The 576,716-nt window shown below is 29.1% G+C and overlaps 8 protein-coding genes and 1 long non-coding RNA gene across 17 annotated transcripts; 5 read left to right on the forward strand and 4 right to left on the reverse strand.

Annotated features, from left to right (window-relative positions):
- The first annotated feature begins 6,439 nt into the window (after window positions 1-6,439).
- On the forward strand, window positions 6,440-59,679 carry LOC136984566 (protein draper-like). Of its 5 annotated transcripts, none has more exons than XM_067281632.1 (26): window positions 6,440-6,544; window positions 16,345-16,526; window positions 36,601-36,701; window positions 36,776-36,871; window positions 36,950-37,050; window positions 37,119-37,211; window positions 37,283-37,384; window positions 45,418-45,562; window positions 45,626-45,746; window positions 47,751-47,936; window positions 48,008-48,098; window positions 48,191-48,260; window positions 48,784-48,966; window positions 49,053-49,165; window positions 49,238-49,401; window positions 49,714-49,822; window positions 49,909-50,055; window positions 50,457-50,591; window positions 50,664-50,792; window positions 50,881-51,009; window positions 54,052-54,180; window positions 55,458-55,629; window positions 55,709-55,734; window positions 55,807-55,962; window positions 58,739-58,843; window positions 58,922-59,679. In XM_067281632.1, the coding sequence occupies exons 2-26, from the start codon at window positions 16,524-16,526 to the stop codon at window positions 58,954-58,956; spliced, it is 2,841 nt and encodes a 946-aa protein (XP_067137733.1). In that variant the 5' UTR covers window positions 6,440-6,544; window positions 16,345-16,523; the 3' UTR covers window positions 58,957-59,679. The 5 variants fall into 5 exon arrangements, with proteins under 5 accessions (XP_067137733.1, XP_067137739.1, XP_067137716.1 ...); XM_067281638.1 differs by having other exon boundaries at window positions 6,474-6,555; XM_067281615.1 differs by having other exon boundaries at window positions 6,528-6,618; window positions 16,352-16,526.
- LOC136984596 (uncharacterized) lies at window positions 44,220-45,032 on the forward strand. Its single transcript, XM_067281656.1, has one exon. The coding sequence runs from the start codon at window positions 44,220-44,222 to the stop codon at window positions 45,030-45,032; it is 813 nt and encodes a 270-aa protein (XP_067137757.1).
- Window positions 59,680-64,036: 4,357 nt separating the features above from the next.
- On the reverse strand, window positions 64,037-70,737 carry LOC136984612 (uncharacterized). The gene is made up of 6 exons (XM_067281678.1): window positions 70,358-70,737; window positions 67,607-68,294; window positions 66,155-66,312; window positions 66,012-66,080; window positions 64,236-64,319; window positions 64,037-64,165 (listed from the first exon to the last, which is right to left on the reverse strand). The coding sequence occupies exons 1-6, from the start codon at window positions 70,664-70,666 to the stop codon at window positions 64,109-64,111; spliced, it is 1,365 nt and encodes a 454-aa protein (XP_067137779.1). The 5' UTR covers window positions 70,667-70,737; the 3' UTR covers window positions 64,037-64,108.
- A 5,140-nt stretch (window positions 70,738-75,877) lies between these two features.
- Window positions 75,878-80,352, forward strand: MED24 (mediator complex subunit 24). Its single transcript, XM_067281666.1, has 2 exons — window positions 75,878-79,192; window positions 79,233-80,352. The coding sequence occupies exon 1, from the start codon at window positions 76,082-76,084 to the stop codon at window positions 79,151-79,153; it is 3,072 nt and encodes a 1,023-aa protein (XP_067137767.1). The 5' UTR covers window positions 75,878-76,081; the 3' UTR covers window positions 79,154-79,192; window positions 79,233-80,352.
- Window positions 80,353-82,647: 2,295 nt separating this feature from the next.
- On the reverse strand, window positions 82,648-102,641 carry LOC136984622 (MATH and LRR domain-containing protein PFE0570w-like). The gene is made up of 8 exons (XM_067281689.1): window positions 102,235-102,641; window positions 92,795-92,828; window positions 90,672-90,763; window positions 85,885-86,016; window positions 85,512-85,628; window positions 85,361-85,442; window positions 85,090-85,294; window positions 82,648-85,022 (listed from the first exon to the last, which is right to left on the reverse strand). Exons 1-8 carry the CDS (start codon window positions 102,402-102,404, stop codon window positions 82,768-82,770), a joined length of 3,087 nt encoding a protein of 1,028 aa, XP_067137790.1. The 5' UTR covers window positions 102,405-102,641; the 3' UTR covers window positions 82,648-82,767.
- Window positions 102,642-107,758: 5,117 nt separating this feature from the next.
- On the reverse strand, window positions 107,759-108,110 carry LOC136983826 (uncharacterized). Its single transcript, XR_010882102.1, has 2 exons — window positions 108,035-108,110; window positions 107,759-107,914 (listed from the first exon to the last, which is right to left on the reverse strand). It is a non-coding gene; the product is annotated as an uncharacterized lncRNA (long non-coding RNA).
- A 12,218-nt stretch (window positions 108,111-120,328) lies between these two features.
- On the forward strand, window positions 120,329-133,082 carry LOC136984744 (testis-expressed protein 9). 3 transcript variants are annotated; one of them, XM_067281852.1, is made up of 11 exons: window positions 120,329-120,561; window positions 125,164-125,268; window positions 125,467-125,530; window positions 125,610-125,674; window positions 125,865-125,913; window positions 125,990-126,206; window positions 126,808-126,890; window positions 126,961-127,134; window positions 127,191-127,343; window positions 127,435-127,569; window positions 132,520-133,082. In XM_067281852.1, exons 2-11 carry the CDS (start codon window positions 125,168-125,170, stop codon window positions 132,592-132,594), a joined length of 1,116 nt encoding a protein of 371 aa, XP_067137953.1. In that variant the 5' UTR covers window positions 120,329-120,561; window positions 125,164-125,167; the 3' UTR covers window positions 132,595-133,082. The 3 variants fall into 3 exon arrangements, with proteins under 3 accessions (XP_067137953.1, XP_067137962.1, XP_067137970.1); XM_067281861.1 differs by having other exon boundaries at window positions 120,330-120,561; window positions 125,467-125,521; window positions 132,520-133,081; XM_067281869.1 differs by having other exon boundaries at window positions 120,335-120,561; window positions 127,209-127,343; window positions 132,520-133,079.
- Window positions 133,083-133,112: 30 nt separating this feature from the next.
- On the reverse strand, window positions 133,113-141,885 carry mldr (mitochondrial ribonuclease P catalytic subunit). 2 transcript variants are annotated; one of them, XM_067281800.1, is made up of 6 exons: window positions 140,758-141,885; window positions 139,272-139,316; window positions 137,531-137,783; window positions 133,699-133,838; window positions 133,432-133,630; window positions 133,113-133,260 (listed from the first exon to the last, which is right to left on the reverse strand). In XM_067281800.1, exons 1-6 carry the CDS (start codon window positions 141,747-141,749, stop codon window positions 133,129-133,131), a joined length of 1,761 nt encoding a protein of 586 aa, XP_067137901.1. In that variant the 5' UTR covers window positions 141,750-141,885; the 3' UTR covers window positions 133,113-133,128. The 2 variants fall into 2 exon arrangements, with proteins under 2 accessions (XP_067137901.1, XP_067137909.1); XM_067281808.1 differs by lacking the exon at window positions 133,113-133,260 and having other exon boundaries at window positions 133,568-133,623.
- An 11,219-nt stretch (window positions 141,886-153,104) lies between these two features.
- LOC136984630 (lachesin-like) lies at window positions 153,105-387,998 on the forward strand. 2 transcript variants are annotated; one of them, XM_067281702.1, is made up of 10 exons: window positions 153,105-153,324; window positions 318,757-318,872; window positions 338,442-338,649; window positions 359,240-359,395; window positions 360,913-361,041; window positions 377,496-377,783; window positions 378,886-378,948; window positions 379,078-379,152; window positions 379,686-379,778; window positions 386,914-387,998. In XM_067281702.1, exons 1-10 carry the CDS (start codon window positions 153,231-153,233, stop codon window positions 387,036-387,038), a joined length of 1,347 nt encoding a protein of 448 aa, XP_067137803.1. In that variant the 5' UTR covers window positions 153,105-153,230; the 3' UTR covers window positions 387,039-387,998. The 2 variants fall into 2 exon arrangements, with proteins under 2 accessions (XP_067137803.1, XP_067137808.1); XM_067281707.1 differs by lacking the exon at window positions 379,686-379,778.
- The last annotated feature ends 188,718 nt before the right edge of the window (window positions 387,999-576,716 follow it).

A 576,716-nucleotide genomic window follows, 5' to 3' on the forward strand; every position in this document is an offset into this window, starting at 1 on the left:
GGCAAATTTGAATTAGGGGGTCCCATGTACAGTACAGTGTTGCCTTCAAACATTTTTCTTCGGGGGAGCTTTTTGAAATATTTTCTTATAAAAGATTGAGACCCCCTGTTGCTGGGGAACCCGGGAAGTTGCCCTTATTGCCCATGCGCCACTAGCCCTGGCTACTGCCCACGTGTAAAAAAGTTAACAGTATGTGTACCTGATGAAAGCATTACGTATGGGCACTGCTGACCTAATCTATGGGTTACATATTGCTAGGAGGCTTACGAGTTAGCCACATCATAGGGGTTAACCAAATGTTTTTTACAGTTCTATACCCGATCTTTACGTCACCCGAGTAGAAATTTATAACATGGCACGTGATAGAGCTGGTTGCAATTTAGTTTCGTCTGTTTCCCTGGAAAATTAGTTCGGCTGTTGATGAAATTCGTCAACTGAGGTCTTAAATTAAACCTCACGGCCTCTAGATGTGTAGAAAAGTATTAAAATTAGAATATATTTTAACTTGATGGAATTATTAAGGATTTAAGCGCGTAGTACTAGTCACGTCACCAGTACTACTCTCAAGTGGTGTATTGTTTGAATACGATAATTTTGTATTCTAAATTCGATCAACGCACTCTAAAATACTTAAAAATTAAGGCATTGTGGCCATTATATTCCCTTAAAATTTATTGTTAACACTATTATCTAGCTAGTGTTATCTGGATACTAATTTTGCCCTGAATACTCTTGAAACAGAATCAGGGCACTTCACACGGGAGGAAGAAATGTATAACAATACACGAGACACAAAAAGTCGAAAAGATGAAGGGAAGAGAGGACAGAAGAACGGCTTTACTCTTCGGTTGTCATGGTGATTCTACTTATCAATTGACAGTAGCGCTATTATTTATCCAAGTGGCGCTTTCTGCAAACAGTTGACAGACAGAGTAAAGTATCTACTACATCTTGAATATTTGCTGAATATAAACATCTTGCGTCTTTCTATTTACAGATATTTCGCGGAAAGAAGGTGTACGTGTATCTTCTATTACAATATTTTATTATTGTAGTAGCATGTAGAGTGCTATTTTAGTAATAAACAGTATTTACTTAAGTACAAGCTGCAGTTTTATGTACAGCGCTTGTGGTTAGCTAGAATAAATTATACTTAAAATATATATAATATAATCTTGAAAACTTAATTGTTCATTAATTATATTTTAATTCGTAGTTTTCATTTAAATCCATTTAATTTTCTAAAAATAACATTTTTTAATAGATTTATCTTGGATTTTTCACTTCAAATTTCAAGGGGAAGGAGTGGGGTTGATCGGATTTCGTGGTAACTTATATTTTCCGAGGGTCCTAGAGAGTATGGAAACTTTGGGCCTGATCGGTCAAAGGGTTATGCAGTTAATGGGAGATAAAACAGGAACAATGGAGGGTTTAGCAGTTAAGATAAATCAAGAGGAGCAGTGGGGTGACTAGGTTTTATGGTATTCTATATTTTCTGAAGATCCTAGAGAGTAACTAAGAAAAATTTGGTCCACATCAATCAAAGAGTTTAGAAGTTAGTAGGGGGATGGAGATTGGAGGATTGGAATCTCCGATGATCCTGGAGAGTAACTACATCTTGATGCAGATCGGCCAAAGGGTTTAGAAGTTGTGTAGAGAACAGACATCCATATATTCTAATCTATATACGCAGATGTTCGAGACTTATGAAGAAGATTTATTTTGAAGATCCTGTAGATAAATATGAATTTATTCAGATATTTTAAGTTAATTACGTGAGAATTTAATAAAATAAACTACAAAAACGTTTACTGCAAAAGAAACAGAATGATGATTTGTTCCAAATAGCACAAAAGAATTTAAAATTTACAAAAGAACATTCATACAACGACACCACACCATGAATGAAATCTTAACTTAAGAAAAAAAAATGCAGTTTAAATATTCTTACACATTTTATTTATTTATTTATTTTCTTCGAAATTTAATATCGTACTTCACGAGCGAGAAAAGTACAGTACAATATTGCAATTTCAGTCATCCATAAATCAAAATGGCGACCTACACTCCTACTGCAACTGACAGCAGCAACATGGTTGATGGTTATCGATATACTGACATATGATGCTATAGCCCTATTTTAAATTTCTGTGATTTTATATATATATATATATATATTATAAAACACTAGAAAGCTGGTAACTAGACAAGTTACATCTATCATAATAAAAAAAAAACTAAAAAAAAAATACAATTTATACACCTACTGGCAGCTTTATGAACGTATTAAACTGGATATGAAATACTTTAAATTGTAAAAGGTATAGAAATATATAAATAAAACTAAACCTGTCCAAAATGGAACCTGCCTAAACTTACTTTCAGTGAAACAGGTCTTACTGTATATAAACCATATACAGTAAGACCTGTATCCGTTTTGAACAGGTTTTTTTTGTTGTTGTTGTTGTTTTAGAATGCAGAAAATCGCCGAGTTCCTAAGAATCTTTCCGGTTTAGGCAGGTTCCATTTTATACAGGTCTTACTGTATATGGTTTATATAAGAAATTCTTATATATTTTGCTTGTTATTATAGTAAAATTGATAAATTTCTTCGACTTCCTCCCCCGCTTCCTGTCATGGAAGCCAAGTAATTTCAATATAAAAAAATTACTTCCGTTACTAGGTACTATGTAATTAGATTCAAAAATTGAACTTAATATTGTAATTTAATGATATTTAAATTAATATTTTTCTAAGAATGCAATTTAATAGTTAATGTTAATTAATGTAATATTTTTAACGGATTCTAAATGTATTAAGGAAGACTTCAGGAATTAAATTTATTTTATTTTGCTATTTTAAATAAATATTTGCATTTTTTAAATAAATAGAAATATTTATTTCGTATCTTGAACTATTGTGCAAAGTATCAAATGATTCTGTAGAATTTTTGCATTATCAAAACTGGAATTGTTATATCTTTTGTAAATGTTAACTTTGCACATTTTTTCCGTTTTTTTTTTTTTTATTTATATTTAAATTTTAAATAAAATGTAATATTTAATTTTGTGAATTTATATGCAAATTTTAAATGATTTAATCATTATTTAGAGAGTAATTTACTTGTAATTGTCCAGCATGCTCTATAATATCATTATGTATTTTTTCTTTAGCATTATTTGTTTTCCTTCAACACTATTACTCCTCTTCCTTCAGCATTATTAGTCCTCCTCCTTCAACACTATTACTCCTCTTCCTTCAGCATTATTAGTCCTCCTCCTTCAGCATTATTACTCCTCTTCCTTCAGCATTATTAGTCCTCCTCCTTCAGCATTATTACTCCTCTTCCTTCAGCATTATTAGTCCTCCTCCTTCAGCATTATTACTCCTCTTCCTTCAGCATTATTAGTCCTCCTCCTTCAACACTATTACTCCTCTTCCTTCAGCATTATTAGTCCTCCTCCTTCAACACTATTACTCCTCTTCCTTCAGCATTATTAGTCCTCCTCCTTCAACACTATTACTCCTCTTCCTTCAGCATTATTAGTCCTCCTCCTTCAGCATTATTACTCCTCTTCCTTCAGCATTATTAGTCCTCCTCCTTCAGCATTATTACTCCTCTTCCTTCAGCATTATTAGTCCTCCTCCTTCAACACTATTACTCCTCTTCCTTCAGCATTATTAGTCCTCCTCCTTCAACACTATTACTCCTCTTCCTTCAGCATTATTAGTCCTCCTCCTTCAACACTATTACTCCTCTTCCTTCAGCATTATTAGTCCTCCTCCTTCAGCACTATTACTCCTCTTCCTTCAGCATTATTAGTCCTCCTCCTTCAGCATTATTACTCCTCTTCCTTCAGCATTATTAGTCCTCCTCCTTCAACACTATTACTCCTCTTCCTTCAGCATTATTAGTCCTCCTCCTTCAGCATTATTACTCCTCTTCCTTCAGCATTATTAGTCCTCCTCCTTCAGCATTATTACTCCTCTTCCTTCAGCATTATTAGTCCTCCTCCTTCAGCATTATTACTCCTCTTCCTTCAGCATTATTAGTCCTCCTCCTTCAACACTATTACTCCTCTTCCTTCAGCATTATTAGTCCTCCTCCTTCAGCATTATTACTCCTCTTCCTTCAGCATTACTAGACCCTCCTTCAGCACCATTAGTACTGTACTTGCAAGTTTGTATGCTTCCATTATAACAACCCTCACAAGCAAAATAATAGAAATAAAATTATTATTAATTAATACTTTTTCTTAACAGAAAATTTCCAAACTGCTCTCTCTAACTAAAACAATTATTTAAGACCCTTTTCATTATTATTGGCCTATGTGACTTAGTGATAATTAAACAATTCACTGTCATATTATCTAGCTGACAATTAATGTACCTTGTGGTTATAATAACTAATAATATTGCACCTCAATTGTTATAGCATGTAATAATAATAATGTGCTTTAATTAATATAAAATGTAATAGATATATATGCTATTTACTACCACATCTAATTAGCCTGCAGGGTGCTTCTGTGATATTTAACGTGCAAAAATAAAATGTGGTGTGGTCTAATTGTTAAAGCAGTAACACAATTGCTAAATATCACAAATTAATGTGACTTCGTGTTATAAAATGTGAATTAATTACTAAAATAAGAAAAAGTGGTGCAATTGGCTTCAAGTAATGTGCTGATGTATCAACATATAATGTTTAATTATTATAAATTATTATTGTTGCACTTTGTTATTCAGATACACACACTTATAAGCTTATTTAATGTGTTATTTGAATTATAAATTGTAAATGCTAATAACGAGTAAAGTTTCATGAAGTCCCTCGAGATGTGACACGTGACTCCCTCTATCTCCCCACCCCGTTGACCTTTAACCACCAAACTTTGACATCATCAATGCGCCTGATACACCAACCTCCATGCAAAGTTTTAGAAAATTTCGACAAAAGGCACCTGAGTTATTAGACTTCAAAGTGGGTGAGAACAATCGTGCACTCCTCATACACACACTTAACATCCATGCATACAGAGAAAAAAACCCCAAATTTTCATACATTTCTAGACGTTTGAATATCCTCTGAGTCCAAAAATATAAAAAATCTTCAGGGGTCATTTTTTGACCATTTTAAGCATCTTGTTTCACTTAATCTATAGTATAATACGTGGGTAAACTCGATACAAACTCAGGGAAACGATACGTACAGTACATCTGTTATTTACCTGTTTTCATGTCTTCTAGATAGTAGGCTAGCTTTAATCTCAAAGGTTAGCAAGGCTTTGAGGCTAACTGAATACTTAATTTTAGTATAAAGGTTCATTATTAAAGTAAAACTAGAGTGGAATATCAATTTTATTTAAGAATCCAGGCAAGGCAACACTTAAGGTGATCTACAAGAAGAAAGGGGGGAGGGGTCTTTTCATGGGAAAGTAGAGTAATAGGGCCCTATTTAGGTGTCAGACAGCCGAAAAACTCCACGCGGACAGCCTGGTGAGGCGCGAACCCACGACCAACTATCAGTGTTGGGTTTGTATCCATATAGTGGGCAAGCTCGAGATTTTAGGGTAGGAGAAAACACTTAGTTTCAGGATAATGCTAAATTATTTAAAGTGGACTAATATCACTTTAGGTGAACGTTGAAGGAAGTAAAATCCCCGAATGGACATGTCTTAAATAATTCATTTTTAATGGATTTGAAAGCACTTCAGCAATGCAAACCGGATTTCTTCTTTTTAAAATTCAGACGTCCCCCTTTTGCTGAAGGAAGAAGAATGGAAAAAAATAAAATAAAATAAAATAATAAATAAATAAATAACATAAAAAAAAATCCCATTGAAAAATCATAAAAGAAAAGACAATTTTGATGGATTGTCCATGGTTACATTTATCAGAAATTATGTATAAAATGCTCCCCCCTCATTTCTTCTTTTTTCCTTGCTAATTGTCAAGAAGTGTTAAGAATGAAGTTTTTGTTTGCAATTTTTCCCTATTTTTTCCCTCCTACCCCCTTCTTTTCTATATTAAATGGTGAATCTTTTCTGTCGTGCAAGAACAGATGCCGTTGACAGGATTATTGGAAGTAAGATTTTCAGTTTGCTGATCCGTAAGCAAACCAAAAATCGTAACGACGTAACAATATTATCCAATGATGGCTTTCCGTGTCATTATCTGCAGGACTACCGGGGTGAGTGATGGATGAGCTTAATGGAGCTTGAAGAGTCACGTGACGCGGGGAGGGGGCAAGTTGGAAAATCCTCAAAAAAAATACAAACAACGCGAGAGAGCGAGTAAGGATAGCACGAGATCAGTAAGTAAGTACTAAACAACGCCAGAGAGTGAGTGAGGGGAACACGAGACGCGTACCAAACCACGCGCGCTACAACAGTTAAAAAAAAAAAAAAAAAAACACTATCCTCGTGACGTAACGCATTTATTATTTGCGGCAACACGAATAGTTTACTTATCGGATGTGGTATTTGGCGTAACATCCTGTCGTGCGTTGATTTACGAAGTGGACGGTTACACCGCTGCCAAGGTTAGTAAAAGGTAAGCTTTGCACCCGCTGTGACGTGTACAGGTAGTGTTAAACGTTTCTTAAACGGTAAGAGGGTATAGTTTATTTTTAATTGATTAATTATTAACCGCTTAACGACACTTATCCTATTGTTTTCGTGCTTTAATTACGCTTAAATTTAACAATAAGAACGATTCTCGCTGGGGTCGGGTTGTAATATCGAACTATGCCCTGTACGGCTCGCTTCTTAAGGTGTTTTCTTATAAATACACGTACTGTACATACACACAGACTAACGACTCGTTCGAACGTTAACTTCCAGACTCGACGTGCTTCTTTAGATATTCACGAGAGTTTTTAGGATAAAATGATAATTATTCGCTCCTAAACTAACTTGCTCGTTAATAATCATTAATTTTAAACGTAATCAAGAAAGTAGTAATGGACAATTAAGCGATTGTGATTATCCCTATCGAAGATTTATGAAATAATCGAATTGTACATTTTATTTTTGCAATTTACTGTCGAGGCTGGCCCAAAAGTTACTTAACTGCGTTATATATATATATATACACATATACACTGCGTCAACATATAGTCTATATATGTGTGTGTATATATATATATTCTTTTGTGTTTAGGACCCAGTTTAGATTAACAATTTTGGACCACCCCGTACTTAATGGAAGAATTTTCACGTGAGTTTTCTAAATTTAATGTTTAACGTAAATCAATAGTATAAAATAGAACTTTATCGACGCGAAGAATTTAAGTAAAATACGGCTCTCTTGCCTCCCTCTTCACCCCTTTTTTTGCATAGATTTCCCTCATCCTGTCTGACTACAACTGCAGTATTTATACCTGTGAGAGCTGTCTCGAAAGAACAGTTACTCTCTACATATAAATATATATATATATATTTCCTAGAACTGTTTTGTTTAAATCACTTCCCCCCTTTTTTTATCAGCAAGAAACAGGAGTTAGAAGTAGCTGCAATTTTTAGGGATCATTCGAAGTCATTTGGGATTTCTACACGATTCTTTCGGATAGTAAAACATTTAAAGGATTTATACCCTCGCTCAGTAACACCCTTTCAAAACTTCTTCAATTGAGATAAAGGGATCAATTCACTTTGCAAATATCCAAAATGATATTTCCTACCCTCCATTCGAAGATTTATGAGCATCTCCACCCTCTTCCATGCATCATTCGGTTCATTTTGTGTGTAGAAAACACATCGGATCGTGTTTTAGCGGCTTCGTAATTAAATACTAAACGTATACGTGACCTCGTTATAACTCTATAAACAGTTTTGCGCTGCTTGATATCCTATATAAAAGCTGCAGAAGCTGAGGACTCTTGAGCAATATCGGTTGTTGCTAATGTAAATAGGGCACGCTCCTGGACCTGCTAAGTAAGGACACACACACACACACGCAGGTCGTATTGAGTAATTTAATGCGTGTCTTTTAAAGAGAGGGGGTAGAAGTTGTTGCTCTTGAGGTATGAAACTGTTGCAGCCCCCCTCTAGAGGGTAGAGATTGAATTTCCATAATTCTATATCCACCATCATGATGTGTAAGACCATTACTTTGATGTATGAAAGATCTTATTTCCTTTCCACTGTATCATAAAAGGATTTTTTTTCTGTGCGTTGTATAATGTGTACAGAAGGCTACTCGTACAGTTATTTAATACACAAAATCGTCTTCCTTTATTTAATGATATTTTAGTAGTTTCATGCTTGGAAGATGCTTGAAAGCCATTTTTTATAAGCATATAGGAGAAAAAAATTCGACTTGTTTGCTGTAAAATTGTGTAATATTCGTGCGCCTCTATCTAATTTGCATATTATATCAGTCCATCAATATTGTACAATCTTCAAATATCGAAAGTTTTGTCAGTTTTTTTTAAAAAAAGTTTAAAAATTGCCTATAGCAACAGACGTTTCTATAGAGTTTTGGAATTTGTTTACCGGTACTTATATTCCTGTTCTTATAGTACATAAAAACGGTGTGTTTATTTACAATTATGTGAGATTTTGTTGAAGGTTTACCCCTTTATAACATTAGTTTATGTTCAAGTTAACCCCCTGTATAACATTAATTTATTGTTTTGTTGAGTTTATTTTGCAGGATTTATCCCCTTTGTGTCGAGCTTTTGTTCGGTTTTACGCCTTTATAACACTAGTTTATAGTTATATTGAAGTTGTGTTGTAGGTTTACCCTCTGTGTGTCGAGGTTATGTTCAGGTTTACCCCTATATAACGTTGGGTTATTATTCTATTGAAGTTATATTGCAGATTTTACCCCTTAAGATTTTATTCTGTAATATTCGTAGAAAAATTGTAAACAACTGTACGGTACCTTACGATTGCAATCAACCTTTTACCTCGTTATACCGAATGGTGAAGCGATAAGGTTTTGATTTTTTTTTGCATGACTTCACCCATAACTTCCGCATGTTTATATAATTATCCGACAGTTCATTCTAAAATCTTCGTCTTGTATTTACGTCTAGCATTCAGGAAGACAAATCTAAATTTAGTACTCTTCCAGGGAATTAAAAATAGTCATTTCGCATCATTTACTTGTACACTTTACGTGTACTTATTTGCATTATTTTGTATTTAAATTGTTAGAAAAAACAGAAAATTTAAATATACACATTCACTAATATTTAGGGGAATTTAGCGACGACAAAGGTACCGAAATACAAAAGATTTAGCGCAATTTCGTTCGATTTGTGTCGAATTTTGGACGCATTATTAAAGACAGGGCCATAAATTGGAGATTATTGTATTTAGGGGAACAGTTAACGTAGGTTTACTTGAAAACATTTAAGTAGGTTAAATACTTTACGAAATAAATAATAAAATTAGTCTCGACTCTGCGACACGTCATTGAGTATTTTTAAAGCGTGCGAAGGACTTCTAAAGGATTTTCTTTTATTAATAACTGCTTAATATTTATCAACAATAAACAATATAAACTATAATAAAGTAGATTTAAAATTAAATAATAATAATTCATGTCCTTAAAAAACAGGAAGTTATAAAACATTCACAAGGCAGGAAGTACAATTCTTGGAATTACTTTTACTTTTAAAAAATTCCCGAATTTTAAAAAGTAAAAGTACTTTCTATGCTTGAACACGACTGGTGACATTTTCGAATATTTATTTTATACGCTGAGTCAAGTTAATAGCCTGTTGCTGCAGCAGAATTCCCATAAAAGGCCCCCAAAACTTGCTTCAGAAAGTTGGAAGATCATAAAATAAAGTAGAAATATTTAATTTTAATACCTAAAAACACTACACCAAGGGGGATAAACAGTAATTTAGTGTATCAGTGCGTATTTTTAGCACGTGAACTCTTCTAGTGTCTTTTTCTTTTTTTTTACTGCGGTGTGTGTTATTGACGTGTTACTAAGAAACACAACTGCGCGCGTGCTTTCTAGTGTTATAAACTATACAATTGCATGATTTTAAGTGTTAATGAGTCGGCGAGATGACTTTTCGGTACCCTGACGGATACCTGCATTGTTTATCAGACCATGACTCGTTGAAAGGTGGTTTGAACCAGTTTTTGATGGTAGAAGGGAACGTAGAAACGAATAAAAAAAACACGCATTGTGCTCGATTTTGTATGGAAATTGCGTAAAATACTATTTGCATCTGTTCTGTTTGTGTTCTGTTTGTGCAGCTGTTCATACAAAATAGGATTTTGTAATAGCTTTGTTTAGAAATTAGTGTTTTCCTTTGTTAATTATATATATATATCGTGCTATTCGGATAGAGGGATATGTATTATTTTTCGGGGAGTTTATACACTAATACTTATTAATCTGATAAAGGTGAGTGTAAATTTAAGTTATTCTGTTAATTAATACTTATGGGGAATTTCAGGTCTTCTTCTACGACGCGTCTCATAACTTTTCTGCATTTCTTTCTGTCCAGGAGCCCACCAGTGGTCAACTAAATGCCACTAAACGTTGGTCGTGGGTTCGCACCTCACCAGCTGGCTCGCTACTTGGAGTTTTCCGGTTTTATTCACGTGCCAATCACCTAAGTATGGGCTGTTTTCTCACAGAAAGTCCGCCTAGGAGCTTATTTACGCGGTTAACTAACTTTTGGACAATCCTACTGAATTTCTTTTTTTTTTAATAGTTTCGGTGTGTTTACAGTTTCGTCTTTCGAAATATTTGGTGACGTAAACACGCGAATTCCATGAAGTTAATTTGTTGATAATTCTTATAATAATTTTAAACAAATATTGATAAATTAATGTCGATTTCACATGCGGACATTTTAGATTTCGCACGCGGATGTGCAGTACGTAAATATAAATACCAGGATGAGTTGTATTCATCATATAATGCTCTATAACATGAGTCCCAGATTATATTTCCAGTTACAATATCCGGAAATTTTCATACTGTATGGTAAAAATTGGAATGCTGTATATTTTATACAGTCATTTCCCCTCGTGTACGAGTAGTTAAACGTTTACATAGAAGTATTTTCTGTATCTACCGCACGAATTAAAATTCTGAATATTTATACACTTATTCACAAAAATGGGATAGACTTTATAGAAAAGGGATTGATTTAGGATTGAATAAGACAGCGCAACACGTGCTTTTTCGTGTGCCTTATTCATTCAGGCACGTGGAAAGACATCCCTTCTGGCAGATCGCCATATAGGGATGTGCCTTATATAAGAAATTGGCCCTATACAGGTGTTATACACGTGAAGAAACCCGAAAAACTCCACGTGCATAACCCGCGAGGTGAGAACCCCCGATCAGCTATCAAAGTTCAGTGGTTTTAGATAGAATTATTCAACTAAAGTTATGTTTAAACATGGAATAAAACATTTTAACATACTTTAATGAAAAAACTTAAAGGGAAATATTTAATTTAAGGGATTTTTGAGGGTAATTTAAATATTTAAACACTACGGCCGGTTGGTAAGGGAGGTTTGGTGTCATCCCCTCGCTCTGAGGAGGTGCTCACCAGTGGCCGAGTGGATAGAACCACAACGCTGGAAGTTTGGTCGTGGGTTCGCACTTGGCCAACATGCCGGAGCGTAAAGTTTTACGGGTTTTCTTCACGTTTTCCAAAAAACTTCGATAGATTGCCCGTGTGTTGCGTTGCTGTATACGAGTAAAACCAAACAAACCGTAGTGAGGGATCCGGGATCGAATCCAAGCAGAAGAAAAAATTCTAAAAATTTTCCTGGTCGGTCTGTCTCGTATAGGTCAGCTTCCGTCTCTCACTACCCGGCCACCTCTTTTGCGGGCCTGACCGAATCCACGGTGGGTATAGAAGAAAAAGGGCCTCTTATGCCCAAAAGGAGGTTACCCAGAAATGAAACGCGTTATCAATTATCGCCTATTTGGGCAAACAGTATCTAAGCCAGGGAGGGGATGTAGGTTTTGCACGTTCTAATTCGGGCCTCCTAATGTCGATTGAAAATTTGGAAGGGTTTACACTTGTACTTTAATAATTAAATGGAATTTATGCACTCGAAACCCCTTACTTCGCGTATTTTTATACAAAATAATTGAAGCGTGAAGTGACAGAAATTGATATATATGGTTTCAAAGTACAGTTAATTTCCTTTTAAATCGCAATGAATAATAATTTATAAATGTTAAAAGTTTTAATTGTAAATAGAATACAATTACACGAGTAATAAATTTAATTCTACAAGTCGTTGTGGTGACTTGATTTCACCCCTAGCTTAGGGCCTCGCGTTACGACCGTACAATTAGAGCCTTACTTCTTTTAAATACCGTATACTACTGTTTACTGGAAGTGGTGGGGCCTCTTATGTGTTTAAGTTTAGTGCCACATTATAAATTTGTCCCTGTATAAAGTTTCAAGCAACTTGTATCCATCTGTCGGGCCCATAGGGTATGGATTCCAGCAATTATTATATGGTAAAGGATAATTTATTATTCAGTTTACAATTCGTACAGTCGTGTACAATTCCAGCATCTCGGGTCTTGCAGGATTTCACGAATGTAGGATTTACTGTCTTGCAAAAATCGTATAATTTCAAATTGAAACGCACAAAGTTACAACTGATTTTTGAGCCACCATTATAGTAACATTTTAAATTTTATTAATTCTGCTCCTTTTTAATTAAAAGAAAAAGGATTAATTATTAAGCAAAACATCGAAGTAAATTAATCAAGAGTTCCTCCACAGCTTCAAATTTCTGTTACAGAAATTTTAACCATTTCAATTGAAATTGTCTGTATTTAAAAAAAATAAAAAAGAACAGAAGTTTCCTTACAACTTAATCGAAATAAACACGGGTTATAAACGGCAATATTAATTTATTTTCCATGGTTTAATAAATAACTTATGGTATCAAGCGGTTTAACAGTGATTAATAATGCCCATGCGAAGTGTTGCCATCTTTAATGACTCGGAACGGCATCTTCGCTAAGCAGACTTTACAAGTAATCAAAAATTTGTAGCCGTTTATTTATATACGAGATGCAACCGGAGAGAACCGGAAGGGGGGAAAAAAACAATAGAGAGCCATTAACAATGGAGAATTGCAAGAGTCACTCGCCAATTATAATGAATAAAGAAAAGAGAAGAGAAACTAATTTAAAATGAGAATTTCTTTTGAAATTCTGATTACTTCTAGAAGCAACTAAAGAAAGTGTATTGTGTGTGCGTGTGTCTGTGCGTGTGCGGTACTCGATGCTGCAATAGGTATCAAGGGACGTGAAATAGATTCTGTTTCATCAAGTGCCATTCGGGAAGTCGAAAATGGAAAGCAATACATAAAATAGTCGATTCTACTTTCAGATATTTTCCCTTTTAGAGAAATTTTTGATCCACTAAACGTATTTTAAACGTTTTTAATGGTCAATAAAGGAACATAGGACATCGATAAGTATTCGGTTTTCATATTCCAATAGGCTCTTGTAGAATACGACGAATGGACTATTACAGTAACAAAAATACAATTTTCTTTAATGCAATTCTTTAGTTTTATTTTATTTTTTATTTTATTGGATAGTTTTTTTTATTATTATTTTATCAAACTAATATAACACGAGGAATTTTATTGAAGATTTTACAAGAAGCCGAAGACTTTCTGTATTAATTTCTTCTATATAAAATTCTTATTAAATGCTTTTTAATTTACGATTTAAGTTTAATCTAGCACAAGCTAAACTATAAATCGTTTGTATGGTTGTCTGCCCGTACGAAATTAAAAAAAAAAAAAAAATTGTCGTAAAGTTCGATTAAGAGAAACGGGACAGTCGAAAGCTTTTATATGGGGTAGAACGGGCCCTTTCCGCACCTTACTGTGTCCCTTTTGCCATGATTTTGAACAGATAAAATCGATAGAATTCTGCTTTAATAGTTTTACGTATTTAATGTTATATTTACTAACAGAAATAAATTTTATAGGGGCAGAAACTCTGAGAGTTCTGCCCCTATAAAATTTCCAGTTCTCCCACTCTCGACGGGCCTGAAGAGAAGTGGAATTTTAAAAATTACTTTAAAATTAAATGTTAAAGTTTAAGCTTTGCGTAAATGACAATTATACACCAAATAGAGTGATTTTATTAGTATTTTTATGGACTTTTTTAATAGTATGTATACACATACCGAGAGAGGGGGGCTTCAAAAATGCTATTGGAACTTTCTGCAGAATATTCTATGCTATTTACCATGTTGCAAAGTAAAATTTAAGCACTAACGTGGAGGTGCCTAATCTCGAGTTGCGAGTATCAACACCAATGTGTTGGGAATGTCACATGTCACGAACTCGTTCAGTGAATGGTCTCAGTGAACGAGTTAGTACCACGTGATATCCTCGATACGTTCACGTAACTGGAGACTAGGCACCCGAATTTCATTTCAAAGCCATTGTTATCAGTTTGGATCTTTTGGATCCTTCTCTGGAACCACGTCAGACATTTGTATTAAATAAATCAGGAGAAAAAAAATCGACACCAGATTTATCTTAAGCTTAAATACATTTTTCAAGCCAATAATGAATGCAGAAATCTTTAGAGGTGTAGAAAGGAAACAATGTGCCTTACTAAATTCTTTATTATCTGTGTTACCCGGTTTTATTCCGGAGAAACCTCCAGGAAGTGGGTGCAGGTGGGCCTTGCTCGCCCCCTAAATCCACCCCTGTACGTACCAACTACTATAAAATTTACTTCTTGCAGTGGAAAAAATTTCCATGGTTTTTTAAGCATAAGTTTAATAACTTTAATGCTAAAGACGTCATCTTGGCAGGATAGCATTATGATTTTTTTTTTAAATATTTTTTCTTTTGACATTTCAAAAAGTCGAATTTTATCACATTAAACAGCTTTACTTTCAACTTCCTTCATGTTAATGAGCTGAACATTAAATATAATTAATTAGTCAATTATTAACTTGACTTACTCATTTTACTTCCTCCCTTATCAATGTTCTAAGAAAAATCTTTCGTTTAAAAATAAAAGGAAATTATGACTAAATTAATTTCTTTTTTTTTCCTTATTCTTTATTTCGTTTTCATATTCCTCCCCTTCCATTTTCGGGCAAGAATTTTCAACAGAAAAAATTCTCTCTTTTTATGGTATTTTATCAGAAGTATTCTTGTATTTCATTTGCTGTTATCTCCATTAATTGTTGCAAAAGAAATATGATAATCTCTTACGTAATTCATTAACTTTTGCTACTGTCTTGAAATGAATAACTCGTAATTTATGTCTTAAGACACCAATTACTTGTGCTAATGTCATCTATTACGAATTTCCTTGTGCTAAAATGTGTTAGTGTGCGATAAGTTCTTAACTTATCAAAAGGACAGTACTTAGAGCAATAATGAAATATTGCTTTGGTAGCATCAACGCTTTTATTGGCACATTTTGGCTTCCTCAGCGCTTTACTAGCATTTTTTCGGCAGTATCAATATTGTGCAGGTAATAATTTATAGATTATTAACTAATATAGCTATAGCAAAGAATAGTTAGAGCAGTGTTACAGTAATATTACGTTACCAAACACTGCAGTAATTTAAAAAGTGTTAACTGAAATTTCTTATGATCATTTTTGAAGATTTCTGTAAAATATCCCATCTGCAGCACTTTATGCAAATCGTTACATTGTTATACGCCATTTAATGACGAATTGCAAGTAAACAGTAGATTGTGCAAATCGTTTAACATTCACAAATTGACGAGAAAATTATTTAATATATGGACCCCATCGAATATTAATAATTTTTGAAAATATTTCACAATTTTTGAGCAGGAATGATCACTTCGGGTTAATCAATTTTGCAAAACGTATGTAAGTCTGACTCTGAAAATCTAGAGATTTGCAAATTTAAATTGCTTCAAACAAATTATGCAAACATTATTTTTACACTGTAAAACTTAATTAAGCATTTTATTTTATGTTTACAAGTTACTTACCGTGTTATACAAATTACTATTGTGTAACGTGTTGTGAATGAGACTTTTATACTTCTACACGTTTTAAGCGTCATAAGTATTTTTGCAGGGGATAATTATGATGTCATTTTAACTAATTACAAAATAGCATCTAAAACAGAAATATTAGTGACAATTTTAATCAAATTTATTGTTATTTTTGCATTATTCCCAAATGTCAAACCGCAGCTTTGCCGTTACGTTTTAACTTTAATGTATTGATATGTGTAAATGTTTTATAAAATACAGTTTTTTTTATTATAAAATACATGCTAAATTCTTCTCGTAAAACATTTAAGAATGATTTACAGTGTTTAAAATTTAATTATAATTAAAATTTTTGTGTGGCAGGATGAAGATACTGATGCACTGATACTATCTATTGACAATTGAGAAAAGGGAGCAAAGTGCTAATTTTACGTATGCTTCCAGCCAATTTCCAGCATAAAATTTTATATCTGGGAATTTTCGTAATTAAGAAAAGATAATAAACATCCTTTGAAGTTATATATTGATTAATTGCTGTCATAATGGTAAGTCTTATCTCTTTACTTATCATTTTGTATTTTCTAATTGCGACCGAATAATTAATTTCCGACTCTTACGTAAATTAATTAATTTATTGATGTTTATTATGAGGTTAGATAATAAATTTTCGAATATGTTTTATTTATAAGCGTTATTTTTCCTGTTGATTTTAATAAATTACACCTTCCTCCTATTCGTTTAAATATTGGAAACGTTGAGGACATACGCCATTTTTCCTTCTATTAGGCCTATACTTTTCTCAATTTTCAGGAAAGAATCATTTCTGGATGATTTTTCATCTTAAAACATGCTTAAAGTGATTCTAATAACTTAAAATTAATTAATTCGTGTTCAGTGTAACGTGTAAATGTCTTAAGAAATTTTTAAAATTATTTCTTAAGCGATGGAACACGGACGGCCGGATGGCCGAGCGGTAAAGGTGGCAGCCTACCGCTCTGGGGGACCCGGGATCGAATTCGAATGGGTCGAATAATCCCCAGGAATTTTTCGGGGGGTGGTCCGTTCGGATATGTCGGGCCCCGTCCCTCACCACCCGGTCGCCCATTGTGGGCCTGGCCGAACCCATAATGGGCCTACTAAAAAAGGCCCTCTTAGTGCCCACAGGGCGGAAAGAGTTAAAAAAAAAAAAGCGATGGAACACGTTGAAGTCTATTTGAAATTCGTGTCTAAAGCATTACAGGTGTTTACTTTTTGTAGATTAAATGATAGTTATAGGCATAACTTGGCCCACCAGTGGCCGATTGGATAGAACCACTGAACATTTGTAGTTGGTCTTGGGTTTGCTCCTCGCCAACGGGCTGGCCAAGTGGAGTTTACCGGATTTTCTTCACGTTTGTAACACCTATATAGGGCCAACTTTTCATTAAAAATTCTCCATGGAGGCATTCTCCTTGGCATTATTCCATCAATCCAATCCTTGATGCAGTACACTGAGCCCACTATACTTAAGATCCTAGATCTTATACAATATCGTGTATCGTGGCGATACGGGCTTCACATTATATAAAAGGGGTGTCGTAAATCCACGTTTACTTACAAAATTTGTGACATAAACATTATTGCAATTATACGGGGGTTAACATCAGCGTGTTGTCTGCTGCTGATGTCCTCCGTAAAAGGGTCAACCAGCGTAAAAATAGGATGGAAAACGATGATGATCCGTACTTACTATGATAAATTAGTGAGACTGGACTGACTTCGTGCCCAAATCCACTTACTGCAATGCAATAAATTTAGTACTTGCCTGTACTCATGAAATGTAGAGAATGACGTACAGAAGCTATTGTAGGCTGTTTATATACATAAGTATTATTATGTATTTACAAAATCTCCTCTTACTACTGGAGTTTCCAGTTTTGTAATCATTATGAGCAACCAAATGGTCTTAAGTTAATGAGAACTTATGAAGAAAGTTTAACGGAAAATTTAGAATAATTCAAAATATTAAAAAAAAAACAGTTTATTGCATCCGCTATATGCAATTCTGGAGATAAATCATTAGCATAGCAGGAAGTTATTGGAAACATTATTCAGATGAAGAATTTTTCCTCTAGTTGGTACACTCATTACACGTATAATTCATGAAAATTCGTGATATTTGACTTTGAAACCTAAAATATATTATAGACATTAAATTTGTATGGCTTAAATATCACAAATTTAAGATTTCGTTAGTGTAAATTCTTCTAGAAAATGATGATAATTAGTCTTTCATTTTTGTTAAATAAATACTTGTATCAAAGTCGGAAATTTCGGTTATGAAATCCTTCTTATGAAAATTAATATATATATATATATATATTATATATTTCCCGTATGGGCCAGAAATGCTGATTTGGACCCGTCTGTCACGTATTCAGTTTTCACTACTATAGGCCCAACAGTTGTCGAATGGATAAAACCACTATACGCTGGGTTGGCGTCTGACTAACGTACTGAGCGCATGGATTTTTTCGGGTTATAGGAGCCAATTTCCTACAGAGAAGGTCTTCACAAATTGCCTAGAGTTACGTTGCCTCCTGTCCACCAGTAACCGAATGAATAATACCCATTGAACACTGCCAGTTAGTGGTGGATTCCCCTGGACAGAAAGCCTACACGTCCACTTTGCAGTAACCAGATAAACCAAACCTATCAATTCAGCCCATTGCTAGGACTGTTATAAAGACCCATTAAAGTTATATGGGCTCTCTAAGCAAACCGCTTTTCTTGGTGCCTACCAGATGAGAAGAGTTCGAAAATTGTTCTGTTTATTATTAAAATTTTACTCAAGTTTGCCTCTAAGCTGATTAACTTAATGTATTGTTTTGGTGTACGCAAATAAATAACGACGATCTTTTTATTATTTAGAAATTTCCATGTGAATAAAATATAGAAAATATAAAATTAAATATTGGAAAAAATTATGCCCTTGGGGGTAGAATCTTTTATTCCCTGCGAAATAATTTATTGTGTTTTGCAGGCCTACTTATTTTTATTATTTATTTATTGATTTGTCTTTATTAAACAAGAAAATACCAGGAAAATAGTAAAAGTATACAATTTATAAAGTAATGACTAAAATTTTTCCTTAAATGCATTTAACGTCGAGTTTTACCTGTTTCTTTTTTTTTTTTTTTTTTTTTAACTCTTTCCGCCCTGTGGGCACTAAGAGGGCCTCTTTTAGTAGGCCCATTATGGGTTCGGCCAGGCCCACAATGGGGCGACCGGGTGGTGAGGGACGGGGCCCGACATATCCGAACGGACCACCCCCCGAAAAATTCCTGGGGATTATTCGACCCGTTCGGATTCGATCCCGGGTCCCCCAGAGCGGTAGGCTGCCACCTTTACCGCTCGGCCATCCGGCCGTCGTTTTACCTGTTTCCACACACGTTGACTCTAAGTAAAGGTATATTGTTGACTCATCGACCGAACATGCATACTTCAATATAAAATCAAACTGGTTTTTGCTGTCTTGTGTTTAAAATAATCCCCTAAAAATATGAGATAATCGACCTAAAATTAATTCAAAATTCAAAGGTTAAAGGGACGAATGTAATTTCGTTGTATTTAAATCTTTATCCGTGCCATAAATTACTTACTGTATACACTTTACTGTCAGGAGGGAAAATTTCTGATTGAGTTTTAAATTTTAATATTAGAATATCCAAATATGGCTGAAGTTATATTTTAAAAAATCCAGTGACGAGTTGCGTAACTTTCCCGGCGAAACATTTAAAATTGCGTGTGGCGCCATCTGTTACGAGATTTTATTTAAAAACTTATATTATAAATTATTATAAAATGATAAAAAGCTTAATTTAAGGGTATATATGAGGTTTATAAAAACAAATTGTAAATTCTAATAAGGAGTAAAATCTTCAGTAAGTTCGACCCACTCGAGATACGACACGTGACCTCCTTTAGCTTCCCACCCCCTCGATCTTTAACCACCAAAATTTAACAGCATTATTCCCTTTAATACACAAACCTCCTTGCAAAATTTCAGGTATTTTCGGTAAAGGGCACAGGAGTTATGCTTCAAAGTGGGTGAACAAAATCCTGCCCCCCATACAATACAACACACAAGGGACACAATGACCTATTGAAGGATCGTTTTTTTGACCGATCGCAATACTTTTCCCCTGTTATACATAATAAAATTCCAGTTATGAAACCGTCCATTAATTACGTGTACAGTTTTTGAGTCATTTTTGACCCCTTTTGTACTTTTGGATAAATCTCCTCCCCTTTAATTACGTGTACAGCAAGTCACCGACCCCTTTCACATTGAAGAAAGGATTAAAAAGGTCTAAAAATATTCTTAAAATTCTACTTACTAGTCACGTGAAGGCATATAAAAACACATTCGTATGCCAATAAAACAGTTACATAACTAAAAACTCGACTTCCACTCCCTTAAACTGTACACGTAATTAATGGACGGCCCTGAATCTGAAAAAATCTAGTTAAGTATAAGTACAATGATTACACGAAAGGCCTCATTAATCAAATTTTAAGCCTGAATGATCAGCAATTAAGCATTATGCTCTATTAGGTCCTATTATTTGGTAGTAACGCTGACTCTTTACTACGAAAACCAGTAATGGTGTGTCATTGCCCGAAAACTTTTGCTCCTAAATTTGAAAATAAGGTATTTTTCTATAATACCTTACTGTGCTTGATGATGCAAGGCCGGATTTCTAAATGGGCATAGTAGGCCCGGGTCTAGAGCGGCATATTCATATAAAATTTTTAAATAAAAGTCCAAGTTAGTGTCAGAAGCATTTACATTTAGTCTATATCAGAAAATGTGGCATTCTAGAAATTTATAGCCTGCGTCTACAGCGGAAAAAGGATGAAACCAGTATACAGTGGTTTCATCCACTGGATCCACCTGTGTCCGAATGGTTAAAAGACACCTGAGGCTGTAAAGATATCAACTACAGCTGTGGTAGATCTGGGTTCGAGTTTGAGTCCCTACAGCAGTAGAATTAAAGAAATTTTTTCATTTTCACCCACGCCTACTGCTCGGAAATTTTCACGAGTGATTTGACTCGGATACAACGGACTAAATCCTTCATCATCCGAGGTCGCCATTTTGAGTATAGCCGAGCTTATAAGGGGCATGCAAATTTATGCCCATAACGGAAAGAGTATGGAAGAAACAGCAAAAATTAAGTCAAGATTATCAATTTAATACAAAATATGCACCACCCATCGTGGCCCACCAGAGGCCGAGTGGAGAAAACTACGAACATTGTTTAGGTCGTGGGTTTACGCGTGGTTTTCCGGATTTTTCTCACTGTCTAACACCTAAATAGGGGCCAGTTTTCCACAGGAAGTTCCCAGAAAGACACTCCACTTGACAGATCGCCAGTGTGTTGAGTCGCCTTATCCATTAATCCAATGCGATATACCCATTCCCAAATTTTAAATTTTCTAAGGTTTTTGAGGTATTTAAATATGTTTACTTATTTCTTTCCGCTCTACTGAATTATATATAATCTGTTTGCGTGAAAAGAATAATCGCATTCTCTCCGGATGAATGAAATCTCATGACACACATCTAAAGCTTTACAAATCTGCAGTCTCCCGTTTGAAATAATCTGCATGAAACGTCCTTCATTTATGGATGAATTACTGCATAACAATTAAAAATTTCCGCATGTTTAATGTAATTTATAGCTCAGATTTTCTGTAATTTAATTTCGGAACGTTTATTAAACCATTTTTCTTAATATTTTTAAATGAGAAGCGATGACCTTTGAGCATAATTCCTTTGCAGCTATGGAGGACACCTCAATAACTGTAAAAGCAGTAGCACGACGCTCTGGAGGATTCGGGTTCGAGTCCGAGTAGAAACTTCAGAAATTTTCGCGTTTTAATTGAAATATATAGCAGTTTTTAGGTTTTTAGCGAGGGTAATAGAAGCAATTACATTTTGATAACACCTTGAACTTGTGAGGACACGTAGGTGGTAAGCAGCCAAGTAAGAATGTCAATGACGTACTTCGTTTCGTGTAAAACTGACTGCCATTGACTTGTTTGCTTAGCTAGTTTCCACCTACACTCGCCCTCGGATATAATAGAAGTTAGTTTTAAACATGAGCTACTTTGGATTTTGCCAAAAAAATTCTGTTTTTAGGGGCCTCAGGCATGAATAAATGTATATTTGGAAATCCAGTGCTAGCTAGGATTCTAGTACTTGTACAGTACAATTGTCAAATATCGCGTTAATACAAGCTTTACATTATATATAAACTTACAACAAAAGGGCCTAGCAAATCCGCGATTGTCTAGGGCCTCATACTATCTAAAATCACTACCGAATAAATTAGCCCCTTTATTTTCATTGTAATTTTCCACACAATTAAAGTATAATTGAGGCTATTTCTCTTATTTTAGTCTATTTAAACGTCCTTTTTATAAAGTTTGTAAAAAAAAAATATTAATTATTAACGGGATAAAATTGAATTTTTATAAATTAATTTAACGCTTTACATATAAAACAATTTATTAATTTAATACATTTTAAAAATATTTGATTATTTAAGTGTGATTTGATGGCAATTACCATTGTTTTTGTTGTTATAACGTTCAATCGATTTGCTGTTTTGAATCAAACATGGCGATGATGTCGATTACATTGAGCCTTGGAGCGCATCGAAGATAATTTTTAATCTATTTTAATTAATTTTCCTTATTAATTAATGTTTTTGAGGGCCGACTGCTGTTAATTACTTATTAAAGTTATACAGCATACCAACAGATGCTGCGACACGTGGTTAGAAATTGACATGTTAAGGAAAGCGCGCGCACTTTGGCGGGCTGAGTGGATGGAGGAAAAGATCCTCATGCATTAAAAGTAATGGACGTGCGCACTCTGGGTGGCATGTGAGGAAATTCCTCAAATGAGGCAACGTTTTCCGCCCATCTCCAACTGTCGAGGTCACTAACCTAGAGGTTGCCCTGGCATTTTGTGCCCATTTCTTTTATCATGGCAGACACTACATTAATTTCTCTACTGCAAAACTACGAAGAGTTATATAAATTTATAGCATCCACAGTATAGTAATCAACGGAGACGTCATAATATCTGGGAGGAAATAGGTACTATTGTGTAACAATCAGGTAGGTGTGCCTTAATTTTTAAACACTTTGAATTGAAGTAAATAAAGAATACACAGTTTATAAAATAATAGTGCAGTTAGTTATATGTAAACTGCAAAACTGCCTGGAATTTAAGTGAATCTCCTGACTCAAACTGTTTCAAGTTGGCATTGTACTGAACAGCAAATTGAAGTAAGTTTTGAATCCATCTCTAACTTTTATAGCATCCGACTGGCTTGTCTTAAATTTGGCAAGCCATTCACGTCAGAAAGCAAACACGTAAATCACTCTCTGTCCTCAGAATGCGAGTTTAGAACCACTACACTGATGCTTTGACAATGCTACAAGAACTTCAGAATTTGTGCAGAGACAATCTGAAAACAATTCAAAGCACGTATTGAGAATGATAATGAACAAGTTGAGACTATGAAATTGTCGTCATGTCATGATTTTGCAGCAGAATGAATAATATCAAAAACTTGTTCATGTAATGCCTGAAGTATATGCCCATCTCTATTCTTCCCTGTCTCTATATAATGTTAGTGTATTTCTGTTCGATTTTCATTAAGAACAAGCATCTAACGTAAGTGTTTAAAATACTTTAGAGATAATGTTCATTTTAAACAGTTTCAAAAGCTGTTGATGTAAACAATCTACTTGCAGTATCCTAAGTTCAAGAAAAATCATTATCAAATTTTATATAAAAAATTCACTTTGCGTTTTACATTTATATAAATTAAAATTTAAAAAATATACTTTGTAATATTCAACCATTGATTAAATATTCATCAATATAGTATAGACAATAATATTAATATAGTGCAAAGAACTGTAACAAGTCAGTATGCAAAGCATTAGGAAAGGATGTTTAAGGATAACTCGATGTTATTATTTAAAAATTCAAATTATAATTACCCAAAGCCTTCAAATTCTACTCTATTTCCTGCTATATAAATAACTATTTCCTGAGAATGTTTCATATTTGCACAATATACAGGAAATTAGTTAATAGACATTGCAATAATAATTTAAAATTTCAAATATCCTGTAGCTTTTAACATTGATAACAGATTTTACAAAGACTTATTTACTTTCTAGTTTTCATCATTCCTTTCTTATAGTTTATATTTCTGACATTCTATCCAAATTTTTATTTTATACACATAATGCTCCAACAGATTTGTAAAGTGCAACAGGCACTTTACGACAGAAAAACATTGAAAAACTAATTTTTTGTCTTCAGATTGGCAGCGACAATCATTATAAAAAAATTCACAAAATTGCATTTGAGGTCAGCTGAGCTTCAATGAAAGATAAGCATACACTTGAGACGGAATTTGATGCGTGTACTTGGTTGAATTTCGGTGGCGGATCAAGCACAATGCCAAGCAAAAGAGTGAGTGAAAGTATTCAGACAAGGCTTCTTTCAATATGAGTAACAGTGACAAAGAATTAGAGATCGTGAGCTGTCATTATTATAAGAGGATGAAAGGAAACAGAGGAAGTGAAGAGTGTGAATACACAATACTCACAAGACTCTCCTGTATTGAATTTCGGTCATTGTTTTCTCATTTGCTGAGAGATGCAAAATTTTTCTAACATTTCCAGATGACACATGAACAATTTACATCTCTGTTTAATGTATTGAAGGCTGACTTATTCAAGAAAAATACAAAATTGAGATCAGCAGCAGAGACTGGCAGTTTGACTAAAATACATAACTTTAAAAATCTATTTATTAATATTTCAAATTAAAGTTTACATCCATAAATACTCAAAGGTAATTAAATCATGCGAAGGAAATTCTTCAGATGTAATTGGCATGTCAATATAATTTTTTGACATAACTGCCATGGAATTGATTTACGATGTAACAGTGAATCCTCTCCTTGTCTTTGTTAATCTACAGCAGCGTTTCTCAAAGTGGGCAATAACGCCCCCTTGTGGGTACTGGAGGCTTTCAGGGGGGGCAGTAGAAGGCTCAAAGGAAATTAGGGGGCATTAAGGAAATCTAGAGGGGTGATGGTAGACAAATTCTATCTATAAAAATCTGACTATAATATATATAAAATGCTGACAATCTATATATTTTTTAAATTTTTATTGAAGATCACAGCCTGAATATTTCTAACACGTTGACTTATATTATAGCATGAATGAACTTATTATAGTAACATTATTGCATAAATATGCTAAAAATGAAAGTTCAAGAATGGCTACCAAGAATTTTGGCTGCAGAAGCAAATCTCTCAACTGTACCCTGAGTTATGGTCAGTTGTTCAACGATTTCTGATAGCATTCCCATCGTCGTATTTGTGTGAACGTAGATTTAGTGCTGTAGCAACGTTGCTAACTAAAAACAGAAATCGGCTGCAAGTTACTGAACGCGATGACTTACAGCTGATTTTAAGTGAATTCGACCCTGATATTAACAAACTGGTCGAAATACATCAGATTCATCCTTCACATTAGATAAGTTTTAAATTCAAAGCCTTCTTTTAATGTTAATAAAAATACTTCTAAATATGATTAAGTATGAGTTTTATTTCCTCTCATTGAAACATTCTTTGATCTCAGAAATAGGATATAGATCACACCCTATCTATCCTATCCATATAATAATGCATGTTTGAACATTATATTTGCAACTGTTTTTAAGATACGCAACAGATGGTAATGTAAAAAGGCAAGTTAAAAAATATGGGGGCGCTAGGAATTTTTTTAATCTCAAAGTGGGCGGTGGTCGAAATAAGTTTGAGAACCAGTGATCTACAGTATGTATTGAGGAGTGGGACCAAATGTTTTGGAAGCAATCCATATTTCCACCTCATTTACTATTTGAAATGCTTTTGCTTTTATTGCCACTTGGTCCTGTGTTGGGAAACTGCACACAGTTTGGGCCATTTCAAAAAAAAAGTTAGTAAGAGGATTGTGACTGAATAGTTGATTCACTTTCTGCTTTTTTTTTTCAAATAGGCTCTTAGAATTGACATCTTGCTGGCATTGTCTTCTATTGCTGTAGCTTTTCTATTGAGCTGTCAACTTGTTTGGAGTTGCTTTGGGATGTATGGAGTTGAGCAGCAGGATTCGGATAGTTCAGAAACATCAATGGGATAGGGTACATCACCTGTGCAATTTTTTTTAAATTCCAGGTCGTCTGTTTGGGAATTAGGTGGTTGAGAAATATTCAGATGATGTGGTTTCTCAACATTCATATAAGGAGTGAGAAAAGACAATTCCTTTTAGTACTTTATTGGTTTTGTATTACTTGCACTTTAAATTGCACAGAACCAAAAGCAGTCATAGCCCTGCAATAGTTGTCACTTTTAACGATATCAGCAAACTGCTCTTATAAAAAAAAGATAAGCAATGCCATTTCATGCAACATTCTTGGAATGTATACATTATACTTTATTGAAGTTTCATATTCCTGAATTTTTTGATATAATCATATATTACATGTGTTAAATTTTGTGGGGAAATATTTCATCTTTATATATGCCAGAGCCAATTAAAGCTATGAGGATCAACTTAAAACAGATAATGAGATTTTCCAAATGTAGTTTGTAATACTGAAGGCAACAATGTCTTGATTGTAGCACCTGCAAATGATTGATTCCAGCTATTTTGTTATAAGAAAACTTAGCATAGTGTTACGTGCAGTAATGGATCATAGCAATAGACATTGGTGTGTTGGAAAAATTCAGGTGAAATTTTTGAAAATAATGTTAATTTAGGCAAGAGGGAAGAAAACTATAAGTGTTCTACCATCTGTCATGTGTCAATGTTGGAGACAAAGGCTTTTCACGTGTATTTGACAAGACCCCAGAAAGCAGGCTTGAGACAATGGAGAGAAGAAAGTATTTAATTATAGGCCAAGCCAGGCAAATAATGTTTCAGAAAATGCTTTTGGAATTCTTTTATGCAAATTTTGAATCTTTGAACTCAGATTAGCATTATCCTCCAAATATATATATATATATATTTTTTCTCAAAGTTAGTCTTCTAAACAGTTTTCTAAAGACTGATGTTTGTCGTCAGACCACAGGTGTTACGTAAACTTGCCTGGAGGGGGTCCTGAAAATTGCAAATTATTCTAATGTTCTACAACAACATATTACTTTAACCATTTTATTCAATACTAGAAAGTTTATTGCTTTATTGTTTTGTGAGAATAGTAAACATGGAATTGCTCATTGATGCTAAGGCCCTGTATAGTAAAAAGTATACAAATGGTGTTCTATGGTCTGAGAAAGATTTTGAACCACTGCATTAGTGTAACATTAAACTTTTTATTGACAATTTTTGATTATTATTTACTGTTTAACAAGTTCTCATTTAACATTCTCTCTCTCTCTCTCTGCTTGTTTACAACATCTCTATGAATATAAAATTAAAGACATTATTTTGCTATTAATTTATATAAGCATTTCAATTGAAATGTATTTCTGAATAGGAATATACAATTATCCATGTATTTATCTATGTTAATTTTCTTTTGTCTATATATAGGTAATGTCAAAAGTTTAGCAGAATAATTAATTGTTGCATTCTTCAATATTTTATTTGTATTTATTTTATATTATTGGGACTTTTAAAAAGTTTTCCAAAGCTTATTGACAGATATGACAAATATCAGTTTGTAGAAACCAATATTGGTCAAATCTGTCAGCTAGCCCAAAAATTAACTCTGGACCTATATTTTTCTGTACTTTTACACTTTGGGAAATTTCTTAAAGCATTAAATGGTAAAAATTTAGCATTATATTTTAGATTTTTAAAATAAAGTGTATACACTCTTTCAAAGAGAAGTATTTTAACAGTTTTTATAAGGTAATTTGTGTGTATATAATGTACTTTATAAAGTTTATTTTTTTTGATTTATAATGGTAATAGATTTAATCAAATGACATACACTATTAATATATTTTTTGATTTGTTGAGGAGTAACAGCAAATTCAGAAATAAACAAAGAATGAGTCAATTTTTACAATTTAGATCTGTAACCAGGGCTGGAGAAGCTGATGCTATATCCCTGAGGCCCAAGCTGGAATTTTAATTATGAAGGTTAAAAAATAAACTTAGGTAATTTCATGCACATAAAGAGAGAGAAACAGAAATGTGATAAACCAAGGGCATCACATCAAAATGTATAGAGGATTCACAAGGTCTTATCCCTAAGATCCATGATTATGTTCAACCAGTAGCATAACTAGATCGAACATAAAGGAGATTCTCAAGTTAAAATGTAATATAAATCGCTACGAATTTTAATACTTTCATATTCAATTATTATAAATATATAAACTATTAACTTGGTAGTTAATACCACTGTTAAAAAATGCTAGAAATAGGAAAAATAATTTATTAACTTTTTCATTATGAAGGGAGTCTGGTCTGGGTTTCTCCTTTTGTACTTTCTCCGGTGCTCTCTGTAGTTTTGACTGACTACTTTCCTAGATTTTCCAACATAAAAATAAAATTCAAAGATATAAGTGTAAATCTTTTAAATTATTGGGTGTACTATAGATTACTCCCTATGGAATTTCAGAACTTTGATTATATATTGAAACTCAGGGGACCGAGACGAGTTCAACGGTACCCTATTTTTGACCGGAGACGAAAAATAAAAAAGTTATCATACTTTTTCACTTACCATACTTTTTTAATGCACTCATGAAGACGGCACCATAGTTGCTAGTACTGCCATCTTGCGGTAAAGTCTGCAAACCATGACGTCGGACTACGGTCATCTCCCGGAGGGTTAAACACGCGATACGAGAGCGGAGAGAGCGACGCGACTTCCGATCATCGCGCGATCGCCATTTCGGTTATGGCAGCGAACATGGCGGCCCGACTGACCTCTCGTATGGGTGCCACCACACGCCGCCATGTGCTAACTAGTGATCGATTCATGGTAGTTCTTGAACGAAGTAAAAAAAGGGGGAAACATCTACTAAAGGCAATTTTAACGGCAAGCGACGGGACTCTCCGATCGCGATAGTGAGGCCGACTTAGCGGAGAGCGACGCGACTCCCTATCATCGCGCGATCGCCGAAAAAAGTATGATAACTTTTTTAGTTTTCGTCTCCGGTCCAAAAAGTAGGGTATCGTTGAACTCGTCTCGGTCCCGAGTTCAAATATATAATCAAAGTCCTGAAATTCCATAGGAGTAAGTAATCTATAGTACACCAAAATTATTTACTTCTGGATTTTCAAAAATAGAAGTTAGGTTAATATAGTTGTTGCTTATTTCTGGATTTAGATTTATGTATATTTGGAGTTCAGGTTTAGTTTCAATGTAATCTGAACTTTCAGAACTATCTTAAAATACTCAAATGATTTACGGTAGAACCCCGATTATCCAAGCTAATAAGGTCTGTCGCTACCCTTGGATAAATGAAAGCTTGGATAAAACAGATGGTCGCAGCCATTTTGACTTAAAAGGATACCACAGTGCGCTTCCTTTTGTGTGTCATTGTGATATTCAAGATGAAGACTTATAAGTTTTATTAAAGATATAGCAACACACTGACAATAGCCAGATAGAAAGTGTGCAGTTGAGACTAGGTGAGTGGCTCGGGTCCAGATTCTAACAGTCACCAGCTCTTCAATCTCTTGTGCAGTACAGTTGAGGTTCAAAGTACTATGCATTTATGTGCTTGGTACATTTACACAAAAGTTTTACGAATCATAGAAACTGTAGTATATTACACTTACCCTTTTTCTTGGATAAACTGGGACCTTAGTTACACTCAGAACTCAAATAATCAGGTTTTGCCATACTTTTTATTTATATTTTACAAATATTTATTATTTAAAAAAATGTTGTCTATTATTTAGTAAAGGAAAAAAATGAAATTTTGATGTTTGATGTTGAATATTTATAATTGAGGAACTTGACTTGAATTTTTAGCAGTATTTTAAAAACGGTTTCCAACAAAATAAATAGGTGGTTCGTATTGACGGGGATGACGTATTTGTAAATTTTTAAAAAAATATTTTCTTATAAAGTGAAAAAGTGCGAATGTATGATATTTTTCACTAGTACATACTGCACATTTTACAATTTTTCATTTTCAGTATGGTGCTGTCAAGCTTTTAAAAATTGTTTCAAGTCTGTTCTGACACAAGATGATAAATTTAAACCATGAGCACATCAAATTTACATTTGAAATATTTTCAAAAAATATAAAATATTATTTTTCAATTCAAAAAAACTTTTTTCATTCTAAAAATTTGTCTTAAAAACATTTTTTTTCCCCTATAATTGATTAATAAAAAAATTAGAGATTGATTATGAATAGAAAATATTTAATGTATACATATATATCAATAACAACTCGTAACCCAATTTAATTAATTAATGCCAAACGATTGGCTGAATTATATACTCTTATCACTAAAATATGTCATATAAAGCCTTAATAACTTGTTTTATGCAATTACAGTGGATATAAATTGTATAATTGCAATTAAAATAATCATGAAGATGAGTATGTGGAATATCCCACATGCTGCATACAAGCAAAGCATATACAATATACTTATTTAAAATTACTTCTATAAAGTTTAATCAAAAGTAGTTGGAAGTTTTTAAATTTAACTAAACTTTAAAAGTACTTTTGTCTGTTTATAAATTGTCTATGATTTATATTAAATAACTTTTGTAATGTTTGTCGTGGGTTTTGCTTGGAACGTGACAGCAATGGCTGATTAATGAAGGATAAAGTCCGACTTAGTCAAATCACCCATGAAAACATTTCAAGCCTGATACATATTCAGGTTCCCCAGAGTGGAAGACTGATGCCTTTGCTACCTTCATCCATCTGGCCATCTTAAATAAACCATACTAGAATGCATTAATAAAATAATACTTTTATTAAATAAGTCTTGAAAATTCTGTAATCTGATGTCTACAAGTGTATAGGAACTCTATTGGTAATTCAATGATTCAAAATGTAGAATTACCATAGTTGTCGAATTATTGATAGTTCCTATACACCTGAAGATACAGGATTATTTAACAACTCTCCAACTTCATCTGCTGTTAAAGGCAGGGCTATGGTGTATGTACATAAATGCTTTGACTCTGATTACAACTCCTCAGTTTATGTCCCTTTTCAACTCCAACTCCTTTATTTATATTTCAATATATAGGATATAAATAATAAATATACTAATTATATACTTTTTGTATTGATTCAATACATTCAACATGTAAGGCATTTCATCCCGTTAATGTGAATCATCAAACTACGTTTCGAAACCATAACCTGTTAAAGTTTGAAGTTGGTGTGTTTTTACTGACTGACTCCAACTCCACAGCTTTGGCTTCTGTTAGATTAATAGTTCTCAAAGGAATCTTCTACAGATTCCTTTGAGAACTATTTTTAAGGTATTTTTGGAGTGTTTTACTATAGAAGTAAAACACTCCAAAAATACCTTAAAAATTGCATTAATCACTTGAATTTCTAATGTTTTCGGCCATATTTAACCGAACTTCTTCAGGATAAACTTACGAAACTTATGGTCGCATATTGTAAGCAGTTAGTTAAATATGGCCAAAAACATTAGAAATTCAAGTGATTAATGCAATTTTTAAGGTATTTTTGGAGCGTTTTAGTATTAAGCATTCCAATTCTCAGTAGTTGAATCTTCTATAGTTTAATAAATAATCAACTCTAATTTAAAATTCATAATTAATTTCTTATTATTAATCTAACAATTAGCTTAAATTTGCTTCCTACTGTTGATTTTTTTTTCCACAAAATTGTATGAAATTTTTTAAAATTTAAGAATTATTAATGAAAAGGTAAGAGATGACGAGAAGAATGACAATTATAGTGCACAAGTTTTTGTACAATCTTGAATTTACATGACAGATTCAATATAATTTTCTTAAATAAAACACTTGTATGCGAGGAAATTATTACATTTTCTTTAAGGAAATTATTTCTGAATGTTAACAGATTTGATTATATCCTTTTTTCTTTAATAATAATAATAATATATGATAGAAATCACAAATTATAAATTTACATGTTTGCTAATTTTAAACATAATTATATTTCAGTCGCAAAAGCTGAGAATGAAATTTTATATTTTAATCAATGAATAAATCAAGAAGATAATTTCATTTTCTCCAATTGTTAAGAGAGATTTGATGACAATGTGTGAGTCTCCAAGGCAATAAACTGTCATTTTAAATAACAGCTGTAATTACTGCACTTGTTATGATTTACATTTCATACTTTTCTTTCCATTCATAATTTAGTCATGTGTAATTTAATGTATTTGTCTTTACATTTCTTAAGAACGGTTTGTTTAAATTTATTTATAAGCAATGTTTTCTGTCCAGTTTTACGATCAGATGCAAAAAGTTTGTGTATAATAATTTAAAAATTAGTACAGTATTAATTTTAGATAAATTGAGTATTTTAATGCTGTAGATTGATTTTAAATGTGAATTTTTTATGTACAAAGAATAAAACAAGAAATTAATAATGATATTACACCTGCTTCCAATAGACTCTTTACATTTGTAATTGAGTAAGATATGCTGTTTATTCTGATTAAACTTCATGCAAACGACTTTTATTAATTTCTTATTATAAGAAATTAATAATACATTATAAGAAATTAATAAACATTTAAAAGAAACTTTGCAGCTATTATAGCTGCAAGTTTCTTTTAAATGTTTATCATTTATATATATATATTTTTTCTTAAGTTTGGTTAAATTTCTATATCCTGGTCCAGTGCCAGATTTACCTTTCCCAAGCAACTTAAACTTTTCGGGGCCCCTTGCAACTAAAATAAAAAACAATAAAGTAAACAACCTGACAAGGTCCCTCTCCGAGCCAAGCCCCGAGCAGCTGCTTGTTTTTGCTTCCTGGTAAATCCACTGCTGTGCTGGTCTCTTTTAAAAATAATTTAAACACAACTGACGAATAATACAGTAAACACTTTTTGTTACTGTATTAAGAATTTTAATAGTAAATTCATCAGGAGCCTATTTTTATTGGTGTAATTCTTATTAAACCAGTCTTTTTTCCAAACAATTTTTGACTGTAAAGTTCATCATTAGAGATACAAACACAATTATACACAGTTCTTTATTGGTCTGAAAACATTTGAGAAAGTGAGGTATATTGATAGTTACTTCAGTAAAATAGGTTTCTTATGAATTTCTAAGAACTCGGACTATTTTCTTGATACTGTTAATTGTAAATTTAAAGCTACAGTAGTTTGATTATAGAAAAAATCTATGATGTAGCTAGAAAGATTTGCTAACATTAAACTTTTCTGCTGGTTTTAAAGATTTTTGTCTTTTTATTGTGCACCTGTGTCCAAAACTTAAGTATGGACGACATTTGTACAAGAATAGAGAGAACCGACCAATACGTTGCAAAACTTCGTGAAGACAAATTGTTGGAATTGAAATTACTCCTTCAAAAACAACAAAGTGTATTCACTAAATCTGTTGAAAACAATACAGCTGTTGTAAAAGTTAGTTATATATTATCACATTCAATCGCAAGCAGATCGAAACCATTTACCGAAGGGGAATTTATTAGTGAATGCTTAATTAAAGCGGCGAAAGTATTATGTCCAGCATAAAAAAAAAAATTTAAAAAGTAAGTTTAAGTCTAAATACTGTAGCTAGCAGAGTTGATGAAATAGCTGATAATTTGAGAAATCAGCGTAATTCAACAATATCAACATTTCAAGCCTACTCTATTGCAATTGATGAAAGTACAGATATTCGAAGTATTGCTCAGCTGGCTGTTTTTATTTGTGGATGCGATGTTAATTTAAAAATAAGTGAAGAACTTTTGGAAATCATTCCTATGCATAATACAACCACTGGAGCTGATATTTTTGATGCACTTATGGAAGTTTTGAAGAAGTATAAGTTACCATTGGAAAATTTGGTTTGTCTCGCAACTGATGGTGCACCTACCACGACCGGTATTACTAAAGGAGTTGTTGCAAGATTAAAAGAAACATGCAAACAGCGTGGTAATAATAATTTTGAACATTTTCATTGTATTATTCACCAGCAAGTACTGTGCTCCAAAGTTTTAAATATTGGACATGTTTTAAAAATAGTCATCAAAATTGTAAATTATATTCGAGCACGTGGACTTAATAATCGTCAATTTGCTTCATTTCTGGAAGATATTGAATGTGAATACCAATCTACCATATTATTCGGAAGTTTGTTGGCTTTCGAGTCATAAAGTGCTAAAACGATTCTTCACATTGCTGGAGGAAATCATAATTTTCTTGGAAACAAAAAATTACGAATGCGCTGAATTAAAAGATGGACAGTGGATAAAGGACCTGGCTTTCTCAGTTGATATTACGAGTCATCTTAATCAACTTAACTTTAAGCTTCGAGGCAAAAATTATGTTGTTACAACGCTATTTGATAATATTAACGCTTTCAAACAAAAATTATCACTTTGGCTAAAACAAATAGAAAAAGAAAACTTGTCTCACTTTGAAAGCTGTCAATATCTATTGCTTAAATCACCTAAATTAAAATTTACAGAATATGCTCACCAAATTAAATTGTTAGAAACTGAATTCGATCAAAGATTTTCTGATTTTAAAAGCTGTGAATTACAATTTTGTTTTTTTACTTTGTCTCTATCTATCAATATTGAAACTGATGAAAACTTACAAATGGAATTAATTCAAATCCAATGTGATAATTTGCTGAAGCAAAAATATATGGATGTTGGAATTCCAGATTTTTATACATATTTATCTGTAGATCGGTTTCCTAAAATGTTATTGTTTGTTACCCATACACTGGCTATGTTCGGAAGCACTTATTTATACTAGCAACTATTTTCTTTAATGAAAAATAACAAAAATTCAGAAAGGTCGAGGTTAACCGATCAACATTTATCATCAATTTTAAAAATTGCATCGGCTGAATATATTCAACCAAATTTTGATGACTCGCTTTGTGAAAAACGTTGTCAAATATCTTCTAAAAAGTAATATTAAACTGTGATTTTGTTTATTTCTTATTATAACTTTTATTTTTGTTTTTTATAAAAAATATAAAATATTTTATAGTTTAAGTTTAAAAAATAATATGAAATATAAAATGTCTATGTATGTATAATATACAATACATTGAGTCTAATAAATACATAATATAATCATTCTAAAAACCGTATTTTATTAATTTTTTGAACATTGAAAACATGCGGTCCCCGACTTATACAAAATGTGGCCCGCAATATCATATGAGTTTGACATGCCTGATCTAGAATGACTACAAACTGCCACTTGTTTACTGAACTGTACTTTTCATACAGTTTTCGGTAGTTGGTCTTTCGTTCTTGGATGTGATGAGACAGCAGCTTGTGAACTCGACCTTTATGGCATTTTTCCAGTTTCAAATTCTTGTGAATGATGGCATGAACTGTGGACTGGGCTATTCCAACACTCTGGGCAATACTTTGTTGAGTTTTTGGATTTGAACCACTAATTAGTCGTCGCACTTTTGCTATCACCTTCAGTGTGCAGCTTGGGCCATTCCTTTTTCTGGGCCAAATTGAAACACTTGACGATGGTCTTGGCTCTTGTGAATCATTTCTTTTGAGAACTGACTGTATCCCATATCGTGAAACGTTAAAACCATGTTTAATAATTTGAGTTTGCAAATATTTTGCTTCGGAAAGAATAGTTACATAACCTGCTCAAAAGTATGAAATTTTATGTGGCATATTTGCGATAGATAAACCTTACTTATCAAAAGTAAAATTCAGAATATACAGCAGCACGTGGGCCAGTTTCTTATATTCTACTTCCTACAACTGGAACTATGGGTAATATACAAATCGGCATTATGGTACACGATCAACCTTCTGTACATACATCTTTGCTAATGTTTTTGCTATTCAAAAAATCTAACAATTTACCTGATGAAGATCATTAAATATGACCGAAAACGTTAGTTTAATGAACATTTTTGCTACCGTACAAGGTTGTATGTATAAAGCCGCACCAACTGTCATATAATATCGAGTATATTCTTGCGATAATAATTTGAATTACTGATTATCACTGGAATATAGCCCATATTATACGGCAGTTGGTGTGGCTTTATAGTAATGAATCGGGTTTTGGAAGATGTTTATAAAGGTTGTATGTAGTTGATTGAGTATACAGAATACTTAATTATCATAAAATAAAATTTTTGTATCAAATTTTAACTCTTATACTGATCAAGTGCAGAACTCCAATATCCTCTGAGCTTTGATAAGCTTAGAGCACATGAATTAGCAGACATTGCTAGATTACTAACTGTTGTATTATTGTGACTAACAATTGTTTATATTTAAAACCATTTAATAAAACAATAAATATATGAGAAGTTCTAATTACAATAATATTTTTTAGACATTTTTACATCTGATACTAAAACATTTTCATTTGTAGATAAATGCAGTGATATCTGTGATATTTTTGCTGTCATTAGTAACAGTTAATGCCTTGACATCTCTTCCTGATGGGCCAAATGTGTGTAAGAAAGAAGAAAGGTATTTTATTTAATTACTTAATATGAAATACAGATTGTGCGTGTTTAAACATTTAGTGTTTTTGCACTATTTAGTTACGTCGTAACGAAGAGGGTTGCATATAGAAGACCTTACCAAGTGAGAACGTTTACGTGGTGTTTTAATATACCACCAAGATGTTCTAAATATAAGTATGCTTGTTTGAAGAATGTAATTTTAGAAAGAGTAAGTTAATATAGACTTTTTATTTTATTATAATCTCATTTCAGAATACAATATAGTGTTGCTTACAAAACAGAAGCCGAAGTTAAGAAGAGAATCGTTAACGAATGCTGTTCTGGCTACACGCAGGCTGAAACCAAATGCATTCGTAAGTGTTTTGTACATGTTAAAAATATTATTTTGATATCAAAATTTAATTTATATGACTATTTATAGCTATATGCAATCAGCCGTGTTTACACGGGTTGTGTGTGGCACCTAATAAATGTGAATGTAAAGAAGGATGGAGAGGAAGTTCGTGTGATTCTTGTAAGTTGTATAATCAAGTATCATAAAGCAGTTTTATTAATTTCTTTGATGTTCACTGTTGAATATTTCAGCTTGTGAATCTGGAAAATGGGGATTAAATTGTAATGCAGATTGCATATGTCAGAATAGTGGGGTGTGTGATCCTGTAACTGGTAACTGTACATGTTCAAGAGGTAAGTTTTGTATCATTTTTCTTATTTTTGAATTTACTATCAGTTGTAATAAGTTGATTTTCATACATTTACAACATATTGCACTTATAAAATTCTATCAAATTAATTGTTTTGTATTTATATGAGAGCAAACATTTTATTAATATGAATTTTATTGAGAAAAAGCTGAAATTTAATGTTCTAACTCATAATAATAATAATAAAATAAAATGTGAAAAGAAGTTAGGCTGTTTAAAAAATGTTATTAACACTCAAACTTCAAACACAAATCTACTTTGTTAGAATCAAAGAAGAAATAAACATTAGTTTCATTGTACTTTTTAACTTTTTCCATTCTATGGACACTAGGAAAGCCTTTTTAGCAAGCCCATTATGGTTCATCTGGGCCCACAATAGAGTGACTGGGTGGTTAGCGATAGGGCCCAACATCCCCAAAAAATTGCTGCGGTTTCAACCCATTCAGATTTGATTGCGGGTCTCCAGAACTGCAGGCTGCAAGATTTTAGGGCACCAGCCCACTCTAAAATTTCCCCACTCACCCACTTGCTCACCCTGAAATAATTCAATGATATAAGTCTATATTGACCATTATTGGATAGTTTCTGTAGATATGAATTATGCATTCTCACTAAATTCTTCTTCTTATATACCTACTTAAAAATCAATTGCTAAACTTTAAAAATTAGTTTGCCTGATGATAAAATATGCAGATAACATCCACCCTACTAGAACAATACTCCACCCCACCCATTATCAAATGTCTTTAGAATATGACTTTATGTAGAGGAAAGAGTAGTTACATTAGATTAACTATTGTAATATTTAAATCAAACACTGAGAAGTTTTATTTTCTATTATAGAAACTAATCTCTTTCCTCTACATAAAGTCATATTCTAAAGACATTTGATAATTAAACACTGTATGTAGTTATCATTTGCCATTCTTTGTCAGTTAATTTTCTTGTCACGCACATTAAATTTGATTATTTGTCATTAACTTGTTCAGTTTATTTTCATGTTTTTGTATTTAATTATATATTTACCCTTTTTTTTTGCTGATGCCTGGTGCTATTAAATGTAATAGGCTGTTGTACCAAAAAGCAACTGAAAGAACTGTACTGTAAGGTGGACATCTTGTTGGAAAGTGCTCTATACTCTAATTTTGTTTATTTAGACTTTGTTAAAGCATATTTTAATTCTTTAAAGTATTAGTAGATCGTTCCTAATACAATAGCTAACTTGCTCATCCAGTTTTAAATATTATATCTCGTATATAAACATGTAATAATTCCCATAACAGATTACTCTTAGGATCATTCAAAATTGTTCCCTACAAAATGTAAACAAACTATTTTTAGAAGGTGCTTTCAATGTATTGCCCAAGTTATCTAAACATTAATATTACTGAGTTTTATTAAATGAAATAATAATCTAAACACACAAGCAGTTTGAGATTATTCAGTAAATATGGCAAGTCCTCACGTAACACTGTCAATAGGTTCTTAGAAACTGCACCATTAATTGAAATGACATGTAACAAAACCAGTTTTATCATAGGCTTAATGATATAAACAAGATATAATTCAGTTAATATTATTCTACAGTGTGTCTGGAAAGTTACTGCTCAGTTAGAAATTTGTAATGACATTAAAGTTATGGGTTTCAAGTGAAATACCATACGTATAAGTTTTATGTCTCACATTTCCACTTTGCGATAAATGACATTACTGATGACTCGCAAATATTCTGGTTTTTGTACAGAGTTCTTTGCTGATTGCATAATCCCCCATGGAATTTGGCCTCCTAGATCTCTGGATTTCACTTCCTCAGATTTTGGGGGCCTCTGGGGAACATTTCTGGCATCTGCTCTAGGAGAAACAACAATGTCGTATGTTAATAAAACTTTACTTAAACCTCTTCCATTGCACAGTAGCTTCGACACCCTGTAATGACATTCTGTTTGCAACCTCCAGCATTTATTCTCCATTTTATAAAATCAGTTTACTGTTTATAAAGAAACTTCAACAATAATTGTAAATGATTACAAATGTACGGTACGCGTACCTTTCCTCAACAACATAATGGAAAATGACGTAAAGTGAGAACTGGTACGTTGCCAGTTATAGAAAGAAACCTTGCGTTCCAAATACTCAATTAATTGAATATTATAAAATACATATCACATCAACTCTACCTGCTTAATTTAAAAGTTGTTGTTAAATTTGAAATTGTCAGTGTATGATATTTAATGAGGTGAGAACTAATGAGATTATATACTTGATTAACAGTATAAAAAATAAATTGCCAACTGATGATTCTCTAGGGACTTCATTAAGTAAGCACAAAAGAAAATTTACAAAAGAAATGGCTTTGTAATGCAATTTGTTTTCCAAGCAAAAAAAAATTAACATTGTTTGACTAATTAGACTTCTGGTCGTTAGTTTCTTTGACTAATAATGTCAGCGATAATAGATTTAAAGGACGATATTTGTACAGGTGGAACTATTAAATTGCCGGTAGGCAATGTTTTATAGTAATTGGGAATGAGTTTTTGTGTCGATAATAGGTTTTCATGGGGGCGGAACTTAATTGGATTTAGATATTAAATGAAAAAAATGTATAGACTATGTTAAACTTTAAAAAAGTAAACTTCAAATATAGATAATGATATTTCTATTAATGCAGATTGTTGTGAATAGGATTAAATTTATTTTGAAAGCATTTTAAGTATATTAATTTTATTTATTATGATATGAATGATTTAAAAAATCATAAATTTTTCTTTATAAATCCTTTGATTTTATCATGAATAAATTAGTAAGGAACAAAAGGTTTCTAGGATCCCTGGATAAGCTGAGATCCTTTTCTCACCACCTGATCACTCCATTGTAGGTCTGTCTGAACACATAATGGGCTTGCTAAAAAGACCCTATTAGTCCCCATAGCGTAGAAAGAATTTAAAAATATAAATAAATATGTTAATAGAAACACATTAAGATAAGATAAAACGCTAAGAATAGAAAGTTCAAATGGAATATCATTATCATCATGGTGACAGTATACAGTACATGGTGTGTTGGTTAGTAAAGCAGCTTTAATACAGCTGGATAAGTAAGCCAATGACAGCCTATTTCATTTGAAAGGAACTCTATATCATTGGCTCATTTATCCAGCTGTATTAAAGCTACTTTACTGGCTAACACACCAAACTTTCTATTCTTAGTGTTGTATCTTATCTTAAAATGGCCCTTTGTTCAAAACTGTTAGTTATTCAGACATTAAAGCATATTTTGAATTTCATTAGTATATACGAAGCTCACACTTGTAACCTTTCTTGTTTTATTTAACAATACCTTGTGATTATATTTGAAGATGGGCCACTTACTCAAAAGCACTTGTATGTAATTTTGTTAGTAACACTCACACCATTAAAGAATGGAAGGTTCTATGCTTGACTCTCGCATCTTGCAGATCTTTATACAATCACAAATAGCATAAATTACATATTTTTTTACAAGGATAAATATATAAGATTATTTTTGTATAGAATCTTTTAGATTTATTATTATATTTTTGAAATAATAGAAGGAAGTCTTATAAAATGCAGCAGTGTTTCAATATTGATAAGATGCTTTGCTTCTAATTATATTCAATGTATATAAATATTCAATATCAAACTTACTGCACTTTAAAGTCAAATATTTATTGCCCAATTATCTGCCTGATTGGTGTTGGTAATTGCAATTTTAAAGCACTTTCAGGTTTCTGTAATAAATGACAGTTGAATGACTGTAAAGAATGGGTCATTCAACTGTTTATGCTCAACATTTACAAGACAGTCAAAAAATATACACTTGTCTTAACACAGTCTTTAACCATACTGTAAACTTCTTTCTATGTAACTCTGAATTAAAACTATATAAACACTAATACAGGGGTGTTTGTGCTCCGGGGAAACCCCGGAATTCCGGGGATTTTGAACTTCGATACCCGGAAATTCCGGGGATCGTCGTTCAAAAGGAAGTAGGAATAATAATGAATTATTTATTTTGATCTGGGTAATTTTGTTTGCTTTGAAAGCAGAAAACGCAAGGTCAGTGTGTGTGGTGAAAACTTTTCCTTTCTTTCTCCAAAGGCAGTGATAATGCGTGAAAAGGGGGAAAAAACTTCTTTTTTGTTCTTTCCTTATTGCGAGTTAAGCCGGATGCACACATGCGGCGCGGCAAGGAAAAGCGGCAGAATGACGTCACTTTTTCTCGCCGCGGAGGTCTATTTCGTGCCGCTTTTCTCATGCCGCGAAAGTTGGTCGAATTTTATCTTTCGCGGCGGCCGCCGTCAAGACGCGTTTCTATCAACCAATAACATTTCGTCTGGCAGTCACGTGAGAAAATACTATCACGTGGTGTTTTAATGGCGGAAAGTTCGACGCGGTTAACCGAGATAACTAACATCAGAATAAAGAGGAAAGAATAATAAATTTAACACAAATTCTACACAGATACAGTAATCATATATTATTTAATTCAAAGAACAAAACAACCGAATCTTACTCGAAATAGTATTCTTTATCGAGAGATCTTAATCGAAGAATAAGCCTATTTTGTACATCAGTTCTTTATCGATCCAACAAAATATCTCGGCAAGATTCTTGCCAATACGATATCTCTAATCCAAAATATTCATTCGAATCTTCGACGAAATCTTCTAGCTAAATAAAACAAACGGTACAAAACAAAATTTGTAAACACGTGGATAGCGGAGTGTCGATATCGTTCGCCATCTTGAATACTGAATGCATGCGCCGAAATGTAAACGGATTGCCGCTTGTGTGGTCGTGCATTCTCCTTTATGACTCATTCCCCCGGTTCTCGGACATTCTCTTCTGGATTCTTTTCGGCAAGTAGGCGCGGCAGAAAAAAAAGGGAGAGACTTCGTTCGACCAGATGTGCGATCACGTGACTCTGGGTTCAAAGGTCTTATCTCTCCTGGCGTGGCGCCAATAAGTAGAGAAGGGGGATTTTTCGCCGTATTAGCTATTTGTCATTGATCGCTTCGCAACTTTTTTTTCTCCGCTGTGTAAAATTTTCGTTTCATTTATTGATGCACGTGTAAATTTTTCGTTTCGTTTATTGAAATATTTTTTTATTTATGTACGCAAGAGAATTTCACTATGAAATTTCTCGATATAAATAGTGATATTATACAATTAGAAGAAGGTGTCCGGAATGCATTTAGGTGGAATTGGATTGAACGGAGAGATGGTAATGGGGATACCATCGGCACATGGTGCAAGAAAATAAATGTTGCTGGACAAGCATATTGTGTTTTTTGTAACTCACTGCTGAAGTATGGTGGGGAAGGATTCAAGGCTTTCACAAATCATTCTAAAACTGTGACGCACATAAAATATTCAAAGTGCATTAGACATTCAATGACTTTAAGTAATTATGCTAATTCAAAAAATACTGATGACTTACTGGAGACTGATGCTCGGCCATTGGATATAGTGACAAGAAAAGCACGCCAAGAGGTATTAATAACTTCGTTTATCGCCGAGAATTCTCTTTCTTTCAATGTAGCTCCCAATTTAATTGAACTCTGCAAACAGTTGAGCCGCGATCAGACGGCACTAAACTCGTTGGAAATGTCCAGGACTACTGCATGTTATAAGATGAAATATGGGCTCGCAAAAACTATTAAGGAAAATATCATTAAAAGTTTAAAGGAGACTCCATTTTCTCTAAATTTGGATGAAAGTACTTAGCAATGCTCAAGAAAGTATACTGGCAATATTGGTGCAGTTTTATGACAACAATCAAAATGAAGTTGTAGTTCATCATTTTGCATCTCTAAAGATGGAATCTTGCAATTCAGAAGCTGTTTTTAAAGCAGTTGTTAATACTATTGAAGATAATAATATTCCATGGGCAAACTTAATTAGTGTATTAATGGACTCATGTAACACCATGCGTGGAAAAAAAAGGGTGTTGAAACCAGACTACGATCAAACAAAGCACCCCACTTATTAGATATTGATGGTGACACATGTCACACAGCTAATAACTGTGCAAAAAAATTTGCTTCATGTTTTGATAGACACTTAGAAGATTTGTTTGATGACATCTATTTTGATATGAAAAGCTGCAGTAAAAGAGAAAATTTTTTCAAAATCTGTGAATCCCTTGCCATTAAAAAACTTAAGCCCTTGAAGAGACCAGACCATAGGTGGGTGTACATTTTATGTGTTTTAGAAAGAATCAAAGATCTGTGGGATGCTCTTATTGCATTTTATTTTCACTACTTGGATAAAACTGATAAAGGGGATTATTTTTCTTATGTTGAAACTGTATACAATAAAAGAAATATTTCTGCAGCTCAGAAAAAAATTGTTGAAGGGGTGTATTCTTGCTTGCATTCCCAACAACTCACAAAGGATGCTTTAGCTCGGAAAAAAAGAATACTAAATGGGTTATTTGTTATGCAAAACAAAACTTTATTGCATATGGCATTATATTCAGCAGTATTACCAGAGTTCAACACATATATTAAATTATTTGAAACAAAAAAACCAATGCTTCATTTAATACATTCCAGTATTTATAAATTGATGGCAAAATTTTTCTCTTTTTTTATGAAGCCAGAAAATATAGAGTGCACATCTTATAATGATTTATTAAAGGTTGATGTCACAAATCCAGAATTCCATCTACCTAGCAAAGTAATATTTACTGGTGCAGAAGCTTCCACTCTCCTGAAGAAATTATCAAAAAATCATCCAATAGCAAAAGAATTCCAAATTTCTCTGATGAAAGCTTATACTAATACAGCACAGCATATGAAACAGAAATTACCCCTTAAAAATTCATATCTAATTAGTTTTACAGCATTAGATCCAGAGCTAAGAGGTAAAACCAGTACAATATTAGCTTTTGAAAAATTATCATCTTTTATGTCCCATATTTTTAGTGATAATGAAAAGTCAAAAGTAGAAGCTGAAATAAGGTTATACCAGAGTGATATTGATATCACCAAAGAAATGCTCTACACATCTGATGAAAGTGGAAATCAAGTCAAGTGTACAATTGATAAATATTGGTCTAAAGTTTTTAATTTAAAAGATGATTTCACAAATGATTATAAGTATCCTACATTGGCTAAATTGGTCAAAGCCTGCCTTAGCTGCTTCCATGGCCCATTAGTGGAAAGTGCATTCAACTTAATGGATACACTTGTCACTGACTATAGAACCTCTCTTAAGATTGATTCCCTAGATGCAGTGCAGACTATTAAATATGATTTAATGGCTTCTAAAGAAACCTCATGTGAAAAATATGGCTCAAAAAATCCAATGACTGATCCAATTCACAAAGATCTCTTACTGAATATGAACAGAAGTTGGAAAACATATCAAGAGGACTTAAAAACATGTATTTCAGATGAGTCACCTATAAAAGTCTCTGAAAAACCTTCTACATTAGCAGAAAAGCAAACTGCTTCTACCTCTGCATGTGCAGTTCTCGAGGAAATTTCTTCAACTGTAAATGAGGAAAATAAAAGTCAACCTTCCTGCAATTATGAAGTTCACCACAAAAGAAAGACAAGCCCACAAACATCAGAAAATAAAAAAAAAGCAGCAGAAATTAGATAATTTTTTTTAAAGAATTAATTCAGGTAATTTAAAATATTTACATAAAATGTAGTAGTTTATGTTTGAAAATTTATGGTTATTAATTTTGCAAAAAAAGTAATTCATTGAACTTTTATAATTAGGTCATTCAATACTTCATAATTGTAATTTTTCATTTCTCCCCCCCTTCTCGAAACTCCAAAATGTCGGTAGTAAGTCCGTAAAAGTTTCAGGGGATTTTTTGGGGTCCCACAAACACCCCTGCTAATAAAACAGTAAATAAAAACACCAATAAAAACAATAAAAATTTTTAAAATGTTGATTCTAAATCTGTTTCCATTTCACAGAAAGAAAAACATATTTTAATTAAAATAATAGTAATAAATGTTAACCTTTTGCTCCAAAGGATGGGCAGGCTCTGATTGCAGTAAACCATGCAATGTAGGATTTTATGGATATTTTTGCGAGGAAGTATGCAGATGTGAAAACAATGCAATTTGTCATCACGTTTCGGGTGCTTGTAATTGCACGGCAGGTTATCAAGGACCTTTGTAAGTATTTTTTAAGTATTTTATATTATAAAAGTAAATTTATTATAACTGTTGTTTAAACAGATGCAGTGAGAAATGTCCCGAAGGATTGCATGGTTATAATTGCAGCAAAGAATGCCAGTGTCAAAATAATGGAACGTGCGATCATGTGACTGGATTATGTACGTGTCAACCAGGATATACGGTAAATGATTATTTTTTAAAGTATTATTATAAAATCCAATTAGTTTTTGTTAGAATACAATTGTGTTTATATTTAAACATTTCATTAGCCTTTTTAACTGTTTTTGAATAATCAAATAGTTCTAATGCCAGTGCTGTAGATTAATGTAGATCAGTTATGCCCAAACTATGTCCCTGAGCCAAATCTGGCCCAACATATTTGACACATCCATTATACATAAGTAACTGGATGAAATATTTTGCATATTCTAGTTATACTGAAAGTCATTTATAAGTGGTGTTTTTGTGTTAATTCATTTGTTTTTGTAAGTTTAATATTGATACTTTTGAAGACAACTTTTTAACTATTTATGTAATAATATAAATTCTATTAATGTTTAATTGCTTTAACACATTACTACTGTTTTGGCCCTGTCAGATTTCTACCCGAACTGTCGTGGATTTGGTTAGACTTGCAATGGTTAAACTTGAAATCGTGTACCGTATTTTACGGACTATAAGACTCGCCTGAATTTTGGAGGCAATTTTTCGAAGAAAAAAGTGCGTCTTATAGTCGTAAAATACGGTAAATGTCTCAAGCTGGAGTGCAGATTCCTCTCATTTCTTCCATAATGACAAGCTGGTTTCTTTAATAAAGAATTGACAGCTAAATGAAGCAGTAGAGTTTCCTTAGTAACAAACAACTTCATCTTAATTGCCAAAATTGGCTATCATTTGACTAAAGAAGTCCTCTGAATATTAATGGTGCTCTAAAGATGAGATAAAAATGTCTCAAAAAACATTTAAGAATAAATTGCCAGCCCTTAAAACTTTGGCTTTCGTTCGAGAAAAAATTCATTATTTATATACAACTCGATTAATTAGTTGTATTAAAGCCCAATTAATAATTTAATGTAATGAATAGATTCGAAGCAACTTGGCTATAGGTAGCATAATTGGCAGTGCATCTGCACAGTAAGGGGGAGTTGGGGATTCAAGTCCCACTTCGGATCAATCCTTCTGATCCAGAATATCATAACTTTAAAATTTATCATTAGATGATAGCCTAACTATAGCCAAATTGCTTTATATCTAATCATTAAATTAGCCTTATTATAGCCCGATATAAAACAAGAATATAATATAAATAAACCAACATCTACAAACCCGACTTACTTACGTTGTGGTGAGCATGCGGATGAACAATACAATACAAGGTTGTACATAATAAAATATTTTATTAACTGTTTGTGCGGTTCTATATACATTAGATTCTTTAGGATCCCAAATATGCAACTCCAACATATATAAGATTGCTGTGATAGATCTTTGTATGAACAAAGGAGGGTTACATGTTTTCGCAACAATGGTTCTTTCCTTTTTGAGATATTTTCCTGAAATATTATAACTAACTTAAGCTATCTTAAACTAACTTATATTCTAAAGGAGAAATAGAGAAGGAAAGGATGAGATGAGTGGTAAGAATAATAATAAAAAAAGTGCTGGTGGGGTACCCGGGTTTTTCTTTTGTTTGGTCTTCACTCTTCTCAAAATGAGGACTTGGTGAAAAGTGAATTTGGTGCATCTTTTTCAGTATCTCAGATCTGATGATTCCTAAGTATTCACCAAACTTTCGATTTTAGTGTCTGTCTATTTCTGCCGTTTCCCTGCAGATGACTTAAGATCTCCTGTACGTCTCACTCAGCGACGATGACCTGGACCTTTTTCTTTTTCCGTCTGCTTCTTCTGAATGCTAGCTCAAGAATGGTTATCTCTCTCACCGACTCGCCTCAGGGTTTTTACACACTATTGTTTTTCGGTGTAGTTCTCCAAAAATGTGTTCCCACCAGCAGGAAGGAAAGACCATTAGAAAGTTCGAGAAAAAGATATAGAACAAGACTAAGGAAACTTAATATTAGGCTTAACACTAAAGACACACATACAAAATTATGACGTATCGCCACAACATAATAAGCGAACAACTACTGGATTATATCATTTTATACTTTCATTTTTTAATGTGCAGGGAACTGTTTGTGCTGATGTTTGTCCTAAAGGATTTTATGGAGAAAGCTGCAGTCAAAAATGTGATTGTTATAACAATGCCAATTGTCATTCGGTGACAGGAGAGTGTATTTGTCCTGCAGGATTTTTTGGCGAAAAGTGTGAATACAGGTGTCCGACAGGAACGTGGGGATTTAATTGTTCAGAAGTAACACTTTTAATCATTAGATCTAAAATAAGTCTATAAATGTTTTTCATTATTTAAAATATTAATTTTAGGTGTGCTTGTGTGAAAATGGTCTGTGTCAAGAAGACAATGGAGATTGTTTGTGTTTCTCGGGATTTGTCGGTACTTTCTGCGAACAGAGAGGTATATTTTATGTAAATGATTAGGAGAACAAAGAAATTTCGACTAGTACTTAGTGTATATCAAATCACCAACGTGTTTGTCTTTTAATTTAGCTTGTTCCGAAAATAATTATGGTGATTATTGCAATAAGACATGTCAGTGTGTTCCACAGAATTCGCTCAGGTGAGAACTTTTTCAACTAACAGAAAGCCACTTTATTAAAGCTGTAATTGAATCTAACCTAATAAAAACTATTTCATAATGTTGAGAAATGTTTTTGAGTGTGCTTTGATTCATTCTCAATCAGGAATTGAATTTTCAGTCTATATTTACGCTAATTTTTAATCACTCAAATTACAGGATTTGGTCAGAGAGATGATTATTTGGTCATCTTGTGCTATGATTAATGATAAAAAATTAAGTTTTAAATTTAAATAATTTAGAAAATTCTGGATAACAATCAGCCTGGAGTAGGGTTAAAACAGGCAATACAATTGACATAACTTATTGTAAAATTAAAAATAATTACAATAAAATAGCATTTTTATGACTTGTTGAACCAAATGTTAATGTCAGTGCTTGGTTTAGTAACACTAACACATTACCTTACATATCATGACGTGTTGTAATGTTGGTTTCAATTTATTTGTTATACAAATTTATTTATTAATTATATTTAATTGACTAGTCTGACATTGTTTTTCAGCTGTCATCCTTATAGTGGAGAGTGTAAGTGTAAACCCGGATGGACAGGAGACTTTTGTGAAGATGCTTGTCCTGCTCCAACTTACGGAAGCGAATGTTCAGAAACTTGCAATTGTCAGAACGGTGCTCTCTGTAATCACGTAACTGGAGAATGTTATTGTTCGCCTGGTTACACTGGGAAAAAGTAGATACAGATTGTTATGAAGTTAAAAGTATATAAAAACTTGCTTTTAAATATTCTAAAAAAATGAATTTTATAATGTATTTTAGCTGTTCCGAGTTATGCCCCGAAGGAACTTACGGTAGCTATTGCGAAAACACCTGCTTATGTGAAAACAGCTACAACTGTTCGCGTACCACTGGCTATTGCTTCTGCAAGCCAGGTAATGAGTACATATTTCGGAAACAGTTATAAGAAACATACATTTTTATGTACTATTATGTATTTTATAAAGGTTGGAATGGTACAAGATGTAATATGCCTTGCTCTGAAGGAAACTATGGTCAGAACTGTAATGAAAAATGCAAATGCCAGAATGGTGCCATTTGTGAACATGTCCACGGAAAATGTGTGTGTTCACCTGGTTATATTGGTGATTTTTGTGAAGAGAAATGCCAGGTATGAGTTTACTCTTTACAAATTAAGTGTTTCTTGTATGTAATTTGTAAATATGATCTTTGATTTTATTGTCCGAAATATAATTGATTTTGGGAGTTCTGGCTCAATGGTAACTTGCACTCGAGGCAAAACCAATTTTGTCTGCTCTTGCTTCCAGAATGGTTGGCGATAGCAAGCATTTCTATTACTGGGACACTTGTATAAAACTGTTTATAAATAATTTAAAGTAATTTCAGAATAAAACTTATAAATGTACTTCAATCTGTCAGTACCAAGAAATAATTTTACTTCATTTTTTAATTATGTTGATAGCCAGGACATTATGGCATTAATTGCACTCAAAGATGTGAATGCGATTTTCTCAAGAGTTCGGGTTGCAATCACATTAATGGAAAATGCCATTGTTTATCTGGATGGAAAGGTAAATTTTATATTTTGCAAAATAGCTTTTTTTTAAAAAAAATAAATATAAGTAAATAAATTACAAACATTTTTTTATTATTAAAGGTGTTGATTGTGAAAGCAAATGTGAACCCGGGACCTGGGGACCTTACTGCGAAAGAATTTGCAACTGTAAAAATAATGGTTCGTGTTCACCATCTACTGGAATATGTCACTGTCCTGCTGGATGGAGTGGAAAGGATTGTAGTGAAAGTAAGATTTTGAATATAGTTAACATATTAAAACACATTCTTGTTTTATTATTTTTTTTAATATAAATTATAGGATATTGTTAGTAATAAAGAACATTGTAAACTGAAATTGCAGAATGGCATTTTATCAAAAGCATAGTATAAACAATGAACTTAAATTTAATAATTACAAATAAATTTAGGATATTCTGGAAGAAAAGAATAGTCCAGTGTGGGACTTGAACCTGATCTATCAGGAGATGGTGGCTTAACTATCTCTAGCCAAATTACTTTGCTTTGGATCACTAATTAGCCCGATTAAAAAATTGTCAGAACACAAAACAATACTGCAAAATTGATTGTTGATTTTTAGAACATTTGCCAGATTTTTTAATTAAAGTTTAATTTTATTAAAACTTCTAGAATGTCGAGATGGTTATTATGGCATAAACTGTTCCGTAAGATGCCCACAATATCCTAATGGCAACGGAAGTTGCGATCCAGTTACTGGAGCATTATTCTGTCTCCCTGGCTATGTTGGTTGGAATTGTAATGAAAGTAAGTGATACTTTGATATTTTTACATAACTATTACTGACATTTGAGGATTAATTTAAATCCTTTATCATAGGATGTCCAAATGACAAATGGGGACAAGATTGTTTGAATGAGTGTAATTGTAAAAATTCGGCAGAATGCGATCACGTAACTGGTTCTTGCACGTGTCAGCCTGGGTGGATTTACGACGACTGCTCAGTTCGTAAGTATAAATTGCTAGATAAGACACTGATTTGTTGGAAAACACACCAGATAATTTTTGATAGATTTAATATTTTGCGTTTTTGCAGCATGTCCAAATGGAACCTACGGTTTACAATGTCAATACAGGTGCTCCTGTAACAATAATGGATCTTGTCGACATTTTGACGGAATGTGTCATTGTTCTCCTGGCTGGATGGGTGCAAAATGCGAAGAAGGTAATTAAAATGGTCTATACAGCCACCAAGCCATACGGCAGTTATAAAATATCAATATGTTATAGAATTAACATTCTGATTCTAATTATTTTACTAATTGGGGAAAGAGGGATTTGAGTGCTATCAAAAATTAGAGTTAGCAATGATGACCTATTCTCTACTATTACAGGTGCTCTACTTACAAATGTTCAACCTATGAACTTTCGAACTAACAATCAATTTGACCATTTGTCTAAAATTTAAATTTTATGCAGATTCTGAAGTTTTCCTGCTGGTCGTGGGATTGTGTTGAAGTTGGTCTTTAGCCAGTAACAAATAAATCCACATTATTTATTTATTATTTCTATTGTGTATTATTGTATTTCATTTTTATGTGAAATCTGACGTTCCATTACCGCTCACGAAGTGGCATTGAAGTTGGTAACTTTGCAAACAATAGCAAAAAGCACCATTACTCCAATTTTTTAAACTTATTATTACATATACTGCATTTTTGAAGCATAAATTTAGCAGTGGAGATGGTTTTATAATGCCTAGTTTAGTTTCCACAGTAATAGAACCACACTTCTTGCATGTAAATGCATGAGTTGTAAAAACCTGCTATTAAGCAGTAGTGAGGGAGTAAATGAGCATAATGTATTCTATGAAGTACATTGAAGGATTGAACACTAACAATACGTGGTTATTCTGTAAACAAATGTACTTTCTAGTTTATATTCCAGAGGTTTTGTCATAAGTGGAGGGTTCACCTGTATATCCTTAAACAAAGTGATTGGTAAGCCTTCTCTGAACACAACAGTTCTCGTCATATCACTGAAGTTAAGTGATGAGGAACATAGACAGCATTCCATTCAGAGAAGACATGATTGTTATGTGCTATTGTCAAAATCTCCAGAACTTAGTGGCTCTGGCCATTCCACATTAAGATTAAAAGAAGGGGTTGCCGACAGGGAGGACATCTGATTTAGTTGTGTTTCATGAACAGGAAAAAGCAGACTATGGAAACTGGGGCTAATAATGTTGGAGGAAAAGATGTGTCAAGATTTACTCCAGTTCTGATCATAATTGGTACAAATGGACTAACGATGATCAGAATTTATTGAAATTTAGATCCATGACAGGAAACGTGTTTTAAACGCCTCTTTCACACAGATTTGTTGTGTTTTTTCCAAGTTACCTGAGAATTTCAGAATAAAGTTAAAATAGTTAAAGCAATTAATAAATTTTTGCAAAATTTGAAATGATTGTTATATTACATTTTACTATCACTTAATAAAGCTTGATTAAGTCAAGATGCAAACAGCTATGAGTGCTCAAAATGGATTAAGAAGAGGAAAATTTCAAGTGCAACTGTAAAATTGATTGTTCTCGTGTGTAGAAAATTCATTACTAGTTATTCCATTGAAAATTCTCTCTTGCTACACATCTACGAACTTATTTAAATGTGCCGAGGGAAGTTTAAATTCATTTGATAAATATAATAAACTTCCCAAAGCCTGACACCTTGATACTCAACCGAATGATCACTGTAATTAAACAGGCTATAAATTTGCTATTAATAATGATTATGTATTAAGAAATCTGGTATTAGAAGTAGATGTTAGGTACCATCTGTTATCTAAATTAATAATTATAATTCTGAAATACTCAGCTAACAGATGGTGCCTAATGTCTATCTCTAATACCAAATTTCTTATTAGCAAATTTATAGCCTGATTAATTATTGCAATAGTTTGGTTCATTTGATAAATCAGATATTATTGTGATTATAAAAATAACATCATTACAAAAGAACTTTGAATTATTTTATTTTTGATGTATGATTTTGATCCATTATGATAGCATCACCACTATAAAAAAAGATATTAAATCCATAAAAGAATCCAATTGGATTGTATGTATCTAACTTGAACCTCTTGCCGATATGCAATCTTTGACTTGCCATCTGCGCAATTTAGTATAATGATCTTAATTAATACTTTGATTAAAAATGATGAATAATTTTATATGCTAGCATTTTACGAGGGATGGTCAAAAAGTAAGGTTACAAAGCCTGCAGTGAAAAGTGTACTGTACATTTTATTTCATACAACCAATACAGCCAACTGATAGTACATATGTTAAGTTATTTTTCGACATAGTCTCCATTTCGGTTTAGGCACTTGTCACTTCATGTGATGAGTTTGAAAATTCCCTCCTGGTAAAGATCCTGTCCTTGCATGTTCAGCCAAGTTGTCACGAAGTGTTTCACTTCTTCGTCTGAAGCAAATCGTCATCCTGCTAGGTTCTCCTTCAAGAGAAGAAACAGGTGAAAGTCGCTTGGAGCAAGGTCCGGCCTGTTGACTTTCCCCCATGCACTTCTCGTTGTGTTGGTTGGACAGATTTTGTAGAACCCATCGGGCACAAACTTTCCGGTACTGCAGAATATCGTGAACAATATGATGAATGCTTTCGAAGAACATTCCCAATTCTACCATCATATGCCGTAATGTTATCCTCCTGTTATCCTGAATTAGCTTCTCCACACGAGCTGTGTTGACATCTGTTGATGCCTTGCTGGGTCGGCCACTGCGATCCTCGTCGGTGACGTTTTCTGTACTGGCCGCAAACTTCTGACACCATTCTGCAACATTCTGACAAGACATTACAGTCTCTCTGTAAACCTCTACCAGCTGCCAGTGAATTTCAGCAGCGGTTACATGTTTTGCCCACAGAAATTGAATAACCGAGTGGATTTCTTTGAGATCAGTTTTCCAGACGAGTCACCATTTGTGTTTACCTACAACTAGCGCTGTAGGTGCTGGGTGGCTGAAACTCTGCACAGTTGCCAACTGCATGTATTGGAATTACCGCACACTTCTCATTTCTCTATAACAAACGAAACTCCAGGAATATCAGCCTTGTAACCTTAGTTTTTAATCAACCCTCGTATTAATATTAATTGAATATTGAAAGCATGTAATTCTTAGCTAATCATTCCATCCTACTAATATTCAAATTACTTATTTTTATTTTAATTAAAATAATGGATAAATTTTTCAGTATGTCCATATGGTTTCTATGGTGTAAATTGCATTAATCAATGTGATTGTGGTAATGGAAGCTTTGTTTGCAATCCTGTTGTGGGTTGTATCTGCAGAAGAGGCTACTCAGGAGAAAACTGTGATATTGGTAAGATATATTTTAATACATTTAGTATAATTTTTAATATATTTCTATTATGGGTATGCACACTTAACAACAGGAATCTGTTATGAGAAATATGTTAATTGATTAGCATAGTAGTAAACTAGTAATGTGATCCTCCTGTTATCCTGAATCAGCTCCTCCACACGAGCTGTGTTGACATCTGTTAATGCCTTGCTGGGTCGGCCACTGTGATCCTCGTCGGTTTATAAGGTTTATCTAAGATAGTAGGATGCTGTAGGTTTGTTTGTGTATTAATGTGTTGCATGTTGTTACAGCAGCTATAAATTTGGCTTCATTGTAATCTTATGATACTGCTGTCATTAAGTTGTTACTAAAATTTAAGCTCATAAACAAGAAACAAAATTGAAAAATATGACTATACAAACTAAGTTTTAGTCTTTCTGTCTATTTCAAAATTGAAAAATTTGAGGCCCAGGATTATTTTGACTTATGTACAAGAAACAAAATGTTTATTCCCACAGGTTTCATGACTTATTGAACACTTTGCATTTACTGTACTACACCTTCTGCTTCAATGATACTAAGAGGGCCTGTTTCTGTGCTTTTTATAGATTTGGCCAGGCTCAAGTGATGGAGCCTAATATATTTGGGATTAACTTCACACAAATAACTCTTGAGATCTCTGATCTGACTCAAATCTGGGTTGCTCAGAGTGGCAGACAAATGCCTTTACTACCTTGGCCATCCTGCCAATCACAAATTTGATCCAAAGGTAGATAATCTTATATTAATAGGAACACCAGATTTATTCTAATATTTAAAAATTCTCCCAATTATTTTGTTGAGACAAGCAAGTTGCTGTGAGGATAATGCCTCATTTGCTCACAACTACATCTGCCAGGGGCAAATGGATCATTTTCCCTCACTGGATCAGTCCTTCTGAGGGTGAGTGGGTTTGGAAGATTCTATCCTCTTCCTCACTCAGGAAGAGGATAGAATCTTCGTACAGCAAATCTTAGTACAGCAAATTACCTGATACGAGCTTGATTAGCCTGATTTAAGCAATAATTATGATAGTGTGGGAGTACATCCCTTTACCTCCGTGGAAAAGTTGCAGCTGGCACCCATTGGAAATCACATTAATAATAAACATTAAATAAAAAATTTTTGCCACTCCAATTTGCACTTACTTTATAAGTATATAATGATACAGAATATTCTTAGTTTTTAATAAAAACTAAAGAAATTCTTAAATTTCCTTTTATATTTAATTAATTTCATCCGAAACTTTTTTACAGCTGAAACTTATTCAGAAACGCAAGCCGTGATACAGACTCATACTTCAAATACAAACATTGGATTTATTATTGGAATTTGCATCACTGTTCTGTTATTAATTATCATAATTGTTATAGTTCTGTACTATAAAAGAAAAGTCAGGAAATTGAAAAAAGATCTGTCGTATGCGGCGTAAGTTTCAAAATTTCAATATAAAACAAACTTAACACTTTGATACTTGAGATTGTAACAAGAAATTTTTTATTTTCAGTTATAGCGTCGAGCCTCCAATAGATAGTAAGTATTTAAAATTAGAGAGTTAGCAAGTTGTAGTTATTAAACTAATTAAAATTGATTATTCATTAATAGACAATAGCCACTTTGACAATCCTTTGTATGGAAATCAAGAATATATTGTGCCAAATAACATTGTCGAAACGGGGGAGAATAAAACTGCCGAAAAGAAGACGAACAACATTGAGAAAGCAAAATGTTACGAGGAAGAGCGGCGTGAATCAACTACAAGTATGTATCTTTTTAGACTTTAATTTGTCAAAACTACAGTTTATTTCCTAAATTTTATTATGGATTTTAACTTATTTAAGTGTGTATCAATAAGTTATAATATGAAAACATGGAGCAGATAAGACAAATGTTTTAACTACAGGCAAATATCCAATGTTTGATGCCTTGATTCTTTGATCTACCATTGTGATAGATTGAATATGTATGCAGGATTTCAGGTCTGCTAAGATACCTAAGAAGAGTAGGCCTTGTCTTCTGTAACAACATAGACGTTTATTAGATATACTAAATGAACTACACTCCCCTGTGAAAAATACGACGAAAGTGAAAATCAAACAAATTATAAACTACTGCAACAATTTATCTCAAAATATTACAGTAACATAGAATAGAACTCTACATTCAAAACCTTATTTTTGAACATATATAATAGGCATAAAGAGACATTAAAAAAAATTAACAAAATGACAGGCCATGTTTGTCAATAAAGAATAAGACTATTTAAAGAATAAGATCTTACACTAATGCAGACTGTATAACAATGATTACTGCTTTCCTACCTTGATCGTCTAATAGTGAATCTTTGTTGACTGAGAAATATTGTATTGATCAAATCTAAATGTCACACAAACCTTGGAAAATTTTATATATAAATTATGCAGAGAACCTCTGAGGAACAGGAATATTTATAATCCAAACGTATCAAATATGTTCCAAATGCTAATTTCAGATATATTAAAGTGATCCATGAATTATATCAAATTATTAACTCTTTACACTATGGACACTAAGAAGGCCTTTGAGCCCATTTCTCATTGAAAACAGGAAAAAATGTATCCAAGACAAAAAAAATTCCTGATGTTGCTTGCCCAGATTAGGGTGTCAGTCTACCATTCTGGTGGACCCAGGACCTAACTGTCTTGACCATTCGGCTAGTTTGAAATTTTAGCTAAACGACAACCAACCTGATACGTTAGGATTTCCAAATAATCTACTTGGTCTTATCAAGCTAAATTATGGCTGCTTTATTTCCAATCATTAAAACTAATTTGGCTTAGAGGTAGGCAGTTAAGTCGTCATCTTTTAAAAGTTACTAAATTTAATATTCTGGAAGTAAGATGTGGGTTAGTCCTGCTCAGAGCCAAACTCCTGCTTGCCACACAGTTGCATTGCCAGTTATACTACCTAGACCTCCATCTTATCTTTGCTTCCAGAGCTACTAATTAATTTCTTTTTTCAAATGACTAACTATTATGGTTATATCTAAATTAAATACACTTAATTGTAGAACTATTTTAAATTTGTCAGTTTTTATTATAATATAAATGTATAAAATTTTTATGTACAGTACACTAGTTTTAAAAGCATTAAAGAATACTCAGCAGTGATTATGGTCTCAACACCAGCATGTAATTAAAAACATACCTAAAAGACTGCTTTAATATCTCAAAACATGTAATGAAAGCTCTAAGATATCCTGTTTTAAGAAGCTAGCTGGATTAAATAGGTTTATAAATGTAAATTCTGGGTGAAGTTAAAATCTTCAGATTTTGAAAAGAAAACTTTTAAGTTCTCAGTTTGCATAATCAAAACAAAAAGTAACAGTTAAAAAATTTCAAAAACATGTTTAAGTAGGTTAAAAACTACACCATAATAACTTATAAGTTGTTATAACAAATTTTGTTTAGTTATAACAAAAGTCACACAATGTTTTAATAATGTGTGTTGAGACTTTCAAAGCAGCAGTTGTTAAATCTTAATGAATTAATGTTGTTTTTTCTTTTCGTATTTTTAATATAGTGCTCAAATATTGTTTTAAATTTTAGAAAGTCAAATATTCTTTACTACAAATGAGACAATATTTTAATAGGTTTTTCCCACCACCGAGGCTTTATTAATCATAATGCTAGATCAAGGAATGAGAGGTTGTGGCAGAGGTTTTCATCCCAAAAGCGTGTATGTCGGATGTTCGGCACCGTCTTCCTGTAAGCCTAGAAAGCTTGACAATGGCATTTGGAATGTCAGTGGAATAATGCTCGACGTTCCAAATGCCATTGTCGAACTTCAGTGCCGTTTATCACGAAAACGGCACTGAAGTTTGCCTCAACAGATCGAATATGTATACTGTTGCAATATAGAAGCATGGAACAGATGTAACTTGATGACCATATGCCCGAGGCATTGGACTACTGCTCTAGAGACCAGCTACCGGGATTTTTTGGTGTCTGATCCAGCCCCGCGATGGAAACAATGGATATAGAAGTAAACTCTTTAGTGTCCACAGGACAGAAAAACTTGTTTCCTCTTTTTTATTTTGAATGTAATTTTCCTTATCCTTTTTTTGCCATTCCTAAATATTAATCTATATATTTAATTGAATCAATAAATATTATTTGATTCATTCTTGGCAATCCTGCTTCAATCATTGAAGCAGGATGGCCAAGAAAATAGTGGCATTAGCATTAGCATGTCTCTCTGGGGAACCAGGTTGGCTGAAAAATTTTCAAGTGTGAGCCAGAAGCAAAAGTGAGGAAGCCCTTTTGTGTGGGGTTAAAGTTGGTAGAAATGACAGACAAACTATAGAAGAGTTGTTTATAGATTTAAGACATTTCATCTTCTTCACACTACCATTTATTGTTATCAAGTTTCTAATGCAGATCTAAAACTGGGAGTGTAGAGTTGATACACAAAACAGACTATTTTAAGTTGATCTAGATACATCGGGCAACCAATTAAAACACAATTTCATAATACTAGTATATTTTTTTTCGTTTAGGTGAGAAAAATATACACATATTGCCATATAATTTAAATCTATATCAAAACATAGACGATCACCACACGTATCAGAATTTGTCTGAAAGGATTGATGAAAATACAGGTTGGTCCACTTTTTAATTTTAAAATGCTTTTGAGTATAAAAATGACTTAATCAAATTACTTAATTTTAAACAATAAGGAAGAAGGATTGAAGGTGTAGATTCCACTTGCTAATGAAGAAACTCGTTTCTCCTGAAGAATTTTTCTAGTGCTGAGTTGTAGGATTCTTTTTTGTATTAGATAGGTCAACAATTCCGTTATTATCTAATTTATCTACAAAACTTGAAGAAAAGTGACTTGTTAAAATAATAATAATAATTCAATCAAAACAAATTCATAATACAAGACCAATTACAGTAATTTGGAATTAGTTTTTTGTAAAAAGCTAAACCCTTAACCTTCACTTAACTGTGTTTAATAGTAGTTATGCCACTGCTTTGTCTCAAACCTTTACAAAGATTTTATGATGGGCCTAAAGTACTTGAGAAACATTTGAACATTTGTAGTGGAAGCTACAAATGTTCAAATGTTTCTTATGACAGGGCAGCAGCACTGTTTAATGCCACGAGCCAGTAAAGAGTAAGCAATTGCTTGGTATATTTTAAAAGTACATCATACGATTGCATTATGCATACTGCATTTTTTAAGACTGCGTCCACTGTCACGTTATCGACGCCTCTTACCGTCGATCCGGAATTAACACCAGTTTAATCGGTGTTGATGTTACTTTTTTACAATGATAAATTAGAATTTATTATTGCTCAAAAGCAAAGATCTTGTAATTTATGGTTACAGCATTGGGGTCAAGATGTAAAATATTATAATTCAGTTACATTTTTTGTACTAGTCATTGAATTTCTTTATTGAAGAAAAATAAAAACATGGATATTCTTCTTATATCAACTTGAGTGTTTCTTTACTATTTATTAACTAGGAGACTCAGCATAGAGTATCTCGATAGCAAATTAGTGTTACATGTAGTTTAAAAAAAGCTCAGAGCGCCATTTCCGAAAAAACATACGTCAGACATTAAATGACCTGTTTGCAAATGTCACACATCAGTACAATTACAATGTTTTCCATATTAATTTTATTGGGATGTATTTGTTTAATGAAAATGGCACCTGGTGGGGGTTGTGTTGATATGTGTGAAGTAATTCTCACCTTCCATAGGGAGAGCAAATCTATCCGATAAGTAAATGATACTGTTTTTACTTAAGAAGCTGAGGATTTGCCAATTTTTAATTCTTTTGCAATTTCTTTTAACTATTGTGACATGTTTACTTAGACAAGGCAAAAGCACAAATAAAAAAACCAACTGGTTGTTTTTATTGATGAGGCAAAGTTTAGAGTTTTCTTTGGTGGCAATACAAAAATTCATCAGAAAACAAAAGAGAAGCATTTCATTGTGACTGTCTACAGCACACTAAAATTCCAGCAAGCATTATGGTGTAGGATTGCATGTCAGCTCAAAGTGTGAGAAATTTGCATTTCATTAAGGGATCAGTATATGCAGCAAAATATCAACAGATCCTCAAGGAAAACCTGCTACCATCATTAGGAAAATTACAATATCATGCACATATTATCCAGAAGGATGGTTGAATGCGCCTTACTGCCAAAACCACCAAGGCTTGTCTGGCCTGGCCCAATTAACACGTTAAAATGGTCATCAAGCAGTCATGATCTTTCTCCTATTGAAAATGTGGTAGAATTAAAAAAGTATTGAAAAAAATGTCCTCAAGAAAGTGTGGATGGTTTAAAGCAAAGCAAAACTAATTTGGAATAAAAATCACTCCAAATGATTGCCAGACTCTTGTTAATACAATGAATGATCATACAGGTTGTTATACAAACCAAAGGTGAAATAACTAAATATTAAAGTAACAAGCTGACCAAGGTTTTTTGTTGGGATTTTATTTATTTTATGTTTACTAACATAAGAACATGATGTTTGAATTTATTTTTAAATCATTTTGAATCTTTGTGTATTCAGCAACTGAGCAAGATCCTTAAATCAATCAAAAACAGTTTTCATACATTAAAATACTGTGTTTGAGTTTCAAAATCACACAACACATCATCTTCAATTACTCCATGTCTATCATCAAAGATCCAATGGGGCAGTTTCGTGCCAACTCTGCAAACCTCCATGTTTGACTCCCTCCAATTTTGTTCAAACTCGTACAGTATGATATTTTGCTGATCTTAGTTCAAGCTATTAAATAATATTTTTCTGCGATTCTCAGCCCTCAGAAAAGTGTGGAGTGATTTCCAAATCGTGTCTATGTTGCACAGATGATCAAATTTGTCCTATTGTGCGTTTTCAAATTTGGTGAAGGAAAAGTTATGCTAGGGTAACAGCTACATTTACAGCAAAAAGTTGTCTTCAATCATGTACAACTGGCATGTTACTTTAACAACCTACAACTTCTAAAGCCTATCCTGCATTGGTTTACCTGTTAATTATTCACATAACAGGTGAAACCAACATTGAATAGGTAGGCTTTAGAAATATATCACAACAGGTAAATCAAATTCATATCACTCACATAAGGTAAGAATGCTTGTTTTCTTCATTTGAGATGTGCTTAAGTAAACCTGTCAAGGCTGGCTTGTACTGTTTTTGAAGGGCAAATCTCATTATTTTTAGGGACCATTAGAAAGAGTGTATTTTCTTCTGTAAGAAGTTTCCAATCTTTGTCTCAGCCTCCCAAATGGAAGAATGATGACTTCAAGAAGTATTTACTGTGCTTGCTTTACTTCTGTTTGTTTTTTTGGTTTTCTATTTGTGCTATATAAGAATCAGCCTCTTTAGACATTTTACGTTTGTAGTGTATTTTTTGTTTCTAGGGTTTAATAATGGGGAAAAGGCCATGCACAATTTAAATTGGAAATAAGTCAGAAATTAAGTTAACATGCTATCAGCACATTACTCAGTTAAGGGTAAATTTAAGTTTGTTATGAAATGCTCAAATGAAGAACAGAGTTTGAAAAACTACATCTGAATACCTACTTATTAAAGATAAGATCACAAGTTGCCGAGGAGAACCCCTTCGAATAAGGTTGTAAATTTGCCAAATTAGTGTCGTCATTGCCCCTAATGACGACACTAATTTGGCAAATTTACAACCTTATTCGATACATTGGGGCACTTGGGACACGTGCCCCTTTTCATCTGTGTTGTTCTTTACCTAATCCAAAAGGGGGCCCCAAATTCCATTATCAACAAACACTAGAAAATTTGTGAAAATTCTAATTTGGCTGTGAAAGCAAGGAAAGTTCCTTGTTTTCAAGGCCAAGTTAGCCCTGGTTGCAACCAGTGCCACCTTGTAGGAATGCTGATCCTACTTTACACAAAAAGCTTAAACTGTGATTCAATGTGTGATGCCCTTTTTTTATTGCTTGTGCTCTTTTGTATAGTCCTCAGGCACCTCTGGCTACCATGGATCAGTGCAAGGAATACCTTAGTGAACAAACATTATAAATCAGTACTATGATGCTAATGATTTCCTATACCAAATGTTGCAGTTTTGAAGTGATCTTTTTTTTCCCTTAGGAGGCCAGGACAAAGATTGGAAACAATTCTGATAGAGGAAAAGATGCTCTTTGGATTCTTTTTTGGAACCATAACAAACCATTTGGAAATATTTTCTCTTCAAAATTGGTATAAATTAGCCCAGGAAACATGTTTACTTAAGCATATCTCTGCAAATCAGAAAGATCAAGCCTTCTTACTTTAGCTATTAATTATTCATGTGGTAATAAACTAATACAAGAGAGGTACGTTTGTCATCCTATTGTGCATCACTAAAGCAAAGTTGATCATTTGTGTGTCACACATGGAGAAGCGTGGAGGTTGCTTCACTCTTCTCCACAGCTTGGAAATCACAGAACGTTCATATTTAAAATGAAGCATATCTTAGTTCAAGGCTCTAATCTATCTTACTGTGGAGTTTTAACGAAATTGGAGGGGTCAACCGTGGAAGTTTCGTAGCTGGCATGGGATGTGATCCCCAGTACAGTACATTATTACAGACTATAGTGTATGAATAACACTATAAAATGACATCATGGTGTGACTAGGGATTGCAATATCGGTTATTACACCAGTTTTCAGCTCAAATTCCCAAAATTGAAATATTGGTGGTGCTATACTGATACAGGTATACCTCGCCTTACGTCGGTAATTGGTTCCAGGAGAGGCGTCGTAAGTCGAATTTACTTGTCACTAGGCTAAACCACAAATTACCATTCCCAGTTCTGTATTTTATTTATAAATGCATTTTTAATAAAATAGATTTTTATTAACCATAGATTAAGCTTACAGACAAATAAATTTTAGTTTTTAATATAGTGCAGAAGAAAATAATTAAATTTACGAATACATACGTACAGTACATACCGGACTCTTTATTTGTGAATGTGGTTTATCTAAAACATTATAAAATGATTTTTTAAGGTTAAACAACAAATATAGTTATTAAAATTATTTTGCGATAATACAAAATAAACTAATTTATGTTAAATTTACCAGTATCGAGTGATAAGACGACAACACAAACACAGATGTTTTCATGTTTTGTTCTGTAGGATTTATGATGATTGTATTAACATTTACTGTAAATGTACAGTACATATTTTAATATGATTTTATGTGCTTTTAACGCTTTTCTAGTGATATTACGACTTCAATATTTGTGGCGGACGGATGTAAAATCGAATAAAATGACTTAAGTATATGAAAAAATAAAAATCAAGATTTTTGACAAACGACGTATAATCGAGGTATACCTGTACTGGTCTTTCGGTATATATCCAGCAACGAGTTGTTTAACTTTCCAGGTAACATAAGGTGGCGCCATCTGTTACGATGATAGTTATTTTAAAAACTTTTTATATTACAAAATAGCAAAAATCTTAATTTTGAGGGTAGGGGTGGGTTTTATAGAACATTGTAAATGCTAATAACGATTTTACTGGTTTACAAAATGTAATAACCTTCAGAACCTTCTACTAAATTATTAAATTTGGCAAGATGCGGCGCCTAATGTCTGCCTCTAGTGACAAATTACTAATATTAATTAAATGCTAATATAGCCCAACATATAAAGCCCAACGATTGCAGCATTTAGTTCTTGTGTTTTACAGCTATTAAAAACAGCTGCGTGTATGCTATTCCAATATAGAATGCATCTCGGTTAACTGGCGTTTGGAGCGGCCCGAAACTAGTTTTAACACGAAATTAAAAGTATTTTGTGTTAAAAAATTTTATTTTTCACATTTGTTCTTTATTACACAACTTCATCTTCCTTTGTCTCCCAAATTAATGCTGGGACAGTTTCCATATCAAAACTCCGTAAGCCAAACAAGCGGCCGCCATCTGTGAGTTTATTTTTTAATTGTTAAAATCATTTTTAAATCTTAAAACATAAGGAGAAAAAAACCATTACCTTTAGAGCAAACCCGCGCGTTATAAGAAAAAACGAAGAAGCGCTAATTCCACAGGAAGGCAGCGACTGGATCAATGTTAAAAGCTGAAAAATATAGAAAAAGGACCCTATTATATTAAGTATCACATAATTAAAATAGCAACTGTTTAAGGGAGCCAGCCAATGGCATAATCCGTTTCGCACGAAACACTTCGCCATTGGTTTGCTTGCCTGTTTCGTACGAAACGGATCATGTCCATTGGTTGACTTACTTGTGCTATTGATTGTACAACATTAAATATAAACAGCGGCCGTTTTTAGAGGCGTTTTTTCCCCGAAAGCTTATGCTTCCCTTTAATCAAAAATGTATACGTGTATGCCCCGCTGCCCCTCTGAAAATCAAACACCATAGATAAATTATCTGTGTAAAGGGGCATCTGGTATGGTCACATTCGGGCAAATTCTCACGCTACGTTTACTATAAATAATAAAAATGATCAGTTCAAAATAAAATATTTAAATTTTTCTTCCGAGTATACGTTAACAGATCAAAAGAATAATTATTTTCTAAATTCAAAAATGGCCGCCAAAGTCGAATCGCTGGATAACTAGATTAAAAATGGCTACCTACATCTTATAAACCGAAACTTCTCATGAATTTTTAATTAATACTCTACTTTTTTATACACAAATCATGTTCTTCCTTCTGAAAATTTCATTAAAAAAGAAATACACTGTGCCATTTTTTTAATGTATTACACGACCGCCATTTTGTTCTGCATTTTATAACATTAATTCCCACCACGAAATAAAAAGAGAGAATTATTGAATATTTAATAAGCCTCAATCTTTATCGGAAGATGGAAATTAATTTTCTTGTCACATTCACGTGTGCTACGTCACGAAACACGTCTTTAATGAATTTTGATACTTGTGTACTGTATTTATAACCCCGCCATTGTAACACAATGCTCTATATTTACGTATTCTATTAGGAATTACATACATAGCCTGTAAACACTGTATAAAATTGATTTTCCCCCTCTTATAATGTACAATTATAACGTTGTAGTACGTTATATAAAGGTTATAATAAAACATTGCAATGTTGTATAAAGGTTATTGTATTGATAACAACAACCACATACGGTGAAACCTGCTAATGTACCAGCTCACTTTATACAGTGAAACCTGCGCAAGGTGTGGCAAAATCCGTGTGTTATGTCTATGTCAATTAAGGTATTTAAGCAAAGGATAATTATTAAATAACGTAGGAAACTAGGGAAAAATACGATAGCGTGACAAATCGCCATTCATCAATACCAACGTGACAAAGGGTAAATGTAAATTTACGGCATCTTGGGAAAAACAAATGGATTAAGCAACCAAAACAGTGGATCACACGACAAATATTTTGCTATAGAACACGGTAATTAATGATATATTGTTGCAGCAACGTCAATAAAGAACACCCTCCGCAGAAGGACACAACGACCGTAAAATATGCAAATTATAGGCCCGTACGTGACTTTTTAAGTACGATATTAACATAATTAAAACTGGAAATTCTGTATTATATATATATATATATATATGTTTCAATTTTCCTGAAATTATTAATTATACACATAAACCTGGTTTTTATCTTTAGGGTATGAATTGCAATTCGCGTGCCTTACTACTCCGCCTGTTTAGAATATTTTTGAGATTTAGATCGCCCTCGCCCATTGTACGAACGATCTGATTTTTTAAAAAGGGGCAGAAAACACCGTTTGACATAGATTTAAGTGTATTTACCTTTAATTTTTCGGTGTTGAGTAACGATTTAGAAGAATATTCCTCCATAGTCGGTAGCAGGCTCTGGATCTGAAATGATCAAGTTAAGTGTTAACGAATGCATTGTTTGGTTTCCGAAAATTCTAAGAAAATCGGCTACACACCTTCTCCTGTAGGGATACACACATCCCTACTGTCAAACATAAGCGCAGTATTAGCATAATGTGCCTTGCGAAGTATCGACTGCACTTCGCATCCATACCTTCCACGGAACAATCCATCAATTCCAAAAATGTGCCGAAGACGACCTGGCAGAAGTCCCCTGTAAAAAAAAAGAGGGAAGGAAATACATACTATGACGTCAAAATTTCATCATTTACGTTTATTTTAATCACCCGGTTGTCAAGTCATAAGTTACACGCAAGAACGAGGTTTGCGTGTAACCCGTATTACTTTCAATGCGGGTTGATAATACAGATTTATAGCGAAGGATTCAAATGAGACGAAGTTAAAAAGTGAAAATAAAAATAGATCTTTTATGCGGGTTTATCTGCATTTTAGACACGTCTGTGCCATACTCTAAACGGGATCATCCTTAAGTGACGTGGTACCCTTGCTGCAGGACACAGGATTTCTGCCCGAGAGACAGCAAAACACGATTTAGATAAAGTAAATCATGTACTCTACCACTGAATTGGTGGCACGAGGCAGGGGTTTTCGACCTGGGTGCCACTAAAATACAGCGCTTTAACACTCGCGTGTATTACAAAAACTACAAAAAAATCTGCATTGATGAAGTAGGAGTGCCGCGAGAAAAAGAATTAAATCGAGTCGGGGGTGCCACTATTAGAAAATGGTCGAAGAACACTAGCATAAGGCAATACAACACGTGGGTGATCTGCCAGGAGGGAGGTGCCACCCAGGACGACTTTCTACAGAAAAAAACTGGTCCCTATTTAGGTGTTAGAAATGTGAAGGAAATCCTGAAAACTCCTTGTTGGTGGGGCGCGATCCGAGCGGTACCACTCGGCCATTCTGGATTTATGCTCTTTAAACAAGCTTGTTTGTTTACGTTACCTTCCTCTGTTTTTCGTGACGGCGAAGTGAATAATAAAAACACCTTTTTAAAAAAGTGAAATCTTCGTACAGAGATGGTACATCGACTTGAATACGGCTCAAGATTTTTACGCCATGGATCCTTTTTTTGCATTCTGGTGAAGAATCTGATGGATCCCTTCTTACAATAATGTTTTTAATATATAAAACCTTCCGAACTGATAAAAAACGAATTTCTGTTAAGGTAAAACCTGTCTAAAACGAACTCTGCAAAACGAAGAATAAATCCAGGAACGAAACCTGTCTAACGCGAAAAATAACCTGATTAGAACGGAATTTTTCACGTGAAATCTTGCTTTTTAAACGCCCCGAAAACAGGTTGACCTATATTTAATAAAAACGAAAATAAAATGGTAGTAAATCATGATGAAACTAGTCCACTATGGTAAGTGGATCCAGCGTAATTCGTACACCAGAACCATCGATTTTTTAATTAGGGCATTAACAATAAACAATAGTAAAATGGCCTTTAATCACGTAAGGCACGCAAGGTCACTCACCCGCTATAGTGGTGAAGATAATACTGGAAAAGCAGTCGTCAAGTAGTCTCATCAAGTATCTCAACTTGTAATGTACTTCGCTCACTTTGTCCGTGTTAAGAATGTTCTGAGCCGACAGCTCGGCTCTGTCGTTAAAGTTCTGTATGAAGGCCATAAGGGGTATGGCACAACCCACGAATAACGCGTGGGGCAGAACGTTATATAGAAGTGAAAGGCAACTAACTATGGTGGATAGGAATGTCTTCCACGTTACAGACGAACCTGTCTTAGAGATGTAATGAGCGACACTAACGAGGGGCGAGGTATATTGTTTGTCCTCCATTTCGGACCATATATTTTGTACGATGACACACAAAACTGTAACACAGGACATGATGGATAATAGCATGCACCACTTCTTGCTCGTTTTGTATATGTGGTCCGCCCGGGGATGCAAGTTGTCCAGTTCGACCGTCCGTCCGTAAGAGGTGCGGAAGTTTGTGCTCTGCTGATTGGCGAAAGCGATGACGGTGGCCGTCAGTTCCGCCTTGCTCAGGTTCTCGTTCCGCTGGCTGATCGAGTAGGCGTCCAAGCTCTTCAGGTAGGTTTTCAACCTGTTTCCGATGAACAGGCAATGCACGGACAGAAAGGACGCTTGCCATAGTAGTATGATGTCGAATACGGTGAAGTTGTAGTCGGCTGGATTACTCTGCAAAAATTTCGTTCATTTTAATAAAGGAAATTAATTAAGTCGAACCTGTTAACAACGGATACCGACCGTCGTTTGGAGGTTATTTTTATATGCATTTAAAGGAAAAAAGTCCGTGAAAATGTAGCAGCCATTTATAGGTGGCCGTTGTTAACAGGTTTGACTGTAATTTAAAGTTTTTCAATTGTTATAACGCGTATAAAGTGCCCGACTATAGAAATACGGCCGCCATTTACGGATGGCCGTTGTTGAGAGGCTCGACCGTACTTTATACAAAGGTTATTTCTAACTTTTCCAATAATTATATGGCAATTTGGTGGGCCTTTTGTTAGGCCTCTCCCTGCACCCGAAAGGCCTTACTTTTTAAACGGTATTTTGAGAAGATTTTATGGTAAAATCTGTATTATTTAATTTATGACTTTCGATCGAACGGTGAAGCTTTAATTATCCGGTTATTTTTGCGACGAAAACACAGGAAATGACAGAAGAGAATTCGATTTATCAGCCGCGTTAACGGAAACTAATGGCGACATCTGTTCTCCATTGATATATTTATCTTACATGCGGAATACATCAATAACTTTGGCGTTAGAAGAAGAATCAAGCGATATTTTGCATGCAGAAAAAAGTGAAAGACCCTTGGTCTTTACGTGTAGGTCGATGCCCTTTTCGTTATTTCCTCGAAGTTTTCTTTTATGTATGCACGATTTTCTTCGATTATCCGGTTACTTTTACTTCATCCCTCCCTCAACTTGCTACGATCCAAATTCACTTCCGTGTAAATTCCTTAAATTCACCGACTGATGGATGCTTCTAGTAATTTTTCTACAACTATGGACTACGCGAAGGTCTTCTTTAGTCGATTTCTATAAAGAACAGACAGCTTGATTTTCCTGTGTTTCCAAGAACTGTACAATTGTTATACAGAAGAGGAGTGGAATAAAACTTACATTCTTCTCTGTAGTTTAATCTCTATTATTAAAAATTGCCTTTTATGTAGGCCAGCGTTTCCAAGGGTAATTATTATAAAGGATAATGTAGTAATAAAAGCAACCTCTAACAAAGCCCGTTACACGCGTGAATTCTTCCAAGAAATATCATTTTTAGGAATTACACTCGCCGGTGTTTCCTTCTAAATTACATACACACAGAGAAACTTTACGGCTATTTTATAGGAGTGTATTGATCAACTGTACCAGATATTAATACACTAAAACCTCTCAACAACGGACACCCGAAAGTGAAAGCAAAAATACGGCCGTTGTTAGGAGGTTACTCCGTTTGCAGAACGTTCCTGGGTAAAAAAGAATGGTCGCTGTTTATCGGTGTCCGTTATTGAGAGGTTGGCGGTTCGATTTTATAAGTAAAATTTAATTAAAAATCGAGTCTTGTGTTCATTACAATTAACAGGTTTAGGTAGAATTTCTTCCTTTAAAGAGAAATTTTTCAAGTTACGCTTCTAGGAAAGTAACAATATTTTAGGTTTTTTTCCTTCATTTTCGAGAAATGGTTACGTGAAAATATTCTAAGTTGCATAATGAATGGCACAATAAAGCTTACGTAACAGTAAAATGCCTGGAGTTTATACACTTTCCTGTTGTTTACGTGTGATCATTTCGTGTTACGTCACACTTGGTGGCACAACTCGTTCATAGAAGCCCTGTTACGTTACGATAAGGTAGAGTAACTTGATAAATATCTCCTAAGAATACATACTGTTACACTACTCTCTTCTATTGAACTTATATTTCGCGTAACTTCCCTTACAGTTACCGAATAGACTCGGTTACGCTAAGCGTATCTATCAATGTTAGACGTGACGATACAACACACCTAACCTTAGCGTAACATTTGTTTTAAACGGAAATATCTAACACTAGATTAATACAGCCATCAACACTAGTTTCACGTGTTTACTTTTCAGCGTAACATGAGACCTGGGCATTTTTCGAATTTCGAATTACCCGTTTACAGCGTCCAAACGTCACCGGAAACGCACGAAATTTTCGGAACCCGCTTACGACGTATTTTAACCGAGATTTACTGGAAAAGATCGCACTTACCTTACCCAGCACTAGAAAAAACAGGCCCGAAATGGCAAACGTCAAACACAGGCCGCAGGTGAAAAGGGAGTAAACGAAAAGTAAAAGGTGGTAGATGCGATGACACCTGACATCCCTCCCGTCTTCCACTTCACGCTCCGTTCTTTCCACTTCATTTAAACACGAAGGAAACAACCCGAAAGTCCTGACAACCGTGACGACGGAGGAAACAATTTCGGTGGCCCTCACCTTCCTTCGGTACAAAACTGGGCTGTTTTTCTCCACCCCCGATTCTACGTTGACCGAGGGGACGTTGGCCACACGAAACATCTTCCGATAAAAGGAGGATGCGAGGGCATATTTCACCTTTTTTGTTATCTGAGTGCGGGTTTCCCCTCGTGCACAGAGCTTACACAGCACCTGGAAAACACCAGCTCGATTTCGCGATAATGCCCTGGTCACATGACAGGTTGTGTAACTCCCTCTATAGGCATAATAATTTAGTGTCTTTGCTCGCTGGTTTCCTCCCTCCGTTCGCTACCAACGACACTGGATATGCGGGGGGTTAGCACATCTTTCATTATTTTTATTGTTTGTATTGTTCTGTCGCCATTAGAGATGTAGATAACACGTGGATAATAAATTACACTCCGGTTACGTAGCGTCGGTCACGTAAATCCCGGCAGAAAATATTTTATCAATCGCAATTGGCCCTGAGAAATGTATAGGGAGGGCCAAGTGTGTGAAGTTCGGCTCTAAAAACGCGCAGAACACACACGAATACACCCAAAAGACAGAAAATAGAGGGCGATTTAATCTGTTTTCAGGCCCCCCCGAGCAATTTCTTTACACGCGTTATCTAGAACAATAATATGAGGAATGAACAGTGAGACGAGGGCCTGAACTGCTTAAACCAGAGCCGAATTTGCAGGTAAGCTAAACAAGCTGCAGCTTAGGGCCTCGCGTTGAGTCTATAGCTTCGGGCCTTTTCACACGTATCATCAATTGGTGGAGGGGGACGGCCCGTTACGTGTCATAGATTACGGCCAGAACAGATACATAAACAGAAAGCACGCATGAAAGCGGGAAAGTAACACGCGTTATCCTGTGGACAAAAAAGGGGGCAATTGCCTAGGGCCTCTACTGACAAAAGGCCCCAACTCAATCCTTTATAGGAAAACATTCCCCTCGAGAAAATTTCAGAACACGAACACAGACAATTAAATATAAACGCGTGCCATTCTTTAGCCATTTTTTATACGCTCTTCGTAACCACGTTACGAAAAATCAGTTACGCAAGCCGATTTCTGGGTTATTTTTAGCGCAACGTTTCCACATTTATGGAGGAGGGAAAATAGCGATAAAAGGCTTACTCTGTTATTATTAAAAGTAGAAAACGAGAAGAAAATGTGCAATCGATTGTTTCCATATGGCACATTTCCCTTCGGGTAACAGTTACTTTCTTTTTATTATTCTACTTCCTTGAATTGATATATATATATATATATATATAAACCATATAAAATAATATAAATGAGTTATAGTATTTCCCCACTGAATTATGTATAATAATATATTATAAAAGATTACAAAATTCTTTCGTGGTAACAACTCGAACTAACAATTAAACTGGTGACTTGCATTGTTTGCACTGTATAGGGCCATCTGCCGAGGGGGCCTCCCTGGACCCTATTTAGGCGATAGACACCTGGGAAGGCTCCATGCCTGCAGTTCGTGGGTCAGATACGAACCCACGACCCAGTGTAACCTTCGATTCGTAACAGTTACGCAGCAATTTATTGTGGATTTTTCTATTATTCAACGCAGAAAAGTACGTGCGCGCATGCACGAGCGGGCCCTCGACGGGGAGCTGGGAGATTTTTCTCGGGGGTTTCCGGAAAAAGCTTAGGGGCCCGTAGTGTTTCCTAAATTATTGTTATTTAAGACTTTTTTAAAATTGAATTACTAATTACATATTTCGTTTGTTCAAGAAAGTAAAAGGACCCATCTACTTTTGGGCCCGTTTCAAATAAAACGGGCTATGCCATTGGTCAAATAAAGCGATATCTGCTAAAAGTAAATTGAATGGTAATTGATTGACTTTTAACCAGGGCTGTGGAGTCGGTAGATTTTTGCACGACTCCGACCAAGGCGGACTTGTTAACAAAGTAGGCCCGAAAATTCTGACGTCATCACGTGACCTCAGAATATTAGCATCAATAAATATAGTTCTAATAAAGATAGAACGTAGAAACTTTTTTATTCCAAAGCGAAAATATGCTTCTAAGTAATGAGTCAATACGATAATTTTTACTTTTCTGTTGTTATATATAACAGAGGAAAAGTGTAGCGATAGTTCAAAAAAATGATCCCACCCCAAATTTTTGCATTTTTGGACTCGGGGCACCTCGAAATGTCGAGATTTGCAAAAGATTCTGTTTTTTTTTCCCTCTGTATGTACGAATGTTAGACCGTATGGGAGGCACGATTTTGAATCGGAGTCGGATGGTTTAACGCGGGAGTTATTAAGCTTGAAAATGGTTGAACTAAATCGGTTGGTAGACATTCTGACATCCGTGCGTACAGAAAAAAACCCCGAATGCTTTTGCACTTCTCTACGTTTCGAGGCTTCCCGAGTCCAAAAGCGTAAAAATCTGAGAAAATCATTTTTTGACTGATCGTCATTCTTTTCCTTTGTTATAGGCCTTACTGTATAACAGCCGGGAAAGTAATAATGACGACGATTCTGATTATTTTTTTAAAAAATACAAAATAAAACGATTTTAAAAAATTAATTAAACATTAAAATTTGACACATCTACTGAATATAACGAAGATTAAGATATTTGGATTATAGCCGATTTTACCCGTTTTCACTGGGTGCAAGAATTAGGTCCTCTCTCTTCCGAGACTAATTAGAGAATTTTTTGATGGGTATAAAAGTATGTTCACAAGAACGCAAAATACCGCATCTAAAATAGCACGATAGAAACGGAGTTCTTCGGGGTAATCCTTAACCCTCTCCCTCTTCCCCCCGCGAGAGGAATTTCGAAAAATTCTTTCTTAGTGTACATTCTTATGATGTATCCTAACTGTGTACCAAATTTCAACTCTTAACCGTTTGAACTCTGAACTTATCATTATTATTATTATTATTAACCCATCTCGATTATATTATAAGATTGTGAATGCTAATAACTAGTAAAATATTCATTAAGTCCGACCACACTGGAGATATGACACATGACCCCTTCTATGTCTCTACCCTGTCGACCTTTAATAAAGAACCAAACTTTAATAGCATTAATTAGCCCTTTATACACGCGCTACTGTGCCAAATTTTGTTTCTTAAACTTTACTCATTCTGAGATATTGTTTAATAGTTTAGAGCAGAACAAAGAAATTAAACAAATTAAACGCCAAGATACGCGCGTGGACGCGCGAAGTTTTTCCTTTATTTGACATTTTTTGGGTTCCAAACGTATAGATTTGCATAAAGCTCAGAGGTTAAATGTGGCACGATTTAAATACTTTTTCGTTTTTTATATACATAACAAGTTCGGAAAGTAAAAAGGAGTCGGAGTCGGGAGGATTTTTGACGACTCCGACTCCGGCTAAAATACCAAAACTCCACGACTCCGACCCCACAGCCCTGCTTTTAACTCTTGATCCACGATTGTGAATACGGCCGTAAGAGGGCCTTTTTAATCATATCCTTCACCCCCCCACAATGAAGACGAGTGGACGGCGAGGAAGGGGCCCTATTTTATACATTAGAAAAAGTTGTAAGGGAATTATCAAAGACAGAAATTTATTTTATTCGACGGTCTGTCCCGGATATGTTGGGTACGGTGGGACCCTCCTTCACAATCAAGTCACGGGTTCATGCCTCACCGGGTTTTCTTCACTTGTTTAACACCTACTTTCCCGACGGCCGGATGGCCGAGCGGTAAAGGTGGCAGCCTACCGCTCTGGGGGACCCGGGATCGAATCCGAACGGGTCGAATAATCCCCAGGAATTTTTCGGGGGGTGGTCCGTTCGGATATGTCGGGCCCCGTCCCTCACCACCCGGTCGCCCCATTGTGGGCCTGGCCGAACCCATAATGGGCCTACTAAAAGAGGCCCTCTTAGTGCCCACAGGGCGGAAAGAGTTAAAAAAAAAACACCTACTTTCCCACAGAAAAGCCTTATCCCACCCATCCAATCCAATCCAATCCAATCGAGGGCCTGGCCGAACACACAATGGGCTTGCTGAAAAGGTCGTCTTAGTGCCCACTGGGCGGAAAAAAACCCGGGAGAAAGCGAGAAAAACCATTTAGTCTCACGAACATCGTGGAAAGAAGCCAGTTTGTGGGTGATGGTAGCATAGTCGGGGGAGGCATTATGATAACAGAACCGAACTTCAGGCTTTTGCAAGAAGTGAGGTCCCATCTCTTAAGATTAGTGGTTTAATGAAGAACAAAAATAGTAATGAGCAGTGGATGAAGTCCTATAAAAACATGGACGGGTATGGCTTGGTTTTATTCGTATATGGCAACGCGACATTTGGGAGATCTGTCAGGGGGAAATGCCTCTGGAGGAATTCCTATGGAAAACTGGCCCCTATTTAGGTGTTACTAACGCGAATAAAACCGAGAAAACTTTACGTGACAGCCCGTTGAAGAGGCCAATTATCAGTATTCGGTGGGTTTTATCCAATCAAGACCACTGGTGATCTGGACGGGTATTGCACAAGATAACGGAATAAGACAATATCGAATACTTAGGAGAATTCTTGTTTTTGATTCTAAAACAACAACATTAAAATGGTAAAATTGCACTGTCGGGACCTTAACAGAGCTGCAGACTATATCAATAGAAGCATAGTCAAAGAAACCATACCTCTACATGCCACCCTTCGCGAGATACTTGCTTGTAAATACGGAATCTCAACGACGAGAATTCCGGTCGCCATCTTGCTTGCGGACGTCGTGTTTGCATATGGACCTGCCTATAACAAAGAATACATGCATGACTTGTCCAAGGTTCTAGGGCCTTGTGACTTGTCTACAGCTCAGTTTAAGGTCCCTTCCATCTGCAATTGCATCATGGAAATAGCCCCACGTATCGTGTCGCGCGTCGCGTACCAATCGTTAGCGTCCATCGCGTCAGAGACGAAACAGCATGCAATCCACAAATACAAAATTAACATTTAAAAATTAACCATAAAGATTTTGCTGAAATATTACCAGTATGACTCCTCCACTTCGGATTTTTCTCTCTCAAAATATAACTTCAATGCGTGTATATTTCACAAAAGTTTGAATAAATCATCATTCTCTTCTAATGGAAAGACTAATTTGCATAACATCGCGCGATATTAAAAAATTATTACCGCTTGTTTTCTCAAGTCGTAGTTTCGTAAGCGACGCGACGCGACGGACGATGGCGATTGAATGCGCGTCACGCGGAACCATTATCTAAGTAATTGCTTTAATTTATAATTTTAATTAATAATAAAAATTTTTAAATCAGTAGTTAAGCATTCTTCCGGATTAACGTCGATTAGAGTAATAAGTTGACAACGGTGTATGCATTCCGCCAGATTAGCGTCGATTAGAGTGATGAGTTGGCAACATTAGTGTCGAAGCGCCGTTTTGTAAATAAGTCATGTTGATTGTCAGGAGGGTACGACTGGACCCATAAAGTAATTTTGATAAGTTCTTGAAGATTCTTTTTACGTATTAAAGTTGTATAAATCGAATATGGATACTAGTAAGACCAGCAGTATCAAGTTGTTACTATTAGAAGCGTGGAAGGAAAGATGGAGCGATGTCCAATGGGGGATCCACATTAAGAGGGTCCTTCCTCGAGGTGTAAGCGGAGATGTATACGATTTGGCAGATTGTATATTGCAACAGGCCTTAGTTGGATCCGGACCCAACCATTTGTTCCTCTCCTACCTAACGCACTGCTTGAGTTCGCATATCGTGTCCTATGGCGCGGTGCTGCTGAGCATCAGTCGCTGTCAGAGTTTCTACAAACCGTACTGCATCCTCAGCATGTTGGACCTGCTGAAGAACATCCAGCCAAGAGTTAGTTGCAGAGGAAACGACGAAGAATGCATCACGCTGTGCAAGGCCATGGTGAGCATCTCTCACTGGCTCTACTCATGCCTCCACCATTCCTTGGCCAAGCTGGCAGAATTGAAACAGAGCCCCGAACATGTCTCCATCATGGAGAAGTCCTGCGACGCCCTCAAGTACGTCTGCAACTCGACCTTCATGAAGGCTCTGCTCTACGTCGGTAAATTTGAGGATCAGGGAATGTACAATCAGTTGTTGTACAAGCACCAGGAGCTGGAGAGTAAGATCGGCCAGATACAGAATTTTGTAATCTCGAAGGAGGTGCTCGAGACCGGTTTGGGATTGATAAAGGCCGTGGATAATTTGCCCTGCATCGCCAGCCAGAATATGTACAGCAGCTTGCCTAAAAAGCAGTTGTTGTTGTGTAGTCTGAATGCCATGATCGCCATTGATGCTATATTGAATCCGGCCAGCGACATACAATCGTGCGTCGATCAGTTACTGCTCTTGCAGACGCTCCAAAATCTGACGCTACCGGAACTGTATTGCAGAATCATTCAAGCCTGTTTTATGGGTCTGGTGGATGCAGCCGGTAGTTCAGAAGATTTGAAGTGGGCGGCATTTACTTTTCTTAAAGTTCCGCACTTAATTTTACAAATTCATAACACCCAATGGGGACAAAACCCTCAGCCGAGTAATAAAGGAAGCGTGGAGTTAGAACAGGGTATCGAAAAACTATTGTATTTTACTCCTCTTTTAGATCTTACGGATACTAAGAGTAATTGTGATTGTTTACAATACCTACTTACCGAATTGTGTAAAGTGAAACTCATCACGCCACCACAGGTAGATAAAATATTATTGCACAGGCAGAGCGAATCGCAGAGACAGAATTTGCCTCGTTCCGAACAGCAAACTACTCAGGCGGGAGCAAATTTGATCCTTCGTGCGGAACCGACAGTGATCAGCATCCTGAAATCTCTGGATTCCGATTACTCTAAAATTCAGGAAGCTCTGTTAGGAGTGTTATGCCACATGGTACCCGGTAAGAACTTCGAACTGATCTTATCCGCGGCAGCCGCGACGGGTAAATTGCACGATTTTGCTACAAAACTCATTAAATTTAATGAATATAATAAGCATAGTAGAGAAGAAAATGCCAAAGCTTCTCAGACACGGGCTCTCTTATTCGATATTACCTTTCTCATGTTGAGTCATATCGTTCAGCATTATGGAAGTGAAATTGTAACAATGAGTGTCGAGACGAAGGATTCATTTTTTGCCATGTGGATCTCGGAATGTTGGGTAGAAGGGGGGAAGTATAAATGTCCGGACATGATGCTTTCGAAGTGTGATCCGATTAAAGTGGACAACTTATTATCTCAGTTTACCAATCCGGATGCCGATTTCAAAACGAATCTGGTGAAATGGCACGAAGTTTGCATCAATGCTCCGATGGCAATTAAAGAAATCTTAATTGCTTGGGAGTATGGAGCTCTTTCGACCGATAATGTTAAAATGATTCTGGACAACGTTAAAAGCCGAATGTGCTGCCTTCCAGTTTGTATCTCTACCTGGCTTTGCAATTATATCAACGTTCTGCATCACGAAGAAAGACTTAAACCGATGAATATGCTCCAACAGTTCATGACGCCACTATCGGTCGATTCCGGTGCAACAGCCGAAGGTATAACTGGAACTGGAAGCACATCGAGTGGAAGACAAACGCCACAGCAAACAAGTCAAGACCAGAGTAATATTTTTTACAAAGAGCGTTCCACTTTAATGGCTGGCATGATAAAGAAAATGATGTACGATTTGCATCCTCCCACTCAGACGAAAGCAAAGGGAATGCCCGTCATTCCTCATGGTTTAACAAGCCGAACACCAATGTGGGATATCGTGGATGGTATTTTCTGGACTGCACACAGTCACGGATGGTTGGATTTAAAAGCCATACACAATCTGGACACTTTATTGTGTGTGGGAGGAGGACAGTGGTTCTGCGATACTTTAGTCAGATTTGCACTCAGATTCGAACATCTAGACGATTTGCACAGAGCAATCGATTTGGTTTTTGGTTTATTTCATCTCGATATCGAGGAATGCGCACTGGCTTTATTAGTACATGTTTTGCCATCGTATCTACACAACGAAGTGCGCCAGGAGATGTTGGCAGAACCGCGAGGCTCTGCACTTGCACGTTTAGTAGTCATGACAACTTATGCAGCATTGCAAGTAAGACAGAGTTTGACGTACGCCAATAGAAAATACATTAGAAAACACAGCTATAGAGATATGGAAATAGAAGAAATTGAAATAGATCGTGGAAGGCCGAGCAAGATGCGCAGACTCGTGAACGACACAGAATTGTTAGAGGATACTCCTTACGGTTTACAATCCAGCAGCGAAGATCATCTTCGAAATGTAATTTCCGATCCCATTAAGAAAGCAATCGCTGACATAATGAGAATGTTAATGATGATAGCGGCAGATTCCACCATCAGTCAGAAATCGGTCTTCCCTCTTGTATTTTTAGAACAAGTAATTCTCTGTGCTAAAGACCAAGCTTACATCATATTACAGTTCATGCCACTTAGTCTAGTGCCACAACTGATCAAAACGTCTCCGGAACGACTCTCTCATGAGCTAGTCCTCGCAGTTAGTAGTATGCTGACACCCAGATCTCGGAAAATAGTCGCACGCACACTCTGTCAATTGGATGTTATGCAGCAGAGAGAGACTTCTTGAATTACGTTTGCAACATAATACATACAGACTTTTTTAATACTTATTGATCAATTCAAGTTATACATCAAGAATTGTCAACATACATGCAATACATTAAATGTCTACAGCATATAATAAAATTATAATATTGTGTGATGTCAAGTATAAAATCACATTATCCAGGATTAATATACTTTGTGATGCAGTGTTTTAACAGTAAATTTGCATACACCATATGTGAAATGAGTCTCAAAGCCCAGAGATTTGTCATTAATAGATCTACATGTTTAGTATTATGTCAGTTGCTTCTCATATCCTCTTGGAGGTGCACATTTGCATTCATGACCATCAGAAAATGTGGCACAATTGCATGATTTTGACTCTGATTGCCATTGGTACATCTCTTAAAGGAAACTCTAGAGGAAGAAACCACAGACTGAAGTCAGGCTGTAGAGTGGCTACGTTTTGTCACCGTGACGGCAGTTTGCAGACATTGCAGCCAGTTTTTGTCATCACGCTTAGGGAAGTCTTCACGAGCATGGGCACCCCTGCTTTCCTCGCGATTAGCTGCACATTCCATAGTAATAACCGCTTGTGGAATCATGTTGGCAAGCTCTGTCAATCTGTGCAATTTTTCTCTAGGAATTGCTTTAAGAGAAGAGCTCCCAAACAGAGGTGAGATATCAAATCATGAAGTTGAGCCATACATCTTTTGAGTGGTTGCCAATGCAACTGTGCACCTACAAGAGGCTGTGAAAATGGACGAAATCATATTGAACACACAACTCCATTAATGACAAATCTCTGTTTTTGTTACTCATTCCACACACAGTTAATACCCAATGCTGTCAATAAAAAACAAACGGTATAAAGTATTTGTGTACCCTTTTGGTACCTTAGTGAATAGGGACTTTTTTCACTTACATTATGAGGCTAACCGGATGATGAGGGAATTTGCAGACGACGTTTTTCTTCAGGGTTGCCGTTAAGAGATGTATCAAATGGAGATCAGAGAAAAGGAATTTCTGAAGATTATGATTTAAAAAATTTTTGTTTGGCTTTTCATGTATCAATCATTATAGCCACTGCTTGTGTGTTCATTCTATTAAGTACTATGCTCCGAATCCAAGTAATTTGTTACTGCTTTCTCAGCAACCTTGCAATTGATGTTTATTTGCATGTTAAATATTGATGTATTAAAACTTATTTCAGAAATTACACCATCTGCATTTGCCAATATTCATCAAAAGCAGCATGCGGTCGTATGGATTTTCATTAAATTCGCATACAGTATGCCTTAAGTTAATCTTGTGATTGTTTGCATGTAAATCATTTTAGTATGTGTGTATATACATGCAAGATATAATCGATTCAATTGGCGTTCTGCATCAATTCAAGTAATTCAAGTACAAACTTGAAAAGAAAGGGTTTGGCAATTAACAAACAAACATCTTTATTATATTAATATAGACATATACATTTATCTGCATTGCAGAAATATACTCAGTCCGACACAGCAGACAAAACTTGGCAATAATCATTCATTTGAAACGTAACTGATGTACAGTATTTCAAATAATAGAGATCTTAAAATCGATAACGTTATCACATATTTTGTAATTTAAAACATAAAAATATATATATTATATTATATTTTACCTCATCTAATTAAAATATTTAAAAACGTTGGCTCGGACTGCATCAGATGCCTCGCTCAAAATGGGAAGAAGGAACGACTGTCACTCGAATAGAAATTAAATATCCTGTTCTATGCAATCTGCAATACTGGATAGCTACAGTCAGTTGTGAGTGTTAAACTAGTAAAAAGAGTCGAGTTTGATTTGCTTGACGTCAAACTAAATCGTCGTGTATTGACAAATATAAAAATATATTCTGCTAGCTTCAAACGTATAACACTGACACTACAATCTAATATATGAAATCACTAATCATCTAATTCTTGTTTGTATAGAAGCAATAATTTTGGCATCACATTACAACCCAGACAACGTTCCTATTCCTTTACAGCATTCAATCTGTGGAAAATGGTGTGTTTTTAATGTTATTTTTTGTTAATTTTTCCATGAATTAATTACTCAAGTATGTAAAGATTCACATGTTAAAACTTTCAGAAGGTAATAAGTATCTCGCAAACTTCAATTTATCCCATTACAGATAAAAAGTGAACCAAAAATCTATGGAAAAATCAATCCAAATGAATCCCGTGATGACAAACCATCAATACAGTACATAGGTCTGAAAACCTGAACTAAACCAGTGCTTTTCAATTGCCAGTCAATGGTTTGACACCAGTCCTTGGAGTTTTTTTAATGTACTGCAAAAAATTTTAGTAGAAAGTGTTTTTTTATCAAATTTAAAAATTTTATCACATTTTTCTTGCTCGATTAGCTCATTACGCTTTTACTTATTAAATATGCCAATTTATTTACGTGATGCGATTTTGTGTCGTGTGACCTTTGCCATCAGTTGGCAGCGAGCTTGTTAATTAGTTTTATTTATAAAAAATGAAAAAATTTTTTTACCAATACCTGGTAAAATATTTTGAAAATCCATCAGTCTACGATACATTTTGAGTCAAGAACCATTGTTCTAACGCATTTCAATTTGCCCTGTAAAATAATAATAACAATATAATCAAGATTTTGATTCAAAACTTAGTCTACAATTACAAAGACTAATTATTTTAGGATATTAGAAAAAAAATGTGACATAACATTCATATTCTTTAAAAGAAAAAGGATTATTTTTTAACATATTGGATGATTTCTCCATTGCCAAGTAGAAGTTTTCTGTTGTTTCAACAATAAAAAATTATTCCAAAGATAAATATCGAAGCTTGCAATGTAGAAAATGGCTAAATATATCACTTTTAACAAAAATATACATTATGTATTCATGTTTTACATTTACATAATTTTCCTTTAAAAATTCTATATACAACATGACATTTACTTTTTAAACTCCAGTTTGCAAACGATACTTTGATTTTTAATATAAAACATTTGCACATTTTTGTATTGTTTGATAGAATTTCGTCGTCGTCTCCTGTCTTAATGTATTGTAATTATTAGATAACGGCGTCACTTGAAATGCTTTATTTTTGAAGTATTCGAGCAATAGTCGTTCCTGTATTCTCCTGATTGCACAGATATGATTGTGCTTTTTAAAATATAGGATACAAGCAAAATAACAAATATAAGAAATAATATCATGTATATATATTTATATATATATGTATGTACGTATTTATATATTTATATATTTTAACTATGTTGGTACATGTAAAGATAAAAAGTGAAAATTTAATTTTCAGTTAAAATTTCATATTTAAAATATGCAATTATTTGGACCCTGTATTTTTGATAAAATGAAAAAAAAAAAATAGTCATTTGCTATTATACAAACAGTGAAAAGTTAATTCTGATGCATGCATGACAATTTTCACACAGACAAGATTATTATGTATTTGATGCAATTATGGCACACCAGTGGCATCCACTTTAAAGCTCAAATTGAGTTTTATAATTTGGAATATTGAGTAATTTAACAGCAAGATTATTTCTCTACTTATACGTACAGTTAACTATTATCTTTCTTCAGATAGTCGACAGATGTCAAGCAAATTTTGAGAATTCGTCACACTCTTTAAGATCGTCCAGCGTGGTCTGTAGATCGTCCAGCGGCTGTTCTAACAGTTCGGTCATCGAGGTATGACACACCTCGTCAGAAGAATTCCAACCTCCCATCAAAACTTCGGACATATTTTGCTGCGTACTTTGAGATAACAGTTTGCTTGGTTCCATCTGAGACATGTCGGACTCGTATTGGTAAGGTTGAGAGACCGGAAAATGAAATATTTGGTTTACAACAGGCGTGGTCGGGTATGACTTTGATATTACTGGAGAATTGATGGGAGAACTCTGATCTATCAACATCTGTAGCATTTTGTGAGGCGGAACGGATTGGCATCGATTTTCACTCAAACCAGATTGTCTGATAGGATGAAAATACTGCATATTTTGAGAAAAATCATCTGTTAATTCAGTTTTGAATGTTTGACTGGAAGCCATTAATGAAGAATTTTGATTCATGTTAGCTTCCATACTTTCTGCATTATTTAACTGACAGATTATGTTGGGATTTCCTGTATTCAATTCTTGAGAAACTGATTCTGTAAAAGATTCAGGTATTTTGTTTTGCATTTCTTGAACGCAAATTAAATTTGGGGGCAAATCAAGGGTATGAACTGGAGAAAATGAAGAATGAACTCTACTGGTTCGATTTCCCAAAGCTGGATCACTACCGAAATTGTACATCTCGAGTGATTTATCGTGTTTGGAATACGTTGGGCCAGAAAAGTGCCTAGATCTCGATCCAAATGGATAACTGTTATAGTTTCTGACTTGACCTAGATTGTGACTAGAGTGGTGCCTTAATCTGCTCACGGATGTTGATGCTTGTTGTGGAAATAAAAAAGGTGATTTGGGAGAGCTGTAGTTTTCATGACTATCATTTAAAATAGGAATCAGTGTTTCCTGGTTATTTGACATAACAGATTTAAAATTTTCACAAGGCATTTGCAACTGATTTGACACATTGAAATTATGCTTCCTATCATCTTGTTTAATGGATACTGGCATTAAATTAAAAGATTTCTGAGGAGACATAGTGTTGCTTATCTGATTAATATTAGATATATTGTTTTCTGGAATAAGTAATTTTGTAAGAGTAGAATTATTACTTGACAATGACAAAACTGAATCAGGCTGAATCTTGTCATTATTTAATTCTTGAATGTATTCAGACTGCTTAAGTGATCTGTTATATGTTTCAGCTAAGAGGGATAATTTAGTAGAATGAAAATTATCTTTTTTCCATTGATCACCTGTATTAGGGAGAGGAAATTTGTTCAATTCTGGTTTATTTAGTTGAAAATCCTGTACATTTTTTTGATTTTCCTGTTCTGGTATCAATCCTGGAGCCTTATTCCCTTCCAATTTCGACTGGTTAACTGGAATGGTAAAATCTTTCTCAAGAAGCATTCGTAACTGAGAAGAATCAATAATCTTTTTTTCATTTGCTGAATTTGTGGAATGCTGAAGATTTAGACTTTCTGACTCAATATAAGTATCTAAAGAATTAATTTTGCTTGATGAGGATTCAGCTTCAGCTGTTGATATTTGAGAAATGTTGTTAGGACTTTTTGAATCACAAGCCGACGAGATAGCAATAGAGTTAAAATTGGAAGCAAATTCATTCATTCGAGGTCTTTTTGTATTTAATTCCATAGAGAGATCATGTTTAAAATATTCTTTTTTATGGATTGATAAACTTTCATTACCTAGGTTATCACACTGATTAAAAAGATTATAAATTGCACTTTCATAATCTAATTTTTTAAATTCTACAGACTTACTTCTTTGATATTTTTGGATACATTTTTCTTTAGAAATATTGTAATTATTATTTATATTTTCATTTTTAACATCATCATTAGTTGATATAGAAAAATGAGATGCATTTGACCCATTAAGATTATTAGAAAGTTGTTTAGTAACAGTAAGCAAAGCTTGGGAAGTTACTGGCATAACAGATGATGATTGAGAATTATTTACAGGTTCAATGGGTGTAATATTTTGAGTATCTGTAGACATTATCTTTTGTGTGTTCAATACATTCAGTTCCTGAACATTTGTTAGCTGTGTATTTGAACAGATTCCATTTTCTGTCATTCCCATTTTAAGACAAGTGTCATGAATGCATTGCAATTTATTTTTCCTTTTTTGCCCCTTATTACATTCCTGAATCTTCTTTTGACATTGAAGAGGATTTTGTTTTCTTTTTTTATTAAAAGTATTTGATGCACTACCTGCAAATGTAACCATATTAAATTCTTGTACATCTGAAATTTTTAAAAATAAATATTGAATATTTACCTGTATCTCTGTTTTTAGTGGAAGGCACAGATAGCAGTGAAAGTGCTGTAACTGAAGGCTTACCAATGTAAAAGTTTTCAACTAAGTGTTTTGCCAGTTCCTTTATCGAAGAAAACTTTTTTGAAAGTAATTTTTCCGCCCATTCAAATATTATGTGACAAGCTGCTTCATTGACTTCATTTGATTCTGTTTTATTAGAATTATCCTATAAAATAACAAATGAATAAAAATATTGTAATCAATTACTACTATAATTAAAAACAAAACACACATATAAATCTTCCCCAATATTAAAATCCTGTAAAGATGGTGGTTTAATGTTAACTTTCTTTTTGAGTCCACTATAACAATATCTAGAACGAAAAAACCAGTTTATTCTTTAATAAAATCTGTTCAAAGTATACAAGATTCTGATTACTAGCCTGGAATTTCCTCGGGTTCCAAGTCTTCTCGGTTTGACAGATGGGAAGACATGTTTCATCACCTTCCCGAAATCGGCCGCACACAGAGGATCTAGCTTATTTGCTTCAAAATAGTTTCTGCATTGAAGAAAGTCAACAATTAACACTTAACATTATTGTAATTATTGCCCAAATTTAGCAAGTAATGCATGGAGATGCAGTGGTTCTGGAATTTGATTTCTCTTGCTTCCATTTTAAGACATCTCATTATCGTACAAATTTGAAAGTTTGAAATTTGCCACTGCATATTTCATATTAACACTAGAGTGCAAATTTCGAAGATAAATAAATGAATGCATGGTTATTTTTTTTCCTATGGTAAGAAGATTTTTACCTATATTCTTCATATACTTCATGTTTTGGAAGTGAAATATCAGGATCTTCTTCCAGATGACTCTGAATCCATGTGTAAGTTTGTGCAACTTCTATGTCTCCTTTCTTACCCAGAGGATTACTCAAGTATCTTCTGAAATTATGATTAAGACAAATGAAATTAATAAATAATCACAACCATTGTTTAATATCAGTAATTAGTCAATATGCTAATTACTGATAATAATAATATTATTATTATTTGAATTAATAAGATGTCATTCATATATTCAAGGAAAATAACTTTAAAGATTTTAGAGTAAAACATTATAAAGAAATATTTTCATAATGTATCCAAAATATTCTAAGTTCAAGTATGGCAGGTAATAATTCTATTTTATATACAGAGTCTTCCAAAAAAGAATGTTACCATTTTAAATTACTGTAAACATGTTAATTATTACTTGAGAAGTGTGCATTGTGTGCCAATTGATAGTGTAACTGTTCTAGTTTCATCTACTATCTGCATTCAAACATCCTTTTGTATACTGCTTCTAGGAAGGACCATACACAGAAATGTCGAGTCCACAACAGAGAAGGTGTTTTGTCTTCTGCAGTTTGCAAACTTGGAATCAGCCATCAAAGTGCAACAAGAATGTTTATCTTACATGATGAATCACTTTGAAACTGTTTGTGAATCATGTTTGCATGTTGCACAATGATTACTGAATCCAACTTTGTGAACTGTGCAACACAAAATGGCACTCTGTTGCAGTCACCATTTTTGTTTATGGTGCTTCCTAGAGGCAGCAGACAAAAAAATGTAAAACTCATACTTCTCAGGTAATAATTATTGTAATTCCTACCAGTTTAAATTACTATATTCTTTTTGGAAGACACTGTATAAGAAACAATCTGGCAAATATTCTCATTATTGTAAATGAAAATCATGGTATGATATACACAGTTGGTGTAATGAAAAAAATTTTTTGCAAGTAAGGTATTACAGTAAATGACTATTATAATATTCTGATAAGTTTTCAGTAATGATGCAATGAATATTTGGTTACTATTCGGTATTTGGCCTATTTTTCGCTATTAGGCCGAATACCAAATATTTAATCACTATTCAGCCGAATACCAAATACCTAAAAACAGGAGTAAGAAATAACAAAAACACAGTAAATTAATCATTTTGGTATTTAGATTTAATGTTATCGGGTTAGTGTTGTTTGTTTATATTTATTTATAGCTTATAACCTGCACAAAATAAAAAACAAAATAATATTAGTCACATGTATTCACAATTTATAATTACAAAGATCAGCACATGCACGTACACACCTATTCGTTCAAGAATCGTCGCACCTCTGAGGGTCTGACCCTCCCTATCCTTCTTTTTAAGCGCTCTTCTTTGCTCTTCCCTTTCTCTTTCCTCTATTGTTCTAGTTCACATATGTCTATGCATACATCATAATGTGCATGCATGATACTTTCGATTCGTCACTTTTCCGTCGTAGATTTCCCATTTTACAATTATGTGACCCATAACCTGGTGATAACGGAGAAAAGAGACAGATAGGACGTCGGTATAAGTCACAGTTATGATTTCACAGATTTGAGACAGTTTGATAGCCTGAACGGCCCCAGGCTTTCGCCTGTGCATGCTAAGTGACTTTCATTACAAGCATTTAGCTTTCTGAAGTCTATGAGAACAATCATTTGGCATTGACGGCCACGAATTTCATGCCAATAAGCTGCTTGTTCGATTATGTTATCAACTCAATTTCATATTTATTTTCACATTTCCTCTTCGCAAGTCCTTCTCTGTTCTTTTTCCGTTATTTACACGTGTAGGTCATTTCATTGTTATCCACATTTGATATCATTATTTATCACATACTGCCATGACACTCTTGTCTGTCCGCTACAACTGTCAAGAATTAATGCAATTGGCGAAGCGTAGTGACAGCGGGCCAATAGAGAGCAGGGTCCTTGCCATAATGCAGTTTGCGCGCCAATTTTCGTACGTGCATTACTCAAGCCGAATAGTTTGGGTGAATATTCAGCTATTTGGCCATTCGGCCACACTCCTGGCCAAATATTCGGTATTTGGCCTCAGGCTGAATATACTATTCGTTGCAACACTAGTTTTCAGTCCTTGGCATTTGACATACAACTAGAAATCATAAAAAATCTGTACTGAATCTGTAAACAAGAGAGACGGTAAACAAAACAGTCTCACTTGTTTACAGATAAGATTTCTGCAGTTAGAATCCTGATTTTATTTGATTGTTGAATTCAATAAACATGTTGTCCAATCTCTATCTGATATTTATTGGTTTTCATGAGTTGAATATCATATTTATCATGTGCCTACATCTGTGTAATATAAAAACTATGATATAATTTTCTTTCACTGACCATTCCATTTTTCTCTATATTTAGCAGAAAAACCCAAACATACAACATGTCATAGAAGACCCACCCAGAATTAACATACAAGCAACTGAAATTTATGATGTGGGTTATAACAATAAGTAAAGTATTTACCTCTTAAGCAAATTCTAATTATTTCATTTTAAAATTTAAATATTAGAAATAAAGCATGTTTAGTAACATAGTATTAGTAGAAATGTTTAGAATTAATTTTCCAAACATAATTACGAAAACAAATTTTTGGTTACATTTGTCTTGTTTCCATGTTTTTAATATTTTCTTTTAACTTCCAACTCAGGAACTAAAATGTTGTCTTACAGAGCAATTCTTTATTGAAAATAATTTAATTCAATTTATAAGTTTCACAAAAGAAATTACAATATAAAGGCACTTTTTCCACAATATTTATTTCAGATAGAATGCCCCTCATCAGTTGCTAAAAAATACACAATTTGAGACTGTCTTGAAGCAAGTCACAAGATTATGTATTTTGTAGCAACTGATGAGAGATATTCTGTATCTGAGACTTAACATTATGGTAGTGTTATCAAAACTGTGTCTGAGACTTATCATCACTAAATATTGTACAGGCTACAAGCATTATAATGTTACATTATACATATCACATCACCTTTTTACCTACAACAAATTGTTCTATCCTTTTATACTAAACATGGTGTTTCTATTTTCTGTTTTGGATATAAAACAACTTTTGTTAAATTTCCTACAATAGTTACCTTTTTCATATCTTAAAACTTTTACATTACTTTCTTGTATTTTATGATCATTATTTTACGATTATCATAAAAAGATACATAAAAAGGTAGCCTGATATGTATAATGTAACATTGCTTGTACAATACTGAATACTCTTAGATGTTTGTGATGAGACAGAAATGTGCTAGCAGGAAAGGCATCTTAAGTAGAATTTTTTTAAAAAAATTCTGCCAAAATGTATAAAAAGTATACTGAAATACTCATTGAACTCTTCAGATCAAGCCATAAAAGATAAATGATTTCTACATATCAAAAAAAAAAAAAATTTTTGATGACAGTTTGGGTGTGTTGGCAATTTTTTCTATTTAATGAATTTCTATCCATTTTATATTTTATGTAATTTTTAATTTTATAAATTTTAGATATATTCTTTTTAAAGTTCTCATAGATTCATTCAACAATTCTGGTCTACATACAACCAGTATGTAAATTTCTAATTTTGCCAAAAACAATCCACAATAAGGATATATAATCAGCTAAAGTATATTTTTGGTTTTAACTTGGATTTTTGCAAAATTTCAAAGTGTAATTTTATCACGTATTTTATAGGTATTAAATGAACAAGTAAATGATCAGACACATTCCATCCAAAATTAATATTGTGAAAAAAATTCCTTATGCAGCCAAACCTCAGGTTTTAAACTTAAGTTGTTCCTAAAAGTTGTTTGAAAACCAATTTATTCTCAAACTGAAACAAATTTTCCCATAAGAAACAATATAAAAAGAATTAATCTGTTCCTGACCCCCAAAACAAAGCTTTTTGTTTTTACCTTTTTAGCAGCATTTTATGCATAAAAATGCCTATGAATGCAATATAATATTATCTATATCCATTTTATATATATATTAAAAGAAAATATTCCATCACTGCCAACCGACTGAAATCATCACTTTACAAAAGAGTGCTATTGTGACCAGAGGGTCGGCACCTCTTTAGTGCCTCATCAGGATTGACATAGAAGCTGAGACAGTGTGTTGATTCAGTATTTGAACGTAGATCACGTGAGTGGCCTCGTCCGTGGACGATCGGACTCAGGATGGAGACTGTGTGTTAGCAAGCAGGAAGTGACACATGCAGAGACTAGGTTAACGAAACAACCGTTTATTTGTAAAGGAAAGAAAATACATTGAATACAATTTATCGATAGTGAGTATAATAAATTGAGCAAAAATAGGTCTAGATAGGCCTAATTTTGAAGTATATGAAGTTGATTTTCTGTGTCTCTAACCTGTGGCTGGCTCTTGCTTGTTCAGCAATCGTGCTATTGTATGGCAACCAGGGTCAAATATGGTGTTCAAAATGTTGTTCGTAAACTGAACTGTTCGAAACCCAAGGTTTGACTGTATAATAACATATTTTGTAAAACTTATGGACTGAATTAAATTATTTTCAATAAGGAATTGCTCTGTAAGACCCTTCTTACTTCCCAAGTTTGAATTTAAAAGAAAAATTTTGATTACAGTTATAGAAATTTCTAAACAATGATAGAAAAATGTTATATTCTTCTTTTAACTATTGTTAAGTTTAAATAGATTTAATTCTGGATATAGATTTCTAATAATACATAAGAAATGTTTTCAAAATATGCTTACTGTCTTGTTACGTCAATATTTGGAGTTGATCCTGTAGGAAGCTGTACATATAAAAACAATTTTTCAAGATCAGAAAGCTGCCCAACTTCATCCTGTAAAAATTTGAATATTACTACAAAATATGGATTTTATAAGTAAACCTGCTAACTTTCAAATTTACAGCATTAAGAATTACAATATTCAATACTTACATTTTTGTAATATTAAAATAAAATTTTAAAAATAATATCTATAGTATTAATTGTATCTATTTCAAGAGATTTGTATTAAAAAAAAAAAAACAATTATAAGTTTTATCAAAACCTGCTTTAATCCAATAACAACTGATTTTTAAAAGAATAACAAATTAAAAGTTATAATTAATGAAAGTCAGTGTTCTTAATGTTGAAGTTGAATCAACAAATCAAGAAACTGATGTCTTTTTATTTTAAATCAAACTAAATTTTGATTCCTGGAAATTTCTGGAGTATATTTCGTGCTCTAAAAATTTGTCAACTGAAAAAGTAATAAGTGGAAGAAAAATATAATTTTTATCATTTGAAAAAAATCTTAAAATATAGTATCTAAAATGAAAGTTTTATTTTTTAAATAGCAGATAAATTTCATTAAGACTAGATAGAATTTTTAATAATGCTAATTGAAATAAATTAAATTTCATAACCAGTTTCTTTTATGCTTCTTTAGAGAATTTCAAAAAAATATTAACATATATTTGGGCATAAAAGAGAATTCAAAACAATTTCCTTTCTAATTTTGTAATTAATATTTATGTTAAATTCTTTTGACAGAACTTTAATTTCTCTTACAGATGCATAATACTAGTAAACAATAAGCATAATCTCTAATTTTTCATTCTTATATTTTTATACTAAACATAATTTTTTTAATTTTTATAAATCATCTTTTGTTTTATGACTTCTGTAAACTTCTAAAACTGGAACTGCCACACATTAACAAGAAAGACGTTAAACATCCTTCCAGCAAGATAATGTTTTAATCCAAACAAGAATGGTGAACATTTTTGGCCTCTTTCCAAGGGTTAGAAATGTTATCTTGCTGGAAGAGTATTTAAGGTTTTTCTTGTTAATAAATTTCAAATGTTCATGAAGAAATTGGTACTATTCAAAAAATAATGGTTTAAATTATATTGTTATTTATTCTCATATGTTTGTTTGTATAATATAATGTTTTAATCTTCTAATCAAAGCATATTCCTAATCGTTAATAAAGAATTTTATCTCAATATAGCAAATTTTTAAATTAGCGTTTCTGCAAGACAAATGTAATTGTAATGTATTTTAAAGAATCACTTGCATTTGTGTGTACTGTACCATATACTTAAATAGTTCTAAAAATTCCATTTGTGACTTATAGTCATTTTGTTTTATGTAAGAGGGGTGTATGTATGTTTTGATTATGGAGCTTGTTGTATATATTATTAATGTTTACTTGTAATTATTATACTACACTATAAAAAACTACTGTATTTTATAGTAAGATGTAACGTTTATCTAGAAAAAGGCTGGGAGGAAGGGAGAATTGCATCTTATATGTGAAGTTGTGATCTCCCATAGGCTAATTAATTTCCCAAACAGTCTTCATTAGGCTACAGTAACATGAACATAGCCCAACTCTTGAATAAAATTATTATTTAACAAAAATGTCATTGTTTAATTAAGCATACTATTACTATTATTTGCCATAGCTAAGCAGCATTTTCATGCATTCATGTAAAATATTTTAATGGTAAATTTTCACTGTCAATGACTTATTTATCAGGAAAAAAAAAAAAAAAAAAAATGAGAGTTTAAAAGAAAAGTGTGCATTTTAATTTTACTTTTTTTAACCAGGATACAGTAAAAAACATTTAGGAGTAAGTGCCAAAGATACAAGGTAGCTTAAATTAAGCACACTACTTTTTCCTATATATTCTATGCTGGAATGGAAGTGAATCTCAAGATATCTGCTGTAAAATACTTACTAAAAAACTATAAAATTATATTTTTTTAAATGGTTTGTTTTTGATAAAAACAGATAAAAGTTAAAATAAATATGTGCTAGAATTTTTTTTAGATTAAATCAATCTTCACAACAACATAAAATCTTAAATATAAAATACTTACAAGCAAATTTAAAATTTTCTTTTTTGATTCGTTACTGTAAAATAAAAATAAAATATTTTATTGATCATATCTTGATTTGATTTATATTTATTCAAATAATTTTTACAATAAAATCAAATAATAAAAATTACAAGTCAATTTTAATCTTTAAGTTAATGCTAAAAACAGATTTACAATTACGCAGATATCATATGGCTTTAAACAAAGCAAACAAATTCATTTCATTCCAAGAATTGAAAAAATTTATACCTGAGACTCGCAAGTTAGTAGCTTAATTTATCTTCCTTACGAATGATTGAAGAATTAAATGCATACAATAGACTGCATTTATTCTCCACTGAACAAAGCCAAATAATTTTATTGTATTGGTTAGACTAAGGTCATTAGAATAAATCAATTTTAACCTTCAGAGAGCGAAATAATAATTATGTATGTTACCAAGTCAAATTTTAGGAAATTTACAGGAAATTACCATAAATATTGTCAAACATTTATATATTTTAGTGAATGATTATTTAATAAAGTATTTTTTTTTTTAAATCGCAGCTTCAACTATTTACTACTAGTAAATTATTTACAGTTAATCTTCCTAGCAATGTTTATATATAAAGTATAGGATATTAAGTCTAAACATTACAAGTAATCTAATCTACACAAAATTATTTAGCGAGTGATAAGATTTCAAGTGCACCATTTTATTATCATCGTCTATTCCCACATAATTTTAGATCCTCCCCTTAAAAATTAATTTTAAGAAAGCTATCACCCCAAAAATTTATCTGTATAAGTTTTGTAAACCAGCTACAAAAAAAAAAAAAAACCACATCCTCAGATGATGATAATTTAAGACAAGGAAGTGAGAGGATAAATTATACATACAAACACTGTTGCTTCATCATTAGTAATGTAATAAATAATAAAAATGGTAGAACCCTTATTTTATTTTAAAACTGAATAAGTTCTTAGTTCTTTAAATATTTAAACCAAAATATGCGATCGTTACATAAAAAGTAGACGACCGAAAATATTTATCTTGGAATATTTTTATCTTGCACTAAATTGAAGATAAGTCCTTTTCGTGTATATAAACTTTTTCGTATTTTTACAGATTAATATTTTCGATAAAATTGTTTTTGTTTGTTTGTTTATGAGATAAAAAAAAAACTGCTACATGACTGTTTATATATCGACTAAGATGCTTATGGCTGTAAGTGCAGTTTTAATTTGAGAATGTATAAGCATGTCGAATGTGATAATGAACTAGATTATATATTTACTGCATTAGGATAAACATTCATACATACAAATAAAGTAATTTAATTATTTAATATATTTGTAGTTTAGAATTTTTGAATGTTACTCATCTGTTTCTAAAATTAATAGACCATTTTTAACCATAGACCATAGACCAAAATTAATTTACTTTAATTAATTAAAGTAAATTTGTAAATATTTATATTATAAAATAAAATTTTAAAATACCTTTTTTTGAATCTAGTTTTTATTTAGAGAAGTCAATCAAGAAAGAATTTTGACTGTTCTTTGTTTGCTCGGAATCATTGGAACTGCTCTATTCAATCTGTTATATACTTTCAGTACTAATGAAATCTCGAAATGCACTAAAAATTATTTGTTTGGGTTTTGATATAAATTCATACTAGATAAATGCTTCAAGAAGGTTAATTGCAATTAATTTAACAAACTTTAAAAAGTCTCAAATGCATAATCTGGTATTTATTAATTATAAAATTGTGTTAATTATATTGTAAATTCTTCAAAAAATCAAAAAGGACATGATTCCTTTCAAGATTTAAATAAAACATTTCTTTACATTCAATTTTTGATAGGGTATATCATTTAGTAGAAGTTTGTTAATCTGGCTACTAGTGCTGAATTATTGAAAATGCCACATTATCAAATATTTTTGTTTAGTTTCATGTAATCCAAACAACATTGCATACATTGCTATATACTTTGCACCAGCACATATTGTGGTATACTTCCAATTTGTTACATACACTTTAATCAATCTGACAATAATATAGCATACAGCTTTACCAAGTTCAGATTGATTTAAAAATGAGCAAAAGTGTTAATGAATATATTATTATCTGGGACTTTTAGCAACTAATTCACAGCTGCCAAGTAAAGTAAACACACTCCCAGGAACCTTAAAACACAGCAAACATTTACTAGAATGTTGGCATTCCATTGTATATTCTACTTGAGGAAGATCGTTAAAAACATTATAGTTATTAAAATTTTTGCTGTTTTAAGACTGTTTGAGCATGTTTGGCCTTTAGCATTTGGTGTGCTAAAAGTCCCAGGCCCAGCATGTTCCCAACATGAATATGTTGAGTGTTATGTAATATAAACTCGTTCAGCAAATAATCTCACCAAATACATATTTACACCTGAACATATTTTGTATTGCTATGCATATAACATGAGGTTAAGCACTTAGAAGAAAGAGGAAAAAATATATGTGGCTGTTAAATAGGAAAGTAACTTTAATTCAAATTCATTATCATTTTATAGATAATAATAAACTGTAGATTAATTAAAGCAAACTATAATCAATTCCTTAATAAACCTAAATTTCAACAGTTAACTCTTATAAAACTTGTCATATAAATTTTCTAACAATATATTAACCAAAACAAATTCCATAAAATAACTTCTACTAACAAGTAAATTACTCTGATATCATTTATTTGCCTCATAATGTATGTGAATTATAATAAGACATTATTAATGACAGCTTGTTTATGACCTAACAGTAATATAATAATCTCTTCCAGCTGCTCTAGGAAATTATTAATATATATTTTTAAGTTTAAAACTGGCTAAATATATATAAAAATTAATTTAACAAATAATTTCACTTATTAAAAAAGTTCCTTTAATTATTGCTGAAGAAGTGATCAATATTCAATTGTTTCTTGTCTCTTCCCATTATAAAGATTTTAACAAAAAAAAGTTGGCAATGTTGTTGCTGGACTTTCCTGCATTTTTTATTTGTTTTTATCTCTAATACTCATTTTTAAATAAATTATTATAAGAAAAAAATTGTTCTAGAATTAAATAATGCAATGATAACAATAACAAGTATTCAGAACACTGTAGCTTATCTGCAGAGATTATAATTAGTGCAGTGCTAATGATTCTAAATAAATCAATACATTTTAGAAAAAAAAAATCAAGAAAGGCTTGAATCACTTAGGTGTAAACTGCTTAAAAATTGGAAAAAATTGCTGATTTAAAAACTTATGTTTGGCAGCCATTACAGATTTTTTTACATAGTCTAAGGTTGAAAAATGCTAAAGTAAACTATGATCTGCTGGACTTATTTATAGGAATACATTACATCTAACATCTAATCAATAATTAGGTACAAAGCAATTTAGCTGGAGGTAGGCAGTTAAGCTTCCACCTCTATCCGCTAAATAATCCACCAGATCGTTCATTCGGTAATACAAGAGTACTGAGTTGTATATGTTGTTATATGTACATCCTGTGCTGAAGTAAACTATTTACAATTACAATTACTGTAGCCAAATTGCTAACAACTTTTTACTGAGTGTGACTATTTGGTCCCTAAAACAATCCCCTATTTATCAATTACATGCAAGACCATCTTGATAAGATTTATTATGATTACTTTCTTTAATGAGATATCAATAATAAAATGACAACTAATTTTAATTCAGTTTTTAATAATTAGATAATTTTATCAAATAACTAAGTAAACTTGAGTATTATTACATTAAAATTAATTAATTTATTGAATATTTATTTGTTCCATTTTACCAGTACTTCCTATTTACTTAAAGATAAAGTTGAATGAGCCACTGTAGTTAACCCTCACAAGTTTTTTTCCTAATGATTATACCAATGGAGTCATCTTTTTCAGTTTCGAGTTTCTGTTGATAAGTATAGCATTTAGATTTGTAACATGATTCAGTTTTACTGGAATTTAAGGTACATTCAGCTTGGGTGCATGAAATGCACTTGTAAGGCTCCAGACTAGGTCCAAATCCCTCACCTAAATTTGATTAAACAGTTATAAAATATTGTCAGTTAAAGTTTACATTTTGACAAGAACTGAAATAAACAATGTAAGATCAATCTCTGGTTGGGATTAGAATGTGGTGTAGGGAATTCGATCCCAGCCCTTATTTCTAATCATGGGATTTCGGGATTATATTTAGTCAATCCCAGGATCCCAGAATTATTTCAGTGTTGAGGGTTAATAAAAATAAAAAATAAGAAAATCTTACAGAAATCAGCTCTTTAATCAACAAATCAAAATTTAGACAAAAGTCAATGTATTTTACGGTATTCACCTAGCTAATCTAATCACTCTAACTAATCAGACTTAGAGTCAGACTAACCAGACTTAAAATCACTTAGTCTTCATGTTAAAGTTATTCTTTTTCAAGCAACTTTAAACTTACATAAATTGAAAAAACCTTTATGCAAACTATGAAAATTCACAAAAATCTCTCTTAACATAGACTAAATAGACGACTTTTGTGTACCACCTAGTAAGTAGGTAGTAAAGTTTCTTAGCAAAAAGTATTTCAAAATAATATTAATCAGTCACATTTTTCTTAAATATAAAGAAAACTAATCTAATAGGAATATTCTAATTTGAATTGTGAAAATATGATCTGAGAAATAACAACACATCCAGTGTCTCATCACCAAGTCTGCTTCTCAACTTGTTACACATATATGCTGCAACAACCAGAGGCTGGTGGGAGCACTCACTTAAGGGTGATGATATTCCTCCATTGAATGACTTATTAGAATTTTTGAAGGGTCATGTTAGAACTCTACAGCAAACCAAAAGTGCTTTCGACTGCGCCAGAAAATCGATTGGCACCCGCGAAAATTCAAAAATACAAAAATGAAGTAGGCCTATATTACCAGGTAACCCAGTGAGAACTGCATGCCTATCATTTTAGTTCAAAATACAAGAAGTTTTATATTAACAGAATTGCTTGCCTATCATTTTAAGAGCACTGGCACTGAATGTTTTGTTTCATGCAGTCTATTTTGCAACTTTTTTAAAATGATGTCAATCCCAAAAATCTCGAGATCAGGAAAACTTAATCCTGAAAATTTCGGGACTAAAAAGTGGTCGGGATCCTGGGATCAAAACCTCTAATGTGGTGTCATATTAAACATTGGCAATTGACCTCTCCTGTGGTCTGATTGGTCTCAATTTTCACTTGAAAACAGGTAGAGACCAATCAGAAAGTGTGGATGTGGGACTGAGACTAATTGGAATGAGTGATCGAGGGACTGGATGGATAAAAAAGCAGTGTCCTAAGAACAGAAGGTTCTTTTTCACAAAAAGATCTGTTCTTTCATGAGGATCTGTTATTCTTTTTCACAAAAGATCCAATCCCTCCATGAACATCCATAGCTGTTTAAAAGAAGTCTGGATTTTTTATGAAGATCTATCACTACGGTTCCTAGTTCTTTGTTTTCCTATCTGAAAGTCTTGTATACTTGTATAGGCCAAGTATAGTTGATCATTATGTTGTTTACCACACAAACTTTGCATACTTCCTAATCTGACAAGTCAGAAAGTAGCTGCTGTACCTCCCCGCTATTTGTCACCAACACTTTGGTTCAAAGAAACGATCAACCAACTATTCAGATCAGTCATTGAGAAGTGCTCTTTGACAGGAGTGCTCAGCAATTGAAGTGTGGCAGAAAACTCCAACTGGACATCCCCTCAGTTCAACTGAAAAGGAAGTTTGAGCCTTCTAGAAATTGGAACTATTCTAGTAACTTTGTTTTCTAGGACTTAATGTGTCAACTGGAATTTATATCAAGTTTCCATTTGTCAAAGTGTTATCATCATAAGTTATGTAAGCATTTCCTTTTACTTCAATAAATGGCTTTCTTTGGAAACAAAGTCCTTATCTTGGCACCTTCTCTATTTACATACAACATTTCATCTCACTCTCACCATCCTGAATAACAGATCTCTTTCTCTATGAATGTCAACTGCAAACCCATGGAAGATATTGGGGCCATGAACCATTTCATGGCAGTCCTCACACTAATGCACATTGTTCGTGCACTTCCTGTTCGTCATCACCAGTGAATGTTGGGCACCACTGTTTATCATTGATAGTGCAAGCATTTTTGTTCCATTCATTAATACATGAAACGACTACTCCTGTAGAGTACAAACTGTGTGTCAAGATGGATTCCTCCCTAGAAAAGTGTCAATGGAAATTAGGAACAATGTACGTCAATTCCACGACTGAAAAATGTTTAAAAGATAAATAATTTTAATATTTGTTGAATCTTTTACAATCTTATTTTGAAATTTTGAAAACTTCTCAAACATTGTATTACAGTAGAGAGTCGTTAATCCGAATCAATTGGGGACTGGGGTTGTTCGGATTAGTGATTTGTTCCGATTACCGATTATGTACGAAAAAATATATTAACCTGTCCGATGTTCAAATTTTTCTTCATTGCGTGTCGCTTTGTGTTGAATTTTCGTCAATTTTAAGCCTAACGAAAATTTTTATAATAATAATCGAGGCTATTGTATCGTTAAAAATTATTTCTTTATTTTGTACAAACAAAATAAATATATTGAAGAATATAAAAACATGAAAATTATACTTTAGAAGTAAATCTAGTATCAAAAACGTTCAATTCAGCACGACACAGTCCGACTGAAAATTATTCGGATAACCGGCGATTCAGATTACCGGGGTTTGGATTAACGACTCTCTACTGTGTATGCATCACATTCTGCCATCTTGCTTGGAATAACTCTTGCTTGGCATGCAATGCATTCAGTGCATTAACTTATAGTGTATGGTGACATCATGCAAGAACATATCTATGATGTCTTATCAATACAATAGTGCAAGCAAACAAAACTAAACAGGAAACAATAGAGAACAAAATATTTGCAAATTTAAAACAGTCCATTTTTCTAATTACTGTTCAAGAGGTTAAAAATATGGAGCATACAAGCAAGCCAAACTATATATAAATAAAAAATTGACTAGAGAACACATTCATTCAAAAGAATTGAACATGCTATTTAAATTAAGAAAGTTTGTTAACAAGTAAAATTCTTCTTAACAATAATTCAAATAAATCATCATTCGGATATCTTTATGTTCTGTTTATGATTGTATCTTGGCTTTGTTAATTGACATAAAAAGATAAAACAAAGAATGCAAAATTTTCAAGGATGTTTTTCACAAAATCAACATTTTCATATTAAAATTTATTAAAGTGATTCTGCCTTCTCTAATATCAAAGATTTAATACATTCATTGCTTAATAACTTTTGCTTTAATACTATATAATCAATTTTTGTGAGCAATACTTAAACATTATAATCTTTATTTGTTGCCAAATGCAAATCAGTAGATTGGTACATATTTTCTGTGTAAATAACAACATATTAATTAAATATTAATATGATCAACTGTCATAAGTTATCAGGGAGGTATTAGAGTACAATCACTGATAAACTTGCACAGGATGCCATAAGTTCCAGTCTTTGTAAATAAGTATTATTATTATTATTATTATTATGAGAAAAAATATGTCCAGAAATACATACATTGTGAATTATATCATGTGATGATATGAACTAACAATTGCTCCAATTTTTAATGTCTTTGATATTTAAAGTATAGTCTTCAGTGTAATTAGGCAATCTTGAATAGTTTCTTTGCTTTTTTTAGTTTGTAGTTTTATTTTGACTGTGCTGAATAAACAAACAAATTAACACACAGACAGATAGACAAAGACAAACTTTTTATAGATATCACAGCACACACAGAAAGGAAAACTCAGATCCTAACTTATCAATTTTAAAAGTTAGTCAATTGCAAATATCTTGTTTATAAACATTATATAGTTATGTACAAGCTAGATATAAATCCAAATGGTCCTGCTCTCCCAAAGTGGGCCAACAGGGTAATTTGATTGACCCCAGACACAGAAGAACTTTCAAATAATCTATGTAAAAAAAAAATGAAAATAATATAAATTAAAGTTTTTTCTAAAATAATGGTGAAAAATCAATTATTATTATTATTTCTTTACTGCATTTTATAGGTTAAGGCAGGACATTGGATAGCTTGGTACATAGCCTGGGATAGAGCAGGTCCCTTTTGTCTATTTTTTTAACATATGAAATATGTAAAGAATGTTTATTAATAAATGGCAATCTTAAAGATTTTAACTTTCGCTAGCAAAAATAACATTAATTTATAGGGCAGGAATGAACTACTACCGGCCCTACATTTTCTCTGGGCCCAAGGAAAACTTCCCAGCTTCCCACTCAACAGCCCGGTCATTAGAAGATAAATGGTTTATTACAAATACGGTCCAAACGAGGCAGTTGGATAAGACATAAACTCTAAACAAGGGATTTGCCACCCCTAGAGTTATAAACCCCCCGTACGAGCAAAAAAAGTCAGTGGAACTGTATCCATACACATGACCTTTCACAAGATATTTGCCTCCAAAGTCGGTTTTTACCATTACCAGTATTACCGCCTATTCTCCACACTCTGCACACAGTTGTGTGCTTTGGTGCTTGCCGTCACTTGTGGACTTGATGCCATATAGTTTTGGGAGCATGGAGAGAGCCCAACACCCCAAAACTATATAACATCGAGTATTCCAAGAACAGTTAAGTGGGCCATCCAAAGCCGAGGGAGCAACGCAACTCCCGATCATGCACCACTCGGAAGTGGGCCGATTTCGGAGCCACGTCTCTCCACGGGTTGCACATAGAGGTATGGTTTAATTTTTCCGCTCCCACGGATGCGATATATGGCTCCAATAAGGTCTGTTTCAGGGGCATAATAGTACCCTCGTCGGAGCCATAAACCGCACCCACAAGAGTCTATGGGGGGTCTAAACTTTGGGAATCGGTTAATGTTACCTTAGGTGCCAAGATGGCGGCTCGTCTGATTCCAGCAAAGAAACAGTGGGATGCACGTTCCATGCTCTAACCTATTCTAATAATTTGGTTGCTAATAATTATGGTAATTTATTAGAATAGGTTAGGTTAGGTTAGGTTAGAACGTGCATCCCACTGTTTCCTTGCTGGAATCAGAGACGAGCCGCCATCTTGGCACCTAGAATAATATTAACCGGGGAATGCAAACCCCCTTTCAGAACTGTAATTTTACAGCTTCATGCTTAGCCTAGTCCCACGTCATCTCTCTCAGGCTATGAAAATGTCTTTCTTTTATGAATCTAAAATGTAATATGCATATAAATAATTAAAAACCTTACCACATATTGTGTATTTTCTTAATTTCAAGTCAATTTCTTAATATAAAAGTGACAATCGCACAACCAACGGTCGACATCTCATTGCAGATCATTAAGCCTAACTCCCATAGAAAAACAATTAGCAAACTCACCTGATGCTTTGATCCAGACGATTCCTAATCCTTTCGCTTTTGACGGAAGATATTTCGTTATTTGGCACAAAATTCCCTTGGTAATTATTCAAATCGTTTCGGCGGTCTTTAATAAACTTTTCGGCGTTTTCCTTTTTAATCGCATTGCTATTTTTGGTGTGGAAGTTCATTCTGAAGAACGAAACGTCTTCGCACTCAAGTCACCATTTCGGCAACCATCAGCTGTTTATGAAAACAAGATGGCAATTTTTGCACTTTACCGGGCTATTTCAGTAAATTAATAACGGAAATTGCCAGAGAATAAATAATAATATGTTCGATTGTCGCGTAAATTGCGCCGAATTAATTGAAATTGAAAAGTAACGTTTGATTATCGTTAACGATCGTCTGGCATTTATTTTAATTAGGTATGTTGACGTCATAAAAAATATCCAGTGACGCAATCGAGTGTCATAATAGACATCGGAATATATATATTTTTTTAAGTTTAAAATTTTTTTTAATTAGTAATTATATTTATGTACGATTGGTTAATAAATAATTAGAATTAATTGATTATCGAACTGAATAATTGTCCAAATTCTATCCTGCAAACACCAAAGCCGAGCGGTCAAGGTGCTCCGAGAGACTCGGGTTCGAATCCGAACGAGTCGATAGATCCCCCGGTATTTTTCGAAGGGGGGTGGTTGTCCGGATATGTCAGGCCCCGTTCTTCACCACCAGGCCGAACCCATAATGGGCTTGCTAGAAAAAATGCCTTCTTAGTGCCCATAAAGCGGAAAGAGTTAATTAATTTGCTTGCTTCAGTATGAAATTGCAGAATATTTTCTATTTCAGGTTTACCAGTTAGAAAGGTTTTGAAGTAAACAGCTGTCCCTACATTAACCTCTTGGCCATTCAGCCATCTTGAAGGGAGGAACTGAATTGTTCTGAATATTCTTGAACGGTGTACTGAGTCGGAAACTGAGTTAGCAATGTGTGTAAAAATGGCGGATGACATAATTATCACAGTTTTATAATTGTTATAATATATATATTTAGTGCAGCCATTTTGAAAATCACACAACGCGACAAAAAGCAATGACGTCAGTAATAGAAGTTACTAACTTCTATTCTTTAGATGGCACTCAAACAGATCTGAGCCGTGTTCAGTATCGCAGAATTTTTGAAAAGTCTTGTTTTGTCTGTGCTAACTTGAAGTTAGCACAGGCAAAATCTCAACTCACATGATTTGAATGACCTTTTCTTACGAATTTCTCCGAAGTTGTTTGCACTTATTATTTTCATTAGTGATCGAAAATTTGGCCAAATAGATATGCTCTCAATGTTGCTCTCCATCATGTGACGTAACTCAGACACTTGAAACATGACTGAGAAAACATCACAGTCAGATTTGTTTTCTAATGTGTTCGGTTGACGTCAAGGAGGCCATGATTTCTCATATCTGGCTTTACAAACACGTTTCAGTCAAACAAGCTTAGGTTTCTGACTTTTCAAATGAGCCCAATAATATGTTTTTCTAAACACAAGGTCATCAGACGGAGGGCTGAAGGTTTTTCCTTTGGCCAGAAGGAAACTTCGGAGCCCGTACTGATTTCCACCCTTATAAATTAATGTTACTTTTACTAACTAAAAATAAAAGCTCTGAGACTGTTTTAATTAATAAAGAAACATTCCACGTATTTCATTTGTTTCTGAAACAAAAGGAGAAAAGGGATCCACTCTACCTTTGGGCATCATACAAGCTCTGAAAGCTGCTACCTGAAGTGCCACAAGGCCATCAGTGGCCGAGTGGATAAAACCATCCAACACCGGTATTTGGTCGTGGATTTGTGCCTCGCTAACGGATTGGCTACGTAGAGTTTTTCAAAATTTCTTCGCGTTAGTAACACATAAATAGGCCCTAATTTCCCATAAAAGGGGTCATTTGGCGTATACAAATAAACGAAACTAAAACCAAACCTAAAGTTCCATAATAGTGAGTAATCTATCTTGTTATCCAATGTTAGGAGGGCCAAAGCGTCAATTGCTGCTCTCACGAACCCGAATTTGAGTCCGGGTTAACACCTTTTCATCGGACAAACCTGTCCTGAATCTGGCCAGTCTATCATGCCCACGTCAGAGTATGTATTCATATAAAATAATTTAAATAAAGAAAACAATCGCACACATAAATAGAAATTTCGCACTTTAATCGCACTTTAATAGAAATTCCACACGAGTTACGGTTTTATTGTTTCCGGATTTATAGAATGTGTCTCTTTTTTCATCAAATAAAGCTGAATAATCATTGAAAATTTATGTACTTCCGAATAAATAAAAGAATCTCACGTTATCGACTATCACACAAAAACTAATCACGCAATCCGTCGACTGTGTTTATTTGTTTAGTTAAGTTATGGCACACGCGACACGTGGGCGATCTGCCTAGGGGATGCCTTCCGAAAAGTATTTTTAAGGGTAACTGACTCCTATTTAGACGTTACAGACGTGTAGAAAACCCAGAAAACTGCACGTGGCCAGCCCGTCCGAGCGAGGCACGAACCCACGACCGAATTCCCAGTGTTCAGGGAACGGAACCGCTGGGCCCCCTTGACTGCAAATCAGTCTCTAAAATTTTGGATAATAGTGTTCATTTATTTATGTCGTTTGCTAATAGTTATATAATTTAATTAATGGATTTGAATCTGAGAAAAATTTGGTTATTATTTACGTGTTGGCCGAATGGGCGAGTGGTTAAATTTGCTGCTTACTATTTTGGAGTACCGGGGGCCGAAAAGCCACAGGAAATTTTCGGGGTGTGGTTCGTTCGAATATGTCGGGCCTGTTTCTGATTACCCGGCCCTTCTATTGTAGGCCTGGCCGAATTCATAATGGTTTGATTTATTTGGTTACGGTAACGCGATACGTGGGCTATCTGCCGAAAAAGGATCCTTCCGGGGAGGACTTTCTAACAGATACTGGTTCCTCTTTGGATATTAGTTTTGGTTATCACAGCATGTTTTTTCAGGAAACTTGACTTGGGCTTTTTCTTTCATTTTTTAATAAATACCAACTCCAATAAGATATAGCTTTATAAGAATAAAATACAAAGAAAAAAGGGCAAGAAGCTATAATAATAAAAATAATAAGCATTAATTAATTTAATATATTTATAAAAAGTCTATTTATCGAAGAAATGTAAAGATCATACATGCCGTAGTATTTGGAAACACGCGCATTCGAACTAGTGGCGTAGCGTAGTGGGGGCGGCACTTTTAGGGGGCGGCATTTTTTCACAATAAATAATAATAATATCTTGTAAAAATTTGAACCATTTCATTTCATATTTTTGTCGCACCTACGATTCGGACCGATTGAAACGAGCACGGAATTTTTCATTACTTATTCTTTGACGAAACTGGGGAATCCCCTTTCTTTAAATGAATCTATCATAATGACATCTTGCTCATTGTAGCGACTGACAACACCGTCTGTACTGACTTGTAGGGATTCCCCGTATTTTATTTAAGGGGGGACGAAATTTTCCTCCGCCCCGGGCGGCTGACACCCACGCTACGTCACTGATTCGAACACAAATTTTCGCTCACCAGTGGCTAAGTGGATTAAATCACTGAACAGTAGTAGTTGGTCGTGGGTTGGCGCCTGGACAACGGGCCGGCCATGTGGAATTTTCCGAATTTTCTTCACGTTTGTAACACCTAAGTAAGGGCTAGTTTTCCCTTAAGGCCTTCGCAAACTGGTCAAAGCAAATTTGTTCGATCATCGCCCGCTTGATGGTCATCGATTGCTCGTCATTGACTCAACGTCACTTTATGTCATATTTTATCTCGTTCTCCTTTGATGAAAGTATATTCATACCCTTCGTTGGAAAGTAGACGGTCCATTCGATGCCTCTCAAATCCAAGAAGTTTCGAGAGGCAACCGACAACGCTCGTGCGCATTTTTTTACTATATACTCTTTTCGCCCTGTGGCCATTAGGAGAGCGTTTTTTCAGCAATCTCATTATGGGTTCGGCCAAGCCCACAATGGAGCGGCCGGGTGGTGAGGGACGGAGTCCGACATATCCAGACGGACCAGAACTACGTCACGAGTAATATCACAAGCGGCATATTTTCCCGATTGGCGAAGAAAAACAGTCACGTGACCATAAAAATTGCCTCTGACGTCATTGCCATGTGTGTGGCGGCCTTTAGAAAGTCCTCCCGCTAGGCATCCCTCTGGGCAGATCGCCCACGTGTCGCGTTGTTGTATAGTGTATACAAATAAACCGAATCAATCGAACACAAATTTAAAAGACATTTTAGAGAATGACAAAATTTCTACAAACAACAGATTTTTTTCATGCTTCATTTATAGTTTATTGGAACAATTTCAATTTTTTTTTCATTAATTACATTTTTAAATGGTGTATCACGAATAATTCATTGCAATTTTGAAAATATCGAAGAATTTCTACTTTATTTTTTACCAGCAGATTCTGAAGCACCAGTTGCTCCAGATTTTGCCATGGTCTTGCCAACGCCGATGCCAGCAGTTGACATTCCTTTGCTTGCTCCAAGTACAGCTTCAGCAGCGCCGTGGCCTGCTTGCTGTGCAGCATCGGCTCCTCCTGCGCCAGCCTCGATTCCTTCTCCCACATTGGCATGGGCAACTGCAAAGAGAAGAAACAGGAAAACTACGATTTTCATCATTTTCTTCGATTGCTTCTTCGGCGAATTATGCTCTGCTTAACTTAGTTGCAGCTTTTATATACGATTTCCCCAGACGCTTCCACCAATAAGCTTCGAGCGATGTTCCTTCCGCATGTTTACCAATGTTCAGAGTTTGGAGATCACGCGATTTCCTTATTTGTTCAGCTTCTACGCAGCTGTTTACTTTTATCCTGATCTAACAGTTAATTTTCCGTGTAAACTGCCGCATTCGACAAAATAATAAAACTTACAGAAACTTGTGTCCTAAATACAGCTTGATTATAAAAAAATAGCCCACCGGTGGCCGAGTGGATAAGACGACGGGCTGACCTCGTAAAAGTCTCGTTGGGAAGGATCCTCCTTCCGCATATCATCCACGTGTCGCATTGTCATAATTAATAGTGTTCTCAATGTCAGATGTGGTAGTTGTATATACGTAATGTGAATGAATGTCTCTTTAATCCGAATAGGCCCGAAATGCATTTGTAATTTCCAATAAAGGAGTACCTAACCTGATAGCTGTGAGGAAGTCTATCGGATTTATTTATTCGGATTAAAGAGACATTCATTCACATAATTAATAGTATCGAGATTCGCGCTCGTGTTCAGTTTTATTAGTATTAAGTAGGTATAGGTCTTCATACTAACAGCCACTTGGCAGTAATTTTTACACTTAGCTAAGTAAAATGCAAATTTATTTACTTATTTTACCATTACTGTTCACCACCTTAACATTTATCCACTTGGCCACTGATAGTTTCCGACGATTAGTTGGAGTTAAGATAATACACGCAAAAGTGTAGCCTCAAAATGCATATTTGCTACAAAATAACACATAAAACAATATATTTATTCATTTTTTACACAAATATTACATCGACCCATAAGTGTTATTTATTAATAAGTTTGTGCTACAACTTTTCGTTTTAGGTGTATTTTGTAATTCAAGAAGGCCGGAAAAAGCGGAATCGAACGCACGTATGATCTGTAATTAAAATAAAAATATTAAAAATAAATTTTTTAGGAATTATTTACAGTTTTTAACTGATTTCTTTCAATTATAAACAATAAATTTTATTGTAATTATAACGTGAAAAAAACTGACCCTGATGATAAAATGCTTCTTAATATAAAACAATCCACCAACAGATAAACCTATGGGATATCTGCCAAATCTCTTCATGAAATTTAGTATCTGATTTAAAAATCATTAATTGTTAATTAAACATGTTAAAATTAATTTAATTCAATAGAAGGGAGGGTGCTTCTAACAAGTGGCAAAAAGTTCAGTAATCTGCTTTCTGTCTTCGTAGGGTGTAAAATAACTAGGCGTTAGAAATCGCTATAATTTTTGTAATAATAAATCAGTCGTTATAAAATTTATGTGTGTATGTACAATGATAAATGAATTATATAATTTCTGCATCTGTATGGGCAGTGAGAGAGGGTGGCTTCATGTGCAGTGGAAAAAATGATGGGCGACCACTTGTCGGTTCAAGAGCGAGCGCATATTGCTGCACACTATGGAGTGGAGAAATCAGTGGTTGCTGTGTAGAGATGATGGCGTACGGTAAATGGTCGTTATGTCACAAACCGTCCGGAAGCAACCAAGAATTGTCTTTCGAAGCTAAAATGATCATAGGCTGTGGACGCGCAGACAAGTGACTGTCAATCCACATCACGACATAAGAAAAACGTGTCGTTGGTAAACGGCGCTCGTACCTACATTAAATTTTTAGATATACATCCGTATTTCCATTTAATAAGGTATATATTAAATAAATTTCATTAGCTTTGCTTCATAATTATAAAAATTACAGTGATTTTTCTATGCCTAGTTACTTTCCGCCCATCCTTCTAGAAGCACCCAATATTACCTTCAATTTCTCTTGCAATGTGCCATCGACTGAAGCCAATATGTTTACTTGTACAAAATTTCCATAAAGCTGTAACATACCAAAATTTTATTATGTAAGATGCAAATAATAAAAGATATTGCATGACATTTTACCTTTGCAATCAAACGGGAAGAGGCGTATGCTGAAGAAATGACAAGTAAAAAGTAAAATATACACGTTATCAACATAAAAATCTTCCATGACATATCTGAAAATAAGATTACGTATACAAAGAAAGAAATTATGTATATAACAAAAGCATAAAACAGAGGTAAGGAAATTTCTGCAACATGATTTATGTGCGAAAAACAGTCTAAGATTTCAGTATGTTTAGGTATTACATTTTCAAGTAGCATGTGTATGTTTCTAAAATGATTGGTAATATCACTAACAATTTCACATAAGCAATTTAATCTTGTATAAAGTATTATTCCAAGATAAATTACTTGAATTGCCATGATGAATATTATTACAAATGATAGAATTACTTTCCAGCTCAAGAAAACGGTGCAGAATGATGCTTCAATGTTGGATCCATTGATATTCAGAACAGGAAAAAGAAATATTTCAGCAAATAGATTGGTAATGCAAACACTAACAATAAATATCAAGCAAAGTATTATAGAAACTGTTTCAGATTTTTGCATGAAATCTATTTCCTGAATGTAATCACTGCTTTTCTTATAAGAGAAATCAATTTTTTTCCTTTTGAAGATGCTGAACTGAGTAGCAATGTGTGTATAAAATAACATAAACACATATCTAAGATGGGTCAATTCGTTTCCAAACAGAAGCATCCAATCCTTGCAAATTACATCTACTTCTAGGGCATCCAGCGTGGATCTTACAACAGCAAACCACCAAAATATTTCCATAAAATCTAGGTAAATCTTATAGAATTTTGGTAAGATTTGTCCAAATCTTCCTCCTTGTATTGAATTTCTTCTACAGTTGCAATCAGAGATAATATTAAATCCAAAAATTTTGCAAGCTTGTAGATACGGAGAGAGTAGGCATGCAGGGCATCCATTGTATATATAAATATCCATCTTTATTATAGAATTATTCTTGTAACATATATTTTAAACTACAATAGACCCGTATAAGATTCATTAAATTATCAGTCAGAGGCTTCAGACTGCTTCAAAGGAAGGTATCAGCTCCTAAAATACAAAAGATGCTGCAAGTGTGCAATGAAGATCAGAATAAAGAAGGTTGTTCGTCTAATTTCCTGTTACATAAGGCCATTAAAGGAATACCAATTAATATTGTATATTGTAAACAATAAATTCCTGTTACATAAGGCGCATTAAAGGAATAGCAATTAATATTGTATATTGTAAACAATAAATGAAGGTAAATGGAAATTTTTAGAATTTTTTTGAAAATAATAGTGAAGAAATTTCTTATTAAGTAGTTAAATTATTCATTAACTTAATGGTTGAGTACACAATGCAAACTTTACGAAACAAGGCGATTTATGTGTCATATTGTATCATTAAATTACATTTATTGCTCTAATATGGCATTTAAATGTCATACAATATAATTATATATTTCTATTAGATATATTTTATAATTTAAGTTATTAAATGTATAAGGTGGCGTAAAAGTCAGTTAATCATTGTAAAGATTGTTCGTGTTAATACACAAATTCAACTTACGATTCGTATCTATAAAGTGTTACCTGAAATACACAAAGTAAAACATGGTTACATGATTTTTGGGCTACCCTGTATTTAGAATTAAAGGTTATTAAACTCACGACAGGAAGGCCGAAACGGTTAAGGCATCGGCCTACATTTGTGAGGAATCCAAGATCGAATTCCGTCAGGCATCAGAATTTTTCATACGCAGTGGTCCCGATATATCAGACCCCGTTTCTCATCATCCAGTCATCCCCATTGTGGGTCTGTCCAAACCTATGATGAATATAGAAAAAGACATCTCCCTCTTCGGCAGATCGCCCACGTGTCGCGTTGCCGCATACAAACAAAAACAATTCTTCATTAATTTAATACTTCAACATGCACATTTAAGGTATATCAGTAATATTTTCTAGAAATTGGCTTGGTTTGATGGGGTCTGGAGACGCGACACACGTGCTATCTGCCAAAGAGGGGTACCACCCGGGAGGACTGTCTAAGCGAAATTTTTAACGTTACATACATACGTACCGTACATTAAAAACATCGGCTGTACACAAAGTGTTTAGCCGGCGGAAAAGAGTTACCCTCTTTTCCGCCGGCTAAACACTTTGTGTACAGGAAAGGGGGAAGGAGGGAGAAGAGATAGACAGTAGAGAAAGGTAGGATCCCTCTGAACGGCATACATATGTCTACTGTACCCTCTACGTTTGTTGTTGGCATGCAGTTTTTAGGCTGCAAGGCCGTAGTCCCCCCGACTCCCCCGAAAGTGTAGCGAGTGTAGCGAACACCAATAATTGAGTGCCGCCACGAATTGTTTTATTTTATTACATATGTATGACTTTTATATATGTACTAGCAGGTAGGTCTAGCAGGTAGCAAAAGTAACGATTGCGAAGATTAAGATTATTACGTTATAGTCACAAAATAAAAAGAGTAATTTCATCAACGAACTAAGTATTTCTAAAGAAAGGTCGAATTTGAAAATCGAATGTTCTAATATCGTTCGATTTTCATGACGTGTTCTGATTATATCGTTCGATTTTCATCGAATGTTCTAATGAAGAAAAGTCGAGAAAAACCGAACTAATCTGTTTAAATTTGAAAATCGAATGTGTTCTAACATATTACTCTTTTTCTTTTTTCTTTTTTTTCCAGAGCCCGTAAATCTTGCACGTCGCTTTCTCTTGTTCTCCATTGTTACTTGACACTTCCATTGTTACTTAACACTTCCATTGTTGATGGAAGTGTTAAGCCTTAATCCTGTCCCTCTCCCCCGTGGGAAGGTATTTCGAAAAAATCCCTTCTTAGTGTGCATTCTCGTGACGTACCCTAACTGTGTACCAAATTTCAACTTTCAACCCCTAACCGTTTGGGCTCTGCGCTGATTATTATTATTATTATTATTATTAACTCGTCTCAATTGTTATTATCAACACGATTATTATTATTATCAACTCGATTACATACAGTATATAGATAATTAGAAAACCCATAGCTTACCTCTGATACATTTAAATAGCCATAGAAATTTAATCCAGATAAACACAAACTATTTTTTAAATAATTTATTAACTTTAACATAAAGTGTGCTATACAATTTTATTTGATTCAGTATAGTGAGAAATAGTAGTTGGGATCAGTGCCATCTTTAGGGGAGGGCCTACGGGGCCCGGGCCCAGGGCCCCGAGGTCGTAGGGGCCCCTGAATCCGAAAGTAATAAAGTTACAAAGAAAACAAATAGGTTACTTGAAATGAAGAAACCATTAATAATACGATTGAAATTACTCCTTCAACACGTAGTGTACTTTACACTACGTGTTGAGTACAGGGTGAAAAATCTCACTGGCTAAAAAAAAAGAAAAAAAAGGTCAACAGATTTTCTGGGATATGTTAAAAGGGTCATGTGTTAAAAGGGTAGCACGATATCCGTAACCGGTCTAGCCCGTGCTAGCTACACCAGCGACCACTAGGGGTGCGTTTACTTCTGAGTTAGCAGTGCTAATTCTGAACACCGGAAATGACGTCATTAGCACGTGTATTCCTAGTCGTCAGTTTAATAACCTTTAATTCTAACTAGCACGTGTATTCGTGTTTGCTTGTCCAGTTCGAAATACAGTTCGCGAACGCTAATAGGAAATATGGCGGTTTCCTGCAAATAATATTGTCAAAGCTGCTATTTTAAATGTTGCGTTACAGATAGAACTACTTGATTCCGAATCAGACGAGGATGATCTTATTGTGGATATAATAGTAGAAAAAATGAAAGAAGAAAAAAGAAAAATAAAGTCAAATAAAAAAGATAGAAACTTTTATTGAAGAGACTGTACCTTTTTATAATCCAACAGATTTTAAACAGCACCTTAGACTTACAAGAGAATCTTTTGAAAGTCTCCTTTAAAAAATAAACCCAATTTTAGACACGGAAAAATTACTTCCTCTGGAAGACGACCTGTCTCTCCTCAAAAGCAGCTTTTTATACTGCCTATAGGCATTGGCAAATCAAGAGTCATTCAGGTTTGTTTATACGAAGCAATATATGAAATTATATGCAGTATATAAGAGAATAGCAAATTACACATATATATAATACATATTTAATGCAATTATTTTACCCAGTGAGTGGATGTGACGTTGCTCTTTTATGGTGTAACTAAACAGAGTTTAAAATCAATAAATAATTGATATTAAATACAAAACATTTTTTATTTCTTTCTTTTCTCTAAGGGTATTGGTGATCGTTTTAATATGTCTAGACAGACTGCGTGGAATATTTTAAATAAGGTTGTTAATTCTCTTAGTGTTAAATGAAAATGAAAAAAATAATCTCTTGGCCATCACAGAGCAGGATGATGTAAGAATAATGGAATTTTTATACCCAATCTGGTTTTCCTGAAATTAGAGGCTCTATTGATGAAATGTATATGGCTGTTAAGACATCAACTGAAGAAGCAGCAGCTTACTTCAGTAGAAATAAGTATTACTCTGTCATCGTATAAGTTTAGTTTGTAACGAGAAAATGGTATTCAAATGATGCAATTTCTTGAGAAGTCATTTCCCATATGTAAGGAAAATTCATTCGAGTATACGAACTTATGTAGTTTTGGATTATTATTAATGCTGTTCATTTCTTTGCGATTTATTTAATGCTCTGAATATTGCATTTCTGAAGATTCCAAACGCGTATAACGTGAACTTCACTTTTAATCATAAACAACGAGTCGAACTGAATTTTTTTCACATCTGTTTATGATAAAAGCTATTGAACCTTACAATAAAAAAAAGATCATTGTAAACATTTTATACAACAAATAATTGAAATTTACCAATAAAAATACTTTCTGCCGTTTATTTTTCCAAAAAGAATTCCATTTTCATTACTTTGTACAGAAAGTAATTTTTTCATGGGAGCAGCCATGTTGAATTATCGCAAAGCTCGACGACGAACTAGCTAGCACTCCGAGCTTACCAATTTCGCTAAACATGACGTCACATAGTTCTAAAGTAAACGCCAATGAGCGTGGCGCTCGGACGAAAGTATACAGGCTGAGCGTGCTGACAGTGAAATTAGCTCAGAAGTAAACGCATCCTTTGTCTGTAATCTAGTATTAATTCTGTTTCTTCATGGGGGGCCCCAACATTCTTTTGGCCCAGGGCCCCTTACGTTCTAAAGACGGCACTGGTTGGGATGAAATAGTTTTGTATTTTGGACATGAGAAATTACAATTCTTATGACATTCACATTGACTCTACATATTTTGGTAATTTATATAATATTCCGCACTATCGAAAGTAGAATATTAATGAAGATTTATTGATGGCCTACTACACTTGTCCTTTGTTTATTTAGATTTAAAACATCACTAACATGTCTTTCTTTTAGACTTCATGTCATCACTAACCACTATTACTGCCAATATCTAATAGTACCGTCTGAACTCTTTCCATCCAACATTTATCTATTTTATTTGTCAACCTCTAACTCATCATCCTCTAATTACCTCTAAGTTATTATGTGCCTGTAAATATGCTGAATGTATTGTCTAAATAGTGGAATTTCCTTTTTTTCTTCTAACAAACTATAGTTGAAATCCAAGAACTAAATCTACTGACTTTTAATCTCCCCTCTTTAACCTGTTCCTAACTTTTTTGGCTCAACTTTAATATCTTTCTATCTCATTAAAAAACACAATATAAATTGTGAATAACATATAGCTCCTTTCTCACTGCAAACTACAATAATTCACCTAATAATAAATAAATAAAAAAAACGGATATGGCTTAACCTTGATAAACTCCAAAGCTACCCTAAATCCTAAATCTCTCTTTTTGTAACACTTTAAATCTATCCTGTCTTAACACATGGTTTAACCCTTTCTGTACATTTCCATAATTTAATGTACATAATTCCCACAGACCGCTTTTCTTCCTGATTCAAAGAGTTCTCGGGAATCCCAAACCAATCCCATATTAATAATGTATATACAGGCTTAACTAAAAATTTTTTGACTACATTTTCTTACCCTTAACGAAAACTCCCCAAAATATTTAAAACTGAACACAAATTGTAAGCAAAAAACAAACATTCTAATCAATTTAAAGTCTAAAATCGTGAAAGTGACAGTTAATAAAAATATAAATATTGACATTTACGAATAAATAATGTTCAAAACCGAATTAAAATAGTATTTATAAGCAGTCCTTTAAAAAAGACAAAAGCAATGTCTGAATTAAAAACGAGAAAATTTCATATTAAAAGAATTTCGAATGTACACAGCTGACTCTCCCTATGCTCCAGCCAAACTTGCGCCACGAAGCGATTGCAGCGCTCGAAATTGCAGAAATATTTATTACGCCAGTATCGTAGTGTTAGAAGAGCTATTGGTAGCGCAAGGACCGGTATATCTATCGACTCTGACTTAAGTGGTCGACTGGCTTTTTTATCCCAGTTATTTAATGTTCCATCAACATAACTAACAGATTGCCGGATTACAAAACAATCTATCCAAACTATGACCGAAAAGTTATACATACTAATATAAAAACAATTAATTTTTAAATTGTTTTAAAATATTCTATTAATTACCGCTTGAATAAATAAAATGTGAATTTCTATTAATTATAAACTCATTTACCTCAAAACGATGAATGAATATCAGTGCAAATCATCATTCTTCTTTCTGTGATGATGATGTCGCTTCTGAAACGCTACTCATTCCCAGAAAATATACAATTTTCGAATCCATAATTGTTCACAAAACTTCTCGTGAGAACTCGTACTTTTACTGTATTTAGGCCTAATAATTATTATTTCGAACAATGAAAAAACGTGCTTGTTACGTAGCATAATGACAATGATTATGCTAATAACAAAAACAAGTTTAATATTCTTTTTGTCTATCTTTGTTTAAATTAATACGAATTTTGAAAAGTGGGAAAAACCGTGTATTTGGGTATGAAATGGCCCGAGAGTGTGCAAGATTTTTCTGGCAACTGATTTTCTAGGATAGGATAGAGTATTGTACTACTTTTCAAGTTACATTTAAAGTTTCTCGACGTATCTACCGATAAAATGTCAGAAACGTGTCTATCAATGCAAAATATAAACCCTAAATCTACTAGAAGTAATGAACTAATTCGAGCATCGTTCACCAAATTAGTTCATCTATTTAAATGCTGCATCTTATGCCGAACGTACTCGACGTAAACAGTTTAAAAGATTTTGTGTACGTCACAGAAAATGTTGATTGATCTATTCACTATAGCTGTTTTTAATTGAAAATTCTTTCTGGCGTATTATTAATGATAGAATGGACAGTATCCTACCGGTAGGATAAATCATCCGCCCGTTAAGATGATTTTAATCCTTTATTGTACAGTAAATAAGAATACCAGCTGGATGAACTATATCTCATCTTGCAGTACAAGCTTCCAAGCAACAGAGAAATACACAACAATAGTTCATTCACTCTTTTACACTGGGACCATTCGTTATACTGCTATTCAGATAGGAGCAAAATACAGTCCGCCATGTTGACTAAAGAAGACTAGAGGGTTTTCTTATACGTTTTCAAGGGGATGCCAACATGTTTTTATATATTTGTCGGAACGTAGTGACGACTAATACTTGACTTCGTGCATTCCTTGTCAACAAAATAACTCTGGAATGAGTTGTCCGATCTTGATGAAATTTTCTTGGACGACTCACCATCACTCAAGGACGAACTGATTAAAATTTCAACTCTCAAAAATGATCCATACTGAAGAAAAACCCCTATCTCCAGTTCTCCAAAACGGATCATTTTTGAAAGTTGAAATTTTAATCAGTTCGTCCTTGAGTGATGGTGAGTCGTCGTAGAAAATTTCATCAAGATCGAACAACTCATTCTAGAGTTATAATGTTGATAAGGAATGCATGAAGTCAAGTGTTAGTCGCTTCCTGCACGCACGTGTAGAAGCGTCATCTAGTGGTCGGAAAATATGACAAGCATTAAAACAGTAATTTTGAAAGGTAAATGTTATCGCTAACTAGATACACAACAGATATTATTCTATAAAGATTCTTTATAAGTTAAAAAAAGTTTTCTTTTTTTAACTTATTATTCTATAACATGGAGTAGCAGTGATCAATATTGATGGCTTTACGATCCATTCTCTCCTTCGTCTTTCTATCGTTATTATGAAATTTCGATCTCTAAATGAAGAAGCTGCACAGAAATTCCAGATTGAGATGAAGTCGCTCAAATTCATCATCATCATGAAATGTCAATGATTGGTGCAAGAATGCTTTACATGGTCGAGAGAAGATTGAGGGAGATAAACCCAGAGGAAGATGAGCCGTTTGGTGGATTCTTTATCTGTTTGGTGATTTTCGTCAGCTTTCTCCTGTTAAAGATACTCCTCTCTACTCGAGTGATTTTACAATGTAATGTCCCAACAAGGTAGGGACCCTGTTGGGACATTACATTACATTTGATTCTTTTGAGAAGTTCATTGAACTTAGTAATTCTCATAGACAAAACAGCATAGATAGTTTTTTCACAGATGTCTTACAACATCTAGCTTCGGGTGATTTCTCTGATACAGATCTGAAGTCTCTGACGACAAGAAATCGAGCCTATTTATCCAGAGATTAACTCGATCAGTTTCAAATGGCAGTAGAGCTATATCCAACAAACGAGCAAGTTAAACAAAGCAACGAAGACTACTTGAATTCGACTGGATGCCATCTTGCTTATATAGCATCTGAAAACACTCCAGATATTGCCCCGCCTTCGTCCAAAGATGACTCAGCTCTTGGTCTCTCCAAGTATTTGTATCTCTCCGTTAATGCCAGAATCATGCTGAGAGTCAACTTATGGGTGCAAGGAGGTCTCGTCAATGGTTCACTAGGAACTATACGCTACATTATATATGCTCTTAATGCTCGCCCTCCAGCTCTTCCTCTGTTTATTTTAGTGGAATTCGATAGCTATCGGAGACCTTTCATCTATGGTAATCTGTTTCCAATAATCCCCATAATACGCACTTCGAACGATAGCAGTATATTGCGATCTCGTAGACAGTTTCCCCTTACCTTAGCATACTCGATGACTATAGATAAATCACAGGGATTAACTCTTCCAAAAATCAAAGACACAGCTATCGGTCTTACCTATGTTACATTGAATTGAGTGAAAAAATAACTGACTCAGTATTTTTAAAGAGTTACAGATTGACTCGTAGCGATCTTTATTGTAAGTCCAAGACCCGTAGTGATAAACAGAATTTCGTGAAACGTTGACAGAGCAATTAATTAATGGCTTATTCCGACCTTATATCTGTACCTTTAAATGATCCAATAGAAATCAAATATATTGTTGAGAACGAATGATTCTTTTCTTTTTCCCTCATAATCTAGAAAATAAAGGTGCGAGCAGCTTCGTTCCGACTACACGCTGATGCAGGGTTACTTAACTAGTTATAATAAGCCAAGATTTATACTTTTTCAATAGTGATCTTGTCTCATCGTCTCTCTCCGTCCTCATCCTACAAGCTTACAAAATATTGGTACACTGCTGGTAGGATCATCCTACTCGCTGAGCTATCCATTCTATCATTAACGTCATTAATTTTTAAAACGTCAGTTTTGCAAGTTTTAATTGGTTAAAATTGTTAATAAATAAATAATTTTCTGATGCCAAAAAATTTTTTTATACTACAGTGGAACCTCGGTATACGTCTGCTTTAGAATACGTCCAATTCGGAATACGTCCTGTTTGGACAAAACAAATTTTGCTCGGTATACGACTTAATTCAATTATACGCGCCATCTATGAACAATTAGCACTATCGGTGTGCTAGACCAGACTAGACGTTCGCGGTCCCACGGTTTATAACTTTGTTAAATTTTTTCTGATTTTAATTTGTAAGTAAAATTTTATTATTTTTATTAATCCTGAATTGAAAAAAGGCAAATGAAAGGCAACAGAAAACTAAAAAAGTGACTAGAATCACAATGGAACTGAAAAAGAGATTGTTCAGAAATATGAAGGTGGCATGGTTATTTGAGATTTAACTGTTGCATACCGTATTCCGAGAACAACGATATCGACAATCGTGAAAAATAAAGACATTCTTAAATCTGCTAACGTTGCGAAAGGGGTTAAATCAATTTCTAAACAGATTATTAGTATTAAAGAGAGTTTGATTTGATTTGATTTTGATTTTGATTTAATGATTTAAATAATATAACACAATATACTGTAATAACTTTAAAAATCTATAATAAAATTTATTTTTTTATTAATGTGCTCAGTGTTTAAATTATTTTATAACCTCATTAATATATCATATCAAGAGGGGGTTTTTTTACGTGAGAACGGATTAATCATTTTTACATTACTTCTTATGGGAAAGGTTGGTTTGGTATACATCCTATTCGGTATAAGTCCAAACATCAGGAACGGATTAAGGTCGTATACCGAGGTTCCACTGTACTTGTTCGTTGATTTAAGTAGTGTAACTGGCACTCCTACTTACACTACAAGTGTAAGTAGGAGTGCCAGTTACACTATATTATAGCTCGTTTCTAGTAACGAGCTAGAATATACTACATAGAGTGGTTGTGGCCATGGTTACAGAGCTCTTGGTGGCAACGACAGGTACTATCGAGTTAGAATATTACAGCTCGTTGCCTTTACAAAACACAAATGCCACGCTCCCTTGACTAAAAAGAAAATGGCGGCCCTGTATTCAATTTTCCTCGAACATGGCGTCGCTTCAGCCACTCTATGTAGTATATTCTAGCTTGTTGGTTACTAGTTATCAGCAATGCCACTGTACTAACAAGTAAGACAAACAACTAATGACGCTTAAAAATAATTTCTTATTATATAAAAGCAGTTTATTCCGTTATTAATCCACAACTACATTACTTGCACAAGAAGAAAAGACCGGTTATTTTAATTTTAATAAATGATTCATTAATAAATAAAATTAATGAATAATTTTTTACACTTTGTTTTAATTATTAGACTAGTTCAATAACACTATCTGTGAGTGTGTAGGATAATCGTGAGGGGTTCGGAACGAATTAAAATACCGTATTTATTGCAATAAACAGGTCTGATGTCCTGTAACTTTTTCTTTTAGCTTGCAGCTTCGCTGTTATTTCATTTATTCGGAAAAAAAATTCTATTCTATTTTAATACACATTAATTCTAGTAATAATTATGTAAAATAATTTAATTAATAAACATATTATTTCCAATTTACAAAGTTCTAAACTGGCAATATTAACATAATCACGATTGTGGTAGACGACAAACAAAATTACGTCATCTGTTTGAATTTTTAAAATAAATTAAGTTCGTTGAACTTGTTTTATTATTTAATTCCTTTCTCCTCTAATTATTTATATTTAAAAATAATTAACTTTAAAACGATTTTAAGAAATGTAAACACGAAGAGAGCATGCGTGTAATTGATCGATTTTATCCATTTTAAATGTCTCGTGTGACGTAGTGTATTAGAACAGTTTTGACCTCGTTTTTTTTCGAATATAGAAAAATATAAAAGAATTCCTACCTTATTCTGCCTTTAAAAGTGTAAGTTTTCTAGAGAAGTTAATTCATTTTTCTTTTTTCCATAAGTAAATTTCTTGTCTTTGTAATTGATCAAATATGTAGGAGTTACTTTTAGTTACTTCACGTATACGTGTATATATACATCATTTACCTAAAAGTAACTTCTACTCAGCTAAGTGTACATTACCACTATTACATTATATATATATGTGATTTATACTTGATATATACAATAGTTTTTGTACAATTATTTATTGTGACATTGTCCTGGCTGCAATTTGAAAAAATTGTAGACAAATTCCCACCGTCATCCGGCTGTCTGTGTGTCTGACCTATCTTAATCTCAAGAATGGAGTTAGATAGATGAAAGTCGAGACCAGATATAGAGAGCTTAGGGGCAGGAGGCCTAGATTAACTATATACGAACTGCAGTTTTAGGACAGAAGTCACATTATTCTGATTCAAAAATTTTCTCCCGAATGAAGTTAGATACATGACCGGCATGACTTCAGTGTCAACAGGAAAAGTGTGAAGTACAGGGGCAAGACACTACTAAATGTAAGTGCAATGTGACAAAAAACTGCAGCCTGGTATTGTGACGATGTCAGAATAAATACTTGCTCTGAATTTAAGTAGTGTCTTGCCCCTGTACATCATACTTTCCTGGTTAACAATAGAGTCACGCCAGTCATCTGACTCAGTTCTGATGAAATCTTTCAAATTGAAAACAGGCAATTAATCAAGGCCTCCTGCCCTTAAGCTGTCCATATCTGTCTCGACCTTCATCCGTCTGACTCCATTCTCAAAATTAAGGAAGAATTTATAGGCCTTTGAAAATTGCAGCCCAATAATATACAAGTGTACATCATGTATCCATAATGGCCAAACTGGCTCGTCGGCCACATGTGGCTCTTCTAGATCCGTATTGTGGCTCACATACATGTGCGTAATTTTTTTTTTTATAAACTTTGTATATACTACTTACTCAAGCGTAATATTTTTGTAAGTTTTCTGACCATTAAATAGTGTAATACACACGGGGATTCAGGGGGAATTTGGATGTCGGTGTTTCAGGCCTCAGACTGATATCCTGCGCTCAGAGGGGCCCCACATTTTCAAATTTCTAAGAAAATTTGATATAGAATTGATATGGGAAATATTTTAATTAAATTTATATTGATTCTTTGTCCTTTTATCATTTCTGGTACCAGATACTGGCAATGATAAAAGGCATCAGCAAATACTGGTCTCCGCATCGCTGGTATTGCAAATATTTTGGGGTCCCACTAATAACTTTTTCTGAGGGCCTGCAGGGATTGTAAGTGTAATTTGCAGATTAATCTTAAAAGGTAACCGAAAGCTTAGGGTACATTCATAGAATGAAAGGGTCAAATAAATGATTGTTTACGTAGTCAGTCAGTCATAAGTACCAGTAAAGTAACAGTGATATTTATTATAGAACAGTGATAAGTATATTTTAACTATATATGATATAAATTGATGATGTGGCTCTCCAATAGCCATTCCAACAGAGAATTAGTCCTCGTGTATTTCAGATAGGCAGCGTGTGGCTTCTATTGTGACAAGGTTTGTCCACTCCTGTTATATACAGTATGTATGTAAATGCATATACGGTGTTGAGAAGGTATTCTGAGGATTTTCCCTGGACCCAAAAATAACTTAGGGTCTGTAGCAGTTTCTACCCCTGTAAATTAATGTTATTTTTACTAACAAAAAAGATAAAATAAAACCGTTAAGGCTGCTTTTTATTATTAAAGGAACATTCTACCCATGAAAGCTGTATAATAATTACAAATAATGTGTTCATATTTGCTATTTCTTGTATTTTGATATTTTCTAATAATAAAATATTCTAATGTGAAATAATGTAAATTTATGCAGATTCTGAAAAGCTAGCGAATAGAAAAAAAAGGGCATCACCGAAATTTGAAATATTACAGGCAGCAGAGTCACCCCAAAATTTACTCGCAGTCCACAGGTGGACCACATTTGCTATCTTGCCCCTGCCTGATCTATGTAGATGAAACTGGATTTAATTTGAATACATAACAAAGATGTTGAAGGTCAGAAAAAGGAAACAAAAGTGCACAAGAATCATATTGGCAGCAATGTCTTATTGTTACAATTACTGCCACAATATCAAATATGACAGGATGTTTGTTACAAAATATATGCAGATAGAATGACAATAGAAATTGTTTAGGATATCCTTGTCAGCCTTTCAGCAATTGTCAGTTAAGCATTTTTAACTTTATACAATGCCCAGCCACACATTAACGTTAATGATCTTCACCCAATCACAATATCATATTCCTTCCTCATACTCCTTTCCTTGATCCTGTCTAAAATGCTTTTACAGCCCTTAAACCTTTCATAAAGTGTCAGTTGTCCAAATTGTTGGAGACTGTTGTTGTTAATGATTTTGAATCATTGTTGCAATATTAATGTGTTTCATTCTGATAGCAAAATCACTAGATTTGAGATCTACACACATCTTTGCATGTTTTTCAAATCTATATTATAAAATTTGACTGCTTTAGTCTACAACTTAATAATAATCAGTTAATGATAGTGAATTTTGCAAACATATTATGAGTTTGCCAGTCTCACAATAAGGCTGCTCGGATGGTGAAATATGAGACTCGACATATCTTGGTCATACCATCCCCGAAAATTTCTCAGGTTCCAATTGAACTTGTGTCAATGGGAGTGTTGCCTGGTAAAGTGACTTTAATACAATTGGATAAGATAACAGACTTAAGTCTATCTCAAATGAAACAGGATAAGTCACTATCCACCTGTATTAAAGTCACTTTACCAGGCAATTCACTTAATACTTCCAGAGCTGCAGACATATTGATATATTGCCTTGGCTATCATTAATGACAGCAAGTTTAAACACTTTAAATTTAAAATAACTTTTATACTTTGCAATTTGAATTCAATAATTTTAAAGATCAAAATAATGTTTGATTCATTACATACATCAATAAGCTTAAATATGGAACTGTGTATTCCTATAGGGATGACTATTTTATGATGTACAGTACTACAAGTTTATTGCATTACATTGCGTACGATTTACTTGAGTATTAAGACGTCGATGATATTTTAAACTCATAATTGATAATACAAAATGTAAGTTAATTCATAAATAATTCAGACTGATTCATATCTACTCTTTCACTGTGTGAAATAATCTCTTATATACATGTAAATTTACTTTAGTTGAAACCTTTCTACCTAGTATGAGTAAAGTACTGTATTTGAGAATATGGAACAGACCCATTTTAAACAGTTTTCTGTGTGGTTTTTCATTTATGAACTGTTTTTGTGGAACCAATTACTCACAAATGGAGGGACTACTATATATTTTAACATCATGTATCGATGGTACATAAAGATATCACTGTTTTTAGTTTATTAATAGTAACATAACATTTACATTTTCATTGACTATCATTATCTATTAAGAGAGTTTATAGTGTCTTTTCTCATTTAATTCCTCTCCTGCTAAACCTCTGGTTAGAGAGCATTATCATAATCATTATTCTGCAAACACCCAAATAATTACCCGTCAGAAGAGATTTTTATAATTGAAACTAGAAGTTTTCAAAATTTTCTAAATAACTTGATATGGTATGACATACATTTGTGTAGGTATATGTATACTGTATATATTTTAAGTTAAACTCAGATATTTTAATAATGTGACTCACAGACAATATTTTGTATCATTAATAACAAAGTATCGCCAGTAAATTATAAAACTTGTATTATTTTGAAATTTTCAGCTCATACGTTTAGTTTATTAAAGAGCTAATTGGTTTACTCTGGTTAATTTGATTTATTTTAGTCTGCATCAATCATATTCGGGTCATAAGCTAGCAGTTTTAAAATCAATATCGCCCGGTTTTTTGTTTCCGTCAAATAAAAATCTATATCCTAAATTCCCGAAATGCCATGTTCAAATTTACTCGGCAACAGATGTTATAATTATAAGTCCCGCGGCAAAATTTGATCCGGAAAATGGAAACTTCTATTCCCAGATGCAATTAAATAAATGGGCGCGTCATCGATCGGCTCGATTTAGAAATTTAATTAAAAGTTGGTAAAATTCGCGCTTTTAATATAAATATAATAGAGTTTTTATTAATAATTTTATTGTTAAATTAGATCACTTTTTTCTATGGGAAGATTTTTATCAGTAATTGAATTAACATATCTAAAATAGCAGCTGTTCCTGTAACTCTTGGAAATAGAAAAAAAAAGAAATAAAATAAAAGATTTTTCACTTCCTGCTAATAAAACTGTTTTCTGTGTGATAATATTGATCAGTTTTGTTCCGTGACTACTCGCTATGATTCATGCAGGGCATAATTTATTAAGAAATGAAACGGTTCAGTTACATTTGGGTGTAACTTGATTTTCCGATAAAGGTTTCTTTCGATAATAACATGCTTTATCCGGAAAACACCTGCCACACTACTAGAAAACTTCATATCGCGCTTCTATTTTAAATCACGTATCAATAGATGATTGTACAATGTAATGATGTATGTTGTGCAATTGTTAAGAATTTAACAAAATACTCATCGTTAGACAAATGAACGCGGCTAAAGGAAAGAGTAAACGAGGAAGACGGCCAACGGAACGAGAGAGCTCGGATACGAATAAAGAAGTGGCAGAGAAAGAGGAAGAAAACAGGCAAGATGCTCAAAATTGCACTCCTCACTTTATCACTTAATTTGAAACTGCACAGAATATAATTATGCTTTTAGAGTAGCTAAGTTCATTTTGGGTTTATTACATCATTATAAATACTATGTTTTCAATTAGTTTGCACCATTTGAATAGTTAACTACCTACACACCTATTCTAATTTAGTTATTTTGTCAGAAACAGTGAAGACCAAGATGGCAAAGCTTCGTCATTGGCTGAAGATGAGGAACAAGCTTTGGTATGGACTGTACGATTAACATCATTATCTTAATTTATTGAGTATTAATGTAGCCATTATATATATATGCATATGCTCTTTTTACTAGCAACAGTACGATAACGAAGCAGCAGAAAATCATCAAAAAAAGCTTAATGGCGGAAAGAAGTGGAGGTATTATTTTTCTATTAAAATGATTAATTCTTGTGTTTATTGCTACATACGAATATAAGCTTTTGTATAATTATTATGCCTTTGTGTCCTTTCTATCTTAATTTAAAATTTCGTATACTAGTACTTTTTATATATTAACAGGACTTATTATACTGGAAATTTTAAATTAAAATAAGCTTTTGTAATTTAGCCCTCCAAGATATAACCAAAATATACTGGAATACGTTAAAGATAGAAAGGTAAAATCGTCAATAAACTTTGTTTTTAAACTGAGCAGAAAATAATTAAATTAATTAATTTATTTTTTATCGGTAGCCAAATGCTGTTTCGATTAGACCGTCCAGACGATTTGTCGGAAGATCAAACGTCTTAAATCGTATAAGAATGTCTCAGGATCAGAAAAGGGATTGGCCATCTGGAAACAGGCCAAATTCACTATCACCTATATTAGGTCTGAAAGAACTTGACTCGTCATTAAGAGACTTGCTTCCGGAAGAAAGTTTCCTTACAGAAGGTGATTTAATCAACTCAGGTACGTGACATCCTAGCTATTTTTATTGCTATTGGGGATTCGATTTCTGAAAGTATGTCTCAACATTGCTGCATAATGAATTATTGGATCTAAAAATTGGTTTTGAGACAAATTTTGTATATGGGGTCTTTAAATTACTGTAATTGTGTTAATTATTATTTGAGAAAAAAATACCACGTACACCAATCATTAGAGTAACCATCCGGGTTTCATCTGTATTCAAACATTTCGTTGACTACTACCTCCAGGAAATGCAGTAAATGAAAATAGCAACTAGAGAAGGAGTTTTGTGTTCGGCAGTTTGCAAAGTCAGAATTGTTCGTCATCATGCAAAACGAGTAATTAGCAGGAGTCGTAGAATTGTGGCCTGCTACGGGAGGAGTGACGACAGACATAATGCAGCGAGTGTAGAAAAAATGGAGAGTATCAGTTGGATGTGTACCATTTAATGTGAGTTGCACACATTCTTGGACAGTTTTCCAATGTTTTAATGTACAATACAATGTTCTCATAATAATTAACATAATTACAGTAATTTAAATTGGTAGCATTATCTTTGGAAGTTCCTGCATTGTATACCTGCTTTTTCCCATCCATTTAGATGTTGCAGCAAGAATTCTTAAGGCCAAAGTGAATGTTTTGCAAGAAGAATTACATCAGCTTATTCAAGAAAGTGTTGAGAAAGTAAGAAAAATTATATATATATTAAATGTAAATGAGTGTAAGTTTTAAATATTATTTTGATTTAATTTAGGATGAAAGAATAAAGCAATTAGAAGAAATACTAAAAGAAGTAGAACAAGAGAGAGCAAGATTACAAAAGGATTTCAGCATTAAACAAATGCAGGCTGACAAATATCAACACCTAGCCGACGATGCTAGGAATAAGCTTGATGATTTGGAAGCAGAAAATATTTCCTTGCGAAAGGTATGAAAGAACAAGTTTGTATTTAAAGAAAATTAATTAACATGAGAAAATGTCAGTTAATTTATTTTTTCAAGGAAGTTGAAATTCTCAGACACGGTCAGAAACAGGCGGTAGCCATTAAAGGTACCACAGAGTCACGACTTCATCGCACACTAGAAGAGATGGACAGATTAAGAACAGAATTGAAGCAAGCAAGACAAGAATATAAAGTAATTTAATACTCAGAATTTAAATTATTTTCAACATAATTAAATATTACATTTCTCTAAATTTGATAATTTATTTGGCATAATTTTTTAGAGCCACTCAGATTTAGAGAAAAAGAAAATCGAAGAAGTAATGGCCGAAAATAGGCAAATGGAAAAACAAAAGAGCGAGCTTTTGAATGCATTCAAGAAACAGATGAAATTAATAGATGTTTTGAAAAAACAGAAGGTACTATTTAAAATTTAATCGATTTTTCTTAATCCATAAGCAAATATATGTTTGAAAAATCTCAAGCTGGTAGTAAATATGCACAGTACAATAGTACAAGATGTTCCACTTAAAATCAGTCCCATTCACCAGTTGAGGAAAATATTGTGATCTACATTATGGAAAAAAATATGGGACAAAATAAAATTAGTCAAAGAAACTCTTTGAAAACTAAGCTTTATTCACAAGACATTACAGAAAGACGCATAACCAATGTTTCATCATTTAAGGAGGTCTGATTTGTGCAAGATATTTGTTGCCAGCCCAGATTATTATTTGTTTGTTAATGACTAATGCTTAAATCCTTAGCAATACAGTGCATTCTGTTGCATACATTTAAATATATTTGGAATCTCAACACAACAGATGAGAGTAACATATGCAATAGCAAACAATGATCAATATTCCTATGTTTTATGAACAACTGTATCATTTAATAATTCAAAGAGATATAAAATAAGTTCTCTTATTTCATGATTTGTAAACCAAAAAAACTTTTTGGTGCAATATTCTATGCTGAATTTCAATTGTCTAGAATTGCAGTGACTAAATTAACAATGGAAGCACTTGTAATATAATTTGAATAAATTACAAATGCTTGTATTGTGAATACAAAAAAAAAGTGAATTGTATGATATAAACACTTCCTAAATCAAACAACAACAAAAATTAAAGATGAATATTTAAATATTCATGTATACTCGTGCAAGTGAATTAAATGAATACATCGGGAACTGTAAAGTGGTTTCTGAATACAAAATTTTCAAAGCAATGTTTTTGTCGTTCACTTTTATATAGGAGTTCCGCAATTATTTAATTATAAAAAGTAATAACGTAAATGAGATCTGTTATTGTGGAATACGTAAAGGCGTTTTAATGTATTCTATGTATAGAAAACAATGACACATATATATAAAGTTAGTACAATACAATATTACTTTATCAGTTTTTCTTGTATTTGGTATTTTTTAAGATAATTATATAGAATTAACTTAATTTAGAAATAATTTTGTTTGTCTGTTATAAAACAAAGAAGAGATGATACTGTGGTTTAAAGGAGTTGCATGTGCATTTCAAGTATTTGTCATCACCTCTATATACTTTTTGTGTATTTCATTGCTTTTTTCTTGATGTTCATTCCTTTATTTGTATTGTTTATATTACTGTATAACTTTTGTGCCGTAATTTTGCCATCAATAGAATGGAGTGTGACTCAGAACAATGCTTGAGTACTGCTTTGGTGGTGTGCTGATGTCACAACGTCTACACCTATCTTACTCTGAGATCCCACTGAAGTCTCCTTTATTTTTCACTTTTCCTCTTTTACTTCTTCATTTTCTCTCCACTTCCAATTCTGGTTCTCCCTCTTAGGTATAACAGTCATTGTGGCTTTTCCCTCTTTTGTGGAGTTAAAAACAAGGATTTTCAATACAATTTATGGTATATTTCTTATTTAATCAGCTACATCTTATTACTGTTTTCAGTATTAGTAAAATAAATAACTATTTTTTGGTCTGTAATTTTCAAATTGCAGACCTATAGATTTGTGCTGTTGTCTGCCATCCATCCTTTCTTAATCTCGAGAACATAGATAGATGAGAATTGAGATTAGATATGGAAACTTAAGGGCTGCAAACCTGATTAACTGTATACAAAGTTCCGATTGGGAGTCATGTGATTTTAATTCAAAAATTGCTCGAGAATGGAGTTAAATACATGAAAATTGAGACTAGAAATGGAAAGCTTAGGGGCCAGAGGCTATGAATACACATACTAACTTATGATCTGGTCTGGAAGTCACAGGATTTTTAAAATGAAAATATAAGTAATTTGTGTAAGGTAGTTTTTACCTTAGAGACAAGACAACTCTATGAACTAAATAGTTATTTGTAAAGCTGTACATTATTTTTGTAATTCTACATGTCCTATCTTCAAACATGATCAATATGATTTTGAGTGTGCAGTGCAAGTTTCTGTACAAGACTTTGGTTCACATCTTTAGACAGCACTTTATGCAATTGATTAGTTGATCCATTTTGTTTTTACTTTCCACACTCTTGTAGATGGCTGTCTTGACAATTGCCCAAAATCCTCAATTTGCCTAATTTCTGGCATGTCTTGCAGGGTTGTCCTCCTTGACAGAGGTGATGTTTTTTTGTCGTAGGTAGTCCAGTATGGTTTTAGTGTAACGAGAACTTGCTTGATCTGGACAGAAGACATACTGCTTGAGAATAGTTCTTTCAAATGTATGGAATTGGGTGACATCATAAACATTCATTTAAATATTGCCGGACATTGATAACAAAGCTTGATTTTCTGATTAGCATTTGACTCAATCCTTTCGATGCCATTGCCAAAATTTTGCCCTCAAATTTCTTTTTCTTGGAAAAACTTTATATCTGCAAGTGTAGAGGCGATATTACTGGCATAAAATCTACATTACCATTGATCTTCAAGTGTGAGAAGGTGAAGTAAGATTTTTCATCCGAAATGAGGAACTTTTCAGAGGATTTTGACAATAGCCTTATGTACTTTCTTTGTCAGTGATCACTGCATGTCTGTTCTGTCCAGAATTACTCACTACTTTTGATATTTAGTATTCTTTTTCATTTTTAAAGCCTCATGGAGTTAACTAAGTGAAATTTTCGGTTTCAAGGCTACAGATTGAAAGCGAACCTTAAGACTTGTTCAAAGATTCTCTTCAATCTTTCGAATTTGGCTTTTGTTAGAATTTTCACTTTTCTACAAGACCCCTTTCTTCTCTATGGTGATAATCCACTCAAAATGGAGAATGCACTATATAGTCCATTTGAAAATGGTTCATAGTAAACTTTTTCTCTGTACAATAGGAATATTTTGTAGGAATATTTTCCTACAAAATTATACAGAATTATAAGTTCTGCCAAGTTTTAAACTAATTAGATTTTGTTTCCAAGTTCTTTATTATCGAATCATTATCACAGATATTGATTTTACCAAAGTTTAATGCAACTATTATTATTATTATGTGTAAGATGTCCAGAAAGTCGAGTCATTAAGACTCGGAGTGAATTACTATTATCTATCAAGATATTGATACTGATGTGCTCTATTGAATACAAAGAAACATGGTACTTTGCCTGTAAAGATATTTGATTGCCAAACATAAATGCATTGAACATAATGCTTGGAAGTAAGTTTCTTCTGCAACTCTAGACTTTTCGGATACCTTTGTATATATATGTGGGCTATCGTGACACATTATTAAAACATATTTTTTGTTACAGAAGCTATATAGTTATCAAGTGAAAGCATAATTATTGAGATTTTAACAGTATCTTTCAAACTTTCAATATCTAAACCCACACTAGTGAACATGGTAATCAAATTCATGACATGCTTCCTGTAATGTATGTTTTATCAATTGGGTGATAGGTTGATGTGATATAACTTTGTAACTCTTAGAAAAATCAATAAACAGAAGGCACAAACCTCATAGAAAAACAAATCTAAAAGGTGCAAAATCAGATAATCTTGGTGGCTAAAATCTTGGGTAAGTTTAGGATTTTAATATCCAAAATCTAACAAATTTTATAGCAGAACACATTTTTGTTTTGATTTGACTTATAAAATTATATTTAAAATGCTGTAAACTAAGACTGATGAATATTTTCCTACAAAATTATACAGAATTATGAGTTCTGCCAAGTTTTAAACTAATTAGATTTTGTTTACAAGTTCTTTATTATCGAATCATTATCACAGATATTGATTTTATCGAAGTTTAATCTTTCCATATGTGAAAAAAATTGATTATCCATTACTTATTAATGCACAGAATGCACCAATAATCCCAAATAGATACAAACTGATTTAATGTTAGTGTATTCATCTGTAAAAAATTGATGGAACCAGATTAGAGTGGACCCTTTTTGCTTTTTTTTTTTTTGAACAAATGAAATACATAAAAGATTTTTCTTTTAATAAAGAAACATTAGGAACCATTACAGCCCTTAGTTTTCTCTGTGCCTGGGAAAAATTTCCCAGCTCCCCTTTCAGTGGTCCTGGATGGAACAATTATTGTAGTAGATTGAAATGGCTTTATGCATTTAATTCATTTTCCAAAATAAAGATTGTCCCATAAGTCTGTGAAAATTCATATTTCATTAACTATGTCATGTACAGTAGTGTAAAATATGTTAATAAGGAATAAAAAGTTGTCGTTCCTCTTTTTGTCTGTGGAAATTAGTTACAGCGGTTACTGCCAGGGTGTGATTTTTCTCAAAATGGTGCTGACACAGGAGGAGAAAGCATTCAGTGTCATTGAATTTGCCAAAAGTTTTGTCTGTAGTCGCTGTACGGTAGTGCTTTCAAGCTCATTTTACCACACCTGAACAGGTGTACAAGAGTGTTACATGCACCCACAGCAATTCCAGCTGTGGGTGCATGTAACTAAGCTCTTGCAGCTGAACTAGATGAGAATATCTAGAACTTGGAATTCCTAAATTGATTGATTGGTGCATTCTATGCTAAAAATTGAAGATTAAGTTGACACTTTCTCTCATTATGAGAAAAATCTGCATCCTTGTGGTAACTGCTGCAACTAATTGCCACATTCATTCATTTCTCAGCATTGGACATGATAGTTTATGAATTACCTAAATGTTGTAGACATTGGATGCCTGCATATCAAGAAAAATAATATGAAAAAACATCTGATATGCCCCAAACAAAGAGCTCTTACCTTCATATTTAATTTCAGAGCATATCTTTTACTACTGTCAAAAATAGTTTTTAATTTTACCTGAAATACTAAATGAAAAGTAGTCTTTTAATTAATGATTTTAACAGTGATTTTAGTCTAAAATTTGGCTTTTATATATTTTATATTGGATCACAGTATAAATAATTTAAACATTTATTGTTTTTCAGATGCACCTGGAAGCGTCGAAAGCACTGAACTTCACCGAGGAAGAATTTATGCGTGCTCTTGACTGGGGCAGTTAGAAACCTAACCGGGTTCTGTTTGACAATTTCTACATTTAAAATACTTGTCTTCGTAACTTACAAAGCTTCTCTTTCAAAGTCAAGTTGTAATTTGAGTACTGCTGCAGACATTACTCAGTACTTAAATTATAACTTTAAATCGACCTTCAGCAATACTTTTATAGTGAAGTGAAGTAACAATCTGCACCATTTTTATGCTTTTATGGGACCATTACATGACTGATTTAAGCCGTACGACATCTTCAACTATTCCATATCGATTTTAAATTATTCTTAGTTTAGTTAATAACATATTAAGTTAATATATTATTATTGTATGTTTTTACAAATTTTCTATCTTACAGTTTTTGTAAGTTATGCATTTATTTTCAAGTACAAAAAACAATTATATTGTATATATCTGTTATATTTATTCCTTCTATATACAAAATACTGTATGTTTTTGGAGCAATAAATAATAATTTATAATTACCGTTAAATTAATTCGAGCCTTGTCAATGGTTAAATGAAAACAAAGATTCTGTAATTATTATTTCACTTTATTTTCGTAAGACATAGCCAATGTTCACATATGTCGTAAGGACCTTGTACATCATTATTATCATAAGGTATGTGCCACGAATCTGCCATGCTTCCCTGTGCAGTAATACTATGATGAAGTGGTTCCTATCAAAACATTTTTGTCTCTGATTTAGTATTGTTAATAATAATAATATGAGGAAATGTAACAGAACTTGTGAGGAGTCTGCAACACTGCAAGCTACTGGTATAACAATTCAGAGTGGCCAAACTTGTCGCAAGTTCTGCTTTTGTTTGTATGCCCGATATAATAATTACCTGATATTTAACTGTTCCGGTTTCTTTGCACACGCGATCTAGAAACACTTGATGAGTACTCCTCCAGTGTTCAAAGTACATGGCTAGAGTTGGATCTTGAAGAGAGAATTTGTGATTCCTCAAAAGATCCTTCGTCATTACCAAAGTTTTTGGTCCGCTGTACACTGCCGCATAAATCATGAATGGATCATCCTGCGATCTGAACAGTAATCATTCAATTGAATGACAAAAATCATATTTGATGCAAGTTTAAAAAGTATTTCTTACATGTTATCTGTGTAGAATACATGGGCCATTTGTTGAATGGAATCCATATACTTCTTGGGCCAATTTTTCATGTGTCTCCTTCCCAAAATTAGAATTTTCATGTTTTTATCTTTTGCAAAATGTTTTACAACATAATACAACTATAAAGAAAAAGATAAATTTGTAAAGGTATGATTATGTAATTACTTAATAAGTTAATGATCAAACATCAATACAGACTGTGAGAAGCACACGTTAGTGATGTAAATATATAAAGTGTCTAAAAAGTTACTGTGCAGTGAAAAATTTGTAACGACTTTAATGTTATATGCACAACATTGCATATGAGACCCTTAAGTAGTATGTCCTACATTTCTGATTTGCAATAGACAGCATTACCACTCACTCACAGATGTTCCAGTTTTTGGACTACAGACTTTGAAAGATTTTTTTGCCAATCCCATAATTCGCCTGCTAAGTTTTTGGACCTCATGCCCTAGATTTTGGGGCCTCTGGAGGACATTTCCGGCATTTGCTATAGGAGGAACTGCAATATTGTACATAAAACTTTAAGTAAACCCTTTCCACTACACAGTAAATTTCTGAACACCCTGTATTACTGTTCTAAAACTGTTGTACAGTACACAGAAATTTTTCTTGAGTGAAATATACAATAGAGGACCCCTCATTCTGGATGAGCAAGTGGAATGTGTACATATGCCAAACAATTCATTACTTACTCACCATTAAAAGTAACCTTAAGCTGGAAAAATTGCATCGCATTGGGTCTAAACCCTCAAATCAGTTCAAGAATATTGTTACAGATGTAATTTATGTCTACAAATCTAAATGAATGAAATCATTGAATATTATCTGAAAGAAAATTTGACTTTCTTGTCTGGCCACTACGAAGGCATTTTAATTCATATTCATCGTGGATATGACCAAACTGGCAACAAAATTGGCTGGGTGGGAGAGAGAGGATCACTACAGATTGCCCAGGAAAATTCCCAGATTCAAATCCAGGCCAAATAATAAAATCCAAAATGCAAATGTTTTGAAAAATAAAACCCTGGGTTTGAAAAACATAAGAAAAATTAAAATTTGTACAAAGAATGAAGGAAAAAGGAACAGTACATTTTACGAATCTCAGCCAGGTTGACGTAATGCACGGTAGTAAAGACGAATCTACTTTTGCAAACGAAAGGTATAGAGTTACAGGTTGAAAGAATTCATCTACCATGTAACATCACATGATTTATTATTTTTTGCTAAACTATTCTTGGTAATTGTTGCATTCTATTATAACTTTTTTGGAATATTTCATATTGAAAATGTACAAAGTATTTATCAAAGTGAAATGATGTCATAACCACAAAAAACACACACATTGAAGTAAATTTACTAAATCCTGAGCTTTGAAGAAATGTTCTGCATTCAAAGATTGAATATGTCTATTTTTTCAAGCATATCCAAAGGGTTTTCCACTATTCTCCTAAAAGAATGATGCATAAAATTAGGAAATTAACCACAACAATCCTCAATTTGATCTTTTAACACAGCTCAAACTAATTAAATTAACAAGAAATCAAGAAATGAAATAATTCATACTCATTTACATGGTGCGTCCTTACGATGATCATAAATTCAGTCAAAGAAATTCTCTTTAACCTACATTCGTGCTCTGAATCTGTTACAATGAAGAAACCATTATGATCGATTTGTTAATGAGATTCATTAATATGAATAAGGATATAAACGTTGTTTTCTCATAATTGAACTAGATACGAACTTAATAAATGAACAAAGGTGTTTGAATAACAATGGAGTATAATTTGTATTGATTCTATAAACTTTTATAAACATTTTCTGACTTAAAAACATGTAAAATGATTAACTAGATTTAAATAAAAGGAAATGTATAAAACTATACTTTTCTTCTACTGTATATGCTAACACACCTCGTACTGCATCAAATTAAAATGTTCACTTAAACATTCGAGTGTTTCCCAATGTGATTCATGTAGGTTCACAGGAATTACATGGAAGATTCAAAGAGATTGAAGCTTCCGGGAATCCAAGTTGAATCGGAGCTCACGAAGTTTGGAAATGGTCCTACAGAAACAATATAATAAGAATTGAGTTAAGTTTATCAAAGTTGGAAAATAGCAATGGTGTAGTGCCATTGAAGATCTGGAAGATATATTGTCAGTTTGAAAATATCGTAGTGTGCACCGATTATTGACTCTTACTCATATTACCTGTCTATAATCCACGAGACTTATAAATGGGGAATTCCCCATTCTGTATTTCTTGCTCCTCTGTATTTTCACCCTCATACAAAATGACACTACACTGCTGCAGAATAGTCACAACATCCCAAGATCATTCCTACATCAACATTAAATGATATGCAGAAATCCTCTCACTTTCAAACTTCATCCCTGATCATTTGAAAATAGTGCTTTTTGAATAAGGAGGATCAGAAACATGCTTCTATTTTATCGCTTTATAAAGAACATGCTTGATTTTATAGTTAAACTGCTATTTCTGGATCCAAAAATAAGTCCTGTCATCTCATCTAGGGAGATTTGTCAAAGTCCTGCATTAACCCCAGGGATGAATCTGTTAAGAAAGGAAATTTGATGTGTGGAAACATTGCATTCAATATGTTATAAAGGTATAAACCCTAATTTCATAATGCTTTTGTGGAAAACCAGTGCATAATCCTGAACACATCATCCCTTCTATTATGCCTATCATTTAGTAATAGTCAAGTCTGTGCATGACCAACACTTCCAAAAGAGTAAAAAAATAATATACTGCATGTTCCAGTACACCAATGTAGACAGTTATGAAGGCTAGCCAACTTTGCAATGTGTGATGTCATACTCCCCTTAAACTCGAAACGGAGGTGTTGTTGAAAACACTGCCCTGCAGTCACAACTGATGCAGCAATATGGTTGTATCTGGTGACAACAATAAAGATATCTTGCATTATCAAACTACTTTATTCCATTTATATTGATTTTATAACTAAAACGACTGAAAATAAGATGATTATTATTTTGTAATTGATGTGCCACGGTTTTGCCAACTTTAAACTGAGAATGTCTCGATACATGCATCATCCACAGATGTCACCAACGGACCTACATGCCATCGGTGACACATTGCTAAAATTAGTGCCACTGTTTGCTATCAGTCTTGTCAACAGAGCCAAAAAGAATAAGATTGTTGCTAACATCACTGAAACATTAGTGCACTGGAACACGCAGATAGCAATAGAGTAAATGATTGAAGACAGTCTCCATCAGTAAGTTACACTTGCTGAGAACGAACTCACCTAAAAGTTAAGAAGAATTTGATTACGTATAAAACCAAACCCAAAGAATCCAGCTATTAATATATTATTTGATTATCATCAAGCTACAATACAGCTAATCAGTTATTAAGATACTAAATAATTTAGACTAGAGGTAGGCAGTTAAGTCACCATCTCATGTTAAATTTAATTAAGAATATTGTTAAGAATAGTAACAAGAGATTTCATATGTGCAACCTTATGGTATATAGAATCCATAGATGTGTAGATATGGTCACTTTTTAAGTTAATCATTTGTATAAACTCAGAAATTCGTCACAAATCTTCCTTAGATATACCAATTATGATTCAAATTTCTGACATTTTATTTTATAATTATTATGTTAATATTGCCTGCATAGCTATATGTAATTCATCTCTTAATTACATTACTAAATTAGACACACACTTGTTGCATACCTAAATATGAACGGTTCTTTTATATATTGGAGTACATAATATAGAAATTTAAAGTTTATTCTTGCTTACCTGCAGAGCTCGATCACTAACACTTTTCTTGAATTGATTAAGAGACACATTGAGACCATCTATGACAAGATTGTATGGTGATGTCCGTTTCACAAAATTCAGAAATCTGTTCAGCTCGTCTGGCGTAGTTTTCAAATAAACATCCGTATCCTTCATCAATCTAGATAAAACTGCATCTTTCAGCATGTTAAACTGATCGGTAGTGACATCAATACAAGATAGTTGATGATTACAATTTGGACATATACCCTGCCTGTTTTAATAATAAAGAAAATTTATTTTAAATTCTGAACAATATATTATACAGGATGAGTTGAGGAGATGGGAAATAAGTTTGGAAATGTTCATACATTTCCAAACTTATTTCCCTCTCCTCAACTCATCCTGTATAAAGCTTTTCCTTACAATGACCCATACTATAATCTCCAAAGTTTTCCTCTCGACTCACCTTATATAAAGATAAAACGATATTAAACTAATGCAATATACAAAAACCTTTAATAAATGTAATGAACTTTAAAGTTCATAATGATGAGGATTGGAGAAAGCCTAGACAGATGCTGTACACATGTTTATATCATAAATTTGTTGCAATGGGTCTTATGACCTATCATAAGAATTTGTGGCAAGTGTTGGCTTGTTATTCTAAAGAAGCTTGGTTCGAATCTTGGTTGGAACCTTAGAAATTAGCCTCAAATAAAATGTTGAACCTCAGTGCATTTTAGATTAGTTCCTGGTGTGAAAAAGGACAAGTGAAGATGCCATTTGTGTTCTTAATCATTTCACAGCCCTCTTAACAATTAGTTAATCCAAGAACAGTATATTTAGAAGCAGTTGAAACAATTTAAAACCACTATTATTTAATACCAATACCAAATAACAGTTGAAACTAGTATTTAATTAAAGTAAATAAACATGTAAAACACACTACTAAAAGCAATTTACCAATGAAACACATTTTCAACTGTTTTTCTACCCTAAAATCTAGTTTTCACTCCTACAGATATGCAAGATGCATATTGTTAACATATAATAAACCATAGCCCAATTTTTAATAGCCAAACATATCTAAAAGCCAGAATTAATCATAAAGGTAGCCTTTAAATCAAATTATGTAATTTAATTAATTAATAATTAGCTTAATTCCAGCTGACGATAACCATGCTTTTGAACAAGGTTGGCGGATTGTTAACTTAAGCATGTTAAAGCTATACTGTAGGAAAAAAAAAAAAATGTATGAAACCAAACAACCACCTTAATTATTCGAGCTACATCATGCTATAATTAATAATGAAAAATTAAGTAATTTAGTATGAGAGAGAGATGTTAGGTGCCACCTTTTATCAAAAATAATAATTATAATAATTTAGAACAGTCTGGAACGGGAGTTGAACCTTCAACCTCCATTTACCATGCAGTGCATGGCCCAGTTGTGCCACCTGGACCTCCGAGCGACTCTTTGCTTCCAGAAGCATTTAAACCTTTGATATAACCATCCACGGTTACCTACAGTTCTGACTGGGAACAACTTCTAAATCCATGGTCTATGCACTCCTGCATTATGGCTCATATTAATATGTTGGGCTTTGGGTTGTTTATATATAAAAAATGTATGCTTGATACTCTATTGTATTTAAAACACCAAGCAACATACAAAACACTATTCATTATGAATATCTTAAAAATTTAAATTCTTCAGTAATTAATGTGTTAGTAAATTAAAAAATCAAATAAAATTTACCTATTTATATTCACTAATTTACTTGTCCATTTTTCATTCTTTAAGCTAGAAAAATAAAGAAAAAATTTAAAAGAAACTAATATTTTACTTATACTTTACATTTTCAATGTCACCGATGCACAAAATTAAAGGATAATATGCAAAACTACATATAATTCACATTATGAGTAGGCTAATGCAACAAGATTTGTTATATAGATTTGTTGTTAGATGATTCAATCAAATGTGGGAGGAATGTCAGCACTGTTATGAAATTTAAAGTCCATTTTGTAGAAACAGAAGATGGCAATATTTGCACTTTTTGATGCAGCAGTACATGAAAGCTTAATATGGTGTACAATCACCTCTGACAGTCTACAGCTCTCAATGATTTCTCACGCTGTTGACAAGAATATTAACAAAGTCCTGAAGTAATAAAGCCCACTCCTTTACGAGTGATGTCGGACCTCCTGGAGGATTCTGAGAGGTGGTTGTAGTGTCACAATGCATCCCCTCAATAGATCCCACATGTAGTACTTGATGGGGTTGAAGAAATTATCCAAGAGGATGTCTGCCAATTGGTCTAATGAGGTTGGGTATTGTTGTGCATAAAAAATGAAATTGGGGCCAATTACTCTCCTGGAAAGTCTAACATAATGACCCAGGATTTCAACTTTATCTTGGATTAGTTACCATGTCATCCCATAAGATGTGCAGATTTGTCATGTTCCATGCCTGAACAAGAATACCACCATCGCCAAAGCCATCTTTCCCTAATGTCCCTGCATCTCTCCAAATGACAACATATCAGATTGAGTACTGTATTCAAATTGAATCAAGAAAAAAACATTTGCCCACTGGTTAGAACTCTGAAGGTGATGTTTACAGCTCCATGTTATCCAAAAGCTTCTGGTAAAGGGAATGAAAGGGATACAAATCACTTCCTTCTCAAATAAAGATCCATCTCATGAAGTCTTCTGTACATATGTGAAGATATTCTTGTCCTTGTAATTGCTGTCAGCTCGAGTGATTTGTCATCTCCCTGTATCATCTTGCTTTTAGACATAACAGAGGATGATCTCCTCCTAGTCAATGACAAACATCTTAGCTGTCTCCAGAGTCTCAAGAGGACATTTACAACTCTGGACACTTGTGTGACACTGGCCAGCTTCTATCCTACCAATAGCTCTTCACTTTTGAAAATCATCTACACAATGTCTTTGCTTTGTAATGTGTGGATTTCATCTGTCCCTAAACTGAACTTAGGGTTGCATCGTCACCACTTATGGCTGGTATTGTGACTTTTTAACCCATTAGCAATTTGCGCTTTTTAGGTCATGACATGCATTTGCAGGTGTACTTTTATCTTCTGTATTGCTAAGTTTTCATGTACACAAAAGCACAAAAGTTGCTCACGTTTCCATGCTTACAACATGAATTTTGTATCCTTTTGAAGATTATCCTTTAATTTTGAGCACTAACATAAGTCATTTATGAATATATATACCTTTTGAAACATTCTGCAAGTTTATCAACACAATTTACTGGAAGTAGGGCTTCGCTAGATGTTAAGTAAGATAGTAACTGTTCAATTAATCGGCGTAACTCACTTGGATTATTTAATGCAGCTTCTAACCACCTTACATATACATTTTCAGTCAATTTTCCTCTTAAACTAAAAATTTGCTGCACAAGTTCTAAAGCAATATCAGTTCTATTATGTTTAAATGCGGCACTAGAAACTGCACAATAATTCTCACATTCTGAAAAGACCGATTCATTTTTATTTATTATATCATACGCAATCATCCAATGACTAGTTACAGATAACGCTTGCACAATATTATGCCTCGTAATCGAATCCAATACTTTAATTTTGCTTACAATATCTTTATAGACACTCAGAATCGTCTCCTCTCCGCATACTTGGACATTAAAACTACACAAATATAGATAAGCAGATAACGTTGCCACGTTAGGTTCCTTTTTCTTCTCTCGAAGATATTCTAAAAATGATTTGGCTAATGTGTAATTCTTCTTCAGTGAAATGCCATTCATCATCTTACCACTGAAATTAACTTCATTACACCTTCTATAATGCAGTAACTTCTGTTTTAAAGTATCCCATTCACTAACTGTCAAATTTTCTTCATTAAATAGCAAATCTAGAAACGATGTGGCATCCAATCTCTCTCCATTGATAAATTTATTATTCTCTAATATATTTAACACTTTATTTGATGAATTATGCAAATAATTCAGCTCCGTACACATGTTTCTTAGTGCATATCCACAGTTAACCTTCAATAGTTTGGGTTTATGTACAACCAGAGCTATGCATGATTGATTTTTCTGTGTTTCTATACATTTATGTCTAAATAAAGCAGGCGTATGTAGCATTTTAGCATAAAATAAGCCTTGAGTTGACATAATTCTTTGCAGAGAGGAATGAAAGGATGCATTTTTCAATAAAAATGGAACAACCATTTGCCTAACCATAATGAAAATGATAATGTAAATTATTAGATGGGAATTATAATCCTAAACTACAATTTAATACATTAATAGCCTCTAATTTAATGATAACTACCAGAATTTTGATGAAACCATGTGTATTCTTATATATTCACCAGCATCCATGTGACTCTGAGTGTCACGTGACAAACTTTATTATCAAATATTTAATAAATATTATTACATATAATTTAACTATTTTGATTACAATAATTAATATGTTAACGAATTGATATTAATTGCAATTATTTTCTATATATCCTAGTTTTTATTAAGAAAACACATTGACGCTATTATCGCCATATGTCAACCAGAGCTAGAAGTCAACTATATATTTTTATATTTTTAATATAATCCCATCTATAAAAACGGAAAAATATTTTTTTATTTTCTAATTTTTAACGAGGGTAATTAGTAACTTTAAATTTTATCTTTTAATTTGGTTATAATTTTTTAAATTTTACAATATTAAAATAAAAATTCGAAACCGCAAAAAATTTGTAGAACAAATTAATTAAATATTAATCACAAAATTTCGTTTAAAACAGAAATTAAATTTTAACTTAAAATGACCGTAATATTTTAATTTTCAAAAATTAAATACAATTAAAATCGTTAAACATATTAACTACCAGATGGCGTAATATTATCTTAACTTTAAAAAGAATAATAATAATAACAACAACAACAACAACAACTCTCCCGTGGTCACCACCTGGTCGTGGTGGGAGAGCCCAGTAATTTTACTGATCCATAGGGCAATGCAGGCTGGAGCACAAGCTCCTGGTAGGGACACCCATGCCAGTAAGGTCTATGAGGAGAAATGAAACTAAGAGTGACCACACCCACATTCTGTGGAGATATTTATTATGGTAATAACCAGATCAAAATGTGATACTGGCTCGGACGTCGCCCGGGTTAACAAGGTCCGCGTTCGTGGGTTAGGCAGAGGCTCACGTTCGAAAAATAGGCCACAGTCTCCCTTGGTTACCGGTGGCGAAAGCAGCACCGGCCCAAGCATGGCTACTGCAATGCCCTCAACAGATATGAGGAACCAACCCAGCCTTGGTGTTTCTGTGGCAATGCATCCACAGACCACAAAGGCTGGTAAACCACACCAACGGATGAAATGGACAGTAGAAATGAACGAGTTTATCGTCCGTACTTACTATACCATCACAAAACTCGAAACAAACATGACAGCATACAGACAACAACTACACCATAGATTCACACAACAGTATCCTCATCTCACTGTGGCCGAACAAAGGGTTGGTGATAAAAAAAAAAAAAAATCAAAAAAGAACAATTATACACAACAACCTTATTCCACAAACAACACTTGAACTTATCAAACAACAGGTTGCTGATCAAATACATCAACAGACAGAAAAATTTAACATTATTAATGAAGATCACGTAACTTGTCAGAATAATCCAGCAACAAGTATTGATATTTGCACACATACAACAACTACCACTAATGATACTGAAGACACTTTCTCATTCACCACTGATAACATAGACATGGATTTAGTTAATACGCTCTCACTTATATTTCAGGAAACACTCATTAAATATACAGGCACAAATCCCACACAAAGACCACGAATACCAAAACTCAACACGTCAGAGGTAGTAGAAAACACACTAAATTATGTAAACACTCACTTACTACCACACTACATTCATTCAATTTCTACACTCTCAGACATTCATACACTAGTTTATGCTGGGGCAGTCACAATAGTAACACACCATGATCTGAAAATACAATCGCAGAAAGACACACACAAAACACAATTCTATCACAAACTTGCCTGGCAGAGAAGAATAGATACACAAATAAATGACATTAGACAGCAATTAGGCAGGCTGACACAATACACTAAAAAGAACATAACACCCAAATTAAAGAAACAACTCAAAAACATTTTCAAAAAGATCAAAACACACAAAACACGAACATCACAACACACACATTACAGAATACATCGATACACTAAAACAAAAACTCGCAGCCAAAGCACGTAGACTTAAACGATACAAAACATGTTCACTACGAAAACAACAAAATAAATTATTTACAAGCAATAAAAAACTCTTTTACAGACAAATTAATAACAAAGCAAACACTGATACACAGCACAGTGTCACACCAACAGAAGAAGAACTCACAACATATTGGTCTTCTCTTTGGTCCAGTGCTGTCACGCACAATGCTGATGCAGGCTGGATCGAGGAGGAAAACAGAAACTTGCACAACATACCAACTATGCCCTGTGCTGAAATAAACATACATGATTTCCAATACACTGTTAACAGAACACACAACTGGAAGACACCTGGTGTAGACAACATTCACAATTTCTGGTACAAAAAGTTTACATCACTGCACCAGCAACTAGCTAAACACCTAACACACATCATCATCAATTCACAAGTCATGCCAAATTTTCTTACTCAGGGCATCACCTACATGAAACCTAAAAACAACAATACCACAGACCCCACAGGATACAGACCAATTACATGTCTTCCAACACTCTACAAAGTATTGACATCCTGTATCACAAACAAAATATACAAACATGTTGAAGAACACGACATTCTTACGGAACAACAAAAAGTTTGCCATAGAAACCACAGGGGATGCAAAGAACAGTTACTCATAGATTCAGTCATTCTACGGCAAGCACACAAACAACACAGAAACATACACATGGCATATATAGACTACAGAAAAGCATTCGACAGTGTTCCACACAGTTGGCTGCTACATATTCGCACATGTACAAAATACATCCATCACTCGTTGCATTCTTCCAAAACACTATGCAGCACTGGAGAACAACACTACATCTCAGGGTTCATAACACTTCCATACAAACAAACCAAATCTTTATTAGGCGAGGAATTTTTCAAGGAGATTCCTTGAGTCCTTGTTTAGCCCTGAACCCTTTATCCAATATGTTAAACAACGCACAATATGGCTACAATATCAGGCATGAAAAAACAACACACTATACACTGTCACATCTCATGTACATGGATGACATAAAACTTTATGCATCCACACAAAAACAACTTTATCAACTCCTACAAATCACACATTCATACACCAAGGACATACAAATGGAATTTGGACTAGATAAATTCAAAACATTTCACATAGAAAAAGGAATCCTGAAGAAAGATTTTGCACTTGGAAATGGAGACATTATTGAATCCATGGAAGAGGGCGAGTTCTACAAGTATTTAGGATTCCAACAGGCCAAACTAACAGAACATGCACAGATAAAGCAAAGATTAATTAAAGAATACCAAAGTAAGTTAAATGCTATTCTCAGAACACAGTTAAATGCAAAACACACAGTTAAAGCAATAAAGACATATGTCATCCCAGTACTCACATATTCTTTTGGAGTTATACATTGGACTCACACAGATCTCGAGCAACTCCAAAGGAAAACAAGAACAACACTTACTAAGCATAAACATCATCCTAAATTCGCCATAGAAAGTCTAACCCTTCCACGTAAAGATGGCGGACGTGGCCTGATTGACATAGGTAACCTTCATTACAAACAAATACAGTCACTGCGAGAGTTTTTCTACAAAAAAACAAGACACATCACAATTACATAAAGCAGTAACTCTAGCAGACTCAAATAACACACCATTAAACTTACACTCACATCATATGGACACAACACAACATATAAAAAGCATAGACACCATTAAGCAATTGTGAACTCGAAAGGCACTCCATGGCAGGCATCCTTATGATCTGGTGCAGGGTTATTTGTTGACAAAACTGCATCAAACAGCTGGTTAGCTCGGGGATGCCTCTTTGGGGAGACGGAAGGATTCATGATCGCCATACAGAATCAAGTCATAAATACTAAAAACTACAGAAAACACATACTCAAAGATGCAACACTCACAAATGACACATGCAGAAAATGTCACATCATGCCAGAAACTATACAACACATCACCTCTGGTTGCAAGCTCTTGGCACAGACAGATTATCTACACAGACATAATCAAGTAGCAAATATAATACACCAAGAGCTTACAAAGAAACACAAATTAGTAGACATCCACGAACCATACTACAAATACATTCCACAGACAGTATTGGAAAACAACACGCACAAAATGTACTACGACAGAGCCATAATCATAGATTAACAATTTACCACAACAGAGCAGACATCACACTCATTGACAAATATAATAAAATCACATACATTATAGACATATCCATTCCAAACACTCACAATATACAAAACGTATGCACTGAAAAAATTAGCAAGTACACAGAACTCGCCCAGGAAATAAGGCATCTGTGGAGTGGGGTGCTTATTGTACCTGTTGTTCTCTCCTCTACAGGTGTCATACCACACACACTACCACACTACACAAAAGCCTGGGCACATTACAATTGAATAGAAACACATACATCACACTACAGAAGGCCACTATATTGAATACATGTCATATTGTGAGAAAATTCCTGAATACAGACACACACACTGATACACTTCTTTAATTTCTGTTTTAGTTACTATGCCTTGACTTTGGTCCGGCATAGTACACAGCCATCGGTGTTAACCGAGTATATCTCACTTAACCACCATAATAATAATAATATTATTATTATATATATATATATATTAAATTGGTATATATCAGATAATTAAAATTAATTTAGATTATTTTTTTATTTAAATAATTCTAAATTAAATTTAGATCAATTTATACGTTAAAAAAGTAAAGAAGGTTCGGGTTCGAATCCCGACTTTGAATTGTTAGTTTAAATTTTCTGTATTTGAAGACTGTTAAATTTAATTTTTAAAAATTGCTTTATATTATTTAAAAAACGAATTTTAAAATTTATTTTTGAAGTATAAACATTTGTTAAACGTTTTAACTACAATTTCCGACACTACATGGCGAGCGGCCGGATGGCCGAGCGGTCAAGGTGGCAGCCCTTTGCTCTGGGGGACCCGGGATCGAATCCGAATGGGTCGAAAAATCCCCAGGAATTTTTCGGGGGGGTGGTCCGTTCGGATATGTCGGTCCCCGTCCCTCACTACCCGGTCGCCCCATTGTGGGCCTGGCCGAACCCATAATGGGCCTACTATAAGAGGCCCTCTTAGTGCCCACAGGGCGGAAAGAGTTAAAAAAAGACACTACATGGCTTATAAAGCCTCTTTTGTCTTCTCATTTTTAAATGGCGGTTTCCACTCATTTCATTTTTTATAAGCACCTCTAGTGGAAAAAATCATAACTAAAACAAGCACAAAATGTCTACCTTCAAAAATAATCTCGTGTCATTTTGAATATTTCTGTCAAACCCGCGTATGCTTAGAGATTTTCTTCATCTTTCCCTTTAAGTTTTTTCCTCTATCAGTCTCTTACGAAGCAAATTAATGGCCTCATTCCGTAAACAGCTCCGCCTACTGGCAAAAGCCGTAAAGTGTACATAAAACGTTTGTACTGTACTTCAAAAAATCCTGTGTGAACCGCATGTGTCTAGGCTCAAAATTTAGTGAGTTTGTTCCTGACTTTTGGACTGTTCTGTACTTAATTAATTTAATTAAAAAATGTTTATCGTTAAATTGAAGGCTGACATTTTTCTTTATCTATCTAGATCAGAGGTTCTCAAACTTTTCCGATTCGCCGCCCCCTGACCCATCAGTGACACCAACTTTTGCCTTTGGTCACCGTTCAGTACCCTGCCTCCAATGCCCCCTAGATTTACTCACTGCCCACAAGGGGGCAATATCGCCCACTTTGAGAACCCCTGATCTAGATGGAGATTAAGCGGATTTTTGCTTTATCCAAATAAAATTCCTGGGTATTTTTTAGATTTGTATCTGTTTACAGTTGACTTCAAGTTACATTTTACATTATTTTTGTTATTTGTTTACAATTTTAAATGGCCCTTATCTTCTTGAAACATTGTTATTTTTGGTATAATTTAGGTCGAGTAAATCCTGTTTAAGTATCATTTTATCTAAATAACCGAATTATTTTTTAAATGAAAAGGATATATGATACAGGATATAGGAAATGACAAAAAATACGGAACTAATTAAATTTATCATCATAAATCCATGTAATTCTGTTATGAAGTTTAAAATACAGTACTTCCAGTCAAACGTATTCAGTTTCATTTATATATGTTATTTAAATTATAGAGCGTGATGGACAGATAATCTATCAATTCTTTCGGGACCATTCAAGTATTACATCAGCAAAAAAATTTAGCTCATTTTTCATCTCCCATCATCAGCAGTCATCAGAAATCAAGATACACCCTCCCTCTAATTATATTATCAGACTAGAAGTTTCAACCATTCACAAATATACATGAATTCTTTTAAAATAATTTTGTGATGATTGGGGAAAAAATAAACAAGTGCAATGTTACGTTACCAAAGACTCACCCTCCCGCCTCCATCATTAGCAATCGTGAAATACGAACGAATTCCCCCATTAAATGCTGACGTAATATTCGAATGGTCCGTTAGTTATTACTAATATAAAGTGTAGAAATTCTAACTTAAACCGTATATTAGCCAAAATTCAATGTTATAGCCGAAATTTTTTATTTGTATTTAAAATATTTCATTATTATACAGATTCTAAACTCAATTCAAATTTCATTTTCAGGAAATAAGCAAAAATCTAGAATAAATTCACATTTTACCAACAGCTCCTATAATCTTGATATTTTAGCCAACTGACACAAATTAGGCTTCAATAGTCTGTACTTTATACAACAGACACAAAAGTAGGCTCCAGTACTCTGTATTTTAGCCAATGACACAAAAAGGCTCGGATAGTCTTGATATTATTAGGTTCTATAATTAGTAAGAAAATTCTCATAATTTTTTAAATTACACATAAATTTAACTCACCTCCATTTGTTATAACAACAAAGAAAATTTGGCTATCAATTAACATTATTTTGGTGTTTAAATCTACAAAACGCAGATACATATTATGTACGAATTAACGATGTAAAAAAAACAAATGTATGAAAACAATGGTGACAGGAAAGAAGACATTTCAAGAACAATATTAACAATTATAATTATCGTCAACAATTGATAGTAAAGTTTTATTACAAGAGATATTTACTAATTATTATCGTTTTGAGGAATAACTATGCTTACAAATGAGAAATTAAACATGTCTTTTCAATACTTTGCCTTTTATTTCTATGAAATTTCGTCAAATTTTGTCTTTCATTCTAATTTCCATATAACAATAGATGATTAATTCAGTCAACAATTGAATGCTTCATTGCTAACAGCGGATATTCTCGTTTATTGTATAAAGCAAAGCTGACGATTCTATGAAATCCCTTCATTACTTATCCTTTGTTCAAATCGAATTGCTCTTCGTCTGTAAATAAAGTGCCATTTCCTTACACAAATAAATTAATACGAACAATTATTTTAAAGTAGAATCTAATCCCTCCTTTCGAAAAATCAAATTTATCACCAAAAAAATTAATTAATTAATTAATTATAGCAATTAAACAATGTAAAAGATAAGGGACCGTCTAGTTTAAAACCGTGGCACCAGATGGCGACTCCGGTACCAAACGGTTTTTCCCATTAAGGGAGCCTATTTAAGGTTTTTTTAAAAGGAATTTTGTAAGTCTTTTTAAAAAATATTAAGAAAATTATAAAATATTTAAGCTACTTTAATGTAAGTTTAATTATTCCATGTAATTAATGTGTTATTTGCTCATTTACTGGTACACACCCTTTATTTAGATATGCGTTTGTATATATATATATATTTAAGAATTAATTGTAATTGGTCGATTATAATTAATTGGTTCACTTAGATGCCAGTTAATTCATTTTTAATTTTAATTGCATTGTTTTTAATTTTGATTAAAAAGTAATTTAATTTTTAAAGCAAGGAAATTAGATGTTATGTTGGAAAGTGATTTTACAGGGGAATATTTGGGAGAAATATGTAGTAAATAATTAGATTAATGAAAGAAAAAATTACAATTTTTAATTTTATATTAAATTAACGAATGTTAATGCTTGTAAGTACGATATAAATTTCAAAAATTAATCTTTAAACTAATTTTATAAATCAAATATTCTAAATTATTAATCAGAAATAATGGTTGATTAAAGAGAAACAAAAGCACTAACACGAGTGCAAATTCTTAGGTTCTTTTTCATTAGGAATTTTAAAAAATATCGAGGTAAAGTTTAAATTTTAGGCAAAAATCCTTAAAATTTTTTATATTTTCCTCACATAAATCGAAGTTATTTATGCAAAAATGTCTACTGTTTATGTGGTTACGCACAAAGGAAGAATATACTTAAAGGAGGATTAAAAAGATGTTAAACAGACTACATTATAGAATCATACATAACCTTCCTGCATGGACTAAGGTCAATGACAAGAACTGTGCAACCATCATTTGTAAGGCAAGGCGTATTCACAAGCCAGCAATAAGGAGGACTACGATACCAGCATCACCAGTACTCTCTGTTAGGACTGCTATTGCATGCTAACTAGCATTTGTAACTCGATAACAAAGGCAAAACAACACGAATCTCTGTAATAAATTCATGCATACAAGACGATAGAGAGTACCTTTTATACAAAATAATAATCCTGTAAGTAAAAACAAACACTTTAATGAAAGTATCCAGCTTTAATAACAATAATTGTGACCAAGTAAAAGCAGAAATAATAGGCAATTTGTTAGTAGCCACAATAAGTAGTGGTGCATCTATATTATTAATTATAGCATACAAATTACTCACTAGGAAGGGTATATAACCTTGACCTGTGTAAGGAGTATAAGTAAAATAAACACAATAATATTTTGGGGTATAGAAATTTTGATGTGTAATAGAGCTTAAGATATTTTATTTTAGTATATAAGCTAGAATTTAATAAGTTTAGGAGAATGCGCTTGCTTGCCCCCTGTTTATTATTATTATTTTTTTCAATTAAGTGATATATGGATCGAACTTCAGCAACCTTGAAAATTCTTATCCACTGGCATCTATCATAAATACAGATCACATACATTATCTTTCCTAAATTATATGGGTCCTGCTGCAATTACGGAAGACAAATTACTCTGATCTTGTCAAATGTATTTAGGATCTTATGACAACCGAGGAAAGTCACAAAGATTAAAAAAACTGCTTTTATTACTACAATTGTTAGTTAACGTTTCTGACAATGATACATTTAATAATATAATAGCATAAACTGTACCCAGAAAGGAGGTTTAATGTAGTATTTTACACACCAAAATCTTTAAAACGGGGTTAACTTTAATGTTAAATTAAATAAAAGATTGTTACTGGTGTAGTAAGAAAATAACTATTATATTAGTGATATACAGTGGTAGCGAGAGAGCCCTATTAGTAGACGTATTTGTTGTAGCAGTGAGAGGTAAACCCAATATTATGAGGCTATTAGTAATAGCAGGAAGATATAATACCTTCCAAACTATCCTAGAGTATCGCTATATATCACAGTGTTGCCAATCTTATTAAAACAATTTCACATGTAAAATTATCAGAACTGATTCTATTGATTCGAACAGAAGCTGCGAAACTTAATGCAACAACGTTAATTAAGTAACTCTGAATCCTGATAGTATTAATATTAATGTAAATCTATAGTAGCGTGAGTACAGTAATAACCACAAGCAATTATACTAACTTTATAAAGCAATTTTTCCTTTGTAAATTGCTTCAAAATATATTTAAAATGGCAAAATTTGGCTATTTTTAAGTTTAATTTTTTAACGACGACGTCAGTAGTATAATTAAACTTGTGTATACTGAATTATAATGCTGTAACTGTGTATGCAGCATTGTTGTTATACTATAACTACTTTAGTATTCTAGTATTATGTATTATATTGTTTTAGATACCAGTAAAGGAGTTATAACTGTTTATTTCTATATAGAGTTATTCAGAATTATTTACACAGTATACTGTATATAACAGTGCTTATACAAGTATAACAACGCAGTACTATAATTATAGGCAAACTGTTCTGTATAATACAATAATTATATACTGAACGTGATGCATAATACTATATTGTGTTATAAACACACTTATTAATGCATATAATTAACCAAAGATATACTTTACGTAGTATTACACATACTAAATTTTTCACACAGTACTGCATACATACTTAATACTTATCTATCCTCTAGCCAATTTTATTAAGGTATAACTCACATAAAATAATATAAAACTTAATTATCAACAAAGTAAACCTGTAAACAACAGCCACTGATGACAAGATAAAAAGTGGCCGTTGTTTGCAGGTTATTTCGAATGCATTTCGAAAAGAAACCGTCTCGAAAAAAATGGCCTTTGTTTACAGGTGGCCGTCGTTGGCAGGTGGCCGTTATCAGAGGTTCGACTACGTATATTTGCATAAAAGTAAGTTAAATTTTATTATATTATACCCACGTATTAATTAAGTACACCAATACTTAATTATTAAAACATATATTTAGGCTACTATAAAACTTGATTAATTTATATAATATGAATACGATAAAAATATAATAATTTAAATAACCTAAAGCTTATTTTAGAATAATTAATTCTTTAATTAATTATTTTTAATAAATAATTAAAGGTTATTTATTCTTTTCATTTATACTATTTTAAACTCAATACACTGGCTATTCATCACCTGGCTATTTTTCCTATACAAAAACTGGAATATTTTATTTATTTTAATATTATTTTCTACGTTCTCTGACGATTTTTTAAACATATTTTCGCAAGTTTTACGCTTACGTTAATTGCCGTTACGTAAAAATGCTTCAATATTTATTTTAAAAAATCAGATAAAACAGCATAAAAACACGAGCGTAACTCACGAGAATTGGCGCGCGAAAATTAAAATAAATAAATAAATAAATTTTAATTAAAACATTTTACGCAGCGCGCCAATTGAATCCATAACGTGGCACACACTTCACACACACACACACCGACTTCACCCCCTTTGCAAGGCATAATTAGAAGAAAATTATTAAGAAAAGTTGTTAGGACATCATCGAGATGAAGATTCGAGTTTATTAAACTCGAGAAACTTGTAAAAAATAAGAAAAAAAAAATTCATCCTTAAACCATCGCCCATTATCGAAGACCTTAACTAGATGCTGTAGGAAAGAGCAAGAGACCATTGATCGAAGAAGAGCAGTAGTCTGGTATACAACACCCCCTGCTGGAGACTGTTGGAAGTGGACAACTGACACCGGCGCTAACCAATAAATGTCGTCGGAGAAGGAGTTCTACTGGTACATCCGATGTGTCAGAGCAAAAGCATGGAAGGTCTGGTCCGGAGAAGCTAGCTGCCTGGTAGCAGTTTACACGTAATTTAAGCTACAACAACATTAAGTGAACCTCTATACCATGGTGTTACCCATCGAGAGCCATAATACGATCACCATTTCTTTACTTTATGGATTCATATGTTTCATCGTTACCCAAGCAGCAGTAGCGAAAGGTAAGTCAGGGGTCCCATTTTCGATACGTATCCTAGTTGCAAAGGGGGGGAAGCGGTCGGGCGGTCGGGTGGGTAATTTAAGTTGCAACCATCCCCCGGCCGTTCAACTTACCGAAATTACCACCTCCTCTACCGTAAATATAAATAATAATTCACTTCCTGCGCTCTTGGTAAACTGTTTAGTGGTGCTCCTGTTCGCACGCTCGCGCGCGCGGGCGCGGGGGTGTTACCACCGGCGTAATTTAAGGAAAAAAAATGTATTTAAATTAGCGAAATATGATTAAAATCGGGAGTAGATTAATGTATATTTTACGGTTAGTTAGGGAAATTTCGGAGTTTGTTTCCTCTACTTTCGGGATTTTGCTGCAACGTACCGATCTTCAGGAATCTTGGCGCAAAGTGTGGTGTTATACGCGGGTTAACATCGGGGAAAAAATTCAATTTAATTGCTTTAATTATCTTAATTTTAATTAGTAACATAATAAAACGGAATTAAAAATAAGCTAATAGTCCATAATTTTGAACCGTTGATCTATTTTAGTAAATGGATATCGTTTACAAAGTGGGGATGGCGTCGGTTCGTTCGCCAGCTTACAAGGAGGGGGGGGGGTTAAATCGAATAATCTGTGTAAATTACAAAAGAAAATTGTGTTTAAAAGCTTTTATTAAGATAAATTTTCGAATTTAAGATTACGAATTTAATTCTTAAAAGTTTTAATTAAAAAACAAATCATGGTCAAACTCTGTACTTGGAGGAAATTCCTGGAACCAATCAAAATAACTTAGCAGCATTCCTGTCTATTGCATTCCTTAGTTTTGTTGGTATTATAGTTGAAATCAAGAGCATTGTTTAGAACCTTCTTCTCCTTCTTCTTTCGAAATGAAAAGAATCTCTACGGTTTATTGCAGATAACATTTGTAGAATCAGGCCTCGAGCGCACTTTACTCGAATATATTGAAACAATTTCATCTCCCGATCCCCAACCCCTGTTTCTACCCCCAGAAGGAAGGAATTTTTATATAATTTATGAAAAAGGTTTATTATCATTATGTATTTCACTCAATAAGGAAGCCCTAATGGTAATTTATGCTATGAATTACTTTGTTTGTTAAAGAAAATGCTATTCTTCGTGGAGTCAGGATGATACGCTATTTTTTAAGTATGATTTAATGGTAATTTATGCTGTAACTTACTCTACATTACCTACGGAAAATGGCGCTATTCCTTACAAGATTTTGTGGCCTACGACTTTATAAATTTATGCTATTTTTTTTAGGTAGAATTTTGGGGTTTTATGAGATATGCTAATTATGCAATTTTCAAAAATTGATGTTCGCGGGGTCATTTTGTAACGTTTATGCTAATTTGCTAGTTTTTGTAGCGTGCTATTCTATTTTTTATAACATACTCCATTTTTCCAGATTTTCTCCTATATTTATACACGAAAGATCATTTTATATAATAATATATACTTTGTAGACTGCTATTTTTGGAATTATTGCGGAAATTCCATACTTCTCGAGATAAAAAGAATTAAGCTAATTCCGATCTTAATATCTCTCTTCCTGTATATTAAGCTTATTTTTAAAATGTGTACAGAGCTTCCTTGTATGAACAATAATATTTTATAGAATATAATCTGTAAGGAATGATATATTTATAATAAAATCATGCTATTTTAGGGGGTGCTAATTCGCGTATTTATGAATGAACTGTGCTATCCTGTGCTTAAATTAGGATGAATTTAGATGCATAGATTCTAATTTATAAGAGTAAATAGCGTAATTTATGCTATTCCGTATGAGGCAAGTCAAACTTCCAGTTTTAAAGTTTGAGAATCCTACAAATTATGTACATACTTTCCAGCATATTTCCTGTACTTTAGATGCTATTTACAACGAACGAAGTGTGTACGAAGCAATTAGAGGTCCAAAAAACATAATAGAAGAAGGAAATAAAAACAAAAAAAAAGAAAGAAAATTCCACATCGATTCATCGATTATCCTCCCTCAAAAGTGCTATTCCATAACAGTTTTATATGTTAAAATGGCTTCAGAAAATCATTAATAGAGTCAAAGTTTACAGGCCCTTAAAATGAGGATGAAGATAAAGTTGATAGGAGTTCCTTCGACTTGGGGAAAAGTCATCACTTTGAGATATTAGTCAGTTTTGACGTTACCATGGCGACATCAAGTCGGTGATGCTCTTACTCCCAGTGAGTCATTCCCGCAACCCCCAACATCCTAGAAGTGCCCAGTTCGTGTACTAATCAATAGATTTGAAGCATGGGAGTTCCATAGAAAGATCTATTAGATGCTAGAAAAGAACAGAAAGAAAAAAGGGGGAGGAAGAAAGGAAGGAAGGGAAAAAGTAGGAAGGAGAAGAAGAAGAAGAAGAAGAAGAAGATTTTAACACTTTGAATGATTTAGAACGTATTCTGTAATTAGAGTGAAGAAGAATTCATTAGAAATACTCTGGCTGAATTGTTTCAAAATTGGATTTATCATACGTCAAACTATCTTGTGGAAGTTTAGCTTTATCCCTAGTTGTTCCCATTAGTAGACAATTTCCTCATCAGTAGATGGTATGTGGAATGAAAGTTTAAAGATATTTCTTCTATAGTAGCATGACAGAAGCACCCCTCCCCACCGAATAGGACACATAAAAAGTCAGTTATGGAAAGATGAAACTGGTCTTGAAGATGTTTATTTTATTCGAAATACGAGTCAAAAGTTAGAAGAAGAGGGTGGAAAAAAGTATATAGAATAATAATAAAATTTATACCCGGGATCTATAATAAATAATGTGGAAAAGATTGAAATTTTCCAGGACATGAAATGCTTTGATAGGATAGTATAGGAACTCGATATAAAACTAGATATGAGATATATAAAGCAGAAGGAACAGGAATATGTTATGAATAGCTGAAGAATGGAATAAAAAATTTCTTTTTAAAGGAATAATGGCAATATGATACGAATCAAAAAATATAGAATGGCTCACGAATCGAAGGAAAATATAAGGTAAAGGATATAAAATAAATTATTTATAAACAGGATCCGAAATTTAATATACAAATTGAGAAAGGAAGAGGATGGTTAAGAACTGAATTAAGAGGATAAACAATAAATTAATGTAATTTATGGGGGCATCTACCGTCCTGTTTTAGAGGATTTCTCCAGGAAAATAATTGGCATTTGGTTAAAAAGTCAAAAGGAAAAAACAACAAAATGCACTTAAACAATAACGCTTGGAAGAAAAAACAATTCTTGGAAAGTTTCATATCACTTGGCAAAGATTTATATATTATTTAAGGGGTTTTTTCTATATAAAAAAAATAAATTTTTTAATTAAAAAAAATATATATAAATTAATATTTTATTTGTTTTTAACCGTATTTAATTTTTGTGTTTATTTCGACGAGGAGGAGAGGGGTGGATTTTTACAAAAATTATGCTCTTGGTGGTAAAGGTGCTAAATAAGCACAATTTAATTAAAATTTAAAACAAATTATCGAATTATTTTCACGTGATAGGTTCGAAAATTTATCATTTTATACTTTACAGTAATTTAATTTATATACGTTGATTTATAGTTTGATAAAATTTTAAATTCTTGTAACCTCTAGTGGAAAATATGAATTTATTATTTATTTATTTTTGGATTTTTTTAAAAGAATTTTTATTATTTTATTTAAAGAAACGTAATTTTTCTTTCTTTCTTAAATGAAATTCTTAGAAATAAATCTATTCTTTATTGATCTTCTATGGTTTTATTCTTAGATCTATAAGATTATATCCAAGCGGGTCGCATACTTATGGTTTTTAGTATGGTTCTAAGTTAAGCTACTCAATTTTTTACTCGATTTTATTCATAATATATATAGGAACAATAATGTGCTGCTCTCGAGGAGACCAAAAACCACATAAAACCCTCTTTAATCATACGCATCAACCGTTAAAACGTCATTTATCTCTGTTCTCAAAGAATCGTTGCGCGCCATTGACTTGAAACGAATCTATGTGGTCCTAGATTTAGATAGTCTTTCATAATTTTTCTTTTTTATTGCTTAAAGTGCTTTTATTAATTTGTAGACAAGAGAAATATTATATCTGTTGATTGGTATGTTTAATTTTTCATGCCTTTCTTTATCGATTAAATTCTTGTTGTGCGATGGTTTTGCGCTTTGCAACGAGGTTTAAAGCGCTAAATTTTTGAATATTTTCTGTGTTTTTAATTACTTTTATATTATTTTCTTATAATAATATAAAATATTTTTGATTTTTTAAAGATTTGAGTGTATTATTTTAGTTTAATCGTTGATGAGGAAATGCTCGATTTTAGAATCTCTTAGAACCCAAACCCATAAATTTGATTTTAGCTTTTGAAAAATATGTGAATTGTGATAAATTATTAATTTAGAATATTTAATTTAGTTTACTAAACAATTATATATGAATAAAACATTAATAATTCTCCAAAATTACAATTTTAGAGCAATTATCTGAAGAGTTATACCGTGATGAAGATTCAAATCTTGATTTTAAAATATACATTCAATCCGAATTAATTTACATTTAAAAAATTCTTATTTTTAGATTATTCATGATAAAAATACTAGATTTAGACGGCTCGTTGAATAAAACATCAGTTTTAAACCATAAAAAGATACTAGAACGGCAATATTCATTATTAAAGAGTAATGCTTTATATTACTCATTAATGAAGAAATGTGCTTTTTAGATTATTTTGAGTAACTTAATTAACTTATAAATAACATTAATTAGTAGTAAATTTTTTTCTTAATTTCTGACGTCCGTTAAACCGGGAACGTCTGTGTTTGCATTATTCTATCACGGTTTTTCCTTTCGAAAAGGGAACTATGTACTGTACGGAAACGACCCCTCTCTTGAGATCCTTGTAGAAAATTTTCTTGTAAAACAGTAATTATTATAACATTTAGCCTCTAACAATCAATTCTTGGGGTCAATCTATTCTTCATCTGTCTCTAACTATTCTATAAATAATTAAGTTATCTCCAGTCATAAAGCGAAGAGATCTTGCCGTCACTTCCGCTCGTGCCATTTCGTCCAGCTCGTGATCCTCGTATTACACATTTTCACAAGTTCCTGTTCATGATAACTTTCTCTTCCACTATGAAATTGGAACCAATCATTAATGATTCATATTTAAAATTGAAGATATCTTAGGCCACATAGATTTTCTTAAGCGTAATATCTCAGTTATACACTAAAAATACAGTAATAAGTTATTTTCTTGTGTTTAGTTGCCCAATTTCTCAATGTACTTGCAAATACTATTAACGATGCCCCTATGATTGAGTTACGAGATGAAAGCATTGTTTATAGCTCGGAAGGTGTTTATGGAGTTCTAAAAAAAAGATCATTTACGCAATTTCTCGCAGTAGTCCAATAGCGAAATCAATAAATTTCACTAATAATCACTATTGTTAACAATGTTATACATAGTTTCACTTCATACAACCCTTCAAAAATTATTAAAATATAAAAATAAGTAGACGTTCTCGCATGCAATTATACGACTTTTTGGATAGAAAATGAGTTTAGAACGTGTCCTTTAGATGCTACCACTATATTTTTTGAAGCAGAAATCCGAGAAATACTTCCCAAAACAGTACGAAATTACAACGAATTTTAGGAAAGAAAAAAGAACTTGTAATCTCATACCCTTAGAATAGAACGACTCATAAATAATACAAAAGAAAGAATTTTAACATTATCTGATTTTAGATAACTCCTGATAAGGGATGTAACATTAATAACGTGTTTGCTCCACGTGACATTTTTTTTTCCTTCTGTCCGACCAATCGAATTCATCGATTCATTCTTTGATTATTTACTCAAGAAGTTGTCATTACGCCATCACAGTATTGGATCATCTTTTTATTGATGGAGATTTATTAAGGGAACTGGACATTGTTCTACACGTAATCATAGTAATTTCTCAGAGTGGGATTTTTTATTTACCGTTTACTGGTTCCTAACCGTGTAATTCGTTGTTAAATATCAGAAAGAACTTTTTTAATTGGAAAATTTTATGTTGAAACAGGCGCAACAACAGGTTATATACGAGTAGCAAAGAAATTAAAAATAAAAATTTCAGAAATTTTATAAAGAAATTTTCTACAGGAACAAGCGAAATCAACTCTTTACTGCAGGTTATACGCAGTAAAAGTCTTCTAAAAATTTAATAAATGCAATAAAAGAAATTTAATTTAATTAACTTTATTTTATATAAAATAAATATTAATTAAAGAGAAATAATAATAGTAATAAATGCCTCTGTCAACAGTATATAATAAAATAATTAATGCAGTAAATAAAAAGTTTTGGGTCAGCTGTGGTAGAAAATCCAATAAATTTTGACATGGGGAATAAATTTGTCTGGATATGTCAAAGGAATTTATTTTTAATTTGATAATTTCGCTATATTTTTTTAACAATAAAAAAAACATAACTAGTTTGAGATAATTTGACAGTAGACAGCGATACTTGACAGATTTGATTTGATAGTTTACCAATTCCAAATTATCTTAGAAAAAGTTAAGAAAAAAGCTGTTTTAATGAAGATAATTCTTTATATTATCCAAAAAATAAATATTGAAGGCGATAAAGTTCTACTCTTGACTTTATCATCATCAATTTCTTAAGATTCACTAATAAAAATGATGATGTTTCTTCATCTTTTTTAATGGAGAGTGAAGATTTTTAAAAATATAATTATAAAGTGTTTCTATACTTTTATTATTTAAGTGATGATTTATATTCTAAGAATATATTTTTATACGAATCTATGTTTCCAATGAAGAAACATCATTTGTTCTCTTGAAATAAATGATGTTTTTTCATCTGTATGTTTCATCTCTTTGTTTCTTGTTTGTTCTAAGAGAAGAAATGATGATGTTTCTTCTTTTTTTAGAATGTAACAGGCTTACAATTATCTAACTTGAATTATAATTAAAAGATGATGTTTCTGTTCAGAAAATGCTTTTCTAAAAATTTTATTAATGATAATTTACAAGTAAGAATAAGCTTTTATATGTTCTATGCTTCTGTTTTGCTCCACTTTCGTTGGTAAAAATAATGACACTACTTCATTGATTTAAAACGGATGAAGATGATTTAATTAAGTGTTGTAAATTATAATTGTAAGAATTTTTTCTGCATTTTTATATGATGATAAATTACATCTAAGAATGTCCTTTCCGATGTGTTTCTGAAACATCATCATTTGTGCCAACCTTATTGATTTTCACCAATAAATCTGCAACAAATGATGATGTGTTCGTTTCTCCACACTGAATGAAGATGTTTACAATTAAATAATTTAAATTATAATTTTGTTTCTATACATAAAATGAGCCACTTGTCCTGTATCTTTATGTGATGATAATTTATACCTTTTACTTTGTTTCAGTTTTATTGTAGATGATGAGGATGATGAGTTTAATTAAGAAAAATAAATTATAATGGTGAAAAAATTTACACAGAAAATGAATTCCTGTATACTTTTGTACATCATAAAATAGTCGTAAATTTACGTTATAACAAGAGCAATTTTAGTAGAGTATTTTTAAGAACAAACATATCTTTTACTTTAAAAATATGTCCTAGAGAAAAAGAAGGAGGGGAGAAAATAATTCTTTTTATTTCTAAATCCTATTCTCTTCCTGTATTGTTACTGATACAGACTTTTCAACCTCTTCTATACTTTAGCTGATAAGAAAATTTTTGTTTCTAATGCATCACAAGCTTCAGTTGAAGCTTCGTTTCAATCATTTGCTGATATTCTTTAATTTATTTCCACACTAAATATTATTTTTTTAAAGCTTTAACAAAACTTTAAAATACGAAGTAGCAAATTATTAATTTCCTAAATAGATTTTTCTACTAGTGTAAAGGTTTCTGTACTAAATTACTTCTAAGTTTAGAACGGAAGTCACGTTACTCCAATTCGAAAATTTTCTCCTAAAAGAAGTCGAATAGACGACCGGCTCGACTCTATTTCTAACAGGAAAAGTATGATGTACTGTACAGGCACAAGAGACTACTAATTTGAAGTGGAGAGCATATATTTTAAATTAAATAAATTAAAAATATTTATCATGACATCGTCACAATGAAGGACTGCAATTTTTAAGCACATATTTGCTCCTTTATATATATATATATATATATGTATATACTTTTTTGTCCATTAAACATATTTTAGAATAAACTGAGCCATTTTTTATGTAGGATAAACTGGAAAAAATGTATGACAAATTTCTTATATTGACAAAAATCCAAATAAATTAGAGCTTTCATGAGAAATCATTAAGTTCAGGAACAAAAACTAATAATGTCTTCCAAGAAAATGACTCACAGTTAACAGGAATGTAACCATTTTTGAAATTTTCAATGTGTTGTTCCAATATTAAATGATATAAAAAAAAAGGGGGAATGAGAAAAGAAGAATTTTCCAAAAACTTGTTTTAAATTTTACACAAAGTTTAGCAATTTCTTAAATTTTAACTTACAAAAAAAACTAATTATATTTTCTTCTCTTTTCTTCCAACTAAAATACAACTTTTAAACATTAAAAATTATTAAAATTTTTACGCATTTTTTATGTTTTCTTAATAATAAAATGCTAAATTTTTATATAAAAAATTATAATAATATTTATATTTTTATGGGCAAAGAAAATTTGGGTGTGCTCTTAAATTTAAACGAGCTCCAACTGTTTTTTTTTTTTTTTTTTTTTACTTAATTCGATTTTTTGGGGTTACAAGGCTCAAAGATATGGTTTATACCATAAAAGAAAACCTTTGTAGTAAACCTGCATTTGGATCTTTTTACGAGTATAATTGATTCCGGATACAAAAACATCATAAAAAATAAGAAAAAAGTCAATAAGTCGGTGATCAGAAACATAAAATAAAGAATTTTAAACAACTTATCGAATAGAATTTCTCTAGATGAAAATTAATATTTACTTTAATATGGAAAATAGATTTCGGATAGAATTTCACAAAAAAAATTGGTTTAATTTACATTCTAAAATGATTTAAATATCATTATATTTTGTACTGAAAATGATGTAAATATAGTCAGTTTTTTAAAGAAAAGAATTCATTAAAAATTAATTTATTTTATTTTCATTTTTATTTTTAGAAATTGAAAATGTTTTTTTTTTAATAATACTTTAATTCTGTTTTGATTATAACTGATTACAGTTTTTATTTACAGCTGTTATGGATTAAATTTATATTCATAAGTGAAATTGAAATTTCCATTCATGAATGAAACTGATGAGACTTTCATTCACGGGTGAAATAGATGAGATTTTCATTCAGGAGTGAAATAGATGAGATTTTCATTCAGGAGTGAAATAGATGAGATTTTCATTCAGGAGTGAAATAGATGAGATTTTCATCCAGGAGTGAAATAGATGAGATTTTCATCCAGGAGTGAAATAGATGAGATTTTCATTCAGGAGTGAAATAGATGAGATTTTCATTCAGGAGTGAAATAGATGAGATTTTCATTCAGGAGTGAAATAGATGAGATTTTCATTCAGGAGTGAAATAGATGAGATTTTCATTCAGGAGTGAAATAGATGAGATTTTCATTCAGGAGTGAAATAGACGAGATTTTCATTCAGGAGTGAAATAGACGAGATTTTCATTCAGGAGTGAAATAGATGAGATTTTCATTCAGGAGTGAAATAGATGAGATTTTCATTCAGGAGTGAAATAGACGAGATTTTCATTCAGGAGTGAAATAGACGAGATTTTCATTCAGGAGTGAAATAGATGAGATTTTCATTCAGGAGTGAAATAGATGAGATTTTCATTCAGGAGTGAAATAGACGAGATTTTCATTCAGGAGTGAAATAGACGAGATTTTCATTCAGGAGTGAAATAGATGAGATTTTCATTCAGGAGTGAAATAGATGAGATTTTCATTCAGGAGTGAAATAGATGAGATTTTCATTCAGGAGTGAAATAGATGAGATTTTCATTCAGGAGTGAAATAGATGAGATTTTCATTCAGGAGTGAAATAGACGAGATTTTCATTCAGGAGTGAAATAGACGAGATTTTCATTCAGGAGTGAAATAGATGAGATTTTCATTCAGGAGTGAAATAGATGAGATTTTCATTCAGGAGTGAAATAGATGAGATTTTCATTCAGGAGTGAAATAGATGAGATTTTCATTCAGGAGTGAAATAGATGAGATTTTCATTCAGGAGTGAAATAGATGAGATTTTCATTCAGGAGTGAAATAGATGAGATTTTCATTCAGGAGTGAAATAGATGAGATTTTCATTCAGGAGTGAAATAGATGAGATTTTCATTCAGGAGTGAAATAGATGAGATTTTCATTCAGGAGTGAAATAGATGAGATTTTCATTCAGGAGTGAAATAGACGAGATTTTCATTCAGGAGTGAAATAGACGAGATTTTCATTCAGGAGTGAAATAGATGAGATTTTCATTCAGGAGTGAAATAGATGAGATTTTCATTCAGGAGTGAAATAGATGAGATTTTCATTCAGGAGTGAAATAGATGAGATTTTCATTCAGGAGTGAAATAGATGAGATTTTCATTCAGGAGTGAAATAGATGAGATTTTCATTCAGGAGTAAAATAGATGAGATTTTCATTCAGGAGTGAAATAGATGAGATTTTCATTTACGAATAAGAAATGAAATCTTCCTTAATGAATTAAACGAATTTAATATTCATTCATACGTGAAATTCTCGTTTACAAAAACACTTATTATACAAACGAAAAAAATTTAGATTTTTGAGAAGTTAGAAAAAAGTTTTTACAAATAAAACAAGCAAAATTTTCGTTCATAAGTGAAATATAAAAGAAAAAGTATATATATATACTTTTTCTTTTATATTTCATTCTTTTATATATATAGGCCTATATATATTTATTTGTATTTAATGCAATAAAATTATTATTAATTCATAAAATAGACGAAATTTTTATTTCCGAAATTCGACGTGAATTTCATTCATAAAATGAAACTGGCGAAATTTTGAACTTTACTAGTTAATTATATTACTTATTTATCATTTTACGCAATTATCTGCTACACGTGTTAATTTCCTAATTGAAAATTTGATAAAATTCTCACGCAGATCCTGTATAAATGCATCGATATATTTTGAAGTTTAATCTTTAGATTAAAGTCAAATACTTTGGTTTTCGTATTTATCACTTGGCATCATTAGAGATTTCACCTCCCGATAAGATTTATTTTTTGTTTTTTCTTCCTTCTTCCCCCCTTTCTCTCTGTCTTATCGATTAAATCTCTCTAAATCGCTGGTAGCATGATTGATCGATGTTAAAAGTTTTATTGATGTTTAGGAAAATTTTGTGAATTTAGTATATATTTTACCATTTGTAAATGATCTTCATCATTCCTTTTCCTTTCTAGTGCTTCGCACATGTAGAGGACAGGGGATGGTGAAGACGACCTGGTTCTTTTACCATTGAATCCTGAAGGAGAAGAACGTGAGGTGAAATTTTGGAAATGATGCCTTGAAGAGAAGATGCGTGGACAATTTTTATTTATTATTAATTACGTAAAATTTGTATTAAAAAAATGCAAATTATATCGAATGAAACAGCGCGTTACGAATCACACTCGAGTAGCAGCTGTTTGAAATTAGAAATAAAGTGAAATGAATACATTTTTAATAATCAGTGAAAATTAATCTGTTTCATTTGTCATTTTAACAAACAAACAGGAAAAATTGTCATTTAAAAAAAAAAAATTAATTACAATTTGTAATTGATTTTTTTAAATGAAAAGTTTGTGGGCTTGAAAAATGGGAATTCTGTGATTTTTTTTTAAAAACGCAATTGCAATTTTTTTAAAGAAAAATTACAACCGTGTTTTCTTGTCTTCGCTGTGAAATATTATTTCTAAGAGTTTTATAACAATTTCGATTATTAATAAACAGCAAAAATTTATAATTGTGTAAATGCTTTTTCTAATTATTTTATGAAATTTTAATGATATTTATACTCTTTAAAGACTAGAAACTAAATAAAGAAATTAATAATATAGAAGTATTTTCTGAAGATAAACAAAGATAGATGTTGTTTCATGGTCTCATTTTCGTCTATATTTCTGAACTAAAAATGGAAGGAAAGGGATAATAGAGATATACAACGAGAGAAAAGTTTCATTTCTGATTCAACAATAAAAGAAAATGATAAAAGAAAAAAAAAATAGAACGAGTAAAGGAGAAAGAGGTAAAAGAATTATATATATATATATATATTTAACTTGCGAACATTATAGCAAACAATTTAAAAAATAACAATTATAAATTGCCATTTATTGTATTATTTTATACAATTTAACTAGGAATTAATTAGGAAAAAGTCACTTGATATTTCACTAAACTTTTCTTCATTTTATAAAAGTTAAAAATCCTCATTTGCCAGATGAATTTTATTTAAAATGGTGTAGCTATTAAAGTAATTTAAAAAAGTTTTAAATGCATTAAAATTAATATATATATATATATATATATATATAATAAAAATTAATATGATTGGATTAACGAGGATTTAATTAGAAGTTAAATCCCTTTCTCTACTTAATGATAATGGAGATCCTTTATCAATATGTCAAACTTCCTTCTCTTATTATTTAAGAAAGATTAATTTGTTCTTAGCTTTCCGCTCAAACTTTCAAAATTCTTCAGATTCTGCCCAATTTTGGGGGATTTTTTTTCTACCATTCAAGGACCTTCAATGCATTTTTCCCCCCACAGAACGTTAGTGGTAAATTTACACGGCAGATGGCGCTATACGACAAATTTAAACTTAATCACGTTTAACGCTTTGTAATTGATTAAATTTAATTGTAATTAAGTAATGAAGTTTAGATTAATTGCAATTAAGGAATGAAAACAATCGGAAATATATTTAAAAGGCGAGAATGGGCGTTTTTCTCTTTAAAAATGGCGTTTTTATAATTTATATACGTTAAAGCTTGAATTTTGAATGACTCGGTTCTGAAATTTTCAATGTTTTCCTTTGAAAAAATTCACATTATCTTGGTTACTTTTTTACTTTAAAGTAATTCTTGTAGATAATGTTATTTTAGATGTTATTAATTTTTGAAGCTTCGTGATCGAGTTTAAACTTCATGTTAAAAGAAAGTCACTCTACGTTTCACGCAGCTGAAACAATGTTCGTGTACAATTTTCAAAATAATTTAATATAATTTTTCTTTACAATTTAAGCTAATTTAGAACAGATTTTCAGCTAAATTTACATAAACCTCATCAAATTTTTATTGAATAACAATTATATTTATAAATTTACAACAATATTCATTTACATGTAAACTGAATTTTCTTACTTTTCCGGCTGTTATATGGCGATCGTTCAGAAAATAATCCTCGAAATTTTTACATATTTGGACTCAGGGATTCTTCAAACGTCAAAAAATGCAAAACATTTGGTTTTTTCCTGTATGGATGGATGTTAGCGTGTCTTTGTGTGTGAGAGTGAAAGGCACGAGTTTATTCACCTCTTTGAAGCTTAATAACTGCTGTGCCTTTTGACAGAAACTCCTGAAATTTTGCATTGAGTTTTGTATATTAGAGGCATAGACACTATTAAATTTTGGTAGTTAAAGGTCACGCGGTTTGTGAGATAGAGGGGCTAACGTGTCGTATCTCAAGTGGGATCCAGACTTAGATTTTACTAGTTATTAGCATTTACAATGCTAATTTATTTTATTTTGAAGAAAATATATTCGCTGCCGCTATTTAAGATTTTAAACTTAACAAAAATTTAATTTATTTTTTTATTACAATTTAGTTACCTTCACCAAAATATATCATAAACAATCATCAAATGCTCTTTGCGCTTCACCAAAATTTATTATATGTTTATTAAATTTTCTACGAATTTAATAATAAAATTCCCTCCTTCAGTACACTAAAATTTTTTTATAAAATTCAACAAAAATAATAAATAAAAGATTAATTATTTTATTAAAATTTGTTTATACATGAGTTTAAATCATATTTTATATTATAAATATTTAAATTTAATTTATCGATTCAAATTTTGATTAAATTTTTTAAAATTTTGGTGGATTTTATTTAAATCGCAAAATCTTACAAAATATCGCAAAAATTTTTAAATTTTCTCATAAATAATATTTGTTCCCTGTTTTTCCCTGTTAAAAATTTCACGAAATTCATCCGAATAAAAAATTTTTTCTTCATAAAATCATGAAAAGTGCATGAAATTCATTAATAAATTAAAGTAGTTTTTTCGTTTTACTCTATTAATTTTAACGAAATTCACCGAAAATATAATATTTTCTGGGGCAAAATAAATTTATTGTGACATCGTTACAATTCCAAGCTGCAATTTTTAATCATATTTTTCATTTATTTCATTTAAAATATATGCTCTCCATCTCAAAATTGTAGTGGCTTGCCCCTGTAAATCATACTTTACCTTTAACAATGGAGTCGTGCTGGTCATCTATCTAACTCCTTTCGGGGGAAAATTTTCGAATTGGAATAACGTGACTAAATCGAAAGTTCGTATATAGTTAATTGGGGCCTCTTGCCCCTAAGAATTCCATATCCGATCTCGTCTTTCATCTATCTAACACCGTTCTCGAGATCAAGGAAAGACAGAAAGTAGGTATTTATAGGTTTGCAATTTTTTCAAATTGCAGCCGAATTAATATTTTGTAACAATTTAAATTAATTTCATTAATATTAAATAGAAAGTAAATTTTAATTTTAATTAATTTATTTAATTTTCTTCGATTTCTATAAAAATTTACTTCATCTTCTGGTTTTACCCCCTTTATATATATATATATATAATATCCATTTCCGAACCGTAATGTAATCACATTCACTTTTTTCTCATCACAGCAGGATTGGCAATTACATATTTATAAGAAGGGGTCGAGAACGATACAACCCCTTCAAAGAAAATCGGTGTTAACGTACACAACTCATTAGTTATAACGGAATTCATCTGTAAAGCAGAATAGTTATAAGGCTAATCAACTGCATACTTTGTTCAGTTATGTATAATCTTTTCATGAACAAAATTATAGAAGAAAAATAAAAAAATTGTAGTGTCTGGCTCTGTAATACACCAGGTAATTACAAGAGTTTTGTAGGAATGATCAGGAAAAAGACACTACAATGTCTTCTGTAATTTTACCATCAGGAGCGGCACTTTTGTATAAAGAATCATTATTTTTTAACCAACTTTTGAAGTCTTCATCTGATTTTTTTTCTGGTTTTTTTAATCTGTTCTCGCCTGGTGTTAAAAGAAGATTTTTTTTAATTTTCTCATACCGTTCGTGTCCCACAGTGACTTACTTCTTCTTCTTCTTCTTCTTTTTTTTTAGTTTCATTTCGACACACGTTTTGCTATAAGTAATGCAGATTGTCTCAAGAGAAGTGAATAAAAATCTGCATTTTTTTCCTGGGGTAAAAAAAAGGTATGATGTATAATATAAAAATGAATTTTCATGACATAATTAAAACACGAAAGGAATTTCAATTGAATGGTTTGTAGTAAGGAAGAATAAGATGAATAGAAATTTAAAAGTTAAAATTAGCTCTCGGTGGATTTAAAGTTGTTTTTTTCTTTTTGGAAATTTTGTGAAAAATTACTATTATTATTTTTTAATAATCGCTACATTCTTATTTACTAAATATATTTGTATTAAATTTTTATGGAAGTTACAATGTATACACCCATTTTTCCATTCTGTGGGCATTATGAGGCCCTTTCTTATGCTAATCGTGGGATCAAGCGTGACCTATAGTGTAGATACGTTTGTATTTTTGTGTGGATAGAAGGGCATTTTTTAAATATTACTTCTTTCCAGTAAGTTTGGAAGCCAACTTTTATGCCCATAATCGGACATTGATTGGGAGGGAGGACCTGACATACATGTAAAATTTACGGGAATTTAGAACCAGACTCGAACCCGGATCCTTCAGACCGGATAGTCGTACCTTTACCGACTCGGCCATCCGGTCACTTATGAAAGTGTATTTTTATCGCAAATATTAATGTAAAAGTATTTAAATTACGGGAAATACTGTTTTAGAAGTACGTTTTTAATAGAAAATACTATTGTAATAGCACAATATCACTTGAAAATATTACTGTAAAAGTATTGTAGAAGCATACTATTACACGAAAATACTATTGCAGAAGCATACTTACAGTTTAAAATACGAGTATAAAACGTGTAGTTTTAGAATATAGAAACATCAGATGTGTAGAAGACATGATGTTTCAACAGTACACAGGCACGAAAGTATTATTGCAGAAGTAGTAATTAAACATATTAATGTAAAAGCGTACTTTATATGAAAATACTATTGATGAAGCATACTTTCAGTTGAAAATAATGTAATGGTAGTGGAATTATTAACATATAGAAACATCAAATGTATAGAAGACACGCTGTTATAACAGTATAAAGTCTGTATGCAGTACAAAGCAATATTGCAGAAGTATTAGTTGAGTATATTACTGTAGAAGCACACCGTAATGACTAAATATTTTCATTTTTTAAGATTAAAATTTAAATAAAGATGAAGTTAAACAACTTTAAATGACGTGGTCATTTACACACGTTAATGTACGTTCTGTGTTCTATAGCAGCACACAGAACGTACACAAATGGAATTTTATTAACTAAACCGAAGACATAATAGGAATATAAACAATTGTTATGGAGTTTTTAGCGAATTTATTAGAATTCAAAATAAACAAATAAATAAAATTATCAATTAGAACTCGCATTAAATCTAACTAATCAAATATTCTTAGAGATTTGTGGAAATTTTTGAAAAGAATATAATTTCTTAAAGAATTTTTCACGTTTTAATTACATTTATTTTCTATTTTAAAAATATTAAAACGTTTTAATTAAGTTCCGAAAATTCTTTGTTGCTCGTTTCACCAGCCAATTAATTGCACATTTCTTATATTTTATGACAAAATATATTATTTTAATAAATGAATACAATTTTAAGCTTGTATAAATGATTTTTTTTTTTCACATGGAAATTTTATGAAATTTGTAGCATTTTAATTCTGTTATTCGTTCGTTTATCTGCACGTCTGTCCACTTCTTTCAATTCTCTTCACAATTATTCAAATAATAATCTACTCTTGATTTATTTACGGGTAATTTTTGTTTATTTTTTGAAGAATTTATTATAAAAATTTTGGTTTTTTCCCTATTGTTTTGTATATTGAATAGCATTAAATTATCAATTAATGTGCAATTTCAAGCTTATAAGTTGGCATATATTTTTGCATGCTGCCTTATATATTTTGATAGTGTCATTAGATACTGGCATACATTTAAATGCATAAACCACTTAAAAAATCGACTGCCTTTTTAGAAAATGACAATAATTTTTGCATTTTTTAATATAAATATTAATAAAATTGTAGATTTTTTAAACACTATTTATGCTAAAATAGAATACAGTATTCAAAGAAAATTTAAAGGAAGACATTACATAACAAAACATACACCTGAAGGGTGCACGTGTTGCACGTGCATACAGATGTGTAACATGAGAGTAGGGGTGATGTGCATTCGGTTAAGTGGCACACACGTGACGTGTTAAAATCGTTTACCACGAGTGGGAGGGATGAATTTACATTTAAAACATACACCTGACAGGGTATACTCGTGTTACACGTGCACACAGACGTGTTAAGGAAAGTGGATCCCACTTGAAAGCTCATTACCTTCATTATAAAATGCTATTATAGTAACAATATTTACCTCTAAAGTAACAAAATTTTGCTTATTTTTTTAAAAAAACGTTGTTTGATACAAATGATTTTTTGTGATTTTTTAGAATGATTGCCTCCGTAAATCGTGAACTGAATGCCACTAAGTTAACAATCTTACGAATATAAATTCTTATCCTAAAGAATTTTATCATAAATATTTTATTCAGAGCCACGCTTGCTACAAATGGCTTCTTCCAAATAATTTAAAAAAAAGAAAACCTCTTTTTACACCAATAAACAGTGGATCTTTACCGTAAACCACAAAAGAAAACCCCTAACCGGTCGTAAAGTTTACTTGAATAAAAACGAGAAAAAAAATCCGTGTAAAGTCTATTCATTTACATAAGTTTAATGGAGATAAAGCAGAAGCGAAGAAGGATGATTTTTCTAACGTTGTAGAAACGTTAGAATTTCTAGAATTTAGTAAAATGTCGTAGTTTGTAAAGCGTGACGGACAGACGGCCGTATTTAATGAACGTCGTAAAATTTTAAAGTGTAGGAAACTGTACACGTTTATCACCCGTGGAAGGTGTTACGTGTGTAAATTTAGTGTAATTTCTCTATAGAATTGTGAAGTTCTAGAGAAATATCGTCTCACTTAACAAGTTTTTTTGGGGGGTTTTATGGATTTGAAATGGAGCGAAAATGTGAAATTTACGAAATTTGAAACAAATGTTGATGTTTGGAAATGTTTAAGACATGGTATCATACGTTGAACACGATAAATTTATGCAAATTTCAGCGTATCTATGGAGTGTAACTAGTGGTTATCTGTCTTATATAGGATTATCTTCTATACAACCATTAACATGTGTTTTATAAATTGTCCTCTTCCTTCTGTAGAACTTCCCCCTATAAAATATCTACAAATTACCCTATATTATGTGTTCAAGAAGCCCATAAATGAAACTTCTACAGACTTTCTTACGTAGATAAATTGGATTTATAAGTATAGAAGAAGAGCTTAAGCGTACAAAACATTTTCTGTAGAGATTTATAATGTTCTAGCATGTGTAGAACATGTTCAAGCATCTACAGAATGCAATTAACATGAAAATAAAATCATAATTTACAGGGAATTAACCTCGAAAACATGAATCTTTTGATTAAAATAATTGTATAAACATTAAAATACAGTAAAACCTGTGTAAAACGGAATCTCAGGATGTAAAATATTCTTTTCGGTTTGACAAGTTTTCGTTTTAAACAGGTCCTTTTAACATAGAAAGAAGAACGTTTTCCGTTTAGGCAGGTTTCCGTTTTATTTCGGTTCCGTCTTGGACAGGTTTTATCGTATAAAAAAATCGGTAATTTTTATTGTTTCTATAGTATAATATTACCTTTAGAAGTAGTAATACGAGTACAGAATTCCGTAGAACACGGTAATGAGCACTTAAACATCATGATAATGTATTAAAACTCACATATAAGTTGCAATAAAAACGATAAACATGGCACTAAGTTAAGTTTAAACGTGAAAAAATCCTATAACATTGAATACGTGCGTAGGTCTGTCTGTAGCTTAAGATATTCTACTCCATCACACTTTATAGAAACCGTAACTTTATTTTAATATATCAGAACGTGTTTTTACTATACGTTTGTCGATTCGTTATAAAAAAAGTTTCTATAAGTTTCTTCAAAAATTTATAAATATTCCAGCAACGAGTTGCACAACTTTTCCGGCGAGAGTTAAAATTGCATGTGGCGCCATCTGTTACGAGATTTTACTAAAACTTTTTATATTATTAATTATCCTAAAATGACAAAAAGCTTAATTTCGAGGGTAGAGACGAGTTTTATAAACAATTGTAAATGGTAATAATGAGTAAAATCTTAAGTCCCGACACCACGCGAGATACGACACGTGATCACTTCTATCTCCCCACCTCGTCGACTTTTAACCACAAAAATTTAGTAGCATCGATCCCCCTAATACACAAACCTCCATGCCAAATTTCATAAATTTTCGACAAATGGCACATGCGGTATTTGTTCATTCAATTTCAAGGTGAACACCTTGAAATTGAATGAACAGAATCGTGTCCCCCACCCTTCACTTACACACACCATACCATACACATGCACACAACACACATACATACTAACATCCATCCGTACAGAAAACCCTCCCCCACATTTTTTTTCTTCTTTTGAATTTTTCAACGTTCAAAGGTCCCGCAAGTCCAAAAAAATGTAAAAAAATCTCAGGAGGAAAGGGTCATTTTTTGACCCATCGCCCTCTGTTACGTAACACATAACAGAGACGTGAAAGTAAAAAACGTCATACTTAACACGTAAAATACGCTGTTAAAACTTGTTACTCGGGTGGAATTTTCTAAAAAATTGAAGAATCGGCATCGGTTTTCGCTAAAAATTCTGTCTTCTCCTATCAATTTTTCATAAAAATTCACTGAAAAATGACGTAAAAAAGCATCAAATAATGCAAAAAGCACGCATTTCTGCATCTTCCACTTCTTTAAATTAAATAAAGAAAAATAAAATAAAATAAAAATAAATTTTGTTTTTATTTTAGTTTCATTTGAAAATAAAAAGTTTCTCCATATTATTCTTGATTTTTTTTATAAAAATATAATTTTTTTTTATATAATTCACGATAAAAAATTTAAATAAAATTGTTGGAAAATGCATATATTTATTAATAATTTAAATTCAATATATATCTATGAAAAATTAGATTTTAATAATACAATAGTAAAATAAAAAATAGCATTTCTTTATCTTAAAAATCAATAAAATATATATATATTTATTTTTTTGAGGTTATATTTTATATTTTTTATAAAAAATTCTAATTTTTTTCCAAGTTCTTGAGAGTTTTAGACCTTAGAAATGTTAGGAAAATGTTCAGATTTTTTAAAGAAAAATTCCAACAAAAAAAAAATTGTTTTTTAAGCTCGAATTTCAAAAGTCGTGGGTTCGGTTCCTTAGTCGAGCTGTAAATAGGAACGTTGTTTGCTTTGAATAATGTGGGTTCGATTCCCTTATTTAATTACGGGAGTACTTTACATAAAGGGGATAAAACCAATGAACGTGTTAGTCGCGGGTTCGCACCCGACTAATGGGGTGGCTACGTGGAGTTTCCCGTGTTTTCTTCACCTTCCTGACAGTTTCTCACAGCATTACTTACCTTATCCCATTAATCTAATTATTTAAACAATCGGTTTCTTAGTTTAATTGTATGTAAGAAGAGAAAACATCCTTCTAAATTCGAATTCAAATGTCGTGGATTTGGTTCTGTTATTTGGCTATATAAACAAAAGACGAGTTTGTGTTGGAAGACGTGGGGTCTATTACCATATTTAGTTATAAAAACGAATGTTTTAAAAAGACGCGGGTTGTGCTCCATCTTTGTTTTAAAACGACGAGATTTCGGTTCTATAATACTGAAGCAATAAGTCAGAACCGAACCTCATCTTTTTAAATTTATCTGCTTGAAAAACTCCGGTTCGATAATTAAGGAATATCATATAAAATTTGGGCGAATGTCTGTCCATTGCTCTAATTTTTGAAATATTTCTTCAACAATGAAGCGTGATAGACAGACACAAATCTTTTATATAGTAAAGGCTGTGATTTTGAATATACTCATAATTATTAAAATGTCTGTCTGTCACACTATACTTCAAGAAGCTAAGAAAAGCTTCAAGTATATAGCGTGATGTACAGACACTTAAAATTTGTATAGTAAAGGCTATGATTCTGATTACATATATAATTTTTAGAATGTCTATGTATGACTGTCACTACGTGAAGAAGATACAAAACGCTTTAAGTGTACTGCGTGGTGGACAGACACTTAAAAATTACAAAAATCACTAATACATATCATAAAAATAACGAAATTATCAAAGAAATCGGTTATATTTAAAGAATTTCTGCAAAAGTTTCAATGAAAAATTACTTCATTTTCACTTGTAAATTGCATTTCCTGCAAGGAGGGAAAAACAAAAAGATTCTGTAAACAATTGTTACTAGAGTTTAAACTTTATTTTCAATTTCTCTATAAAAGTAGTTGTAAAAATAAAAAAAAATCACAGTAAAAATTACAGTTAGACGAAAGAAATTCCAACGAAATTATCCAAGAAAACAGGGGAAAAAATAAATGAATAAAATTCCAAACGGAAGCTGAAAATCAGGAATTTCTGCTGCAAAAATCACGCTAAATCAGTACAGGAGTAGCAAACAATTCGGACCTCATAAATGAATTATAAATAAAGGGTACTGTCCACAAGACACATCTGAGATACAATTGATCCAAGGGTAGAAAATACAGAAGGAAAAAAAAATCACAAAAAATTTTAAATCGATAAAAATTAAGAGTAAAATAAGCATGAGAAATCAAAAGTTAAAAAAATACGCAATTTTTGGTGACTTTTAAAAATTAAATTACTAATCAATTAATTTACGTTTTAAGCTTCGATAAAAATGCATAAATTTTGCGTTTTTATAAGCTTTATTTTTTGCATTTTTGAAAAATGTTTTGCGTTTTATTGAATTTTATGAGTGAATTTTTGTAAAATTTCAAAAAAGTAAACTTTTAAAAAACGCAATTTCTTGAAAATTAATTTTTTTTGTTCTTTTATATAGTTTGCTTTTATGGAAATTGCATTTTCATGTTAAAGTGGCATATAAAAATCAAGGAAATTTGTTTTCAAAAGGTTAAAAAATTGTTATTTTCAGTGAAATTAAAAGGAAATTTACTAAAATAAAAGCATGCAAAACATTGTATTTTTACAATAAATATTCTTTTATTTATTTATTTTGATGTTATTGAAAAATGGAATTAAAAAAATCGCACGAAAATGAATTTTAAGTATGATTTGATTATTAATATAAAAAATTTACTTTTAAAACATCGTTAAAAATTGCATTTTTTTTATTATGTTAATACGAAAATATAATAATAAAAATGTATTAAATTAACAATTAAAAAAATCAAAAATTGTATTTTATTTCTATTTTTGTTTTTAATAATACAGTAATAGGGTGATAAATAGTAAAAAAAGTTTAAAGAGAAATAAACAAATTATATTATAAAATATTTCATAATTTTTTTTGTATTTTTTTAGTTAATTATTATCAATTTATAATCGATTAGAAGAAACAAAAAATGAAATTCTTATTTTTTTTAAAAAAAATCAGATATTTTCTATTAATAAATACATTTTTGTAATAAAAAATTGCGATTTTTGTTACATCAGAAACTCAATATTTAATGATAAACAAGTAATGAATATTTGATTAAAAAGAAATGTAATTTGAATTATTTTTGAAAAATGATGTTTCTCGGTAACAGATACATTACCAAAAATAGTTTATCTTTTTATAAAAATTCAATTTTTTTTTCTCGATAATAAAACATAATTATGTAATTTTACAAAAAAAGCAATTTTTTCCTTTTATTATTCACGTTCAACAATGAAAAAACGCAATTTAACTTTAATTAATCACATTTCAACAATTGAAAAACACACTTTTTCAGTTTAGAAATGAATTTTCTTCTTAATTTTTAATAAAAACGTACAGGTTTTTTTTTACATTATACACAAATCATTTTGCTTTTTTTTTCTCTAATTAATTTTAATATTTCGCAGACGAGTTTTATTTTTTATAATGGTGAAAGTATTGAACAGTTTTATATTTATTGCAGAAATCAATAAACTATTAAACGTGCTCCAAAGATTTTATGATGAAATAGAAAATGGTGAGAATGCTCAGTAAATCAGGAAACTATAAATTTAGCCAGGAGTGACCAACAGTAGTGCAAATCAATTAAAGGATTAGTTACAACCTTCCTACATCAATGAATGTATACAGCATGAAAACTCCTTCACAAACTGCTGCAAACTAGCTTTAACGATGCTTCAGTTGATAAAATTCAGCTGAATTTTATCAATTTATTCGTAAGTAGATGCAGAAGGGTATATGACAGACCCTTTAGGGGTGAGTCGAATGCTTAATGGGATTCTTAAGGGATAATAACAATATCCTAACTCATGCTGCTCATGATAAATTATGAGGATAAGGCTAAGTAGGATGCCAGAGTCAATTAGGTCTTAGTATGGATTAAGCATGGGTGCCAAGAGTTGTGGTGACTTTCCTACAACAATGGATATACGATAAAACTCATTATAAATTGCAAATTCTTCGTTTCATTTGGTTTTAATGATGTTTCAATTGAAAAAATTAAGTTGCATTTCATTAATTTATTTATCAATAGGAAGGAAACAGAGAAATGAAGAGCTTGGTGTGAGCTTGAAATTTTGAAATACCCGTTGTTGAAGGGTTTCTTGTAAGTTCTGTAGAAGAATTACATTAAAATTTAATTATTGAGGTGTGTCTCGAGTTTGATATTAACGATATCGTTTCATAATTGAAACGCTTCACTAATTCATACTTTACAACATTATGTTCTTGATTTAAAGTTAATTTTTACTTATTTTGAGGTATGCAATCTTTCATTTTTTTTCTGGAACATATTTAAGTGTGTTTCATTATAAATCACATATAATTTAACACTCTCCTGCATTTTGATGGCATATCCTCATCCAGAGAAGTACCCAAATTATCAAAACAATGTAAAAAACACTTATGTTTCAACTCTTGAATACATTTAAAACTACATTTTACAACAATTTTCAACCATTTAACATTAAAAATTCTCCAGAAAATGCATAAAAGTAAAGATTTTATTACTCCAAATGTGCATTTGAATGGAAAAAAATTACGTGTTTTGATTAAACTAACTTACAGAAAATTTAAACACAATATAAACGAAAAAAACATTCTTTTTTTGTTGTTTCAAACCACGTATTCTTGTGTTATAAGCTACAGATTTCTTTGAATCGCATCAATGTGAATGCGGCTCTAAAGGATCAATAGTGATGCCTTTTGTTGAAATGTAGATGAAGTTGTTCTCTATAGAATAAATATCTAGTGAATTTCTAAAGAATCTATTCATGCTGAAGAATCCAATTTTTCGATACATGCCATGATTCCAAGTCTAGAATCATGATTTGTTCTATTATTCTAGCGGTTCCCCCCCCCTTTCTATGTTTTCCAACTATTGCTTTTTCCTTTATACGTAAGAAATCGTTAGATAAATCAACTTACTTCTAAGAAAACAACTGATTTGTATTCAAATTTGCATAAATTTCTTGTAATTTTTCAAGTTTTAGTAAAGGAATTTTTAGAATATTGTAAATTTTTCTTTTCTATTTATAAATACTAATTTAATTATTGCATTTTTTTTTTTTTAAATATAAGAAATCATTGGATAAACTTGCTTACTTCCTTCGAGAAAACGGCTGATTTGCACGGAAATTTACATAAATTTCTCGTAATTTTTAATTTTTTACGAGAATAATTTTTCGAATTCTGTGATTATATTCTTAAAAATAATTTTTCATAAATGGTTGCTTATATGAAAATGCAGTAAGGAGTTGCGTAACTTTCCCGGAAAGCGTTATAATTGCGCGTGGTGCCATCTGTTATGACATTTTGTTTAAAAAAAATAACTTTTATGTTATTAATTATCATAAAATAGCGAAAAGCTTAATTTTCAGGGTAGAGATGAATTTTATTGAAATTTGTTAATGCTAATAACGAGTAAAATCTTCTCTATCTCTCCAACCCCATGACCTTTAACAACCAAAATTTAACAGCACCAATGTTTCCCAACATCCGAACCTCCTCGCCAAATTTCAGAAATTTTCGAAGAAAGGCACAGGAGTTATTAAGCTTTAAATTGGGTGAACAAAATCGTGTCTCCCCACATTCACACTAACATTCCTGAATAAGGGAGAAAAAAACCCAAAATATTTTGCATTTGTTGACGTTTGAAGGTCCTCCCCAGTCCAAAAATGTAAAAAATCTTGGGAGGGGGTCACTTTTTGACCCATTACCATATTTTCCCTTGTTATATACTGTATAATAGCCTGGAATGTAAATAAGCAACGTCTAAGAAAACACTCGGTGTGTCTTAAAAATTGCGTAAATTTCTTAGAATTTTCAATATTTTAGAAGAGAATTTTTAGAATTTTGTAATTTTTTTCATAACTTTTTCTGAATTAAAATTAATTATTACATTTTACTATTATTACTGTTGTTTAGGGAATTTTTCTCTCCTCATATCTTACATCTTGAAATGTCAGAAATGTCAAAATAAATTGAACTTTACATCTCGAGAATGATTATTAAAAATTTCCTCGGAATTTATAATAAAAATTTCTTTATTTTGAATCTTTTCTAAGAAAACTAAATTGATGCTCCATGTTTACATAAATTAATATGTAATTAAGATATTTATTAATAAAATTAATCATTTTTATGTCATAAGGATGCAAGAAATTCTGTATTTTTCTGCATTTTTTAGAAATGTTTCTGGAGAAATTTCTGTCAAAAGTTTCCTAAAAATTTCTCTAAATTCTCAACAAAATATCATTCTTTAAATTCCCTAATAAATTTCTGTAATTTTTTAAAAATTTTCCAGGAAATTTCACTGATAATATCGCTAAACTTTTTAAAAATTCCTTTAGAATATTTCTTTAAATTTTCTACAAAATTACTCAAATTTGCTCGTAAATTTACTATAAAACATTTAAAAATTCCCAAAATTATGTCAAAAAATTAATGTAATAATTCCCCAAAAATTTCTTTAAAAATTCCCTAAATTTTCTAATAATTCCCTAAAATATTTTGTAACTTCTTTAATAAATTTACTTTTATTTCTAGAAAATCTTTTAAAATATCTTTAATTTTTGTAAAATTATACTGTAAAAACTTCAAAAAATTTCCTATAAATTCTCCAAAAATTTCCCTAAATTTCAGACGAAATAAATCCAGAGATTCAATTTTTGAATATTTTATTCGTTTTATAAAAAATTTTACTGTTTATTAAAGTGGTTTGGATATATTTATTGTCAGAAAATCAAGCAATTTACCCCCTAAAATTGGGGAAATTTATATAAATATTTTACATTTGAACATCGAAAAACATTCTTTTTTTAACTTCTCAAGTATTTTTTTAATTTTTAATTTTAAAGTGGAAAAGGTTCAAAGGTTAAAAATTAATTTCCAAGGGAAAAAAACCACATAACTTTTATAGTTAAAAAATAAAATTAAAAAATTAAATTCTGTAAAAATTTCGGTAAAAATGAATTTACTGAAATTCCTCCAAATTTTTCCACAAATTCCTCTAGAAATTCCTCCAAATTTTTCCATAAATTCCTCTAGAAATTCCTCCAAATTTTTCCATAAATTCCTCTAGAAATTTCTCCAAATTTTTCCATAAATTCCTCTAGAAATTCCTCCAAATTTTTCCATAAATTCCTCTAGAAATTCCTCCAAATTTTTCCATAAATTCCTCTAGAACTTCCTCCAAATTTTTCCATAAATTCCTCTAGAACTTCCTCCAAATTTTTCCATAAATTCCTCTAGAACTTCCTCCAAATTTTTCCATAAATTCCTCTAGAAATTCCTCCAAATTTTTCCATAAATTATTCTAGAACTTCCTCCAATTCTTTCCGTAAATTCCTCTAAAAATTCCTTTAACCACTGTTCTAAATACTGTAAAAATTTTCCAAAAAATTTACTAAAATGTCCTTTAAAAATATCAAAATAGAAAAAAAAACAAATCACTAAAACTCTTCATCAAATCTCCTAAAAATTCCACCAAGTCAAAGCATGGAAACAATATTTTCTTGTAGAGAAAACTTATTGATATCCGTGAATATCGAGTAAATTCGTATAAACGGAAGAGAGGGGGAGAGAGAATGAAGCAGATAAATTTTCTAAAACTTTACATCTATACAAGATTTAGAAGAATTCTTTCTTGGATCTTGAACAAATCTGATATCGGTTTTGGCTAGAGAAAGAATGTTTTATCTGATGATTTCTCTAGTTCAAATACTCGACATTTACAAAATTGAACAATAAATTGATCGATTTTTTCAAATTAAATTTTATTTATTTTCTTATAATTCTCTTCTTTTTATTTATCCAAAGAAAAGTTATATTGTTTTTCTTTTTTTTATTCTGTAAAGGATTTTTTATAGTAAAATTTAATTTGTTAAAGATATGGGAATTGAATGTGTGCGCTGCTATTTGTTTTTTTTGTTATTTTTCTGGAATTTAAAAAAATATGAATGGGTTTTTTTGGAATTTCTTAGAAAGTTTCAATTGTTGGCATTCTTCTACTTGTGGTTCCTCCGTGAGCTTTTATGGAATTGATGTTTGGTGTTTTCGGATAAGTAAATTACGTTTTAATGGTGTTTCTGGATAAAATTTCAAGATTTATTGCTTACTTTTATGATTGCTACTCGTGAAATTTTGTCTTTGTGAAGTATCTTGCAATTTCACGAAGATTTCAAAGATTATAGCTCTTTGTTATACTGAATCCTTGCTATTTTTTACCTTGTTTATAGAACGTTTTGAAATTTCTTAAAATTTTTCTTACGTTCTTTATTTTTGGCATGGTTTTTTCCTTCTTTTTTTACTGATTGAATTTTAATGTTTGAGGATCCAAAAATCTTTATAGGGTTATTTTTGGATGACATTTGAAGATTTATAGCTTATTTTTATGATTAATATTTGTGAAATTTTTGCAGTTTTCTTGCAGTTCAGAAATTTCTTCAAACTTTTAAGTATTTTATAACCTTAAAAGTGCTGGGTTAGTTGTTACAGTTGGATTAGGGCGAGGGGTTTCATTTTAGATTTTTTAGATTAAATTTCAGTATTTGTCGAGTATTTTTATGATATTAAACTGCAAAAATTGCTGTGAAGGTAATTCAAACAAATTTAAAGTATTTTATCATGAAAGTGTTAGCCTGTAGCATCGTCTTTTCTACTTCATGAATGTTCATTTTGTGCATAATTTTGCGATGTTTTATAGATAAAACGTTCAAAAACAGTCAAAATTTAACGCATTTTCTTTCGAAAATTGTAAAATTCATATTTTAAAATTCGACAATTACTTGATAAAACGTAAGATTTTAGAAGAAAACCTTGCAGTAAGAGTTAAACTTAATTTCTACTTTAAAACACAGTATAGAAGCCTTTAATCTGAAACAAACCTCAAAATTTTAGTTTTTTAAGGAAATATTTAAAGGTATTTCATATCCTATGTAAATAACGTTATATACAGAAATTTTAATAGAAAATTCAGTTATTCTTCGTTGAAATTCCAAATTTGAAGCTCAATTTAGTGACGTTTAAGTGGAAAAATTACGCAAAAATTCTAAAAATACCTATAAAATTATACAGTAAAAATATGTGTATACCGAAATCGCACTGTACCAGTTTTGCAGGTTTTGAAAAGGTTTTCTAACAGAAAATCACTCCCCGTTCTGAAGAATCATTTCCGTTTAGCCAGGTTTCCGTTTTATTCGGGTTCCGTTTTGGGCAGATTTTACTGTATATATTGCTTTTCTAAATTTATCCATCAACAAAAAAGGACTTACTCTATTCATAAATTTATTGGACTGTACAATAATATACAGAAGAATCATGTCCAGAAAAAATTCTTCTTTATTGATCCTTAAACTTATATAAAAATATCGATGGGGTTTTTTGGAAGAATAAATAGAGATATTCACGTGTCGATATTTATATCTGCCACATATGTCGATATTTTTCGAATATGTAGCATGAAGAGGATAAAAATGTTGGAATAAAAATCCTAAAACGTGCTCTCATAATCCTCAAATGCCAAGATAAAGCGAGTAATTTATATCAAGGACGAAGAATAGTTTCGTGCTCTTTTCTTTAAACAAAAATAGGAATAATTCTTGTAAAAAAGTATTCTTCGTTAAGATGTTTTGGTGGTTTTTTAATTGTTTTCTTTGTTAAAGTCTTTATCATTAACAGTTGGTAAAGAGCGATTCTTCAGTTCCTTGCAGTTCTTCATCTAGGAAGAAGTGATGAGTCTAAGTTTTTCATCGACTAAACCTTCATTAAAGTGCCGAAGAACTGAAAAGTCACTACTCAACTATTGACAAGTATGTCCTCGTTGATAAGTCTCTATCGATAACAGTAGTAAATTTTCAGTTCTTTGCAGTTCTTCATCAAGAATTGATGGGTAGTGACTTTTCACTTGTTTATGAATGAGTAATTCCTTGTCAGTAGTGATTTTTCTGTTTTTATATCAATAAGTAAACTACTTACCCATAAAGGACTGCTTATTACCCATAAAGAATTGCTTATTCATCAAGGATAAATGATGAGTGGTAATTTTCAGTTCTTTATCAGTAACAGTTGATGAATGGCAACTTTCCAGTTCTTTGCTGTTCTTCAATAAGAACAAGTGATGAGTAATTCTTTCAATCTTTTATCAACAACTAGTTCTTCATCAAGAACAATTGATGCTGATGAACAACTGCAAAGTCGCCATTCAACAATTGGAAAATAGTAACTTATCTGTCCTCAAGCCTTTATCAACGACAGTAAGTTTTCAGTTTCTTGCAGTTCTTCATCAACAATGATCGATAATGATTAGTGACTTTTTAGTTCTTCACCAATAAAAGTAGTTCACCAAAAACAATTCTTGAGTGTAGTTTTCAGTTGTTCATCAGTAATAGTTGATGAATAGCAACTTTTCACTTCTGTACATTTTTTCATTAACAACAATTCATGAATAGTCTTTTCTGTTTTTCGTCAACAACTGGATCTTCATCAAGGTGTTGATGAAAAGCTGAAAAGACACTTCTCAACAATTAGCGTTCTGTTCATTATTAACAAGGATTCATCAACGAAATTAATAAATTTTCAATTCTTTACATTTTATCTTTAACAATTGATGAGGAGTAAACTTTCAAAGAGTTCATCCAAAATCATCCTTTGATCCTACGGAATCGAAGGATGATTTTTGTATCTGAGTTGAATAATTATGCAGATGATAAAACTGTTGTAATAAAAATCCTAAAATATGGCTCTCATTATCCTGAAATTCCAAGATAAAGTATAATTTATGTGAAGGAATGAAGGATACTTTTTGGAAAATAGGAATATTTTTGTTGTTAAATGGATGATATCAGCTTACTTTACTTGTTAACCTTGTTAAAGTCTTCATAAATATTGAAGCTTGTTGTTAGAACCCATTCAGAAAAGTCAATCATCCATCATTCCTCGCTGTTACTTGCGTATGATGATTGAAGGATGATTTTTCTTTATTTATTTTGTAATTTTTAAGTTAAATTTTCATTTGATTTTATAGAGGAATTTTTTCAAGATTTAAATCATAATTTTGTATAGGGAAAAAGGATTTGGGTAACTCGATAGTTCTAATGTTAATTTAATTCTGAAACTAGGATTAAATAAATTTAATAATCGAATTGATCAACCAGTTATCTGGATTGCCTTTTGATTATCTGCTTCATCCGGATTTGAACATCGCTTGATCATCTAGGATTAATTTGACAATTTAATACATCTGGATTTTTCATCATTTGTTTAATAATTAACTGGGATTAAATTAATCCTCTGGTTAATCATAATTATTTTTTAATTGTATAGTTAATCCGGATTAATCCCATCTTTGAACAGCTACTAGATCGTGTACTTAATCTGGATTAATTTATTTAATTAATTGAGATTTTTTATAATTCATTTAATCATCTTATTATATGGATGTGATTGATCATCCAGTTACTCGAATTATTTTTGATTAATCGGTTATTCCAGATTTGATCGTATATTTAAACATTCAGTTAATTGGCATTAATTTTAGAATTTAATTAATAATTTATATAATCAAGATCAGTTCGATCATCTATATGATGATCTTGTTAATCCGGACTAGTTTTATTATCTAGTTAATAAGGAATCATTTGAACATTTACTTAATTGTCTAGTAAGTCGAAATTAGTTTGATCATCTAGATAATTGGAATAAGATTGATCATCCCTAGTTGATCATCCATCTGATTAATGAAGATTAATTCGTTTATCTAGTTAATCATCTAGTTGTTCCTAATTAATCAGGATTAGTTTAATTATCTACTTAATCATGTAGTTAAGCTGGATTATTGTTTTGTTTTTTTATTTAGTTAATCAGAATTAATCCTGAGTTTATTAATTTATTTAATCATCTAGTTAATTGGGATTAATTTGAAAATTTAATCGGTAACATATTTAATCCGGATTATTTTGATCATCTGATTAATCCGGATTCATTTTTATTATCCAGGTGATCAGGATCAATTCGATCGGTCATTTAATCTCATTAGGAATTAAATTAAGTTTTGAGATTAAGTACGTTGGCTAAATTAATATGGATTAAGGTAATTAGAATTAACAATATTCAGGATTTAATTTTTAAATTCTATTCTTAAATTGTAATTAATTTTCACGAGTAATTTACTTAGAAATTAATTATGATTTATCCGGATTAATAATGAATTAAAACGCCGATTAACTTTATTCTATAGTTAACTGAATATCCTATTAAAGTATAATTTGCAGATTAATTGAAAGTTATTACCTTAAATTATGATCAAGTTTCTTATTTAATTGTCATTAAATTCATCTTCAGGATAGTTGAAGTTTAAATTTAAACTTTGTTTAATTTAATCCTTTGTTTAATTTCGATTAATTTTCTATTTAAAATTAAAAAAAAATCGAAGTTTTAATTTGATTCTTCGCTTTAATTATTCTAATTAAACAAGATTAAATTTAATCTCGAATTTTCTTTTATTTAATTCTCTTTAAAATACCGAGTTTTATGTGATTTAATCATTATTAATTTAGCGTTATATGTAAAATAATTTCAATATATGCTTGTTTGTAAGAAATATGGTTGTTTAAACCTCGATATAGCATAAAGTTCGATATATAAGCATGTACCCCAACATAACGATAATACAACGACTTATCGTTATGTCAAGGTTAACTCAGCACATGTTTACAAATGTTATGATTTGAATACTTTATAAATTAAATGTGTTATAACCGTTTATTTTAATACCGCGTTTCTGAACCTGGGGGTCGCGATCCCCAAGGGGGTCGCGGTGATATTAAAGGGGGTCGCTAGACAATAATGAAATCATTTTATGAGAAAAAATCATTTATTATAAACTTATAAACATTTTACTTACAATAAGTACACATGTAAAGAAAAGAAATTAATGTGATGGTTGCATTCGTTTTTCATTTAAAATTTTCTCCATACTTGGATCAAATTATAAAGAGCATGTACACATCAAGTTGGAACTTGTAAATTGCTCATGTATGTACACGTCATACATGCGTGTTCATACCCGTCGCTATAAACGCAGCGACATCAAATAATAGGAATAGTTGTATTACATTTTTTATACTGTCGGTATTTCCTTAATGTATAAAATTAGTGCAATGTGAATACAGTAGAGCATTGATTATCCGACCCCCGATTAACCGACTTATCGGTTAACCGACCGTGTTCTAGTCGGCAAATTCAAATGTCCGCTAGTGATGTGGCGCTACAATATTTGGTTATGTCTTGGCTACTTTAATATTATTTTTGTTAAATTTTTGCATGTTTTAGCTGGCAGCACTGACTCGACCATGAAAGGGAGGCTAGTATTCAAACCAGGCCTAATACGCTATACTAATAATGTATTGTTTCATACTTTTCGGTTATCCGACTTTTCAGTTATCCGACCAACCCGTCCTTAATTAAGTCGGATAATCGATGCTCTACTGTATATAATATTTAAAAAAATTACATTTATAATTACAGTTAAAATTCAATTAGTAGTAGTAAGGCTTACTGTATTATTCCTTTGAGTAGGGGGTCGCGATATACTAATTTTATTTATATTTACTATTTGGGGGTCGCGGAGCTAAGAAGGTTGAGAATCGCTGGTTTTAACATAACGCTAACAGCACTTCGATATAACGAATTGGCGTTATATCGAGATAACTCCTACATATAAATTTGAGCGCAACTTTAGGTTTGAGGGAGTAATATAGGAATTACCCTGATATAACGCTCGACCTTAATATAACGAATTAGTTTTCTAAACAGCTATTTTCTCTTAAATTTATCATAATTTAATATCTAAACTTTAAAACTTGGATAAATTTATTTCTAATTTTAGGAATGCCATAAATTTCGTCAATTTTCTTCGCCTGAGAATCGCAAAAGTTTTTCTAAGATTTTCTTTTTTCCTGTATTTGAATAATGCTTTATTCAGTTGAATGAAAAATTAAATATTTTTCAAACTGAATACATTTATTTTTAATATTCCATAGCGAATATTTATACAAGTTTTTTTATAATATAAAAAAAACCACAATAATATTCTAGTATCGTAATTTTTTAATGAGCTTAAACATTATTTAGTTTAAAAATAAATATTATAATGTTTTATTCTATAAAATTTAAAAATAATTAATAATAAATTATAAAACTCGAAATTCCTCGAATAATCTTAAAATCAAATCAAATCAAATCAAAAAACCGTTAAAAAACAGGATGACAATATCTTAAATAGCGCCCTCTCTGGGCGTTTTACTTAATATTATTATTATATGTATTTTTTTACTCTAATTGATCCTAACAACGGGGATTATATATAAGCTCATTTGCATTGTTCGATGTTTTCGAAGATATTTTCTTAAATATATTCTTTTTTATCATCATTTTTTTGGGGGGGTTAAAAATAATTAAATTGGCTGTAAGTAAATAAAGTTTGTGATCCATTATCAGTTTCATCATGTTATTTGCTTATATTTGATGAAAAACTCGTAAATATTTGCCTTAAAAGTCAGTTTACACGGGAAGATTATGAAGTTTTACCGAAGTTTATTGCTGTTTACAAAATCTAGACATTTTAGAAACAGTTAAATTTTGTTTTTTACATGAAATTTTCTATTCTCGCGTCGGGCATCAAAATAATTTCGTGAAATGTCATTAAAAGTTTCTGATTTGAAGCATTTAAACTGATCAAAGACGAGCAGAAACTTAAGAGAAATTTAAATCATTCAAAGAAACAAAGTAGAAACATATAAATTTATATATAAATCGATCAAATTTTGGCATTTCGGCTGCAACTGGAGTGATTTATTGTCATGAAAGAACACAAATAGATGCGAGCTTGCAGAAAGATTACTTTTGCAACCAACCGAACGATACATCGCGATGCATGATGAGAATAAGACGGATGAACATAATCTCTATTATATTAAGGCTTGGCATATATTTAATATTAAGGATTTATTATATCAAGGCCTGACTTTGAATAGGTTACTGTAACTTATATTTACTACATCATCAGCAGTGACGTCTCAGTGTTGCCACTTTCTAGTGAAACGGTTTAAAGTTCAAATGACATTGCAGACTTTGGATAATTCTTAGTTAATTAATTTAAAATTGGCATTGTTTAGTACCAAAATACCGACAAGCAATGAATTATTTGTGAGAAACTTTCTTTTGCAGGTTAAACTTCTCGTTTTCTTTTAGCATGTGTGCAATTTAAATTTTATTTTATGTAAATATGTGAGTATATGATATTTAATTTAATAGAAACATTGTAAATAAGCTTCCTAAATTTATTTATGATGTTTCTGTAGTCTTTCGAGACCAAAAAACATTATGAAGATTGACGAAATGGCAACATAATGTGCGAATTCAATCATTTAAGCTTACTAAAATACAATATAATACTCACTCGTGCTGATTTTTGAATTATGATTAGCAATATTCCGGGTATTAAATTTCAAAAAACACAGGCATATACAATTTAAATCGAGTTGTTACAGTGTTTGAAGGAGGAAAATGTAAAATTAATATGCATTAAGGCATTTACTAATAGCATTGAACGGAAAATATTGGGCTAGAGAAGAAGATGCAGAATGAACTTGATTTCAACGACAAGATGAAGCATTTAGGATGTAGATAAATACATGAAATTGCTGCAATTGTTGATAATTATAATAATAATTATTATTTAACATCTATCACTATCAGTGCTCAGTGGTTTAATCCACTCTGCCACTGGTGAGCGTAGACCTACTAAAGGGTCATTATTGTAAGGGATCGAGAATAATGCCCATCATGGGGGAATCTTTTTAAATTTAATGCAGCGATAAAGTATTACATTTTTACCTTTTAATCGATTTTTCTTGTAGTAGAGTAAAATTCAATTCACTAGAATGAAGCGTGCTAGTGGTAATGTAACACTCATGCAATCCTCAAGAGAGTTAATTCATTAACAGTTAATAAAGAAGCCAAAGTAGCAATGTTTTCTAGTAGAAGCGTGTGTACTGCACATAACACATCAATTTTTATTTTATATTTCCATACAAATTGTAAGATAAGTAGTAACAGAATACGCGATACAAAAACGAACCATCCCATACGATCCAAAAAAAAAGACCACATTGTACTTTGAAGAATTTTTATAAGTTCTTTATCATTCTTAAGAAAAACTTTGATGACATGAATTGAAGATGGTTCAAAGGAAAAACTTTTTGGATATTTCATAACAAAATTCAAGTTTTTATTTAACTACAAATTGGATATTTGATTCATGTAAAGCAAAGCAATGCGATTCTTCAATACCTTCAAGATATAAAATAAAATATTTGAATGAGAAAAAAGTTAGAAAAAATTAAGAATTAAATAATAAATTAACCTATTTAAAACTTGTTTAATTAAATATATAACAATTACAATTGTATTCACTTAAAAAATTAATTTAGGTGTTACAACATTTTTTTTTACCAGATAAATTTTTAATTAATTAAAAAATTAATTGACTGCTATTTAATACTTAATTAAGCTTGATTATTTGAAAGAGGTTTGTGTAATATATATATATATATAAAGGTTTTTTTAAAATAAATTTTAATTAAAAATATATTATTCCTATGAACAAATGGTAAATTTGTTAAAGGAGAATTGAAAAGTATTATCGTTACACTTTGAAGGAAATTCTCATGAATATTGATGAATCTCTTTATTTATGTGAATATAAATCAGAGAAAAATGACTCCTGATAGGATTTTAATAAATTTAGTCAGACTAATATGCTATTATCTCAAAATATGGATTTTGTGCTCCATTAAGGGACAATAAGCGAGATAATTAAATGAATAGAAGGGTTTTATTCAAGAAATATTGTTAAAATTGTCCGTGTCGGCGAAAGAAAAATTCCTCGACACCAATTTGGATGTGGTTGAGATGAAAATATTACAAGGAAAGGTCTTTTTTTTTAATATGTTCGATATTGGTATAATTCTTCAGGGATAAACTGCTTTGATTTGTATGATTCATAAATTACTTTCTGGATCAGTGATTCTTAATTTGGAGTCATGGTTGAGTGAGCAATTATCATCTTATGCTTGACAATTTCTGTCAATTGCTTTCTCTCTTACTCTGTGGGATTTCGTTGTTAAGATATATTCAGTATCAGTTCATATAAATGTACGCTAGGTAAATGTATTAAGATGAATCGATAACATTCTTTGGAGATGAATTTATAATTTGATATCATCCTTTAGAGACTAGATACTTGTAAAGCTATTTAACTTGGAGTTTTTGGTTGTGGCATTCTATCAATTAATCGAATTTACGCTCACCTAATCATAATATAGGTCTGAGTTAGTTTCTTTCAGAATTAATATAACAAATCTGTAATAAGAGTCGTGCCTACCAGTGACGAGTGTATAAAATCATTGCTCGTTGGTTCGCCTCTCGCCATGGGCCATGTTTCTCATAGAAAGTCCTCTCGGAAGGTATCCCCTCTTGGCAGAATGCCCACGTGTTGCCTTTCCTTATACAAATAAACCAAAAAATAATAAGAATATATTTGTATGGAGGAAAGTCACCTAGCTCAGGTCTGATAGTCCTGTTGTGCCAGAAAGCTAAGAGGTGGGCCATACTATCCAGTACTATGTCCGCATGAAGATCTATGGGACATTAGTTAACAACCAATTTCTTTACTATTGAACACGACCCAAATTATGTTATATTATTAGAAATGCTGAATATATCACCTATTTATTCAAATTTTCTGTAACTGACCAATTGTATTGATATTAAAATTCAAACTAACCAATAAGAAAAACATGCCGTAAAAATTGACCAACGAATCTTCTAGATCGTTTTAAATGAAGATATAATGATTTATTTATATAAAATAGAATTTTTTGTGATAAAGTCGTGTAACAATTTAACACGATTTACATTATATACAGTCGTTCACCAGTGGCCGAATGGATAAAACCGCTGAACAGTCGGTCATGGGTTTGTGTCTCACCAACGGGCTCGCCACATGGTTGTTTTCACGCGTCTAACACTTAAATAGGGTCTACCATTCCATAGAAAGTCCACCCGAGTGGTACCCATCTCCATCAATCCATTATATACAATTTGCCTTTTACAAGATATAGAACTCCGAATCTTTTTAGAAATAAAATTTTATAATGTAAATTATATCAAATTTGAAGAAAACAAGAAATATTTTATTTTTATTGCTCCATTTTACGTGATTTCATACAGAAAGTTTTCTTTGATTGAGTTCACATCAATACGTTCGACATTTGACGAAGGTCTAAGTTTACCGCTTAAAGTAGTCGATTCATCTCCTAAAAGGAAAATTTCTAGCATAAGTTTAGTCTTTTTTTTCTACAACCAATTCAATATCAGTTGACACATTATCGATACGCCAGTTAATCGTGTTTTTTGAGAAGCGCTTTCTCCTCTTTCCTGACAGCATCAGATCTTTTCATATTTTCACAATTTTCTTTGAAAAATCGGTAAAATCAATGACACTGCCATAGTGTAAAACTTCTTTGATTTCTCTTCTACTTCGTCGATTAAATGGCTTCTTGTCTCTTTCATGATTCTAGTTGAATCACAAAACGTATCCGTTCACGTGGGATATCCTTCAGAGTGTCTCCAGTTATCTTTATCGATTACACATCGAACAAATTAAATAATGTTTTAACTTATTTAGTAGTGAAAACTGTGGAAATTTTTCTTATGTAAATCATTCTAGTGGGAATATAAGACAATAATTTAATGAATTGAAAGCAGTGGTTGCAAGTTAAACGAATGAATATTTAATTTTCTTTATCTAAAACTAGAATAAAAATATACAGAATTTAAACATGTTTACTGTAAATTTATCCAAAGATCTCTGAGGATAAGACCCTCTAAATATCCCTAAATTATACCTGCAAACATCTCCAAATTATAGCAATTTCATCGTATGATCTTTACTATGACGATGCTCTTGTCATTTAAATAATTAAAAATAAATTTAAAACTTTATTTTACTTTCTAATTTGAATAAAAACAAATTATATAATTTATTTCCGCGGCTATTATGCAAATCTTCATAGCGTTTGTTGAGTTATAACCATGTAAAGCTACAGACTTTGATATAAAAATTGATCTTTACAGGTTGTTAAAACATGGATAAATAATTAATAAACCCAATAAATGTATTAAAATTAAGATAAAAAATTCAATTAAAAAGAAAATTGAGTGATAAAAAAGTTTCCTCCCCCTTTAACGTCACTTTTCCAATTTAAAATTTCATGTATTTTATCATTTTAAAACGGCAAATTTACAAAAATAATACGTAAATATTATGGCGAAAATTTTATCAAAATACTTAAAAATCAAAGAAATTCCCATTGTCGAATTCTACAAAAAGAAATCGTACAAATGTAAACAAGTGTGAATTTATTTAAATATTTATAGCCTAATGTACTGTGATGAAAGATAAATGTTTATTTAACGTTAGATAATTCAATTTGAAATAAAATAGATTATTTTTTATACTCAATTTAAATAAATATCTTGTATTATTGGTCAGTTTTTATGGCATGTTTGAATAATTGGTTAATTTAAATTACGTAAATTTATAATTGTACAGTTTAAGATATTAAGGCTCCTTATTGTTCGTTTTTTATATAATGTGCCCACTATTGGCTAATTAAAATTAAAATTTAAAGAAATTTGAAATATATGATTTAAATTGACCAATTAGAAAAGACTATAGTTTTGAATTAACCAATTAGAGAAGAATGTCGTTTCAAATAGACCAATAAGAGAGGAAAGTCGTTTTAAATTGGCCAATAGTAAAAAAATATACAATTTTTTAAAATTTTAATTATGAAAATAGAAAGTATTTTTATGAAATATTTATTTTGTATAAATTCTAAATAATTAAATAGAAATAATTATTTTTAATTCTGTGTCTACTATTGGCTAATTTAAATTTAAATTTCAAAAGTTTGAAATATTTAAATTGACCAATAAAAGAAGAAAGTCGTTTTAAATTGGCCAATAAGAGAGGGAGGTCGTTTTAAATTGGCCAATAGTAAAGAATATACATTTTTTTTTTTTTAATTATAAAAATAGAAAGTATTTTTATGAAATATTTATTTTGTATAAATTCTAAATAATTAAATAGAAATAAAAATTATTCTAAATTCTCATATATAGTAACAAAATATAGATACAAATTTAATATAAAGTAGTAAGTGAAAGAAAAAATAAATATCAATGTTTGTTTAGTTTCACTCAATTTAAAGCAAGTGTATATATATATTCTTCGTTTTTTCTATCATTTTCTTTCCTGAAAGAGATGAATTTTTGGAAAGATATTTGAGTAATGATAAATGATTGATGGAAAAGAAAAGTGGAGAGAAAATTGAGGGGGAAGAAAAATGAATTTTTCATATGAAGATGTAAGAAGTGAATGTAAAGAAATAAAATTTTGAGTAAAGTGTGGGTAATGGTATAGAGAACTAATAGTTACAGCAGTTGTATATACCTTATAAATCTCTTACAAGAATATTTTCGTAATAAAATAATAATTAAAATGTTTATTTATCTCTTTATATCAGCTAAAGAGATAGATATATGGAAGGAAGAATACGTAAATAATAATTTAGAAATTTAAAATTCTATTTATCTTTTATATCAGCTAGTCAGCTAGTTCGAAAGAGATTTATTTTCCTTTTTTTTTCTTTTTTTTTTTTTTTTTTGTTAATTCGGAAAGCTATATCTTTTTATTGGTCTATTTTTGAAAATAATCAATAAAAAATCGTTTATCTTTTAATGGTTTTATGCTCTTATATTTATTCTGCCCGGAAAAAATAAAGATAAAACTTTATTGGTTAATTTAAAATGTAATTGGCTCATTATTGGTTAGTTTAAATTTACGGTTAGCTATTATTGGTCAGTGCAAGTTAATCAGTGTAGTTATTGGTTAATTTAAATGATACTTCGCAATTATTGGTTAATTTAAGCGATGGTATATTATTGATCGATTTTTAAATACGTATTGATCAATTTAAATGAATTATTGGCTAATTTAAATAATACTTCTGTTTATTGGTTACTTTGTAGGCAGGCTAAAAGTTTTATTTTATCAATTTAAAACGTTATATTTCTAAATTTAATCAATTTAAAATGTTACATTTGTTATTGATTTTATTCGAGTAGTTTAAAATAACATAATTGAATTATTGATCAGTTTAAAAGCATTTATCTCGAGAAATAATGAATTTAAAAATGACAAAATATCAACCATTAGTCAATTTCAATGACATCTTTGTGTTCATTGGCTGATTTTAAACGATTAAATAACCAATGATAGTTTAATATCCGAATATACGCTACAAGTGTGTAATTAACATTAAAAAATTACTCATACTGAAAATTAAAAGATAAAAATTTCATTTAAAATTACGTTTTTATCTTCTCTTATTAATTAAATTAACTAAAGTAAGAAGTTGATAAAATTTAAAAGAGTTTTATATGTTTTTCTTTAAAACTTTTGTCATAAATATAAGAATTAATTTTAATTTATAAATATTATTCCTGAAGAATTATCGAAGTAGAAAATTCTATTATCTTTTCAGAGGAAGTTTAACTTTCTATTGTTTGAATATTCATGGAAAAGTGTGTATACATTATTTAACAGTAAAAAGAATTCTTTAGAAGAAGATTTAACAACACATGTTCATGATTTCTAGCTTCCTTAATTTACAATTTTTCGATGTCGGATTCTTTTATCTGAAATACTTGAATTTTTCTATTGATTCTGTTACAAAAATAGTAAAAGTTTCCTATTACATTATTGGTTGGCTAGAAGGTCACATGATAAGGTCTAAGCTTATCGCTGTGGATCCCCTGGTTTGAATCCGATCCAGACATGAGAGATAAAGAGATATTGTTTCCTACTTCGCATCTATGATGGCCGATTCCATTGTAAGAAGAGTCTGACATAACAGACATAATTGTAGCCAACCACGAAGGCTTTAATGCGCTTTTAAAGGCTTTAATTGATGGTTTTTCTATTCAAACTAGACCAGACACCATTGATTTTTTTCTGTTAGGGCGTCGTTTTTCTCATGCTGATCAGCCACATTGAAGGCTATTCATTGTTATGATTAACCATAAAGCCAATAACGCGCTGATGCTTGTGTTTATGTATTTATTCTAACCAATCTAGACCTTCATAATTTATCATTGACAGTAAAGTCGGGGCATAATTTTCCTATTTCTTACATATTCTAGTCCATAGTCAACCCCATTATGGGACAGGCATGCCTCTAATGAACGTAACTGTGGTCGAGTATGTAGCTTACAGTGCTCTGATACCTAGTGTTATTTAATCAAGTTATTTTATTATTAGCTTCTTTATGAATTGAGCACATAGTTTGCTGAGTATTTCTATCTAGACAACACTAATGAATTTACGTCGGAAAAAAATTTAATTATATCGATAAAGTCGAAACGCATAATATTATAGTTCAAAGTAAAATTTTTTCCAGATGGCGCTGAGGCGCGGAATTTATGAGAGCACGAGTACATGCAGCGCCACCTTAGAAAATATCATTTTATCAACTCATATTCTTGGTTTATTGCATATGGGGCGCCCTTTCTGGGATTTTTATAAATTTTTTAAACACTCTCACAATATTGTTTTAATTAAAATCATTGTTTTCATTATTAATTTATTACACGTTTGCTCGTCTGTAGTACATCTGGAAGAAATTATAACGTAATGCAAAACGTACTGTACTTATATATTACTATTGCTATGACATAGATGTCCTATATATGATTTTCTATAACTCTTTATAATTTATATGAGTTATAACTTGTGATTTTTATAACTATTTATATGAGTTTTAGTGCCTAGATGTCCTAGTATTAGTTATAACAGAGGCTAGGACATCTGTAAGCTTAATACTTAAGAGTTTTTTATATGCAGATGGACAATACTTTACAGTGAATTGCTAATGATTAAAACAACTGTCAAAATAAAAGAGAAAAAATAATATCTTCTCTTTGAAACCGTGTTTGATGAATTTGTTGGACTGTGAACCCAAAGTTGAGTTTTAAGATAAACACTTGGCTTTTTTCCATCTTTATTTAGTTGATACGTGCCATTTGCACGTTTCGGGCATAGAGCCCCTCATCAGTCAACTAAACGATACAATAATTAAAATATTACATTGAGTATTTGGCAAACTGAATTAAAACAAGGTGTAGTTCTTACCGTTATCATATTCAATCTGTTATGCGTACAAGGTTTATAAACTTAATATAAATACAACCATGGTCTACATCTTCTAGATATTGTGATAATTGGATATCGTGGAATAGGCAAAAGATTATGTACAACAGGTAATTGGTTAATCTACTTCCTGTTAATGTTTTTTGAGATTTTTTCTAAAAATTTTTAAACAATTTTTAAAAAATTTTATTGTGTACGGCTTGTATTCTTATACATTGTTTTTATACCAGATATAAATACTAGTGTAAAAGGGATTACTCTGCTTATTGTAAAAATAGGATGTACTGTATGTGTCGATTGAATTTAAACCTTGTACGCATAACAGATTGAATATGATAATGGTAAGAACTATACCTTGTTTTAATTCAGTTTGCCAAATACTCAATGTAATGTTTTAATTATTGTATCGTTTAGTTGACTGATGAGGGGCTCTATGCCCGAAACGTGCAAATGGCACGTATCAACTAAATAAAGATGGAAAAAAGCCAAGTGTTTATCTTAAAACTCAACTTTGGGTTCATAGTCCAAGAAAAAATAATAATTAAATAACAAAATTCCTTTAAATATAGCCTAATTAAAATAATAATTTAAAGCTTCGTAAAGATTGGTTAAAATTCAAATAAAAATTTAAAAAAAAACAATTAGTTAATTAACGAAGTAGAAATTCCTAATGATATACTTAATTCTCCTAGTTTTTTTACTTTAACCAATCTGCGCTTAGATAGTAATATAACCAACCAATCGCTGTTAGAATTTATTAGATGTTTTTAACTTCATTTATGCAGAGAACCTATGTTTTCTTCACTTTGTTTTTTGAAAATTATTGCATTAATTAAATAATAATAAAATAACAAATAAATAAGACATATTTAACGATAAGTTCAAAAATTTTACACCAAAAAAAGCTTATTAAAATCTGATTTTTTAAAGCAATTTTCCTTTGTTTTTCTTACACTTCTAACAACTACTTTCCAATTTTATGATATATTTTCTTTATTAAACTTCATCAAATATCTAATTTTCTTTTATCAAATCTTTAATTAAAAAAATAGAAAATTTGTTTTTAAACTTAAACAAGTTTTAATTAAAAATCGAAAATTAATTAATATAATTTTAAAAATATGTCTTATAAATTAAAAAACATATGTATGTATATGTAGTTATATTATGCAACATTTATGGATATGTATAACGAAGATATTTTCCCTAAAGTGCACTTTAGTGATTGGTAGTGGATTGCTTTTTTTGATATGGCACAGGGGGAAGGAAATTCTTAGATGGACAAAAACATGTTTTTGATATCACCAAGCAATATTGGCTGGCAATTGAGAAAGTATGTTCCATATATGGCCATATAGGGATTCCAATGTTTTCTTATTATAGGATGATGGAATTTTTGAACAAGAAAAAAAAATATATATATATATATATGCCTATATAAGCTCTTATATAAACTATATATAGATCTAACTCCTGTTTAATTTTTATGTTAATTAGTGTATCTAACACAATGTAATATAACTTACTACCAAGTTAAAACATTAAATTAATTATATGGAAGGTTGAGTCAAAAGAGTAACACTGGTTATTAAAATTTGCATATTTCTAAGTTGTAATTTTACATGTAAACTATATTTTTTGTTAATTATTTATACAAATTGTTCTATTATTATTTAATATATTTAAAACATAATAGAAAAGCCACACATTTATAAGTCTTCTTCAATGACTATCCAATCAGTAGCTCGCGATATCCATATTGAAATGTTATAAAATCAATGCAAACATTGCTTCGGCATTTAAAAAAATTCTAATAAAATTTGTATCAACAAATGACATTTTATAGTTGAGCGATTGAGAAATAATACAAAATTGCTAAAAATTTCAATTTTATTTTTAAAATTTAAAAAAAAAAATTTAAAGATTTTCGTGTTATTATCTCGTTGTCACTACTCAACAATTAGATCGCGAGCTACCTACTGAGATATGTAAATTAAAATGACTGAAGAAACTAAAATAATTTATAAAATATTAATCTTAAAGATTACTTTTAAGTTTTAACGAGAAAATCAATCAGAAATATATATATTTTTTTTTCCAAACTCTTTAAAGCCTTTAAAGGGTGTCGAGTTACAGTGATTTTAGAATGTCAACTAATTAAATTAATTATATTTATTTTTATTCCTCTTAACTTCTATCGATAAACACGCTTTAATCAGCTGACCAGCTGCAGAAAATCACGTGATTATGCTTTATGAATGTTGTTTGGTCACCCTTTACAATCAATATATCACATTTTGCACCATTGCCGCAATAAAACTGAATGATTGTCAAACTGACTCTCCATAAAATTTTATCATATCACTTCGAATTTAATCCGGATTTTTTTTTTTCGATCGATTCCATCAACTTTTAACATAAAAAAAAATCCTTAAAAAAATCCTAAATTGTTTCCTGTTATGGGAATACTTTCCATTTATTTATTATTATTATTTTTATTTTTTCTTTATTAATATTTTTTCCATTATTAATATTATTATTAAAAGATCTAAAAATCGCCAATTTATTTCAAGGTTTTTTTTATATTTAATTCGTTTTTTATAATTTTTTCATAACATTTTTGAGGGATGTGACTTTAGATATCGAATAATATAATAAAATTTTATATCTGAAATTTGATTTTTTTGAATTTCTTGGAATTTTTAGTGCTTTGATTTTTGATTTTTGAGGTATTTTAAAATTTTGAATTGGGAATTTTAAAGATTTTTTGTTTTGAATTCTGAATTTTTTGAATTTTTTTTTTGAATTTTTTGAATTTTTGAATTTTTGAATTTTTTATTTTTTTTTGAATTTTTGAATTTTTTGAATTTTTGAATTCTTTATTTTTTGAATTTTTTGAATTTTTTGAATTTTTTGAATTTTTGAATTTTTTATTTTTTTGAATTTTTTGAATTTTTGAAATTTTTGAATTTTTAAATTTTTGAATCTTTAGTGTTTTGATCTTTGAATTTTGAAATTTTTTGAAACTGATTTCCAGTATTTTGGATTACTTTTTAATTTTGAGGTTCTGATATTTTGAATTTTGAGTTTATCTTTGAGTTTTCTGAAATTTATTCCATATCTGGTTACAGCTTTAGCACAGATTTTTCTGAAAATATTTTAAAAAGTTCTAAATTTATTTCAAAAAATTTTCAAAATTGAATTTTTTTTAATGGAAAATCTAAAAAATCGTCAGTTTTTAAAATAATTTCTGCTTGTTTATAATTCAGATTATATGTAATTTTTACGGGCCCACCTGTAGCCAAGCGGTTTCGTTCCCTGAACACTGGGAGTTCTGTGGTGGTTTCGCGCTAGGATGGGCTAGCCACGTGGAATTTTCTGGTTTTTCTTCACGCCTGAATAGGGCCATTTACCCTTAAAAAGACCTGCTGGAAGGCATCCCTTTAGACATATCGCCCAAGTGTTGCGTTGCCAAAACAAACTGTAATTTTTTTAGATAAAACTGTTTGAATAATGTGACTGACTTAATTATATAATATTAAAATTTAATTGCTTTACATCAAAATATTGCCATTTTTTACACAGTATAATGCTCCTGTAAGCTTAAAATCATTTGTTCTCTTCGAAGAGAGTTTGTGACATTCGATCCATCAATTATTTACTAAATATACGCAGGATGGCCCAAAAATCAGTTTTTGGACCATCCTGCGTAAAAATTTTGACTTTAAAAATCCTCGACGATTTTTAACATAAAGGAACAAGAAATTTCATGAGAACGTGTCAAAGTACACGATAATCTACCTCATTCGTAATCACAAAAACAATCGACGATGGATTGATTTTCATCAATTTGCATCCTCCTCTAACTAAGAAAATCACCCGAAAACGGTTCCTCGAATGTAAATAATTTAATTTTTTTTTACAAAAAAAAAATAACCCCAATCGGAAGACGGAAAACTGCCAAATCTGAAAACCTAAACCCCCAAAACCCAAATTACGTATAGAAACGACGGATAAACGCGTTTGTTTGGATAAGAGACGAGAAGAAGAGGAAGAAAATAAGAGATAAACGAATGATTTTTATGAGAAAAAGTAGAAGAAAGAGATGAATAAGCAAAGAAAACCGCAAATGTCAAATATCTAGAATGACATGTACAAGAGTAGGCCATGTCATACTTTACTAGATCAAAGCACACATATGGCGAAATTACAGAAGGGGGGACATAAAAAAAGGCAAAAACGAACATTTGAGATCTTTAACAAGGTAGAAAATTGCACAAGAAGATCAGAAAAATATCGATTATATTTCAATTGTTCACAACACTTCAATGAACATCAATATAATGATCAAGAAAAGTAGCTTTTTTGTTTTCCTTTTTTCGTTTTTATTTTCTTTTTTTTTTTTACTTTCGGGACAAGCTTAAAGTTAATTAAGAAAATAATATGATATTATATATATAGAGTTATATTAATAGGGGTTTACGTACGGAGTTTAATATATAAAACTACGTAAACCCCTAATAATAATAACAATATTTCTGAAGATTCCCTAATAACGTCTATTTTTGAAGAAATTTTACTTCTTTGTGCTTTAAAATTTTTGCAATTTTTAGGGAATTTCACTTTTCAAAACTCAAAATTCCGCAGTAATGTCTTATTTTGTTGCTATCAATGGTTCCAAGCAAAAATAGTCTTTTATGAGGGGTGAACTTTTTAGAGGTGTTTCACTGTACATACATTGGTCTGTCGTATTATAAGAATATACATTAATATGTTAAGTCGTGTTTGGCTACGTTTAAATTTATACAGAAAAATAAATAAAATTGTGAGGAAGTTTTAACGATGTCTTACAAGTTTTAGGGAATTTTAAGCAAATAGATTTTTTGTTTTTTTGCTAGAAAATTTAGAATTTCTCAGCCTTTATTTTGTAAGAAAGTTTCGAGGAGTTTCTGATATTAAAAGAAATTTAACCCATTCCATAGAATTTATGAAAATATGTCACGCAAAAAAGAAAAATTTTAGAGGGAATTGAGGAATTTTTGATCTATTTTATAGGCAATTTCTGCAGCTATTTGGGGGAAATGGAGTGATTTCAGAGAGTTTTGGTAATAAAAATGAATTTTTAACAATTTTATAAACATTTTACAGATTATTGTAACGAAAATAAATATATATATATATATTTTTTTTTTTAAAGAAAATTGAGGAATTTTGATCCAGTTACAAAGAATTTCTTCAGATATTTGAGGAATTTTTGAGGTTAAAAGTCATTTTTACCCATTTCATAGGAATTTTGAAATTATTTGAGACAATGATTTTTTTCGAAGAGATAAAGAATTTTGGTGTATTTTACAGGAAATTTGATGATATTTGAGGGAAAAAAGAGTTTCGGGAAATTTATTGATGATTAAAAGGGATTTTTTAGCGATATTTGAGAAGAGAAAAAGGAAACTTCTGAAAAAGTTATGCTATTGAAGAACTTGTGAGACATCAAAAGAAGAAATTCCTAGCCAATAAAACATTTAATGAGGAAGTTTCAGGCAAAACAAGGCGAAATTCCCTAAAATTGAAGAGGTTTTCAAGCAGAAGAAAAAGAAATTTTTGGAAATACGACGTTATTAGGGAATTTTGAGGCAAAGAAAGGTGAAATTGCAACAATTTTGAAGGACAAAAAGGAGAAATGAATAATTTCTTGAAAATAAGACATTATTCGGGAATTTTCTGCCCTTAAAAAGTGAAATTCCCTAAAATTGCAAGAATTTTAAAGCACAAAAGATTAGAAATTTCTTGAAAATTAGAAAAATCTTTTAAAATTTTAAATTGTTTGATATATTTTAAGACAATAAAATTTTCCACGAAAGTATTGAGGAACACTCAATGTGGGTTCCTATCAATTTACACCCTTAAGAACCAATTAGAATTCTACCAAAGAATTCATTATTATTTTACCGGTTTTAAATTATATCAGTTTAATGAAAATTAAATTAAATTAACTACCTTTACTTGCCAAAATTAATTATAATTAATTTGAAATACAGAAATATTAAATTGTAACTAATTTGTACAAATTAAATACTTCATATTTTATGTAACTAACACGTATCTTAATTAATTAGTCATTTATTATGTTATTTATAATACTTTCTAAGGTAATTTTCTTGGTTTTTAAACTCGTAGATTGACAAATTTTTAGAATTAAAATGAAGAAAATGCTGGAAGAAATTCGTGAGAATTTTTTCATAAATTTTTCGGGGAAATCATGAGTAAATGAGAAAGAAAATTCTATGAAAATCAAGCGAATTTAGGGATATTTTTAAATAAAGAAGAGGAAAATTACTTAAAAATTTAGCGGTTTTAGGGAAATTTTAAAATCTGAGAAAGGGAAATTACTTGAAAATTAAGCAGTTTTAGGGAAATTTTTAAATGTGAAAAAGGGGAAATTACTTGCTGTAAAATTAGATGCTGTTGAGGAAATTTCGAAATATTGGTAAGTAAAATTCCTTGAAAATAAGACATTGTTGAAGAATTTTGTGGGTATAAAAATCAGAGATTTCTTGAAAATTAGAGAACTTATCAGGCATAAAATTAAGAAATTCCTCGAAAATAAGATATTATTGTGAAATTTAGAGGCATTTAAAGGAAAAATTATTCACAGGTTAAAGATCGTTCAGGAAATTTTATGATGTGGAAAAAATTAAACTGCTAAAAATTAGGTACTTTTAGGGAAATTTTATAGCATTTCCCTAAAAGTATCTTCTTTTTCAAAAACATTTTGAAAGAGAAAAATTTTTTAAATAAGACATTTTTTAGGCTTTTGAAGCACAAAAAAGGAATTGTTTAACATTTCCTGAAAATACTTAATTTTGAAGGCAAGATAATGCATAATTTTAAAGTAATTTTCTTTTTGATACCTCGAAATTTCCAGTGATTTTTAATTTTCTTCTTTTTTTTCGATTTCTAAAATTTCCCCAAGTATCTTATTTTCAAGGAATTTCCGTTTATTCTACCCGAAAATTCTGCAACAAAGGGAAATTCTTCGAGAATTAAACATAGTTGAGAAATTTTGAGGCATGAAGAAGACCAACCTCCCCGAAAAAAGCGATGTTGTTTGGGAAAATTTGGAATATTTAAAGGGGAAAATAACAGAAATTGTAAGACAAAGAAAAAATTATTAAAAATCATACTTTATTTAGGAAAATTTGGGGATTTCAAAGACGTATGGTTAGTTGGTTGATGAAATAAAACAATACAACACTTGCTTATCTGCCAATAGGAGTGATTCTAGAGGGAACTGTGCCCTATTTAGATGTTATACACGTGAAGAAAACCCGGTTAACGGCACGTGACTAGGTGTGTTGAGGTGTGAACCATCGACCTCAGTGATTTTATCCATTCAGCCACTGGTAGGCGATATCAAAGAGAGAAATTCCTCCAACATAAAAGATAAATTTACTAAATTTATTATATAATATATCAATAAAGATATTCAAACACTCAAATACACAACTATGCCTTATTTTTACATTCCCGGGTGTCATATAACAGAGGGAAAATATCGCGATCTCCCAAAAAATGACCCCTCAGGATTTTCACATTTTAAACTCAGGTGACCTTAAAACAGCGAACTCCAAAATGCTGAAGGTTTCTGTATATATGGTTGTTAGTGTGTGGGGGGACACGATTTTGTTCACCCACCCCTTAATAACTCCAGTGTCTTTAGTCGAATACTTTTGAAATTTTGCTTGGTATTTTCTGTATTAGAGAAAAATATTTTCAGGAAAATTGGAGTATTAGTTCGGGAGATACGACCCCACACCCTTAATATCTCCCCAGTCAATCTGAAGACTTAAAGGTAATGTTAGCAATTATTAGAGAAATTCCAGCAACAATATTGCCAGCTTTTTTACAATAAATTCTATGATTATACCGTAAAATACACTGTACAGTTGATAGATAGATTTTCTAGTTAAAAAGTATATAAATATTCCTGTATTTATAACATTTTATACACGAAAATTAATTTTTCTACAACAGATGATAATTATCTCCTATTGAAATTGGTGTAATTTCCAACCAAATGATCTGATGACGACAACGAGAAGTGTGGAAAACAATATTTATTTATTTTAATGATCACAAGTATACGTGGCGTGGACACAGTCAATGGAAAAATACAATAGATACCATTACTAAAATAGATGAAATGTCAAAGGAACATGACTATTTAGATGAATTGCCAAAGATATACATCAATATATCACCATTGAAAGCATTTAGTAGAGGTGTAGAAGCATTTTCAACAAAGAATTGTAACAATTCCCTTCCAAATTCAACAGGATATTGTTTCGCTGATTAAATCTAACTTCATTGTTATTATAGTAGCATGATTATTTAAATGTTATTTTTAGAAATTTCTTCTGTTTTTTACACTAAGATAACATTCGTTGATTGAATTTTTGTAAAAATAAATTGAATTAATTGAAAGGAGAGAATAAATTGGGTGCGAATGCTGGAAAATGTTGGTTTAGTAATGATTTAATTTACTTTTTTAAAATTTAGTTGAATGTTTTATACATAAAATTGTGTTTTTTGCATTGTCTTCTTGCGCTATTTTTCGTCTTTTGTGCTAATTGAATGCTTAGTCTTGTGTAATTATTCTGTTTCTTTGTATTGTTTCATCGTTTTACTTTCCTTCTCCATACTGTTTCGTCATATTTTGCACAATATGCCTTTATTTTCTTCTATAAACCTGTAAAAAGTAATAATATTTATTCACTAGCTTAGCCGTATAGACTTGTAGTGTTAAGCTCTAAGAGGCCTCCATTTAAAGTCAGGAGGCCTTACCTTCATAACCTGAGGCCCTACAATGATTTTATACTGATTATCTTCAGCTTTGCAGTAAAGAATTCAAAGGAATTGACCCCCTTTTACTGTGTTAAATCCTTTTGTTCTTATTTAATTTCCTATCATACACCAGTCACAATCTTCTTAGCACATAGCAAACGTAACACAGCATCCATTTACATCATAAATTTTATCATCATTATCATCTTTCTCGACTGAACAAAGATTGGAAGGTGTAAATTAGATAATAAAAATACAAAATAAACTACACAAGTATCATATATTAACACAAAATCCCCATTTTAACTACACCATTCCCTTCATAATTTACGTGATAAATATCAGATAGATGGGATTAATAGAAAATTAGTTGGGAACGATTTTAGTGATGTCACACAAGCGAGGAGAAAAGAGGAAGTTCCTAGTGTTTAGAAAGGATAACAAACACTAAATATAACAATAGAATCGTCTTATTAAACTTTATTAATTTGGAAAAATTCTTTCTTTCCCAATTAACCTTTTGGCACATTTCCTCCCCGTTTAGTGTGAAGAACTGCACGAGAACGGGGAGAGAGGATGGAAGCGCGCGCGCACACAAATACACACTACTTTTACTTTCATTTCAATAATAGCTTATCTACTACCACACCGGCACACTAGTCATCAGTATTAAGGAGGGGTTATAGAAGGGTAGAAGAGAGCCTTATCTAACAAGGACCTTGCGTGGGTAAGCGGTTATTATTTGCTGACAACGCTAAATTGCTGATCACGTGACTTCGAATCAATGAATGTTGTTGGGCTCGTCTGTGGTTTTGGCAGATTGTGTGACGTGTGCAGTAATCAAGAAATTTTTAATATTGTCACTAATTAAATACGAAATAACCCCCTTGTATCAGTAAAAAAATAAATAAAAATATAATTTTAATGTTTAAGTGTTGAAACTTGACGAGATTTTCGAGCCGATTGGGTCCAAAAATTCTATATTTTTACTCCTGTTTACGTGTTTTTATATTTTGAAAAATGTTTTCATTATTTATTTTTTTTTTCTCGGATTTAATTTAATGGATTTTAATTAATTCTAATGGAGAATTTGTGTTCTTGAAAATGACTTAATTTCTGTACTGTTTACTGGATGTAAGGATGCTTTTATGTAGCGTGTGAGTAGATGAAGTGTTATATTTTATGAACACCTGAAAATAAAAAACAACAGGTTCTTCGTAGGAATAATATATTTTGGAACCTTCTCTACAGTTAATTAGGTGACAAATATCTCCACATCACTGTTATCCATAGAAGAATGTAGATTTATAGAAGGATGTGGTCTTTTATATAGGATCTGTCTTTGTACCAAGCAGGAAAGATGTCTATAAAGGAACTATACCCCTTTTAAACAGTGTTTCTGTAGGAAGTAAGAAGGATATCTGCAAAGAATATAGTCTGTGTAAAACCTCAGTTTTTGTTATAGAGTTTTTAGGAAGCAGGAACAGTATCTATAAAATATAGTATATAGAACCACACCCTTCTACATTATAGAAAACAAGAAGGATGTCTATAGAGGATGTAGACTTTGTAGAACCTCATTCATGTCTGCAGGTTTTTATAAGAGGTTTCTATAGAGGTAGACTTTGTAAAACTTTATTCTTATGTATAGGGCCTTTATAGGAAGCAAGAAGGATGTCTATAAAGGATGTGATGTTTATAAGACTATATAATTTAATATACCCGGTGACTACCCTTTGTAGGAGGGATGAAGAATCTCTACGAAGGATGCAAAGATGTAGTATTTGTATGGCTCCTATAACTGAAAGACAGGAGTCACACCTTCAGCCAACAGTGACACGAGTTCGGATCTCCCTTATAAATTAATTTAAAGCAATTAAAGATAAGGAAGATTTAATATATAATTATGAAAATTTCAGCAGGGATAGAAGCAATAGAAAGAGTCAGAAAATCTATCATAGATACAATGTAAAAAATTCTATAGAATAAATTTTTTCTGGAGGAATAAAAATAGAAATTTCACTGAAGAAAATTCTATAAAAACGAACGGAGAAAAATTTTATAGAATTGCTCGTAAAGAAGTTTATATATAAAGCTACAATAATGAAAATCTTCGATAAAAAATAATCATAAAAATTCAATAAAAAAAATCTTAAAAAATCAGAAATTCTAAAAAATTAATTCTTTTTTTATTTTGTATTTTGAATTAAATTAAAATTAATTTTAAGTCAGTGAATTGCTTCGAATTTAAGGCGCATCTCCACTTTAATAAAAGGATTTTCAGAGGAAAATAGGACGATAATTGAAAGTAAATGTAGTTTAAATGAATTAATTAAAGTTTAAAAATGTTAATAACTTATTTAAAATTAATTAATTAAGTGTAATTAACTACAAAATATAAAAATATTGTTAAATTTTTGACTGTATAAAAGACTTTTTATAGGACGAAGAATAACTTTACCCCCTTTAAAAGAGGGATTTTGAAGGGAAAAATGCATTAATGATAATCAGATTTAAATTTAGTTTTAAAAGTTAATGATGTATTTAAAATAAAATATGATTAAAAACATCTTAATTACATTAAACACTTTAGGAAATTGGTTTGGTTTGATGGGGTAAAGTAAAGAAACTCATGGGCAATTTGTCTTACAAGAGGACTTTCTATAGGAAGATGGCCTCTATTAGTGGGCAATCTTAATAAGGACATTCTATGGGAAGGTTGCCCCTATTCATGAGCAATCTGCCTTACAAAGAGAACTTGGTCCCTATTCGTGGGCAATCTACCTTACAAGAGGACATTTTACGGGACGGTGGCCCTATTTAGGTGTTATACACGTGAAGAAAACAGAATTCCACGTGGCCAGCCCGTTAACGAGGTGCGAACCCTCGACCAAATACCAGTATTCAGCGATTTTATCCATTCAGCGATTGGTATCAGAAGAAAATGCATAAGAACGACGAGAGAATGTACGAAGGATTAATTTATCTAATTGAAAACTTACAGAAATTTATTCATTCACTTGTATATAAAATAATAAAGATTTCTCGATGCTTTCACCTTGATGTGAATGATGCTGATTTCGAAATTCGGACGTGAAGGCACGTCACATTATTATTCCGCTTGTAATCCACAATTCGATTCCTGATAGCTCCCTATTCACCGACCAATCTAGAAGTCTTCTCGTGTACTAGAATCCATGCAGCTGATATATCTACAGCTAACAATTTTCTAACTCGATATATAAAGTTGTTAAATTTCTATCGATTTAAAATTTTTAACTATTCAAACACGTGTTTCAACTTTATAAAATAAAATCACATTTGAAGTATGGAAAATCTTAATGACCATCACAGACAATTTACTAGTGATACTTGACTTAAACTTTATTGGGCATAAAATGTTAGTATATAAACCATAAGAGAGCTTTAGAACTATTAAAATTTAGCCTTTTTCGAGGCGAGATGCTGTGCTTAACAGGTGGAAAGCACCCATCAAAGTGTATAGAAATGTACTGTACAGTTATTGCCTTACGCTTGATAAAGTTTAAAGCAATTATCGGTGCTCGACTGTATCATTCTTTTAAAAAAATATATAAGAATTATCGATAAAAATTCCTATGTACTTACTAATTTATGTTTGTTTAAAAGTCTTTCGTGTTGGTATTTTATAAGGTTTTTAAAATATATGTTTGGTTTTGAAAAATTGTAATCGAAGTGGAGAAAATTAATTTGAAAAGTGTAAAAGATGGACAATTGCATTGATGTTAAGTTTTAAGGATTTCTACTTAAAGGGTTCATTTTGATATGTGTTTTTCTTCCTTAATTTCCCCTCCATTCACCTTGTTCGTTTCCTCTGTTGTTCATCATCTTCCATATTTCTATTTACTCCCCAACCTCCTTATTTCTCTTACTTGTCCCTACTTCTTTTCATTCCACCATCTTCCCTATTTCACTCCACTCCACCATCTTCCCTACTTCTCTTTATTTTCCCCCTACTCATTACTTGATATTTCTCTCCACATTCATATTGATTTTTCATATTGTATCCCTAATTAAAATGCTCCTTTATATAACACTTTGCATTATTTCTCTTTACATTTGTTTTCTCATAATTTTCTCCAACTGTTCTCAATAATATTCCTTTTATCCATATTCCATTTCTTTGGTATCTTTTTCTTCCGCAGCTGTTCCTTTCTTAATCCTGTTTTCTATCTCTTTTCATATCTTCATCTTCATTCATCATAGTCACATCTATCATATTCATTTCTATTCTTTATATTCCAAAGCCGTTTTTGTCACAGAATATCATTTCTAATATTCTCATACTTAAATAATCCTGTTTTTTTTCTCTTAGTTTCTATTCTAGAATTTCTTCTTTGCTTCGTATCCAGTTTATTTCATGTATTTTTATTTCTCTACTACTTCAATTTTTGTTATAGTTTTCTATATTTCTTCATACAATATTCCAAAATTACTAGATTCATGTGTATAATATTATATTCTTATATTTGATTCTTTTTCTTTGTTTCTATATTTCATATCACTCTTTTCATGATACTTTATTCTATGTGATCCTTTGTTCTCTATTCTTCTAAATGACTTTTCTTCTGTAGGTTTTTGTATATGATTTCCTTATCACATTCATTTTATGATATACTTAGTCTCTAGTCTTCTATAACAGCCTTTTCTATACACCATTTTCTGATATGATGCTTTCTTTATGATTCACTATCCTAAATTCCTAAACAAAGTCTTTTGTTCCATATTCCTATTTTTAAAGTTTTTTTTTATGTGGTTTTCTTCTATATATTCCTGTATAGTCCTTTGCTTTTCATTCTCTTTATGTTCCTCTTCCCTATATTTTTCCATATGATCTCTCTCTAACCAGTATTGCTGCATATGATCCCTCTCTCTACCCTCCTCTCACTCGTTTTGCTGGATATGAGCCTTCTCTCTACGCTATTGCAAATGATCCTTTTCCCTACACCTCTTACACGACCCTACTCATAATATTCTAAAAATTATAATATAAAAATCATCTTTCATCCTCCAGAATTCTTCACATCGTTCTCAATAAAAGAACTCAGAACAAGAACCCCTAAACTTCACGTACCATCATAAACATTGGCACATGTATCATTTACAAGAAACAGCAAGATACACACAACAAAAAAAATTACATACTTTTATATTTTCAAACATTAAAACCTCCCGAAATAAGCCGTTTTAATTTATTTTTCTCAACAGTTTTTACGTGCGGAAAACAAAAACTTCCCCTTTAAATCATCATCTTTTATCTTTCCTTATCATTTATATTATATATAAACGTTTATCTCTAGTTGAAATTTTTAGATTCAGCCCGTAATCGTCTTGAAAAATCTTAAAGATTCATAAAGATTCATGAAATGTTTCGTATTTCTATCCCATTGCATCTCGAATGATGCTGTAGCTTACAAAATGAGAGGAAGAAACATAGGAAGTTTATGGGTGCTTCGATACGTCCATTTGTTTAAAATATGGATCGAGTGTATAAGATATCCACATTATCATGATAAGATACTCCTTTATATATATATTTTAAGTTTTAAAATTCTTTAAAACAGTTGCCGCTCAATTTACTAGAAGATATTGTTGCTGCGGTTTCGTATGTAAGAGAATGTAACTCCATTCCAGTATCTTAATGTTAATTATTCCTATAATTTTGTAAAATAAATGCCACATTTATACACAATTTTCTTTTATTTAATCGTCAAAAGTTTTAAATTACCTTTATTCAAAGTTTTGTAATGTTATTTCATCGATAAATAACGTTATAATTGTCTCTTTCGTACTTAAAAATACTTTTGAAAAATACATTATTACGTAATAATGTGTATTTTTAAATGTATTGTTGCAATTGTGTGTTTTTCTATTAAAAACACATATTGTTACGTAACGATGTGTAACTTTTTACGTTATTACGTCACTTTTGTAACTGTGATATAACAATACTTTTTCCAAATTGGACAAATTTAAATACATATCGCTCGAAAACGAAAATTACAGATCGTTACGTCATTATGATACAATTCGACTAAATGTAATTATGACGTAACAATCCTAGATCACAACTATGACGTAACAATCCGTAAAACCGACTGTGACACAACAATGCTTAATTATAATTATGACGCAATAATTTTTAATGCAACTATAATGTAACAATTTTGATGCGCCTGTGAGGCAACAATCAATAATAACATTTGTGATGTAATAATCCATAATTAATATAAATGATTCTATTTCATAATTGACGTAACAATCGTTTATATCAATTATGACGTCATAACGATGCTCCTAATTAACAATGACTTATTACGACGTCATAACGATTATTACATCACAAATCTATAACGAAAGTTATTGTTACGTCATCGAATCGGAGTGTCGCAGTTCGAATAGTCAATTTCAAGACCCAGCTATTGTTACGTCACGAAATTAAAGAAATTTTTTTATTATTACGTAACAAAACATATTTTAATAGAGGTTTTTTTTAGGTTTTTAAAAGAAAATTGAGCTTTTTAAATTATTTTAGTCATAAAATTATAAAAGAAACTTTATTTATCCCTGAATTGAATTTAAATGATTTTAATTATAAATTTATATTAAATTATAAAAAAAACTTCGACATTTTTCACTCGATAAAGTCATCTCGAAGTTATGTTATTGACCTTTTAAGATATGAATTTATATAAAATTTCCACAGGGTACATAAAATTTCAAGCTTAGAATTGGCAGATTTTCAGCTAAATTTTCTTCTTTTTATATATATAAATAGAGATTTAAGTCCAGATAAATTGCTTGTAGTTTGATATTTTTCTGAAAGTTAGACATGTAAAAATGAAAGAAAAACAATAAAATATCTCTTAGAATACGAAAGAAAATTATTTAAAAAATAATATAAATATAATAGTTTATTTACTAATAGTTTTCGGTTATATAAACACAGATAATTGAAGCAATTTACAGTAAAATCGGCATTATTTTTGGAATTTTTCGTAATTTTTCATGCACGTTTTTGAAGAGAAAATACGAGTTTTTTTCTATGATATACCTACAAAAAAATATAAATAATAATAAATATTATTGCTCATTAGAGGAAGCTTAATGAGAGGATCCTTTAACAAAATTTTATACTTTTAACACATAAATTAAAATTTTTATTAATAGTTTGCGGGTTGAAATTTTTTAATGCACTATAATTTGCTGTTTAGTCAGTAAATATAAGGCAATATTAGTTTATTTGTTTCTTTGTTTGTGTATAAATATATGTGCGTGTTTACATATACATATATTTACATACATACACATAGTTTACACATACACACATGTATATTTATATACACATGCACAAACACGCAACACACTAATTTATGTGTGTATATGTGTGTGTGTGTGTGTGTGTGTGTATACATATACATATATACTCATTATAGAAAACGCATACACAAATTTTACCGTATAAATGAATATTTATTTAATAAAATCAAGTGTTTACAAAAGATTTAAATGTACAAAATGTTTCTAGACTGTTTATACACACACGTGACGTTAAGAACGTCCAAATAGGGATTAAATTCCCTTTCTTACTCCTTCTGTATGTATATGCACGTAGAAGGAGAGAGGGGGGACGAATTTAATCCCTATTTATTCATTCTTAACATTAAATTTACACAAGAAAACTGCAAATTATATTGTTAAATGCATTGTGTATAAATGCAACATTTTTTTTTTCGTCTTGTGACAATTAAAATTTATAGTTAAAGTACGCGACCCTTTATAACGCTAGGAATATTGTTAAATCGACCCCAAATTCTCCACTGATAAAAAAAAAAGTTTCTAAAAGTTCACTTTAATTAAAATGAATTTGAAATAATTGAAGATTTAAAGGCAAACATAATTTTCCTCAATAATGAGCTCGAGCTTTCAACTGATTGAAGCGATTATTTGGGTTAAATTTGCGAATCCCTCGAGAGAAATCTCAGGTTATAAACATACCCTGTTGGCTTTCACCTTATCGATTCTAGAAGTCAGTAGGGCAATTGAGTTACTTGCTTTAGCGCGTGAGAAAGGGCTGTCCCATTATATGTCGTATGTCAGTTCTATCCTAGTCACGCGAGAAGCAAAATGACAGGTTTCAACACGATCCCTGCCTACAATAGAAGCGAGATGAGAGCTTCATTCTCCTCCTACCTCATTACTCCCATTTCTGATAGAGATCGCTACATCGAGTAGTCTCTATACAATCCAAAATCTCTGATTGCTTTTAACACAAAGTTGCAGCAGTTGCAGATAGAAACTCGTTTAATAAATAACATTTCGACAATTAAAAGTCCCTCCCCTTTTTTTGGTAATTGAAGGGATAAAAATAAAATAAAATAAAATATGGAGCGGTTTAGAAAGCGTAGTGATGCTGCTAGATGAAGCTGAAAGAGTGGTGATGCTGCTAGAATAGAGAGGATGCAAGAGTAGTGAAGCTGGGAGAGTAGTGAAGTTGGTTTCAATTTCCTCTTTCTATGCCCAATTTATTTTGAGTTGTTTCATTGTTTTATATTGTTTCGCGTCATTGGTTGGCTTTCTTTAATTCTTATATTTTAAATTTCTTTTATTTTTATTCTTTTCTTTCTTATTTTTCACATTGTTGAAGGCATTTACTTCATTTTTAATGGGAAAATCTAGTTAAGTGCATTGAAAGAGCCTAAAGTATGCTCTTAATTTTACTTTCCCTTGTTATATATAATACAAGGAGAGTATGGAGATGGGTCAAAAATTATTCCTTCCCAAATATTTTTAAACTTTTAGACTCGAGGAACCTTAAAACGTCCAGAAATGCAAATAAATTTGTGGGTGGAGTTTCTGTAAGTATGGATGTTAGTGTGTGTGTGTGTGTATGTGATGTGGGGAAGCACGATTTTGCTCACCCAATTTAAAGCTCAATAACTCCTGTGTCTTGTGTCGAATATTTCTGAAATTTTTCATGAAAGCTCGGGTTGTAAATTGATACTAGTAAATTTTGGTGGTTAAAGGTCAAAGGGGTGGGGGAGAGAGAGAGGAGGTCACGTGCCACATTTCGAGAGTGGGTCGGACTTAATGAAGATTTTACTCGTTACTAGCATTTACAATTGTTTATAAAACTCATCTCTACCTTCAAAATTAAGCTTTTTGCCTTTTTATAATAATTAATAATTTAAAAAGAATTTTTAATAAATTCGCATAACAGATGGCGCCACACACAAGTTTAACTCTTCCGGAGAAAGTTAAGCAACTCCTTGCTAGATTTTATATTAAAATTTGAGACCTTTAAACATAAAATAGACGTTTATAACGCGAAAAATTTTCTACAATCCCATACAAAATCCTTTATAAAACAAAATTATATACGAGTTGTAACTCTACGTAACGCTAATGTAGATTTACATAACGTTATATAAAGTTGAAAAGACTCTTATAATAAGTCATAGCTATGGCTCTAGCCATTGTAACTCCTATATAACGCTATTTAACTTTGTTTTATGTTGGTTATATCTACGTGACTTCGCAGGAGATGATGGAAAAGTTATTTATTACGATGTAAAGCTTTATTTTTACATTGAAACGTTATTAAAGATGCAGTCGAACTCGTAGTAACGTCCACCTCTAAACGGCGACCGTTTTTTCGGGGGTTTCTTTTTGAAATGCATACGAAATAATCTCCAAAGAACGGCCATTTTTTTTAAATGTTCTCATCAGTGGCCGTTCTACAGAGGTTTGAAAGTACAAAAGTTCTTTGTAAGAACCCCCACATCAACTTTTAAACGCGGTAAAAATTGTAAAACATTTATAAATAAAAACACGTTAATAATTTAACATTTCAAGAAATTATTTATAAGATGAATATAAGGGTGGCCCAAGAGTCAGTTAACCGAGACACATCATATACAATGCGTCTCGGTTAACTGACTTTTGTGCCACTCCCTTTTGCATTTACTACTTTAAAATATCATTTTATTTTATTTTTAAATAAGAGAAAGTAAATAAAACTTTTCTAATTCTCTTAGCTTGTTTATAATTAATCACTTTAGAGGTATCGGGGGGCATTAAAAAAATTTTCAATCTGTCAACCACCCCCTTCTTCCGTCCATTACACACGTTACAAAGAGTGTGAAGTTCAGAATCTGATCTTGTAAAAAGAAAAAAAGTGTAAATGTCAGTCATTAGTTGACGGGTGAATCCGTTGTAGACCACTTGATCCCTTGTTAACAACAGAGAAAGACGAGGGAGGGAGAGAAAAAAATAAAAAACAAAAACAAAAGAAAAATAACAATGACTATAATCTCCCAAAGTATCGTGTTAAGTCATTCAGTGAATCATGAACACTTCCTACAAACAAATCCCAGGAATCAAATTAAAATATTTACTAGATTATGGCGTGTTAAATAGATAGGGTGGCCCAAAAGTCGGTTAAACGATACGCGTACGCAAGCAAGCGTCTTGGTTAACCAAGTACGATCGCTTATATCTAACGAAAATTATAGGTGGTCCTTTGCAGAATACATAATTTAGTTCATATTGATAAATTTTGAAGCGATTGAAAGTCTTAACAATGATTGGTTGGAGGAGTAAATTTCATTTTAAATTCATTTAATTGTCGTTTATGATTCTAACCAATCGTTCGTCATGATCTGTAAGGTATTTTATCTTCCTTATTTAACGAAAGACCACCGATATTTCAACATAACAATTTTAAATTTTACCACAATTTAATAAATAACACTATAAAATAATAATAATACTTGAAGCCTAATATTACGTGCTTCGTTATAGCATTTTGTGGAGACATGCTTTGATTTCAGGAATTATTTTACTGATTTAATTATTATATCTGTTAACAAAATTGCTATAAAATAATAATAATAATGCGTTAACTCCACTGTCCCGAGCTTCGTTATAGCGTTTTTACATATTTAATTATTAAGATCTCAATTAAGAATTTATATATAGTAACTTTTTAAAATATTTTTAATGAAATTATACTGTAAAAACTCACATAATGATAAATACTTTAAAGTTTTTAAATATTTTGTATCCTTTATTTCGAAGTTAATCGTTAAATCGATGGATTAACACAACTTTACTCTTGTAAAACTTAAGAAGGAGTATTCGTTTTCTGCGAATAGTGTATAATATTACGTCAATTTGACGTCATTCTTTAGCTTTCTTATGAAATAAATTGTGATGATGACGTCAATTTAACGTGAAATTGTACATTATTTCGATAAAACGAATGCACCTTTAATAAAATCGCAATTTTCTTTATTATAACATTATATAGTAAAATAATTTAAATTAATTTTTTAATTTAATTTATATAAAATTAAATAAAAATAAATTAGAATTTATATTCAATTTTTTTAAATTATCCTTAGTACTTTATCGTCATCACACAGAGGATTTTTGTTATAGTTACCACCCGATATAATGAACAGTTTTATTGGTTTTTTTATGTATATAGCAAACTCTTGATATAATGAGGTCTTGATATAGTGATCTCCCGATATAATGAACAATTTTTTTTATTGGTTCTAGCTATTTTTCACGTATATAATGAATTCTTGACATAATGACCACCCGATATAATGGACAATCTTTTATTCGTTCTCACAATTCTTGATATAGGTATATAATGAGTTCTTAATATGGTAAATTCTTAATATAGTGAACACCCTTATAGTGATATAGTGAACAATCTTATTAATTCTCGCTATTCTCTATGTATCAATTGTACTCTTGGTATAATAAACTTACAATGGACATGACCCGATGAAGTAAATAATTTTGCTTGTTCTTCCTATTCTTTTATATAGTGAACACTTAACATAGTGAATCTTCGATATAGTGAATAATTTGATTTGTTCTTGCTATTCTTTACGCGCGTAGTAAGCTCTCTCGATGTAGCGAATGACTCAGCTAGTCGTTTGAGAGTACGTTATATCGAAGATCCACTGTATTATTCGTATAGAGTTCTAAAAATTGAAAAATAAAACAAATTTTTAGTATATTAAGTGTAAAAAAAAACAAATTGTAATTTAAATATTTAAAATATATTTAAAAATTTAATTATAATACATTAAATATTTATTATTTTCGTATGCAAATATATAATTTTTCGTTGTACCAAATATATAACGTTATTTTAATATTAATAAAACATTTATTTAAATTTTAAATTTATTTACTCTTATGTAAATTTATTCAATGAATTAAATCTTAAAATGACTTTCGATTTTTTTTTTGTAAACATATTTTGACGTCATCTGAAATTTCTGATTATTATCCAAAATAATTTAATTTTTAAATAGTAGCAATTAAACCTCGCTATTTCGAGGTTGGTTTCGTTATAACGAGACTGTGGTATTTTTTTACCACGAATAATCATCAAAGAGCTGCGAATTCAAACGTTGAGAATAATTTTAAATAATAATAATTGCACCCCGATGTTGCGAGCCTCGTTATATCGAGTTTGATTGAATTTCTTCTAACTCGAACATTTATCGTGAACATCGACGAATTCAAAATAAATTTTTGTAATGAATATACTAAAGTAATATTAATTTAACCTCGCTATTGCGTGGTTCGTTATAACGAGATCGCGTTAAATTTTTAACATCAAATTGTTGAATATAAATTCATTTGCCTTTCGATATGGCGATTATTTATTTTATAATAAAGGTGATTGAACTCATGCTTAAACGTTCAAAATATGACACGATCTCGTTATAACGAACCACGCAATAGCGAGGTTAAATTAATATTTTTTAAAGAAATAATCATTACCAAAATTTATTTGGAATTCGTTAGTTTTGGTAATGTCTGTCCGAATTAGAAATATCAACCGAAGTCGATATAACGAGGCTCGCAATATCGAGGTTTAATTGATGTTATTTAAAAATAATTGCTATCAAGAGAGGAAACGGCTTTATTTTCAAGGTTAAAAAACGGCACGAACACGCTATTGCTGGCAACGTTGAGGGCTTCGTTATATCGAGGTTGTGTCGTTTACTTGAGAATAGTTCGTTTAATTCGCTTTAACATTGTCTTATTAATTCGGAAGCCGTTTTAACGAGGTTTTAGTAGTTTCAGGAGAAGAAAATGAGTGGTGACAACGAATTACATCCCCCTTTATGACTATTCAAGTTAAAAATATTAATCGAAGTCGATAAAACGAGGCTCGCAACATCGGGGTTTAATTAATTTTACTTAAAAAGAATTCCTATCAATAGGTACAACGGCTTTATTTTTAGCTTAAAAAAATACGGCACAACGAAGCTGGCAACATTGAAAGCTTCGTTATATCAAGGTTGTATCAGAATAGTCCGTTTTTAATTCGCTTTAAAATTGTCGTATTAAATCAGAAACTGATTTAATCAGGTTTTAGTATTTTAGGCGCAGGAAGTGACAATGGTGATATCGAATTATCCCCCTTATAACGTTGCGTTTTAATTGCTTGATTGACATTCGATTTAATATAGTTAGAGGATGTGTTTGCGCTCCAACACATCTCTCACTCTCATATATTCAAGCTCTTTTATGGCTGCTTCACAGTTTTGACAGCATCGGTATCAACTCAATGTCAAAATGAAATAACATTACATAAATTTTCTAAAATTATCTTTTAAAACTGACATCCCTGTTATTTACGTCACACGAATTTAACAATATTCCTGATAATTTCCTCTTCAAAGTTTGTAAAATCATTGAAAAAAAGAAAAAAAACTTTAATTTTTAAGTTGAGAAACTCCATTAAAGAAAAGAAATTCAGCGACGAGTTGCGTAACTTTCCCGGCAAAAAAGTTAAAGTTACCCGTGGCGCCATCTGTTACGAGATTTTACTTAAAAACTTTTTAGGTTATTAATTATTATACAACGTTAAAAGCTTGACTTTCGAGGGTAGAGATGAGTTTTATAAAGCATTGTAAACCCCCATATATCCCCATTTCTCAACCTTTAACCTCCTAAATTTGATAGCATCGATGCCTCTAATACACGAACCACCCTGTCAAATTTGAAAAATTTTTGAGGAAAGGTGGAGGAGTTATTAAGCTTGGAATTGCGTGAGCAAAATCGTGCCCACCACACACTAGAGGAAAAGTATGGCGAGCGGTCGAAAAATGACCCCCCCACAAGATTTTTGCATCTTTGGACTTGGAGGTCCTTCAGACCTCCAGAAATGCATAAATATTTTGGGGGTTTCTGTATGTATGGATGTTAGTGAATGTGTGTGTGGGGAGGGGATAGATTATGTTCACCACTTACAGGCTGAATAATTCCTGTGCCCTGTGTCGAAATATCTGAAATTTTGCAGAGAGGTTTGTGTATTAGGTAAAAATATTCTTAGAAATTTTCAGGAAAATCGGACCATTTTTTCGGTAGATATGGCCCACCCCTTCAAACATCTCCCAAACCAATCTGAAGACTTATAAAGGTAAAGGTAGTAATTACTAGGGACGAAAACGAAGAATAATTTATTTTCAATATCAAAAATTAAATTTGAAGTATTTAATTGAATGAAAATTTTTTAAAAAATTCAGCAACGAGTTGCTTAACTTTCCCGGCGACATTTGGTAGCGCCATCTGTTATCATATTTTATTAAACATTTTTTTAAATATTTTTAATTGTTATAAAATAACAAAAAGCTTAATTTTCAGGGTACGGATATGAGTTTTATAAAAAATTGTAAATGCTAATAACAAGTAAAATCGTCATTAAATCACCTCCTAACGAAGATATCACACACGACCCCATTTATCTCTCCACCCACTCATCTTTTAACCACCAAAATTTAATAGCATCGATCCTCCTAATAGACAAACCAACCTACAGAATTTCGGAAATTTTCGACAAAAAGCACAGGTGTTATTAAGCTTCAAAGGGATGAAGAAAATCGTGACCCCGTCCCCACATTAACATCCATACATACAGAAAAATATCCCTAAACATTTTTGCACTTCTCGACGTTTTAAGGTGTTTTGAGTAAGTCTTAAAGAGTCATTTTTGACTGATCTTACTACTCTGTTATATATAACAGAGCAGGGAAAGTAAAAGTGATTTAATTTTAATTTTTTTTTTAAAATATTTGTCTATATTCAAGAACGATTTGTACAGAGAATCAATATATTTCGTAAAAGGAAATAAAGTCATTAGAAAAATTAATGTCACCTGTAAGAATTAGAGCCTTTTAAAAATTGAGAAAAAAAGATTAAATTTCAGTAGTTAAGATAACCTTCCCCCCCCTTTTTACTCTTTGCTCTTGCTCTTGCTCTTCTTTTACTTCTTCTTATCATACATATGGAAAAGGAAAATAAGAAGAAAAAAGTATTGAAAAGTCAAAACTTAATTATGGAAATTTTCAATTACTTTGCAATTTGAAAGTTTTGAAACTATTTTATTAATTTTGAGATTTACATTTTAAAAACTAATATTTATAGCTAGTTTGATATGTATATATATATTTTTTATTTATTTATTTTTTAGAAGAAAATTCTTATTTTCTTAGCAAATTAATACATATTTCTTCTTTCTTCTTTTCTTTCTTCTTTCTTTGTCTTCATCATCTTCTTTCTTCTTTTTTTTTTTATATTCTTTGTCTTCTGGTTCTTCTTCTTCTTTCTACTTTCTTTACTTTCCTTTTTTATCACCATCATCTTCTTATTTGTTTAATCATCATGGCTTAACTTGTTTGATTTTTCGTGAAAATTATATAAAATCCATTAATATAACACTTAAAAACGTCAAAATTACATTTTTAACGTTACTAAATGGCCAAAACCTGTCAAAATTTAACAATTTTAATTCGAGGTCCTTTGAAGTATTTAAATTTCAGCGGGTTTCTGGCTAATTTAAAGCGTAAAAGTTCTTAATTATAAATGAATAATTTTTTGATATTTTTTTTTCGCCCGCACGATACAAGTTTAAGAATCTATTACATTATTTAAACGTAAAACAAAATTAAAATCGTGTTTATTTTATTATTCACTAATAAACTAAGGGTAAATTATTGCCTTAAACATAGTACAGACATACGAACAAACTCTGGAAAATAATTTGTAAATTTTTCTTTTTGCTAGCTTATTACCAGATAGTCGGGTAACTTATAGCCATAATTCAGAATTATATGGAGTAAAGATTACAGAGCGGATGTCCAAAGCTTATTTGCCAACCAATATGGCTCAATCGTTCACTTATGTGGCCTCTCGAGATTATTTGCTGTCCGGGTTGTGTCATCCTATTCTTTCATGCAGCTCAGGAATATCTGTTTGGAACATATGTAAAGGGAAATATATTGATGTCTCTAATGCACATTCTCATTGTTATAAGTTTTCAAATTATCCACGTGACGTAATTTGTTAATAATAAAATAGTTAAGCTAATTTTATATAATATGTAATTTAAAATCATTTTATTTAGCATCTCCTGTCACTCTCCATTCGGTTGCTCCTGGTGTTCTTTTACTCTTTATGCTCTTTTTAGTGCTTCATATTCTTTTTTCCTCATCCTTATATTCTTCTGTCTGCTTCATACCGTTTTTTCTTATTTTCTGCATATAATTTTCTCTCTTATGCGCTTTAGAGCTCTCATTTTCTCTTTACATTTGTCTTTGTCGCCCATTCTTTCTATCAATCTTTAATTATAACGCTTCTTCAATGCTTCTTTAACGCTTCCCTCGTATTTCTTTAGGTTTTTTCCTCCTATTTTTATTTTATATTTCCTTTTTTCCTTCGCTTGCATAAATTTTATATTCCGTTCTTTCGGTGTAGTGAGGAAAGAATAAATAGAAATGAATGGGAGGTAAAGGCAGAAAAGTGAATAGGCGAGACATCGCATAAATCATGAAATTATAGGAAAATGCATGAGGGAAGTTTGAATTTTTCTCAAAAAATATTTTCTTAACACATATCTTTCCTAATATCTGTAACTTCCATTCCTTCTTTTATCACTTTCCTTTTAGTTTTATCTTCGGATTACTCTTCCTCGCGCCTTCATATCAGAGCATATAAAGAAAATAGAGTATAAGGAAAATCTAAGGAAAATAGGAGTGAGATAAAACTAAAAGCTATAAAATAATCGATCAAATTTCCTCTATCCTTTTCCTCATGCCTTCATCTTCCATATACTTACCTTTCACATCGTTTACTCACATCATCTTTCGCATCACTTTTTCTTTCTTTCTTTATATATATATATTTCTTCGCTTGTATCTTAATCTCTCCGCTTCTTATTAAATTTATTTCATTTTCCTTGTTTCGTCAATCTTATCAACCAATTGTTTATCTTATTCCTGCATTTTCTTCGTGTTCTTTTCTCCTCGTATGCATTCATCTTACGGCTCTCCACATTCAAATTTCTTCATTTTCGTATATTTCACATTGTGTCTTTCGTCATATTTATATTTTTAATACATTTTTCCTTAACTAACTTAAGAAATCAACATGATTTATAACAAGAAATCCAGCATTCCCAATACTTACTTCAGCATCACTCGCTGTATAAAATTAAGCATCATAATCGATGAATTAAAACTTATTATTCAATATTTTACATTACAATTAATTCATGACAAGAAAAAATATTAACAAATCGCATTTTTCACCTCCAAAAAATGCAAATTACAAAATCATAATGAAAAGTAATGAAAGAAATTCTCTTATCTGACCAAAGTTAATCCTTAAAGAAAACAAAACTTAATTTAGGAAGCAAAAATACATCTTTAAATTATTTAAAAATAAATTTAGTAATAAAATTCAGGAAAATAAATTAAGTATACGTTAAAAAAACATATTTTACTTGTATTTCTGAGTGTTTATTCACAAAACATGCACAGACTTAAGAGAAGTTTAAACATTTGTAAGGAATAAATTCATAAAAACACAATTAAAAAATCATTTTTAAGGATATTAATTAATTAATTATTCAATTTTCACTTCTATTTTATAATTTTTTTCAAATATTAAATTGTATTTCATGATTTCAAGTTAATAACGAAGGCAGGAAGGGGGAAGATACTACTAAAACGTTTAGAATAACCTCCATTAAGTTGAAAAATCCGTTAAATTTTTATATATATAAAAAAAAATAATCTTAGAAGATAAAAACTATTCAGTTCATTATTATTCCTTCAGTATTGTGTATTTAGTAGTAGAAGTAAGGAGTAGAGAACGTTACATCCGCATCCCTACAGGATAAAGTAAATAATAAAATAGGTTGTTAAGAAGTGTAACGTGTCTCACTAATGCAGTTTTCAACCCCTTTGAGGCTGAAGAAAAATATTAAATTTTGGAACCATTAGTTAATTTGAAACGTTGATACCTCATCCGAACGTCATTTGGCTTGCTGGATTCTAAACACCCCCTTTTTTGGGGGTGTATAGCATCCAGTACTGGTATTTTTATGCATTAAAGTAAGGATACTTCACTGTAAACTTTACATCCCGAAAACGGGAAATGGGCTATTAAATCTACAAGTTAATGATAAATTTATATATATTTTGCTGTATAAAGTAATTTGATATACGAAATATTTTTTTTTTTTTACTTTTTATATCGGAAAATTTTAAAGGATAGGCGAAAGTTTCCTTTGAAACGTGATCAGAAAATTGTTTACTGTTCTGTGAAGATATACTCGTAGATGCTCAGCTTCATTAGTGTCTTCTTTGATGTAAAAGATAGTATTGAAGGACGATACCGTGATGATTTACTCCAACAATTCCAATGCTGATGAACGTATTGGCGTGGTATCATATTGATAATATTCAATTATAAGTTTGCTAACAAGTTACGTTAGTTTACTGCCGTGATTATTTACGAAATTGGAAAACAACTAGGAACAATTAATAAGTAAGATCGATTATATTGTTGTCTTTTCTTAAATATATTTTCTAGCTAAGATGCGATTGATTATATCTTCTCGGGTGATTTTTGGGAAAGTAAGATTATTGTTTTTTAGACTAGGAATTGGTAGATTGAAGTATTATTTTCTTAGATGAACTTGATTTTCATCGGAATGAAGTTAGGAAACTTATCCAGCCTGCAGTAAACTCATTTTTTTAAATAAACCTGAATATTTAAACAATGGCTAACTACACTTTAATGAAGTGACTCATTTCTTCATGTATACATACACTTTTCAAAAAGTTAATATTTTTATAATTTTGTTCAACAACAGCATTAAATTCATGCTAATAATGTAACAATTATGTTCGTTGTCTGTAGAAAACCTTCAATGGGGAACCATGCTGATTAACTTTGCTATTGTGGTAATTAGCTTTAAAATTGTTTCCAATCTTCTTTTGTGAGCTAATTTTATTCTTTATGTAGAATTTTTTCATAACAGGAATATAATTTTAGAGATAAATTTAGACTTTTATAATATCTAAACAGGGATTAGTAACTTTTGGTGTGGTATTTTTTTTAATATAATTATCTAAAAAGTCACTAAAAATAATCGAGAATATTCCGTGTTTTTTCTTACGAATATTTAAATACTGACTGAAGTCTTTTCAGTGTTCTGAGATATAAAGATATGCAACAATGATTAAGGAAATCAATCGTATTTAGACGTTAATGCCCGTAAATCGGGAGTGTTTTTAGGTTTATTATTTAAAATATCACTGAGAACAGCGGATATTTTTTGCATGAATATGTAAATATGACAAAAACATCACATGTATTTTACGCAATATTTAAAATAGGAAAAATATTTCTATATTTTAAACATGAATATCTTTAAAATGGCCAAGAATCTTGTGGTTTTGAATGAATATCTAAGAAAGTCGCGGGTATTTTTTGCATGAATATCTGATAAATTCACGTGTTTTGGGACGGATATCTAACTAAACCATGCGTGTTTTATGCTTGAATAACTAATAAAATCACATGTGTTTCTGCATGAATATTTGACACGATCACGTTTGTGTTTGAAAGAAAATGTAACAAAATCACGTGTGGCTTATACGTGATTATCTAACAAAATCACCTGTGTTTTTTGCATGAGAATCTAGCAAAATCACGTGTTTTTCGAGTAAATATTTAACAAATTCGCTTGCGTTCTGTGTGAATATCTCACAAAATTACGCCAAATATCTAAAAAAAATCGCTTATTTCAGATACGAACCCGAGAACATTCAGTTATTTTTACACAAAAATAATCTAAGTAACGAGTAAGGAACATCGTTACTTTACTTTAAATTATTCTTTAAATATTCCACACAAGATCCTACATTAAAAAAAGATCGATAATCTTTACAACTTTGCCTTAACTCCAGCAATAGACACGTGTCAATAACATGATATATAATTATAATTGAGTAAGATAATATTTGTAATGTAATTCACAGGAAACTAAAAATACATAGAGTAAAGGAAGATTGTTTGGATCGTTTAACATCACGGAACTCCTGCAATTGACAGAGAAGAAGGATTAGATTTCACTACGAATTTCGCCCGCTCATTTCGGACCATTAACTCGAATTAGTAAAATTTCCACAATTTATTTCCACCTCTCAGAAATCTTGGAAAATTTAAATCTTATATAGGAAAATATATTCCCTTAATTACTAATGATATATGGGTCCAGGTAAAATACATTAATAAGCATATTAATGCCGTATATCTTCCTATATACTTCATTGAATTATTAACTTGTTTATCGCGTGTAAATTCCCTCTCACTCGGGATTTTTTTTTCAAAGTTTCCCTGTAAAGTAAGATGTATAACCGTAATCTTGTTGTAATTTTACATCGTGAGTGTTTGTAATTAGTTTAAAGTGCGCTAAAGTCGGAAGCCATTACGGTATGGCTTGTGTTTGTCTTGAAGAGATACTATTGGGGCCGGATTCTCTTTAAGCTTCCATGATTATCTTTCCATTTCAGTTAAAGAGATATCAGTTGGGCCGGATACCCCTTGAAGTTTTCTCCTTTCTGATTTTCCATTTCAATTTATAGAGATACCAGCCGCCGGATACCCTTTATAAGCTTCGATAGTTATCTATCCAATTCATTTTCTAGAAGTGATACCAACAGTCCGGATGCTCTTTACACGCTTCCATAGTTACCTCACTCCATCCACTTTGTAAAGCTGCTAAACAGGGGTAGAGAGATATTCTATTAATTGTCTTAACAACACTTCATTTTGTAGCCATTCTAAAGGACAAATTTTCCTTATTAAATAGAAGTAATTACCAATTTAAGTGCCCAGATTTAATGGATCTTGCATAAAAGTTGCTTATTCTGATGTTACTCCTGATTCTAGAGTCTAAAGTGATTCCTACGTCTTTACTATTGAGTCCTGTTACTCGTGATTCTAGGCCAAGTATTGAGTTTAATTCATTGGATAGCGTTAAAATTATTCTATTACTGGGTACAAGTATACACTTTAAAGTTGGCATCCAATCCTAATATTTAGAATTATTTCCTGTCCTTATTACTGGACCTTTCAGTAGAAGTTCAGTCAGTCAGGCACCCGATATTTGGGAATGTCCGGTTATCCGGCATTCTCCGAAAAATAAATAGTAACTTAAAAACTAATTTATCATGCATTCTCGTCATCACTACTTGGAACTTTTTCATGCTCCAATCTATTATACATCATCATCATCATCGCGATGTAGCGATTGAAAAGCCTCCAAGTATGCATACTTGGAGGCTTTTCACTCGATCTTGAAATATAGTTATTCGCTGTATTGTGTTTCTACTAATTAAAGAGGATGCGTAAACAAATTGAAAGCGTACAGGAGTGTACGGTTGCAAGTACGGTACAGCATAGCCTGCAACGTTCTGATCTCATGTAAAATACAGGAAGGTCTAGTAATCCGGCATTTTTGATAATCCAGTTCTACAGGTGCAAGATTGACGAACGTCTACTGTTTAATAGTTTTATTAAATCATAATAATAATAATAATAATTTAGGAATTTAACTAATTTATTTAGGAACTGCCAACGAAGCATTCTAGTGATTATAACCAAAGTTATGGTAAACTTGTTATTTACAACTAAACCATGAGCTTGAATGTAGGGAAAATCATTAAGAAAACAATATCTTGGAGCAAGGCACCATACATTGATAATGCTTACCAATTTAATAACATATTCAGGTGAAAATCATTAATATAGTATTAAATTCCATGCAATATCATGAAAAAATAACTAAAAGTATGATTTTAATAAAGATAAATCACTCAAAAATTGGTAAGTTTTATTAAACTTTATCTTTACATTTCTGGCTGTTATGTATAACAGAGAGTATGGCGACTGGTCAAAAATTTACCCTCCCACCCAAGATTTTTATATTTTTGAACATAGAAAACCTCGAAACATCGAGAAATGCAAAAATTTTGGGTTTTTACTGTATGTATGGATGTTTATTGGGTGTATGTAGAGGGCGCGATTATGTTCACCCAATTTTAAGCTTAATAACTCCTGTGCCTTTTATCGAAAATTTCTGAAATTTTGCATGGAGGTTTCTGTATTAGGGGAATCGATGATATTAAATTTTGGAGGTTAAAAGTCGAGGGGTGGGAGATACAAGGCTCACGTGTCATATGTCCAGTGAGATCGTACTTAATGAAGACTTTACTCGTTATTACCATTTACAATTTTTTTTTTTTAATAAAACTCATCTCTTGATAAACATTTAAAAATAGAAACTCATAACAGATGGCCTCACACGCAATTTTAACTTTTTTTGCCGGGAAAGTTACGCAACTCGTTGCTGGATTTTTAATAATTCTGTTTGTCACAATTACTGCAAACTTTTGAGTGCCTAGAGAATAAGTTTATATTCTCAATTAATAATTAAATTACGTAATTTTTAATGTGAATTTATAAATCAAAATTAATTAAATTTAATTTAATTTAAAATACTTTCCTCTCCATCAAATTTTTATTTAAAAATATCTAAGTGTATATATATATATTTGTGTTAAATCCTTTGAGAGAAAATCCTTAAAAATACATAATTTAATTTAATTACGATTGATTTAATTGTTAATTAATTTAATTAATGTTTATCAAGAAAATCGTCATTAAAAAAAATCGCTAGTCACATTGAAGAATAACTTATGAATTTTTTGTTTCTAATAAGTTAATCATTATAAAAAAATAATATAATTATATATTTTAAATTACGTTGATATTCAATTACTAACTCTGTTGAAGATCATTTAATTTATTTTCTTACGTATTTAAAAAATAAAAAAAAAAGTTTAATGATGAATCGCTCGCGATTGACGCCGCGACTGTCGCCGCGATTATCGCTAGCGATTGCCTCGACGATAATCGTTTTTAATGGCATTTAACGCGTAAAAATTTTCATTTCGCTAAGTTATTAACTAAAATAAATAATTAATAATTAAATAAATTACAACTTTAATTACAAGCACAGGTAATATATTTACAATTAAAAATGAAAGATTTCAGCTTATATGGTAAGCGAGTGATACACAAACGAGATAATCTCCAGAATAATCAAAAATTTATTAATATAATAAATCAAATTAAACTTAATTAAATATTATAATAGAATTTTAACTTAAAAGCAATAAATTTTACTAAACGATACGAGTTTAATTTATCTCATCGGCGACTCATGTGAACCGGAGAGAGAGAGCGAGAGGAAGAGAAGATGGAGAGGAAGAGAGAGAGAGAGAGGAGAGAGAGAGAGAGATGCTGGGATCGTCTCTATGGCAACGGGAGGATCACGTTTTGCATCAGTAGTGTCCAATGCAGAATATTTGTTGTCGATTAAGCTTAATGCAAAAGCGATTGTAGTGTCACGCACTAGACAACAGTAAATTGATTCGATCTACATTACTTTATTTCATAATTTTTCTTGTTGATATGTTAATTAATTTTAAATTTGTCGATTTAAAGATAATTTAGTTCATTTTCAAGTTATCCTGTTTTTTTTTTTTCTGCGGGTAAGACAAATGAGAGGAAAGGAAAACTTTGAAGTTCAAATTTTCAGGTTCTCTTGTCCTATCAATTCTTCCCCATTTCTTTCATAATATTGCATTTATTACTTCAGAAGATTCCTGAGAATCAGTAAAAAAATTTTTTTGCACACTCTTCAATCTAAAGTAAGGAAAAGTTAGAGAAAAATCACAGAAATGGCGAGAGAAAATAAAAAAGTAAAATAAAAAATAAAAAAAAATTGTCTTCTGTGAATGACGGTTTCGAGTGAACAAACGAATTTGTTCAAACACTTCAGTTGCAGATGTTGACGTAAGAAACTATTACAAGAATAAGGATATGCAAAGTATGTTGGAGAGAATTTTATTGTGTTTCATAAAAATTAAACATTCACATTCCTACTCCCTTCTATTATAATTAATACGGGAGATAATTGAAGAATTTGCTTTGTTTCCTCAGAGTAGTTTACTCCATTACGTGACGTACGTGAATTTGACGTCATTTTACTCTTCCTCACAATAGTTTACGCTATTACGTCAATTCGACGTCATTTTACGCTTCCTTATTATAAAAGTAGCATAAGAATGACGTCAAAATGATACGAGTGTGTACTATTCTGACAAAACGAATCCATCTTTAATATGTACAGGTACAATAGTATAAATTTTTACGTCAGTTTGACGTCATTTCTACTTTTTGTGTAACGGCAAATGTAATTGAGAAATGTAAACTAATGCCGAATTGACGCCATGGTGTACAAAGCGAATGACTCTTAGAGTAAATAGCTTAAAAATATATATAAATGTTTTAAATCAAACCTCGATATAACGCTTTCCAAATTGAATAAATATTCCCCGTAAAGATGATTTATAGAGCCCTTTATTATTTATGAATGACTTACACTGTGAACACCAAATCAAATGTGTTTCAAGCCCTAGACTCGTGTATAAACCTTGCACATTCGATTTAGCGCCAATTTCAGTGGAGCGGACGAACGACTAAGTGGAAGCTTGTAAATGCTTTAGCAATGTCCATAGAGGCAAATTTTACTTAAATTTCAGTTAATTTAGACTCATTTTAAACCGAAATAACAAGAAATTTGGGGGAACTTATAACGCGAAAGAGATGTGAGAGTCGCGCAAAATCGAGCTGATTGTGTACAAATGTGAGATTCCTCGTTGTAGTCAGGTAATTTGTACGAGGTTAATTCGTTAACTTCATTAAAAAAAAAAAAAAAATAGAAAATTATCACTCTCTGACGCTGCTTAACATCCCTCCTTCCTCTTAAATGAGACTTAATTTTGGAGAATGAGAATAAATTATTTTTCTTAATCTTTAATTGAATCTTTTTATCCCATTTAAATTCATATTTATTTGAGAATTTTAAATGAATATTTTACTTTATCTTGGAGACTTTACCTATTTATATAACGTAAATATTTAGTTTTCTTTAAATTTTAAATCAATCACGACAGTTTTTATAATTTAATCGTGTATTTTCGTGGAGTAAGTCATTTTCTTTTCATAGCTTTGTTGAGTAAATTTAGAATCGTTTCATAGAACAAAATCACATTAATTTCATACTTTTTTATACAGCAAAAGCTTACAGCAGTGTTTTTCATTGAATGGCACCCCTGATTGAAAAATAAAAAATCGCGGCACCCTTGACCGGCGGCGGATCTAGAATCTGAAAAGGGGGGCTTTAATGGGGGCAGATGAATCTTTTGCAAAAACGAATATTATGCGCAATGCTGGGGTGGGTCAGGGGAGAGGAAGGGAGAAAAATTTTAAAAATTGACATTTTAAGTAGCATTTTAATGCAAAAATAGTGTTTCTACGTGTTCAAAATCAAAATTTAAGTCCATTGAATTTTGTCGAAATACTATCCTTGAACTACACTTAAGTAAATTTCCAAAAAAATGCCTAAAGGTCTTAAACTTTGCGACACCCCAATCGTGGCGCCGGGGCACCCCGGTTGAAAAACACTGGCTTACAGATTAGTTAAGTACTTTTGCAGAGAAAAAGCATAATGTAGTTTCAGAATTTTTTACATTAAACTCATAAAGTAGTTTCATAGATTAAGCCACAACTTCACGAAGCTCGTTAGAGCACAATTTAGCAGTAACAGTAGCAGTAACGTAGTTTCATTCATGCCATAAAAGTCAAAGTATTTTAAATCTAAAAATTTGCATCAAGCGATTCACAAATTAGTCTCATTGAGAAACCGCGAAGAGGCACGTTTTTCCGTAAAATTAACGCAAAAAAAAGGTAAAGAAAATGGCTTAGAAGGAATTGCCGGTCAATGAAAGAACAGAGGAAATTTTAAAAATCAACAGATTAAGAGTGTAAGAAGATGAGAAAGACTTTGGCTGAAATTGTCAGAAGGGAGGCGATTTTTCATGCTTAGTGGCAAGTATATTAACAATGACATTGTTAGGCGCCATCCTGGCGACTACACCAATTGATGGTGGAAGCGAGTCGGAATTTTGGATCCTTTTCCTTCAATCATCCTCGTGTGACGCTTTTCCGTTTATAGCATTTATCTAAATTGTGTATATATATATATAAGAGGAAAAAAGTTGTGAAAAGATGCAATAATTTTATTATAGGAAAGCCGAGTTTTGGCATTGACAATACTTCATTTTTTCGTGTTCTTTTTCTTACAACTTTTGACGGGATTAATCAATTTAAAAATTCAGTGATTTTAATTTTTTTATCTAATGCTTTTTAGGTAATAAAATGTGCTTTTTTATTTTTAGTGCATCGTTTAATTGCGTTTTTTAATTTTTGTTTTATTGTTTCGGTGCGTTTTTTCATTTTAGTGCATTGTTCTACTGCGTTTTCTTCAATTTATTGCCCCGTGTTACTGCATTAGTCATTTTTAGTGTATTGTTTTATTGCTTTTTCATTTTATTGCACTGCCTTTCTGCGTGTTTTTATTTTTATTGCTCCCTTTTACTGCGTTTTTTTCATTTTATTGCACCACTTTACTGCATTTTTTCATGTTTAGTGCATTGTTTTACTGAGTTTTTTAATTTCGCTACATTTTTTACTGCGTTTTGTTGCACCACTTTACTGCGTTTTTTTCTTTTACTAAACTGTATTATTTATTTACAGTGCCTTGTTTTACAGCGTATTTTCATTTTATAGCATTTCTATACTGCATTTTTAAATCTTTATTGCAGATTTTTCATTTTAGTTCATTGTTTTACTGCGTTTTTTATTTTATTTCACTATTTCACTGGGTTTTTCTAAATTTTTAGTGCATTATTTTAGTGAGTTTTCCATTTTATTGCACAGTTTTACTAATTTACTCACTATTTTATAGGAATATCTTACGTCTCTCACACTGTTTTTTTTAATAAGAAGTAGCGTAAAGTTGCATTATTTGTTTAAACTTGAAACCTAAAAATCGAATTTCTTTCAATGAGATAAACATATGAAAAAACAAATGAAAATTTTATGCTAACTTTTCTACATAATTTCACCGATATCATCGTATTTCTCCCAAAATTTTCTACGGCTGAAAACTCTGAAAATATAGAAATCGTCCACAATACAGTAGACTCTCAATATAATGAATTACCAGAGGACTGATCGAGATCATTCACTATACTCGTACAGTAGCCTCTCGATATAATGAACTCCCAAAGGATCGTTCTGAATCATTCACTATGTGAAAAATTAACTAAACACAAGTAATATCAAGAATCAAACACGTTGTTCACTATATCAAAAATTCACTATATCAGGTGATCACCAGTACCAAGTATCAACAATTAATTGCATTAAGGGTTTACTATATTATAACTTCACTGTATATTAAAAAAATAGTTAACATATTTATTCATTATATAACAGGGTAAGAATAGAATTATTATTATTTTAAGTATTTTTTTTAAATAGCTTAAAATTTTAAATGTATGGAAATACAGGCTTAAATATAAGGAAACACAAGCTAGAATATAGGGAAATACAGGATGAATGTAGGAAAATATAGGATTATATAATCCTTACAGAGAAACTATAGAGATTTTATAAGTTTTCTCTAAGGATTCAAACTGTATAGTGTCTACCTGTAAAATTAACTGTAAGATCCCTACAGAGAGATATAGGATAGCCTATAAGATATACAGATAATATTCTCTGTAAATGTTCTAATTATAGAGATCCTTAAAGAATTATATAAATATTTACTACACACTCTCAGATATAATATAGGGGAATGATCCTACAGGACTTCTTTTCATAATAGAACTCAAACCTGGACTTCTTATTATAGGAGTTTTCCCATAAATACTCAAACTGTATAGTGTCTAGCTGTTAAATCAACTGCAAATCCTTACAATGGTGTTCTATTTACTCAGATCCGTCAGGAGGTATAACGATTCCTATAGGATTTTCTAGAGCTCTATGTATAGATTCTAACTATATGAGTTTTGCTATTAGGATTCAAACTGTATAGTGTCTATCTATAAAATTAACTGCAGGACCCCTACAGAGGTGTTATAATTGTACAGCTCCTTCAGGAGCTGTACAATGCATGAACGAGTAAAAACACCTCCTTAATCATTAATAAAACTTAAAGAAATCCACTTAAATTAATAAATAATATAGTTAAAAGAAACACAACTAACATAAAAAGAGCATTAAAGTAGCATAACTTTATTATCAACAGTAAAGTTTAAAGCCCATTTTTTTGTTTTTTTTTTAAATTTCACGACTTTATAAATTACAGCCTATTAAATGGGCAGCACTATAAATATTTTCAGCACAGTGTTACTAATTAGTTGATAATATGCCTGGGAGACTAAGGAGACTCCCAGGCATATTATCTGTGTTACGTCACGGATCATTCGCTACACACAGCATACATCATAACAGCTTATATCAATCACTAAATGGATGAAGAAAGTGAATTGCACACGAGGAAGAGGAGGTAAAGTTATGACAGATGTAGTGTCAAGATAATCCTGCAAAAATTCGACCGATTTTCTCGTCCCTTACCGATTTCAAAATGTCTCCCTTTCACTACCCAAAAACACTATCATTCATTACATACGTCACACCACTCTATAGTGTATTGCACAGTTTAGAGGATATTTACATTGATATAAATATAAGCATAGCATCAATAACACTCCTTACATTGACGTATATGGATTTTTCGTAGGTTGGTTATGTAGACGTGTGTGTCTGTCTGTACGTTCTTAACACACTTTTTACAATTGTTGGCTTTGTTGTTGCTGTGTTTAATTTAGAATTTCGCTTTGATAAAATTAAGTATTTTCTCTTTTCTCTCTCTCTCTTTTTTTCTTGGTGATTTATGGATCTTAAAGTGGTGAAATTTTGCGATTTTTATGATTAATCTTAGTTTCATTGCCACATTTTTCGGGATTATTGCATTTTTCTTATTAGATTAATTGCAATTTTTTACATTTTTTTAGTTGTTTAAATGGAAAAAAATTCTAAAATAGGAAGTTAAAGATATAATAAATTAATGTATAATATTTTTAAGATAAAATTTATTATTTTATATTCATATTTTAAATATAATCGCGAAATTTTGCATTTTATTTGTAAATTGCAACTTTAATTAATTAAGGAATTTTTTAGGGGAAATTTTTAAAAAATTTCCTATTAGTTTTTGAAACTTTTAAAGAAGTTTTCTTATAAATTTCCTTGAATTTAATGACATTTTCGGTAATTATGATTAAAAGATAAACAATTATATTTATTAATGGTCGGTAATCAAAATTAAAATACTTAAAAATAATTTTTAAATTTAAATAATAATTTTTTTAAAAAGATCTTTAACTATCCTATATAATATTTATGTATTTCTATGCATGATACCATAGATGCGTATAGTAAATTCATATGCTTATGTGATATTTATATACAAATTATACGCACTTCTTACTGCTTTTGTGTTTTTATGGTAAAGTATAATGGTAAATTAGTGCATTTTATATGGTTTATATGGGTTTTGGGGTATTTCTATAATAAAGAATAACAGTAAACTAGTGTATCTTACATGGTTTATATGTATTTTGGAGTGTTTCTAATGATAAAATATAAAGGTTAGGTAGTGTATTTTGTACGGTTTATAAGTGTTTTAAGATAAAAACATGGCTATAAATCATACCCCCATAGCTACACTAAGATGGGGGCCCTCATTTTATGTAGGCAATAATTTTAAAATAAGTTTTTAGAATAAATATTGCACATAACTTCATATTTATTACTCGTTTATTTTATGTTTTATATGTATTTTTATGGCAAAAACATGGCCATAAATGCGAAAGTTCGCTTTTTAATTTTACATTAATTATCTCTAGATTAAAAATAAGGATTTTTAAAAAATTAATCTTTACATAATTAATGCGATTAATGCTTTAATCTAGAGATTAAAGTTACAATTACCTCCTTTTATCTCTCATTTTTTAATAAATAAATCAAAATAAAAACATAATATAAATATTTCTTTTGGTTAATTGGATTTTTCTCACAGAGTGAGGGAGTTTTTAAACTCGTAAACAAAGTTCAGACCTTAGAAACTTTAAAATTAAATCCTTAATCTTACTACTTAATTATTAAAGTAGAATTTAAAAATTGATGATGCTAAATAAAGTATTTTTTTGAAGGTGTTAGCAATGCTTTCTATACAGGAAATTCACTATAAATTCAGATTTTTCACAGTTAAAACGCCCGAAATTTTTAAATTGAATAGCTAAAATCAATGTTATTCTGCGATTTTTTGAATATTTTTATTCATTTCGTTGATACCTTAAATAGAACATAACTGCGTTTTTTCAGCAATTATTATGAAAATAATAATTAAATTTAAATAAAAATTGAATTTTTACATAATAAATTAATTAAAACAACTAAAAAGTCCGGTTGAGATATAAAAATCAACCAAAATATTAACTATTTTTATTCGTTCTGCTTGTATTTCATATGATAATTGAGTGTGGAAAAATTACATTTTTTCAGTGATTCTTATAATGTTTAAATGAAATTTATGAAAAATTTAAATCGTTAAGTTATGCATTAAATAAATAAGCTAAAAACTTCAATTAAAATATAAAAATTTTATCGAAATTTCAAATATTTTTATTTATTTTATTGATATTTCATACGGTAACCAGAAATAAAAGATGTTTTTCAATAATTACGATGAAGATAAGAATAAATTTTGTACAAAAGAAGAATTATTAGATCCCAAATTAATTAAACACCTAAAATTTTACGAAAATTTCGAATATTTTCATTTATTTCGTTGATATTTTATAAGCTAATAAGGCAGACAAGACTACGTTTTACATGAATAATTATGAAACTAAGAATAAATTTTATGCAAAAATTAAACAACAAGAATCGAAAATGCAAAATAAAATATAAATTTAATCAAAATTTCAAATATCCTTGCATCTCTTCTATCATTTAAATGAGAAATTCAATATGGAGCGTGTTAACATTGAAAACAGAAGATGGCGGTGCCTTCTCGTATAGAAATCCTTACAAAGAACGGATATTAGCCATTTTCCAACCCAAAGAAACGTTTTCCTTAATAAATTTGACTTAAAAAAGAGCAAAAACAAACGAAGAGGAACCCACGCTTTCACCTCTTTATTTTTCATCCGAAAGATATCATCAAGTAAAACCCATCAAAAGGAATAAGAGGAGGGAGCAGTGATATGAATGAAAAAGTCATAATCAAGTGGGCAGATAGAATGGAAAAGTTGTCTGGAACAAAAATCACTTTGTTTGCAACGCATGATGTCTACCAGAACGATTTACTGTGGAAAGTTGCCAGAGGGTATGCGAGAGTTAAGCCGACTTGCTAGAGCATCTATTTCCGTTATGGCATTGGTCTAGTGAGTGAAAGAGATTCGAGGGACTTCCTCTTCCTAGTCATTGATCCATTGAACATAAATGTGGCAGAGAACGTAGCCCAAGGCCAACTACACATTGCGATCCCATCCATACTTTTCTACTCCTCCAAACAAACCCCCCCTCTCTCTTTCCTCATATACTATGGAGTAGGTGGTAAATATAAGAGGATTCCCTCTTATATTTTGCTATTGTTTATGACTAGAGAATCCTATAAATTTTCCTAAATCATCCCCCTTCCAAAAAAGAAAAAAAAGGTGAGGTTTATGCAGAGCTCGAGGGGTGTTTCCAGTGTTTTGAGGAAAGTTTGCTGCTTGCAAACGTGTATCCTAGGGCCTTGGGGGTGTAGATAAACCGTAGACGTTAATTTAGTTGTCGCTAAACCGAATCAGGAGAAGAAAACAAAGTCAATCAATTAGAGGCAAGTAATTGTGTTGTCCGCCTCTACCAAGTCAACTCTTCTATGCTATGCGTATCACGCTTAGAATAAAATAGCAAATAAGAGATTCTCTCTACCTCTCCACTACTTCAAAGGTTTAATTTTTTAGCATTTTAAAGTAGAATTTGCCTTTTTTTTATGCGTTAAACTTCTTAGAATTGTCTTGTATTTTCTTTAAATAAGTTTAAGTTTTCTAAACTTTCCAAAATTTTATTTTAAAATTATTTTATAAACTTCTGAATATACTTTTTTGACCTTTAGTCGTTATCAGTTTCTCTTATATGACGTTTCTAGATTTACTCTAGCATTCTAGGTATATCCGAAAATTTTTAAAGATGAATTTATTCTAAATTTTAGACGTGTACTAGATTTAGATTAAAAGTATAACATTTTACGTCTACTCTAGAATTTTTAAGTTAAAATTATTCTATTTCTGTTCTAGATCTTTCTAGAATTCTAGATAATTATTCCAGAAATTTTAGAATCAAAAATCAATCTCGATCTAGAGTTATCCCAGAATATTTTCCATTATTCCAATATTTATCGTAAAAGATGTTTTAAAAATATTCTGGAATTAATCTAGAATAACTTTTCGAACAATTTTTAGGATAAATATTTAAAATAGTGGAAAATATTCCGAGATAACTGTAAATCTAGATTTATAAAAATTTATTTTAGATTTTTCCATAATAGTTTTTTTTTTTTGCTACTTTTATTCTAGATTAACTTTGTAGTGGTCAATCTATATAATAAAGGATACACAATTAATTAATATTTTAATTTTTTATGTAAATTTCTGTCTTGAGATACTTCTAGAACTTACAGCTTTCTATAATGAAATATTTTTTGTTAAGAAATAGCATCGTTTGTTATGATAACACATTTAATTACGCTTAAAATGCTAGAAAATTACTAAATTTTCACACTAAAAACCTCGAAAAATCTTTGCTGATCTTCTAAATAACTAATTATACTTTTATAATCGATATTTTTATAAAATATAAAAGCAAATTTACTTAAAAATTTCGAGGAGATAAACTTATTTTATGGTAAAAACTCGTGTTTGAAATGACAATTTATACACCCAGATACTTATTTCGAACGAAATTAAAGGCGTTATTCCATAGAAAATGAGAAATTTTAATTAAATTTGATCAAGATCTTTATAAATATTTAAGCAATACCTTAACCTTTAATGGTATCTTTGTACGCGATATTCTATGATGTGTAGGTTCAGAGTTAAACGTAGAAGAGGAGGATAAGAAAAATAAGATGGAAAATTCTGAAAAAAAAAGGAAAATACGAATAAAAATTTCGCACTTCAACCTTATTTTTTCTCTTTTATACGAACTTAGATGGTCTCATTATCGTGTGACGGACGAAGATAAAGAGAAAAGAGTTTGTTTTCCTTTGCTCTTGCTTAATTGAGTTATAAATTCACTCGTAAGGAGCGGTCAGCTGTCTACGTGTTTACTTATAAAAGACAATCTAGTTATTAAAGAAATTATTCTGCTCCATCTTAAAGAATAAAACGTATCTAGAAGTAGGCATTCTTCTCTTTTAAAAAGGGCGCAAAAAATTCAAATAAAAATCGGAAATTTCACTAAATCTCGATATATATTCGATAAGAAACTTATAATTAATTGCTTAAATACGATAGGAAGGTGACAGGGTAGGTACTGTACGTGATTTGGTGGAGGGATTTATGAAATTTTGAAGCTTCACCCTTAAGAATTTTTCTAACTTATACATTATTTTGAGTATAAATTTTATTTTAAACACGTTGATTCGTCCATATCTGCAAATTATTTGCAAGAAAAATAATTATCAAAACTGCAAAGTTTCCAGACGTCTGCTTCCAGTGACGTTTCGTTAATAGATTTGGTAGAAATATTTGTCGTTAACAGTTATAAAATTTAAGTAAGCAAATGTAAAGTGTTCACAGGAAGTCTGTAATGACTAGGGGAACACACGTATATACATGTAAATCTATGGAAATGCCTTCATGTTTTATGCTCGATTATGTATTTTTACATGAATATTTCAAGCTTATTTACATAAATGGCAGCTTATATTAAAGTTTTAACCGTTTAAATTTATGATTTTTAAACTAAAATTTTAATTATTTTAAAGAAATTTTTGATGTTTTACACTCCGTAAATCATAGTATGTCATATTAAATGCTCGTTTAAACGAATGTTTTAAAGCATATTTATATAAATAAACACTAAAAATCTTAATAACTCTAATAAATCTAACTAACTCTTAATAATAATCTATCATTCAAAGGTTAATTTACGATTTTATAAACTAATATTTAGCTATTATCTATCTAATTAATATTTTAATCGTTAATTTATGAAATATTTATTCAGTTTTTAAGCTTATTTACTCGAAAATAACTTAAAAATTTAGGAAGAAAACGATACATTTACTCTTAAAAGCATTTTAAATTTTAAAAATTAGCTTAAAACGAATCACAACTTTTCCCGCTAAAAACCATTCATTTTATTGGTTAAAACCTTTTTGTAATTGACGAATGAGAGTGCGACATGTCAATTACTTAGTCATACGTAAGAATAAATATGTACTGTACAGTACATTTCACTAATAAATTATGCTAATTAGTAAGCTTATAATAAATTTTAAGCGTTTTTAAAATTATTTTTTAATTAAAAAACTTAATTTTTTATGATAATATAATATTATTAAATTATTTAATGGTTACTTAAGCTAGTAGATCTTAGTTTTTAAGCCGGCAAATACGCATTTTTGTGACTGTTAAAGGGAACTTTCAATCATTTAATTCTTTCTTATAGATTTATTGATACTTTAAGCGTTTTTTGAAGCCAATAGATAAATATTTACTATATTTATTAGCTTATAGATTGAAGCTAGACGTATTAATCTTACATAAATAAATCAATAATTCAAATAAATTTCATAATTGAATAGTTTTCAAAGTAATTTTTAAGAGAATATACATTGCCAAATACATAATTAAATTGTTTCCCCGGGGGAAAACGGCAAAATTGATTAAAAATATGTTTTCTGTGTTTATACGAGTTATTTAGCCTATAAATATGAGTAAAAAGTGAAGAAATGAATAATAATCCATAGTAGGAAGGTAATAAATCTGGAAGAAGTAAAGCCCCATTTGAAATACAGTAAATAAAAGCAACACAGCATGATATTTACTGTTCCGTGACACATGAAACGACAAGAGTCGCCCCATGCAGTCATACGACATCAAGCCTGTCATAAGTATGACTAAATTGCATTAATGTACGTAACAATAAGAGATGATATAATGAAAGGATGATGAAATAATGTCACATGAATTGTGGTTGATGTAACAAAAGCCGTTAATTCTAGCAAAAGTGGCAATTAATTTCATTCTGGCAATTAATGACATGTCCAAACATAAAGATTTAGAAGAATGTCAATTAATTAATTGTAATATATTCTGAAAAGTTGAATATGAAGGATTACTGCTATAGTAACATATTGATGCTGCTAGGTTACTGATGCAGGAAACGTAGAAAGGAAATTAAATATTACAATTTTAAATATTAATTTTAGAGGATATTTTATTATTATTATTATTATTGTAGTTCTTATCAGAAATAAAATCATGTTGATATAAACTTCATTTACTATAAAAGACTTTGTTGTTATTGGAGATCAAGTTTTTCTGCTAGACTAGTTTATCCTTCTCTCTAAATAGAGTTTTCTTCGTTGTTTTTACCTTTAGGCAACTGTTGTTCTGGTTCCTTTATTTGTTTTTTCTTTTTGTTTTATTTTACTTTATTTTCTTTCCTGTGCTACACGCGAGATGAAGTCAAAAATCTCGCAAAAGCCAACGAATATTCTTGCATTAAAACAGAAAAAAAGCTGGCAACGTTGTTTCTGGGTTTTTATGCTATTCTTTATTTGTTTTCATTCCTCATAATGGCTGCCATTATCTTTATATCAGTCTTACGATTAGTTCGGGTAATATTAAGTGGGTTGGACCATAACTTTCAAACCAATGCTCGATTTTCGTGAAAATTTACAGAAACGCTCCTCCCTAAAGCATAAATGATCATGCAAAATGTCAGAAAATTTCAACAAAAGGCACGGGAGTTATTAACCTTCAAACTGGACGAAGAAAATCGTGTTCCGCACCTACATACAGAAGAATCCCCCAACGTTCTTTGTATTTTTCTACATTTGAAGGTCCTCCGAATCCAAAAATGTAAAATTTCAGAGGGGTATACCGCCATGCTTTCCCTATCTCACATATAACAGCCGGGAAAGTAAAAGTAATATTATATAAGACTTTTATGAGCTTTCTTTCAACTTTAAGATATGGCCGATAACTTGATGGATTCATTATCATGTGATTTAGATCAGTTAAATGAAAGATGAGTCAGAAATTCGATTTAACTTTACTCAGATTTTGAGTCACGTTATTATGAATAGATCGTTACAAATTACTCGTTACGAATAATCCCATTTATCCTCATAGACGTGCACTAACAATTCCTACATTTTTCTAGTATTTTATATAGAATTATTTTACCAGATTTATTATAAATAAATAAATAAATAAATAAAGATTACATTAAAATATTTGTTTTATTTAAGTAAACATTGTTTATGTGTTTAGTAAAGTTAAAGATTACGTGGATAAGATACTAATTTACGTGGTCATACATCAAGTGATTCGTGAAGAATACAGCATTTCTTGGTACTTTGATGGTTTGCTATCCTCAGGGAAATTACATTGGCACTGAGAGGGATGAGCTGGAAGGAAGACATATTTTAACAAATGGAACAGGAAAAGGAGGGACAGAAGTTAATATTTACAAACGGCAATGAGAACGGGACAAATTCAATTAATTTAATTAACTGAAATGATGTATTTGCTCATAAAATCGTTAAAAATACAATAGAAATTGAATTGAATCGATATTATCTCTCTTAAAATATTTAACATATATTAACAGCAATAAATCACGTCTATTTTAAGTTAAATATAACATAAATCGATTCGAACTTTGATTGGTTAAAATAATTTTTAAACTGGCAAATAAACGTGTAATAAGTTAATAACGGTTTAGAATTTAGCCAATAAACAATAACTCATGCTTATTTTACGTTAAATATAAATCAATTTGAACTCTGAATGGTTAAAAGTTTTTTAAACTGGCAAATGAAAGCGTGACACGTTCATTAGAGTTTAAAATTTAACCAATAGGAGCATAATAATTAAAACGGCTGCAATTGGTTGGAAGCCTTTTTAACTTAAATAAAAACCCATAAAATTTTAATTTCAATTTAATTTTAGCTAATAGGATCAAGAGAAGTTCTATATTTTATGTTAATTAATAAATAAAGTCTTAAAAACACTTTAAATATAATTATATAACAATTATGTGGAAATTAACTTAAATAATTTTATATAATAAATTTAAACTCATTAAAAAATAAATTATTTAAACAGCAATAATAAAATACACGAAATTTAAGGAATATTAAAGGCTTTTATTTGCGAAATTATTATATAAAATTAATTAATTTAAACTTTTATTAATTTTTACTGAATAAATTTATCATTAGAGTTTTATTTAGGGTGGCCTAAAAGTCAGTTAACCATGTTCGAATGTTTCAGAAACAATGGTAAATTGAACTTAGAACGTGATTTTCCTTTATAAAATTAGTGAAAACCGTTTAAATAACAGAACCAAGAGTTGATTAAGACACGAAATTAGTCTTGACGACGGCCAACCGACTTTTGGACCTAGAGAAATTATTATTAATTAATATTTTATAATAATTCTTTTAAAATGCATTAAAACTCAATAATACAATAGAAATAAAAGGAAATTTAGGGAAATAAATAAATAAAAATTCAAATTTGTTATACGTTTTATTTATTTATAGCATATTTATACCTAAATATATATATATTTTAAATAACAGTAAAATTTATAAAAATGTTTAACAGATGAAAATGTATTCTGAAATATTGCTGATTTGAAATTCAAAAATATAAAAGAAAAGAAAATTTCTTTTTTGTTGGGGAAATTATATGGGAAGTGTGACAGAAAAATGATTTGCTTTCAAGAATTTTATATATATTTATATTTATTTATTGTTCGATTTGTATAATGATGCTTTAGGATATGATAGGGAGAATTTTCTTCTTTGTTTTATTACTTTTTATAATTTTATATCCTGTGATTTTGTTAAGAGTTATGCAAATTTTATGTCGATGATATTTATTGACATGTCTCTCTCCTCATTTACTTTATATACGATGATAAATTTATGTTAAAAAAATGTATTTATCTTATCTTATATTTTGCCAAGATTTAAAGTTTTTGATTTAAACAATGCATTCTTTCTTTATTGCTGCATTATAAATTCATATAAACCAAATGCAGGCTTCTAAATAATATAAAAATTTTTAAACATTTATTATTTTTTATAGCTTTATGGCTTCGTTATACGCTGCTATTAATCAATTTAAATGGTTTATAAAGGTTAAACGGGGCTGAAAGCAACTATAAGCATTTTACTTTCAATAAATTTTTACTTAAATTATTCTAATTAAATTATTTATAATGTATTCTGCCAATAAATTAATATTTAAATAGATAAAATTACTTTGGATTTATCTGTAATCGCTAAGACACAAGCATTATGACTGTATAAAAAAATTTTAAATGTTATTTTATTTTAAAAATTTATTATATTCAACTAAATTTTATATAATAAACTGTTGGGTACAAAAAAAACACTGTGTTTAAATTGAATATAAAGCTGTTTCTATAAACATAGTCTGTCTTCTGCACAATTTTATGCAAGATTTTAAGGATAGTATGCGAGAAGTTCGGTAATCATAACGATAATTGGTTAATAAAATAAAAGTAGTAGTGCTAGATATCTATTTACACTTCTCTAACCAATCATCATTCAGTAAATTTCACTTCTAACCAATCATCGTTAAAGCAATTACTCTTTTCATCTTACTTATTCCGCAGAGGACCTCTCATGTTTATGGAACTTTTTACATAATTATTTTACAATTTTTTATTAATTTATTCGGTTATTTTACTAAGTATCGATAATTAATTAATTACGTATTAAACAAAGTATGAGTAGTAGTAAAAGTAATTTTAAGCCGGCATAATAAAATTTTTTAAAGAATTTATCAAGGGAAAAGAAAAATGTTTAAAAAATAAGTAGAAATGAATTTTAAATTAATCTTTTCCTTTTTCTCAATTGGTACAGAATAACGACGAGTGCATTACCTTTATTAGAATTTTGTTTATACAGAAGTTTCAAAATATCAAAAATATATACATTACTATCTTGCCTCCATTATAACCATTTTCCTTACGACTTATGTAAATTTTATATCGGATATTAGACTAAAAATATATCTTAAAACATTTAATTAAGCCGAAAAAAACATGAAAAAATCCTTTATACAAGAGAATGTACTCGTTCTGTAACATCAATAAACAAAAATCGATAATATTAAGCAGAGTTTTATAGATGTAAAAACGACAGACAAACAAACGGGATATCATTTAATAAAATAATAGTAAATTATGAAGATAATTTCTCTTGCTCTTACCACATCGAATCAACAAAATTTGAATAAAATTAAACTTAAAAATATGCAAATATTTAAGAGAAAGGAAACATATAAATGCAAAAGTAATCATATCAGTAATCAAACAAAATATCATTGAAAGTAAGAGGGAAATTTTTGCATAATGAAAGTAAACTAAATAAATAAATAAATAAATATATTTTTATTATCTTATTAATTTTATTTTACATGAATAAAAAGTACTTTTTGCCTGTCGAATTTGCATACAGGACCTTATTAAATATATATTATAAAATTTATTATTATTATTGAATTAATAAAGTTTTTATGCTTAAAAATTATTTTATCCATTTTCACGTATAAAAATTTTAAAATTTAAGCATTGAAAGACCTATTTATATGTATTTTAATCCACGTAAAAATTTATATATTTATTAATTCGGAAAAAATATGTAAAACTTTTTTCCTAAATATTAAATTATATTTTGAAATAGATGTTTACTTATTGTAATTCCTATTTAGTGAAAAAAAATTTTTTTTCTTTAATATTTAATGAAGTAAAGTCGTTCGTTATCAAGCACGAAGCTAAGAAAAGTTAAAGGAAGGAAGTAAAAAAAATAAAAATAAAATAAAATAAAATAAAATTGTGAAAATTTCAGCACAATAAATTATTCATTTTTATTACGAAAAAATAAACGTGCAGCAGTGTTGTAAATATAAAAATTTATTTTAAATAAATTTATAAAATTCTTTAAATTTGTAAAATGAGCAAAGTAAACTTAACGAGATTTTAGATAAATCAAAACTTTGCTTTCTGATCTTCTTCCTGCTCCTGCTACTCCTCTTCCTCCTACTACTCCTACTCTTTCTTCTTATTCTTAATTTTTATTGTTGTAAATTTTTATTTATTTATTTATTTTTGGAGAAAAAAAGAAAAATAACCTTTGCTAGAACCGAAATTAAATAAATAAGCAGTTTTTATTATTATAAAAGCATCAATTAAGTGTAAGATAAAGTAATTATTTCAACGCTTATTGACAGATTCATAGCTAATTTACATGAAATTTCCGGATATTTTCAATGATTTAAACTATGAAATGAACTTTTCAATTAAAAAAACGTTTAGAAATAATAAATATTTTAGCTAATATATTTTACTTTTTGACGCCGTAATGAAAATGGAAACGTAATCAGTGATGCTGGAGATGAATGACTTAAAAAAGGATTAAATTTATTTAATAATTTAAATAAAATGATTATTATTGAGAAAAATAGTAAAATATATTACATTTTTAACTCTTTCGCACTTACTTAATGTTTTTTAAATAAGATTTAATGTAATTTTTAATTCGGGATCATGTAAAATATTAGAAAATATGTTATGACTAATCCATGTTTTCAATTGAAAATACGATACTTTAAATATATCGATCAATAAAAGTTAATATTTAAAATTGAGAAAGAAAGGAAAATATCTTTTAAAATTATTATATTATAGAAAATACTTCTAGATATTTTAATATATAAATGAAAATTGCTTATTCAGAACTAAATCTAAGTGAAAATAGTATTTTAAGCTGCCTCTTCTCAAGGATCTAAGTTATGTAATTTGGCTTTTATATAACAATATTATATATAAATAAAGTGTATGGAAAAATATACTCATTAATAAAATAAATATTAACACACATATATATTTATATAAATATAAAAAATTAATTATATATTTTTTATTTTTTTTCAGAAGGAAAAAATATTCTAAAATTACAAAAAATAATTTAAAAATATTTAATTAATTATTTACAATATTTTTCTTATAAAATAAAAAATAAATGAGTATTTTCATAATAAATAAATAAATAATACAATTTATTTTCGTAAAAAATTTATTTTAAATCAATAAAATATTTAGTTATTTCTCTCAATAATAATAATTTTAATTTTAATTTAGAAATAAATACAATTATTTTTTATAAATATAAATAAAAATTAATAAATAATGTAGAAATTTTTAAAAAATGAATAAATTTTCCTTTAATCAATTATTTAAATACATTAATATTAAAATAATAATTGAATTTTAAAGTAAATCAATAGAAAAATGTTGTTTCTTTTTCCCAAAACTAATTTTTATATAAATTCAATTCAATAGGTATATATTATATAAATGTCATATCCATTTTATGTTATAAATATAGAAATTAATTTTTTATGTTACATGATACATGTAAAAAATGCTGTATTATATAAAACAGTGTACTCTTTATGTGGCAAAGTCTCAAAGGACTGAGTTGAATCATTTATGCTATGAAGAATCCACTGTATATTTTACTATTTAAATTGCATTTTATTAAGATTTTAGATAAAAATTAATTATTTTGTTTTAAAAATCTCTATAAACATTCTAGAGTCATTCTAGGAATTACCAAAATAGTCTACATTCTAGAATAATTCTAGAAATTATCAAAATATTCTATAATCATTCTAAATATTATGTTAATTTTCTATAAATATTCTAGAACTATTATACAAATTATTTAGATTTTCTATAAATATTTTAGAATCGATCCAAATATTTTAGATTTATTCTAGAATTTCAGAATATTTATTTCTGTATTTAGGAAATTACTGTAGTTGCATATACAGCAATAATAAAAAATGTTATGCAGTCTATAATGAAATATAATGAATTTCATTAAATAATTTTAGACAACAACTAATTATTTTACGCTTTAAAAATTCTATTAAAATTTTTAAAGCGTAAAATAATTAATTGTTGTCTAAAATTATTTAATGAATATTTTTAAAATTTTAAAAATCATTCTTCGAATCCTCAAAAATATTCTAGAATATTTTTCTATAATTACAAAAATTAGTCTCAAATAAAATTATTTTTAAAAATAACTTTTATACTCTGTAATAAAATTAATTGGGCTTTAATAAACAATTTTAAATAAAAAAATTAATAATAATAATAATAATAATAATAATAAAAGCTTAAGTTCTTTTGAGATAATTTACTTCTTCAGTTTTATAATTTCAATTTTACTTTATAGTTTTTATTAATATTAAATGTTATGAATGTATTTTAAAATTCTATTTTTATAAAACACTATATAAGCACTTTTCTATGCTTCTAGAACCTTAATTTCTTTTAATGATTTTTATAACTGTCGATAGCCATTTCCATGAAGATGTGTACGGTTTTAGTAGGAATTTTTGTGAGTTTATAAGTCAACACTTCATTTTTCTGTAATTCAATTTGTTTATAAAGGGAATTCAAGCATAAATCTGATAAAAATGTCTGGAAAGAAATGAATAAATTAACTTTAGAAAGCAAGAATATGTTCTTATCCGCGATAAAGTCGTGTAAAGTCATAAAAATTTAAAAAATTTAAATGATCACTTAGTCATACAGAATAAATTGAATAATTTATTCTAGATAAAAACATTTTCGAGAATGTATTAATCAGTTTTATATATAAATTCATCAATTTCTTTCCCAGAACACGTCTTTAGTAATGATTATCTATGAAATGAACATATATTAAAATAGTTTAAAAAATTGTTATATTTCAATAAGTACAAACTCGTGTTCATTTCATAAAATATTCATTGTTACGCATTTTTGCTAGAAATTGATTTATTATAGATTATAGAACATTTTTTACCTATAATTTTACATGATTGTTTAAGAATTTTTTAATATAAATGTTTGTTTAAATAAAATAATTAAGGTACAATTCTAAAATATTTCACATAAACAATTACATATGAAATTATAAAAAAACTGTAATCTATAATAAATCGATTTCTTTTCTAGAAAAATATGTAACAATAAATATTTAATGAAATTGACACTATTTCTTAATTATTGAAATACGAAAACTTTTTAATTGTTTAAATATATGTTCATTTCATAAATTTATCACTGTTACACGGTTTTCTAGAAATTGATTTATTATAGATTACAGAATATTTTATTCTATAATTTTATACGTAATTGTTTATATAAAATATTTTTAGAATTAATTCTCAATTATTCTATTTAAACATATATATATATATATATTTATTTATTAAATTATGTATAAAATTACACAAAAAAATTCTATGATCTGTAATAAGTGCAACTTTTGTATTAATTAAAAAATCATTATTTTTGTGAAAAATAAAATAAAATTAACGAGGAAAAAATGGTGAATAAAGGTATGAGACTAAACAATAAGGATTAAAAATAGAAAAATATAATTTAAATAAGCATTAAGTATAAAAATGGAAATCTCATTAGAAAGAAATTTATTTTTTAATGGTTTCAAATTATCATCTCGTCAAGAGAATCTAAAGTATAAATGAAACTATTTTAACGATATTATAATTTTATGTAATTTATTGTTTTTAATGCAACCTTTTTAAAAAATTTTTTTAATGATTATTCTTATCTATTCGCGCTCGATACACGTAAAATAACAATAATAACAATACAGCAAACGTTCCCTTATCATTTATTACTTCCCGGTTGTTATTAAACAGAGAAAAAGTATGACGTATTTTAGGGGGGAGTCATTTTTGACTTCCCAAAATTCAAACCTCAGGGGACCTTCAAATATCGAGAAATGCAAAAATATTTGGGTTTTTTTTCCCTGTATGCATTGCTGTTAGTGTATGTGTGAGGGGCATGATATTGTTCACCCTGTTTGAAGCTTAATAACTGTCCAAAATTTCCAAAGTTTTGCAGGGAGGTTTGTGTATTAGGGGCATCGATGCTGTTAAATTTTGGTGGTTAAAGGTCAAAGAGGTGGGGAGATAATGGCGTGTGTCATATCTCGAGTAGGGTCGGACTAAATGGCAAATTTACTGGGTATTAGCATTTACAACTTTCTATAAAATCCATTTCTACCCTTAAAATTAAGCTTTTTGCCGTTTTATAATATTTAAAAATATAAAAAATGTTTTAAGATAACAGATGGCGTCATACGCAGTTTAAAACGTTTCCGGGAAAGTTAAGCAACTCGTTGCCGGATTTTTCTTCCTTTCATTTAAGTAATGAAATACTTAGCAATTTTTTAAATTAAAAAGTACATAAATTTATTTATTAAACTTAAAAATATATATTTAAAAAAATAATAAATGTCAATATATTTTATTAAATTTTAGCAATTTCTTATGCTAGAAACACGTGAAAAGATACTTAAAAAATCCGTAAAAACATCTTGCAAGAAATTTGATTGAGTTTGGGAAATTTAAATAATTTTATGAAGATTCAAGTACTGTTAATATATTTTCTAGAAAATTCTAGAATTTTTATCATTTATTTAAGTTTCAAAAAGGGGATAGCTTTGTTACAAATAAAGCACCAGTTTATCAATTGTTGGGCTGAAATTTGAAAATTGCAGACCTATACATCCACATTGTCCGTCCGTCCATCTGTCCTTCGTAAACTCTAGAACGGAGTTAGATAAATATAGAGACGAAATATGTAAAGCTTAATGCCTGAGGTTTCGATTAACTATATTTTAAATTAAAATCCGGCATTTTAACTACGTCACATTAATATAAATTCGATTTGAGTACATTCATTCTTTTCGAGAATTAAATGAAATTTTTTAAAATAAAATTTTAATGTACTGTAATTAGTTTATTAGAGAAATTTCTTATAACAGAACTCAATGCGTGTGTATCTATGTTAATTATAATTAAACGATCGCTACGAATTTTCTTCGTTAAAATATTGATTTTTCAGGTAAATTTTACAGGTAAATTGATTAAATTTGATAAAAATTAACATCATTACGAGTAATACAGGTAAAAATAATGTAAATTTGATCAGATTTACATCATTCACCTGTAAACTTTCCGTGAAAATTAATTTACACCACTACAAAAACTACACAGAGAAATCATTAGAGATTTTTGATTGAATTTTTTATTAAAATACTGATATTTTTAATGAAAATTTACATATAAAATTGATAATATATATATAATTTTCTAGAAGCAAAGAGAAATTCTCACAGGTCTTAGCTACTAGACATTATACAATATCACACAATTGAATTTATGATAAAATCTTTTACAAGTTGAGTAACTTGATTCATTGTTTTGTAACTAGATCAATATTCATTATCTTTCCCTATTTTCCTTCACCAATGACATATTTTTGATAAATCAATAGAGATACTCCTAATATAAACCAGAATTGATAGCATTATATTCCTGTATTGATTCACAAACTTGTATAATATATCTAGTTTGTATGAAAATAAAAACTTTGATTTGTTTTATATATATATATTCCCCCTTAAAAATATAATAAATAAATAAAAATCATTTGTCAATTTTATTGTTCTCTTCGATGTGTTATGTATTACATATTCTGAAACTTTGTCACTTTCAGCTGTTATTATGAAATATATTACATATTCTAAAATAGTCAATTTTCTTTGTTTTTCTAGATTTATATCGATTCTAGAATTTAAAAGTGAATAAATATTTTTTACAACAATTTTAAAATACTGTAGTAAAATCAATTAACTTTTTAAATTTGCTACATGTAATTGAAGCTAACACACTGTGTTTTCTAGAGTTAAATTGATTCTAGAATTTTAAAAAATAATTAAATTTTTCTAGAACAATTTTATAATACATTATTTAATTCTCAAATTTGAATAACTCTAGAACAAAAAATATTGTCTAATTAGCTTTTTTAATGTATAGTGCAAATTAAACGGCTTTCAAGTTAATTAATTAGATATTAAATAAAATGTTCTAGAAACGTTTAAACATATTTCAAAAATACTAGAAACTATTCAAATCTGGAATTACAATGAAAATTGATTAGTTTAGAATATGTACTATATTTAATATCAGTTTGTTTTTTAGAGTTAAATCGATTCCAGAATTTTTAAACATATTTAAATGTTTCTAGTACATTTTATGAATTATCTAATTAACTTGGAAGCTGTTTTATTAAATATTATACATTTAATAAGCTAACTAGATAATATTTTGTATTTTAAAATTATTTTAATTCGTTTAAAAAAATCTGGAACACAAAATCTACAATTTTAGTAACATAAAATATAATTAAATAGATTCTATAATTTTAAAATATATATATTTAAATATTTCTAGAGCATTTAAAATATATCCAATTAACTTACAAATATATTACATATCCTATAATGTATTATAGAGTTAGGTCATTTCTAGAATTTTTTAAACAAATTTAAATAATTCTAGAACACAAAGTATTATCTAAGTAGCTTATTAAATATTTGATATGATCAAGAAATCTAGAATTAACACACAAATTAAATAATTCTAGAACAATTTAAATATATTCAATTAACTTTATCGAATATATTACATATTCTTAAGTAGTTCGCGTGTATGGAACTAAATCGATTCTAGAAATTTGTTTTAAACAAATTGAATATTTCTAGAACATTGGAAATATTATAGAATTAATTAATTAAATATTCGATTTTTTCTGGATATCTCCTAAATATCCTAGAAACATTTAAATTATTATGTAATTGAGTTTAATTAAACGGAAATTAATTAATAAAATAAACTGAATGAGTTTAAAATTTTACATTAAAGTTGTAGATTACATATTCTAGAATTTTGTCAGTTACACTTAAATTTTTTCCTTTTTTTTGCTGTAAAATAATAGAAATTGACAATTTTACAATAATCAATTTCCATTATTGTCAATTCCAGGGAATTTTAGAATTGTCGCTTTCTGTTATTTTCTAAAGCCGAATCAATTCTAGAATGTTTAAACATATTTCAACGCTGTTGATCTATCTAAATTATTGTCTAGACGGCTTTAAATTAATTACAGTTTAATTAATTATATTTTCTTTTATTAATTTCACGCATTATTAAAATGTTTTTATTATTTACTAATTCAAAATTTTATATTATATATTCTAGATTATTTATTGTTTTAGTTATATATTATATTTTCTTGACTGTACTAAGTTAAATTTCCGAATTTTTTAAAAATGTTTAATTTTAATATATTTAAATTACTGTCTAGATTTGTTAATAGCATATTAATGTATTAATTAATTAAAGTATCTTTTGGTAAATTAATAAATTATTTATTTATTAACAATACAAAATATAATCTAGTATAAAGATCTCATACCCAACTAAAGAAAGAAACTAAGAACTACATATAAGAATAAAACTCACGACTTGGAAAAACATAGGTACTATTTTTAGTTATCTTTCGACATGTATGCCTGTTAAGTAAGGTACTGTACATTTTGTATGTTATTTATTTATTAACAGTACAAAGTGTGTAGTATGGAAATCGTATGCCAACCAAAATAAACCAAGAACTAGATAGGTGATCCGAATGGGAACGAACCCACGACTCACTGGATAATATGCGTTCTGCTTTCATTTTTTCTATATGTATGCCTGTTGAAAAGCATACATTTTCTCTATGTTATTTAATTATTAAAAGAGTGTTGTTTAGTATACAAACCATCAAAATTAATCAAGGACTAGATGTAGGATCCGAATGGGAACCGAACCCACGACTTTACTTAAAGGAAACTCGAAAGACATGGGTTCAATTCCCATTTGATTTAAGTAGGCATTTTTTTAAATAATACTTTTTCTCTACATGTTTGTCTTGATGTGACAATTTCAAATGAAATTATTAACCATTTAATAATTGATATTTTTCTCAAGAATTATATGGAAAATGATGAGTAATTCATTACATAAACGATTCTTATCATCATAGTTTACTAAATACAGCTTAAATAGTATAAATTACTTAGTTATTCGTGATACAAACAGAAGTGTAAATTGGACTGAGTCCAGACAGTGATGATTTACGGTAATGTTGCTGACTAGTAATGAATATTTACGATAGGAATTTGTTATAAAGTGTTATAAAGTTATAAAATATTGCTCTGTGTGACATAATATGCTAATATTATATTATTAAATATAATTAGTTTATAAAGAAAAACAGGAGAAAAAAAGGAAGTGAAAGGTTTTCCGGTTTCTCATGTTGTTGGATGCAATCTTTTTATACCCAATATGCCCTTAAATTAGACTTTCTTCTTCCATTTTATAAGGGAACATAAGTATAAAAATATAATTTTGTATGTTTAATAGATATATACTGTATATTCAAAGAAATTTTAGATGTAAAGCACAATACATATGCAAGGATTCAATTTGGAAAAACTGTGTCCTAACTTAATGACAACTGTTTTACAAATATAGAAATCGAGACCCTAGATATATGAGGAGGAGGCCCTGATTTGCTATGCACATAACTTCCGGTCTGGACCGGAAGTCGCGTGATTTTAGTATGTAAATTTTTTCCACAATGGAGTTAGATAGATGACCAGCACGACTCTGTTGTTATCAGGAAAAGTGTGATTTACAGGGAAAGAGACTAATTTGAGATCGAGAGCATATATTTTCAATTAAATAAATAATAAATATGATTAAAAATTGCAGCCAGACATTGTGATGATATCACAACAAATAATTGCTCGTTCAGTTTATATTAACTTAATTAAAGTACTTTTTTGTGATGATGATGATGATGATGATGATGATGATTTTAAATAGCCTTAAAATTTTAAAATTTAAATAAAATTATATAAAATCTCTGCATAAGAATACACCAAGATTTACCGTTTCTCTAGAAATTCGATAGTGTTTCTGATTTCTTGTGTTGATTTCCTTCTCAATAAAATAATATTTATCTCATTATAATCATCCTAAATATTATTAACACTAAATGAAAGGATGATTTATTCGATTTATCATCTGGAAATTTTGATGAAAATCCAATTGAAGAGTAAAGAAGGGTTTCAATCTGTGAAGATGGTTAATGAGGTTGATAAGAAGAGTATCAAGTATCAGACAGAACAGGGGCAAAAATGACGTATAATGCGCCATATTGTCTAGTGTTTCTAAGAACAATACAGCCAATTCTGTATGTCGCCTTTAAATACGTACTTTATTAATTAATCAAGTCGTTAAATAGGTTTTCTTTAATATACGCAGGGTGGACCAAAAGTCAGTTAACCACGCTGTGTAGAGGAAGAATTCGTGAAACCCTATGAATGCAAATTCTATACTAAATCTAAAACACAAAATTGTTCGAATGAAACATTGATTTCCATCCTTTCTTTTACGACGGTTAACCGAATTTCGGGCCACCTTGCATAGAAATTGGAAATAAAGTTATTACATAGCGTGGCCGAAAGTCGGTTGACCGTGTCCCGTTTCGATCAGCAAAGCGGTTCCTGAATTCGCTTATGTAAAATTAAGGAAACATTTCAGGCCTTAAGACGGTTAACTGAAATTTGGGCCCATCTGCGTGGAAATTAAAATAAGATTCGTTTTATACAGAAGTTCTAATTACGCGGAGTGGCCCAAAAGCCGGTTAACCATCGTAAAGGCTGCTGACTTTGCGGCGGTTAACTGACTTTTCGTCTACCCCGATAACTCGATGCCTTAATTACAATTAAACGTGTAAGGTTTAATGTAGTCAAGAGTTTAATAGTGCTTAGTGTATGAGGAATTAATTTTTTTTTGTTTTGTTGATGTTCCTTGATTCAATTTCTTTAAAAGGCGGTGAGGGAGGGGGAAATATGCTATATACTTTATTGAATTTTTAAAATTTGTTTTCTTTTTTCCATTCAATTACCATAATTGAAAGTGTTCGGAAAGTAAAGAAATGACTTCAAACCCACCAATAAGCTCAAGCCTTCTCGTTACCTTCCTACGCAGGATACGATCCAACGTTAACTGACTTTTGAGCCACCTCTGCGCAGTTACTAAAATAAAGTTGTTACGCAGAAATTAATCGTGCGAGGTGGCCCGGATGTCAGTTAACCGCCTCCTTTGCAGTTGTTAACTGACTTTTGCGCCGTAATGTACAGAAATTGTAATAAAATTATCATACAGGGATCGATTACGCGGGGTGGCCCTTAAGTTGGTTAACCGTTGCGAGAAATGTAAATTCTGTAATTTTAAATCATAAGAATTTCGTTGGCTTAAGAATTTGATTGAAAGGAATTTAGTGTTTGCAATAGTAAACTGACTTTTGGGCCACCCTAAAATTAAAAAGTAATTGGGCTGAAATTTGAAAAAAAAAATTATAGATCTATATATCGTCTGTCTGCGTATATGTCTGGCCTTTCTTTCTTAATCTCGAGAACGGTGTTAAATGAATTAAATTCGAGACCAGATATAGAAAGTTTAGGGGCATTAAGCCGTGATTAACTATATACGAATTTCCGGTCTAGACCGGAAGTCACGTGATTTCAATTCAAACATTTTCCTCCAGAATGGAGTGATATAGATGGCCGGTACGACTCTGTTGTTATCAGAAAAGTATGATGTACAGGGCAAGGCAATATCAATTTGAGGTGGAAAGCATATATTTTAAATTAGATAAATTAAAATTTCTGCTTGTTTTTTTTATTGTAAAAGACGTAGAAAGTCAATAAAATAACAGCATAAAACTTGATTTCTTTACTGATTTCTTGGATTTTAATATTGATAAAGTCTGTCAGTGGGATGTAAAACTGTTTAAATGCAATGTATGTCACTTGATGATTATGCATTATAATTAGAGGACAAACTGTCAAGTTGGATAAGATTTGATAAAAGATTAATGAAAGCAATGGATACTTGAAGAATGATTTGAAAATTTCTAAAATTAGATATTGTTAACAACAGGAAAAAGTGCGAGATGGAGTGAAATGAATGGGAGGAGTAATGTTCAAAATAACCACTCAGTCGGTTTGACGAAAACACAAATTTTATATTTACAGTAATGTACAAAATAATCCACTTTAGAGTTACAATTAAATATGCACAACACTAATTCCAACAACAACCGACCATTCCCGTACAAATTCGTCGAAAGAACTCCTTACGAACAAACAGACTTGTAATTAACAAAACCTCCGAGTCAGGAACAAGTTCATACACAAACACGTAACTTCCAACGAGAGAGTTGGTTAGCACCTCGATAACGACGATCTCCCTTGATCCGATCCGATCCGATCACCTCCGATACGATCACACCGATACGATCCGAACTCCCGATACGAGCTCGATCCGAGCTTAAATAGTCGACGGCGTTCGAACCCTGCTCCAATCAAATTTGAATGTTCCCGCAACGGCCGCCAACGGTCACTTCCCGCCGGCCAATCGTCCGATGGTCGACGATTTGAAACTTAACGGTTCTTCCCACGGAAGTTCCTAACGGTCGTTTCTACCGGCCGATCCTAACGACTTTTCCGTTATGAACAGTTCGTTATAACAAACAGGTGGGAATCGCGCGTCTTGGCGATTCCATACCTTACACCTCCGCGGCCAAGGATCAAACTGAGCTTAGCCCAAGCCTGTTTGATCCAACAACACTCAGCAATTTTACACATGTCCGTTGGTGCGGACTGACCCTTACCTCCGGTACAACCGGGCAAACTCGCTATAACCCGCGCACAGAGATGCCTCGCGATAGTGTAGGACCCCTTGGATCCCCGAGACTTATCCGCGCGGGTCCCCCTACGAGGAGGTCGTCCCCGTCGCCTTCGGCGCGTCATCCGGTTTTGTTGGTCACCAGATGTCGCTCGGCCCTTCTCCCGGAATTTGGGTTTCTTACCGCGAGCTCGGTTGTGACCGTTGTCCGTCGTTTTCCGGACCGGCGATATGCCTCCCTCCGGATTTAGCACGTGTGTGGGTGGTTCCGATTGGCCACTGGCCGCGCCCGCCGTGGCCCGAGACCTCCGGGTCTCTTCACCTCTGTGTTTTCTTTGAACCCGAGTGACGGTCGCCAAGATCACGTTCGCCTGTTGCCCAATCAATCCGGCCAAGTCGTCCACGGAATGACACTCCTTCGTAGCATCCAGGGGCTTATCCCGTGTCGCATTCGGTAACCCTAGCAGCGGTTCGCTAGTTTCCCCGATCGCTCGTCTTTGGTCATCGGCGTGTTGCGCCAACTGCGTCGCGGGTTCCCGGCCGATATCTCCCAAGTCGATTATTTCCCCGACGCCACAATTTTGACCCTGAGGCGTCCCAGCTACCCCATTCTTTACTGCTCTGACTCCCGGCCTCCCTTCATCAGCGTCCTCGCCCTCCAGTTTCCTGTTCGCGGCGGGTCGTTCGCTTCGGCTATCCGATTCGCTACCGGAATATCTCCTCGCAATAGGAATCGCGTCCCCTGCTTTATTTTGCTCAGACTGCGCCCTCCGCTCACACTGGGCCGTGCGCTGCCGCTCTTGTGTCTGGTCAAGCGGTCCTATGACCATCCCCCGGTTTTTGTCGTCGGGCGGCTCTCGTTTAATCGCCTCGCTCGCTTCCACGAACATCCCCGCTACCGCACTTAATATACTCTGCTCCTCAGCTAATTCCCTTTTTCTTGCCTCGGAATCCGCTTTCTCTCTCGCTTCTACCAGCGCTCGGAAGTCCCTTTCCGTTAAGAGAGCGTCTGTCGCTTTCCCTAACCTATTGGTGATCGCACACGTCACCCGTGCCGATCCTGGCGTTTCTTCGCGTCCTTCCTCCCACAATCCAAGCGGTACTGACGCTAAACCTGCCTCTACCTGGTGACCGAAGGCTCCCACTAACCGTGTCTTCCCCCTCGTTTCTGTCACCGCTGGTACCCTTGACTTCCTCAAAACTGAAATTTCGGCTCCCGAGTCGACTATAGCTGACAAACAACTTCCGCCACAGGCCAACTTAACTCTGCGTAGCGAATCGTCGGCTTCCGGTTGGTCGTACGTTGTCACTCTTGCCACTAAACGTTCGTTCGGTCGGGATGGTTCGTTTGCAGGTGCTAACCTCGCCCGGTCCGGCTCGCTGGACCGCTTCCGCTTGGGGCAGTCCCTCCTCCAGTGCCCCATTTTACCGCAAACGTGACAACTATTCCTCGTGTGTTGCTCGGGCGCGCCCCGTGTCACGGGCTTCGATTCCCTTGACAGTTCCCCCTGTTGTTCCCGCTGCCGTCCCGATTCCCTGTCTAACGTTAGTTCACCGCCCGTCGCTTCCGCAAATTTCTCTATATGCTTAGCTAGAACCGCGGGTTTGCTCCACCCGTTCCCTTCTTGCAATACGACGTATTTCCTCGCCTCGGGGGGCAATAGCGTCTTTAGGTGGTCCGCCACAGTCAATTCTACCAGGTCCTCTACCGTCCGCACCTCCCTACTGTCTACGTAGTAACCATATAAATCCTTCAGGCGCGACGCAAACTGCGGCCACGTTTCTTCTGGGAAGCGCGCTGCCCGCCTAAACCCCTTTAAGTATTCCGCGGGGGAGAGCCTCAGCTCCTCAAGGACGAACTCCTTCAGGGAAGGGTAATGTTTAATTTTCTCCGCTGCTAATCTAGCCAGCGACGCTCTACATTTCTCAGACAATGCGCCCAACACTATCTGACCCTGTACTTCTGCCGGAACCTCGTAGGTCTCTAAGATTACCTCTACCAAGCGGAACCACGAAGGCACTGCCTCTTCTTCCTCCGGCATCTTCGGTAGAGCCCCCCTTACTCTACGGGCGTAATCGTCAAAACTCGCTTTGCCGAGACCGTCCTCACTATTCCGGGACCCGTGTGCTAACCTATCCCGTTCTAACTGTATTTCTGCTCTTCTTGTCGCTTCTGCATCTGCTTTGCTCGCCGCCTCGATTTTCGCGAGCTCGATCCGCAACTTCAGAGCTTCGAGGTCGTCTCCTGACCCGCTTGTCCTACGCGACGTTCCCGGCTCGTCATCCTCCCAGTCCCTAGCCTCTAGCTGCCGCGATTTCGCGCGTCTGGGCATCTCTGTGTGCTAGCGAGAAACAAAAAATTTACCTGGGTCTAATTGCTGGTGATGCTCTGTACGTACGTCTGCTTCTCTGTCGTAGCTCAGTTCTTCCGATTCTTTGAAGTGTAATCCAGGATAATCCAACGTAATCCAAAGTATCCAAAATATCCTGTCGAGACTGCGCCAGTAATGTTCAAAATAACCACTCAGTCGGTTTGACGAAAACACAAATTTTATATTTACAGTAATGTACAAAATAATCCACTTTAGAGTTACAATTAAATATGCACAACACTAATTCCAACAACAACCGACCATTCCCGTACAAATTCGTCGAAAGAACTCCTTACGAACAAACAGACTTGTAATTAACAAAACCTCCGAGTCAGGAACAAGTTCATACACAAACACGTAACTTCCAACGAGAGAGTTGGTTAGCACCTCGATAACGACGATCTCCCTTGATCCGATCCGATCCGATCACCTCCGATACGATCACACCGATACGATCCGAACTCCCGATACGAGCTCGATCCGAGCTTAAATAGTCGACGGCGTTCGAACCCTGCTCCAATCAAATTTGAATGTTCCCGCAACGGCCGCCAACGGTCACTTCCCGCCGGCCAATCGTCCGATGGTCGACGATTTGAAACTTAACGGTTCTTCCCACGGAAGTTCCTAACGGTCGTTTCTACCGGCCGATCCTAACGACTTTTCCGTTATAAACAGTTCGTTATAACAAACAGGTGGGAATCGCGCGTCTTGGCGATTCCATACCTTACAGGAGGAAAGGAAGGTAAATTTTGGTGATAAAATTGCTAAAAGATGAAAGAAAATTTAGTATTTAGTGGAAAAAATAATTGACGTGAAAATGTTTTTAAAATTGTAAATATACTTTACCATTCCGTTTTGCAATGGGCTTCGGCTTGTTGATGTGTGAGATGAACGAGGTTTTATGGTAGATGAACGAGGTTATCTACATCCATACTGTTGATTAAGTTTGCCTAAATTTACCATTGTTGACGTGGTGGGATGATGAGGTTACATGGCTGACACGGTGAGGGCTGACGTGTTGAAGTAGTAAAGGTTGACTTGAGGGGTGAAACGGTTGACATGGTGAAGGTTAAGAGGGTTGGTATTGTTATATGGTGAGGGTTGACACATTGAAACGGTAAAGGTTGACTTGGTAACATGGTGAGAGTCGATACGGTTGGAATCATGACAATTGTCACGACATCGTGAGTTTACCATGTTGATAGCACCGGGTCATTATGAGTTAGTATTGACTGGACGTCACATACAACAAAGTAAAATTTCAAAAATTTCATTTGTAAATTATATAAATTAAGGAAATTGTATACTTTCTCCACTTGTTAAGTATGAGACTTTTCTAAATTTTCTTAACATTTTGCTCAATATTTCATTATTCTTTTTCAACTTTATGCAAATTTGGAATATTTATCTCCAGTTATTTATTATTTTACTTAAGAATTTTTGTTAAAAGCTGCATAAGTAAAGTATTAAGTTAGTACAGGAATAATTAAGAATATCAATTAAGTGGTATTCTTAATTAAAGTTTAAAGTCTGAAACTAGTATCAAGTTTCTCAATTTTTATTAAAGACGAATAATTAGAATAAAATTAAGAAAAAGTTTGGAAAATTTATTGTAAATTGTAGTAAAAGTTTATTGGAATTATTACAGAATAAAAGAGAGGAAGCTTTCTTACAATTGTTAGTTGCAAAATTTCTTTTATTTTCCTTAATATTTCATTATTTTATTTTCTTTTAAGTAAATTTTAGATATATTTTTTCCATTTTTATTATTTTCCTTAAGAATTTTTCGTTTAAAAGACGTGTAAAGTATACGAGACACACCGAAGAGTAGATGAATAAACTGAAATATTTTGAAAAAATTGTACGAAATTTATCGGAATTATTGTAAAATGTGAAATTTTAGACATTACAGCAGTTGTTATTTATAAAATTTTTCGAATTTCTTTTGTATTTTTCTCAATATTTCATTATTCTTGACGCTCACTTACCCCATTTAAATAAGATCAATTTAATGGATCGAAGTTGAGGAATCACTGAGCACTCATCCGATTTAAATTCGATTGGAAATCTTTAGAGTATTTCTGCAACCAGAGCAGTGGAAAAGAATTTACTAGCCAGAAAAGAACTAATGGCAGTGTTAGTAAAGGTTTGGCACCATGAAATTGATGTGGAGTTGATCCAACGTCTAATCTCTCCAATGCCACAAAGATGTGATGTTGTGATTAAACCTATTGATGTTTTATATAAGAAACTTTGTTGACTTATTGGCAATACGAATTAAAAATTGCATTAAAAATGTATATTAATGTTATTTTTAACACGAATAAACAGTAAAGTTAGAAAATTTACTAGATTCTTTTTGCTATCTCTTCGCATCTTCCGCATCCAAATCTATAATTTAGGATGAGGAAGATGCGAGGAGATGTTGAAGAATTTTGTTAAATTCTCAACATGACGCTTTATTTATGTTATTAATTATGTTAACATACGAATTTTATACTAATTGAGGACCTATAGACTCACACCGTCGTCCATCTGCTTGTCTGTCCTTCGTTAAGCTGGAGAACGGAGTAAGGTAAATTGAAATAGAGACCAGATGTGGAAAGACTAGAGGCCTCAGACTAGGATTACAAACTTCCGATATGGACCGGAAGTTACGTGATTTTTAAAAAATTATAGATGATTGAAGATTGCAGCAGGGATTTGCTGGTTTTTACATAGATTTTCGTGTTAAAAATACTGAATTTTGGGGCAATTTTTAACAAATTTGCAATGCAGAAAAGATAGGGAAAAATCCCATCCGAGATGCGATTAAAATATTTAAAAAATAAATAAATAAAGATTTTAAAACAAATTTTCTATGCTTATGTACTTTCTTACTTAATTTTCATATAATAAATTTAATTTATTTTCAAAAATTAAGTTGGATTACGATGATTATACTTGATTGATGATTGTTTATAATGACACATTATAGCACACGACTGGTGCACGGAGATTAAAATTTGTAGAGTGGATAAAAATTTTCCAGTAAAAGGAAAACTTGAAAAGTAGTTAAAATATACTTCATGTAAACAGGTAATTAAGTGTATAAAATATTTAAATATTCTACAGTATAATGGAGTTTAATAATGTCCAGCATATTTTTCTATTAATTAAACTTTTTTCCTGTATAAAACTGCGTATAATTCTGTATAAAATAAGCTATATACAGCACATTATTATACATGCACACGAATCTACAGAATTCAATCCCTTTTAAAGTAAATAATATAACGCATATAATTACGATACTGGCATTTATATACATATACATACTAGGGTTCGATATAGTAAATAAATTTCGTTTGTTCTTGTTATTCTTTACGTATACAATAAACTCTCAAGTTCGCTATATTGAGAGTTTACTATATATTATACTTAAAAGAAAGGAGTAGAGTTAAACTTCAAAATAGTGACATTATAAATAGCGTCACTTTCGTAACTCGTGAACGGATCTTTACCATAAATACTGTAAACCTCGATATAGTGAACACTTGTAGGAATAAGCTAAATCAACAGCAGGGCCAACAGTTATTCACAACATCGATTCGTCGTTATGTCAAGAGCCCTTCAGTATCTGTGGCTTATTGAATTAGCATTTTGCATTGTAAACCGCATCGTCGTCACCAAATCACGTGACTTTCTATCCCCAAGCTTGTGTTTAGATCCTGTTAATATATATAATTTTAATTGAACACGAACACAGGCATATTTATTGACACGAGAAAATTATTAAGCGATGAACACTGTGTTCAACAATAATTACTCACCTGTGATGCTTCTCACACTCTCGATAAACCTCACTTTTCAAGTGTCCCATCAACTGCCGGCAGCGCCAAAAGTGCCCCGGTGGCGAGTTCCGACTCTAATACTCTTTCACGAACATTTTGTATATAATATATGTGAAGGTTTTCTTCCAAAACAGTTTAGAATCTTCGATTTTCAGAAATATTTTAATTTTCTGGGAGGTGGGTTAACCACTATTAGCTTCTCGTTTAACAAGATTCTTACCTACCAAATACGAGAGGTGTTTTAAATAACGGGTGGCCCAAAAGTCAGTAAAATCGTCGTAAATACTCCCGCTCTCGCAGCGGTTAACTAGTTTTTGGGCCACCTTAATAACTTAATTACGTTCAAGCGTATAACACAATTAAATTAATACGAAAGACTTAACGGGCATTTAATAATAGTCTAGCAAATGACTTACGGGTCTCATATGAGAGGAAATTTTGGCTGTTCTTAATTCCTGTCTGGTGTCTATTTATAATAATGGTCCATGCCTTGTAAGGTATAGAAGTAATACCAAATATATAGAACTTTAAGAGCCTCACGTATTTTAAGTATTTGTTTCAAGACTAATTTTCCTTTTATAACGTAGTCAACTAATCCTAACAGTGTTTATCAGCAACAAAGACAATGATAGGAAGATGATCCGATAATGGATAAGGAATTACATCAAATTGGAGATCCAGAAAAGATCCTTTTATTTTCAGTTATACGCGTGGGAAAATTCAAATTAGAAGAGATAATCAGGTCCTAAATCGAGAGCTTTCAAGTCATAGGATGCGTATGTATGACTATCCGCAGCAACAGATCTAAATTATTCATTAAAACACGCTACTGCCAGCACTATACCAAACAGCTTAATTATCAGGCTGTGTGTCCGTCTGTTACTCATTAATCGCGTTAGACAGATGAAAAATCGAGGCCAGAATGCGTAAAGCTTAATTTTAATTATTAATTTGTACGAATAAGATCTCGAACTGTACGATAATTAACATAACATTCAATATAATGTATAATTCTCACATTTTCAAGTTCGTAACCAGCAATCGAAGCTCCAGAAATCTTTAGGGGTGGGTGCAGAAAGTTAATAATAACCCATACGAAATTTTTAACGACCTGATACCCACTTTATTTGGGGGAAAACCCCCAGAAAGGTAGAGCTGTCAATCGAGCAATCGTCTAAATCCGTCCATAAATTAGGAACAAATGCTAATATCCTGCTCGATACTGTCCCACGATACGACTCACTCTTACAACTACTTCGGTTTAGCGCCACACTCGATTTAACGTCAATTTCAGATGACATAGCGTGTAGGAATTAATGAAATAAGATAAAAGTATAAACTAATTACACATTTCAGTCGAGGACCATTTAGTTTATTTTTAAATTTACCGGTAAAAATGACAATTTACTTCCATTTCGTTTGTTTTAATCCACGAGGAACGATATCTAGAATTATTTAAAAGATTAAAAAAAAAAGAGAGAAAAATTGGCTGCAGCATTCATACTTTCGTGTAATCGATAAAACAGCGTAACGCAATGTGAACACGTAACTCGTTATCTTATTATCAAGCCATCAGCATACAGTTAACACGTGGTGATGTTGATCTGCACGCGGTAATTTGCGCCCTTTTTACATAGAACATTATTTTATTTTATTTTTTTCCCCCACTGTTTAAGTTAAATGAAACGAAATCGAATTAAATACGACTGTTACCGATCTATCACAATTCTTTCCCTTTCACTTTCTTTTCTTCCTGTTGGATTTTTATAATACTTTATTTACAAAATAGAATGTCCTTTCTTCTCTTCCCCCTCATCTCTCGAGCCATTAATCAGACAACCGCATTAGATTTAATTCATTAAATAATGAGAACATTTTACTATTTACTACTGTTTTATTTATTTATTTTTTACTATTTTTTTAACTTTAAATTTAAAAATAAAATTATCTCTTTATATATATATTTTTTTTATTCGTAAATTTTATTGCTTTTCTTGAAAATTTATTTATTTTATATACGAATATTCTCATTATTTATTTATTTATTTCTGTTTTTTAAACTTAATTTCGCTTATTTTCTTCTTGATTTTTTAAAAATTTTAACTGTTTTATTTGCTAATTTTATTTATTTTCTATTGTAAATTAATTCTTTCTGTTCTTTTCCTTGTTTTTGTAAAAAAAAAATACTTTTACATATTTTTTGAGTTTTATCTAATTTTATTTATTTTCTATGTAAATATATATATATTTCCATATTCCAGGTTTATTTCAGAATATTTTTATTTAATTTCGTACACTTTTCTGCTTTAGTTTTAAGTTCTATTTATTTTTATTAACTAATTTTATTATTTTTTTTCTTGTAAATTTATTTATTTTTTGATCCTTTTTTTAAAGTTTATTTTAAATTATTTTTATTCGATTTTTTACATTTTTTTCCTATTTAAAAAATATTTATTTTCTTATAAATTCACTAAGAATGATGTAAAATGAAATAAAACACGTGCTCATTTGAACAAAGTTATCAATGAAAATGTAAATTACGCATTAAAATCAATCAATTTCTTAACGTGGTCACGTGCAGTAGAAATTGATTATTTATCACTAAAGCTGAAATCACGTGTTGTCGAAATCAATTATTAATGAATGGCACGCGCCAGAGACACGTGGCGCATGAATCAGTTTACTGCGTTAGCACGTGGCACGAGCAACAATTACGTTTTTTTTTTTTTTTTCAATAGTAAAAATCACGTGAAAACACGTCATTCATTCATTAAATTTATTTATTTATAAATAAATTATTTGAAATTAAAATTAAAAATAATTCATTAATTTATATTGTAAATTATACCGAATTTTTTAAAATTTAATTTAATTGAAATATATTAATCTAATAAATGATTAATATGAATATATTCATATTTTAAGAGTGTTTCAAGCTTGATTTAAGCTAGTTAACTGATTTATTATTTATTAGATAATTACAAATGTCAGGGGTTATGTTTTAACTTTTAAATTAATTAATAATAATATTTTTAAAAATTAAATTACTTTAATTTAACTTAGAATATAAGCAGACCCGATGAATGGGGAAATAGAAGAGCCTCTTTTTTCATGATTCAAACACAAGTGGGTCCTGAAGTTAATCTTGTAGGCTAAATTTATATTTTTATAATCTTTTGTAGAGAGGTTGAAGACTGAATGAATGGGCTGAGGTCTAAATAAATGGGGAGAGATCTGAATAAATGGAGAGAGGCCTAAATAAATATAGAGGCCTGAATGAATGGGATGAGACCTTAATGAATGGAGTGAGGCATAAATAAATGGAGAGAGTGCTGAATAAATGGGGTAAGGTCTGAATAAATAGGGTGAGACCTATATAAATGGGGTAAAGCCTGAATAAATGCAGTGAAGCCTGAATAAATGGTGTAAGGCCTAAATGAATGAGAAGAGGCTTCATTTTTGAATGGTTCAAGCTTCATCTCATCCCTCTTAATTCATGTATACAAGCACTTTAAAGAATATCCATCGCGTATATTTCAATGAATTTAAGTGGGAAAACCTTAATAAGAATATAAGAATGCATAAGAAAACTTAATAAATTATATAAATAATGTTATTTATTAATTGAAAAAAAAAACAAAAACAAAAAAAATATTTTCAGTAACATATTTTAAATTAAATCCCCAATTTTTTCCCTGGAGACTTTAACTTTTTATATTATTTTTAACGTTAAAACCTTTAAAGAAATTTGAATAATAATAAAAAATTCATGTAAATTATTTATAAAACACTAAATAGTGCTGGAGCTACACTTGTAAATGTCTAGTGTAAAGTAGTGTTCTCTCCCTTTATTTTTTGTAGATAGATGAATGGGTTCATATGTAAATCTGACGTTTGTTTGTTGACGGTGACGTGGTTGATCGAGAAGAACATCAATAGAAGAACTAGAAAGTGGTTCAACAGTTCAACAGAATACGATTAAATATTGGAAAAAAGACAGAAATTTACACTTTACAACGGTCGACTGACTTTAGGGCCAACTAATACACACGTGAAAATAAAATAATTATGTAGAAATGATTAATAAATCAAACAGAAAGTAATGTATACAGGGTGCCCGTAAGTCAGTTAACCGTCTTATGTTACATACTTTTTACTAACATATTTCTCTTTCTAGATGATAAAATTTACATTCTTTTTATTTTTTTTAATTTTCGTATGAAATTTTGACCTTTTGCTGACCTAGTTAGGTCATTTTTAAACACGGTTTGTACTCTTATTCGGATAAATCTTACAGTTTTTGTCTCATTTTAACGCCTTACCCACTCAACAATATTTAAAATTTAAAAGTATTATTTCGTGATTTCTTGAGTTATTTCTGGAGAATTTCTTCATATTTATCGCGAAATTGTGATGTTCGAATTGGAAAATAATCAGTCAGAGCAAATTTCGTGTTTTTTTTTTTTTTTTTTTACTGCAATTTCATGTTAGCTGCCCGAAATATGTCTAAAAATAATTAATTTTAACTGTTATCTATGTCATTTTCTAATTATATAAGTGCAAACTGGCTTATATATATGCAAATAAGCAAAGCGGTATATAGTCTATAAAGCGTAAAACATGTAGAAGATAGGGATCTTTAGTGAACATGATGAATTCATGTTTACTAAAGATGCTATCAGGTCTCTTTTACAAGTTAAATTATCCTGTTTAAGGACAATTTAAGCTTGTGCTATGCATATTTTGCCAACAGCCAGGACTTTCTTAAATGCGATTCTTCCCCTAAATACTGTTATTGCAGAGATACTTATCATCAAATAGCCTTGAATAAGAGTATATCTCATGTCCTGTACAAAAGGCTAGAAGTTTACTAACTCTAGATGTATTTTTAATGCTTTCGACTACGACTCTAGAGAATAAAATAGCAAAATTTGAATTAAATAATGTATAGAACTCCTAAATATTGCTTAAACAAGTTGGCCCAAGCAAATTTAATGCTTAATTCTACAACACGGTGTACAAATCTTACTTAAATATCATCAAAATGAGCATCTTCAGCCAATTGTAATATAGCGTTTGCCCTCATCTATAACGATTTACGTCAATCTTAACCGAAATTTTAACAGTAAAATTCGAAAAACGTCTTTAAACTTCTTTAAATATTCTAGTATACTCTATTCTAGAGATAACTGAATGAGAATTTCTCTAGAATTCATATATAGAGAAGAAGTAGATCAGTCAATTCCTCTTTATTCTTGATGCAAAGATCGTTGAATTTATGGCAAATATATTAAGTAAATTGTTTGTTATCTTCATTTTTATTGGTTGTAAACGTAAGAAGTATCTCACCCCTTATGTAACGTCCTTTTACAGGCCATCATCTATATACAACATATAGAACGTTTACACGTCATATTCTCGATTGTTCATCGGTTTAATCGAATAAATAATTACTCCAACTTAATTATTAATAAGTTAGGAGTAAAAATTTCTATAAATTTTGCATTATTCTCTCAAATATTTATTAAAATATTCTAATTAACATACGAGATCTTCAACCTTTCACTTCTAGATTTTTTTTCTAGATTTATTCTGAGAAAAATCGATGATATATTCATAAGATTTTGGCATTTAACATCCGGAATTAATTTAATTAAATTTTTTACCCTTTAATTATTATTATTTTCTTATATTCATGTAAATTTAAAGCATGTACTTTGCAGAAAATTCTGTCGTTGTAAAGTTTTCTATAATAATTTTATCGATATATATTTAAGTTAGGAAGAGAAAAATTCATTCTTAGTTAAGAATTTTCTTAGAAAAATTCCATTCTGACAAAAGATATTGGCTGTTACTAATGCTTTTTCAATAATATGTTTAATAATCGTTAGCAGGTCAGATAACATTGTTAAGCAGAGATGAGTTTGTCATTGTCTTTTATCCTTAAAAATTGTTAAAGTTTACAGCACTTTTTCCTAATATCTGTATTCTAAACTGTATATTATTAATTATTCTACACTTTCTGCTAATCAATTATAACGTTAAACTATGGATAAGGTGAAATTTATGGATGAAAGTGATGCGGAAGATTTATGAATTGAAATTAAAAATATGCTATAATTCTGCTAAATAAACATAAATTAATGAATATAATATAAAAATAAGTATACATATTTAATAAAGATAGGAAAATTGTAATGTTATATGGCTTAGCTTACGAGTAATGGTAAAAATCTTACAGTATAAGTGATGCGGAAGATCATAGGATGCAAGTTAAAAATGAGCTATAATTATGCTAAATAAACATAAGTTTATATTTATTTTCGACTTATATACATTGCTTTTTACTAAAAAATGTATAAAAATTGCCATTATGTATGGCTTAATTTATGAATAAATTAAAATAAAATTATCTAATATGAGCATACTGAGTTCGAAGATAACAAACTATGTTAGGAGTTAATGAAGTTAAATTAATGAAAAAATAAATTTTAATTAAGATAATTAAACTTATTTTAAGGTAAATTTAACCTTAAAAACAAATTTAAGCTATTTAACTTTATAGAAAGACCCTATAAATTTATTTTTTGTAACTAGCTTCTAGCTTGTAGAATGAAAAAAATACAATAAATTATTGTTATAAATTCGAAAATTTGTGCTATAAATTATAAAATTTCCCGAATATATCTATAAGATACAAATTTAATATAAAGATTCAATTAATATTGGTTTAATAACAGTTTAAAAATCAATTAAATGAAAGAGTATAAGCTTAATATCAAATTTAATTTAATTAAGTTATTATTACATAAATTAAAATTTATATAATTTAGAACTAAAAAACTAGAATGAAATTAGTAAATATTTTACAATATAAAATTTTACATAATATTCAGTAAAAATGTTACATGTATAGCGATAAAATTGTACAAAAACTTGGCTTTTTCTAAAACATATCTTAAGCAGTGAATAGGGACGGAAGTAAGACTTTTAATTAATTGAAGATTATATAATTTATATTTAAGAAATAAAATAAAACACTAAACATCTTACAGTAGAAAACTTTACATAATTTACAATAAAAATCCCGCATATAAAGCAATAAAATTTCACAAAACTTCTTCTTATCTAACACATGAATAGGGACGGAAGTAGGATTGTATATTTTACAAAGTTCCTTACAAGTTATAATTACAAATCTCCCAATAGTAGATTCCCTTATATAACGCGATTTATGCGAACAAAAAACTTTAGAAATTCAAACGATTTTTATTCCCTTTCAAACTAAGTGTAAATTGTTGATTTAAACGTATACCCAATGCGATTTACTTATCCTCACTTTCCAGCCCCCCCCCAACACAGGGAGGAAGAAGAAAAGAAGAAGAAAAGACACAACAACAAAAGACATTTTCCTTTTTTTTTTTTTTTTTTTTTTGGTATTTTTATTCTGGAAAGAAGCAGGGGTTATATTTTGCCTCCTTTGTAAATCTGATTTACAGCACGTACCAATACTTTCCTGAAGCGAATTAAGGAAATCGATAGGTCCCTCAGCTCATCCTTTTCTTCAGATTTGAACAGTTCAGCGAACTTCCACACTTCGACATACAACAATCTAAAACATTTTTCGCCTGATCTCTCTCAATTTTAGGCAGTTTTCTTATGGAAAAAGTGGAAGAAAGAGCGAGAAAAAAAAACGCGACTTTGTAAATGATTAAATCAGCTTCCTTTTGTGTCTGGTTTTTGAGGTTTTTTCCCTGTCGAAAACCTCCATTTTTCTTCTGCAATGCCTTCATTTCTCCAGCAAAACCCCCATTTTTCCTTCAAAATTCTGTTCTTCTGCCGAAACCTCCGTTTTCACCTGCAAAACCTCCGTTTCTCCCACAAAAATCTCCGTTCTCCTGCCATAACCTCTGTTTTCTACCCCCCCCCCGGCTTTCCTTCCTAAATCTTAAATTCTGCTGATAAATTTATTAAAATCTACGAAAGATGATGCCTGATGAATTTAATTTACGAATTCCGAAGTTGTTATGATGATAAAGCTAAGGTCAATCGAATAAAAGGAGGATTTAATCAATGACGTAAATACAGCTAATATGACGAAAGACGGAGATGACGTGCATGTATAATGTGTTTTGGCAAAATAATTTGCACTTTTTTTAAATTATCACTTTACTATTTATTCTCTTAATGCTTAGTTTTAACATTACATACGAGGTATATGTGATTCTGTTAAATTAGGCTCAATTCAAGTAACTTATACTTGAATTTTTTTACGATTTTCTGATTTTATGCCCACTTTTTTACTGGTTTATTGTGAGAAAATGTAAATTTAACGATTTAAACATGAACTTTTTACTGATTTACATGTTTACTCTCCCACTTATAAGCAAGAAATATGCTTAGTTTATGCTAAATATTCTGCATATTTAGGTTCTTATGCTTGATTTATTCACTATTTTCTGATTCTATAATTATTTTTCTATCGTTTATAAACAGAAAAACATTATTTTTCTTTAATTTCAGCATAATTTTAAATCATTTCTATGCATAACTATAGTTATACATGATATAAGTAAGAAACATCTTAAATTTCTTCTCAATACCCTAATGTTTAAACATTATTTTCCAATTTTTTGACTATTTTCCAATTATATTATCTATTAACTAAAAATCGTAAATTATATATATTTTTTTAGCTTAATTATAAGGTGTTTTTAAGCTAATTTCAGACGTTAATAAACTTAAATCTTATGAAAAACATATAATATTTTAATAGAATTTATATATTTTTGAATAAAATAATCGTATGTGATTATTATTTTTCCCATTAAGCAGAATAAATAATATAAAAATTAAGGTTTTAGAAAAATTCCGATCCATTGTCTAGACATCTGATCATTTAAGATCAGTTTCTGGGTATAAATAATTAAAAATATATACATAAGAATGGAATATACATATAAATTTAATGAAAATATTACAAATAAAACAATTAAATATGATTAATATTTAGTTAATTAAGCAGAAAAACAGCATTAACATTGCCACTTTACACAATTTCTGGCAGAATTCTCAAATATCTCGAGCCAATTTCAAGCATATATTTACTTTAAAAAACTTTATAAAATATATAAATTTTAATAAAATATCATGTATTTTTAATTAAAGTAAACGTTTTTATAATTATTCTGTTCATTAAACAAAATAAACAGTAAAATAAAACTAATCTGGTCATGTCTCAATATCTCGAGACCCTTTTTAATTAATTTGTAGCATAAAAGTAATATAAAAATTATAATATTTTATTAAAATTTATATATTTTTAAGTAAAATATAATAAAATACATAATTACTAATTATACATTTAATTATTTTGTCTATTAAGCTGCATAAATGGCATAAAAATTATTTGACAAAAGGCACAGGAATTATTAAATTTCAAAAAGGGGGAACAAAATCGTGCCACACTCGCACTCAAACACATCATACAAGGCACACACACACACGCACACACACACACACACACACTACATACACCAAACAGACAAACTCACACACACTACAAAAACCAGGCACACAAGCAAGCACACACACACTACACACTATACACCCATTGATACAACAGAGAAAACCCAAGATTTTTTCATTTCGAGACGTTTGAAGGTCTCCCTAGTCCAAAAATGTAGAAATCTTGGGAAGGGATTGTCATTTTTTGGCCCACCCCCATACTTTCCGTATATAAGAGCTGGGAAAATAAAAAATGCATAATAAACCGTTAAAATTTACGTATATTATCAATAAAACAATAAGATACTTATTGCTATTTCGAATTTTTTAAAATAAGTATCAGCACAAACTTTAAGCTTAAGAAAAAAAAATTCAAGTAACTAGCGATAAGGTATTATCTTCTATGTATAGAATGATTTGTTGCACACAGCATATATCTAGGGAAAAAGCTAGGGGGAAAAATCTGTCTAAGAAGAGATTTCAATTGAAATCTTGTGTTGCTGCTGATACTAGAGCACAGAATGAAAATCTCCAGATGAAATATATTTTCTTCTTCCTTCTTCTCTTCGTGATGGGACCATGCATTAAACTTTGCTTTTTATCCAATCTTTAATACTTTCGTCTTTGTTTCTTACAAAATGTCCTTGGAAATTGTGAAAGCTTCTTTGATTAAAGAATTCCAAGAGTTTCCAAAACCGAAAGCCAAAAATTTTTTCGATTTTTTTTTATTTCTTGTGTTTTTTGATGGATTTTACGAGATAAGAAAAAAAACAAACTCGTGGGAATTTCGTCAATTACTGAGGAAAATTTCTTTTATTTTCAATTGTAAAATGTAAAATTTTCTGTAAAATTCTCGATAAAATTCACTACTTTGAAGAGTTGTAATCTCTTTATATAAAATTGAATTCACGTCTGTTTGTCTGGCTGTTCGAGGGTCACGTGAGAATGTCCGATTTATATGAAATTTTGTACATATATTCAGGATTAGTCCTGGGAAGGATGAAGGACTTTTTCTGATTCACGTCTCTCTGTCGGTTATCACGTGAGAATGGCTATAGAAAATATTTAGTGTAAATTTCTTGATTTTTTGTATGAAAATCTTAATTTTATTCAGAAAAAAAATTAATTTAATTTTAAATTAAATTTTTATTTACAAAATTTCAATTTTTAAATGAATTATACGACTATTTTACATTTACAAAAATTATTTAGGCTGCATGTACTGTACGTAAATCACTACAATTGTAACTTGATGCACGCCAGGTGATGCCACTAGAGTGCGTTAAAATCGCTACTCTAGTACCCTATAAACTGACGTACATAGATTAGTGTGTCCAAAATTTTTAATGCACTTGTTAACTGTAGGTCATCAAACACTAGACATGCCTGTACTATGCAGACAAAGCATTATGCACAGAATTACTTTGACATCATTGAGCTGTGGAAAGCAGGGTGGCCATTTTGCCGAATTTCCCGTCATCTGAGGAGGTGTTGGGGCAGTGGATATGAGAGAACACGCTTATACTGCGGTTAGTCTAATGAAATTTCTGGTGTTCAGTCTGGGGCACCCAGACTGAACACCAAAAAAGATGATTGTCTGATCTCGAGACAAGCATGAACAGCTGCAATGGCGTCGTTGTCCATCAAGAGACAGATGGAAGCCTAACTAAGGCACCCTGTCTCTTTTTGCACCATTGCCATTCGCCTAGCAGAGGCAAATTTGGACTATCAGGGGACCACTAGTGAGCACTTTAAACCTGTCTTTAGAGTGTGTGCTCAACTCTAAACACTGTTCTCAATACTGGCATGCTGGTCTGAGGAGTATCTCGTATGACAGTAATGGTACCAGGGACAGTGATGTCACAGCTGTATGATCAGTGAATCCTGCACCTTCACGTGTTTTCATGGCAAGGTTGAAAGCAGACACTTTTCAGCAAAATAAATGTAATGTTACCACGGAATGTCTCAGTCACCTTGTCACATTTTGTAAGATTGCCCATCTCTAGATTTGTTGCTCATTGAGCATTTGTAGGATCAGATGAAGCAACACCTTCCACCATCTATGAGTGTGAGGATTGCCAATATCTGCAGGAAAATCTGTTATAAGATAGCATACAGAACCTGTATGTTCAATGCCAGATCGTATCATCCTATTTATCCAAGCAGGAGGAGGTTGTTCAAGGTACTAAAGATTCCTTAAATTGTACAGGAAATGGTCCCTTTCTTGTGATATTGTAATCACTTGTTATATTGTCATTACGTTTGAAGTAGCAAAGTTTCATTCGTTTCTAACGCTTCCTTTTTTCGTCAACAAGTGCACTTTTCTTAAAAATTGAGCCAATGAGTTAATTATGTAAAAATTATTTGCAGAACAGAGGGAACATTCTGGGACATTCTGGGGACATTCTGGGGACATTCTGGGGACATTCTGGGACATTCATAAGATTTAATATAAACAACTGTTGGTTTAAAAAATTCAAAAATTGACTCGGATTGACTGGGAGGCGTGTAAGAAAGCAACCATTTGTCAATTTCACTAATCAATCGTTAATTAATCGAGCGTCATATTTTAATATATTTCAAAGGACTGCCTATGTTTAAATCAACATTTTTAATTTTTCAAATTAAATAAACGATTTTAAAGCGTAAATTTATATAACAGAAGTATACATGAAGGATTATATATAAACTATCAAATTTTTAAGTCAACTCATCTTTTCTTCGTGCGTTTTAACGGCTTCCAGTATAAATTTAATGTGTTTTGTTTACGAGAAAACAGGAAAAAAATGATAAATTCTGTAAAACTGGAAGCAAAAACGTCTTTAAAATTTTTGATTTATTTTACAGCAATGGCTAAAGATGGCAAATATTGTTGATTCTATCGATGTTTTAGTAATGGTTCTACGTCGTTTCCGAAAGTTAATGAGTTTAAAGTTAGTTTTATTCTTTTCCGACAGGTAAATTAATCGCTTCTTCCGCCTTTGATGTTTTAATGTATAGGAAGAATATGCTCCTTCATGTTGAGAAACATCACCATCTTCTTCTCTTGTTAATGATCACTCATTGACAATTCTCTCTTAAGTGTAGTAAATAATGAACGAGTAGTTCCCTTTTACATTATTTTTTTACCCTTGTATTAAACACTAACAAAATCTAACTGAGTAGAGTAGATTTCATTAAATCGAATTCAATTTAATTTTATATCCTTAACAGTAAATGTACGTAAGTTTGTTCAAAGTTTGGCTCGTCCTCTAAGTAAAAAGTTAAAGTATTAATTTTTAACGGCGAATACTTAACTCTTTTGTCTTTTTGTACGGCTAATGAGGTTAAATATTAAGTAAATTAAGGATTTGGCACAAAAATTACAGCAAAATCTTCTCGTGGGCGCTTAATAATTACAAGATAAAGCTACCGCTTAATTACAAATATGTGGATTTTAAGTGTATATTTTTAATAAAAACATACTTAAAATTTGAATTGAAGTTAAAAAAACTTAATACTTTTCACAATTATGCACAATTTTTGCGTATTTTAAATCAGGAAACACGCAAAAAATTGATTAATGTGGAAGCTTCTGAACGAAATAAGCATTATCTTCTTCAAACAAAAATTAATTTAAGGTTAAATTTATAAATTAAAATTAAAAATTGGGTAAATTTTATTGTACTTTTCTCATTTTTTTGTATATTTTGTTTAATAAAAATCGTATATTTTGTGCTGTTGTAAACTTAAGTTTCTTAGGAGAAAAATATAAATTGTAGAGTAATTTTGACTTACAAAAAAATTCGAAAGGCAATTTTTAATTAAAAAATTTCCGAATAATTAATGATTCCAAGAAGCTCAAAATAATAATTTTTTAATGCCAAAAGATCAAGAAAAGTTTTAGTGATAAATTTCAAAAGAATCTGTGATTTTCAAAACGTTCCAGAATAATTTTTGGAAGCCAAAAATTCAAAGAAAAACTTTTAATTCAAGAAGCATTGAAGAGAAACCTTCAGTTTCAAGAAGTTTAAGGATAATTTTTGTTATTTTTCAAAACGTTTATGGAAAGTTTCTCGTATCTAAACACTCAAAATGTAATGTTTTGATTCTAAAACTTTCAAGAACAATTTTCGACAGAAAAAAACAATTAAAACATTCTTTACTTTCAGAAAAGCCAAAACAATTTTCGATTTTAAAAATAGAAAAGTAATGTTTGCTTCCAAATAATTTAGAAACAATTTTTTGCTTCCAGAAAAATCTAGAAAGAATATTTTGCTTCTAGAGAAATCCCAAAGCAACTTTTTGCTTACAAAAAAAATTTGAAAACAATTTCTTTGCTTCCAGAGAAATCTAGAAAAAATTCTTTTGCTTCTAGAAAATTTAAGAACGATTTTCGATTGTAAGAAATTTTTATATTCAGCGACTGTTTGTAGAAACAAAGACTTTAAAACAGAAGAATTTCTGCTAACCAAAAATGACTTACTTTAAATATAGTTTTATAAGTCCAAAATTAGTTTCATTAGATTGGGGCATGGAGAGGGGGGGAGGAAGTTTTTTCTTTTTTGTCTTGTGTGTGTGTTTTATTACCTTGGTACCGAACAAGGGTTTCGTATCAAGTATTGTAATTTAATTTCCGTTCATCGCTTGTTTGATCAATTATCATTCTCCGTCTGCAATGTTTACTTTTGTTACAGTTGACTTTAGTCGATCTAACAGGCCAGAAAGACTTGCTTTCTCTAAAGATAAATGAGAGAATTTTAATGGAAATTTGCTTAAAAATAAAGCTACATAGTTTAAATTTCGTAAAGAATACTTCTAGAATTTTAAAATCTTCTATAAAATTCATTGGACAAAAATTTTCTTACTTTTTTCTACTATGGCGCGGATATTCTAAACTTCGTGTAAAACTACTAATCTACTATTTGTAATTTGTTACTATGGTAATCATGCTGTAGCAGCATCAAAACTTGTATAAGTAAATGGTACTTTTATAGTTGTGTCTATGCTAATAATACTTACAATAGTGCTGCTTCTATAGCAGTGTCTATGCTACTGGTGCTTACGGTAGTAGTGCCTTTATAGTATTGCTTATACTAGTAGTGCCTTCTTATACTACTATGCTAGTAGTGCCTTCTTAGTAGTACCTATACTAGAAGAGCCTTCTTAGTAGTACTTATGCTATTAGTGCTTCACGGTAGTAGTGCTTTTATAATAATAGTTATAATAGTAAATGCTAGTAGCACATAAGGTATTGATGCTTTATAATAGGGCATACGGCATTGATACTTAAATAGTAGTGTTATATGGTATTATGTGTTTACAGTAACAAACACTTATAGCAATAATACTTTTTATGTTAATACTTAATTAGTGCTTAAACACTAATCGATTAAAAATAACTTAGATGAAAGTCCGTAGTTTATTTTCAATGTCTGAAGTGTTATAAATACAGTTTAACAGTGTTACGGCATAACATAATTTAGAAAGAAGCTAAAACACGAACCTGGGAATAGTAGAATGCATTAAAACCATAGAGTAACGCCATATATTTTCTTTCATTTTCTAGTTATAAGCGTAACAAGGGTAACATTCTTAACATTAACTTAGCACAGTACAAGGCAATGTAACTTATTAAATGTTACATGTTCAAAATTATAGAAATGTTAACGCATTTTGCAAGCATTAAACATTAAACATTTCTATATTTATATTTTCTAGAAAAAATCTAGATAATATTTACTGTATATATCATAAAGAATAATAATATTTTAGTATATTTTAACTGATTTTCGCCTTAGTTTTCTTCAAGATTTTTTTTACTTTTTACATTTTATTCGATAAATAAAGTTTAAAAATAGGACTTTTACACTTCTAAATTTTATAACCCGTTCAATTTTTATGTTTTAAGACACATAGAAACTATTTTCAATCACATAGTTTCAATAAAAATTTAAATTTTAAGATATTTTATTTATATTATTCCTTGTTTCTTCTATCAAGGAAACTGGACTTGGAGCTTGAAAGATAAGAAAATCTACGATTCTCCTCAACATAAAACTTTAATATTTTCTATGTTTTATAAGAATCGTTAAGTTTTCTATCTACAGGACCCATCTTAAGTGTTATTCCTCCGAAATTTTAACGCCAAATCATGAAAATAAACTTATTGTCACTGCCGACTCCATATGAGAATCTTAAATTTCTCATGTTGCAGGCCCTCATAAAAATGTTAAAGTTACGCCTTATATATAAGAAAATAAGCGTTTTTATAAGAATGCTTATTTTTTTATAAATTTCTTATAAAAAATAAGCATTATTTAGCTAATCCAGTAAAAATTTCGATTTTATCCAATATATTTTCTCGTAGAAGATAAAGAGCGATGATGGAAGATGCTCATAAAGTAGTTCAATCTATTGAATTTCTTCCAACTTCTAAGCTAATTTATGAGGTCCTTTACAGCTTCACGGACACAATGGGATGGACTACACTCAAGAATATAGTTTTAACACGAGATGTACACAGGACCGGGTTTAGAAATAGTTAAAATAGTGTCGCTGTATATTATTTCCCTAGCAACTTCTTTTATAGATCAAATATCTTTCTTACTGAATTGCTCCAGCTTCCGATCAATCCATGGAATAGTGAAGTGAGGAAGTGGCAAGTAGGAATGTATAGCAAAGTCTAGACAGCAAGGCGACATTTTGGTGGACAGCTTTAGGACGTTGACCTAGCCCAAGAGACATTGAAGTTGAGATGCTTTTAGGACGATTTGAAAAGTTTCCCTTGAAGAAAACCCTTGGAGTTTTTAATATACTCCACTCTTTTGGTATCTTGTTAAATATATTTGGATGCCTTCTCCTATTTTTTATTCTACAGTGATTTGTAGAATTAACTCGATTTTAAACGTAGGAAATGACTTTGTAATGAGTTAATGTTCCAGCTTTTACTCATCTGTCTGATGGAATCTTCTTCTGTGGTTGGGAATTTGATAGATTTCTTCTCCTTCTTCTCACTTTACTCTAATGCAATTGACTTCTCTGCTGACTTTTTTTTGTGTGTGGACACATTTTTCAACATTGTTATCCATTTGATTAAGGTCTGTGCGGTTACTTAGACAGGCCACAAGCTTGATAACCTTACATTTCCTAAGGTCTAGCTGCTTTATTTAACTAAAATATCGATGCTTTAAGGCAAGTAAACATGAGCTTACTTAACTAAGACACGAATAAATTCATATTCAAACTAAGAAGCCTTATATCAACAGAACTATTTGGATAAAAGCATGATCAAGTCTTCATATAATTCGTGTATCTCGCATATTAATAGCAATAACTTGTGCATTATGGCTCATGCCATTAACATAATTAAATAAATTTCTACGAGAAAGATTAATTAGTTTATTTAGAATTAATACATAAAAATTTATATAAATCTTCTTTAATATTTATTCGATAAAATGAAACTTTAAGTGGTTGGAAATATTATTTTAATAATCAGTGTTGAATTACTCCTGAAGTCATAAAAGTTTTTAAAATTATAGTTATATTTAACTTTATAACCTCATTATATAATAATTTTATTTAAAAATGTTTCACTAATTTAAAAAATTTGGAAGAAATTCGCTATAATTTATTACAAATTAAACCAATCAGTAGTCTGCGAACCCCAAATATGGTAATTGTATTTACGCCATTGATTTTACGAAAATTACGACCACAAGTGCATTTATACGTCTCCTAATTTACTATAAGGCAAATAAAATAGAAAAAATATAAAAATAATTACTTAAAATGATATAAATTGCACAAGTTTAGCTTCACTCCAACGCGCAAATTCCTATACTTTCTAAGTTTTACAGCGATCTTTAAACATTTTTTTCTGTCAATAAAACTAAGCAAAATGCTTGATTAATTTTAAATTATTTATAAATTAAATTTTCGTAAAGATTTCACGTAATCTTCTTACAGAAAAGTAGTTTTAAAGCCGTTTTTTTCCCTCTTACATCTTCTTCTTAACAAACAACATCCTTTGAACAATAAGAACAATCAATTATTCATTTATAAAAAAAATTTCCTGCGTATTTTAATAAATAATTTCTTAAGGGAAAACATTTAAATTTGTCAAATAAGAATAAAAAAATCAATTTTACACATAATTTTTTCGAAAATTTAGCATTTTTACCAGTTCAAAGGTGAGAAAAATCTCCTCTGGAGACCTTATTTGTATGTGAAATGTAACTCGTACTTTAAAACTTCTTTGCATATAACTAAGATTCGAGCTTAGTTGAAGGGCACTTAAAAAGTTCACCAGAAAGTCCAAAAAATATCTTTAAAAAATCTTTTTTACGTTTCTAAATTTAGAAGGAAAAATTACAAAAGAAATGAAGCTAAATCGTTGGAAATTGTTTAGAATTTGATGAATTCTCTTGGATTTTCTGCAACTTATTTGATTTATTTACGTGTTTCCAGATGATTTATAACAGATTTGAGCTATTTTCTTTCGAATTTTCCAAATCTAATTAGAATTTTTTGAGTTATAACGTATTAAACTTAGTATAATTAAACTATTTTCGTAATAATATCGATTTAGGTTATTTCCTATTCAGTTAAAATCAATTTGTGGGATGTAAATCATTATTTTTCCGGTTAAGAATAATTGATATCCCTTACTAAAAACTATTTTTGTTGAATAAAAAAATCTTATTTTTCTTATATTAGCGCTTATTTTCAGTTTAAATCTTACTACTTTCCACTTATAAGTGAAGTTGTCGAACTGGAAAACACCTACTTTCCTGTAATAAACAGTTAGAAATAGACGTTCATTACTAAATAAAAGCAACTTTTTCTTTGTTTATTTCGTTAAATAATGATCAAGTTTTAGTTATAAAGAAATATTTATACAGTTAAATATTTATTATATGCCATATTATTCAGTTAGACATGATATTTTCCTTATTATAATCGATTTTCTGCTTGAAGTAAAGCAATTTTTCCTGCTCTTATCATCATCATCTCTTCAATTATGAGTAGATTTTTAGATAAAATCACTTCCTACCTATATAAAAGAATAACTTTTTGGATAATTTTCAGCAATTATTTGAAAATTAAACCTTACAGAAACTATTTATCAGCAGCTATTTTCTAGTAATAAACAATTCTTTGCTAGCTTCCAATTGTCTTCCAAGTGACATTACTTGCTCATAATTATCAAAAATATATTTTTAAACTCATGATGAGGTTCTTCTACATAAAATCCCAATTAAAATTAGAGAAACATTGATCATAATTATCGATATGAAGCTTGTACAAACATGCTGTAGACAAGGCTGTAAATTGATTCACGAGAAACAATTTATATTATTAGTAAGATTATTTACTAAATTATCTAAAAAATAGCCTTAAAATTAAATAATTTTGCAAATTTTTCTAGTTATAAATAAGTTTTAACAGCTCAAAATCTAGTTACAACTTAAACTTTTTCACGTTAATCAAATTACAACGAATTACAGAGTTATGTCTTCATTAAAAATTATTTAAACTGTGTAAACTTTGTAAAAATATTAAAAATAACTCCTAAACTGAATAATTACGAAGGTTATCCTGTAATAAATCAGTTATAACATCTCAAAATTAAGCTAAAAACATAAATTTCAACTGCATTAATCAAGTTAGAGTGAGCTATGTCTTGCCACGGAATTCTTGAAATATATATTAAAAAACTTAGTAAAAAATTTAAAAGAAATAATCTTAAGGACTTTTCTTGTTTACAAATCATTTATAAAAAAGTAAAAATCCTGTAAAATCAGCAGAAATCCTTCGATATAATGAATAGAGTACGAGTTTTATCTTGATACGTTTTACGTAATTCTATAAGAAATAAATGAATTTTTAAGGGAAAAACCTTTAATTAATAATTCAAATTCCTGCAGAATATTCATGCCACGTTAATAAATGAATTAAAAATTGAATATTTATATGCTGTTTAATGAATAGAAATGGAAAGAAGTACAGTTAAATAAATGCTAACGACTAGAAGCGAAGTAATCATGTAAGTTGTAAATAGATTAATTTATTAAAGAAATTCATTAAGTAGACTCATATCCTACTTAAACTATCTCTAACTTTGATTAAAGCAAACAATTTCTAGTGATTCACGACCTTTACTGCTTTAGGGAAATGAACTAATAAATTTTCTCATTTAAAATCTTAAAATTGACTAGCTTAGATTCTAATCATCTAATGTGAAAAAGGAATGTTGCATTAGTAACTAAATAAATTATATCATTTAATATTTCTCTAAATTGTTGCTTCAGATCTACAGTTTACAGTTATAAATGTAAGAAAGTTAACTATTTCCTGATCAAATTTATGCTATATAAGCCTCATAATCTTGTATATAATAAGAGTTTTGATGGTGGATGCTGAATGATGCATCCAAGATCAAACTGTATAAGTAATAGGAGCTTTAGCAGTGTTTGAAGGATGATCTTCCAAAGATTATTTTAGATAATACAGTTCATTTAGAATGATTTTAGCAATCTTGGATGCTGTATCCTTGAATTTAAACGGAAGGAGCATTAAAATGATATTTGAAAGATTATCTTGGATATATTTATTCAGCATCATCCTTTCGGATGCTGTTTCAGTTCAAGATCAAGGATGCAGCATTCAATATCTTCAAGAACTTGGTTTTTATTTGTGTAAAGCCGTATAAAGGCGTATAATTAGCTTTTTCTATTATAAACTTACATTTATAATAGAAAAAAATTATCATTCCAAAAATGAAATGATAATTTTCTTATAATTAAGAAACTTATACAAAACTATGATTTATTATAAGTTACATGTATTACCTTGCTGTTGCAAAATTTTATGTATGAATTTCAAAGTTATTGATGTATTCTTGATATGTTTGTCACTTTTTCTACTGTAGATACTGGTGAATAACATCAAATCGATGTAAATACAAGTATCATATGAAATAAATCTTAAGGTTTTTCAAGATATATCATCTCTTTCCTTTCTGAATGTTTTACGAATGAATCCGGGTGATTCTCGTCAAATTTTAAAGTGATTTTTATCTACTTTTATCATGTTATTGTATTTTAGTTTAGGCATTAATAACTAATAACAAGAATAATTCAAAAAGTACTTCTGTATCCACAATTTTTTAAATATAAATATTCCAATTATACTGACTTATTTCTGTCAAACGTTTGTCTCATACTTTATAATATACTTTAAAAAATTTATTATATAAAATTAAATCAAGCAGAAATTGATTTTAAGCACGAAAGAAGGATGGTTATGTACTACAGAGATGTTGGCTTTCCTATAGAGCACCACTTGAGTAATGCAGAAAAGACAGATTTACACGCCAGTTTATTATAGTATTGTCTAATACTTTCGTAATTTAAGCAAAATTTAATGGAGTTTTAAATAAAAATAATTAAAAATTTTGATTTAAAAGAGTAGAAAGTACAGTTTATAAAGCTTAAAGTTGTTCAAGAATCAAAGAATAGTCTTGCATTTGAACATAGAGAAACGGTTAAAAATTGTTTAAAATAAATAAAAATATCTAAGTTAAATACAACGTAATTTTTCTGTTATAATTATATTATAAAATAGATAACATTACAGCCAAAATAATTCAGTTTTAGTGCTAAAAAACAGCATTATATTAAACTATAATTATGCACGCCTGTAAATTTGTTTTTACTGCAAGATAGCTATATCGACAGTGAAGCCCTATATCAAGGGATTAAGCTTTATTTATTGAAGTAACACTAATTTCTGCTTGATTTAAAAATTTATTTAAAACTTTTTAAGTGTGTTTTAATAGTAAATAAGACTTTTAAAATAAATTATTCGAATACAAAATAATATTAAGTAGAAATTTATATAGAGAAAAACCGTGTTAATTGGGTTTCTACTACAAACATCGTTAAATATCAATTAAAATATAATAACTAAGTTCATATAAAAGTTAATTATTAAAACGACATTAAGATATTTATATTTTGGACAGTTTTTACGGGATACTTTTAAATATATTTATATAAAATTAGGGTTTTTTGGGGTAAGAGTTGCAAATATCCGCATCATTTCTATACCTAAATGCAGCATTTATAATTATAATATTTGCTAATAATTCGTGTGGAAATTGTATTTAGAAACATAATTTTATTATCACACCATAGATTAAATGGGACATGAAATATAAAACTGTGTAATAAAATAAAACTGTCAGCAGCACTACGCCCCTAAATCGTAGGAAATCTTCAAATTACACCATGGAAACCATTATCGCTTCTTAATGCTATAACATAAGAAATAAATCAGTATCATTTATAAAATAATCCCCCAGATGCGGAATTTCATAGAGTTCTAGTCACGTATCAGATGCTGTAGTGAATTCAACGCTCGAGAAGTAAGAAGAAGTCATTTTATACTTCAGTATGGAGTGGAAACGTACGAACCGGGTTAGAAGTGAAGATGAAAGTGATTGCTCTTGAGCTTCACTTGTGAATTGTAGACATGTGTGGCATATATTTATAACTTTCATTTCATAGAAGCGAAATATGTGAATGTATATCCCACAATTTCTCTCTTTCTCGTGGAAATTAATCTATTTTCATGTAAAATTTAATTTTTATAAAAGGATTTTTTTTAAGTTTAAAGTAAATTTTTAATTAGAATTGCTCTTGAGCTTCTATTCTGAGATGTAGATAGGTGAAGTATAATTTTAATTAGGAAGGTGTAAAGTAGAAGGTTATGTGTATAACTTTTGTATTTTCTTAGATCGATAATTAATATTTTAAATTTCAATTTGTTTTATAGAATATTTAAATTTTGGAGCGAGATTTCTCTTGAACTTCATTTGGAAAATTGTAGATACGTGAAGCATATATTTATACGTAAGAACAAAAATTATAAGAAGTATTTTACAATTTTACACTTTTTAAATTAGAATTACTTAATTTTCCTATAAAGAATTTATTTTATAAAATAGTATTCAAGTTAAAAGCGTAAATGCAAGTGATTGCTCTCCAGCATCACCTGTAATTGCTCTTGAGCATCACTTATGATGCAGATTTAAAGAGCGTGCATTTATAATTTTCTTACATATAAAAGAAAATTATAAATTTATCTCACAATATAATACTTTTTAACCAATTTTTCTAAACAAACAATTTAATTTTATGAAAGATTTTAGATACAGAGAAGCCTCCAACTTAAATTTCTCGATAGAAAATTACTTATTTTTCTATCTAAAAAAAATATTTTTAAAGATAAAAAAATATTTCACACTAAATAATTTTTTTTAAATAAAAAAGAAAATTCTAGGAAACTTTTCTAGTGATTTAATTCACAAATATATTTATTAGAATATAATCGATTTAGAAAAATCGATTAGAGAATGGTGATTTTATGAGTAAAAATATGTTCTAGTTGTCACTTCCACTCTCGACAGAATATATTTACAGTTTTTATAAAGGATGAAATATTTATACGTGGTCCTGACACTTTTTGAAATATTAAAAATATAACAATTCAACAGATTTTCACTTTTACATTAACTCTTTTTCCTTGAATATTGACAAATGCAACCGTGTTGGTAAATCTCTTAACACGTGTTTTGTCTGTTTACAATAAGAATAAATAAATATGGTAGCACGTATCTCATCGAATATTGTTGACAATGCATCACGTTCGGTTGATTTGTAATAATTCAGTGAAATATCATTTTTATTTTTCTTTAGTGTTGAACGTCATTTTTCCAAAAAAAATATTGGTGCTGCTTTTTATGCTTCGCATTTGTTGCTATAGTTGCGTGGGGAATCGCATGTGACGTGCTGGGTTGCATGCAATTCCTTATACTGCGCTTATACTCTACTTCTTATATCATTCCTCACGCTGCATTTCTTCCTATACCATCCATCACGCTGCATTTCTTCCTCTTCTCCCGTCCATTCCTCACTTTGTATTTGTTCCTCTCTTCCTTAGACCATCCCTCAGGCTGCATTTGTTCTTCCTAGACCATTCTTCAAGCTGAACTTCTTTTTAAAGCATCTCTCACGCTACATTTATCTTCATCTTAGATCATCCTCACGCTGCATTTATTCTTCCTAGAGCATTCCTCACTCTGAATTTGTTGCTCCTCTTCTCATCTCTGCAGCTGCATTTATTTCATGCATTATTTGACTTCTTATAATATTTTAGTACTTACTTTATTCATTATACTTCATACTTGTTACTATTGTAGTATAAGGAATCGCATGTGACACATCACACTATAGAATGTAAAAAATTTCTCATTTATACATAAATATATTAAAATTTCTGTCTATATTTTTGTATTATATAAATTTTATTTCTTATTTTTCGCTGTTTTGCTTTATATTTTCTATTTATTTAACTAGTGATACAGGAAAACCATTTATGTCGCGTCGCTCCGTCCGCGCGTTTAATTGTAAAATTATCCCATTTATAACATTAAAATTGTTTAAATAATTTATTTTAGCTAGTCTCAAATAAACTTGTATGTTAAATAATTAAAAATTATAATATATTGTTTATTATTTCAGCTTTAATGAAGATAATTTAAGTACTTAAACGCGTATCACTTGACGCGATACGACGCGAGAATTGCAATCTATAACATTATTTTAAATATATATTTAAATTAAAATATTAAAATAATATAAAATAATAAAAATAAATTTATAAAAAGAATAAGTTAATTATTATTTCTTTATATAATAATTCAGAAAAATTAAGTATTTTTGGCAATTTTTGAATATTTATGCGATGCGAAACGTCGCTTCACGAGCACTTTCTTTTAATATTAACACGTTAAAAACCCTTTTAAATATCAAAAAATTGTATTAGTATTAACAAACTCAACAATACAAATACAATATTATTTTAGTTTTAAAAAATATTTAACTTTTAAGAAAATAGCACGCGACGCGCTATGCGACGCGCCCACGCGATTATTGGAAAAAAAAGCACAATTTTAATGTTGTAAAAAGTTTAAAACACACGAAAAAGTTATAATATATAAAATAAATTATTGTTTTGTAGGAAAAATTACTTAATTTATTGAAAACTTTCTCTATAAAAGAAAAATTTATATAGATAACAACAATTCAGCATCTTCAATTCAACTATTCCCAGAGCAATAGTTTCAATATAGATTATTATTATGGCCTTTAGCCAAGTGTTTAATGTTAGTAGTTGGAATTTCATCTTCACGCATCACTGGACCAATCTGAGAATTGCACGTGCTAATTTTTAGATTTTTACACTTATTACCTGAGGGGAATGTTTTAAAACTTTATTTCATTCCACCTCTTTATATATATTAAAATAAGTTACATTTAGATAATTATTAAATTCACATTTAAAATTTAAAAATATTACTAAATTTTAAGCGAAAGTTTCATGAAATATAAGATTATTTGCAGACACTTTCATTGATTACACTCTCGTTTATCTCCACGCGACGCGACAAGCGATGCGACAACGATTGTAAGAAAAATACGTTATGTTTTTGTTCTTGAGAAGTTTTTTCACTTCAACTTAATATTTAGTCTACTTTTTAATAAATTTATCACATAAAAATTATTAATGTTTAGTGAAACATGTTTTTACAGACGAATTTAGTAATTATCACGCGACGCGACAGGCGACGCGACAATGGTAGTTATCGTAATAATTTTTATTTTTATTTTTAAGAGGTTTAATTTTATTTTAAATTAATATTATTCTACGTGTGTTTTTAAGCGTAAAAAGTTTTTAAATTTTGTGAAATGTATAATTTTTTACAGACTATTCCATTATTTACACTTTTATTTATTACCACGCGACGCGCCAAGCGACGCGAAATGCATCTTTTTTCCTTTTTTAAAAAGTTTTTTAAAAATTTATCCTAATATTTATTTTACGTAAAGTAAATTTAGCGTGTGAAAATTATTTTATTAATATTAAGTAAAATATACAACTCATTTTACATAATGTTTAATCGATTATCGTTTAAATTATTTGTATGCGACGCGCCACTCCACGCGAAGTTATAGGGGATGCATCTTTTTTTATCAATAAAATAAAATATATTTTATAACTTTTTTCCACTTTAACTTGATATATATTTTCTGTATTATAAGTTTTACGTATGGAAATTATTTTAGTGGAATATATAAATAAATAAATGTATATTTTTCTCTATAAATACGTCAAATTCGTGCTCAGAATTTTAAAATTGTCCTTTTTGAATATCGTGTGTGGTAACTTTATAAAAAGCCAATTGTTCATTTGATTTATAGATTTATATTATACTATAATACAGTTAATTCTTTTTTCGTGTTTTTAAAAAGATTTTAAAAATGGACGCGACACGACGCGGCGCGGCAGGAAGCGTATGTTACGTCTTATTACTTCTATTGTTCTACTCGGGGGGAGGAATTGTTCACTGTCTTCTCTGTGACAGTAAATCCCTTTACAGAAGACGTCGACAATATACTTCACAGTCTCAGTGACGTCATATTGGATTGAAAGTCTACTGTACTTTAACATGATCCAACATATAGGGCTTGCTAAATAAGATATTCTCAGAAGAACTGATAAAAATATAATATAAAAAATCTTTATTTTCGCAATATAAGCCAAAATTAATACATATTTTAAAAAAATTTTCCGCCCTATAGCTACTAAGAGGGCCTGCCAGAACAACAAAGGACTGCAGCAGAATGGAGGAAGGGCCCTACATATAAATAAAACTAACAAAAATAAACACATAAAAGTCTTTATTTTCATAATTTCATGTGAGTACGGCCAGTTCCATATTGGTGGTGACGGACTTGGCCCCATACAGGGACACTGAGAGAAGGGGCTGAGGATTTTTCTCCAGGGCTTGAGTAAACTTAGTTCCTCTACTAAACTAGGGGCTCTGTAAATTAATCTTATTTTCACTTAGTAAAATCTTCAAAACTGTTTTGAAGATTTGGAAAGCCTACGAACAGGAGGCCACTATTTACTATACACGAAGTTCGTGTATAGTAAATAAGATATAGTGTATAGTAAATTTTTGAATTGAAATTTCAATTCAAAAATTTCCCCACAACGAAGTTACACAGATGACCTTCACAACTCTCTGTTATCAGGAAAAGTGTGATGTACAGGAAGAAGACGTTACTAAAATCGAGAGCATATATTTTAAATTAAATAAATTAAAAATATTAAAAATTTCAGCACGTTTTTGCTCATTATGAATAAACATTCTACGTACAGTAAGACCCCGCTTAACGCTGTTTCGGTATTACGCGGTAGTATTGGAATTACCCGAGATCGCACGCAGTGTTGGGATCAAGGCGTAATATCAAATTTTAAAGCTTATTATCTGCGGCGGACATTCCGACAACTGATTGATAAAACAGATGAAGTAGATAAACAATCCATTAGAGATTTTTGGAAAAACTATAATATCATGGATGCTGTAGACAACATCAATCTCTCCTGGAATGAGGTGACCGAAAAATGTTTTGAAAGGAGTATGGAAGAATCTATGGCTGGAGCTAAACAAGGATGTTGACACAAGAGAATCCATTGTTGGTGTCGACGAAATTGTCAAGCTAGCTAATGAAACAGGGTTGGATAATATAAATGCGCAGGATATTGAAGAATTATTGCAAGTTACAACTGGAGAAAGTTTTTCCAACGACGATCTTAAAGAATTAGTAGAACAACAGGTGCATGAAGATGCGAAATTAGCGTTTCTGAAGATGAGGAGCAAAAGGAACTTTCGACGGATTTTCTAAAAAAAAGTTTAGCCAGTATAACTGAAATAATGGATCAGTTTATACAAAATGATTTCAATTTTGATAGAAGTTCAAAGGCAAGACGAAGTGTCATGGATGCGATGTCTTGCTATCGACAACTGCTTGTTGAACGAAACAGGAAAATGCAAACGACGTTAGATGACTTCTTCGCAAAGAAACAAAAGATGTCAAATGAGGAAGAACCTTCCTCATCACAAACATAACTTCTTTACTCGAACTTTTTTTATTTTCATGAATGTTTTATGAATAAATTTCGATACTAGCAATAAATAAGTCTATAATTAATGTAATAAAAAAGTATTTAACAATAAGTGTTACAAAATAAAACAAAAAAAAAAAAAACTGATAAATTTTCCTATTCTCTGTTCTGTTTCACGTATCCCCCTTATTTACATGTTAAGATGACCTCGTTTAACGCTGTTTCGTTTAGCGCTCTGTCATCTAGGAACGCATCCCCCGCGTTAAGCGGGGTCTTACTGTATTTAATTTGTTTAAACAATGGAAAAAGGGGCCCCTACCTGAAGGCCCTATAAAACCTCTCGATTTTAGTAATAATTCTTAGGAAATTGTTCGCCTGGATTCGATTCCGGATACCCCAGAGGCTGGTGCCTTAACCCGCCAATTAAGATAAGGTTAGAACATTAAATTTATTTTCTTCGGTTGTAATAAATGTAATTCTATTTTATAATGCATTTTGAATTTATTTTTTACTTTTTTTGAAAATTAGTAATTTAATTGTAAATTAATTAGTAATTTTGAGCTGACAATTAATTAAAAGTATATAGTGAACAAATAATTAATTTTTTATTGTCTGCTGTAATTACTGTTAAACAATTACAGCAGGTTTAGTAAATTGTTAATAATTATAACAATAAAACTTTTTATTTTTAGCAATAATAAAAACAATAAAAATTTCACGTAAAAATACAGGAAATGAAATGATTTTAAAATTACGAACAATTTTCCAAAAAATACAAAATTTTAATTTAAAAATATTGAATTTTCAATAATTTTTTTTAAAATGTACAGTACAGTCGAACCTCTGATAACGGCCATCTCTAATCAGCGCCATTTTTTCCCCCTAAAGCTTTTTATTTTTGAACAAAGATGTATGGAAAATAATCTGTAAACAGCGGCCATTATTTTGTGAAAACTCTTTATTTTTAAATAAAAATGCAAGCAAAATAACCTGTAAGCAACGGCCAATTTTCTTACGTTCTTGCCGCTGTTCAGAGGTTTGACTGTATAAATAAACTTACAAAAATTCTGCAAATATTTAAAAATTTAAAAAAAAAGAAAGAAATTTTGACCATATTTTTAGGGGGGGAATTCAAAATTTAAGTTAAATTTGAAACAGTTTCTTTTCTTCATATTATTACTATTTTCCTTCGATATTTTATTTTCCTTTTTTCTGAAATTCTTTTGATAGTCAAATTCTATTGGAATTTTCGAAATTCTTTAAAAATATTTATATTATTTTCTCCACAAAAAAAAAAAGAAAATATAATTCTATGAAAATGAAACAAGATACCACATCTTATTCAGTAAAATTTAGGGAAAAAAATAAAAAATATATTGTATAAAACTTATTATTCTAAGATGAAGGAAGCCATTTTTTTTTTTTTATTGCAGATGGAGGAGAAAATGAGATGTTTCAATTTTATTTTATGTCTTTCAATAGCTTATTGATTTCTCAATGTAACAGCGATAGGAAATCTAGAAGATGCTACTTTTTAACTGATTTTGGAATGAAAAAAACATCCATACTAGAAGATATAGCTTAGTCTTTTATTGCACCTTTGAAAAGTATCGTTGGAAACAAGACGAATTTGTCCTTGTATTTTTTTTTATCCCTATTTTTTCTCTTCGGTTTTTAGGAAATAAAAAATAAAACAAAGTAAAAAAAATAAAAGGAGATAGTGAACATCTTGATGTATTATTTTGGTAAAAATAAACGAAAGACAAGATACATCGACTGACAATTAGTGTAAATGGTGACAGAAGACAAGATAATTATCAGGTATTCCTGTAGTAAACAAGAGTAAAGTGGAAGATATTTATGTCCTTTTCTTAATTTGGAATGATATTTTCATCAATGGTTCCTTAAAGAAACTGTATTAAATTTTTTCTATATCACATTCTAGCAGGAAAAGTTATCGTTTAACACGTTATCGGCATCAATATATGAATACAGCCGATCAGCATCAGTTACTGAATGATTATCGAATCAGAGCTAGCATTAATTAATATTTAAATTTAATCATTATCAGTTAATAAAATAATGGTTAATATCTTTTTTTTAGTACTGTTTTTTGTATCGGTATCAAATAGAAATCAGTATTAACAAATCGTTATCAAAGACTAGAAAAAGTAAAATTTTTAATGCTAAATTAAATTGTATTCGAATAGTTTAAACAAAAGTTATTAATTTAGTTCGTGTAAATGTTCAAATTAGCTTATGAACTATGTTAATTCAATGTGAACTAATGAATAATTTACGAGAACTGAACTAATTATAGTAAACTAAATAAAGAATTGCATGAAGTAAATTAATTTCTTTTCTTGAAAATTAATACTAGTTAGTACTAATATGAATGAATCGTATGGTAATTAATTACTGTTTAGCATTAGCATTAATATTGAGTATTATACATTAAGTAACAAAGATAAATTTTATGACTAGTGTTACTTTTATGAAATTTATGGATTTTACATCAAATTCTATAAAAATTTGTTTAAATTGTCTTAAAATAGAAATTTAGTTTATAAAGAAATTAGTTCAGTTCATGAACTAATATACATGAACTGAATTTACGAACTAATTTGAAATTTTATACAAATTGATTTGAGTTAATATATAAACTGAATTAATTTTTATACAAAGTAATTTGAACGTTCTATAAATTGAAATGTATTTGATACACGTAAAATATTCAAACTAGTTCATTACTTCAAATAGAAGATAATCGAGTTCGTGAACTAATTGAAACTTTATAAAGAAACTGAACTAATTTGCGCTTTCTATTCACAGTAAAGTGTACTCAGCAGAGAAATCAGAACCTTTCAACTTAAAACTGTACATATTTTTAGTATTAAATTCTTCTTTACCTATCTTTAGGAACAGAGAAACGTGGAAATCGAACCTACGTTCCTTTATATCTAAAGTAAACTGAATTTCTATTGTTAGCTCTTACATTTGGCAATCAAAATAGAAGTACACTAGTTCAAATCTTACAGAAAATTATACATTTTCTTTCAATTTAAACTTATTGTAAGTATAAATGAATAATATTAAACCGAAATTGCTTTTGGAAATAACGTAAAAATGTAAATAAATTAAACTTTTAAATAAAAATTTTTTATCTGGTATTTTTAGAAAGTAAATCTCTAAAAATACATCAAAGAATTTATTTTTAGAGGTATTAAATGATGTCAAACGGAACTTTATTGTTTCACACTTTTCACTTGATTGATGAAGAAGAAACATGTCATCATCAATAACAAAAAAAAAAAAAAAAAAAAAAAAACTAAGGGAAAATCATTTGTGGTTATATTATTACTGTAATTTAATGGGGCATTTTTGCTATGTTTTTTCTCCTTTATTTTCTCGAATTTACAGGGTGTCAAAATTGAAGTTTCCCTATTCAGAGCACCTATAGCTGTAGCCAATAAGCGAATTGGTACCAAAATTTGTATACAGACAATGAAAAGAATGCCGAAAAGGATTTTGAAGAAAAAATTTTAGTTCGAAAACTTCCGCTAGGGGACGCTCTACAGGAAAATATACGAAAAAAACAACAAAAAACACAACGTTTGTTTGTTTGTATACGGGAAAGTGATCTACCGAAAGGGTGATGCTTTCGGGGAAGCTTTTCTAAAGAAAACTAGCCCTATTTAGGTTTACAAAAGTGAGGGAAACCCCACGTGACCACCCAGTTGTCGAGGTTTGAACCCACGACCAACTACAGTGTTCAGTGGTTTCATCCACTTGGCACAACGAAAAAAAACGCACCTATTCCTCCACAGATGCAGTTTAGTAAGATGAGGAATGAGGCTCAATACGTGCCCCATTTTTAAGGTGTAAAATTTGAAGGGCATAAAGAGCTGAAATTATTCGGGATGTTTAAGATAACCGGTTAAAATGCCACTGTAAGTTTGCCCTTCGTTATTTATTGTTTTGCTTGGAGTAGTATTCTGTCGAAGCTACCCCTAGCGAAATTTTAGGAACTAATTTTTTTTTTTTTGCATAATCTTTCCCTAATTCTTTGCACAGTCTGTACAAAAATTCTGGTGTCGATTCGCTTATTGGTTTCAGTTACAGAGTGCCCTGAATATGGAAACTTTAATTATGGCCACACTGTATATTTGTTTGTTCTCTCTTATATTTTTACTTTTATATTTTTACTTGTCTGTTGCTTAAAATTCGTATAATGTTGGAGAAAAATTCGAAAAGTTTTTATTTCTAAAACTCTGCGAGACATCACAAGCGATATAAATGATAGATTTTGGCACATTATAGAATCAAATATCGAATTTCGAAGTCTCTTCCTTGGAATTTCTTTCTAATTGACATTCTAGACAAGTGCGTTTACCGTTCAATTTTGTTCTGCATCAAAAAGAAACAAAACTGAAAAAGTTTTATAGTTGTTTGTTATTTTTTTGGAAAAAAAACTTCAAAAAATATAAGTTTACTACCAAATTATTAGAAAGTTTTCTTGAATTTTAACTCTTTAAGTGCTGTACGTAAGCTTACTTTCAACTATCTCTACGCTCTATGTTTGTCGAACAAGTAGCGCCTTGTACTACGGGCAAAAAAAGCGATTTCCTGGGTCCCCACTGACAGGGGACCCCAAATTAATTTTTCATAAGAAACTATTTCCCCAGAATATTCTCTCAAAGAAAAAAAAAATGCCAGAAGTCAACACTACCGTACGTGAGGCCCCGTAATTCAAATTCGCCTGAGCCCTATGAAGCTATAACGCGCCACTGTGAATAAAGTATTATTTTAATTAAAAGTTATACATATTTTGATTTAAAGTTATTAAATTATTAAATTGTAAGCTACAACCAGAGTAAAATTCAATAGAAAAATGTATAAATTTTAATTTAAATCGACCTTGATTATAAGGTTATTGATCTGACAAATATAAGTAATTTTCAAGCCTATTTTCACATTGAATATATTGATTTTTAGTTTAAAATTTAACTTTTTTTTAAAATTATAAGCTGACTTAGAGTAGTATCTTCGTCTATAAATTTTAAAAAGTCTCAATTTTATAAGTAGGAAAAGAAGTCCAATTAATATATTTAATATGTGCAACTATGATATATTTTACGTTATTAAGAGTTTAAATTGTATTTATATTTAAATATACGCGTTTATGCTAATAGAATATTTAAAAATCTGATATATTTTTAACATTTTATGCAATATATTTAGTATATTTATACGCTTATAGAGGCTAGAAGACGTAAAATTCTCATACCTTATACCATTTAAAACCTCGAATTTTTAAACAAATTTACTAAATTTTTATAATATTTATAATAAAAAATTCAAAATTATACTCTAATTTACCCATAATTTTAAGAAAATATTAAAATGAAAGCATTACTTATCTATAAGACACTAACATCTTCAAGAAAAATAATTAACATAAGCCTACAGTAATTAAATTAACCACTAACTTGTATCAATTTTAATGCAAAATTTACTTAAATTTTGATTCTTATATTAAAAAAACTAATTAAATTTCATTTTTTTACTTAAAAATAGTTTTTAAATTATTTTAAAATGATATAAATTTAAGCAAAAAGTCAAGCAAAAAATGACTTTCCAGAAATGGTGTTTATATCACGAAGGACTGTTTAAAAACTTAGTTTAATTTATTTATTTTACATTTATTGAATCAATGAATAAGTTAAGCTTTCTATCTTTGTTTAATTTTAAATTAAACCGCTTTAAAAAAAAACCGAAAGAAATTCAATAGATAGTTGCTATTTCGTGCATAAAATTAATTACGAGCAGCCTCACATGTCATAGTTTGTTTACAAAAATCTTTATAATTTTTTTAAATTTATATTTATAATTTTTTTTCTTTATTTCTTCGTCAAGAAAATTAAGTAAACATATGTTTCTAGTAGAAAAATAAATTTAAAAAGCAGCGTATATTTTAAATAAAATCAATATAAAAGTGTTCGTAAATAAATTATTAAGCTGAAATCATTCAGGGAATCAAAAAATAAATCATTTATTTTGCCATTAAAATAAAATATTTTGTACGATTTTTAATCAATAATTTGCTTAATTATTAGTTTTAACAATTTAATCAATTAATTAATATTAATTTAAACAATTTATGAATTTATTATGAAGAAAATTAAAACGTTAATTATTTTTAAATATTCGTAAATAAAAGCGTTATAATTATAATAATATGATCTTAAAAATTTATATAAATAATCGATTTCATTTTAAAAAAAGTTATTTGTTATTTATTTTAATTATTTAATTTTTAATTTAATAATTTATTTAGCAATTTCAATTTTAAAAAAAATATAAAGTTGTTTTGTTTATTTATTTTTTATTATAAAAAAAATATTTAAAGTTATAATTTAACCTTTTATAATTAAAAGGTGTATTTCATGATAATTTATAAACGGATTTAATAATTTTATTTACTTAAACTACGTTTTGTTTGTCATTTACAATTAGCGCGTGAAGTGCGGGTTATACACCGATTTCTTCAAATTTGTGCCATTAATTTAAAATTTTCGTCTTGAAACCTCTTCAAATTAACCAAAATTAGTTATAACAGAACTGATTTAACGTTAAATCGAAATAATTCATAAATTCGTTAAAACGAAAATGTTATATAAACATCGTTATTTATGTTATATAAGTTCTGATTATTTTAGCGATAATAATTCAGTTATAATTTGTGGCGTGTGTCGTTAAATCAAGGTACTGTACATTCGTCAATCTACAGGCAAAATATTAACATTTTTGCGCGGAAATTTCTTTAAAACGAGGAAGAGTGACACGAAGCGGTTCATATCGATGTGTATAAGTTTTTACATGTAATTGAATATATTCTTTATGAATTATTTTCCTGTTTAATAAATTTATTACTTTTTTAGTTAGTAAAAGCATATATAGGCCTATATATATATATATATATATATATATATATATATCAGTTTTTTAAAACTTACAAGTTTTTGAATGAAAATAAAAGTTAGTTCGTGTGGTTTATAAAGCGTAAGTCAACAAATATTCCAACTTTCTTCCAAGTATAAGTTGTTTGCTCAAGGCTAAAAAGCTTTCTTATATTATGCTTACCTTTATCCTATGGAAGAAATATTGAAAACAAGTCAAAATACACTTCAATATTTTTCTAGAATTGAATTAGTCTTGAATTTTATACATAAAAAAAATTAAAATAAAGTTAGTTTTAATTATCATTACTAAACAACTTTAAATATATTTATTTTAATAAATAAATAATACTTGAAAATATCTCAAGGAAGGAAATAAAAAAAAAAAAAAAAAAAATCATTTCGAGATTCGTGTTTGCTTCTATCTTTGGTTGTTTGTTTGTTTGTCTGTCTGTTGTTTTCTAAATCGATAATCTGTTTTCGTTTATGCTAAACCTACGTAAAATAAAATATAAAAGTAAAAATATTAAAGTTTTTACTTACGTTCATATAAAAGTAAAGTGAAAATAATTAATTTTTAAGGCGTAAAAAATATTTCTAAATGGTTTATTCAAAATCTTAAATTATTTTAATAATATCAATATTAGTTTAGTTAAAAGGAAAAAATAATATATTATAATAGTAAGCTGTTATTTTCCATTATAATTTTTATCCTCTTCTACCCGTATTTTTTTAATAAGATAATTTCATTCAAAAACTTGACATTTCTTATCCTTCTTTCATTTTTTTGTTTTTTCGCTTCACTAATATTTCTACACTTGATCTTTTTTTCTTTCTTTATTCATTTAGTTCTATAACAGAATAATAATCTGGATACTATATTAACTCAATCATTTTTTCTTACACTACTTTTCTGCATTTTTATCTAAGTATATCTCTCAATCTCTGTTTCTATTTTTACATTATTTCAATTTACTTCTCTCCATTCGTATAGCTATTATATTATTTTAGGTTTTCTTCTATTCATATTTCTCTGCATATATATCTTCCTTTATTCATATCTATCTATACCTATTTATTTCTCTATTCATATTCTTCTGCTTTCATGTTCTCTACTGATATCTCTCTATTCGCATTTCTCTACCTTTATGTATTTCTGTTACCATCCCTTTACTTCTATTCTTCTCTATTGACACCCTTTTACTTCCGTATATCTGTATTGACACCCCTCTACTTCTGTGTATCTTTATTGATATCCCTCTACTCCTACGAATCTATATAGACATACATCTACTTCTATGTATCTCTGTTCACATCCCTGTACTTCTATGTATCTGTGTTCACATTCCTCTACTTTTGAGTATTTCTATTTACATTCCTTTACTTCTGTGTATATCCCGTCACAATCGTCTACTTTCTACGTATCTTTATTCATGTCCATTTACCTCTATACATTTCTCTCTCTTCAACATCCCTCTACACTTACGTATTTAACTTTTATAAGCCATCAGCACTCAGTAAAACTTCACCCTTTCCAATTTTAACTTCATCCCGTTAACACATCCCATCACTCTAAAAAAGGAGTAACAATACAGAGATGTAATGGCTATACAATCCGAAATATAAATCATAAAATTATCCGATTATCCACTCTTTCGTCAATATACTTTCTGGAAAAGAAGAAGAAGAATTTTTACTTCATCTTTGATAGTTGCTTTACTTTAAATTCTTTCATTTGAAGATTGGGACATCAAAATGGTGGAGTAAGAAGATTATAGGCTGTAATAAGTGCATTGGAATAAACTTTGAAGCCATTTTATATACATAACCTTTCATCCTGAATGATAGAATAGTTATGTGTGAAGCTGTAACTGCACAGTTTATGTTTTAGCCAGATTATTATCTAATAGCACACGATTAGGTTTCTCTATTATTTGCTATTATAATAATCTGACTATTGTCTCGTCACGAGAATGTGTAAGGAATCCTACAGCACCCTTTATTATCACATGATACGTGAGACAAATGTTAAGGATATCCCTCTTTAACTACTCACCATAATTTCGCATCATTACATATTAAAATCGTGATTTTCAATTTGATAATATAATAAAATATTTAAGAACTTAACTAAGTTTAATTATGTATCATTTATAGTAAGAAAATATAAAATTTAATACCAGATTTAACGTCATTAAATCTACGCTATCGTAGATTTCAGAGGAGTAAAATTCTAGCGATGATTGGTTTTAAAAAAAAACAATCATGAAGATAATTGGCTTAAAAAGTAAAGAAACGTAAGGAATTAGGCGTGACTTCGTTAATTTATTCATTTCTGTAGCCAATTAGCGGAAATTGAGTAGCTCGACCAATCTTCTTTAACGTTTTTTATGGTAATTAACATATTACTAACATCGCGGAAGTCTGCCTATGTTTTATAACAAATAATTTTAATAAATCTGACATTTTATAACTTTTTTACAGTTTATTTTTGATTTATTTTACATTTTTAACAGTTTAAACTGCGTGTTTATTTAATCTAGTATCGTTTTATGTAATTATTTTGATAAAATTTTCTAAGTTTAGAAACTTTCATAATATCTAGAATATGGCCTAAAGGTTGTGTTATTTTTTTCGATTATTTTCACAATCCCTCTCTCTCTCCAAACTGTTCCTTTTGACAAATTTAATTATATATAGACTACTATTGATTGGAAAAATTGATTACAAGCTCTCACTCGTCAGATGTCCCCTTCCCACTATTGAAGGAAGACCTTCCCCCTACCATTGATGGGAATGAATCTGCAGTAATGGGATAGAGGAAGCATTTATGGTGATTAGAACATCCCTTCTTGATAATGGGTGGGGTGGTTCTAATCCGGATAGAAGCAGCAATAGGTTGAAATCCTCTAGGATCGAGCAGCAATCTGTATGTTGAAGAACATGAGTGATGTTACTAGCGGAATTGTTGGGAGTCGTAATTGAAGTTCCGAATTTTTCTGACTTATCAAACTTAGATTTCCGTACGATAATTTAAAATTGGAACCTGCGTAAAACGTACATATACTTGTAATAAGTAATTTAATAAAGAATATGCTAGAAAATTCTTCAGATAAGTGTGGTGTTCCTCTTATCCATGAATATTTTTCTCTCGTTACTTCTTCAGCTTCTAAACGTAACTTCAACATATAAAATAACAAACAAATATTCACTATTTAGTTTTATATAATTGAAAGTTTAGCGTAACATGCAACGATACACTCAATTAAATGCTGCTTATGAATTTTTAACAAAATAAAATTTATTAATCAGTAATATAATCACAGTAGAGCATCTGTAGTGTGGCCGAAAAGTCAGTTAACCGAGATGCATGCATACCAATTTAAATCTGTTAACTGACTTTTGTGCCAGCCTGTATATAGAATTATTAAAAATTCCCCAATTTAATTAAAAAAAGAAGAGATAAAACTGCAAATTATTCTTCCCAACCTTATATAATATATATATATATATATATTATGCTTTCATGATGAAATTTAACTTAACTAATTGACAAAGGAAATCACTTAAGAAAGCTTTTATGATAAAAATATAATACTTTAGTTTATTATGATTGCTTTACAACTTATTAACTAATTAAAATAAATTTAAGGAAATTCGAGTAGCCTTAATTATGTTTTATAACCCAAACGAAGGCATTGAAAGTAATCATTGCTGGTTCTTAAAAAAATCCCAAGTCCATGATAATTAATCTCTAGGGATTCGATACAATCATTTGTTAAATTCAATTTATGGAGCCATACTTTTTTCTCTTAATCGTAATTAATTTTTTTTTAATTTACCATTTTCCTTTTCCTACTGTTTGTATATAATGAAGAGAAATTTTGGGAGGAGGTCAAAAAAATTACTCCCAAGATTTTTACATTTTTGGATTCAGGGGAACTTCAAACGATGAGAAATGCAAAAATTTGGGGGAGTTTTTTGTACGTATGGATGTTTGTGTGTGGGGAGTGCACAAGTATATTCAACCCATTAGAAAGCTTAATAACTCCTGTGCTTTCTGTCCAAAATTTCTGAAATTTTTCAGGGAGTATTGTGCATTAGGGGCATAGACGACGTTAAATTTTGATGGTTAAAGGTAACGCGGTTGGAGAGATAGATGGGCTCACGCGTTGTATCCCCAGTTGGGTTGGTCTTATTTAAGATTTTACTCGTTATTAGCATTTATAAACTTTTATAAAACTCATCTCTACCCTCAAAATAAGCTTTTTGCATGTTAAAATAATTAATATTATAAACTTTTTCAAAATAAATCTCTAAGAGATGGCGCCAGACACAATTTTAACTTTTGTTCTACGGTATTAACAATGAAAGTAATGATTTTTTTCTCTGTATATTTGTGCTTTATTCTTTCCTCTAAACTCTTTCTTCCTCCCACCTCCCTCCGTTCTATCATTATAAACAATGATGATGATGATGATGATGAGTAGATATTCTAGTTGGCAATTTTACAGATGATTTCCTCGTTTTTTTACATATAAAATAAAAATTTATCTTCCTTTTCTGCTTGGAAAAGAATTGTTTTAGCCCATCAATCTCGCAAATGATGCTAACTTTATATAAGAAAAAAATTAATAATACAAAGAAATGCCCATATAAAAGGCTTTAAAGTTATACTTATTATAAAAGTCGTTATTTGAAGGGTTTCTTACGTCGCTATAACGAGTGACTGACTAAAACTCATCTTTTTTACGGAGAGGATTAATTTGAATTTACACTCAAACGGTGTATATAATATATTCTGTTTACTGTACATTGTACCGGATACAAAATGAAGACCTCGTTATAACGAAAAGTTTTTCTATGAAGGGTATTATATTTCTAAATACACTACGCAAAAACGTTAAATGTAACGTCAAATTTACGAGCTGCAATTTTAAATCATACTTTCTATTTAAATTATATCCTATCGATCTCAAATTAGCAGTGTTTTGCCCCTGTACTGTACATCATACTTTTCCCGATGACAACGGAGTCGTGCCGGTCAGTTCTGGAGAAGATTTTTGAATTTAAATCACGTGATTTCCGATATAGATCGGAAGTTTGTGTATAGTGAAAGGGGGCTCCTGTCCTGTAAGCTAGTCTCGCCTTTAATCTATTCTCGAGATTAAGGAAGGGCAGACAATGGGAATTGACAGGTTTACATTTTTTTTTTCAAATTGCAATAAAACTGCGAGGCAAGTCGTTATAGCGAACCCCGTTATAGCGAGGAGAGGTTGACCTTTATATCGTTATGACCAGAAATTACCAACCCGTACGATGTTGTATAGATTTTTTACGTGTTGGAAAATGGCTAAGTATGCAATGACGCAAAGAAAAGAAAAACAAAAGAAAATGGTTCCTCCCACCCCTCGCTCTCGCCCCCACCCCTTCAAGTCCCTGAAGCATCCTCGTGCGTTTTTCTGTCAATTGATCTTATTCCTGCCTTCTATTTTCTTTCCAATGGAAGTAAACGAAAGGAAAGTTACTGCTGTACATCAAATGCTTTGCTTTATCCCAAGCTAACACAGTGAATTTTCGGACGGGGTCAAATGTCTTTGGCGCCAAAATCAATATTTTTGTCGGCACCGCGTATTAAGTTAGATATCAGATTACGTTCATTCTTTGTCACCCTGTTCCACGTTCTTGTTACATCTGGAGGTGGGACGGAAGGACAGAGGGGGGGCTAAATTTTAGTGAACAAAAATCTCTTGGACAACATAGACTCATTTGAAACTTTCTGTACTTCTGCTTGTGTCATGTTACAATTGTCCTCTTTGGGGATTGTCATGCTATTCCGTGTCTGCTGCAATTTATTCTCTTCATAGATTGATGTTTTACTGAATTTTCTTTGACATTTTTGTTTAGTATCCTACTTTTGACCCTGTTAAAAAGTCGAAAATTGTGTTTCTATTTTATCTCAAGTACTCTCTAGTGTCTATTTCCTTTTTTTATGTGAATGCTTTTGTCTGTTATACGATTTGAAGATAATTCTTTCACTTTCTTACATATTTTTTTAAGTATTTAATTTTAAAAATATTCAAGTAAATTCTAAGGAAATAATATAATAATTTATTAATTCGATTAGTTAATAATTATTTAAATTGAAATAATTTTTAAAGTAATATCAATAAAAATAAGTAAACTTTCTATTCTATTTTTTAAAAATTTGTAAACATTTAAATAAAATTTCCTCATTAAAGATTTACTCAGAAATTATTTAAGTTTAAGGAAAACGTGTGATTTTTAATTCATTTTAATGCATTTATTAAAATGTTATAATAAACTTAATGTAATTTAATTTCTATTCAAGAATTATTAAATCCTTATTATAAGGCAACGTATATATTTCCTCATTAATTTGTTATGAAATCTTTAATAAATGAAAAAAAAAAATTGAATAAAATTTTAATACTTCTTCGGATATATTTAATGATTATTTTCTCATAAAGAAATAATGTCAAACCTGTTATAACGGACACCTCCCGACGACGTCTACCTGTAAATTGCGACCATATTTTCAAGACCGTTTCTTTTTGAAATGCATACAAAATAACCTTCAAACACCTACAAACAACGGCCATTTTTTATGTTTCCATCAGTATCAGTGTCCGTTGTTCATAGGTTTGAATATATATATATATATATATATATATATATATATATGTATAACAATTATTTTTAAAAAGAGATATAGGATATTCTTGAATATTTACTTGAGAAAATATTTAATGATTATTTCCTTAGGAAAAAGTAAAGTTGAACGTCCTATAACAGCCACCTGTAAACTGCGGCCATATTTACAGGAACGTTTCTTTTCGAAATACATACGAAACAATCTTAAACAAATGTTATTTTCTACGTTTTCATCACTGTCTGTTATTTGAAGGTTTGACAGCATATATTTAAGAATTAAATTTTTAAAACGGCCACCTGTTAACGACGACCACCTGCGAGCTTCGCCATATTTTCATGAACGTTTCTTTTCGAACTACACACGAAACAAATACTATTTTCTACGTTTCCGTCACTGTCCGTTATTCGCAGGTTTGAGAAAATATAAAGATTTTTTTACAACGTACACCTGCCAACAACGGCCACCCGCAAACTGCGGCCATATTTACATGATCGTTTCTTCTCTCGAAATGCATACGAAACGATCATATTTTTTACGTTACATTCACTGTCCGCCGTTCGCAGGTTTGACAGCGAGTAAAAAATCACATTCAGCAATTACATTCTTAGAAAATATCTCGGATAAAAGCATCGAAAGCGACGACATGCGGTCAGGGAAAAAAAAATGAATAAACGATAATCAGGGGCATACATCCCTTAATGACAGTGCATTTACAACAGTAAAGATATACATAAATACAGTTTCCTGTATGAAATAATTATAAGTTAGTTTAAATTATTGAAGAGAAAGAAAACAGAGATTATCCTGAGTAACATAAAGAATCAATTCTCCTGTTCAAGATTGATGAGGCGTATCTTGCTGCAATGTCTTCATAATATTATCCATGGACCAGTGCATTCGTCGAGGATAAGCCGTTGGCAGTCTGTAAACATTCTTTCAGCTCAAGTCAAACATTGTCACATGTCATGTCCTTACCTCGAATCAATTACCAGGCAAGAACATTTGCAGCATCCTTTTCTTAACCGCCATTTCCTTAAAAATTTAATTAAGCTCAACTAATGTAATTATTGAGCGATTGATAGTTCACTTTGCATTTTTCTTAGTTTTATTCTTAATATTTTAAAAAATATATATATATATAAATAAAATTAAGAAATTTTAATGTGAATAGTTAAATATATTTATACCTCTCTCTTTTTTTAATAGTTTAAGCAAATTATAATTGTAATTAATTAATTAATTACAATTAAATTGTGATGTTAATTAGGCGATAGAATTTTGATTTTTTAAAAATGAATTTATAAAGCAAATCAAAATTCTGATTATTATTTTTTATATTTAAACATTTTATAGGAAAATTTACTGCTTTAGAGTGTAAACGACATATAAATGGCGTCTGTTTGCATGTCTGTTTTTATTTAATCTCGAGAATGGAGTTAGATAATCGCCATGACTATTGTTAACAGGAGAAGTATGATGTACAGGGGCGAGACACTATCAAAATTGAGAACATTGTGACGAAAAATTGCGGCCCGGTGTTGTGATGAGGTCATAATAAATTATTGCTTGTTACTATATATATTTCTTGTATTGATATTTTACAATGCAGTTTAGACGAAAGCAATACACGACGTCTTTAAGGGTAAATTTTTATGCATGACTTCTAAGGTATGATCTTTTACGAATGAATTTTACGAGTTAACTTTAAGTATAATCTTTCATGCATGACCTTTATAGGCATAAACTTTTAGGCATGAACTTTAGGTATGAAACTCAGGGACAAACTTTTAGGCATGGATTTCAGGCGTGAACATTTAGGTGTAAACTGTTAGGCATGAACTTTAGGCGTACACTTTAGGCATGAGCTTCTAGGCATGAACTATAAGAGTGAAGTTTAGACATAGAAACGTCACTCTAATTGTAATTTTAACGCTACCTCTAAAAAATTGAACATTTTACAACCCAAACTCGTAAAATACTTTAATTTTCCAAGCATTAAAAAATTCCATTTTTAGATGTTTTTAAAAATTTTTAACCCAAAACACACCTAATCCCAAAACAAGAGATTAATTTTTTACCACTCGAAAACATAAATTCCGACGTAACAGATTCATATTTAAAAAAACACGAATGCTGTAAAAATTTGCGTGAAATAATAAATTTAAAACAAAATTTCCATAAAGTAAAAATTACTTCGAAAATTAAGCAGAGGTTGGGATTTTATCTTTAATTTCTCTAAAGCACTCTACCCATTTAAATTGAAAATTTATAACTGACTTTTAACCCCTTAAACAAAATTCACTTTGTCAACTCGTAATTGCATTTAGCATGTTAAGAGAAATGTCTTAATTATCCTTGCATGTTAAGAGCAAAGTAACATTTTACTTTTACAAATGTCATACATCGGAGTGCCGAGAATTTTAACAAGATAATACTCAGATTAACTTCATGTATAATGCCTTTTAAGATGTGTAAACTACTTTAAAATCGTATAAAATTCTATTTACAATCAATTTCCTAATTGATTAATATATAAAATTGTATATTAAATTATTCAATTTTAACTTTAAATGGTTGACTTAACTGCTGTGTAGTTAAATATGTAAAGTGCTAATCGCTGATTCCATTCACGACTTTTACTAGAAATAATTAATTGAATTTTCATGTTGCACAAAGGGAATTAACTCTTCGGATTTTTTCACAGTTTTTCTGTATGAAATTTCTCGGTTTGTGTTCATTTAGTGTGTGAATAATGCAAAAAAATTAGTGCTTCAACGTAATGTTCTTCTATGTTAAGGTGCCCCAGTTGCTGAGTGGATAAAAACCACTAGTAGTTAGTCGTGGGTTCGCACCTCAACAAAATTACGTGAAGTTTTTCGGATATTCTTTACGTGTGTAACACCCAAATAGAAGCCAATTACTCTTAACAAGTGTATAAAACCCCTGGTTTTTAGTAGCGGCTTTGCATGTCAATAAACTCACGTGAAGTTTTCCTCACCTGTCTCACACCTGAAAGAGCCCAGTTCTCATGCTACTAAACACTGGTCATGGGTTCGCGAACGATCAACGGAACATATGAAATTTTACAGGTTTTCTTCGCATGTATAACACTTAAACATGGCCAATTTTCTCATACAGAATGGGTAAAATTACTGATAACTAATCGCGTGTTCGCACCTCAAAAAAACTTCATTTGCCTGTGCAAATGAAGTTTTCTTCACGTGTGTAACACCCTAAATACGGCACAGTTTCCTTTAGAAAACACTCCCATTTGAAGATTGTTCGTAAATCTTCATCTCATCCTTAACTCAAGAGTTAAGATGAAAACTAAACTAAAGGGTTGAGATGAAAACTAATCGTGTAAAATTTAGAGTAAAATAAATAAATAAAAGATATGTGTATTAACTCCTTGGCATTTAATATATCTTACTTTATCTTGTGATAATGCTTAAATTCTTTCGGTGTACTCTGTGAAATTGAACACTACAATAATAGAACTCGTGCTGTGGTATTGATAAGATAATCTAGTATATGGGTCAATGGCATCGACAGTGTTAAGAAAGTCTGAAAATTAATATTGCTCATAAAATCTGTAGGGTATCTTACTTATAGTTACAGAGAAAGTTTTCTCGTTGTATGAGATTTTTATTGTATATTGCTAGCAAAATAAACCACAGCAGGGTCCATAATCCCCTGTTGACGTAGATAGAATATTAAAGAATATCAATCTTGAAATGACTTTTTATTAACGAAATTATTGTAGATTATATCACCGTATTAAAAAAATTTTGGGCTCTAGGCCCCATCGAAACAACAGTTAATAAATATATGTTATATCTACCGTCTTGTAGGTGCTGCGAGTGCCGCTATGGCACTCGCAGAACCTCCAAGAAGTTCTAGTCCGCTGCTCAAGGCCAAATACTGTGGGCCCTATACGTTTAAATCTCGTAGGGCCTTGTTTAACTAATAAATATTTTCTTTTCAGGTATTTAGAAGTTATTATTGTTCGATAATAGAATAAAATTCAATATCGTTATCTGCTCGTTATCTGCTCTTTTTCATCTTTAGGCCTTAGGCGTTGCGGTTAATCTAGCTCTATTTGCTGTACACGTAAATAAATAAAACTTTGAGTGAATTTATAAATAATTTTTTAAGGCCCTCCCCCATTGAAACAGGGCCCTAAAGCTAATTCTTTCGCGATAAAACTCTAACAAGAAATTAAATTATGCGCCGTATTTTCACGCTTATGGTTAAATATCTTAAAATAATGCAATCTTCATGGTGTTGTTTGGAGTTTATGGCTTGTTTTTTTACTAAAAATGTCATAAAAATTCAGTGAAATTTAAGTTGTTTATTAAAGAAATACAATAGAAGAAGATGTAAAGATTACATTAGTTTACAATGTGAAATATATTTTTTGTGTTTTTTGGAGATAAATAGAATACCTGTTCCAATTCAGGAGGAGAAAAAGAAGAATTCAAACAAATCAATACTTTCAATACTCCAATTGTTTGTTTGTTTATCTTTGAGTTTCTTATTTTTCTGAGAAAAAGTTTGTCTCTTATAAATTTAATCATCGATCTGGAACCATACGCTCGAAGAACCGAATTTCTCCGGAAACTTATATAAAGATCCATTTGTTTCTAGGAATTTTATTGTTTTTCTAAAGGTTTAAACTTTAATTCAGTTGAATTTAATATATAAAGTTGTATTTAATGCAATACTTTTAAAGGTAAAAGGTATTATTCACAACACTTTCTAACGTACAAATTGTATTTTATACAGTAGTTTATAATACAAGTTGTATTTTGTACAATACTACTATTAAGGTACAAATCAGTACTACTATAAGGTACAAAGTACTGAATGCAAATTCAGTACTTGACAGAGATGAATTTACAAAACTCAATTTCTTTCTTGCTTTCTCATCAAATATTCTAGAATAAAATTACAGAAAAACATAAATTTCATGTCCATACTGATTGAAATAAACGTAATAAAGGTTAATACAGAATGATATTTTCGAAAAAAATACGCATATATTTTTATATATCTAACGAAGAAACTCATTATAGCGAGCTTCATTTTAACGTAATTAACCACATCCATTTCAAATACCAACGTGTAGATGCGTGTGTAAAGTATATATATATACATACACGGTCCTTAATAGCCTTAATTAAACTTCTTTAAATATCGCTGTCATCAAATCATGCTTCATAAACTGTAAAAGATGTCTATCAACCCTAGCACAAAGTGGTATTTAGTGTAGGGTGGTATCGCGTTCTATACGACATTTATAGCCTCTAGATACGTGTCATAAAACAACGATGATCCAACGTTTTGACAAATAATCTGACCTTAGCAAGTGGCCTGTGCAAAGAATGAGGTCATCAGGCTTCACGCTTCAACTCATCCCAAGTCCAGCAGAAAGCTGGGGGTTCGGAACTGGTACTAATCTAATTACGCTGCTGAGAGGTCCCAGCCCATCCCAGACACGGACTAGCGATTCTTCGACTAGAAATTCTTTCTTTGTAATTCGATTAAATAGTTTCCGCCAATGCTCAGTTTGAAGGAGGGAAGAAGTTCCATTCTTCTCTTCCCCTTCCCCCGCTTCCCCCTCCTTCAAACTGCTTTACTTTTTAACTTTTGCTTTATTTTTCTTTGATTAATGAATTTGTGAATATTTTTATAACTTGAGACTTGATAAACTTTGTGGAATAATAATCAGTTGAAATTGCTTAAAATTCTTTCGGTGAACGGTTTTCTTTTTTAGGAATTCTTTAAGAAACTTTCATACTTTATCGTGTGTATGCTTTAACGTACAAGGATAATATACGTATGTATTACTTTTTAATTGTATTTTTAATGAATATTTTGATTTAATTTCGATTAAATTGTGTTGAGTCGCTTTGGGTTCAGGTTAAGTTAGGTACTATACAATACGTTAAGTTAGACTTTAATTGATTAGGTATGAGTTAAATTAGAGTACGATGAGTTAGATATAGGTTAAGTTACCTAACCCATCATACCCTAACTTAACCTATATCTAACTAATCATACTATGTTTGGTTAGGTATAGGTTAAAAGGGGTTGTGTATAAATATAATTAGTTAGGTACAGGTTAAGATAGACTTTGATTACGTATAGGTTAAGCTAGAGTATGATGTGTTTGGTATAGGTTAAGTTAGACTATAATAATTGAGGCTAAATTATGATGGTTTAGATACAGGTTAAGTTGGGATACGTTAAGTTGAGTATGGTTTAACTTAAGTTTGTTTAGGTATAGTTTAAATTGAGTAAAGTTAAATTAATCGTATTAAGATTTATCGAATGAAGTCAAAAATCACGTTTACTTCTTTGTCTAATTAACAATTGTTCGATTGCTTTCTGTAAATGTCTCTAAATACATATTTTATTTAATTTTTAATGAAGTACTGTATGTGTCATGTTTTGCACTTTAAGTTGATTAATTCTGATAACGATTTAATATTATTTTTGTGTGATATTGTATAAATAATGAAATACATATCATATAAAAACTGTTTCCACATTGTTTTATATATTGTCAGATTAGAAACTTCATACTGAATTAAGAATATAACGTATTCTTTTTTATTCTGTACTGTACATATTGATTGGACATTATTATATGTTTTAATGTGTTTATATAAAATTAAAAATTAATTTAAATAAAATAAATTTATAAATTTAAACTGTAAATATTTGTATTTCGCTTTAAAAATGTGGATTTTTTTTTGTTTTGTAATTGTTTGTAACTTTTCTTCCTCTAAAATCATTTTCTAAATAGACTTTTATGTTATTTCATTTATATTTTTTTATGATTCCTTATTATCTTTACTGAATTTATTTTAGTTTTCACCTTTTTTTATAGGTTTAATGGGAAGATGCTTTATCAAATCGTTGTTTCAGTTTATTACATACCTTTTCTTTTGTTCAAACACAAACTTTCAAACGATAATTCTCCTTTAAATAATATAAGATACCTTATTAACTTTAAAACACAATTAATTAATTAACGTGTGCTTTTACACTATTTAATCTATAATTAATCAAATGTAACTATTAATAATAAACACTTGTGTACTGATGTAAATGCTATATTATAATGAATTAATTATAATATAATGTCTTACTAATTATCAGATTTTGCATGTGCATTGCGGTATATTCGCTGATTATATTATATAGATATTAATAGTTATAAGAAACAATTTTAAGTACAATTTACCACGATTGATGTGGATTATCTTTGTTCTTCGTTTCTTCGCAAAATATGTTGTAAATTATTGTGTTTACTGTGTATTTTCAAGCTTTAGGATCAGTTACGCTCCCTGAGATTATAGAAAGTTCTAAAATATTTTATCTGTAAAAAGGTATCTGGAAAAGAAGTTGATGTATCGCTATTGACGATGGCAACACACCCGATTGACAGTAGTGTTGTTGATGGAGTTCTTATATATATATAAAAAAAGGAGTGAAGATATCGTTACGTTGTTTCCTCCTGAACTCTTTAAACACTCATTTAATCGTTCTTCGTGTTTTCTTAAATGATAACTTAATTTTAATGTTTTCTCAATACAAAATTACAACTTTTAACATCATAATTTAACAGTTTTTCTATGGTTAAAGCTGTTAAATCATCCTGTTTATGATTAGATTACACAATATTTACATATTCAATATATTCTCCTATATGTGTGTATATAGTATTAATTAGTATTAATGCATGGAAATTGTATGTAGTAGCATTGTGTTAATGTTAGAATGTTTTAGCGACTATCTTAAAAATATATGGAATTAAAATATTATCATAAACATGAAATCATTTTCTTCGTTCTGGAAGGCCTGTTTTACTTCCACCAGGGCCTTGGTCATGTCCACTATGATGAAGAGGAAGGTATCGGAGTCAAATCATTCATAAAAATCCATAGGGCCCGACTTACACTCGAATATACTCCTCTAGCTTATGTTTCAATTATTAGTTGAGATTTGACCTCTAACCTGTAAAAATGTTATGATGGCTAATGTATATTCTGTAGCATATAGTTTTAAAGAATTTTTTAATGCTGAACCCAATGATGGAATCATATACGAATTATTGGCAAACAAAATAAAAATAAATTATCTGTGCCTAGACAACAAGGTTTTTCTGGTATAGCTTTTGAATAATTTGTATAATTTTAAAACTGATTATATCGTTGGATTTTATATTAAGAATCCTTTATAATGGTATGCTACAATATGGATTACACTATTTGAAATTTCCAAGATATAATAATTTTGACCTTTAAAGGTCAATGGTTAGAACATTAGTTTAATGTTAGAGTTATTTCCGAATTTATAGAACAATATTTCAAAACATATAGTACAATTTCCAATAAACATACCTTATTTCTATAACTCATTTCTATGGACTGATATATAAAATGTAAAACCAGCAAGTAGACTCAACATTTTGAATGAATGAAATGGGTTAATTATCAAAATTCAACTTATTTTAAAGTTACTTTCATATAAAATAAAGCTAAAAAGTATTAAAAATGAATAAAAAATGCTACAATTTAGAATACTTTTCCATTAATTAAGTACAGTTAATGCCAATTAACGTAACACTATTTGAATCGTTCAGGATAATACTACACGATCTTTTTGAATTATTAACAATATGCACACATATTTCCTTTAGTATGTGTGCATCCTTACATTAAAGATACACACCACATGCCTTTTTGAATCATTCAAGATATACATCACAGCCCTATTTCAATTATTAAAGGTATATATCATGTGCCTCCTTTGAAGCATTAAAGATATACACTACATGCACTACTTTAAAAATTCTTGATTTTACACTAAAAGAATGCTCTTTTAATAATGTATTTAAGTTTAATTATAATTAAACATTATTCTGCATCATTTATAATTCTGAAACTTTATAAACTTTTAGCATTACACAAGCTTAAAATAAAAATAAATAAAAAAAATACGAAAAAGTTTTAATCAATCAAAGACATTGGACATTCTTTTATTTCTACATTATTGAAAGAATAAAGCAAAAGGCCGTAATCGTTTTTGTTCAAACTTAATAATGCATAAGCTGTTTATTGCTGAAAGAATACGTAACAAAAGTCCACTTTCTACTTCACTTAAAAGTATTGTTCTATTGTATAAATTTAAAAGGTTTTAAGAGATGCTCAAAGAACTAATCTCTAATTATATTAATAAATAATACACAAAAATAACTGAAAGAAAAGATATTCCTGAATAATTAAAAATCACTCAATTTTTATCTATATACATCATTATTTGTTTATCTATAATAAAATATTCAACATTTGTTTACAGGAACTCGAACCTGAATTCTTTTAAAAAAACATATAAAAGAGTAGAGATTTTATAGAGTGATAAATTGAACTTTTTGTTCGGAAAATACTTAAATTTTATTACAAATTCTTTAATTCGGAGTGATATCTAAAATGGAATTTGTTTGCATCACTTTAAGCAAATTGCCACTTTATTTATTTATTTATTTTGAAACATGTAAAAAATCCAAGGAACGTAGACATGATTTTTTTGAATTTTTTGCTTCTTTTCTTGATTTTTTAAACCTTTTTCTTTAAGTTCCTATCTGCTTTTCCGTCTGGTCGACAATCTTTTACGTTTTCAACACTCTGTCATCACTCATCCTGTTTATACTCTCATCCAATTCATCTCTTTTTTTCCTTTGCTTCTAACAATCCATTCATTTATTGGTTGAATGATGAATCCTTTTCCAAAATTTCTTTATTTTTATCTATTTAAAGTTTTGTTAACTATTCTCTCTCTTAAAATAAAATAAAAGAAGAAGAGGAGGAGCAAGAGCAAGAGGAGGAAGAAGGAGAAGAAAAAGACGAAGAATTTTTAATTCTTTGTTTTAACTCATTTATTTTTACTTTTTCTTAATTCTTTTACTTTTATTACATCCAATCTAAAAAAAAATAATATTACTATTTTCTAAACTTTTATTTTAAAGACTTTTATTACTCGAGATCAAGTTATTTAAGCATTCTGTAATTGGATTCTTTCTTAAATGACTTTTTGCATTTTCAATAAAATATTTTTGTGTGTTTAAATAAATGTAACTGTTATGTTCTATCTTAAAGAAAAAAACATATCTATATATATGCATATTTTTTTCTAATTTTACTTTGTAATTTAATATTTAAAAAAGGCCATTAATTAAAAAGTTTTATAAATAAATAAACGATGCTTTAAGGATGGTGTTTAGTTTTAAAATTTAAGAAAATTTGATCATTTTTACTTTATTTATCTTCATTAATTTTGAACAGAAATCTTCTTAAATCTGTTGTTTATTTAGGATATTTTATTTTGAATATACACACAGAAGCACTTTTAATGATGCATTCATGTTTAATTTCTAAATGATTCTAATCTCAATAAATCTTAGTGAAAAAATTCTGTTCCTATTTACTATGCTTCTATAGAACTGAATCAAACACAATTCATCAAGCTTCACAGTAAGAATCCTTAAGTACACGAATGAATTACATTAAGGATATTTTATAAATTTCTCATCTGTCAGATTAGTTTTACAGGATAGATGAGATATTGACATTTGCGTGACAGAATGTACAATCTTCTTATAAATATTGCACTGCAGACAGAAACTAATTTCAATCATTAAAAGTGTACACTGCATACACGGTTTGAACTGTTTAAATTATGCATCACACATTATAACACTATTATACCACTTCGAAGTCTCGTATCATATATACCACATGCCCCATTTGATTTATTAAAGATATAATTTGAAACATTAAAAAAATATACACCACATGTCTCGATTGAATCATTAAGAATATACATTAGGTTTCATTTGAATCGCTGAGGATAGACACCACATACTCCAATTGAATTATCAAAGATATACATTACATGTCTCATTTGAATAAATGATATACACCACATGTTTGATTTGCTCCACATGCCCCATTTTACTCATTAAGTATATGCTTCACATACACTTCTTAAACTGTTAAAAATATGCCTCATACATGCCATTTTCTAGCAAATATACATAAAAATTTCCACTCGTTCAATAAATAATAAATTAATAACAGAGGAAGTATGTAAATATGTTTACATACTTCCTCTCCTTCTTCCTCACTGTAAGTACTACTTTATTAAAACTCCAATAGATAAAATATGTTGAAAAATAAGTAAATATTTATAGAAATTTAAAAAAAACGTTAAACTCGACTCCTACATTAATAATAAAAAAATCTTTTATAGTATTTTATCAAAGAAAAAACGAAAGAAGAAGAAGAAGAGGAAATGCACAACTTTATGAATTTAAATTTTTCAGCTAGACAGAATATAAATAGAGATGCAAAAGATATTTTTAATCTGACTTCATTCGCTTCAAATTTATTTTCTGATAAGGAAACACGAAACCAGAATCTATGAAAAATCTTATCCATTGCATGAAAACTTACATATACATCCATATATGTATATATGTATATATGCATATCAAATATAACTTTTTTCCACAATAACTTGCTTAATCCGATTATCCGGGTAGACTGTTAGAAGAAAAACATCATGCAAAATTGACATGAACAATTTCCTTCTTCTTCTTTTTAAGATATGAACAAAGAAAAAGAGATGGAGGGGGAGAGGAATGCAGCATCAGTTTTCTTTAATTGAATCGACAGAAGATACAATTTATTTTCTCTATTTTTAATCCGTTCATCCGTTTCTAATATTTTTGTGGATCTTAGAAGTTGCTTTAGGCAAACAATACAGTTGTAATTGTATGGTTTTGCTAAACTGGTAAGAAAAAGAGTGAAGCCATTTCTCTAATTCACCCCACAAGTTTCAAACTAAAATCTACTTCTTCTTCTTCTATTTTCTTGATAACAATTTTGGAAAATCGTATTTTAAAAGGTTTAAAAGAAAATTTTCTATAGTTCCAAATGGTTTTTTCTTTCTATTCGTAGTGGTTTAGATGTTTTATATATAGATTTGTTAAAACTTTCATGTAATGGTTTGATAGATTTACAATACTCTGAAATGGTTTCGAATTCGATTGTAATGATTTTTAAAAAGAATTATCGCTTTTATTTTATACGTTTTAAAGATATATATATATTTTTCTAACTGTTATAAATTCGTTTATGGGATTTATAAATTTCTTCACGTTGGTTGAGTCTGGTTTTCATGTCTTAACTTTTTCTATAGATCAATATGAATGGTTTGATAAAATTTACATCGTGGAAATTTGTAATGGAACTGATAGGTTTTTCAAATAAATTTAATATATTTTTATGTTTAAAATAAATAAATTTATACATAATTTATTTATGTATGCCTTTTTTATTTTGGGCTCTGTTCTGTGGGTAATTGTTTTATACTCATCGTAGCTTTACTCCTCACGATTGAGTGTTGAAGAGCGAGACTAAGTATTTCTACGTGGCGTAGACTATTCTCAAATATGCCTAAGGATTTTTGACCTTTCAGATTTGATCCTGGATCCCCCGGAGTGATAGGTTAACACTTTAACTGCCTTGTCTCCAAACAGACAAGGTGATTGAGATGACTTTTCATATTTTCAATAACTTTTCTCTAAGTAAATATAAAGATAAATCTATCATTTTCTTATTATTTTCTGCGTAATTTATATTCAGTGGGTTCAAAAGACAGTTGAACTAGATATAACAAAGTAAGTTAGTACGGTTAACTAACTTTTGAGACATCCTGTGTTTGTGTTTAGAAAACTTAATGGAATCGTTATATCTATTATAATTAAAGAATTTTAGACGAAAAATAAATTTAATCTATATTTTACTAGGAAATTTCGTTTTATCTGTCTTCTATCAATTTTCAATGCCAAAATTTTATAATTATCTTATACTTTGAGTGTTTGTTGACGAGGATAATAAATCTTAATTAATAATATTTAATTATCGACATATTCAATATGAATACAATATATTTCTTCTTAAAAATTCTTCATTATTTCCTCCTTCTTCAGCATTTTTAGTATGAATTAATTTATCTATCGTCAATTAAAAGACTGTAATTAATTAACAAACTAAAAACTTATTTAAATTTTTAATATTTATAGTCCAAATTATAATTTCAATTATTTTTAAAGCCAAAATTACTTATATCAAACTGTAAGATTCTTAAAATCGTGTGTTTTTATCGCATGAAATTCAAGAGTTTCGGTTTTAAATAGTGTCGTAAATTAATTTTTTTATGTAAAAATTTATTAATTTCTATTTAACATTATAAAATATATTTAAAAATTTTAATTAAAAAAGTTAATTTTTTTAATGATTTTTCTAGTTGCAATACCAGAAGGTCCAGAACCATCGTTCGCTGAACCAATCCCAAATGTAACAGTTGCTGCAGGACGAGATGTTACGCTTCCTTGTGTAGTAGAAAATCTTGGAAATTATCGGGTAAGTAACAAATTACGTTAAAAATAAAAAATTATAATAATTTATAAAAAGCTTTAATATAATTAATTAGAAGCAATTTGTAACAGTTAAGAGGACAGAAGTGTTTAATTACTTTAATATATATATGTATGTATGTATATATATATATTTATTTAAGTGATTTATTTTCTGGCATTCCAATATTATTTAATTATTTAAATTTCCATTAAAAACAAATTATTCAACATTATTTAGTTATTGATACGTTACATTATTAATAATAAGCAAGGAAAATATATATTAGCTAATGGGAGTAATTGATAATCAATAATATTGAATTACGAAAAAAATTCATTTTTAAGTCAATTTATAAAATTTTATTCTGTCTTTTTTATAATAAATGTTAAAAAAATAATTAATCTAGAATTTAGTAGAAAGTTATTTCATAATTTTATTTAAATTATGTGAAAATTCAACATTTCTTAAAGGTTTATCTTAACGTTATTGTATCTGTGACTTCATGATGGATTTTTAATATTTTATTTTGATTTTTGATGTCTTTTGCATTTGTCGTGAGATTTTTCAGAATATTAGCCTTAAAATAATATAAATTTATTAAGGATATAGTTTAATTTTTATATAAACATTTTTACTTAAATTTTTAAATTTTTTAATTCATAATGATACTCTGGTGTTGCAACAAGTATAGTTTTCAATTAAATTGCTTTGAAACCATTTGAAATTAATGAGAAATGTTTGCAAATAATATAGATTATTGCGTTAAAATGTATAAAAGCAATGAATTTGTTTTATGTTCAAATTTCATTAAATTTCGTACTTATATCAAAGCGCATTTTCAATAGTTTTGTTAGAATAAGGCACAAAATTTATATTTATTGTTTGGAGAAACCATGAAAAGTTTTCACTAAAAATATCATATTTTCATCTTATTTTAATCGAGTTGACGATTTTGTTGATTTTACGTACAGCAAAATGTTTTTACATGTCAAAATCATTATCATTCCGAATTATATTAAAGGAATAAACAAAATATTTAAACAGAATAATAAGAAAATAATTTTCAGTGTTTATCTATAAATAATAAATTCTAGTTTCATTCTTCACTCTTCCGAAATATACAGCGTTGTAGACAGAGAAAATTTTAACTCTATTTCTTTATTTTATCGAGACATAAAGCGTTGCAGTAAGAAAGAATTTCAAGTACTGTACGCTTCCCTACTATTTTTTTTTTCCAGATTTAGAACATTACAGAGAGAAATTTAAACACCACTTCTTTATTTTTTCAACGTATACAGCGTTACAGACAGAGAAAACTGCAACTATATTTATTTACCTTTTTCAACTTTATAACGTCACGGATAGACAAAACTTCATTAATTTTAAACGTAATTTAACTCAATTACATTATTCATCCCCCTTTTATATATTGTTTTTAATCGTGAAAATCGATACCCTCCAGGGATGTAAGATTTTCGAATAAGTTAATTTATAAAGCATAACATTTTTAAAAATTATTTATTTTTTAAAATTTGATAAATAATTTAGTTGAGAATCGTTTGTTATAATATTTCGAAGAGTTTTCTTGTCGAGAATTAAAAATTCTTGAAAGTTTATGAAAGTGGAGATGTAATCGTGAAGTGAAATGATGCCTGACGAATGAAACGTAGATTTAATCTATCTCATCTTCAAGACTGATGATTGTATGCGTCACTATCACGGAATCTTTCTCCTTGTGACATCTTCTGTGGTACTTGCTGAGATTCTTTCTAATATATTTCTGTCTCCTTATGCTGAAGAGACCTTCGAAGATTATCAGAGTTTTGGATGAACATCAACTTATCGATCTGATTTTTCTCCTTTACTTTAAATATTTTATATATATATATATAAATTTCTTTTATTAAAATGTTATCGAGAAATACATAATCTTTTTTCAATCAAATTTAAAACAGCTCGTGATTTTAGTAAATAGGAAAAAAATCGTTTAACATGTTCAATCTAGTGGAAGACATATGTCTATATGATGCGTGTCAGTTGTTTCGATGAAGAATTTCAAGCATAAAGTAACTTAAAACTACAAAAATGAATCTGAATTTATATTAAGAAGCGAAGTATATAATAACGAATTGTATTTTTAAAGGGGAGAAGTAACAAAGAGAAGTAGACTCTCGTAAAATATGAGGTATACTTTATAGAAAAATGCATTACGACATTAAAATGAATATACACAGTTTTAGTAAACTTGTATCATAAAAATGGAATTAAAATTAGTCAAACCTCAATATAGCGCTTTTCAAAGTAGCGCAACTTTCATGTACTGCCAATCAATATTCGTAAACGAATTTCCCTCATACGTATTAAACAGTGAACCTTTTAGTAGCCGCGAACTACTGAATGCCCGAATATGCACTGTAAACTATGTGATTTTCAAATTTCCATACTCAAATTTGGGTGTAATCCTTAATACTATAGATGTTTTAGTGTTAAAATACTTCGATTCAGTGCCAATTTCAGAGGTAAACAAATTGTGGCGCTAAATCGAAGTTTGAGTGCTTATCTAAATACAAGTCTTAATAATGTGTAAGGCATAAACATAAAAAATATATAAATTAATACTAGTCTTATACAATTAAAAAATTATTTTATTGTTATAGACGTAATTACAAATTAAAAAGTTTAAAAAAATAATGAAAAAGTTATAATGTTTTTTTTCTTTTTTAATTTTAATTATAGAATGTTCTTTGTATAATTTGTAAGATACGTTATCAAATTTTTAAAAATATCTAAATTTGATTGGTTAGAAATATGTTTATCTTAACTGGGATTGGTTGAATGAATTCAAAAATAATAATATACGTAATCGAATAAAGATAATTAAAATATGATTATAAATATATTTTTTTCTTAATTTTAAATATTATAAAAAATTAATATTTTTCTAAAAATTGTAAAACTAGAATATATTTTTAGATTAAATTATATTGAAATAACGCATTAACAGATAAATAAAAAATTATTTCTATTTTACAACAATTTATTTAAAAAATAAAAAATAAAATAAATTAGAATAGAAAATGTTAAAATAGTGCAAATATTTTATTAAATGGAATATTTTCTTATCGAAATATTGTTCATAATGTCGAGGTTAGATAAAGGAAAGGGAAGAAAAATCAAGAGAAATTTTCAGAGAAGCAATTGTTTCAACCAACAAATTTCCACCTAAGTGATTTGTAACGGCTGGAACGATATATAAAGGAAAATGTTCCTCTGTTTTCTTTGTTTATTTCAATAATCTTTCACCACAAAAATTAAAAATAAAGAGATAAAAATAGATATTTATCAAAAATTTTAATTTCTTTTTTCCCCTTTTCTTCCTTGTAAATTAACTTATTAAAATGTAATTAAAAGTTGAAAAATATTAATTTGCAACATCTTTCTGGTATTTATACTAAAAAAACAATTCCGTAATCTCCATATTAAACGTGCTATATATAGTGAATTTTTTAATATATATTTGTGTTAATTACTGCTTAAAAATTATATTTGGTAAATTTTTTTATATAATTAAATTTTAATTAAGAACAATTTATGACGTGATTTTCCACAGCATTCTGTATTTTTTGATGAATAATATAATCATGTTTATAAAGTGTAATTTTAGTAAAAGAAATTACATTCTCAGTCTGCTCATAAATATCTTATGTATAGGCGGTTCTTTGCGAAATTTATGAGAAAATTTTCAACGGCATCGGAAGTTAATTGGTTTAAAATATGTTTATCTTCACAACGATTGGTTATTTATTTAAAATAGGCGGAGATATCATTACTTTTGATTATATTATGATAAAAGTGAGCATAATTCCTTCTGATATCAGTAAAAGATACAATTTTATATTTAAAAACTGAATTTTTTAATCGTATAAAACTGTACTTTTTAACTTGGCGTCAAATCTATAAGCCATATTTATTGCCTTTTGACGTGAATAATAAAGTTAAATGGTTAATTTAAAAGAAAATAAATAATGATTAGTGATTATAGTTAAAGAATTTACTAAATTTAACCATTTTGTGATATTAAATTTTCAAAGAAAATTCCAATTTTATGTCGGAAGTTGAAATTGGTCAGTAATATCGATTATATTTTCAATAGAAGCAATTCACTATATTCATCAATTCTAAATCAGAAGGGGAATTTTGTAAGATTGATAAGATAGAACATGTTTCACTTCAACTAAATTAAAACTTAATAGTGTGTATAATCTATAAAATTTAGAAACAAGAGTATTATTATATTTATATGCATACATTCATGCTACAATAACCAGGCTGTTTTTACGTATAAGTTAAACAAGTTACAGTTTAGAGCTTCATATTATGAGTTTACAAATTAGTTTAGAGTCTCACAGTAGAGAGTGGGGCTACAGAAAGATATAGTTTAGGGCGTCACACTAGAGACTACAGACAGTACACACCTCCATTAAATACGTATGAAATTTTTAAACTACTTTTGACCCCCTTCTCCCTGTTGTATACAATGATATACTTTCGGCAAATTCCCTCCCCTTTAATTACGTGTACAATAGCTTATTGTCCCCTCTGACGTTCAAGAAATGACTTCGAAAAGCTCTGTAATTTTATAAGAACAAATTAGTATTTCACTAATACCACTAAAAACAGTCAAATAGACAATGTCTCGCCCTCCCCATCGTCATATACTATTTGCTACCTCTAAACTGTACACGTAATTAATGGACGGCCTTAAGATCCCGCAAACTTCATAGTTTGCGGGATATTAATACTTTAGTTTAGGGCCTTATCTACTATATTTCATACATTATAAAACTGCAGTTTAAGGCCTCGCATTATAAGATTACAACTTAGGGCCTTGATCGTTTAAATTTATTATTATTGATGGAGGAGTAAGTATTGCTTCTTATATGTTATAGCTTAGGGCCACAACAATTCTAAATTCTATTCTGACTATTGCAATAATAATTTTAATGATTTCTTTACTACTTCATTTCTATTTTTTACATCATGTTTTAAATAAAAATGAGTTATATATATATATATATATAAATGTCGAAAATTATAGAAATGATTTTTTATAATTTGTTCTTGGAAAATATAAGGAAGTAAAAAAAAATTGAAAGAAAAAGAAGTTTCAGCAGATAGAAAAGCGCTCGTTAGCAGCTACTTCCAACTTTTAAAAAGTCAGAGAGAAGTGCTAATGAGCACTCAAATAAGAAAGAGCAGATATCACGCCTTGTAATGCTACTTTTACACAAATTATTTAATATCTGGTGATGTAATTCAGTTAGATAATTAAATGAATAATAAAATACTTTGTTTTTATCAGAATTTTAGTGTATAATGGTTTTAAATAAGTTTTTAAATAATTGTAAATTTTTTTATACTTCTTTTCTTAGTATAGTTATTGATTTCTGTCATAATGATCTCTTTGAATGATTACTAGAAGAGTGTTTTAATGACTATTAATTAAAATACTAGAAAAGTTTTATTAATAACGAGCCAAAATAATATTATTTCTTAAGATAATTTAATTAGCACTGATGCATAAGTAGTTAACAGTGACCCAGCACTCACCCACTACCAGTGAACAGTGCATCCAACACACCTACTAGAGTTAACAGTGATATCATTACTGACCTAAAGTAATTGACACTGCTACTATCATTCATCTACTAGCGGTTAACATTGAATCCATCACTCATCTACTAACGGTTAACGGTGCATCAATCATCCACCTACTAACGGTTAACGGTGCACCAATCACCCACCTACTAATGGCTAACGGTGCATCCATATACTAAATTTTTAAATAATGTTATATAGATACGAATTAAGATCTTTCAGGGCCCCTGGTACAGAAGATTGGACACCCCTCTACATAATTTTACACCATAAACTAATAACGACTAACTGTAGATATAAAATTATTTATAAATTAGATGAGACCCGGGACCCTAGGAATTTGCATCACATTTTTAATGGACAATTATGCATTAATATTATATTTAAATTACTATATTAAAATATAATTAGAAATTAATAATGCTTAGAAGTCTTCTATCAAATACTCCAACTTTATCAAATAGGGATCGCTTTTATAGAAGTTTTTAAATATTTTTAATAAGAGGTCCTACTCAGCGGTTGGCCCTCCAACTGAAATCGAGCTGATGAATATTTTAATGCTGTCAAAATCGTATTTTCGGCAAGAGATTCACACAAGGATTTCAAGAGATTCCTCTATAGAATGCATATATCACGTGATAGTGTTTAGGGTTGTCATGTGGACTATTATTTGGGGCAACGTGCGCCTGATTAATGTTAATTCTTTTAAATTTAGCAAAGGGAGTTTCAGTGTTAAGTTATTACAACAAATTACGCAAAGAGAAGATTACTTTGTGGTACCCTTAATAGTTACAAATGTTCAATTGCAGCTCAGTAATTGAGAAAGTTTATTAGTGTTAGTGTGTATGTCTGTGCTCCAGTTTAATACCCTCATTGCTTGAAAGTGGTTGTAAATGGAAGAAAATGGAAGATAAAGAAATAAAAAAAATAATATATATATATATATTTTTTTTTCTTTCTTCCTACATTTTTTGTGAGAAAATGGCAGACGTTTTCCACGCTATGTTGCTATTTATTATAATGGGTTTGTATTAAAGGAATCTTCTACAGCTTACTTTCTTTTAGATGTTATCATCATCATCATAATTATCATCATCATAATTGTTGTTTAGCGTAATTAGTAAACTGCCAATTTTATTTTTATTTATTTAATAGTAATTTTGTTTTAAAATATTTGTAAAAGTCATCGGTTTATTGGTTTAATTTATCAAAAAATGTATTTTTTAGCATTCTATATATTAAGTAGTATTTAATAACCTGAAAAGAACAGCCACCTCTAAAAAGAATCTATTTTTCAGAAATTTTTATTCGAACAAAAACGCATTCGAAATAACCACCGAATGACTGCCCATTTTTACGTTCCCGTCAGCGGCCGTCGTTCACAGGTTCGACTGTATTACTATTCAATAGATTGAAACGCGGTATTGTTAACACGGTTGCTAGGCGAAGTTAAAAAAGTTTGATTTTTATTTGTTTTTTGGAGGAAAATACCGACAGACAGACAGTCACGAGTACGCTCGGTTAAGATCTTTAATCACAGGAAAGCAAGGCGATCAATAAAGTAATCCGATCATAACAGTGCAGAGAATAAGATCGAGGACAATCGGTAGCAATGACCGATTACGAAGTGTCCAAAGAGTTAAAAAGAAGAAGAAGAAATAGGAACAATGGATGAACTATGAAGGTCGATCAGCAAATCAATTCTCTTGCTTCACTTCCGATGAACATACACAAGCCAAACGCTAAGACACCTGTGAGGAAATTCTTGATTTACTACCGTCCAAACCCCCTCGAAATTTTTCTCTATTTTTTTTAAGGTTTCTAGTAAAATAAAATAGTTTTTTTAAACTTTAAATTAAGAAATTACTCAGGCTTTCTGGATGATAAATTTGTTTTTCTATATTACTGTCATCTTTATCAAATAAACTTGAAGATTTTCAGTGTATGCGATGATGACGATGATCATGACAATGTATCATTCTCATCTTATTTATCATCTTTACAATCATCTTCATTAGTTAAACTTGAAGATTTTTAGTGCGTGATCATGATGATGTCTCATCTCTCATCTTCATGATCATCTTTACCAGCTAAACTTGAAGATTTTGATGTACATGTACATGATATAATGATGATGTATCATTCTCATCTTATTTTGGATGATCAACATCGTCACTATCGTTAATGATGATAGCTATTATGCTTGTACACGATGATGCTTACAATAATAAATACGATAAAAATAATTATCCTTTTCATCACGAGGATGCAGACTACAAGATTTTTGATGAATGTGATGATAGTGTGTTATTTCCATCCTCGTATCATTAATGTTAAAATGAATATGATAATGATGATGACAACTACACGAATTAATGAAAGCGACAGTCTTTAGCCGTTAAAATTGAACCTTTATCACGAATGTGATGATATATTACGCTTATCCTCATCTTCACTGTTCTTACCTTTCATTATCACTAACAATAGAGAAATTAGTATGATGAATACGACAAATATGATGATATATAGTGATTCTCCTCATGCTTAATGTTGATGATGCTCGGTATTAGCAATTCCATACGATGATATTATACTCTGCTGATGCCATTTTTATCGTTTTTTCAGTTCTGTGTCACTGTATCATTCGTGAGGACGATGATTTGAGGACGTTGACAAGATAAAATTACGGTTTATATTCTAATTTTTGTTAAATTTCCGTTATTATTCGACAGAATTTTTCATTTTCTGATAAATTCTACTAATTTTGTTTATTATAAATTAATTTTTTAATGTAATTTATTTGGTTTTTTTTTTGTTTTTTAAAACAATTGTTAAGTCATTTTTAGTGTTAATTTGTCAAAATTTATTATTATTTGTTGATTTATTCTTATTTTATATAATTTTAAATCAAATTTTTTCCATTATCCGTATTATTTTTGCCAAACTTTTACTATTTTTCTTACTTTTTTGGTAGTTTTTGCGCAATATTTCCTTAAAATGGCGTATTTTGACTTATAAATAACAGTTTTTTAAGTTTTATTTTGCATTTTTTTTAAATATGAAAAAATTCAAAAAATACTCCCTATGCATTATTTTTATTATTAACAACTAAATATTTATTTATCTTATCTTTCACATTCTCTTTTTTTGTGATTTCATCTTTCCGGCTGGTTGTCTATCGTCCAAATTTCTCAAAAACTAGAAGACTTTAGACAGTTGAGATTTCTAGGGATTGCAAAGACAGGGTTTCTTCACAGAATTTTATATTAAACCTTATCCATCATTTTTCTTATAAAAAAAAGCAAAGAAAATCGCATCTATTTCGAAAACTAAACAGGCTAAACAGTTGATATTTTGTATTCTCTTTGCACACCACTCTAGCTATTTATATGCCCGTCCGTTTGCCTGTCCTTAAGTTTTCTCGCAAACTAAACGGCCTAAACTGATAACATTTGAAAACCAGTTTACATCAATATTACGTACAAGATTTTTATAATTTTACCAATTTGATTGCTTCAATATGAGCTAAATTTCCGTATTTTTAATTCACTTTATTAAATTAAACAGCAGATAATGTTCACTTCTTGTTGTAGAACAGTGGGTTAACCTTCTGTTCAATAATACTTTATTATCGACAGAATTCCTTAGAGAGGGTCAGAAATCTTCTATTTTTTCTTTGTAAAATATTCAAATGAATGAAAAAAGGAAAGATTTTACTTCACTAAGTTTTGGAGAATTAGTTACGAATGAAAATAGCACAAGTTAGTGATGTGGGTCGCGATTAAAGTAATGTATACTAAAGACCTCCTATGCATACGGATGAGTCGTTAAAAATGTCGTTGGTTGTAAAATTCTCTAACAAACAGATTAGAAAAGTTTAAGTCATTGGTTCCGATGACTTTCACTTTTTAATGTCTACAGTAAAGTACTTACCCCTTTATAGTAAAGTATCTATCCATTTTAGTAAAATACAGTAAAATATCTGATTTTATAATACTGTAAATTCTACGCTCTTAGAGTAAGGAGAAAAAATTCGTCTTCTTGTTTTTCAGTACAGTAATATCTATTCCGCTTGTAACTTGTGTTTAAACACAGTAAAGTATAGACCCCCTTACAGTACAGCAAAGTATAGTATAGAACTCTTTACAGTACAGCAGAGTAATCCCTCTTGATGTTCCCAATATCCATCTTCAATTAATCTGGTTGCTTCGGGAATCAAATGTCATTTTTATTATAAAAATAGATTAAATATAACTTAATATTTAATTCTAATTACGTTCCAACGTAATTAAGATCCCCTAAAAGGTTGGTATTCTTATAATTAAGACCCCCTTTAAAGTAGATCGTTTTAAATTTAAGTTATACTTTGCCACTGTTTAAAGGCCTTTTATATAATAAAAATTTTACAGTATTAATTCAAATTAACTTTAAATAAGTATAGACCCACTTATAGTACAATAAAGTAAATTCTACTCCTTAGAATAAAAGACAAGAATTTACTCCCTTGCTTTTAAGGAGAGGGGTAAATTAGAGTAAAGCAATTTTTCAATTGTTCGATGTACTTTAACATTTACACAAATATAATAAATTAAAAATGAATAATTTTATGTTAAATATAGTGTTAAAAAACTCTTCAAATTAGCTTTGAATTTTGCAACTGAAATTTCATTCACTTTATTACTTTAAATGTATATTCGTGCGTAGAGATAAACATTATTTAAAGCTATTAAAATTAAATGAAATTAAAACGATAATTTATTTGCTTCATTAATTTCAAGAATTTATAGATATAAAATCAAAAGTAATTAAGTAGTGAATGATAATTTATATCTTTTATTGCTAATTAATATGTCAAATTTTCATTAAGAGACGTGTCGTGATGCCTTATTTTATGTTTAAATTTTAGTTAAAAATGGGAAATATTCTGTTAAAAATTCAATTAAATGCTCTCTGATTCTTAAGATGCTCTGGTACGTAACAAAGATGGTACGATGACGTAGAATGCTACGTAATTGTACCATCTTTGTTACGTTCTTAATCAGGGGTTCTATTTGTACCGCCCACTTGTACCATACAATCAATTTTTCCATCTAGTAATTGTGATCTATAGACTGTGAATATGGTAACTGTATCTGATAGTGAAATGGATTTTGGTGTATATGGCAGTATTTGCAAGAGGTATGAACATGGTAACTGTAGCTGATAGTGAATAGGATTCTGTGGTAAGTGGAAACATTGTACAAGAGCTTTGAATATGGAAGCTGTCATTGTTCTATTGCATATACGATCAGCATAGTTCTTCATATCTATTGCTCTTGAATTAAATGCTATACCATAAGATCTTTGATGCATACTACGAACGTGATAATTCTTATTTATGGGCATTAAACTGAGTGTTTTTGCATGAAGTATATACGTAGAACTTCCTATTAAAGAATTACATGAAATGGAAGTATGCATATTTCTTCATAATTCTTCTGAACACGATGCTCCTCTGATGCACTACAAGATACTGCAGAGATGCCACAAAAATAATAGAAAATCTCACTATACCTAAGAAAAATAATCGAAAATTTAATCTTTTCGTACTGATAAATGTTTTCTAAGTCTGATTTAATGTTCAGTATTTTATCTTCAAAGAAAATTCAGCATGTCCATCTAAACAGCTGATGCAGCTTATATTGAATGGATCGCTTTGCATCAGTGGATAAGTTCAACAGATGAGCTGTTTACTGTAGCTTTTGAAAACTCGAGTAGCCATTTAAAGGATGGATTGTTGAACAGATGGTTGAATTTACAATTCCATTTGTTACGACCTTATAAAGTGCTTCAGTTCTGTACGAAATGGGCGATTTATAAATGGCCTGAAGCATCACGCCAATTGAAAAGTCTTAAAATTATGATTAACAACCGAAATAAGTTTATGCTGTGGCTCGCTTCGAGTGCTAATTTATAATTAAATTGATTTAGTATTAATGCTTAATTAATAAATAAGAAATTTATTCTTCGTTACATTTATGTGATGGAGACGATCCCGGAGTAATTCCTCTTAATGTTCCCAATATCAATCTTCAATTAATCTGGTTGCTTCGGGAATCAAACGTCATTTTTATTATGAAAATAGATTAAATATAACTTAATATTTAATTCTAATTAAGTTCCAACGTAATTAAGATCCCCTAAAAAGTTGGTATTCTTATAATTAAGACCACCCTTTAAAGTAGATCGCTTTATACTTTGCCACTGTTTAAAGGCCTTTTATATGATAAAAATTTTACGGAATTAATTCAAATTAACTTTAAATAAGTTATTAAGGATTTTGCTCTTTAATGTTTTTTAATTATATACTTAAACTGGAGATAGCGAAGGAGCCTTTCAAGAATTAATAAGCTTCAAATGTGTACTAGAATCATGTATTGGATGTTTAATAAATTGTTAAACGGTCGTTTTCACAGTATTAAAGAATGATGATGAACTCAATAGATGAACAGTAGAAGACCATTGAGCATTTGTCACGAACAGAATTGTTTGTTTCTTTTCTTAAGTTACGGCAACGCAACACTTGGGCGATCTGCCTAGGAGAATGCCTTCCGGGAGGTCTTTTTAAGAGTAACTGTCCCTATTCAGGCGTTACAGACGTGGATAACTCCACGTGAGCAGCCTGTCCAGGCGAGGCGCGAACTCACGACCGAACTCCCAGTGTTCAGAAAACGGAACCTCTTGGCCAGTGGTAGGCCGTCACCATCAGGAGATTGAGTACTCAGTAACTTCGAGCAGTACAAGTGTATCTGAGGATTGAGCGGTGAATAGCAATATAAAGACTAAGGAAGCTAGGGGAATATTGAACACTACATTGAGCATTAGGACTGATAGAATTGAGCACTAGATAAGACTGGAAAAGGATTGAGCACTAGATAACAAAACAAGAATATTGGAAGGTTTGGCTGTAGACAGGACTGGAAGAGGATTGAACACAAAACACTAGCTGTAGATAATTGAACACCAAGTAACAATATACGAGTACTAGATAAGAAACACCAGATACAAATATGAGCACCGAATAGCAATTTGAGACCGCTGCAAGACGGAACACAGGTTAGTAATTCAAGAACAATAGAAGATTCCTGGTAGATTGGTTTGGTTTGGTTCATTCGTATACAGCAGGGAGACACGTGGGCCACCTGTCGAAGGGAAATTTTTTTCATTTAGGCTTTAAAAACAAGAAAACCCGGAAAATTCCACTTGGCATGGCGCGAACCCACAACCAGTGTTGATTAGTGGGCTTCGTGCTCGATACCAAAACACGAAGAACAGAAGCTCGAGCACCGGACGAAACACTACAAAATTGAGCACTAAGCAGCACACTTACCGAGTACTCAATCCTACTAGCATGCGAATTCTAACATACCTTCCAAAATTCGAGTTAATTCCGTTCCGAAAAAGTGCCTTAAAACGAAGAAAACTCGACAATTAAAGACGCATTAAGAATTTTAATTTAATGGAAATCGCACACGTAGAAAGTAAAAGTAAGGGAATTTACCTTTATTCAATTAAATTTTATTATATTATAAAAGTTGAAAACTTAACATTTAGAAGATTAAAATATATTAATTTGTTAAAGTGCACGTGTTAAAAATCTCCATACATCGAATACTTAAAGAATGAATGAATAAATTTTCAACAAGTTGCTCTTAAATTATTCAAACATCGCCTGGTAATTGAATGAAATCGTAAATCAGTAAAGTTACTAATTTACCAAAGCATCACGTCATCTTTCGTATATCAGAGATTGCTCCATTCTATTTATTGCACCCTTTAAAATTGGACAAGTTAAATTATTATCAACTAGATAATGTCATAGTAATTTGATATGCAATATAAACTATAAAGTTCTCTCTCTCTTACTTGTTAACAATGGCGATTTGCTAAAGTGAATCCCTCAAGTCAGCCGGATAATTTTATTATCTTATTTATCATTATTATGATAATTAATACGCAATTTTAGTGCGAATTAACGGGAATATTTCGAGAATCGAACTGTGTAACGTCGATTTATTTTCGGTAGTTACTTTTGAAGATTGTTAAACGCGTTTAAGCGCTAGAAGGTGAGGTTTAAGTGCTAGATAGTAGGGCTTAAATACTAGAAGGTGGAGTTTAAGCTCTAGAAGTATAGTTTAAGCACTATAAATTGCGGTTAAAGCTCCAGAAGGCGGAAGTTTAGGCTCTAATAAGTATGGTTCAAGCGCTAAAATTATAGTTTAAGTGCTAGAAAGTGTAGTTTAATCTTTAGAAAGCGTGGTTTAAGCTTTAACAAGTGTAGTTTAAGCGCGAAAAAATATAATTTAAGCACTAGAAAGTGGTATTTAAACGTTAAAAAATTTGATTTATAAGCGTTAAAATGTATAGTTTAAACACTAAAAACAATTTTCTATTAAGTTAGTACTTTAATATAATGATACAATAGCTACATCTAGCAACTATACTACTGTAATTTAATATATTTTTGGTAGTACGTAACATATTATTAAAGCTATGTTAAACTATATTATATATTTTTATATGCTAAAAGTATAGTTTTCAATCGAAAACGGTATAATTTTATGTTAAATTTGACAATTATTTGGGTGTTAATGGCATAAATACTTTCGGATAGTTGATAGTAAACACTTGAATATACGCAAAAAGTGTGTATAATTCTCCTTAAAACGAATATAAACGATTAAAAATTATGAATATATTTAAATATTTTAAAAAAATACAGTAAATATCCACAGTATTTTCATGTATTTCACTTCAAACTTGTAGATATTTTATCATATTGTGACACGTTTCAGTGTTCTGTAATTAGAACCGTACGACAATTTCTTACGCTATATTATAAATGCACATTCTAGAATTATTAAATACTAAAAAAAGTCAATATTTTTTAGTGAGATTTATTAATTTTTTTCTGATTTTTTAAACATTTACTGTTTATTCTGCTGAGGGGTTTAACATGTTTTGTGCGCATTATACTAAATTTATAGGCTAGAAAACAGGAAACAATTATACTTATTATCAAGCTACACTTGATTATTTAAAATTTTGTTAATATATAATGGTTAAAAATGTATTTCTAATGTAGTAAATAGCATGAAAGTAGTGTATGGACGTTACTTAGCCTCAGGTTTTCTTAACATTATCTCTTCAGGTTCAATGTATCTATTGGAGTAAAAGTATTTGTTTTGCTTTCTCAGGAGTAATATTTATCTTTATAATTGTATTTATTGAGTGAATAATTTATTTAACGTTACATAAAATGTACAGAATCAATTATGAAAGATTTCACTATTGATGGAATGCGTGACATGGCGTTATTTATATATAATTTTTTGGTATCATTTATTATTTATTTATTACACTTTAGGAATTATGTTTGATTTATTTATCACCCGTAAAGTATTAAGTAATATTTTGTTTATTGAAAATTATTTTATCCCCTTTACTATAAGGAAAAATAAACGATGTTTTGTGTGTAATATCCAATTGATTCGTATTTATTTGACGTTGTACATGACGTTAGTTAATCCTTGATAATTTCGCTATTCGGGGATATATTAATGGCATGGAACACTGCCAGATATTGAACATTGTTTTGCTTTTAATTATCAAACCATTTCTCTGTTCTACTTGTAACATTAATCAGCTTTATCTTCCATTAGTTTGGACATTAGTTGTTGGAACTTCTAGTTTTTCTGATTCGATTAAGTTAAGAGCTATTTTGATTAAGGAGATAATAAAAATGTCGCGTATAATACATAAAAAATGCACGTATATATAAAATTATAAAGCGAGTATTGAATATCAGATGAGTAGATTTCATTTCTCTACCTCTGTCAATCATGTCCTTATCTGCATCTTTCTTATCTTGATTCTGTTATGTCCTTGATGATAACTTGGTATCTGATGCAAGTTTGACGTGTTCAAGTGGTGTTTCTTTATGCTTTCTTTGCTTCTTTTTATGATGATGATAAATTTTTGAATAATTATTGAGACTATTGTTTATACTTGTTGTTTGAGCTTGCTTTTGTGCAAAGATGTATTCTTTCATACTATGTTCAATGTTACTTATTATGCCTATTTTGTTTATCTTCTTCTCTATGCAAAAATGAAGTAAACTAATTAAGTGTAATAAATAACATTAACATAACTATCTGTAACATTTTTTTTATCGTTCTCCTTTGTTCTGTATGCTATACTTGTTCTACTCTTGTAACTGGTTCTATTCTTGTTTTCTTTCTTTGCAAGTGGTTGTACTCTTCTGTTCTATATTGTAAATTGTCCTATCACATTTCTAATTTCCTTATTCAAAATTGCATTTTATATGATTATTGTCTTAAAATTGCTTATTAAACTATCATCATTATTATCGAATTACCCTGTTATCAAACAATTACAGGCTGTATTAATTTATGCAGATTTATGTAAAGATTTTATATTTTGATTGCATGTTTCACTCGCAATACAAGTTAAATAAATCAGTATTTTAAAAATCAGAAAGAAATATTTTAAATTTTAAGTTCAGAACTTAAAAAGTCTGTCGATATTTTCACGTAGAGACTATAAAATTACATTGAACTGCAGACTGTTATTGTTAGTATTGTTAGAAAAAAAACACACAATTTTCCTTGAATTTTTTAAAATAAATAACAATTTTAATGATCATAAAACAAAACTAATAGCATATTCTTTGATATTCTTTCTTCTATTTTTGTAATTATTCAGAAAAATATCGATTTTATCCGAAAAAATTTCACCATCTCATCATTCAGACTTGATAAAAATCATGTAAAATATATTGTAAATTCACTAAATTTTCATTAATCATCCCTTTAATATTCTTATATGGATTATATTCATATTCAATAAATTCAATTAATTGCCTTATAAATAATTCGATTGTATTAATGCTAATTAATATTAAATGCGTTCAGAGAGTCGTTTCCAACGTTGATATTTACTTAAGAGCAATTATAGTAATTTTGAATAATATTAATAGTGTTAATTGTGTAGAATTATATGCAAAATCACGTAGCAAATTGTACCTTTACAAAATAATTACCACCAGAAATTTTGCAAGATTGATACAGGCTAAAATGTAATTAAATCAAATTTAGAAATGATTTTAATTAAATTTTGCCATCTTTAAATTCCACAAAATTGCACAAAAAAATTCATATTTTTGGTGTATTTTACCATTGTGTTTTGCTCACGTTATTATTATTATTTTTTCTTCATTTGTTGTAATTAACAAGTTTGAACGTAATTGAACTTATTCGAACGTGTTTAAACCTGTGCATTTCTGTAATTGTACAGTAACAAATCGAAGTGAAAATACATCTCAATGTCACACAATTAAAGCTTAAGGTTTAAGTGCAACAATCAATAAATAGTCACGTGTTAAGGTTGAACCTTTTCTCCATTCAGTGATGAGCCTGGCACCATCTTCCATCTGACGCAATGGAAGAGAAACTGCACAAAATTCTAGAAAATTATAAGGAAAATGGAAAATAACGTTAAATATGCTTGTATGTTGTAATTTTGTCAGTAGCACTGGAAGAAAATGTGCATTTTTCGATGTTTCAAGACCTCCTCAGAGGCAAGGAATCATAAATTTGTTCAAAAATGATGTCAATAAATTTTATTTGCCAATAAATTGGTTCATAACGTACATAATTATAATTAAAAATGCCTCAACAGTTCAAGGAATTAGAGAGAACAAGAAGAAGGCATGATTATATACAGTATCTATAGTTTTACTATACCATTTGAAGCTTATGTAGCTTTAATTGTATACTGTGTTCTTTTAATCTTAATCTTTTGTTGTGACCTATGACCTTCTGTAAATTAAGACCTTTTTTGCTATTGGTTTTGGCGTTATAACCTAAGGTAATAGCGTCAAAAACAATACCAAAAGATTCGGACTCTACTTCAAAACTCTACTCCTGCTGATAAATTTATTATTTAATAGTTTTAGAAATTTTGAATTTTACAGCTGTCTTTTATACTTCTGCTCTGACCTATGATCTTCTATGACTCACACCTTTCAGAAAAAATACTGCAAGTCATAAATTCTCTTTGTTTCTCGAGTGCTATTTTAAACTATATTTTATACAATTTAAAGTCATAGCTATCAGTTTGCAGGTTCTATACTGATTTCTGTTGTAAAGAAAACGTGTATAATTGTTTTAATTTTCTTATATGACCTATAAACTTGTATAAATGAAGACCTTCCATCAGCAAACTCTCAAGATCACAGTAAGATGATTGGAATTGTAAAGTAGACTTAATTCCACTGCTTTACAGACTTCAATATAACTCAACCAACAAAAAAGGGGGCAAATTTATATTTTATGTAAGTAAATAAGACTTTTATAATTGTTTTAATTTTCTTATATGACCTGTAAACTTGTGTGCATGAAGACCTTTACAAGTTGCTGAAAAAGGTCTTCGAGATCTTTAGAGGTTGCTGCCCCAATACAACTTAACGAACAACCCCAAAAAACCCACAAAGTTTTATTTTATACCGTTTTACGAAAAAATAACCGAAATTCTGGTACAATTTCCATTGAACTTTAAAAAAAGGAACCATTAAAAAATCGCATTTATCTTGTAAACTTATTGAGGATTTACTCAGATGAAGCACGGAGCGAAATGATGGTAGTAGTTTGGAAGAAAATGGTGAGTTGACGAAGTAACGACATAGGGAAAAGCCAGACTGACCAGGACCACTATCCCGTTAGGAGCCATCTATAACTAATAAGTTATCTGTGTCACAGGCGTCATTAATCACAGTGTCTCCACTAATACACTCCACCATCGATCCAATAGTTTTGGCTGTTGAATTGGTTAGATTCCCACTCGAATTGCTTCAACTATAATGTAGTTATACAGTTTGATTTCTCTGTATGACGTATTACTAGAAATCTAATAAATGATTGTGTTTAGTAAACTATGTTATTGGTTGTGGATAATCTAACTAATTACCTATTCATTAGTGTATACATATATATATATAAAATTGAAATTAAAGTACTTTATGATGATTAAAGTCTTTTGTTTTACTCGAATTTAATCAGTGGGAAAGCCCTCTTGTATTTTTTATATATATATTCCATTGTTTTATTCTTACTTTTGTATGTTACAACGTACTTAATGTTCTTGAATTATTAATTATTTTAGATTGGAAAGTTTCTACTTCTTTTATTTTTTTTATTAATCTGTTAACTTGAGTTGTATTAAGTTTTTCTAATTGATCTCTTTCCTTTTTTTTATTATTCTTTTACATAATTGATGGGTTTTTTTATTGTTCTGTGCCTTCTCCTATTATTAAACTAACTTTTATTAGGTTTCTTTTAAAGTAATTTATGATATTTTAACTAATTTTTTAAAGTAATTTAACAAATTCTGTCTTCTATCGCTGTAATTGCAAAATATTTTGTCTATTTTTAATGAATTAGACTTTTTTTTTCTGAAGATTTAACGTCTCCACGAGCGCCTCTGTTATTCATTTTCCAATTAAGAATAATCGAGAAATAATATATTATTATTTGTAATATTTTAAACAATTATAATGTCATTTTCATAAATAATAATCAATTACATTAGCTATTTAAAGTGTCATAACAAATTGAAATCTCGAACGAGTCGCTGATTATTACGTAATAATAAGTTAAATTTTGATCAATTACAAACGAAATAAAACATTTTTCCTCTAAACAATCTACAATTAAACAAGTTTAAACTTGTTTGAAATGGTTTAAAGTCGTTTAAAGTCACATTTAACAATAAAAATTGTTTTTTACTCGATTTTTTTTATAGAGTTATATCATTAGTAACAAAATAAATAATTATAAAAATTGTTTATATTTCTAGGTCGCTTGGATTCATACAGATAGACACACGTTACTTACGCTACACGATCGTCTTATAACTCGCAATATGCGATACAGCATATCTCATAATAGCCATAGGACTTGGTGGCTACACATCACTGATGTGGAAGAGAGAGACAGCGGGGAGTATATGTGCCAAATTAATACTTCTCCAATGAAAAGCCAAGTTGGATATCTGGAAGTAGTTGGTAAGTCACATATATATCGACTTCTAATCAACTATAAACCACATAATTTCTGACTTTATCCGACTTTTAATAAATTTCGATTGGTTTCTCCAAACGGATAACAAGATAAATTATTTCTCTGTTTACTTCAATAGAAAAAGATTACAAATTAGATTAAATTTACTCCAAATTTAATACACAATTTCTAATATTTCTCGGCTTATTTGAAGGTCGTTCAAATCCGAGGATCTCTTTAAACTTGGAGTATTTTTTGTCACCCTTGAAAAGACTTTTATGTAATGATCTAACAATGTTTTCTGTTAATTATGTTTTACTTTAAACGCATTTTTACAGTTTAATAAATGTTTTTAAGCAAATATTCTTCTAATTATCATTAAATTTCCCGTTTCAAATTGAGGGTGCTTCTTCAAATCTAGGATGATCTTTTCCATTTTTAAAAGTCTTATAATGTCTTCTCTGTTAATTATACTTTACTTTAAACATATTAAAAGGATTTACTACAGAGTGGAAATGTTAATAAGCTAAATTTATTTCTAATTATCATTAACATTTTCGCTGAAAGTTTTTCTATAAAGTGAGGGTACGTCTTATTTGCTAGGTGCTTCCTTCAAAAATCTTTTATATAATGGAAATTTTATAGAGTTTTACACTTTAATAAGCTACATTCACACCCAATTTTTCCTAAATTTCTCAAAAATCCGTTATTTTTTTTAACTTGAATTCACCTTAAATTGATAGTGGAATGATATATGCTTTAAAGATTTAAGGAAACATTTTATATGTTTTATATAGAAAATTTTTATTATTATTATTATTATTATTTCCCCTTTCTTCCCTTCTACTTCTACGTCTCTAATATTTTATATTAATATTTATAAATTGTCTAAAAGCAAATTTTTGATTCTACATGATTCGCAAACAAATTGAATTTGTAACATTTCTGGAATGTTTCTAGTAATTTACGAACAAAAATTTGAATTATTTTTAAGAAAGGAAAATGGAACAAAATTCTTTCAGTTTGTATGCGTGTGTGTGTCTGTATGTGCGTTAAAGTATATATCTCTGGATGTTTGTGAATGTAGATAAATCGAAAAATTTTACTGTACAGCTACAAATAATATTTTTAGAATTTGTGAGAATAACTTTAAAACTATTTTTTTAATATAATATTTAATATTCAATACCCTTAGGAGCTTCAAAAATTAGAGTTTTCAGTACCTTTTTTTTATGATTGACGTCACTAATGATCTTTTAAGATTGTAGAGACTTTGATGCTGTTAAAAAAAAATTATAATTTGTTAAAATTTCTTTATATTTTAAGCTCTCGACACATTAATTTTTCGATTTTTCTATGTTTAGATATATAAATTCTCTTAATTTGAATTTCTTTTAATTATTTTAAAGTATTTATTAATTAGGTTAAATATTTCATTACACGTAATTTCTTTCCTTCTTTCTCCCTTCTTTTAATGAATTAAATTATAAAATTTTTATGGAATAACTTTTAATGTATAAGCTGTTAATTAGTTAAAGAATTTTTGTTTGTTTACTCGATTTATTTGTATATATTCGATTTGATATAGCAGAAATCAAGTCTATGCTTCTCTTAAATTGAATTTAAACATCATTTTACAGGTTTAATGTTGTTTTTTTTTAGAAAAAAATAGGTAAAATTTTAGATTAATGTCTTCTTTCCTGCAGAAATAATGTTTTAAGACGTATTTTATTGCCAATTTAATTAAAAATTTGCATTGGTTTTGCGAATTAAAGGCCTCAAAAGGCAAATATGAATAATATTAAGTGTTTAGAATGGATAATATTTTTAATACTTATTTAATGATATAATATATAAAATTAATTTATAAATGTATTAATTTCTAGATTATTTTATATATTTTAAAATTAAATTAGTAAATACATCTTAAATTCTACGCTTAAACTGAAATCCAGTTTAGAACTTTGAGCTTTCACTTGATACACACAGCTCATAAAGTACATTCTGAAGCTCCTTTGCAGATAATTAATTTAATAAACATGCATACAATTGTCGTTTTCCAAGTAAACTGTACGTTTTGTCTGTCAGTTATGAGTAAAATTAAGAAAAATATTACTCATTAAGGTCCCAATTTTCGGAAAAAATCCTCCTAAAACACATAAAATGAAGAGTTATGAGGAATAGAGTGATCCCAATTCTCATCAATTTATCTACCACATTTATAACTTATCACGATACTTTGTCAACCTCAGGAAGTCAGTGAACGAATTATTTCCAGAAATTAATTTGTACACTCGATTAAACACCTATTTTAAGCAAGATCATGTACAAGTATTTAGAGTAAATTACTCTAGAAGGTGTTTACTATCATCAATGCGCTTATCTAGAAGATTTTCCTCAGTATAATCATATAACGTAGAATTTTACATGTAGTATACAAAATAGGGTCATATATGTTTATGGAAGTACATCAGAAGGTTCCTTATAAGTCTCTAAAACTGATATATCTTCTTAAAAATCTCTTATTATCCCTCAGAGGATCAAACTCTATTGCAGAACTTACAACGAGGGGGATCTTCATTGTTAACTCGATTTATGAAACATTATATGATATCTTACTAAAGGTTTTAGAGATCATCTAAGAAAATAAGGGCATTTAGCAATAAATTTTTGAGTATTCATAAACTTAAACTATCTTTAAAGTAAGTTTTTATATAAATTTTTAAAGGTTTTGCTTTAGTAAAAGCGTGTGCAAGTACTATAACACGTGAGAGAAATTTTTAAAAAAACATTAAATATTAGCTAATTATTTCTTAGTTCTTTTGTCATAAAAAATTATTAAATATTATTTAAAATTTTAGCCTTTTTACTTTATTTTTATAGTAAATTTTTAAAATGTAAATTTATAGAAGTTATAATTCTGTAATGCCATTATACGTTATACTACGAGAAAACATGTAAAAACAAATTGAATTTATTAATTTTTCTTTAAAATTTTAGCATAAAATCATTAAAAATACACTTAGAAATGATTTAGAATTTAAATATTTAAAGCAAATTATATATAATTTATTTAAAAAAATAATACCGTTTAATGCGCATTATACGTTACAGCGCGATAAAATAAGATAAAATAAAATTGAATTTGGTAATTTTTATTTAAATTATTCAATAAATTTAACTTAAAACACTTAAAATTATTCAAAAATTAAATATTTGTTAGAATTAAATTTATTTTTAAGTATTTTTTTTCCTAAAAAAGAAAAAATTAAGCACTTAATTTGTAAAATAAACAGAAATTTATTGGCAAAAATTCTATTTTTATTGAAAATTTAATAATTTTTGGACACTTTAAAATAGTTATTTAAATTATTTATTTTAAAATTAATTCTTGTTGTTAAATTTACTTAATGGAGTTATCGCTTTTAATTCCATTAACATTATCTAATGGAGTTAAATCTAAAAACTTTGTTGAAAATTACTACTTTAAAAAGGTATTAACTTCAAGGGAATTACATTTAAATTTCTATTTTCATAGTGAATTTATTAATTAAAAGTTTAATAACGTACAAGTTTATCAGTTCGCGTCGCTTTCGTTGACGCCGCGACGCGACGACGCAATTTAAAGAAAGAAATAATATAATTCTAAACTTTAAATTATTAAATTAAGTTGTTTACGATATTTTAATCGTTTATAATTAATAAATTAAAGAATAATATAATATTTTTTTATTTTTTAAATGATTTTATGAGCAAATTTTGTTATTTCGCGTCGCTTGTTTTAACGCTACGACACGACGCGTATGGTAATTTAGAGCTATTTAGCCCCTTAATTTTGCATATTATATTACATTACATAATTTATTTTAATGTTTTAATATTAATAAATTAAAAATTATTAAAATTAATGTCGTAAAAATAAATTTATTAGTAAAAAAATGCCAATTTTCTGCCATAATGTTGATTTGTAGGCGCGAAGATTATTATTTATATTCAAATAAAAACAAACTTAAACTAAATTTTGAGAAGAATTTAAAGCTTTACAACGTTTATATATTTATTTCTTTCTTTTAAATTTGTATTATTTTGCTAAAAAGAAATGAGAATAATAATGTGTAGTGAGCGACACGTTGGCATGCGACGCGTTGACTCGTCGCATCTCATTCTAAGATGGAGTCGAATATGATTCGTTAAAGTTCCTTTTAGTTGAATGAACAAGGAAGAAACCGTAAAAATATCTCTTGTAAAATAAAAATAAAGAAAAAATTTTTAAAGGAAATAAAAGAAAAAAATTCTACAGATAAAAAAAAAATGTTTCTCATACAATACAATAGTTTTTATCTGAAAGATAATACCTTATACATTATTCATAAGTCTAAAAACACTCTATATCAATCAAACATGTATAGGGGGATTATGAAACTTGCACGACATATTGTTAAAAGTTTCAAAGTTAGAAAATTTGCAGATACAAAAAGGAAGAAACCTAGAATTTCAGCATTTAAAATGAAAATTGTGTCGTGTTTCATCTGGTAAAAATTTATATTATTTATTATGGAATAGCTTTAATATATATAATTTAATATAGAAAGAAAAACCTTTAGAAAATAGTATTTGGGGGGAAAAAATCAGAAAATTTTGAAATTCGATGTTTCTTTTCTATCTTTTATTATTTTATTCTAATATATTTTTACTTTATTTTTTATTGATAGCTAAAAAGTTACCCATTTATAGGTTTCATTAATGTCTGGAGGAGGAAAATTATCTTTCAGAAGCTACCTATTTTTACCTTATACTAGCATATGGAAGTTACCTGTAGCCACTCTCACTAGTATATGAAAGCTACCTTTTACTACTATATGGAAGTTTCCGATTCACTGGTATATAGACTATTGCCTATAAAGGTTGATTATCACCATCTTTTAGTATCTGGAAAGTGACACTTACCATTCTTCACCAGTATCTGTACGTTTACCATTGGCACCGTACACTAGTATCTATAAATCGCCGCTCTTCATTAATATCTGGAGATTGACTAATCATTGCTACCTTTCTCTATCTTTCACTACTATCTGGAAGCTGATCATTACCACTTCTAGCAGTATCTAGAAACTGATCATTACCACATCTCAGTAGTTTCTGAAAATTTACCATTGTCACGCCTCATTAAAGCCTGTAAATTTGCCTGCCACGTTTCGCTAGCATTCGAAAACTGACCACTGCCACATCTCATTAGTTTCTGAAAACTAGCCATTACCATCTCCCAAGTATGTGAAGATTTACCATTGTCACGTCTCATTAACACCTAGCAATTGACGATTGTCAAGTGTCGCTATTTTCTACAAAGTTATCCTTATCATATTTCAGTAGCATCTGACAATTGATCAACGTCACATCTCACTATGAAAATTTACTGATATAATCCCTCTACTGTATAAAATTATTTTACAATTTAAAAAAGAAATATCTACTGATATTTATTGATGGAAACTACTGAAACTATACTATCAATTGTTAACTAATTATATGATTAATTAACAATTGTAGTAGTCAGTAGATAGAAATTAAAACCTATATTTACTCCTAAAATGTAATTTTCTTTTAAAATATTTTTCTGGGTACTAAGAGAAGTGAAAGTCTACTTTTTCTTCTATCTTCATTCGATAAAGCCTAAATATGTACAAATTCTTATGTTTGTCTTACAATTCTACAAATTCTGTAAGTGTAGTCATTGCTTTTCCTATGTGGAAAAATATAGAATATATTCTTTCCCATATCCTTTCTTACATTTCTATACTTTCTTTCCTACATCCTCTCCTATGTTTCTATACTCTTCTTTCCTACATCCTCTCCTATGTTTCTATACTCTTCTTTCCTACATTCTTCTTTCTTACATTCTCTCCTGTGTTTCTATACTATTCTTTCCAATGTTTTAACACACCTTACAAGTATCAGAAGATCATAAATAGGAATTCGATACCAAAAATAGGAAAACAGAAAAAAAATTATAAATTTTAACAAGGGAATTTATAAAATTGTTATATTCCCATGTTGAAAATAGTAATAAAAAGTGAAAGTGGCAAATTATCCTTTAAATCCAATATAATTTAATAGTGTCGTCGATTATTTGGCCTCTTGGTGGTCATTTTATTGTTTTGTATATTCCCAAAAGTATTCTATAGAATAAACATCATCATTATTACTTAAGTAGTTTCTCAGATATTTAGTTCCAGCTAATAAATAAATTATAATCGCCTTATAAATTATGTATGTCATTAGTTCTTATACTTTTGAATACTTTATTATCTGATAAAGGTGTAATCAATTCTAAATTAACTTTACGAGAGTAAAACGAATTTTACAATTTTAAAAACGGATAAATTTATTCAATGCTTTACTTTTTGCTGAATATTTTATTAATTATTATATATTTTTTTTTTGTTCTTGCTATTTTTATTTTTTTATTTTTTGCTTTCAGCAACTTTTACTCTTCTAATTTGGTTGCACCTTGAGGGTCACGTTACATGGCTGCGCGTCATGTGACTGAGTTGTAATTAATTACGGCCTTTCACGCTTATAACGAACTCGCGGGAAAATCGAAACCTTTCATTATAACTGTGAAATATTGCAATTATATTTGCCTCACAGAGAAAAGACATACGAGTTAAATTAACTGGTTAATACCCTTTGATAGAAACGTCTATGACGATATCACGTTTCATCAGATTAATTCACGTTACCATGCATTTTAAAGTAAACTTACTTATATTTTTATTTAAGAGATCAAAGCGAGTTTTTGTGCCTTTTGTAAGTGGATTTGATGTACATCAAATTCTAGTGAAGAAAATGAGCCCACACGTCTTACACTGGATGTTTTGTGGCAACTTGTTATCCACCTTCTAGTTGGACTAGGAAATGCAATACAAAATCGATATAATATTGACAGCCATCTTGTGTCAGTGCCTGATTTTGGTAAAGCTCGTACACAAGGAAATGTGTAGGCTCTTTCAAAAGCCTACTCGGCGTGAAGAGAATTTTCAGATTATGACGAATACATCACCATTACAACTTTTGGAAAAAAGTAATGCGTTGTACTGCTGCATTCTGAGTACTTCTAACATATAATTAATACAGTAACGAGATACAGAATTTAAAACTTCGAAATTAAGAAAAAAGAAAAAAAAAAAAACATCGAATGATTTATTAGGAATATCAATAAAAATCAATCGTAAATTTTATTAATTTGCTGTTTATTTTACAAAATACAATTGTGTTTTCGAAAATAAAATAAAGTAAATTTAGTTTTCTGGGCCATAATTTGCATTTTTTGTAATGAATTTTTGAGGCTGTTATATTGACTAAATTACTTTTTACTTATTATATAATGACAAATTATTCATAAAAATCAATTTCGTTTATTTGTTTGGATGTATTTTTTGCGTTTTTTTAACTTAATCATTTATAACAATATAAAATCTTGTATTTTTAAGAATTTTTCTGTTATTTTTAAAAAAATACTAAATTTACATTATTGTAAAAAAACGCAATTTTAAACAATCAGAAACTGACATATGTTTTGAAATATAAGTAAATTAATAAAATAATTTGGATTTTTTTTATCCATGATAATAATTTCTCTCAGTTTAAGAGCTGTAGATGTCAACCTACCGCTCTGGAGGACCAGAGAGCAATCGAAAACACCAGGGATGTTTTGGGGGTGGTCTGTCCTGATTTCGTTAGGTTCCATACTACACCAGTTGTGGGCCTGGTCGAATGTAAGATGGGCCTGAAAAAAGGACCTGAATGAGTAAATTTAATTGCTGTTATCATTTTTAAAGTGTTTTTAAATATAATATAACTTCAATATTTCGTATGTTTTCCTGCCTCTGCAACAATATAAATAAACCAATCACATTACTTAAATTAAGGGTTATTTCTAACCTTTAATATAAGTAATTTTATTGGTTTATTTATATTGTTGTAAGTGACGTTTCTACTAACGAACAAATCAGTTAAAAGATTAAAAAAAAAAAAAAAAAACATAAATGAAATACATTTTTATATAAATATGGCGAAAAAATTAATTAAAATTATAATAAAAATAATTTATTCAGTTTTTAATTTTTATTATATTTAATTAAAAAGAAAGGTTAATATTACTTTAGTAAAAAGTTTAAATAAACTTCTAACAAAATTAAATTAAATTAAATATTTATTTATTTATTTTAAATTTATATAAAATTAAAGGAAAAAATGTAATTAATATTTTAAATTTTAATATGTAAATTAAAATTTAAAAGAAAAAAATTATTCAAATGAAGTTTTTATTATTTATTTATTTATTTATTTAATTTTAATTTTAAATAAATTATTTCTAAATTTAAATGCAAAGAAATAAAGAAAAGAAATTATTCTCTCGTTGTTTAACCTTATGAATAAATAAATCGAGTGAAATAATTTCTAAAAACGAATTTCTCCATTGATAAGGATTAAAAATAAAGTCGTGAAAAGGTAAAATTTATGTAAAAAAATGATTTTTTTCCTGTTTAAATCTTTCAAAACACTTGACAGAAATTATATCACAACTATTCGAGGTGACAACTTACTTTCCATTATTCCTTCATGAATTTTAATAAAATAAATCAGTAAATTAGCAAAATAAAAAAAAAGTGCTGCAAAGTTTGCAAAAACGTTCTAAACAATTCTTTACCCCTTCTATATCTTACACCCCCTTGAAAACTAGAAAATAAAAGATGGAAGCGTCAATCAACATTCAAATTTGTAAATTGTGTAGCTTCTTTGGATGCGAATGTTTCGCTCCCTCCCCCATTTTTTTTAATTTTATATCTTTTTTGTCCCATGACAAAGAAGTGTAAAGCATTGTTAAGGAAGCAGGTGTAACTGAAAACTAATTTCACGCCCGATATGATCAATGTTGAAGCACAGGATAAGTTCATAATCATAAGGTAGCACCTCTACGTTCCGCTAGTATTAAAAGAGATTTCTGAATTAAATTGCCCCTCTATTGTATAAAATTCAGCCAATTCTAACTTGGTTATATCCATGATTTGTTTTCCAACAACTGTTTACTCAAGCAAAGAATAGGTTCATCATTTTTTAAACGCGCACGCGTGTGTGTGTGTGTGTGTATCTGTCTGTCTATCTGAGTGTGTGTACTTGCATTTATGTATGGGGAAGGTAATTAACATATACCTACTTTATCTATTTGGGATGAGGTATAACGTGCTGCATAATAATCAGCCTGATCACTTGGCAGCTTGACAAAATACTTAACATGTAATCACTTGCTGGCATGTTTTATATTTAATCACGTAACTACTACTTTTAGTATCAGCTTGAAGACTTTATTTCGCGTTAAATAATTTGTGCGTGATGCTATTTTATCTCTTTAAATTCTAGATATGTTCCTGATAAGAATGATGAGTGTTGGTTCAGCATATATATATATATATATATATATAATTTATAAACTTTTCTCGTGTCAGTTGGGGTATTTTACAAATTTTGTGTCAGATTCATGAGCACACCTCAAATAAGTCTTGAATGATACGATTTGTTTTTGATTTACTCGTTCAATTATCATTTAAAAGCTGTATTATTGTGTGTTACAACTGCTTAAAAAGTGTCGTTATAACGGGCTAAAATCGACTCGCTGTTCTAAGGATTATTAACGATACAACAGAAGTTTTATATACAATGTTCTAATTATTAAAATTTGATTTATTTGTTGGATTATTATACGTTATAATAACTCGAACGAGTGAAAATAACCTTGAAAGACTCGTTGTAAAAGAAATTATTACCGATACAATGAGAAGTTTTAAATGCAATGTCTTAATTATAATTAAAATTGATGTTCAAATAAAATTTTAAGCGATTAAAATTTTTATACAGTGTAATTTACGGTTATTTACGGAATATTTAAATTATCTCTTTGTAAACGTTAGATTTGCCAACATTTAAGAATTAAAGATATTTAATAACTACTAAAAAGTTTCGTTATAACGACTTATTGGTTTATTCAGAATTAAAAAGATATAAAACTTTGAAAAGGTGTGATTAATTTTTAAAAGAAATTGCTTATAAAAACTAACAGTTATTGTTATTATTTTTTACTTCAAGCATCCTGTTTGCGGGTTTCTTTGTATGTATTTTTGTTTGGAAGAAAGTTCCTGTGGAAAAAAAAGGTTGCTGTTTAGAGGTGTCCGTTGTTTGGATGTTATTTTGTATACATTTTGTTCGAAAAAAAATAAAAAAAACCCTGAAAAATACTGCTGTTTGGAGCATTATAATTTCGAAACTTTGAATTAAAAGAATATACGATTATTTTTTAAGAAAAATTCCTCATAAAAAATAATACAGTTATTGAGAGTCATAAGTTAAAAAAATAATAATAATAATTTTCATAAAAGGTGCTATGAAATAATTAATGAAATTTGACGATATAATTTATCAAGATAAAGGAGAATTTTCCTAGATGAAAGATATCCAGCTACTACAACGCCATATCGAGACCATCGAACGGGCATTACGCAGAGCAGCTGTTACGTATATTGGATCCGGTCTGGTGTAGAGTCTAAATATCCCAAGGGGGGGGTGCCAACTTCTAACACGTGAGGGGAATCAGTTTCCTTCCACAAGACTTGGTCTGGACATCGGATGAATCGAACTCACCAGTTAGAAAGAAGAAATCATCTCTCCTGCACAACTATCATCCGTTCTTGTTGTCCGCACAGTAACTGGGTGCCAGATGTACCTCATTTGATATCTGTCAAACCTGTTAGATGAAATCTTTCTGCTAACAGGATGAAACTTTTCTCATAATAGCGCTCCTTGTCTCGTAGATAGAACAACGATTGCATTTTAATTACCCGACCCCAACCCTCCTCCTCCATCTCCTCGTTGTATTGAGTGAAAGCAATTAGTAATTCGTTGTATCGGGGTTAGTAATACTTTAATTATAAATGCTATATCTGATGTTAGTGAATTTCTGTTATATGAAACAGAGAGAAAGTATGGCGCCCGGTCAAAACGTCTTTCTCCTTTCTGTGATTTTTTACATTTTTTGCACCTTTAAATGCCCGGAAAGGCAAAAAGTTTTGTGTTTTTTTTTTCTGTATGTACGAATGTTAGTGTGTGTGTGTGTGTGTGTGTGTGTGTGTGTGTGTGTGTGTATGAAGGAACGATTTTGTTCATTCAATTTAAAGCTCAATAACTCTCGTGCCTCTTGTCAAGAATTTCTGAAATTTTGCACGGTAGATTGTGTGTTAGAGGCATTTATGATGTTAAATTTTGGTGGTTAAAGGTCAAGGGGATGGGAAGATAAAAGGGGTTATTTGTTTATTCCGTTTATCTAAAATTAACGTGTTTTTGTGGCCCAGAAAACGATTTTTAATCTTTTCGTAACCCAGTCAATAAGGCAAAATTACATATTTATCATTAGTACAATATAATTACCTTATTACTATAATTACAACTCAATTTTTCAGTCTCATAACAGCATTTTTAATTAAAATCTTCGGTTGTAAAGTAATAATTATTTTTCTCCCTCTTTATAACACGACAATCACTATTATTAATTTCATTAGCACTAATATCCTTTAACATTTCTTACACTATAACATTGTAAAAGATTTTAAATTGGTTTTTCTCGGCTAATAAACTCATCAAATTGAAGCAAGTGATTAAATATTTAACAGATGATCGCTGAAACTTATACAATAGGATCGCCAGTCGTTATAACGAGGTTAAGTTATGAACGATCTTCAATTATCACACAGAAAGTACTACTTTCTTCCTCTTGGCGTTAAGCAATTTACTTGTATCCACATGAGAATTCATTCTGTGTTAGTACCTATCCATCTTTTATAGGGTCACATTCTTTATTATTATTTTTTTCTAATCTGGTATCATTTATTCTATTTATAACTTTGTCATATTTTTGTCCGTTTCCTGATCATTTATTTTATCTATAATCCTCCTACATTATTTTCATTTATGTTGCGTGAAGAGTGTACTTTTTCATAGTGTCCTTCTCTTTTTGTATGCTGCTGCAGTTTTGATTACTAATCTATAAGCATCCCACTTCTTCCTCCTCTTCCTCTTCTTAAATTTCTGATTTTTATTGATTAATTCTACAGGAAAAATTAAAAGAAATAACTTTATTAGTAACTTTGTTTTTTTTACTACATTTTATTGATTTTTTCCTCCGTTTGCTTTATGATTTCTTCATCAATAACGTTATAGATGTTCCTTTACCATAGTTAATTAACAGTTTAATGATTTTTCTGCCAATTTCTAATTTGTTATCTCGTTGAATATTACCATTGTTTACGTTTTATCTATATTTATCGTCATATTGAATTTTTATTCTTATTTTCTTCGACTATTAACCGCTAAAGGCCATATCTATGGCTTCTTATATATAGACGCCAGCATCATACATCAAAAACTTTAATGGAATCTCGTATTTAATAGGTTTATAAATTAATTATCTTCATTAATTTTTCGATAACATAATAATTAATAATTGTTTTAAGCAAATTATTATTATATTTTTTTTTCGTCCTTAAATGAATAAAAGTGTCGGTTGCATTTCAAATACGCCAGTAATGACGGTCGTGTCGTTATGGCGAGTAAATGTGATTTAGTTATTTTCATTTTTTTAAATATTTTCTACGTAAATTGTTTAAAGTTTATAGATTTTTAAGTTAAAAAAATTACTAAAGATTTCCTCTCGCTTCTCGCTATATCAAAACTCCCTCTTGTTCTTCTCATACTTCTCGTTATATCGAGTTTCCCTTCTTATTATAGCGTAAAGTTTCTCTCTCATTCCCCTTGCTTCTCTTTATATTTACTCTTCTCGTTATAGCGTTAAAGTTTCCTTTTTTAATCTCGTTAAATCGAGTTTTTTGCTTGCTCTTCTCTTGCTTCTCGTTATATCGAGTTTTCTTTTTTGTTATAGCATTAAAGTTTCTTTCTCGCTTCCCTTTTGCGTATCGTTATACGGAGTTTCCATCTCGCTCCTCTTATTCTTCTCGTTATAACGTTAAAGTTTCTCGTTAAATCGAATTTTTCCCTTGCTCTTCTCTTGCTTCTCGTTATAGCGAGGTCATAACCCTGCTATAACGAGAGAAAAATGGTTTTGAGCATTATAACAGATAATTACTTCATTTCTATTCAACGTATTCAAACATAAAATACTTGTATCTTCCTCTAAAATTAATTCCTTTTTATCTTAATCTCACAGAATTATCATTATTATGCTTTATAATTTAAAATCAAATTTTTCTCTCCATAAACTTATTTAAATATCCAATCATTTAATTACAGAAAGTAAAAATTTCCCTTCTACTAACGTCATTTATAATAACTAAACAGTTTCCACTTTAGTAATAGATTTTAAGACTCGAGATAAATTATGGCACCTTTATTTTTTATTTTTTTATTTTCTAACTAATTACCCAGCACACATTTAAATTGATTTATATAATTAAATAATGAAATTAGTTAATTATATTATACCATCACATTTTAATAGATCATTAATTATACTATCTAATCCATTCGACTTTATATTTATTTATTTTTTTTAAACTCTTGCTGCCATTTTATGTTCTGCATCTATTACGTTTCTTCGTTTTACTGACTTTTTTTGCTCATTTATCAAAACATTTCTTTACTTTTTGCATTTTTTTGGACTAATTTGAAAGAAAAAAGGTTATATAAATTCCCACTGCCGGTTTGTTCCTTTTTAATTTCGAAATAGTGTTAGATGGATTAAATTCGAGACCGTATATAGAAAGCCTAGGGTATTAAGCCCCCTATTAACTATATATAGTTATCACGTAGTTTTAATTCAAAAATTTTCCCTGAATGGTGTTAAATAAATGACTGGCATGACTCTGTTGTTATGAGGAAAAGTGTGATTTACAGGATCAAGACACTGATAATTTGAGATGGAGAGCAATATATTTTAAATTAAAAATATGATTAAAAATTGCGAAGACGTTTATCTTTTTGAAATTTTTTTTTTAATATTAAATCATCTTTTTTCAATTAGTAAATTTAAATTTATTATTATTATTTAAAGCATTTATTTGCTATTCTATAATTATAATTATGAAAATAAAAATAGTGAGGTAAATAATACTATCATTCGGGGTCTCTCTGGTAAAAGTTGATCCAATGCCCACCGACTCTTGATTCAAAGTGAGCCTTGGATCTTGAAACTCCTTAACATTAGCCTAGTATTTGGGCCTTTGGCATGTGGATAGTAAGAAGCTATCTGTGTTTAAGAGCAATACAGGATCCAGAAATCTTTAGAGGTGGTGCAGAAAGGAAACAATATGCTTTATCACCTGAGGGAGGCTTTACACGAAAAAATATCTCAGAAGGAGTGCAGCAGACACTCTGTACTTCCTAAATCCGCCCTTGAGCAGTTTTCTGCAGGATGGAGACATGTTTGTCATTCCTGCTACTCGAAGAAACAAACACTTCATTTTAATGTTGTATGACACGTGTTGGGGCTCTTTGTGCGCAGTTTCATATAACATATTGGGGTTCAGAAAACTAGCTCCTTTCCTCTATATCCTCAATATAATACATATTCCTCTATATACTATATAAGCAAACTAGCTGCGTGTGCTCAGCGTTATTCGGGATTTTAAGGAGGTGGGTATTAGTGATAAACAGAATGGTTTTAGTAACTAAAACGTACATTTATTGACTCTAATTACGATAATGAAACTTAAAACACAAAACATTGCCCTAATCACTACCTCTTTAAGTAAACTTAAGGAGGTAGTGATTGGGGTAGAACCCCCACACTATTTTCTAGTGTGTGGAAGAACATTCTTCTAAATTTGGTGCAGATACATTGAACGGTATTGAACCCTTTATCATACATACATAATTTTGACTTTTATGCATATTTTTATATAATTATTTCTCCATTAACGAACAAAATACTGTGATAAAATTATATAAATATACATTTTAAATATTTTTAAAAGTTTTATAATAACGAGTAAGGTAGTACAGTAACGTACGCACGGGCTAGACAGGCGCAACGCTTTACACTATCGCTTTATACTTCATTTTTATCAAGCTTTCCATCATAATAATGAATGCTCTCTTTAATAATGCCAAAACGGTTGGTTTCCCTCTTATATTTATCAGTATAATCAATTTATAATGAGTTAATAAGTCTATTTTATTATTCAACCAGGCTATTCCCATACGTTTTCACCATTAACAATAGCGCTGAATGCATTTAACACATTAATAATAATAACTGTGAAAGTTTAATATACGTAATGTGGTTAAATAAATCGCCAATCACATCACTTGTACAAATTAGCTTTTAAAAAAAATCTAGAAAAATGCTTTAAATTATCCTACAATTTTTATTTGATTTGTCTTGCATTTTTTTAAATATAAAAATTAAATGTGTGGAAATTTCTTACATTTATCTACGATTTTATTATCTGGAAAGTTAAAATTAATTAAATATATAATAAATTTACTACGTAATAAGTCGTATAATTTAAATTTATGAATTAAATACACTGAAATTGCTATCTAGTTATCATATAAAATGCAGTGATTTTGATAGTTTATTGTTTGCAAACGCTCTTAATTCATAATAAAATTCTTTATAATTAATTTATAATTTATATTATTACTGTATAGTAATTTTAAATATTAATTCTATATAATTTATAAGAATTTTGAAATTAGCAAACTTCCAGAATTATAACTTAGAAAAATGTAATTTGTACAAATAAAATGAATACGTTGTACGTAAGGCTAATACAATAAACAATATTTTTAATAATAACGACAATTTTAATGTGAAAAACACAAATTTTTAAAATCTCAATTCTAAGGTCAAAGTTGACATTTTTTAAAAAATGCAAATTTTTAAGCAATTGACATTTTGTAAACTATTAATGCTGTTATAATAGACACATTTTAATAAAATAATTTGCTTTTTTAATTTCAAATTGACTTTAAAAAATATGAACGTTTTGTGAAAAACAACATTTTGAAGAAGTAGGTAAATTTATGAAAATATCAGTTGTTTAGAAAATTTGGCAATTCTTGAAAGGCTAATTTCTATACAAAAATTAACAGTTTTTTGAAGAAGCAATTGACATTTTTTTAAAAGTCAATTACTGATCCAAAAATTTAAAAAAGTTTTCAATTGTGTTTTATTTCCATTTAAAATATCAAAAAATGTCAATTTCTAAATATCTAAATGGACAATCTTCGATAAAATAAACTGACATTTTCTTAAAATGCCAATTACTTTAGTTGATATTGATCATTTTCCTGTAAAGTAATTGAACATTTTATGAATCGTCAATTATTTTTAGGCAGAGAATTTATTTACAGACTTCTGATTTATGACAATTTTAAATATGTTTATCGACCATATTTTCTGTAGAAATGTATTTAATTTATAACGACAAAATTCAATGTTGTTATTAATTATTACAATTATAAAATTATTACGTTATTTACATTAATTAAATATGTATAAATGAATTATAAATTACACAATGAATTTTTAAAGAATATTTCTGTTTTAATATTAATAAATAAGTGTAAAAATTGTATAAATATTTTAATTTATGAAATAAAAAGTTTTAAAATAAGGTAAATTATTTCATAACTTTTACGTTTACGTTATTAAAAATTCGACAACGAGTTGAGTAACTTTCCCGGCAAAAAAATTTAAATCGTGTTTGGCGCCATCTGTTAGAAGATTTTATTTTAAAAAAACTTGTTATATTATTAATTATTGTAAAAAACTTAATTTCGAGTGTACAGACAAGTTTTATTTTTAAAAAAGAAATTGTAAATGCTAATAACGAGTAAAATCTTTCGATCCCATTTGAGATAAGACACGTGATCTCTTCTATCTCCTCAACCCCTTGCTCTTTAATCACCAAAATTCAATGGCTTCAATGCACTTAATAACCAAACCTCTCTGAAAAATTTCAGAGATTTTGGACAAAATACACAGGAGTTATTAAGCTTCAAACTGGGTGAACACAATCGTGCCCCCCACACACTACGGCCATACATACAGAAAAAAAACACCAAACTTTTTCATTTTTGATCATTTGAAGGCCCCGAGTTGAAAAATGTAAATGCCTCTAGGGAGGGGAGATCATTTTTTAATCTTTGGCCATACTTTTCCTCTGTTACGTACAACAGTAATAGCGACTTTTTAGAAGCTTATAAAAGTAAAAATATGTAAGTTCTAACGCAAAATAATTGACTTTTATGAAATTAATGACGATTTCAAACGTAAAATTAAACATAATTCGATAATAAAAACAATAAATTAAACAAATTTACAAGATAAATTTCCAAAGCAACTTTCTTGTTGCCATCTAAAATATGAATATAGTGTTTATTCTAATACCCAGTTTGTGAAACTTTGCGATATTGATGCTGTTTAATTAGTGTAAACCTATGCAAAGCCATTTCTAAACAGCTTTTAATTGATTACTGAAGTTTACTGATTACTGTATTTTAATAATTGATGTATTAAGTTGAATAATAAGCATTTTCATAAAGTGTATCTGTAACTTGTTCCAAACTTATTTAATGAATTAATTAAATTGGATTAATTCGAAGAAAAATTTTTAAATATTTTCGAATTTAAATACTTAAAATAATTATATTAAAAGGGGGATTTAGTAATATTTTCTGTAATTTCCCTTGTATTAATTTGTGAAGAAAGCTGTTCATTAATGCAAACGTGATCATCACTTCTTTGCTGTTTACAATCAAGATAAATATACAAGCCTTTCTTAATACAAAATTAATGACTTTTACTTAAAATACGTGGAGATATTTCAAGAATTTTAAGACATTTTCTAACCTAGAAACTTAGTAAATTAGGCAAATTTAAGACTGGAGAATCTGTTTAGTTTATAAATGATTTTACACTAAAAATTTGATAAAATTCTATTATTTTTACTCATAATTACGTTTCTTAGAATGTGCTTAAGCAATACTAATGCTTAAAATATACATTATAAGTCATTTAAAAGACCCTAATCGCGCTGTCAACTCCCTTTAGGGCTTGAGAGTATATTTAATTTGTAATGATTTTACACTAAACATTTAGTAAAGTTCTATTATTTTACTCATAAGTACGTCTTTTATAACTTATTTAAGCGATTGCAGTGCTTAAAATATATATTAAGTCATTTAAAACTCGTTAAAAAGACCTTCATCGAGCTGTCAACTCATCTCTAGGACTGGAAAATTTTTTAAATTTATAAACAATTCTACACTAAAAATTCGTAATAATACATTATTTTACCCATAATTGAGTCTTCTAGAATATATTTAAGCAATTTATACGCTTAAAAATTATATTAAATTATTTAAAACGAGTTAAAAAGACCCGCATCAAGCTGTCAACTCGACAGCTTCATAGCATCAAATGATTTATTTTTATATTAAAATTTTTACTATTTTACCTTAAAATTTTTACGTAAACATAAAATTTAAATTCTTTTATTATTATTTTTTTAAAAATATATAAGAAAATTTGAACGTTAATCGCTTCACTTTACAATCTAGACAACGATTGACACTTCCGCAACGTAGAATTTTTAGTGAGATTGATCGATACGAAGGTATGATCTGATAAATCTAGAATTTAGGTAAATCGCCTTCGCACGTAATAATCCTATTAAATCCTATCAAACATATTAGATTAAGCAGGTAAAAGAAGGAGTTTTCGTTTTTTTTCCTGCTCTTCTCTCTTCCTCCTCTTCCTCTCCTCCTCCTTTTTTTTCTTCTTCTCCTCCTCCTCCTCTCTTGTGAGCTTTACAAAGAAAAATAAAAGTTCCTGCAATTGTTAAAATTAGTTGGCAAGATCATTTTCTTCTTTATACAACTGAACTATCATCGTTCAAATCCTATTAAGGAATAGGATCTTATTAATACGGATTTCAAATAAGGTTAATTGCATAGTAAGGTCAATTGAGTTTATATACATGTATAAGAAAAAAGTAATCCCCTGTTAATGTTTCAATGTAGATTAGATGTTATTTCAATGAATACATTCGTGATCTAACATAATTCTCAATGAAATCTATGAGCTACACTTGATTTTATTTGGATTTTTATGAGTTTTTCCTATTTTTTGGAATCGAAGTTTTCACAATACAGTTATGCAATTTTTAATTATACTTGAATTTTAAAAATCACGTGACTTCTTTTCCAGACAGAAGTTTCGAGCCTCTGGCCCCTAATATTTCCGTATCGGGTCTCGATTTTAGTAGTATCTTGCCCCTGTACATCATACTTCACCTGATAACAATCGAGTCATCTAACTTCGTTCTAGAGAAAATTTTAAATTGAAATCACGTGACTTTCGGTCCATACCTGAAATATGTATATAACTAATTGGAGTCTCTAAGCTTTCCATACATAATCTTGATTTTCATTTATATAACTCCGTTTTCGAGATAAACGAAGGACAGATATCGGAGGTGAGAATTGGTATTGCAATTTGAAAATTGCATACCAATAATATAATTTTACATCAGGATACCATACTTTTAGGTAAATTTGACGTCAAATTTTACACTCTCCTAACAAAACCTGTGTCCTTTATGTTTATATATTAATTAATTAAGTGAGTTTTAATAAATAATCGCTTTAAAGTGTGAGTTTTAAGATGAAAATTACATATCTACATCATTAATTAATAGGTAAATATGACTTTTATCCTGAACTTGCACTTTAAAGATTAACTGTTTAATAGATATTGTATTTTTTTACGTCAATTTGACGTCGGTATTACGTTTTATAATAACAGAAATGTAAACATGACGTCAAATTGACGCAAATATGTAGAAACTTTACATACCACTTATGTTTTAATAAATAAATATAACTTAAAATATAAACTGTAGAACGAAAACCACACATTTACGTGATGTAAATTAATATAAATGTGTAAAAAATTTCCTCGGTGTTTTAGTATAAATACGTCCCCATTTCTAAATTAAGCTGGAAATTAACTTATTAATTACCTCTAGAATTCATAAAGTTGTACATAATTCAGTAAAAATTTATGGTGTTGAATATGTGCAATTAATACGTTTATAAACATTAAAAATAATAAATTCCTATCAATAAATATATATATAAATTGAATTAATTAAGTCGTTAATGTTAACACGCTTTTAAATTTTACGAAGAAACGTCATACAAACATTTAATTTTGTTTTCGTATGACAATAAACTCAATCAGTTGAATCTAATATTCATTACAGTACATTAAACACAACTGTGTAATTTTATAACTTTATTATTAATGCATTCATGGCACTTTTAGAGTATTGTTAGAGGATTTATAATTGTTATGGGGGGTCGATACTCCCCCATAACTATTCTGGATTTATGTTTATCTTTCCATTGTTTCTGCAACTAGCTTGAATCACTATTTAAGTACTGTATCCTACCTATAATTAAAATTTTGGCATTAAAAACGTGGCCATAAAATGATAAATTTTCTGCCTTTTAAATTTATAGTTCCACCAAAAATTGAAGAAGAAAATACAAGCTCTGATAGCGAAGTTAGAGAAGGTGGTGATATAGGTTTGAGGTGTTCAGCATCAGGATCTCCCGCTCCTAAAATTAAATGGAGAAGAGAAGATGAGAAAGATATAACACTGGGAACAAAAAAAGGTAAATAAATATACCTCCCTATTTTTAACATCGTTTAAACTGTTATTTAAAATGTATAAACGTTGATATATATTGTGAATTAATTAGTTAAATGCAGCTGTCAATCGATATCTGAAACATATAATATCTCATTCAATATCACCTTTATAAACGTCATTTTCTCAATCTGTTGTCAAATTGGATACAGAATGTTCCGGAACAAGTCACGAGTCAAGTTTTGATTGATGGATTGTAAGAATTTTCTCCCATTTAGTCAATACCCGAGGAAATACAAGCTGTTTCAATTCTTGTACTTCGCGATCTGTGACCGAAACAACATTTGTCAATTTGCGTCTGCAAAAATTTCACTCTCAAATGTTTCTCCATGTTTCTACTTCTTTCTCTCTAATATTATGCTACTAGAATACTTTAGAAAGTGATTATTTATACTTCGAGTAAAATATTATTTTATTTAAAAAATAATAATAATAAAGCATCTGTTACAACAATTGTTTATAAAAATCATCCATTTCTATTTAGGAATTGACATAAGTAATCATTTTCTTTTTTTCTAGAAAATAATTATTTTCTAGAATGAAATTGATTGTTTTCTAGAATGAAACTGATTGCTTTTTTAGTAGGAGAATGATTTATTTTTTATAGCAATTATTTTCTAGAAACTCTAGAATAAATGATTGTTGTAATAAATAATCTGCTTTATTTTATAATTATTTATTTATGGCTTCGTTTATTATTTGTCATAAAATGTATAATAAAATAAATAACGATTTTTTCTTAAAATAAATATAATTAAATATTTGTTAATAATGAATTTTTAAGATTTTAAAATATATAAATTCTTTTCTAAGGTTTATTCTAAAATCGAACGATTTTTTTATTTATTATTTTATTTATTTATTTACTTATCATAAACTCTAGAATATAGAGAAACTACGAGGATCTCTTTCAAGAAAATTATCTACAAAAATTACCTTCTAGAAATCTCTAGAATAAATCACATATTTACTATTTCTAATGATTAATTTTAATTAATATTTTTAAAATAATATACATAAACACGCGAAGAAAAAATATTTAAATTTTAATGAAAAGAATGTAATAATAATTTTAAAAGTAAATAAACTTTATAATTTATAACATCATCTCATTTATAAAATGATATATAACGTATTACTCTACTGTTGAAGAGCACTTTAATAATTAATAAGTTTTAATATAAAGTAAAGTATTCACCCTTTGCTTATATCTTTAAAACATGACTTAAAGGAAGATTTCTTCTCGATTAAAAATTAATCGAATTTATGAATAATTCAGTAGATTGCATTTACCTGAATAAGTAAGCAGTTTGCAATAGAAATGAGAAACATCTATTCTCATCAGCCTTTCTCTGATGTTTAATTATTCAATGGTCACAAACTATTCTTGTGTAAACACTTTCTAATTAAATATTCTTTTAAGTTTAATTTCCTATTCTTAGCTTAAACTCAACTTTACTTCTTTCTTGATTATTTTTATAGTGCCAAGCGTACATGGAGAATATCTAAATATCAGCAAAACTAGCAGGCTTCATATGGGAGCATATCTCTGTATAGCATCGAATGGAGTGCCTCCTTCTGTTAGTAAACGAATCATGCTAAAGGTTAATTGTAAGTTCACTATTATTATTATTATTATTATTATTATTACTTTTTTTCGTTTAATAAATATAAAGAAAATTTTCTACGTTCGCCTGAAGTTGGGCTTTTTTGTATGGTATGAAGTTCGGCTTCTCTGCCTAACTTTAGTAGATGTAAGGAAAAAAGTGCTTTAAAATGCTCTTAAGGAGGGAAATTTATGCATTTTATTGTTGTAAGTTGTTCAGGGGTCACGTGGCTTGTTTTATAAATGTCAAGAAAACTAACTTAAGCATAATTTAATTTTAAGAAAGTGGATTTTGTGAAAAGGTAATGCAATATTAATAACGCAAAATGGTGAAGTTTTATGTATATATTAAGTATAAAAATCAATTTAATTGCTAAGTATTATAAAAATTAACATCAATAATTTGCAATTATTTTAAGTTGATTAAGGAAGAAGACATTTTTGGCAATGCATTATTATTTTTTTCTATCTTAACTAATTTTAAATGAATGTAAAAAAAATGGAGCCATAAAAAGGAATTTCACATAAAATAATGAAGGTTATCTATAAAATGATACTCATTTTCCTTAAATTGATAGGAGTTATCCACAAAATGATCATTTTTCCTCCATAAAAATGATTATTTTATCGTTTAGAGTAGGTTGTAATACAGAAAACAAGTAGAGATAATTACTTTAATATTTTTTTAAAAATATTTTTAAAAGCAAGATTTCTTTATAAATTTTACCTATTAAATGATATTACTTTAGTTAACAAGAATCTCAACTTCTAAACTTCAAAAGCAGATGACAGCTTCACTAATAATTCGTATGATAGATATGCAGCATCACAGAAGCATCACTGCACGCTAATTTGCATCACTATATTTATATAATACTGTACATGAATAATGGAATGTAGAAAATGATCCATATATAATTATTATATAAAAGATTCAGGAGCTGTATATATATATATATATAATTAATTAAATCTAAGATTAAGTGTAGAATTTAGATATTTACAGAAGGGAAAAAATACGAAGGTAAATGACTTACTTAAAATTCCATAAAAGAAAAGCATGATATATTTGGATCGTAAAAATTCCAGAATGTTTTAAATATTTAAAAAAGAATCTAGAGAGAGTTTCATTGATTTTTGTATTCGGATGAAGAAAGGAGGAGGAGGAGGAGGATAAAGAAAAAAAATTAATTTGTGTAGGTTTTAGTCTCAATAAATCAATAAGAAAATCTCAAGTAAAAAGGAAAAGATCAAGCTCCTGAATTATCAAAAAGACAGAAATCCAAATTCAATGATCTACATTATGTTCCCATTTTCTAAATGTCCACTTAGCAAATGACTTTCTTCCTCTTTGCTTCTCTTATCTACAACTGTTCTGTGATGCTATCCATCTAACAAAGATTCTCCTTTATTATTCCATTAATATAATTTTTGGAAGAGTCTTCTCGGACTTCTTTTTAACAAATAATTAAAATAAATTGTATAAAGTTAAGCTGTAATGATAATATATTAATAAAATTTATGTACAATTGTATATATCTATATATTAAACTTATATATGTAATTTTGTATAGCGACACTTACCACTTTTCACGTTCTGTGGTCACACTGTATTCCACTAATTAAGTAAATTTTACTGTTAGATTTATTTAAATCTTCTGGTTAATATGTAAATTATGTTAGCTAATATCTGAGAATTATTAATTAGAAGAGCTACAGAATCAATTGCAAGACCTGATCATTTTGCAGAAAATTTGAAATTCGATATTCTCTTGTTATGATAGTGAATATAATTTTGTTGGTTTATTACTTAATTTAATTTATATAAAATTAATTTTTAGTGCCTAAACAAAATAAAATTAATGCTTTATTTTACTGATAATGTCCATTATTTTATGAGTCTCTTATTACCAATAACCTCTATTATCTCATGGGCAATCACTGTTATTTTGTGGTTAATAATTCTCATTTAATGGGCAATGCCTATTAGTCTATGGGTCGTTGGTGTTATTTTATTGATAGCCCCTATTATTTTATGAGCAACGAGTCTCATTTTACGGGTAATGGGTGTCAATTTATGAATAACCCCTATTATTTTATAACCAATGAGTCATTTTATGGGTAACGAGTATTATTTTATAATTGCATTTTTAAAATATTTATTAATTAGAAATTATTTAAAAGTTGGTGTAAATTAGTTTCTAATATTATAACATTAAAACATATATCTACTAACTTTGTAAAACGATTTCCTTGCAAGTGATCTGTTGCATTCTTAATTAGCAAGTCTGTGACATAGAATTAAACACAGATTTACTATTAACAGAGAATCTCAATCGGAATTATTGCTAATTCGAATTTCATTCGATTTAAATACACCTGGGACAATGATTTGGTTTGATGACATGTCTTTATCTTAGAAAATAATGATTAAATTCACGATAAAAGCTTATTTAGGCAATTAAATGTATGCAGGTATGCACAAAGGTATGAAATGTGTACATATGAAACCCTATGTGCTTATAAACATGCCTATACACTCATATAATTGTTTATATATATAGACAAGTATATACTTCATACAAATATGTGCCTTGTCTATACATATCTTGTTTATACTTGCATGCACCTGTAAACTTCCTATAAACACGTATATGTGCACATACTGCCTTTATTTATACATCTATACGTTTTTCTATATTATTTACATTTGTATACTTGCCTATACTTGTATGCACCTATATACTATCTACGCACGTGCATAAACGCATACAGTAAATACTGCTTACATTCACATGTAAACATTACCTACATATTTACGAGCTTATACATTTCTTATACACAAATACATAACTACTTGCCTGTATTATGCTTATACATACACGTATTTATGTACTTCCATTCTTTATACACGCTATATGATTGCCTCGCATCCTTGTACACAAACATACACATTTTCACCCACGTAATAACCCTCATTTGCATAAGTACATAAAATATAAACATAGAAAATTATATAACCTGACTTAGCTACATCAATTATTTCTATAAACGAAAGAATAATGAGAATAACTACATCATCTAATGGTAATTAATCGTAATATATGTTAATTAGTAACAACGTAATTAAAGTAATTTACTCTAGCAAAGATTTAATTAAAACATGGACATTTAATATGCATAATTTAGGAAAATAATTAAGTAAATAATAAATTATAAATTTTTAAGCAATATTTTGTAATTTTATATCATTTATATATATATATATATATATATTATATATATTTGTAACAATAAATTAAGCGATAAAACAACATAATTTAACGTAATTAATATAAATTACACCGAATCGCTTGATTAAAGCGCTATAAACGAACATAATTTATAAAGTAGTTTACACGACGTTGTCTATGTTGAATTTTTATAATTATAAATGCATAAAAGTGTAATTAATAAAGAAAAGTTATCATTAAAACGGTAATTACACACTTAACATTCATACATGTTAATGGGTTCTGCCATAATTAGCATAATTTATGCACATGAGGGATTTAATCAGTGTATTATGAATATGTAGGAGGACGTAGACTCGAAAAATACAGAGATTTCCTAGAAAAACTTTTGTTATTTTCAATACTTTTACTAGAATCAACCTCTCCCCCCTCAGATAATATCACATTTAAAACTTAGAAGACAAAGTAGAAGCTAATTTAACAAAATCCCCCTATCGAGTTGGATCATACAGGTTATACATGACTTTGCTGTAATAACTATTCTTCAGAAAATCCAGGATTTGTCAAGTGGAGGTAAGTTATACCCAACAGATGACGAGATAACAGGGATGAAGACAGGAATCTCTTCTTGTCTTACCAGTTAACTGACAGGGAAAACATTCCCCAATTCTAGATATAACACGACTTATGGCAGATAGGTACAGGGCAATAGTACTGTTTTCTACTGATATATTATAGAACAAATTAGTTTTAACAAATCTTGCGTTACGTCTGTATGTCGTCAACACATTTTTCTATAAATATATTTTATTATTTCATTTATTGTTTGTCTATCTATCGATTTTAATTTTTTTTTTTTTTGTTTTTTTTTTGGCGTAATTGAAGAATTTCAAATTTATTTCCTGTATTCTGCAGCTAAATTTCTTTTATTCATAAATATATATTTTTAACTTTTTTAGCCGTGTTTAAATTAAATTGGCTTATTCCTTTTATCATTTTGAATCTAATTTAATATATTATAAATTATAAAATTACATTTATTTATAACCTTTATACCTTAGCTTTATAAATTACTTTTCCTATCTCTGAATGCATATTTACTTATTTTTAACTACGTGTTCCACCTTTATAAAAGTTTATTTCTTTACTTTTTAAAATTATTTCTCTATTTTTCATTTCGATTTCTTTCTCCATTTATACTTATTTCTCTATATTTTTTCCCTTCATTTCAATTTCTCCACTCTTTCATGCTTATTTTTTCTTATTTTTTCATTCCTATTCCCACTTATTTTTACTAGACCTATTATACTTATTTTTCCATATACAGTAGAGCATCGATTATCCGACCCCCGATTATCCGACTTATCGGTCAACCGACCGCGTTCTAGTCGGCAAATTCAAATGTCCGCTAGTGATGTGGTGCTACAATATTTGGTTATGTCTTGGCTACTTTAATATTATTTTTGTTAAATTTTTGCATGTTTTAGCTGGCAGCACTGGCTCGACCATGAAAGGGAGGCTAGTATTTAAACCAGGCCTAATACACTATACTAATAGTGTATTTTTTCATACTTTTCGGTTATCCGACTTTTCAGTTATCCGACTAACCCCAGTCCCCAATTAAGTCGGATAATCGATGCTCTACTGTATTCTTATTTCCATTCCCATACACTTCACTTTCATATCCGTCCCCCTCTCTCTCATTAATACTATTTCTTCATCTAATCTGATCCTTACTTTCTACTTATTTCATAAACATTTCCTTTTATTATTTGACTCTATTCCCTACACTCTTATGCACATTTCTTACTATTCATTCATCTTTACTCACACTACTATTCATACCTATACCCAAATATTCTTTAATAGCCCATTTCTCTATTATTTCCCACTTTTTCTAATAAAAAAAAACGTCATTTAGAAATAATTACGTCCATTTTGGGTTTGAAATTTTTAAATTCTCGTCTGTCTGTCTGTCCTTTGTTAATTTCAAAAATGAAGTTATATATATGAAATTCGAGACCAGATATAGAAACTGGGAGGTTCTGATTAACGTGAACTTTCTATCTGGACTATGTAATTTCAATTCGATGACTGGCAATACTCGATTATTATGACGTACAGGGAATAACACCACTAAATTCCAGACCAGATAGGGAAAGTATATGGGCCAGAGACCCTAATTAACTACATGTATAACTTTTTTAAATTTAAATTAAAAGATTATTAAAAATTGCAACTGTGCAATATGACAATGTAACAATAAATAATTGCTAGTTCCTAAATGAATTTCCATTTTAATTGATTTAATTTCTTCAGAAACGTTTAATAATTATCTAATTTTTTACATTTCAACGTTTCTAGATTGTCTCTTTATTTGATCAGGGATATTTTTTTTTTAAAAAATTAAAGTTTTCACTAATTTTTCTTTATATTTCCATACTTTAATATATTGGCAATTTAGTAAATCCTTATAGCAATAAACTCACCAAAATGACTGAATATAATAAAGGAAAAACAAAGAAAACATTGCAAAGAATCAATGGTTATATGATTTCAGTTTGAATTCTTTACCAAATTTAAAAATTTTTTTTCTATTGATTCTTTGTCTAATTTAATTCTTTCTCACTTTTGTCAATCTTAATTTGTTCTTTTCTAACTTCGCTTTCAATTCTTTTCTTTTGTTTTATCTTCTTTAACAGCTTGTGTTCATTTCAGTTGAACAGAAGCAACTATTAATAAAGTTGTAGTAAAGAAAAATATCAAATAAAAGTAAGGAAAAAAATTAAGATTGACAAAATTAGTATCAAATTAAACAATTATAACAGGGATGTAACACTGAAAAATTTCGTGACTATTATCAATTTTATACATTTAATTTACTATGGCATGTAGTAATTTTAACGTATTTGATTTTTGTCACTCACTAATCCTTATGTATTTTATTTTAGTCATTTCATTTATTTATTTTGTATATTTGATTTAGTTTGTCACACATTTACATCCATTTTCTGCCGGGATGCCGCTGTACACTGGGGTACCACAACAACACTCTAGGGGTGCCACGAAGTACTGAGCTTTACCATAACTCTTACTTATATTACTAAAAATACGACAATAGCTTAACTGTACATTGTTAAAGTAGGGGTGCAGCATGAAAAAATATCCATACTGGGTTGCCATTATTAGGAATTAGGTAACGCAACACATGGGCTATCTGCCATCAGGGAAACGCTTTCCGGGTGGAATTTCTATTGTAATCTAGCCCCTATTTAGGTGTAAGACACGTGAAGAAAATCAGGAAAACTCTACGTGGCTAGCACATTAGTCAGATGAAAATCCACGACCAGTGTTTAGTGGTTTTATCTATTCGGCAACTGGTGGGCAACAGATGTGAATGACCTTTGCTTTTGTAAGTCACAGTGTTTTCATACTCGCTGCTATTAAGCATTTTGTTAACGCTCCAAAACACATTTCTGGAACGTTAACAACTCTCCACTCAATTCTGTGCACTGAGTTGGTCGAGATTGAGCTTATTCATAAAAACACGTGTTTTATGCAAGGTCGAATTTTTACGTAATCTGAACAAGCTATAACTTAGGGCCTCGCTTTATCCTCAACAGGAAACAGTTATGAAAGAGGAAGGGTCTCTTGTTTGTTGTACCTTACAGCTACAATATAGCCTGTGTAAATCTGACTCTGGTCCTATATGTTATATAGTAATGTATAAGCTTTACATCTTTTCAGACTGTATTCGAAACATTCCTATTTATTTCCTAGTAAATAAGAGAAAAATAATTAAACGGTTATGTAAAATTCTAAAAAGAACTCTGTCTAATAGAGAGAAAAGGTTAGTTTATTTCTGCTTTTAGAACTGTCCACATTTTCCCATTTCTCTTAGTTAGGATAATGTTGGAAAAGTGAAATTTAAGAAGGAATAATCCTAAAAATATCCAGAAAAGGGAGTTAAATTTAAGTTTCCTGGATGGTTTCACATTCAAAATAAGTTAAAAAATTGGAATCGCTACATCTAAGTTTCTGTAACTCTTGTGCATCTTACATTAGTCACACAATAAATTCACAAGTAATTATGACCTCTTCATACTGCCTGACCTCCTCTCATAATAAAATGTCTCATTCTGTTAGTTTTTTCCCATAATTAACACTTAAACAAAACTCGCATGAAAGGAGCAATTATTATTCAGTCCCAATTATCTCAACTCTCTACAATAAAATTTTTATCTTTAGAAAATCTCGAGAATTTCTTAGACGAAATTGCTTATTTTCCTTCAATTTTCCTGAATAAATCACGAAGAATTTTCCTCTAAACAAACGTGAAGTTACATAGAAAAGCAAGGAAAAATGTATAAAATAGTGAAGAATCTTGCATACTTTCATCCTTTACAGGTAAAGGACATTCATAAAGGACACTTTTTTCTCTAAGTATTTATACATTAAACGATGTTCTGTACCCGTAAAAATCTATTTAAAAATTTTTTCCCATCCAAAAATTGCCGAGTTGTACAAGATGATTGACAAAGAATATTTTAAAATCTTCTTTTCATATCCTATATAATGTATTTATAAGAAAAGGTGAATTCGATTATACAAGATAATGAAGTTTTCTGAAAGTGACAGTTGGGCTAAAAACTTGCGTGATGAAAAGTGCTTCTTCAGAAAAGGGAGTGTTACGTGTCATTTCATCGCTTATATCTTTAAATATAGCTAAAGAACAAAAACTTATATTCCTTAATTATGCTTAAGTGAGGTTTCATTATAGTTTCCAAGCCATGTTGTTGCTTTCTATACAAGTTAATGCCTGCAGAAAGTGCATACATGTTGAATAACAGCTATAAATATATAATATAATGCTGTGAGTATGTTCTGTCACAACCTGTAATTAATTCGCTTCAATTTAAAACAGTAATTTTATTATTTTGGGGATGTGAAGATGTATAATATAATAAACTTTTTTAATCAGAAATTCTCTTGGCACTCTCGCCATTATAGGCTCTCAACATGTATTAGAGAGGCTTCATGAGATCATATATATGTCATAGGAAGATCATTAGAGATCTATCATAGGATATCATTAAAGATGCCTCTGAAATCATTAGAGATGAGTTCATATACATATGAGACAGAGAGGACACGTATCAGATGTCCTGGAGCCTCTTGACACGTGTCCTCTTTGTCCTCCTATAATGTATATTATAATTTAACTTATTTATTCATAAGATATTTTTTAATCTATAAATAAATAAATTGCATGCTAAAAGCTTTATCGAATTCTGTTACTCTATCGTCTATATTTACGAACTGTACGGGTTTTTTATTTAAAAAAATCAAAGAAAATAAATAAAAAAATATATAGAAGTATATTAACTCAGTTCTTTATCGATATCGAATTAGTGGTTGAATATTATTCTTGTTGTTACTAAAAAAAAGTAAGACCATCTGCCTCCTTCTCTTCTTATTCTATTCACGATATTTTCAGCTTACTTTACCAATGATATTTACATATTGGCGAATTTTACTTACTACTCTGTTCGATAATGCATCAGTATCATTGGAAAAAAGAAAAAAAAATTCATATTTTTGCATAAATAAAATTGTATGACATTATATTTTTTTATTTGTTTATGTTCTACTTTTTAGAATTATTCCACTATAATACAGAGAGAATCTTGTGAGGAGGAATCAGAAAGAACCCGTAGAGAAGATGGAGATGAATTATCTTAATTATGATTATTCTGTAAAAATTGCACATTTTAGGAAGTAAAAACTGATAACTTATATTATTTTAAAGGTATTTTTGTATCACACATATCATAGAACACTGTATAGTGCAATATAGAATTTAGATTTTCTCATATATTATGAGTACTTTTACTAATTATTTGAAAAAAACTTTGATTATAATTATTTTAATGGCATAAAATTCGAATTATTATTATTATTATTTAATGTTACAAAGTATAGAATTTTTTTCCTATGTTTAAAAAGGATAAGTAAAAGGAAACGTGAGAATTATACTGAAAATTATCATCGATGTGGGTATCAAATCCTTAAAAGTTTTTAAAATTCTGGACATATTTGTTTTTTATTTTTATAATTTTCATTCTAAAACATAATTTTATTTACAAAACAATTCCATTTTAAAAGTCCTTCACAAATTAATTAAATTTTTTTTTTCTTTTTCTAACTATAAACTTTTTTAAACAAGTTACTAGGCCTTTTCCTTTAATTATATAATTTCTGATTAAAATTTTCAATTAATATATGTTAATTACATCTTACAAACGTGTGATTTACAAAAAATAATAAAAAAATTTCGAAATTTTAAAATGATATAAGCACAAACGTATGCAAATCTTTATGTAACGATTTGCAAATGTTATACCTTTCTAAAGCTAGAAAGTCGATATGATGACGAATTTTACAACATCTAGTACATAGAAGACACCGTGGAAATGTATGCAACTGGTACACGTTATTGTTAAAGTGGTAAACTGGTTGATACTGGTAAACTGTAGACGGGTATAGAACTGATACACGGTACCATTTAACTGGTAGAAGAGTAAAGAACTTGTACACGATACCAGTAAACTGGTAAAAAGGTATAGAACTGGTACATGGTACCGATAAATTGGTAAAAGGGTAGAGAAAGCGTTACATTGAAAATAAACTTCTCGCTTCAACACAAATCTTCATTTCCAGCAAATCTTTTCCCTCCTCCAAAAGGAAGTTTGGACGAAGGAATCCGGAAATTGCTCATTGTACAGAACAAAGCCGACCTTCACTTGTATAATAACTTTCTAGGCGGTTCTCTTTCATCATGTAATTAAATAAAGTAGGTTGATTGATGTTTTCGGTCCAATTTAATCTTCTCTACACTTTTACAAATCTAATAAATCATATAAAGTACTTAAACTAGGTTAATTTTAAATGAAAATCTACAAAAATATTAATAATTTCTTCACACATCAATAAAAATATTCTGTTTTTAATGCTAAATCTTATTATTTTATTGTAGTTTATAGTTTGGTAATATGATTATTTAAAATCCTCAAATTTTTTATAATAAATTAAATTAAAAAACGGCTTTATTGTAATTTCTAAACGAAAATATGATCGTATTTCGATGTAAAAGTATTAAAAAGTTATAAATTCTTTACGTTCATTACAGTGAAATGTCATGTTCTGTAGAAATATAAAAATTTGTAATTTATCTGTATTTTTACAGTAAAATTTCAATGCTTTTGTAACTGTTTACACAGTAATTTTTGCCATTCCTGTGTATAATGCATAGTACTCAGACTACGTAACGACACCTTATACGCTTGTAAGGTATATTTTATGTACACATAACTCGCATAAATATTTACATAATATATATAAACGCATAATTTATAAATTATAACAAATGTATTTTTTCTGATACATGTTATAACACACCTTCGTTTCATACAGTTGCAACAAATTAAGTGCATTTTAATTTATATATTTACACATCTACACTATTTTTAACTTAAAAAAAAAAAAACTATGAAATAACTTCAACTTTACATATTTTTACATAATTAAACACTAAAAACTTAATTTATGTTCTACAAAAACTGCATAAATTTGTTTTGTTATGTGCATAAAATAATTTAGATATAATAACTTGACACTTTATACGTCACAGGAAGCTTAACAAAGCGTTAAAATATTATTTGATTTATTTGAAAACTGTCTAATTTACTAAAAAAATCTGTAGTATGAATATATATGTATATATATATATACACACACATTTTTATTTTATTTATTTATTTTTTTTGCCAATTACTATTTCACTTACTGAAACTTTTCACCATCATTGCTTCTGTTAGACCACTAATATGATGAAACGGTCCAAGAAGCAATTGGTGCATGAAATTCACAATGATAACTGAGCATCATCAATCTTCTTGAAGCGATCATCTGTTCGAAATTTATCCTAAAAGTTCTCTCTTTCTCTCAATTTTCTCTCCTCTAAAATATCTCAAATTACTTTTAAAATGAAAGGTAAATAAATATAAACATCGTAAATTTTAATAAATTTAATTCTATAAAATTTTAAATAAATTAAATACTTTAATTTCAAGATTAAAGAGAACAAAACGTGTGCATACACTTATCTTCTACTCTGACTTTCCAGTTTCTTCTCTTAATATATATATATATAAAACTTTAAAATATATTTTTTAATACTAAAAGCTTTAAAAATATCTCTAACATTAATTTTAGTTTAACATAAGTTTAGTTTTACCAGAATTAATTTTAAAATTTGATTATATTTAAAAAGCAATGTAAACTTTCCTCTTTCCACTCCAAAAAATAAATAAATAAATAAAATAAAATAAAATAATAATAAAATTTGAATGTATATTATTGTCACATTGTTATAATCCAAACTGCAAGTTTTAAACTAAACAAGGGGCTTTCAGTCTACCTCTAAATATTTAGGGCTTAGGGCATCTAAGCTTTCCATATCTGGTCTCGATTTTCATCTATCTAACTCAGTTTTCGGGATTAGCAAAGGACAGACAGACGGACGACAATGGAAATGTATAAGTCTTTAATTTGAAAATCTCAGCCCAATAAATCTAAATTTATATAATGTTTTTAATATTAAAGCCTTAAATAATGATTATTTTAAATAATTTTTTAAACTTTTATAATATATTTTTAACGTTAAAAAGCTTAAAAGTTGTTACTTTAATTTATATTTTACACTTTATTTTAATTTCAGCAGAATCATTTTAAAATTTCAGTCCAAGAGCTCCTTTCTAAACTTTCCTCCCTTTCTACAAATTTAATTTTATGTAAATTATTTTTAATTTTTAAATGTATTTTAAACATTAAAATCTAGAAATTATTACTTTTTATTTATTGTATTTTTATATACCATTTAATTTAATTAGAATTAATTCTGTGGCTGCATTTCAGTAGAATTAAGAAAAGGAGTTATAAACTTTCCTCTTTCCTATTTAAAAAAAATTATACTAATTTTATATAATTTTTAAAAGTATACTTTTAACATTAAAAACTTTTAAACATTTGTTATTTAACTTTATTTTATATTTATATAAATTAAATTTTAGTGGAATCAATAATACTTCGTAGTGTTTTAGTGGAATTAAAAAAATATATATATTTTTATGATTTTCGGGTTGGAGTTTTCAAACTGCAGACCTATACATTCAGTGTTGTCCTCCGTCTCTTTGTCTGTCCTCTCTTAATTTCGACAACTGAGATAGATACATGAAAATCTAGAACATATGTAGAAATCTAATATGAGGAGGCTCCGATTAAGTATACATGAAATTCCTGTCTTGACCAGAAGTCATGTGATTTCAATTCAAAATTTTTTCTCCAGAACAGAGTAAGTTAGTTGACAGGCATTACTCGATTGTTATCAGGAGGAGTATGATTTACAGGAGAAAGACACTAATAAAATCCAGACCAGATATGTGAATCTTGGGGTTACATTCCCTAAGATTTACATATCTGGTCTGGATTTTACTAGTGCTATATTTAAATATTGCAGCCCGGTATTGCAACGTTGTCACAATAATTTTTTTCGAATATTTTTTCTTTAAAAATATATTTTAAATTCTTAATTTATTTTTAGAATTTTAAGAAAAATTTTTGCTTAACCACTTACTATTTTTATCACTATATTAGCATAATTAAAAAAGATACATTCATTACTAGATTGATATGAAAATGTTGTTTCTTAAGACACACGTCTCTTCTTCTTTGGTATGTTTTCTTTGCTTTTCTTTTTTAAAATAATTACTTAAAAAAACCTTTTACTCTTTAAAAATTTAATTAAAAACTTCGATTGAAAAAATCTTTTATCGATTTATCCAATAAAAAAATATATATAATATTAAAGAAATTTAAGGTAATTATCGACGATGTAAAATACCAACAAAGAAGAATAGAGTCAGCTCTTGTGATATTTTTTACTTTAATTAATGGCTCGTGTATAACATAATTTGCTACTTTAGTAACAATAGTTTATAATTATAAGCCCTTATATATATATATATATATATATAAATTATTTTATACAAAACATTATACCATATTTTATCTTAGTTAGTGAACTACTACAGCAACAAATTTCGATAACAGTAAAGGAATCTGTTTTGTTTTTATCTTCTCATACTGTAGCAGTAATGGTCTAGAAATAATGTAGTACAGTAATAATACAACATAAAAAAAATAAATTTGTTTTGTCGAAAAAAATGATTGCTTCTTCTTCTTCTACTTCTACTTCTACTGCTGCATCTTCTACTTCTTTCACGGAACTTCTATAGTAACAATAGAACAGAAAGGTGATTTTTTTTGATGTTTTATAGTAAAAATGGTTGATTTTTTATGCTCTACTACATAAAAATGCACGAGTTTAATCGCTGCATCAATGCTGTTGTATTAATCTACCAATATTGCTATATTATTGACTACTGTTTATCTATAAATATATATAATTTACTATTGCATAAGTATATATACAATATATACACTTCTATATTCAGTACTACTTATTATTACTTATTACTTCGATTACGCTGTTTCCTATGTGCTCAATAAGCACGAAACTGCATAATTAACGTAAATATCGAATGTGCATAAGTGAATAAACAGCGTATCAGCTTATACGCTGTTGCTGTTATGAAACAATAATTGTTGCATAAATGTAAATATTGATTATGATATTTCAGAAATATGTGTATTGAATATACTATTGCATAAATATAAACACTAATTACAATAGCTGATAACTGTTTCTATGGTATAATATCAGTATACTCTCTATATTAATATAAATATGCAACAAATGTTGTCCAAAAATAATATATTTAGTTAAATAACAAATATGCAACATAAAAATATGTTATTTATAACTTCAAACATAAAAAAAATATATATATATATATGTATATATATCTTGACTCTATGCAAGTTTGAACACTCATAAAACCAAGTTATCCTTATTATAAGATTATATAATAAATGTATATCATAAACGGTATACATTTAATGCACGTAACTTTATATAATAGTTTATAAATTTATTATTATCATATATATGTCATAATATATTAATATATTGAATTAATGCAGATAAACTTTACTAATTACATATATACAACTGATGTAAAGCTTTTACTTTAATGAATTATTATAGATCTATGTATATGTGTTTACTATTAAATATATTTATTTATATAATATTATATAAGGCTCGTTTAAGGTTGAAAATAACAGTAATGTATCATCTAAGGTTAAGTTATCAACAAGTAGTTCGCGACAGACGAAGAGATAAAGAAATTTCAATTTTACAGATGTAGAAAATAAATATTTTTATTATATCAATTTTTATAATTACATTGAATAAAATTATATATTTTTATGTATAAATAATTTTATTCTAGATTTATTTTGAAAAATATTATATATAAATCCTTTCATTATCATACGCGATGAACCATTTAATCAAATGCAACACACAACAAACTTGGCATTATTTTTTGCTTTAGTTTCGTTTTAAAATCTTAAAATTCTTATTTTTTAGAATATTAAATTTAACATTACAAAAGTTAAGATTATAATTTACATACTTACCATTTACTTCCCTATTTTTTTTTTTCCTTTACTTTCTTCTCTGATGATTCTTGATGATGTTAATGGTATGACGATTAATGTAGTAGCTACCTTCAGAATTTTTCTCTTTATTTTAGCAAAGGATATATATATTATTATTAAAAGATTAAAATATTTAATAGAAGAGTAAAAAACACAAAAAATTTTCCATTAACGTTTTAAAAAAATTAATTTAATGAAGCTTTAGTTTCTGGAACATCGTATATCTTTCCTGAATGATAATCTTCTTGCATGTACTAGTATATTAATATATACATACATTTCGTGAAGCACGTAGCAAAACGTAGATGTTTTTTTTGTATTTTTACTTAATTTATTTTTATATTTTTGCGATAGTAAAAAGTGCAGTTTGCAATATTTACTACAACCTATTGCATGTTACGTTGATTATGGACTATTACAGGTAGCAAAATACAGAGTATGAGGAAGAAAAATAAAAATAAAATAAAGAAAATGGCATGAAATAGAAAGAAAAAGGAATAAAGTTAATAAAAATAATGAAGTTTTTTTTTTCAATTTATGCATACATCTCCGTAAAGCGCATATCAAAGAAGAATTCTGTTGCATTTTTACGATTTTTTTCATGTTTACAATATAAAAAAGTACAATTTTGCATTTTTAATACCAGAATCTGTTGCATGAATCATATTACAATAGTTCGAATGGGTGGAGAAACAGGATAAGAGAAAGACAAAGAAAATAGTAGAATTAGAGAAAAAATTAAATTAAATTAATAAAGTTTGATTTTCTAGAAGTATCGTATATTTTTCTAGAATAATTGTCTTATATATATTTTTTAACTTTATATTTTATATATTATATATAATATAAAATAAATAAAAAAATCACAATTTGTTTCACTAGAATCTGTTGCACATCATGTTGCTTAGATACTATAATGGTTCGATTACCTGGATAGCAAAACACAGGGTAAGAAAAAAGGGAAAAAATAAAGAAAATAGCAGGAAGTAACAAGAAAAAAAGAACGGGCTATTTCCGTCATGATATAGCGACTACATGCAGAGAACAAATTACTTTCTCATAAAACATCTATATAAGAAGAGCGCTCATACAATCAACAAATCATGGCTACCCAAGCCCGTATTACATGTTAGGAAGTAATATACATGCACTAGGAGGCATAATTATGCAAATTTTATGTTAATATATCAAATACGGATGAGATAATTAACATAATTTATTATTGTTTACATTAATTCAGGTATAATACATCTCAACTGATTTCTTTATAAGTTTGTCGAGTATAATGATAAATTATACATTTTTATATAAATATATCCTAATTATAATTTTATAATATAGGAATACACGTATAGTTTCTCAATATTTTAATATAAATTCGGGTATAAAGTGTCAAAATTCAATTTCGCATAGCTAAAAGACGTAAAAAAATTGATGCAATGTACCACCCGAACGTATAAATGTACACATAATTTACAAAAGTACTTATTAATTAATGTAATAATTAACAGTATTTTTAAAAAATTAATTTTTATCCACAGTTGCTCCTATGATATGGATTCCTAATCAACTAATAGGTGCGCCTTTAGGCACTGAAGTCACCCTTGATTGTAATTTGGAGTCGTTTCCAAGATCGATAACCTTCTGGACACGTGGAGGAACCATGATATTATCAAACAATAAGTACGATTCTATGATAATTGACACGGGTATATATAAAGTTCAAATGAAACTTCGTATACGGAATCTCCGTCCTGATGACTTTGGATCCTATTTGTGTGTGGCAAAAAATTCCCTTGGGGAAACTGAAGGCACGATCAGATTATACGGTACGTTTACTTTAATAAAAATGTTATAACTTAATTATAATGTAGATTAGTTAAATTTTTATGATACCTAATGATAAAAAATTAAAGTATGAAACTAAAGAATATTTTTCATTAATTATGAATGGATTCTTCGACTATATTCGCTCATAAAGTATTTATGAGCATATATTTATTTTCCCCTTGTATGAACGTGTAAATTTTTAATTCTTAAGCTAATTTAATCATATTGTAATGATTTAAGTGATCAAAATGATGTTAATTAATTAGTATTAATCACGTTTATTAAAATGAGCTCATTAGGTAATGATAATTGGTGCTGTTGTTTGAATTAATTGATATAAAAATGCTAATTGAAATTAAGATTATTGAGTTAAATTTTCTTCAAATTTTAATTATTACATGCCAGAAAAGTTGGCTAATTATTAGAATTTTATTAATATAATATCGTAATTAGTAAAATATTATGCATAAAATCTATATATGTAAGATTATATCGTTTAGATCCCAATGGATCTAAATGAATCCACGTGGAATTAATGATTAACTGAATTCCATTACTACTTAATCATTAGGATATAAATACGATATTACATACAAATATTAGCATTAAATTTTCCTCATTAACATAACTTTAATTGCAATCCTTGATTATAATTGAGTAATCCGTGATTTCACTTGATAAATAGTCAAAAAATACTTATTAAACTTAAATTTGTACCACAAACTATTTAAAGTTTATTGTAGCATTCATTCTGATAGCGTAACATATCGATATGATGAATGTTATCAGGTGCATTTATGTGGATCTCTCTGGTGACTTCACCATAAACGGGTCGAACGTTGTCTTTCAAGTGGTCAACGTTGCAGAGAGTGAGTTGTAAAAGGTTGGCTTCACGTGACAGTACAAGCATAGTCTATCCCTTAGTGGATTTGTTGTACTGTATATCAAACATTTTGAAAAATGGCTTACAATATAAAAATGTAACTAGGGGAGGGTGTCGTAACGCGCTTTGTGCAAGTTAGATATAAGCAGAATGATGATAGATTAAATGTCGTGTGGGTTGTTACATACATTTATTGATTATTCCACGTTCTCATTTAGAAATTCCTCGACCCATGTCCTCAACAACACCAAGGATAACGTATGCTGGAAGCAAGACTGAAGGTAAATTCATTTTTCTTTTATAAAATATATAACTCTTTATTTAATTAACTTAATGGATAAATAAATATTCAAATAAGAGAAATTCGAGAATAAAATATGTTAATTAGAATTACTACTTGTTTTTATTAGGTACACAACAGACAAGCAGTGAAAAAATAGTCATTGGCACATGGCAGACTTCCCAAACGAGAGATGGAAATGATGGTATGCTTTAGTTTACTCTTTCCTGCTTAATTTCATGTTCAATTTAGCTTGCAAATGGCTTCTTAAACAAATGTTTTATAAATATAAATTATTTTGGACATGTTTCTAAGGAAAATAAGTAGAAAAAATTCGCTTGTTTTTTAAACAAGGGGAAAAATAAGAAAAAATTATATTCTTTATAATGAGCCAGTCAGTGGGGGGAGGTAAGTCGATCATGCATAATTCTCGAAAACATTAGATCTGTGCAGATTTTAAATTGGATAGTTATTTAATATTGGCCACTGCTGCTTGTAATGTTTTATTATCTCAAAAAATCCCCGATATGTCAACAAGATATTTAGCCATTCTGGAAACATTACTAGAATTAGAATGATAATGTTTCAATGAGTGTAGTGCAACTGTGATCAATGATGCAATAAATTAGTTTGGATTTTCAAAGAACTATCAAATATTTCTGTAACTAGGCTACTGTATATCGATTTTTCTTTCATTTCTATTTTTTTTTTAATATAGAAAACTAAATTCTTTTCTAGTGAAAAAGTCCGAAATATCAGGAGAAGTTTTTGGAGTAGAAACCAGTGTAGGATTCGTGCCGTCCGCTGCAGGACATGATCTAGCAGCACAAGGTAGTAAATATTTTATTACAGTTAAAATGTCCATTAAAAATTAAATTAGATGGTTTGGGTAGTTTTTGAAGATTAATTATCATTTCTAGAAATGAATATAGGTTTATTAATTAATTTGGATCAATATTTTACGAATATTAATAGTAATTTTTAAAATTCAATTTTAAAAAGTGCGAATAATAACGGTCATAAAGATTCGACCTTCATTTGACTTTCATTTGGCCTTGACGCGTCGCGTCGCTTAGCTCGACGCTACCTAATTGGTTTTTCATTTAGATTAATGATAGTTAACGAAATAATTATCATATAAATAATAAAGTAAGCATTGCACGTTTATGACATTCAGTCATCTGGCATGAAGAAACCATAAAATTTCCATTGTCATTGGAAAATGTTAGATGGCTTTTGAATTATCGTCTTTCGGTGTATACAGACAATAGTCTGGTGGGTTTATGATAGATATGCAAAATGTATGAGGGACAATAAACTTTCTAGAAATAGTATGAAACGAATCTAAATTTAAAAGATATAAACTGCTATACATTTGGCATCTAAGATGAAGGAAAGAAAGTATTTGGCTAGTTTCCAATCTTGGTAGTACTTTGGCAAAGTTGTTCAATTAGCTTAAACGTTTCATAAGGTCAATAGCCTCTGTGCATTTATTTGTCTTTTTTTCAATTTCTCAATTGTCTTTTTCTTTAGAAAATTTAAATTCCCTTCTTCTGTTGCTAAGAAAGAAATGACTGAGCGCTATCTTGTTGTATTAAATATTTAAAAGCTTTAAAAAAAATAAATTTTAATAATGAACCCCCAAAAAAATGTTTTCTTCCCTAATTTTTTATTAAAGAATTAAAAGATAAGAGCAGTTGCAAATTTAAAGAACAAATAAATTATTCATACTAATTTTATTTTTATAAAAGAAATTGTAAAGTTTATTTATTTATTTATTTATTTACTTTTTATCTATTAAGCTAAATATATGAATTTATAATTTTTTCTTTACTATTTTCCCCCCATTTTAAAATAATTTATAGATTTATTTCTCTGTATATTTTTCAGATTTTATTGTTGGAAAGTTCTTTCCTAGGAAGAATTAAGAGAATAAAAGTACATGCGGTTAATAGCAAAAAAAAAATAAATAAATAAACATGTTTTATAAATAAAATAATACATTTTTAATACGGTTTATTACGAATGTAAATTTAATTATTTTTTTTACTATAATTTTGAATAATTTGAACATTTAATATATGCTAAAACCAGAGAAATAAATTTTTATTTTAATAAATTATAAGTACAAAATATTAAAAATTTCATATATTTTTAATCTCTACGTGAAGATTTATCGTAAATTTTTGTAGTAAATTATACAATGAATATATTAAAGCATATAAAAAATTGTTAAATTTAATTATTTTAACTCCTTTTCTTGTTGACTAATTAATTTTAAATGCTTAAATATTAAAAAATATACATTAAATGTTGAGAAAAAATATTTTAATTATAAAATTACTGTAATTAATATGTAAAAAACAATTTAAACACTTGAAAGTTATTTAAATTATTAATTTTAATTACATTTTATGCTTTTTATAAATGAAATTTGATAGGTTAAAACATTGTAATTTATTATATAAAAATTATTTTTAATAATATTAAGCATGTGATAAAGCTTAATTTTAAATAAATATATTAAAATTAATTTGATTACTTTTAAAAATGACATTATTAATTTGTAATTTCAATACTTAAATTGATTCTCGATAAGTGTAAAAATCATTAAAAGTAATTAGAAATAATATATACGAGGTATAATTAGGATTTTGTTTACAAAAGCATTAAAATCAGGAAAATGTTCATTAATTCAATAGATTCGTGCGTAATATTGGTACCTTAAAACGTTTAAACCTTAAATAATGTTGTTGATCCCATTATTATAATTTAGATAAGATTAATATTTTATTATTAAAATTTTAATTTATTAAAATCACAAGAAAGAAAATTAAAACGAACAAGAAATTACATCATTAAGTTACATGTTAAGAGATATAATTAACGTGATCGTATATTAAAGAATAAAAAACAAAAGTTGTCTTCTTCATAAATCAAATTTTGGTTTTTTTTTCTTTTTTCTTATTAAATGATTTATTTTTCTACTTAGATTTATATAAAAACGAAAATTGTACGATTTCTTCCATTGTAAATGTACGGTCATTTATCTGAAGAAGAAAGAAGAATTTATATATATACTCATATATATATAATTTACTATTTTTCATCCTTACTTTATATATCTGAATAATTTTTAATAAACAAATTAACCAGTAAAAAAGTTCTCTTCATTATAAATAAATTTTAAAAAATTTAAAAATTATTCGAAATCGTGTGATCAATTTTATAAAACATGAATAATGCTCTTAATAAATATCTTTTTAAATTTTAAAATGAATTTATAAATTCAAATGTCGGGTATATCTTTATTATAATTTTAAACATTTAACATAAAACTTTTATTCGTTAGCTGAAGTTTTATTAATAGTTTTGGAGGATAAACCTTACTGAAGATTAAATACATCGAGATTAAAAAATCAATATATTTAGATAAATAACATAATATTTATTTTTATATATTTAAATTAATTTCTAAATTCAAAGTACATTTTATAATATAATATATAATATATGTATTCAGTTCAAAATCAGACTTTTAAGATAAATTATTAATTAATAAAAAATAAATTTGCAGCGTAATGTCAATAAATAAATAAAATAATATTAATTAAAACTGGCAGAAGGCTTAAAAAGTACAGAAGAAAAGAATTTAGACAGAAAAAAAAATTGGGGGGAAGTTATATGTCATGTTGGGAAGTTGGATGACATGCAAACATATAGATGGATTGCCCAAAGCGAGAAAGAGCACGCCAGTTGGACTTGTTGGCGTCAATTTTAATCCATCTTGAAATTCCCAGGTATTTATTTTGAGGATGACATTTATCCACTTAATGCCTGATATCATCATCTCTAGTGAAACAGCACCGAATGTTTATTTCTCACCATCTGTCGTAGAAGCTTAGAGTGAGAGATTGGTTGCACCTCTTGTGCCATGCGATTTTATTTCATTCTTTTTCCTTAATAATTTCACAAATAAATATCGATTTCTGTTTATTATATTTGTGATATTTCTTGCTGGATAATGCTTTCAATTTTTCAGTTTTCTTTAAATTATTCTCTACTAAGCTTAATAATGAAGTACAGTACATATTAAAAGTATTGATCTTAATGTTTATAAAGAGAATAATTTAAGGTTTCTTCAGACAAATGAAACTATAAGGATTTTCTAAAACTAAATAATATATATATATATATATATACATTATATTATGTAGTTTAGAAAATCCTGTATATATATACAGTATATATAGAGAGAAGTTTATGATCGATCTACGCACTTATAGAAGAGAGTTTTTTATGTATATAATTTTTTAAGGCGGTTAAACTATATTTTTGTAAATATATTTTATCACGCCATTTGGCATTTTGCAGAGTGCTCAATTTTATGGAGGAATCTTACAATTTTTCCCAATTTTTATCTAGATACGTTACTAGAAGGATCTAAAACTGTATTATTTCTCAACATATATATTTACTTTTTCCATTGTTTAGACTAGTTTTTGAAGCTACAAAAACAGAAAAGATCCTCCTAAAATTCTTGTATGTCTAATTAAATCTTACTTGAATCATTAATTTTATTTAATAGATTACTTAATTTGTTAGAAAGTAAAAACATTTCTTTATTGCGAGGATCAAAAATGTTAATAAAATATTCTAAGTATGCTAAGCTAGAAGTTTTTTCAATTCTTGTCAGTTCTTAAAGATTTTCCATCCATCGTTTAGCAGGAGCGATCGTTTATTTTAAGTTGCATCCCGTAGACACTCCTGAGAGATTAACCTTCAGAGAAGATACTAGAAATTCGACTGGGAAAAAGTAGCAACAACTGAAAACTTTAGTGTTGAAGAATATTCTTTGTTCAATATGACGAATGCAGTTTTCGATATCAGTTTACATACTTTCCATTTCAGTTTACATAGTTTGTATGACTTGTTCTTCATTTATACTGCTTCTGATTTCTCTACATCTTCCTAAGAGTCTTGCATGCTTTTACTTGTTGGTTTTCGAATGCGTTTTAAAAACAATTTTTCACTTTTAATAGTTAGAATAAAATTGATTTGAATACAAAATGATCATCTTCAATAAATGTTAAATAGCATTTCTGTAAATTTATCTCTTCTTCGTTATCATTAGCATATTAATGACGCTTTTTCATATGAAAATAATTATAAATATATTTATGAAAAAGTGATATATATATATATAATAAATAAGTCAGAACTGCGATATTAAAAGGTATCTCTGGAAAAAATTTAAAAACAGGTTGTGTTTTATTAAAAACACAGGAATATAGTTAATTAGTAAAGGAATAAATTTTTCGGAATATTTTGAAGGATTTTATCTTTACGAATTATATAAATTGAAACTTAAAATGAGGAGATAGATTACAAGTTAAAGTATAAAATCTTAAATATATAATGAAATATATATATTTTTTCATTATATCGAAATTTTAAAATCTGTAAAGTTTATTTTAGTGAAAACTTTTTAAAAATTATTTTTTTAAAATAAATTAAATACAACAAAACACATCCCTCTCACTCGCTGACTGACTCACACGATTTCTCCCCAAGAGGAAAAAAAGAAAGAAATTAAGAAAAAAATTTAACAACCACTACATCAATCATACTAAACTTTTACAATTTTTTTTCTTTTTTGAATAAGCGAAATGTAAAAAGATTATTTTCATAAGACGAAACAACAAAATCACAAACAAGGATATAGTTTTTAGTAGTTACAAATATGTTGTTATATGATTTCCACTACAGTCGTCTCGATTTTATCATCAAAGATATGGCATCAGTTTTTTTCCGCTTCCATACCCTTATTCAATTAATCCTGTGACTTCCGCTACCATTCACACCAAAATATCGTATTTCTGGTTAGCGACACATAATTATAAGGCCGGGTGCCGAAGGCAGCAAAGAAACAGAGAGATTTATCAAAAAAAAAAAAACAAGAAGAAAAAAGAACAGGAGGAGGAGGAAAAGGAGGAGAAGAGCGAGAGAAGATGAAGGTGTTACCTATAGCATCTTCTTAATTATCGAACTCGAACGACCAAATGACGAATATCTGATGCAGTTTATACGAAAGTAATTAGCTTAGGTAAAAGCTGGAATCTCTGAAGCGAAACTAATGGATTCTTTTTGTTAAACCAAGAAAGCCTTCGTCAATTTGTACTTCTAACAAATATTTTCTTATTTTCTGAATTTAATTTTTGTTGTTAGTTTACCTTTTATGAACTTATACCTGCTAAAAAACCCCTTCAATATTTTTTTATATTGTAAAAAAGTGAAATTTTAATTAGAATATATTCGCTGTGTAAAAATTTAAACGTAAATGAAAAAATGAAGTTTTAATAAATTAAATCTACCGCACTCAAAAATTATTAAGCCACACGTAAAAAGAACTGTTAAGGTTATTTTAATGAAGTTCGAAGTTTATATTTGGGAATAGATATACATTTAACTTACTTAGAATTATTAAGATATTTATATAAATTTGTGTTATTATCGATTATTTTATATACGTTTTGATATAACGTATATAAAAAGGAAAGTGTGCGCTTTCATTACTTATATCTGTTTTATTAATTAGAAAAAATGAGAAAAATTACTCTTATCAGTAAGAATTGTTAAAAAAAAGTAAAACTTTAATCATTTTTAGCAAGGGAAAAAATTATTAAAAGTAGTTAATTAAATTTACATTCTGTTATTCTTTAAAACTAATATATTATATTTGTACACACATATATATATATAAAGGCAAGAAAGAATTTTAATAGGATAGAATTGCTTTAAATTGGCATCAAATGAAGCAAATTAATGAGATTACTTTTGAGTTTTCTTTCACTTAATGGAGTTTACATTAGATACTTCTTCAGATATTTCTTTTTCTTTTAGAAAATCTATGATAAAAATGTATTAAATGTTTTTATATCGAGTAACTTTCAACAAATTTTGATAGATTTAGAATAAAATTAAGTTAATTAAAGACTATTTTGCTTATTAAATTTATGAATAATGCAATTTTTAGACAGTGAGTGAGTATAATTAGGAGACACGAATAATAATTTCTCTTGTTCTTTAAAGGGCATAATTGTTTAACGTTCTGATAATTAGTTTAAACAATTTTATATACTTTTATCTTTATCTGTCGGAAATTCGATCAGCCCTTAGGGTATGATAATTTACCTATTACTTGTTTAAAGTAATTATCGATTTTGTTTAGTGAAGATCAAAGTAGTTTCTGGCTGTTTCCTTTGTCAATTTATAAAATATTTTAAGTTATGTCATTTCATTTCTAAGTATTAGCGTGCCAAAGGTTTATTAAGTTAGATCTGTGATGTAGGTATTATTATGACACATTGATGAAGTCCAACTATGACTATTGATGAAATATTTAAAATCAGTAAAGTTCCAAATTTAGATCTAATGAGTTTACAACTATTTGGTATTGGACCTTCACCTTGGACCTGAAATTCACCTTGGATTTAGCTGATCTTGAAACCATGCTGCTGACATGACGACTCATCACGTTGAATTCAAGCTGAAGACATCATCAGAATTTGAATGATTGCATCATATAATTTCCAATGTTAATTAAATTTAAAAGAAGTTTGTATCCATGAACCCATGTTAACATTTATAATGAATGATCTTAAGAAGACTTTGCATGGTACAAATTTTGGATTATAATTAACTATCGCTTGCAATATGCAGGTACTGTACATCGTGTACTGTACATTAAGAATATTAATTATGGTTTTATATATTAAATAATAGTCAAAGTCATGCAAGTCATTGCTTACGAAGAATTATAAATTATATTTTGAGACGAAAATAACATTATGATGCCTATTTAAAAACACGTCTCTTTGTTACCAATGATTTTTGACGTAGTTTATAAGCATTTAAATTTCTTATAAATCTAAACATAATTAATTAATTATTCTTTATTTTTCAGATACGGGAAGGACTGAAACACGAGATTCTCCCAATAAGAGTCCCAATATTTCATCTTCAGAAAATCAAGTGATTTCTTGCATTTTTCTTCTGCTAATAAAAATGTTCTACTCGTGTCAACTTTGAAGCGCCTGAACATAATTACAAACCATAAAAAATTAATAAAATTTAAAAAAAAATAAGTAAGAGAAATAGAGAGAGAGAGCAAGAGAAACGAATGAGTTATGTGTTTGTAATTTTTACACAAAAGATTATGAAGAAGAGACATTCAACATTTGTGAATGTGCATAAAATAAAACATTTAATTAAAAAATAACCAAGAGAAAATTTACGAGTACAACCGAAAGAAAAAAAATATAAAGGGCAGTTTATATTTAATAAAGTGATTTTTTTTCAATTTGGTTTAATCATAATTAAGAATTTAATAAATAAAAAAAATCAAGTGATACAGATCTATTGCTAATAGCCCAAGATAGTCCTTAATTATGGTGCCAATGCTATAGTACGGATCATCTTTCATCTGTTGGACATGAGAAGATATTAGGCATGATTGTCTGTTTTGTGCCAGTTATGTCCTAAAACTATATATATTATATATTTAGCCAAAAAAAAATCACACTCTGCCCAATTTAAAGTGAATTAAAATAAAAGAAGAATATAATATATGGTATGATTATTGTACAGCTTAAACTTCTTTGATTGTGTCAATGTTCATTTTGTGACATTTATGGCTCTGCCAACGATATTGAACTTGTGTTGAAGAATATTAAGATTGACGAAACCTCATTGTTAATATAATAGCACCGAGAGTACGCTATTTGATTCAGCTTTTATGAGTGCCAATCATTAAAAATAAAGACTTTTTGGAGGGACTGAAACCAAAAAAACAAAAAAAAAATTGTGACTATGTGCTCCTGTTTCTTAATATATCAAGTACAACGTTAGTTGTTTAAGTTTTTCAATCAGTAGAAATGTTTATTGCCTTTACAGAGTGAGCAGTATTCATCAGAGGAAAGTTTCAATAAGCTTTCTTCTTTCTTGATATTCTGAATGTACACAAAATAAAGGAGAATTCATTTAAATATATCTTTGTACTATTTTTTTATTACTATTCGTAGAAATTTATAGTTAGAAAATTGTTTAATTATGATAAATGGTTAATTTTTCATCCCGTTGTCAATAAACTTATTATTCAACAAGAGAAATTAATGCTTTTCTATGTGACAAATCTGTAAACTGACAGTATAATTAATATCATGGATGGCAAACTTCAAAAATTGATTCTTACAACAAATTTTACATCATTACTCTCGTAAATGATAATAAAATGTAATAGTTAGACATTTTGTCAGATAATTACTACTAAATTATTATCTTAAAGAGAAGTTTGGGGACTAGTAATCAAATTTTGTTGAAATTTTGGCCAGTTCTTTAATTTTGCAATTACATGGTATCTTCAGGATGGCCTATTATCTCTCATTAATTTAAAAAAAGTATTTATTCATTTATTTATAATTTTTAAATTATTAACCTTAAATTTATCATCAAATAGAAGTTTTTATTGCCAAATTAATTTTATTTAATTGGGAATTTAAAACTTGGCGACTGTACTAATCCCTTCCATTTGTAATTCAGCAACATCAAGCTTCTAGATTAATTAATTATCTTACTTTTTATGCAAGATAGGCAAATATTATTGCTTATTTTAAACTAAATTCTTGTATCTACAAGCCACGAAATTACTGTAGCAACATTTGATCCAAAATTAAGTTTTGCAAAGTGAACTTCTTTGGGCTATCGCATGTACGGTACTTGTATCAAGTTTAAGCTAATTAACAAAAATATATCTGAGGACTATAAATTTTAATTATTAATAAAAATTTATTATAATATATTCTTGCTTATTTAAAGATATTTAAATTAAAATATTAGTATATATATTATAAAAAAATGAAAATTTATTATGTTCAGAACTTTAAATCTCGTGTGTAAACATCAGTAAAGTTTAGTAAATAAATTATTTTTCTGTTAAGAGGCTAAATTCTTTATCTTAATGTTGCAGTTAATTTTATTTCTAAAGTTTAATCAGTCTTGCGCTTAATTTTAGTATTTAAACATGATAAATTCGCTCTTAATTTAAATGTAATTATAATTTCTGAAGAATTGCTTAATTATTCTGAATTTTCTACTTACTAGAAAACTTGTTATTTCAAATTTTTGAAGGATCCGTGACCTCAGAAAGTCCTTGGTCTTTCCTTGGCCCATCTCTACTTGAATCGAAGAGAGGGGGACCTCATTGCATTCTCCATTTTGTAGAACCTAGGATTAATCTTATGGGCATAGATTTGGTTCATAGGATAAGGCATGTTTAGATGTTAAACACGTAATGTTAAACCCGGAAAACTCTAGCACATCGGTGAAGTATGAACCCACGACTAGTGTCGTGGGTTCATTCTTTACCAATCAGTAACGGTTTTATCCACTCATCATTAATGAGCTTGTGGGTATGAATCAGAGAAGGATGACCCTTTGGCGAGGTTATTTGTGTTATTACTTTCTTTCTTGGAAGTAGCTCTCACCATGAAGATGGAGAGATCCCAACATGATTTTAAACCATAAAGATTGGTTCAAAATCATGTGACACAAAGGGAATACTTTGGATAGTTTTAACTGCAAATTGATGGTTTTACAAAGCAATTTTTTCTTAATTCCTAACGTAGGATTCAAGAATATTTGGAAAAATATTCAAGCGAATATTCTTAGATAAATTTTTACAGTTAGGGTGGAAGCGGCAGATGTAGAAAATTAGTATTTGCTTTTATCCACCGTTGAATTGTAATAAAAGATTGACAGGTGAAAATAATGATAATTAACATCTTTATTTTTATCATATAAAGTTAATTAATTACAATAATAAATGTTTTATCTGACATCTTTGTTACATCATTTGATCCCTTTACACTATCAACAACAACTATAAAATAAAAAATTCACATTTATTTTTATAAAGTCTGTCAGTTTATGAAAAGCATTAATTTTTATACCAGTTTTCCACATTTACATATTTTAATTTTTGTATTTTCTTTGAAAAATCAAAGAGATAAACCATAGCTAGGCGCTACTGCGCGCCGTGCGCGTCGCTTTCCAGCATGGTATTTATGCAAATAATTCGATTTAAAAATAGTAGTTAATTAAAGTATTTAATAAAATTGAATATTTGAGTGTTTGGGGTTGTTTAAATTAAACATTAGACAAGCTTTATTATTATTATTATTAAATTGCGCGACGTTGAAGCGACGTTGCGCCATTATATATTTGTCCTAGTAAATTTAGCTTTCCTTGATTCTCTTGGATTATTTTAAGAGAGCAATACGTTTACAATTATTTTAAAGCTTGATATTATTTTAAATTAAATATGCTGTTAATATATAAACATTATTCTTCTGTCGCTTCGCGTTTACGCGCGCCGCAGGGCGCCGAGATATTTAAAACTGAACTATTTAAAATTTGTTCAACACGAAACCAATCAACTAAAAATTAAGCTAAATATTATTGTAATTCTTAAAATTAGATATATTAAACAATTTAAAATTATATTAAACTACGAAATTTAATATTTTCGAGTAAAGCGTCAACGCATCGCGTCGCACGCGTTGCCTGAGCACACTTTTTTTAACGATTATAAATGAGAATTAAAAAAAAACACTTTATTATAAAAGAATTTTTTATTTAAAAAATATTTTAAAATATTGCATTTTTAAACATTTTATAATAATCCAACGGAAAAAATTTTTTACATTAAAATTCAAAAAATTCTTATAAAATATTTTAAAAAGTACTTTAAATGTATGTAATTCAACGTTATTTTTAGAAAATTCTGAATTTTTTTTATAATTCTAGAATATATAAAACATTATAAACTAAAACGTAAAATGATTTTATTTCCTCTAATTGGGCTACAATTTGAAAAAATTGTAGATATATAAATTCCCTCTGTCGTCCGTCTGTCTGTCTTCCCTTAATCTCGAGAACAATGCTAGACAGATTAGGGACAGCAGACCCTGATAAACTATATCCGAACTTCCGTTCCAAACCGGAAGTCACGTTGCTTCAATTCAAAAAGTTTCCCCTGGAAGGAGTTAGATGACCTCCATGACTCCATTGCTAACAGGAAAAGTATGATTTACAGGCACAAGACACTATTAATTTGAGATGGAGAGCATATATTTTAAATTAAATAAATTTAAAATATAATTAAAAATTGTAGCATTTAATTTCTCGTTCTGTCATTTTGTCAAAATCAAAGAATACAATTTACAATTGCTACTTTTATTACAAATTTGTCATTTTTAGATAATTGTGTCTAAGTAAAAATTTTGTTTCATAATTCTAGAATATTAAAGAAAACATAAAGACTAACGCAAACGATTTCATTTTCTTTAATTCTGTTTAAAAATTTAATTAAATTCATAAATATTTTTGCATTTTTCTTATATATTTGGTTGTTTATAGATAATTTTATCAGGAAAAAAATTTTCTGGTAGTTCTGCAATACAGAAAACATGTAAAATTAATGTAAAATCAATTTTTATTTACCTTAATTCTATTAAAAAATTTAATTATATTCAAAAATATTTTTACATTTCACTCATATTTTTTGGTAATTTTATAGATAATTTTATCTAGAAAAAAAATTTTATAATATCTCTAGAATACAGAAAACACGCAAAACTAACGTAAAATTAATTTCATTTCTTTCAATTTTATTTTAAAAAAATTAATCAAATTAATTTTCCACGATTCTTGCAAATATGTTCAATCAAACTCTTGATTGTTTACTATAAACAGTACCACGAAAGAGATAAATATGAGGAATTTATCCATCCTAAACTTTTGTAGATTCTTGTGTTTCCTACAGGGAATATATCCTATAGCTTTCATTGATTTACCTGTAAAGGTTACATCTAAACACATGGTACAGACAGACAACATTAAACATAAAACAGGAAAGCAAAGTTTTGAAGATGATAAACTTCAAAAGTTTATAAAATATTTTTTATATTAATAAAATTAGTATGACGATGGATTTTTTTTAGAATTTAAACGATTTATTTTTTGATTTCTAAATTAATTTTTGATACGGTTTTTTAAAGGGTGAAACTTTTAAATTGAGTTTTAAAAAACGACACTTGTTCAATAATAGCCTATCTGATCCTATACTAAACTCGTAAATCCTTTGTAGATTACGTGAAAGAGTGATTACTCATTTGGAAATTATCCAAAAATAAAAGTTTTCTGTTGGCTAATAATGAGGGTGGGCGAAGATTTTTGGCTTTAAATTACTTTTCACCCCTATTATATGTTAGTTTAATGGTGTTCAATCGTTCGTGAAAGGAGGTTTTTCCCTCTCTAGTAACGAGGGAAAAAAGTCAGGTTTAGTGGGTTTTACATTTACTTTTATTATTTTATTCATTGTTTTACTTCAATTTTTACTATTTTTTTAAAAAAATTAAAATTAAAATGTCGATAAGGAAATTAGCTGTTTATATTGCTTTAACTCTATTGTTAGACAATGCTATTATAAATTTATCTAAATTAGTTATTTTTTAAACATAATTTTAGTTGATTATCCATAATTAGTAAATGAAAGGTTGCGATTTAAGCTAGAAAAGTTTTTGATATCAAGGGCTCGCGATCTATTAATTGAAAACGAATTTATTTAAAACTTAAAATTTTCTATTACTGAATTACGTCAAAATTTTAATTAACTTGCTTAAAAAGAATTTGAATCTTTGTTTCTTTTTATATTTTAATTAAAATTTAGTGTATTTTTTAAAAAATTTTAAGTATTAGCTAGTTTGTAAACTACAATCTAACCAACCAAGTCATTAACATTTTCTTGATTTTGTAAGTAGTTTAAATGATATCTGGTGGAATTATGAATAAAATTTTAATTAAAAACTTATCAAAGATATAATAAATATCTTAATTAATTTAAATTTTTAGTTACACCTTTATAATTTTGAAATTTTACGATGATATATCTTCATAGTCTACACAGTTAAAAACATTCCCTTTGTCATTTTCTTAACTAGTAATTAAAATAAATATTAATTAAGAAACTACGCTAAGTATATAAATAAATTGTCAAAAATCATATAAAAATTGATTCACAAACTTTACATGAAACCTTACCATGTTGCAACGGTCTGTTCCTCTATAGTAACATTATGAGCTGTATTAAAAGCTGGCAAATTATATAGCATAAAAACTGGCTAAATAATCAACTATATTAAGTTTCTAACTATATTAAATTTAAGAATTTTAGCGAGTTGTTCTTATATTTATCTATATATAACATCACTCTTCTTCGAAGCACAGTAACACTTATTGATGATAGCATTTTAAAGCATTAAACATGAAGTATAAACTCGAATTATACGTTATAACTTTTATATTATCTGGAACTTCCTAAATTTACAATTAAGAAATTTATTCGCTCTTTAATTAAGTAAAAACATTACTTTTATGATGTTAAGTTAATCAGATTATCCTTAACAAACAGAAAATGTTAAGTGTGAAATCACAATCCTTGTTACAAAATTCTTAGATGTATAACAACATAAAAGCTGTAAGAATTTTAAAATATTTTAATTTTCCAAACCACAATCTTCATAAATTATCAGAATTATATACGCTAACAAAGTTCTCATATAGGATAACCTTTAGATGATATCGTTAAAGCATCACTCATCTTCATCCTCATCACTTTACATAAACCCTTCTTAAAGTATTCACGAGTAAAAAGATTAAAATATGTTAACTTATCAAACTATAAAACTTCATAAATTACACAAGTTATACACTTTAACAAAGTTGTGATATTTGACAATCTTAAAGCATCACTTATCTTTATCCTCATCACCTTTCTCAACATCCAATTTCACATATCGAGCGATTTAAGAAAAAAAAGGAAAAGAGAAGCAGTTTAAATTTTCATTTAAAAAACTATAAATTAAAATGTGATTTTCTTAATATAAAATACAAATTTTTTTTTCTTTATTATATTATTATTATTACTATTTTTCTTCTTCCTCCTCCTCCTTCTCCTCTTCTTCTTCTTCTACTACTTCGTCCGATATTTCTCTTTCTGCATTATATAAGTGCAGGAGTGAAATTGAATACCGTGGATAAAATAACCATTTATCTTACACAAAATCGATAAAGTTGAAGCGAAAATTGCCTTCGTACCTAGAGACATTTATCACAACTCTTAACTTATACAGTTAAGATTTTTAAATTCATCAATTTGCTATATATTTTCCCCTTATTTTATGAAGGAAAAAATTGTAGAAAAAAAAATTACATTAAAAAAATGGTGTAGAAATGGGAATATATCGACGATTGTTTTCACACGATCTTTATTATTGTTAACAATAACATTACCAATTAAGTAAACCTGACAGGTAATTATGTAGAAAGTGTAAGTGAGAGGGGGTGTTTGAAAGTCATGTCAAAACATTTCGTAGAAAAATAAACATTACCAATTACTCCTCCATTCGGTAATGACACATTCATGCTAAAGGCAAATTTTTGATAACAATTATTTTATCTATACCTCAAGCTATATATATAAAACTCTCACTTTACACACACACACACACACACACACACACACATATATATATATATATATATATATACGTACACCTTTATAGAATTTGTCTTAAAATTAATTATTTTCTTAATCTTATCTGTTCAAGTAATTTATACACTTAAGCTTTATTTTACTTAAGTTAACCAGTTAAAAATTTAATTCTATTTTTATAAAATTTATTAATAAAAACTCGGTAAATTAATGTTTGAAATTTTATATTTTTTCTTATGATTTTATCAATTTAACTTTGTTATTTTTGGGTTTTTTTTCATAGTTATTCTGTATCTAATTTCGTTTCATTTATTTTTTTTTACTTTTTGTTAAATTAAAATACTTTTTTAAAGTGATATTACTGAAATTTAATATTTAAAAAGTTGTTTTTTTATTAAATTAAATGATTTGTTTAAAATTGAAATCAGTTTTAAATTTTAAATAATTTCATCTTATTTTTTTTTAAGATTTTAAAATTCATATTTTAAGATTTTTTAAAATTAAATTTCTACTTTAAAAACCTTCTCAATTTTAATTTTTTTCGTTAAAATTGTTAAAAAGTGATGTGCTTAATTTATAAATGAAATTAAGTTTCTTTAATTTTTAATTCTATAAATTATTTATAAATGCCTAACAAATTTATTTATATTAATTTTTAATTTTAAATGTTTTTAACATACGTTTGGAATTTTTAAATATATATATATATATATATATTTTTTTTTTCTAAATTTCAGAAATGCATTTTCAAAATAATAATAATTAAAAAAAGCCAATTGTTTTTATGAATTTCAGAAATTTCGTTGAAAAATTGTAATTTTCTTTCTGTTAATTTCAGAAAATTAATTAATATATAAAATTTTATATTTATAGAATTAAGATAAAATAAGTTAAAATAAAGAAAGAATTATTCGAGGAATTTAATTATTTTTAGTACTGTTTCTTGTAATAAAAATCTGTAAATTTTCACCAAAAATTTAATAATATAAAATAAAATTTGGCTTTTAATTTAAAAAAAAAATTAAAGAATTATTTTCTTATAAAAACAATTTTTTGCATTATTTTAATAAAAATCCTTCACAATTTCATAAAATAAATGTTACAATTAGCGGTTTAAATGTAGAAAATTTTCTAATAAATTAAAATTAATTAATTAATATTATGATTTATAGAAAGTAAACAATAATTTTAAAATGAATAAATGGTTTTAATATATAATAATTTCAGAATTCCTTTTAATTACATCGTTTATAATCGTTTAACAGCTTTAGTGAATAATAAATTTCACAAAATTTTCGTTTTATTTGTAAAATTTATAAAGTGTCAAATGGGGAAATGTATAATTTGTAATATGCATTTGTATAACACTGCATACAAATGTTTTATTAAGCGTGAAATTTATGAATTACTTATATTTTGTAAATTATAAAAGTTAACTTAATTATATGAAATTGTAAAGAATTTATTTTATATGAATTAATTTTATGAAATTTTTGTGTTTTTAAAATCGTATCGAGTTATATGTTTGAGCCATTTTCTCTTTCCCGTTTGTTCATGAAATTCTGAAAATTACAAGCAGTTATTTATTGTGATATCATCACAATACTAGGCTATAATTTTCAATCATCTTTTAATTTAAAAACATCACGTGACTTTCCGTCCACCCCAGACAATTCGATATAATTAATCGGGGCCTCAGGCTCCTATTCTTTCCATTTCTATCTTGATTTTCATATGTGTAACTCAGCTCTAGATATTAATGAGAGACAGTCAGACAGCCAGATGTATGACAGTGAGAGTGTATAGGTATAAAATTTGCAGCCTAATTACACAGTTATCATTATGTTAAGTATCCAAAAAATGAGAGTATAGTTATTTAACATTATGTATTTACCAATTTTCTAAAAGGAAAACATATTTAGTCAGATAATTTTATGGAATATAAAAATATGTAATTGTAAATTAATTCAAAAATACTCAAATATAGCGATTTTTTAGAAAATAAAATGAATCAAATTTATTTATGTTTAGGTAGAAAGAATATATATATATATTAAAATATTCATGTTTCTTAGCCATCATCCAGGTATAAAATTTGTCATTTATAAAATTTTATCGCATTAGAATAAAGATTTTTCAAACCATTTTTCCTTTATTTTCATGGCATTTTAATTCTTCGATTGCAAACACCCTTCAAAAAACTGGAATAAAATTGCATTTTTTTCTTAATTTTTTCCTTAAAATAAGCACTTTTTAAAGTAAAAGTTTTATATATTTTAATTTGGTTTTTAAAATAATTTTTAAATTTAAAGTAAAATTGTTAATAATTAAGAAATCTTGAAGTGGTTTGTTTTATTGTAGAATGTCATAAAATAAGACAATTTTTTGGAAGTTTTGTTGGAAAAAACGTATAATTACATGTGAAAAAACGTTGTATTTACTTAGATTTATTGTAAAAGATCTTAAAAACTTCGCTGATTTCAGTTAAGAGGCCTTTAATTCTCGATTAAAGACTTCTCTCTGGCTTAAGGAGGAAGATTTCCTCCTCCTGTTTTTTAATATACAGTATATTTTTTTCTACTTTATTTTAAAGTATGTAAGATTCTTCAATCATTAAGTTATTTTTAGTAACAGAAAATAAATCCCTTTGCTAGATCTTCAGTTAAACTTCTTTCCCTTTCAAAAGTATTAAGCTTTATATCTAGTGAAGTGCATTTGAAATCGTCTTTGATATTAGATACCACCAAATGTATTGAGTTTATAATGTTTTATGTTTAATTCATACAAAAATTACCGAGATAAATCTTAAATTCTTCTTGAAATTTCGAACCGGATCCATCAAATTCCACTTCAATTAAAAAATTTTACTTCCACATACGATTTTTAATTATGTTGCAATTATTTTTTTCATATACAGAAGGTAGAAATGTCTGTACCAGATTGATGTTTCTTACATCTAATTCTACGTTTTTAAATTATCTTTAGTTTCATCTTTAGCACCTATTTGTACCTGATCAAGTTCATTTTCAATGCTAAGTTTAATTAAAATTTAGTTCTAAAGATCAAGTCTACATTTGTATTAATTTATGCTTAATTAAATTTAGATTTTGTTCTAAATAGGGACTTAATCAAAAACAAAACTTATTGTAAGTTCAGATTTGCTAATTTCTATCTTTAGAGCCAGTTTCCTATTTGTTTAAATTCATATTTATTCCTAATTCCTCACTTTTTTCTATAATTAATTCCATATTTAGATCCATACTTGTATGTGATTAATTTTAGATTTCGATCTAAGTTTAAGAATGATTATCTTAACCAATTTTTTCCTCAATTAGTCTACATTAAAGCTAATTTCGTATTAAAATGAGTTCTTCTTTGTTTCTAAATATGGAGTTAATCGAATATTAGCTTGGGTCTAAGTTCAAATTTGATTAAGTCCCTCTTTGGAGCAGTTTCTTGTTTGATAAAATTTACCTTCAGAACTAAATTCGTCTTCAATTAAGTCTATATTTGTTACCTACTTTCGTCTTTGATTTAGTATATCTTTACATCCTATTTCATGTTCAATTAAATCTTTCCTCAGAATTAATTTTATGTTTAATTTAGTTCACAAGAAGTCAAACTTGTATACAATTAAACTATTTAATATGCCTAAAATCCTAATGCCTAATATGCCTAATCAACATACAAAGACACATCACTACTCTTAAACGTCACTGAATCTAATCAAAGTACCATGTTTTAACTAAGTCTAGAAATATTTCTAATTTCTCTCCTAATTATCAGAAGAACAAAGAGAATATAGAAATATGAAGTGTACGTAATTCATTGGAAAGTAAGAAAATAAAACAATTAATTCTTCAGTCACGTCTTCAAGAAGACTTCAAAGTCACGAAGCACTTTGAGCGACTTCATAATTGCACTACTTCAACCCAAAGGTACCTGTTTATAACAATTTTCAGTTGGGACATTAATAGATATATTAAGTTAAACTAATGAAGGAGGTTTGCTAATTAAAACTTTTAATAATATTATTTAAAAAATAGCTGGAAAATCAATATTTACAGACTTATTTATGAAGATCCGGAAGAGTTTTTTTCTCAAGTTTAAGCATCACTTTCTTAGAATCATACTTTGTGTAAATAATAGCCCATAAAATCATTCTCAATTAAAAATTTCTAATTATTCTATATACCTTTTAATTGCAACATATTGTTTTTTGTTCCACGTATTTATACAATAATCATTGTTTACCGTAGAAGCTTATCTCTATAGACGAATAGAAATTAACATCTCCTTAATAGAATCACGAATTACATTCTAAATAATACATTTATAAAATCATTTTAAGTAAAAATTTATTTCGGAATTTATTAACAATTATTTTACAGTTTTTCGTGCATAAATACATGAAAATTTAATTAAAAAAATATCCTTTCTACTTACAACATCGATCGTAGTTTTGTATAGGGACTTATCTACGAAGAACGTCATCTTACAATGATTATTTTATAAATATTACGTTTATAAAATCATTTCTTAACTAAAAAATTTATTTACGACTTTATTATTAATTATTCTACAATATTTTTCTACATAAATATATGAAAATTTAATAGGAAACTATCCTTTCTACTTACGCTTGTACATACAACATTGATCGTATTTTCTATTACTATTTTATTAATGTAAATATTGACAGAGATATATAATTTTGTAAATATTCAGGAAGTCTGAGTATTTTTCTCCTTAGAGGCCAATAAAGTAGATGATAGACATATTTATTATATATATTTTTTCCTTTTGCTTATCATAACTTCGATGATTGAGTTTAGATATGATCCATAAGATGCAAAATTTGATCATTTTAATTTTATTTATCGTATTTTTATATACTAAAGAATCTATCTTATCAAAAAACACTTGAATATTCTACATAAAAATTTTTTCATATTTAATTATGACGCTCCAAATAATACATATCAATTTTAAATTAATAATAAAACTTTAGTTTAAAATTATTTATATTTCATTAACTTTTTATTTATCTTAAATATATATATATATATATTTTATCTTTATTATTTTATTTAAAGTTAATTAATTTATCGTAGTTTAAAATAATTTAAATCGTATTATTATGTGTTTTTTAAATAAATTAGTTTCATAAAAAATAACAATATTTTAAAATTGATGAGATTATTGAAAAAAAATACATCAATTTCAAATCAATTTTAATTTTAATTTAATTTTAATTTTAATTTTCAAAAAATTAATCAATTTTGAAAATTAAATTAAATTTTCATTTTCAAAAAGAGTAATGAATTTTATTTAAAAAATGTGAAATTGATATTTTTTGAAAAAAAAATCTATTAATTTTATGAATTAAACTCAGTTTTGAATTTTTAAAACGAATTAATAAATTACATAAAGTAAAATAAAGTTTTAAAAAATGCAGAATTAAAAATAATCGTACGTCATAAAAATTTAATTTTATGAATTTCAAATCACTTCATTTTTTAAAGCTGCATTAATTTCCTGAATTAAAATAAATTTCATTTTTACAAAATTCATATATTTTATTAATTAAAATGAATTTTATTTTTTAAATACATTGCCAGTTCCGTAAATGAAAGAATTAATTTTATTTTTATAAAGTATTTAATTTCACGTATTAAAATTAATTTCATTTTTAAAAATTCATTAATTTTATTTAAAAGAAATAAAATTTATTTATTGTTTTTAATTTATTTATCTCGTGAATTATACAGAATTTAAATTTTTTTGAAAAATTCATTAATTTTGGAATTAAATGCGTTTTATTTATTTATTTTTTTAAATGTATCAATTTCATTAATTACAATTAAGTTTTATTCGTTGAAAATTTAATCAATTTCGAATAATTAAAACACTCAAATTTCACGAAATTGAATCATTTTAATTACTAAATTTTCAAAAGTAATTTTTAATTCTTTCGCATTGAAAATTAGATTATTTAACTGCATTTAATTAATTTATAATTAAATAAAAAATATTTTAATAGGAAAGAAGATAAATTATAACGTTTAAATAATAATTTTTCCAGCAGGCAACTTAATTTTCTTTCATGGAATTTGTTATATATAACTAAAAATTTGCTTTAGAAGCTTTGAAGAGAATTAAAATCGATTGTCTTTACAGTTATTTTAATATAAGAAGTGTCGTACAATATGAAAAAGAATTGTCTGTAGCTTTATAAAAGTACTTTTTAATTTTACTTTTCACATTCGATAACTTGTAGATAAAGTTTTTAATGTCTCCTTGCTTTCAGCACATCAAGATTCATGTTTGTCATCCTCTTAGCTTATCAAAATTCAGTCAGAACAAGAAATTAAGAGGAGAATAAATTGATTACCTTCCATTAATTGTCAGGAAAATTTTTTCATCTTCCATAGATATTATACGGTAAGCACCAATAACCTTAATTTGCTGAGATTGTTCCTTACAATACCTTATTTTATTGGGCTGCAATTGTAGAGCTATAAATTCCCACTCTCGTCTGTCCTCCATTTCTTAATGGTGTTAGATACTTGAAAGTCAAGACGAGATGTGGATAGATTAGGGAGAGGAGGCCCTAATTAACTGTATACGAACTTCCGGTCTACACTGGAAGTCACATGACTTCAATTCAAAAATGTTTCCCAAACGGCATGACTTTGTTGTTATCAAGAAATGTGTAATGTACTGTACAGGAGCATGACACTAACAATTTCAGATTAAATAAATTAAAAAGTATACAAAAATATCTCGAGTTGAGGCAAATTTATACATGTTTATATGCATTTATAATGCAAAATATGATAAGAAATAGCATAGAATAACATAGAATTTTTCTGAAATTAACAAAGTTATTTTTTTATAATTTTGATAAAAGTGATATATATAATTAATGATAAGATGAATTATATATATTTATATAGACAATATATATAAAGTAATAAAACATTCATCACATTAATTTATAATTTTTCATATCTAGAAAAGAATTTCTTCAAGTTGGATGTCATTCATCTTCATCAAATTTTAAAGACAGTAGAAATTTCTTTAAAAAAATGAAAGTGTATAATGTTTACATTTTATTATTGGATATTTTTGTTTTTTCCTCATTTTTATGGTCTCGAGACATGAATTTCTTTGATTTTTTTTTATACACTTTTATATCCTTGCGGCATTGTTACTATGGAGATTAGTGCTATGTCAAAAAGATTTTTGCTTTGAATAACAGTTTTTATTATTTATATAATATTTTTCTATAATTTTATATAAGTATGATGTATTTTCTCCCATTTATTCTTTAATTTTCTATTTTGGTAAATTTTTGCTACTTTCGCAGCAGATATTAAGGGGTTCGGCACTACAGTAACGCAATTTTTGCATTGAATGACAACTTTTATTATAAAAGATATGTTTTTATATAATTCTATGAAATATTTCTGTTTTCTCTTTCATATTTTTAGCAAAATTTTACTATTTTTGTAGCAGTTGCCTGAGAAGATTAGTACTGCAGTAGCTTTGAATGACAGTTTTTATTATCTAAAATATATTTTCCTACAAAGTTATTCACAACTTTTCTATATTTCTACAATGTTTTCCTTTTCAAATTATTTTCTTTAATTTTTTCCCCCATGATTCTTGAAGTATTTAATTGCAGTATTGTAGACAAGTATTTATATCTAGAACTTTAGAGAAGAGAGATGAACGATTTTAATTTTCATCACTTCTAAGATTCGATATATTCTATAAAATTATAGATTATATATAAAAATTAAGGAAAAAAGTTAAAATATTTAACACAATTTTAATTATAAAATTGTATAAAATTTAAGAATATTTTTATATTATTTTATTCAAATAATTAAACTTCTTTTTATAGTAGTATATGCATTAACCTGTCATAAAGTTGAAACACCTCTCAAGTTATATTTATTTATTATAACAAAACGGAAAAAAATAATAATAAAACAAATATTAAGTGAAAAAAATAAAAAGGAAATTTCTAATAATTGTAAAGTACTTGAGGTTTAGTTTTTTGTTATCTTTTTAAAGATCGATTTAGTGGGCATCAATCCAAAAAGTCACTAATGGGCTCAAGGAACTTTCATTTCAGTACATGGCACTTTGTTGTCAATTTGCCAAATATCAACATTTTGAAGCCTATCTTTCAAAGTAGAGAAGAGGACAAAAAATAAAACAAAATAAAAAATAAAAAGTAACCTTAAAGCAATTTAATTTCAAAATAAAAAAGCAATAATAAAATAAAATTAAAGCACTTTACACTAAATTGATTGCAATAACTTAAAAGGTAGATTTATCACTAGGCTAACTTAATATCAATATTTAATTTATCATTCAATCATTAAATTCTACCCCATTTAATTGAATTGAAAGAATATAAATTTCATTAGAAATCTTTATAATTTGTTTAAGTTTTAATCGTGTTTAAAATATTATATTTAATAATAACAATTTTTTTTAATGTTTAGATAATGAAATTTTAATTTAAATTATACTTTAACATCAATATTTAAATGTTATATTCATATACATGCGATCATTTGTTATCGTGATAAATTGACTTAATAAATATTTTATGTTATTCAAGTTTGAAATATACAAAAATGTCGAATTTCCATGGTTTAATCGTGAATAATAATGAAAAACATCGAGAAATTTTAGCTTTTACTTACCAAATTTTTACATCAAGCAAGCACTTTAAACCATTTACAAATGTAAATACACTATAAAATAATTCTAAAATAATAAAACAATAATATAAATTTCTTAAAACATCAAAAAATTCAGTATTAATTACGAAATTTTTACTCCAATTAATCACTTTACCCTTTACAACGCATCAGTGCAGCTTTAATATATTTTAAAAATTGGTCTAAAAGTTTCAAATAATAAAATCTACAATTTAAAATCTCTAAATAAAAAAAAAATTATAAATATCTTTTAAAAGAAAAAATAAATAAATAAGCTTTAAAAACTTTTTTTAATTTATAAAGAATATAATTCATAGATTGCATTTTAATATGCAATCATTTCTAAATTTAAGAGACGTAGAAAACAAAAAGGAACCACAACAATTAAGTTTGAAGTGTATTTCCTATAAGGTTACATTTGACTGCGGGTTTTTTAGTAAATCAAGTATAGAAGAAAAAAAAAAATGGTAGTTGCAGGTCAGACGGAACCAACTTGGGTGTGGAGTAATTGCTTTCTTTCTTTTATATAATTTCCTACTCGACTATTCTTCTAAATAGGTTCAAGCTTCTTTCATTGCTTTGCCAGTCGGCACTGGTGGGAAATGTTTCAGATCAATGAAAGAGGATCCCTCCCAAAGGACTTCCAACATGTCCTCTGACACCAGCTAATGGGGTTCGATCTTTCATGTTGGAAAAAGATCTCTGTGGATATAAAAGTGAACTGGAATCTTAAACATCGACAAAATGCTATCGCTTTACTACTATAGTAACAAAAAAAAAAAAAAAAAAAAAAAAAAAAAAAATGGATACTTTTGTCTAATGAGAAGAGTCTTTTATCTTTCTCGAATATAAACGATCTTTTTTAGTAAGTTTCTTTTTTTATTATTTTAATCAAAAAAATATATTTTTCGAAAAAAAGTTGAATAATTAATTTATTTTCATTTAGAGAATAAAACGGAAAGAATTTAAAAAAGAAACTGTTAATTTTCAAAATGAACAAACTTTTTTTTTAATTTAGAATTAACGAATAGAAAATTATAGAAAAAATATTTTTTGTTTTCTCTATTTTTTATTTTTATTTTATTTTAAATATTACGTCAGTTTCACTTTATTTATTTTATTTTATAAATTTAATTAATCTATTTCAATAATTTTCTTAATTGTCGAAATTGACTGGAATAAAATTGTATTTTTTGACTATTGAAATTTATTACTTAAATTTTACAACAAAAAGAAATAATTAAAATAAAATTCAAGAAAAAATAAAGATAAAACTTACGGAATTAATATTATATTCATTTTTATTTTTATCATACTATTAAAACAAATTAAAATAAACATTACAAAAATCAAGTTTAATTATTTTTACTTCAGTTTATCAGTTTTATTATACTTTATTTCCTTTTAAATTATTAAACAAATTTAAAATAATTTATAACAATATTTACAAACGTTTAAAAAAATAATATAATACATAAAATTAATATTATTTTTTAAAATAAACTGTACATATTAACATTTACTTCCAGCTCTATACGAATGAAATTAATTATATATATATTTCATAAATTAAAAATGTTTATTAAAATTAAAGATTTAATAATTCTGTTAAAAATGAAAAAAATTTTTTTTAACAGAATTAAGGTTTTTTAAACAGAATTTTTCTTTAATTTTTTTTATCTCAAATTAACTAACGAAAAAATTTAAAAATCTTTTCTAAAACTTATGATTTTATTACTGGATGCTACTCTCAAATTACAAAAGAATTTTCCTCTTGTTAAAATAAAAAAAAATGATAATAATAAAAAAGAATTATAGGTTTGGTAAGAACAAAAACCATTGATTATTCACTTAGAAATAAATTGATTGTTAAATCAAAATGCTAGACTGAAACTACCTTCTATTCAAAAGTGAAACCCAAACGAAAATCTGAAATCAATAGATTGATGAAAACGTTCTTCTCTTATGGAAAAAATACAGGGGAAAAATATAAATAAATATAAAAATACAGAGAAAATATATATATATATATATATATTCATTCTTTCGTAATATTATTAATTTATTATTTATTTTTTAAAAATAAATTAAGTGTTGCTCCTGTATAACACTGCTTTACCCTTATGTAAATTGCACTTTTAAATGCATTTTAAACTGATTTTTGCGTTTAAAATATGCAAATTTCTTCTTAAAGAAATAAATTTATCATAAAATTTGATTAAAATTTTAAAAAATAATTAATTAAATTATATTTATATACGTGTACAGGTATACAGGTAAAAAATTAACTCTATACAAGAAATTCATATACAGTAAAACTTGTCCAAAACGGAACCTTAGTAAGACGGAGACCTGCCTAAACGGGAAAAAATCTTAATAAAGAAGCCATTTCCTGTGTTTAAAAAAAAAAAAAAAACTGTTCGAAACGGAAACTTGAATTAACATTCGGTACCGTGCGAGTCCGGTTTAGACAGGTTTCGCTGTATTAATTAATAATTAATTATATAATCTGTACAAATATATAAATTTAGTTGCCTTTTTAAAATATAAATTAAAATTATTGAGTGTTATAACTATATAATATTGACTCACCTTATAAAAATTGTACTTTTAATATAAAATCTGTAAAAAGTCTTCATGATAAATTCGTAATTTTTCAGGATATAAAGCTAATTTTGTTTTAAAAAAATTATAAAGTATATAAAAAAATATATTTTTTCATCATAAAAAATTACTTTTATATATAAATAAAAATATGATTAAATTTTAAATTATTTTTATTTAAAAAATACAGTTTATAGCAGAAAAATATAAATTTATTCGCTTCCTTCCTTAAAAAAAACTTTAAAAAAATTTCATATTGACTCGCCCTTATAAAAAGAAATCACACTTATAGACCTATTTTAATTCATATTTTTTTGTTATTTTTTCGTATAAAATAAGCAAAAATTTTAAATACGAAAAGAAATTTACGAATTAATTTTAATTGATTTTCTGATTTCAAAATATTTGAAGCATTAAAAATGTGGGGAAAAAAAGTCTAAAATGTCACTGAATTAATATTTAATTGTAATTAATTTTAATACAGGTATTTAATTATAATTAATCGTGATACATCAATTTAATTTTAATTAATTTTAATTCGATGCATTTTTAATAAATTGTATTTAATATGTATATATAAACAATAATGAAATTAGTAAATTAAATTGAGTTATTAATGATTTTCATAAATTATGAAATGTCTTAATTAATATTAAATTTCGACCTATATAAATTTAATAAAGACGTGTGTGTGTCTGTGTGCTTAAACGTTACTAATGTTATTCTAACGCTGCTTATACAACGAACGTCATCATTAAGTTTGGGTTATGTAAGCACATATAACTTACATCAAATTAAATTAATTCTGTGCATGAGAAAATAAATTTTCGTTTTACATATTCAATCAATCGTGTAAACATGTAAAGATAATCGTTTTTAAATACATAATTTACTCGAATTTCCTGTTAAATGCATCAATAAACGCGCTCCCAAGGGCTTAAATAAATCACATTTTATTTATAAATTGAGCGTTTTTAAATAAAATATCTTTAAATTTTTTTGAAGTTAATTCTAAACGTTAGATTTAATTTAATTTAAGTGGTTTTAAGACTTGTCTGAAAGAGGGTTTTGTTAATTAATCATCAAGCAAGGGTCAATGTAAAGGGTCATGAGACTTTATCCTATCACATGACTCTTTACTGTCATTTTGCTAGATTATGGCCTTTAGGAATTTAGCAAGGGAGCGTTATGTGTTTGAAAGATTAGGGAAGATTAGGGAAATTTAAGGAAATACAAAACTGCTGACTCCATCAGTTTTTATCCCTTCTAGTCTCAAGTTTGTGGTTAATTTTTCTAAACAAAGGTGAGGCATGAATTCAAGTTTAGTTCAAATTCCCAATCTTACTTTGGAATCAAAATTTTACTTCTTCAATTCATGAAGAAAGAGTAGAAACTAAGAAACAACAATATAATATAATAATGTGAAGAGTTTCAACTCTTGGTCTAGGCTACTCACACCAAGAGTATGCAGAGTTTTATTATATCCAAAGTTCTATGTGTAAGATTAATTAAAATATGAGGAAAACATTTGCACAGTTTGTACAAGGATTCAATATATATTTTGTAGTTTAAAATTAGAAGTAGAGACTAAGAAACTACGCATCTATATTGTATCATATATAAGAACCCAAAAAACTCATGTATCAAGTGTACAGTATATACCCAAAACCAAAAATTTAAATGTGTGATAAATAAAAAACTACAGTTACGTGAGTAATTTTACACAATGATCTAAGTGTTTTATGGGGTTACTTCTTGTAAGGGGTGAAATATATATTACAGATTCTAATGTGGGATTAAGAGATTAAAGTTTGGCTACTCACGAAATCAGAGACTATTGTTCCTATGTTATAGAACATATAATTATGCAACGAACAAGATAAAGAGAGAAAAGTACTAAACTATGAGTAATTTTTGTACATTTTAGCCAATAGATTTAATTAAAATTGTACCATTGTCAATTATATCACTTAGAATAACATAGAAGAGAACTTGTAACAAAGCAATTTCGATAATAATCACATTACAAATCACATAAATCGATTATATAATGATGAATGTAGCTTAATAACGAAGCAAATATTATATTATAAACGTAATAATAAATCATTTATCATTACAAGAGATTTAATTTCTGCGAATGTTTATTATAATTAACCTTTAATTATACTTAACACGAGAAACTATTAATAATACATTAATTATATACTATAATATTTAATTTTTAACTAAATTTTTTAAATAAGAAAATGACATTTTTATCGATTGTCATTGATAAAAATGACAAAAAAAAAAGAGAAAGAGAAAGACTTTTCTAACTTAAGAATCTTTACTTTCTACTTTATCTAAATTATCCCGAGTGTTTTAAAAGTGAATTTTACAGACCTTAGTTAAATTATTTTGCTAATTTTTCATGTTGTCACCAACAGAATTTCTCCTCTAGGCCGCTGACAAGTACAAATGTTCCACTTTCTTTAGGTTAGTCGTTTAAATAAAAGAATATCGATGTGTTCTTTAAGGAAAACCTTACCAAATTGTTTGTAAGGCAAGACAATGTTTCTTGCACAATTGATCTGTTGAAGTGAATATAGTAGCTATTGACATTTGTCTCAAGAAAAAAAAAAAACCTTTCATAAAAATCTTCTTTTGTACAATTTTTATCTTCGTTTTTTACCTTTTATTTATTAATTACTTTTATCTACTTTATAATGGAATCTTTTTTATATATTTCTGATACTAAAAAATTAATTTTTCCCCCTTTAGTGCGTATGTTGATGCTTAAAATTGAGATTTTTAAAAGTAAATTTAAGGAAATTTCGTAGAAAAATATTTCGATAATAATTATAAGTACATTTTTTGAGGAATATCTGTTTTTTTTTGTTTGGGAGAGGTAAAATATATCCCTTAAAGACACGAATATGCGACACTCTAAAGTTACTTTAAAAAAATTAAAACTATTATGTTAAAAAGTTGATATTGTAAGCGTTAATTCTATTTTATAGACAATTTAACAATGTATTTTTAAACAGTTATAAGACATATTTAATTTTCATACGTCTACGCCATACTTCTACTAATTATTACTATATACTTCATATTCCTACTTCATCTATGCTACATATTTTCTATTTCATACTACATATTATCTACTTCATAGTTCTTTACATTCATACTGCATACTACATACTTTTACTACATGAATATTCTTCATGTTACATATTTTTTACTTCATACTTCTACTACTTTCTTACTACATACATTCCAGCTTTTCATACGTTCTATAACTGTAAAACGTTACAGTTACTACAACAGTTACTTGTCATTATCACTTATATACATAAAACGTCACTCTAGCTATCAAAGTTACTTTTCCTCAAGTAACATTCACTTTTTGATATTTACTTTTAACAAAATATCACCTCACAGTTACTTAAATAAAAGTAACTACTGTATTTCTTGTATCAGTAAAAAGACGTAACATACTTCTGTATTTTTAATATTATTATTTTTTACTTCCGGTGACCATAATAAAAAACACGAACCAACAAAAAAATAACCTTAAAATTTATTTTTTGATATTTCTTTAAAGTTTACTAAATTTATTACATTTATAATAACAATTAAACCTTTACAAGTCTATATAAAAATATCAAAAAAGAGGAAAAAAAGGAAGTAAAAGATGCAAAGAAACCAACATTAAAGATATACTTTTATTGGAAGAAGCTATTACTTTCTTCTGTTTTATGTTTCTTATCTCGTCCCGAACATATCTTTATTACGTGGACTGGCGAACACCCAAACCTTCAGAATTTTACATAAGGATGTTGCCTTTTTTCCTTCCCTGTTCAATGTATTTTATTATTTCGTGTTATCATTCTTGTAAAATGAATCTTGTTTTCAGAACTTCGACCCCCCCATCATTCATTAATTTTAAGTATCTGATAGCGTAGTTAATTGAGTTGATTTCAAATCTGTTAATGGAATTTTATGCCATTTTTCGCTTTTATACTATCCCGTTTTTTTTCATTTTAATAAAGAAATTTAATCTCTGTTTGTTACGTAACAATACGTATTTAAAATATTACGGCAACAATGCGTGGCATTATTACGTAAAAGCACGTGTTTAGGAAATTACAACAATGCGTGGTAGTGTATTTTTGGCTACTTATTGCTACGTAATAATACTATTACGTAGCAATGAGTAGCCAAAAATATCAGGCGACAACACGTGACTATACGTGATAAAGAATACTTTGCTTGGCATTGTTACGTAACAGTACAGTACGTGTTAACAATATCATGCAACATAATATAATAATATTAAATGTGGTAACAATAGACGCGTGAAAATATCACTCAACAGTGCTTGCTATTATTACGTAATAATACGCATCTGACGACACTATGCAGTAGTGTGAATTATTATTACGTAACAGTGTGCGTTATTATGTAACAGCGAGTGGCAGGAGACTATCATGAACAATATACAATATTATTACGTTACAATAAATGTCTGGAAGTATTACACAATACTGCATGGTGTCATTGTTTATAATATTTTCCGCCAAATATGTCATAACAATACTTGCCGAAAACGTCACACAAGAACGTATTATTGCGTAATAACACGTGTGATGGTAGTACGTATCAATGCGTAGTATTATTGCTTAACAGCGTGTGGATAGAGATATTACACAACAGCAAGTGGCATTATTACGAAACAATATGCAATAATAAAGACCCTATTAAAGAATTCTACTACAAAATTAGCCATATTTTCTAAAAAATTCTAGTTTTTAAGGTTTATAAAACTAAACACCTTAAATAATCTTTGAAGAATTTAAAACAGGATAGTCCAAAAGTTAGTTTATCGAGTAAACTGACTTTTGGTCCACCCTGTTAGAATTGACTAGACAAAATCAGGCAGAAACGTGGATGAAATTAAATAATTCATGGAAAAACTAAATTTTAATTTAATTTTTTTCTAATTCACTTTACCAAAAGTAAAGTAAATATAAAATAATAAAATAATTAAAAATTAAAAAAGTCATTTCTATCTTCACAATGTTGGCAAATAAACTTAGAAGAACGGTTTATAAAGGTTTGCTAAGATAAAATTTAAAAAATAATAATTATATATATATATATATATGTAATTAAAAACATTTAATTACATTAAATATAATTAATAATTTATCAGCTAAATGATGTAATTTTTTGAAATTTTAACAAACATTACTGAAGGAAAATTTATGTTTGAACACGTAAATAAGCTTATGTATGTGTTTTTTATACAAATAATTTCTAGATCTCAACATTGATAAGCAAATATTTAAAAAAAGATAAGATTAAAGAAAACAATTTTATGAGCTGAGTTGAATGAAAGATGTAAAGAAAATATGAATATTTTATTTTATTTTTTACAAATATTCAATTAATGTTATGTTTTCTTTTCTTTCTTGACAATTGTTAGAGAAATATAAATATTCTTTCTTGGATATTTTCTATTTTTAAAATAGATTTGTACTTTCTTTGAATATTACCTTAATATTTTGGACATGTTTTTGATTTTTTAAAAATAATTTCTAGTTTTTTATTTTAACAAATTGTAAATTTTGATATTTTTATATATGCATATTTTTTAATCGCAAATATGTTTTTCAAATAAAAAATGTCAGAAAATCACAAAAATACTTTTGACAATTTATATTTTTATAAAATCACAAAAATATTATTTAACAATTTGTATTTTTTAAATAAACTCACAAAAATACTTTTTGACAATTTGTATTTTTTCAACCCACAAAAACATTTTAGAGAATTTGTATTTTTGATAAAATTACAAAAGTACTTTGATATTTTTCATTTTTTAAAAAATTTTTGTAATTTTTTAATATTATTTCATCTGAAACCAGGAGTCGGCAATCTTTCAGTGGTGTTGTGCCGAACGTAATTTAATGTTGTTTTGAGTGCCGTCATGATTCTGCCAAGTTTATTAGATATGTTTATCAAAGTTAGTCCGGTTATAACGGACTTCAAAAATGTATAATTTTGAAGTTAAGTTGTCAATTGAATTATGTTCTTACATGTGAAGCGCTTGCATAATACGTAGATAGCAACACGAAGCGTAAACGTATGAGCTGTAATAAAAATATACTAACAAGAAATTCGTTTTTAATGTACCACGGCCTTCGCCGGACTATGACTACCATTTAAATGTGTAATTAATAATTAAAATATAATTTTTACTACATTTCTATTCAATCAGAGTTTCACGTTTGGCACGCGTACCATAGGTTGCCGACCCATGTATTAAACTATGGAAATGCATAATATAAAACTACTGTAATATTATTGTATTCTTGAAAAAATTATTATTTATTTACTTTTTTGTGATTTTAGAACAAACTTTATGATGATACACGTTACAATCAGAAAACAAAGCAGAATATAATTCAAATTTATTATACAGTTACATTACTCTAAATGTCACTATAGTATCTTTTAAAAATGTAGCATGTCGGCCTCACCTTTACATATTCTCTTTATAATTAGCATCGAAATTGCTAATTTATACTGCCTTTTTATGCTTTTATAGTAGAAATCGTCAGTTCAGATGCTTGTGTAGTAGCATTTATTTAATATATAAACGTCTTAAACAGAAATTAAAATATAAATACTCTCCATAGATGTTACTACAATGGCATATGAACTAAACACCTCTACTTCATGAGTTATTTCGTTGACATAAAAGTAAAATTTGATTTATGTAGCTTATAGTCAGAACTTTATAGTACCATTTAACACCATACTACTACAGCAACACTGAAATTTCCTTTCTATATAATTGCTCGTAACTTGAACTATTTTCATAATAAACTTTAATTGTGCAATTTATATCCATAAAAAAGCATTACTTTCTATGCTACTACAGCAATATTCTATCACACACATACATAACAAACATATTTTTTTTTACATTATTTGATAAGGGAAGGGAGCATTGATTTATCTTTTAGAGTCATTACAATGCTTCTATAACAATAAGAACAATCTCAACACTCAGCTGTATTGTTTTCGTAGCAAGATTATGACATAGAATTATTATTATAATTTATTCTTCTCCTTGCCATAGATTTAAATTGAACCCTACGACTACAAAGTTGTCGAAACATATTTTCTAAGACAACAAACATCCATATTTATAGTTGCTTTACTTCTTTCTTTATTGTTGTTTGTAGTAATATTGTTTATAGTTGCATTTTCCAACAGCATCACTCGTTATTTATCATGTATATTATCATTCATATAGGAAATCGTATATCATGTTATAATATATACTTCACCTACCTATTTTCTATATATCTTAACTCTCTATTTCAAACTATTTTCGTTTGAAGTTTCTGTACATTCATATGTGCGTGATTTGTTTATCGTGAATTACTTTTATTTTTTCAGTACTTTTAGCAATTTTAAGCATTATTATCAGACACTATTTACATTTTTCTTTATGTATATTGTTTCCGTGTGTGTTTCTACAGTGTTTCTTCAATAGTTTTTCCTAAATTTTTATATTGTATTGCTGTTTTGCCTCGTTTACTATCAATCGTATTAATATATGTTGTTCCTTTATTATTTTAATGCCGTTTTTTATTGAATTTTTTTGTTGATAATGATGATGCTATGACAAAAACAGCAAAAAGTCACTATGATAACATTAATTTAATGACATTGGATTATTATTAAAATGTTTATTGTTATATTGCATTCGTAAAGATAATGTAGGAATATTAATAGTAATAAAACACATAGAAATAGAGTTAATTGCATTTAAAGCTTTAAGTGTCATTAACTCTACTTCTTACTGTTTTATCCCTATTAATATTTTCATAATTCTGCTTTAAGCACATTTTTACTTCACTGTCACTAATACTTCCAATGTTTTTCCTATATAACATATTAACATATTAACAGTCAACATTAATTACGTATACAATACTAAAACACTCATTTCTCACCATCTCGCGCTTTTACCGCATCCCATAGCATAAAAAGCAGAGTAAAAATAATAATATTTTACATTCGTACAATTTACCAATTTATTACCCCTATAACATTCTTTGTATATCTAATTCACATAACTCAAAAATATGTGTATACATTTATAACCTTCCACGAGAATAGAGGAAAAAGAAAAAGAAGAAGAAAGTAAGAAATCATCTTGTTTTCTGTAAGAAAATAAAACTTTAAAAATCGTCTCCTACGGATAAGATAGAAGGTCAGAAGGAAAGACACCTCAAGCATGTAAACAGGACTTCCTTCTGTCATTATATGAAGACTGGGAGATCACAGAAGTAATGCACCTACTCCTCTGAGGTCCAATAAATTCTTTCCATGAGTCTCTTGGCGACTGAACCTTAGAGAGACGCATTACATCCAAAACACGGAGTTTGGGGGTGCAGCACCCTTGATGTACGGTTATGCCGAGGGCAATACGTGAGCTGATATACTGAATGGAGTCACTACTACCGACTCGAGACACGTGAAACTGCTACCGACTCAATTAACTGACCCCACTATTGATCTATTGGAAAGATGATAGTGATGTGGGAATGTTTGTGCTAACTATTACTCCTCCCCCCTTACCGGAACCGGTTGTTTATAGAGGTGCCACCATCTTGATAAAAGATCGAGTCAAATAAATATTGATGCTAAGCATTATACGTTTCATTAAGTTATTTTGATACTTCACTTGTAATTACACCAGTTCAAATATTCTATAAAGTTTTATCAAGCTGAAAGCCATTTCATTTATTGTTGTTGTATGCAGTACCCTTTGCAGCATGTTCATGCTTTTAATGATTTAACATAACGGGATGTATGTAGAAGAGGAAATTAATGATGAAGTTACATAGGTGCTTACTCTGCCAGTTTCTAATAATGAAAGAAATTATGCTGGAATTTGGCTTTCACTATTATTATTTTTTTGCTGTGTAGTAAAACCTGTGTAAGCCGGAATCGCGCTGTATAGACTATTTTTCCGGTTTGGAAGGTCTTCGTTCTGAACAGGTTTTACTGTAGCCTGTATACTTTATGCTGATAAATAAGCTTTTATATATTGAGCGAGTTTATAAAGCTAAAAATGTGTATAAAAATGATCTTAGAATGTAAAAATTTACAAGATGTTTTACTTATTTGAATGCCTAACAGAGCAAAAGTTATATTTCAGTAAAGATAAACTAATTAATTATAATTAAAGCAGCACAAATATTTATATAAAATTACATTTAATGCATTATTTAGCTTTATTCGCATAAAAATTTTAAGTTAAATTATTTATTAAATCGTTAAGTAAACATTTATGCATTTATTAGCACGTTGTAATATTATACATTAAAACCTATCCAAAACGGAACCTGAATAAAAAGGAAACCCGTCTAGACATAAAAAATTCTTCGGAACGGAGCGATTTTATATGTTAAAGAAAAAAAAACCTGTTCAAAACGGAAACCTGCCAAACCGGAAAAACATTTGGTGCCGCGCGATTCCGGTTTACACAGGTTTTGCTGTACATATAATAATAATAACCAAATTTTGGAACCTAAATTAAACGGAACAGAACTTTATTCTGTTAAATAAAAAAAAACCCTGTTTAAAACAGATACCGTGCGATTACGGTTTACACAAGTTTAATTATAATTGCTTCGTTATGACGTAATGTGCCATTATAGAAACAATATGAGGCTTGTAATTGTGCTGTTATGAGAACAACTCTCTCCTTCATTCCCAATTTTCCAAGAAAACAGGAAATAAAATCAAAGGAAAAAAATAATAAAATGTTAAAGACAATTGATAAAAATTTGATAGAAACTTGATAACGTATCGAGATGAGAATTATTAAAGCGCTTCACTGTCATACGAAATAAAGACATAAAATCTTGTAAGAAGAAACAAAAACCGAAACAAGTAACAATAAAAAGTTTAGAAACTATAAAAAAAATTTTATAGAAACAATAAAATTTCATTGAATTATTTAAACTATTATTAGCTGAAAAATATTGGACAGAAGTCACATCTTTACAGTAAAACCTGCGTAAACCGGACTTGCACTGTACTGAATTTTTTTTTTCCGGTTTGGCAGGTCTCCGTTTCGAACAGGTTTATTTTTTAACATAGTAAATCGCTGATTTCCGAAGAATTATTTCTCTTTAGACAGGTTTTCGTTTATTTAGGTTCCCAAATTTCGCTTTTATTACTATTAATATTTTATACACAGCAAAACTTGTGTAAATCGGAATCGCTTCGATTCAAAAAATTCGTTTCATTTATGCAGGTTTCCGTTTTGAACAGGTTTTTCTTAATAGAAAGAAGCTTTGTTCCGATGTTTTTTCTGTTTAGGTATTTTCCGTTTTATTCAGGTTCAATTTCTGATAGATTCTGAAATTTAGTTTTTATTACTATTATTGTTTCATATACAGTAAAACCTGTGTAAACCAAACGCACTGTACTGAATATTTTTCCGGTTTGGCAGGTTTCCGTTTTGAACAGGTTTTTTTAACACAGAAAATCGCTTCATTTCGAAGAATTTCTCTGTTTAGGCAAGTTAACGTTTTATTAAAGTTCCGTTTTAAACGGGTTCTACTGCGCGTAAATATATAGAAAAAAATCGGTAAATATTTAGGATAATAATTAGCTTTTGCGTAATTTTTTATATAATTTTCTTATTTTAATAACAATTAATACGAGTTATACTGTGTTTTTACTTAATTATGACGCCATGTTTTGTGTTTTCCAGAGAAAATGCGTAAAGATTACGTCAAGTCGACGTAATAATGATTTTTTAAACTTTTCTCCAATAATATATCGATTTTATTTGACGTCAATTTGACGTCGTGAGCTCAATTTCTAAACGAAAAAAAAATGTAAAATTGCATCAAAATGACGTAATAATGAGCGTTTTTACTACGAAATGGATTTATAAACATACAAATCTAATCAAAAAATTCTTTCCTTATAAATTGTAAACTATAAAAAGACATATTGAACAGTTTAATTTATTTTTGATACATTGAATGTATTGCTTTTAAAAATTACATTTCTTAATTTTCAATAAATAAAAATTCAAAATTGAAATTATTTTTATTTTATTATGGTAAAAATCAATTTCAGTAAAGTGAATTTTCTTTTGAAGATGATATAAACAATAAGAAATTGGATATCTGTCAGAAGATAAACACTTTTTTGTTTGTATTTTCACCTTGACAGAATAAAACTTTGCAATATTTGATGCAAACGTTATAAATATATAAATCAGCTTTTTTGTTATCAAAATAAATTTAGAATTTTATATGGCTTTTCCCTCAATTTCTCTATCCATCTCTCTCTTTCACTATCGCTTTCTTTCTCTTTCTCTGTCGCTTTTTTCTCTTTCTCTGTCTTGCTGTCTCTTTCTCTCTCTCTCTGTTTCGCTCTCTGTCTCTTTCTCTTTCTCTCTCTCTCTCTCTCTCTCTGTCTCTCTCTCTCATTTCCTGTCTCTCTGTTGTTCTGTCTCCCTTTGTCTTTTTCTTTCTCTATCTCTGTCTTTCTTTCTCTTTCTCTGTCTGGCTGTCTCTTTCTCTCTCTCTGTTTCTCTCTTTTTCTCTCTCTGTCTGTTTTGTCTCTTTTCTGTCTCTTTCTTTCTTTCTCTCTCCTCTGTCTGTCTGTCTCTCTCTCTTTGTCTTTTTATTTCTTTATCTCTGTCTCTTTCTTTCTTTCTCTCTCTCTCTCTCTCACCTCTGTCTGTCTGTCTGTCTGTCTCTTTGTCTTTTTCTTTCTCTTTCCTTGTCTCAGTCTCTTTCTTTGTCTCTCTTTCTGTCTATCTCTCTGTCTCTCTCTCTGTCCCTCTCTGTATCTACCTCTTTCTATTTATCCTCCACTTTCTTCTCCTTGGTAATTTATAAATCTAAAAATAAAATAAATTTAAAATTTAAAAAATTTATATACACACAAACAATTAAAAATGATACTTTAATAAAATGTTGCATTATTAAATATGCAATCCTTTTTTTCCTAGTTTTAAACCGATAAGTGAAATAACGTTTTTAAATTACATTAGAATAAAAATGAATTTTTCCAGTAACGTGTCAACTCATCAGAGGAATAATTAGCTAACTGAGAAGTTTGTCTTTTCACTTTCAAATAATTTATTCAATTATTTTTATAACTTTTACAATTAAATTATTGAAAATTCTAAAAGTTAAATTAAATTTTTTCGAAATTAAAAAAAAAAATTCAAAAATGCATTTTACGACTTCATTTATTTTTTAAATATAAATATAAATCTAAAAAAGTCATTAAAACTTTAAAAATATTCATGAATATTTAACTTTAATTTAACATTATATAATATTTTATAAATAAAATTATTTAAATTATTATTAAATTTTTAATTAATTAATTTCTTTTAATCTCAGTTGAAAAGTCTCTAAAATTAATTTCATAAAATTATATTAATTAACATTTTTATTGGAAATTATTAAATTTAATTTTTATACTTCAAAAAAATAAAACATATTATGTTTAAGCTGTCTATAATTAGCTTAATTTCAATTAAAAGTTCTCAATTTTTAATCAATAATTATTGTCATTTTAGTAATCAAATAAAAATCCATTTATAACAATAACTTTTTGTTAATTACATTTAAATCTATTTTAATTGTCAAGAATTTTTAATTTCCATCAGGAATTCTCAGTTTAATTATAATTAAAGTTTACTAGTTGTCAATTTAATTTGTCAGTCTAAATAAAATTAAAGGTTCAATTTCTCAACAAATGTATCAGTTTTATAAAAATTTTAAGATATAAATTCCCTTTTCATAAAATTTGTAGTATTTTAAGAATTTTTTCAAGAGAATTTTATAATCAGTTTCATAAGAAACGTGTCAATTTTTAACAGTTAAGATAATGATTATTTTTTTAAAAATTAACTATTGAAATTAACACATTTCTAAGAAAATGAGTACTTAAACACGCTTTAATCACAATTAATTGAATTTCAGTTAAGTTAATTATAATTAAGCGAAGAAACTGAATAATTTTATTATTTTAAGGTTAAAAATGTAATTTTTTTATTTACTATAATTACTTAACGATTATATTACTTTACGATCGATTATATAAATAATTTTCGAGTAAAAAATGATTAAAATATATATATATATATATTTTACACGTCATATTTTAAATTTTAAAGATTTATTTTTTAAAAATTGATTTCTCTTTTGTCCTGTAATAAGGAACTAATTTTATCGCGTGTTATAACGATTTTATTTAACGACATTAAGCGGGAAGAGGGACGAAATTAAGAATTAAAGTTTCTATTTTTCTTTTATTTTTCTTAAAGATAATAGGGTTATAATCAAACTTATTTAGTAAAGAAAACAATTATGGAAAGTTGAGTCAAGTTATTAATAGTCCATAATGCGTCGTAAAAATGTCGCTTTTGAATGATGAAACTGTTGCTATTCTCTGTTGGTTTGTAGTAGTGACGATGTCTTTACTACCCTCCCCCCCTTTTCTTTATTAACGACTTCAGAAATTCTGATGGCGGTAATGGTAGAAAATTTATATCGTCCATTTCCTACCATTTTTCTTACTCATTCGTTTTCTAAGGTAAAGTGTAGGGATGAGGAAGATATAGATAGGAGAAATGTTTGGATGTACTGATGTTAAATTGAATGTCCTCGTATAGCGAGATAACGGGTTTAAAATTAATAGATTTAAAGACTCTTCCTCCTCCTTCTCTTATTCTTCACCTTCTTTCTCTTTTCTATCTCGTTTAATGATTAAGTCGTAAATCTGCATTTAGAAATAACAAAAATATTATCTTTTCATAGGCAAACAGAATAAATTTTATTTTATTTTAGTTTTTAAAGTTTTATTAAATTATACGTACGAATGGGTTATTAATAATGCTGCTATAGTAACAATAATAGTGGAAAAGGATTTTGTCACTTGTAATTGCCTTTGGAATGTTATGTAGTTACAAGAAGTAATTATGTGAAGCAACTGTTGTTGTTTATTTAAAGATTCCTGTTGAGTTTTGTTCGTGTAATAGGTGACAAGTGCGAGTAAATTCTCTTACGTTTTTTTTATATAATAGTTGTGATATGTTTAAATTATATATAGGCACGCCTATGTACACATATTGGCTTATTTTTTAAAATGCTCTAGAGAAAATTAATAAATTTTCTATAGAGCATTTAAAAAAATAAAATTTCTATCTTATAGAACTATAGAATTTCGATTCTATAGGAAAATGTTCTATACTTACTACAGAAAATTAAAGGATTCTGCTACATTAACATAACTGAGGACTTTAAAATACATTGGAGATGCAATTTTCAGATTGCAAGACTGTAAATTCCCACTGTTTGTCTGTCTGTCTGTCCTTCGTCAATCTCGAAAACAGTATTAGATAGACAAAATTTGAGATTAGATATAGAAAGCATACGGACTGGAGAGAAAGTCAGGTGATTTTTTAAATAATACGTACAATAATATACAGTATTTTAATATTTAAATTGTATTTTTTTTACACATTGTTGCAATAGTAGTTTTATTTTTCAAAGTTGTGTTATTATTGTAGCAGTACTCGTATTATACATATAATTATATCGTCTCATTCTAATTTAATGGCAGTTGGTAGAAGCCTCTTCAGTTTTACAATAATTCAGTTATAGCATTTGTTACTTATATTATTTTAATATAAATTACACTACAAATATAGTTTCTACTTTCACTTTGTATTATTATTACTATAATTTTGAGGAGGAAAACTTAAATATAAATAGCAACTATTGTAACATGGTCACAATTCCTGACTACAATTTTTACTTTAAAAAGAATTACGCAACTTCCGGTCCAGATCGTTTATAGTTAAACCGGTGCTCCGGCCCCTAAGATTTTTATATCTGGTCTCAATTTTAGTACTGTCTTGCCACCGTATATCATACTTCTAATAACAATCGAGTCCTACCGATCATGTATCGAACTCCGTCCTCCAGAAAAGTTTGAATTTGAAGTCACGTGACTTCCGGTGCAGACCAGAAGTTCTTACATACTTTATTTGGTGCTCTAGCTTCTAAGATTTCAATATCTGGTTACAATTTTCATCTATATTGTTTTTGAAATTAAGGAAGGACGAACGAATGAGTGGGAATGTATAGGTCGGCAATTTCAAAAGTGCAACCCAAACATATTTTTTTCTGGGAATAATAAAATTACTATAGCAACAATACATCTGAAAATATGTTTAAAAGCAATATAAATTTTAATCTTTAACTTTATATTTCTACTACAGCAACATGAAACATTAGAAACTTAATTATAGTCCTTAGCTTATCGGAGAATTCTGCACTTAACTAACACTGTAGCAGCATCTGGATTATATTATAGGAAACTACTTATTGTTATTATATTATTATAGGAAAAAATATCCTATTGTTTGTAATGTCATATTGTAATATAACATTACAAACAATAGTTTATAAAAAGTAAATAAATAAATAATAAAAAATATTTATTTATTATTTTTTTTTTTGAAAATAAAAAAAATTTCTATTAAATTCTCTTTGAAAATCTTTTTAAGAAGCAATTTTTGAATTGAAAACAGATAAACATTTTGACAATAGCATTTTATAGGATGAAAATAGAACATAGAAAAAGTTCAATAATAAAATTTCTTTTTCCTCCTTTCCTTAGTTTAAGAAAAATAATAATAAACAAAATGTCATTTTGTTATTTTTGATAGAAAAATAAATAAATAAATAATAAAATTAAATTATTTTTAGAGTAAACTTTATTGTTTTTTAGTAGAAAAATGTAGATTTTTTGGGCGACTTTTAATTTTTATATTCGTATGTCAAGTAAAATTTTATATGAAATTTTCATTTAAATATTGGTAAATTTCCGCTAAACTAAAGATAAATATTAATTTTTACTTGATTATTATCAGGAGAATTACCATAAAATTAACATTTTAACATCAGATTTTCATATTTTTCATGACTTAGTGGTAATGGAATAATTATGAGAAAATAAGATATATTTCCATTAATATAAGAAAAAATATGGTAAATATTTCTGTATATTATGAAAATTATTTTTTGAGTAAGAGAAAAATAGGTATTGCCCTGTAATTTATAAAAAATAATAGCTTAATACCAAATTATTATGTATAATTTAAACTATGGAAAATATAATAATGATAATAATGAATTAATTATGGAAAAATATGGCAGATTCTCGCTAAAAATAAGACTAGATGAAGAGAATATAGAACAAATATATATATTCTGTATATTTTCGTTTGTTTTATACCTTATACCTTATCATGAACGTTCTGTCTACCTCAATATGTATACAGTACAAGATAGGCGTGTAGAATGTATACAGTAAAAGAGAGGTATATTAGATGAAAGCAATATAGTTTTCTTGGGAAGAGAGAGAGATAAATATAGAAGGTATGGAATAAAAATGTAGACGTATAGAGAGTTTTGTTGATAATATATGAAGATGGAGGGTACTGAAAAGACGAGAGTAAAACTAACAATAAGGGAATAAGAAGGTTTGGATTTAAATTAAAAAGGAGTCGAGAAAATATTGCAGGAAGATAAAGTAGAGATAGATACAATATAATGTATAAAGTACGTAGAAGAAAGAAAGTATGGAGGTGTAAATACACACACATACACATAACATATATATTTAAGATATATTATATGGAGTAAGATAGACAAAATGTAGGGATAAGAAGATACACAGTTGGATTAATAAGGCGTAGAGAAAATACAGGAAGAAGATAAAATGCATAGGGATGTAGAAAGTCAATGGCGTGTTATAGCTTCATAGGGCCCAGACCAATTTGAATTAGGAGACCCTATACTGTAGTGACCATTGTTGACTTCAGACAGAAGTAATTTGGGAAAGTATTTTATTATAGACGATTAGTTTGGGCCTCCTATTGGTGTGGGGCTCGGTAATTTGCTCTTTTTGCCCATAGAATAACGCACTACTGTAAAAACCGTAGGGCAAGAAGGTTTAGAGGAAGACGTAAAGCCTTATTGAAAAATCGATAAAAATAAGAAAAAACCGATACAAAATAAAACAACATATATCAATAACCAATTAATCAAAACAACTCTTAAACACAAAATCAATATTAAAAAAAATTCAAATTTGATATAAATTTCAACGAATGAAACTTCAAACACAATTAATAAACATCATCAGGCATTTTATCTTACTCAACTCGTACACAATTTTTTATTTTACAGTTTTAAAATTAATTTATTGCGGATCGAATCTTAGACTACGTTACAAAAAAGTAAATAAAAGTAATTATTTTTATTTAAAAAAAACAGAAAATATAAACCGGAATCTCCTTTTATTATACGAATCATCAATATTATTTGATAGATGAGATTCGGAAATTCTCAACACTCTCCTACGATCGTTAACATAGAATTTCTGAAGCAAACCAATCAAGTAACTTTTCAGTGTTTGCACTATTCAACGTACTGCATATGCAAAGATCGATGGAAGCAACGTACAGATCACTTCACAACTTAGCGTACAGTTTTGTCATGTAATTTTTATGAGGCACTTTGGAAAGAGATTTTATTCCCTCATCTCCTTTTCTCCATAGTTGCTGCTGCTTCTTTTTTTTTTTTTTTCTTCTTCTTCTACCCCCTCAACACTTTTTCTACTTCTTTCTCCTCCCCTTCTCTAGGTTTTCCTCCACTGTAACAATCATTGGTGAGTGCACGTGTTGTAAAAACACAACTGCTGATTTCATTCTAAATAATTGAACACTTACAGAAATAACTTGTCCATTAAGGATTATGAACCACACACGTAATAGACTATGTCAGTATTTAAGAAGTTTTTAAAAACGAAATATGTTTTATAACCAATCAAAAATGTAGTAGATGCTAGTAGACGTTATAGAGAATAAGAGGGGGAGAAATATAATGCACAGCATGAATAAATATTGATATGTTTTTTCTTTTCTCCGGGTAAGTTCTGAATTTTTTAAAGATTTTTATTATCATTTTTTAGTAATTTTTTGTATTTTATATGTATTTATTTAGAACTTCTACTAAATGTAAATATTGAATAAACGTTATATGAAGGGACGCTATATAGAGTATATCAATACGTCAGAACGTAATTCTTGTTTCATATAACTGTATCGTACAGTACCTTTATCATAGAAATTTGCATGTGAATATAAACTGATACATTTCTCTAGAAACAGCGAAGTAAGTAAATAAAAACTTCTTACCATTTCTATCAGATATTCTTTTTTAAATATTTAAATATTTTCTGAAATAAAACGTGAATATACAGGAAAAAATCTGTGAACAACGGACACTGTCAAGAACAAAAAAAATTGTCCGTTGTTTGGAGATTGTTTCGTATGAAATTTTGTATAGGAAAATGAAATATTTTCCAAAAAGTGGCCGCTGTTTACAGGTGTGTCCGTTGTTGGGAGGTGAATACATAAGTCACGTAATTCAGTAAGAATATAGAATAATCTATTAGAGAGTTTTTAGAAGAATTTTTATATAAAATAAATTGTAGATTTTATTACTTTTTTGTATTTTTTCACTATCATTTTTTAATGTGAAAAACTCAAAAAATAACAAAAATTTAAAAAACTTAAAAAATGCAAAATTTAATAGAAAAAATTTATAATGTCATAATGTTGTGCTGCAATTTTTAATCATATATTTAATTTATTTCATTTAAAATATATGCTCTCCACCTCAAATTAGTAGTGTCTGCCCCTGCAAATCATACTTTTTCTGATAACAACAGAATCAGGCCAGTCATCTATCTAACACCGTTCTCGAGAGTAACGAAATACGGACAGACAAACAGACAGACGGCGACAGCCAGTGAGCATTTATATGTCTACAATTTAAAATTTGCAGCCCAATAACAAACTTTTTTTTAAAAAAAAATTATAAACGAACTTAATTTAAATAAAACTTTTATGTTCTTATCTTAAAAAGAAAAGTAAGTAAAAAAATTTTATGTTCTTTATTTAAAGTATATTTATTTCTTATTTTTATATTATAAAATATATATTAAAATCACAAACATAAATTCCTAATTTATAGTTTTCATCTCCATAAAAACATTTATAATCTCCATAAATAACATTTATATTTATAACTCGATGAATTTTTTTTAATATTAATATATAAAATTTTATTTACTTCTTTAAAGATATTTCTTAAATCTGACGTAAGAATAATTATATAGTTAATCATTTGTATAACTTTAGAAGCCTTTAAAGCTTTAATTTATCGTTTTTATTCTTGATTAAAATTGCTTGTCAGTTGTATTGTACACCTCTCTTGTACAGGAAAAAAATAAGTTGAATTTCTCAATTAAATAAGGACATTTATCATTTATTATATACAAATCGCATTATAAAAGGACATTCCATTTTTTACAGGATTTATTACTTTTCAGTTTATTACACTTTTCATATAGTTTCGTTTGGATGATGCAGAGGGGACTAGGTGATAAACTGACACAAGTTCATGTATCTGGGCAATAAAACAGACCTTAACTGGCACTGTATAGTATATTTCATATAACTACTGCCTTCCAGACTTTAATCTAAAAGTTTAGGACTTGACTTTTTATTCCTTTCTCAAAGGGTTTAAAAGATATCCTTTTTTTAAGTTCATTTGAAAGATATACTTCCCCCTCTTCCTTGTTGTGTGTGTGTGTGTGTTTGTATATATATATATAAATATATATATACAGAATATATATATAGACCAGTTATTACACATCAACTCATAAAACTCTGATGTAAGAAACTTTCAAGTTCCTATTACAGCATCTCCCAAATCTCTTTCTCCTTTACCTATCAAGATATTCAGCAAAATTCTCAATTCTTTCTCTGCTTCTTGTCCCTAACAATCGATACTTTACTTTCACAAGGGACCACTCCGAAAGACCCAAGCAAGAAAAGGCACTTAGAGAAGACCCTGGTTAGAAGTCATAATTCCCATGAAGATAGAAACGGAGAGAAGGGTGCTCTGCATTATTTTTCATGTAAAAATGATGCCTAAAAGAAGGGTTGGTTCTCTGCATTATTTTCGTGTAAAAATGGTGCATTGTAGATAGGAGGAGGAGCAGGACCGACACTTATTTCATATTTATAACTTCCTCCTGAATAAATGATGCTATTTTCCAGGATACAATCAATAAAATTGTAAGATTTGAGTCATAATTAATTACGCGTCATATTTACTATCTGCGTTCTTACGTAAATAGGGTTAAACATGTTTAAAATTCGTTTTAATTATCATTAATTCTACCAATTCAGCAAGTAATAACATGTAATACAAAATAAATATGTGCAGCCATAACAATAAAACTAAATTAATATAATGATCTTGATGCTACGTGATAAGTAAGAAAACTTATAAAATTTCGGTAAATTTGTTTCTCTGTCACGAAATTTCTCTTGATAAGATAAGCAACTACTGTACTAAGCTTGTTTGTACAGAGTTAAACATTTTACAACTGTAAACTGCACATTTATGCTTGATAATTCGTAAATCTCTGTAATCTTTTAACTCCGTAGTTAATCCAAGTTTGAAATGTAACGTAAAAAAGTCGATATTTTCCAGAAGTACATTCACTCAGTCCATACAGATACGGTTTTATCTACGTTTTGAAGTACAGCAATAATTTTTAGTCTAAAAAATTCAAGTTTGATATTAAATTTTTTACTCTTTTACATAAATAACTTTAAAGCAATCGTTATATGTACTATTCGGACTAATAAATTAATTAAAACATCGATTTTTTAAGGCTTAAACGCAATTTCAAACCTTATTGGTTAATTTAAATACAAATTTAACGACTTTTAAAATCAAACATGCTGATTGGTCAGATTTGAATTAAAAAAGTATTCAATTTCGTATTTTAAAATATATATCACAGTCTATTGGTTGATTTGAAATTTCCTGTTTTTACCTCATTGGATAATTGAAAAAAACGAACGATACAAACGCGTTTTATTGGTTAGTTTAAATTTGAACGAACAAATAACGTTTAAATATTACGAAAATTGTAATTTTAACCAGTTTAATAACAATAATCAAGTTTTATTTAACCGAAGTGTAATTATTACATTCGAAGACGATGTAAACCGAGAATAAATTTCGTGAATAATAAATTTGTTTAATGCTATATTTAATGTTAAATTCGAATCGGTCCCATATGAACTATCAATATTCATTTAAAGAATGAATAGCGTTTGATATGCGATTGTTAACTCCTGATGCTACTTTAGTAATAAATCCGTTCAGTTCAATGAACTAGGGAATCGATTAATTACTGTTATTAAACGGGTGTAGTTGAATTAAACGCATGTATTACAATTTAGTGCTTGATAAGTCATACAAATGATATTATTCAGTAGTCACGTTTCTGGTTTAATAGCCCACACTAAAAGCCATCACAAATACACAATTTTGGGGTGAATCTCTCTTATAACGTCATGTTAAAACGCCGAATAAAATAATGCTAGTGTCAGAGTTAAGTGTATTTTTGTAATGTTTTTAGTTACTCATATCATTCAGAGAAAGTCTCGTGTTACGTAGAAACTTCTAGTGATGTAACACGAGAAGAAGAAGAAAAACAAGTAGGGGGTGGAAAGAAGAAAGGAGGAAACAACATAAAAGCGAAAATGATCTTAGAATGGAGGACATAAAATTTTTACCAGTGTCTAAATTGTTTATAGAGGAAAATGAAGATATTACTCGACATCAATAACTATAAAAAAACTAAGAAATCTTTGAGAAATTGGCGCTGTAAAAAGTGCATTTATACTCTAAAAGTTGTTATTCATATGTTACTTTCATGTAAATTACTACTCATGTCACGTTATGAAGTTTATTCTCCCTTCCTTATATCGAGTGATATGATTGCTTTAAATTCTACTTTCCTGCTAATTAGCAGGCTGTTAATTAGTTTGAAGGTGATACTAATTACGAAATTCTTCAACTGTATCAAATATCAGTCAAGATCGTCGTTATGTGTCCAAAATAAAAATATAAAAATAAAAAAACTTATGAAATTCGTAAATTTCTTCGATATAACGATAGAGGGAGGTATCTTAATTTTCTGACTTAATAGAGTTAAATAGTGATAGCACGTTTATAAAATGAAATAAAATTTCGAGGTTGTAGTAGTGAAACGTAAAACGTAATTTCGAGGTTGTAGTAGTTCTTTCTAGATATAACGTAACTGTATTCGTTGAACTGTAAGTATGAATTTTATTTTAACGGGGTATGAATGTATATAATTGTTACTGCATCGTCAATTAAACGAAGTGTACGGTATGGTGGACCAAAAGTCAGTTAACAGTATTTTGTTTCGTGTGTTCCGGATACAGTGAAACGTAATAATCTTGCTGTATTAGGAATATGGATCGTAAACCGAGTTTAGAATCAATTTTGCGCAAAATGTAGTCTTTTATAACGGTTAACTGATTTTTGAACCACCCCTTATATTGAATAATTCAATAATGTCATAATAAAACTTAAAAATATATTTCTTCGTTATAACGAAATAACGATGTTGTGTCCGTAGAGAAATCCTTATGAGCTTCTCGTTGTAACGAGTACGTATTAAATAAAAATTCTGTAAATCGCGAATATACTATAACGCAAAGATTTCGTTAAAATGAAGCTTGAGTATATTTTATCTCGTTATAACCAACGTATGAACTCTAAATTCTTGCATATAATTCCTAAACTGAGGGTTATATTTGTTGTATATAACCCTTGGATATACAACAATGGTATAATTTCCATTAAGTGGAATTATCTTTTGAATTCGTAAACTATAACAGATGATTTATTATTATATAATTACACTCATCAAGAGACTTTTCCTCTATATTATTCCAATTTAACATTGCGTAAGTTGTAAGTTTGATGAATGTTCTTATTGATTTTAGCAAAGATCCTTGTATGTTCTACTTCCTCAATTTTCACAGTTAAGCACAGCAGATAAAAAGTAATAATTTGTTCTAAACGGTTTCTTATAGGCAATTGCAAGTGAAGAAAAAGACGTCAGACAGACATACAGACGGACAAATTCATTTTTGTATATCCGTAGTGGCTGTATTCGTCTCTATATATTATATTAATTTGCAAAAAATGTGTGAAAATATCTCATATTTTTGAAAATATTTTATGTTAAATAAGTGAAGTTTTAAGAAAATGATTTATAATTTTCAAAATAATTTATTATTAATTAATAAAGAAAAAATAAAAATATAAAACGTAATACTATACGAGACGATTCTTGCCCAAATGACGTAACAAAAATATATGACGTAAAAATACACTTGCATTATTAAATGTAATTTACATTTCCACGTTATACAGTATTTAACGTAACAATACAAAATATATCAATGCATGACGTAATTATATAAATTTTAATAATAAATGACGTAACAATGTAAAGCATATAAACGAATGTCGTAAAAATGTAAAGTATATTAATAAATGACGTAACAATTTAAAGTGCATAAATAAATGACGTGACAATGTAAAACATAATAATGTAGATATTTACAATAGCTGACGTAATAATATAAAAAAACAACGAAATAATAACGTAGGATGTTTATAACGTATGACGCAATAATTTAAACGTAACGCAACAAAGCAAGATGTAATAACAATAGAATTTGAGGGGGGAAGTAAAAGTTACAGATAAAACCGTGAAATTTAAATTAAAATAATTCATTTTAACGCATTAACTTTAATAGCTTTAAATAAATTTTTGAAATAAAGATAAAAATATAAATTATGAATATAATTTAACGTTTAGAAGGTACTGTACATTAAATTTTCTTTCTTCGTCAAGTTATGACATTATTCTTCATTTATCATTTAAATAATCCGTTTAACTAATCTTCTTCTTTAAATTGTCCCTCTTTTATTTACGTAATCAAATTTACAATTTTTTTTTGTTACTTTTTGAGCCCACCTACCGATTCCTCTGGTGTTCTTTTCATTCTTTGACTTTGTTTCGTAACAATAGAAGCCACCTCTCACTTTTACACTCAACAGATTTTTGGATATCAGCCATAGAAATATTCTGCTTATTTTATTTTACAGTATAATTCCATTTTTCTTTCTATTCTTACGAAAAAAATTACATTTTTGAAGATTTTTAAGTTTATTTTAATGTTATAATTCGATATTTTATTCGATTTATATGAAAATATCTTAAAATTTAAATAATGTGACGTAATAAAGTAATTTAACAATAGAAAACGTAACAATGTGTGATGTAAAATTTAAAAGTGTTTCAATGTGTGATGTAATAATGAGTTGTGTAATAAAATAACACGTAATTTTTCACCCAATAATACATGAATGTGACGCAATACTTATAATATTATTATGTTAATTGGAATATATTTTTTACACTATTCTAAAATAAAGAAATATGACGTCAAATTAATGTAAAAATGTACTCGATCTCAAAAATGAAATGATATATGACGTAAATGTCCAAAAATCTTTAATATGTGACGAAATAATAATTTTAGTATCAAGTGACGACGTAATAATGTAAAACTCATTAGCAGATGACTAAATAATATCAAATGAAGTAAATAATAACATAATAATGTACAAAATGATGTGACGTAATAATAAAAATCTGAATTACACATGTCATAATAATAAAGAAAAAGCTGCGATTAAGAAAAGAAAAGAAGAAAATTGACGTTTTTCCTCCTCAGATTGATGTTTAATCTGAATTTATTTTTATTTTTATTTATATATTTTTATATTTTTTTATCTCTTGTTTTCTTTAGTCTTTATACAGCTATCAGATATTCTTCTTACGTATTCATATCAAACATAAAAAAAGGAAAATAGATGAGTTGCGAGAAGATTCGATCTTATCAAACTATTCTCTTGGGTTCTTTATAAATCTACTTCTTTGTTTTTATTTTATTTTTTTCGTTTCCTTTGTTTTTTATTGTTTTATTGCATTTTTATAATAAAAATTCGCTAAAGTATTTATAAATTTTAAGGGTTTTTTTTACAGTAGAGGATGTAAGAAAATCACGCGTTTAGAAGTGTTTAAAAAAACGATATTTTTAAGTTAATAAATTGCCCAGAAGTGCATAAAACATTTAAATTTAATATATTTTTCAAAGAAAATATAAGAAATTACAGTTAAACGAACGAAAATTAATGCAATTTTTAATTTATTTACTTTAAAATATATACTCTCGATCTGAAATTAGCGACGTCTTGCCCCTGTATATCAGACTTTCCCTGATAACAACAGAGTCATGCTGGGCATTTTTGTAATTCCGTTCTAGGAAAAATATTTGAATTAAAATCACGTGACTTCTAGTCCATACCGGTAGTTCGTATATAGTTAATAGGGGCTTAATTCCCTTAATATTTCTATATCTAGTCTCGAATTTCATCTATCTACCACCGTTCCCCAGATTAACAAGAACAGACATACTGACTGAGAACATTGAGAATTTATATGTCTGAATTTTTTTCAAATTGTAGCCCAAATAACGATTCATTAATCAAAAATAAAGTGAAATTTTAGTGAATTTTATGCAAGAATTCTGTAAGATATTACCAATTAAATGCTGTTGTTTCGAAGAAATTAAAGTATTTGTCGAAATAATTACGTGAAAATTAAGCTTTAAAAGAAAATATTGGTTGGAAAATACAGATATTTTTCTTCCTTTCTTTTTTTGTAAAAGGATATTACAAGGAAGTGAAAGCTTTTATTAAAGTTTGTTTCCTGGGATCTCAAAAAAAGAACTTGATTCACGATCTCCTTTGATGTATAAAGTTCTGTACATCATCAAAGATATTGCAAGAAAAATAAAGATAAATTTTTTTTATATTATATGAAATCTATAAAAGTATATTATAAAATATTCTTTTATCGATAATATTTTTTAAAAAATTTATAATAAATATTTTAATACGTTAATTAAAATTTTTTCTTTCGTAATTTTTGTAATATTTCGTCTTTATCTTGTTTATTCTTCTCGTAATTGATAAACTCCTTTCCTCATTTTTAAAATCATTTTTGTATGATCAATTCCTCATCTTCTGTATCACTTATTTGTCTTCTCTTTTCTTCAAATTTCTCAGAATTTTGTATTCGCTCTTCTTCATCTCCTTTATCACTATTTTTATAAAATATCTTTGTCTTTTTCTTTTAATGTAAAAAAAAAAACAGTTTAACGGTATATTATTGTTATTTCTAAATAAAAAAACAACCTTAAAACATGAAAAAATTAAGTAAAATCTTATACTTTGTTATGTTTTCTAGTTAAGAAATTAAATTAATTGATTATCAATAATTTTTCAGCTAAAGAAAACTTGAAAATTATAAATAAAATATTAAAATTTATAGAAAAATTTTTAAAATTTATTAGAAAATGTTTGAGAAATTGGAGAAAAATGTGTTTTTTAAGGTGCAAAAGTAGTTACATGAAAAGGAAGAAGAGAATGGTTAAGTTTATTGTAAATTCCTTAAAGTTAATGCATCGTGTGATTTAAAGTAATTGTAAATAATAGGAAATAACGGTAAGATGCACTTTTCTCTTAACGCTGTTTAAATTAATAATGAATAGATAATGTTAAGAAACCGTAGCAAGATTTTCAATTAAAAATTTCTTTTTTTCTTTCTTCTTCAGTTTACAATTATGAAGAAAATAATTTATTTGTTCATGTATTTAAATTCTAATGCTCATAATATTATTTTTGCAGTTGTTATGACGAATAATTGCATATTTTTGGGCTTAAGAGTGAGTTTTAAATTCACAATAAATGAGGAAGAGAAGTTAGAAAAGCGATGACGAAGGTAAGGAAGATGAGAAACCGATGCTGCAGATAAACGAAAGAGTTAAGGAAGATGAGGATGAGATGATACTCATAAATGGCAAATATTTGGATAAGAGGTGATGCTACACATAAACGATGAAGGAAGACGAGGAAGGGAATCTAGAGAAATAATGACAAAGATAAGGAAGATGAGGAAGCTATGTTTCAAAAAGAATGACAAAGGTAAGGAAGACTAGGAAGTGATGCTACACATAAATGACAAGATGAGAAAGGGCTATTAAAAAGTAATGAGAAAGAAGCAGAAGAAATCTTACAAAAAAGAGAAGTTTGAAGAAAAGATTTTATAGAAAATGGTAAATATGAGGAAGAGGTAGGTACAAAAATGTATTAAAATCCTGTATAAAATATCTTAGAGAGGATCTTATAAAAAACAGATAAAGGTGAGGAAGAGATTTTCTAAAAATTATCCAAAAAATGAAGAACACAAATGAAATAAAACTGAATTATAGAATGATCTTCAAACTGCTATAGTAACAATTGACCATAAAATGATATATAATATATTGAATTTAAAAAAAATAGTAATAATAATATAAAAAAGTGTCACGCGTGAAAGTATAAAATTTTTATAGGTAAGAACCATCGCCAATTTAACAATTTTTAAAGTTACATTTATATTGCTTTCATCTAAGTGAACATTTCATAGTTGCACTTCCTCTTGACAAGACCTACACAATCATTTTGAACGTGTGTAACAATTTTACTTGTGATCGTTGTTACGTGATCTGTTTTATGAACAATACACTTCTTGTCCCCCCTCCGAAAAAAGACGTTTTATTACTTTAGAGAAAGAGTTGGGTTTCTTTAAATTTTTCTACTTTTTTTCTCCCTTCGTACATGACGTGAATATAAGTTTTCAGATGACGTTTGCAACAGGATTCCTCCTTTAAATCGCTTGTAATTGGTTTTAAAATGCAATTAGGGGGTTTAATTATTATTTATGAAGTTAAAATAACGTTTTAATTTAATTTTAATCGAATTTTTATAAGGATAAATCCGTTTATTAATTGTTTTAATTGCAATTTTCTCACGCTTTTAATGCAGATTTTAATGATAAATCCTCCTTGTTTATTATTAGAACTGAACTAGCGTCAATTAGGACAAAACTTTTTAATTAATTAATCATAAGAACGTAGGCTCCTCAGAATTTATGCTTGGGAATCGAACCTATATCTTTAATGCTTCAACTAAGAATTGGTTTCATATCTTATAAAGATGTGAGTTTGGTTCCCAAATATTCATAAAAGAAATTTTAAATGTAGTAATCAATTAATCGAACGTAGAGACGAGGGTTCGACTCTTGTTTTTCTCTTTGATCCTCCACATCTCTCTTTGCACGTGCGATTTACACGTAAAGATTTGGGTTTAAATAACACTTCAGGCATTTTACTAATAAAGATATGAAGTGAATTAATCATAAAACATATTTAGATGTGTTTTTACCGTTTATATTTAGTAAAAAATAATTAAAGTCCGATTATGTGCTTGGGAAGGAATTCATATTTTCAATGCTTCAACTAAGTTACAATTGGTTTTATGTGTTGTAAGGTCGTTAGTTCGGTTCCCAAATACTTATAAACAAATTTGTTTATCTGAACCAAACATGAACTCAATATACTGTCAAGTATATCATCTCAGCAGTTCGATAAGACCACAAAGTATTCCACTGATACACAATTGACAATGATAATAATTATTAATTGTTTCCAAATATATTAAAATTGATAGCAATAATATTGTTGTTAATATGTTCTACATCATTCCAGTTACTAATAGTTTCCAAAAGGAATATTTCTACATGAAATGTCACTTCAAAATGCCTTTTTATAGTATTCTAACTCGGGATATTTACAGAATGCACATCTTTACACAATATAAGAAATCTTCCTCTTTATAGTGTTGTAGAAGACATTTCTTTTACAATTTCATAAGATATCTGTCTGTTTATAGTGTAGTAGAAACTTTACACAATATCCTTTTTATAATATACTTACAGTACCTTCTCTATCTTCCTTTCACTATGCTAATGAAATCTGCCTTTTTCGTACCGTCGAGGACGCGTTTTATCAAAATAAAACTGTACAACACTACTAAACATAGTATTATATAGATTTTCCACTTCTAGAGTGACTTTTTATATAAATTTATTAGCAAAAAAAATTATAAAGGAAAGCGCCTTATTGGAACCTACACTCAAAGAAATTACATTCTAGTCAAGTTTTCCATTTCACAAATTGAAGAAATTTGTGGAGGAATTTTAGAAATAAACACCTTAAAAGTTAGAATAAATAAACGACGTTTTCGGTGTGTATTAGGCTTATATTTAAAAATATCCAGCTACGAGTTACTTAACTTTCCCGGCGACGTTTAAAACTGCATGTGGCGCTATCTGTTACGATAATTTGTTTAAAAAACAGTTGATATTTCTAATTATTATAAAATAGCAAAAGGCTTAATTCTGAGGGTAGGGAGGGGTTTAAAAAGATTGTAAATGCTAATAACGAGTAAACTTTTAATGAAGTCCGACTCCACTCGAGATACGACAAAGGACTCCCCTTTTTATCTCCCCAACCAGTCGACCTATAGACACCAAAATTAAACATCAATGCCCTTAATACCCAAACCACCATACAAACTTTCATAAATTTTCGAGTAAAAGCATAGGAGTTAAGTTTCAAAGTGGGTAAATAAAATCGTTCCACACAAACACATACACGTATAATTAACAATTAACAAAGAACAATGGCTATACACTAAGTGTTTATCCGGTGGAAGAAGAGGGAGAAATGGAAGAAGGAGGGTGAGGAAGTAGAAGACTGCCACATACACATACACATACAAACACACAAACATCCACACATACATGAAAACATCCCCCCTTTTGCATTTCTCGACGTTTCAAGGTCCCCAGAGTCAAAAAATGTAAATTTTGGGGGGTCATTTCCTAACCCGTGGTCATACTTCCCCCGTTATATACAACGCGGCAGCGGATACAAAAATAAAAATAATATAATATATATATAAAGCAATTCAATAAAATGGAGTAACGGTCGTTTATAGTATCAACCATTTCTTTATTTGTATTATTATTATATTTTTCTTTTATTTTTTATTTTTTTCCCTTCAATAGTTGATGTAAAGCCTAAATGACAGCGACAGTTTGAAATGAATTGACGGTTTCATGTCAGCAAAATCCCTTTTTTGTCTTGCTCTGTCGTCTTATTTCATGTCAGAATAAGTCTGATCACTTGTCTTTTTGTGTCGAGGAAACCAGGAATTTACTCCTTCTTCGTTTCAATCATTTTTAAAAGTCTTTCCCTTCATGTAAAGTGATTAATGATGTCTTCTTTTACAATAATATAAGTAAGAGAACGTCGAACATATGTTTTTAAAAAGTAACAAGGCCCACAAAGAAAAGAATATCCTCATGCAAATCATAATGGAAACGTAAAAGTCCAATACTGTGAAACAAAAATTGATCTTTCACTTAAGATTTATCTTTGTTATTTCATATAAAAAATGAAAATATATATGAAAAAAATTGTAAGGGAAATGTCAATCATTTCTGTGTTTTTTTTTCTATATAATACATAAATTTTTATCTCCTGTATTTAATTTCTTGTTTCCTGACTTGTGAAGTGGGGCATGTATAAAGTGCACTTTTAGTGTCTTTTTCCACTTTTTTCTTCTTCTGTATATATGAAGAATGTTATGAATAAATTAAGGAAGAATGTATTAATGTGACGTAGAAAAATAAATAAACAATTGAAAAATAAATTATGCAACGTTTTAGCTCCTATATTTTGATTCTTGGCTTGTGAAGTGGGGCATATACCGTATAAACTTTATTTTTATATATATATATATATATTATGAGCTAAATCAAGAAAGGATGCATTAGTGTAGCGTTGAAAAATAAAATAGTGTTACTGTTTGTCTTTTATTTTTACTAATTTGGGGTGAAAAATACTATAACGTAATTAATAGTAGTGTGTATAGGTTTAATCAATTGTTATGTTATCATTATTTGGCTTGTTCAGAAATGTATACTTAATATAACATACTAAAGACATATAGAGATATACTAGACATCTAAAGACATACTAAAGACAAATGGAGCATAATAAAGATAGAATAGAGACATACTAAAGAGAGAATAATAAAGTGAAAGACATAATAAAGACAAAAGGAGAATAATAATGATTTCTACAGAAGTTAGCAGTATTATTAAAGTTATACTTCTGTAGAAATCATATACTACTGAGCGTAATAGTTCACAGTAATAAGTCCTGAGTAACAATATGTTTGTGAGTATATGATTAAATAAGACTTGAGAAACTCTAGAATGCAGGTTAACTACAACGTTCCTGAGGAATACGTTAATTATGCTTTTGGGAAATAATAAATTATAGTTTAAAACTGTGCAAAAGTAGCTTATTGCACTACATTTAAAGGAATAATAGTCTATCGAAATAAATTTGTAAGTGATCACTTATTTTTCCTGCATGTATTATACAGAGTTTCGACAGTTCAATACTTTATTATCACTTTATCCAATTGAAAGCTGTGTTACGTGTACACAAACCACATAAAATCAGCGTTGTGAAATTGCATTCAAAGCCATTTTTAGAGGGGTAAAAAACTCCACCCCTCGCATGACATTTTCATTTTAAAATAACACAAGAATTCCTTCTTTAGCCAATATTGGATTTCATCTGAAATAATCGATTAATTCAACGTCGAAAGTATTACAGATGAATGTAGTAAGGGGAGAAAAAAAGAAGTAAGAAGAGAGGGCCACCATTTCGATGTCGAAATTCTAAAACAAGGATGCAAACTCTGGGATCTGGGATGCAGAGGAGACAAGACAAAGAATGCAGTTGGCTTTGTACCTGATCCTCTATCGTTTTACCCCCCTAAAGAAACGTTATATGGGGTATTGGATATGTAGAAGGCTTTTGTATACGGATCGATAAAAGTAACGATTTAGAATTATGACATCTACGGAGAAGTATTACATTGGAATGACAAAGGGTGCATTGAACTCGTAAGTGATGTCGAACGTAATAGTTATCTGTATGCAACTTCTTGATACAAGAGATAAATTGGTACCACTCTTACTACGAAAGATAAGAAATGCCCTGTTTCTTTATTTAATTCTTTAGTAATTTTATCCAAATGTATCTTCTTCCACTTACCTTCGTTTATACTAAATTACTATTATTTTTCCTCTCATTTTATACCTTTGATCGATAGCTACAAAATACTAGTTTCATTTACTAATATATCATTAATTTTGGTTAGTTTTTTTACTGTTTTATAGTTAATTTCTACGTAAAGAATTACTTTATGTACATTTTCCGATGAAGAAATCGTATATAAGTGCGTAAGTTTTTAATTAATGTTTAAAGTAAAGTTCTTTGATTGGAAAAATAAGTGTGATTTGTGATAAAAATTACAGAAAATTCTCCTAATTTTAAAGATTATCATTTCTACTGTAAGTTTTACAATAAGGATACGTGAAGGGAAAGCTTCTATCTGTCTGTAAACAAGGTATATTCAAGGATAAAACTTACTTAATATATAAAAAAGTAACCCACGCAAACAGGATTAAAAGTAACAAACTTGTTTAACATAGAGTTATAAATATACACATTCTATTATATATATAATTTCTGTATAAACTACAATACATACACTGTACTTTATTATATGTAGCTTACTCTATATACAGTACATAGAGTAGTATATATAAATAAATAATAGGACTTACATAAAGTAACTTCAAGCATAAATTTAAATAGAAAAAGATTTGATTAAGTTAACCTACGCTTCTACGATTAATATATTGAGTTTTTTTATAGTACTCTTCAACAAATATGAATATTTAAACCAAATTATAAGTTCAAATTAAGGATGAAACACATCAGATTATTTAAGAACTCTAAATTTTAATATATTAAAGTATTTAATCAATATATTAATCAATAAAACACTCTAAATAAGGAAAATAAAAGTAAATAAAAAGCTTACGTTAATAGTAAACAGAATTATGAATGTAATTGATTATTTATGAATGAACGTAGAATTTCATTCATAAATAAATAGGTTACATGTAATTTACAACTTAAACTATTGAAAACGACAAATTTCTTTTAAAATTATAAATGAAATGAACAATTTCATTTAACATTATGGTTAATGTTACCCTAGGTATACAAAATGGCGGCTCGTCTCTGACTCCAGCATATAGAAGCGAGGAAACAGTGGAAACGCACGTTTTCTAAACCTAACCTATTCTAATAATTTAGTTACCATAATTATTAGCAACTAAATTATTAGAATAGGTTAGGTTTAGAAAACGCGCGTCCCCACTGTTTCCTCGCTTCTATATGCTGGAGTCAGAGACGAGCCGCCATTTTGTATACCTAGGGTAACATTAACCATAATGTTAAATGAATGACGTTTATAATTATGAATGAAAGATGTTCATTCATAGCTTGAATACGTTAACGTAATTTATCAATGAATTTACGACTTGTATTGTTTAATTAGCGCAGTACTGTACTGTTGAAAACAACAGATTTCTTTAGGTTTATGAATGAACGTAAGATTGTTGTTTGCTGTTTTCGGTTTATTTTTGTGAATTTTATATATATATATAAACATACAACTCACACTATTATACGTTAAACATAACTTATACTACAACTTATAAGTATCGCGGCTATATAAACCTTTTAAGATTACAATATGTTTAACATATAATAGCATAACACGTAGTTATGCTTAACGTATAACAGCATAAGTAACAGGTTATGTTTAATGTATTATAGCATAAATTGTGCTTATGTTTAACGTATAATAGTTGTACGTTATGTTTGCCATACGTTAAACAACTCATAGTTTATGCTATTTAAATTTGGCACATTTTTAGACAACTGAAAACAATAAATTTCTTTAGGACTATGAATGAAATAAATTATTCATGAATGAACGTAAGACTTCATTCACAACCTAAATATGTTAAACTTAATTTACAACTTAAATTATTTAAGTTAAGCTCGTTTTTAAACAATTAAAAATGAGAAATTTTTTTTCAAATTACGCCTGAAGTAATCTATTTATCAACGAAATCTTACATTCATTCACAAATAATCGTGTTTTACTCGTACGTTAACTTAATTTATAAATGAATTTACAACTTATACTATTTAAATTATAAGATTTCTCTACATAATTTTCCAAGTTTCCTTAAAAAAAGGAAATAAAACAAGACATGCTAAACAACTTATGTATACACATAAGGTAATTTGTCATATTATTAAATTTATCAAATTATATAAGAGGAGGGATAAAAAAAAATACCGACTAAGTACGAAGCTGTATCAATTTTTACATTGATATAAAAGGTATAGATAGTGTAAGATGAAAAATAACTTTTATTTATGAACAAGACAGTGTGACAAGATAGATCCAGACAAAGAACATCCCGACAAGAGACAGCTAATGACATTGTAGAAGACAGATGTTGGCTATCAGCAGTAAAACCTTTAAAGATGCACAGAAAGCTAATTATTTCAAAGTTTGCAGGACAAGCTTCTTCACTACTTTTTTCCTCCTTTTTTAAAATAAAATTCATTATTACACATGCAAGGTGTATGATGCGTCACAGTTAATTATTAACGAAGAGTTTGTCAATCGATGTTGGGTGATTTTTCTTCGTCTCTGGGACAAATTGATCAAGCAAACATTGATCAAATTCTCGTTTACTGTGCCTATTTTTTAATATAATTTCTGATCAGTAAAAGGGGGATTCTGTTATTATAAACACACAAGTGTAGGTGTGTAATCATTGATTTGACTCTTTGTTAAATTATCGGAACGAATTTTCATACTTACTCCTTTCAACTTTTTGAAACTTGATCGTGTAAAGTTTAAAGAATTAATTAATTAAAAATTTCTGCATTTAATTTTAATTAAGTTGATCCTAAATTTATATAGTATAATTAAAGTTTAGTTAACCTTTTCAAAAGTTCTGTTTAATCATTCATTTTTCCTGGTTGAATAATACGTAGAATGAGGTGTCTAGTTAAGAAGTTCTATTGTTACGCGATTTATGAGACTTTAAGTGTGTAAAGGAGGTAATTATCGTTTGTTTAATTAACTAAAAATATAATATTTTAAACGTTAAAATTAGTATTTAGGGTGGTCCAAAGTTTCAGTTAAGCTCGTTCTAGATATATGACGTGTTTATTGAATGGTTAACAGGTTTTAGATCGCAATTGTTAACTAACTTTTCGACTACCGAATAAATGACGCGTTTATCGAGGAAAGTGGAGAAATATTCAATTATAAAGTGGGTTTACATATACAGTCAAACCTCTGAACAACGGCCAGAGAGAGGAATATGAAAGTTGGTCGTTGTTTAGAGGTGATTTTATATGCATTTTTGAAAAAAATACGGGAAAAATGTTTACAAATAAAAATTGACTTTGTGTTCCTATTTTACGTGTTTAATGCTGCAAAACTTAATACGTTACAGAGATGTGAATTAATTCCTGATTAAACCCAATGTGCATTTTTTTATGTAAGTCGTAGAATCATTGATTTCTGGTACGTATTTACATTAAAATCCACTTTATTCACACACAAAATCTCATAGATATGTCTAATTAACACTTTTGACAGCATCGTCAGTACACAGCCAATATCACAGAAGGAAATTCTAATATCTTATATATCAGCACCATTCTGGCTTTATGGTACCACACGATTAATTAAATTAGATGAAATTTTTATGTAAATACATTTATACAGTTGCCTTTTAGATAAAGGACAGAGAAAATAATAAAAGAATCAAGTAAAGAATTGTCATTCATGATATGTTTCCCTTATCTCGTGTTGATAGTATTCATGCCCGCAGTTAAATGTTACAACTCCTTCTTGCAAACAGTATACCATGAGTTGATGTTTATGTGAACAATAAAAGTAATCGTAAATATCACCTGGTTTAACTGTGAATGACGTCCATGTTACGTGTTCAACAATAATTCTACAATTTTATTAGTTTGTAGGCCATGCCCTTGTAAATTCAAGTTCAGTACAAGCTGACAAGATCGTAAACACTTCGTGAAGTGGGCACAATTGAGAAATCTCGTATATATTGATATTTTTATGGTAAGGTATTAGGATACAATTGCTTATTAAGGCTTCTTATATGCCATAGAATAATTCAAACGTGAATATCAAGCATAGAAATTACTGTACGTGCCACTATTAATCACGCAAAATTTCCATGGAAAATGTTGACTAAATGATGATGTAATCACGGATATGCATGCCACATTAAAGAGTGTTACGTTATAACTCATAAAATATCAAAATATTCACTAATTAATTTATTTAAAGAGCCATTTTTCATGCTAAAGTGAAGAGTATCAAGCACGATTGCGAATTACAGCACTCAAAAAACTACATTATTTATAAGGTAAGGTGAAATATCTAAGAAATTACCTTAGAAAATGAGTTATTTAAGAAAATATTATATAATTGTTATCGTTAAAATTGTGAAAACAGCAGTAGAAAACAATCCTCATGACAAGAAAAAATATCCAGTAGCGTGTTGCATAACATTCCCGGCAAAAAAAGTTAAAATTGTGTGTGGCGTCATCTGTTATGCAATTTATTTTTAAAATATTATATATTAATACTTATAAAATGGCAAAAAGCTTAATTTTTAGGGTACAGATGAGTTTGGAGAAGTTTTAAGTGATAATAACAAGTAAACTCTTCCTTAAGTCCGACCCCACTGGAAATATTACACATGACCCTCTCTAACTCTCCATCATGTTGACCTTTCATTACAAAAATTTAACGGCATCAACCCCTTTATTACCCAAACCTCCATGCAAAATTTCAAGAAGTTAAGACAAAAGGCACAGGAGTTATCAGCTTTCAAAGAGAAAGCTCAGCACATTAACCATCATTCACAAGGGAAAAACTCCAAATTTTTTTCATTTCAAGGTCTCACGAGTCCAAAAACGTAAAAATCTTGAAAGGGAAAGTCAGTTTTTGACAAATGGCCACACTTTCCCTCTGTTTTATATAACGGCCAGGAGAGTAAAATCATCAAAATTACAAAAACAAGGAAAAAATGTACATATTTACATTCTGTACATAAATAATGTTTAAATTCGTTAAAAATGCAAAATAATACAATATAATTTAAATATTTCATTAATATTAACGTTGCTGACATCAAGAAATAATTAAATATTAAATCAAAGTTATAAATAATTAATGTGTTTACTGCTCAAATGTTATTCACATAAAAAAAACTACAAATTAAAATTTTTTTAAATTTCGTACCTTTAAATTAATTTTTTTAAATTTTCAATACGGAAAATAAAACGAAAAAATATAATTTTCATCGATCAATTTCATTTATTGTTATCAATTCAAGAAAATTTACACTTTATTTTCTTGAATTTCTCGAATTATTTTTAAAAATAAATTGTTATTTATTGTTGTAAAATTCTCGAATTTACAAATTAATTTTTCAAAATGAAGTTTTACATAAATAAAACAATTTAAAAAATTACTATTTAAATGTTTTAAAGCTATTTTTATCGTTAATTTTTATAATAAACAATTTAAAATTTATTAATTTTTATATTTATTTGAGTTATTTTCTTATTACCAGATTCGTAACAAACAACTAAAAATTTAATAAATTTTAAGGTTAATGTCTTAAATTATTATTTTTTTTATTAATTTTTATTAGATAAATAATTGATTTTCTTTTAAAAAATCCAATCAGTAATAACTGAAAATATTAAATATTTAATAGAAGCTGAAATTGCATTTTTTTCATTTCTTTTTTTGCTTTTTATTATTCTAAAATTCTTAAAAGTAACTATATAAAGGAATATAATAAAAAGTATTTAAAACTTCTACTTTGTTTTATATTTAAGTTCTAAATTTTTAATATTTACAATGTAAAAATAGTAAAAAATATTCGAAAGTTAAAAGCATATTCGAGTGGTATATATATATATATATATATATATACATACATACTTATATACTTTTAAGGGAGAATATTTTAAAATTTTTATCTACAGAACAAAATTCAATATTCTCTCCTAACTTTCTGTATTATTTATTCTACTATTCAATTTAATAATAGAAACTTCTATAAAAAATCACGCAGTCTAGTCACGAATCTCTTGATATTTTCCAAATCTTGACAGATGCCAAGAATCAGATACGATACCTCATACTGTCAACGGAATTTGTACAGATTTGTACAGGTCATTAATGCTGTTTTCGCCCTAAAAAAATGGCGATTAAACTATAGGTTATGGTCCTTAATTTGGCTGCAATTTTAAAAAATTATAGAGCTGTAAATTCCCACTGTGGCCTGTCTGTCCTTCCTGAATCTCGAGAGCAATGTTCGATAGATGAAATTCGAGAGAAGATATGGAAAGCTCATGGACAGGAAGCCCGATTACACTAGTCCGGAAGTTCGTATATAGTACATATAATTGAAATCACGTAACTTCCGGTCTATACCGAAAGTCACGTGATTTCAATTCAATATTTTCCTCCTGAATGAAGTTACGTAGATGATTGGAGCGACTCTGTTGTTACCAGGAAAAGTATGATTTACAAAGGCAAGAATTACTGATTTGTAATCGAGAGCATATATTTTAAATTAAATAAATTAAAAAATATGATAAAAAATTGCAGCAGAATAATTTTTGTTCGTTTTCTAATTAACTTTTCCTATCCGTTGCTTCTGTAGGAAGGTGGGGAGTAACTTGGTTTTCTTGATGATTTACTATGGAGGATGGGGATAAAAATTCTTTATATGAAGTAGGCCTGGGCCTAATATATCTATATGATAGATGCTACTTCTATTGCAAATCATGCTTCGACTTATCCTCATGACAAGAAGGTTATACTAACATTTATCTTACTGTCACTATAATCCGCTTCTGATAATGGTACGGAGAAATGTGTAACGAAATTATGGCACATGTCGAAATTTCGACTGGGATGGGCCTATAAATGCTCTTAGATAGATCAGTTATCTTTATCTTCTTATCAGCTATCGTGTAACTGAGCTGCCAACTGCAAAAAATGGCATTCAAATAGCATAGAAGTAATAGGATTCAAGACTTAAACTAATAAAAAATGTAATATTATCTCAGATATTATTAATTATGCGCATTTAAACATAGTTTTACCACAGATATTATTAATTCTATCATTTAGATACGTAGATTTCAGACACGAACTGATGAAGAGCAATTAATTGCTCTTTTTTTTATCAGTTTGTTCCATTATGTATTAATACATAAAGTTGATGAAAATTTGGGCACAAACTGGCAAAAAAAACTAATTTAAAAAATGAAATCTAGGTACGTGGAATTAATAAAATTTGAAATCTAGGTGCGTGGAATTAATAAAATTTGAAGTATAAGTAACACTTGAGGGTTATAAAATGTATTAAAATTAATAAAATTTGAGTGTAAACTGATAAAAAAATAACACTTAAATAAAAAAAACCTGAAAACTTCGTTGGAGTTTCTGGCATTCTTTATTCGTTTCCATCCCTAATAATACCATTGCTTTTATAAGTCTTCAGGTTAGTTGGGGAGATATTAAGGTGGTGGGAGCATATCTCCCGAACTAATGTTCCGATTTTCCTGAAAATTTTTGAAAACATTCTGCTCTAATATTCAAATCCGTCTACAAAATTTCAGAAATTTTTGGTAACAAACACAGGAATTATTACGCTTCAAACTGAGTAAATAAAATTTTCCCATCCGCTTCATCTTCATCCACCAAAATTAGTAAGCATCAACTCCCTAACACACAAACCTCTGTGCAAAATTTCAGAAATTTTAGACTCAAGACACAGGATTTATTACGCTTTCAAATTGGTGAATGAAACCGTGTCCACAACATACACTAACATCCAAATATACAGTATAAACCCTCAATTTATTTTATTTTTCAACGTATTAAAGTTCCCTGAGTTCAAAAATGTAAAATCTTGGTGGTGGGTCAGTTTCTAATCATAAAATTGATGAATTTTCAGGCGCAAATTAACAAAGAAAAGAGACCATAAAACATAGAAAATTAATAAAACCAGAATAATTAACCTATTATTTATTTTTCTAAAACATTATTCGACATTTATACATTTAAAAAAATCATTAAGAGAAATTATAGAAAAAGAATTTTTCAGATATTTTTAAGTATTGTTTACTAAATCACCGAAATTATTATTTTTTTTTCTTAATTAAAAAATAGCTAAATTAATTAAATTCGTATAAAAAATTAAAAGAATATTTATTTTTGGTATTTTTCTACATAAAAAAGTTACTTAGTTCAGCAATTAATTACTTGTTGGTGTACTTATGGATCGTTAAAAAAATTAGAGGAAAAAATAATAATTTTTTTTTTCTCTAATTTTTCTAGAAACTGTCACGTATAGAAGAAAAATGTAAGAAACAGTAAATTATTTTACTTCCCTTCGTGTAATTTTACTTTTGACAAGTCGAAATTATTTATTTTTCTCTCATTTTATATTAATTTTTGGTATATTGAAAATTAAAGAAAAATATCAAGAAAATTCGTCAATTAATTTTTTCATTTCTTGGAAAAAATAATATTAATTTTTTAATATAAAAGTTTACAAACATAAACAAAGAAAATTTTTAAATTATTATTATTATTATTATTATTTTGTTGTAAAAAAAATGTATAATTTTTTTGGTTATTATTTTTAATTTTTTACATAAAAATTTATTTTAAAAGTTTTTGGATTTCTATTTATTTATTATTAAGAATATATAAATGTTTTTATTGTTATTATTTTTTAATAATATTTTTATATAAAATTTACCAAATGAATATAAAAACTTCATGAATTATTTTTTTTCTATTTATTATAATATGACGTATACAATTTTTTGTTTTTATTTTCTCAATCTTTTATTATGAATTATGAATTAATAATTACAACAGAATTAAAAGAGAAAAAAATATCAAATATGTTTTTTAGTTTCTTACAAAGGAACAAAGTAATGAAAGCAAAATAAATCATTCATTAATCCATTAAATTTTACTTGTTATTTAAACAAAAAAAAATATTACTTAAATTCAATTTCTAATCAAATTTTAAGTAAATTTTTTATATTTAAAAATCAATTAATCCATATTTTTACTCTTTTCTTCCTTGTCGTTTTCCTCCTCCTTTCTTCCTTCTTTCTTCCGCCTTTATTCCTTCTCCCTGTTTACTATCTTCTCCTCTAACTTCTCCTTCTTCTCCTTCACTATCTTCTTCTCTCCTTCTTCCCGAACTTCTCTTTCTCCTTCTCCTTTTTCATCTTCTTCTTTTCCTCCTTCTGCTCCTTCTCCTTTCTTTCTAAAACAGTTCACGGATGTAATCTTAATAGATCTTTGTTTTCATCTAGTCATTATTTTTTAAATTCCTGTAACATCCCTATTAGTTTTCGTATTCACGATATACATACAAAAAGCATCAGTATAACTTGTATATATATATATATTATATATAATATAATAATTCAGAGAAACTGAAGGTTTATTTACCTAATATTTAAAGAAAAGATCCATTCAAAAGAATTCATTAGCATTTTACTAGGGTCGAGCTATTCAGAATGGCTCTATATCAAGGTTTAACTATATAAGTTTATGCTATAAAAACTACATATACTATACTTTATATTATATATAAAGTTAAAGTAGTATGTAGCATATATGCTGTTATTTACTGTATATACGTTTTTAAATGTTTATATGTTAATTATTATTTATATTATAAACTGTATATCCAACACTCTACATTTATATACGTATAATGTTATAGTATAGATACTACACAACCTATACTTTAGTAATACAGGCTCTATATTGAATGCATATAAGTACAGTACACTATACAGAATATTATACAATGCAATATTAGTGAATTATATTATAAATCAATATATTATGTGTATATATTCTGTGTATATATTATATTATATTAAACAATTCATTACGTATTTCGATTGTGAATATATATATATTAATATTTAAGCATTATATTTTGGATATTTTAAGAAAGTTTTGAAGGTATAATTTAATAAAAATTATATATTTATTTAAAGATACATCGTTATAAATATATAATAATAAATATAAACTAAAGAAGTGATAATTAAATATTATTTTCTAGAATTTTTTGGCTAATTCTAAACAGTTTTTTAGTATTAAATATTAGTTTTCATCACTTATATAAAGATTTATATTATTAATATAGTTTATTTAACGTTTATGTAAAGCTTTACATCATTAATGTAATATAATTAACGTTATTAAAGTTCCTAAAAATGAAGATTAATGATTAAATTTTATATGAAATTTTTAAGATTATATAATTAATAACTTATTGTTAATTAATTACTTTAAATTGTATTTTATTTGATTTATAAAAATTCTATAAATTACAATAAATACGAGATATTCAATTTAAAAAATTGATTATTATTATTAATTTTATAGAAAACTTTACACGAAAATATATAATTAATAACTGACATTATACACAATAGTCATTGTTATATTATTGTAAATTATACCATTGGCATTGTATTTGTATTGTAATGCCAATCATTTAGCATTAACAAACATTATTGGGCTGCAAGTTTCAAATTGCAGATCGTCTGATCGTCTGGTTGTCTGTCCGTCTGTCCTTCGTCAATCTTGAGAACGGTGTTAGGTAAACGAAATTCGAGACCAGATATGGACTAGAGTCACATGACTTTTTAAATTATATTTACATTTAAAATAATTTTAAAATTTACAATAAAAAAATTAAATGTATCTACTAAAGTTTAGTTTTCTTGTATTTGTTTTAAACGATTAAAAAAAATTCTTTTTTTTCTTTACAACAAAAACAGAAAATGCATTCTCTAGAGGCGAGGAGGGGGGAGGGTAAAACGAAAGTGGTACCAAAAAATCCTATTGTTTCTGATTTCGATCGTGGGGTTGTTTCCGTCAGGTGCTGTAGAAAAGAAGTCGTCATAAAACGTTCACTACTTGCATCAGAAAGTCGATCTTGTGATCCAGACACGTCTTGTCACTTGGGAAATCCGACAATTGTCATGCGGAAACCTTCTATGTTTGGGGTATGGTCCGAGTTCGGTCAACCGACTTCACATTTTACTGCTTTCTATAAATCAGGTTACCTCTGGGCAGTCGTTATCCAACCTTACTCATACACCCCGATAGAATAGGGTAATATATTGATATAGGCATAAAACTGACTACCCTTCTGCTGACTTCCATCTTTTTTTCTGCTTTATTGAGACCTGAATCACTAAAAATTACAATGAATTTGTCCTAGGATAAGGTTTATGTATCTTGCTGATTAAAGAAAGGTACTTTAAAAAGTTTAAACTTTCTTATTTTTTGAGTTTCCACCCTCTTCTATGGCCCTATTGATATTGTAATTTATCGCTTGATTTTATGGATTGATGAAATTTTAATATAAATTTTAAAATAAGGCGATAAATAAAACTTTAATGCTTAAATTTATGTTAAAAGAAAATTTATCAAATTATTATTATTATTTTAAGTAATGAGAAGAAAGACATCGGCACTCTTCATCTAAGACGTTTTATTTTTTCATATTAACAAATCTCAAATTGTTGCTCAATTAATTACTGTTCAGATTTGGGATTTCTATATAAATATATATATATATTTATTTTTCTTTCCTTTCATTCTTTACTTAATTTAAATAACAAAGTAATTATAATTTCCAATTTAAGGAGTAATGAGAAATGATTTTTTTTCCTTCTAATCTCTTTAGGGAAAAACTGATTGTTTCTACAACCAATTTTGCATACGTTCCATTAATACTTGTAGCTATTTCTGTACACTTTAACAAAGATCTAAAACAAGCTTCACACTTGAATTCTAACATTGAGACGTACAGTGAAACCTCGATATAGCGCCTTTCTAAATAACGCAATCCTCGTAAAATACAGTAAATATTCTACTCACAATGAATCTTCCCCATAAATATCACATACAGAACTTTATAAATACCTGTGTATTACTAAATGTACGATCTTGTATTATGATCACAAATCATGTGACTATCTAACTAACACGAGCTATTATTAATCATATTTTTAATTTATTTAATTTAAAATATATGCTCTCGATCTCAAATTAGTACTGCCTTGCCCTGTAAACCAAACTTTTAATGATAACAACAGAGTCGTGCCGGCCATCTATCTAACTCTGTTCTGGGGAAAAAATTTGAATTGTAATCACGTGACTTCCGTTTTATACCGGAAGTCCGTATACACTTAATCGGGACCTCCTGCCCCTAAGCTTTCCATATCTGATCTCGACTTAAATGTGTCTAATATCTTTCTCGACATTAAGGAAGGAAAGTCAGACAGTCGGACGAACGACAGTGAGAATTTTATAGGTCTACAATTTTTAAATTTGCAGCCCAAAAAGCCAAACGTGCATTTACAGTATACGTATATAATCTAACCTAACATTTAAAGTTCTGGTTTGCTTCATAAGTTTAAGCTAATTTCTTTAAAAAAGAAATGCATATTTTTATACAAAAAATATTTTATTCGTGTGGGAAATATAATTCTTCAGTCAGATATTTTATTCTCTTTCATCCTTTATTATTTTTTCACGTTTTTTCCCCCTTCTCTGCTCTCTTCCTTTTTCCCTGAGGTTTCCAGATTGTGATCGACTTCACAGTTCTTTCTTCATTCATTCTTTTATATGCTGTTTCTATTTTATTCTCCAATGTGCTGTCTATTCCATTATTGGTTTTATTACACAAACTTTCTTATTATCTTTATTATTGTTTTTATTGTCTTTATTTTATCAACTGAATTTATTATTATTATTATTACGATTATTGGTCGATTGTGTTTATCTTATTCTATAAATTATATATATTTTCTTCATTTTTTCACTGTTTTTTCCCTCGAATTCTTTTTAAAAAAGTCATTTTCTTTCTGTTATTTTTATTTGTTATAATTAACATTTTTTTCCACGCTTTGATAAAAATTGTAAATTTCGCCATTGTTGTTATTGCGTTTTTTATTTGTTAAAAAAACGCAAAAAGTTACAAAATTGATCAAGTTCTTTAAATTGTCAATTTCGTATTTTTTTGTTTTTTGCTATTTTTAATTGCTGTAATTAACATGTTATTTATTTGAAAATTTAAAAAGTAATCGCTTCTTTTTTATGCAAATTTAAAATTCAAAATAAAAATATAAAAGAAATTAAAGAATTTAAAGGTAAAAAAATAAAAATTATAATTTTTGAACATTTTATACATATTATTTAAAGATTTAAACGTGGAAAACGTGCTTTAAAATCCCTTTCACTAGCCATTTACGTAATTAAATAACTTAAAAATTATTTTACACTTTTATAAATATAATTTGACATTTAAATTTAAACGTAAATAAAAGAAAATTAATTATTAAAAGTATCCAAAAGAACGTATATAATACGAATAAAAACATTCACTTAAAGCTTTTTTTATACTTTTTAAGCTTAGAATTATTAAATATAACAACAAAATTTATTGCTTTTTTTTAAATATGTTAAGAACACTCCCTATTTACTTTATTATATATAAAATAAGTATTGACTACAACTCATTTTTCATTACTTATACGATAATATATATATAAAGGAAAGTTATTCAAATATTTAAAGCTGTTTTACTGGTATATTTAATTTTTTACATTCTTCTTCTTCCTTTTTCCCCCTATACTTCTATAGTATGAATATATTTCGCTTGTCGATAAAAATATGTCATGTTACTCTCGGGGATGAAGGATTATCATCGACATTGACAAAAATCCTAACTCAATACTGCTTGTCGTATTGTCTTTCTCTATGTACCTATCAGAATGTCGACTCAGGAGAGAAGAATGGAATTGCATACAAAATGTATTTGACAAGTGAGGTTTTATGCATTCACAAGTTTTAACAGAATTTTTTGCTTGGATAAATTCACTTCTCTCTCTCTCTCTTCTCTTCTCTCACCCTCCCTTTATATACAGTTATATATATATATATTTATCTAAACCTTCATATGATATGTTTTACATTAGTAAAAAATTCTATTACTTTATATCATTTATTTATTTATTTTTTAACCTGTTGACATTAACTCTAAATAGTTTTATTCTTTTAAAGTAATTTAAAAAAAGTCCATTTATTTATAATAAGGTAATAGCAAAAATTCGATTTTTAACTTTAATTTTTGATAGATAAATTATTAAATTTGTTCTTAGAACGTTCTGTTTTTTATTATTAATTTCATTTCATCGTAATTAATTGAGTTTCTTTATAGTTTAATTTAATTTTTATTCTTTATTTTAGCTTTTAGTTTTAGTTAAACGTTTGCGTTGTTTTTGTTTTTTAGTAGAAATTTGAATTATAGATTTTTCTTTTTCCAATGATACAGTTATTTTAATAAATTCGATTAAATATTTTTAGTTTTGTGTTTTCTCCTTTGTCAATTTTTGTATTTTATCAATTTATTTTGTCGTTTCATCTTTGTTATTTTCATTTATAAATTTATGTAAATTACAACATTATTATTATTTTTTATTTTTTAAACTTGTAAATTTTTGTAATTTATAGATTTATTTTTTAATTTAGTAAATTTCTGAAATTTACAGATGTATAATTTAATTTATAAACTTCTATACATTACAAATTATTAGGATCAATATTTTGTTATTCTATATTTTCATAATTTATAAATTTCTCTTATATTAATTGAAAGTAAATAAAATTGAATTATCAAAATAAGATTAAAATTAATTAAATTTTCTTCTTTGTTTATTAAATTTTATCAGTTTGTTATTTAATCCGTTGATGATAATATTTACTAAGTAGCAATTATTAATTAATAAGTAAATAAATTTAGCCCTAAAAAGTATACAATTTTTGTATAATTAATTTAAATAGTGAAAATTCATATCTGTAAATGTAAAAATTAATAATAAATAATTAAAATTAAAATTTAAAAATTTATTAAATGAAATTCTGTACTTCATTGCTTATTGTTACAAATATAATTACGCGTGATTTCATAAATTGTACAAGAATTTTTAGCTTAAAAAAAATAAATTCCATCCTCATACCTCGAGAAAAGTATTCAACAAAACATAAACGATTAATATCATGGGGAGAAGTGAAGATACGGTGATTAGATAAAGGGAATGTTTCATTAGTAAGAATGTATCTATAGAATTTACTGTTTGTAACAATAAAAAATATTGTTTTTGCCATAAAAACACCGGCATAAGAGCAGAATATAGATAGAAAATACAGCATTATATATATATATATATATTTAAGTGATGCAGAAGAGAGAAGAGAGGGAGGATGCGGTGGCGGGAGGAATGTCATTTTACATATTTTACTAAAGTCAACAAATTCATAAATAACAATGATTGTCTTAGTTAACAGTATAGTTGAACAATAATAATATCGTACTAACAACAGCTATTTTACATTGTACAGTTCAGAAATGGTCTTAAAACATTCACGATTGCTTAGATGATAGTTACGGACAATATTCCTTACTGTAACATGTTAATAAATCTATTAAAATGCAAAATAACCGCCATGCTTATCCAGAATTATATAGGAAAATTTCAACAAACAACTCGTTAAGATGTTAAATTAAACAGTAGATTTTTTTACAAGAAAGTGAGGATTTTAATATTTTCTCTCACTTATCCTTTAAACAAAAATTCAATTTGTAAGTAGAGTACAGTTAAAGTATTTGTGGATTTTTCTGTTAGTAAGCAACAATTCTATCGTAAATCAACAGAAATAGTGTCTTTTCTTTCAACAGTACGACATCAACTGCACAATAACATTACTTGTATCAGACTGACCGCAAAGAATCGTCCCATTGGGACAATAACCATTGTCCTATAACATCAGCAACCACTTTAATAATACTTGATGTGTTCTTTATACGACGTTTGTGGTTATTTAAACCCCAACCTTTAGCAAACTGGCCAGAAAATACAATGATTTGGGAAATGAAACTCGTAATTTGTTGATAATGGATATTATACTGATTGGTTCTGATTGTTTTCAAACGTAAAAATTTAGTTGGTGACATAAAATTTTCAACAGGATATTGTATTTTTTCTATTGTTCCTGTCTAACTGATACGTGCTTTGCTAACTATAATGGTATAGTAATACATTTTAACAAGGATTGATGGAATTGTAACTAAGAAAGTTCTCCGGATCGAAATAAATCTAAGCTAATTTATTATTAATTCCGTTCCCTGTCGTATAGTTATAGGAATGAATTAATTATATTCTGTTTCAATTTGAATAAATTTAACTACAAATAATTTATTTTAGCAGTTTCTCTCTTCTTTTCTATATCTGTCTTCAGTATCTTAGCTCAGGATATACGTAAATACGGCTGAAAATATGTAGAAATTTTACAATAATTATAGAATTTAATCTATATAGATTCATATATAAGTTTATGATGCATTATATATAAATATACCACAGGATTCATAAACAATTTCACTCAGGATCCATACGTATATGGCTCGAACTATATTTAGGATATAAATGGTGATAATAATTAGTCATATATACGTATGTACTTAATAGAAAACGTACGAAATATGCAAACTAAGGAAATTGTAGCGCCAGACTTTTCCCTAGCGGTTAAATTTTGAAATAAAAATTTTCTTATCGAAAATCGAAACAGCGTAGTCAGGATAGTGCATATACCAAATTTAGTTGAGATTTGACCAATAGTTCTTTCTAGAAAGAGCTCCGAACACCTAGTCTTTAATTATGATTACTCTCTAAATAAGTAGGATAGAAATTGAAAGATAAATCAGGATTTACCCAAAACAACAGCCAATGATACATGTATATAAGACTCAGAATACATATGAAATAACTCAGGATGCATGTAAAATAGAGCGCTCAGAATACAGAATATAAGGAGATGGTAACAAAATCCTCTTTCCGTCCAATTGTTTCAAACGCTGTAGGCCTTAAACCGTTATATTCTGTCAGGCATGCGCTAAAAGATGGTCCAAATTTTCCTCCTAGCCCTTCAATCATAGAGTGCTGTTAGCTCCTAATAAAATCTCAGCATTCGTGTTATGCGATGATGCACTGCTATCCCATGCGTATTGTGCAGCGAAGCATTTACTTGTCACATTTGACAGTCTGTTCCGGGAATCCCCTTGATATTTCAAAATTCCCTAAAAGATAATAGTACTTATCTTTTTCACTCGGTACACCTTATTAATTGATCATGCCGCCTTATTTGTATTAGGAATTGAGATTACAATAATCCTCTTTGATAGAACGGCTGGAGAAGGCTGAAATTTACAGTGTCACTTACGCATGCCCACATAGTATATCTGTATAAAGTCTAAAGTGATTGGCCCATTAGTTTTTGAAACAATTAGCCTGTGTTTCTATCCTGTGTATGTAGTGATATAACTCAGGATAGATGTAAAATTTCAATTTATCACTCATATAGCTCGAAATTAAAAGTATAAAATAATATAGAATTTAATTGAATCATGTTTAAATTTATACTATACACGTTTTAAGCTGTAATCCCGAATTTTTAATTTATAAAAAGGTATTTTTAAAGCATTACAACAAATATCAACTTTCTAATCGCATTTTCAGTAGTTACATTCAGTAAATATACAAAATTAATAAATGTTTGTGAATGTTATATAATAAAAAATGAATAAAATAATACAAGAAGCTTAAATTTCTAATAAATTTTGCAAAAAAGAATTTTTTTATATGTCCTTTTATCTAATTACAATAGAAAAAAAAATATACGATTAACATATATAAACACCGAATTATACCAATTAAATGCATTTATATACACTTTTAAAGATAAATTTAAAAAAATATAAATAAATTTTATCATTATTGAACAATTTTTAGTGTAAATTCTAACAATCTTAGTTTATTAAAAGAGTATTTATTACTAATCTTTATAAAGAATTGACTGTTGTGTTAGACTTCCTAATGGTTTCTTATACAGAAATATTCCGAAAATAAATAAATATTGGTGAATATTTAATATATAATATGAAAAAAATTCAGAAAGAAAAATTGAAATGTTTTTATATACTGAGAATATTAAAAAAAAGCAGAGAAAACCAAATGAAAAAAGAAAAGAGAAATACAAAACTGCTTATTTTCTTATCTCTATGGCATTTTCAATAAGAGACAAATATGCACTTTTACGAGTTTCTTTCGCCACTGCTTGATATATACGTGTGCATAAAAAAAGTTTTCCACGTGGAAGAGTTTCTTATTTCATCCACATGATTCTGATATGGTGCTGATTATCCAAGATGCTCCTCTTCTTTATCGTCTTATGACTCATCTCCATCGTTGTAAGGCATTTATCTACTTATTTAGCTTTAAAATATTCTTAAATGTCTTTAAAAAGAATAACATTTTTTATTTATAATTTTATTTAAATTTACGCTAAATAAGTCAAAAATATGTTTATTAGAAAGTGGTGTTACATTAGCTAATCATATTTTAAGATGGAATGACTTTGGGGAGTTGTACAATACTCGAAAGGAATTTCGTGGATCAAGACGTGATTTTAATGAATTGTACACTTCCCAAAAGTCATTTTATTAATTAACCATGATGGAAACTTGTTAAATAGTTTTAACTTTCGTGTATAACATATAAAAAGTTGTTTGATTTGTAAGTGAAATGATGATCGAAATTCCCATTTAATGCAAAGGAGTTGTGTTTATTCTTGATTTTTTAAACTTGAATTTTACTGTTTTTTCATCAACTTTACGCTTAAATAATCTAAAAAAGCAATTCTTGACGTGTAAATTTATTGAACAATTTCGAATTTCAGATAAAATTTGTAAAATTCTTCAGTTTTGAAGGTTAGAATCACGATCAAAATCACCATTTAACAGTATTTAAAGCTATGTTTTTAAAGTTAATTTTTTAAATTACTTTTGCATCTTTTACATTTTCTTGTATTAAAATACATTTTATATATTATTTTATGTGTATATTTACTAAATAATATCAAAGTTTTACATCGAAACAGTAAAAAAAAAGCATCCAGTTTAAAGGCTAGAATCATGATCGAAGATGCCATTTAACAGCATCTCGAATCATGAATTTTTTTTCTTATTTTTTTGAATTATGATGAAGGTAACGGTAATAATAAATAAGAGAAATTTTTAGATTGAAAAATATCATGTAATAAATTACTAAGAATGAAAAATATCTTTAGAAATTTAATGTTTATAAAATGCAAAATTTATTCAAATCGTAATTACTTAAAGTGTCAAAATTTCATCCCGGAAAGGAAATTGTATTAGATAAATATCAGAAATTTACACACATTTTTCTCAATTTATTACAAATATTTATTATCAGTCACGTGTTATGTTTCAAATTTATTTATTTATTTTTTAATTCAAAGCTATAAAATGTATTATTACACGACCTTTAATGGATTGTAACGAGAATCGAAATTAAGTAATAATTTAAATGAAAATATTTAAATTTTAATCACTTTTTATTATTATTATAACATATTTGCATTTATTAGTTAATAATAATTGATTAATTTTATATTAAAATGTTAAATTAATCAATTTAAAATGAACCAATCAACTTACCAGAAAATTTGAATTTATATTCAATCGTTTTCGTTACAGTTAAAGAAACTGATGGATTTTTTTTAATTGGCTAAAAATTTTAATTTATTCATATTTTTTTAACGAATAAGCGCTTCTAAATTCGAATTTTTAAATTCAAATTTTATACATTCGTGTTTTTCTTATTTTAATGAGATTTCTTTAACGTTTAAACGTTTAATTTTAATTGTAGAGCACATTTATTACTTTATAATAAATAAAAACGTGTTTAGTTTTGAAAATATTATTGACAAAGATGTCTTTAATTACTTTGTTTCTATTAGATAAAGTATTATTGTATCTTGTATATAACAACTTGTTCGACTTTCATCTGCTGAACACATTCATTATTTTGATGGACTTCACTACAACGTTTTCCCACAGGATACAGCTAATTTACTGAATCTATTTATCCTCAACAAATCACAACTTTTAAGTCATTTGGATTTTCAAAGTTATAAATGTCTGAATCCTTTTTTCCCTTTCCTTACTTTAATTTTTTGTTTTTAAAAAGAAAGGAAAATCTAAGCTTCATTTATACTACATTTTACTTTGGTAAACGTAAATAACATCACGTAAATATTTTTAAAAAGTACTTAAAATATAATTAACTGTAGAAAAAATTTGTTTTTCCTCGCTTATCTAGATGATTTCTACCATTATTCGTTCATCTATGTGATAATTTCTTCGATTACTCGTTTATTTAGGGTCTTCGATCTGATCACCTAATTGTTTTTATACAGCAAATTAGATACTTCAACTGATAAACCTATTTTAATAAAGATTACCAATTAATAACATACAAGATGATGATTATTTGGAATTTAAACTTTTATCTAGATAATTTAACTCAATATTAAACTAGAATTATCTACAATTTATCCTAGATAATTTATGTGGCAAGTAAATAAATAATATTAAGGATATTTTATGCAAATTTACAAGTTAATTAAACGTAGAGCTAACTATGCAAATTGACTATCTAGATAAAATTATCTAGATAGGTCGGTTATCTAGATAGCTATTTATTTAGCAATTATCTATTATTATCTAAGCAGAGCGAACGACAGCAGACATTAAACTTAACCATTTTATCTGACAATCTTATCGATTTGTTAACTTTCTAAATTAATTTGCTCCCTTTATCTAAAATTTATTAGCCAAAATATCAATCAAATTATCTAAAAACTGATTATCTGGAGTATTATTTTAATTAGTTCAGATAACACAACTTTATCACATGTTACTAGAGGAGATAACAAAGTTTATTTGCGAATAATTCGTGGCTAAAATTAATATTTTATGATTAATTTTAGGAATTTTATTTAGTTAAAATGATAAAAATTAAGATATTTTCATGATATAACACCTCAAACAGCATGAAATCTCAATGTTTATGAATCAGTAGCCATTTTAATTGATATACAGTATACCCTGCCTAAGACGGTATTGCACGGTACCAAATACTTTTCCGGTTTAGGCAGGTTCTGTTCTGGACAGGTTTTGCTGTATAAGCTTATAATTAATGTATATAAGCTTTCTATATCAATATACTATGTTCATATCACATAAAATCCCCTATATCAGGAGGCTGCGTGTGTATATAACAAGCTGCTGTACATACCTCATGAATTACGATTTATGGAGTAGCTTGATACACACACATCCTTCTGATACAGGAGGAATTTAAGTGAATTTTACCAGCTCATCATGGTTATAAAGTATATCGGATATATATATATATAAATCTACATACGTGGCTATGTTGTCAGTAAATACGTAACGTGATATACATAACAGGTTAATAAATAACTTGCATATAATCTGTAAAATATTCAAGTCTGTACTTAGAATTAATGCATGTATACGTTAATAAATCCTCAATTTTTAGATATTTAATGCATGTATAACTCATAAACACCTGTCTAGACAAATAAGTAATGTGTACATTTAGATATAACTCACGAAGTTGTACAGCTGCTGTCATATTTATAATTGTAAATATACTTTACATATCATATACTTGTTAAATTGCTTATAACAGAGTCATAATCAGGGAGATAAATATAACTTTAGCATGTTTAATTATGTAAATATGTACATTATTTAAACATATGTGACGTATATATTTACTGATACAGTACAAATACAGTTTACATGTTTTCGTACGTGTAAACTGTAGCTAAGTATAAATCTGTATAAGGCGTAAGCATGCCAGCACATAAACTGATAATTACGTACATAAAACACGCGTTAAAACGACAATAAAACTCAAGAATATGTACACCAATTTTCCATTTTAAAGTTCTCGAAATACATAAAAGGAGGAGGAGGGAGGTAAAAATAAAGAGAAATAAAACGATATAAGCCTGTTCAACATATGAAAATAGAACAAATCATAAAAATACTTTACAACCAAGAATATTATATAAAAGAAAAGCCCCCTTTATAGCTTATTTTAAACCTATATATCTAGAAAGAGTGGTGAATTACTTAAATTTATACTCTATAAATATTTACAAAAACGTCATATCAATTTGTACGCTATAGTTCACATTCTTTTGCTCTCTATCCACGACATTGTGTGGACAACTTTCGCATGATCGAACTCAGAAAGAAGAAAAATATCTTTGGTTACAGTACAAGGATAGAAGAAAGAGGAAGAAGAGAAAAAAAAGGTAGAAAGAGTCTAGTCCCAGATGGAATTCAACTCGGCATTCCCTTGCGGATGAGGTGTCCTGACTTATAAACCCGTTCCAAGTATGAATCCAATGTTACATTCGCCATAAAGCTCGCCTTTTTATGACGTTTGGGAGATGGAAGCAAAGGTTCCAATGACAACTGAGGTGTAGAAATTTTTCGCCTTAACAACAAATCATTCTACTCTCCCTTTATATTACTTTTCAACGATATAAATCGAAAAATTGAAGATGGAAAAAAGTTTTCCACCAATTCATTTGGGACTTTTTCTTCTTCTTCTTTGAAGATAAACATTTAAATAATCTGTGTATAAGTTAGTTGATGATAATAAGATTCTCTTTCGATGTGTGGGTAGGGCCGCTGGAGTATTACGTTAGCAAAATTTTCCATGTTTTGATCCCTCTGTCGCCACCACAAATCGAAATATCCCATCCCCTAATTATGTCGTTAAGCCATAAGTTTAAAGCACTTTAATTTTGTGATACTGGAGAAAAACATAAACGAAAGCTGCAATCTTACCTAACCAAAGGTCACTCTTCCTCCCCATCGTCAGATATAAACGAATCCCCCTCCCCCTATATTTTGCTGACGTAATGTTTATCCCATAAAAGTAATTAAATGGTAAATTTCGTATATTTATAGCATTATTTCATACTTAAGGATGAAATTTTGGTGTTTCTATTAGTGATAACCATGCTATAAAACGAGATATATATCTTGTTTAAGTACTATCTTATACCAAATTATAATTTCGTATTATTACCATAGTGGCATGAATAATTAAGTGTTTAACAGAGTAGCATTAATAGCATAATATTATCGTAGTAGGGTTGACATTGTTTATACAATACTAATGGTTGCAATAATGTTTCTCTGATTATCGTGCAAAGTATTTTTATAGAACTACTATATAACATTATCTATTAATTTAATATTCTTTATACTAACTTAGTATATTTCAGTATGAATTTAGTATAAACGTAATAGATTACTGTAAATTATTAATAGTATGCTACTATTAAATAGTAGTATTGCACTAATTATACTGTAAAGTATTAATTTTTATATTGTACGACTGTAAGAACATTAATTAAAGTATAGTACCATTGATTAACAACTGTTATAATAACTAATATTTATGTGTCATTTCGTTATTATACTACTTTACTAGCAACATAGTTCTTTTAAAAAGTTTTAAGGTACTTACAAAAATATCATATTAATTAAATAATAAATTTTATTCCCATTAAAATATCGTCTTGCATTAATGATATAAACCAACTTAAAACTTACAATATTATTTTTAAAGTAATAGATAACACGATATTTTAATAGCATAAATTACAAATTAGTTAATTATTAATAAAATAAAGTTTTATTTATTTTAAAAATATTACTATTATATAAAATGCATTAGAAAATAATATTTTGTTACTTTGAAGTATCGTATAGTACTTTTAATAGCAAAACTTTTAATGCTCTTTACTGGTAAGATACTAAAAATTAATTATTACAGGAAGTAACACTTTATTACTTTAACATTAAATTAATTTTAAGCACTTCTTGATGTTTTTAATAATATTTAATGCTAAATAAATTTAATAAATATAAATCTCACAGTCTAAATCGTTTCATAATCAGGATATTAAATACTTTCTTCTTCCATAACAAATTTTCATAAAAGATTTCCTTCTTTAATAGCAGATTTTAGTAAAGAATTTTAAAAGATGAAAGATAGGTAGAATTTGTTACAAAACTAAAACAAATTTTACCTCGTTTACCTCTAATAACAAATTCTACTATCAAATTTCATAAGGCTTACCCCCTTTAGTATCAAATTTCACAAGCCTCATCTCTTATGCATGAAATTTCACAGCCTTCAGTATGAAATTTTACAAGCCTCGCCTCTTCTGCATGAAATTTCACAACCTCGGCTCTTTATTATGAAATTTCACAGCCTCAGCTCTTTATTATGAAATTTCACAGCCTCAGCTCTTTATTATGAAATTTCACAGCCTCAGCTCTTTATTATGAAATTTCACAGTCTCAGCTCTTTATTATGAAATTTCACAGCCTCAGCTCTTTATTATGAAATTTCACAAGCCTCACCTCTTCTGCATGAAATTTCACAGCCTCAGCTCTTTATTATGAAATTTCACAGCCTTCAGAATGAAATTTCACAGCCTCAGCTCTTCAGTATCAAATTTTAACTGTATAGTTTTATTCTTAATACTTTTTACTATTTAAAAACATTGGCATTTTATTATAATATTTAAAAATTTATATATCAATATATTCAATATTAATTATTTAATTATAAATAAATTTTAGTTGGTTAGAATAAAAGCTTTTATTGATTCGAATGAAAGAAAAAAAAAAGTAGTAGTTGTAAAGAATTAAGAGACAATGTAGTTAAGATATTTTATAAATATTATCAAGTACTTAATCTTATCTATCAGAGAATAACCAGATGTTCTTTATGTGAAAATTGATGGTAATTCCTGTAATTCTGACGTATCTATTTTTCAAAAAATACCTTAACATACTTATACAATTTCTTTTTTAAAAAATCTTTCTTGCTTAACACGAATTTTTAAATGACTTATCAATGTTCAAAGACAAAATTACTTCTTACTTTTTTTAAAATTGTAAATAATATAATTTGAGATATAAAAAAAGTCTAAGAAATTGAATAAGTTTTGTTGATTTAATTTGTGTTATTTGCGTAATTTTACTCGATATCTTTATGCTAATTAGTGTAGTCTTATGCTGATTTTTAGAAGGAAAGTTCTGTGATAGTTTACGGTGGTAAATGGCAAAAGTATGTGATATTTATGGTGTAAAATAGTGATGTTTATGCTGATAAATAGCTAAAAATTTGTAATGGAGAAATAGCCAAAATTCTATAATGTTATATGGTGACTAATAGCCAAAATATGTGATATTTATGGCGTTAAATAGCCAAATTTTGTGATGTTTATGATGATAAATAGCTAAAATTTTGTGATCGTTTATGTTGATAAATAGCTAAAATTCTGCGATGGTGTGTGATGATAAATAACCAAAATTCTGTGATGGTTTATGTCAATAAATAGCAAAATTTTATAATAGTTTATAATATTTAAAAGTAACATTTAGTTTATAATTTAATTAATATTTATATAATTTTCTGTTATTACAACTAAGTTTACATGAAAATAATTTTCCTTTACTTACTGCACATTATTTTTGCAATAATAGTACATAAAAACATTACCAGTAATTAAAAGAAATCAATAAATTTAATTTTAAAAAATAACGTTATAGGAAAATATTTTTTCAAAATTAATAAATAAAAATAAAATGTAACTTTTTAGAAATGATTTTTATATTTTTAACAACACTTCTACACAAAAATAGTACTTAAAGTATTGTTTAAAAGGCGCTAAATTATCGAAAAAATCACTAAAAAAACCGAAAAAATAAAAGTACAAAGGAAGCAATAAATTAATTATTTTTAAAGATTTTTATTTTTTAAAACGATTTTTGTAGAGTAAGAATGAAAAATTTTTATTGGCAATTTACCTTTAATGAAAATGACAGATTGAACTGTTCAAGAATTTAGTGATCATAAATTACAAAGTTATTAACCTGTCAATAAATTACAAGCGAATGTTGCTTTATTACAAGACGTCTTCAGATTGATAGATTATTAAATACCTTCTAGATAAAATAGTTTTCTTAGAAAGATGGGAACAACTTCGCTATATAATTTTAAGAGTATGACTTATGACGATGATTTATCATCATGTAACATCTATGTTTTCAGTAGCTAAGTTTTGAATTGTTTAGTAACATAAATTTTTCTTCCTTTTTCTGCTTCTTCTTTCCCCTCTTTCTTCTTATACTTTTGTCTTCATCTTCTTTTTCTTCTTCGTCTTTCTTCTACATTCTTCTTTCTTTATTTCCTCTTTTTTTTTCTTCATCTTCCTCCTTCTTCTTCATTTTCTTTGTTTATTTTCCTATTTTTTCTTATACTCTCTTCATATTTCTCTTTCTTCTTTGTTCATCTTCCTTTTCCCACTTTCTTCTTCATCTTCCTCTTACTTCTTTCTTCATTATCCTCATTTTTCTTTTTTCGTCACCATTCTTCATATTTTCTTTTTTTCTTCTAGATCCATTTTTAGTATAGAAAATTGCAAGAATTTTTCCAGAAATTGTTCTGATAAATTATACAATTCTTCGTTTATAAAGTAGCTACAAATGTTAGTTAGCAATGGAGTAAAACAGGATGATGAAGATAAAATTGGATAAAAATTAATTAAATATCAATAATTCAAAAATGTAGTGAAGAAGAATTAGATGAAACAGGAGGAAAGTTCTAAAAGTGTTTCAATTGAAATAATATAGAGTGGAACACGAGTAAGGCGAAATTATATCGAGTAAGTGAAACACAATAGAATTGGATGGCTCAACGTATAGAGTTAATTGAAAGAAATACAGTAAGATGAAACGAAAATGGAACAGAGAAAATGGTGTAGAATGAATGAAACAGAATGTAACTGTGGAGCGAAAATAAATTGAAATGCAGTGAAATAATTGAAAAAAGTAACAAGAAAGTACATTTAGAAAGAAATGAAACGGTAGTTTCGTGAAATTCATACGAAATAACCTCCAAACAACGGCCAATTTTTATGTTGCCGTAGGTTTAACTCTAATGTATGCACTTTTTCAGTGACCGTTTAAGCGAAGTGCGTACAAAAGAGAAATAAAACAATATATAAAATAGACAAAAGTTTTCATTAAAAAATCGGAAATTACATTAACTTCTGACTTATTTTTCAAATAAAACGTATTATAGAAAAGCACAAGTGCAGGGCCTGATTTGAATATAAGCTAAACCAAGTTGCAGCTTAGGGCCTCGTTTCATGAGTCTATAGCATAAAGTCTCATATATTATTTTGGAAAGGGGAAGGCCTTTACACATATCATTATTCGGTGGATGCGAAGAGTCTTTCATATGTTATAACCAGACACACAAATTCTACGATCCAGCACAGATAAAGTGCCACAGTAAAACACGTTCACACAGAGAAAATCCAAAATAAAATAACAATATTACTATTATTATGAATAGAAAATATTCATAACATAAAACACCAAAAGACAGAAAATTCGATTTAAAAAGTGCAAAAAAAATCGACTCGTAACAAAACATTTTAAAATATTTACTTCAATTTTAATGGTCTCCCTTGATCGGTTTCTCTCGTAGAATTGATTTTACGATGATTTTGTCATAAAGTAATGCATGCCAGCGTTTCTTTACCCCCCAAAAATTTTTCTGCATTGTCATCAATAATGCTGCTTTTCTCTCAACAGTTCTCCCCCATTTTTTTTCTTTCCCCCTCTTCCTCTTTGATTTTAAAAATTTTATGGTGATGTAGCGTCAAAGTAATGTATACATTATTATATACCCTACACTACACGAGTAGATAACTTAATTTTTTACTCACGTGATTAAAATTCTATAGAAAATTCTATAAAAAAACCCACTGAATATATATATATTATATATTATATAGAAGAAGTCTATAATGCCAGAAAAATAGGTCGAATTCTGTGTTTGATAGGTTCAAATATAAGACTTTCAGGCGCCAGAAACGATGTTTATGTTGGAAATTGCCTAATTATTTATAAGAAAGAATAAATATAGAACTGAATAGCAAATGAATTTACTTCAATTTTTATCTCTATAAATATTTCAAAATGTATTTAAGTTGTTAAGTCGCTGAAAACTTATAAAATGTAGCCATAAGTTGATACACTTCGCGTGTTGTAAGTTATGATAAAATTCGTCCTGTAAAGTCTCCTCTTTATGCTATATTAATTAAAATAAAAGTAATAAAAACTTGGATATGTCTACTATCATATTCTGTATTTGAAAATTATAAAGATGCAAAGGATTTATTAGAATTTTTGAAGAATTTAACATACTGAAAGTTATTATCATCTTGGTTTATATCGTAGTTTTTTATATCGATTCTTTTCTAAAGAAATAATTAATTTCGCATTAGATGGTCCGTTTAAATGAATAATAATTAGAAGTAATTATGATCTAAAAATATCGTTATTTTTGATGTGAATAAATTTATGAAAAATCGCGATGATTAAAGTTGTTCTAACCAACAAGTAGATCGCGATCTACCACATCGTAAAATTACTTAATACGTGGAAACTGTGTTATTTGTTCTAGTGAAAAGATCTGAATAACTTTAATTTTCTTCTTTAATTTGATTTTAATTTATTTTAAAATTATTCTTTATTGTACACAAAATCGTAATTTATTTAAATAAAAAGTTGTTTTAACTGTATAAATATTATTTTAACATTTTATAATAATAAACAAATGTAAAATAAATTAAATTTACAGAAAAAAATTTAAAAGGTAAGTAAAAATGTCTTAATAAATTGATTAATTAACGAAAACTTTTAGGGGAATTGAATAGAAATAAGTAAAACGGTGATTGGTTGAAAGGAGAAACACGTCAAATCTCGCTTTATTCTCAACCAATTAACGTTTAGGTAGCTGAAACATTCTTTCAAATCTACTACCCCATATATATATATATATATATATATATATATACATTATGCAGTATAATAGGTGGTGCTGAAATACAAATTTGCCATACAAAATTATACAAAACATAAATCTTAATTATACAAGGAATATATTAAGGTATCCGTTCATCAATATATATACTTTAGAGGCATATAATCATGTAATACGTCTATATATACAACTTTGAAGACGTAGATAAAGGATGAAAAATACAGAGAAACATTTATTTGGAATTAAAGGATAATGCCGAGAAAATATACAGATATATCGACGAATGCCTACGTATAAAGGTATATTTTACTACTTCTGCGAATAATAATAATATCTTCTACAGCTGTATACAGTTAAAAGTACACATTTATTATTAAAATGCATCCTTTAATGTTCTTTAATGTTCATATACATTTATACATCTGATATTGTTTCTAAGCTGTTAATACCTCATTTTAATACTTCTTATTGTTCCTTACGAACAACATTAACTTTTCATTCTGCATTTACTGCACTAGTTTTCTGAATGCTTAATTCTAACGTATTTATGATTGTATTTAATGCTATATGTTACTGTATACATTATTCCATACTCCATTACTTTGACACTCTTGGTGCTCTTCACTGAAAAACTCTTAATTTTCAATTTAGTTTTAAAATGGCATATTGAGTAGAAGAGCATTAAATACGTTCAAGGTAAGCATTAAAATTGAGAATTAAGTGTATTAATATTGAGCATCAAAGAGAATTTTAGCAATAAAATGAAAAATTGAGAACGTACTTTAACACTCTTAGTGCTCTTTAATAAAAACTCTTAAGTTTCTATTTATGTTCTCAATTCTCTGTTTTACTGCTAAAATTTTCTTAAATACTCAGTACTAATGCACTTAATTCTCAATGTACTTAAGTACTTCGATTATAATGCTTCAGTTCTCTCTACGATAGGCTACATTTAAAGGAAAATAGAAGTAAAATAGAGAAAATATAAAGAAGAGAATAAAAAAAAAAATAAAAGTAATTCTAGAAAATAAAGAATAAAGTTCAAGAAACATAGCAATATCGAGACCCAATAGTTTCAAGTTGTTTGTTCTGCAAATTGTACTTAGTATTGATCAACACTTTTCACATATAATAAAACTAAAAACTTTTCTTTCCAAAACCACTTTGGCATCAGAACAGATTAAATACTTCTTCTTCATATTTTCACTTCAAAACTTTGATATATCAAGTAACAACTTCACAGAACTAAAAACTTTTATATCAATAATTAATTAATTCTTGGTAATTTAAATTAATTTCTTTATTTTACTTTATAAACTATATAAATAAAATAACATAAATAAGCTACCATATAAATCAGGGATGTAAATATAAATAAAATAAAGCATATAAACTGTAAAAATTCTCTTGAGGGAAATTTACTTTAATTAAGAAAGACTTATTGTTGTTTTTGTTCGTTTGTACTATAAATAAAATTTGTACTGTTACAGGAATAAAATCAAAATTAATTGCTTAATTAAGCTGACTTAAATACGGGGAAGAAAACATAAAAAAATTAAAGTGTATTAACTTTTTTATCAACAAATTTTAACTTAGGAGAAAAAAAGTTACAACTTACTCTTCACGTTTTTCTGAGTTAAAGTTGAAGTTAGTGAATTGAGTAATGCATTATCGTACTTTAAAATAGGATAAATACTTTTATTTAAGTCTATTTTACTTATTATAATTAGCTTTATACCTTAAATTCTCTTATTTTAGCCTAACCTTTTTAGTATAAACCTCACCTCTTCAGTATAAAGTTTCATGAAATGTTTTTATCTACAATATTACGTTTATATTACGTTATATATATATATATATATATATATGTAAAACTATAATTATACGTATATAAACGTATATTATTATAAATATATAACGTAAATTTACTTATACTTGAACGGATTCATTTAATGTATTTTAAACTTGTAAAATGTACAATTTACATTTGTATAATTACAATTAATTCCTTTTTATAGCTTTTATATTTGTAACAATGTTAACATTATCTTATTTTTGTTCTATGTTAACTTAAATTATATTATTAAATTAATTTAATAATATAAATTATAGGCTTCTGTCTCAAATGCTGTATAATTTATATCAGAAAGAGCACAATTAATTAAATAAATAACTTTTTATTTTAAAAAAATCAATTAAATTTAATTTAAAATATCTTGAGAAACTTCTTTAACCACCTTAAAATGACTTCATTTTCTTACTAAGTTTGTAAAAAGTGTAAAATTTATATTTTAAAATTAAATCACTTAATTTTATTTAACTTTTAACTCGTTTAAACACAAAATAAATAAATGAAACAAACTTAAATACAGTTACGTTTCACACTAATTAAAATTCCCATTTAGTTTATGAGAAACACAGAAACAACACAAAGCGTGTGTGATGTAATTAATTGATAGAAGGAAAGATAGTGTTCTACCGCATTCTTCAATAAGGAAAAAAACACGGAAACACACACAAACACACAGTGTTATCAAGTAGCAACCATGCAGAAACACACCAAACACTCATACATGGTCAGTATATAAAGATTTCTTGTATAAATCCCTTGGGTTCTCTTCTGCCCAAGAGCATACAAGAAAAAGGTGGACATTTACGTGGCAGTATTTTAACATCTAAATAAGATATAAGCCAGTAGTGTATACTTTACCTCACTTTACTCGTTTACCATCCTTTATACGTAAATTATTGCTTTAGATGTTCTTTACATTATACAATTCAAACAGTAATAACGTTTAAACAATTTTAGGAAAGTATTTTTTGATTTTATCTGATTGAAATTTATGTATGAAATATTTCTTTATTCTATTTTATTTTATTTTTTCAATCGCGTCCACATCCTTCTCTTAAATATTTAAACTTAAATAACATTAACGTTAAATGATATGTGTGAATATTTAATGTAATGATATTTTACTGCATTATCCTTAATTACATTTGTAATTATTTATTAAATTTCTATTGTTTATTCTGATATAAGGATTTTCTGTATAAACGTCTATAAACTTGATACGGCATATACATCCAATGAATGATGTATACTGTTTATGAATGTTAATGACTGTACTGTAACATACAGCATTATACAGTAAATAACACAATGTATTAAATTATAAACTATATTGTATTCTATAATATAATGCTCCACTTAAGAGTAACAGATACACGAGTGAATTCGTGTGTAGATTTTAACATTCATGGTGTAAAAAGTGCAAGTTGCATGCACTTTATACAGGTATAAAGTGTGCAGGTCATGATCTCTCACGTGAATAGGTCGAAAGTCATTTTATACACGTATAAAGTATATAGTAACCTTATAAGGTATAATGGTAACCCTCTAATGGCAACCTCCTAAAGTATAATGGTAATCTTCTAAAATATAATAGTAACTCTGTAGAGTAACCTTATGCAATATAAAATATACTCATCAATAGGTAGATAACCTATTATAACTACTAAACTTGCTGTATACGTATATAAGGGTGTACACTCGTTCAAACTTTTATTTTGATAAGGTACATTTAAATATACATTTTTCACACGAACACAGGCAAATAGACGTGTGAAAAACACACCAGTGCGTATTTCTCGCCTGTATAATTCATCGATCGAACGACACATTAATCAATTATACAGATATATATATATATATACAAATTTTATTGAAGTTTATATAAAATGCCTTGCACAATTTACAACTTCGAACATAATAATTAATTCAGTAAAATTGTGTTACCCAATCAAACGATAAGCTTTCATCAAAGTTATTTGATTAAAAGGAAATAGTAAAAGGTCTTCATTGAAACGTAGAGTTAGAGAATTGATGTTGTTAAGCAATTTGCATGAAGAAATCTCGTTAAATTTCCTATTAGATGGGGTAAGTTGGCAGACAGAGAGTCTCTTCCACGCCAATTCATTACATATATATTGCATTGGTGGAGACTAGGAGTTTAAGTGATGCGGTGGTTTATCTGTCTGCCACAGAAAACTTTACTTGCGGCGTGTCTCTTTACTTCACGCACCATAACTTTCTTCCGGGAGATAGTGGTATACCATTCACTTCGTAATGGAATCACACGATATCTAGTCGTGGCTGACGACATCTAGTCTCCTCTGCATCCACGTCTCATATATATACATACATACATACACTACATTACATATTACTACGACCTTGCTACGTGATAATAACCTTGTATTTCTTTAAATCTGTAAATATTTAATGTTCTACTAGTAAAATAAACTTTAAAATTTATAATTACTATACGATTACAATTAAAAATTTCTTAAATATATTTAAAATAAGTTTAAAAACTGATAGTTTGAAGCAGTTAAAGCAGTAGAGGAGAGCCAACTTTATAGGCATTAAAAAACTATAAAAGTATATAAAATGAACTTAAAACTTAAAATAAACCGAAGAAAGTATTATTCGAAATTAATATATAAATTTTACATTTAAACCCGCAGGAAGTGTAAAATATAAGATTATTTAGAAAGAGCGAATGGAAGAAAGGCCCTAAGAAAAAACAATAAGTCATTGTTGATGCTGTAAAACTCCCAAAAATTAATAATAATAATAATAAGAAATAATACATTTAAATTGAAATTATTTAATTTCCTTATATAAATTTTGAATTTAAACGCGTATAAAGTATAAAATATGCGACTAAAGTGAGAGGAGAGTAACGTATTTGTACGAGAGCATCAAGTGAAGTACCGAAGGAAAGCGATGTAAAATTGTTGACACAAGAAAGAAGAAGAAAAAAAGCAATGATTTGTATGTAAAATAGAGACACGTACGTAGTTGGAAAATTGAAAACGGGACTAAAACTTTCCAACCAAAGCCACTAAACGTCTTAGAGAAACTCATAATGCAGCATGCACGTAACATATATCTACGGTTCTTGGAGACGAATAAGATATAGCATTTGAAAGGTCTTACAGTTTGACTCACGATAAACAGAAGAAGAAGAAAAATAAATATATAAGAAAATAAAAAGAAAGGAAAACAATGTAGAGTCTCAAAGTCACGGTAAAGGTAGAAAAGTCTTGCATCATTGGCAGACGTCAACTTAAGGACTCTTCATGAACGTATTTTACAGTTAGTCTGTACGTGAGGTGAGCAGAGGATTGCCTCGCTGGGGACATATAAACCAAGTAATGGAGTCCAGAACGAGACTTTCAGACATTATGTCATAAATAATCGAAGTACATTAGTATCACTTTGTTCGTTGGATAGAGTTCTTTTTACTAGAGAAGTAACGTTACTTAAGTGCAAGGTAAGGTTATTGTATGCGCCCGTTGAAAAACCTTTTTAGAACTTGTCCATAAGACAACTAGCTGATTTGTAACTAGAATATTAAGAGAAAACTTTAATATTCTAACGTTAGACTTGATTACTTCTATTAGAGAAGAGAGTGATGGCAATTTTACTCCTGTTTAATGAAAATCTACGTGATCAAGTCTCTACTTCATCTTTTCCTTTGGTTCCTAAATGTAAACGTTATGATACATTTTATTCCGTGTAAAATTTCTTTTTTTTCGCTTCTTACTAAACAGCATGTATTTAGATCTAAATATAACTCGTTCGGAAAATTGTAGTTGCTTTCGACGACATGAAGGCTACATCTAAAGAAGTTGAAGATTTACATGTGTAAAATACAGCTGAAGAAGGAGCTGAGGAATTTTGTATGAGGCTACTACGTCTAAGGAAGCTGAAGATTTATATGTGAGAGTTGTTTCTAAAGAAGAAACAAATATTTATATGTGAAAGTTACTTCTAAGGAAGAAGCTGAAGAGATCTATTTGCTAATAGCTAAAGAAAAAGCTAATGATTTCTATATGAGGATCAAGATGAAACTGAAGATTAACATGTGAGGCTACATCTAAGGAAGTTTGGGATTTATATTTGAAGCTACGTCTAAAGAAGAAAATGAAGATTTACATATGAAAAACTACAGCTAATAACAGCTAGAGATTTCTATATGAGACTAAAGAATCTGAAGATTTATAGCTGAGAGTTGCATCTAAAGAAGAAGCTAAAGACTTCTTTACGTGGCTATAGCTAAAGAAAAAACTAATGATTTATATATGAAGCTACATCTCAAGAAGAAGCTGAAGATTTATACATAAAATTACATCTAAAGAAGCCGAAGATGTGTAAAACTTACATAATAGAAGAGACTGAAGCTATACGAAAGCATCTAAAAAAACTAAAAAAAGTTGATGGATTTAAAATGGAGGAAAAAACGACAAAATTTCACTCCGAGTAATCAAGTTTCATAAGAAACTATTATCAATTCATTCAATTATATTTACTTTTTCTCTACAGATTTTTACGATTACGTAAACGCGATTATCTTACAGTAAGATATAAACTTTCTCATATTATACGTTATAAATCAAATAAATGTATCGAGTTTTATTTTTTAAAAAAAGAAGAAGAAGAAGAAGAAGAAAAATTTAAATTTGAATTTTAAAAAGTCTCATCTGCAATACAGATTTTTTAAACAGAATTATTTCCACTTAAGGAACGAACAAGCTGACAAATTTGATCATTCTATCAGACTATGATATATTATCGAGGAATATATAAATTTATAAGGATGGAAACATAAATTTTTCTTTAATTTTTTTAAAGGAATTTCTTTAAAATTTCCTTTAATATATTCTAAATATTTTTGTATATTTTTTTTTATTGCTTTAATACACAATTATTCACTGTCATAGTAAAGCTTCCTGTTAAAACATTTACAATTCAGAACAGTTAAGTAATTGGAATTTTCTACTAGAAACTTAGTAATTCGGTATTTAGTTTCGAGCAGCAAGAATGAGGGAAATTTTTGTATATATATATTTTTTTTCTTCTTTATTTTTTTCTTATACCGTACAAATATAAAAGAAGAAAAAGAAGAAAAGGAAGAAGAGGGGGGAAATGAAAGAATAGAGGAATCAGGAAGCAGCTGCGACCAATGGTAAACAGGTGGAGTAAAAAGTCTAGAGAAGAAGTAAAAGTAGTATCAGTCTAGATGTCGAAACAAGCTGACATGCAAATTTCTGCCTTTTACCTTTCACGTGGTGCGTGCCAATGTCGCAAAACTAGTGTTAAAATGCCGAGGAGAAGAGAAGAAAAATACATATATACATACATATATATATATATTCCCTTCCTACTTAGATTTTTAAAACTATTGAGATGTACGAAACTGTAGGAAAATCATGTAATTTCATTACTTTTGTGGAATTTTTTAGATGAAAAAGTATTTTATTCACTCGTGTTTAACGTCTTATGAAGTTTTTCATTATATAAAAGATGTTGCAGCATTGGAGAAATGATGCTGAAATTAATAAATTTTAAAGTTTTCGAGCGCTAAGTGAGCAAAGTTTGTGTTCGTATATATGAGGTGTTTGCACTCAGTTTGAAAATTCTAATTGAGTTATGCTATTGTTACAGCATATAACGTTCCACAGCAGCATTCTGCTGTTGGTAATAACAATATATAGTTGCATACTAGAAGAAAAATTAAAAACTTAATATTAATACAGTAGAAACATTTAATAATAGCATTATGAAGGCCCTGCGTTATGTTATTCAGGTACCATAATACAGAAGGATGCTACAGGAATATTGATTGCTTCTATGAGAGAATTATCTAAAGAATTGAATATTTTAGTAACGTTATTAATTACTCCATTGTAGTTATTAAGTATAACTACAGTACTATAGCAGCATAATTTAATACTATAGATTATTTAAATACTCCTACAGGATAATTCTTGATCTAGTATCATGTAAGATCAAGACTCAGTTAATTGATATTTAATTATTACGACATATCCACTATGTGGTAGCTTCAGGTGTAAGGTAAAGAGCTAAATTAATACATTATAATGCAATTTAAAAAAGTTTTATTCCTGTATTAAATATAACTACAATTAATTATCACATACAACAATCGTACAGTAGCATCTACACTAGCAGTTACGATGCTAAGAGTATTTTTATCAACTTAACCACATATATAGTAGCTACTGTAAATGCTCCTATAGTACTGTATCATTTACAGTAGCAATCATAGGAAACTGCTATAGGTACGTATTTTTTATATATCATTGCGATAGTGTTAATTATTTAAATAAATAAAAAATAAAATATTCCTTTAGTAGCAACGTTACTGCCTAGTCTAGCAGTATAAAGTAGCATTGTTGCTATTATAAATGTTTCGAATATAACAAATATATTTCTGAAGTAACTGTAAGAATATTTTATTTTATTTATGTAAACAATTAAAACTACTACAGCTAAAATAACATATTTATTAATAATAATTAAATATACGCCAATAGTAGCAGAAAAGACAAGCAGTAAGAGCAAAGGAAGACCGGCGAACAGCGATGACAAGAAACAACAGCAAGCAGCAATTATAAGCAAAATAGAAAGCAGCAACGATGCTACAGCTACAGAAACACTTTTTATCTAATTAAATAATTAAGAACTATATTTGATTTTATAAAAGAATTAATAAGAATTTTTTTAAACAAATAAAAAACGAAATTAAATTAAATTAATAAAAAGGGGAATTTCGAGAAAGGAAGTTTGACATTAATTTAGTGACATTTATAATAACAATAAAGAGAAAAAAGTATTGTTATTGGCTTTATGATAATTGAGTTATTTTGATTCTCTTGACACTTTGATCAGATCGAGTTGGTTGCAAGTTGACAAATATAAAGTGATTACTTGAAATTATTCTTTCTTCTTTTCTAATTAAATCTTATCTTCTTGAAAATTTATCAAATTGAATTATTTATTTCAGGAATCTTTCGTTTTGAAATCAATTTTTTCATTATTTTTTAATTTATTTCTTAAGTTTTCCATAGTTTTTCCTACAATTTCTTTATTTTTTCCAACATTTTATTTATTTTCACAAATTTTCCATATTTTTTCTTATTTTCGCAGTATATTTTTCATAGTTTCGTCATAAATATTTTAACTTTTTAAAATAATATGTGGAATTTAGAGGATTCCCTCTAAATTCCATATATTAAATTTTGAATTATTTAACATTATTCGAATTAATTAAAACTTATTATAATTTAAGAGAATTTTAAAAAATAAATTTTTAAATAAAATAAAGAAAAATACATTTTTAAAATATTTTCTCTTATTTTTGAATTTTATAAGTAAATTATTTAATGAAAATTTTATTTTGATATGTTTTTAAATTAATTATTTTTTTATTACGTTATTAAGTCAATTCATATCAAAATATTATTTTCCGATTTTTTAAAATTACATTTCTTTAAATTTTATTAAGTCTGTATGATTCATTTTTCAAAGTATTTATTTTGATTTTAATTATTTATTATAAACTTTTCTTTATCTCGTTTATCATTATAATTTGAATATATCTCTTTCATTTTAAATATAGAATGAAATAGAAACGTTTAATCTAAATTTAGAATGAAAAGGACATTTTCAACGACCTTGGAACAGACATATTTTATGACCTTGGAACTGACATATTTAATGACCTTGGAACTGACATATTTAATGACCTTGAACTGACAGATTTTAATGCCATTGGAACTGACAGATTTAATGCCATTGGAACTGACACATTTAATGCCATTGGAACTGAACTGGCATATTTAATGACCTTGGAACTGACACATTTAATGCCATTGGAACTGAACTGGCATATTTAATGACCTTGGAACTGGCAATTTAATGCCTTGGAACTGACACATTTAATGCCATTGGAACTGAACTGGCATATTTAATGACCTTGGAACTGACAGATTTAATGCCATTGGAACTGACACATTTAATGCCATTGGAACTGAACTGGCATATTTAATGACCTTGGAACTGACATATTTAATGACCTTGGAACTGACACATTTAATGCCATTGGAACTGAACTGGCATATTTGATGACCTTGGAACTGGCATATTTAATGACCTTGGAACTGAACTGACACATTTAATGCCATTGGAACTGAACTGGCATATTTAATGACTTTGGAACTGACATATTTAATGATTTTAGAGCTGACATTTTAATGAAACAGACACATTCTATTTTTAATTATTTAAATGAAATGTTTTAAATCTCTCTTTCAGATACTTTTATGTTTAATTTTTATTACATTTTTATTTTCAATTACATGTAATTTAATTTCAGTTTATTTTATACTTTTTAAATTATTTCTTACTTTATAACTTTCGTTATAACACGTTGAAGGTGCAACAATTAAAATGTGTTAAATTTTTTCTGTTTCATTCTAAATTTAAAATGAATTTGAAACATTTAATTCAAATTTTTTTTTTAAACGTAGAATTAAATAAAAACATTTAACTTTGACCTGAAGCAGAAGGGTTTAATCGAAAATAAATACAAACGTAAAGAAAAATTCGAATTTCTTTCAATTCAATTAAATACTTTCATTTTAATTTGTAAAATTTTTATATGTTTAGCTTAATATTTTTTTTAAAATTAAACATTATAGTAAACATTTTATTTTTATCTTAAATTTATTTTTTCATCATAAACTTTAGCTTCCTCTTTCTTAATTTATCTTTTTTTTCCCCATCAAATTTTAAAGCTACAACTTATAAATTTCACTTGAAAACTAATCAAAGTTTATAAATAAATAAATAATTTAAAAAATGTATTACATTTTATAACTTTTTAGAACATTTTTACTTAAAAAAATCTGATTAAAATCTAATTTCACCAAAACACAGAAAAGTTAATACCAGTCAATTAAAAACTTTTTATTGTGAAAAATTTAATCGATAAAACTTAAAAGAATTTCTATTATTTAGGACATTTTAAAAGTATTTTCGTCGTAATTTATATACATAAAGCTAGAAAGAAGGTAGAACTTGTCATTTGAAAGTACAGCAGTATATATAAATGGATATCAGTTGAAAAATATCTAATTTCACAACCGAGATTTTACGTTTGATTAAGCACAACATAAACATCAATAAAATGAGGATTATGAAAGACAGGTTATCCATAAAGGAGTCTATTAGCAAGTTTAATTAAATAAATTCTCGAAAGCTATTCATTAACGACTCTACGCAGTGGTACATAAAATGAATTACCAAAGGCGCTTTCCAATTGCACTTTGCTCTATTTTACTGTAAAATTTTACCAAAATAATAAATTTTCAATTGGTAAAATGGGATTATCTAGTAATTTATGGTTGATTTTATCGATTTTTATTCGATAAATTACTTTACAAATTTAAAAAAGTTTGCGTTTTACCTCGTTGATTTTAACTTTGTTTACTCGTTAAATTGTTAAAATTACAAGGTTTTAATTAATTTTGTTACGGTTTTGATCTATTTAAGGCGTATTTTAAATAATATTTCTATATTTTAAGCCCTAAAATCTATTAAATAATATTATTTAAAAGGTTTAGACCGGTTATATTAAGATTATGCTCTATATTAAGCCATAATTTTGGATATTAAACCTTTAACATGTCAGCATTGTTTGTTTATTTATTAACGCTTGATTGTGCTGTTTATTTATCAAATTACTAAAGAATATTTAAATTAGAAATGTTTAAGTTGATATGTTAAGCTGCATTTTATACATTAAACCCCATTTTTTATATATTAAATTAAATTTTAAACTGCTAACAGCTTGTTAAATTTAAGCCATTCGTTTCCATTCAAATTTGACGAGCAGACGTGCTGTTTATTTATAAAATATTTAAATAATATGCAAAATTAGAAGGAACAAACCGATATTTTATATTGACCCAGATTTTTTGACATTAAATTTTAACATTAATCCAAAATCAGTATATGAAGTGTGCCTAAGTAAGCACACTTCATCGGTCGATCTGTTGCTTATAGGTGAGGATGATATGAAATTAGAAGGCCTGACAGATGTCTTATATTAAGCCACATTTTAAAGGATAAAACCTTAAAATCTCTATACTAAAATTTCTATTATATACACAATATTATACGTATGAATATAGGGTGATCTTGAAGCAGACGTTACAATAATTCCAGTTGTATCCACTTTAAGATTTTATAAATAGGAAAGTAAATATGGCTTTAAATTCCAATAAATTAGATTATTACTTCAAACATTCTTCATTTTAAACATAATTTATTTAATAAAAATGCTTACATAGTCCAAAAAGTAGAAAGCAATATCCACATCAAGCCACACAATTAGAGTGTAAGATGTTAAGTTTTAAAGCACTTTAACAGAGAACCGAGAGCATGTACTTTAATAAATAATGAAAAATTAAGGTATAAAATCATATATTTTCAAAATAATTCCGTTCATCTGCTATGGGTCGATGGAAGCATGAAATAAATGGATATTTTACTTGACTGTTAAACGTTTCCTTCGATATTGCTAAAGGAGGGTGAAGTGCTGCAAGGGGAACACAATTCTCTATTACCACAGCATGTGTTAGGCTGCTAACCGCTCTACAAACCTCTTTCCGTCAGGACTCAGTTTATAGCTTACTCTTCTACGCACTTCCTGACCACAGAAATCAATACAATCTATTGCTAGATGTTCAGCAGTCACAGCACACCATCTGCCTCTTCTCTTAGCTTCTGTCCAACAGAAGAATCAAAACCATGCACACTTTATCTACTCCTCTTTCTCCCTCACTTCATCCTTCGATTTTATCCATGGCATATATTATTAATTACATTTTGATAATTGTAATTAAATGTACGTCGTTAGATCCAGTATTCTATGTATATTCATGAGACAATTGATTTACTTCGTGTGTGTTTATTTAAACTGTTAGAATTACTGATTTGCCCCCGTAAACCACTATAAATTTTTAAAATTTTATTTATTTTATCTCACTACTTGAGTATTGAAGAACAGGAACACTAAGAACTGTATAGCTACTGTATAACATGCATATAAAGCAGTATAGACGTAAATTATTGATGAATTTATTGCCTATAGATAATTTAGGTAAGAAAATTATAATTATATACTAAATTCACCACTTTCTTATAAGCAATATCGCGTTTTATACACGTAAAGGTAGTATTTAAAGCATTTTAAACCGCATTCTGTAGCTATATAAATCGTAAAATATTATCTTTTAATGCATTTTATTAACTAATTATTTTACTTATACGATAATTAGAAAATAAAACCTCATATTTTTAGTATACAGAGATTAAGTATCAACGATTTTACACAGGCTACACTAAGTGGAGTGGTTGAATTTTTATAGGTTTGCTTTAAACTAAGTGATCCATAGATCATTAATATAATACAGAGGAAATTTTTGCATAGTTTATTATGTTCTAGCCTCAGTTTACAGACATTGAAGAGCGAGTAACGTTTCAATTTAAACTCAATTCTTCCCCAATCCATAAATCAAACAATCATCACGAATCAACTCCCAATTGCATCTCGCTTCCTCCTCCTCATCCTTACAGTCTCCTATAGAGAAAGGATGCAGTTATGGAGCCAAGTCTAGATGTTTTTATAACCATAAATTTGAAGTTTAAATAAAATATAATACTCTTCTTCAATATCAATACACATTTATGCCTTTTCGATCAAATTTTTTAAGTCAGAAACCGAGTTAGAATAGTCAAATAATGGAAGAAAGGGAGGAAGAAAGGAAAGAGGAGGGGGAAAAAAGAAGGAGAATAAAGGGAAAAAACGAAATTTAAAGACATTACCGAGATGTTATTTCCTCCAAATTGTAAACTGGAAACGAAGAGTCTTTTCTAAGAATTCAAGACGTAAAAGAATGACTTTTGGGACGTCCACTCAGCTGCTAGTTCCTTTTTTTTTCTATATATACGTGTGTATTTTTTCCTTGCCATTCCTTTTTTCTCCTCAAGTATAAAAAAAGAAAAATATAAAAAAACTAAGAGGAACTTCCTCTTTCTCAACAGAAACCCATCAATAAGTCCAAGAGTAGAAGAGGTATAGAAAGTACTCTCTGAACAGTCGAGTTTTGTTGTTTCATGACCCCAGAATATTGTAAGATAAATTTGAAAATTATAATTGCTGATGAGTTTGACTGGTGTATGAAAGCCTTTTCTAGTAAAAGCATTATATATAAATCGTTGGTGTGATCGCAGAGATTTGTCAGAAGCTTTTTTTCTTCTTATTTTCTTTCTTCTCCCCTTACTGATCGTTGAATAAGAGATGTATTTCATGCTTGATGGATGCTATACTAAAATAATGATAGTTCTATTTATAAAAGGGGTGATATCGTGTTTCTGTTTTTGAATTATTTTTATGTATATCACTCGAAAATAATATATTTTATGATAATTTTATGTAGTATGTTCTAGAGAAGTGCAAGAGCTATATGATAAGATTTTCAGCATCCTCACTTCCAGCATCCTCACTTTCTTTTCTTATATTTTAATTAAATTCCAGAGTTAATTTATCCATAAATTACGAACTTTTTGATAATTTTCGGTTGTATAATTCTAAAATAATATATTTTATGATATTTAAAGTAGTAAATTCTAGAGAAATGGAAGAGTTACGTGATAAAATTTACCTTCCAGCATCCTCATTTTGTTTTCTCATATTTTAATTAAGTTCTAGAGTTATTTTATCGAAAAATTTTCAAATTTTTGATGATTTTCGAGGGGGTTGAAAGCGTTTTTCTATAGAAATCTAGAGAAAAGACACGTGACATAACGACGAAATTCACCTTCCAGCATTTACTTATAATGATATTTCGCCTTCTTATATTTAAATTAAATCATAAACAGTTTTTTATATCGATAATTTCCGATAATTTTCTGCTGTTGTAACGAGGAAGAAGAGTTATATAATGATAAAATTTAGCTTGCAGCATTTATTTGTAATGATATTTTGCTTTCTAAAATTTTAATTAAATCCCGGAGAGGCTTTTTATCAATGATTTTTGAGAGTGAAACACGTGTTATTTCTATAAAATTCTAGAGAAATGGAGTGTTAAATAATTGTAAAATTTAGCTTCCGGCATTTATTTATGATGATATTTAGCTTTCTGCTATTTCAATTAAGATCTAAAGTAACTTTTAGTCAATAATTTATATTTTTAGGCCTTTTTTAAAATCTTTCTGACTGTTATATGTAACAGGAAAAGTATGGCCATCGGTCAAAAAAATGACCTTTCCCTCCCAAGATGCTTTACGTTTTTGGACTTATAGGACCTACAAACGTACAGAAGTGCTAAAAACTTAGGAGGTTTTCTGTGTTTATGGATGTTAATGTGTGTGGGTGGGGTGCACACTTGTTTTCACCAAAGCTGAAGCTTAATAACTCATGTACTGTACCTTTTGTCCAAAATTTCTGATATTTTGCACGGAGATTTATGTATTAGAGGAGTTAATGCTCCTAAATTTTGCTGGTTAAAGGTCAAGGAGGTGAGGAGATAGAGGAGTTCACGTGTTACATCTCGAGCGGGGTTGTTATTATCACTGACAACTTTTTATAAAACTCGTCTCTACCCTCAAAATTAAGCATTTTGTCATTCGTTAATATGAAAATTTTCTTAGTAAAACTGGTAAGAGATGGCGCCACGCACAATTTTAACTTTTTTTTTTTTGGTCGGGAAAGTTATGCAACTCTGCTGGATTTTTTCCCACTTATTTTTTCGAAATTACTTTGCGATTTTTGCTTTTAAAGTCGACTTTTTAGCGGTGAAAAACGTTTTCAAAATACGTTTTCTGGTAAATTGGTTGCATAGACGACGTTAGATGATGATTTTAAAGATAAAATGTATAACTGGAAGCAATATTTAATGCATTTTATCATTGTAACAGCATCCATTATCATAAAGATAAAAATTACATAGTTAAATTTTGATTTTAATTCGACATTGGTGTAATAAATTCTATAATATTTTTATAGATTAATAATTAAAAAAAGCGCTAACGAATCGAATTGTCCGTCTGTACGTAAGCCCAATTTAACAGTTTTCTGCGAGGGAAAAAATATTAAATGTATATAGTTCCAATATTGCCCCGGATCAATATATAGATTAAACAAGCATAAAAATTCGAGAAGAAAAATCAATTTTCGTCAAACTGGCCATCACGGTTAAGCGCCAAATGTCATTTTTATAAATCCTAAGCAGTTTAAATGAAAATCGATACAACAAATTAATGAAGTTAAAGACAAACTGAGTTTTAATTTCATGTAATTTTTTTCTTCTGTTTTTCCTTTCCATTCGACTTGCAGAATCCCTGGGAAAAGTTTAAGGATGCGGAAGATGAAAGCTGATTTTAAATGCTTTATTTATATAAATATGCTTAATTTTCATCTTTTAAAGTTAATTATAAGCTAGATAATTGAAATTTTTATTCAACTGTTGTCGTTCTTTTACTGGTTATTTCCTCGTTTGGATGAGGGCATCACTTGTGCTGGTATAACACGAGATTTAAATACTTTATACGTATTATTATTAAATCTAATTTAGGTTAAAATACAAATTAATAATATTTCCTCGTATCAATCAACTTTTAATGATTTTTCTTTGTTTATTCAAGCAGGAAAATGCTCCTGATCGGGAGCATCCCTCATCATTTTCAAGTGATGTTGCTGATATAACATGAGATTTAAATGCCTCATTTACATAACTTTTACATCATTCTTGCGTTAAAAGTTTAAACACGGGTTAAATAGAAAAAATTTAAAAAATTTTCACTCAATAGTTTAATCCTTAATGACTTATTTAATGCCAAAGTAGTAGGAGAATCTCTTAATAAACTCGAGGGATAAAATGAGAAACTTAAAAGATATTTTTTTAAATAATAATTTTACAGTTTATTTTACAATATAAACAAATAAACTATTATCAAATTACACAAATTCAACTTGTAGTAGTAATTCCTGATAAGGAAGGATAGAGAAAGCATCTCTTATACTAGAAAGGATGCTGAGGAGATGATGAGATTTAAGTATCCCCTTTATCATATTCTTCGTTATAACGAAGGTAAATATATGTCTTTATATAAAGAAGAGAGAGGGAGGAGGGGAGATCTTGACTCAATATCAGTAATGAAATTCGCAAATAACCATATCATGGCAGTACTAATGGAACATCACCTAGGTAAAGTCATTGAATTCTTTTTTTTTTATCCCCCTTTTCCCTGAGACGAATCCAACCTGCTGCTATCGAATTACTACTATAGGCAAAGGTAGTGTGCTGACAAGAAGAATACGCAGTAGGTAATTGCGTTATTTGCCAGATAACATCATTTTCTTTGATGTCCTTTCTCTTTTGTTTCCAATTTGTCCTGAAGCTATCAACCATACGAGTCAGGACATGCACGATTCAAGCAGTGGATAGTAGATTCAGTACGATTTTTACGACTCTACAACTCCCCCAGGAAGTCAACTTCATTGAGGGTATGTCTTCCAGTAAAAGTATAAGAAAAGGAATTATTCAAGCGACCAAACTCTGTCATTCCTCTAATGTGATTGGAAGTAGAATAAAAGATGCATCCGAAGAGGGGGAGGAAATAATCGCATATAAATATATACAAGGGGGTTTTGTTGTCGCGTGTGTAGAAAGTACGACTTGTACTTTAATACGACGATAAAAATGTATAAAGTAAAGGAGTGTATCGTTTTTATAAACTCGTGGGGACGTACAGATAGCTTGGGTATCGTGGGAGGGAGTAAGATAAACAAATATAGGAGGGAAATATGCAGCAAGTTACTTTATATATAAGTCTTATATCTCGTTATCTGTTCACCTTTACGCGTGGGAACACGTTGCAGTTCGAGTCACTTTGTCGTGCAACATGAAAATCGCTAAGCTTTAATGCTAAGATACGAAAGAAGATTCTTTATTTTTTTTTTCTTCGTTCTGTAAAGAGAAGAAGAGCAGGAGGAGGAGGAAGAGGAGGAAAATGATATCTCCTTGGCACCGGGGATGCATTGGAAATATCAAAATAAATTGGAGAGCAAATCCCTGATCGATATATTATTTTTCTGTTGCTCATCTTTGGAGTTTTAGCATTTAAACTGTAAAAAAAGTTTCTCTTTTCCTCTCCCCCTTCATAAAGCAGATAAATAGGGGGTGCTTCCACGATATTTTCGTTGAATGAGTGAATTTACGTGCATTTATTTTACGGATAAACTGTATATGTTTATGTGTAAAGGCCAATAAGTGAGTTCTATGTTCGTTCTATGTGTCAGGAAACTACAAAACCCCTTTATAAATTACGTCACCGTTAGTGAATAGTTTTATAAATGCATATTCAAGACATAAACTGTTTCCTTGAATGAATAGCGTTACGCCGCATACGCATACATAGATATAAAGGGGTCCTGTTAATAAAAACGAACTGAATTGTATATAATGCGCACGTAATAAGCTTATAAACTATGTATAAATTAGGTCTATATAAGCACATCCCTGAGCTACGCAAACGCATAAAGCAGTAAACTGTATTAACCTGTTAATAAAGGACACTAAATTGTTTTACAGGAACGACTGCATGCACATATAAAGAGCTAATAAAATAAACATTAACCTGAATATACGACTTTATACAGCGATAACCTCTGAACAACGGCCACTAACTGTATTAACCTGTTAATAAAGGACACTAAATTGTATGTTCTTAGATGCTCTCGTGTGAAAGAATAAAAGACTCTCGTGCACATATAAATAGCTAATAAGCTAAATATTTTCCTGAATATGACTTTATACGGTGATAACCTGTGAACAACGGACATCAGACAAGAACACGAAACGTGGCCGTTGTTCAGACGTTATCTAGTAGGCATTTTTGTCCCAGGAAAAGGGAATTTTTTTTTAAAAAAAATGGTCGCTGTTTAGAGTGGCCGTCGTTGAGAGGTGGCCGTTATCACAGGTTCGATTTTTATATAAAAATATCAGTTTTTTCTCCTTCCAAGAATTTTTCCATATTTTTCTTAATTTTTTTCACATATAATAACATTTTTTATTAGGCAATTAGTTCGATTTTAATGAAGTTAATTAAGATTTTTCCGAAGTAAAAAAACACGAACATAATTAAATTTAATTTGGTTTTTTCAATTTTATTTTTGTATTAAAAATATTTTAATTCGACTTAAAAAATGTTTTAATATTACTTATATTTATATGGTAATTGAATTATATATATATATATATTGGGTGTGCTTAAAATTTTCGGGTGTTATTGAATTTTTATGGGGCATAAATGCTGTATCAGAGGTTTATTATGCTTAAGCACATTAATAGCTCTTTAATTAGAAAGCTATAATTTAGTTAAATTAATGCACAGTTACACGTGTAATTTAATTGCGTTTAACTGAAGGTATGCAAACTCAATTAAGTACTCTGATTTGTTAAATTTTTCTATGCATCGTACTGAACTTAATTTTTTTAAATGAGTACTACAGTTGTATGGAATGATGCAAGTATTTAGTACTCTCTTATATAGAGAAGTGCTGTAGAAAATCTAGTTACTTAGAATGCTTTAGAACAGACGGCTATTTAGAATTTTAGAACGAATTCAAGTTTTAGAACATTTAGTTCTTTAGGATGATATATAAAAGTGCCCAGTTGCTTAGGATGCTGAAGAATACTTACTTGCATAGTATGCTGCAGAATGCTTAGTATTTAGAATGCTGTTAAGGGCTTAAAATATTGTAAAAGTCTCAACTGCTTACAATATTGCAGAATACAATACTATAGAGTATCCAAATCCCTCTTAGTTATTTAGAATACCGTAGGATACTTAGAATATATCACTGTTTAGAAAAATTTTAAATACAGAATTAAATACTCACCCAATTAAACTGAATACACATTTTAACCCTCCCAACAAAAAATCCAACAATTACGCCTAATAAACACAATATTAAACAATAAAAACAGAGATTTATAAATTAAAAATGAGAGAACTTGTGTAAGATAAATTTATATTTGTCAGTCATATTACTTCACTATATATATATATTTATAATAAGTTTCGATGCTATTGTAAACATTCGATTGATATCAATGCTTGATGTGGTGTCAAAAGTGGTTCAGTATCGACCAAAGTTCACAAAGACTTGACACATTTTAAAAATGCCCTTACTTACAATGACTCTGCAGCAGCAACGATGTCAGCTGGATCGAATGGGATTGGTCCAATGCATGTCCTTACTTTATTTGTAAAAACTGAGGAAGGGGGAGGGAAAGAGAATTCCTTTTTTTTATTCTTTCCTCCCCCCTTACTTTACTTTCCTTAGAAAATATTCTGCGGCAGTTTAGAGGCGTGGTTAGTGTCAGGTTCGACCTCCTACACGTTATTTCCTTTCGGTTTTCGATCCCAGCAACCATGAAATCTATGAAAGAAAACTACGTCTATGATTATGTGTGGTAGATGCCATCGAAGGGTATTTCATGCATTAAACATAGAAAACGTCAATGAGCCGTTTCGATGGTAGCTCAACCAATAGCACTTTACTGTGCATACCTTCGATTGAATTTTACTGATGGGTGTGCTGTTTATTATAGAGAGAAGGGGGGTGATTGTTTTCTTTTTCTTCTTATTTTTTATTTCTTCCATCTTCAGATGAATATATAATGCTTTTTGGATAGAAGAGGATCATTTTTAATTATTTTCTTTCCAGAAAATGTCGTGTGGTGGGCCAAGACTATACGTTTTTGTCTTATTAAAAATTACACCTATGTGCTTTTTAACCATAAAATTCTAATGCTCCATTACTTCTTCTACCAATAAATTCGTTTTTTAGCATAAAATACCCTTTAAATAAACCTTTTTTCTTATTTTAACTGCCATTTTACCATGATACTGTAGGGTTTACTAATGTTTAAACTTTTATAGCATTTCGAATATAAGTCGCCGCCTAATCATAGATTTCCCAACCGGTAGATCGCGATCTTTGGGGTGAAGATAAAAGGGCTTGTTCCTACAAAATCTTAGAACATTTTTACACAAAAAAGAAATGGACAGCTAGAATATGATTGAGAAATATTATCTAGTATGAATAAACTCCAGTAAAAAAGTTTTGGAGCTTATGAGACTGTTAATTTTAGAGCAATGATGAAGTTGAGGAAGCGAAGAGTAAACTTGAACAAGCCGCTTTAAATTCGATTTCTTTTTAAAAAATCAAAGCATCCGAAGGCCTACTTAACGTGATATTATTGGTACGTAATACACCTTGCCACTAATTTAAACATTTCCCAACCAGTAGATCGTGTTCCCTTTGAGAACAGAAGCTGCTTTCTAAGTAATTTGAAGAATCTTAAAGTGGAGGAAAACGGAGATAATTAAATAGAAAATATGCAAGAAACAATACTGTAGAATGAATAAATTTATGAACTTCAGCATAAATTAGTTTCGGAGTATATGAGGCTGTTAATTCTAGAGCAAGGTCGAGCCTCATGCCATAAATAAACTGGAAAAGATGGGTTTAAATTTGATATTACGAAAAAAATTTATTATTTATAAGAAAGAAAATATCAGTATTCGAAAAGACCACACGTACACACACACAAAAAAACTAGTTTTACAACGAAATAATTGCTAAAATCCAAGTGGGATTTGGCTAAGTAAATCCCACCATTCATTGATTGTTGAAGCATCAAATATACCTAAACATATTATTACAATAACTTTATAAAAAATATAATAATAATAATAATTTTTCTTTCTTATTTTAGAATTTTAAAAAAAGAAGGGAGCACTCTACTGGAATGACAAGAAGACTTCTCCAATTTCAACGCCAATCCTTGTATACAACGAGTCACTACCAATCCTCGACTTTCAACAAAATCTTCAGCAATCTTAATGAGTTTGGACAGAAGCCAAAGTGACTTTAACGGGAGATTTAAGTAAACAACAGTCCTGAAGTAAAGAAAAAAATAGGAAAAAAATGGAGGAAAGCGAAAAGAAATTATTTGTGAGCCCCTCGACTTTATTCGATCGCTATCCACCTATCTAATTACTAGAAAGTCTATGCTGTGTGAGGATAAATACAAGAAGCCATCTTGATTCTCGTCCCTTACTTACAATAAACTGCGTTGTTTACATTTAAAATTATAATTAAAACAAGCAATTATTTATTGTGACGTCGTCACAATACCGGGATGCAATTTTTAATTTACAGTAGACCGTCGATAAGTGGAACCAATTGGGGACTGGGGTCCTTCCAGTTAATGATTTGTTCCAGTTTCCGACTTTGTACGAAAAAATACATTAACCTGTCCGATGTTCAAATTTTTCTCCGTTGCGTATCGCTTCCTGTTGAATTTTCGTCGATTTTAAGCCTAACGAAAATTTTTATAATAATAATCGAGGCTATCGTAGCGTTAAAAATTATTTCTGCATTTTGTACAAACAAAATAAATATATTAAAGAATATAAAAAACATGAAAATTATACTTTAGAAGTAAATTTAGTATCAAAAACATTCGATTCAGCACGACACAGTCCGACTGAAAATCGTTCCACTTTCCGGCCATTCCACTTACCGACGTTCCACTTATCGACGCTCTACTGTATTTAATTAAAAAATATATGCTCTCAACCTCAAATTAGTAGTGTCTTTCACCTGTACATCATACTTTTCCTGTTAGCAACAGAGTCGTGCCGTCATCTATCTAACTGCTTACATGGGGAATGTTCGAATTGAAATGACGTGACTTCCGGTTTACATCGGAAGTTACGTTATTTCCATTCGAACATACTGTTAATCAGGGCCTCCTGCCCCTAAGCTTTCCGTATCTGGTCTCTGATTTCATCTATTTATCTCATAATTAGGAAAGACAGACGGCAGTAGGAATTAAGAAGTACACCGGAGAATGTCCGGCTTTGGCAAGTTCCCTTTTTATACAGGTTTATGTTTTAATCAATTAAATCTTCTAAGTGGTTGGGAAGAAATGGGGGTGATGTATCATCGCAGCACCATTTCAGACAATAAAAGCGCTGTCATAACAATTGTATTTTCATTGTTTTTAGCTGTCCTCACCCGGAAGTCGATCGTCGTCGCTGTTCACAAGTTACAACATTAATTGGGCTGGTATTTAAAAAGAAAAATCGTAGACCTATAGATTCTTTCTGTCTGTCTGTCTGCTTTTACTTAATATCCAGAACGATGTCAGACAGATGAAATTCGAGACCAGATATGGAAAGCTTATGGGCTGGAGGCTCCGATTAACTACATAGGTCTAGATCGGAAGTCACATGATTTTAATTCAAAATTTTCCCCTAAAAGGAGTTACGTAGATCATTGGCATGACTCTGTTTTTATCAGGAAAGTATGATTTACAGGGGCAAGGAACTACTAATTTGAGATTGCAGCCCGACATTGTGACGATGTCACAGTAATTTTTACTCGTTATAATTTACAATTAATTTGAAGTTACGTCACCATACACAGGTTTTATTATGCACTCAGTTACTAAGACACCCCTACCATGTTAAACAGGTTTACGGTTGATAATAAAATTTTACGTAGAAAATTAAGATTTGATTCCGTTTTGACAGGTTTTCCTTCTATACAGGTTTTTATAAAAGTTTCATTATCTCTGGCACACATCTGTAGATAAGAAATGTTGGAGTAAATTGTTGGAAATTATATAATACTTAAGCACCTCTCCAAGAAAAGTTTTAAAATTAATTTATTTGAATTTCAAGAGCTAAAATTATTTTTAATTTTTGTTGGAAGAGAATTTATATATAAATATTTTTTTAGAAACTAACACGTGTCAATTGAAGCAGAAGTAAGTTTAATGGATAGATCATTGAGGCGAAAAAACCAAAATCAAAATTAAATTGTCACTGGGCCAAGTGATTTTCGTGACTTAGATAAATTTAATTTTTATTCTGAGATAAAAATATAATTAACTGAATTTTAAAATAAAAATTTTCGTATCAATTTTATTTTAACTCGAAATTGTTCATAAAACTAAAAAGCGTTTTTGTTTAGATTGACATATTTATATATTCTGAAACAAATTATCTTAAGTTGAAATGTTTTATTGAAATAAACAACTTTTCGAAAATTTATTTTGTTGTTTGAGATAAACAATCTTTTTACCTTTTACCTTAAATATTGTATTGAACTGAATAATTTCCTTTCACCATATTGCGGAAATAAACAATTATTTTCCCTCGAATAATTTATTGTAATAAACAATTTTCCTTTGCATCTATTCAACGAAAAATCGTTCAAATATCGCTGTTTATTTCTATTGTTGAAATAAAAAATTCTTTTTATCCAGTTAAGATTCAGATGGTTATATTGAAAAATTCAAGTATCAGCCATTGATAGAACCTAGCGAGGGAAAGGAGAAATATAAAACTGATTGGGAGAGAAGGGAGAAGATTGAAAGATTCAAAGTATTATATACTATTTCGATTTTCTATGAGTATATATTGTTAAAATTACTATACCATGCCTAATACTAGGACAGTGTTTGGTCTTAGACTTTACTATTGAAATCGCCACTAAAATCTAGATATTTTCATTAAATGCGGTATAGTAATTTTAACAATATATACTCATAGAAAATCGAAATAGTGGTGTAGTGGCACCACTTTCGGAGAACTTCAGGACGTTTTCAGAAATCTGAGGCTGTCCAGTTGCAAATCAAATTTGCAGTGAATTCAGTAAAAATGCTCCAGTTCATTTTTGAGAAAATTTATTCAACATTTATTATAAATCTCTGGAGTCAAGCTGCTTTTCCTGAAGACATGGCATGAGCTATGATAGTTCCTTTACATAAAACTAGCTCAAGGGAAGATCCTAGGAATTATAGGTAAAATTTCCTAACACATGTAAATTTTATAACTCTATATTGAATTTTAGACTAGACTATTCAAAATTCTATATCAGAGTGTCAAGCAGAAACATTGCTTAAAAATTACAGAAGAAACAATTAAAACTGTATGTAATGTTTATAAATTCTTCAGTTTTTTGATATTGTAAATCATAGAAAATTAGGGGATATGGTGTGTAACATGGGCATAAGTAAATGCTCAATTCATAAAGGATTTCCACTTTAAGAATTCAGTGCCAATCTTGGCCAGACTGACTCATTTAATGTAACAGAAGGAGTTTTACATTGAGTCCTACATAAATCTGATTTCTCAGCTGTTAACTTAAATGAAAATACAGAAATACACATGTTCCTAATATTGAAATTATCCTGGAAGATTCTCAATGTAACTTACAAAAGAATAGATTCCTTCACACTGTTTTAATCTTAACAGAAGTGTCCTTATATATGCTACATTTACTCTTAAAGTACACTTACCACAAATTATTAGAAATTATGTAGAGTAAGGTACACAGCAAGATATGTAATGCATGTGTAGGGACAAGCATTTTTTTATGTACTCTACAAATAAATTAAAGTATTATCTACATGGGAATTATCTGGTTTTAAATCTGTCATTAAAAATTAAGCGTGTCTTAATTCAATTAAGATTAAACTACAAAATCCGTACATGTAAATAATGCTAATTACATTTTCAGTATTGCTGATTGTCTTTGCTTTATCATTTAACAAAATTTCAGACATGTATTTTATGAACGTTCAATATAAAATTGTTAAAATAATATGTATTTGCCTAATTTAGATAATAATATGGTGAAACATTCAACCTTAATACTATATGTACAGTATATTATAAATGTGTGTGTATAATTATGTAATTAATGATATCAAATAAAAAGTTTCGTATAAAAATATAACATAATGTATCTTGTATATGGATTAACGCCTATCACAATAAAATTTGACTGAGTGACTTTATTGCTGAAATAAACAATATTCTTTTTATTCTACTGTTGAACTAAACGATTTTTTCCTCGAATATTCTATTGAAATAAACAATTTTCCTTTGCATCTATTATTGAAATAAACAATTATTTTCCTTCGAATAATTTATTGTAATAAACAATTTTCTTTTAGTTTATTACTGAAATAAACAATTAACCTTGAGTGTACTGTATTTTTCAAACAAGCAATATTAATTTCTATTATAACAATAGAAATTAATGATTAAAGCATATTGTTATTGTTATTGTTAAAGCATAAGTTTTTCTCTGGCACTGAAAACGTTAAATTTGAGAAAAAATTCCACACAAAGATAAAACAATAATTTTTATTGTATTCATAATAAAATTAAATAAAAATTTGATTTACGTTTCAATTAACACATAAAAAAATATAATATTATAAAATCAAATAAGCATATATTAATAGAAATTAAATTTTTATAATAAAATGAATCGAAAAAAAAATTTAAAGTTGCTACAATATATTTACACATCTCTTAATTGATATAAAATTATATTACAGATTTAATTTAATTTTATTTAAATTAAACCAGCAATTTTGAGTATAATTTAAAAATAATATAAATTTATCACTACATCGTGGAACAGTAAAATTTTAATAATTTATTTATAAATCTGATGAAATATAGAAATAAGGATAATTTTAATAAATTTTATACGATGGAAAGAAAGAAATAAAGAGGTATATAAGCTATCTAATAGGGAAAATAGATGCTTAATTGAGATTAAAAGTGAGAGACTAAACTCGTTTGAACTTTCTTTAATACTCACCTTTGCTGTTCTTTCATTTTCTAGCCATAAAATGACTTTTATTGAACTCAATAATTACCTTCTGTGTTCGAAAAGAAGTAAAAGTATAAGTAAATCCAGCAATTTCATCTTAAAGAAGTTTGATATAACATAATGAAAGAATCGTTTTTGTTCTTATCATACGATTCTTTTCAAGAATTTCTATTATTTTGGATTTTTATGATGCCCAGAATTTAATTTGGTTTTGTTTAGTTGTTTAAACACACTGCAAATATACCATTTTCTCCCTCCTTTTCCTCCTCCCTTCAAATAAATACGGTTAATTAAAACTGTACATTTTAAAAATTTATTTCCCTTTCATTCTTTTTAACTAGGATCTTTGGCATGTAATTTTTAATTAAAAATGAAATTTTTACTTATAATTTACGGCTAATTTTAAGGTAAATAGTTTAAGATTTTTCTTCTATTTTATATTTTAAAAATAAGTTTTTAATAATGTAAATAATTGTTTTAAAATAATTAATATAATCCTTAACATACAGAAAAAAAATGTAAAAAATTGTAAATTTAATTTATTAAATTTTACTAACTGAATTTAAAAAAACAAGCACATTTGCATAAATTCTAAAGATCGATTGTTACGTAATAATGCTGTATATATGCTAATTTCTTATAAAAATAAATTCATCGTTCTTTGCAATTAACAGTTTATCTAGTATTGTTGCGTTTTTTACGTAATAATATCATTAAATTGTATACTATTTAAAGCATTATTACGTTTATTACGTAACAGTACTGTAAAAACTTGTATATAATCAACTCTTTATTACGTATCTTTTACAATACAATGAAAATGCATAATGTTCGACTCATTATTACGTAACCATACGGTAAATATTTATTGTATTTAAAACATTATTACGCTTTTAACGTAAAAATACCGTAAAAATCTTTAATATTTATCTTATTATTACGTTTTTTACTAAACAATACGATAGAAATTTGTAATATTTAACGAATCATTACGTTTCTTACGTAAAAATACTATTAATCTTTGTAGTATTTAGAGCATTATTACGTATTTTACGTAACAACATTTAAAAAAACTGCATATTATTACGTATCATTACTGAAAATGAATGATTTTAAGAATAATGAAAACAGTAAATTCTTATTAGAAAATAATTATTAAACAAAAATATATTCAGATAGAACTAATAAATAATTTTAAAATAAAGTTAATTACAGTAGAGCGTCGATAAGTGGAACCAATTGGGGACTGGGGTCCTTCCAGTTAATGATTTGTTCCAGTTTCCGACTTTGTACGAAAAAATACATTAACCTGTCCGATGTTCAAATTTTTCTCCGTTGCGTATCGCTTCCTGTTGAATTTTTCTCCGTTGCGTGTCGCTTCGTGTTGAATTTTCGTCGATTTTAAGCCTAACGAAAATTTTTATAATAATCATCGAGGCTATCGTAGCGTTAAAAATTATTTCTGCATTTTGTACAAACAAAATAAATATATTAAAGAATATAAAAAACATGAAAATTATACTTTAGAAGTAAATTTAGTATCAAAAACATTCGATTCAGCACGACACAGTCCGACTGAAAATCGTTCCACTTTCCGGCCATCCCACTTACCGACGTTCCACTTATCGACGCTCTACTGTATTAAATAACAATAAATTATTATTTAATAATCTTGAAGTGTATATTTGTATAATTATAATTTATTCGAGTATAAATAATTTATAAGTAAATGATTCTTTTTAAAACAAAAAAAAACCTTAATAGAATTAATAATATAAAATTTATTGCTAAGCAAAAATTAGCGATTTTAATTTATAATTTTAAATTTTATACATAAAAGTTTTAATTAGTATTCGTGTAATTAGAAGAAAATAAAATAAAATTCTCGAATTTAAATCAAATTTTTCTTAAATTATAATTAAAATTTTTAAATTAATTTTTAAGCTAAAATAATTAAAATTTACAAAAATGCATAAGTTTAGTAATTTATCTATATTCAACAATTATTTAAATTTAAAAAAAAATAAACAATTAATTTAATTTATCGAATTTAAAGTGCTGTACATTTTACATTAATTCCAAATAAAGATTTCAGAATCGTATTTAACTTATAACATTTAAAACGTTAAAAAATTCATTTATTTACCATTTAAAAATGATTTAAATATACAGAATTAAATTCTCTATTTAAAGTACATTTTTTAAAGATAATTGCGATTAAGTTTTTAAGCTATAGTATTTAAAATATTTAAAAGCGTCCATTAATTGGGCTGCAATTCCCACTATCGTCTGTCTGAGTAACTATCTGTCCTTAATCTCGAAAACAGTGTAAGGTAGATGGGAGTCAAGACAAGATGTGGAAAGCGTAGGGGTAGGCGGGCCCGATTAACTATATATAAAATTCCTGTATTGACTGGAAGTCATGTTATTTTAACTCGAAAATTTCCCCAGAACGGAATCACATAGATGACCAGCACGACTCTATTATTACCAAGAAAAGTATGATGTATAGGGGCAAAACATTACTAATTTCAGATCGAGAGCATATATTTTAAATTAAAAAATACGAATGAAGGTTGTACAGGAACCAAACATTACTAATTTCAGATTGAGAGCATATATTTTAAATTAAAAAATACGAATGAAGGTTGTACAGGAACCAAACATTACTAATTTCAGATCGAGAGCATATATTTTAAATTAAAAAATACGAATGAAGGTTGTACAGGAACCAAACATTACTAATTTAAGATCGAGGGCCTATATTTCATATTAAAAATAGGAGTAAAAGCTGCAGCCCAGCACTGTGACATTGTGATAACATTTTTTTCTCGTATTTATTTACAATTTAAACTGAATTTTAAATAAATAAATAAATATTTAATATTCCTTTATTCAAAGATAAAAAAAAGAAACAGAATTTTTTTCATGGAATAAAAGATAATATCTAAGAAATTTAATTTACAATTTAAAGCAATAATATTTTATGTTGACTTTACAATCTTTGACGTAAAGATAAACTGGAAACACTTTATAATAGTTGAAAATAACAAAATTTTCGAGTAGAACAAATCTTGGATAGAATCTAAAATTTTCTAAGAATTTATTTTTATTTTTATTTTTCTGGAAGCTTGATACTTTTTATTTTCTAGAATTTTATAAGTGACAGTTCCCGTCTTATATATAATTTTTTTTTATTCGTGTAAAAAGTTAAAGTAGAGGCAAGGCGTCGCCTGCTGTCATTTATAGAGTAAATAATGTTCTTCCACATGCATCCAAACAACTTTGCTTTTTATCTGAAGACAGTTATGACAATCGCATATATATTATTTATATTTAATGATGGTTTTAAAATGATATATTGCTCCTAAGCAATTCAATCTACCATACTTTTCAAATTAGTAAAGATGCTGGATATCTTCTACTCTATCTTAAATTATTATTTAAATTTTTTTTTTTTGTATGGAATATTCTTTAGTAGAGATGTTGAATATCTTTTCCTGTATCTTAAATACTAAATTATTCTTAAGTTGTTGGACTGAAATTTAAAAATTGCAGCCCAAAATATCTGTTTGTCTGTCCTTCCTTAATTGTGAATTAAATTTATTATATTGTAGTAAGTGAATTGAAAAAATCCAAAATTAGTATAAATTCGAAAGCTCGATTGTCACGTAATAAAACTGTAAATATGCTAATTTCTTACAAAAATAAATTCATTCTTCTTTAAAATTAACGGTTTATGTAGTATTTTTACGTGTTTCTTTATATATCATAATTTTTGAGCTGCAATTTTTAAACTAAAAAACTCTCTTTTTCTGTCCTTCCTTAATCTCGAGAAGGCAATTAGATGAAATTCGAGACCGGATATGGAAAGCTTAGGGGTCGGAGGGCCAGATTAGTTATATAAGAATTTCCGGTTCGGACCGGAAATCATGTTATTTCAATTTAAAAATTTTCTTCTGAACGGAGTTAGATACATGATGGGTACGACTCCATTGTTAACAGGAAAAGTATGATGTACAGGGACAAGACATTACTAATATTGAGAGCATTGTGACGAAAAATTGCGGAACGGCACTGTAACTATATCACAATAATAACTGCTCGTTACTTTTGACCTGCAATTTTTTAATTAAAGACTCATATTCCTACTGTTTGTCTGTCTGTCCTTCGTTAGTCTGGAAAATGGTGTTAGATAAGTGAAAATCGAGACTGGATTTGGAAAGATTTTGGGCGGGAGGGCAAGATTAACTATATACAAACTTCCGGTGTGGACTGAAAGTCACGTAAGATTTTAAAATTAAAATATGAGTAAGAATTGAGGCTCAGTATTACGACACCGTCACAATAAATAAACAATTTTTTTAAATATTTATTCTTTAAATATATCGCCGAGTTTCGAATTATTCTTTTCGATTAGGCAGGTATCCATTTTATTAAATTTCCCTTTTGAACAGGTTTCACTGTATTTATATTTATTAATATATTATTCATTTTAAAATATCAGAAAAATTAAGTAAAATATATTGAAACCTGTGTAAACCGGACTTACATGGTACCGAATATTTTTGTCCTCCTTGGCTTTTTTCAACAGGTTCTTTTTTAACTCCGAAAATCTCTGAATTCTGAAGACTTCATTCCGTTTAGGTCGGTTTCCATTTTATTAAGGTTCCGTTTTGGACAGGTTTTACTCTATTTATATTGATTAATTAATCATATATTTTATAAAGCGTAAAACGTTAAGTAAAACATAGTGAAACCTGTGTAAACTGGACGCGTACGGTACCGGAGATTTTTCCCGTTTCGCAGGTTTCCATTTTATTTAGGTTCCGTCCCCTAGATAGGCTTTACTGTACATATATTATCATTATTAACAAATTGCTTTATATTATATTATTTCTCACCTTTAAAATATCATTTTATTTATCTATTTTATATACATTTAAAGATAAAAATAAAATCATTTTCTCGATTTGTAATATTTTTCTATATTAAATTAGTTTTGAATATTGTTACGCGATATTCCTTCTATAATATTGTTAGGTAATAATTAACATTGCGCTATTAACACGTGATATTTGTCGATATTGTTACGTAACACACGAAATTAGAATATTAAGTGACGATCGTTTAAAGATATTATTACCTAATAACGCTAATTTTGTCAGCCAATAACAATTTATGTCAGCTTTATGAAGCGTTTGAATTTATTTGTTAAAAATCATACATAAACAATAGAAATATTTTAAATTTTTATATTCCTTTCATTAATAATTTCATTATTTTTCTGAATTTTTATGCGTTATTAGAATATTTTTTGCAAGAATCACTCTTGTTACATGGCATATTATAACAGTAGTATGATTACGAAACAATTATCATCACTAAGTATTATTACGTAAGAATCATCGTCGTCGTCGTCATCAGCAAACATCACTACTACGTAAGATACATCATCATTACAGTAGTATTAAGTAAAAATGATAATCATCATTATTATCACATAGTATTATTACTTAAGACCCATCATCATCGTCATTGTCATTACCAAGCAGCATTATTACGTAAGAATCATCATTATCATCACGTAGTATTATTATGCAACAATCTCGTCATCATCACAGTATTACTACGTAACACGCATCAGCATCACACAGTATTATTACGTAAACAACCATCATTGAAATATTGCTAAGTAATAATTAACGATATCGTGACGTAAAAATACAGGTTATACATAAAAATTATTACGTAATAATGTTAATTTCGCAACCGATAATAAATTTATATCAATTTCACGATTTAAAAAACGTCATCAACAAAAGAAAGATTTAAAAAATTTCTCTATAAATAGATTTTCTGCAGAAATTATATTAGATATTACTTATTTTTAATATTATTTTCTCTATTATTTGGCCTTAAAATTTTTATTTTTCTTTGTTTATAATACGTAATGTTACTTAAAATACGTAAATGATACAACCGATACAATAATATACAGAGGAAAAAATAAATAAATAAATGTAAAAAGTTAAATAAACGATAAATATGTAAAATCTCTTATCAAAGAATTCGGCAGAAATGAAAATAAATACGTTAAGAGTGATTTAAAAATATGAAAGAAAACTTTTAATTATGAAAGAAAAGTATGAAAGGAGGATACATAGATACACGAAAACATATTTATGATACCTGAAAAGACATTTAATACAAGGTTAAGTGATACAAAAAGAGAAAAAAGAAGGTAAAAATATGATAAATATGCTGCAAGTTATGCTGTGACAGAAGCAAAGAGGCTGTAAATACCGAGAAAAAATGAAAATAAATAGAAAGAAGACAAAGGTAAGTAAGATATTTTCTGATAAAATGAGGTCTTAAAAGCAAGTATACAATAAAAAAAAATGATCCTCCCCTTACTAAAAACTTCAAAGATTTTCATCAATCTGACAAACTCCGAAGATGCTCCACATTTGTTTATTTCTTCCTGGATTTTTTTATAGATTAATTGAAGCGTGAAGCTTTAAAGTTTACTTTTTAAAACCTCTACAAAATGGAAAATTGTAAGCAATTAATATGAAATTTTTTCCTATTTTTTTAACCTTATAAAACCACGAAGAAAGTGGAAGTTGTTATGCTCTTAGTATACTTAACAATAGGGATTTTCATTGTTTATATACAGTTTTAACGAAATAGAGAAAAAAATTCTTATCATCTCCAGAGATATATTCTTGTTTTCCACATCGTAAAAAGCCATAACAACCAAAAAATATATAAGATTACATCGTTGAGAAGAAGATATATTGCAAGAGAAAAAAATAAAATAAAATAAATGGTAAATAACAAACAAAGGCATCGTTTCATGCTATAAAATTTTATGTTTTAATTGTAAATAAAACAATCGAAGTTAATGAAGCGAAGATTAAAACAGAATTTTTAAACTGTTAAACGTGAAAAAAGTATTAGCTTACAACATAAATTTCCTTTAAAAAGAAAATATCAATAAATAAATGAAATTTTAAAAAATGTCCTTGGCAATTCTCCACTTTCCAAGTTTAAATTTAACATTTTTATTTAAAATTATGGATATTTTTGTATAAAAATTTATTAAATGTCTTCTAGAGAGATGTTATTTTATATAAAAATAATTTATGTTTTCGATTTTACTTTCCGGCTGTTATGTATGACAGAGGGAAAGTATGACACCTCCTCTAAAGATTCTTACATTTTTGGACCTTGGGGACTTTGAAATGTATAGAAATCAAAAAAAGTTTGGGGGTTTCTGCACGTGTGTTTGGGGAGCACGAGCTTATTCATCCAATTTTAGCTGAATAACTCCAGTGCTTTGCATCCAAAATTTCTGAAATTTTGCACAGAAGTTTTTGTATTAGGAGAGTTAACGCTAAATTTTGGAGGTTAAAGGTCGAGGGGATGGGGAGATTTTGTTCAGCAAGTTTGAAGCTTAATAACTCCTGTGCCGTGTGTCGAAAATTTATGAATTTTGGCGGAGTGATTTGGGCATTAGTAGCACCGATGCTACTAAATTTTGGTGATTAAAGATCGAGAGGGTGATGAGATAGATAGGGTCGTGTGTTATATCTCGAGTGGGTCAGACTTAACGAAAATTTTACTCGTAATTATCACTTACAACTTTTTAAAAAACTCTTCTCTACCCTCGAAATTAAGTATTTTTGCCTTAATTAATAATGTAAATAGTTTCTTAGTATAATATGATAACAGATAGCGCCACACGTAATTTTAACTTTTTTGCCGGGAAAGATACGAAACTCGTTACTGAATTTTTTCATAGATATGTTAAATTAATTACATATTTTCTCAATAGAATTGCTAGAGATGAAGCCAAATTCTAACTCTATAAATTAGCCATATACATTAATTATTTACTTTATATCATATTATATTAAGACATTATATTAAGATTTACATAAAATAAAGATATACAATAAATATGAAGGTAAATTTTATATTAGCAAAAGCATTAAAAAGTTTTAAATTAAATTCAAACGAAACTTCTCAGATTTTTTTATGATATTCAATGATATTTTTTCAGTATTTTCGAATATAAATTTCGCATTTTTTTTTTACTGAAATGTAAAATTTCTGATAATTTTATGCGAATAAGTCATTTTTAGAGCTGTCTTCTGAGTATACTTGATACACTGATTAGTACACGTGATGACATCTCATCATATTTTCTATATTCTAATTGACAATTTGATGCTTTTTCTTATGAATTTCACTCATTCTAGCTCAATTATGAAAATATTCTACGTCATTCTAGCTTAAAATATGAAGAAGAGCCATTAAAAATTTCATTTTACAATAAAATAAAATTAAAAATATAACATCACAGCACAACATTGGCATGATGTAACTCAATATTTTAACTTATTTATAATTAAAAAAAATGCAGTAATAAATAATTAAATTTCTTTATCTTCTGAAAAAACGACAACATATAAAACTGAAACAGTATCATTAATTACTTTTTTATAATAATTTATGGAAGTTTTGAGAAAATTCATGAAAGGAGTTACATTTATAAATTCCTTAATTATGTCAAGAATTTCATACAAAACGTTTCTATCAAATACAAAACACGAATTTAATGTTTCTAGAGTTTTAATTAAGTTAAATCTTACAAACTACTTACAAATTTTTGTCAAGTTGTAAAGGTTTTTAAACGTGAAACACTTCACTTTACAACATAATAATGTATTTTATACATCATAAATCCGATTTTAAACGTAAAAATAAAATATTTTAGCGCAAGAAAGTGAAGAAAAATTAATGTAAATCATTTGTAAAATGACAAAGAATTTAGTACAAGTTAATTAAACAAGAAATAATTATATATATATATACTTTTCTGACTGTTATATAATAGGGGAAAAGTATGGCGAAAGGTAAAGAAATGACCCCCTTCAAGGTTTTTACATTTTTCAGCTCAGGGGTCCTTAAAACGTCGAGAAATAGAAACAAATTTGGAGGTTTTTCTGTATTTGTATACGTGTTTGTTTGTTTGTCTGTATACGTGTATGTGGGAATTTTAGCTTAATAACTCCCGTGTCTTGTGCTCAAAATTTCTGAAATTTAGCACAGTGGTTTGTGTGTTAGAAGGATTCACGCTACTAAATTTTGGTGGTTAAATGGGGTGGGGATATTTCGTTTACCCAGTTTAAAGCTTAATAACTCCTGTGCCTTTTGTCGAAAATTTCAGAAATTTTGCAGTAAGATTTACGTGTCAGTGAAATTAATTCTTTTAAATTTTGGTGGTTAAGGGTCGACGGGGTGGGGAGATAGACGGGCTCATGTTTTATATCTCGAATGGAATCGAATTTAACTTATTTTATCATTTACATTTTTTTATTTTATAAAAATCATATCTACCGTCAAAATTAGGTTTTTTTCCTCGATGGCGCCACTCACAATTTTAACTTTTTTGCCAGGAAAGTTACGCAACTTGCTGCTAGATATTTTTAAAACTATAATTTATGTATTTTTCTACGTAGATGTTTCGAGTATAAGCTACATATTCGATATATTTTTATATAATTTTTTATTAATTAAAATCGATAAAAATATAAAAAATGTATTAAAAAGTTATTAAATTTTAATATGATATATTATATATTTTTTAAACTGTTTCCTCCAGGCTGAATAAGCTTTGGTTAAAGTACATATTTACTTTAAGATCAAGTGCTTTATGTTCGTATATTTATCCATAAAATTGCAAGGAAATAAATATATCTCTCAGACTGAATTTTATTTATTTTCATTTCAAATCACCAGGAAAACTTTTTTCTTTAATTTTTACAACCAGAAATTCTATTTTTTACATAAATTTACATCTTTATATACATTCATTCTCTATAGTAAACATTATAAACATGTAGATCTTAACTGAATTTCCAGTTTAATTTCAAGGTTAAAAACGTTATTTTTAAAAAATAAAACGTCGTTTATTGTAAATAAACCTAATCTTTTATGTGCTTTTATTCCAAGTAAATAAGATTTAACTAATTTTATACGATATTTTTTATTATATTTTAAACTTTTCACTTTATATTTAAGCATCTCTGCAATGTTTCCTCGCTGTAAAATACAGTTTTCTTTTAATTCTAATAAAACATTTTGCTGAAAAATTCGAATTATATGTGTAGGAAATATAATTAAAGTTTAATTATAATTAAAAATATAAAAGTTTTGTTAAAATAAAATTGTGAAAATGATGAATTATCTTTGATGCTGGAAAAATGTAAGATTAGTCACAAAAATTTGTTACAAATTAATGTTTTTCTATGAATAAATTTTAAGAGAATGTTATTAATTATATTTCAGCTAAATTTTTTTTAATATATCATACACATTTTTCTTATAATTTTTTTTTGGTTTTATACATTCGTTTATCTCCATTCTGGATGAAGTTTCATTCTTCTTTCTGTTAAAAAAATAACTATTAAGAACAAGTTTATTATTCAATTTTTTATGAATTTATATAAAAATTTGCATCATTAGGTTTAGAATAATTTACTCTTTATAATGAAATTTTCATGTGAAAGCTTTCCAAAATACCATTAATTAAACAATTAACTTTATATTGCATCCTATAAAAATTTATTTGTTAACGATTAATTAACATTATTATTAATTAATTAATATGTATTTTATTTATTTAAATAAAGTAAAATGATATAATACGCTAGAAACATGCATTTTTATAAAGATAAAGTATATTTTTTCATCGTGTCTTGCAGTGAAATTTAGTATTAAAGTATGGCTTTTGTTGCTATTTTTAAAAACTTGGCATTATAAGATAAGTCAAAATTCTAATTTAAATTAAAATATATAAAATATTTCCTCTAAAATTCTATAATTTTGTTATATATACAGCATAAATATACTCATTATTATTGTGTCGTGTAGTGAAATTTGCCACTCGAACTATGCTTTTTAACACCAATTTTAAGGACTTTGGAGTATTTTTAAGGACTTATCCACATAAAATGAATTAAAATGTTAATTTAAAGTAAAAAGTTATAAAATATTTTCTTTAAATTCGATGACAATTCTTAAAAACTATTATAAATAGCCACATTATTTTACTATAAGAAACAGTATCTAAAAATATAAAGCTAAACAAGTTTCAAGAAGTTTAGAAGTTTCAAAAAAAGACAAAAGTTGCTTAGAGTTACACGAATATTTACTTGAATTCCGTGAGAGACTTTGAAGAAGACCAAACTACTTTATCTTATTAGCTAAGAGATCTCTAGAAGAGGACAACTCGACTCCGAATCTCTTGGCGAATGGATAAAGTCCCAATTCATGAAAACAACATGAATGGGCTCTACGCAAAATATCGTAAACAGAACTTGTTTGTAAATCGGATCTATTTAAAATAACTTGTAAACTGTAGAGTTTCTTTATACTTCAATAACTCGACGTTCCATTCATTCCTTTAACGTTTTAGTCGATTTTTCTGTGAATTTAGTGAAATTTCTTATAAATTTCGTACTCACAGAAGCATATGTGGCTTTAAATCGTAGACAGAAGTCACGAGATGCATTCATCTTACAGAGAAAGTTATGTAACTCGCTGATGGATTTTTTTAAACTTTAAAAATACTCTGACACTAGTTCAGTGTTAAAACTGTGTGTGTCGCCATCTGTTACGTGATGTTATTAAAAATAACTTTTATATTATTAATTATTATAAAAAGGCAAAACAACCTTAATTTTGAGGGTAGAGATGGGTTCTTAACAATATTGTAAAAGATAACCTGTAAAATTTTTGTTAAGTCTGATTTCACTCCAGATATGACACGTGACTCCTCTTTATATCCCCAGTCCATACTCCAAAATTCAATACCATTCAATACCCTTTATATACAAGTTACTGTGCCAAATTTCGTTTCTTAATCTTTACCCCAACTGAGGGCCCACCAGTGGCTAAGCGGTTCCGTTCTCTGAACAGTGGGAGTTCAATCAGGGGTTCGCGCCTCGGCTGGCCACGTGGAGTTTTCCGCGTTTTCTCCACGTCTTTAACGCCTGAATAGGAGCCAGTTACTCTTAAAAAGACCTTCCGGAACGCATCCCCTCTAGGTAGATTGCCCAAGTGTTGCGTTGCCGTAACTTAATAAACAAATACTCCATCTGAGATATTAAACCAAGTAGCCACCAACACATACATCAACATCCATACACACATATCTACCACATCTACATATAGTAAAACCCGATATAGTGAATAATTTTTCCTATACAACCACATCAACATCCATACACATTCATATTCATATTGTCCACACACGCTACCACACTACAACATATATACACACACGGAATTTCTCTCGTGTTTTGACTTTGGTTTTGTTCAAGGGACTTAAAACGTCGAAATATGCAAAAAAAACCCGGAGGGCCAAATATGACACGAATACAATATTTTACCGTGTTATATACGTAATAGCCGGGAAAGCGAAACACATTTATACATAATTACTTCACTGATAATCAATCGAATCTTCACTATGAGCTGTGAAGTTAGCAGGGAATTAAACTAATTTTATATGTAATACGCTCTTGTGAGAACTTATAACCATAAAATATATAATTTTATACATCTTTTCTATTTCAAAAACATCAAATATACTTTTTGGGGGGCCTAAATCTTGTATAAATAACGCAGCATAATGTATTATCCAGAAAAGATACTTAAAACAGGTAAAAATTAATAAAAAATTCGAATAAAATTTATGTCTAGGACAATTGGAAAGATTTTCAAGGTTATTAGTTCAAAAATGTGGACATTTCAGCGAAGATTGGTGTAAAATGTGAAAATTAGGAATCTAATTGGATAAAAATGATGTTTTTCTCGACGACGATTGGTTAAAAATTTGAAAATCTAAACGATAATTGGTTAGAAATACATTAACCAATAAAACAATTGATTAGGAATATAACCGCCTACTTTTACTATTACAAATCAATCAACTAAACGATGGTTGGGTGAAGAAGTAAAAGTAGACGGATATAATTATGCAAATTAATTTTTTCAACTAATAAGCGTTATGATAATCAAATAACCATACTATAAACACTAAAATTTTACAGAGGACCACCTATATTTACTTAAACTTTCTCTTGATATTTCGTCTTATTTAACGTAAAATTAACTAAAAATTTAATTAAAATCAACAAATTTAATTTTATTTAAACTATAAAGCTAATGTTTATATTTTAATCAGTAAAAATGATATAAAATTAACGTTCTTGATTTGATATTTATTAAACAGATGCAATTAATTTCTTATTTTACTACATTTTTGGGTGTTGTAGTAGTATTTTTTTCATTTTTTAGCTTGATTTATCCGAAAAATTTCTAAACTTTATTCATTTGATATTATTGTTATATAGTCTCTTCTCCTATATTTTCCTTCCTTCCTCTGAGATTCAATTGATCAAATTAAGTTAATAATATCGTCAGGAAGTTTAAATGTTTTCAGGACCGTATTTAAATATATCAAGGAAGTGCATGCATAGAAAATACGTTTCCAAAAATTGAAATTTCCGGATATTTTCATCTGTCATACAATTTAAATAAAGTCGATATCATTCAACTTTCTGGAAATTTTTTGAACTTAAGCCAGAAGAATGCAAATATACATCAATATATATATATATATATATATATATTTTATATATCCGAATTTCGACAGGATATCCTCTAAAAAATTTATTCTTTGACCTTAATATTTTACATAATTTATAATGTGATTAATTTTTTAAAAAATATATGTATAATAAATGTTGTATAAAAATAAATTACAATTTATTATAGCCTAATATTCATGCAAATAAAAACAAATATATATATATATATTATTTAAAAGTTTTATATATACAGGGAGTAGACTCTCGATATAGTGATCCCCGATATAGTTAATAATTTTGTCTGTTTTAGCTATTTATTAAATACAGTAGACAGACCCTCGGTATAGCGAATGATATAGCTAGTTCATTAAATCGAGAGTCCACTGTGTTCATATAATGTGATCATCTTGATATAGTGAATGATTTTCTGTCTTTTATTCTTTACGTATATTAGACGCTCGATATATCGAATGATTTATCTCAGTCTTTTGGCAGTTATTACATCGAGAGTCCATTGTATTTACATAGTAGACTCTTGATAAGTTATTCATCTGGTATAGTGAATAGTTTTGTATCTTTGATATTATTTGTGTATATTTAACACTCGATATAACGAATGATACCCTTGATGATCACTATATCAGGACACTCTCATATAAATGCAGCAGACACTCGACATAGTGAATTCTAAACGGACAGAACTAAACATGAGAAATGTACAGTATTATATTCAGTGGACTCTAAATATAATAATCCTCGATGTAGTGAATCATTTTGTTTGTTTTTTGCTATCCTTTATTCTAGAAGAACGAGGATAATCATTTGTTATATCGGGTTTCTACAGTACACAAAGAATAGCAAGGAGAAGTAAAATTGTTCAGTATATCGGGTGATTAAAAATGACTCCCCCTCCCAAAACTTTTGCGTTTTTGGACTCGGAACGCACGGAAATGCAAAAAGTTTGGAGGAATTCTGTATGTACGAATGTTAGTGTGTGTGTGGAGAACACGATTTTGTTCACCCTCTTTGAAGCTTGATAACTCCTGTGCTTTTTGTCAAAAGTTTCTTAAAATTTTCAGGGAAGTTCGGGTATTAGGGCCATCGATGCTGTTAAATTTTGGTGGTTAAAAGTCGACGGGTTGGAGAGATAGAGGAGGTCACGTGTCGTATCTCGAGTGGGGTCGGACTTCATAAAGATTTTAATGGTTAGTAGCACTTACAGTTGTTTTTTTTTAATAAATAAAACTCGTCTCTACCCTCAAAATTAAGCATTTTACCTTTTTATAATAATTAATAATATAAGCAGCTTTTAAAATAAAGTCTCTTAACAGATAGCGAGCGCTACACGCAATTTATGTTTAAAATTAATTTTTTTATAATAAAAATATATGAATATTTTAAAAATGAAGTATATTAAATATTAAATAAATAAAGAAAAAGTAAAAGTTGATTTAATTTTAAAAAAATAAAAGATAAAAATATAATAAAATCATTTATTTTTTAAAATTTTATTTACATATATTATTTTTATTTTATTTTTAGTAAATATAAACGAAACTTTAAAAAAATTTTAATAATAAAAAAATAATAATAATACGTTGATTTTGTTTATTTTATAAAATAAACTGAAATGCCTTTTTAATACAAAATATATATTTTTTAAATAATAAATTCTTTTAATAATCAATTATTTTTATAAGAATTAAATAAGGAATATCATGTAAAACAATGTCATAATTCTGTTTTTATCCAAATAATAATAAATTCCTCGCTCTGAAATGAAGGAAGGATGTTAAATCGGACATCAGATGATGCAAATGATATATTTTACATACAATATTTAGAATATTTATTATAATAATTGGATAATAAATTCTATAGACATGCATGTAGGCTCGTACGTAGATATAATCTAAAAAATTGTTATTATATAAGAATAGCATACCTAATTTTAACTTTGACATCATGAAGTTACATTCTTCAATATAGAAGCACGTTAGATATGGAAAAATTTATCTTTTGTCCTTTGACCTGTTAAAAAGAAAAGAAATTTCTTACAATAATTATTACAAATTTACAAAGATTACAACTTTAGTTTACATTATATTGTAATTTAATTGTTTATTTTTTTAAAATTTTAAACTGAAAGTAAAGCAAAAAAAAAACCGTTTCAGTCTACAACAACCTGTAAAATGAGCCTCAGTATACAAGATTTTCTAGACAAAAAGTCTCAGTCTATAATGTTTTTTAGATATAAAGCCTCAGTTTATAACATTTTCTAGATAAAGAGCATCAGTCTACAGGATTTTCCAGATAAGGAACTTCAATCTAGAAGAGTGTACAGGCGCCTCAATTTACATTTATAGCATGTATAGTTTAGTGTATCGTAAATTATAGTATCGAATACAATGTAAATTATATTTTTAATTAGTACAAACTGTTCAAGTTAAGTGTAACATTAGACTTAACCTGATTACAAGAAGGCTTTAACATACATTACAAGAAGGCTTAAACTAAATTTACGATTTCTTGTAAGCTATGTTAAGACCAAAATTTAACAAAAATAAATCCATAACCCATTAGTTTTTCATTAAAACAGACATAAAATTAAAAAAAGAACCTTTTTTAACGTCGACATTATTAAAAAAAATTTGATACACCGCAATATTTATTTATCATTTCAACAATTTAATTATTTATATTAAAAAAATTAGTTAATTACCTCAAAAAAACCCTTAAAAATAAGGAGTAAAATTTAATAAAGTCAAATATAATTACTATCATAGATCAAGCTGAAGAATATATAAAGATAAAACAAGATAAGAGATTAGGGGGAAAAAAATATGTGTATATATTAATAAATTGATGTTAAAATTATATAAAAATAAATTTTTAAACATAATTTTTTTCGGTTGATAAAAATAAATTTATTAGAAGTCTTCATAATGTATAAAAGCAACTAGTTACAATTAAGAGCAGGAGGAGCTGATTAATTTTATCAAGTTTCAGATCTACTTGAGTCCATTAAGCAGTGTCCAATCTCGAGTAACACCTATTAAAGTAACTAAATTAGATTCTAATTGATTTTCTACCCCTTTGTTTTTTTTTCCTTCCTCTTCTTCTTCACCCTTTTATTTTATTTTATTTTATTTTAAAAATTTTTTGCAGTCTTTACATCAACTGTGATTTTCGTCGCTGCTTTTTGATAAGTTAAAATTTAAATCAAACATGAGAATTTGTTCGTAAATATTTAAATTAATTAACTTTTTAACACTAAAAAGAGCAAAATCTTCAACTTTTAATCATATTTTTAATTTATTTACTTTAAAACATACTCTTCATAGTGTTTTGCCCCCTGTAAATTATACTTTCCCTGATAACGAGCGTGTAATGCCGGTTATCTACGTAACTCTGTATATGTAAGTGATAAAACGGTCTTAAAATATGAATTTTTTACAGAAAAAATGTATTTCTAGAAGAGGAAGAAGAAGAAAAAGTCTTCTCTCTGATGGAATTTTGCAAACTTCATCGTGTTTGATATATTTAAATATATTCAATAAACAAAATTCAACCTCAAATTTTGGCTTTTAAATCCATCTGCTGTTTTAAACTCAAAAATAATGACTTAATGTTTTTTCTAGAAAAAAATTCTTTAACTTTTTTAACTCTGAGAATGCAGTTTTTGTTGGAAAATCTCGGAAAAAATTGTTAAAAAATTTGATATTATACTATAATAAACTCCATTCTTTATATATCGTGATACGGTTTCAGAAAAAAAAAAGACTCTCATAAAACTTGATATAACTACTTTTAAAATTAAGTTTATAACTTGGACCTTTGCTATAAAAAAATCAGAAAAAATCAATAATATTTTTTGTTTTTTTTGTTTTTGCCTTATAAATTGTTATAAATTTACGAAATTTAATTTATCTACAAACAAATTCCCATTTTTTAATCTTAAAAAGTGTTTAAATTATTAAATAAAATTGTAAAAAATTACATATTTAATTTATATTTTCAGGAATATATTTTTAAAATTATTCTTTATGTTAAATAAATTAATAATTATACAAAAAATATTCGAAAGAAAACAACAAATAAAATGTTTTTTTTTAAATAAAGCAATTAAAATAAATAAATTCGTAAATTTCAAGAATTAAACGAGTTGAAAAATAAATATAACAACTACAATTAAATTTAAATGTGTTCAAAAAGTAAATGAAAATTAAAAATATAAATATATTCAATTTCGCCTGTTGAAGGATTTAATTTTAATTATTGATTACGTAACAATTTTAATTTTGATTTAACTATTGTAAGCAGAGTTTAAAATCTGCTACTCATTAGCACCCCTCCCAATTAACTCCACATCTGCGATTGTCGAGAATTTGGAGAACTGAGGGGTCACGAAGGAAAAGGAAGAGCTTGGACAGGGGAGAGAGGAGAAAAAGGTCACCACCTTTCAGACTGGACATATGTGGAAGGGACGTTGAATTCATCTCTGCTTGTGATCGCCTTTCTTTTTAGTTCAATTGTTGTATTATTAAAATTTGTAATATTACAATTTAGCGCAGTCGATAGGATTTCAGTACACAGCTGTATTTATATAGTCTTGAAATAGAATCATGCTTTTCAAATTCTTGGTTCAGAAGATCGAAGATTCTTACATTATCTCCCGATATCAACTAGAAGGGTGGAGACGAATGGACGGAAGTCGACAAGAATTTCAAGGAATCGAAAATCATACCGCAATTTTGACCTCGTCGGCTATCCGAACGATGACGAATTATCGAACACTATCTATTTCATTATCGGAGACAGAAGGTGAGCTCTATCTTAACAAAACTTTAATACGACCGGTCGCCTCGGACAGTTCGTCTGACCGAAGTCGAATGTGTTGGCGCAAATGGTTCAGTTGCAAAAGCTGTACATGAACCAAGACGTTGAAGATTATGAACTCTTTTCGACAAACCATCGAAAAAATGTCACTAAACTCATCTCGCGATACGATCAACATAGGAAAATATGATGGAAAATCGGAGGAAGCGCGTGTTTGGATAATCTCATACGAACACGCGTGTGCATCTCACAATTGGATTCTTTGGATGCATCTTCACAATTGGATCTTTTATTCGTCTTACAGACGAACAAAAGATCCGTAACCTTCGAAATTATTCGGAAGAAATTGCCGTAAAATGGTACAATTCTCGAGTATTAGATAGGGTCGGTGATAATTGGGAATAATGGAAAAACTCCTTTCTCGGTGCGTTTGGACAGAATCGGATCAACCTTTCCATATTAGCAGATTTGTGGGAATATCGTGGTGGTTCACTATTAGAATACTATTTTGAAAAACAACGGCGTATCCAACTTGCATATCCGGATATTGGGGAACAAAGCTTTATCACAATGGTAATGCGTGGACTACCGACCAATATGCAAGCTATTCTTCTACAACACAATTTAAATGACAGAAAACTTACGTGTCGGATTGAGCAAATTGGTACCTACCAAAAAATCGATACCGAAGAAAATCGAAAGAAGGAATAATAATATTCATGTTAACCAAAGTTTCACCTCCATGAATCAAATTGATAATGGTTCTCCTTCCGGTAGTAACTATTTGGACGAAAATCTGGAAAATAGGGAAGGTGCAAAAAACGAGTAAGGGAGGGTTTACCGATCCCTCTGACAAAATCGGATCATTGTTTAGTCACGGATCATAATGATCCCCGAATTTTCTCAATGAAAGTGAATAACGTGTATTGCTCGGTTTTTCTAGATCCAGGATCCACGACAAGACAAACTATATGTGTTTCTGGAGGGGGAAGAGGGGGGCCAATAAAGTGTTGGGCGCCAGTTATGTTCGTTACGCCACTGATCCACGGTTAACCTAATTAGTCCTAAACTGGTAGATAAATGCAAACTAGAATCCCATCCTATACATACAGTCTTAAAATCATTTAATGGAGTACTTACTGTATATAGGGAAGGTATTTTGGCTACTATAAAGTTTAGAGACCGAACCCAACACATAGAAACAATTATCGTTAAGGAAATGAACTACAATCTTTTGCTAGGGATTCACACATTGGGAAAACTTAATATCTGCTGGAATTTTGGTAAGTAGAAAGTTTTATTAGTTAACACAGACAGAATTATTACAAAAATAAGACGTTTTGCGGTATTTTCCGGGCATCGATCAACCCGATTATACCAGACCCCCTAAGTTCACTGTCGATTTTAATATAACAGATACGAAGGTGCTTAAATGTAAACCCTATCGGTTGTCGCGTGACAAATATCAGTGGTTAAGGACCAAAATAAAAGACCTGTTAGCACAAGGCGTAATAGAAGAAGCATCATCTCCTTACGCTTCTCCGCGTGTTGTTCTTCCCAAAGGGAATGGTGATTATAGATTGGCTCACAACTATATGAAAATCAACGAAGTGACTGAATTGGATCTTTATCTGTTTTCTTTAATAGACGATATCATCAATGGATTCGGAGGATGTAAATATTTTACAAAATTGGACTTAAAAGATGGATTTTGGCAGATTGGAATTAGTGAGGAGACTAGAAAGTATATGGCATTTGTCATCCCATTTGGACATTATCAGTATACTCGTTTGCCTCAAGGTTGGAAAAATTCTCCAGCATTATTTCAAAAAGTTATGAATAAGGTGCTGGGGGATCGCTTGGAAAATGAAAAAGTCCGGAATTATATCGACAATATAAGCACAGAGGCTGACAATGAAATAAGTAATGCGGAGCTCACTTATTAAGTATTACAGAGGTTATAAAATGCGAACTTAGTTATAAACCTAAATAAATCGGAATTTAATGTAAATAAAATCACATTCTTGGGTTCTAGCAAAACTACGACAACAGAGTCGATCGAAAAAGTTCGTAATATGTCTCGGCCCCATGATCTTCACACGGTAAGGTGTTTCACGGGACTGACTGGACACTTCCCTGCCTTTATTCCCAATTATGCCGCTATTGTCCGACTTAAACAGAAAGACGTTCCCGTCAAGTGGACAAAAGAATGTGAGGAAGCATATCAAGAATTGATTCAAAGAATTATATCGAATCCTATATTACAAACTCCTGATTGGAGGCTGAACTTTGACCTTTGTACCGATGCTTCCCATTATGGCAGCGGCTCTATATTACATCAGCGGGACACCGATGAGATTGGACGAAAGATACGGGATCTCAAGAAATTCCTTAATTGCTATCCGAATTTCAAAGGCGGGTGGAAAAGTTGCTTGGATGCTGCAGTTCGCCATGAAAATCGTAGCTACAACTCTTATTTAGGTTGCTCTCCATTATTTAAATGGCAACGTACAGTTGTTAAGCTGGAGGCTGACAGCGAATTCGGTATTACAGATTTACAATCGTATGAAAAGGAGCGTACCGAAGAACAACGAAGGAAATATCGAGAATCCATCAAAAAATATTATGATAGGAAGCATGCATGACCTTTGGTAAACATTAAAGTTGGATTCTGGATTTTAGTTCAGAGTGGTATGAGGGGAAAACATCCAAACATTAATTAAAGAATCTTATCGTGTCGATAAAGTAATATACTACGACAACATGCCAAAAAATGTGGTGTATAGAACGGAAAGTGCAACCAGAAAGATAGCTCACCTCACCAATATAAAGTTGTATCATCACAGAGGTGATGACAAGGCTAAGAAGGGAGGCGTAAGCAGAGTTTAAAATCTGCTACTCATTAGCACCCCTCCCCATTAACGCCACATCTGCAATGGTCGAGAATTCGGAGAACTGAGGGGTCACGAAGGGAAAGGAAGAGCTTGGACAGGGGAGAGAGGAGAAAAAGGTCACCACCTTTCAGACTGGACATATGTGGAAGGGACGTTGAATTCATCTCTACTTGTGATCGCCTTTCTTTTTAGTTCAATTGTTGTATTATTAAAATTTGTAATATTACAACTATCACTGACGCAATGATATAATATTAATTTTAATTGTTGATGACGAAACAATGCGATGTCAAATTTTAATTATTGATGACGTAATATTATAATTTCAAATTTTTAATATTTTGATGACGAAACAGTACGATTTTAATTTTAACTGTTATTTCTTTCCTTTAATTATTATTTTTATATTTGTTTTATTTAATAATTATTTTAATTTAAAATAAAATATGTACTTATTTATTTATCAAACAATATAATTTAATTCACATAAAGCCAGTGTTTATGTTATTATTACCCACTTAAAAAAAGCCATTAATATAGAAGAATTGACATTTTTTTAAATGTAAATTTTACAGTTAATAAGCAAAAAGTATTTAGGAAAGAGAAAGAAATATTTCGTTAAATATTTCCCACGTCTTCGTAGTCATTATGTTGTTACTTATTTATAAAAATGTCTGCATGACCAATTTAATAACTTCATCTTTGAACAACGGTGTAGGTTAACGAGTGAAAAAATCCATTCATAACTAAAGCGTGTCACATAAAATTGTAATGTAGAAGGCTCTACTCTATTTACATGCTTGTCAATCTAAACTGTAACCATATTTCTTAAATTTTCTTTAAGAATTTCTTATTTTTTTTATGAATTCTTCACGACAGCAACTGTGGGAAAGTATGCATTATCATTTTTAATTACTAGAAAGTAGTTTGAGATCCTTGAAATGTAATTTTCAACTTAATTAAAATAAAGTGAAACGAAATGAACGTTATACTTTTTCTCTTTAAACTTAACTTATTATTATTTTTTTAAATTAAAAAATATCTTTTAATAATTGACAAAATAAGAAAAATTACCTCTTTAATTTTAATTTTTTTTAAAATTTTTATGAATAATATTTTATATTTTATATTAAGCTTGAAGTAAATAGGTTAATTAATGTTTATATTTGTTAATTTTATAAATTCTCCGCTTTAAAAAGTTAATTAAATATGTTTTAATGAATAATTAAGATCCACTTACTTAGCAAATTTATAATCTTTCCTGGTGACGTAGAGTTGTTTCAATTTGCTACCGTATCCTAAAATATATTAATGATAATTTCTAATTTATTCATTTATAAAAATAGATGGTGGAATTAACTCGAAACTTTCTAAATTATTTCACCAGATGAATTACAACTTTATTAATTAATATTCTATGGGCTTATCCATAGAATAAGCTTTGCTTCATTCAATTTTAAGTACTGACATTAATGACTTTTCAGTTGACAATTTTCATTTTCAAATGGAATAAATTATTTTATAATGAACCTTATTCAATGTCTGATGAGCTTATAGAGCAAAATTTGTTTTAGAATTTCAGCTCATAACCAAAAAAATGATCACTTTTAATTTCAAGTATTTATCCGTCTTCTATTAATCATTAGAAATATTTAAAAATAATTAAAGAAATTTTCAAAAATATCAGAAATGTAAGCTAAAAAGCCTTTTAAATAATGTTATTAAGCTCTTTTAAGCGATTTATTTTATGTAATATTCATGAATTTGATTTAGAGTCAATAATATAAAAATTGGGCAAATTTAGCATCATATCCGGAAAAAATAATGCTTTTTGACAAAGAAATGTTTATTTATGTGTAAAATTATTTAAAATTTTATAAGTGTAAAATATAATTTACCTGTAATATTATAAAAATCCAAGAATACTTGCTCATAATATCTAATAAGCTCACCTACTGATTAAAATTTTCATAAACACATCGGATTATTTAAAATTTCATAAGTACATTTACTTATTTAGAACATTTTAAGTCAATCTACTTATCCGGAACTTCATACGTTAAAATTCTACCTCAGGACTTTCCAAATACGTCTTCATTCAGGACTTCATAAGTTTAAACTCATCTTCAGGACGTTCCAAATACGTCTCCTAGGACTTCATAAATACATTTACTCATTTAAAACTTTCTCAGTTCATCTTTCCTCCAGGTCTTCTTAAGTTTATCTTTATTTTTAGGACTTCAAAAACATTAGGATTCATTCACACTTTCATAAATTCATCTGTTCATTCAGAATTTCATAAAAAAATTAGCTCATTCAGGACTTCACGCCCATATTTACTCAAAAGAAATTCATAAGACGATATGTATAGATCTTTAATTTTAATTTTGTAATTTAATTTCGCCTGAAAATAAATTATTTAAAGTTTCATTTTGTAGTAAACAATTCAGTAATAAAATTTTTTTTAAAAATTAATTTTATAAATTATTTATAGTCGTTGACATTTAACATAATTGGTTAATTCGATTTTAAATTAAATTTTCAGCGATTTAAATTTAACGGATTGCTCCAAAATTAACCGATCACTAGTCGATCACTGTCGAAACGACTTTCGATCAGCTCAATTGGTTACGACTTTTATATTTAATTCAAGAATAAAATAATTCTATTAAACTTTGCAAAAATTTACAATAAGACTTGATAAATGAAATCTATCGATAGAAAGAAACAACATTTAGATATATTTCTCTATTAAGTCACTTAAAATTCGTTTCCTCTTCGATTGCCAATACATATTTAGATAAAAATAAATCACTCCAGGTTTTAAAAATAAATTATTCTAATCAATTAAATGTAATGAATTTAACAAAAAAAAAAAAAAAAAGGAAGCAAAGATAATATTTTTAAAGTCATGTCGATAAAAAGCAATATTTTAAAAGCCTTCAATACAAATGACCTATCCCTAAATGGCTATATTTACAGTAAACAAAATAATTTACGTAAGCTCCTCCCGTATAATTATTTATGTATAATTGGGTGGAGTTTGAATAATTAGCGCAAAGTCCAGCCCACATCTAGACACCTCAAAAAAGAGCATCATGCATAATTATTTGCCTTTTTGAATATTTAATAAGTGGGTGGAGTTAATATAATTATGTAAAGCTCCTCCCACATTTATGCATAATTTAAAAGGGGAGGTCAGCGAAACTCCGCCCTGAAATAAGTTTAAGTAAGCATAAAAATTGTCTTTTTAAATATTTAACAAGTGGGTTGGATTAATATAATTATGTAAAGCTCCTCCCACATTTATGCATAATTTAAAAAGGGGCGGAGCCAGAGAAGCCCCGCCCCGAAATAAGTATAACTCAGCATAAAACGAATTTTTCTCCGGAAATTACTTTAATTTAATTCCGTAACAACGTACGAAATTATTTGGGAGACGAAAAGAAATTTCGAATCTAATATTAGGAAAGAAAATTAGAAAAATTTTTGTATGTAATTAATTGTCACTTCTTATCACTAAATCTTAATTAAATGTTCGAATATTTCTTTTCTAACTATTTAACACTTTCTAATTTATTGTTATAGACATGCAACTCGTTATATTTTTACTTAGTTATGTTCGTGTACGTCAAAGTTTTAAGATCTCTCAGCGTAAAAACTGACCTAATTAATTAAAATGACAAAATTAGCTGATTCTCGCAAATTCACGAATCTCTAATTTCAATATCTAAATTAATACTAGAAGTTACGATAACTCTAATTGCTTTTCAATTTTTTATTACTTGAGCATCTTCAGAGTCATTATGAAATGTAATCTACGAGGATCCTCTGATAATCAAGCTTTGAAAAATCTATAATTTTTTTAAGTCTTTTTTTTTTTAATTTGAGTTTCCTCCCCCTCTTCTTGAAACTAATTTGAGGCGTGGTTTTACAAATTTTATTCTCCTCTTACACGTGAAATTTATAATTTAAAAAAAAAAAAATGGAAAATATTATCAGCATTGTTTCTAATTATTTAAATTTTGAAAAAATTCTTGCAAAAATTTAGATTTAAGAATTATCATAATTTATTATAAATATTACAGCACTGTAATAAATGATTATGTTTTAATTTAGTGGAATATATTGTCAGTTTGTATGAATTTTTTGGAATTTTTTTAGAAAATTTTTTTCCTCAAATGAATTCGAGAAGTTTTCTTTGTTAAATTTTAAGCAATTCTTATTTTTAAAAAATTCAAGAAATTTAAATTTTTCAATTTAAAAAAAAAATCTCGATTACTTTTCTAAAAATGTAAATAATCCTGAAATTCTAAAACAATCAATTAAATTGTTTTTTCCAAAAAAAATTTCTAAATTTTTTTCCCGTTCAAAAATATTTCAAGATTTTCTGGATTTTGTTTACAAATTTAATTCGTGTTTTATACATTAAAAATTGGAAAAATTTGAATTTTTAAAGAAAAATTTTCAAAAAATTCTGAATTTTTCTGAATTAAAATGTAAATTTTTTTTTTAAATTCAAACATAACTTCACGTTTGTTTATAAATTAGCAAAAATTGTTGTTTTTTAATTGCCAATTTTTTGAAAACGTAGAAACTAAATTTACAAAACTTCTATTTTTTTTTTTGGATATTTCCAATTTAGCAAATAAAACATTTTATTTTTTAAAAATTTTTTTGGAAACTTATACAACTAAATTTTCAATTTTTTTCTTGTGTATTATAAGGAGTTAAACTTTTAAAAGTAAGCTAACTTGTTGTAAAAATTCCCAAAAATATTTTTTCCTGCTTTATTTCTTTTTTTTTTCCTTTGGAAACTACTCAAATTCGTTTTATTTGATATTTGAGTTTTTCAAGAAACATATTGTCAAGTGTAATTTATTCTTGGATTTTACGAAATAGAATCGTAGTAAAGTGGTTTTATGTGAATTGAACAAAACGAATTTTATAAAATAAGGAAAAAAAATGAAATTCGTGAAGTTTTCAGAAACAAAGTTTGATTTTTAATTTTTGATTTTTTTTCCTCGTTATTTTCGTAGAAAATATGCAGTCAGAGTTTGTTGAAGAATATGAAAAGTCATTTTTATAATTAAATTTTTTTTATTTGAATGATTTCTTGTCAGTTGTTTTTTAGATGCGATTCTTTAATGTAGTCCTGAAAGCAAATTTTAAATGACAATTTTTCTATTTTCTAGAGAAATATTTTGAATGAAGATTATCCACGGAAGAATTTTGAATGAAGATTTTTAACAAAGATTTTTTTATGAAGAAATTTTAATAAAGATTTATTTGATGGAGATTTTCAATGAAAATTTTTTATGAAGACTTTTAACGTAACTTTTAATTTTTAATTAAAATAAAATTTGATTAATAATTATTATAAATAAAGTAATTAAATACAATTGAATTTATTTTAACATTGTTTAAATTACAATATATGATAATCTAATGCTGGAAATGCTGTTTGCATATACATTTCTTTTTATTAAAAACAATATTTCACGAAAATTTTTCCAATTTTTTAAAATATTTATAATGAAATTTTAATTAATAATTATTTACATTTCATTTCTTATTTAATTATGTTATTCCAAAAGTATTAATTGTGTTTGCATGTAAAAAGTATCATTAATATGAAAATTTTTTGGCGATAAAATAGTTACTTAGAAAGTTTTGAACAAGAAAAGACAATTACAATGCTACGTTTATTAGTAAAAAAAATATATCTTTACATTTGTTCAGTAACATCAATAAACGTAACATCTATTCAATTAAACGTAACATTTAAACTTTTATGTTCATTAAAAATGGCATTGTTATGTTTATAAACAAAAAACGTTTTTTGTTACGTTTAATGTAAAATTGTATGGTTACGTTTATGAATAAAAAATTACATTGTTACGCTTCCCGATCAAACTTACGACTGTGTTACGTTTCTGAACAGAAAACATATATTACATACAATGCTATAATTTCACTGTATGGTTACGTTTATGAAAATGTTATGTTATTACGGTTTTAACAACATATCGTAAGATTTATTAAACGGAAGTATTATGTTACATTTCATGGAGAAAGTGGCGTATTGTTACTTTTTTTAAGCAAAAGCCATCATTGTTACGCTTCCTAGGCAAAAAATTATATTGTTACGTTTACTGAGCAAAAACATTGCATTGTTACGCTTATTGAATTAAAGAAAGTTAAACAATTAAAAAACGGCACTCAATTACGTTGGGTGAAGCATAATTAAATTACCTCAAGCAAAAATATAAATAAATAAACATTATTTAATTACATTACGTTAAACAAAAACACGTAACACATTTACTTACTTTCGAACGAAAGCGTAACTTAGTTACGCTGCAGAACAATTTTAAAGGTTAAAATTAACATTAAAATATTATAATATCGATCACTCGAAGCTACTAATTAGCAAGTTTTATCTTATTTGTACCCCTCCAATTGACATACCAATTAACCTTGTTACGAATGAAAATTATGTTACGGAAATTAATGAATTTTAAGAGCATAAAACATGAAAATTACAAACATTGGTTACGGGAAGCGCATTAATTCTGATACTAGAATGAGGCATTTGTAGTTTACTTTACTACACGGTTCTACCACAAAACACTATTAACACAGTCACAGACACTGAATAATTAATGTTTGTGAATTAGTAAAGGTTAATTCATTATACCTCTTGAATTTTGTATGTAAACATAATGCAATTTCGGTTTGTGTGTTAAATAGTGTGACGCAGAACGTGGTAGAACAATGGTTGATATTACATTTCGAACACAAATGATTGTGTTTATTCTATTGTATCGAGAAAAATTGATGATTGTTTAATACGATTATTCATTATTCACTAAGTTGATAATATAGTTTATCAACTTTCATCGCATTAATGCTATTAATTAAGTTATGAATATATAATTTATGGCAAAACAAAGCAATACTAACATAACATTGTACTTTAATGACTTGAAGGGGCAAGATGACTTATGCTACAAGTTATACATTTTTATTTTTCCGGCTGTTATATTCAATATATATATATATATATAACAAAGGAAAAGTATAGCGATTTTTAAAAAATAACCCTTAAATATTATAACATTTTTTTGAGTCGGGGGCCTTCAAATGTCTAAAAATGTAAAAAGTTTGGGAATTTTTCTGTATGAAGAGTTGTCTATGGACAATAGTTTAAAGCTTCGAAGCATAACTCCTATGCTCTTTGCCCAAAATTTCTGAAATTTCGCAAGAAGGTTTGCGTGTTAGTGGCATCAATGCAGTTAAATTTTGATGGTTAAAGGTCGAGGGACTGGAGAGGTAGAGCTTGTCACGTTTCGTACCTTGAGTTGAGTCGGACTTAACAAAGACTACTCGTTATTAGCATTTACAACTTTTTTCTTATTTATAAAACATCTCTTTATCCTGTAAATTAAGCTTTTTGCCACTTTATAAAAATTAACAATATAAAAAAGTTTTTAAATAAAATCTCCTAGCAGATGGCGCCACACGCAATTTTAACCTTTTGGCCTGGAAAGTTACGCAACTCGTTGCTGACACTTTTTAAAATAATTAGTATTTTATAGTAAAATATTTATAAATATAATAAATTAAACATTAATTTATTTTTGAGGCTTTAAATCAATTTTATTTAAGTGTTTTTTGCATTAAAAATTAATGAGTTTTTTAGAACGTTAACTAAAAAAATAATAAAAATTTAATGTTATATCCCTACGTCATCTTGCCCCGTTATATATAAAACTATAATAAACATTCTGTAGTTGTTTATAATAAATAAACAATTAAACACACAGCAAAAAGTATATTTTTTAAAAATTTGTTTCGGATTCTAGAATCTCTCCTTCATCCCTGTTAATTTAAATCTGAAGATGTAACAGGAATGAAGGAGTTACATGCAATTTTTTTTAGCCGTTACTAATTTATCTGATGCGGTAAGTTTTTAATTAAAAAAATTAAAATTTAGTTTCAAATAAAACAGAATAAACGATAATCTTTCTTTAAAAACCAAAAGAAAAAAATATTCAATAAAAATTCCGCTAAATCGAAATTGGAGTTATCAAAGTTGATCTTTGAACTGAGTCATAAAAATCAAATTTATGGTAAAAGTGTTTTCAGAAAACGATTAACCCACTTCTGCTCATTAACTCACTTTATCGTGTAACTCGAATCGTCTAAAATTACTTTTAAAAAGTCAGCAAGAAGAAGAAAGAACTCGACTTTTCTCTTGCGAATTTAATAAGGATAAAGGAGGTAAGGTCAAATTTTTTTACGTTCAAATAAAACGTAATGAACGATTAATTTTTCTAAGAAAAACCAGAGAAAATTCAGTGAAAATTGCGTTAAATTAAAATGATGAGAATTGACCTTTGAACTTAGTCGTAAAAATTAAATTCATGTTAGAAGCATTTTAGGACATTGTTAGTCCACTCATTCACACTCTTGTACAAACTCTCTTTAAACTGTTAAACAAATTGTCTAAAAGTTACTTAAAAATTGTTGCAAGAAGAGAAAGAAAGAAGAGGAAGAAGAAAAGGAAGGAAAGAAGAAAAAGATAAAAAGAAGAGGAAAGAATGAAGAAGAAAAAGGAAAAAAGAAGTAGAAGGGAAGAGAAAGAAGGAGAAAGAGGAGTAAGAGGAAAAGGAAAAAAGGAGGATGAGAAAAAAAATAAGAAAAACAAGGAAGAAGAGAATGAGAAAGAAGATAAGAAGACGAAGGGTTAAAAAAACAGCTGGAGTAAGGAAGAAGAAAAGAGCAAGAGGATGACAAAGAAATAGAAGAGAATGAAGTAGAAAGAAAAGGATGAGGAAGAAAACAACAGGAAGAAGAGAAAAAGGAAAATGATGAAGAGGAAGAGGAAAAACGAAAAAACGCGTCATTCTTCTCTCACAAATTTAACAGAGATAAAAGAATTAAAAAAAGATTTTCTATGTATTAATTTACGGTTCTCAATTACTTTTAAAACAAAATCTACATTAAAATCAACTTTCAAATAAAGCGTAATAGACAAAAATTTCGTTAGATCGAAAGCGAAACAAAATCGAAGTTACCAAAATTGACCTTTAAACTAGATGTAAAAAAAGAAAACAAAATTTATTTATTTATTTAGACATACTGGGAAGAACCCATTAGACATACTGGGAATACGTACAAAAAATCATTACATATACATTGCAAACTAATGTCATATTACAATTCATAAGTTATTACAGAGTGAAAAAAATAAAATATACATAAATAAAACAAACAAATTATACAAAGCGATACTGAGAAATATTTAAACAAAATATTCATATATAAAAACAAAAAATAAAAAATTGTGGGGAGAACTATTTAAACAATAAAACAACATTATATAAAGAAATTAATTACACCCACTTATAAGACAAAAAAGGATTAAGTTATCACGTCAAACAATGAATAGTCTCCCGAAGATTTTTAGCCACGAATACACTTTTAAAGGAAGAAAGCAATCGCCACCTTTGGGCAAAATCGAATACTCCAATATGCAAAACCAAACAAAATGTACACCACTCTCCATACAAAGGATCACTGAAACAAAATAAGTCAACATACGATTACCTAAATAATAATTTAACCTTCTGAAATTAAAGAAAACAAAATTAAATCCACTTCTCACGCTAACTTACTTTAAACCGTAAAACCGAAATGATCTAAAAATATTTTAAAAATCCGCCACGAGGAGAAGAAAAAGCGCTCGACTTTTCTCTAACAGATTTAATAGGGATGAAGGGAGTAAGGTGAGATTTTTTTAGATGTTACTGAGTTATGTGACTAGTGCAGACTTAGAGTCTCCTTTAGAAGAACCACAATAGTCACGATGATATCAATATTTTAACCTTGACGTATCTGTGGGACCGTCAACTGCTACTATTTTTTTTATTTGTAAAAAAATCGATTTGTTTGATACTATTTTCTCTCTCTTCTCTTATTTTTTAGAATCTTTTACTCCCTTTAGAATTTTCTAAAGTGAAATCTGTTAGATTTGTATCCGATCGAAATACTTCATATATTTTGATGTTTTCCTCTACAGAGCTTAGAATTGCTTATAAATCCTTCGCTGTCACAGGAATCAAAATTATTTTCTGACTCTATGGATCTCCATTATACCAAAAGAAATATGGGCAATGCTATCTTACAATCGATATTTTTAGATTAATATAAAAATAATGTAAAAACTCCTTTGTTTTTTGCTAATTTTACGCTTAATTTTCAAGTAGAACGTAAAATTCTTTGATGGGCGATTTTAAGGATTTAAAATTGATATTTTAATACGATCCAACTTTGGCTACATGCCACGGTAGTAAAGGACACGTGTATCAAATTTCATTAAAATTGCATCATTAATAAACCAGCGGATCTAGTTTAACATCGGACAGACATTCTGATTGATGAACTTATGCAATGATAACTAACGCTGTGTATGTTTCACTAGTAGATGCTATTATTACTTAATTAAATTTTCATAACGTATCCGGATGAATCTGTTGTGAATTTTATAATTTTAAATCCTTTATATTCCACGTATTGTACAACATTTTATGTTCGTGTATAAAGCGTGTTTTCGGTTAATTTTTTTTTTTTTTTTTTTTTTTTGCAAATTTTTTCAATCTTTATTCATTTGAACATTTTGTGTACGGTTTACATCACATGCTGAGCATTTTATGAGTACTCTACGTGTGCATTTTGAGCATTTTGTATACAATTTGCGCCTATATTTTAAGTATTTTTATGTGCAATTCATTTTTGTATACATTATACAAATGCATTTACGTTTGACTTGTACATCTTTAGTATTTTAATGTACAGTTTACATGTAACACATGTGTACAGTTTACGTATATATGTAAACTGTAGACATGTATATGTTTCAGCAATCTTTGCATCATTTCTACATTTTCGTATATAGTTTACATGCATATTTCTAGCATTTTATGTGCGCTTTATTTGTACGTTTTCATGTACAGTTTACACGTGCTCCTTGAGTATTTTATGTACAGTTTTCATGTATATTTAATCTAAAAGCCGCTTCTAGATATTTATGCTGTATGGATTGGTCATTCTTAGAATTTTCTCGTTTGCCAGTTTCTGTTATTACCAATCTCACCTATTTTAAGTTCAGCCATTGAAAAGTATTCAAAATTACTTTTCTTCACAAATATATTTTTTTCCTTCTCATTTTCAGAAGTTTCGTATGCTATTAATTTACTTAATACGTCTACTTTTAACCCAGATCATATTCCAGCTCCTTTTTATAAATTTGTGCAATTTATTTCTGCTGTTACTTTCCAAACTTTTTTCTCATTAATTTCAATCTAATTATGTTTCCAATCAATAGAACTCATCAACAATTATTCCAATTCCAAAAAATGGATGAAAACACTGTTCGATACATCAAACTTTCTCCTGCAATGTCAAAAATTTTAATCTGTGTGTATCGTAGAATCTACTGTTCTTTATCTACCTTTTTTTTCCGATATGTTAAAATCTTTAAACTCGTAAAATTAGTACAGAAAAACAGTGGTTATGTGTTACGCTTTGATTCGTAATCCTCCATTACTTGTTTTTTACATCCATTCTAATTCAATTAATTACATAACTTCTATTAGATTTAGGCATAGCTTTTGACACCAAAAATCATATTGATAAACTAGTTAAATCCCTGGATATCAGACATGAAATTTTATAGCAATTTTGTAAGCCTATCTTTAATAAAAGAAAAAGCATTGTGGACCATTTTTTATGCTGATTTTCAATCTTTCATTCATTATGGATTACCCATCAATTCATCTTCGTTCCTTTCTTCTGAAGTATATGGCAAAATCTTAATAATTTTGATAAATTTTTTTCATTTTGTTCTGCCTGATTTTAAATTTAAATGTAAAAAAGCGCTGTATCTCTTTTAAGATTTATTACCTGTTTTTTATTGTAATTATTATCTTTTTTGTTTTGTTTCTTTTTGTTTTAAGGGGTGTTATTTGTTATTATTATATATGTGTTTATGTACGGGCGATAATATATTTTCAGTAATCTATGTATGTATTTGTACAGTTTACATACATATTTTTAGTATTTTACAGGTTCATTTTGAACATATTTGTACACAGTTTACACAAACATTTTGATTATTTTATACACAATTCATATGTGTATTATTAAGAATTTTTAACGTAAACTCTATTTCAAATTTCAAATTTTATTTGCACTTAAAAACCCAAAATAGTTTTAAATTTATTTTGTTTAATTTTTTTTAAATATAAAAATTGTAAATTAAACTTAAAATCAATTCTAATAACAAAAAATTCAAATAATAATTATAAAATAAATTCTTTGACTTTTGTAGAAAAAAGTCAGAAAATTTTTATTTTTATTTTGTAAAGAAAAAAAAAATAATATTTAGAATTTTATCGGCGGAAAGTTAATTATTTTGGACATTTTCAGATTTTTAAATTTTTTGGAATTTTTTTCATTAAAAACCTTTTAATTTTTTAATGATTTTTGGCTAAAAAAATTAACTTTTATGAATTTTTTTAGATAAAATATTAAGAATTTGGTTGATTTCTCGAAATATTTTAACGAAAAAGTTGAGATTTTCATTGATTTTTTTGGAATTTTTCATGAAAATTTGAATTTTTAAAATAAATTTTCGGAATTTTTTAAAATAAAAAATATTTAAATTTTCATTGATTTTTTAAAAATTTTTAATTAAAAAAATTTAATTATTTCGTAGAATTTTTAAAACTAATTAAAGAAACGAATGAATTTCAATTAATTTAGATTTAGTTTCATTTATTAAATAATCGAAAATAATAATAATAATAATAATAATAATAATAAATTTTTTTATAAACGAGGTCATTTTTCTTCTTCTTAACTTTCTTAAGCTTATTTTTTTTTTAATTAATTGCATTAAAAACTTAAGTAAAATTTTTATGAATGTAAAAAATGAAATAATTATTAAGTATTTTTTGAAAGACAAAAAACAATAAAAAAACAAACCAAATTACACATTGCTGAGTATACAGAAACAATTAATGAAGTCGATTCCTGGTGTAAAGCGTGTAACTTAATTGTGCTTTTTATTCAATTTTTTAGTGGTTTTTTAAATATTTTTAGTAGAATTATAAGTAAAAAACACCCCTCAAACTTAATCTCCAATAATCTATTTAATTCCTACAACTTAACTAATGTTGAAAACGTGTTGGTGTTAGTTACCTGTTAAAAAAGCGAGAAAATAAACTTAAAAGTTGTAAAGAAAAATCATTTGGAGGTAAAAAATTGAAATTTATCCTTTGATTTCCTGTAAAAGTCTCCATAATTTTTCTAATTTAAACTCATTTTATATATTTGTAATTTGGTAATACCATTTGAAAAAAATCTAGATTTAAAAAAAAGAAAAATAAATTTAAAATGTGCAGAGGAATTTGTGTGTTTTTTTTTTAATTTTTTAAATTGGGAATTATGAAAATTCATTTATATTGTAAAATTTTTACCATTTTCTTACCTTGAATCTGTTACTAAATTTATTGAAATTTTTACAATTTTACAGATTTCTCAGAAAAGATTTTTGATTTATTTTACTTTTTAGGTTGTATATTTTGTACTTTTACACATTTTTTTTAATTTTTCACACAAAAATCGGAGTTAAAAACTAATCACAACTTTCCTCACTTTCCAATTACTTCTCTAAATCGTTACCTTGATGAATCTTGAAAATCAATTTTAATTAAAATAGTTTCATTAATTTCATGCAAAAACACAAAAATAAACGTAAAAATAAAAGAATACACTTTTATTTTCTAATTTTAAGCAATTAAAGTGATGAAATTTAGCCATTTTACTTTCTTTACTTTCTCCATCTTCTTGCTCCTTCATTCAAACAAATTAAGTAAATACCATATAATGAAGTTAATTTAATAAAAAAAGTACATTAAAAACACAAAAATCAATCTTAAAACGTCAATTCTTCTGTATTTTAAGCCGTCAATCTTCAAAAAAGTCGTAAAATTTTGCTATTTCTTCGATCACTCCCTCCAGTTTCCTATTGAAAACCGCGATGAATATGATTATAACGCTTATCTTCTCGAGTAAAATTTTAGCATATTTTCACAATATATTAAATTTATTTATAATTAATGCTTCATATATTTTTCGATATTTTGCTTTTTCTACTAAAATCAGAGGAAGAAACCAAGCAGAAACCCCTGTTATCCTTCTCCATTCCCATCTAAACAAATCAAGAAAACGGCGTATAATTAAGACAATTTTATGGAATTAAATAGGGGAAAAAATACATAAATAAATCTAAATTCTGCAAGAAAAACTACCACTTTTTTTAGATGCAGGAATCTAAGAAAAATAATCATTAAATTTATCCATTACTCCTTATATATTCCACTAATGTCCCTATTGAAAACAATGAAGAAAAAGATAATAGGGGGGTGTTTTTTTAGCGCGTGGAGTACAATTTTCGATTATTTTAGAACTCGTTGACTATATCTAATTAAAACATGGGCCATTTGAAAAGTGAAATGCAGAGAAATCGAAAGAAAAACAGTGAAAGTGATGGAGATAAAGCAGTCCTCCTTCAGCAGTCAGGCAATATTTCTTCTCACTATCTTCCTTTCTAGACCATTTCGACGTCATTCTGTTTCTTAATTCACTTCCCTTATCTGACGTTCTGTAGGAAATGAAAATCACAGCTTTATTTCTGTATAAAAAAATAGCAAAACACAAAAAAAACTTGAAGAACTGGAGCAGTTTCTTACTTTAAAAAAAAATCACCATCTTGCATTTTATAGCATCCACATATACACAAAGAAAATTGAAAGATGTAATTGCTTCTAAATAAAACTCGTGTAATTTGTGTACTGAGCTCGGTAATCGAAGATATGAGAGAATTTTTTTATGTTAAATATTTTAGAATTGAGTTTTTTTCTCTCCTCCAACTTAATTAAAGTAAATCTTTGATGGAAAAGAGCATCTGTAACTGACGATTCTTCTTTGTTCTTCCTCGTCTTTTCTTCTTGTTTTCTTCGATAAAATTGTGATTTTTCGGTGTTAAATTGTGAGGATTTTCTTGATTTGCATCCTTGGATACATGTTTTTTCTTTTTTTTCTTAAATTAATTGATAAATTGTGAAGGAATTTGTGTATTTGTAAACCTTTCACATGAAAACTTTTAACGCATTTTAACCTATAAAAATTAATTCTATCCTATAAAATTTAGAAAAATCATTCCAAAATTTAATCTTAGAATGCTTTTATAATGGTTTTCCCTTATAAAAGTGGTATAAAACTCTATTCTGTAGGAAGAATATATTATATCTACTTCATTAATAGTATTGTAGAGCGTGTAGAAATGCCAAAATTTTTAAAAATCTTTGCCATAACGATCTATTTTCTTTTATGATTTAAAAATTCCGCAGTATTTTCATACAATGTTATCATCATCATTTACTTGGTTGCATCATTTACATGCAGTTTTCCATCTTAAATGTAGCATTACCAGAAAACGGTGTACATTACTTTTTATATAATACATCATCCTTTGTACATTTGCCAGGGAAAACAGTATTGCTCCTTAACTTAAATTGCTTCCTCGTCTCTATTTTGATAACTTCCTTGACAGCGTATAAAAGGAATTCATCTATGATTATTCCTCTTCACCTCATCCAAAATATCACGTGTTTCTAATACTATCCATCTGAGAATTCCTCTTTATCATGCTGATTTTTATTTGTATTATATTGCTTAACCCTTTACACATTGCTAGACATCTTCATATTCATCTTAGTGATCATCATTTATATTTTCAAGCTCTTTTCTCATCAGAAAGAGTGATATTCTGCGTCATCTTCTAACAATGTTTAAGTTTACTTTATCTAATATTTTGCTGGATTCTCATCTTCATCCTTGATGATAGCTTTTTCTTCATCATGTCCTTCCACTTCTGTTTCTAATTAATAATTTTTTCCTCAGTATGTAAAATAATGCTTAGCTTATTTACATTGTAAATAAACTTCCTCATTTCCCCATTTAACATTTCACATTCTCTTGATGATAAGGAGATATTTTTTAATTCCTCATCTTTATCACTCATCCTTTATATTTTTATAGATTCCATCATATATAGTCAGCTTATCATTGCATCATACGCAGCATTCTTGCTCTTCATTATCTTCATCAATTCTACTTAATTATCTATATATATAAATAATGGTGTTTGTTTTTTTGTTTGTTCGCTATACACTCCTAGACCGTTCGACCAATTGCCACGAATCTCGGCATTTACATTAAAATCCGTCTAACTTAGGTAATGTCGTACATCACACCACAAAATAGCGATCAAATTTCTATAAATCAATTAATTTATATCTACATTCGATCTTCTGAGTTACACGTAGCGTCATCTATTGGTAAAAATCTACCGAATTCTGGTAGATAGTTAGTCGTGGGTTTGGGCATGGCCAACGGGCCGTCCACGTGTAGTTTCCGGGTCTTCTTCTCTTTAATAAGACCTAAATAGGATTCAGTTTCCCACAAAAGTCTTTCCGGGATGCATCCCCCTCGGCAGATCGCTCACGTCGTAACCAAATACACCAAACTAATTCTAACGAGCCATTATTTATTGTGAAATTGTCACAATGCCAGGCTGCAACTTTTCGTCACAATTCTTTCAATACAGTATTAGTACTGTCTTGCCCCTGTGCATCATACTTTTCCTGTTAGCAATAGAGTCGTGCCAGTCATCTATATAACTCCGTTCAGGGGAAAATTTTGAATTAAAATCACGTGACTTCCGGTCCAAACTGGAAGTTCGTATATAGTTAATCTGGGCTTCCTGCCCCAAAGCTTTCATTTATCTAACTCTGTTTTCGAGATATAAAATGGATGAACAGTCGGAATTTATAGGTCTACAATTTTTTCGTGAATTTGCTATTATTATTTTTTGCCTATCTGCTAGTACGCAATAAATAAAGAAATTAATCCAAAAAATAGTAATAAATAAGTTATATTTTCCTTAACATCATCAGCATTTTTTAAAATATTTGTATGAATAATTATGCTGCAACATAAGAAAAATTCCAAATTTATCATCTATGATTATACACAAATAATATAAATTTATAATCGAAATTTAGAAGAATATTTGGAAAAGTTTCGATAAAAATATTAAAGTGTCATTATTAATTTTTATATTTAAATTAAAGTTTTTCAATCAGGTACATAAAAAGTCGGCAGTTAGCATAGAGTTAGCCTGGATTAATGTGAAATTTTCTTAAGAAACACCTAAAACTATCAAAATTTTCATCACCTACACGAAAAAACGCAAACTTTTTCAATAAAAAAATGAATAAATAATACATATAAAGCATTTTTCTTTTTAAAAAATGTAGATATTTTTAATTAACAAGCTCAAATTAATCAATTTTGATGAAGCTAATAAGTTAACTCCATCATTTTACTAAGAAGGGGTGTAGGAAAATTTAAAAAAATAATTCTTATTTTTATAATAATTAACACTTTAAGGACATAAAATATTTCATAAATTGATTTTTTAAAGGATAATCTCACAAGAAAATCCAAAAAATCTCATCAAGATAAACAAGAGAAATCATAAAAGATAACCAAGATGAATGCATCTCAGAAACATTTGAATAATTATTATTTATTTTTTAAAAATTCAATTCAATTAAAAAAGCTTTAGAAATAATTTTAAAATAAATTTTTAGAAGATTTCTTCTAAAAAAATTCTTTTTTAAGTGCTGACTTACCTTATTGGCATACCGCTGAGCAGTTGAAAAATAACTAGAAGCATGAACATGACAGGTTGTTCATTCACTTTAATGAATAATATTTTGATCGACTTTTGCTTATTGATAGTAACTGGTTACTTATTAAATAACTAATTTTTTAGAAAAGAATTTTTTAGAAGGATTAAATATGATTAAAATTCTTAAATTATTTCTTTTAGATCGTAATTTTTACAATTTTCTCAACCACCCTCTTCGTTTTCTCTCATGGAAGTGCTCAATTTTCTTCTTTAATATTATAAAATTTTTTAGGCTTTACAGTATATAGCAGAGGACCACTCAGAAAATGACCCCCTCCCGAATATTTATACGTTTTTTGAACTTTAAACGTCCAGAAATGCAAGAAATTTAGTAATTTCTTCTGTGTATGGAGGTTAGTGAGTGGGGACACAAGTTTTTTCACCTAATTCGAAGCTTCATAACTCCTGTGCCCTTTGTCCTAAATTTCTGAAATTTTGTAGGGAGGTTCGGGTACTAAACGCATTGAGGCTGTCAAATTTTGGTGAGTTAAAGGTCAAGAGGTTGGGGAGATACAGAGGGTTACGTGTCGTATCTCAAGTGGGGTCGGACTTAACGAAGATTTTACTGGTTATTAGCATTTATAGTTGTTTTTTTTTTTTAATATAAAACTTGTCTCTATCCTCAAAATTAAGCTCTTTGACAATTTATAAAAATTAATAATATAAAGTTTTTTAAAAATAAAATTTCCTAACAGATGGCGCCACGCCTAATTTTAACTTTTTTCGCCGAGAAAGTTACCCGACTCGTTGCTGGATTTTTTAAAATGTCTTTTGGCATTTTTATTATTAATTAAATTTATCTAAAACATTATTTTTTCCATCTAAAAATACTTCAGAAAATACTTTTGAAACATTAATTGATATTTTCTTATTATTAAAATGTGAAGAAAATATTAATTTTTATAATTCTAAAAATGTTAATGAATTTCAGTTTTTATTTACTAATTTTCATTTTTTTCGTTTAAAAATAATTACAGTAAAATTTTCCTAAATAATATACCAGAAAATTAGAAAGTCTAGAAATTTTCTAGAATCTAATTTTCTAGAAATTAAAATTCTCAAGAATTCTAGAATAAGGGCATGCTAGAATTTGAAATTTCTAGAATATAGTTCAATGCAGTGTTTTTAGAATATTTTCTAGAGAAAACGCGGGTTCTATTTTCAGAAATTTAGTTATAACATTACGTTTTCCAGACTTTTTAAATTACTTTTATAAATATAAAATTACATTTTTTAAATTTCTAATAACTTTATAAATTTTAGATTATTTTCTAGAAAATTTTACAAAGTTTGTAATTAAAAAGAAACAAGCTAAAAGGCTAAAAGTTCTACAAAATTAAGGAGGAAAGAAAAAAACTTAAATTTCGATTTTAATCCTTTAAAATCTAAATTAAGCAGGAAAAAATAGATTAAAATTTTGAAGAATAATGCAAATATTTTACAAATAAATTAATAATTAATTAAATAAATAAATATAATTTGCAGGGAAGGGGAGATTTAATCACACCTGTTACAACTTCCGATATATTTAAGTTAATTACTAAAGCATATTTTTCTAATTTAATTGTCATTAAAAATCCTGATATAAACTGGTGTTAATATAGCTGTATTATGCAGAAGAAGACGTTAAACTTTCTTAATATTCTCTTTTATAATGTATTAAGTGCTCATTAAATGAATGAATAAAGTCAATTAATTAACAGCTGTGTCTTCCTCTCTTAAAGTCATAATTTTCAAAAGCATCATTAACGTGTAGAAAGGTTTATTTTCCATATTTTTAACACCATAAAACCACTTTATCACGGTTAATTTAATAAATTGAACGTTTTTTTTGTCAACGTTTACATTCGTCAATTTATTTTGGTCCCCTCCAGTAAACAATTATTTGTTGTTTTTCTTCCACGTTATGATTATTGTGAGTGAATTTACAGTTTTCTTAAGTTGATGCTTATATAAATTAAAGGATTAGAGGTAATTTTATTTAATAAAAGTGGTAATTAACTTACATTCTTCACTTTTATGTAATAAGATGCGGTAGAGGATTTTGCATCGATCAGTAGTAACGGAACTCACTTTGTTTCTAAGTGATACACTAGTTAATTATTGATTTTAAAATGAGATCTAACGTTATAGTTATGAATAGTTTAAGATTTTGAAGAATTGCTTTATAATATTGTAAATAAAGCAGCATTAATACCCATACAATGTACAGAGCAGTGTAAACTATAGATACATTAATTACCTCACGCTTTCAGAAAAGTCTGCAAGTAGATGCAACTGATTCTTACACGCTTTCATAAAAACCTGCAAGTTGTAACTGAATTATTAAAGCCGCTTATAAAACAGTTAAGTTATTATTCTTCATAAAGTAGTGTGCAATTACATAAAAATATTGTAACTGATTGTTAAAAACCCTGGAATGTATATTTGGTAGAAATTATTCGATCTGAAACTAATTATTGAGATAAACAAAGAGAGATTTGAAGTAAATCATTTAATTAGATGTTTAAAACTGTAAAAATTTATTGGGCTGCAATTTGAAAAAATTGTAGCCCTATAAATTTCCACTCTTGTCCGCTGTCAGTTCTTACTCTCGAGAATGGAGTTAGATATATGAAAATTGAGAACAGTTATGGAAAACTTATAGGCGGAAGGCCCCGATTAACTATACAGGAACCTCCGGTTTGCACGGAAAGTCACATCATTTTAATTCAAAATTTTCTCCTGAAAGGAGTTAGCTGATTGGCATGACTCCGTTGCTCGCAGGAAAAGTATAGCACTACTAATTTGAGGTGGCGAGCATATAATTTTAGATAGGAGAGGGGAACTTTTAAACATTTCTTAATTCAATAATTTTAAATATGTAAACTTTAAATAAAGTGCACTTGCACACATTGCTTCAGTTACTAAATTTATTTAAGAATTAATAAAAGTAATCCATTTTTGTGAGAAAACATTAAAAAAATTAAAATATAGACCAATGTTTCTTGTTGAAATCAGTTCCTTTATGGGTTACATTTTAGCTGCTCTGAAGCATTTCGAGCAGTCAAAAATTAAAGCTATAACCACAGCCAACCATGATTATATTGAGTTTAATTATCATAATAATATAAAAATGAATTGCAAATTAATTGTTAAATATTGTACTTGCAATTTTGTTCTTTATTTGTTTTCATCACTAATAATTGCTACCATTATTTATAAGTCTTTAGCTTGGTTGGAAAAAATTAGAGAGTTAGAGCCATATCTCCCGAACCAATGGTCCGAATTTTCTGAAAATTTCTAGGAGCTTTTTCTTTTAACACCCAAACCTTCTTGCAAAATTTCAGAAATTTCGAACAAAATTCACAAGAGTTATTAAGCTTCAAATTAGGTGAACCAAATTGTATCCCCCACAGATAATTCCTCAAACATTCATAAAGACAGAAAATCTTCCGAATTTTTTAATATTTCTCGACGATTGAAAGTCCCCGAGTTCAGAAATATAAAAATCTTGATGTGGGGGTCATTTTTCAACTGATCGCTATACTTTCCTTCTGTTATATATAACAGAGAAAAAATAAAATTAAAATAAAACAGAAAATTTATAAAAATAACGAAAAAAATCCATGCAGAATCCTTTAAAATGCTATAAAGTAATCATTCAAGGAAAAAGCATTCAAATCTGTTTATAAAATTAAGTAAACACGCGGAAGCTATAACAAAAAAAGCAGAAACTACATTCAAAAAGTTAAATTGAAAAATATTTTTCAGGCTAAAAGATAGAAGAATATAATTTATATATACATCTACAACACTTAAATCGTTTATAAATTATACAATTTATAGAAATTTTAGGAAATCCTACGATGTAAATCATAGTTTTCTATGTTTAAACATGGACTAAAAGGGTTTAGAGATGCATAATGTATATATTAAATCCATACACGATACCAATTCCCAAAGCTGGATGATAGAAATTGTTAATATTTATTTTCAAGCGAGCAGGAACACACAATCCTTCCCCTTCTACTATATTTTCCATTGTCATTCGCGTAGTTTCTATCCATTCATTTGATGCCAAAGTATAAGGTCTGGTCGATAAACGTTCTTTCCAGTTGCAAGAGTAACGAATGCAGAAGCATAGCGAGCTTTATAAGATTCTCTTGGATCCATAGTAAGTGGGGATTTATTGCAGACTTGGGAATTCACGTTACTCCTTGTAAGTAACAACTGCATATACCGTTAACAACAGCTACACTACGTCAATACGAAAGCTTCAAAGATGTACAACTTCATGGAGAAGATAGAATTAAAGATGTTTTTCTGAGAAAATTATGTGAAGTTTTATAAATTTTATATGGTTTTTATGAACAATTGGTAGTTGAGGAATCTATTGTAATGTCATGTTGGGGGTTGGCGGAAGAAGTTCAATTCTGTAAACTGTATTTTAAGTTTTGTAGGTTGTGACTACTTTTAATTATGTGTAGTTTTTATGTATGAGGACTTACTGCTGGATAGGTTATATATATATACAACGAAAAAATACTTATATATATATAAGTATTTTTTCGTTGTAGGTACTCATATATTTGAGAATTTTCCACCATTGCAGGTAGTTCATACATATGAGAATTTTTTCCAAACGTAAATTAGTAGAATATAAATTTACATAAGAAAAAAGTGTAATTTTATTCTTATATCCTTGATTAAAAACATATTTTTCACGTATTTTGCGCATAATTTTTGAGAATTTAACCTCAAAACATGAGTTAAATGCTGAAAATTAGCTCAATTAAACTCCTCCTCAGCTCATCTTGAGTGAAGAAAAAGATAAATTTTGCTCCACCAATTGGTAGAACACAAACTTAAACTGATAAAATATACAGTTTAAAATTCTGAATTTTTTAATAAAATAAGACAATTTTTCAAACATTTTAGTGCATAATTTTCGAATTTTAAGCTCAAAAACAAGAGGAAAACCTCCTAAAAATATTATCAAAATTCAGCATCCTGAGTGTGAAAAAAGTCAAATTTTGCAACCAATACGTCTTGCAAATGGTAGTCAGGCATTTAAATTGTTAAAATATAAGTTTACGCGAGTAAAAAAATACAATTTTCTTTATATATTAAAAGAGGAAAAAAGCAACACGATAGTTGTTTAATGTATCGGCCTTGACCTTAAATATCTTTCATACTCGGATATTTGAACCCATTTCTCACTAACTGGCCAATTCAACTGGGTATAGTATTTTTCTAAAGAAGAAGATAGTGAAGCGAACAGGATACTTATGACCTTTGCTTCTACAGCATTTTTCTTCTGTAGTGCAGAATCGATTTTGATAAATAATACTTCACTCGAGTGCGAATGGGATGTCATCTAGCTATTTCTACTCATCCTTTGACCTTCCTCCTCAAAAAAAGAAAAAAAAGTAGAAGATTTATACGAGAAAATTTTGTTTATTTTTCTTTTTATGTTTTATATAAAATTTAAAATAAGTTTTAAAAAAATCCAGCAACGAGTTGCGTAACTCTCCCGGCAAGAAAATTACATGTAGCGCCATCTGTTACGAGATTTTATTTTTAAAAGTTTTTATATTATTACTTATTAAAAGGAAGCGAAAAGCTTAATTTTGAGCGTAGAGACGAGTTTTATAAAACCAAATCGTAATAGGTAATAACGAGTAACATTTTTTTTAAGTCCAACCCTACTTCTTCTTTCTTTCCACCCCTTCGACCTTTAACCTTCAAAATTTAACGTTATCAATTACCCCAATAAGCAAACAACCCTGCAAAATTTCAGAAATTTTCGACCAAAAAAAAAAAAAAAAAAACAGGAGTTATTAAGCCTCAAATTAGGTGAACAGAATCTCCCCATCGGTTTGACCTTTAACTACCAAAATTTAACTCCATTGATAGCCCTAATACGCAAACCTTCGTGCCAAATTTCAAAAATTTTGAACAAAGGGCATAGGAGTTATTAAGCTTCAAAAAAAGTAACAAAAATTGTCATTTTCTCATCCACCTATATACACACACACACACACACGTTAACACACAAACATCCATACATACAGAAGAAAACTCCCAAATTTTTTGCATTTCTAGACGTTTGAAGGTTCCCAAATCAAAAAAAATGTGAAAATCTGGAGGTCATTTTCTGACCCATTGCTATAATTTCCCTCTGTTATATACAACAGCTAGGAAAAAAATTAATTAATTTAATTTAATTCTCTTCTTACTTCTATTGATAAATAAATAAATAAATATATATATATATATATATATATATATGTGTGTGTGTGTGTGTGTGTGTGTGTGTGTGTGTTATTTTGGTAAATTCTTTAAGAAAGGGAAATAAATAAATAAAGAAGAAATTAATAATTTTATTTCGTAACTTTATGAAATTAATTATGCATCACAAACAGATGCAGTTTTGGATAATTTGCATTAATCCATAATTGAAAAAGTTTTGATGTTTTTCGGTTTAAAAAATATTGCAATTTTTGTTATTTTGGAGAATAAAAATTTATCATTTTTTGAAAAAATATTAAACAAATAATTCTTTAATATAAAAAAATATATATATATAGTGAATTAATTTAATTAAATCCCTATTTTAATCATGTAATTAACAGTGATTTAACATTTATCTTCCTGGATGAAGTTTGATGTTGATAAAGAGAACTCTTAGCTGCTTCACAGCTGTTTATTACGTCATTCTTGTGTTTATGTTTTTTAACATAAACACAAGAATTACAATATAAACAATATAAAAATATTGTTTATATTGTAATTAACATGTTTTTAACAACTATACGGGTTTTTAACAAAAATAATTGAACATTGTGTGGGTCTATGCAGATCTAAACAACGTCACTTAAACGTGAAGAGTGAAGAAAACAAATCTTGTTCTTAATAATATAATGTTTCTTGTATGAAAACTATCTATTAAATACACTTTTATTTCAGATATTTAGTTAATTAAATCCTCATTTTAAACTTATAATTAACACTGATTCAACATTCATCTTCCTAGATGAAGTTCATGTTGAAGAAGAGGAGAACTTATGAAATTCGCGTCATTGCATATTTATTACTTCCCTCTTGTGGTTATACGTTATTTATATTGTTCGGATTGTAATTAACATATTTGTAACAATATTCAAATATTAATGATGTTTAGCACTGTAGAATGTACCACTATAAACAGCATACTACACAAATCATAATCACAAAAGATGCACAGATCATAATAACAAAAGTAAGCTGTGTAAAGCATCACCATAAAAAGTATGCTACGTAAAGCACCATTACAAAAAGCATACTGACAGACATCACTACTCAAAGTACTACCATGATAATTATATGAATAATGCATTTTCATTAAACACCACTGTACAAACACACAAGGCACGCTACATAAACTAAATAATACATCATCATAAAAACATAACGCATAAGGAACCATTAGCGTAGGCTTTTTGTAATATAGTTCCTTTTGTAGTGTAGTAGCCTATTGCAGTACCTTCTGTAGTGTAGTAGCCTATTGCAGTACCTTCTGTAGTGTAGTAGCCTATTGTAGTACTTTTTGTAGTGTAGTAGACTATTGCAGTATCTTTTGTAGTGCCTTTTGTAGTGTAGTCTTTGTAGTGTAGTAGCCTACAGTAGTAATGATGCATGTCAGTTACATTTAAAATGCAACTGGCATGCATCACTACACAATAGTACCATGTCAAAAACTATGCAGCACAGTGCATAGCTCACAAAAGTCCCTGGAAATAAGGGAAAGAAAGGGAGAAACTAAATAAATCACGCGTTAAAACAAAAGCAGATAAGAAAGATGAATAGACCATAGCGACCGACGTGACACCAAAGTGTTAACCCAGTCACCACTCTGCCCTGCACGTGACAAACAATTCATGTTTTATTAACAATTATCACTAGCAGAAGTAAGGAAACGAAAGGAAATCCCAGAGGTAGGGAGAAGCAAAGTGTAATTATGTTGTTACGATGTGTCATGTGGTATGAAGTAATAAAGAGCAATTTGGGGCATGCCTGACATTTTATGGTGTCGGGTATCGTTGTGAACCACATCTGACACAACACCCCGCAGATATCGTTACTCCTATGTTTCACTCTACTTTAATCGTGTCTTGAAGTGTGAGAATAGAAATTTCACTCGCTACAAAACAATTAATTCATTTACTAATTACAATTACGGAATTAATGTATTTCCTAAAATATAATTTTAATGGCACTTAAAATTTTTGTTTATTAAGATTTTACTTTCTAAGTTTATTTTTTTAGTTCATAATTAATTAAATTATAGTCATTTACACACTTTATACTTTTACAGGTTAAAGTTTAGGATTAATTTTATATAATTAGAGAAGTTATTTTCCTGAAATCCTTAAAAATCCTTAATTAATCCTTAATTTTTAAAGTGATCCCTACTAAGCTTTAACTATTTATTAAATACTTTAATGTTTAGTTTTACTGAAAATTGATCCTTAAAGTAATAAATTATTAAGCTTTAATGATGCTAGGGATGATGTTATCCTTTCTCTGGTCCTTAAACTGTTTAAGAGATTCTTAATGCGTTTAACACATTTTTTTCAGAATAATTTATTTAAAACAATTGTAAAAGGATTGTAACACTTTAAACAAACTTTATTTATTATTTGTTCTTTAAAATGATCCTTAAATTGGTCTTTTCCTTAAAAAGAAGGCAAATTTCTTGAGTAAATGCGTTATACGAGATAAACTTGTAGCAAAGTATCGTAAGTGTAATGACCCTCAACTAATATTTCTTTTTGCTTTGATCCTTAATTAAAGTTCTGGTTGAGTAAGGATCACAATAAATGATCCTTAATTAGTGATAGGCATTTAGAATAATCCTTACTTTTCTACATTTAAAATAGATCATTATAAATGGCTAATCCTTTTAGTGACTCCATCACTTCCATCCTTTCAACGCATCCTGGAATAACGAACCATTTTCTAAGATTAAAATTTAATATTTGAACCAATAATTTCTTTATATTAAGCACGTTTAATACAATAAATTAAAACTTAAATAATTTATAATCCTTAATATAATCCTAGATGAGAAAGTGTTTTTTGATGCGATCCTTGAGTAACCTTGGAAGGGTGAGTTAAAATATCATTTATATCGATTTTAAACCACTTATAGATAAGACGAATGAATTTTAAGTATAAGATCGTCTTCAATCAATCCTAAAACGAATATTTTATAAGAAAATTGAGTATATTTTTGCTCCTAGTTAATAAGTTTTCCCCTAATATACTGTACATTTTTACCTTTTCAATCAGAGAAGGTAAAGTATGATGTACATTAGGATGAACAGGAGAAAAAAAAGGTATTTCTTTCAGATAAATTCTTATATTACAAATAGGAAAATCAGATTTTTACAGTAAAGTCAATTCAAAATCGGATCTTTCTAACAATAGAATAAACTGGGATGTTGTTGCCATGGTAACTGCAGTCCCTTTATCCTATTTTAGAAAAATAGTTTATATTCCGATCATTATCGAATTTAACAAAAGTAAATATTTATTATATAAAATTTAATTCTTTTTATTATTTATTATTACATTTAAATTTATTATTATTATTTTTAAATATTATGTAATTATTTTTAAATTTTTTTTACTCTTCTGTACGAATTTAACAGATTAGTGCGTTATTGAATCTACGTTGTAAATTAAGAAAATGTGATATTTTGGCGTTAATTTTGCTTAAAAATAAAGGTTTTTGTTTAGTTTTTAAATTACTTATTTCATATTTTAATAAATTTTAGCTCGTTTAGTTTAAATTATTTTATAGAATTGAAGAAAAGTCATTTTATTATCAGTTATTTTCTAACACATTAACGCGTGTGTTATGTGTCAAAATCTGCTTATTTTTGTAAATATTTTTGCACTTTTTTCAAAATTTGCAATAAAAATCGTACAAAACACCGTATTTTATCAAATTACATCAAAACTTTTGGTATTTTTTAAATGAAATAAGCCACAATTCCCAACTTTAGTACACTTATCAGATAAAAGAAATTGCTAAATCTCGTGAGAAAATATAAATTTTAAAATATTTTCTTAAAAATTTACTTTAATTTATTACATTTAAAACAAAGATTAAAAGATAATTTAACAGAAAAAATTAAATTTCGGGTTAAAAAATATCGATTTTTGGAGCAAAATTCCTCATTACAAAACACCTAACTTCATCCAAACAATATTATTTATATGTATAAAAACTGTAGGGAAAAATAGGGAAAAACTTAAACGTTACGTTTAATAGAATAAATGTAAATGTATAGGGAAAAATTCGATTTTATTTATTTATTTTTTTCACTATTTTTTCGGTTGTACTCCCTTCCAACTGCTGACCACATGATTAGAAGTCAAGACACTATAAATCCCTAGAGAACTTCACTCGTCCATTATTACCAGTGCCACAGGGTAAGTATAGTATAGACTGATTGCAGACAGCGGGTAACCCCTTGCCCTTAATCATGTTAGTTCGGGATCTTGGCTGTTTCATTTACTTAGCGCGTAGCATATGGAACGTTCGACCTGACTTGAGGCAATGCGAGAAAGTCTTGTACTGCAATGTTTGGAAATGTCACTCGTTAGGATATCTTTCCTGAAAATCACTAGCTTCAGGCTATGGTTCCATTCCTCTATACTTTTTTGACGTTCTGGAATGTTTCTGTACTTTAGTCTTTCCCCTTTCTAAAGTAATAACGTATCGCATGTAAGAAGAAGAAGAATGGAATTTTTGGAACCATTCTAAAACTTATTCCTTCGTTACCTTTAGTTGTAGTAACGAATCTTGCTAGTAGTTGATTGTCCATTTTTTCTTGATCATTTCCTTTCCTTTTGGAAAATTACATTTTCTTTTTTTCTATTCTTTTCCTCGATTTTCTTCCTTCGTAGAGGTTGGCGTGAGAGGTAGAAATCTGCTGTATTTATTCCCTCCTTACAGCAAAAATTAAACGATTTTTAAAGACTTTTTTAAGTTTTTAAGGCTTGATGATTTGTTAGAATATAAATTTATTTAAAAAATTTAAATTATATTAATAACATAATATGAGAAATGAGCAAATTTGTTTACGTCTTATATAGTTTAGATACTCAATCAGTGGATCGCGATCTCTAGGAGGAGTTATAAAACCGTTTCTTGAGGAAATAGTGTGATTTTATTGTAATATAAAGGTAACAAATCTAAAATATGTTACAGATATTGTGTACTTTTAATGTTACATTATATTTAATTATAGGTTTATAAGTGTATACAATTTATGTACACTTTAAAGGCAATGTACTACTTTACACAAGCAGATGTGTTCCATATAAACATATTTACATGCTAACATGTATACTTACGGTGCGAATATTTTACACACAAATAACGTTTAAAATCTTACTGTTAACTTAGATTACTCCAGGTGAAGAGTAGGGACTAGAAATAGGTGTATATAATAAGCAAAATTATTATAAAAAAACCAAAGAACATAGAGCACTTACAATCGGTGTTCTAAGTGCTCTAGATGCTCAATTTATTATTTAAAAACTCTTGGTGTTCTAAGTAAAAAGATTGATCGAGAAAAGCAAGCACTTCTAGATATGTATTAGCCCTATAGAAGAGGACATTTATACAGACTTAGAACATTATTTTTCCTTATAAATAAATTAAAATTTATTAATTTATTATTATATTATAGGAAAAAATTAAAACTTATAAACGTGAATTATATATTAGCCTATATTATAACGGAGTGAAATTTCGCATTATAAATAAGTACTGCTCTACAAAGAAGCGAAAACATAAATTAAACTCAATAATTGCACTAGAAAAAGGTGAAAATTTGCATTATACTAAATCTCTGCACTATATAGAGGTTAAAATTTGCGTTATACTTAATCACTGCACTATAAAGGAGTAAAAATTTGCATTATACGCAACCATTGCCCTACATACGAGTTAATATTCGCGTTATACATAACCAATACAGTACATAGAAGTAAACATTTACATTATACTCAATCATTGCGCTACAAAGAAGTGAAAATTCGCATTATAATCAACCCTTGCGCTACAAAGGGGTTAATACATTATATTATAACCAATCATTACGAACAAAAAAATCTAAATTTTCGTTATAACTCAATCATTTAATATTGAAAAGCAATTAATTTATATAATTAATTTAATTTCTATAAATTAGATAAGTTATAATTTTACAATAAGAATTAAAATTAATAAAATTTAGCACCAATTAAAGTGTTTAAAACAATTTAAATTATGCAATTTTAAGCAATTAAAGCATTAAAGAATAAATTTTTAATTTAAAAAAAATATTTATTTTATTAAATTATTTTTTTAAAATGGAATTTAATAAGAGAATTTGCATATAATAATTAATAAAGTGTAAAAGTCGAGTTATTCTCTATTATCTTATCATTATGTGAATTACTCGTTACTGATTTCGATCGATAGTAATTACTATTTTGTGGATATTAAATGGAAAAATCAATTTTTCACAAATTTATTAGAAATTCTTAATTGGTTTCTCTTAAATTTCAAAAAAGGGGGGAAATTAATAATTTTTATAATATATTTTAATATAGATAAAGTGTAAATTAATATTTTTCCAATAATTTATTGTATTTTTTAAGGATTGAATATTAAAATATCCATTTTTTGTGATTATTAATTTTTAAATGGTTTATCTTCTTTATTATCGTCTCACTCTCCTAGTTTTTTTCAGCCTAGACCCTTGTGCGCTTGTCGTGTATTGTACTTTTAGTGTGTTATTCTTGTAATGTGTTGTGTTGTGTACGTTGTGCTAATTGTGTGTTATGCTTGTTTTTGCTTGTGGTTGTAGTGTGTTGTGCTTACTGTGTGTCGTGTTTGTTTGCTGTGTGTTGTGTTCTTGCGATGTGTATGTTGTATGTGTAAATAGAAATTCTACCCACTTATAATAATTTAAAATAAATATACAAAGATATTTAATTAATTAATTTTTTGTTTAATTTTAATTTGTTTTTTTAATGATTTAAAATAAAAAATGTAAATAAAATTAAAATAAATTTAATTGCTTTTTTATGTAAATTATTATCTTATTTATTTATTTTTTGTACATAGTATTTTTTTTCAAATGTTGTTATTTTTATTTTGTAATTTTTAATATTAAAAACCGAATATTTTTCTTTCTTTTTTAATCAAAATGATGAATTTTTAAAAAAGATTAATTTAAGTTTTAAAACTTTAATATTTATTTCATATAATATTTACTTTTTAAAATTAAATTTTATAAATTTTTAGCTTCAAAACCATAAAATATTTAATTAATTATAATTAATACTTGTTAATAAATGATGTAAGAATGAAAACTCGTAAGTTGTCAATGATAGAATCAATGTAGAAAGGAGGAAACCTGCACTTAATGCGTGAAGAAATTGTTTCCAAGTTAAAATTTAAGCTAGTTTAGCTTAAAAATTACAATTTCAGCTTAATTTTTAATTATTTTACATAATTAAATTTAATTTTTACTGATATTTAAGCTAAAATAACGGAAATTTCCTCTAGAAAACGAGAAAATTTTCTGATGTGTACATCATTTTTTAATGTAAACATTTAAATCTATTTATACAATTAAAAATACAAGTAAAATTATATGCCGGGCCGCAATTGTAATCATATTTTGAATTCATTTAATTTAAAATATATGCTCTCGATCTCAAATGAATTCCGTGCCCCTGTAAATCATACGTTTTCTGATAGCGACGGAGTCATGCAGTTCATTTATATTCTGGGAAAAAATTTTGAATTAAAATCACGTGACTTCCGTGCTAGATATATAGTTAAACGGCACTTTTCCCCAAGCTTTCTATATCTGGTCTCGACATTCATATATCTACCACCGTTCTCGACAGATAACAGACAGACAAACAGTGGGAATCTATATGTCTACAATTTTTTTTTTTTTCAAATTGCAGCCCAATAAGCGATTTATTTTACTCGAAACCATTGGAAAATCCGAAAATGAAACGAGAAGATGCAAATTTCCCCCGCATTACAAGAACATCTTTTACATACGAAATTTTAACAGAGGGATATCAACCCTCTTTCCAAAATTAAATAGATAAAATCGAAGAGAGAAGAGAAGAGAGGAGGAGAAGGAGGAGGAGGAGATTTTTACAGCTTTCTACGAAAATTAAACCCAACTTAAGTAAGATAAACTAATCTTAAGTATCCCCTTAAAACGAATTCACATACATGCTGATGAGTCTATAAACACACACACACACACACTACGTGAATGTTTCTTAGCCCACCACTTTGCATCCTAACTTCTAGACTTCCAATCATCTCCTTATACTTTACTACAGATCCCAAATGTTGTTATTTTACATACCGTTCTACAATGTAGACAAGGTATCATTTATCACCAACAAACCCGGTGTGTAAGTAAGTGTATGTGTGTGTGTGTGTGCGAGAGAGAGAGAGAGAGAGTTCGGTCGAAACCTGGCTAGTGTAATAAATCTTTATCTATCGTTTGTGTTCTTTCTGTGCAAACTTAATCACGCACAAAGGCCTACTCGGTTTTCTCACCCCTCGTCTGACGACTTCAACATAATCTTTCAAACTAAATGAACGAAGGGAGGGTGGTGTGAAAGAAAAAAAAACTAATAATAAAAAATAAAGAAAGACGTCGTTCTAAAATTCTAATGAGTTCTTGGCTAGTATATATAGGATTTGTTTCCTTTCTCTTTACTCATACAATTTTCTAACATCCTATCTCTTTGATAAAAATCGTTTTTTTCGTCTTGTTAATGGCGATTTTTCTGATAAAACTGGTAAACGCAATCTACTACTTGTTTTCTAACTTTCTTATATATGTATATATATATAAATGGTTTAAGGACAATGATGGATTATATTCTATAACCTGTTTGTAAAAAATGCAAATAAATAAAATTTTTGAATTGTTTATTGTTGAATTTACTGTGTTGTTAATACGTAAATTTAAGTTTGAGTGGTAGTTTGTTGGATCGTGTGTTTTTTGTGTGTAAAATGTATAAGATTTTAACTTTATATTCTAATTTTTTTATTTTTGATACGTTAATACTTTAATTAATATTTATTTACTCGATTAATAAAGTATATAGGATAATGCTTGATGCAGTTGATTTTATACTGCTTGATGCTCCTGGTTAAATAATGCTTGATGCTCCTGGTTAAATAATGCTTGATGCTCCTGATTGAATAATGTTTGTTTAATGGAATCGTTAATACATTAACTTATTAAATTACTTTCTTAGTATTGTTATTTTTAATTTATTTACTCGATTAAATTTAAAGCCGTGTGAAAATATCTTAAAGTGTCACAAAGTATTTTTATGTATAAAATATATCAATTTGACTTATTAATTTAAATTTTTTAATGTAATTTTTAGTTCTAAACGAGAATTGTAAGATTGTGTTTCAGTTTAATTTACATAATTATCTTTCTAATAAATAAATGCACCTGTTCATATATCTATTTGAAAAAATACAAAAAAATTAAAGAATTATTGTTAAAAATCTAAAAAATGTTATAGTGTATAGATAATATACTTTTAAATAATTATATATTATTTTATAAACTTATAAAATAACTTTCAGAGGAAACTCGTAAATTGAAATAACGTGACTGATGGTTTATACCGGAAGTTCGTATATATCAATAGTTAATCGGATGCTTCCTGCCACTAGGCTTTTATATCTGGTTAGACTTTCATCAAACTAACAAAGTTCTCGAGATTAAGGTAGGACAGACACCGGACCTATCGTCTGTCCGGCTGTCTGTCCAGCCCAATAACAATTAAATTACTTTACTAAAAATTAAAAATTGTACACAATTTAACCATTAAAACATTTAAAATATATAAATTTAATTTAATCAAAATGAAATTTCTCTGTCGAATATACAAATTTCTTCTTTAAAAACTCAAAGAAGAAGAATTTCAGAGAAACATCATAAATCACTTGATTTTTCGGATTTTTTTCTTTCTAAACTGAAAAAAAAACAAAATTTCCGAATGTCAAAACAATTTTCTACTTTTCAAACAGCAAATAAAATTATTAAAGTGGTTTATATTTATATAAATTCGAAGGTAGAATCGTATATTATCTGTTTTAAGTATAAACTTCTAGAAATTGACTTTAATCTGGCGAAAGTGTATGCATTGTCCGGCTGTATAACGTCAAAAAATATTTATTTTACTTTATATATTTTTTTATTTTTTAAGCATATATATATATATATATATATATACACCAGTAGAAACAATATTTCTAGAGAAAAAACAGTGCGAAAACTCAATAAAAAGTGACACATCCAAGAGGAAACATATCGGAAAGCTATCCTATTTGATATTTTTTGGTAGGGGTGGAAAAAAAACTAAAAATATTAAAAAAAAGGATCCTACTAAACTTAATTTTGTATCGGGGCTAATATATATATATATATATATAGAGAGAGAGAGAGAGAGAGAGAGATTGGAGATCGAAGAAGAAGTATAGCAGCAATATTTCGTACAGTACAAGACAATTTCAACAGCAAATCTGGACAGTAAAGTCTGACATGCCATTAATTATCCTAGTCCTGCAATTTGCATGTACACCTGCACCCCGTTCTCTCATGAATATCTTTCTATCTTCTACCATTTTTATTTTTTTTTAAATTTTCTTATCTTCTAGAGAGGGTCTTACACCACCTGTCGATGGTATTCTAAAGCCATTTACTTAAGGAAACTCTGAAGCGGGTCATTTCTTTAGAGTTAGAATGGAAAGCATCAAATTGATATGGCAATCTATATTTGTGTAGCACCATCCGGAAAATTGTGTAATGGCTCCATCCATATTCTCGTCTTAAGTTGTTTTTTATATATATATTTATATTTATTTTTTATTATTCATTCTTTCGTACTTCAATTTTTCTTACGTGTAGTCTTCTTCCCCCCTTTAAAATATGAGAAATAGTAATTTTAAAGTCCCCTCCACCCCCTTATTTTTTAGAAATGGGTTGGTTTTCTTGGATAATTTCAATATGTGATTTATGTTTATGCTCGTCTTTTCTTGGATAATTCGTATAATAATTTTGTTTTGTTCGTACTTTAAGTTTAATACTGCACTTTCTTTCCACCCATATGTATATAAAATTTATAGTTTTGTAGGATGGAAGGTTAGAAATGGTTCTATAATCGCTTAAATCGCTAGAAAGATTGATATATTTCTATATAAATTATATATTTTAAAACTGTCTTTGCATGTAATATTTAAAAATTAAGCTATGTTTTCCTGTTTATATAAATTTGAATTTTATTATTTTATAAATACGGTGTTTCCGATGTCTATTTTATTTTTTTAAATGCGTATAAATGTAATCTATAAGTGTGTAAAATTGATTTAAAATTGAGAAATTTGAAAAATACTGTCGTTTTCAAGCATTTTAAATTAACTTATATTATTACGTAAACGATTACGTGGCAATCAAAACTGAATTATTACGTAGGAAGTTGCGCAACAGTTAAAACTTGTATTGTTGCGTAATAAAGCGACAGTTACGTACACAAATAAAAATAAAAATAGATTAGGTAACAATTAAAAATGGCATTATCACGTGACAGTTATGAAACAATTAAAAACAATAATATATTTTTAAAAATAACAACAATTAAAAATTGTTAACTATTATTTTATCAATTAAATAATAAATAAAACTGTATTATTACGTAAGCAATTACGAAACAATTAAGAAAATTCATTATTACGTAATAAAGCACGCAATCGCATAAAAAATTAAATATAAATTATTGCGCGAATAATTAAATTTGTAACGTCATACAACAATTAAAAATTGCGCCCCCATTTAAATAATTACGTTCCAATGAAATTGTTATTACGTAAACAATTTCGCAGTTATCATACTGCATTATTACGTAAGCAATGATGCAACAATTAAAATGTGCTATTAGATAATAAACAACTATGAATTAATTAAAGAACTCATTATTACGTAGACAATGACGTAATAATTAAAGGAAAAATAATGTATATTTTATTTTTATATTCTTATTTTTCGCATTATTACGTAAACAATAACGCAACAATTAAAATGTGTTATTAGGTTAGAAACTACACAACAATTAAAAAAATGCATTATTGCGTGAACAATGACGTAATAATTTAACAAAAAATGTCTATTTTATTTTTATTTTCTTATTTTTTTGTAGTTTGCTAGAAATTTCTTTTGTTTTTTATATTATTTAATGAGTAAAATATAAAAATAATATCTCCTATTTTTTTAATATGCAAATTTGTATACAGTATCGATTTAGAATTATGTATGTATATATTTAAAAGAAAATACATAAATATAGATAAATTTATAAATGAAACATTATAATGTAGGCAAAATATGGTGCAAACGGCCGGCAATAATTTATAAAAGTTCTGGATATTCGCAACTTTCACTAATAATAAAGTTCAGCTGTCTTTGCTGATAGCTATAAAAATAATAGGACCAACGTCAAGAATGATTTAACACAGGCTATCGTATAAAATCCAATTTGTAGAATAATAGCTTCTCTTTAGATTAAAATTCTAACTTGTAAGACAATAAATGAGAATATAAAATTCTGAAAAAAATTTATATATATAAATATTACTCAAAATATTATTTTTCTGATTATTAACTATTAAAAAATCGGTAATTTCTTGTGTAAAATATTTTTTGGGTCGCAATCTGAAAAAAATTGCAGACCTATAAATTTCCCACTGTCTGTTTGGCTGTCTGTCATTCCTTATCCTACAGAACGGTGTTAGGTACATGAACATCGAGACCATATATGAAAAAAACTGTAGGCAGGAGGCCCCGATTAAGTATATTAACTTCCGATCTGGACCAGAAGTCACGTGGTTTTAATTCAAAAATTTTTTCCATAACTGGTTATATAGATGACTGGCACAACTCTGTTGTTATCAGGGAAAGTCTGATGTACAGGGACAAGACACTACTAATTTGAGATCGAGAGCATATTTTAAATTAAATAAAAATATGATGAAAAAAATGCATTGTGACGATGTCACAATAATTTTTGCTGGTTAAATCTATATATTTAAGAAATGAATATATATTTTTATGTTTTATTGAATTGTACTTATGTTTTTAGTGTTTTTCAGTGTTTGAACATATTTATTTTCTTTTTATGGGTGTTTTAACAATGATAATCTATACCATTGATGTCCACGTGATTTATGGTTGTTGGATAACCGCTTTGGTTTCCAATAATGTTATAGTGGATGATACAATATAAAGTACAGTTTTCATCCTCAACTGACTTATAAAATTGATTTTTTCATATAAAATAAACTCTAGATCAACACCTTTTAACACTTAAAAAAATATAATTTATGATGCATTTATCGATTCCAGAATCTCTTTTGCTGAATGGAAAATATAGAAAGTTTGGAACCAAAAAATAATAACAATTCTAATTCAAAACTGTTCTAAATTCTCAATTTTAAATTCTCAATTGTAGAAAATATAGAAAATGGGAATTTGGAGTCATAAAGTCGTAACAGTAATTGTAATTAGTTCTAAACTTTCGTTTATTCTGATTCTCTAATTAATTGTAATTGGCTTCAAACCTCATTTGCTACATATAAAATAAAAGTTTAAAACCAAAAAACTAATGGTTCCAAACGCTCAATTTCTGTGTATAAAATGTAGAAAATGAAAATTTGGAGCCATAAAGTTGTAATTGTAATTACTTGTAATAATTTGCTTGCTTGTACTCGTTTATCTTGATTCTCTTATTAATTGTAATTCGTAATTGGCTTCAAACCCTCATTTTCTAAATACAGAATAAAGGTTTCGAGCCTAAAAGTAGTAATTCTAATTTAAATGGTTCCGAACTCTTAATTTCTAAGTGGAAAAGGAAAATTTAGAGCCATAAAGTTATAATTGTTGCTATAATTGGCTTGTAATTAGCTCCAAACTCTTTTTTTATTCTAACTCTCTAATTAATTGCAACTCTCTAAAATTGGCTTCAAACCCTCATTTTATAAATATAAAATAAAAGTTTGGAGACAATTACAATTAACAATAATAATTCATTAAATTAAGTCTCTCGTTTCTGAAGATTCTGTACAAAAAATGAGAGTTTGGAAACGAAAATAAATTCTTATCATTAATTTTAAAGAATTAATAAGTACAGTTATTATTTATTTAACTATAGAGAACTTTTAAAAAAGGAACTTTAACAAATTGTACTGTAGGGGAAAAAAACACCATTTAAATTCCTTTTAAAATTAATTATTTTAAACTAACTTTATTCCTGCAATAATCGAGTTTAAATCCGGGATATCCTTGAACTAGTAGAAAGGAAAATCCGTAATTTAGCTAAATTAATTCAATTCCAACAACAGAATTTCCTTTCCAACTAAGCAGATATTAAATTCACACTAACACATGCAGCTGTTAAATTTAAAGAATTAATTCAGTGGCTTCTCATGCATACTTTATAGACCTACATTCTCCCTTCAACTGCTTTTTTTTCCTCCTGTAATTGCTCTTACGAGAAAATAATTACTGCATTTTAACGTCCTAAAAAATTCAAAAATTATTTTATAAAAATCCCTAATTTTTAATTAGTATTTCATAATCATACACTTTTATGTATCTAAAAGTGCTTTCAGTAATTATTTTGAAATTATGTTCGGAATTTTTGACGTTCGACTTCTTCTAAGTGTCGTAAAATTGCACGATAATTATGTTGTTTAATCATAGTTTTAAAAACATTAATTAATTTTGAAATTAATTGATTCTTTCAGTGAATTGAAGAAAATGACAAAATAATAAATAACTGAACTCAAATTGCATTATATTTATGATTAAAAATGATGTAATTTGAGTTATTAATGAAAATGATTACATTAAATATTGTTATTATCTTTTTACATAAATTTTTGCTAATTTCTAATTCGTTTAACTCGAATTACATTGTTACGTAAACTTCTACTCAACAATACGTAAATTTATATTGTTGCGTAAGCAATTACGCAACAGTCTAACGTATTGTATTATTACGTAAGCAATTACGCAACAATCAAAACAGATTTCATTGTTGCTTATCAATTCCGCAATAATGAAACATATTGCGTCGTTGCATGGTCTTTTACTCAACAATGCATGCGATTATATTGTTACGTAAGCAATAAAACGAACACGGAACGAATTTTATTCTTGCGTAAGCTATAACTCAACAGTCAGTTTACATTGTTGCATGAGCATTCATGCAATAATGAAACACATTACATTGTTAAATAAAATTTTACGCAATGATGCATTAAGTTATACTGTAAAAAATAAACAAATTGCATTTATTTTGTTACGTAAACGATTACGTAATAGTATGATATTTCTTATTGTTACTCATAAACACTCCACAATGCAACACACTTAAACAATCACGCAACAATCAAACAAATGACGCGAAAAAAATAACGTTGTTGCGTAATATTACGAAACTGCATTGTTACGTAAACAATAATCAAAAATACAAAAACCTTATTAATTACGTAAATAGATATGCAACAATGAAGCAAATTAATCGTTGACGCAACAATGTAACTCTGGTCGTTGTTGCGTAAACGACTACGTAACAATAAAATGAAAAAAGTAAAAATGAAATTTACAATTTTCGTTGTTTTTTAACGTATATTTCATAAATTTTTTTATTTTTTAAAAAATAAAAATAATTAAAAACAACATAACGATTTTTATCTTATAAAAAATGGTTTTACTTTTTTTAAGAGGGAGGAAAGTATCTCAGCATAAAATTCATTTAGTATTGTTTAAGTTTGCGACAGAATTTTATCGAATTAATTTGAACAGAGTGTTGGCATATAACGTATCACACACGTCACACAAGCTTGATTAGAGTAGACAGTTTCGAATAAAGTGACTTTGATGATTACATGATCAAGTAGAACAGGCAGCCATTTAAAGGTAGTGCGGTTAATAATTTTAAATAATCTGCTAAGTGGGTGTAACACGGTTATTAAGGAAACTATTAGAAGTGAAACTAATCTCTTATTGGCCATACAACTGTAGAGTTACATTCTTCATTTACTGATTTAGTTTCAGTAACCTACGAAACATTAAAATCTTTTATTTTCCCGCATAAATCAATACCCGCCTGTTTAATGATAAGATAAGGTATCGCGCTATCGAGATTTTTGGGTATATTTGATAGACTGTTGGTCGGTCTGTCGTCAATTTCTTGCTAAAAAGTGGTTTATTTAATAATTTTAGAATTAAAAGTTTATCGTACAACTATCAGGAGTATCAGTTTCATCTAATCAACACTTAAAACGGAAGTTATTGTCATCTAGTATATGTCTGTGGTTCGCATCGTGTCGTATGTAACTTACAATATATGCTTTGTGTCATGTGTAACTTACAACGAATTCTTTACATTGGGGTGTATGTACTTACAGCAGATCGTTTGAATCGCTTTGCGTGTATTTATTGATACAATAAGTTATTTCATTGCTTTCGCATATATATCGTAATAGATCTTTCGCATCGCCTCACGTCTATATCACAGTAAATCCTTTGCATGGCTACAATGTAACTTAGAATATTCTCGTCAAAGATCGGATTTACATCGCTTCGCGTCATCTAAGTTGCAATAGATCGCGTCGCATTCCTGTGATACTAAATCGCATCAGATCACATCTAAAATACACTACATCGCATCTCAACCATTTATCCTGTTTTAAACGTTCTTTTTATTATAATTTTACCCTTAATATTAAACATTTTAAGTACATTTACACAATGTTGCGTATTTAGAAAGAAAAAAAAGACAAACACAAAACTTCATGAAAATAAATTGCAATATTTATACGAGAAATAATTCAAAAAACTTCTAAATATTCTACAAACAATTCTAAACATTCTACAATCAGTTCTAGGTATTCTACAATTAATTCTAGACATTCTAGAATCAATTCTAAATATTTTACTATCAGTTCTAAACATGCTAAAAAAAATTCCTGAATATTTTCTTACATTTCTGTTTAAAAAATAAAAACACACCTTTTAAACATGTAGAAATTTTAAATATTCTTTAAAAAATCGATATATGTTCGAATATTCGAAATTTTATTATTTTTAATATAAATTTTAAAAAATAACAACAAAAATTAAGCTACAATCTAAATTTTTCAGAAAATATTCTAAAAAATTCCAGATTTTGTGATTTTCTTGAAAAAATTTATAGATAACATTATAATATAAAATTAATAAAATAATATAAAATAATATAAAATTACCAAAAAAAAAAACAAAAAATCACTTCTTACACAAAATCTAATTTTTAAGGGAGAGATTTTTAGATACAAAATTAAACGATTTTTATTAGAATTAAATACCAAAGCCACAATGGAAAAATTAAATAATTAATTAATTACATTCTTATATATTATAATATAATAAAGAAAATTAATTAGATAGGTAGAAGTTTATGACTTTAGTGATGATTGTAGTCGTTCATTATGATGATTGAACGTAATTCTGTTGTGAATTTTGCACTTGTTAGATTTCTCCTCCTTGTAATTACTTTGTGTGTGTAAAGTTTACAAAATTAATGTTTCTATAAATAAACATTAAATGCATTGTTTAGTAAATTGCTTCCTTGTTTGATATTTTATATTTAATTTTATTATTTTCTATCTTACATTCTGACTTCCTTTGTAATTTCTTTTAACCATAATTGGATTTTTTTTACATTTTTAAATTCATTTTTAATAAAAATATATATGTAAATATTTCCGAAAAAATTATAATTTTTATCAATATTTTCAAGTATTTTCTACAAAACAGCTATTACAAATAGCCTTTGTTAGGAGGTCACCTCTCAACTAAAGTCACCTCTAAACTGCGGCCATTTTGCCTGGAATTTTTTGTTTTCTTTAATGAAAATGTGTACAAAATAACCTTTAAACTAGGGCCATTCTTTTCAATCTTTCTGTCGGTGGTCGTACAGAGATTTGTCTGTATATATACTGTATAATATAGTGTACACAGTATTATATTATATATGTATAATCATTCTAAATAAACTATTTGAATATTACTTACAAAATATTACTGATTACTAAAAAGTGCATTTTTAAAAATTTTATTTTATGAATATTTTATAATACTGTTAAACCTGTCTAAAACGGAAACCTGGCAAAACGGACATTTTTTAGGTACTTTTCTTTTTTCTAAACAACAATGCATACAAAATCACTTCCAAACAAGGATTATTTTTAGTGTTATTGTCAGTGTCCGTTGTTAAGAGGTTTGATTAAATTCTGATGTATTTTCTTAGAAAATAGTTCTAAATTAATTTTTATTCTAAAAAATAATTTTAGAATAAAAATTAATAAAATAATTTATTACTCATATAAAACCTTAAATTTTTCAACAATTTAAAAAAATTATAAACATAAATTTCCACTGTTGTCCGTCTGGCTGCCTGTCCTTTATGAATCTTCAGAAGAGTGTTATATCGATGAAAGTTGAAACTAGATATTGAAACTAAGGAAGGAGAAGACCCCGATTAGATATATATTCACTTCCGATTTAGAGCGGAAGTCACGTGATTGGAATTTAAAATTTTACCCTGAAAGGAGTTTTCTAGATAACCGTCACAACACTGATGCTAACGGGGAAAGTCAATACTAATTTGAGATCGGAGGAATATAATTTAAATTAAATAAATTAAAAATACGATAATTTAATGAATTTATCATAAAGATATTTTAATATTTTATTGTCTATTTATTAAATATTTCTTAGAAGAATACAGTTAAATCCCTATCATGGTTAGGGTAAGTATTAGTTTCCCTGCTGTTATATAGGCCTAATAGAGGAAAATTATGGCAATTGATCAATAAATGATCCCATAACATTTCTATATTTTTGCACTCGTGGGGACGAGTGCTAAAATATATTGAAAAGTGAAGAAATGCAAAAAATTAAGAGTTTTCTGTTTGTACGGATATTACTGTCTGGGAGCACGATTTTGTTCACTCATTTGAAGCTTAATAACTCCTGTGACCTTTGACGAAATTTTCTGAAATTTTGCACGCATGTCTCTGTGTTAGGGGGGAAAGTTTCTATAAATTTTCAGGAAAATCGATGCATTAGTTCGAGAGATATAATCCCACGTTCTTAATATCTTCCAAACCAATCTGAAGACTTAAATGTAATGGTTGCAATTATTAGGAATGAAAACAAGTAAAGTCCAGCAACAATTTACTTGCCTTTTTATAATAAAAATAAGAAAACGTATAAATTAATTACCGTACTTTCCGGCGTATAAGACGACCCCTGACTTTTGAGAAGATTTTCCTGGGTTAAAAAGTCGTCTTATACGCCGGAAAATACGATATACTTATTGTTATCTATTATTTGTTACACGCAATACAAGCTATAATAATCTTACTATATTAATAATTATTATAGTATTATTGGGCTGCAATTTGGAAAAGATATTGTAGACCTATAAATTCCCACTGTCTTCCGTCTGTCTGTTTGTCCTTCCTTAATCTCCAGAACGGAATTGGATAGAAGAAAGTCAAGAAAATTGTGAAAATATTAGGAACAGAAGAGCCGGATTAACTATATAGGAACTTCCAATGAAAAACGGAAGTAACGTTGTTACAATTCAAAATTTTTCCTGAAAAGAGATAGATAACCGGCACGACTCTGTCGCTAACAGGGGAAAGACACTACTAATTTGAGATGGAGAGCATATATTTAAAATAAATAAATTAAAAATATGATTAAATTTCAGCTTCAGAATTGTGACGATATTACAGTAAATAATTGCTCGTACGGTATAAATTATTATTATTATTATTATTTTTATAGCCAGTTACTTCAACAGTAATTAAATGGTTGATAATAACTTCAGTGTAATGTTGTAGTTTAAATTATTACTGTAGTAGCAGTGTAGGTATGGAAGTAGCGATACTGTAGTTCCTGCAAATATCTTACTATAGTAGCAAAGATATATTTCAACAAAATATTGAATAAATAAAATAAATTTTTAGGCTCTAACGTATTAGTTACACCCATAAAAACAATACATTTAGGACAAAGAACTTGACAAAATCAACTCCTAAAACTGATAAACTAGAAGAGATAGAGCAAAGTAGACAATTTTAATGTCTCTTATCAGCAAAGATTTTATTTACTAATGGTGAAAAAACAGTTTAAAATTGAAACAATTCTATGTTTAGAAACTCAAATTTTCTTCCAAGTGATACATCAAAGAGAGAGAAACCAATTCATTTAATGTAATGCAAAGTGATGTCTCGCTACAGTTTGATAACAGGGAAAAAAGAGAAGTTGTAGAAAGTAAATAACGTTACAAACTTTCTCGTTTTAAACTTAAATATTTTATTTATTTAAATATATTAAATACTTTGATACATATTTTATTTTATAATAAAAATAAAAAATAAAAAAGATACTTTAAATCGGTTATGTGTGGATTGAAAATGAAAATATTACAACAGTTCCATTTCTTGAAAGAAAGCAATAAAACATTCAGTGAATTTTTATTTTTCTAACCGATTTACTACTTCTACAACTACTTTTATCTCAACTAAACTGAAACGATGACAATAAATATTACATGAATTGAATTTTACTCTACACTTTTTCTTATTTCTTAGCGATTTAAAGAGAGAAAAAAATCCAACTTTTAAAGTGTAAACAATCGTATGAAGGTTGTTGACAACTTATAAAATTTATAAATTAATAAGTTATTTTTATTTTATATATTTAGACCCGTGGGGCTTTACTCTATAATACATAATAGTCCCCAAACTGTAGTTTCTTAGTTTCAGATCCCTAATTTTAGTCTCTTAACTTGAGGCCTCAAAACAGAACCTCATATTTTAAGACCCCAAATTTTAGTCTCAGCTCGAGGCTCTAAATGTATCTTATTAACTTGATGCCTTAAACTGCATCTTTTTTTAGGTTGTTTAAATTCGTTTAATATGTGAAGTAAAATTTAAATACTGATGATAAAATTCGTAAACGATATTTTAAGAATTTTTTAAAATTAAAATATCCGATCTAACAATTAATTTTATACATTCTCCTTTATTTTTTCGACAGACATAAATAAATGTGTATATTTATAACAGTAAATGTAAGAATAATATCGCTAGATGCGAATAATTTATCCAAGAATGAAACAAATTTTTAATAAATAATTATAATTATTTTTCTCAATAACATCTAATTTATTATTATTATATTGAAATTATAATTTTTTACACCTATAAATAAATATTAATTAAGTATCATCGATAACATATTAGGTTTTATCAATTCGTTTTCAGCATCTTTTTATCTTCCGTATCCTTTTTTATATATATATATATAACTTCTCCACTCAAAAATAATTATGTAAAATGCTCGCTAATATTAAAAATCTGTATAAATTATTAAATAAAAACATTTTTAAAATGTGTTTTATACAATTATAACTTGATTTAAGTTTTTTATAAAGAATAATCGAAATTACTTATTGCAACGTCGTCACGATGCCTGGATGCAATTTTTAATCATATTTTAATTTAAATAAAAATTTTGAATTAAAATCACGTGACTTTGTTCCAGACCGGAAGTCTGTATGTACTTAATCGAGATTAGATATGGAAAGTTGAGGGAAATTGAGACTAGATATAAAAAGCTTAGGAGTCCCCATTCACTAAGCTTTTCATATTTCTCACTATCATATGTCTATCTGTTTGTCTGTCTTTCATAAATCCCGAGAATAGAGTTAGATGAAAATCGAGACCAGATATAGAAAGTTTAGGGTTTCCAGCAACTAAGATTTCTATATCTGGTCTGGATTTTCATGTATCTAACTCGATTCTCAAAACTAACGAAAGATAGACAGACAGACAATAGCGAAAATGTATGTGTGCAATTTTAAAATTTTAATCCAATAATTTAATTGGATTTTCTTATTAATTTAGAATATTTTTTATCATAAAAATGATTTAAAATTTTGATTAAAATACATAAAAATTCAATATTATCATATCTATAGTTTAATATATATATAAATATATACTTTATATAAATAAAAGTAAGTTATTTTTACTTTTTTCAAAAATTTTTTACTAGTTATTTCCCACGAGAAGGATAAACAGTCACGTGTGTAAATAACATAATTTACCAGAAGAGAAATAAAATTTCTTTACTTTAATCTTATTATTCTAAAGTGGATTCTTTATATTTTATAAAATTATAAATAAAAAATACCTATTTTATTTTCTATAAATGTACTTTTTTACTTTATTTAATTAGAGCAAAGATATTTAAAAATTTCATTGATTGAACTCTCTTTAAAATGAATTTTAAATATTTAAATTTACTTATTTTTAATATATAATTTTATAAAAATTATAATTTTATTATTATTTAAAGGAAAATATAAAAATAAATTAAAGATAAAAACAATATAATATATTTTAAAGAATTTCCTGGAGAAAAATCTCATAAAATTTATTAATTAGTTAAAATAATGAAGAATTTTATTTAAAAATTGAAGAATATTCTTAATAATGAATTTATAATTAAGCTTATTATCGCAAAATAAATCCAGCACAAGTTGCGTAACTTTCCCGGCAAAGTAAGTTAAAATCGCCTGTGGCGCTATCTGTTAGGAAATCTATTTTTTAAAACTCGTTTATATAATTAATTGTTATAAAGTGGCAAAAAGCTTCATTTTGGTGGTAGAGATGAGATTTATAAATAATTGTGAACGCTAATAACGAGTAAAAGCTTCATTAAGTCCGACCATACCTCTTCTATCTTTCCACCCCTTCCACCTTTAATCTCCAAAATTTAACATTATCAATTTCCTCAATAAACAAACCTCCCTGCAAAATTTCAAAAATTTTTCTCAAACAAAACAGGAGTTATTAATCTTCAAATTAAGTGAACAAAATCTCTCCATTTGTTTGACCTTTAACCTTTCAAATTTAAAAGCATCGATACCCCTAATACACAAACCTCTCTGTCAAATTTCAGAAATGTTGGACAAAGGGCACAGGAGTTATTAAGCTTTAAAGTGGATGAACAAAACTGTGTCCCCACAAACACAACCCCAAGCACCCCACAAACAGACTAATATTCACACATACAAGAAAAAAAACTGTAATTTTTTTAATTTTCAAGATCCCCGAGTCAATAAAAAGTGTAAAAACATTTAATAAATTAACAAAAAATTAATTTTTTTAAAATATAAAATCATAAATAAATATATAAAATTAGGTTTAAATATCTTTACATTATTATTATTATTTTTAATTCAGTTTATATATATAAACTGAATTAAAAATAATAATAATTTAGTAAATAAATCGTTTAAAATATATTTTTAAAATGCTTAAAAATGAAAAATTTTAAAAATATTTTTAAATAAAAATAATTGCGAAATAAGCAAATAATTTAATTAAATTTTTAAATATTATAAGCGAAAAAGCAGTAGAAAAATAAATATAAAATTAAATTTTATATTAAAAAAATAATAATAATAATAAAATTCTAATTTTTAGATTTAAAATTTAAAAAAGAATAAAATTTAAAACACTTTTTAAAGGAAAAAATAAAGAAAATTTAAACAAATATTTGCATTTTTATAGCATTTTAAATGGCACTTGACTTTTTAACTGTCTTCACATCGTTGACGGTAGCATGTGTTGCAAATGATCTTCTAAAATGGGTCAAATGGATCAGAAGCACCCCATTTTGGAAGGTTTCGTAAATGATAAATGAGACAAAATCCAACATTTGCTTTACTTATTCTTCATTTGGCCCCCGGAAAAAAAAAAAAATATTTGAAAATTTATTTCTTGAATGTTTCAAACTATATTTTAACTTATTAAAAATATATCTAACCTAATAAAATTATTCTATATTTTGTAATTTATTCAGTCAATAAATTTTTGTAATATTTATATTATCGTAATTTATATTGTAGAATTAATACAATATATATCTACTGTATATACCAGTGTTTCTCAAACTTTTTGGTCGGCGACCCCCTTTTTGCACTTAAAAATTTCAAAGGACCCCGAAGAATGAGTAAGTGTAGAAAAACATCCCGGAGGAAGGGGGTTAATTTAAATTCAGAAGGAGTTAATTTCTTTTGTTTAATTAATCTAGCCCATGTTGAAATTTCTTTCCGTTGCGTGTTGCTTTGCGTTGAATTTTCGTCAATGTTAAGACTAACGAAATTTTTTTTAAAAATTATTTCTTTATTTTTCACAAACAAAATAAATATATTGAAAAATATAAAAACGAAAAAATTATATTTCGGAAGTTAATCTAGTCTCAAAACGTTCCGATTCAGCACAATACAGTGCTCAGAAAAACAAACAAAACAGCACTCACGATGGGGGGAAAAGTCTCGTTCAAATACTGGCGCGTCCTTAAGTACCCTCTCATGGTCGCGTCAGTGCTGCCAGCTAAAAACGCATATCAACTAAAATAATATCGGAGTAGCTCAAGACATAGCCAAATATTACAGCACTAGCGGAAATTCGACTGAAACGCTTTCCATTGGTCGGTTTTCGGATAATAAACGCTCTACTGTATTTCTAACGCGACTTGCCTACAGACTCAACGCTGCTAGCGAACACCGTTTCAAATGACAACGTTGTTCTATCATAGTTTAAGCGGAGAGTGGAACTTGGGGATTCTCCAATAGCGCACAAATTTATGAATGTTATATTTAGGGTCGTATTAAAATATTTATATTGTTTTTATTATTTATATGTGCAATTTATTTAAGTAAAAATTATTTTATATATCTTTTATATCTGTTATTTCTAAGCATGAATCCATAGTAAATTTATAAAATATTTGAAAAAAAATTGATCTGGCATCAATTTTTCAGCGACCCCCAAATATTCTTCGCGATTCCCACTTTGAGAATCACTGGTATACAGGGTGGGCCAGCGAAAACGAAACGGCAGAGTGTTCGTGTTCGTCCAAGCAAAGCGCTCGACAGGTCGATTTTACTCTCGAGGGGACATCTTTTGCAATAAATTTTTACTACCTGTTCAGAAGGGGTGCAGTTGCACCCTGTGCACCCCTAAATCTGTCCCATTATACGTATAACACACATAGGATGTGTAGATGTATGTATAGTATACATCTACATCTACACAGACATGGAGAGAGATTATGTGGCTGAGACCTACTTTCCCTGTGTTCCTTCTTCTGAGGTGACGTTTTAGATCTATTACATTTGTTTTTTTCTTTATATTTACTCAAAATTACAAAAATCGATTTTATAAGAATATAATTAAAATGCTATTATACAAATTCTGGCTTTAACCCTTTTATAGTACCATTGAATATTGGTAGTCGTTGACGGATTCGCGCCTAACCAACGGGAATTTTCCGGGTTGTCTTCACGTGTATAACACCTAAATATAAGCTAGTTTCCCTAAAACTCCTCCCTGGAGCCATTTATCTTGATATAACGTCTATGTGTTGCGTTGGCATATTCCTTCAAACTAATCAACCAACCCTTTCATAGATCCTGCAGCAAGGTTACAGCTTCGGTTTCAACCTTATTCCTCTGCTCTACACCTATATACACATATTTATACACACAAACACACACACACACACACACACACACACACACACACACACATATATATATATATTTGTGTGTGTATAATATATTCAAGGTTACAACATTGAATAAAATAATAATAGTTAAATGACGATTGGCGAGAGAAATGAAAATAATAGGATACACGTCTATTTCTGTAAAGTCTCCGCCTACTTTTTTTAATCAAATAAAAGTAAGAAGAGCAAAAGTAGGTGGTATATTTTTAACCAATTAACATTAAATTAGCTATATCTCTAGCCAAATCTTTGTTAAAGTTTAGAAATGTTATTCAAATATTCGTCAGAGGACGACTTATGTAAGAATTTTTTTAATACAAATTTTATTTTTTTCTAAGAGGTATTTACCTCTTAGTGAAAAATTTGTATGAGATTCAAATGTTATATATATATATATATATAACATTTGAATTATATATATATATATATATAACATTTGAATCTCATACAAATTTTTCACTAAGAGGTAAATACCTCTTAGAAAAAAATAAAATTTGTATTAAAAAAATTCTTACATAAGTCGTCCTCTGACGAATATTTGAATAACATTTCTAAACTTTAACAAAGATTTGGCTAGAGATATAGCTAATTTAATGTTAATTGGTTAAAAATATACCACCTACTTTTGCTCTTCTTACTTTTATTTGATTAAAAAAAGTAGGCGGAGACTTTACAGAAATAGACGTGTATCCTATTATTTTCATTTCTCTCGCCAATCGTCATTTAACTATTATTATTTTATTCAATGTTGTAACCTTGAATAATTATTTTACTTATTAATCATAAATTTAACAGTGAACCGCCTATGTTAAAAAGATTTATTTTTAATTAATTTTATCAACTTATTATCATCTTTTTAATTTTATCTTGAGGAGGAAACCGTGTTTTATGTTTTCTTTCTTGGGTAGACACAATGCAGTGACAGTTGATTTAAAACACTGAACAAATTTTCATCCTTTATTCGGTTTATCCTTTATTATTATCTTTTTAAGCTTTTACGTTTATAGTTATATACATATACATTAATAAATATATATATAGGTAAAGTCAAACCTCGATAAAGCGCCACCCCCTAACAGCGCCAGTTAATTCTCATAAACTGATTTTCCTCATAAATATTCACTAGTAACATCCTTCGTTATTTCTGAATTACTGAATGTAAGGCTTTTATATTGCAAGAAACATTATTTTTACTAAATTATGTAAATTTGAAACCTTTAAAAAACGCTTAGATGAAATTACTTTAAACAATGTTTATTATGTGAAATTCTTCGGCGTATCACCGCACTCGATTTAGTGATCAATTTCAGAGGTGAACAAGCGGCGGCGCTATATCGAGGTTTGAGGTAATGTATATATTATTTAATCATTTAAGTAACTTAAGCTTTCGTTCGTGCCTTTACCACTTCATCGATTAATTCGGGGTAGAAAAAATATTTCAAACAATACATTTTCTGACACCTTGAGAAATTAGTTTTAATTCCTCGTTGTGATTAATGAGAAATTCAGCAGTTTTATTATTTTTATTTCACTTTTTCTTGTTTTTTTTTGCACTTAAGAAAGCTGTGAAAAAAGCGAAAACTTTTAAATGAAACAATTAAATTATTGGATTAAAGGCACTTTTATGAGAATGTTTTTTAAATCATAAATAATGAATTTTTAAAGAGAAATTCAAGTTTTCAAAATATATTTTATTATCTATTTTTATATTTGGAGACTTCTATATTTTTGTGCCTAGAAAATTTATGAGAAGCAGCATCGTATGTTTAATGAATACGTTCTGTGTGTCTTTATCTTATAATTAACGCAAATAAATTAAAGAAATTTGATGATGCTATATATCACTTTTTTTTAAATTCGTACATCTGAGTGTCTATCTCCTGAGCAATTATATACAAAATTTTTATAATTAATATTTTTATTACATTATTTTAAAGAATAAATGAATAGACGTTTGGTATTTTGATTGTATTTTCAAGACATCATAACTTGTAAACTAGAAGTTAAATTAAATCGAAATTTATGTTTTTAAAGTGATATATGCTAATAATGTAGTCAATTTTTCATTAAATTGTGTTCAATAGTTTTCATGCTAAAGAATTTTGAAAACTTCTAATTTTTATAGCACGATACTTTATATAGAGTTACATAGATATGATTCTATAGAATCATACGTTTGAATGTCTCATCTAAGAGATAATATATATAAAAATCAATTTATATTTTATTTATTTATTGCATTTTAAGAGAAATTTAATTTTAAAACCCATAAAAGTACAATATTTTAGTCACATTTTCATGCATTTGTAATTCATGAACAGTAAGAGATATGAAGTCAAAATTAATACAGTAAATTTCGTAATATATGCTGATAAAATGCCCAAATTTTTATCAAATTATAATGAATATTTTCTAATTTATAGACTTTTGAAAATAGCAAACGTCGTATGACAATTGTAAATTTTTCTTTATAAAATATATCATGAATAAGCCATAATGTTATGGCATGTTAAAAAATGATTCAGGATCTTTATAAAAAGCAAAAAATAATATAATATTCGACTATAAAAATTCAGATATGGAAAGAAAATCGATAGTGTTATGGAGATAATAGGGAAAGTTGGACATCAAACAAATTCTCCCTAAATCCTTTTCATTTGACATTTCTTTGTCATCTTGCCAACTCGGCTACTTCTGATGTTCGAAATTTCTATTGAAAATCTACGACAATCCTCGGTCATCTTCTTTTTTCTCCTTTCTTTCTTCTTCTTCTTAAACTTCGATCACCCACTTTCTTCCATTTGTCAATGTTATAGAATCTGTCGAGTATCTAAACAATTGGCACCCCTCCAGTCCGCATTGAATTTTCTTTATTTCTTAAGGGGTTTTTCAGCCAAAATATCATAAAATGATATTTTTTCAATATGACATTATGAACAAATGCAAACAGGTGAATGATAAAGAAAGCAATGCACATATATCTTCCTTTACAATGTGAATTTTTATATACGGATCTTGTTATACTTGCCAATGTTTCGTGTAAGAAAAACTGTAAAAATTATTTAAATTCTTTAATAAAAAATGATTTAAGTTGTTAGTTTTATTAATATATTAATTGTATACAATAGAAAATTTTTAATTTTTATCAAATTTTTGGTGAAATTCTTCGATTTTTACGCCATTCCTTACAATAGTATCTTTCAATAACGATCAAAATTCTTGCTTATACGTAAATTTTTTTTGAAGAATTTGATTAAAAATTACATTAAAATTAATTTAAATTATTAATTTTATTAATAATTCAGTTATTTATCAAACAAAGTTTTATATTTTTCTTAAACTCTTGATAAAATTCTTCCATTTCTTATATCTTGTTTACTAATCAAGGTTTAAGAAAATCAAATAATTTTTGAAGAATTTGGGTAATAAATGTAATTTATAAGAATTTAATTAGAATTTTAACAATCTAATTTAATACTTAATTAGTTTAGAATTAACAGAAAGGTCCAATAATTTAAAAAAAAACATCTACAGAACTGATTATATTATAACAGTTTCATGCAAACAATTCTTAAAAACCTATACTTATATTAATTGTTTTATATTATATATGATATTTTTGAATTATTATATGCTTTATATATGACATAACTTGAGTTATTTTAATAGTATTTCCTATAGCAAAAATACATTTCTAAAAAGTTTCCATTCTAAAACAACAAAGAAAGTATTTAAAATTTTCAAATTTTTAATTGAAAATAACCAAAAATCGTCATTGAAGAATGTAAAAAGGCATTGATTTTTCCGAGAAGGCACTAATTTTCCAAAAATGGCATTAATTTGAGTATTTAACAAAACATTTTATGGCTTCAGAAATCGGTTTATAGCTCAAAACTAATGAGTATCTCTAAACAAAAAAAGCACGTTTTTACGTAAATTCCAAATGTCTTGAAGAATTATATATATATATATATAATTTGCATTTTTTGAGTAAAATCCTTGTACAGAATCAACATAGATCACGAAGTATCAAGAACTAAAGTAGTGTCAGTTTAGTAAGTGCGAAGAGGCATGGAGGAGAGGTATTTGAAAATGTGTGAAATGTCAACCCAGTTGTCTAGCAACAACGAAACAAATGATGCTAAAGAAACGTGACTTAGATTATCTTCAACTGTTTTCTAGCGTATGTTATTTACTAGTTTTTACTCTAGAACACTTCCTTGATCTCTGTTGAAACGTGTGATGTTTAAAATGGCAAAACACTTTGTCTCTTGTCACATGGATCTAAATTGAAAATAAAGAAAACAGGAAATTATTTTTCAATTTTAAAAACTGTATATATATCTATTTTTTTTTTAATTTTTATTGTTATTTTTTATTTCCCGGCTGTTATATACAGTATAACAGAGGAAAAGTAGGGTCTTCGGTCAAAAAATCCCCTCCTCAAGATTTTTACATTATTGGACTAGGGGACTTTGAAACACCCAGAAATTCAAACAATTTAAAAATTTTTCTGTATGTATGGATGTTAAAGTGTGTGGGGTGCGTGGTGTGTTTGTGTGATGTGTGTAGGGGTGCATTGGGTATGTGTGTGTGGCGACACGGTTTTGTTTCTCCACTCTGAAGCTTAATAATTCCTGTGCCTTTTGTCAAAAGTTTCTGAAATTCTGCAGAGAGGTTTGCGTACATCGGGCATTGATGGTGTTAAATTTTGGTGGTTAAAGGTCAAGGGGGTGGAGAGATATAAGGGGTCGCGTGTCACGTCTAGAGTGGGGTCGGACTCGATGAAGATTTTACATTTATAATTCTTTATAAAACTCGTCTCTACCCTCGAAATTAAGCTTTTGCCATTCTAAACAATTAATAATGTAAAAAGTTTTTAAAATTTTAAAACAGATGGCGCCACACGTAATTTTAACTTTATTGTCAAGAAAGTTGCCCAACCAGTTGCTGGATATTTTAGCTGATTTTTTTTTTTTTTTTTTAATTTTTCGGGATTTTTCGGAGTTTTTTATTGAAAATTTTGGTTTATTTTGATATATTTTTCTATTTAGAATGAGTGAATACGTTTGTGATGTGTTCAAAAGATGAGGGTTGAGATAAATTAGTCTGGTATAGTCGAGAATGACAAGTAACGTTGTGTAAGTGGATAAGGTAAAATAAGGTTGTCTTAGCCTAATGCTAGATTTAACAAGATTTCGATAAGGTTATATAGAAGAGAAATTGAGTAAAATAAGGTTGTTCGAGTTGATTTATGCTAAATCTACTGTAGTTAAAGGGATTAGATAATTTAACTGAATTGGATAGGGTTGAATCAGAAGAGTTACAGTACATAAAGTTAGGTGTAGATAAGTTTGTGGAGAAGAGATAGAAAAGAATAAAGCTGTTTAAGTGATTTGCGATGCAGATAGTTAACAGGATTGATAAAGCTGTTGGGTAAGCTAAGTTAACATAAGTTGTTTATGTTGTATAAGAGATAATTGAATGAATCAAGTTGTATAGGTTAGTTTAGGATGAAGTTAATTAATAGGGTTGGGTGATGCTAATTGATTTGGATAAGGTTGAATCAGGAGATGTAGACTAAAGCTTTTTGGGTTGTGTTCGTGTGGTGCTAGGATTAATGAGCTGGATACAACTGTATAGGAAAGAAATTGAAAAGAAGTAGGTTGTTTAGATCGATTTAATATGAAGATAGTTAACTGAGTTCGAAGAAGCTAGCTGATTAAAAACTTAGGAAAGATTGAATAAAGTTATTTTGTGTCAGTAGTTTTGTTCACAACACAATGTAATTTTACTTCATTTGTACTCCCTAAACACACTCCTATTGAATTCCCTTTTATTCCTACACAAACTCATCGAATTCTCCTTTAAACCCAGCATAACTCTATCAAATTTTCTTTTACTTTCTTTACAATTTCATCAAATTTCCCTTTAATCCCTAACAACTTCATCGAATTCCCTTTTATTGCTTACACGACCCATCTAACTTCCTTTAGTCCCTATACAATGGAGAATTTAAAGGAGATGTGTAAGGAAATATCATTTAGATTGATCTAGGATGAAACTAGTTTATGTAAATTGAATAGGGATGAATTAAGTGCGGTTGATTGAGTGAGGTTATGTCGAGTTGAGTTAGGGGAGTTAACGTGAATTAAATAGAATTGAATCTGAACAGGTTGGACGAGTCAGCTTATGTTTGGTTATATTACAATAATTGTGATTTAAATGAAGTTGAGTGACTTAAACAGGGCTGAATATGGATGAACTGAAAAAAAGCAGATTGAGTAGTGAAGCTAGGTTAATGTGAATTAAATGAGGTCGAAGGTGAATGAGGTCAGCTGGTGTTCCGTTCTCTTAGGATAAACTAACTTTGTGTAATTTGAATAATACAGTATTATATAGGTGAAAGTAAGTGAATTATATTGTGTTTGAATGCTGCAGGGTTAATGCAAATTAATTTAAGTTATACTGAGGGGATATTAGATGAGATTAGGCAGTGTTGCTTTGTGTTAAGGTGAGAGTTGACTAATAAGTAACTGTAAACATTAAAATCCACGTCCATTAAAATCATACTGAAAACATCCAAATCCCTTAAAACCACACCAACACGCATCCATAACCACTAAAATCACACTAAACACATTCATAAGCAACTATAAACATTTAAAATATAAGCTAAATTCACAGACTTTCTCTCTCTGTATGTATGTATGTATGTATGTATATATATAATATATATTTCTTTTAAATAGAGAAACAACGTTAAGATATAAATTAAAAACAAAATTCTCTGTATAAAACGAATTTCCACATAAAAATTTTTTCGTAAATCAAAAAAAACCTTCGATGTTAATCACAAACTTCTACCCTAATTTCATTGTATCAAAGAGAAAAGTCAAATAAGTTTCCTTAGACTTGCATCGTTTTACATGATAAGGAGAGTGAGTTGTTGTTATTTTTTTTGGAATTGTTAAAGAGGATTTTTCTTTTTACTTTTTTAGAATAATTTACTTATAAATTCAACTTCTGTATAAGATTTTCAAGTGAAACTTCTTGTATCTCTTCTCCTATACAACGTATTTTTTCCTAAGGAAAAAAACTTGGTTGACTTTGAATAAAATCATGAATATTTAAATAAAATTCTTCTTTTTTTCGAAATTTAAGTTTGTTAAATGTATTTTTTTTATTTATAAAATGCTGATAAGTTGCAGAAAAATGCTGTGTCCTCATAGAGAGGTTAATTTTCTTGCACTTTTTTATAGACTGGGGTTTTCTTAATTAACGTTTTAAGTGTTGTTAAAGATAAGTTTGAGGATGCTTTTTTGATGTTTTAAGTGTATTGAGGATGCGAATTTAAGGAATTGTGCTAGAATTTTCATTTTCTTCAACGTGTACAATTCATTTTTATACACTTATAGACTTAGAAAGTAATGATGATAACAAGCTAATTTATCAAATGTGAGGATTATAGTAGAGAAGAGCAGACGTTTTGCTAGAATTCTCACTTCTAGAAAGTGTAAAAATGGCTAGAAGTGAAGATTTTGTAGCAGAACACCCCTTACACTCAATGCTAATAAAAGTAAATATTTCCAACATTTATTCAAGTGTTTAACTGTCTGGAAGATAGATAAAGAGTCAAATAACTTGAATTTTCATGTGAAAAGGTGTAAAACACATTAAAGGGATGTTAATTATCTTCTTGAGTTGTCCTTTCTAAAAGGTGTATAGTTGAATTTTATACAATTTTATATCATGAAACGAGTTAAATTGTTTGTTTTCTTAGCTTTATTATACGTTTTTATGCATAGAAACGATAACACATTGATTAATACTAGGCATACATTCTGTTTGTCGGTTCTTATCATAATTCATAAATTAAATGCATGTTTATTAAGGATTTTCTCTATAATTTCGTGATACTTACGAGCTTCTTAAGTAAAATAGGGGACATTTCAATATAATTTCATGAAATTTACATCTTTTGAGATATGAAAATTTTAATGAAATGTGAGAAAATGTACAGATTTACTTCTAAAATTACGGATTTTTAAATTTGAATTTAGTTTTTTTACGTGCTTAAATTTCTCCCAAAGTGAGTCCTGTCACATGAGTCCTAAACTCTGTCTTTGTCACGTGTCTCCACCTCGTCACGCGCTCACACTTGGCTAATTAAATTGTATTACGTGTTTAAATGCACCCGCCCCGTCACGCGAAATTCGTCAATTCGGTGGTGCCACGTGCGTAAATTCTGGTCAAGCATTCCGAATTCGAATTCATCATGTGACTTGCGCCTTAATTTCTACCACGTGCATTGCTCTGCAACCTTCTTTTTATTAGCGCGTACTCCTTAAATTAGGGTCAAGAAAACAGTATTTCGTTATTAAAGTAGTGTGTAAAGATTACGGGAATTAACACGAGGCACGTGACACAGTAAGGTCAGGAGATAGATTGGAGTGGGGGGGACTTTTTTCATCGTGTAGTGTCAATATTTTCTCTTGGAAGCATGTCACCCTTATATAAAGGTAGTGTTATTGTATTCTTTTCTTTAGGATGCGGTGTCCTTTCATCACAGGAGACGAGGAAGAGGAAGACGAAGAAGAAGAAGGGGGAGAGGAAAAGGCAATTTTCTCTACAACCAATCTACGAGTATTTTATTAACATCCTTCCTTTCTTGTGTTTACATTCGAACAGACGTGGCATTATCACGTTCCACTCATTCCTCGTCCCCCTTTTCTCAATTTTCTGTAAGTTTTATCCGAAAATTATGAGGTTAATTAAGTAAATTTGCCAATAAAATGATCTTCTGCATCACTTGAGAGCCAGCATCTTTATCAATTTAGGATACAAGAACTAAAACTGTGTTTCCTTACTATGCTGAGAGTTCGAACCCGTTACTTCGACCTAACACTCTTACACGTGGAATCACTTGATAATTCAGTGTATCACGTGTTTACACTTACCCTTCTACGCCTGCCACGTGATTACTTTTGATTCCACGATCTCTTACAGCAATTAAGTTCAATTTTAATTATATCACGCCTGTGTTACGTATTCATTTTAAGTCAGGTGATCAGTTCACGTGCCAATTGATTAGAACTACGTGGCGAATTTTGATCACGTGACGTCACCAATTAATTTTGTCACGTGACCGTCTCACCACGATTTGACTCCTTTGACTCGTTACGCGAGCGCAGAAATTTTCTCACACACTTCCCAATCTGTTAGGTCACGTGATTTCCCGCCGCGTCATCCCGGCCGGGCGGCAGTTAAACACCTCCCTGACCCCCGAAAGAGGCCCGCTAAACGCCAGAAACAGCGCTCGACCCCACGCGACTCGTGCCGCATTCCGCATCACTTTCATTCGATTTCTTCGTTTAAGATTCTTTCATCACGTGACAGTGTGTACAATCTTGTTGTGTTATCGGAAACTGGAGTATATTTCTGTCACGTGCAGCGGGGACATTCCCCGCTCGGAAATTAGATTATCCTTCCAACAGGAGTTTCTTTTAAGAGAAGGAGGATCAAAGAAAGAAGCCGATCCGCGAATGACACGAGTATACACAAAGTGAATTAACCTGTTAAAAAAAATATAAAAAAAATAAAAAACTTTCTTGTATTTGCTTTTCCTTTTCCTCTTCTACAGTCAGACAAACTGCCGAACAACATGAATTTTTAAAATCTGGTGAGGTGAGAGAAGGATGGGAGATGATGGAAAGAGTAGAAATAAGATTTCCTTTCTTACTTTTCTTTCTCTTCACTCCACTTATATTTAAAGACTTATATATATATATATATATAATCGATCGTTTTCTTTATGAAAATATCCGCATCGTTATTTAAAATTTTATATTTAAGATGCTAGAGATGCGGAAGATGCAGGAGATGAAAGAGGAATATCTTGCTTCTTTCGCATCTCTAATGTTGTATGTGTATTTTTTGTACTTGTTAGGGATATTTTCGTTGAGATTTTCTAGAATTTTCTACTTTTTTGTACGCAAATGATCTTTTTTCTCATTAAATAATTATCTTTCAGTTTACATCTTTAAATGATTCTGTACATTTTCTTCATCTCTATCTTTAAGCGCTTTTCTATGGGTCTTGTTCTGCATATTTAAACGATTACCTGTGTTTCTTGCTTTTTCTTGCTTACTCTATGCATTTCCAGCATCTGTAAATGATTCCCCACGTTTCTTGTTTTGCATCTACTGCATCTTTGAACGATTTCCTACGTCTCTTTCTCTTCATTCTATGCATTTGAGTTTCTGTCAATTCTTCGCTTCATACATCAAATAAATCAAGAATTTAACATAAATTAAACAGTAAATTTTATTTTAAAAGACGTTCATTTCTTATATACTATTAAAATTTACTAGTACACAAATTATTTTCAATAATTTCTGCTATTAAAATCTGAAGATCCTGTAGCAATTTCTCCTCTTGTGATGCTGATGACATCCTACAGCATCTTCCCAGGACTCTTTACTATATTTGATTGTTAATTTAAATATAATAAAATAATGAATAAATCTGATGAAAGAGATGAAAAATAAATAAATATCAACTGTTTAGAGATAAAAATAAATATATAAAAAGTACTGATTAAATTAGAGAAGAATGTTTTCTTTAAGGATGAAGTGTGCAGCATCTTTGTGGAAATGAAGTTAGGAATGAGCAAGTTTGATTTGTTTTATTGGTAGTGGGCACATTTACTTGTTATTTTTTCTTAGTTATTTCTAAAGTTACTTACTTACCATCTGGTCATGTGATTTCTCTATCTATCTGATCGTGTCTACAATAAAAAATAAGAGAGAAATCCGTCATCTAGCAATAAGTTGGTTAGATGCGGTTAACCGAAGAAGAGAAGGAGTTGATTGGATTCCACGCTTGGAATCACCAATTTTTTCCAAGTGTTTAGCAGCAGAAGAGCTCGAGAAGAATTCTTTCACTTCACTTTCTTCTATACAAATAAAAAAATAAGCAATTAAAACGTTTGTATAAATAGAAAATGCAATTTTTCTCCCAATGGATAACCATTGTGTTACTACTTCCACTTTCTCTACTTCTACTTTTGAATTATGAGAGCCTTTGCTAATTAAAAGTGATCTCAATTGTTTCTGAGGGCATAATTTTATGTATTGTCTGTAAATTAACATTATTATGCACTTAAAAATGATTATTTTAGTGATATAATTCACTTTCTGATGTAAGAAAGCGAGGGACTTTCGTATAAAGTTTTTTATAAACTACACTTTTCTATCATTAATGAGTTTGTATGCTTAAAAATGGAAAATTTCATAGTAATTTCTAATATAGTGTTTAAACTATGCTTAAAATTTCGTAAAAATATATTAATTTTTATTAAATATGCTGGAAACGATAATAAATTTAAGCATCTTTCCTGTTCTCGATTCTTTTCCTTCAACCTTATCTTTTCTCCTCTTCTTGATCCTTTTGCTTCATCCTCATTTTTCCTTCCTCTTCATCCTCTTTATCACTTTATAACTTTTAACGTAGAAATTTCAAGCTAAAAATTGCAAATAAACGTAATAAATCTCAAATTTTTCATGTTTAAATTATACTTTTCTTCTCTTAAGCCATAATTTTTATAAAACATAGTAATTTTAGCTTAAAATCAATAATTAACACCTTCTTCTCATCATAAATTTAATTATTTTTCACTAAAGAAGCATAAGAATCATATGATCGTGTGGGATCAAACAAATGCGTGACACGCAACTTCAGTGCATTTAACGTAACAAATTGAACATGAAAACAAATTCCTTTATCATCCTTATGGCTTAAAATTATTTAAAATTCATGCTATTAGCGTAACAAATTCATTAATAAATATGAAAGTACTACTTAGTTTATAGAATAATCTGTTAATCTTCTTATACATTGTAAAGGATAATGATAATAATTTTAATGGACAGTTTTCATCCTTTTAAATTCATTTATAGTAACAAATTCAAGCTCTT

Source organism: Centruroides vittatus, unplaced genomic scaffold (genome assembly GCF_030686945.1).
Source record: "Centruroides vittatus isolate TY-2023 unplaced genomic scaffold, ASM3068694v2 contig_120, whole genome shotgun sequence".
Taxonomy (NCBI): Eukaryota; Metazoa; Arthropoda; class Arachnida; order Scorpiones; family Buthidae; genus Centruroides; species Centruroides vittatus.

Coding starts and splice junctions, on each gene's coding strand:
- LOC136984566 (XM_067281632.1), top strand. Junction 54,181..55,457: donor AGGAGAAAACTGTGATATTG/GTAAGATATATT, acceptor ACTTTTTTACAG/CTGAAACTTATTCAGAAACG. Junction 55,735..55,806: donor CGTCGAGCCTCCAATAGATA/GTAAGTATTTAA, acceptor ATTCATTAATAG/ACAATAGCCACTTTGACAAT.
- LOC136984596 (XM_067281656.1), top strand. CDS start 44,220: ATGAAACAGAAATTACCCCTTAAAAATTCATATCTAATTAGTTTTACA.
- LOC136984612 (XM_067281678.1), bottom strand. CDS start 70,666: ATGTTTCGTGTGGCCAACGTCCCCTCGGTCAACGTAGAATCGGGGGTG. Junction 66,313..67,606: donor TATCTTCACCACTATAGCGG/GTGAGTGACCTT, acceptor TTTTTTTTACAG/GGGACTTCTGCCAGGTCGTC. Junction 64,320..66,011: donor TCAACACCGAAAAATTAAAG/GTAAATACACTT, acceptor TATATTTTTCAG/CTTTTAACATTGATCCAGTC.
- MED24 (XM_067281666.1), top strand. CDS start 76,082: ATGGATACTAGTAAGACCAGCAGTATCAAGTTGTTACTATTAGAAGCG.
- LOC136984622 (XM_067281689.1), bottom strand. CDS start 102,404: ATGAACTTCCACACCAAAAATAGCAATGCGATTAAAAAGGAAAACGCC. Junction 92,829..102,234: donor CGTCTGGATCAAAGCATCAG/GTGAGTTTGCTA, acceptor TTTATTTTACAG/TAACGAATCAAAAAAGAAAA. Junction 85,023..85,089: donor CACTAAAAACAGAGATACAG/GTAAATATTCAA, acceptor TTACATTTGCAG/GTAGTGCATCAAATACTTTT.
- LOC136984744 (XM_067281852.1), top strand. CDS start 125,168: ATGAACGCGGCTAAAGGAAAGAGTAAACGAGGAAGACGGCCAACGGAA. Junction 126,207..126,807: donor AGGTGATTTAATCAACTCAG/GTACGTGACATC, acceptor CCATCCATTTAG/ATGTTGCAGCAAGAATTCTT. Junction 127,570..132,519: donor ATGTTTTGAAAAAACAGAAG/GTACTATTTAAA, acceptor ATTGTTTTTCAG/ATGCACCTGGAAGCGTCGAA.
- mldr (XM_067281800.1), bottom strand. CDS start 141,749: ATGGTTAGGCAAATGGTTGTTCCATTTTTATTGAAAAATGCATCCTTT. Junction 139,317..140,757: donor CTTGCAGAATGTTTCAAAAG/GTATATATATTC, acceptor TTATTTTTCTAG/CTTAAAGAATGAAAAATGGA. Junction 137,784..139,271: donor AAATTAGTGAATATAAATAG/GTAAATTTTATT, acceptor TTATTAAAACAG/GCAGGGTATATGTCCAAATT.
- LOC136984630 (XM_067281702.1), top strand. CDS start 153,231: ATGGTGTTACCCATCGAGAGCCATAATACGATCACCATTTCTTTACTT. Junction 359,396..360,912: donor AACACTGGGAACAAAAAAAG/GTAAATAAATAT, acceptor TTATTTTTATAG/TGCCAAGCGTACATGGAGAA. Junction 377,784..378,885: donor AGGCACGATCAGATTATACG/GTACGTTTACTT, acceptor GTTCTCATTTAG/AAATTCCTCGACCCATGTCC.